At 39.3% G+C, this 576716-nt stretch overlaps 5 protein-coding genes and 1 long non-coding RNA gene across 57 annotated transcripts; 3 read left to right on the forward strand and 3 right to left on the reverse strand.

Annotated features, from left to right (window-relative positions):
- Positions 1-97904: 97904 nt before the first annotated feature.
- SRD5A3 (steroid 5 alpha-reductase 3) lies at positions 97905-112902 on the forward strand. Of its 2 annotated transcripts, XM_059067594.2 has the most exons (5): positions 97919-98260; positions 105557-105699; positions 107745-107942; positions 111330-111464; positions 112333-112902. In XM_059067594.2, exons 1-5 carry the CDS (start codon positions 98040-98042, stop codon positions 112590-112592), a joined length of 957 nt encoding a protein of 318 aa, XP_058923577.1. In that variant the 5' UTR covers positions 97919-98039; the 3' UTR covers positions 112593-112902. The 2 variants fall into 2 exon arrangements, with proteins under 2 accessions (XP_058923578.1, XP_058923577.1); XM_059067595.2 differs by lacking the exon at positions 107745-107942 and having other exon boundaries at positions 97905-98260.
- Positions 112903-116037: 3135 nt separating this feature from the next.
- LOC136794368 (uncharacterized) lies at positions 116038-125377 on the forward strand. The gene is made up of 3 exons (XR_010841068.1): positions 116038-116184; positions 118437-118518; positions 125092-125377. It is a non-coding gene; the product is annotated as an uncharacterized lncRNA (long non-coding RNA).
- A 5347-nt stretch (positions 125378-130724) lies between these two features.
- TMEM165 (transmembrane protein 165) lies at positions 130725-190387 on the forward strand. Of its 2 annotated transcripts, none has more exons than XM_059067593.2 (6): positions 130725-131231; positions 141966-142191; positions 149943-150118; positions 150675-150857; positions 154723-154828; positions 155557-156674. In XM_059067593.2, the coding sequence occupies exons 1-6, from the start codon at positions 131022-131024 to the stop codon at positions 155631-155633; spliced, it is 978 nt and encodes a 325-aa protein (XP_058923576.1). In that variant the 5' UTR covers positions 130725-131021; the 3' UTR covers positions 155634-156674. The 2 variants fall into 2 exon arrangements, with proteins under 2 accessions (XP_058923576.1, XP_066892247.1); XM_067036146.1 differs by lacking the exon at positions 155557-156674 and adding an exon at positions 189020-190387 and having other exon boundaries at positions 130741-131231.
- Positions 134808-296358, reverse strand: CLOCK (clock circadian regulator). 50 transcript variants are annotated; one of them, XM_067036104.1, is made up of 26 exons: positions 295720-295938; positions 294667-294749; positions 257194-257280; positions 250537-250678; positions 229907-229998; positions 227946-228029; positions 224199-224288; positions 221816-221875; positions 217797-217945; positions 214577-214668; positions 208961-209050; positions 201909-202029; positions 198248-198361; positions 194543-194661; positions 192691-192773; positions 192377-192483; positions 190491-190638; positions 189849-189924; positions 180776-180917; positions 178674-178774; positions 178061-178150; positions 174932-175084; positions 173673-173882; positions 172737-172942; positions 168437-168683; positions 160517-165523 (listed from the first exon to the last, which is right to left on the reverse strand). In XM_067036104.1, exons 7-26 carry the CDS (start codon positions 224243-224245, stop codon positions 165344-165346), a joined length of 2535 nt encoding a protein of 844 aa, XP_066892205.1. In that variant the 5' UTR covers positions 224246-224288; positions 227946-228029; positions 229907-229998; positions 250537-250678; positions 257194-257280; positions 294667-294749; positions 295720-295938; the 3' UTR covers positions 160517-165343. The 50 variants fall into 50 exon arrangements, with proteins under 50 accessions (XP_066892232.1, XP_066892231.1, XP_066892245.1 ...); XM_067036106.1 differs by lacking the exons at positions 227946-228029; positions 295720-295938 and adding exons at positions 268547-268613; positions 296020-296200 and having other exon boundaries at positions 163658-165523; XM_067036105.1 differs by lacking the exon at positions 295720-295938 and adding an exon at positions 296020-296117 and having other exon boundaries at positions 163658-165523.
- Positions 296359-303329: 6971 nt separating this feature from the next.
- Positions 303330-347984, reverse strand: PDCL2 (phosducin like 2). Its single transcript, XM_067036948.1, has 6 exons — positions 347809-347984; positions 339145-339265; positions 336409-336499; positions 316194-316337; positions 307137-307345; positions 303330-303487 (listed from the first exon to the last, which is right to left on the reverse strand). Exons 1-6 carry the CDS (start codon positions 347812-347814, stop codon positions 303330-303332), a joined length of 729 nt encoding a protein of 242 aa, XP_066893049.1. The 5' UTR covers positions 347815-347984.
- A 1225-nt stretch (positions 347985-349209) lies between these two features.
- Positions 349210-385305, reverse strand: NMU (neuromedin U). The gene is made up of 10 exons (XM_059067597.2): positions 385123-385305; positions 376364-376422; positions 367148-367195; positions 363895-363954; positions 362431-362460; positions 362292-362342; positions 360629-360703; positions 357519-357572; positions 356884-356923; positions 349210-349825 (listed from the first exon to the last, which is right to left on the reverse strand). The coding sequence occupies exons 1-9, from the start codon at positions 385226-385228 to the stop codon at positions 356888-356890; spliced, it is 519 nt and encodes a 172-aa protein (XP_058923580.1). The 5' UTR covers positions 385229-385305; the 3' UTR covers positions 349210-349825; positions 356884-356887.
- Between the last annotated feature and the right edge of the window lie 191411 nt (positions 385306-576716).

A 576716-nucleotide genomic window follows, 5' to 3' on the forward strand; every position in this document is an offset into this window, starting at 1 on the left:
CACTACTTTCATCTTCTGAAAAATCATTGTAAGGTATTGATTTTTTTAAGAACAAGAAACTTAACTCCCATCTACTTTTAAAGTGTCACGTAAATTTGCACAACTCTACAATGTCTGTGATGTGAATGATGCTTCATGAAAGGTCCTTTATTCAGTCTACAACTCAAGCTCAATGACACACAGCTCCCCTGGGAATCATTTGTTTAATGCCCATCACCCCAACCATGAGTAGCTCTGTCTGTTTTATGTATGCTCAGTTCATCTAGCTCAGTTTTTCATCTAGCTCAGCTCCTGGTACATAGTAGGTTCTCTCTCTATATATATATCCATTGAATGATTGATTGAATGAATGAATGAAAGTTCCTCCTTTAATACAAGAATCTACTACAGAAGTGAAAACTAAGGGGAATGTACATTGATGCAGCTGCTGTGGAAAGCAGTATGGAGGTTTCTCAAAGAACTAAAAATAGAACTACCATATGACCCAGCAATTCGATTCCTGGGTATATATCCCCCCCAAAATGAAAACACTAATTCAAAAAGATACATGCACCCCAATGTTCATAGCAGCACTATTTACAACAGCCATGCTGTGGAAGCAACCTAAGTGTCCATCTACAGATGAATGGATAAAGAAGATGTGGTTCATATATACAGTGGAATGTTATTCAGCCATAAAAAAGAAGGAAAATTTTCCAATTGCAATAGCGTGGATGGATTTGGAGGGTATTATGCTAAGTGAAATAAGTCATACAGAGAAAGATAAATACTGTATGATATCACTTAAATGTGAAATCTAAAAAATAAAACAAACTAGTGAATACAACAAAAAAGAAACAGACTCACAGATACAGAGAACAAACTAGTGGTGACCAGTGGGGAGAGGGGAGGGGGAGGGGCAAGGTAGGGATGTGGATAAAGAAGTACAAACTATTATGTATAAAATAAATAATGGGGCTTCCCTGGTGGCGCAGTGGTTGAGAGTTTGCCTGCCGAGGCAGGGGACGCAGGTTTGTGCCCCGGTTCATGAAGATCCCACATGCTGCGGAGTGGCTGGGCCCGTGAGCCATGGCCGCTGAGCCTGTGTGTCCGGAGCCTGTGCTCCGCAACAGGAGAGGCCACAACAGTGAGAGGCCCAAGTACCGCAAAAAAAAATAATAATAATAAAAAATAAATAAATAAGGATATATTCTATAACACAGAATACAGCCAATATTTTATAACTATAAATTGAGTATAACCTTTAAAAATTATGAATCACTACATTATACACCTGTAACTTATAAAATATTGTTCATCAACTATAACTCAATTTTAAAAAATCAAAAAAAGTGAAAACTAAGCATGGCTAATGTTCACTGACTACCTTCTCTGTATCAGGCCCTATGCTAAGCACAGACATGCATTCGTAGGAAAACCCTGTGAAGTAGGTACTATTTCTCTCCACACCCCCAAAGGCTTAAAGAGGTTAAGTAACTTACTGATGTCATTCCACTTGTAAGTCATAAACCACATGACCACCATAATCACATTCCTCACCATTCCACTGGCAAGTTGGTCTGGGGTCTGCATGGCCCCAAGCGGCTGCTACACCTGTTGGAAGCAAAGAGTTCCCTTGTGTGGCCAGTCCAAGGAAGAGAAGGAAGGCACCAGAGAATCCAAGGTCTGACTTCCTTTTCTGTCTGTAGAGACAAAACTATCCTCTATATGCAACTCAGGCCAGTAAAGAGGCCACACAATATTCCTGGTCCTGGCCTGCATGCCCAAGACTCACCTTTGAAATCAGTTAGCAGCAGCAATTCCTTCAGCTACAGAATAACAGGCCCTATTGTCATTTGTGGGTGCAACACCCAGGCCCATAGCACATTCTGAAATGTCCAGGCCACTAGATGGCACCGAAACTCAAATGTCACAAAACTATTTAGAATCCTTCTCCCGCCATATTTTAATTGAGATAACAACAACAACATAGTAGCAGCATTATTAGGCACTTACTATGCCTCTACAAGCATTATCTCATCTGATTCTCAGAGCAACTCCACAGAGTTGATCCCTTACTAATTCCACATTACAAATGAAGAAACTGAGCTTTAGAGAGGCAACTATCTTGAACAAAGTCCTGTGGCTAGAAAGAGGCAGAGCAAGGACGTCAATGTAAGCAACCAGACTTTCCACGGTTCTTAGCACTGTTCTGCTTCCTCCCATGCTATCATTGTCCGGACGCTCAGCTGCTGAGCACAGATTCAATACGACCACAGGTTATTTTGAAACTCCTCTTGGGAAATCCTCTCTCAAGAGAGAGGAAGAAAAACCCCATTCAACCCACATAAGCAAGTCAGGCACAAGCTAAGATTCGAACGAACTGGAGCTGTTTACTCAAGGGCACAACCTCAAAAGGGAATTATCCTGGTGGTGGGAAAAAAGGGATCCGGACTGTGGTGCAATGAAGCAAAGTTGGCTGGATGCCGCTACAGGGTCTCAGGTGTTAGAGGAGCCCTGGCTCTCCCTTACCATCACGGGATCTAGAACAGGTCCTTAGCTACTCCAGCTTTCATACTAAAAGGGGTAAATAATGCACGCGCTGTCTCCTTTGTCTCCGGGTAAAAATAAAAATGCGTAAAAGTCTTCACTCTTGATGTAGTTTAGTGGTCAGTACAGTATCATTCTAAGCCTTCTCGACTCCTTTTCCGCTAAGCAACCTCTTTTTTGACCTTCCTGAAGCCAGTCTTCTCTTTTCACAACCCAAGTCTGTTTCCAGAAAAGTACTTAAAGAATAGGTCTTACCAGATCTGCTTCTCCCACCTCCAGCCACTGATTCTCTCCAGTTTCAAACACAGTGCCCCAGGCCTTCCACTGCCCACTTCCAATCAGCCTCTCCTTCCTCATCTCTCCCACCTTAGGCCCCTCCTTTACTTTATGCGTCAGACAGACTAGATTCTCTGTGATGCTCATACATGCTCCTGATTTCCCCACCTCTGCGTCTCAGCTGTTCCCTCCACCTGTCTGTGGTTGGCCTTCGATTAGAGCTCGTGATCTTCCTTTAAGGAATGACTCCTCTGGCACTGCATTGGCCAAGAGGTGGACACATGATCCAAGTCATACCTATCAGGCCCTCTTACCTTGGAATTTGTACCTTGAGAGGAGTGACCCAACCCTATAGTGTTGGAGTTGACCCATCTTACAGACCGCGCTCTGAAAAAAAATCAGCCACAGTCTCCATACATCAATCCACAGTGCCTGTTCCCTTAGAGGTTCAGTTTTTATTTTAATTCAGCAGCTACTCCCACAATGCCCAATAGATTCCCCTCTTTTCCTTCCCCCCTTCCCTTTTCAATTAGCCATAGTCCATCTCTGCTGCTTGCAGCCACCAAACAATCCTTCAAGATTCTGTTCAAATGGCAACTCCTTCATGAAGCCTTATCTCAAGCACATGATAGCAGTCACTTGTATACATTATTATTTCCCCTCTAGATGATTTACGCAGATTCAATGACTGGGGATTGTTCATCTTTGTATCCCCAACAGCCCCCAAGTATACTGCTCAGCACTTTGTCCTTTCTTGATAAACAGCATTGGTAGACTTGGCTGGCAAGCCATTTAAGGAGCAGAATTTAAAGCTATGGATAGGATTTGGTGGAAATTTAATTCTGTATTCAAACATTTTTTAGGTAATTGAATTTGTTTTAATATAGGAATCATCTATCCGAATTCTACAACCATGACCACATTTTCCAGAATGCCCAGCGCTACAGTGAATTTGAAAGTGCTGCTCAGACCCAGAGATTTCTGACTCTTTCGTCCTGTTTCTCTCCCTGCTGAAATGTCAGGCCTCTGGCAGCTGCCACCATCAAGTCCCAAACAAGCATGTGAATAACAATGGGAAGTGTGACAATTCCCTAGGTGTTTTTTTTTTTAAACCTTCACAGGAAGAGCTTGACTATGAAGAAATCTATGTTTAGACTGTTGTCTTTTGTATCTAGTTTAGTAAACTGCATTTCAAGGCCCCTAGATGCAAGTTATACTCATTATATGCAAAAACAATTTCCCCTTCAACATGATTTTCACATCAGAATGATAAAGGGAAATCAAAAAGTAAGAACCATTGTAGTATGAAACGGCCCCACAGTTAATATGAGTACAATTAAACTGTTTGTTGAAGTATGTGTGTGTGTGTGTGTGTGTGTGTGTGTGTGTGTATACACACTATTTTTATATATAACAACTACAAAGCCAAGCATGATTTTTGCTATCACTATCATGAAATGGTGTTTTTTCTCTCTTTCCAGATTTGAGACCATTTTGAAGCAAAGGAAGAGGGAAGGAGAAAAGAAGTTGACAACAAGGTTTCTTTTTTTTTTTTTTTTTTTTGCGGTACGCGGGCCTCTCACTGTTGTGGCCTCTCCTGTTGCGGAGCACAGGCTCCGGACGCACAGGCCCAGCGGCCATGGCTCATGGGCTCGGCCGCTCCACGGCATGTGGGATCCTCCCGGACCGGGGCACAAACCTGCGTCCCCTGCATCGGCAGGCGGACTCTCAACCACTACGCCACCAGGGAAGCCCCAACAACAAGGTTTCTGAGCCAACTGCTCCTTCCCCTCCCCACCAAGAAGTTAGCTATGTGGGAGAAGTCCTGATGGCAGCAGCCATCTAGCAGAAGTGTAGGCAAACTTTTAGACCTACTGTAAATATTAGATCACCCTTGCCCTAAGTTATGTCTTATCTACTTTGAATAATTACACTGAACATCCATCACAGCAAGAATGAAATATCATCACAGAAAACTATTTCCCAATATACCCATATTTCAAAGGTTGTCCCGTAACACAGAAAAGAATAAGGTTGAACCTGACCTAAGGTCAGTAAAATCCAAGGACATTATCCACACAAAAGCAAAATGTACAGTCTGGGAAGATGGAGTAGAGATACTTTTCCCTACTCCTCCCATTAATTATATCTAAAAACCCAGACATTATATATGAAACAAATATTAAAAGACTCTGTAAGGTGAAGAGAAGAAGGCAGATTGAGAGGAAGGAAGGAAATAATAAAGATAAGAGAAGAAGTCAATGAAATTAAAAATGAAAAAAACAGTAGAGAAAAACAACAAAACAGAGAGCTAATGCTTTGAAAAGATCAGTGAGATTGACAAACCACTAGAAAACTAGCAAAGAAAAAAGACAGAAGACAAAAAATGCCAATATAAGTATCAGAAATGATAAAGGGATATCACTACAAACTTTGCAGACATCGAAAGGAGAATAAGACTACAAAAAACCCTACACACATTTAACCACCTAGACAAAATAGACCAACTCCTTGAAAAACACAAACTACCACAATTCATACAACATGAAAGAGATAACTGGAATAGTATCCATATAACTATTAAGGAAACTGAGTTCACAATTTAAAAACTCCCAACAAAGAAATCTCCAGGCCCAGATGGTTTCACTGGTAGAGAATTCTATCAAACGTTTAAAGAGTAATTAATACCAATTCTATAAAACCTCTTCCTAGGAAATAGAAAGAAGGAAATTCCTCCCAATTCATTTTATAAAGCTAGCATTACTCTGATATCAAAATGAGAAAAAGACAGTACAGTAAAAGAAAACTACAGACCACTATCCTTCATTAATAAAAGCAAACATCATTAACAAAATATTAGCAAATAGAACTCAACAATATATATGAAGAATTATACATCATGTCCAAGTGGGGTGTATTCCAGGGATGAAAGCCAGTTCAATACTTGAAAATTCATCAATGTAATCTACCATATTAACAGGCTAAGGAAGAAAAATCATGTGATCATATCAATCAATACAAAAAAGCATTTGACAAAATTTAATACATGTTAAACACTCTCAGAAAAATAATAGAGAGGAAATTCCTCAGCCTGATAAAAAGCATCTACCAAAACTTGCAACTAACATTATACTTAATGGAAAGACAATGCTTTTCCTCTAAGATCAGGAACAAGGTAGGATGTCCACTCTTAGCACTCTTATTCAACATAGTGTTGGAAGTTCTAGCCAGTGCAGTAAGGCATGAAAAGGAAATAAAGGACATACACACCATAAAGGAAGAAATAAAACTATCCCTATTTTCATATGACATAATTGTCAACACAGAAAAATCCCAAGAAGTCTACAAAAAATATCCCAGACCTAATAAGTGAGTTCAGCAAGGTCACAGCATATAAGATAAGCAAACTAAACTCAATCATACTTCTATTTACTAGCAATAAACACACTAAAATATAAAAATATGGTTCCATTTACAATCACTCAAATAAAATGAAATGCTTAGGTATAAATATAACAAAACATGTACAAAATTCCCATCAAGAAAACTACACAACACTGACGAAAGAAATTAAAGATCTAAATAGACAGAAAGACATACCATGCTCGTGGCTTGGGAAACCACTATAGTCAAGATGTCAATTTTTTCCAAATTGATATACTGGCTTAACGAAATTGCTAGCAAAATCCCAGCAAGATTGTTTTGTAAATACAGATTATTTTAAAATCTATATGAAAGGCAAAGGAACTAGAAAAGTTAAAACGATTTTTAAAAAGAATAAAGGGGGAGGTTTAGTCTACCCAATTTCAAGACATGATATAGCTATAGTAATAAAGACTGTGAGGTATTGTCACAGAGACAGACATATAGATCAATGTAACAGAACAGAGAACCCAGAAATAGATCCACATGAATATGCCCAACTGGTTTTTAACAAAGGTGCAAAAAGTTCAATGGAGGAAAGATAGCCTTTTCAAGATGCTGGATAAATTGGACATCCCAAGGGAAGGGAAGGGAAAGGAAAGGAAGGGGAGGGAAGAGAAGGGAAGGGAAAGAGAAAAGAAAAAAAAAACTTAACCTAAGTCTCATACCTGATATCAAAAAACAACTCAAAATGGATCATAGACTGAAATGTAAAACATAAAACTTAGGAGAAAAGGGAGGAATCTGATACACAAAAAGTTGACACAGAAAATTAACTACTACCTTGGCATAATGCACCAATACAGCTGCTGAAACTCAGCCATCATGCCTTATTCTAAGAAGCAGGAAGGAGGAAATGGGCCAAAGGGACAAAGGGAGTGTGACAGTTTCTATTTCTCTTAAGGAATTTTCCTGGCAATCCTAATCAATATCTTCTGCTTACATCTCAGGTGGAAACTGTACTATTTCAGTTGGGAAAACCAGCAGTCTGCCAAAGTAACTAGTTCTAGATAATCTAGGCCCCAGAGTGACTCTTTATATTTATCCTGCTTGGGGTCCATAGTACTTCTGTATCAGTGGCTTGACATCTTCCATCAGTTTCAGGGAACTCTGATCATTATTTAAATACTGAGTTTGCTCTAGTCTCTCTTTCCTCTCCTGACAGTCCAATCATATACGTGTTACCTCTTTACATTATGTCCCTGTCCCTCTTACATTCAATTTCGTATTTTCTTCTCTTGATTCCTCAGTCCAGATATTTTCTTCTGATCTATCTTTTTCGGTTTTGTTTGTTTGTTTTGCTCTAATGTGCTTTATAACCCTACCTATTGAATTCTTAATTTCCATTATTGAAATTTTCAGTTGTAAAAGTACTGTTTAGCTTTATTTCATGCTTTCCAGTTTTCTATGGAAATTTTCCACCTTGTCATCTTATCTCTTGAACATACATTTTAAACCCTTTGTCTGCTACCTCAAATATCAGCATATTTTGTTGGTCTGTATTTATTATCTGGAGTTTTTTCCCCTTGATTTTTGATCATTTGATTTTGTTTGCTAGTATGCCTAGTAAATTGACAGACATCGGGGATAAAAACCTATGGAGATAATTTGAGGCTCTGTGTGATATTACAGTCCTCCAGAGACGATTTACTTTTGCTTCTGGCAGGTATTCAGAGTAAGAACAGATCACCTTAATCCAACTGAGCTGGTGTGATAAAGGATTTTGTTTGTTGTAAAGGCTGTCTATTTCTACTTCATCCTTACTCCTAGGATGCAATCTTTTGGGGATTCCAAATGAAAGCCTGGAATATTTTGTTTCAAGAGTGCCACCTTCTTGGTAGGCCCTAGATTCCAATATTGTTTCTCCAGCTATAACACTGGTAGAAACTCAGCCTCTTAGCCACCATTTTCTGTTCAGCTTTTTCATGCTTCATCTTCCATTTGTGAATTACTCAATGCCTTAAGAGAGAAACTGGCAACAAAAGTTGGGTTCATTTTTGTGTTTCTCTTCTTTCCAGCATCTTGGCCTCTCAACCTCTGTCTTGGTAACTCTCAGATGTCTTCAAATATTTATTTTTTTAAATTTTATGCATCATTTCTAATTGTTGTCAGCGGAAGAATTAATCAGTTTACCAGAAGCATCCTGATTGATGAATTTTGAATAATTGCCCTAGAATGAATCATAATCTCTCATAACCTACATTTGTCAAATTGACCCACTGACTGCCAAATCTCCACCTCACTTTGTGCTAAACAGCCTTTCCCTCATGCTGCAAGGTGTTTTAGAACATTGCGACATTTTTTGAGTTAACAGAGAACAAGAGGTATTACATATATGCTAAGTTGGTATGGTACATTAACTCATCTGAATTAATTTTCAAATAAGTCATTTTATCCTAAGTCTGAACTTTCATTTTACTTTGAGTCTGAGAACCCCACTTTGTTCTAGAGACAGAGATGCATGTACTTTAGCAATGTGTGAAATATAAAACATTCTGTTACTTCTAAAATAGCACTCAGATGACTTCATTTATCTAGTCCTTCTCACATGCAAGGCACTGTGCTTTTTGGGTTGTGAGAAAAGATTACAGACCACAGAACTTTAAATCTGAAAGAAACTCAGAGATCATCTAACTAGACTCATTCATTTTGCAGAAGACGTTATTTGTCCCGAAACAAGATCTCTGGCTTTTTAACTCCTGTTCAATGCTCTTTTCATGATGAAGTACATTTGTTGGTTCGAAAAAAAAAAGATTCCTCTCTATCTCTCTCCCCTTATCCACTATGGACTCAAACTTTTAAAAAGACTTTACTAAATAAAATATAATTTTGAAATGATGATTCATGTAATCCTAATATAAGAAAAGCATATTTTTTCTATCAGGCTTTTAAAAGTTATGACCATAGCTCAAAAAAAAAAAAAAAAAAAAGACCCATTACTGAGGAAATTAGCAGTATAAGAAATTGTCTCTCGCCCATGGATGGATCTAGAGACTGTCACACAGAGTGAAGTAAGTCAGAAAGAGAAAAACAAATATTGTATATTAATGCATACATGTGCAATCTGAAAACTTGGTATAGACGATCTTATTTACAAAGCAGAAATAGAGACACAGATGTAGAGAACAAACATATGGATACCAAGGGGAAAAGGAGGGGTGGGATGAATTGGGAGATTGGGATTGACATATATACACTATTGACACTATGTATAAAATAGATAACTAATGAGAACCTACTGTATAGCACAGGGAACTCTAGTCAACGTTCTATGGTGACTTAAATGAGAAGGAAATCCAAAACGGAGGGGATATATATATACGTACAGCTAATTCACTTTGCTGTACAGTATAAACTAACACAATATTGTAAAGCAACTATACTCCCAATTAAAAAAAACAAAAAAATTGTTCCTTCCTGCCAGAAGTTTACAATCTCTATGTAGAAAGACATATAAATGAAGGATCATACTCTAAGGCAGTATACATTTACTTTAGATATGTGATATGTGATACACACATAAATCACATTAGTTATGTAACACAATCGTGTATGTGATATATATGATTAAGATGGTCATGTTATGTCTGTCTCCCCTGATAGATTAGGAGCCCGTTAAGGGTAGGAATTCTGGCTTTTCACTGTCAGCCTCAGCTGGAGGTCTGCAACACAGCAAACTGCTAAATAAATGAGAACTTTTAAATCTATACAACTGGTCACAGGAGGATAGAAAATTCTGAACTGAAATCATTGAGTGAAAACATCATGAAGATGCAGGTTGAGGTAGACTTCTGTTAACATTTGAGCCAAAGTGGATAGAATTTAGGTAGCCTGCTATCTGGGGTAGGATGCTGTATTTATTAGTCTCTAATTGCAGCTGAAACCAATGACCACAAACCTAGTGGATTAAAACAACACAAATTTATTACAGTTCTGAGGTCAGAAGTCTGAAATGAGTCTTCCAGGGCTAAAATCATTATTTTGGCAGAGTGCTGTTCTTTCTAGAGGCTCAAGGAAAGAATGTTTCCTTGCCTTTTCCATCTTCTAAGGTTCATCGGAGTTCCTTGGTTTGTGGTCCCTTCCTTCCTTCATCTTCAAAGTACATACCTTGAACCTCTGCTTCTTTCATCACTTCTCCTTTTTCCACCTTTGATCCTCTTGCTTCCCTCTTATAAGGACCATTGTGATGACACTGGGTACAGATGGATAATCCAGGATCATCTCCCCATCTTAAGATCCTTAACTAAACCACAGCTGCAAAGTCCCTTTTTTCAAGGAAGTTAACATATTCACAGGTTCTGGGGATTGGGACGTGGACATATTCGGAGGCCCATTATTCTACCAACCACGGATGTTTCAGCAAAAGTCTAATGCAGTGGCCTTGAACCAGCGGAATCAGCATCACCTGGTAATTTGTTAGAAATGAAAATTCTCAGCCCTCATCCCAGACCTACTGAATCAGAAACTGGTGAGGCCCAGCAATCTGGCTAGAGCCAGCCCTCCAGGTGATTCTGATGCACACTAAACCACTTTGAGAGACACAGTCAGAGAGTCTGGGGAAAGGCAAAGCAGGTGCAGAGGTCTTGTGAGTAGACAGACTTCATCGGGACAGAGGATTCCTAAAGCATAAGAACATGGATGGACTCAGCATGGAGAACCTGGAATCTCAGGCAAAGGGTCACATACAGGTAAATTTCTGTCTCCAAATATGAATTTGGTGGCCTTCCTACACATTTCACAAAAAGAAATAATGTACCTAACTGAAAATCCTCATTCGTTTCATGAGGCATAAAATTAATCTGTTCCAATTCATAAATTTAACTGACTTGGAAAAATAATTTTTTTTACTTTTAAAAAGGTAAATCAAGGGACTTCCCTGGCAGTCCAGTGGTTAAGATTCCATGCTTCCACTGCAGGAGGTGCAGGTTCAATCCCTGGTCAGGGAACTAAGATCCCACATGCAGCACGGCCAAAAAAATGTTTTTTAATTAAAAATAAAATAAAATGTAAATCAAAAGTTTATTCTAAGAATTTCCAGATTAAAGACATAATTTCATACATACCCAAAATAAATAAAATACAGAAATATTCGAAGGATTAGTAAATAGTATTTTCATTCCAGAACATCTTCCTCAAATTAGCTGTAATTCATCAGCAATTTTACCATTTTCATTTTTTCCTCTAACAGGCAGCACAGTGAGGAATTCTTAACAACAGTGTTATCTCTAGAAGGCTGGGCCCTCCGAAGAATCACAGGTGACTTCCCAGGAGGGTTGATTAAGAGCAGAGGACAATTGCTTTCCAAAGGCAGAGAACCGGAGGCATTTCGAATTGTGCTCTCCCAGAGGCAAACAGGAAACAGGAAGCTCTCTGTCAGCCATTCTTACCCTGCCCCAGAGCAGGAAAAGCAGTGGCAGGAGCCACATCAGTTACTTTGACCCAGCCCAGGAAACAAGATGGCTTATTCATCTGCAGACCTGGGCTGCTAGGTAGAGCGCAGACAGCACCTGCAATCCACTGCAACTCTCCCTGACAGCCAGATAACATCCACTCAGTTTTAATACTGAGGAAATGAAAAGGAATGTATACTCAAAACACATTTATTAGGCTTTAAATAAAAGGGAAGATAGTTTTGTCAACTGGCAGTAAACAAGCAGAAGATAAGCTATACACCTTCCATCTGCAGAAGTCTTTTGCTGGGCCCCAAACGCCTCTGGGTGAACACCACCCTAAATCAACATAGCACTCAACTATAAGAACTCAAAACGAGCAGAAACAGTAAGATGAGTTACAATGCCTCCTAGCAAATATAACAATAATGAGAGAAGCTATCCATGCTTCCACATATATAGTGCTGTACCTAGCCTTCTGGACTTGGTATAGTAGTGCACCCACAGCTTAAAAAAGTAGTGTTAGCATTTCTTCACAAGATTTAACAATACTCCAGAATAAACCTCAGTTTAGAAATAGAGAGTTAAGTGTTGAATGTGCCAAAGTATACCAATATATAAGGATCATCATGATTAAACATTTTCAAACGAAAAGGCTCTACATAACATCTACATCACACAGCCATTGTATAAGTGATCCATGCTTTGAGATCTATTTGTAAAAGAAAAAAGGAGCAAAGTTCAAGTCATATAGCAGGTGCTGTTAGTTAACTCAAATGCTGGTTCTGACTGGGGCCAAGTCAAACCAACTGGTCATATGATTTAAAATATTTCTAAATGTGTTTTTTCTCCAACCTTCTCCATTAGCAATGGCATCAGCAACCCAGGCACCCAAAGGAGAACACATTGAGCCATTCTTGTCTTTACCCTCTCCTTTACTATCTTCCCCACGCTCTTCATCCACACACAGTTTTAGTCACTTGAGACCCTATCTCTGGTGCCACAGTGGTTGAGAATCTGTCTGCTAATGCAGGGGACATGGGTTTGAGCCCTAGTCTGGGAGGATCCCACATGCCGCGGAGCAACTAGGCCCGTGAACCACAACTACTGAGCCTGCGCGTCTGGAGCCTGTGCTCCGCAACAAGAGAGGCCGCGATAGTGAGAGTCCCGCGCACCGCGATGAAGAGTGGCCCCTGCTTGCCACAACTAGAGAAAGCCCTTGCACAGAAACTTAGAACCAACACAGCAAAAATAAATATAAAATAAATTAATATACTCCTACCCCCAACATCTTCTTTAAAAAAAATTATTTTATTGACATTTAACTTACATACAGCAAAGGGCACAAATCTTAAGGGTATTGCTTGATTAACTTTTACATATGTGTACAACCTGTAGCCACCACCCAGATCAAGATATCAAACGTTCCAGCAGTTCCTCAAAGTTCTCTTGTACCCCCTCCCAGTCAATACTTTGCCACCCGATGGTAACCACTATTCTAACATCTGTCACACTAGATTAATTTGCCTGTCTATAAGTTGTATATAAATGGAATCACACAGTATGCACTCTTCTATGTGGTATTCTATTTTATGAACGTACCACACTTTATTTATCCATTCTGTGAATGGATATTTGGGGTGCTTCAATTTGGGGGCTGTTATAATTAAAGCTATCATGAAAATTATTGTACATATCTTTTTTGTGGACTTATGCACTACTTCTGTTGGGTATATACTCAGAAGTAGAATTGCTAGGTCATAGCAATATATACATACATATATATATATATATATATATATATATATATATATATATATATATATACACATATATATATGTATGTTTTACTTGAGCATGCACTGGAAAACAGTTTTCCAAAGTGTTTGTACTTAAAACTTTCTACACCTCTGAATTATTCCAATAGTTACCCTATCTTATGGTTAGTTCTTTATGTGTCTATTCTCCAGTTACACTTGGGCTCCTTGAACATAGGACTCCAACATGTTCAATATATAGCTTATAGTTATAATTAACTACTTAAATTACATACAATAAAAAATTAAATGCATTCATACAGCATGATGGGGGAGGAGGGCTTAGGAATCTTATGTTTACCTCCCTTCTGGACCCAGTGCAGGAGTGACACATGCCTATCCTAGCGCTGTCAACACCTCAGTCACCCAAAGCAAGGTGGAATATTCAAATCAGTTCCCAACATCCCCCAGTCCCCACAGAGTTGCCCAAAAGCCCACTTGCGTCTATCTGCCTGATATTACTGGGTTTTAAACCTGCTGGTATGTATTTTGTCCATGATTAAAATGCTGGAAAATTTAACAGGCTAGAAAACCTCCAATGTTCAACTCTCTTTTTCCCTGTAACTTTGTGCATATTCATTCTGAAATATGCTAAGGAAACCGTACTCATTAACTATCCATCCTGCTTTTAAGGTGGAATTAATTAGTGCTGAAGTTCTCCACCCCAACCCAGAGATAGAAAAGCCCTCCCAGAGAAACACCCCCAAAAGGTGCACATCCCTTGATCTGTTTGCGCAGATGGCGGGTATTAGTTACACAAACACATGAAGAGAAGATAGGATTACGGTAGGAAGTCCTCCAGCTCTCCCTGAAAGTGAATTTCTTGTCCTTCCTGTTTTCGCTTCTGAGTCTCAAATTTTTCACTGCTCTTATATCTCTGCGAGTGTCAAGGCAGGAACCACTTTCTACTCTTTCTCACAGGGACTATTTTCTGCATTTTGATGTCACTTTTAACAAAACATTGGTTCCAGACAGTTTCAGCAACCACATCCAAAAGAAGCCCTCTGCAAACCTGAAACTGTAACCCTCCCTGAGTTAGAAATAAAACAAAACTCCTAAAGATAAAGCTTCATAAAACTATGCAAAATGGAAGATATATATTGCTATTATTTTCCTTCACCTCAAGAAGTAAAATTAAAATGTTCTTTTGACTTTAAATAAGGCTTTTCTCTTTTTTAAGCATTATTTAAATGCTTTTAATTAATTAATTTATTTATTTAGGCTGTGCCAGGTCTTAGTTGCAGCATGAGGGATCTTTAGTTGCAGCACACGGACTTCTTAGTTACGGCATGCATGCAGGATCTAGTTCCCCCACCAGGGATGGAACCCGGGCCCCCTGCATCGGGAGCGAGGAGTTGTACTCAATGGATGACCACGGAAGTTCCAGGATTTTTTTTTAATTGAGAGAAACTCGGTGTGTCTGAGTTAGTCGCTTATTGCTATCCTATTCAATAGGAGAGGTTTCATGGGAAAAATTCTTATCCGGCAGCAGGCAGACATTCTGTGCAATAGAGGCAACTTATTCATCTATCTTAAGAGATGCTTCTAAAATGAGTCCAACAAATAAGTATTTCTGAACACCCTAAGGCTTTTCACCAGCCTTCACCTCTCGCTGCCCCCTTTCAGAATCACAGTAAAATGACAGCTACTAGAATTCACTGAAACCTGGCAAACACTGTTATTTACCCTGGGCCAGGGGTCAAGTTACCGTGGGCAGAGCAGGATGCACAGTGTAATAATCTGGCTACTTCTTTAGGAAAACCTCAGGCAGTTTAAATAAAGTTATTTGTCCTGTGACATTTTTGTAGGTTTTACAAATGTCCCACCCACTCCTCCTTGACAAGTTGTTATGCCACTTACCCCTCAGGATTCCCAATAGAGATGGCATATAATCTCCAACTTCTTTTATAATGCCTTTTAATTTAAGTATCAAAAAATAGTGGCAAAGGAAATACAGATATTGAGGTGCTTTAATGATCATTTAAAACAAGATATGTAATTCATAGTTGTCTGAATGTTTCCTACAAATTCCAACCCAAGGAACCTTCCCCTCTTTAACCTCTTTTACCTTAGATCTATCACTTCCTTCACCTCCTACTTTTCCACCTACTTCTATCTTTTCCTCTCCCTCCTTCCCCCCAACACACACACACACACACACACACACACACACACACACAGACACGCTTTCCTGCTTTGGAATGCTTGTCCCCACATTGCCAGGACACCACATGTAACTGATGTTGATCTGAACAACCTCAGGATGTATAACTATTCAACCCAGCATGTTGGTCTCTTGTGAGTACCACCCTGTACCAAGCAAGTGCCCCCTTTACAGATCCCTTCTAGGTCCAAGGTACAAGGAGACAGCAGAGTTCACACTGTCATCCAATGACTCAGCCGTGGAATAATTACAATTCTACCAGGCACCATATTTTTAAAAATAAATTTGACATAGAAATGTTAAAAACAACAGCAGCATTAAGTCTAGTAATGATGATTATAATAAATTACACATAATCCTACACCACGAATACTAATTTTACTTTGCATATTTAATTTTACAAAATTGAATATACTGCATGCGCACGTTAATTTTACATTCGTCTTTTTCCACTTAACATTATGCTAAACATTTTCGTATGTTTCCACAGTCTTCACATTTCATTTTTATAATGGCTGTGCAGTATTTTTACCTAAAATTCACCTAATTTTGTCACCAGCAATGTCAACCGGATACCTTATCTATTCTAAGACTATACCGCTAAGTTGCTTAACTTGATATATGATAAAAATAAATATATCAAAATATTAATAAATAGTCGCTCTAGGGGATGGGACACTGGGTAATTTTTCTTCTTTCTGCTTTTGTACTTCCTAAATTTTCTATAATTAACATGTATCTTTTTATTTTAAGACTTTATTTAATAATAATAACTACCACTTACCAAGTGTTTACTATATGGCAGGCACTCTTCTAAATCCTTTATACAATATTCCACCTTCTAACATTTAATCCTTATAACTACACTAAAAAATAAATACTATTACTATCCCCATTTTATAGATGAGGAAACTGAGGCACAGCAATTAAGGAAGTTACACAAAGTTACAGAGCCAATAAGTAGAGTAGCAAGGATTTTAACTCAGGCACTGCAACTCAGAGTCTATGCTCTTGCCCTATATGCTATACTTAAAAAAAAAAAAATTAGAGTGTGCTTTCTAAATATATTTAAGGTGTAACCATTTTAAAATAGTCCACTGGCTGGCTTCATGTTGCAATGGGACTTCGTTATGCTTTTGGTATTTTCAGATTGCTACGCGCCCAGTGTAGCACCATCTGTTATCACCACCACCACCACCAACATCATCGTCATCATCATCACTATCAATCGTAATACGACCATCACTTAAAACCCTTTATTGGGCTTCCCTGGTGGCACAGTGGTTAAGAATCCGCCTGCCAATGCAGGAGACACGGGTTCAAGCCCTGGTCCAGGAAGATCCCACATGCCACGGAGCAACTAAGCGTGTGCGCCACAACTACTGAGCCTGTGCTCTAGAGCCCACAAGCAACAACTACTGAACCCAAGTGCCAGAGCCACTGAAGTCTGTGTGCCTAGAGCCTGTGTTCTGCAACGAGAAGCCACCGCAATGAGAAGCCTGTGCACCTCAACAAAGAGTAGCCCCCACTCGCTGCAACTAGGGAAAGCCTGCACACAGCAACGAAGACCCAACACAGCCAAAAATAAATAAATTAAATAAATAATTTTTTTTAAAAAACAAAAAAATCCCTTTATTAAGGTTTTAGCATGTGCAGAACACTGTACCAGTCACTTGGGGAAATACAAAGTATGTAAAATACATGTTCTTTACTCTTGAGAATACTAGAGCTAGTCTGAGAACAACTTCAAAATGAAAAGGCAGTAAGTATCCATGAAATATGAACTGAAAATTTACATAAATATCTGGAAATTATAGGCAAAAAATAAAAACTTCTTCTACCTAAAATAAAAAAATAATTGAAGACAATGCAAAATGAAGGGCTTTTATTTATTTAGGATAATAGCTTCAGATCTCCTTTCCACCTTACATATATAAAGTTTTACAAAGAAAAAAAATGAAGATCAAAGTAAGCTGCCTAAAAATATACAAATCAATTTTCACTGCAAAGTAAAGGAGGTGTTACAGTGGAGGATGACTGGACTGAATGTCAATATTATGACATAGTATGAGTGTGTTTCGTGTTTGGTAATTGCAATCATTGTTGCTTTTGTTGTGGTCATCCATTTACAAAGCTTGGTGTCAGTTTATTTATCTCTTGTAAAAATAAAATACAGTGTGTGTGTGTGAAAAAAAATGCAAAAAAAAAAAAAAGTAAGCTGCCTATACTGCACCATTCTTTATTATATTTTCAGCCTGGATCACAATATTCCTTAGCTCTATGTCAAATTAAAAATAACTATTTTCACATGTAATATGTAATTGTGTACAACAAGCTTAATGAAATAAGATTCTGACCCTTTATCTTCCAAAATATTCTAAATACCATTAGCAAAAGGAAGTTTCTAGTTCTAATCTGTAGGTTGCAAGTCTAAAATTAAGTAATGGCTCTGCCAGCTTATTCAAATGAATGTGCTTGGCTCATATAACCTATCTTGCATTTTTGAAACCCACCTGATTTATTTGATATAATACGCTAAAAGTATACATATATTTTGAAGAATAAAAAGCTTCTACTTTGTATTAATTAATATTTTTAAAGATTTTATATATGTACGTTTACCTTCAAAATAAATACTAAAGCCAAACTAATTAAAATGAGGCTTAAGCTGCATAGCACAGGGAGATCAGCTAGATCAACCACCTAGAGGGGTGGGATAAGGAGGGTGGAAGGGAGATGTAAGAAGGAGGGGATATAGGGATACACATATGCATGTGGCTGATTCACTTTGTTATACAGCAGAAATGAACACAACACCGTAAAGCAATTGTACTCCAATAAAGATGCTAAAAAAATAATTAATTAATTAATTAATTAAAATGCGGTTTAGAAGATGGCCTTAGGAAACTATTTTAGCAGATAATAAAAATAATTTGTCTGTAGTATATAAATTGTATATAAAATGTTTTTCTGAAACACTTGAACGTGCTTAATTATGATTTGTATTCTCAAGCACTTTAAATATCTTCATGGCATCTTGTTTAGACTCTTAAATTATTTGGCAATCCTTTTTTTCATAGATACAAAAGTACACTTCCATGAATTTGGAACCCATGGTGTCCAATTAATGAGAATGTCTTCAGATTAGAGTAAAATCCCAATCATATTAGATTTCTCCATCATTTCTCAACTCTGACTTTGTAGATATCCTTGACCCTGGTTCTAGTGAAACCTCCTTAAGTAGAGCAGATTTATTTTACTTTTATATCAGCTGAGTATTCCTTTTGATTTTTCCTGACAATTTGTTTTTTGCTGTGACTTTAATCTTCACCAATCCATACAGCCAGCTTCTCATTTATTCCATTTATAAATCCCAAAAAATAATGTCTTTCAGGTTTTATACATATTAAAATTTAGTGGTGTCCTTAATTTAACAAGTTTCCTTTCTGTGAAAAACTTCCAGTTTTTTGAGAAATATTCAAACTCACATACTCACTTATTTTTTTAATAACTTTTATACTTTAAAGGCTGGGAAATATGATTTCTCATATGGGAATAAAGCTAAAAAATAAAAACAAAAAAGTCCTGGGTTCACAATTACCCCTTAGATAAAGTCTTAGTATTTCACTTAGTATTCAAAGTCCATAACTTGGCCCCTGATCTGCCTTCCTAATCTTACCTTCCACTCCATCTCAAAACTATTCTCTTCGATACTTAAGTTCAAGCTATTATTCCAGGGTCCTCAACTGTAAAATGGGTTAATAATCTTTATTTCTGCTAGTTGTAGAATTTAATGTAAATTAAGCACAAACGTACCTAGCATGGAGGCTAGGACATGGTAATTGTTCAAAACATGGGAGGAGGCATGGAAGTCACACAGTTGGGCCTAAATCTCAGAGAACTGCTTATGGTAACACTACTCTTTCTGAGCCTCAGTTTCCTCATCTGTAAAATATAATTATACTATTAGATAGGGTTAAACATAAAGCACTTAGCACAGAAGATGGCACAGGCTGAATGTAGACACACATTATGAGTGAATAAATGAATGCTACTATCCGCCAAGGAAAGCAAGAGAAACAGACATAGACTTCCAGAGATTCCCTTTAAATCCCCTGAGATCAGTTCCCCTCTCCAAATCAGAGAACATAGGCCCTTGGAAGACAGAGGCAAAGCTCCTTCATTGGAACTGCCTTCCAAAACTTATTCTAGAGATTGGCTTTGCTCAGAATAGCTGATCTGAAATCTGGCTGCCTGTGAGTACTGAGTTTCGGCACAGTTAAAAATGAACAGTGAGATACCTTGGTCAAAGCTGGCCTAGACAATTACATGAAACAATAATCAGACAGATTAATCCATTTATAAAGTTTACAAGGGCAATTCTTATCTCTATCAGACCGTCTATCCTTGGTCATCTCTCCATGGAGAAGGAGAAATGACAAAGCTAAATAAAGTAAAAGGTACCTCCTTGTTTTTTGAAATAAATAAGAAACACTAAATTTGCCAGTTTTTAAGTTTAGAATCAAAAGCTTAAGAGTTTATGTAATAAACACAATGTACTCTTAAAATGGAAACTTCATTTCTCTATCAGAGTCCCAAAAGACAGACATTTGGTATCAAGAAGCAGGGGAAAGGGTAAGCAGCTAGTCAACTGAGGGCGAAAAGAGAGGAAAAGACAGCATCCGAGGGGAGGGGAAAGAGGGACTGAAGGAGGGAAAAGGGAAAAAGAAATGACCATGGAAGAAATAATAAATCCATCTAACAAAGAGGTAAAGTTCCGATGGTGAGGAATCAGATCTAACAGGGAAAGGAAAGAAAATGAAGTACCCGGGGTCCAGAACTCAGTACTTTCATATTTGTAACTATGACTCATATTTCAGATGAGGAAAATAAACAGTGACTAAATCAACTTTACAGAGTGATAATTCAGCCAATTCTCTCACAACGTAAGAAAAAAGAAGGCAAAGAAAACAACCCACTACATTATGTCATTTGACCCTCACTCACTGTCTTTATCTCATCAGCAGTATGTCAATGAGAAGGGTTTGTCTGAATCAAATACAGTTGTGGGAGAACATACCTCAGCTCTCCGTGTTGGCAAAGACAAGATCATTCCTTGTTCATCTTTGTCCTCTTGAACGGTGGCTTATACATAAAACTACATCATGAAAGTTAGTTGAATTTAACTGAATAGATTATATATTACTAAAGAGTGTCCATATTCAATTTTTTATAACAACAAACAGAGGCTTAAGCCTTTAGATATGGCAAACTCTCATCTTCCAGTCAAGGACCCCAGAAAATATCCAAACTTCTCTACTGCCTCTGGCTTCCTGCTATGGGTTGTTGATGCCATCAGGATGAATAAACTTAACAGAATTCTTCTTATAAAAAATAGATGCAGGAAAACCCTGCTCCTGGTGCATTTTATTATCTAAACCTTAATTGCATGTAGTGTTTTATATCCTTGGTTATTTGCCTATGATTCAATGTCTGGTTCTTCAAACTGAATTGTGGCTTTTTAAGTCTTTTTCCTTCCATGTATATCCCCCGGGCAGACCAGCAAACTCAAGGGGTTCAATAAATGCTTCTGGATAGTAACAGTATAACACAGAATTTAGAAAGGTCTTTCCTCTTTCTGTCTGCTTTTTAAAAAATTATATTATGACCCTCATTCTGCAAGTGTTTCTGGCAATCAAACTTTTTTAAACTAAAGGGAAGAATTGGGTAGATTAGGTTAATAAAATAGCCTTGAGTCCCTTTTGTTGTCCTTGTTTAGGCTCTTCTTATCTCTTGTTTGGATAAGCTCCTTACCTGGTTTCTCTGCCCTCGACTTCTTCCCTTCGACTCATCCTTTACATTGCTGCCAGGACAGTGTTTATAAAACACAACTTAGTTCAGGTCGCTGTCCTCCTCAGAAAACTTTAACGGCTCTCTCTTACCTGCAGAATAAAAGTTCAGATGTCCTTGGTATAGTATTCAAGACCTTCCAAAGTTCAACACCAGCCTTCATTTCCTACCTCAATACCTTAACTCTATCCATCTGCCCCATATTGCAAGCTCAACTGACCGTTAGCTGAATATGCTGCATTTTCAAGCCTCAGTATCACATTCATTTCATTTCTTCAACCTAGATTGCCCTTCTCTATTCTTCATCTACCAAAGTCCAACTCGTCCTCTAAGACTCAAGTTAAGTTTCACCTCTCTGTAAGACCACCAGAGATCCCCAAGTAGAATGAATTATTCCTTTTCTGGGTTCCCACTGTATTATATGCCACTAATAAATTCTTATTTTCTATGTATTTCTATAATGGTGGTCTTTGCTCCTACTCTAGAAGTTCCTTGAAAGCTGGCATCAGGAATTTATTATTTTCATGTGTTTCCTTCACAGTGGTGAGCCCAGGGTCTTGCACAGAGATTGATAAATGAAAATGAATGAATGAGTGAATGACATAATGTAGTCAGGGAATCAGCAGCAGTTCCTTAAGCAATGGAGTGAGACATTGGAAGTTTTCTCAGCCCTTTCAGAGATGAGAGAGCAAATCGGTGAGCTTAACTGACAATACACATTTTGCTCAAAATGACGGAAAGGCATCCCCCGGTGAAGATGATGGCTCATCTTTAGGGCTGGTCTCCTTAAATATTAAATGAAAGAAGGCTGTTTTCCCCTCCTTTTGCCTCCACCTTGTGCTGTGGCTGCGCTTGGCCTAATTTGCTGGGTGCCCAGCCAATGGGAGGTGCTAAGTAAACACTTGCCCCAGCTTCTGCCTGGGCCTGAAGCCCAGTTGGCAGTGATGCTCAGACCAAGAGGTCCTGTGTTTTCCTCTGCAGGTCAGGATCCCAGTACCAGGCACTGACACAGCTGCCACATACCACAAGAAATGCTGGACAGAAAAGAAGGACTCAGGAAGGTGGTGGAGAGTGTGGAGATCAGGACAGGGGGCAGCATATAGCAAAAGCTAACAGAGATTCCTTGCTGAGGGCTGATGGGCTGTAGAACTTTTCACTTGGAGGCTGACTCCTATGCCTGGCTCCTGAGCACACTCCCTGTGGTCTCTGGTGACTCCTGGCAAGCCAAGGACTTGGATCCCAGCTTAAGCCAAGCCTTCCCTTGCTAGAACCAAATGTATTCGACACCATGTGGGAAATTAAGTTTGTTTTCAACTACTCACCATACCTTGTTGTTGTGAGCCTTGGTGAGCAAAAAGGGGGTTGAGGGGAAGGTTGGAGAAATGGAATGTCTTTAAACTCCCTTACTGTGTCAATATAGTGTGGTGCTTTTAAGAGTATTTATTTTAGCAATCTTTAAATTGATGTGACTTAAGAGAGGATTTCCAACAGGACAGTGCCAAGTGAAATCATGATCGTATTAAGATCAGGATGGTCAGGGGATTCACTACCATGTGGCACCATGGATAAGAAGCTTAGGCCCTTTGCCCAGTTAACCCAATCTGAGTGTAAAAGGGAAAGAGTAACTCCTGTTCTAGATTGTAGAATTTTGACTGTAAGTAATTAAATTTACAAGAAACAAACACCCTATTAAACAGCCCCATGACTCCCTGATTATGGGGGAGTGGCTGCTCCTGCTTCCTCCAAACAGACCTGGAAAATAGATCCTCATGAGGCAGCAGAAAGGAAGACGCTTAACAGAACTCATGATCAAAGTATCTAGCTGCCTGTTTGGGGAAGCTCTCCAGGCTGTGTTTACCAACTCCCTGCCTCCCTTCCTCCTAAACACAGAAGAAAAACAAAGTGGAATCCTGAAGTGCATTTCAGAAAACTCTGCAAATTTCAGGATTAAAATCAGGGACAGTCAGAGCTATAGAAACAATCAAGTGACTAGGTCAAGATGGATGCTGACACAGAGGCGCAGGAAATGTGGGAGACAAGATCCTCCATGTAAGGGGGGAAAAAATAGGATTCTTAAATATTTTGACTGATATTTCCCCAGAACCTTTGGGAGCTACAGTTATATATTTAGATGAGTGCTTTCCCTCTCATTAAGGAAGACAAGTCATCTATAAAAATAACCACAGGAGCCAACAGGGGGAGGTAAGTTCTCTAAGATTTATATGTGATTTGTGTTTGATACATACAGGGAGAGACTTTCCTAGCTGGGGGAGTGAAGATGACTTCGCGGCAGGGGTAAGGGGGCACATGGACTGTACCTTCAATGATTTTGACAAGCAGAGGTGAGGAAGGGCATTCAAGGAGAAGAGAATGTGAATAAAGGCATAGAGACAGTTCAGATTGGTTGATGGGTAAGGTTTGTGATTTATGAGAGTAATGCAGAATGAGAATGGAAAGGTGATCTGGGACCAAATCATGAAAGGCCTTTAGCACAATAAGCCTTGAGCGCAAGAAGCTTGGGCTGTACTCAGGAAGCAATATGGAGTCACTGATGGTTCATGGGCAGTAAAGCCACGAAAGCTATGAGTTTTTGACTGGTTGATTATTTGCTTATTTTCCAGGTGAGAAGGCAGGGGATTGATTGGACCAGGGAGGAGAAGGAAGCAGAAAGACCATTTGGGAGACTATTGCAATAATGTGGTGAAAGGGGATGATGGTTTGAACTAGAGAAATAGAAACATCTGATGATGCTACTGACACTGATGGTCTGGAATAAGCAAAGAGACCTTTAAAGTGATTACATCAAGCAGAACTGTCAGTATGAGCATCTCAGTGGGACCCAAAATGTTTTTGCAGTTCATGGAACTAAAAGACAAAGTCCACAGTGATTGGTTTTCTGAAAGGCTAACATGGCTATTCATGGGACAGCCAAATACCCACTTTCTATTGGGAAAACAGGCATTCAGGAAGCCACAGGCCTACAGGAGCATCTTCGAACATAAAACACAATAAATGTATTAAGAAACAGATGGTTAAATAAAGTACTGTCTTAGAATTCACAAAAGGAGAAGTACCAGTGACCTATAATATTTTTTAAAAATATAAACCTCATTGCCACCAACTCTGATTCCTCACTGCCTTCCAGAAGATACCCAGAAATAGTGGTTTCCCAGCTCTGACCACAGGGGGTAGGTAGAGGAATAAGTAAAAGGGAGGAAAGGAGAATGTCCAGGAGAAAAGGGGGCTAAAGCTGACTCAGGTAGGCTAAAAGAGCACAATGAGAATAGTAAAAAAAAAAAAAAGAAAAAAAAAGTTTGCATCATAATCTGGACTCTGAGAATGTTTGCAGTCAGCTACTAGTAAGACTGTATTTTTTCCTGGCAATGGATTGTGCACGCATGCCTCCTCAGATGTTACAGACTGTAACACAAGATTACATGTAGAATGTGAAACAAACTGCTAAATGTTCAGAAAATAAAATCTCCTATTTTACACGCAGCAAAAAATATACATATATGTTTATAAACCTCACTAAGAACAAAGCAAAATAAATAAATATATAATATTTCTTACCTATCAATTTTTCAAAGATTTAAAAAACTCTTTAATACTCGGGTCAGTGAGAGTGCAGAGTCATTGGGCAGGAGTCTTGAAATTGTTCATACTCTTTGGTTCAATAATTCTATCTCTAGGAAATGACGCTAAGGAAATAGTCATTGTGATTTGTAAATATTTTTGTTTATATTATTGAAAATTGGAAGTAATGCAAAAGTCCATAATTGGGGATTTCTTAAATAACTTTTAGTTCATCCATACAATGAAATACTATGTAGCCACTTAAAAGTATGCTGCTTAGTCAGTTAAAGTGGGGAAGGTTAAGTGCCTTTATATCAAGACTCCATTCGTTGCAAAAAACAACATCCAGTTCAAATTGGCTTTAGCAAAAAGGAAAATTCAGGAGTTCACAAAACTGAAGTCCATGGGTAACTGACTTCACACATTGCTAAATCATTTGGAATCTTCAGAACTTGATATCTCATGAAATTTCAGCCTACTTTTCTTTGTGATCACTCCATTATCAGTAAGGCTTTCCTGATAGTGTTACGATGGCTGCCTACCACTCCAGACTTGTATCCAATGTCCCCAACAACCACAACAGAAATACAGATACTAGTTTTCCAACAGTTTTTTTTTTGTTTGTTTGTTTGTTTTTGTGGTACGCGGGCCTCTCACTGTTGTGGCCTCTCCCATTGCGGAGCGCAGGCTCCGGACGCGCAGGCTCAGCGGCCATGGCTCACGGGCCCAGCCGCTCTGCGGCATGCGGGATCTTCCCGGACCGGGGCACGAACCCGTGTCCCCTGCATCGGCAGGCGGATTCTCAACCACTCCGCCACCAGGGAAGCCCCAACAGTTTTTTTTTAAAAAAAGGATTGAGTCCAGTTGGTTCTAACAATATCATGTGGCGGCCCTTGAACCACTCACCATGGCCCGAGGAGCGTAATGCTCTGATTGGCCAATCCTAAATTCATATAATCTCCGCTGTAAATGGACCGAGAGTAGAAGAGACATTGTCCCCAAAGAAAATCACAAGGCTGTTACCAGAACAAAATATGGATGCTGAGATAGTAAAGCAACTGATATGTCTACTATGGCCTTGCGGTAGAAGCCCAGAGGCAAGATGAACAGATCGGAGTCCTGGCTTCAAAGGATGAAACTTCATCCGAAACACCAAGCTGCATTTTGACACTGTATCTGATGCAAGCAGATGATGTGAATGTCACCAGGAAAATTTACTTTTAGATGGACATCAACCTAATTGTAGATATATTTTGAAAACATATGTATATTTTGCTGTAAGAATTGTGATCTCATACATATTACAGATAAACAGAGAATCAAGCATGTTAGAAATCTGCTCGTTTGACAGATGATGTGAGGGGGAGCCAAAGTCTTGTTGCTACTTAAGAGCAAGGCCAGGCTAGAAGCCTAACTCACCTCTTTACTCTCAGGGTTTCTGCTGCACCTTGAGGACTCTACCCCATGTAACTCCAGCCAACGATAACTCCTCAGGCTTTTTAGATTTCACTGTGAATGAAGCACACTTAAAACTTTAATAGATCAGCTCGAAAAATCCTCATTTTTGTTCTGGCTGAAGATTAAACAAGTGCCTATCCATAGGGATAACTAGCTAAGTGGCAACATATGTCCCCCGTTTATTCCCAAAGCTCACTTTAAGTAAGTTCTTCCTTTATTAATTATTTTTCATAAGTATTTTAACATTTCAAATCTCACACTTAATACTAAGAAACGAGGCTTGCCAAATACACTCACAGTAGAAGATCTGTCACTCTGTACCTAGTTCTGCCCTTTACTAAACTCATCTCTCCATAACTGGGAACAAGACTAATATTCAAATCTAGGACTTGGTTACATGGAAGGCACTGGGTTTTGGGGGAAAGATCAAGATCCAGCGACTAGGATTGGGCACAAGATCATAACTGGTCCGATAGAAAGTCTGATTTGATGCGAGTGAGTCTAAGTCACTGCCCTTAATAGCTTCCTTTCCACCTGTGCACATGGGCAAAGATCCTATAAGCAGCTGTATCTACGATTCCATGGTTCAGAAACTTCCTCCAGCTTCCGCCTCCCATTCTTTACTTTGAAACTTATTGTTTTGGTCTGGTTTCCCTTGTTCCTTCCTGTTTCCTTGAACCTGGATTTTCCCTCTTTGCCTATTCTCTTTGGGTTGATAACTGAGTTGCCTGGCTTGCCTTGCTCCATCTTGGACCTCCAATGATATGCTGTATAGCACTTGGCAAGTCCTTCCTACCCTTCCCTGAATGCGGCCATGGTGATTCCAGCTGGGCTGGAGCAGCCTGTGTCCAGTGACCTGGCCTCTTGCTTGCCTGGGAAGAGAGACTGGACACTGAGTTCTCTTGGATGGAGTTCCAGGTGTCCCTTTAGTCTAAGATGAGGACTGAATACATCTTCATCAAGGGAACTCAGTGACAAATACTAATTGAGCACCTCCTACGTGCCAGGCACTACCCTATGTGCTGAGAATACAGCAGAGAATCAAACAAGGTCTCTGATCTCAGGGAGTTTAGAATCTAGATAGAGAGTGGGAAAGACAAATGTATGAACAATTACGACAAAGTAATAATTACAAGTCGGGTTAGGATTATGCTATAGTGAAAATAAAACAGGGTGGCATAGACAGATTCTGGGGCGATTAGGGAAGACATCTTGAGGGGAAATATGAGTGACAGTAAGGAACAAGCCTTGGGAAGATTTGGAAGAAGAGAGTTTTGTAGAAGAGGGAGCAACAGATATAAAGGCTTTGAGGCAGGAATGAGCTTGGCATCTTCCAGGGATGGAAAAAAGACCAGTGAAGTTGGAGTCACAGCTGACAAATAAATAATGTGCTTTAAACATGAAAGTGGGCTCAAAAAGTCAGCTTAAAAACATGCCAATTTTTCCTCCCAATTCAACCAGATTTGCAACATAAATATGATGCATAATTGTACACGTTTGTATGGGCACAAATCTTATTGGCAGTTCTGGTAAATAAATGTAGGATCAGTTGAGTCTCCTTGACGCCTATCACAACTGTGAACACGGCCTCTGATAACATTGTTTTGTCACTTTTCACTCCCACCAGCAAAGAAGACAGATAAATGGCTTCCTGAGACAAATGGTCCCACTTTCCAAGGCCTGGGGCTCTGAAGGAAGGAGACGTGAGCCTTGGAACATTTCTCAGGGTGTCTCCTTGAAGAGTTCATGGCCACAACCTCTCTGAGTCTGCTTCAGAAGGAGCTGCTGCGTTAATTCTTCTGAAAAATTATATTTTGTTTGCAGTCCGTTAAAATTTCAAAAGACTTATGAAATGAATTCCAGATTATGCGCCATTGCAATCTGCAACAGAAAATACCTGATTATAGGAATAATAGGAATTTAAAGTGAAAAATACCTTATGTTTTGCCTGTATCTCACCACAGTGCCCTAGAAAAGACAAAAATGTACCCTTTCTGGGGGTGGATTCTTATGCAGGTAATATTCTTTCCAGGTATAACCGCTGTGGAGTGTTGAATCGTGGCTCCCCCCAAATTCATGTCCAATCAAAACCTCAGAATGTGATCTTATTTAGACATAGGGTCTTTGCAGAGGAAATTATTTAAGATGAAGTCACACTGGATCACAGCAGGGCCTAAATTCAATGACTGGTGTCTTTATAAAAGAAAAGAAAGGGAGATTCACACACACATACACACATGGAGGCAGGCCATGTGAAACCAGAGGCAGAGATTGTAGTGATGCAGTTATAATCCAAGGAACACCAAGGATTGCCAGGTAAGCACCAGAAGCTAGCAGAGGCAAGGAAGGATTCATTCCTACAGACTTCAGAAGGAGCAAGGCCCCCTAACACCTTGCTTTCAGACTTCTAGCCTCCAGAACTGTGAGTGAACAAATGTCTGCAGTTTTAAGCCACCCAGTTTGTGGTAATTTGTTACGGCAGCCCTAGGAAACTAATATGCCAGTTATGGGTGCCTTTGCCCCAGCACTGGAAGAGAGGGAAACTACCAGGTATTGGGAAATCAACTGAATCTACATTAGCAAAGTAGAAAATTGAGTACTTATTTGATGAATTTGACCACCAACAATTTGGGAAAAGTGACGTAAATTGGACAGGGGTTAAAAGTTGGGGCTTTGGAATCAGAAAGTCTGGATTGGGCCTTAACTCTATGCTTTACCTTGTTCGAGTTACTAAACTCTAAGCCCCAGCTTTTCATACGTAAAATGGGAACTTACCTCATAAGGTGGCTGTGAGATTTAGAGGGGACACCTCTGTGTAGAGCTTGGCAAGTGCCCATCCCATAGTAAGCCCCTACTGAAGCGTAGCTGCTATATTATTATTATATTGTTATCACTCTTCCATCTTCAGAAACACCTCCTATCCTTGAAGGAAGGAATGAGTGGTTATAGTCAGATGTGCTTTTAGAGTCCAGTTCTCTTCTGTCCTTTGTTCAGCTACTACTTAGCAGGACCCATCTACAAACTAAAAGCACTCAACGTTCACCAGTTCTGAATGAGAGACAGTCTTGCTATGCTCACGGTGAGCCCAGACTCCCCCAAAACATATTTTTAAACAATTTCTTGCCTCTCTTAAGATCTAAATATTTTTCAAAAACATGGGTTCTCAGGATCACAATATTTTCAACAACAATATTTATTGAAAGCTCATCATTTGCCAGGCATTTCCCAAAGGTCACCTCACGCAGACCTTACCACAGCTCTGCAAACCAGGTGATAATCATCTGCTTTTATAGATGAGGAGGCTGCGACTCAGAGAAACTTCTGAGGATTCCAGACCGACTCGAAATTAAAGCAAGAAATAGAAGCAATGTTGGAGAAGAAGTGGGGCGGTGGGCAGGGATGCTGTCGCAAACACTCATCTTTCCAAAAGGCAGAAGGAAGTACAGATGGGAGAGCCAGAGCTAGGCACCGCCTGGGCTCTGGTCTGGGCTCCGGTCTGGGCTCCACCCTTACCCGGTAGAGTGAAGCACTGTTTCTTTCTGGGCCTCAGTTTCCCTACCTGTGAAACAAGGGGAGTGAACTAGATGATCTCTAATAACATGTTCTGCTGTTAACCAAAATCAAGATTTTTTTAAAAAAATCAAAATCATAAAATCAAAATCTTCTGATATGCCTCATGAATCTTAGGCAATTTTTTTTTAAGCGACATAACGTGGAAAAAAGATGAAAGATGCTGAGGTTGAAGTTTTCCAAACGAATTCATAATATTTACAATACGGTATTGTAATTTTAGTTTTCATAACACTGATCCTACTCCTTTATTTCTGTAGTTAGCTCATATCAAAACAAAAGCTGGGGCATTTTTCACTAAAATCCTATTTTTTTTCTTTTTTGGTAGGAAATTCTGAGTAATAGAAAAAAATAAAAATAATAATTCTTCACATTTAAATAGTATCTTTGATCTGAGGCCTTCCTGTATGGTATTTTTATAAGCCATATGTGTTATTATTTTTTTTGGTAGGTCACATTAAAGTCCTAGGATGTCTAGACCACTGATATTATGGGAGCTCTTCAAAGTAACACAATGACATTTAATAATAAACTCAGCTTTTTCTTCAGTTGTACCTTACATCCAGGAAGTGCTGAACCTTTTAGTTTTAAACAATGTTTCATCACCCTATGTATTTTAGTTTTTCAGCTAGAAAAACTGAATCCAGGCAAATTCTCAAGAAGAATCCATATATTTGTGATGTTTATTAGTAGCAGTAGCAAGTAATTATGAGGTATCTACTCTGTTCTGGTCATTGTTCTAAGTGTATTACAAGTGTTAACTCATTTAAGCCCCTCAACCCTATGAGGTAAGTTATGAAGCCTCCATTTTACAGATGAGCAAACTAAGGCAGAGAGAAGAGAGTAACCTGGTTCAAGAGCTGACTACTGGTCACTCACAGAGCTGGGACTTGACTCCAGCAGTCTGGCCCCAGAGCCCACAATCATCACCTCCACCCTCATGTGGGGAAACTGACGCTCATTAAAGGTTAGTAACTAGAACATTTTCCAAAAATTCCCATATACTCACTCCCCCATGGTAACATACCATCAGCATGCCCACTCAAGAAGGAAATAAAAAGCTCTCTCCATCAGTATTGTTGACTGGCTCCACTAACTTGCATTGGTCTTCGTTTTTAGTGAATACCAAGCTGGAGATTCCACTAGACCACATTACTCTTTTGTACCTGATAGTAAATGCTTCAGCTGTCAGATGCTGGATCCTCACATATATTAAAACACACAGCAAGAAAGAGCAAAGTGTATGCTAGTCTTGATTTCTGAGCAGACTGAGTTTCACATCAAATATTTCATCTTCTTCCAATATATAATCCAATTACTTCCAAACCCCCATTATTATTTTCATTGTATATTCATGCATTGCAAGAAATTTAAAAAATAAAAACACCTGAAAAACCTTCAGGAATGGGTCAAATCCATTTCTGAACCACTTATTTCTATTTTTTATTGGATTACTTGAGGTCACATTGGTTAAAACTGCTGTCATCTGTGAAACATTTTAAATCCCTTGACTCAGAAGCACACTGGTCAAACTTGATTTTTAGTGAGTTCTTTTACCAGACATTACCTTACCCCTACGATGTCAACTCTAGCTCAGGGAAACAGACTTCTTTTCTCCCCCAGAGGAAGATGGAATGACCTTTGAAGCTGATGTAACCACAACTGAGGAGCAGTGATAATGACTGCTCTAGAATCATTCTTTATGAAACTTGTAAGGACACAGAGTTTAGCAGCAAAGCAAGCTTCTGGGTTATTTAATTATTTTTAATTTATTTGATCACTTATTTCTCTCTTTTTTTTTTTTTTTTGGTGGTACGTGGGCCTCTCACTGCTGTGGCCTCTCCCGCTGCGGAGCACTGGCTCCGGACGCACAAGTTCAGCAGCCATGGCTCACGGGCCCAGCCGCTCCGCCGCATGTGGGATCTTCCCGGACCAGGTCACGAACCCACCACGTCCCCTGCATCGGCAGGCGGACTCTCAACCACTGCGTCACCAGGGAAGCCCACTTATTTCTTTATTTCATGCCTTGCTCCACCAAGGATTCAAAGTTCATCCTTTTTTTTTTTTTAAGGTATGCTGCTTAAGAACTTCTATCTTCCAAGTGACAGATTTATTCACAGCTATAGGCAATGCTTCCCTTATTTTTCTGACGTTCTTCCACTCTTATGGCAGGTAAGATCTTAGAGCCCCCAAAATATGAATGTTCCTCCCAACAGAAACCCTCTCCAACTCCACCTCCCCACCACCAATTTCCTAGGTATCTCTTTAAAGGAGTCCAGAAATTAAATTTAGAACTATTAGGCCAAGCACAATAAAACAACAAAAAAAGGTTATTTAGTGTGTGGAAATTGGCTTTATCTCTCATGCATTTGCTTCTTTTATTAAGGAATCCATGAAGCCTACCTTCTCCCCATCTGCCAAAAAGGGCTGACATCACTTTGAGGCATTCAAAGTTATCAAGCGGTGTGAGGGGAGGAGGGGTGCCAGGAGGAGGCGGCGGACCGGCAGGCTTGCAGAGCCCGGCCATGTCATAAGCATTCTTTCCAAAGGAAACCAAGCTAAAAGGCTGATAAACCCCAATCTCTCTTCACAGCTTGCCTTTGGAGCCCCTTAATGCAACTCCCTCATTTGTTCATCAGCACTTTATGAGAAAATAAACAAAAACACGGCCTGTTTCCTCATTGTCAGCACATCAGAACACTTCCTGCTCACAGAGGCCACCAACCCACCCGAAGAGTCAGGGGACCACTCTCTATTTTGCCTCAACTTTTTAACAGCTCATTTTCTAAGCTGAATTCCAAGGGCCTAATCAAATCTGAAGCTCCCTCTGGGTGGATTAGATGTCCTAGATTCCAATGCTCTGCAGGACAGGAGGCTCCCCTAGAAGGATCAGTGGGTGAGCTACACTGAAACCACGAGGTTGCTTCCTGCTTCTCCATTCTTATTTTACCTTAAAAAGAAAATTTAAAAATGGACTAAGGAAAAGGAGAAATGCTTAAAATAATTAACTTTTCACCAAATCACCAGTTCTATAAGGTACCGTAAATTCTATAGCTGTTGTAACATTCTCCAATCAATTCAATCCTTCCAGATTTTTCACTAAATCTGACGAAAAAAAGCAAGCAGGAAAGAAAGGGAAAGGAAGGAGAGGAGAGGGGAGGGGAGGGGAGGGGAGGGAAGGAAAGAGAAGGGATAGTCACTGAAAATATAAGAGCTGATGGGTTATGACTCGTATGTTTAAATTCGCAACGGGCTAAACAGTGCCCTGAGGTAGTCCTAGCACTGATATCTCCTTCTTGAAAAGATGTGAACATTTGAAAAGGAGAAGCACAGAGAGGGTGCAGCCAAGATTCTGGATGGATGTTGGAATGCTCCAGTGGCTCGGAGGTGTGGTGGGTTCCCACCATGCCAACTTTTAGGGGTCTGGCATTTAAAATGCACGAGTACTGTGGAGCTGCAGTTCAGGCCACAGGCTCTGGAGCCTGACTTGTTGGGTTCACACTGTAACCCCAGCACATGCTATCTCTGAGAACTTAGATGAGTTCCTTAAACTCTCTAAGCCTCCCTGTCTGCCTCACAGGGTGATTATGACGATTAAGTGAGGTGGTGGATGGAAAGAGCAGGGGCCTGGGCCACTGGGCTCAAGAAATGTTTACTGTTAAATATCAGATGACATGCATGACTTCCAACATTTCTTACACTGTGCAGATTATGGGCATAATCCTAAGGGGCTGTTTTTCTTTACGAAAAAAAGAAAGAAAGAAAATACAGACACAGTGGAAACTAACTTTAATATATTTGCTAAGGAGTAGAATTCAGGATAAGTTGCATCTATCTTAGAACCCACGCAATAGGGGCTTTATTATCACAAAACAAAGGCTTCGTTTAGAAACAAAGCAAACTCTTGGCATGAGCCTGGGGCCCTAGCATACTTTGGAACCAAAATCCTAGAGAAATAACTGAAGATTGCCACTGACTGTGTAATCATGTGCTCTTGGACAAGACACTTAACCTCTTGGTGTTCTCATCCAAAAAAAATGAGCTGGACGAAAAGGTATCAAAACTCCTGAGAGGTCTCATTTCACCCTAACGTTCTATAATTCTACTTAATGCCATGAACTGTCTGAAGTAGAATAAAACCAGATGATGAGAGTAACAGCCCCCAAGCTCTCACACCCTAGGATAAACAATTTAGCACTATATCGTTTAGACTCCCGTGAATATGCTATTGTTGAAAGTCTTTTAGTCTTGTCTCCCATCTAGGTTAAAAACTCTTTGAAGACAGAGATCATGCATCATTCTTCTCTTTCCTCATTGCCCTCTGCCCAGCATTAAACACGCAGTAGCCATCAGGAATGTGTGTAAGTAAAGCCTAATTCCAAAAGCCACCCATGTTATGACTTCATAGGCATAATTCCATAATCCATCCATGTCATAACTTCATAGTCATGCTGGATACCTGTTGCTCAATCACAGCAACTTAACCCAAAAAACAGGCATCAGTGAGAACAGCCAGGCATGTGACTCAATAAATCACAGTTCTAGCCTTTCATTTGTTCACAAATATTTATTTAATAACTGTGATTATCAGGCACTGTGCTAGACATGAGGGATGCTCTACACCCCCATCACAACCCTGAAGGTTCTCACATAGACAATGTGGAAATCACAAATGTGCACCAGTGGAGAATAACTAGAAACCAAACTGGGTCAACAATACTTTTTTCTCAAACTATGCCCCCCACCCCGTGCAGATGAAGGGGCTTCCCAGTTTATCCCTGGAGTTTTATTCGTATTTACCATGTCAACAGGTACAGTATTCCTAAGTTTAAAGAAAAACAAGCATGCATTTACAGGGCTTTGTACAGGTCTAAAACCTAGTGTTTATCAACAATATTTTGATCTTTCTTAAAGCGGAAACATAATACTGCAGACTGGCGACTCTTATTCCTAGAAGCCTTCTGAACATAGCATCTCCTGCTGCTGTGTTTCTGGTCTTAAGTACATCAGCAAAATACTCTGTGGTCTGTAGATTATCTGTAAACCAACTGACAGGTATCCAATGCAGACCATGCAAGGACATTACTTCGCCACTATCGCTGCCCTCAGATGATGTTGTAGAAAGTAAAAGTTCATCAGATGCGACCGGGTTCAAGATAGACCCGCACTGTGAATTCCTAAGGCTGAAAGGCAGATTGCAATTTATCACTCCTCTGCTTATCAGCCATAGAGTGACTTTCCTCCATTTAAATAGCAGCCGGCTTCCCTCCTATGGCTCCATCCCTGTTGCCAAGGTTCTCTAAATGCTAATGAGGAGATAGAGAACACTCTGATCTTGTAAAGTGCTCACCCAGCAATTTGGCAAAAACAGAGTGTAAACATCATGCCTGGATACCTGCATTTGTTGGTCAAGGATCAATGCAGAAATGACCACCACAGAGGCTGTGTCTGCCACCACAAAAAGAAACAGAATATTCAAATGTTATTCTAGAAGTTTCAGATGTGTTGAACATAATACTAGGAAAACCAATATACTTACATCAACGATTATTTGTGGCAATAAACAAGGACAGGGGATTGAAATTATAATTCTCACAAACTTAAGCATATTATATAAAGACATAACTTGGTTCTGTGGAAAATATTTGAGATAGGAATATGTGAACAGATCCAAACGATGTGAATAATAGCATCTGGATGCTTAGTTAGCAAAGAGAATCAGCAATACTATGTTTGACAGCTGCTGTGGTTTCCTGGATAGGAAAATCAACTTGGAATTGAGACGTCTCTGTTTGATTCAATAAATGTTCATTGAGAGCATTCCCAGCCTCATCACAAATACAATGAGTGAACATTATAAAGTCATACCTAATCCCTAAAGTCTTCAGTGAAAGGATCCAGGCTGAATAGGTTTCTTAAGGCTCTGAGTCATCAGCAGTATTTATAAGAAGTATGCAAGATAATCCACCAACAGATTATTCACTTAAAAGCTAGAAGAGAATTCTGTGTGATGACTACTTTGAAAACTTACCTGCAAAGTTTAGGTATACCTCAAGTGTCGCAGAATCTCAGAGCTGGAAGCATCCTCAAGAGGTCACAAAATGAAGTAACACTTGACACATAGCCATATATAAGTAAATCCACCTAGACAGAACAATTAGGAAATCATAAGGGACCCGAAACTGCACAGAAATCAAGATGAGATGATTCCCAGAAGGAAGCAACAAAGATAAAATGCTGAGCCAGGATTACAAAATCCAAGTTAACCTCAAAACCATCAGAGAAATATGTCCTCTTGGGAATGCCTGTAATTTCATTTCAGCATAACTTCTTTTGAATTTTTATTCATTAATGTCAAGCCTGGTTTTAAACTTAATGGCTAAGGGTCAAGTTCAGACACAAAAAGCATAGGCGTGCAAGTAGATACAACCTGACGTGTTTATCTTTTCAGCGCATACTTTCTGCTGAAGGCGTGTGCCAGATGTAGCAGCAGCTGTAGGAAGTTGTTTATCTACCCTCTTGACCTTCGTGAAGTGTTAGGAGATGGTAAAAATCATGTTTTTAAATTATAGGCGCCTCCTTTTAAACTAGCATCTTCTTAGCATCAGTCAAAACACATCAATAAAGGCATAAGAAGGTCAAGAAGATACGATTGCATCCCAATGATGTCTGTAAAAACGTACTTTTGCAGTGATTTACAATGCAACAAGGGCTCTCTGCTTATGTCCAAATTCACTTTATTTATTCAACATTCAGTAAACATTTATTGCACTCCTACTCTCTGCCAGGCACAATTAAAAACTGCAAATCAAATGAATTCTAATACCTGTAATATTTGTGTCTTGCCTGAATTTTTACAAATGTCATTTGTGCTTTGCAAATTTATCCTTTAAATTTTTCAAAATCTATTAATATTCCAAGGATGAAAGATGCCTCAAAATCTTTAGGTGTACTTATTAAGAAAACATTATTGGTGGTGGGGGTTCACAGCCAAATGTAAAGATTTCAGAGGCAAATGCCACATCCTTCTTACAGAGAAGAGTGCTTTGGCCAAGCTTCAGGGCCACACAGCTTCTGTACTGATGGGTCACCACTCAGGTCTGGAGGGATTACACTAAATGCAAGTGGGACTGATCTATCAACCTAATCACTCATGAGAAATAACAACAATGTCATTAGCTAAGTTTCCAAAACAACCTAGTTCCTGCTTGAAAGTCAATCCCTCAGAAGCATGCTAAGACTTACTTTTGTTATGACATTTGGATGAAGTCACAAAAGTTCCTTTGGTCTTTCTCTGTCAACGTCAACGTCCTCTGGGGAAACCAGTGCGGGGATATCAAAAAACAAAAGGAAACAAATCAGAGTCTCCAAAGAGAAAGCCGCAAACGATAATTTTTTTTTTTTTTTTTGCGGTACGGGGGCCTCTCACTGTCATGGCCTCTCCCTTGCGGAGTACAGTCTTTGGACGCGCAGGCTCAGCGGCCATGGCTTATGGGCCCGGCCGCTCCGCGGCATGTGGGATCTTCCCTGACCGGGGCACGGAACCCGTGTCCCCTGCATCGGCAGGCGGACTCTCAACCACTGCGCCACCAGGGAAGCCCAACAGTAATTATTTTTAAGAAACCCAGTTAGTTTTTCATTTTGTCCAAGGAATAATTAGAAAATATATTGCTTTCCCCAAAAGGTCAGCTTACAACCAAAATCAAAATGTATTCTCATACTTCTTTGAATCATGGTTATTGATTTGCCAGAATTCTCCTAACCCAATAAAATATTTGTAAACATGGACATTCACATTAAACTATATTTAGACATATTTAGTATGTATATATAATTTAATTATATAGGTACAGACAAATTCTTTGGGACTCTAAGTTAGAGAACTGACACAAAATTTTATTTGTCTTTGAGATGTGTACACATACGTGTGTCTATGCATGGCTGCGTGTGTGTGTTGGCAAGGATTGACAGATATGGCCCTTGCCTTCAAGGAGCTCTTAATCTAGTAGCATGTTAAAGCTGGTTCACTTGACATGATTTTCTCTGACAATCTTTGTTTATATAGTAAAAGGCCATTCATTCACTGAGCAGTGATAGGGTATAAGATTTTGAATTTTCATCTTTCACAACGGGCTGTCTTGTTTTCCATTCAGTTAGCCTTAACTGAAATCAGCCTTAAAACTCTCTGAGCCTCAACTTTTTGCTATCACTTCAACTTGCCTTAGAGAGATGACGTAAGTCTTTCAAAACAACAATTTTCAAGCATTCTGTGGCAATGACAACCTGTTGGACTGAATTTCCAGTTGTGCAAATTGTAGCTGCTCCATCTGAGGGAATGACCGTGGTAGAACTAAAAGAAACAGGAAATAAATTCTGAAAATATTTTCAGATGTCAAAGAATAATACTATCTTTCAATCATTCAATAAATATGGCCTAGATATCTACTTGGTGCTAGTTGTTGCACCAGAAAATTGCTTCCAAATGTCCTCTTCACTCACTTCAGAGCCACAGTAAATCATGATGACCAAGTCTTGGCCATGGTCATAGAAAAACAGCCCAAATTGCTGTCCTATGAAATTTTTCTTAGGATTCCTATGAGTGTGTTGATGGGGACAATGTTGAGTGTTACTGAAGGCAAAAAATACGTGTATGACTGGAGTGATATATAGACTATTCATATGGTGTGATTTATATAAATATGGTGTGATTTTAGAAAAATAGTTAATGGTCTCTATGACACCAAAAGCACAGACAACAAAAGAAGAAAATAAATAAACAGGACTATATCAAAAGTCCAAACATCTGTGCCAAAAGACACAATCAACAGAGTGAAAAGTCAAACCATGGAATGGAAGAAAATACCTGCAAATCATAGATCTGCTAAGAGGTTATTATCTAGAATATACAAATAAATCCTACAACTCAACAACAAAAAACAAACAACCCAATTAAAAAATGGGCAAAGAATTTGAATAGACATTTCTCCAAAGGAGATGTACAAATGGCCAATAAACATACGAAAAGATGCTCAGCCTCACTAACCATTAGAGAAATAGAAATCAAAACCACAATGAGATACCACTTTATACCCATTAGGACGGCTATCAAATAAACAGAAAAATAAAAAGTGTTGAAAAGGATGTGGAGAAATTGGAATCTTTGTGCACCACTGATGGGAATGTAAAGTGGTTCATCCCTTATGGAAAATAATATGGTAGTTTTTCCAAAAAAATGAAAAATAGAACTACCATATGATCCAGCAATTCTACTTCTGGGTATATATTCAAAAGAATTGAGAGCAGGGTCTCAAATATTTATACACCCACAACCATAGCAGCATTATGCACAACAGCCAAAAGGTAGAAGCAACCCAAATGTCCATCAATGGATGAATGGATAAATAAAATGTGGTATATACATACAATAGAATAGTATTTAGCCTTTAAAAGGAAGAAAATTCTGACAGATGCTATAACATGGATGAACCTTGAGGACATTATGCCAAGTGAAATAACACTAGTCACAAAAAACAAATACCATATGATTCTACTTATGTGAGGTATCAAGAGTCATAGAGACAGAAAGCAGAATGGTGGTCTTCAGGAGCTGCGGGGTAGAGAAAAATGGCAAGTTGCTGTTTAATGGGAATAGAGTTTCAGATCAGCAGGAATAAAGGAGTTCTGGAGATCTGTTTCACAATGATGTGAATATATTGAACACTACTGAACTGTACATTTAAAATGTTAAGATGGTAAATTTTATGCTACATGTATTTTATCACAATTAAAAATAATGATAATAAGTGAATGATCCCAATGCAATTTTAGAAAGTTGATTTCTTTAAACAAATACTGTTCTCAATGTTTTTAAAATCTGCTATGTATCAGTTGGAGTCAACAGAGGGCCATCAACCCAAAGGGAATATGGAGTCCCAAATCTAAGACAAAGTCAGGAAGCACCTCTCCTCACAGTTGATAATAGTAAAAATACCACACGACAGAAGGGATCCAGGGACAACTGAGAACTGAATTATTCAGGGTTCACCAGAGAAACAAAACCAATAGGATACATAGAGGGAGATTCATTTTAAGGAGATGGCTCACAACTGGCTCATAATTGTGAGGCTAGCAGGTCCAGAATCTATTGGGCAGGCTGCAAGCAGGAAATTCTGGCAAGAGTTGATGTTGTAGTCTTGGGTCCAAAGGCCAGAAACTCAGGCAGGGTTTCTATGTTACAGTCTCGAGGCAGAATTCCTTCCTCTTTAGGGGACCTCCATCTTTGGCTTTAAGACCTTTGACTGATTAGACGAGGCCCACCCCATCACAGAGGATAATCTGCTTATTCAACATCTACTGATATAAAATGTTAATCTCACTTAATAAGAATAATTTCATTTAAATGTTAATCAGTTAAAACTTAATGTTAATCTCATCTAAAAAATACCTTCACAGCAACATCTACACTGGTACTGGACCAAACAACTGGTACTGTAACCTAGCTAAGCTCACAAATAAAATTAACCAACACAGTTATGACATAGATTTTCTTTTAAATGAACCTATCTGTATTTGTATAAGTGAATTTCTAATTCCAAGTAGTGAACTTGGGAAATTATGCACTATTCCACTGATGCTTTCTTTGTTCTCTTTTGCTAAGTCTCTGTCTGTACAAGGCAGAGCCAAACCCAAGGAAAAAAAGAAAATTAATCTTTTTGCTTATAGTAATTTTTTAAAATAGCCAAAATGCTATTATTCAGTTTATTTAATTATTTCGTTAAAATAACTTTGCTCCAAAGAAGTTGGGACCATTTTTAAAAATCAAATTCACTTTCAAAGTTGAAAATTTACCACCTTTGAGAATTTTTAAAAGCATGTGTCACTAGAAACCACTGCACAGGTGGCATTTCAAAAACTGATTCAAATATCAGCATCGCTGGATTTAGTGTAATGCTCCCAAAGGTAAAATCTTCCAAAAGTTGCCCTCACTCTTCCAGATGTATAAGCTCTGGTCATTTATACTTAAACCTTTGAGCTAAATTGTATGAACTATGAAGTTGCAGATTGGGAATTGTGATGTGAAAGAATATCATAATAACAAATATAAAAGATCTCAATCACCCTGTTCATGATAGGGAAAACTATGTATAGGAATGTGATTAAATAAATGATAGTACTAACTTAAACTGGATAGAATACTGTGTAGCTGTCTATAATGGGATAGGCAGGGACAGGAAATGTACAGTCTCTATTCAGGCAGTGAAAATTCTAAGATTTATATGCAACTTTTGCATTCATGTTCACTTTTCTAGGGCAAGAGACCCCAACTCTGAATCAATGTGTTATAACACCCCCCCAAAAAAGTTAGGAAACAGAAGAATATTCAATGCAATGGTAAAATGTTCAAGTTATATTGCTTGAAAAGGCAAAATATTAAAGAGCTCATACAGTGAGATCATACAGTACTTAAAACATTTTGATGTGTGCTTCGTAAGTAATAATGGAAAACTATACACCAAAATGTTAGCAGGAATAATCTCTGAGTAGTGGGATTACGTATAATTTTTGTTGTTATTATCATATTTTGTTTTGCTGTTGGCTTGTCTGTATCTTCTCAATTTTCTACAATGATATATATTGCTTTTATAAAGAAGAAAAAGTAAAATTTTGAGTTGGAAATGGAAAGTTGGAGACTGATTTGTCAGTATGTCATCAACACAGTTCAGACTACATGAGTTCTAATTCTCGTCAACTGATCCTTGTTGATATTAATAGTAGCTGTAATAATAATAAAGTAGCAATTATAATGAAAATAATAACAAACCATTTTATAACAACCTGTGCAAATGATCCCCCTGTTACTTGATTGGGCCTGGTATGTGTCTAAATATAGATCAATTAGCTGGAATTTGGGTTTATAAATTAGTTTAGTGTGAATGTAGTTGACACAAATCAATCTCCCTTGGTCAGTTCATCCATGTGTGGGAAGAAAATCAAATTTCTGAACTTGAAAAATTAAAATACCCATATAGTTGTACCTGTGATTCTCTTATGATCCCTCAAGTTTGAAAAAGGTATAAGATACTTACAGAAAATAATGGCAGTCTCTCTCAAAAGAATCAGATTCATGAATAGATTAACTCCATTTTTAAACTGTGTATCTCTTTCTAACTTTTTCTTAAAATGTTGGTACTGGTCTTCCCTGGTGGCACAGTGGTTAAGAATCCGCCTGCCAACACAGGGGACATGGGTTCAAGCCCTGGTCCAGGAAGATCCCACATGCCGCGGAGAAACTAAGCCCGTGCGCCACAACTACTGAGCCTGCGCTCTAGAGCCCATGAGCCACAACTACTGAGACCACGTGCTGCAACTACTGAAGCCCATGCGCCTAGAGTCCGTGCTCCACAACAAGCGAAGCCACCGCAATGAGAAGCCGGCACACCATAACGAAGAGTAGCCCCCGCTCACCACAACCAGAGAAAGCCCGCACGCAGCAACAAAGACCCAACGCAGCCAAAATAAATAAATTAATTAATTTTTTAAAATGTTGGTATTATCACCTATCTGCTAGCAAATATTAGCAGCTAACAAAACAAATGATAAAATAGCAAATAAGTATTAATAAACAATACCTAGTTCAATAGCTCATTGTTATTTTTTCACAGACAATAATGTTTTCGGTTCTGCATCAGTTTGGGACCTCCAGGAAATAGGACTTCCAGGAAAAGAAACATAACAGATTTACTGGGGGAAATGTTTATGAAGGACAAAGGGGAATGGGAGCAGGAGTAGCCCAAGAGCAACTCACACCGTGTTTCTAGTGAGGGAGGGAAGGAGGACATAGTACAAGAGCCTCAGACTTCAGTGACCTCTGTGAAGGTCTCAGCCAGACTTGTGGGCACCTCAGAGAGATGACTGCCCATTGAGAAGTTTCACATTGAACAAAATGGCCCAGCTCTAGTACCTCCTTTATGCCCAGTCATTAGCTTGGGGAGAACGTGGCCTCAGGGTGAAGGCCAGAGCAGACCCCAAAGGTACAAGAGCTGACAGCTCACTGTTTTCCTGCAGCAGGCTCTCTCTCGAAGGGAGAGCTGAGTGGCATATTTAGGTCATTGCCACAGGTTGATTTGTTTTATAATCATACGTATAGATTTATTTTTTGCTACTAAAATTGTTCTTTGTTCTTGTGTTGGAATTAAATATACCATTCTGCCCCCATGTCCCAAAAAAGAGCATAATATTCCTAACTGAAGTCTACAACAACTATGATTTCCAGGTGTGTTACCACTTTAACAATTTTGAGACTCTATTCTGATTTCAAGTCAGAAGATTTGGACTCAAATCCTAGCTTCATCACTTTCTACCTATAATGTCTTGAGCAAGACACCTGACCTTGCTGAACCTCAGTTTCCTTATCTCTAAAGTGGGAATATCCATGCCTTACTCCAGAGGATTGTTTTAAAGACTAAATATAATAACATATGTGAAACCCCCTGGCATATAGAAAGTGCTCAATAAATGTTTGTTTTTAGAATGGAAAACAACAACCCTAACAGGTACTATTGCATGTAGCTTGTCAACATTACCTTACTTTACCTGGACAAGTTACCTAACTCTTACAAGCCTCAGATTCCTCATCTATAAAATAGAATAACAGTTCTCCCTATGGCACTGAGTTACTGAAATGATTAGATGAAATAATGTAAAGAGAGGATTTATCACATTACCTGACACACAAGAAGTCCTCAGCAAATGGGATTAGTAAATAATTAGGATTACTTACTATCAGTAAGTAATTCATTTTAATTTTGAAGTTCAGAAAAATTCGATTTATTATATTATAGATTACATGACAATCTTAGTCTCATAGGAACTAACAATATCTCAATTGTTATTCTCAGACTTGACATTTCCTTTGAAGTAAGTGCACACAAATACCCCTACTGTCGGCCCTTGGTATCTGTGGGTTTCATGGATTGATTGAATCCACAGATCAGAGGGCTGACTGTATTAATTGTATGACAACATTTTATATGTAAGGGACCTGAACATCTGAGGATTCTGGTGTCCACAGAGACCCCTGGAACCAATCCCTCATAGATACTGAGGGACACTGTATTTGCCAAAGATGACCCCGTGCTGTACGATAATAACTAGACAGAGATAACAAGCAGCCTTACTTTCTTGATCATCTGTTTTCAAATTCACTCCTCTGACAGAAAGACATGCTTGGTTTTTTCCACATAGATTTTGACATCTGTTAGTCATGGATTATTATTATTACCATTAAAAATAATAACAACAATGATATATATATTTTTACCTGAAAGCCTCAATTTCTTTTAGGGATTTTTCTCTAGTTTTGTAGCTTCAGCTGGACATTTAAAACATAAATTGGATCTATTTTTCCTTCTGTTCATCTATCAATTTTCCCCTGCCAGTTTATCACTTGAAACTTCAGAGAGTTAGGGACAGGGGAATATTGTGGGGTAGGGGGCAGAATGGTTTAAAATAAAGAAAGACTATAGAAACATATATTCTATAATCACTTGAAAGTAGGATGAGGATAGAACAGGAAATAGCAATGGAAGCTTCCAAAGCCAGAACTACAAACTTTCACCTTGACCACTGAGTACTGGAAAATGAAAGATGGTCATAGATAAGTCATGTTTTTTTCCATGTATTTCACAGATTGACAGTTCCACGCTTCACATGGCTAGTAGACCAGATGAGGCTAGTCTCTAGACTCCAGGGGGGAAGCCTTTCTTTCAAAATTAGAAAAAAACAAAAACAAAGGAAATCTCATTATGTTCAGTCTTTAAGCTCTTGGGTAAAATTGTCCATAAAACATGCTTGTTCCTGATAAGGAAATCAATATGATTAAAAGTGCACTAAGACCATAAGTTTTTCCCTCCTAGAGCCAGTAAGCCATCACCCCTTAGTGAGTAATGATTTTCCATACTAATCAACAGAGCTTAAATACAGCAACTAACTCAAACATAAGCCCTTTATTAAATTAGTTATTGATTCAAAAATCTATCACTCAAAATCTAGATTTTCACATTTTTATCCCAAATGTATAATTTTCCACCATCACAGACACCAAGAATTCAGAATTATGGATCACGCTGACAAACATGCAACAGAATTATATCATTACAAAGCATAGATAATTTTTCATGAAGTAAGAGTCAGGACTCATCTTTCACTCCAGACCACAGTCCATGAAATTCAATAACCTGGCCCTCTGTCTCAGATAGATAATAAGAATGTGGGCTTTGTCTCCAGACATAAAAAGGAAAAAGAAGCAGCTAGAACTACAGAGGTTGATGCAAGTTTAAAAACAGAAGCAAAACTCGTGATAGAAGTAGACTTGATGAGCAGAAGAAGCCACAGTTGGTTTGAGTGACGGGCAGATGTGTGTATCATTCTTTCATTCTATTATCAGACATTTATGGTGTGCCAACTGTATGCCAAGCTCATGTGGAGCAGAACAGTGTTAACCACAGTGTAGAGTTTCAGGTAACCCCAAAAAACTATCATTCAAGTAACCAGTGTGCTGCTGATAACAAGTTTTATTCATGGTAACTGGTCCCTGGGATTTTTCTGCTGTAAAGTGTCAAAAAATAGGCCACTCCCCCCCGCCCCCTCCCCCTATCTCAGATGATAAAATTTACTTCAAAGTTTCTGTGGTTTAGATTTCTTTCAGGTACAAATTGTAGACCTAAACCAGATGTTTTTCTATCAAGGACAAAGAAACAAAGCTAAATGAAATATAGCAATCTTTCTCCTTATCTATCTCACCCCTACATGCAGATTCCTAGTGTGCATAAAATTCCCAACATAAGTCACTTGACCCTCTCTTCTAAGTCATGTCCTGACTGTAAAGAAAAAAAAAAGAGCAAATCTAGTGAGAGGTAGGAGGTAGGTTAGGTACAGAGCACACCGCTCAGAGAGCTAAGGTTTCAATGCAATTTTGTTGTTGAAGCTTGGCATCTACAGTACGGGCATGGGAGGAGGTAGGATTCCTGGTGGTCATGGTGCACCCCCAGGTCCCAGCATGAACATAATTACAGGAGCTGTAAAGTCACAGGAAAATGTTTGCTATTCTGGAAAGCCTCGCTCATCTTGGCATTTCAACAAACCCTAGTATATGTTTGCTTCCCTTTTATGGAAACAGCATAATGCTCTTAGCCACAAGTCATTAAGAGACCACAGAGGACAATTTTAGTGTCAGTTTTCACTTTCATACCAATGACCCTCATTCTTGTCATCTTTATACATCAATTACCCACTCAATGCCCTCTGCCGTAAGATCAGGAAAAGCAATTCCCTGGAGGAAACTGAAGGAAAAGCAAAACTGATAGGGCACTGGAAGAAGAGATGAGATCAAAATGGGTGAAGAGAAGGTTCATATTCCCTCAACCCAAGAAATAATCAGGACAACTCAGAAAATCCACCCTTCAGTTAAAATCTGTGGCAAAAATAGTACAAGGCAGCTTTGCCACAAAGTTTGCATGACTGGCTTCCAGGGGATCTGGTAGGTTAGGACTGGTAGAAAAAAGACTAAGACAAAAATAAAGAAAAATGTAATTAATGACTGTGTTTAGAAGAAACTTTCCATAAAACCACTAATTTCAATAATTATTTAGTCTGTGCTGAGTAAATGCCAGGTACCACATTAAGTCCTTTACACAGATCATCACATTTAATTCTCACAAAAATCCTATGAGGGATGTACTATTATTGTCTCCATTTTACAGATGAGCACACTGATATACACAGAAGGGAAAGAACTTGCACAAGGTCAAGACGCTAGTAAGTTCCAGATTCTAACTCCCAAGCTCCAATGGTCAACTCAAGCCTAGGAGTCTGGCCTCTCCTCAGAGGAATTGTTCCAGTTATCTTCTGCTATGTAATAAACCACCTTAAACATATGGCTTAAAACTCTGTAATTTATTCTTCTCTCTCATGGTTCTGTGGGTTAAGTGAGCTCAGTGAGGCAGTCTTTGCTTAAGGTCTCTCATATACTTACAGTCGTATGTGATGGCTGGGCCAGAAGTTATCTGACTGCATTGGCCATTTAAATGATGGGGCTGGGCTGCATATCCAAGATGGTGCACTCACATGGCTGCCAGGTGATGCTGGCTGTCAGCTGGGAGGCCAGGGAGGGCTATTGGCAGAGCACCAATACATGACCATACATGTAACTTAGGTTTTTCATGGCAGGTGGGTTCCAACAGGGAGAGTTCTGAAAAGGGATCATCCTAAGAACAAGGATTCCAAAAAAACCAAGCAGAGGTTGAGAAGTTTCTTATGATCTAGTCTCAGAAGTTCTGAAGCATCATTTCCACCAAATTCTATTGGTCAACAGTGAGTACGAGGCAGAGCCAGATGCAAGGAGAGAATACTACAAAGGATATGAATTCTAAGAGGTGTTGGGTTGATCTTTGGAGACTAACTACTATTGTCACATCTGTGAAGCACAAATGTTTATGTTGCCCTCTTGGGAAGAAGCAAAAGAAGGGAGTATGGGGCTTCCCTGGTGGTGCAGTGGTTGAGAGTCCACCTGCCGATGCAGGGGACACGGGTTCGTGCCCTGGTCCGGGAAGATCCCACATGCCGCAGAGCGGCTGGGCCCGTGAGCCATGGCTGCTGAGCCTGCGCGTCCGGAGCCTGTGCTCCGCAACAGGAGAGGCCACAACAGTGAGAGGCCCGCGTACTGCAAAAAAAAAAAAAAAAAAAAAAGAAAAGAAGGGTCTGGCCCCCATGAGGCTCTGGGAATGGGGAAGTTCTTACAAAGATGTTAAGCCAACTACATTACTAAGAAGCAGACATGAAAACAATAACAAGGAAAGCAAACACCAATTATAGACACAAATTTTAAATCACACAAATAATGAACTCCTCAGTATCTTTCCCAAAGCACTGCCATAAGGACAGTCTTCTGAAGGCCTCATATGTTTTGTGGAATACATGTGATTTCTTCTTTTTTAACTTATCCTCCCTTTATGTATCCTACTGACTTAGCGGGATTATGGTGTGAGTAAAAAGGTAGGCTTTAGAATCAAACAGCCCTGATTTCAAATTCAGACTCATACCAGTACTCTGAGTCCTTAGGTAAGACGTAACCCCTCTGACATTCTGTTTCCTTATCTAAATAAGAGGAATAATAATATCTTCATCTATAGCTGAGTATACGTATATCCCTCTACGTCACTGATACACACAGCCATTGTATAATTCAGATCCTTTTCTCTAAAGCTCACAATACTAAATAGAAAAATATCTGAATTACATTTATATCTCATTTTAGAAATTTAAAAAACAAAGAGGAATTAAATTACTTATTAAGAACTTCAGGAGATCAGCAGCCTCAAAACTCTAGCCCCTAGGGATCTTCCCTGGTCCACTTTGCTCAGTAATGGGGCCTCTGCCTGGCAAGGCATCTAGGAACATACGGTCCTAATAGTTCTATACCTAGACAGGAAGATCATATGAGGCAGGTATAGAAGGAGAGAAAAGTCACAGCACAAAGATTATTTTCATTAATAATGAAAATAATTAAGTACCTGTCTCAGAGTAGACATATAATAACACCTGTTGGGTGGATGGGTGGGTGGATGGATGGACAGACAAGTTGGAAGGGTTTTAGTTGTAAATGTTTTTCCTCCTGTGGTGTCGGAAGATGGAATCTCACTTCCACCTCAGGAAGTTCCCAGCCATTCCATACTCCTTAAGCAGAGAGAGCAGCAGACCATCTCTTTCTTCCCCGCAAATGGTCTTTCTACCTCGATTTGTTCTCTCGACACATATTTTCTTCTTTCCTTCTCCACCTGCCATAGAATATTTAAAAGGAGAGACCAACAGCCAACGGAGATAATTGTGGACTCTTAGGATATGGAGGGGGAGCTTTCCTTTCCTCTCTGTTTAATTCTGAGAATGTGGTCCTATCCTCCAGTTTCTACATCTGGCATCAGGCCTAGCGTCAAAACTCTGGAAGTTTTCCCCTAGCAGGCTGTTCTTGTATCAGAAGAGGTTGAGTAGGACTTTTCCTGTTGCCCTGGAATAGGGACAGGGTTCATGGCCGAGGACAAAAAAGGACCTAAATACACCACCCGTTAAAGTGAGCTGACAAAGGACTTTCTGAAAATAGCCAGAACTACTATTTTCTACCATTACCAACATCACCCCAACCTCCCCACCCCCTACATGCACAGAACCTTTTTCAAGGTAATCTAAAAGAAAGAGAGGGGATACAGAGTTGGAATTGAGGTCTACCAACCTCATGGGTTCTTGGGGTGAAACATTTTTAGACTATACTGGAGAGGTGTGCTTCCCCATTCCTCATAAAGCCAAGAGATGAGCAGGTTGCAAGATAATCATGTTTAGAGACTGAGGGTATATGAAAAAGGGGAAGCTGGCACCTCACCCTTACAATCAAGTCCCATACTGGGATTGCCATCCAAGTAGTGTTGTAAGGTATCTCCTGGGAGAGCTTGATGTACTTGACATGCTTCCCCTAGAGTGTGGAGACATCCATGAATGTAGAGCTTGGTGTCTCATGCTCTTCTGGAGATTTATGAAGGCAAAATTCTTGCTAGGAAGAAGATGGAGACAACCTATGAGAGGTTTCTCAAGAGTGCTCTAGAAGTTCCCACGGCTACTGCACAGGACATAGAGTTACAGGAGCATGGAGTTAGAGGGAGGAGCAGAATTTAGGGGCTGCTCAAGGGGCTTTCAGGTGAAGGGAAGTGAACCCATTTACCCTAGGGCTACCCCTTCCCCTGAGAAAGTGCTGGAAGCATGGATCACTGTTGGGAGCAAAGGAAGACACAGCTACCCTCTCTAAGATCATCCTCAACAATAGAAAGGTCCAAAAGAAGATGAACAACAGCCTTAGATTTTCAAACACAGCGTCTTTTACAGAGACTGACACACAGCAGCAGAAAGATCCAAATGAAGCCAGACCCAACCAGAAGACAAGCAGGATTCCTTCCCACCCCTGACTCAGGCCCAGGAATCTAACATCTTGTTCCTCCGTCCCTTCTCCTTGGCCCCAACCCAAGAAGGTTCCAGTGGTTCTCAACTAGGGCAGAATGGCTCCTGTAGGAGGTGTTTGGGAAACTGTTGTATGTCATAAAGACTGAAGGGTGCTATGGGAATTTGTGTGGAGGTCAAGGGGGAAAGTGTTAAGTATTCTGAAATGTACAGAACAGTTCTATGCTAAGAACTGTCCCACCCCCAAATGACAAAACGACTCCCTATAGAAAAACAGGACTGGTAGACCCAGGAAAGGGTCAGACGTAGACTGTTTCTCCTCCATTGCCCCCCTACTCCTGCCTATCACCCCCCTCTCTATTCCAAAGTGCTGGATTTGTGGGAAAGTGAAAAGACAGTGTATACACTCCTGCCCCAGATCTCCCCAGCCTCAGCTCAAACCCGTGGTTGGGACGAGGGAGGAGATTAGACTTAAACTGAGTCTGAGATTCTGAGATTGACACTTTAAACCACAATGGACTGTAATTTTTATTACTGAAAGAGAGCAGAGAGTTATGGAATCTGCCAAAGATGCTAAAGGGTGGGGAATGGGAATTCAGCTGAACACTTCAGAAATCAGTCACTGGAAGAAACACAAACACTTCATGTTTATACCCCACTTCGTTACAACTCCTCAGTTGTCTCCTCCATAAAGGGGGGGTAGGGTCCTGGTTTTCAAACACACAAAGGAAGGAAGGTCATGAAGAATGTTTCTGTCTGCCTCACTGACCACTGCAGATAAGCCATCACTGCTCGCCCTGCTTGGAAGCATTACATCCTGTTTCCGCCACAGGCTCTGGGTGGAGCCCAGGGGTTGCCATCTAGGGCTGTGGCAGTTGGATGTAAAGCACATCGGAAGCCTGGTAGGGGTGCCAGCCCATGGCACAGATGCTGCACTCCTGCTAAGGTAACAATGGGTAAGGAATAATCATGAGATGGGTTTTCCTCTCCCCGTGCCATGGCAGGTGCTTGATGTCAGAGCCCACTGCCAAATGACCCAAGAGGGAAATGCCCAGGTCAGGAGAGGCTGGGCTGGGATGAGGAGGCCTGGGGAGCATGTGCCTCTCATATACGTCAGACATTGCTCTGTCAGGGCTGTCTCAGCTCACACAAAATATATGGCTCAAATCCCATCTTTCTTGAGGATTCTTCCTAAGTCCCTTCCTCTCACTCCCTTTCATCCACATTTAGAACAAATAATTGGAAAGTGCCCCTATTAATACCACATCAAAAATGCCTCACCTATGGGCTTCCCTGGTGGCGCAGTGGTTGAGAGTCCGCCTGCCGATGCAGGGTGACACGGGTTCGTGCCCCAGTCCAGGAAGATCCCACATGCCGCGGAGCGGCTGCGCCCGTGAGCCATGGCCGCTGAGCCTGCGCATCCGGAGCCTGTGCTCCGCAACAGGAGAGGCCACAGCAGTGAGAGGCCAGCGTACCACAAAAAAGAAAAAAAGGAAAAAAAAAAAACCTCACCTAATAAAAAATACCAGTTGGTATGGACAAGTTAGCAATATCTATTAAATTTTAGTTGTGCTTACCCTCTGACCCAATGCTTCTTCTAAGTATTTATCCTGTGGACATGCCATTCATAGCTGTACTCCCTGTGCTCAGAGCCCTAGAACTGTACCAGGTATATATATGTTGAGCAGTGGATGCTCCATAAAAATGTGTTAACTATTAAACAAATGAACATACAATTAAAAAAATAAATTGGCAAGCAGAACAACACATAAGTTATGATTTTACCCAGGCTTATAAAAAGCACAAATTATATTTTCCCTGCTCTTTAAGAAAAAATGTTGTATACTTTTTCAGTTCACAGCACATCCTCAGAGGTACAGAAGTTGGCATGCTCTCTGTGCACCATTGTCTCTTACCTTCTTCGACTGTGCCTCTTTTTCCCCATCACATCTTGCGGGATCTTAGTTTCCTGACCAGGGATCGAACCCACGCCCTCTCGGCAGTGAAAGCACGGAGTCCTAAAAAAAAGGTAATTCCCTTTTTTTCTTTTTTAAATTTTCACTTTAATATATCTGATTGATGGGTGTCCTATTCTCAATGATCTTGCAGAGTGATAAGTGGCCGAGATTATCCACACATTCATTAATGGTGAACAGATAGATCTGCAAAGGCATTCATCTTCCATGCAAACTGCTTTGTCTCATGCTGAAATTCCTTCTAAAAGATCTTAGTCCAGCACTAACCGGGTCTCTGTTTGGTATGTCCAGTTGCCCACTCTGAGAGAATTCCTACCATAATGATGGACATTTTAGTTTTTTTTCCCATCTTCCTTAGGTCGAGTTCAAATACTTGTCCCAGCGCAGCGGCTGGTACACAGTAGGTCTCAGTAAATAAGTGCTTCCTTCCCTTCCTATTTTTCGATTCACTGTCTTGGGTTAAAAATCCTTTACATATCTAAAAACAGCCATCATGTATCCCTTAGTGTTCTCTTCCTCCAGCTTAATATCTGCTGCCCACAATACACCTCGCACATCAGATTTTTTAAACCACCAGCTTCCTATTGGTTCTTTTAGCAAACACACTGATTTGAAAGTCTCCTAGTATCACTCGAAATGTGGTGACCTGGACCTCCAGGTAAATTCTAAACAGAACAAAGCACAGTAGGTCTATGACCTCCTACAATTTCCCTGTAATTCTATTTTGCCAAGTAAGAACACTTTCCCTTCTTAGTAGCAGCAGCTGCCTGACGACTCGCTGAACTTGAGGTCAGCTCAATCCCCCGGGCCTTTTTCACATGAACGGTTGCTTATACCCATGGAATTTATTTTGGGGACCGCTTAGATGGTTCAGAGTGCAAACTGGAATCAAAATCTGTGGCAAGTGCTCTCCTCTAATTTAATTAATTTAACATCTGATTTTTCTCCCTTCTTTCCTCCTCTCAGCTGCTGTACGGTTGATCAAACTATAGAACTAAATAGACCAGGGTTCAAACCCTGCCTCTGTTCCTTCCTAATTCTGTAGCCTTCGAAAAATGCTGTATTCTCTCTGAATTTTTGTTACTTTGATCGCCTTGGAAATAATAACCTTTACTTCATAGTAGTGTGAAGTGCTATAAAAGTTAAATGAGACCTAATATTATAAAACATCAGACACAGAGAAGCCCCTCAGCATGCTAGTTCCCTTCTTCACACTTCTTGCCTTTCCTGCCTGGATCTCAAAAGTGAAGAGAAAGCATCCAATTCCTCCCAGATATGTCTAGACTCCTGATTCCCACAACAAAACATACCCATCTGCTTTCATACTACCTCAACTCTGTGCCCTCTGGTACAAAACATATTAACTGACCCCAGATGAGGCAGGAAGAAGTCCCAGTGGATCAAGGTGTTCCTCTTCCAGGCGACATTTGCAGCTTCACAGAAGTTTCCCAGATTCTCAGTGCCTTAATGCTTTTAGGATTAGAGTGTTAGGATACAAAGTCAGGCAGACGGGATTCTTTCCAACCTTGGTGGTTTGATGTTGGCACAGTGTGGGCTGTGATACGGCTCAGTGGGAGATGGCAGAGATGGGGGCAGAAGACTGAAAAGCCACACTGGGCCAGTGGCCACCACAGACATGAGGAGCTCTGTGGGGCTCTCACATCAGCTACTACTGCACAGGCCTCTGGCCACATGTTTGCAATCACACATGAGGTTGCCCTGCACATTATCAGAAACTCTTGAGGGGGAGATGGGGGTCTACAGCAAATTGTTTCTGTGGTCCTTGACACTCCCTTCAGCCCACCAGATTCTGTACAGTTCCGTGCAACGCCAGATTCCAACTCAAGCTCCTACCAAAGCATCCCCAGCTTTTCTGCTCAGGGATTTTCTCCAAAACCAAGGAAGATGACTGAGCCTGCATGTAGCCATAGCCCAGAAGAGAAAGAGAACACCTCCCAACGCAACCCTCAACAGCTGGGGTCCTGGGGTCAGTGGATAAATGCCCCAGCCTCCTGCCCATTAAACAATTATTTTGAGGTGCTTTCTACAAATTTCTTCAGAGCCCCAGTTGCCCACAGCAGCAATCAGCTCGATACAATACCTATACTGGATTTTCTTCCTTTTCTGTCTCACCCTCCCTACATCCTCATTGTGCTTCCTGGGATTATCTCTCCCAAATTACCTGTACCATGGTTTGTGTCTCACTCTGTCATTGGAGCTACTCAACCGAGGTCTTACATCAGCTAGAGCAGGGGTCCCCACCCCACCGGCCGCGGACCAGTCCACGGTCTGTTAGGAACCGGACTGCCCATTAGGAGGTGAGCGGCGGGCAAGCGGGCAAAGCTTAATCTGCCGCTCTCCATTGCTTGCATTACCTCCTGAACCATCCCTCTCCGCAGCCCCCCCGCCCCCGTCAGTGGAAAAATTGTCTTCCACGAAACGGGTCCCTGGTGCCAAAAAGGTTGGGGACCGCTGAGCTAGAGAAATGGTGACTTTTTTGTTCCTGATAATATGACGCCACTTTGTCTTCAGGCTGCTGTGGCCTGAAAGATATAGAAACTTCCTAAATGGTATATAGTTGGTTATTCTGTAACCTCCCTTCTACTGCCAACAGAATTAACTGTTCTTCCTTCTGTGATCTTCATCATCTTGTATGTGCTTTTATTACTCACTTTCAACACTGCAACACATAGTTACTTGTTAAACATCTGTCTCCTTCTAGATCTAGAAACGTTAGATCTATATCTGAAAAACTATATCTGATTCCAATTTGTATCTCTAGTGCCTAAGCCAGCACCTGGTATATAGTGTGTGTTCAACAAGTACTGGTGAATTAATAAACTCCAAAAGATACTGAGAGGGCTTCCAGTTCAAGACAATAGGCTAAGAAAAGGTATTTCCTCTCCTTTCTGGACTCCATTAAAATGAAAAGAAAAAAGTATTCAAATGATATAAATTCACAATAACCAAAGAACACTGCAAAGATCATGAGCACTCAAGAGAGTTCAGCAAAAGTCTAGGAGATGGAAAATACATGAAAGTCTGGTGATTGAAGAAGGAGAGAAAAGAAGCCACAGTTTGGGATTTATGCTACAGCTGAGGTGGGAACAATCTACCCAGCAGAGTTCCAAGGAGACTCTGGATTTAAAGAAGGCAGGTACCAGGATGATGGAAGTGAGAAGTGCCACTAGAAACAGCGTATGACTAAAGATCTATATAGAGAACAATTCACACATCCCCACTCTTTTCCTGCCCCTTCACAAAGAACTGCCCACAGCTAAACCCAGGCAAAAATCAGAACATTCTTCTTCAAGGAAATCGGACACACTGTCCTGGGAGAATTAAGTTGACTAGTGCAAGCGTTAGTGCTCCAAAATAAAGGCCTCCCAAAGCTGGCATTTACTCTCCACCCCTGTACTGGCTAGCTCTCTAGGGACTTGCTAGAGCAGAGCATGACAGTCAAAAAGCCATACTAATATAAAAGGAGCCCTTCTGTCCCCAAATTTGAGAAAAGTCTGTACCATGACAGAAAAATATTACGACAGACAGAGGGAAAAAAGAGAGAGGGAAGGAGAGAAAGAAAGAGAAGGAGGGAGGGAGGGAAGGAGGGAGGAAGGGGGTAGGGGAAGAGGAGGAGAGAAAACGCAGAGCTAATAGAAGAGACCTTTTTTTAAATGTTGACACCTTTTCAGATTTTAGAAGAGACTGTATCTTTATAAAAAGAACAAGATGCTATTTTTAAAAGTACAAGTAAAGAATCAGTAGAAGCCAGCATTTAAAATATAATTGCCAATATAGAAAGATCAATAGAAGAGTTGGTAGGTAAAGTTGAAGAAAATTCTCAGAAGGTAGAGAAATACAGACATGTACAATACACATAAAATATGAATATATATGGAAGAAAATACGAGATGGAGACCAAACCAGAATGTCCATTACCCAACTAATACAAGTTCCAGAAAAAGAGAACAAAGAATACAAAAAGGATATAATTATTAAAGAAAACCTTCTATAAGTCAAAAAATACACAAGTCTTCAGACTGAAAGGAGTACCACATTCTCAGAAGGATGACTAAAAATAGACTGATTAGACACATCCACATAAAATTTTTAAAGACTAAAAATAAATACATATTTATATAAGAAAGTAGATTGATATATTTATATAAAGATATTTATATATAAATATATAAAGATAAATATATTTTTATATACATAAATTTCAGAGAGAAAAAGCAGGTCACCTACAAAGAAATGAGAATAAACATAGTATCAGATTTCTCATCAGCAATACTGGATGCCAGAAAACACTAGGGGGTAAAGCCTTCTAATTTCTGAGGAAAGATGATTTTCATCTGAGAATTTTATACCCCACCAAATAATCAATCAGAGAAGAAAAATAAAAGCCATATTCAGTCATGCAATGATACATCAAAGAAAGGAGCACCTTTACTTAAGAAGTTACTTGAGAATATACTCCCATAAAAGAAGGGAATAAAAAAGAAATGAAGGTTTTGCTTTTGAAGTTGAATATAGATATACAACTGTATTGAGAGGAGACGAGGCATGCATGAGGTAGGTGGTGTGAATGAGATAAATTATCATCAACAGAAAATACTAAATTGGAATTAAGAACTATTACTAGGAGTACAGTTTCCAGGTTTATGAACACACCGCCCAAAAGAATCCAAAACATAAACCGTTGAAAGCGATTGCTTCTGGAGAGTGAGAATGGAGTAGAGAGAAGTAGACAAGAGAAGTACAAGTAGACTTTTTATTATAAGCTCCTAGTTCTATTAATTATTTAGCAAGTGCATTGAACACTTTGATGAAGTTATTTTTATTTTTTAATATTTTCAAGATTTAACAGTACCTCAACTATGAACACCATTCATCAATATGCTGATAAATGGTTGAAGTACAAGTTAATGAGTCATTCCAATAATTATATTGCCTCAGTTTCTACGTCTCTAAAATGAGAATAATAATGCCTACTTCATGGGGATGCTGATAATGTTTGAACTGCATGTAGCATGATGCCCGGCACATTATCAGCTCTTCATTGAATGGTAGTTACCAGAAGACACATGATACAGTTGTTGATACTAATCCCATCTCTGCCACTAACTAGAAGCTGTGCAGGCTTCTATAAGTCTTATTTTCCTTATCTGTAACTTGAGAATAATGGTAGCCCTGCCTCGAGTCAAAGCATGTAAAATGCTTATCACAGTACCTGTACTAAATAGATACTCAATAAATGGTGGATTATTATTATTAAATAAATCTTTATGGTGATTATTTCATTTTGATAGTTTTCCTCATTAGGTGCGTCTTAAATGACAGGGCATCTCCAGATTCCCTCAGATCCACCAGAAAGTGCCTCCTCTCTTAATTCCCTTACACTTAACATACTCTACTCTGCTTCTTGGACTAACCACCAAACTTAATATTCTGTTTATCAGTCTTTCCCATCCCCAACTTAACAATGAACCAGGAAGAAAACCAAAAGAGGAGAACAAGAATCTACACCCCAACTTCCGTTATCAAGGATGGGAATGAGGATAAGTAAAAAGTGATTAAAAACATGCATTACTGTTTAGTGGGAAACCTTGCTCTAGTACATGTGATACAGGTATTTCATAAATAATGCCATAGAATATATTATTTTAAAAGCCTGTGAGAGCATGCAACAACAATTTAGCTGGACATTTTCCCTTAGCTCCTGAGCAGCATTTTTTCTGAGTGCTCAGAATGAGAAAGATTCATCCTCTGTTGGAAAGGCATACATGTGATAACTAACCAGAAGGAGGAGGAAGAGGGCACCGACACTTCATGTGGGCTCCATGCTGGACACTTACAATTACCTCATTAAATGCTCACAAATAACCCCCTGATGGGTGTATGTTGGACCAATGAGGTAAGCAAGGCTTAGAGATATCAAATAACTCATCCAAGTTCACACAGCTAGTAAGGGGTAGAACAGAGACTTGAACCTATGACTCCAGAGTCCATACTCTTTTCACCAGGCCTCCCAGGATGTCAACCAGACCTCCGCCACCTCTCAGGGTACCCTGGGGAGGGAATCTGGAGACAAGGGTTTAATTCCTCGCTTGACCAACCAAGTAATTTGGGCCAATTTATCCTTTTAAGGGTTTTTCTGACTCCACTCAAAATATAATTGTACTTTGCAGAGCATCATAAGAACTCAGAAAGAATGAATTCATGTTTATAAAGTACTATGGAAAGCCTAAATATACTCTTATTTTTAAAATATTCTTATATACAGATAAAAATTATACTCTCAAAAAGACATTCTAGCACCCCAAACTAAGATTAGATTTCAATGTCTCCATTTCTTGACTAACCAGACACCAAATAATGTCATTCCAAACAGCATAGATAATGGTTTCTTGGAGCCTAGAAAATAAATGTCAATACTTGTGGTAGTTTCTGAGAATTTAAAAGTGCTAACCCCAAAATAAATATATATGAGGGGGAGAGGTAATACAACCCAGGCCAATAAATATTCATCAAAAATGCTCACATAGAAAACATGTAGGAATCTAAGTGTGTTGATTCAAAAGAAAGAAAATAACTCGATGCTAAGATTGAGCTGTGATAAGACTTTAACTTAGGGCCGTCCTGACTGCCTGTGATGACACTGCTCATTTGCGCTCAAAAAGTCAGGGCCAGGCAGGAAACTCATACATTTGTAGGGAGATGGAAATGCACTCCCCATGTCTGAGACAGCCTTCTTTTTACGATCATGATAAACTGGAGGTGGTTTGCACTAATATAGGTGCTACAACCACAGTCATGTCATTCTATATTCCCAGAAATATTAAATACAACTGGAACCTACAGCTAATCCATAATCTTCCTTATCAAAATGAGGCAGAGTCAAACCACCACTAGAGGTCTGGTTCTAAAGGTCGTAAGTGTTGGTAATCCAAGCCTAGAATGTTCCAAATTCACCAAGCGCTGAGTCACACTTCCTCCCGTGTCAGCAAAGCTACCTGCAGTGTATGCTAAGGACCTGCCACAGTCCTTATTTTCTGAGCCTTAGTGTAATGGTTAGTTTTAGGTGTCAACTTGGTGAGGCCATGGTAGCAAGATATTTGATCAAACAGTATGCTTGATGTCTCTGTGAAGACATTTTTAAAGAAGAGATTAACAGTTAAACCAGGAAACTTTGAGGAAAGCAGGTTGGCCTCCACAATGTGGGTGGGCTTCATCCAATCAGTTGAAGGCCTCAATAGAAAAAGACTGCCCTCCCCAGAAGAACAGGGAATCTACCAGCAGACTCAAATATACCACTCCCAGACTTGAGTTTGGACTCAAACTGCAACTCTTCCCTGAGTCTCCAGCCTGCTGGACTACCCTGCAGATTTTGGACTTGCCATACTCATGTGAGCCAATTCTTTAAAATGAATCTTGATAAGATGATAGACGGATGGATGGATGGATAGAAAGATAGATAGACACACATCCTATTGGTTCTGTTTCTCTGAAGAACCCTGACTAATACATTGGTTAGAATCACAGAACAGACAGTGACACTAAAAGCGCCTGAAGAGCATTTGCAAAGTGGCTTATCTTCCAACACCTGCAAGATTTGGCCACACGTATCTCACAGATATCTCAAAGGCAATAGGTCCCAAACCAAGAGGCAAGGTTCAAATTCTGGCTGTGCCATTTCTTAGCTGTGTTACTTGACGATATTACCTGACATCACTGCGTCTCAGTGTCCTCTTCTGCCAAAGAATAATAGTACCTACTGTGTAAGGCCATCATAGGGATAAAATAAGTTATACATGAAGCATTTAGAAGCACACCTGGCATAGTATAAGGGCTCATTAGATGTTGTCATAATCCCCTCTCAAACACCACTGGGCAATGCTCATTATTGCCCAAAAAGTCAGGGCCAGGCAGAAAACTCACTTACTCCTAGTAGGATAGGAACGCACTCCGCAGGTCTGAAAGAGCCTTCCTGTTACTTTCCCTTGTACTCCTGCCCTAGTAGGAGCACCCCAACCATAGAGACACAACACCTAACTCATCTTATCTTCACCTTCTCCTTTCTCTCACCAAAGTCCGCTCAGCCTCAGAACTTATTGAGTCTATGTCCCCAAGATCTTTTCTGTCTGTGCTGTATTTATTCATTCTACTATCATTTACTGACCACTATTTCTGATCCTGACACTGGTTGTGAATACAAAGATAAGTAAACAAAGGCTGAGTACTGTACAGTGGAGGGGACTTTGCATCCCCATTGCCCCTGCCTTTGGTCATTCTCAACCCTCCTCTCCCTTGGATTATCAATAGAGCTTCTTCCTAAGCAGGTTTCCAATCTCTCTCCCTACAAGCCATCTTTCACTGTGACACTTCCCAAAACTCAAGTCAGTTGCTTCTCTTGGCCTCGAGAATAAAGTCCATGACTGTCCCCAAACAATATTTCTTTCATCATCTCCCAAGATTATTCTCCACAGTGGGCTTCTGACCACTGCCCCAGAACACTGTGCTCCTGGGAGCCCTGTGACCTGCTCCTGTAGCTGGTCCCTCACTCTGACCACCTGCCCAATGCCTTCCTTGACTTTCCCAGTCAGAAGCCCCTGCACCTTCCAGATGTCATTTATGTAGCTGAGGCCTGGCTTGAACCCAGGCCATCTTCACTCCAGGATAAAGACCGGGCCTGGGCAAGTCTGGAGGGCCCCTGGGATAGGTCTGCCAAGGTTCTAGTACATGAGGGTCTGGGGAGCCTCCTGGGAAATGAACTCATCCTCACGGGAGAGAGGCCAAGTCACACAAATACGTTCCAAGGACAGTCAGCCAGTGTCCGAGGAGGGGCTCAATTTGAGTACAGCAGGGTGTCTGCTACTCAGCTTGCCCTTGGCCAAGATCACAGGGATGCATGCCTGAGTCATGCAGTAATCCATTTGCACTTAACAAACATTTAGTGAGTTCCTACTCTGAGTCAGGCGCTAGACTGGACACTGGGAATACACAAGTGAGCAAGACAGACCCATTCCCTACCTTAGGGAACTTAAAGCCTAGTGGGAGTTCTAAATAAAGGGGAGCTTCAATGTCAGAAGTGGGTAGTTTTTGTTTGTTTGTTTGTTTTTTTACAGTGTTTTATAATTTTAATTTTAATTTGTAATTTGAATTCCTATAGGACTGGGAGAATAGAAAGCACCTCTGATTTGTGGTCTATCTGTGAGAGTGTAACAGAATTAGGGATAAAGGATGATTTTCCCTCTGGATGTGGAAGTTGGGGAAGGCTGAGGCAAGAAATGGCTCAATGGTGTGAGACTGGAGCTGGACCAGCCAGAGAAGAAACAGGAAATGGCATTATTGTCTGCAGCATCCAAGCATCTGGGGTGACTGGCAGCCCACCTCCACAGCAGAAGCAGAGGAAGCAGCATTGGGAAGGGGTGTGTCTGGAAGCTCTGTGATCCTGTGCAGGTCAGGACCCTATTTCCCCCTCAAGAGCACGTCTTAGGGAAATCAGCATTTTTCTTCACATCTCATCCACCAATTTGTCATTTCTATAAGGGCAGGTATTGTATCTTATTGTTTGAAGAATCAAATCAGTAACTAGCCAAAAGTAGGTATGGAACAAAGTTTTGTTGAATTAAAATGAATGTGAAGGATATTCGTAGCAGCACAATTTACAGTAGCCAAGATATGGAAGCAACCCAAGTGCCCATCAACAGATGATTAGATCAAGAAGATGTATTGTATACAGAGAATGGAATATTACTCAGCCATGAAAAAGAATGAAATAATGCCATCTGTGGTAACATGAATGGACCTAGGGATGATTAGGCTTAGCAAAATAAGTCAGACAGAGAAAGACATATACTTCAAATACTCTACAATATCACTTATATGTAGAATCTAAAAAATAATACAAATGGATCTATATGCAAAACCGAAACAGACTCACAGATACAGAAAAAAAACCCTAGTGATTACCAAAAGGGAGAGGGAAGCGGGGAGGGCCAAACTAGGGGTATGGGATTAATAGATACAAGCTACTATATATAAAATAGATAAGCAACAAGGATATACTGTATAGCACAGGGAACTATGCCCAGTATCTTAAAATAATCTATAATGGAATATAATCTGTAAAAACACTGAATCTCTATGCTATATACCTGCACCTAACACAATATTGTAAATCAACTATACTTCAATTTTAAAAAAAGAAAATAAAATGAATACAAAGAACTTTCATTTAAATAAAATAGCCAAGACTATACAAACATGTAGAGGAAGAAATGTGGAGAATAATTAGAATTTCGTGGGGTTTTCCACCCATTATATCATAAAGCAAATTTTGCACTCATTCTTCATTCCACTTTGGAGGCTCAAGTCAGAATTAAAATAGAGTCAATTTGTTGCTGGTCATTTTACATTAGCTCTTTGTTGTTACTATAAGAATAATACATTCTCATGAGGAAAAAATTAAAAGTCTGGTGAAGGATGGAGAGGGGACAGTAAAAGTGGATGCCGCACAAATCCAGGGTAGAATATTCAGTGGTGGGATTGAATAGAATTATATCATTTGGAAGCCCCAGAACAACATTTCTCCTCCAACTTCTCTATAGCTCAGGTACAGTAATCCACCCCCATCACCTGGGACAGAGACGGAAATAGGAACAAAGTGATACGGTGACTTTCTCACAGTCTCACACATCAGTTGGCTTCAAAAATCCAGACTAGTGGGCTTCCCTGGTGGCGCAGTGGTTGAGAGTCCGCCTGCAGATGCAGGGGACACGGGTTCGTGCACCGGTCCGGGAAGATCCCACGTGCCGCGGAGCAGCTGGGCCCGTGAGCCATGGCCGTTGGGCCTGTGCATCCGGAGCCTGTGCTCCACAACGGGAGAGGCCACAGCAGTGAGAGGCCCACGTACCACTACCAAAAAAAAAAAAAAAAATCCAGACTAGTGTAAGAGTTAGCTTGATTTCCAGACAAAAGGATTTGAACATCCTCGGTTCAGCACCAAAAGCCTTGGACCTTCTGAAGTCACTCATCACAAATTCCAGACATAACCTGCTGGAATTTGTCAGTGAGAATGAAGGTTGCAACAAGAGCCAAGCTAGTCAACGGGGATACGGCATGTGGGATCTTCCCAGACCAGGGATCGAACCCGTGTCCCCTGCATTGGCAGGTGGATTCTTAACCACTGTGCCACCAGGGAAGTCCCAGGCAGAGGTCTTACAATAACAAATTAGAAACAACAAGAACCCAGGTTATAGAAATAGGGTCTTTTTAGACTGTGAACTTTGTACAACTTCATTCAGATAGACTGAGAAGTCCTGGTGATTTCCACTGAAACCCTAATAAAGGGAAGAGCCCATTCCGGTGCACATAAGCACAGGGTACAAAGGAGTCTGGCTCAGAGAAGAGCCTCTGGGACAAGGAAAAGCCAAAGCCAAGAAAGAAAATAAACCAAGGCACATGGAACCAGACAGAATGATTCGCCTGATATCTCTCCACTGAAGGGGTTCCTGCATTCACAGTGAGGAGAGACAAGTTAATACCAGGCCCACACTCTTCACATACTTAATATTGTTCCTTTGTTTTATTAGGACATTTGTTTAAGCTAACTGTTTAGTAAAGTGTTACAGCTTACAGTTTGGGTTCTTTCATGAATTGCTTTCATTCGTTCATTCAGCTGGTATTTATGGATTGCTACAGAATTCCATACCCTGTGCTCAGGAATGGAAGTACAGAGCCTACAGCTTAGCAGGGGAGATAGAATGGTAAACAACATTTACAATGCAGACTCAAGTTCTACATGGGTACTAAGTACCCGGCTAGGGAAGCACTGGAATGCTTAGAAGGGTACATCATGAAGGGCCCTGAAGCCTGATTAAGGAGCTTACATTTTATTCTGGTTAAGAGAGCCATTGAAAGACATATTAATTAAATGTTCCACCAATGTAACATTCTCACATTGGGTGAACCCCAAATACCTCATCTAGATTCTGGCACTCAGAATGAACTACATTAAAACCTCCCCCTTGAAAAATCACTACCACCCAAAGATTATGCCTTTTGGGGATAAGTCACTTTATCCTCACCCAACAACAGTACAGAGCCAGGCAACGGCTACCTTGAGATCCCTGAAACAGGTAAAACTTCACTCAGGTAGACTGAAACCCAGAAAAATGATCTTTTTTAAAAAAACAAGAATCATATTCAGGCAAGCAAAGCCTTCACTTACTGTAAAATTCCCAAGATTACCCAAATCATAAGATTCCAGAGATGCCCAAGGCCAGGGCTTTGAAAAAAAAAAAAATTGACTACTAAAATTTTGAAGGCAAAAGGAAGGAATTTGAGTCATTTTGGTAGTAAAAATAGAGTATGCTGGATGGAGGCCAGCCACCCATTGTAATAATCAAGACATTACTCTTTCAGTGTTTGAGGGATCATGTCAAAACTCATGCTAGAAATGTTTGTTTTGTTTTCTAAAATCCTATGAAGGAGTCTTTCTCAACTACAGAGTTTCTACAAAGGGGCTTAAGGCCAATAACCTGCTTGGAAGAGATTTGTCCTGAAGCTGTATCTGTGTAGCTAGGATACTGTTTTTATTCAGATTGTATGTTTATTTGTAATGGCTTGGAGATTAAATAAAGGCAGCTAGAATACTCCTAAACTACCCTCTTGTGATGTCACCACCACTCAATAAATGTGGTATGTCCCACTGAGGGTAATTAACCTGTGAGGCTAATAAACATGACTGATGGGGAAATTAAGGCTATTCGTGGAAGAACATGTGACCATACTGAAGTCATTCTGTCCATTGATACCTTCTTTCCATTCAATGGGGATAATCTCTGCCTCTAGGAGTGAAATGAAAGAATAAATGCCATTACCTGTGGGTGAGACATTCAGTGTGAACTAAATGTGAGGAGCACTGGAAGAATTCACTTCATCTCATTCCACCTCCTAAGGTCTGCCTGGTGCTGAAAATTCCCACATTTTTTTAAACTTTTTTGAGTGAAGATCTTAAAAGCTACTATGAAAATGCACATTTTATCTGGGAGGGGTGGCACATTGAGTCATTAGTAATAACGATTACTCAAATGACTTCATCAAGTTAAACTCCCATCCAATTACTGGGTAGTTTCCAGGGTAACGGTAAAGATGCCTTTTGATCCTGGGGAGAAGGCCAGAGGATGTCTGTCTGAAAGACAGACTCTGGGTGTGGGCCCAGGAAGACATGAAAAAGAACCTTACTGCTTCCCCATTTTGCTGGGACTGGCCCAGTCTCATTGTTTGAGTGGTTTGGGCTGAGATCATGAGAATAATTCTGGCTAGAGCTAATTGCTTTATTGTAAACTTCAGGCCGTGTGAAGAGATTGGATTAAGAAGTGCCTGGGTTACACATTCACCAACTATGTGAATTTATATGTTTTACTTTTTAAGTCTTAGAGCCTCAGTTTTGCATAAAAAGTGGGAATAATAATATAGGCCTCACAACTTCAGAGAGCTCCTGTGAAAATCAAGTCAATTAATGAATGTGAGAGTACTGTGCAAATAAAAGAGGGTTAGTCAAAAGGCCATGTTTGATCTGGCAATCACTTTCCTTGGTATTTAACCCAAGTGAGTTGAAAACTTATGTCCACCCAAAAACCTGTGCACAAATTGGCAATCATGAAATTGCCAATATTTGGAAGCAACAAAGATGTCCTTCAATAGGTGAATGGATAAACAAAATTTGGTACATCCATACGGTAGGATATTGTTCAGCAATAAAAAGGAATGAGCTATCAAGCCATGTAAAGGCAGGGAGGAACCTTAAACGCATATTGCTAAGTGCAAGAAGTCAATCTAAAAAGGGTACATACTATACGATTCCAACTATTTGACATTCTGGAAAAGGTAAAACTCAGGAGACAGTAAAAAGACCAGTGATTGCCAGGGGTTTAGAGGGAGGAAAGGATGAATATGTGTAGTACAGAGGATTTTCAGGGCAGTGAAACTATTTTGTATGACACTGTAATGCTGGATACATGTTATTATGCATTTGTCAGAACCCATAGAATGTACAACACAAAGAATGAACTACGAACTTCAGTTACTAATAATGTATCAAAGGACCATGTTACTCCTGATTAAAACCCTTCAGTGGTACCCCACTGTCCACCTAAGAAAGCCCATGCTCTGCATAAGAGCATCCAAAGCCCTCCATCATCTGGTCCCTTGCTCTACCCATCCAGGATTACTAGTTCCCTAAATAAACTCTCATGTTCATCTGATGTTTTTGCCTGCCTGACCAACATCCACTTTTTCTTCTGCTAACATCACCCATTTTCCTTGAGGAAACAGCACTCAATCCATCCTCAGTTTATGTGGTTTGCTAGGAGCTGCTCCACCACACTCATATTCTGCATTGGACATATGTCCAATCTGAGGTCATCTAGACATTTTAACTGGAACCATTAGGGAAAACAAACTATCTTTTCATGGGGCATCTCAGAAACTAGATTGAAACCTGAATTTTTGTTGCCATCTCTGCCAGGATCTGGGAAGATCCTGCCTAAATGAAGCCAACAGAAAGAATGAATCCTGGAGAAAGCAAGAACCCCAGGCATAATGGCATCCAATGAGTGCCTGGATCCAGCTGCTTCTGAAGCTGGCCCTGCATTTCCCACTCTTTTAGACTTTTCAATTGTGCAAGCCAACAAATATGCTCTTTATGTTTAAACCCATTTGAATTGGTCTTCTATTATCTTACAACCATGAGTCATGCAAGGAGGATGCTTTTCTGTGTCTCATTCTGTTTCTTCTCCTCATCACACCCTTGTGGTCTGATAAACACCTTTTCACTCTTCAGGATTAAGTTCTAGGGAATTCCTTGACAGTCCAGTGGTTAGGACTTGGTGCTTTCACAGCCATGGCCCAGGTTCAATCCCTGGTTGGGGAACTTGGATCCCACATGCCGCACGGTGTGGCCAAAAAAAAAAAAAGATTCAGTTCCAGCACCACCTCTCTATGAATCTTTCTAGACCAGTCCTCATATCCACTCTAGTTCGAAAAAGCTCCTCAGTCCCTGGAGCTTCCACAGTACCCTGTGCTGACTTCCAACAGAGTATGCTTTCTCTTATTTACACTAATCACCCTTCATTGTCTATGTGACTGTAAGCCCCTCAGTCCTTCAAAGGGAGGTATCATAGTTTGGCATCCCCAGCACTTTCTGAATGCTCATTGAATGGAAAAGACATTATCAAAACAGGAGTGTGTGGGAAGAAGGGCAACAAAAAGGAGTGAAAAAGAACAAGCAGGAGAAATTGTGTCCAATCATCTAGTTTAGAGGAGAAACTGAATCTAAATAAGATGGAGGAGGGGTGATATACAGGCAAATGTGATTTACACCCCTAATACTTTCATTGCTCTAGTAGCAGTATTTACACTCTCTTTTTGCCCCATTATCACCCACACCTGGGATCTTTTCAAGTTTACTTTTTGTATTAAAAAGAGACAGCTTTTTAATGTGGCAGAGATAGCTAGTTCTCCTTCAATATCAGTTCTCCTCTTCTTCTATAGACTAGAACCCCTGATCTTTTGCTGGATACAAGGATGCCCAGAATTAGAACTACATACCCCAGACTCCCTAGCAGCTACGTGTGGCCCTATGATTATTTTCTGGCCGATGGAATATGAGCTGAAGTGGTGCATGCAACTTCCCAAAGAGTAAACAGTTGCTTTCTTCCCCATTTTTCCACTCCCACAAGCTGGATGCATGAGCCATTCTGGACTCTGAGGATGAGAATAAGATGAAAAGAGGATGGGTCGCTAAAGCCACCATATCAGTCCTGGACCATGATACCAGATAGCAGAACCATTACGTGAGAGAGAAAACAAACTTCTAACTTATTTAAGCCTATGATTGAGGGTCTCTATTTCAACTGGCAAGCTCATATCGTTATACAACTTCTTGGTCTCTCCTGTGTTTTTTTCCTTTTGCTTTGTTTGTTTTTTAATAAATTTATTTATATATTTATTTTTGGCCGTGTTGGGTCTTTGTTGCTGCACGCAGGTTTTCTCTAGTTGTGGCGAGCTGAGGCTACTCTTCATTGCCTTGCACAGGCTTCTCATTTCTCATTGAGGTGGCTTCTCTTGTCACGGATTACAGGCTCCAGGCGCGAGGGCTTCAGGAGTTGTGGCTCACGGGCTCAGGAGTTGTGGCTCTTGGGCTCTAGAGAGCAGGCTCAGTAGTTGTGGCGCACAGGCTTAGTTGCTCCATGGCATGTGGGCTCTTCCCGGACCAGGGATTGAACCCGTGTCCCCTACATTGTCAGGTGGATTATTAACTGTGTCACCAGAGAAGTCCCCCTCCTTTTGCTTTGAATTGAAACTATTAGAATTCAAAGTTCCCAGTGGCCAGAAGGAGCCATCACAAGTGAAATCCATGATGGTTCTCCATCTCCCCAGTCTTTCAACTGTCTTCCAGCAATCACATATATCCTCTGAAAAAAGCCCCAGTGCTCTGCATGATCAGATTGGTTTCAAAAGTGCATTTGCCTAAAATACATTGATAGGACCATCAGACTTGGATACAAGGAAACCTACAAATACCAACAAGTTGTTCATGACAATATACTTTTATAGTAGTTAAAAATCAAAAACACCCCCAATATCCAACAATGGGGAAATTGTCAAGTAAATGTGAGTTCAGGCAGTTCCCGTCTTACTATGTTTCAACTTTACAGTGGTGCAAAAATAGGCAGTCAGTAGAAACTGCTCTTCGAATTTTCAATTTTGATATTTTCCCAGGCAAGTGATTATGCTGTACCATCCTCTCTACAAATCACTATGCTGGGCAGGGCAGCAGCTCCCATCAGCACACGATCACGAGGGTGAACAACTGATTCACTTACAACCACTCTGTATGATTACGACCATTCTGTTTTTCACTTTCAGTACAGTATTCAGTAAATTACATGAGATATTCAACACTTTATAGAATAGGCTTTGTGTGAGATGATTTTGCCCAACTGTAGGCTAACGTTAAGTTACCTGAGCACATTTAAGGTAGACTAGGCTCAGCGATGATGTCTGGTCAGTTAGGCATATTAAATGTGTTTTCAACTTACAATATTTTTAACTTAAGATGCGTTTATGGGGACATAACCCCATTGTAAGTCAAAGAATGTCTGTATATTTCCTGTGTTTAATACAATGTAGCCATTAAAACTAACATTTACAAAGAGTGTATAATGGTACAATGAAAAGAGATAAAAGGCAGGATATGAAACTGTAAACACAGTATGATCTCAAATATGTAAAAAAGACTGAAAAGAAAATAACAGTCACAACAGAACACTATCATGTGTTAAGCACTTACTGCCTTCCAGGCACTCTGCTAAGCACTTTACATGCATTTTCTCATGTAATCCCCAAGGACCTATGAGGTAAGTACAATTATTATTTCAATTTTATTAATGAGAAGACAGACTTGATGAGATTAAGCAACTTTCCCCAAATTTCACAGAACACAAACTCCAGTGTATCTGACACCAAAGGCCATGCTCATTATCTCTCTTGCCAGCAAACTTCTTCACGAGGTTTTTAAATAATTTTTAAAGCATCTTTCTGCTTTTCTTTCATTTCTGAATTCTCTAAAAGTAGTATTACCTTTCTAACTGCAAACATACATACGAAATACTTAATTTTTTCAGAAAAGGAACAAGCACCCCAAAACAAACAAAACGTTTTGCTTCTTCCTAAAATGGAGTGTTTGAGTGGCACTGCAGAGCCTCAGAGAAGAGCCAGGATAAGTGAGCTGAAAACTGAGTGGGGTCAGAATTCTCAAGTTTCTTCATTCACCTTTCACCAAAGTCCCATTACCATAAACAAGGAGAGTCAACAGTACTCCACCTTTGATGGGTCATGACTCCTCTGAGAATCTGCTGAGAGCTGTGGACCCTCTTCCCAGGACAATGCGAGAAGCACGTACATGCATCTGCACACATCAGGGATTCCCTGGTGGTGCAGTGGTTAAGAATCTGCCTGCCAATGCAGGGGACACGGGTTCGAGCACTGGTCCGGGAAGATCCCACATGCCACGGAGCAACTAAGCCTGTGCACCACCACTGCTGAGCTTGCGCTCTAGAGCCCAGGAGCCACAACTACTGAGCCCATGTGCCACAATTACTGAAGCCCATGCGCCTAGAGCCTGTGCTCTGCAACAAAAGGAGCCACCTCAATGAGAAGCCCTCACATTGCAACTAAGAGTAGCCCTTGCTCGCCGCAGCTAGAGAAAGCTGCGTGCAGTAACAAAGACCCAATGGAGCCAAATAAATAAATTAAATATGGAAACAATGAAAAAAGTCCTAGCACTTCAAAACAGCCACTGGTTACATTTTTTTTAAAAAAATTGTGTGCACACATTCTGCACACAATTTTAGTAGATCAAAAGATGCAACATGCCTATGGATGTGTCCCAGGTAAAGGCTCCCTGACGTAAGGTAACATAAGAAGTCTACTTTGTTGAAATTCTGCTCCAACCCTTGCATCGCTGTCCACACAATAAACTGTGGATGGCAGTGTTGATTACCAAGATGCCTTACCATCAGTAGACATGTGCTCTGAGGTCTTTTGTTGGTGGGAAGAGGAATTTCAGCAGATATATCTACATTTTTGACTGATTCCCTGATAATTGCCTGGGAGTGATGCAGAGGAAAACTAACAGGCCTACACGGATATGAACTCACGAGGAAAGTCATGAGAACACCACAAGGGTACCCAGGAGTATATCCCTTTACAGTTAGAAAGTCTTTTCATACCCTAGATCTCAACTGATGCCCAACAGTCCTATGAAGATAAGGTCATTAGCCCTGTTTTATATATAATGGTGGTCTCTACTCTCAACTTCATCTACAAGAGCTGACTATACTTTGGCCAAACCCCAAGCTTGATACAAACACCATCCCTTCACCATTCCAAATAGAAATCCAGTTGACTTAACCAAACATATCATATTTCTAGAATTATCAGATTCATGAAGCCCCTCAAGGGTCATCTTACACTGTACACAGCTCTGCAAAATCTCAATTAGACCTCTCCTGAGTCTCACTTCCTGCTCCACTCATCAGATCTTCCCCCCTGGAAACTTTCCTTTCCCTCTGTATTACATAGAATAGCTTCCTTCTTTTACATGAATAACAGGCTTATTAAAGCAACTTATCAACAAAGCTAAAGTAGTAGATATTTGTGGAGTTTTAAAATTTGTTTTGTTTTGTTTCCTTATCTTGCCACCCAGCATCTACTTCCCTTTCTCGTGGGATTAGCCTTTATTTTAATTTGGGGAGCCATTTCTCGCCAATTCCCAGTGCATGTGGTCCCAGAAGAGCTGCCACCATAATCATATGACTCAGGTCAAACCAATTAGAGCCTCACATTCCCCTGGTCACAGTGACAGGTTTGGGAACAGATGAGTGACTCCTCAGATACAAGGAAGCCCTATGAGACTTTCACTGACACTTCTGGGAGAAAGGATTTGATTTCAACAGATGTGAAGCAAAGAGGATATAAAATCTAGAGCTGCTGCCATCATCTTGCAATAAATGGAGCCTGAGACCGAAGCCACACACCAAAGATAGCTGAACGATGGTACAAAACCAAGTCTTGATGACGTAATTTGGGTCTGATGTCAGCAATGTCTGAAGCCAACTCCAATGGGCTGAATGGTGGCCACAAAGATATACCCACCTTCTATTCCCTGGAACATGTAAATGATACCTTATATGGCAAAAAATTAATATTACTTTATGAGGCCAAAAAAAAAATGTCATTAAGTTAAGAATCTTGCAAGGAGTTTATCCTGGGTTATCCAGGCCCTAAATGTAAGCCCATGCATTCTCATAAGAGAGAGAGAGAGAGTAAATGCAGACAGAAGAAGAGAAAGCAGACACAAAGAGGAGAAGCTGGTATGAAGATGAAGGCAGAGACTGGAGTGACACAGCCATAATCACTCCAATTGTGGTTCTAGCTGTGGTTCCAAGAACACCAAGGAATGCCAGGTAGCCATCAGAGGCTAGAAGTGGCAAGGTCTCCCAGCGTGTCTGGAAGGAGTGCAGCCCTGCCAACACCTTAATTTGGGCTTCTGCCCTCCAGAACTATGAGACAATAAACTTCTGTTATTTTAAACCATCAAGGTTGCAGCAATTAGGAAACTAATTCATGAGCCCTATCACTGGACTTTTCATTTACTGAGTCAAAAAAACCCTCCCTTTCTTCCTTAGGCCATTTTAAGTTGAGCTTTTTTTTGTCACTTGCAGGAGGAAGCCTTAAATGACACAGCTGGTCATTAAAATGCATTCCCATAACAGCCATTAAGATGATAATTTTTCTCTATCTCATTACATACATATGAGGAAACTTTTCAAAGAGATGAAATACGACAAGCATCACAAGCACAAAATTGAAGATATCATAATGTGACTCAAACCTAGTTCTTCGGACTCCATAGTCATGTTTTGTAGGATGTATTTAGCTCATACTTAGCAAGTATAGTAATGACTACACATATGGCCCCACCCTCAAAAAATGAGGCAGACAACAATATCATCACCAGTGTTATTCCCTTACACTCTTGGCTCCCCAACTCATATCGAAATAGCTAAAAATTGAAGTACAGGAGACCATTTGAAGAGCTATAGTTCTTCCATTCTGTTAGAACCTCTAAAATTCTAGGCTTAAATAGAGACAAATCCACAGAGCATTTCTTAGTTGGACCATATCATCCTAGGCCCTTTCACAATTTACCTTCACTGTATTGCGTTTTAAGGTCATGTCCTTAACTTTTATGAAGAAATATCTATTACTGCTTTTACCACAAAAACATTGTTAGGATCATTATGTACTACCCATTTGAGTATTCCCTACATAAATCTCATTTGAAGAATTTATTATATAAGTACTAGAAAAACCTTTTTTATTTCCCCTTAAAGGACTGGTATGCTCCCACCATTCTGATAATGAGGTTTATGTCACTGGTGGTGTTTCCCTTTTTGCTTTGGCTGCCAGAAAGCTCACAAAGCTCAAGTCCTGTTCCAGCATCTATATTAATCCTTATAGTAAGTATGCATATTTACATGCTTTTTCCTGGATATGGTCTTTTCCCTACATTCTTTTCCCCATCTTCTATTTAGAGTGGAATTCTAAATAGAGTATGTAATGGTTAATCTTTTGTGTCAACTTAATTGGGCCATGGGGTGTCCAGATATATGGTTAAACATTAAATTTGGGGGTATGTCTAGGAATGTGTTTCTGGATGAGATTAACATTTGAATTGGTAGACTGAATAAATATTGCTCTCTCCAATGTGACTGGGCCTCATCCAATTCATTCAAGGGCTGAATAGAATAAAAGGCTGAGTGAGAAAGAATTCTCTCTCTCTGCCTCACTGGCTTCAAGCTGGGACATCTGTTTGGATCTCCTGGGTCTAGACTGCCCAGCCTCCTTAATCACATACATACTAAATGTGATTTGATACAATATATGAAATGATATATGTATATGAAATCAAGAGATTTGTTATAAGAAATTGGTATGTATATATCTCCTATTGGAAGACATATATATCTTATATATATATATCTCCTAGTGGAAGTGAGGAGTCTTAACCACTAGACCACCAGGAAAGTCCCCCAATTTCCTATTGGTTCTGCTTCTCTGGAGAATGCTGACTTATACAGGGTATAATGGATAAATCATATAGGGTAAAAGTGACCTGAAAAAATACTTTATATTGCCCTAACCTGCAGTATATAATAAAGTACATATGTAAAGTTTTACAATATGGTTACTATTTCATTCATATCCTTGAATTCGTGTGTGTGTATATATACTTTTATATGCCATATATTTGTGTGTGTGCATGTATTACCACATAGGCTATTTTTGAACTTTTGAATTTTGTTTTATTATTTTTTTATACAGCAGGTTCTTATTAGTCATCAATTTTATACACATCAGGGTATACATGTCAAATCCCAATCTCCCAATTCATAACCACCACCACCATCCCCCCGCAGCTTTCCCCCCTTGGTGTCCATACGTTTGTTCTCTACATCTGTGTCTCTATTTCTGCCCTGCAAACCAGTTCATCTGTACCATTTTTCTAGGTTCCACATATATGCGTTACTATACAATATTTGTTTTTCTCTTTCTGACTTACTTCACTCTGTATGACAGTCTCTAGGTCCATCCACATCTCAACAAATGACCCAATTTCGTTCCTTTTTATGGCTGAGTAATATACCATTGTGTATATGTACCACATCTTCTTTATCCATTCATCTGTTGATGGGCATTTAGGTTGCTTCCATGACCTGGCTATGGTAAATAGTGCTGCAATGAACACTGAGGTGCATACCACATAGTTTTGATGTGTGCTGCTAGCCACATCTCTTTAAAGATGATTCCTTCCAAAAGATAAGACTTAATATTTACATAGCACTTTACACTTGACAAAGCTTCCATACCCTCAAACTTTATTTTAATCCTCATATTTTCCATTTTCAAGCGAGGTAAATGAGGCTCAGAAAGTTCAAGGAATTCTCCCAGCCCCCTCTACTAAAAAACATCAGCTCTGGAGTCTGAACCAAAATCTTCTGAAGCCAAAAGATCCTTGGACTGGTTGGAGGAAGTATTGATCCAAGAGAACAGAATGTGATCCTTACCTTTTAAGGGAGCCCCTTGATACCACCTCAAGTATAACAACCCTCAATTCGAGTGTTAGGTGTACTTACATAACTGCCCATAACAGAAAATAATGAGATCTTTGAACCTCTGGTCACTTTCTGGTTCCACAAAGGAGCTCAGCAATGAAGCCAAGGGGCCTTCATTGCTCATCCCTCCAGGGCCACACTAGCCTAAATGGAAATTTCCTGAGAATTAAGAAGGCTCTCAGGGTCTTGAGGTGCCCTGTGTCCTGGTCTACTTAGCTGGTGAGTAAAAGCAGGGTGACCTCAGGCCCCATGTGCCCCAGCCAGAAGTCTCTGCTAGTGCTAGGCAGCCTTGACATTGAACTTCACCACCCTGAGCCCCTTTCATTCTCTTCTTCCTTCCTTTCATATTCTTTCCCCTTTCTCCTCTCTCACTGTTTCCCTTCCTACTCCCCCATCTACTTTAGGGTGGCCCTTCCAAGGCCACAGCTAGGCATGACATCCAGTTGGCTCTCTGACCCTGATCCTACCATGCTCACCCTGGAATTTAGAGCTTTCTTCTGAGGGTGGTAATCCCAGCACAAGCATCTTAGTCTCAAACATTGAGTCCTCCCTTGAGAATGCTGCCAAAATTACAAGCAAAATAAGAATCTTCACCAGCTCTCCTAAAAGCGAGCCCCTGGCCTGTACAATCCACCTCCATTCTTGATGCACTGATTGGGAACCACTGCTTTCAGCCAACTGATCCAAAGATATAATGGCACTTTTAAGTGCCAACAAATATTGGGAAATAAGTCTTAATTGTTAAAATAATTGCTGCCAGGAATTACAGCGCCAGTTCATAAAGCTGGAGCTTTCAGAGCACTTTCTATATAATAGCATGAAACCATCTGTTCTGAAGCAAACCATTTCAATCATCGCTGTGTGTTCAGAGTCAATTAAATAAACCAAGGATCAAGAAAGGAAATAAGTAGCAGCCAACAAATAATTTTCACAATGGAACTGAAATGAATCAGAGCATTTAATTCAACATTCCTCCTATCCAACTGTGAAAAATTATGCAGCCTCGTGCATTTACCTTAGCCATAATATGAAGAATAAGCTTCTGTGTTTATGGAAGAAGAACTCTCTCCAAGAATTCGGTGTGCATAATTAACAGCCAGTTGACTCTCCCTTTGGCTGCACTGAGGAGTGGGGGGCAAGAAGGAGTCTTTGTCTCCCCAGCTGGCACAGTCTGGGAGCTCAGCAGAAGAGCTGCGACACTGGGCAGGCTCAGGCTCCTGTGAAACTTGGAGACACTGCTCTCCTACACCCCATCTGGCCACACGCTACACTTCTTCCCAGGGCCTCGGGCTTCTGCTTAGGTCATGCTCCCCAACACCAGTTGTGGAAAGGGTTTGCGTTCTTGCCAGTTGGGGTTCTTGGCCCTTGTGCAAATTAGGTGTTGTCCCTGAGCAAACTGTGAGATAGTAATGAAGTTACCCTATCACTCAGGGTATTTTAAAAGGCCTGTCTACCCTGAGGACACACACAGACCCTCAGGGTCTGAAGTCCCACTCAACCAAGAGAGCCTCATAGATTGATGAGCTTTTAGTAGACATGTGAGAGGAGTAATCACCTCATGCCAGCTTTAAACAGTAAGTATAAAGATAATTCCAGGGGGTTTCCCTGGTGGTGCAGTGGTTAAGAATCCGTCTACCAATGCAGAGGGCATGGGTTCGAGCCCTGGTCCAGGAAGATCCCACATGCCACGGAGCAACTAAGCCCATGCACCACAACTATTGAGCCTGAACTCTAGGGCCTGCGAGCCACAACTATGGAGCCCACGTGCCACAACTGCTGAAGCCCGTGTGCCCTGGAGCCCGTGCTCCACAGCAAAGGGAAGCCACCACAGTGTGAAGCCCGCGCACCACAACAAAGAGTAGCCCCCGCTCGCCGCAGCTAGAGAAAGCCTGCGTGGAGCAATGAAGACCCAACACAGCCAAAAATAAGTGAATGAAATACATTTTTTAAAAAAGATATATTCCAAATGAGCGATACAGGAATACTCATGAACAAAATAACTGAGGAAATAAAGAGAAAACGACCTCTCTGAGAGGTGAAAAAAATGAGTATAGGAGACACTTGTAAAATCTGGATAGAGCACAGATATGCTTCTATCTGAAAACTTATTTTCTTCAAAACATGTATTTTCACCTTAACCATCATTGCCTCTGAGTGAAAGATAGTTTTCTACTTCTTTATACTTCTTTAAAACTTTTTCAGGTGTTAAATAATGCACATGCAGTATTTTCACAATCAGAAAATATATGCATACTGTTAAAATGCCACAGTGCAGGTCCCCATGTTTAAAAACAATTGACATATTAGGCATAAAATATAACACCTACAACAGGTAAACAAACAACACGGAGAAACTGAGCATGTCATCATCTTACAGCATCTCTGAAGAACTTCTAAACACAGCCTAATAGTCCAGAGCTGGACTAGGATGCTATGAGAATTTCCAATATTGAATCCAGAGCCCTGGGGGAGAGGAGGTTGTGTGTGGAACTCTGGACCTCACCACTGCTCCAGGCGCTTTCTCTAGCCCATACTTAGGGGTGCTGGGATGGAACAGATCTGGGGAAGGGACTCCCCACTGCTTAATGAGGATGTAAGAATTCCCTAAGGAGGACATTTCTGCCATATGAAGAAAATTAGGTCAAAAATGCAAATTAAAACAATAATAAAATGTCATTTTCACTCATCCCATTAGATTGGCAAAATGCTTAATGTTTGAAAATATCAGGTGTTGGTGAACGTTTAGGAAATGGGTTTTCTTGGACAGTGCTAGCAGGAGCATAAGTTAATTATAGCCATTTGAGAGAGCAATTTGGATGACACTATTAATTCCTTAACTGCACACACATAAACACACACACAACTCAACCATGTCAAGTGCAGAGTTGATTATTGTAAGAATGATGCAAACAACAGTTTACAGTCAGTCTGTTATATCACAAAAGAACAAAAATAAAGATCATGGAAATTATATCATACGAAACTGACAATCTGCTGAAATGAGAGGATGCCAAGTGATCATCGTTAAGAGGTTTTTAGCTGACTGCCTTTTGAGTACAGGAGTTAGATGGAGGATGGAAGCCAATCAACCAATTTCATTATATTCAGATTCACAACATTATAGTATCTACCCTAGAGCAACACTCACATATGAGTACAAGATTGCTCATTGGAACACTGTTTGCAATAGAATGGAAACCACCTAAAAGTCCATCAGTAGGGGAATATTTAAATTACCAAGGCTTCATACTAAGAAGCAGTAAAGAAACAAGGCAATGCCTGAAACTAACACAATACTGAAGTATAAATTAATTATACTTCAATAAAAGAAAGAGGTAAATACATATGCCAGACATAGGTTATCTCCAAGATATGTTATTGAATAAAAATTTTTAAAACAAGCCACAAGATGATAAATAAGTACAACTGATGCCACACATGTAAAAATAAAATACATAAATATTCGTGGCTAAATATGCATAAGTTAATTTTTAATTTTAGAAAAATATAATTTAAAATTATATATATAAGATATAAAATATAAAATTAATTTTTATAATTAAAAAGAAAAATAATTCAATTTAAATATAATTTTTATATACAATTAATTTTTATCAGTCTTAGAAAAATATATACTAAAATGATAGTAATAGTTATATCTGGGATAGGTAATAGGATAAAAGGCATCAAAAGAGAGTTTAACTTGATCCATAATGTTCAACTTTTTAAATTTACAATAAAAATGTATTCATGTATTTCCTGTGTAATTAATAGGAACAATTTTTTTAAATGTAGTTATGTTTTATTTGGTCTGCATTTTTTTATATCTTTATTGGAGTATAATTACTTTACAATGTTGTTAGTTTCTGCTGTACAACAAAGTGAATCAGCTATTCATATACATATGTTCCCATATCCCCTCCCTCTTGAGCCTCCCTCCCATCCTCCCTATCCCACCCCTCTAGGTGGTCACAAAGCACTGAGCTGATCTCCCTGTGCTATGCAGCAGCTTCCCACTAGACATCCAGTTTACATTTGGTAGTGTATATATGTCAATGATATTCTCTCACTCCACCCAGCTTCCCCTTCCCCTCGCTGTGTCCTCAAGTCCATTCTCTACAACTGCATCTTTACTCCTGCCCTGCCACTAGGTTCATCAGTAGCGTTTTTTTAGATTCCATATATGTGCATTAGCATACGGTATTTGTTTTTCTTTTTCTGACTTACTTCACTCTGTATGACAGACTCTAGGCCCATCCACCTCACTACAACTAACTCAATTTCGTTTCTTTTTATGGCTGAGTAATATTCCATTGTATATATGTGCCACATCTTATCTATTCATCTGTCGATGGACATTTTGGAATTATGGTTTTCTCAGGGTATATGCCCAGTAGTGGGATAGCTGGGTCGTATGGTAGTTCTATTTTTAGTTTTTTAAGGAACCTCCATACTGTTCTCCATAGTGGCTGTATCAATTTACATTCCCACCAACAGTGCAGGAGGGATCCCTAGGAACAATACTTTTAAAGCAAGAAGCTCTTACAGAGACAGACATACACCCATGTAGGCTGTACACAGCACAGAAACTCCATGTATTCAAGAGTTTACTTCTTTGGTGCTTTCCCTGAGGACTCTGGAAAAAGCCACATTTAGCAGAGTTTCTACTCCTGCTCACCTGTATTTTCATTCCTTTTTAAATTTCCTGTGTTTATTTAGTAAAGAAAGCTTCATACCTCAAGAAGGAGAAGATATGGGGAAGAGGAAGAGAGGGAGGAGAGAGGAGGATGAGAAGGAGGAGGAGAGGGAAGGTAAGATGGAGAAAACCATACTTGCCCCTGTACCCTGTGGGGAGAAAAGAGCTCCTGCCTTAGAATCCTGGCCCTCCCACTTAACAGCTGTGTCAACTGAGCAAGCGTCTTCATTACTGGATCCTCCATTTTCTCTTCCGCAAACCAGAGAGTTAGTAAGAAAGCCTAGGTAAGTTGTCTGCCTTGGGGTCTGGAACATAGTAGGGAGTACAGAAACATGCTTCTGATCAGGGCTATAGGGCAAGAGAGCCTGAGGGCAAGGTGTTGGCTGGCTCTTCCACAGTTGGAATATGATTAATTCCATCTGATGCAGGCTGACCAAGTCCTCCCACCTGTTATTTGACAAAGATAAGGGCAGATTTCATCAGCGAACCTGAACCTCAGACCTGCAGAAACCCACAGACATGAGATTCATCAGTTCTGCAGGTTGTTGTTATCACTAGACTACATTTGCAGCACTTGATCATTTGCACAGCACTTTCCTCTCCATTACCTAATGTGATTCTCACAACAACTTGGTTAGGTTATTGGGACAGATTTTATTTGCATTTCCAGAGGAGGAAATTGAGGCTCTGAGAGCTGAGTGACTTGCCAGACTCAGGAGGAGAGCTGGGACTCACACTCACTTTCTTGTGCTTACAAAGCCTGTACTATTGATACTGCCACTGCACCTCTGCACATTACCCTCGGCCGTTCAATAATGCAAGGTTGGGGGTGGGGTAGAGGCTAAGGGAAACCATTTCTGGATTGCCTCCCACCACCAGTTCACCACACGTCACTATCTACTTCAGAGCTTCTCCCCAGAAAGGACAGCAGATCCCGGCTTCCTCTGTGGGAAAATTCTCTCTCAGTTCAACGTTGTATACAATCTAATCACCATGCTTGAATCTCCCTTATCCATTTTAAGATATCATTCACGTCTGGCCATTGTCTGCCTTTCTCCTTGATAAAGTTTTCCTTCTTTCTCCAACTCTCCACTCCTTTCCCAAACACATGACACAGGGAAACTTTTATACTCCATATTTGCTTGGGCACCTTCTGAGTCCTTGGAGGATATTCTGAGATCATCCATTCTATCCCTGAATCGTTTTTTCCAAGATCCCCTTCTAGTGTCAGAAGCAGATTGTCTCTGAATCTTCAGGGGATTAAAACAGATTTTTCTTCTCCCTATGTGTGAAGTGAACTGTGACCACTCGGCTTAGGTGGCTTTGTTCCTGACCAGCAACAAAAGAGGGTATTTAAGGAGGAAAATCATTTGAGCCTGTTTTCAAGAATCCAGTGTTATGTTTCAAGACTTGTATGTTCTTAGATGCAGTCATACACAGGAAGGAGGAGGAGGAAGAAGAAGAAAGAGAAGAAAGAAAAGAAAGCCAAAAAGAAAATAATTCCTTTTATAACAGGAAATGCTGACATTTTTAAAACAATGTATTTTTTCCACCCGTGAACTTTAAGCACTGCATCCAAATCAGAACCTATAAAAGTCAGCCCAGAGTAACATTTCTGTAGTGTCTCTTTGCTTCAATAATATGCTAAAGTAATTATAAATCTTTTGTCTGAAAGATGGGAAGGAAAGACCAATTTTTCATCCAGGCAACTTGGATAAGATAGGGAGCCAAATACCATAATGTCTTCATAAGCCCTTCAACAAGATGACTTAAGAGAGTGGTTTTCATTGCCAAGGCAAAGTAAAGAACTAAAGCAGTTTGCTGCATAAATTAGATGAACTTGGCCCAATTTCATAAAAAGTTGAGAATTTGGGGAATTGGAGGGAGTAGACTTTCTTTGCCTGGGGAGTAGCCTCACTTTTCTAATCCATTTGTTAGCAGATATCAAATTCCTCTAAAACGTAAAGTAAGCAGGTATGGATGTAGCTGGCCAATATTTCTATCTCATCATTCTATAAAATTAACATTGTTGAGTATTAACTAGACTATATGCTATACATGCTATATGCTATATATGCTAGAGATTTTGCATATACCATCTCACTTAATTCTCATGACACATCCTCAGAAAAAAAAATACATCAACCCCGATTTTCAGTTGGGGAAACTGATGTTCCAAGAGAGCTTCACTAAGCTGCCCAAGACAACAGAGCCAGAGGGTGGCAAAGAAAGAATGTGAACTCAATTCTGATCTCTCTCTCTCTCTCTCTCTCTCTCTCTCTCACACACACACACACACACACAAACACACACACACACACACATACACATGAGCACATGCACACATGCCATTTTGTATTATATGCATCAAAAAGAAAGCACATAACTGTTGGGAAATCTATGTATGAAATAATATAATGAGTATATTTTTACAATGGTTAAGTGGGAGGAGTTTATATTTGTGACATGAGTTGTCATGAAATCATGTAATGAATTCAACCTATATATCCGTGAAAGAGACTCCCCATTCGTTCTGTCTTATAGAAAACAGAGCTTAGGTGACTTGGTATAGTCACAAGTCAAATGAGAACTAAGACCAAAGATGCCTGAGCTTTTGGCTCTCTGACCTTGTTTTAAACATTTATGGCTTATCATTATAAAATACAACCTCATTATAAAAAACAACCTCACAGATATTATAGATTTGGATATTGTAGACTTGTACTTTTTATTGACTGATCAGCAAACTCAGCTTAAGACAGAGGAAGAGAGCCTCCCCAATAAGAATGGTAGGCAAGGGAAAGAATTCGAGGGTCCAACAGACCGGATGTGAGTTCACACTGTCTCTTCTTCTTTTTTTTTTTTTTTTTTTTTTTTTTTTTTTGTGTGTGTGTGTGTGTGTGTGTGTGTGTGTGTGTGTGTTACGCGGGCCTCTCCGTTGCAGAGCACAGGCTCCGGACGTGCAGGCTCAGCGGCCATGGCTCACGGACCCAGCCGCTCCGAGGCATGTGGGATCTTCCCGGATCGGGGCACGAACCTGTGTCCCCTGCATCGGCAGGCGGACCCCCAACCACCGCACCACCAGGGAAGCCCCCTCTGTCTCTTCTTAATGGTCATGTGCCCAGGACAGATTATTTAATCTCTAGAGCATCCATTTCCTCACTTGAAATGTGGGGGTAATAAAAGTATCTACCTCATTGGTTTACCATGAGAATGGGTTAACACATTTACACTACTTGTTCATGATATACCTGACATTTTAGTTATCATTAGAGCCACAAGCAGACAAAAGAAAAAAAACCAAGCTTTTAAAAAACTTGGGCATTGGACATACCTTCTTAAAACTAAGTCTGAGTGTTAAAATTATTCTTCTAGAAAATGTAATCTCTAAGTATACAGTATGCCTGGAGTACAGGCAAAATTATAGAGTTAAAATAGAGATTTTTATATTCATCATTTCCCTTCCAGAAAATTCAACACCTAAATCACCGTACAGAGTACCAGTCGTCCTGTATTAGGTAAAACTGAAGGAGGAGAAATATTTTCCTCCTCTTCATAAAACAACCATGTCACAAAGTTATTATTTAAATCTTTTGTACACTAGTCAGCAATTTTCCTGTTTCTACGTTTGCTCTGTTAAATAGCTGGTCACCATCCTGTGTCTAAAAATATTATATAATCAGGGATCAACCTTATATAAAACCTTCCCCCAAGAATGGATCACATTCCTAAAAATGACTTTAAGCATGCCTTCTGTAATTTACTTTGGCATAATTAATGATAATTTATTGTACTTTATTGGACAAAGTTACAGAGAATATAATATACTAACCATTAGTACAGCCTGTAAATATATATTATAGGATGAATGAATTAAGAGAAGGGACTAGATGAGTAAATAAGTAAATATATTGTGACCTTTTGTAGAGCTCTCACCCAAGTGGAAAAAAATAATTTTTTCCCCAGGGATGAAACAAAGAACGTTAGCGCCACCTGGAGGCAAGAGTCAATTTGAAATGTAAGGAACATAACTTTATCAGCACTTAAACTGGCAGCAGAGATGGTCTAGCCTTGCATGGTCCTAAACGGTAGCACATGTGTGGCTATTGAGCAGTTAGTTGAACTGTGGCTAGTCCAAATTGAGATGTGCCATAAGTATAAAATACACACCTGATATCAAAGACAATATGGAAAAAATAATGCAAACTATCTCGTTCATAATTTTTATATTGATGACATGTTAAAATATTTTTTATTATATGAGATTAAATAAAATGTTATTAAAACTAATTTCACCTGTTTATTTTTACCTTTCTAATGTGGTTTCTAGACGTTTAAAATTACATACATAGCTCACTTTATCTTTGTATTGGACGATGCTGCTCTCCCCCTTACCACTCAGTATGTGGGCCATGGACCAGCAGCAGGGGTGTTCATTACCTGAGAGCTTGTTAGAAATGCAGAATCTCAGGCCCCATCCCAATGTACTGAATAGGAATCTGCATTTTAGCAAAATCCCCAGGTGACTGTTATTTATATTAACTTTGAGACTTGCTGCTGTAATCCAACTGGGCAAACTGAGACCCAGAGTGGCTTGTTCATGGTTACCTAGATGGTTACCTAAAGGCTGATTCTCCAGCGGTATTGAAACTGCCAAATACCGCACCCCACACTGCATCATCCTGAAGACCCTTCCATCTTGTAGAGTAAAAATAAAACAGACTGCTGCTTCACTAGCAAAAACCAAAACATATTATTGCAAATATATAAAAAACAGATGGTGATCTCAGGAATATTCTAGGGTATTCTTCAGTCCTTGAGCAAGTCAGTCACTATAAGTCACTACATAAGATTGTAGAAAACCTGTGCCTTCTTAACTATTCCTACAAATAACATCCATGACCATGAAAAAGGGTCAGAGTTTTAAATCAATAATGTGCATTCCAGTCACTGAGTCACTTTTGTAACCCACCTCCTTGCAGGAGGGTCTTATTCATTCTTTGAATGTCCAGCTCCTCACAATACGTTTAGCTCATAGCTTTGAATAAATGTGTTGAATGGACACATTCATTTCTGTTGCTTGGGTTCTATACCTCAGGAAATGTTCCTTTCTTTACATTGTCTAACAACAATGTAAAGAAATTTAGGAAAACACTTAAGTAGGAACAGTAGCTAAAATCAGTTGTGCTTTTATGCCAAAATTCCTTTGTAATTAATCACATTGTTAAGAAAAAATTCAAACAGATACTAACTTTGGTCATGAAAATATAATTCATCGTATAGAAAGAGGAAGCTCCAGGTAAAACAAGATAATATTGGTAAGGAATTCCAAGGAGCAGAAGTTGTTAAAATATTTTCACTCATTTTTGTAAGACAGATTAATCAAACCTAATCGATTTCCAGTGTACCGTGTGTATGACCAAAATGTTTTCTCTCATAAGAAATTAATTTTTTTGTATGCCAACTGGAAACTGTAGATTTAATTTAGGAAATGAACTTCTGTGCCATACGAGTTGACTACACTAACTAGAATAGGAAGCACATTAATGAAATGATTTTTTTTAATGATGTAAGTCATATAGGAAGGAAAGTTTGACTCCCACTCTCTTCCTTTCAATTGTCCCATTTCCTCATGTTTTATCCATTACTCATGTCAGGTTTTGTTATTAACCTAAATAAAATAATAGGACATCAATCTTGCCTGTTATATATAATAATGAACAGATGACTATTGCATATAATTATTGGAATGGTAATAACAATAAAAATAATAAGCAATTTGCAGCAACATGGATGGACCTAGAGATTATCATACTAAATGAAGTCAGACAGAGAAAGACAAATACCATATGATATCACTTATATGTGGAATCTAAAGAAATGATACAAATGAACTTATTTACAAAACATAAACAGACTCACAGACATAGAAAACAAACTTATGGTTACCAGAGGGGAAACTGGGGGAGGGATAAATTAGGAGCTTGGGAATAACAGATATACACTTCTTTATATAAAATAAACAACAAGGTCCTACTGTATATAGGACAGTATATACACACAGAGAGCTACATTCAGTATCTTGTAATAACCTATAATGGAGAAGAATCTGAAAAAGAATATATATATATAATAATAGGCAAAAATAGTATATACATCATTAAATTACATATCATTAATATCCAAAAAATGTATATATCATTTATTTGGCACTGAGATGTGCACTGCCTTACAACATTTCTTTTATTGAAGTCTTGAACAGATATAGAAGGATTCATTCATTCAACAATATACACAGGGAACAAAATAATCACTGCCGTCCTGGAGCATTTGTTCTCAAACACACAAGTAATGAAATACATGGTACATCACACTGTAATGAGTGATGCTGGGAACGTTAAGGGTGGTCTCTCTTAATTTGGGGTGGGAACCTGTAAGAAGCGAGGGAGGAGGTCATGCAGATATCTGGGGGAGAGCTCCCTGATCAAATGGAACAAAGTACAAAGGCCATAACGCAGGAGCATGCATAGTGGATTGAGAAGCAACGTGGAGGCCAATGTGAGGGGAGAGGAGTGGACATAAGCAAGAGTAGGAGGAGATGAAGTCAGAAAGGGAGCAGGGGCCAGATCAGGTAGCACACTGTACACCATTGTAAGCACTCTGGATATTCCTCTAAGTATGAGGAAAAACAACTAGAGGGTTTATCATGACATGACATGATCTGACTTAACCTTTAGAAAGACTCACTCTAGCTGCTGTGTTGCAAATTAGGGGTCAAGGCAGAAGCAGGAATTAGAAGATTATAATAATAATCCAGGCAAGAAATGATGATGACTTGGTCCAGGATGATAGTGAAATGGTATAAAATTCTAGACATATTTTGAAGGTAAAACTAGCAGGATTGGGCTTCCCTGGTGGCGCAGTGGTTGAGAATCCGCCTACCGATGCAGGGGACACGGGTTCGTGCCCCGGTCCGGGAAGATCCCACATGCCGCGGAGCCGCTGGGCCCGTGAGCCATGGCTGCTGAGCCTGCACGTCCGGAGCCTGTGCTCCGCAAAGGGAGAGGCCACAACAGTGAGAGACTAGCAGGATTTTCAGGTGGATTAGACGTGGTGCATGAAAAGATAAGACCTCAAGGTTTTTGACCAATGGAGATACCAGTTCCTGGGAAAACTGAGAAGTGAGCAGATTTGGCTGGGGAGAGGCGGAGGCAGGGAGATCAGAGATTGATTTTAGAGATGAATTTCAGATGACTTTTAAATATTCATTTTTAGAAATTAGACAGACTAGAACAGAATTCAAGGGAAAGGTTGAGGCTGGAGTCCTTGGCATGATTTCAGTCCCGAGATATGGGATCAACAAAGAAGAGAGTGGGAATGGAGCCAACAAGAATTTCAGAACTGAGTTTTGGAATATCCAATACTGAAAGGGGCTGACTGCTGCTTAACTGTTAAGATGTTTAGTGTTGTCATTCCCCAAACAAAATGCTAGCTCCCTGAGGCTGCAGCCCAGTCTTTACATTTTTCATTACGCACTTTGCCTATGATGGGTGCTCAACAAATACCTGGTGAATGAATGAATAAACGAATGTACCATGCAGTGTTTAGAGGGGTTGCCAAGACAAAGGAAGAAAAAGTATAGGAGGACCATATCTGGCATATTTCTCCAGTCCCCATCACTCACTCCTCCCCATGGGGGAAAGAAAGAATGACTTACCCACTTGATGAACCTGGGAAAGGAAATTGAGACTGGGAGGCTCAGCAGTTTCTGGGCTCTTACTTTTCCGGGGAGAGTTCTCAAGTTGTAAGATTACCACTTGGGGGCTAGGAGAGGGAGAGGGAGAGGGGAATGATAAATTATCCCCTCTTCAAATCTCGGTGTATTGCTATATGGTCTTTTGTGATTGGTCTCTTTCACTTAGCATACATTCAAGGCCCACCCATACTATAGCATGTATCAGTCTTTCATTCCTTCTTATGGCCAAATATTATCCCATTGTAAGGATGTACTGAATTTTGTTTATCCATTCATCAGCTGATAGACATGTGGATTGTTTCCACCTTTGGAAATTATGAATAATGGTGCTATGAACACTTGTGTACAAGTTTTTGTGTAGATATATATTTTCAATTCTTTGGGGCATATTCCTAGGAGTAAAGTTGCTCAATCAAAGGGTACCTCTATGTCTATCTTTTTGAGGAGCTTCCAGAATGTTTTTCAAGCTAGATGCTCACTTGTACATTCCCATCAGTAGTGTATGAGGGTTCTGATGTCTCCCCAACACTTGTTACTTGATCACAGTGGTCCCACTGGGTATGAAGTGGTATCTCATTGAGGTTTGGATTTGCATTTCCCTGATGGATCACAATGTTGAGCATCTCTTGATGTGCTTATTGGCCATTTGTATATTCTTTATTCTTTCCTCACCACACAGACAGGTTTGGATCCTATTTCTATAGTACTGGTTAGCCTTACATTTTTTTTTTCTTTTTGAGCCTTTAAGTCAAATATAACAGCTCTTATCCTTCTCCCAAACACAAAGACCTTAAAAAATTTTACCACTTCATCCCATTTTCACTGTTATATAGTATCTTACTCCAACTTTATTTCTTATACCTTATAAATTTGTCATTATTATTATTTTATGAAGTCAGTGCTAACTTGGTAATCTAACTAAACACTCAAATTTGCTAATTACATTGTTTACCATTGTTTACTGCATCTCACTCTTTCCTTCTGGGTTCATTTTCCTTCTTCCTAAAGGACATGCTCAAGTACTTTTTTCAAAAAGACCCTATGAGTATTAAATTATATTTCTTCAGTTTTTTAATTTTCTTTTTTTGAGATGATAGTTTATTTTGTATAGCTTCTAACTGACAGCTACTTTGCTTTAATATTTTAAAATATGATTCCATTGATTTCTAGATTCTATAATTGCTGTTGTTGGTCTAGTTATTACTCCTCTAGATAAATGTCTTCCTTCTGTCTATGGAAGTAATCAATAAACCAATCTATAATAGGAATAGAAAAGAATTTTATTTGAGCCAAACTGAGAACTATAGCCCAGGAGACACAGATTCAAGAAGCACTTGAATTATGTTCCACTGGACTACCAAATGGGGGAGGCTTATAAAGGCAAAAACCACAAAATTACATAATGTGTTGGTCAAGAATTATAACTGTAGCTGGCAAAAAATAAGGGTGCTTGTTAAGTAAGGATTGATTGGGTGCAAAATGGTTGCATAGTTACAAGTGGAGACCTTGAGACCATAAGGGTGCAGCTGGCAGCTGCTAGCAGATATTGTTTTGAGAATAGTTGGTGGTGTCCTTGAGTCTGATACAGTTCAGAAAATTAAGGTTCTTGGTGACACAGAACATGTCTGAAACCACATCCACAATGGCCACCCAGCTCCATCCTGAATGCCTGAACCACGGTTACTCCATTTTGATTTTTTAATGCATTCTTTTCTTTAATGGTTAAAGCAGATGAGTAATGTATACCTGATAGGACACAAAACAGCCTGTTGAGGTTAGCATAAAGTTTAAGTTAAATCACATATAGACCAGAGTGACTTCCCCATACCTCAATATGTGAATATTTCTTCCATCGCTTCTCTAACTGCATTTAAGATTTTGTGTGTGTGTGGTTCGCCTCTGATATTCATTTTTACTTGTGTCTAAATGTCTATTTTTATTTATTCTGCTCGTTTCATTATGTTTCTTAAATATAAAGATGCAAAATTTTAATCAAATTGGAAATTTTTTCAAACACTACCTTTTCAAACTTTACCTGTTCTGCATTTCCTCTTTTCTTTCCTTCTGGCATCCTTGGTTATATGTTGGCTCTCTTTCTTCTGCCTTGTTCTTTTCTTTCATTTCCCATCTCTATCAATTTTTGTTGCTTTCTGAGTATCTACCCTAGATTTACCTTCCAGGTTTCTTGTCAGCTATCTCTAACTAGCTATTTAATCACTTTTCTTGCCTTTTCTAGAAGTTCTATTTGGTTCTATAAAACTTGCCTGGTCTTTCCCTAACAGTGCATTCTCTTCTAGGATTTTAAGCCCTTCTATTGTGTCTTTGACCACTGCAAACATATTTATTTTATATCTTTCAGACTGCAGTTCAATTATCTCAATTTCTTATTGTTCTGTATTCCTGACTTTTGCCACTCATAGTAGATTGCTTCCAAATGAGTTCTGTCTCCTTTTAGGACATCTTTAGTGCAAGTTCTTTTTCTCTGACAATTTCTTCCAAGTGTTTTGGCATTTGCTGTGCCAGGCAGAAGTATCAAAAGCTTAGATCAATTTTTATATTACTTTCTCACCTAAGAAAGACAGCTAAAGGTAAGATAGAACACCTAGAAAGCAGACAGGTTGATATTTTTCCTCCCATCCAAAGCCCAAACTACTACATACAAGCCTTTTTTTATCTATTTCTGCCAGTGGGTAGATTTTTTTTTCTAATTCATGTTTATACATTTTCACCATAGAAAGCTACAGAGAAACTTTATAAGCTACTTATTGTTGGTTAGGTTGTAAACGATAACAGTGGGCTATTACTCCTGCCACAACAAATAGAAAAAATGGAAACAAAACAAATATCTCATTTTAAGACACTGAAAGGCTGTAGAAACAAAGCCTAGATGAGTTTAATTCCAGAGAAGGAAAAGTCCTTCCAGGCAGTCATTTCTCTCATGTCATGACCGAATAAAGGGCAGGGTTTCTCTGAGGGAAAACACTGACTTCAATATCTATGGCCCTTTTATAGGCACACCCAGGTCACCCCCTCTGCCAAGGACAAGCCAGACATCCTAAGGAGTTGCTCTCTCATCCACAGAATGGGTGCTAACACCACTTCATAAAGTCATGGTGCTGATTAAACCAGAATGCACTTTTTAAAAAGTCTGATATATAATTAAAAATTGTAAAGTGCAAAGCACATAAAATGTGAACTACAATCAAAAGAAAAATAGACAATAGAAGCAGACACACAGATGATTCAGTTAAATAGAAAGACACAATAATCCTTAATGGGTACATACCTATAACATAGCTTTAAAATACAGAAAGAAAATTGACTAAAAATAAAGAAATAAAGGGAATTACAGGCAAATCCATAATTGCCCCTATATATTAACACATCTCCTTCAGGAAATGATAGAGCAAGTAGACAAGGACATATAAAATATTCAAATACCGTCAACCAATTTGATCTAAGTGATATTTATAAAATACTATGCTCAACTACTATAGAACACACTTTCGTCTCAAGTACACTTAAACATTTACAAAATACCATGTACTAGAACATAAAGTAAGCCTCAACACATTCCAAAAATTGAAACCACACAACAATGTTCACTAGCCACAGCAGAATTAAACTAGAAATAAATAACAGAGAGATAACTAAAGAATTGAGGGAAGAAGTCATAATGGAAATTGGAAAATATTTTAAACTAAACAATAATAAACAATAATGTATCAAGATTTGTGGGATGCAGCTACAGCAGTGTGTAGAGGGAAAATGACAGTTTAAATGCTCATTAGGAAAAAAAGATTTTACATTAAGATCTAAGTTTCCATCTCAAAAAGCCAAAAAAAATTAGCAGTTACAACCAAGAAATTAGAAAGAAAGGGAATAAAGATAAGAACAAAAAAATCAGTGAAATAGAAGACAAACATAAAATAGGGAAAATCAAGAAACCCAACAGTTCATTCTTTGGAAACATTACTAAAATTGATAAAATTCTAACAAGACTGGTAAAGAAAGAAAATACAAATTATCAATATTAGAAAAGAAAAAGAGGACATCACTATAGATCCCTATTGATGTTAAAAAGGATACAAGATTATTGTAAATAATTATAATTAGTAAATATAATTATTCTAAATAACTATACAACTTGGAAGATATGGACAAATTTATTTCCTAAACTGATACAAAAATAAACATAACTCTCAGTCCCAAGGAAAACTCCAGGCCCAGATGGTGTCACTGGTAAATTCTGTTAACATTTAATGAAAAAATAAACCATTCCTATACAAATTCTTTTTTTGTTGTTTTTCTTTTTGTTTTTTTTTTGTTGTTGTTGTTGTTGTTGTTTTTGGTGGTACGCGGGCCTCTCACTGCTGTGGCCTCTCCCTTTGCGGAGCACAGGCTCCGGACTCGCAGGCTCAGCGGCCATGGCTCACGGGCCCAGCCGCTCCACGGCATGTGGGATCTTCCCAGACCGGGGCCCGAACCCATGTCCCCTGCATCCGCAGGCGGATTATCAACCACTGTGTCACCAGGGAAGCCCTCCTATACAAATTCTTTTAGAGAAAAGAGGAAGAAGGAACCATTCCCAACTTGTTTTATGAACTAACAGGACACTGGTACTAAAACTTGACAAGGACATTACAAGAAAAGAAATTTGTGGACTAGTATCCCTCATGAGAAAAGACATCAAAAAAATCCTTTTCAAAATATTAACAAGTCAAACCCAATTAAATATAAAAGTACGCCAAATTGTAACCAAGCAAGATTTATCCCAAGTATGTGAAGTTGCTAGATTTTTCATAAATCAGTGACATTAATTACATTAAGAGAATACAGTTGACCTTCGAACATGGGTTTGAACTGCAAGGGTCCACTTATACTCAGATATTTTTCAACAGCAAACACTACAGTACTACACAACCTGCGATTGGTTGAATCCTCTGATATGGAGGAACAGCAGGTACAGAGGAACCCTGGATACAGATGGGTTGACTATAAATTATACATGGATTTTCAACCTCACAGAGGGTTGGCATCCCTAGTCCCCCGTGTTGTTCAAGGGTCAACTGTAAATGGAAAAAACATATGATTATCTCAGTAAGTGCTGAAAAATTATATAATATTCATCACCTTTCATGACTTAAAAAAATTCTAATAAAACTTGAAATAAAAGGAACTTTTTCAACCTAACAAAAGGTATTTATGTAAAACCTACTATTAACATCACATTTAATGATGAAAGACTGAATCCTTTGCCCTTAAAATCAGGAATGAGGCAAGAATGTCTGGCAACAAGACAAAGATGTTTCCTCTCATCACTTCTATTCAACATACTGGAGGCTTCACCCAGTGCATAAGGCAATAAAAATAAATAAGAGCAATCAGATGAGAAAGGAAGAAGTAAAACTCTCCTCATTCACAGATAACACAAACGGAAAATTCTAAGGTAGCTACAAACTCTTGGAATAACTAAGTTTTGCAAGATCAAAAGTTTTTATTTTACCTTTGCTTAATCCTTTTTAGATGCTCTTCACTTCTTTATGTAGATCCAAGTTTCTGACTTACATTGTTCTCCTTCTTTTTAAAGAATTTCTTTAACATTTCTTGCCAGGTAGGTCTACTGATGGCAAATTCTCTCCATTTTTGTTTGTCCCAGAAAGTCTTTTTTTTACAGGCTCCAGACGCGCAGGCTCAGCAGCCATGGCTCACAGGCCCAGCCGCTCTGCGGCATGTGGGATCTTCCCGGACCGAGGCACGAACCCATGTCCCCTGCATCGGCAGGCGGACTCGCAACCACTGCGCCACCAGGGAAGCCCTGTCCCAGAAAGTCTTTATTTCCCCTTACTCTTGGACAATAAGTCTATGAATCATTTGAATGAAATTTTGTGTATAATATTAGGTAAAGGTCAAGAGTATATTTTTTCCTATGTGGATGGCCAATTGCTCCAGCACCATTTACTGAAAAGACCTTTTTCTTCACTGTATTGTAAGCGGTCTTCATCATAAATCAAGTAACCAATATATGTTGGTCTATTTATGGAATAATTTTTTATTATATAAATCTGTGTATCCTTATACCAATACTACACTATCTTAATTATTATAGCTTTATATTAAGTCTTGAAATATGATCACTTAAATCCTCTACCTTTTTTCTTCTTTAATCTTATCTTGGACTATTTTAGATCCTTTGTTTTCCATATACATTTTAGATTCATCTTGTCAGTTTCCACAAAATTCTTGCTGGAATTTCAATTGTAGTTATGTTGAATAATTAGATCAATAAAGGAGGGATTAACATCTTAACAACACTGAATCTTCAAAAACAGGAACATGATCTATCTCTCCATTTATCATGTCATTTACTTATCTCAAGCTCACATGGAACATTCACTAAAATAAACTGCATTCTGGGCCATAAAACACCCCTTAACAAATTTTTTTAAAAATAGGAATTATATAATGTCTGCTCTCAGATCACAATGGAATTAAGCTAGCAGTCAATAAGAGAAAGAAAACTGGAAAATTTCAAAATACATGGATATTAAACAACACACTTCTAAATAATACATGGGTCAAACATGAAATCTCAAGGGAAGTTTAAAAATATTTTGAACTAAATGAAAATGAAAACACAACTTATCAAAATTTGTGGGAAGCAGCAAAAGCAGTATTTAGAAGGAAATTTATAGCATTGAATGCATATATTTATAGCAATGAATGCATATATTAGAAAAAAAGAAAGATCTAAAATCAATAATCAGGACTTCCCTGGTGGTGCAGTGGTTAAGAATCTGCCTGCCAATGCAGGGGACATGGGTTCAAGCCCTGGTCTAGGAAGATCCCACATGCTGCGGAGCAACTAAACCCATGCGCCACAACTACTGAGCTTGCACTCTAGAGCCAGCACGCCACAACTACTGAAGCCTGCGCGCTTAGAGCCCATGTTCTGCAACAAGAGAAGCCACCACAATGAGAAGCCCACACACCACAACAAAGAGTAGCCCCTGCTCTCGGCAACTAGAGAAAGCCCCCATGCAGCAACGAAGACCCAGCACAACCAAAAATAAATAAATAAATTTATTAAAAAATTAAATCAATAATCTAAGTTCCAACCTTAGAAAACTATAGAGAAGAGCAAATTAAGCCCAAAGTAAGCAGAAGAAAAGAAATAATAAAAATTAAAGCAGAAATCAATGAAATTGAAAACAGGAAATCAATAGAGAAAATTAACAAAATTGAAAGCTGGTTCTCTGAAAAAATTAATAAAACTGATAAGACTCTATCCAGGCTAACTAAGAAAAGAAAGAGAACACAAATTACTAATATCAGAAATTAAAGAAGGGACATCACTACAGATCCCATGGACATTAAAAGGATAATAAAGGAGTATATGGGAGTTGTCTATACTTTGCTCATTACTCTATAAACCTAAAACTGCTCTAAAGTAAAGTCTATTAATTAAGAAAAAAAAAAAACCTGAGGCATGTCCCATCAGCAGGGTTGAGCACGGAAGGGTGGGGAGAAGAAGATTATTCTTAATGGATGGGGAAGAGGGCATATGGTAACAAAAAGTGCTTGTGCTTGAAAAACATATTGAATGAATAAATATGATCTCCAAATAATGTTACATTCTGAGGTACTGAAGGCTAGGACTTCAACATACAAATTTTTTGTGGGACACAATTCAACCCATAACATGGGATGGAATAGAAGGCATAAGGCAAAACTGGACCTTAGAGCAGGAAAGGCACTGAACTAGAATAGCTGAGAGCAAACAGGCTGAGGGAATGGGAAGCCATGGGCCCCAGGCTCAGTTACTGGGAAATAAAGCCAGAGACCTTCAAGACTCTGGCAGAATGCTGATAAGAGCTAGAAGAGCAAGCCCAGCAGCTGTGCCAAGATTCAGGCAGTCAGATTATAGTCACCTTCTCAGGCCTGATTGGCAGAAAGGAGGTAAAGACAGGTGTGGCCATCAATATAACCACAGCTGTATAAAGTGCAACCCAAAGACCTTTTTTGTGAAGTAGGTATTCAGATAACCTTCTGAGAGTAAAGGGTGATACGGCAAAGTGCCAGGTGATTTGGATGCAGAAGGTTGTGAAGACTCAGTGCAGGATGATGGGTTTGGAATTTGACGGAAAGCAAGTGAAAGGACTGTCAGGTGGCTCAGGTTGTCCCACGAGTTCAGGTCATAATCCTATAATGAGCCCATCCTGCTCAGTAGCTCTGATAGAAAATGGGTGATTGGGTCCACACAGGGTTGGGGATTTGCAGGGCCACTGCAAGAGAAGAACAGGAATGAGAACTGATGTGTGTGTGTGTGTGTGTGTGTGTGTGTGTGTGTGTGTGTGTGTGTGTGTGTGTGTGTGTGTGTGTGTGTGTGTGTGTGTTACAGGAAGTAGAAAAAAAGCACCAATAGGGGCTTCCCTGGTGGCGCAGTGGTTGAGAGTCCGCCTGCCGATGCAGGGGACACGGGGTTTGAGCCCTGGTCCGGGAGGATCCCACATACCGCGGAGCAGCCAAGCCCGTGCGCCACATCTACTGAGCCTGCGCTCTAGAGCTCACGTGCCACGACTGCTGAGGCCCGCGTGCCTCGAGCCCGGGCTCCGCAACGGGAGAGACCACCATGGTGAGAGGCCCGCGCATCACAGCGAGGAGTAGCCTACGCTCTGCGCAACTGGGGAGGGCCGCGTGCAGCAGTGAAGACCCAACGCAGCCAAAAATAAACAAATAAAATAAATAAATTTATTTTAAAAAAGAAAAAAATCACCAATAGAGCATGATTAAGGCTGGGAAGGAAAAGCAGCAAAGCATACATGTCTCAGAAGCATTCACTCCTCACACCCCACAGGCACAGTTTTCCTTTAGGCCACAACAAAACTTTTACAAAGGCTTCTACCTACTCTCTTGCCTTTCATCTCACCCACCCTTGCCCCCAGCCTATTCCCATCCATTCTCCACCCTGCTGCCAGAATGAACTGAAAGGTCTAATCGTGTAACTCCTTTGTTTAAAATTCAGTCACTGTCCGCGGACTAAATACAGCAGACATAGTGCGCTGTACACCTAGGTCTTCTTTTCAGCAGGTGAAGCCAAATCATGTAGTCAAAGAAGCGGTGGCACCAAATCAGAGACACTTGCAGCTGATGTCAACACTGCATCTGCTTGCAAAGGTTGAAGAAAGGTAACTTTTTTCACTGGGATTTGATGCACCACCACCACCAAACAGGACCTTGTTGATGCCATTTCCTTAGTCTAAAAGGTTCTCTTTCCCTTTTGGCTCTTCATTTATTAGGAACTCTCACCATCCTTCAAGATCTAGCTTCCTTCAGGAAGACTTCACTGACCACGCCAGTTAGAAATGACCCCTCCACACATTTACCCGTTTTTTTCGGACAAAAACTGATTGATAATTCTTGGCAATGATCTAACAGGCTTTAGCCTGGTTTTCCACTTTTGAAATAACTCACTCCAGTAAGGATTTAAACATTTACAAATGCTTACAGTCGGGTTTGACTTGTGGCTTCCTGTTCAGCCACTGCCCTCTACAGGGGGCTTGTCTGAATATGAGCTGTAAACTCTAACTAAAATTTAAGCCAGAAAATATGGGATAATTTTTCCCTCCAGCTGCAGTCTTTCCTGTTTCCACTACACACACACACACACACACACACACACACACACACATTTTCCAGGCTTTAAAAAAATTACCTAGGGCTTCCCTGGTGGCGCAGTGGTTGAGAATCCGCCTGCCGATGCAGGAGACACGGGTTCGTGCCCTGGTCCGGGAAGATCCCACATGCCGCGGAGCAACTAAGCCCGTGAGCCATGGCCGCTGAGCCTGTGCGTCCGGAGCCTGTGCTCCGCAACGGGAGAGGCCACAACAGTGAGAGGCCCGCATACCGCAAAAAAAAAAAAAAAAAAAAAAAAAAAAAAATTACCTAAAATAGTTAAATTTACATTTGTCCTAACTGAAAATCAATGTTGTTTAAAATTGATGAGTCAATAAAAATAGCAGTACTACACAGAGTAAATATCAGAAGAAACGGCAGATGGTGTTAAAAACTTTGCCTCTAAGAAGTGGAACTCTAGCAGGGAGAGGACTGCAGTTTTTTAAATAGAATTTTTACCACTTTCATTTTTGTATGTGCAATTGCCTTGACTTTCTACTTTACGTGTTTAAATTATACACATTCCTAACATCCTAATACAACTATTCATTATCTTGTATGCCAGCCTTCTTCATCCATATATTCATATTAATATAGTTGTTCACAATCATAGCTATATATTTGTCTTTTTTTCGCTTAACCTACAGTTTCAGTTATCATAAACAGTTTTCCGTGTTTCGACCGTCTTCATAATTATGTTAATGGATTCATAATACTCCAAAGTTATTGTACCATAATTTAGCTAGATACCTTAACGTGGAACATTCTGGATTGTTTCCACTTTTCCATTGAAAACAATGCTGCAGTGAAGACTTGCAGACATGGTCTTGCTCGTTCCGCTGCTTTGAATCATACTGTTGAGTCGTACTTCTGGGGTTCCATATACGAACCCCCGACTCAGACTACTGCTAGACTGACCACCAAGCTCCAGCAATACCCAGACCAAGAATTCCGCGCGGCGGGGCGGTGCCTCCTCCCGGGAGGCGTGTCCTGGGCGGGGCCGAGCGCGTCCCAGCCGTGCGCTGCGTCACCCACGTCCCGCCCGGCTGAGCCTGGCGCGCCGGGCTCGAGTGGCTGTTCCTTCGCCAACGGGTGGCGAGGGCCCGGGGAGCGCGGACGCCGGGCGCGCCGGCCATGGCTCCCTGGGCTGGGGCCGAACTCTCGGCGCTGAATCCGCTGCGTGCCGTGTGGCTCACGCTGGCCGCGGCCTTCCTGCTGACCCTACTGCTGCAGCTCGTGCCGTCCGGCCTGCTTCCGGGCTGCGCGCTCTTCCAGGACCTGATCCGCTATGGAAAAACCAAGGAAGGGGGGCCGTCGCGCCCGGCCGCCTGTCGGGCCTTTGATGTCCCCAAGAGGTAACCGCGCCCGGGCGCGAGTCTTGGCTGCCTAGGCTCGGAGAGCCGGGGGCGCCCCGCTCGAGCAGCCGGCAGGGGGCAGCAGAGGCGGGCGCGGGGCAGGCAGGGCCGGCGCGGACCGGCCCGGGAGGCCCAGGCGGGTTCCTCGACGCGGCGCAACGCCGGCCCGCCTTCCGGCTCTGCCCGCGTCCGCTGCGTGGCACTGGGGGCTGAATGCCGCGAGTGTCCGCCGACACCGAGGGTGCTGAGTCGCGCGCACCTTCAGGGGCGCAGGAACGTGAACTTGTGGCTGCACGTAGCCTTCGGGGGAAATGGCAGCGCTTCCCAGTTTAGGCCCGGTCACCAGGCGGTAAATTAAAGTTTCCTTTGTCCCCAAATTCTCCTTTTCCCTCTCCTGCACTCTAGGGGCACAGAAGCTAACTTGAGGTCGCCGGAACTCACTAGAAATGAAGGCAGGCCCTCCTTTCGCGCCTCTGTGTCCCCTGTTTGTTTCCCAACCCTCAACAGTTAGGATGAAGGGTGAGACGCGGGTCACCAACTGGCGCCCACCTCCTTCGGTCGCAATGACGCTTCTTACCCGTATGTCGGCAGGTGCCCCTGGAGAAATGTTGCTCACAAGACGGCACATTTTAGGCAAGCCTGGTCCCTAAGGCCCATTTGACTTTCAGCAGATTTCATAACTAAGTTCAACGAGAGATTAAATCGTTAGGACTTAAGTAGAATTCTTTCAAAAATTGTAAGGGTTGTTATAGTTTCGGTTTTTTGTTTGCTTTTCTTTAAATTCAGAACATTACCGGGAAGAGTCAGCCATACACTGCTAGACGGTAGGAGTATAGCAGTGGCTTTTCTTGGAGATACAGCCTAAGTTGGCGTTTCGGAAGGAATCTGGAGAAATGTGATAGGGTTTCTGATGTGTTAAAACACCTTGGTTCTCACTTAAACCTCGCATAGGCGGTGCCCCAGGTCTGCAGACAAGAAAGGGTCTAAATAAACTTGGCTTCCCACTTTTGACTGTTGGAGAAATATTCATCAGGTATTAACACTGAGAAGGGAGCACTAGGTCATTCTGAGGAAAGGTAACGGGAAAGAGACTCTGGGAAGAAGTAGACGATTCACACACAGTGATTAAACCTCCTATTTCTTAGAAGCTCTTTGTAAGCTAAAATTTCCGGTCATCCTATTTTTAATCAGGTTTTGAGTGTAGTACTTTTCTATTTCATAGCAGGGATATTCCTAGATTGTCATTTTTTTAGTGTTACAAGGTGAAGAAAAAAATTCTTTTGAGAGTGTGAGTTCTAACAATTTATTTTCTGAATTTTAAAAAAGGTATTACTGTTTCTGGAGTAGAGGGCACATTTCAAATCATTCCCTGCACTTAACCTGTTTCTTTGGCTCCCATACCCTACCTGTTACTACTCCGGTCTGTCATTATATTTGACAGCCAAGAAACAGATTTTGTACCTTTCCCTTATTTTACTGCAAAATTGGTACTCTTTGGGCTCCTTGTAATTTCTACTATATTATGAAATAATTTATGCGGTTTTCTTCTTCCAGAATTCTAGAACGGACCCTCCCATGGTGTTTTGTTTGGTGTTTTTTCTAAATTTAAACAAATTTCTTTTCATACTAGAGAAGGTGCAGCAAATCCAGGCCAGTCATGAAAGGCAAAAATGTCTAGATGCTATATTTAAATATTTTTCCTTGTTCAGAATTCTTTAGTACTCTTAAAGGTGAAAATAAGCCTGTAATTTTTACACTTAGAAATAGGCAGCTGTATGTCACGTTTCTGCACCCAAGAGCTTAGGTGAATTTGTTTGGGATTATTTTTTCCTAAAGAGGAAAGAATTAAACCTTAATTGAATTCATGGAATGTTTGATTCCATTACCCCTGCCTGGTAGATTTTTTTTTTAATGTGATAGTTGCTTTTCTCGTTTTCTTTTGGTTCCTGGAGTTTTGTTTTGGGGTTTTTTTTAATTTAAAAAAAATTATTTATTTTATTTATTTATTTGTGGCTGCATTGGGTCTTCGTTGCTGTGCAGGTGGGCTTTCTCTAGTTGTGGCTACTCTTCCTTGAGGTGCGCAGGCTTCTCACTGCGATGGCTTCTCTTGTTGCGGAGCACGGTCTCTAGGCCTGCGGGCTTCAGTAGTTGTGGCACGCAGGTTCAGTAGTTGTTGCTTGCGGGCTCTAGAGCACAGGCTCAGTAGTTGTGGCACATGGGCTTCGTTGCTCTGCGGCATGTGGAATCTTCCCGGACCAGGGCTCAAACCCATGTCCCCTGCATTGGCAGGCGGATTCTTAACCGCTGTGCCACCAGGGAAGCCCTTCCTGGAGTTTTGATTTCCCAGAAAGTCTGAATAAATACATGACCTCGAACATGAGTCACAGTACTCTTGACTTGCATAGTGTATATGGAAGTACTTCTGTTTCTAATATTTCAAAATGTCATAGAAATATTGCAACTGAATTAAGCTGTAGAGACAAAGAGAACCATCCAGACTTGCCCTACTAGGGTTCAGGGGTCCTAACCAGCAGTCCAAGGGATCTGTGGACAGAATTTGGGGCAAATTGGATTGGAAAAAATTACATCTTTATTTCACTAACCTGTAGCTGAAATTCGGCACTTTCTTAATGATGAATGTAATCAACAAACCACAGTAGAATTAGCAATTCCTGCAATTTTATGACAAGTTTTTTGATGTTATATTAAAAATATTGAGGAGACCTCAAAACATTTTCATCACTATAAGAATACTGTATTATCCTCCACTATATCTTGTTATTTAATACATTAATTAAAAAGCACATATATCACAAATGTTTCTTAGTGGTTGTGTTACCTATATTTCAGCATAATTGGTTTCGTTTATCCCTATGTCTTTTAGGCATGTAGCCTTCACCAGACTGCCAAAGGAGTCCATGGAAGAAAAATGTCAGGAATCCCTGCTGTAGACTGTAAACTCCATATGTTTACATTTGTCTTGTTTGTTGCCATATCCCTGGCTCAATGCCTGATAATAATAAGGTCCTCGATCAATGTTTTGAATGAATCAAAAAAAAAAAGAATAAGGTTTTAGGTCGAATTGGTTTGTTGATTAACTTGACTGCTTTCTCTGAGAGTAACTTTGGATGTGGTACCTTCTCTTTCACTCATTTATTTAACCATTGTTTATAGAGTACTTACTATTGCCAGGAGCTATTCTAGGTTCCTTGGAGCCTTTGTTTTTGTAAAACGGTGACTATGTAAACAAATCTTGTAAAACAAGCAAAATAATTTCAGATGGTAATAAGTGCTTCAGAGGAAATCCAGCCTGGTTACTTGATCATGAGCAAGATGGGGTTGCCGATGACAGCACTGGAAAGGATGATCAGAAAGGGGCAGAGGGCAGGAGATGAGTTCATCTGGGGAGGCCGGGGCAGACCATGGTGGGGATTAGATTCTATTCTGAGTGTATGGAAAGCAGCTTTAGGATGGGGAAGGAGGCATGGCATGTGATTTATGTTTGAGAGGATGACTAGCCATTGTGTGGAGAAGGCTGGGTAAGAGGCCCGTTAATGGTGCTCCAGGCAAGAGGTGGTGGTATGGATTAGAGTGTCAGCATAATAGCACCTGTTCCTCATGCAGACTGGTGATGACATTAAAGCACGTGGCACAGGGCCAGGCACCTAGTCAGAACTCAGGAACCATTGGTTTCCTTCCTTAGTTTAACCTATAACTCCCCTAACTGGTCCTGGGATCAGTTCTTGCAATCAGCAAGTAGTGTTAGATCAGATATCTCCTGTCTCAGAACCATCTAGTGGCTTCCAGCTCACTCCCAGGCAGAGCCCAAGACCCTGTACAGTCTTGCCCCCACCACCTCACTCAGATCCTATCATTTGCCCCCTGTGTGGCTCCAATCCAGTTTTCTGGGTCTCTCTGCTTGTTTTCTGTCCCCTCAGGGCCTTCGCCCTGTAGAGCCCTTTCCTCTACCTGGAAAGCTCTTCCCCCAAATAGCCAGATGGTTTACACCCTCACTTCCTATAATTCTGCTCAGGTATAACCTTCTCAACGAGGCCTGCCCTATCCACCCTGTTTAAAAGTATAATACTACCATCCCCAGCACTCCTTCATCTGTTCCCAGCTTTAGTTTTCTTGTTAGCAATTATCACCTACTGACATGGTGTAAATTTTACTTCTGTGTGTAACTGTGAAAATAAGCTCCATGAGGGCAGGAACTGTTGTCTTCTGTGTTCATTGCTATATCCCCAGAGCCTAGAGCAGCCCCTGGCTTATACTAAGCACCAAAATGTTTGTTAAGTCAGAGGAGTGCTTGCTTGGTGCCCAGCCCTGAGCTACAATAAGGGTCCCCATATCCCTGCTCCCAGGGGTTCATTTCAGTTAAGCAAAGTGCCAAGGGAGGAAAAAGAGGGAGAGCGTGTAGAAGAGAAGGAAATAGAGTTTTCAGATCTGCTTTTGAGGCTTTTCAAAAAACAGATGTAGGGCTTCCCTGGTGGCGCAGTGGTTGAGAGTCCGCCTGCCGATGCAGGGGACATGGGTTTGTGCCCCGGTCTAGGAAGATCCCACATGCCGCGGAGCAGCTGGGCCCGTGAGCCATGGCCACTGAGCCTGCGCGTCCGGAGCCTGTGCTCCGCAACTGAAGAGGCCACAACAGTGAGAGGCCTGCGTACTGCAAAAAACAAAAACAAAAAGCAGATGTAACCACCAATAAAGAGTAGGACACGTTTCCTGTAGCAGGAAATCAGGCAAGCAAAACAAGAGATAGAATGTGCAAAATGTAGGAGTAAGAAAAACAATCTGCTTGTGAATCAAAACCCCATGGCACAAGTAGGGCACAGCAAAATGTGGCTTAGCATCTTATATCAAATATTCTTGAGTAATTTGGTTGACTTATGGTTTGGTATAAATTGATACATGTAACATAGGGCTGGAAAAGCAGGTACAGGCAAGTCTAGATCACATGAATAGGAGCACAGCCATGTGATTTTAACTTCAGAGTCATCAGGGCTGAGTGTGGAGCCAAACACTGCCACTTACTGCATGACCTTGGATAAGTAACTTAACCTTCTGAGCCTTAGTTTTCTCAGCTGCCACATGTAAATATAATGCAAACCTGACAGGATTGTTGGGAAGATGAAATGAAATACTCTTTAACTGGTCTCCCCACAACTGGACGATTCTCTTTCCTTACCAGGGGGATTTTTTTTAACTTAAGAAAGACCAAAATGAATGAACAATGCTCTCTCTCTCTCTCTTTTTTTTTTTTGATTGTGATAAAATATACATGACATACCATTTCCCACTTTAACCCTTTTTGAGTGTACAGCTCAGTGGCTTTAAGTACATTCACATTGTTGTGCAACCATCACTACCGTCATCACCTCCAGAAGTTTTCCATCAGCCAGAAGGATTTTTAAAACATAAAGTATTACTTCAGGTTGCTGTGTTCAGATGCCTTCCCATCCCACTTAAAAGCCAGTGTCCTTACAGGGCCCTGTAGGGTCTGCCCTTCCTTTTCATGCCCTAGCACCCTCCACACACGTGTCCTTTGTTGTGCCTCAGGGCCTTCGAGGTGGTTGTTTCCTCTGCCTAGAACATTCATTCCTCAGAAATTCACAAAGGTTACTCATTGTAGCCAAGTGTCACTTCCAGAGAGGCCATCCTTGACCACTCACCCAGAATGGCCTCCGCTCTGCACCCTCTCTGTCCCCTCACCCAGCACTGGGCTAGATGTCTACAGGTTCATTTGCTGACTGTCTGCCGAAAGATAAACTTCATCATGGCAGCCACCTGCTCAGTTTGCTCCCTGCTGCGTTTCCAGCTCCAAGAACATCACCTAGCACGTTCTAAGTGCTCAGTAAATTTTTTTGCAAACATGAAGTAGGTAAAGCGGCTTAAAGTTGCTCCTCAGAAGCTGGCCCCTCCTCTTTCCATGGGAGCCTGCAGAGCACCTTGCAGCTGCCATTCTGTTCTGCTGGCTCAGACCAGACCTGGGCTCAGTTCTAGGAAGTGTGTCTTACGGAAGACCCTGGGAGGCAACCAAAGGCCAGGGGCCCGGGGCTGGGGATGAGGGGGTAGACTTGACACTCATGCATGAACTTTGCAGGAAACTAAGCTCTTGAGCCTAGAGAAGATTCGAATCCAGAATAAAAGGACATCTCAGAGAGGACAGATCTGGTGATAGAATTTGTAAAAGTAGTGGGGAGAATAAGTGGGTTGCTATGGAATGGTCAGCTTAGATCAGTGTTTGTCAGACGGGTCGTGGGCATAGTCTTGGGGGACTGTGAGGTCTGGTACATATAAGCATATTCTGAATCAACTGGAATAGGAGTCCCTGAATCTGTGTGTAATCCTACTGACTCCAGGCTGTCTTACTGCATCACAGATTAATGAGACAAGAAGGAGGGCTTAATATAGATGTGATGCATTGAAGACCAGGGAAGGCCAGGTGACCTCCAGGCACCCTGCAGAGTCAGAAAGATTTTGCATTGATTTGATTAGAGAAAAATAGTAGAGGTATAGGTAAAGAGACATCAAAAAAACATGTTAGGCCCTGGTGCCATATTAGGTGATTCCTTTGCAGCAAACCAGCATAATCTTTCACGTTAAATTGACATTGCTAATTGCTAATTTCAACTTTTATTGGTTTTGTGGTTTTATTTATTTCATTCGTTACTGTGTTGATTGCAAAATATGTATTGTATTTGTATGAGAGCAGTACCCATCAAGAGTTGATAGCTAGTTTTATGAGTTAATATTTGTCATGTTATTATAAAAGTAATTTAGGTCAACACAATTTAAGAAAACACCGAATCAGAAGACCTTTAAGGTTTCTTGCAACCCTGAGAGCCTGTGATTGTGCAAATCTTGTGTAACAGTTGAATGGCTATTGCAGCAATATTACTCGAGATTTAGAAATCTTCCACAGATTTGGCTAGTGTTAGCACAATCTAGGATGTCTCTGCCAGGCCCTGGGGCCCCCTATTTTTGAGTTTGAGCCCAATCCTGTTACCTGGAGATAAGAGAGAGAGCTAATTAACCCTACATCTAAGTTTAACAAGGTCATTCATGTTCTTGTTAACCTTAGGAAGCCTCTTTTTCTTATTAGTTAACCAGTCCCATCATTTGAAAGGAAATTTCAAAAATCTGAACATCTGTAGGATTCAGGTTCTATTAAAAAAGCAAAGCTATACTTGCAGAATGGAGGAAAGAGGATAGGGAAACTAAAAATAGTCTTCCTGTATAAAGGCTTAAAGTGGATCCACTCTGATTATTACCTAACTTGTTTTCCCTTCGCAGGTATTTTTCTCACTTCTATATCATCTCAGTGCTGTGGAATGGCTTCCTGCTTTGGAGCCTTACTCAGTCTCTGTTTGTGGGAGCACCTTTTCCAAACTGGCTTCATCATTTACTCAGAATTCTTGGGGCTGCGCAATTCCGAGGTAACAACTCCTCTGGCTAATACCAACCATTGCATCCTGTTCCTGTCTCTCCTGCCTGCGGGGAGGTGTTCTCGGTATTTCATAGCCACTCTCAGCTTCTTGGTGGGGCTGGGAAGTGAAGGGCAGGGCAAAAAGCGTTCTGCGTGGATCACAGTCAGATGGCCAAGGGGAAGGCCCCAAGACCTTCACTGAGATCATGGTAGAGCTGAGAGTCAGCTCTTCATCCCTGATTTCCTAGCAAGTGCTATGCTGAACAGGACTGGCTGTTCTCCCTCTGATATTTTTAGTACTGTAGGATCCCTCAGGTTTGCCTTGAAACATTTATCATATATATGGTTCCAACCACAATCATGCCTCTGGACTCCAGAAATTTGATAGAAAATTACTTTTTGATCACAGGTTAAAAATGTTTGTTATGCTGTGAGGCTTTGGTTATATAAAAAAATTGACTGTAAATAGTTGTTGATCAGATGATTACAAAATAGCATTTAAATTTACCTCACTGTGCCTTGAATAAAGGATACATAGAACAATTTAAAAGGTAAGGAATTGAAGGTGAAACCCATAAAGTGGCCTCAATTAATGTCAGGCATCAGGAGAGGGGCATAATTAGAAACAAATTGTTCTGGTGCTATCTCTGTCCTTTGTTCCAGCAGCCAAACCGCTGGCTTCCTAGGAACAGTACTTTTCTGTATAACCAGAGGAACTTGTTGCAAAAGATGACAGAAAGAAAAAGCTATGCAGATCCTACTTGGGAGGGGAAGATACCTCGGCGAATCCCACTTTACCCATTAAAGCTTTACCTCTTCATTTGCTTACTGGGGGGCTGCCTGGGGTTCTGATATTTGAAGGGTGGTTGTGAGGAGTTGTATTTGGTTGTTTGTTTTATCCTATTCCTGAAGAGTTAGAACTAGGTTTCACTATATTTAAAAGAGAAAAGCAGGCAAAGCCAGTCTGTGTGCTAGAAGTCTCCGTAGAGTGTACCGTGGGAGGGTGCGGGGAGGGGCAGCGCCTGGAGGGGAGCCCGAGGTGCTAGCTGTGCTCTGTTTCTTGATGTAGGGGCTGGTTGTACGGGTGGGATGGGCTGGTGTACTTTGCAAAAATTCATTAGGCTGTGTCCTTATTGTATTTTTATGATGTGTGATAACATTTTTTTAAAAAATCTAGATTTTATGTCATTTTAAAAACCAGCATTTCTTCTGACTTCTCTTGAGGCAGAGGGGTGAGAGGCAGATAGGAAGATCGATCTCAAGGCTCACAGTCCCCCAAAAGTATCATTTCTTTTTTTTTTTTTAATATGGAAAGAAATGTATAACTCTTCCTGTCTCTTTCCCATCCCCCTTTCTGCTTCTGTATATGCCTGTGTCTCTTCTCCCCCCTGACCTCAGAGATCCCACCAGGAGTCCTTGCTCAGAGGTCATCCAGGAACTCTTCCTGACTATCTTCAAATGGGGATTACTGCCAGGGACCAGAGACCATGGAGTTTGGGTTCTGAGGGCACGGATCCCTTCACAGCCACGTAACCCAGAAGGCTTTCACATCACAGAGTAGAATCAGGAGACCTGAGTCTGTCTCAGTTCTGTCACTAGCTTACTGTGTAACTTTGAGCCAAATGCCTTGACTTCATTTGGCTCACTCCCTCATTGCCAAAAAAAGGAGGTGTTTGGGCTTCCCTGGTGGCGCAGTGGTTGAGAATCCGCCTGCCGATGCAGGGGACATGGGTTCGTGCCCCGGTCCGGGAGGATCCCACATGCCGCAGAGCGGCTGGGCCCGTGAACCATGGCCGCTGAGCCTGTGCTCAGCGTCCGGAGCCTGTGCTCCACAACAAGAGAGACCGCAGCAGTGAGGCCCGCGTACCCCCCCCGCCACACACACACACACAAAAAAAAAAAAAAAAAAAAAAAGGAGGTGTTAGATTGGATGATATCTAGGGCCGTTTCCTAGCTCTGATCTTGTTTAATACCCTGTTGAACAGTAGGGGAAATCATAACTTTGGATTAGTCCTGGAGAGAGAGATGCTGAGTGTGTTCCATTCTGAATTGTAGGGGGTGAGCTCGCGCTGTCTGCGTTCTTAGTACTAGTGTTTCTGTGGCTACACAGCCTACGAAGACTCTTCGAGTGCTTCTATGTCAGTGTCTTCTCCAATGCCATGATTCACGTCGTGCAGTACTGTTTTGGACTTGTCTACTATGTCCTTGTTGGCCTAACTGTGTTGAGCCAAGTGCCAATGGACGGCAGGAATGGTGAGTGGTTGCTGGGGTCTGTCAGCTGAGTCACTGGGTATATGAGGGACTCTGGGTGAAGCATTCCACCAAGCATTATGGAAGTTAGAAAGTAGGAGACCTGCCCAGTTCACTTTGCATTTGAGGAGTTCGGGCTCTAATTGTAGCTTTAAAAAGTCAACATGCCCAAGGGTGCCTAGCAGATGCACATCACATTAATCATAACTGCTAAAATCTGAGAGATACCAATGTAAGCAGCAATGCCTTCAGTAAAGAGAATAAAGTGTGAAGTTTTCAGGAGGACTGGTTTAGGGATGAAGAAGTGGGATGTGGGGTTTCCATCAATGGGATTGAAGTCAGTGAACTGTGGAGTTAGTCTGGAAAAAAGAGGCAGTGTGGTCAAGAGTAGAACAGGGAGCAGGGGAACACACTGGAACAGGAGAATGGGTCAGCAAGCCAAGCTGCCTCACCAAAGCCTCATCATCCAGGGGTGGAGGGGTGAGGGATGAGGGTGGGGAAGGGAAAGTTGTTGTGCATGGTGAAATCATGGAATACCAGAGGAGGAAAGGGTGTCCTGAGCTCATGGTGAATAGTTGGGATTTGAAGAGGAGGTAGGGAGCCATTTTGTTGCCATTTCGTTCTTGTGATTGTTCCTGTTGTAACAAAGCTTATTTCAAGTGAGGCAGCCTGAGCAGAGAGGACAAAAGAGTACTGTGGTAAATCAAGATTGTGTCTTAACACTTCTGAGCTCTCACTAGCCAGGAAGAGGGAAGCAAAATCATGACTTTGTTTATGAGGAGGAAATGAAATGTGATTTGGGGGATGGGGGAGAGGGAGGGTTGGATATCTGACATATCTGACCATCGTTTTTGTAAAAACAGTGCATGCTTATCATAAAGAATTCAAGTCATTTTGGGTGATGGAAATGAGTTTTCTAGCGCTGAGCTTAACTTCATCTCGCACCCTTGGTATCCGTCAGCCCACATGCTCTAGGGTAGGTCCTTCACAGCTGTTTTCTGTAAGCCCAAGTCTCCTTGTTTCCTAAAGCTGCCCTATCCCTCCTTGTAAATTGAACCCATAGTCTGGATATTTCCAGTACTCAGTGAGTGAGCTCTCCCTCAGGTTTGATTTCAGTGTCAAGTGCCCCTTGATTGGCTTCTCTCTCTGTTGCTGTAGGACAGCCTGTGAGCTCCATGGTGCAAGGAACAATTTTAAAGTATGACTTACTGACGCTCTTTCTCAATTCCTGAGTTGTTTATTGGCTCCAGCCTCTCAGTTAGCATCTCTCCATCTAATTTCTCTGAATGTAAGTCAGTTGTTCCTCCCTGAGCTTTCGGCTGTGGCATCCTTGTGCATCCCATGTCACGGTTTGAGCCGTCATTCCTGGAGAACATTCCGAGGTTTTTACCCAAAGGAGCTTTCCAGAGCACTTCGGTAACCCACTAGCTTGCAGTCTGTTAGCATTACATATCTCTCCTGGAGTTTCCTCTGCTGTCTGGACCCCAACTTCCACCTTCCCTCCTGTATAAGAAGTCAAGGAAAGGCTGCTGAGACACCCACAAAATAGCTTTTAGACACTCCTTTCTGAAGTTTTCTGAAACTTGTGTTTCACCTACCTGTCCTTCAAGAGGTCATCTGGGACAGTATGGGGAGGACTGGTTTCAGGAATTCATTGGAAGAGAACACACTGGGGCATTTGCCAGCTGCAGAGTCTGATAGAAATGACAGGGGCTTGGGTGTCAGATGGGCCTGAGTCTGAATTCTGGCTTATTAACTTCTCAGAGCCTCAGAACCTTCATCTGGAATTAGGGACATATACTGATTTCAGAGGGTTCTTGTGAAAGTGGAAATAGTGTGTCTGTAAACTATCCAGATCTTCACATCTCCTTGCCTTCAGAATCTAGAGGGTCCACCCCCAGTCACTCGCCATTACATTATTCTGTGGTTTTTTTCTTCAGAGTACCATCTGTACCTTAAATTATCTTGGTTATTGATTTTTTTTACTTGTTTCATCTCTTGCTACTAGAGTGTGAGTTCATGAGGACTGGGATCTGACCTGACTTACCCACTGCTTTATCCCTTGTGAAAGATGCCACGCTCAGTAGACACTCAATAAGGAACGAATGAATAAATGAATAATTAAATACTACACAGATTAGACCCTCAGTAAATAGCCTTCTTCCTGCCTCTCCTTTCCTGTATCATAACTTACTCTTAAAATTTTTTTTCTCTCATAGGTAATTTCTCTGCCTTTAGAGTAGGTGACTTGGCTGTAACATGAACTCTCAGACACTTGCTTCAACTTTTAATCCTGTGGTGACTTTTATAGCCCTCTGATTTAAAACTATTTTTCATATTCTGTTTTATTTTTAATTTATAAAAATATAACTATATAGTTAAATGGCTAAACTTAGTCAACATTAAGAGACTGTGGTAGATTGTTTAGAGAAAGCAAGTTTTTAAAAGAAATTAACACAATTAGATTTTGGTGGACTGTCATTAGTCATTAGCTGTCATCAGCTGAGTCCTGCCTCCAGGTACCCATATGGAATAGCTTGATCCTTGGTTCTCCTACCTGAATCAACTTTGTAGGGGCTCCCTCTTGGCTGCAGAGCCTCCGGCTCTTCCCCCTTGTCAATGGACAGCTTTGTTTTTTCAGTCAAATCCCTGACTAACCTCACTGCTTCCTGCTGAACATAGGGAAGTCCTTAATTTGTTTTTCTAATGCCAGTCCTTAGAAAACCTGCATTCTTCCCGTCTTCTTGGTAGCTGGAGAAGAAAGAAGATGAAACTTTTGAGTGTTTCTACTCCTGAAACGAAATCTCTCTGACTAGGTTCTCTCTAATCAGAAAGGGATACTGTTTTGGTCTTTATCTTGCAGTTTCCATTTCACCTCTTTTTGAGAAGTTCCACTGTTAGCCTTTACTTGCAGTGATTTTCTTCATTGGCCAGAGCCAGTCAAGTTAGTATTAAAGGTTTCCTTAGGAATGGCTCGGGATTAGATCCTTTAGGAAGTGTTTTTCTGACAGACTGTAAGAAAGAGGACATAAAACCAGGCAAGAAATAAAAATGCAAAGTAGTCTCACCACACAAGAGTACATCACAAGAGTGGGAGACAGAGCTGACCCCTGTGCTTGAAGCACTTGAAGAAGGAGCAAGAGAATGTGTTGATATGGAATTCTCTGCCAGGGTCCCCGAAGCTGCCCCTGGCTGAGGAGCACACCTCCCTCATCCACAGGGATGCTGTTCTCCCCTCTGTACTTGGGAAATTATAGCAGGATGATTTTCCAGTCGTGAAGAACAGAATAAGTAGGTAATTGTGTTCTACTGATTATATGATTTTTTTTAATGCTCTGAGCCTCTGAAATTTTGCAGAGTTGGCTAATAAGATAATTCTTATTTCTGTAGTCTATGTGATAGGGAAAAATCTCTTGATGCAAGCTCGGTGGTTCCATATCCTCGGAATGATGATGTTCATCTGGTCATCTGTCCATCAGTATAAGTGTCATGTCATTCTCGGCAATCTCAGGAAAAATAAAGCAGGTGAGATATCTTTTAGAACCACTGCATGTGGATTTTAGCCCTCAGAAGTTAGGTGTAGATATTCCTTCTCTCTTTTCTTTCCTGCCCTAATTAGTTGGCTAATCTATCAAATGCTCATTTTTGACAAGACTCTCTGGGTCTTGATCTTCCCATCTGTAAAATTAGAGCATTTTACTAAAAGACCTCCCTGGCACCATCTAGCCCTGACATTCTACGACTCTATTCTGTGCCCACATTTTGGGGCCTACCGGCATATATGTGTCTAACCAGCCTGTGAGCCCTAGTATTACTGTGCCAAGTTAGTATCATTGCAGCTAAAGCAAAAAAAAACTTGACTCTTTAGTTAACTTGTGTTGACTTATCACAGGTACAGTTTTTATTAGGCTTTTTAAAATATTAAAAATGGAATAGTACTATTCAGCATTTATCAAGTGCTTACTTTGTGCCGGCCCTGTTCTGAGTGCTTTATATGTAACTTCACAGTACTACTCGCTTTAGACGGGTACAGTCTTATCCTCATTTTATAGATGAGGAAAGAGAGGCACAGAGAGGTTAAGCAACTTATCTAAAGTTACACAGCTTGTAAGTGGCAGAGCTAGGATTTGAACTCATGCAGTCTGACTCTGGATCTGAGCTCTTTATAGCTTGGAGGATTGTTGGAGAAACTTATTTACAATTGTTAGTATAACCTCAGCATGTGACTCTTTAATATGTAGTAGAATGACAGTGGAGGTGTGACAGGATGGTGGTTTGTACAGGTCTGTGACACCTTTTTCTAAATGAGTTTTATAAATTATTTGGAGGGTGAAGTGGTAAAACTTGTTTTGGCAACTTCAAATGTTCAGGGTATCTTCTTTTTCCATTTCAGGAGTGGTCATTCACTGTAACCACCGAATCCCTTTTGGAGACTGGTTTGAATACGTTTCTTCCCCTAACTACTTGGCAGAGCTGATGATCTACATTTCCATGGCTGTCACCTTTGGTTTCTACAACTTAACTTGGTGGCTTGTGGTAACATACGTCTTCTTCAACCAGGCCCTGTCTGCTTTCCTCAGCCACAAATTCTACAAAAGCAAATTCGTCTCCTACCCGAAGCACAGGAAAGCTTTCCTACCATTTCTGTTTTAAGATAATCTCAGTTATGAGGAATGCACACCAGGTGACAATTCCAATTCCTAAGGACAACGAAGTCCAGAGACCAAAGTACAATTTCTATAGAACTGTTTGAAACTCTCTGGTCCATTTCTGTTACCAGAAGTCTTCACTGCATGAGCAAAGCAATACCGCTCAAGAAAATGAGTCTTAGGACGTCCCTGGCAGTCCGATGGTTAAGGCTCCGCACTTCCACTGCTGGGGGCATGGGTTCGATCCCTGGTTGGGGAACTAAGATCTCACTTGCTGCTCACCGTGGCAAAATAAATAATTTTTTTTTAAACAATGGAAGAAATTGAGTCTTTGGAGAAGAAATATTTCTGGCAGACCTGGGAGTGCTATATCTGCTTTCTAAGATGCTTTATAAAAGCAACCAAGTGCTAAAAAGTAGATGAGACTTTTCCAAGCTGCTTCAAAAACATAATCAAGAATATACAAACAGCTTCAAACACACACACAATGGAAGAGATGAGGTCATCTGTGGCTTTGTTTTTGCAACAAATTAACTAGACTACACAATAAGCAATATAGCAGATGCTCAGTAACTGCTTGTTGTATATCAGTCAAAGCTGAATAGCCTTTGAAAATAACAATGTATAATTTCACACCAATGGATTCTGGGAAAAGTGAGTTTATTGAAGTTAGCTTATACTTATTACCACAAAGATTTCCAGCTATGTAACCATCAATAGTTATTTCCCCCTCAAATCATAGCCTAACAAAGTTTGAAACCTCTTTTATTTAATATTTTTTTTGACATCTACCTTTCTAGGGAGTACCTTAAAAGTGTAAGCGTCTGAAATAAAATATTTTTATATTTATGTTTAAAAAGCCTTCATGAATGGAGCTGACTTACACTTGGTATTGGATAGTGCTGGAGCCTCATTCATATGTAGTTATTCAAATTGGATTAATGTCTGCCTGAGTGTATTTTAACTAATAGAATGAATCTGAAGATATTTTAAAATGAAGTTTACACTTAAGATTGCTTATGTTAAAGAAAATATCCATGATTAAATCAAGTGGATATAACTGCATGGTGTGAAAGTAGAAAATAATACTATAGCCTGAGCAACGCAGTAAAACACTTGCACATTCGTGCAGCATAAGATTTACTGGCTTGGGGCTTCCCTGGTGGCGCAGTGGTTAAGAGTCCGCCTGCCGATGCAGGGGACACAGGTTTGTGCCCTGGTCGGGGAGGATCCCACATTCCGTGGAGCGGCTAGGCCCGTGAGCCATGGCCGCTGAGCCTGCGTGTCCAGAGCCTGTGCTCTGCAATGGGAGAGGCCACAACAGTGAGAGGCAGGCATACCGAGAAAAAAAAAGAAAAAAAAAAGATTTCCTGGCTTGTTGGCTGAGGTATTAACTTTATTCCTTTTATACAGATACCTTCTTATAGTCTACTAGGTACTAAAGTTTTGCACTAAGATGTACCATGCTGTGGGGGAAAGCACCTCATTATTAACCAGACACGTGTGGAAGGCATAGTCTAAGAATATCCTCCCCACCTGCATCTCTGGAGTAGTAAACCAAAGCTGGTAAACAGACTCTTTTTAACCCAACTTTCAATATATGTATATCAGCACAATTTCTAAAGTTCTTAAATTTCTGAAGTAGCATTTTCTCCCCAGTAATCAAATACCACTTCCATCAGCTGTTCCATCTAATAAATGACATATTCATTTCATTTATCATTTAGATTTGCCATCCTCAGGACCCGGACTCAGGAACAAAACTTTCTTCACCAGAAATGTAAAGCATATTGCATTTTGGTCTTAATTCCAACACAAATGGCATAAATAATTTTAGCAGCATATTATTTGGGGAGAAAAATGTATTTTGCTTTAGCATGCGGTTTTATGCTAGGTTAGACTAGGAATTTGTCTGCTATTCTGGAATTTCATTGTACTTTTAAGTAATATACTGAGTATTGCCTGGGAAGAAGCCTGTCAGGCCATGAGAGAAGGTTCCCAGTCAGCTCTGTGCTCCCCATGTTCTTGCCATCCTTCTTATGCTTCACCTGTCCTCTACTCTCCCTCCCCCTTCCTTGCCCAAACATTGCATTTCTAGGTGAAGACAGAAAAGGAAGTAGTGATGTCCTCAAAGGGGCTCCAAACAAAGTTGTGTGGTCTTTGATGAAAGCTCAGCCGTGGAGAATAATTGAGAATCGTGCTTGCAAGATCACAGTCAACATTGCTCTTTGTGCTGGTAAAAATAGTCCATGTGTCTAAAGGGAGAACACCAGAGAGAGTCTGCAGATTCTCCACATGGATAATCCAGAAATAGCTTGGGGCTGGAGATTCTTGATTTTTCTATTGGCTTAGTTGAATAGCTTTACTCTTTAATTCTCTGTTACTATTTAGTTCGGGAAAATGATACTGAACTACCTTATGACAGCATTCCCTGGATTAGCTACTGACTATAAAAGTGTGCTGAAAATAGCCTTTGTTTTTAAGTCTCTAAGTTGTAGCTCATCCTCTATACTAACATTTGCTTTCAGTGAACATGGGTTATTTTGTCTCCACAAAGCTTTGTTCTGTATTATGTTTTTAATTCAATGAGTGGTTATTGCTAGAATTCCTATACCCAAAAAAAGGCTTTGCCAGTACTTTTATATGAAGCTTAGTTTAAGATTAGTTTAAGGAGACTGTAAACATTTGCATAACTGAAGTTACCTGAAAATTCAAAGACCATTGATAAGTAACATATCTCAAAATGAACTGTTGTATTAAAGGTCTTAAAATAGTAAATGAGCAAGTAGAAATTTTTTACACCTATCTAAGCAATTTCTGCCCACTTGCTTACATTGCTTATCAGAAAGAAAATATTCAGCTGATTTTTATCAGTGTCTTACATTAGTCTAACTTTCTAAGATTTTTCTAATAAATGGACAAGAAACAGTGGAGGTGGCAGTGATCCCTAAGTAATTCATGTGATGCATACTTCATCATTTTTCTCAAATACCAATGATCTAGAAAGCCATGTATTGGTTTTGGGGAAACAGAGCTACTCTATGCACATAATATCAGGTCTCTTCCTTCAAGAAGACTCTGAACACTTGAAATGCTTAGAGGACCAAAGAACACAAGAGATTTCTCTGCAGAAAGACAAATCTGCCTCCTGAGCCTAGCCCTCTGGGTAAAACCTCATAGCACATGTGCAGTTTTTATCAGGGCTCCTTGGTCTACATAGCATCTTTCTGTGAATTAGTTAAGTCATTACTCTAGAATATCCCCACAAGAGCAGGGCATGAACCTTTGTGGACACAAAAGGCAACTGGTGATAGGACTGCAGCTCAGTGAGCAGAGCTTGAGCTGGATCTCAGCCCACTCAACCTTCAGCCTCCGGTCCTTTGTGCAGTGCACAGATTATACAACCTTCCAGAGAGACCCTGTTCATTGTGCTGCCTGTCTGTCTGCAGATTCTGTTGAAGAAAACAAAACTTGATTTCATGGAATCATCTCATTGAGAAAGACCATAAGAATTAAACTAGGAGAAGGGGAAGTAAGTACTCCATGCAAAACATCTCTGCTTCCACACACTAAAAGAGGAGTCTGGTGGTTAACAGGTAAGTGACCCTCAAACAGTAGAATGTCTGCCCAGATGCTAGGATGCTGGCCCCAAGTAGAATATTTTGCTTCTCTGATTACCAGCTGCTGTCTTTCCAGCTTATTGTTCTAGTACAGCAACTCCAAGTCTTTCCACCCCATTGGGACCTCCAGTCTGTCGATAGAATGTCATCCTTCACGTTTTCTAAGTCATATCTCCTTACCCTGCTTAAGTGAATCACTCTAATCATTCTTTGTATATATCCCCAACTCTCTTGCCTCCCCACATTGCTTCTTCCTGGTGGTTTAACCAAGGCACACCCCTGGTTAAATTCAACCCTCCCTTCTTGGTGTGTGCACCTATGCAACCGAACTGTGGCTAGAGAAATACAGTCCACCAACATCCCCCTTCGAAGTCATGGCCATTAACCTCAAGTGGTGTTCACTGCTGCAGTCATACTAAACTTCCCCACTCCATTCACTCTCCCACTCTGCTGACTGTCCCATCCCTGTCCTCAGAAAAATGAAGCTGCTGGAAGACAGCTTCCACTGTTAACCACCACTACCTCCACCCACCTAAGCATTTGCCCATTTATGTTGTCCGCCCTCGTTACTATTGAAGGATACTTTCTTTTTAAAAGAGGATGTATAATCATGATTCTCACACAAATATAGAATGAACACGTGCCGAAGATTTTCTTGAACTCATAATGAAGGAACTAGTAAGATGTTAGAACCAGTACCGAGAGTCTACGGCTTACAAAGTTGCAAGATAGCTCAAAGACGAGGTGCAGATAACCTGAGGAGTGTGCTAGACAGGGCACCAGTAATATATTTTGCTCATTTCAAAGTCATTTACAGTTTTTTCCGGAGACTAAACCTCTCTGGGTTTCTACCAAAGCTAGGCCCTCTACTTGGGCACTAGAGTCTACCTAAGGACATTGGTTAGCCATTCTTCCTCCTACTAAATAAGCAAAGTTTTGCCATTTCTCAATTTTCCCATCAGCAGAAAAATACCTTTTTAAAACCTAACCCAATTGCCCTTACCAGATACCACCTGATTTTTCTGGTGGCTTTGCAGCAAAACTAGAAAGAGTTATTTTGTTCTTACTAGCTCCAGTTCTTTTTCTCTCACTGCTAAACCCATTCCAGTCACTCTCCAGACCTCACGACTCAACTGACACTGCTCTTGAAAGTCCATGCTAAATCCAGCAGTCACTTAGTATTCATACCACTTCACCTTGACACACTTCCTTTAATTGACTCCAAGACTCCACACACTCCGAGTTTTCCCCCTACCTCCCTGGCTATTTATTCCTTCCCAGGTTTCTCTACAATTCCTTCTCTCTATCCTGACTTCTGAATGTAGGAATACGCCAATTCCCAGTTCTTGGTCCCTTGGTCCCTCTGTCTTTAGATGGTGATCTCATACAGTCTCATGACTTTAAATACTATTTGTATACTGACAACTAAATGTATATATCCAGCCTAAACATCATTCCCCAACTCTAGGCTCATATGTCCAATTTCCTGCTTAATGTCTCTACTGGTGTGTAATAGATATCTCAATAGATGTGATTAAATGTGAATTTCTGATTTTCCTCATCCCCACACCTGATCCTCCTGCAGTCTTCCCATTTCTTTATTACTCAAACTGAAAATGATGAGGTCTTCCTTGACTCTTCTCTTTCTCTCATGCCCTGCAGACTAATCAGTGGTTCTGCATCCAGAAGTCATCCCTGTTACATTAACTCTAGGAGCTACCATCTTGATTTTAGCCACCAGCATTTCTTGCCTAATTTACTGCCCCAGGCTCAATTGGTGTCCTGGCTTTCTCCCTTATTCTCTACAGCTGCTTCTCAGCACAAGCCAGAGTGAGCTTTCAAAAACGTAGATCATGCCACTACTCTCTCAAAACCCCACAACAGCTCCTAGTTTCTCTCAGATTAAGGCCAAAGTTACTCCAGTAACCTACTAGCTTCCCATATGATCTGACCCCCAGTCATCTTTCTTACCTCATCTCCTACTCGTACCCTCATTCCCTCTTCCTACACACTGGCCTCCTTGCTGTTCCGTATACATGTCCGCCGTGCTCCTATTTTAGGGCCTTTGCACTGGCTGTTTCTTCTGCCCAGAGTGCTCCTCCTCCAGAGAGCCACATGGCTGACTCCCTCACCTCCTGAAAGTCGTAGCACGTACTACTATGTAATGACCTACTCCAAATCTTAGCAGCATAAAACAGCAAACATCTCTCATAGTTTCTGTGGGTCAGGATTTCAGGTACAACTTAGCTGGGTGCCTCTGCTTAAATAATTCACTGCAGTCAAGATGTCACCAGGGCTGAGGTCCCATCAGTAAGTTTCATTGTTGTTGTTTTATATAAGAGGGACATAGGCTCTTATTAACCCAGATGAATGTGATTTGTAATCCCTGGATCGCATCCTCTGGAATGTATGGCAATTTAGAATTGGAAGCGCCTGATAGTATCAGAGTGTGTCAGTATGAATAAGGAACATCTGAGTATGCCATTTTGGCATGCATACTAATAAATTTTACTTATAGAGTGTAGACTTATCAAGATCGACAGGGATTTTGGGCTGTGGATAGACCTTAACACTGGTTAGTAGAGATTGGCAAAGGGCCTGGCTGTCTGTAGACTGAGCACTTATTGCAACTGCCCTGCAGAATCCAGGCCTATCTTCCATTTTCATGACTCAACAAGGTCTGTTTTTATTACCCTAAATTCAAACTTTTATACAGTAAGTGAAACAAGGAAGCCCTCAAGGCAAGTACTTGTGCTACTTGATGGAGCAGCACCCTGATTTGCCTACTATAGAAGACAGTTTTTTTTTTTTTTTTTTTTTTTTTTTTTTCAGTACACGGGCCTCTCACTGTTGTGGCCTCTCCCGTTGCGGAGCACAGGCTCCAGACGCGAAGGCTCAGAGGCCATGGCTCACGGGCCCAGCTGCTCCGCGACATGTGTGATCTTCCCAGACCGGGGCACGAACCCGTGTCCCCTGCATCAGCAGGCGGATTCTCAACCACTGCGCCACCAGGGAAGCCCTAGAAGACAGTTTTTAATAAAAAGTTACAGGCAGAATTATAGACTTTGCTCCTTCCCTTCATCTCCCACTTGCTGATTAGATTTCCCTAGTCAGCAGTCTTTCATCGTTAGGTCTAAGACAATATTTACAAAATCACCTTTGGAAACTCTGGGTAAAGAATAATGCCATCTTGGGGGCTTCCCTGGTGGCGCAGTGGTTGAGAATCCGCCTGCCGATGCAGGAGACACGGGTTCGTGCCCTGGTCCGGGAAGATCCCACATGCTGCGGAGCAACTAAGCCCGTGAGCCATGGCCGCTGGGCCTGCGCGTCCGGAGCCTGTGCTCCGCAACGGGAGAGGCCACAACAGTGAGAGGCCCGCATACCGAAAAAAAAAAAAAAAAAAAAAAAAAAAGAATAATGCCATCTTAATCTTGGGTCTGGAAAAGAATTAAGTCCCTTCAGGAAACAAAGGAGAAAAAAAATGGAAATCAATTATGAGATTCTCTTTAAGTCCAAGGAAAGGCAGAAAGATTCCCACCAAACTCAGGAAGTTTACATACAGGCACATTTAGAGAATCCGTACAGGAAACACAATGCTTACTAACAATATTCCTCCTCCTGGATCAGACAGATCAGAGTTTTTTACACCGACTTTGATCAGTTTAGTGACCTGCATAAAAAGATCATCTATCTGTGGCCAGGTCCTTTAGATGTTACCCCTCTGAAAACAGAAGAATAGTAGTTTATCTATTCAACCAAATTTATTTAACATCTTCTGTATCCAAAGCATGGAGGTAGTCTCTGTGGTGCGTACCGGGTTATATAAGACACGATTCTTGCTCTCAATAAGCACACATTTCAGTATGAGGATGACACAGATTTATCAACAACCTATTTCCTTAAGTTAAAGTCGTGGAGGGAATCCGTCAGTTTCATCATTTCCCTACCACCTCATGTTCTCCTCCTTCAAGTTCAAATCCTGACACTTGACAGACTATGGAACCATATGCAGCTTCGCGAGTGTATGAGCTGTGCAGTCTCACAGGGCCCTTCTCTCAGAAGGACCCTATGCTTGGTTTAATCCTCTGCTGTTCCTGTCTTGAAATTCTTAATAATTTTATTTTTGAACTTGTGTTTGGTAAGTGAAGTCTGATAGGACAGTGGAACATGCACATGAGCAGTGGAAACATGACCAGAGGTTATGCTTGCACGTGCGCAGAGGGCTTGGGCCGCGCAGGCAACCCAGCATGCACACACACGCCTCCGAGTAGCTCCCTGCAGCCGGGCAGGTTCCTGGGCCTGCACGGCAGTGGGGATGGTGGTGGCAACAGCAGAATTGGAGGCAACAGCTGTGGCAGCCCTGGCTCGATAGGTGGGAAGGGGCTCTGCATGGGGGCAGCACCAGGACCTGCAGTGGGAAGCCAGCTTGCAAATCCCTGTCATCCGCACAAATATGAACTCACCAGCCTGACCCTGGGACAGGAACTGCTGGCACTCAGGCAGCAGACTTCATCAGTATATTAGTACAAAATACATGAACATTGCAATAAAGCCTATCAGGGAATTATTAGAATTCTTAAAGGATTTAGAATCTCTAGTTTTGAAAACTGCTGCAACATGGTGAAGCAAATAACCACACATGTAGAAATAGAAATTAAATATAAAGATCATCACATTCTACAGAAAAGAACACTAGAAAGAAGTGGTACATATATAGTGGAATATTACTCAGCCATTAAAAAGAATGAAATTTTGCCATTTCAACAACATAGATGGACTTGGAGGGTATTATACTTAGTGGAATAAGTCAGATAGCGAGAGACAAATACTGTGTGTTATCACTTATATGTGGAATCTAAAAAAATAAATGAATATAACAAAACAGAAACAGACTTGCAGTTACAGAGAACAAACTAGTGGTTACTGCTGGGGAGAGAGGTAGGAGGAAAGGCAATATAGGGGTAGGGGATTAAGAGGTACAGACTACTAGGTATAAAATAAGTAAGATACAAGGATGTAATATACAGCACAGGGAATATAGCTAGTATTTTACAATAACTTTATACAGACTATAAAGACATTGAATGACTATGTTGTACACCCAAAACTAAGATTATGTTATTGAAATCAACTATACTTCAGTTTTTAAAAACCACTTTTCATTTGAAGGTTTGAATGAACCAATTGTTAATGAGGAAGGCAATTAAATCTTTTTCCTTGTAGTTGAAGCTACAACAAGAGAAAGCATAAACAGGCCTTTTGATTTATACTCAAACCATAAAGTCACTTTCAGTTGCTTGTATGACCTCCACAAGTTTCAGGAAACATTAAAATGCCATTATATAAATTTATACTTAAAATTAAATTCAGACTTACATAAAATGAATTCATGTGAAAACTCTGTTTAGAAAAATAGTTCCACAAGAATCAACACTAGAATATACTAGTACTAAAATTTATCTCAAAATGTTATTAGAAATTTATCTGTGTTGTCACAGCCTATAAAATTTTCTTAACAGTTGCATCAGCAGAAAGATCCTTTTCAGAATGCAAATGGTCATAACTTGTGATCTTGCATTTGCCAAGAGTGACTGATATTTCTTTCAGTCATATCTCTTGGGAAAAAAAAAAAACTATGTGAAATGAATTTCTTACCTTTCGAAAATGAAAATAAAATGACAAGTATAAATCTTAATTTGCAGACAGGTGAGCCAGAAAAATTTTCATAATCAAGATATCACATTAATATACTGTTGTTGTTTATGGCATTATATAGAATATTGACCCCCCAAATATTATTTTGCAATTTTTAAGTTCACCAAGTTACCCGTTTATCACCATTACCCCTATTACACTAGTACCTTTAACTGCACTTTTTTCCCGGCTTTTGAACAAGGGTCCCACATTTTCATTCTGCACTGGGCCCAGCAAATTATGTAGCCAGCCCTGGTCAGGTCAGAGAATGACAAATTTTCATCATAAGCCATTATTGAAGACAGTTTGTGCTATGAATGCTTAAGAAGTATAGAAAAGAGCAAGATATGCAAGAAAATGCATGTTCTTAATGTGTTCCATACAAAAGTCTATCAGCTGGTAGGCGTTTTACCTATGTTAAGAGTAAAACAATGTAATACTATGGGCCAGAGTGCAGAATTTGGCATAAGGAAAAATCTGTATTTGATCCAAAACGGACGTCACAAAAGAACAGTTGGGAACAATGCCTCCAATGGGTTGGCATCCTGATTAAAATTATAGTGTTTGCCATCCAAAGCATGAGATAAATAGGGATAAACATCCATTCAAATGAGGGTCAAACTCATACTTTATAATCAGTAAGTCGGTCAGATTGTCCTGTCAGCATTCTGTGATTTTCAAGTACGAAGAGCTATTTTTCCCAAAATCAGAGAAATGGCACCACAATATGGGCCTTCCCCTTCTAGGATTCTTCAGAACTGACGGCTTGTAAGTGAACTTTACCGTAGATACGAAGTCACCATAGAGATGACTTACATTTGAAAATGAAACATCAGGGAAAAGCATTTAAACCAGATAAACCAAATTTGCTTCCCATAAGGCTAATAAAAAAGATCCACTTATTTAAAATGATTTTTGTGTGATGATTGTTACATAAAACAACTTTAAAAGAAGATGCACATTTTACCCAAAACAAATTTAGTTCTGTCTTTCTGACTTAATGAAGTTATGGATTTCTAAGTGATATAATTTGTGTATCAGTGCTTTTAATGGGTCATATTTCTAGTACCTATAATGTTAAAATAGACTGAGAAAAGCTGCAAGCATGTAGAGACTTACAGAGAAAGACATCATAAACAATGTTTACAAAATTAGGAAAAACAAGCACGATACATATCAAAATGAGAAAATAAATACTCATATAAAGCTCTCTTACAAATCAGTGACAAAATAACTTTGCAGCAGGCCTCAGTTTTCTAGGCTGACTGTATCAAAGTTAGATTTGAAAGACAAAAGCAAGTTTAAAAGAACTGTCTGAGGAGAATGTGGAAAAGAGTGGCATTCCTCTGTCTGGGTGGTCCTCAGGGAACAGAGTGACTGGTGGTTTGTCTTTATAAGCCAAAATGCCCTGCCTGCCCCCTCAGCCCGCCCTCCTCTCTAAACCACTAGCACCAGAAAGCTTGGAATTTACAGTGAAAATAATTTAATGAGCTAGAACAAGGTCAAAGAGAAAAGGTTGTTTATCAGATACCATCAACGCAGCGGCAAAAACAAAAAAAACAGAAACACACATACGCAAAAACCTGAGATTAGCTATTTATCTAGATATAGTATCCCGGAAAGGGTGGTACTGCAGGATTCTTGTTATGGTACATGTGTGATTCCAGCTATGTGGAGAGTATATGGGGTTGTTATAGTCTAGGGCTATAAAGAACCGAGCTCCTTGCTCTAGTGTAGGGGAAGAATTGCAAACTGGCAGGCTGAAGCCCAAATCAGACTCAGGTGTTATTTTGCTAGCACAGTTTTGAACATTTTTTAATGAGCGGCTGTGATGGTTAGTTTTACATGTCAATTTATCTAGGCTGTGGTGCTCAATTGCTTGTTCAAACACTAATCTAGATGTTGCTTGTGAAGGTGTTTCATATGTGTGATTAACATCTGTAATCAGTTTACCTTAAGTAAAGCAAATTGCGCTCAGTAATGAGGGTGGCCTTCATCTGATAAATCGAAGTCCTCGAAAGCAAAATCTGAGGTTTCCTGGAGAAGGAATTATGCTCCAGGACTGCAATATAAAAATGTTGTCTGAGCTTCCAGCCTGCTGGCCTGCCCTAAGCATTTCAGACTTGCCAGTCCCCACAATCCCCTGAGCCAATTCCTTAAAAATAAGCGTCTTTCTCTGTACACACACACACACACACACACACACACGTAACTGCAAGGGAAGTTGGGAAAAGTGACATCGCAGTTAACAGTGGCCATGCAGCTATAGGTTCTAGCCATTAAGATGTAAGCAGATGTGCTTTGTGCCAGCTTCCTTAAAAGACATGTGTCCTGGGCTTCCCTGGTGGCACAGTGGTTGAGAATCCGCCTGCCGATCCAGGGGACACAGGTTCGTGCCCCGGTCTGGGAAGATGCCACATGCCGCGGAGCGGCTGGGCCCGTGAGCCATGGCCGCTGAGCCTGCGTGTCCAGAGCCTGTGCTCCGCAATGGGAGAGGCCACAACAGTGAGAGGCCCGCGTACCACAAAAAAAAAAAAAAGACATGTATCCTGTGGCCCTTCTTTTTCCAGCCGCTCCTCTATCCTGCTGTCTGGACCAGGCCATTAGAGCTCTAGCAGCTATACTGGGTCATAAAGATAAGGCCGCACCCTAGGAATGATAGAGCAGAAGGCTGGAAGGGACCTGGATCCCTGATCCCTTGGGACCTACTACGTTAGTTCTGAACTGCCTCTCACGAAGGAAAACCTTCTTATCTAATTCATACTAGATGGTGTTTTAGATTTTCTGTTACATTTAGTGGAAGGTAATCCTAGTTTAAAAATTAGAAAATATAAAAATTCTAATCCATGGCTTCTCCCTTGACCATTTGGAATATCTGATAAACTTGGGGTCATGCTCCTCAGTTTAGCAACAGCCTAGGGCAAGATAATGGATGCTCACCTGCTTTAGACAGAGCTGGAGACCCCATCTGTTTCTTTTCCTCTGTTTAAGTTCCTGAAGGCATTTGAGCTTGCTATTCCCTGACATAGGTCGTGGGGTTTTACTTCTACTGGGTGATAGGCCCTTGCACAAACTTATTTTGTCCTCTTAGGCTGTTTCTCCAGCTACTTTTTTTTGGAGAATAGGAAGGATGGAAAATCATGGATGCCAACCTTATAACTTAGTCTTTCCTCTCTGCATCATTTGCAGCAGGAGCGTTCCCAAGTTGGTGTAGTCCACAAAGGAAGATGTGTCCGATGCTGGTGGAAACGGGCCTTCCTCTGCCATTTGAGATACTGCCTCATGGTCCTATAGGCCTGCCCACAGGAGGAGCGGGAGAGGTCTCAGTGTGTGCAGACTTCTTATGGTGGGGAAGCTCTGCTCAAGGCTTGGGAGGAGGGATACAGAGGGTCTTCCACTCCACAGCTGCAACAGTCTTCTTGTTTTAAAGACCTTCATCTAGTCTAATGAATTTGTATTCCTGTAGTCCACATAATTTTGACCCAGTTTCTCACTAATATACTTGTTTTATTTTAGTGAAAGTGTATCACCCCCACCCAGTTTCCAGCCATCTTTGCCCTTTATAGCGTCACCAAACTTCCTGCATTGACTTGACATGGCCTAAGAGGATTCCCCCTAATTTGGGGGAGGGGATGGAGGTTGGAGGCCCAGTTGCTGTCAGACCTAAATGGACCTGGCAGTCATTTGGGGAGGAGAGAGGTTCTGACTGGAAGGGTTCTTTGTGAAGTAAAGACTGATTCTTATCTTTGGCTATGAATGAGCTCAACGACACTAGGATGTGAGGAGAAAGTAGGATGAACTCTGTCTCTCAGAATCAGGCTAAGGACAAAGAAGGCATAAAAGACCCTTCAAAACTGCTCAGGCCTTTTGGGTGTGGAATGAGGGTAACCTTCCAAGGGGAAGCTATGACAAGATTAGGAATCTGTTTTCAAGTCAAACTATGTCTATGTCTATATCTAGATTTGTCTTTGCCTTTTCGTTTCATTCCCAGAATTTCGTTAAACTAATAATTCATTTATGTCTGAGTGTCTTCAATGGCCAGGCACTGTTTTAGACCTTGGAAATACAGTGAGCAAAACAGGTAGGATTCCTGCCCCGATGGAGCTTATCTTTTAGTTGAGGGATACAGATAATATAACAAGTAAAAAAATTACATAATCAAGGTAATTTCAGATAGTGATAAGTGCTATGAAAAAACTTAAAAAAAAAAAAAAAAAAGAACCCAACTTAAGAAAAAAAAGGTGAGACAGAGGTGATAAAGGGGAAAGGAGCAATCTACTTTAGATGGATGGGCAGGAAGTTCTCTTTTGAAGAGGTGATATTTACCCTGAATGACCCAAAGAAGATCTGAAAAAAGAGTAAGAAGAGAAACAGCAGCTACAAAGGTCCTGAGGTGGAAGAAAGCTTGGTTGGGCATGACACATGAGGTAGAGAAAGCCAAGAGATGAAGTCACACAGAAGGCAGGGGTTAGATCACATCGAACTTTAATTCAGACTTGGACCTTATTCTAAGGGCATTAATTGGACTTAATTATAAGGGCATTCAGAAGCCATTAAGATAATGTTAAGCAGGGGGATGAAATGACTTACATTAATTTTGAAAGCTCTCCCTGGATGCTGGTTAGATTGTAGATTGGCAAGAGTGCAAGCAGGAGTCATTTTAACAGTCCAAGTAAGAAATGATGCCTAGTTTGGACAAGGTGGTAATAGTGGAGATAGAGAGAGGGGAACAGATTCAGGATCTGTTTTAGAGGTAGAGACAACAGAACTTGGCAAGTGGATTGGATATGGAATAGGAGAAAATGAGAGGAATCTAAAGGGGTTTGCTGCTTCCATCTACTGAGATGGAAGCCTGAAGAAGGAACAGCTTTTTGGAAGAAAATCAAGAGAACTCTGTCCCAGGCTTTATTTGAAATGCCCGTGAAACAGCTAGATAGAGATGGTGAACATATTGTTGGATAAATAAGAATTCATGGAGACATATTTAGCATTCTTTTTGGAATTTTCAGCCTGCTTGTGGAAACTTAGGCAAGTCCAAGAATGACCCTAAAACAGCAGTTCCCCTTGTAGGGCAACCTTGTTGGGCAAGGTCCAGATCCCCATCATCTAAAGGGTTTTAGCATACCTACGGGTAGCGATAGGCTTCATTTCACATAGTAGAAGTGCTTTAAAGAGTTGTGCAGGTCCAGCAACTTGTAAGTTGCTCTCTGTCATTCACTTACATTTCAGTTTGCCAAGCACCTTCTCCTTAATTTTGAATGATCTTCAGTTGACTGTTAGCAGGAAGTTTCTGGTTTCTGCTTCCCCCTCTCCTTTCTCATCACTCTGTGCCCTGGCTTTTCTAACTAGCCTTTCTTCCTCTGTAGACTGTTTCAAGTTAAAACACTTATATTCACCCTTTGATGATACTGGAGTGCAGGGAGAGGTCTCTAAGAGAGCTCAGGAAATAGCTCATCACCTCTTCCGTACTTCTGAAAAGCTGAGGAAGAAAACAAAGAGTGAGACAGGCCCCCAGGAGTGACTTTAGGTCTGGGAGCCAGGTGTACTGAGCTACTACTGAATTTCAGAATTAAGAGCTGTCCCCACCCAGTTCCAAGCAGCTCTGGACTGGGAGCGGGCAGACAGCAGGGAGAGCAGCAGAAACATGTTTTTCCCTGTGGGCTGCACCTTCCAAGAGGACAAAGGTGGCAGAACTGGGCCCAGTATGCTCAGTTACTCTGCCCAGATTTACTTTCCATCATCGGAGGTGAAATGGTTAAGCCTCAGAAGCCAGGAAACCATCCTCCTCATGGAAACTTGGAGTGGAGAAAGGACATTCTCCCCTAATGATAATGGAAATGTTCACCATTAATTGGCTGGTTTTATATGTTTGGCTTTTAGTAAGTAGGACACAGTTAAGTTCAACAAGCAGATATCAAGCACAATTCTGCCACTTATGAACTGTGCAATTTTGGGAAAGTTACTTGAGCTGTTTCAAATTTCTTATTTGTAAAAACGAGTTTAAGAGTGCCTGCCTTGAAACAGAGACACAGATGTAGAGAACAAACATATGGACACCAAGGGGGGAAAGCGGGGTGGCGGGGGGGTGGTGGTGGGATGAATTGGGAGATTGGGATTGACACATATACACTAATATGTATAAAATAGATAACTAATAAGAACCTGCTGTGTAAAAAATAAATTAAATTTATAAAAAGAGTGCCTGCCTTGTGAGATCATTCATGTAACACATTCAATGCACTGCATGGATCAGAATAAGCACTCAATAAAGATTTTCTGCTACTATTATTACTGTAATGATGGTTATCACTATTAGCAAGTTAGGAAATCAGCTAGGTGCCAGGGATATAAAAGATAAAAGATATAATCTTACCATCTGAAGCTCAGAAGGAAAAAAAACATTAAAATACAGTGTAGGGCTTCCCTGGTGGTGCAGTGGTTAAGAATCCGCCTGTCAATTCAAGGGACACGGGTTCGAGCCCTGGTCCAGGAAGATCTCACATGTCGCGGAACAACTAAGCCCGTGTACCAAAACTACTGAGCCTGTACTCTAGAGCCCGCAAGCCACAACTCTGGAGCCCGAGTGCCACAACTACTGAAGCCTGCGTGCCTAGAACCCGTGCTCCACAACAAAGAGAAGCCACCACAATGAGAAGCCCGTGCACTGCAATGAAGAGAAGCCCCTGCTCACCACAACTAGAGAAAGCCCGTGCGCAGCAACGAAGACCCAATGCACCCTAAATAAATAAAATTTATATTTTAAAAAAATACAGTGTAATGCACATGTAGTAGGGTTTCTTACCAGAAGGGTGCCCACCAGTGGTTGCATTTTAGTGAGACTCTATGCAGGCCAGGACAAGAAAAAAAATCATCTTGGAATTGATGAGCCTCCTACATCCTTATTGGTTGGGGTCAAGTAAGTACCTCTGTTTGCAAGAAAGTTATCAGGAAACCGCCTGTGTTTTTGGTTTGTTTTGTTTTCCAAAGGAGTTAGTCACCAGTGAGGAATAGAACAATGATAGCTCTAAATCCTCAAGGTGGTGAAAGCTAGAACCAGCCCTGATGTAGCACTCCTGGGCATGGAAAGAGCTGATCACTTTGGAATCTGACACCTGGAGCCTAAACTGGCTGAGGAGCCTGAGGGCCCTTGGATCAGGGTGCAATGGCACAGCCTGGAAGAGCCCCACTCTGGCCAAGATTCTGACACTGACACTGACCCCACTGTGCAGGTCCCCCCGAGGGCAAGGCTTTCTGTCTCTTTACATCTGCTAAGAGCTTTGCTGCCTTGCCCTTGAGCCACCCCTCACTCAGTGGCTGGTGCACTGGCATCCTGCAGCTTAACCCGTAAGTCCTCATTGCCACGTCTGCCAAGGTGGCTGGGAATTCAGCTTCCTGTTAGAGAGCTCTGGAGTGTAGGGGCCCATTCCAGAAAATAAGCCAAGCACCTTCCAGGAATCCAGGACACATGGCCAGTGTTGCTGCATTCACCCTTCTGTCTCAGTCATTAGCCACCAGACTTCCTTTCAGTTACTCTTAAGCTCAGCAAATGCTGTAGGTGTAAAGGAGAGGGTGTTGGAGGGAGGATAGTTCACACCCTCTGGGTTCTCTACTAGTTTCTGAGACTCAAACATTCGCATCCTAGGGATGAACTGGGAGGTACAATAGTTGTATGCCAAACTGTACGGCATCCTAGTTACTAACACAATAATAGAAGCATGCATAATCTACAGTAACATGAAGCAAGGAGTGATGAATCTGTAAGAGGAGGTGTTGGGGGAAGACTTCTGAGTGGTCAGGCCTGAACAGGTTTTGGAAGTATGTGTGAGTTTACAACCACAGAAAGGAGGAAGTTAGTTACAGACAGGAACAGCATGGACAAAAGCTTTACTAACCCATGACATAACATGGTATCTTCAGTGAATTCTAAGTAGGTTTGTCCACCCTTCCACATTGTTTTGTTGGATTAATTTCTTGTCCCAGTATTTACTGATAACCTTCCTTAGTTCTTCACAAAGCACAGGCTTAATATATATAAAAAAATATAAAGTATAATAGTGCCTTGGCCTCAAGGTTAGCACAATCTTAATCACACTTCTGATAACTAAATAGCTCAACTTAAAAAAAAAGATGTAAAAATATTCTCAACCAATTATCCTTTCCTATTTCCTATGCTTGCCCACCCCAATCCCCATCCTTCAAAAATCCTAAACACTCAATTTCAAAAGCCGAACATATTAAGAGGCCAGTCTAAGGTGTGGCACAAAACACGTAAAACGAAAAGGCGTTACAGGAAAAGGGTAATGTTAGATGTTTTTGGTCTGGGGGCGATTATAGGCAAACATCTAAAACAAGGCTTGACATTTTTCTTATTTCCTAAGTCTCATCACAGAGGTTTGTTTTAAATAATCGCATCCTGACGCTCTAAGCACATTGTCCTCAGTAGATCGCCGGGTCGGAGCCGGCACCGAGAATCGGTGGATTGCGGAACCCGGCTAAGCTGTGGCAGCTCCCGTAGTTGCCACGTAGCCAGGGCGTTCGAACTAATTTGACATCTAGGAAAGGCTAAGAGGCAGGCTTGACTGGATATTAGGGCAAAAGACTCAGGAGGGAACAAAGAAGTAAAGAAGTAAAGAGCCGTGCGGTTTGGGGACGGTGGGCAGACCGATGGGAAACGGGTCCCGGGTGGAGCGCGAGAAGGATGCGAGGCGAGGAAGGTCACGCAGCGCCCTGTACCTCGGGAGCGCTGGGTCCAATGGGAAGAGGGCGCGAGTCGCACCTCAACCTGCCCGAGGACGTCACGACGCCGAGGCGGACGCCGGGCCAATGGGAGGCCGTCACAGCTAGGGGTGGAGCCCGGAGGAATTGGGCCGGGCTGCGCTGAGACAGTTAGCGGAGGCGTGTGGCCACCGTGGGCGAGGAGAGGGCCAGTTCCCGGCCGCGGACGCCGGCCTGACCTAAGCCTCACGTCCGCCCTGGCCACTTCCCGCATGCTGCAGGCTCCTCCCTGAAAGGCGGCGGCGAGGCGTTGGGGACGCGCCCGGGGACGGCTCGGGGTCGAGGCTTCCAGTCGCCCGCACTTCCTCTTGAGGCGCCCGTGCTCGGCTGTCTCGGCGGGCGGGATGGCGGCGGCGGCGGCCCGGGGTAGCGGCCGCGCATCTGCGCCCCGGCTGCTTCTGTTCCTGCTGTTTCCGCTGCTGTGGGCCCCGGCCGGGGTCCGGGCCGTACCCGACGAAGATCTCAGCCACCGGAACAAGGAACCTCCGGCTCCTGCCCAGCAGCTGCAGCAGCAGCTCGCGGCTGTGCAGGGCCCCGAGCTGGCCCGGGCCGAGGTGAGCAGGACGGGCCGGGTACCAGGCTCGCCACCGCCGGAGCGCCGCCCTTGACGCAGGCTGCCAGCGGGGGGAGTGGAGCCCAGCCCCGTCTCCCTGGGGTGGAAGACCGAGGAGTGCGCTTTTCCCGGGTCGGGCCTGGCCTCGCCCGGCTCCTTATGGGGGGAGGGGAGGGGAGAGCAGAGCTGGGAGTCCACTGTAAACCTTTAGCTCGGGAGGATAAAGATGCTGCTGAGGAATGGGCGTCTTGTTGATCAGATGTATTCTAGAGAGATGGAAATACTCATCCCAAGTAGAAAGTTTTTAACGGAGGGCAGCTGGGAGGCTTTTCGTATTCTTGGAGAATAACAGCATGGGCCGTTTCATTGTTGAAACAGACTATCCCAAATTGTTTACCAAATTCAGCTTGTGATTTTTGCCAAATGTATATGGATAACGAAGCGTGACTCACTTTTTAAAAAACGTGCTTTGGCTTGCAGGAAGTAGCCCTTAGGAATGCAGAGGAACAGTCAGTCTTTGATAGTAAGGAGTGCTGCAGCGGTGTTGGATGCCAAAACTAAATTTATAAGTGTACCAGAATCCTGCATTTTGGCCTTCACTAAGTAGATATTAATTAACATCTTAATTTATGTTAATAGAATCAGTCACTAGTGTTCAAAATCTCAGCAGCGTTTTAAAATTTAGTCCCAGTATGGGTCCTGGGCTTTCTCCTCGTTTCCAATTTGAATTCCTGAATCCAGGCCCTCTGTAGTGTCTTCTGGTAGGGGACCATTTGGCACTCAACCCTCCCATTTCCACCCCAGGCTACCTTCAGCATGTCCCTACGTAACTAATCTTCCTAAACATTGAATTCCATTTTCCTTCTCAGAAATCTTCAGTGAGTTTCTCTGCATAATGATTTCAGTCCAGCCTCTTCAGCAAGATGTTCAGGTTTTTTGGCAATCCGGCTCTAGTCAACCTCTCTAGGCTTTTTAGGCCTCACTCGCTTGCTCAATCATATGCTGTACTCACATCCAAGACATACCATGTGCTGTGTTGCTAGTCTCTCCAGCAAAAGGCCTCTAAATGAAAGGGCTTTAGTGAGCTTGAACCATACTGATCAGAACCTTTCCCACCCTTCAAGAACCAGCAGATAATCTCCTCTCTGTGAAGACTTCCCTGAAATTTCGGGCAGAAAGTTATTTCTCTCTCCTGCCTGTCACTCCTGAGCTTAGCTGACCCGGCTCACCATTTCCACTTCTGAAATTGAACTGAAATGCTGATTCATGAAATTCATTCTTCGTGTTCATCATTTAGCTTTCTGTCACTTAACTCACTATCAGAAGTTTATTTTAAAGCGGTAAATATTTTGAGTTGTGTAACTTTCCAGGCCTTGCATTAAAGTTTTAGTCATATAGTGGTTTTTGAGATACAAATAATGGTAAGTATGCATATTGATACCTTTTTAGACAGCTAGGAGAAATATAGCCATGTAAAAAAAAAAAAAGGCAGCAGTATCCAGTGACCATATTGAAGTGTCTTAAGGATCCTTGTCTTTAAAACTGGGGATGTGGAGGGAAGGGACAGGCACAAGATAGTATGATTTTTGTCTTTACTATTTTGATATATTCTTGGTGGTTCTTCTTAGATTGGAATTTACTCTCTTTGTTCTGTATTGTAGTAGAATCTAATTATTTTTTCTTAATTATATTTTCACGTAATTTTTTGTTATGGCTCAAGTGTCTTTTTCCCTCTACGGTATTACAGTATATTGGAAGAGATTTTTTCTTTCACATATTTTCTAAACTATGTAATATAAGTATCATTTGCTTTTTTTGTCCACTTGGCAGAAGTAAAATATGGTCAAAGTTCAGTTTAATAGCCATGTAAGCAAGGATTCAGCATCACTGCATATCCAAAAGTTTCAACTGTTTTGCTTTGCAACCACATGGAGCAGCTCTTTTAAAAGGGTAGGATATTTAAATATATACTTTCATGACACTATGTGAGTTTGGACTTCTGAAAATGGAGAGGAAAAAAATGTATTGGAAAGCTTTCAAATGTAAGATGTATTATAAAAATGTAGTTGTATCTTATAGGGTGCTTTAAAGCAAGATTACTGAACTTCTAATAGGATTTTCTCCAATAGGTTTTTTTTTCTCTATAATCAGGTAAAAAAAAGTTTAGGGAGGTTACAGTTAAACTGACAGTTAAAAATAAACCCCAATTTACAAACCCATGAAAAAAGCACTATTGATCACTGGGATCCTTTCATTTTGCAGTTTACTTCTAGTGACATACTCATTTTTTTTTTTCTTATTCCTTCCTTGGGCAGAGTATGTAGTACAAGAAGCATTAAGTCCCTTTAGTTGGGGGAAATCAGCTAGATTTAACAGAGGTAATTTATAATTTGCTGCATATTCTGGAAGGGCCAGTGAAGGACTGCTCTGGTTGTGAAGCATTGTTGATAAAGCCACAGAAGCCTATCACTCAACCCAGTACAAATTCTCCTTACTGTATTTCTACTTTACTGTTTCTTGGCATTTCTTTTGTCTATTGTCTTTTAACATCAAGGCCTTCCACACAATATTTTAAACTTTCTTCCATTTTCATTAAGTTGCAGTCCTGTTCTATCCAGTCCAAACTCCCAATTCTAGCCTCCTTACAGCTAAGACTGATGCCAAGGGTATGAAGACCCTTTCCTTATTCATGATTGCTGTGTCAGAACGAAACGATCATGATGTTACTGCATTTATCTGTTGGTGTTCTGCTATCAAAGCAATTCATTTAAAAAAAAGTGAAATTAAATACACTTAATACATTTCAAATGTCAACATTTATGAATACATTATGAAACAGTAACATAAAACAAAGCTGTTTAAAGATTCATTAAAATAAAAATGTATTTATAAAAATGTAATTGTTAAATATATTATTCTAATATGAATTAACAGTAACATTCATAAAAAATATTATTTAAAATCAACAAGCTAGGGCTTCCTTGGTGGTGCAGTGGTTAAGAATCCACCTGCCAATGCAGGGGACACGGGTTTGAGCCCTGGTCTGGGAAAATCTCACATGCTATGGAGCAACTAAGCCCGTGTGCCACAACTATTGAAGCCGTGCACCTAGAGCCCGTGAGCCACATCTACTGAGCCCGTGTGCCACAACTACTGAAGCCTTTATGCCTAGAGCCTGTGCTCCAAAATGAGAAGCCCGCACACTGCAAGGAAGAGTAGCCCCTGCTCACCACAACTAGAGAAAGCCCACGCACAGCAATGAAGACCCAACCCGGCCAAAAATAAATAAATAAATAAAATAAATTTATGAAAAAAAAGTTAAACATCCACAAATAAAAAGGTGATAAAGAAAATTTATAATAAAATATAATTTTATTTATTTTAATGCAATCTTTTAAAACCAAGGTTATCCATGGTGTCATGGCTTAAGTTACACGTGTATTTTTGTGCACATTTTTCCATTTTCTGAAAGGTTTTTCTGACTTTATACAATAAAGTAATGGCAAGGTGACAGTTCTAAGACAATTCTAAGCGTTTTCCTGTGACTTTTTTGTTTGTTTGTTTGTTTTCATTTTTTCCTGCGGTACGCGGGGCTCTCACTGTTGCGGAGCACAGGCTCCGGACGCGCAGGCTCAGGGGCCATGGCTCACGGGCCCAGCTGCTCCGCAGCATGTGGCATCTTCCCAGACCGGGGCATGAACCCGTGTCCCTGGTATCGGCAGGCGGATTCTCAACCACTGCACCACCAGGGAAGTCTTTTCGTGTGACTTATTTATCTTCAAGTAATCTCACCTCTTGCGTGGTAACTTTTGTTGAGGGACTTTGTTTTTGCAGGGACATCAGTCTTTTTCTTGGTACCAGGCTCTAGATTTTGTTCCAAAGGAAGCATCTTCATCTTCTCTAGTTCATCACGTGTAGATGATTCTGATGCAGGTATCTGTATCAATTTCATTACAGTCATGTATGTCTTCATTTGAGCTCTGGAACTAGAATAGGAATTATTTTTTCATTGTTAATTGTTATTTTTGTCTCTTGAAGAAAATGAAAGAATAAAAGGATACTCTCTAAATGAGAGAGCTTTTAAACAATTTTTCAATTTGGAACTAATTTTAACTTAAAGTAAAGAGTTTTATTCAGTAAGGTTTTTTTTTTTGTTTTCTAATTATAAGTTGTTGACTCTGCTATCAGGATGTAAATAACTTGGGTTTCAGATCCAAATTAAATGATCTGAGTTTCAGACCCAAATTAAAATACTGAAAGGGTGGTATTTGTACTAAGGAAAACACTTCTGTTTCATTACTTTAACACTGTGTAACTGACTAGTGGAATGCCAAAATTGGAATTATAGTCACTGCTGCATGTGGCTGTCCTTTACTAATCTAAATATTTTCTTCTATGCCAGTACTTTCTGCCTTTCTTCTGAATTGGACAAAACTATCACCCTTTCCATATTTCTTTCTGTCCATGTGCCCATTCTCCTCTGACCTCCAGTACTTTCCCTTCAGTATCTTAGAACTCTCCTTTGCTTGGGTTCCTTTCTATCTGCTTACACATGCCCACAGTTTTCTCCTGTTTGGAGGAAAAAAAAAAAAAAAAGGCCAATGATTTAACTCTCCTTGGCTGCATAAGTTTCTGTTCTTCAGTTTTGTAAATGAAATTTTTAACTAGGGAATTAGCTGCTTTTTCACATTACTTTAGTCTTCCGTTATCTGGCATCAGCCCATGTCTTTACATTGAAATTTCATTTTTGAAGGATACCTGTAACCTAATTAATTGCTAAATCCAGGGCTCTTTTTCAGTTCCCGTTTGACACTATTATCTCTCCACTTTTTTAAGAGTCCTGCCCTATCTTGGTTTGTATGAACTTGAGGAAATGATTTAACCCTATTGGTTCTCAGCTTCTCCTTTTGTGTTAAGTTGGGATAACAGCTTTAAGGTTTTGAGTATCAAAACAATGTATATGGAAATCCCTGGCCTTTAGTTAGCAGTTCAGTGAAATGGTGATTGCCCCTAACTTGAACCATCTGTGGTGTTCTCCTGCCTGCGCCTCTAAATATCTAAGACAATATTTTCTCCTTTTTTCCCCCCTCCACACCTTCCCTAAATATAGACATTGTCTAAGGCTCATTTTTTCAATGTAATCTCTGCCTTTGCCCTTAGAAATCTAGTCTTGCAAAGCTCTAGCTTATAAATTCAGGTTGCCAGCAACCAAATACATACCTTGAGGCTGTGCTGGCCTAAACTCAGGTTTTCATTTCTGATGACTTCTTGGGAAGCTTTATTTGAAATGCTTTTTATCCTCAAATTGAACATGTGTGAAACCAAACCCCTTATTTTTATTCCTCTTTCCCATATACCTTATGGGAATATGAATAGCATCTTTGATTCTTTGCCTTTTAAAAATTCTATTAATTTTTCTTTTTCATCATGTACGGAATTTTTTCCTTTATTTTGTCTTCAACATTGGTCTTGTGCAGCAGACCTCCTACTCGTAATTAATTGGTCCAGTGGCCTGTATTCTCTACTTTCTGTCCCGATCTGTTAGTCACAGTGCCTTAATTATGTTTGTGTCTTCTACTCAGAAACTTTAAAGGGCTTCTCGCTTGCCTCTATGCTGGTCCAGGCTTTTCGGTCCAAGCCCAGTTTATCTTTCTTATCTTACCCCAACCATTCATCTGGTGGTTTACTCCCTGTTATCAGAATAAAGCCTGTATTTTCCCAAATTGCCAGTCCAGGGCAGAAGGTGAATGCATGTACCTGATGCATTTTGAAGTTAGCCACTCCACGAGTGACTAGTATGAATCCTGCTGCGACTTTCTGGGAGCCTAATGTAATGAACCTCAGAATCGATTCCTCCGCATTGGTCAAAGGTTGCCCCACAGGGCTTAACTCCTGTATACTTCTGGGTAGTGTAGTGAGTAAGTATGTGCACCGTGCTTAATTTCTGGTTGGATCTGCCTAAAGCTAGTTACAGCCTGCAAGGAATTGGTCCTCCAATTCCTTGGAGTAAGAGATTGGGTCAAGAGATTTTTGAAGTGGTGCCCAATAGGTGTCTTTAATCATGTGCATGGTGAAAAATCCAAAAGGTACAGAAACATGTAGAGTGAGAAGTGTGTCACCTCCTCTTGTATTCTAGCTCAGGGGTCAGCAAACTGTAGTTTACCACTGACTGCCTGTTTTTGTAAATAAAGTTTTGTTGGAATAGAGCCAGGCCATTCGTTTAAGTTACCTATGGCTGATCTCAGGGTGTAGCCTCAGAGTTGGGTAATTACCAAAGAAACTTTACGGTCCATGAGGTTAAATATTTGGCCCTTTAAGTAAAAGTTTGCCAACACCTGTTCTAGTCATCCTGGTTCCTTCCCTGGCCACTGTTACTGTGTCCTGAGATTTCCGGTTCATTAGCAACTGTGTATATACTTCATATACCTACCTAACTCTCCGCCCCACAACATACATACAATAACTATGTACATAAGACGTACTTTTTTCAACTTAAAAATGTCTTAGTGATTTTTTTTTTCTTATTAGTGTATATAAGACATTCTTATTTTTAGCCCCATAATATTCCAGTACATGGAGCTACCATTTATTTAACCAGTTCTTTATGGATGGACATTTAGTTATTTTTGTCTCTTAATTATTACAAATGATACCATTACATTTGTACGCGTTTCTAGGACAAAACGGTTAACTCCCTGAGTGTTCCTACCTCAAACTTTGTTCCAGTCATGTACTTCCCATGACTTATTGCCCACAGTATGCCTGCAGTTTGAGGGGAGTGGGATCCTTAAGAGGCTGGAGTTGTTGAGGTGTGGCTTGCTCAAGAGGCTCAACATAAGTTGGCTCTTGAGGAATGTGGATGAATAGGGGCATGATGATAGGAAGGTAGGAAGGGAAGCAGGACTGCATGACTGAAGGCTTGTGTTACCGAAAAACTTGAAGTGTTCTTGAGCCACACTGCCCAGTACTACAGCCATGAGCCATGTGTCAGTTTTTAAGCACTTGAAAAGATGTGGCAGGTCCCAACTGAGATGTGCATGAGATGTGTGCTGTGAGTAGATACACACTGGTGTTTGAAGATTTGGTAAGAACAAAAAAAGAGGGTTAAATACTGATATCTCATTTAGTCATTTGAAAAATATTCCTAGAGTAGTATTTTGGATATATTGGGTTAAATTAAATAACATTAAAAATAATTTTGTCTGTTTTTACTTTTTAATATCTGGCTACTAGAAATTTTATTTTATTTTATTTTATTGTTTCGGGCTGCAGTGTGCAGCTTGCGGGATCCCAGTTCCCCAACCAGGATTGAACCCGTGCCCCTTGGAGTGGAAGCATGGAGTCCTAACTCCGCTGGACCACTAGGGAATTCCCTAGAAATTTTATTTTTAAAATTTTTTAAAATTAATTAATTTTTGGCTGTGTTGGGTCTTCATTGCTGCACGCGGGCTTTCTCTAGTTACGGAGAGCAGGGGCTACTCTTCGTTGTGAGGGCTTCTCATTGTGGTGGCTTCTCTTGTTGCAGAGCACACGCTCTAGGCGCGTGGGCTTCAGTAGTTGTGGCTCGCGGGCTCAGTAGTTGTGGCTCTCGGGCTCTAGAGCGCAGGCTCAGTAGTTGTGGCTCCAGGGCTTAGCTCTTCTGCGACATGTGGGATCCTCCCGGACCAGGGATCGAACCCATGTCCCCTGCATCGGCAGGCGGATTCTTAACCACTGCGCCACTAGGGAAGCCCCCCTTAGAAATTTTAAAATTACATTATGTGGCTTTTGCATTATTTTCTGTTGGACAGTGCTGCTCTGGCTCATCCTTCATTAGGGAGGTTCACTAAGGTTCACTTTGGGAATTGGTATGTGATTAGATGGGACATGTTGGATAGTTACCAGAATTAAGTATTTGCATTTTATGTTCTAGGCATACGAAGGTCATGCTGAAATTAATTTTAGGAAGATTAAACTGGTCACGTTGTGGTGTGCTATAACAACTGACTGAGTGCTTACTGTATATTAGGCAGTATCCTAGGGGCTTTATGTATAGTAATTCATTTAATCCTCACAACAACCTTGTAAGGTGTAGGTACCCCTCATCTTAGAGGTGTAACTTGAGTCACAGGGAGGTAAACTTACTGGTGCAGGGTCATACAGTAACCAGTAATACCTTCGCTATGAACCCTGGAAGTCTGATTCCAGAGCCCACCTATTAAACCAGTACATTCTGTCACTCTGAATGTGAATTAGGAAAAGGAGAAGATCCTTGTACACAGTAATCACTTGGGCAATTGATCAACAACAAATGAATGAATGGTAATTGATCATTTTCGGCCCCTATTTATTAACACTTCAAGTTTTTAAAATTTTCTATCTTCATAATACCCTGGTACTTTTGTTTTAAATTCTTATCACACCATGATTGGTGGCTGTTTAACACTGATTTTGGCTATCCAGGACCAGCTCAATATATAACAAAAACTGTAAGTTAATTTTTCTTGTGCTTTGTATATAGAAAGGTTTTAAGAATATGTAGTTTTGTTTTGCTTTGTGCTTGCAAGGCAAGTTTTATTCTCATCAAAGTAAACATTTTCTGTTTGAGCTTGTAGCTAATTGGTTGTAAATAAATGTATAGGAATATTTATTCCTAAAAAATTTTCTTGGATTTCAGGTCCTAAATATTTTGCAATGAAATTTTTTCATTCAAAAGGTATTCCCAAGAGGAAAATGTTGCATTAGTGAAAGCTGAATGAAAATGCTTACATTTTTTATGATGCTTAATGCTCATAGGGTATTGGAAGAGACAAGAAGATCAGCATAGTTGGAATTAAAATGATAATGGAGAGAAAGCTAGAATCCCTTAAAATGGTACTTGCTTAATCAAGAGCTGGCTTCCGAGGCTGCCCTTTTGATTTAGCCCTCACACCAAGTATCTTCTAAATTGTTAAATTTCCCCAATTTTTAGCTCAGAGGTCTAGTCTGAGTAATGCTTAAAGTTTTCTGATCTTTATCGTGGAATTTGGGAGTCAAGTTTATGTCATGTGTTAAGGAATGACATGCACACTAAAAATTTAGGATTTTATTCTTATCTCTGACTGGAGCCTTTGTGAATAAAAGTACTTCTTTTTATACTCTGTCAAAAATCACATACATTCTTGGGTTTCTTTTTCTTTTTTATCCCTCAGGTTTCTAGAGACTCATAGGCTTTAAAAATTAATTAAAGATAGGCAATTAGGATTGGAAGAGACCTTTAGAAGTGATTCCTTTAGTCCAGGGTCTCTTCCCTGGGAACTATTGATATTTTGGATTAGATAATCTTTTGTTGTGAGGAGCTGTCCTACGCATTATGTCCTGTCCGTAGCAGCAGTTCTCGCCTCCACCCACTAGATGCCATTAGTTTCCCTCCAGCTGTGACAAAAAAATGTCTCCGGACTTTGCCAGAAGTCCCCTGGGAGACAAAATCGCCCTGGTTGAGAACCTCTGATGAGCACACTTCCTGTAGGTGGTGGTTCTCTTCTCTGGAACTCTCACATTGAGGAGGGAATTTGCTACCCTCTGTAGAAGTCCATTTCAGCCTCTGGGGGCTTCTGTGGAGTAGAAATCTTTTCTGTGTGTTAAGCTACAACCTGCCATGCCACCTATAATTTTTTAGTTCTATCTCTTGGGACCATATAGACTTTCATCAGACTTTCTCAATTATTGGAACATAGCCACCCAGTCCTTCCTGGTCCCTTATGTGATTGTTTTAGAGCCTGAGTTGGCAAACTTTCTTTTTGTCGTGGGCCAGATTATAAATATTTTAGGTTTGGGCCACATGTTTGCAGGCTACTTAAGGTCTCTGTTGCATAATTTTCTTTTCCTACTTCCCTCTATCCCTTTCCCTCCCTCCCTCCCTCTTTCTCTCTCTTTTTTTTTTGCAAACCCTTAGAAAACGTAAAAATCGTTCTCAGCTGGATTTACTCTTAGCTGTTGCTTACCAGTCCCTGGTTTTAGAGTCTCTTTTGTCTGCAGTAATCTTCAGAGGGCAGTGCCTTCTTAAAATGTGGTGCCTCAGAGCCAGTACAGAACTTTGGGTAAGGGCTATGCAGCACAGAAGATGGGCTTGTCACTAACTCTTGAAAAGTGCTTAAAGTGCTTGCTGCCTTTTTGGAGCTTTGTCACATTTTCAACTCAAAATGAGTTGAAACACCAACTGAGACTCTGGCTTATCTTTTTCATTAGGCCACATTTCAGCCTAGGATATTTTTAGTGTAGGACCAACCATATATCCAGCTATATTAGATCTCATCTTAGCTAGAGCCAACTCTTCTTCTAGGCTGTTGAGAGCTTTCCGGATCCTACTTTGTTCTCGTAAGTGTTCATGAAATTTCTCTCAGCTTCCTGTTAAATGTTTGATAAGCATACCTTGGGTCTTACACCCAAGTTATGAATAAAAATTTGAATGAGACATAGCTAAGAACTAAATCTCAACTCACACTTAGAAAACAAGGTAATTTTGATGTGTGGATATAGCTGGTCTCTACTCTTTTTTTTTTTTAATTGTTTTGTAGACTTGTACTTGGATTTCCATTGTAGCAGGCATCAGAGGTTTCAGTCATTGCTAATGGCTTTCAAAGTGATTAGACAGTAAATAAGTCTAATGACCATGACAGAAAAACAACCTTAATTCACATACAAAATAAAATAACTTAAAATAATGACATTTTTTCAAAAAAGTAGCTGATAAATATGTATTTTTTTTTAATTTCAGAAAGGATTTACACCAGCTGCTCCAGTTCATACCAATAAAGAAGATCCAGCTACCCAAACTAATTTGGGATTTATACATGCATTTGTGGCTGCCATATCGGTTATCATTGTATCTGAACTGGGTGATAAGACATTTTTTATAGCAGCCATCATGGCAATGCGCTATAATCGTTTGACAGTGTTGGCTGGTGCTATGCTTGCCTTGGGCCTAATGACGTGCTTATCAGGTGAGTGCTTTTTCCTCCTAATGAGTTTACTGAATTAAAGAGAAAGCATGGTGGTATTAAGTCACTGAATCATTGAACTAGTTATATTGGAATTTGGTTCATGTTTCAGAACTTAGTAAGCAGAAAATGTTTACAGTACATAAATTCCTAAAAATGATATTGCACTTTTGAAATTAAATTTTTAGCTATTCACAGTCAAGATACATGCTCCTTATTTATTCACTAGTTTTTTGATCCTTGCTTTTGCTATGGCTATCCTTGCTTTTTTTCTTTTTCCTTTTTAAGTCCAGAGAAATTTATATCTGGTATCTTAGAAACAGGACACAAGCAACCACAGAGAATTGCATATTTTATGTTGAAGGTCATTTGGTAATTAGTAGTGAGGGGTAATGTTCAGTGTATTGTGTTCTGTTAAGCTATTCTTAACCCCTTACCCCAACAGGAGGGAATGAAACATTCTTAGATTCCCGGTTTGTATTACTATTTGAGTTACTATTATATAGGCTTCAATTTTTCAAAGAATTAAGACCAGGAGAAAGTAAACTTAACACTACATAATTAAACATAGTTTAGTCTCTGATTCAAAAGCTACCTTGAGCCACATAGTTGGATGGAAAATAGTGAGTTTTCCCCTTAGAGCCAGACTTGGATTGGAGTCTCATTCTGCTGTATATTAACTAAATGGTAAGTTACTTAACCTCTTTGAGTTTCAGTTCCCCACCTGTAAACTGGAGATAGTATCTAGCTGCCTCACAGGGTTGCGGTTTGTATTAAAATGAGATCCTATATTTCAGGTGCTCAGTCATTCACTCCTCTCTTTCAGCATGCCTTAGATTTCTCCTGAAACACAGTTCTTAAAGTACAGGACAGGTTCTATTTCTGGATGCTTGGATGCTTTTTAAAGTTTGTCTTTTTAAACCTACTATAATGAGTATTTTATTGATTAAAAAAATTGACTACTTTTCACATTTGGATATTAGCATTATTCATATTTCACACACACACAAATTTTCTCTTCAAAAGCAAATTTTGATTCTAGGAAATAGGAAGAGTGGAGCAGGTTGTAAATGGTGAAGTCACTTGTTTGGAATGAGTTTGAATAATATCAGAGAATTTTAGTTTTGAAACTTCCAGCTTTGAGGATAAAGTAGAGGGCTGTCCTCTCTCCGCCCATACCCTCCTCAGAACCTGGCTCCACGCATTCCCCGCCCCTCTTCTATGGGTATAGCTCCCTTCCCTCAGCGGGGAGTGGGGCTGGTCTCTTTCGTCCTGACCCTTGGCCCACCTCCCTCTGGCTGCTGGTACTGACAGCTCCTCTCACCTGGACTGTTTGAAGGAATGGGCTTTATCAGTGGTCTTCAAACCTTTTCCTTGTATATCTCTAAAATAATTTTGAAAAACTATGTATCCCCTCTCACTTTTCATCGGAAGTTCAAGGAGTTTCAAAGATCTAATTTTTGGTATATTGTGTAGAATTGTTATAGTTGGTATTCTTTTTTTTTTAATGTTTGTCTTATAAGTGTTTTACAATTTGTTACACAATATTTAAATTTATATTACATTTGCAAACTGATTAAAAAAGAAATTTCAGACATCTTACATTTTAAACACAGTCTTTCGAGATAGGTTAAACACTGCTTCCCCGGTCAAATACGTTGACCCCATTTGTTTTCCCATCAGCCTGGTCACACTGTACCCATTCCTCCTAGACGGTTGAGTTCAGTTTCGGGGGAATTTCAGCCGTCTGGAAGCGTGGAGCCAGTGCTTTCCTTTGCAAAATTTCTGTTTGCCAGTGTTATTTCTTTCTTGTTGGCATTCCAGATTCACTCCTAAACTGGCTTGCCTTTGGGTCCTGAGCCCTTTCTCTATGTTCTATTTAGGAGCGTGGAGCTGCTGGGGGGTGGGGGGCAGGAAAGGCACGAGAGCTGACGTCTTGAGCCTGGGGCTGAATCTAGCCTCTACTGCTTGCTCATCATGCAGACAGGAGCAGGTCACACGGCTGCCATTTGCTGAATACCATCTGTGTGCATGATGCTTCTGGCCTGCTTCAGGACAACCCTTTGTCCTGCTACAGATGGACAAACAGAAAGCAGAGACATATTATGCATTCATGGCTCACAGGCAGTGGAGCTGGGATTCAAAGGCTGTGTCTGTCTCTGAATCTAGGGGTTTCTGATGGTTTTCTTTGGGGTAAGAGGTTCTGCAGGGGGAGGTGGATGAGGGCTGGAGGCTGCACAGTCAGGGTGGCTATGGGCCCCCAATCCTTCCTCTGAGTACAGTTTACTGTCATCTGTTTGATAATTAAAATTTTATTGGGAAAAGGTTTGAAGCTTAAAAGTCATTGGGAAATAATTATATTTTTACTCCATTATGACTTTCTAAGTTATTTAAGCTCCTGGAGAATCTTTGTCTGCTGTAAACTCAGGATACTGATAGTAACAATCCTTACAGAATTGTAAGAAAGATTAAATGAAGTAAAACAAGCAAACCATCTTGTATAGGATAGTTAGTTCTGTTAATAGTTAGTTCTCTTCCCCCTTATCATAAAAAGGCTTTGCATCTAGGTATGGCTCACCTGTGCCCAGGGCACAACTGAACAATTTATTTGGATATTTTCACATTATTTACAGAAATGGCTAATTAATTCAACAAGTACTTGTTTAGAACCACCTGTGTGCCTAGAAAAGTGTTGGGTCTGTGGCCAGGCATGCCTGGTGGAAGTGGGGGTGGGCAGCCAGGTAGTATGGAGGCTGTGAGAGGTGTCTCCTCATGCCCCATCCCACCCTGAAGAGAGCTTGATGTCTGAACAGCCTCCATCGGGCATTCTCGTCTTTGGCTGTTTTCAAAATTTCTCACTAAACTTCAAAGCCGTCAAGAGAGGCAACTTCTCAGTTTTTGTGTTTGTTCCTTAGGAGGAGTGACTATAGAGAAACCCAGGGCAGATTTGGAGGAAGGCCTGAGAGGAAGGAGAGGGATCAGCGGGGAGGTGGGAGCAGCTGTAAGGTCAACATTGATTTCCTTCCCGACTCAGCCAGAGTGGGCCTGCACCGGCTGTCCCAGGTCTCTGGCCTACTTGGCCTGTTCTTTTAAAGTACGCCTAATGGAATCTAAAGACCATTAGCAATCTGATACTTACCATCACTGCCACCATCATTCCTTTAAAAAAACATGAATAAACTCTGCTTTAACATTTGGAAATTTACATTGTTCTTTTTCCTCCTGTAATTCTTACTTTCATTTGCTTTCCTCATAGAATTTTACTCTAATGATTATAAGTTTTTTGCTTGAAAATCTTTTATGGATCACACAGTCATTTATCTGAAGCAAAAATATGCATTTAAATTGAACTTTAGAAGATGGTGAAAATTTCCTTTGTTAAGTCTCTAAATGTTAACATTTATCGATTGAGTTATAGTTACTAGCACACAGTTGATCAAGGCAAAATATATCACAAAGTTAAGTAAACATTTTAAAAAGTTGGAAATGCATCTCTTAATGAGATGATAGAACTGTTCTTTTAAAAATAGTTTATATGTCCATGGATGATAATTATTGCTAGAATGAAGCTAGGTTTAGAATCAATTCTGGTCTTTAAAAAAAATAGATATAAGAGCTGAGAAATTTTATTCACATAAGTAGACAGGAAGGAATGCTTAAAATCACATACTGGTCTATCATCAGGAGATTTTAAATGATTACCAACTGACAGCTTAATAAGGTCTTCTCTCAATGTTGTTAAAAGCAGAGAGTTGGAAACCATCAATTATACCAAAAAGTGTTCTTCTGAAATTCATCAAATGACTGTTCTTATACATGTTTAGTCTTTTACTTAGAAGTATTGGGTTGGCCAAAAAGTTCATTCGGATTTTTCCATAACATCTTGGGAAAAGCCCGAACAAACTTTCTGGCCAACCCAATACCTTGTTTAATTGGATATATTTAGAAATGGTTGAGAAAATTGAAATATTTTTAATTTCAGTGTACTTTCACCAATAAAGGATTTCATCTTAAAAATTGTATCAGATCATATGTTTAAAATATATTTTTCTGGAGCCTTGGAGCCACAGATTTAGCTCATTCAATTTATGGAGAATGTCTACCACATTGCCTAATTGCCATGGCAGTTGCTCCATAGTAAACCATCTAAGTCAGGCTTATTTTCCGTCAGAAGACATTTACTTGGTTTTTGAATTTAATAAACATGATATACGTCCCCATGGCAACCAACTGTTTAGAATTCTAATTCTAAAATGGTTGGCTGGCCAGATTGGGCCTGGAACCTAGCTCCGTGTGGGCTGCCTGGGGAAATAAGCCACTGGGATTTAGTATCTTTTCTGATGTTCTCTTTGCTGTATCAAGACTCTGCCTTAGGGAAAAGCATCCCCCTGGTTGGAGGATGAAGAAAGCACAATTTCTAAGTAAAAAGTATTCCTACTGAGGTCCAAATACCCTATTTCTCATCCATGACCATTATTTCCAGTGCCTAAAATGCCATTATTTCTAATGCCGTGGCCTTATAGGAAACTTGTATAAGACAGGGAAGACCCAAAGCCCCGTCTCTGGTTTATGATGCCTTGACTGGGGATACCAGTATTTCAGACCCTCTCTTTGGTGCCCTAGGGTATCTTTCCATACTGTGGGAAACGCACCATAGGTGCTGGATGAAAGGCATCTTTGTAGAGTGAGCAGAGAGCAGCTGTGAAGAAGGGACGTGAGAAAGGAGAACCCGCACAGCTCCTCAGGTACAAGCATGTTTTCAGGCACATGAGTTTTGGGGAAAAGTACCCATGGAAGCTGAACTTCTGCAAATAGATTCTTTCACAAACTGTTCATCTGTTTTCCGCTGGAAAGTCTGTGTTTTAAAGGCTTCAGTAATCAGCTTTCGTTATTACAGAGTTCAGTTTTCATTTTAATGAGCCCCTCAGGCCACATTCATGGGCATTCTCATCCTTTTATTCTCTTGGCTTCTAAGACACCCCCTGCTTCGAGTTATAGTCTTATCCCTCTGAGAAAAAAAACAAAAAACAAAAACGGTACCATAAATATTGATATTCCCCACAGTTTTATCCTTGGCCCATTTTTTCCCCTTACACTAATGTTCTTGTGCCAAGTGTTTTCAGTTTAATTACTTGTAAATCAGTGATTTCTGACTTGATGCAAATCACTTGCTTAAAGAGAAATAACCCCTCCTTGTTCACAGAACCAAAGTACTCGACTGTCTGAGGAAAGGCTTCCAAAGAAAGAGGAAATTGAGGGACAGTAACCAGGGGAAGAAGAGGTTATAGTGCCAGATCGTTTTTTTCTCTCCATAGAGATGTCAAGGCAGAAAACATGGGATTGTGTCAGTAAATAGTTCTTTCAGATTATCTGAAGGTAAAAGGAAAAGCCAAATTTAGGAGACTTTAAAAGTTTTGCTGTGTCGCTATTTAAAATTTTAAAAACCTTTTATGGAAAATACTTTAAATTTACAAAGTTGCAAAAATAAAATAGTACAAGAACACCTATATACCTTTTATCCAGATTCACCTGTTAACATTTTACCACATTTGCTTTAGCATTTGTGACCTATCCCTTCATAGCTGAATAAAATTCTGTGTATACACACAGAATTTATATATCTCTAGGTGTATAATATATGTACATATACACACAGTTTATATATCTATAGAGAAATAAAGTACATAGACACATATCTTTATAGACATATATTGATACATTACTCTATCATCCATATTTTAATTTTGTCAGTTGATCTAAAATATTCTTTCTAGCAGTTTTTTCCTTCCTGTAGAGAATCTAGTCTAGGTCAGGTGGTACATTAAGTTCTTTTCAGTCTTTTAATCTGAAATATTTGTATAGTCTTTTCTTATGTGTTCTGTAATATTTTTCTAAGATACATCCGCCTCCCCTTTAATGGGCTGTTCCTCATTTTGTGTTTGTGTGATGTTTCCTCATGACTAGATTGAGGTTATGCATTCTTGACTAGAACACTGTATAGGTGATGCATGTCCCTCTTAAAAGAGTGTCACATCTGGTAGCACATGATGTCCATTTGACCCTCACTGATGATATTAATTTTGATCACCCTGTCAGGATTTCTCTTTGTATACTGTTTGTTTTCTTCCCTTGCAATTAATATGTAATCTTTAGGGAGACACTTTAAGACAATACAAATACCCTGTTCCCCATAGTTTAGCATCAGTTGATGACTCTTACATGATCTGAATTTCACCTTGATGCTTGCAAAATGATGGCTAATTCCAGTACCCCATCCACATTTACCAGTGGGCCCTGGCATGCTACTCTAAGATAAAGAGCTCACCTCACCTCCCATTGGTTTGTCTGTTTATTATCAATATAAATTCATGAACTCCTTTTTTTCAGTGGTTTATAATTAATTACTTAACTATATTGTTCTTAAATTGTCCCAGATGTGGCTGGCGGCTAGGAGCCCCTCCAGCCTGACTCCTGTGTCCTTGTGACATGCTATTATGTGCGTTTGTTCTTCCTTACTTTCTAGTATAACAGGATAGTGCAGGCTCATCTTGTACCTGCTCTGCCCAGTCCTGGAATTAGCCATTTCTCTGAGGAGCCTTTTAGTCGGGAATGTATTAGAAATCAAGATCTGGGTGCAAAGTTGGCTCATTGTTATTGAGATGTCTTGGTTTCTTGGCCTCTTCAGTGGACAGAACTAGAAAATATATGTCTGTATTATGTGTGTGTGTGCGGGTACATATACACACATACCTATGTAACTTGGATATAGATATGCACATAAGCATAGGTTTACATTTCTAAACATGATTTTAAAGTCTTTTTCATTTTGTAATATAATGAAGCAAGGAATGCTTTACCTATGCAGTTATATTTTTGATGTTCAAGCAGTTTTTTAAGTGTTGTGTCCATTTTATAAAAAGAGCTGGTGAAGTAAAGAGTAATTGCATTTGTTATATATATGCAAATACCCTCTGGCCCTTCCATAGTTTTTAATTACTAACTTCATATTACCAATGTGAATGTGTTTCACAGTTAGGATTTAGGTTCTTGATATATTGATAGTTCCAAGTGTAGTTTTTTTGTATAATTTATACAATTGTCCCTCTGTACTTGATGATAGGAATAAGTTTGAATAAGTTTGTCTGTTATGTTACATATATGCGAGTTTGTATGGATATATATGTATATGTATAGATATGGAATTATTAGTTTTCTTTCATAAGATATACTTATTTTTAAATAGTTGGAAAGAAACAGTTTGAATAATGCCACATGAGAATCTTGTCGTGATTCTTCAGTACAGAAGTTTGTAATTTAAAGATTTGTGATGAAGAAATATCACATAGGGCAGTGGCATAGCTTCCAGGTTATTAGATCATGGGATCCATAGAGGGCATCAAAGTTAACCTCCTAACTAAAGTACTGTGCCCTGCACGACCTGTGGCGAGCCAGCCCCCGGCGGGTGTCTGAAGAGGAGATGATCATCTCATGAGAGATACATGTGGAAGCCCTGCCACCTCAACCTGCACCACTGATTTCTTGCTAAGCTGTGATGAGTCATTGGCTAGAGCTAAGGGTTCAATATTGGTGGAGGAAAAGAAGTAGAGTTTAAGGTTATTATGTAATAGCTGAGCTTCTAATGTGAACCATTTTCCCTTTAGAGCAGTGGTAAATGATGACTTCTGAAGTTAACTGTTTCTTTGGTTGGTGTATAATGTGCTAATTAACCAATACACCACTGCACTTTCTTGCAGTTTTGTTTGGCTATGCCACCACAGTCATCCCCAGGGTGTATACATACTATGTTTCAACTGCATTATTTGCCATTTTTGGCATTAGAATGCTTCGGGAAGGCTTAAAGATGAGTCCAGATGAAGGTCAAGAGGAACTAGAAGAAGTTCAAGCAGAATTAAAGAAAAAAGATGAAGAAGTAAGTCAAAGCACTGTTAAACATCTGGACCAAAAAGGCACTCATCTATTAAGAGTAAACACTATCCAGAGGTTTTCCAATAGTCATCCATATCTGTGATGTGTGTGGGCTACACAGAAATAGCTTATTTTGTTTAGTTTCCTTTCTTACATCTGGCTGTGATAGGACTGGGTTAGTGTGAATGTGGTAGAGAAAGGACTCGGGATGAACACTGAACACCTGTAATCAAGTTCCTTAATTAGACTGACTATAAGCTCCTGAAAAGCAGGAACTGTCGTTTATAATTTTACCTGTTTCTTTCCACAGCATCTAGGATAACGAGTGATCAGTAAATATTGTTTATTTCATTGGGAAGAAATGGAAACATTGAGAATATAGCCATTTGTTGCTATGTGAGACCAGTGGTTCAAAAGAGAAGTTTGGGGTCACATAACTTTAGTTTCTCAGAGCATATTTCCATGGAATTTAAACACAAGAAAGATTAAGTAATTTTGTGCTCTATTGACTTGGTTCCTAGAATTAATGTCTTGTTTTTTTTTTTTTTTTTGAAATTTAGTTTCAGCGAACCAAACTCTTAAATGGACCAGGAGATGTTGAAACGGGTACAAACACAACAATACCTCAGAAAAAGTGGCTGCATTTTATTTCACCCATCTTTGTTCAAGCTCTTACATTAACATTCTTAGCAGAATGGGGTGATCGCTCTCAACTAACTACAATTGTTTTGGCAGCTAGAGAGGTGAGTGGTACTTGGAGACTGCTTCTGTATTAAAACTAAGCATAACTAATGTTACTTTGCTCCAGAGGTCACGGGACAGAGTCAGGGTGGGTCAAGGGAAGACTTCATATGCTAGACTGTTTTAGATCTAATAATGCTGCTGCTCTTTAAAACTGACCTCCCAGGTTCTACAGTCGGTCGGATTACTCTCTTTTGACTCCTCTTCCCTTCAATTTTGCCAAAATGATGGTGTGGCAGTTGTTTTGGCTTAGCTTTTTCTTTTCTCAGAAACTTCCTTTGTGTACTTTATGTTGAGAACATCAATTGGTATATTATTATTGAAGGCCGATTTGGCAATAAATACCTAATGCCTTAAAAGTAGGTATCTTTGGCTTCTTCTGTTCCTTGTGCTAAAAAACTAATTTGAGTGTTGTAGAGGTTACTTAGAAAACTTAAGTCTTAGCCCCAGGTTACTCAGTCCTAGGATGTTAAGCCAGAAGAGACTTCAGATTATCTTGTTCTAGGCTTTGCTCTACAGATAAGATTCTGAGGCCCAGAGAGGCTAGGTGACTTGTCCGAGGACATAAGCTAGTTGGTAGCAGGGACAAGGACTAGAGCCGAGGCTGTCTGCCTTCTAGGCTTTTCTGCTGTATCTTGTTCATAGTTGTCAGCTGCCACTCTCTGTAAAAGATAACTGTTTATTGGGAAAGTGTTTAACCCTTATTTCTTTTGAGGGGAGTAAAGTTGTACATGAGGTGTCTGTTATTGTTCACACTGATTGATGGTTGTGGGATGGAAGGCTGCTGCTGCTTTTCAGCTCTTCTTGATCTTAACTAATGCTATTTCTTATATTTTTATATCTATGAAATTATATTGTTTTTAATCAGATGCTAAGATTTTTAGATAGCAAGCTTGATTTGAATTTATTTTTAACAACTCCTAGGAAATATCTACCATAAAAGAACAAGTGCCTCAACATAGGCTGCAGTTCAAAATATAAAACAAGAGTTGAGAGCCAGGGCTAAGATAGTTGAGGATGGGCTGTTTTGTCAGAGAAGCCTCAAAAATGTGGAAAAAAAGGAACTCGGTTTTTCATTTGAGTCCCATATTTAAAAATAAGCTTTCTTTTAAAATGTAATTTTAATGGCTTTGACCTGTATTTTTCTTGGTCTCCAGCCTTTTTTATTGGCATTCAGATTGTCAGAATTGGGACTTGAAAGCAAGTGATCATTCTGTGGCGGTTGGTTCTGCCATGTGAGCTGTTGTGACGGCAGAATCATTGCATTTTTCTTAATACTGTCGTCTAAACGGCACGAGCGACCTGGGACAGGCTTGAGACTCCCGGAGCCCCTGGGGTCTGCTCCCTGCCAGCAGTGTGGCACCTGCGGCCTGGGGTTGAGTCTCTGGCCATGTGAGCACATCACTGCAGCGTCTACTTCCAGGGTGGCTCTGGGCTGAAACAAAGTGATACACGTAGGGTCCCTACCGTGGGGAGCGCTCGGTGTCAGCCACCTTCCATGCTGCAGCACCACGGGCACATGGAATGGGCTCTTCACGAGCACAGATGCAGTTGTCTATCTTTGTTACTTTAATCTTCCTAATTTTTTTGGTAACTTTTTTGTACAACCCATGCAGTAGTCTAGTCCAGTCCATTTTAGTCTGAACTTCATTTCTGCTCCCAGTAGAATTCAGTGTTCTCACTTTGGATGTCACAGAATCCTAGTAATACCTTTGAGATGTTAATGGGTACTAAGCAAAAAAAAAAAAAAAAAAAAAAAATTGAGGAAAAAGTTTCCAGGGTCAAATAAATTTGGCAAATAATATAAATAGAATGAAACCATCTTCTGGGATATTAGTTTTAGAGGTTATAACAGAATTTAGGAAATGTGGTCCCACTCTTCCATTCCTCACAGACAGTGTTTCCAGCTCTCTCCATTTCCCCAGTCCACACACAACACTGCCCACCCCAGCAAATAGGCCTACCTGCCACTTCACAGAGGAAAGCATTAGTTATTGTTTCTTCATTGCCACCCATCACAGTGGGTCCTTTCCCACCTGTATTCTGGGTTCCAGCCCCCTGTGCTCCCACTTACAGCTTAAATCTTGGCCTTTCTTTGTTTTTTGTTTGTTTGTTTTGTGTGTGTGTGGTACACGGGCCTCTCACTGTTGTGGCCTCTCCCACCGCGGAGCACAGGCTCCGGACGCGCAGGCTCAGCGGCCATGGCTCACGGGCCCAGCCGCTCCCCGGCATGTGGGATCTTTCCGGACCGGGGCACGAACCCATGTCTCCTGCATCGGCAGGGGGACTCTCAACCACTGCGCCACCAGGGAAGCCCTTGGCCTTTCTTCCAGCCTGATTTTGTGAGCATATGCACAGGTTTTTCTCATCTAAAGAAGTTTTACCCCTTCCTCAATTCTGCTTCTCTTCCAAATATAAGCCTCTTCCTCCCCCACTTCCCTTAGTTTCAGAGGGCTTGGCTGTGATGGGAACAGGAGTTGGCTCTACTTCCTTGCTTACTAAACCCACTGGGCTCTAGTTTCTGACTCACCGGTTGATTTGGTGCTTTAAGTTCACTGCAGCCACCAGTGGGGCTTGCCTTGGTCATCTTGGGAGGCTAATTGCTTGGCCACCTGTTCAGTCTCCCTTGGGCTCTTCTTCCCCTGTCAGCTCTTCAGTGTTGCTTTCCTCATGATCGCATCGTCAGCACTCTCCTACATTCTCTCCTGGGGTTATTGTATTCAGTCCCCTCACTTCTTCATTGAACGCAACTGATTCTTGAACTTCCTTACTTTTAACTCCTGTTGGCAGCCACAAACCCTTTCTTCCTTGCTTCCTCTACCTTTTAAATCACATTGGTATTGCTATAATTCATCTGGAGAATGACGGGTGAGGAACTCAAGTGTCAGGCCTGATATTTTTCACTCCTGCCACTCACTTATCACTAAGGTATGTCAGTAGTGCCTCAGTTTCTCTCGAATCCATCTGTTTTTCTCTGCCTAGTCTCCCATGCCCATCCAGGCCAGCATTGTCTCTTCCCAGGGCTATTGCAGTAGCCTCTCAATTGATCACTTTGCCTTCAGTCTTCTTCTCCTCCAGTTCACTCTCTAGACTCGACTTTTAAAGCATAACCTGTCACTCCCCAGATAAAAACCAGTGTCTTAAAAAGTCTAAACTCTAAGCTTATACAGGTCCTTCAGGACCCAGCCCCCTCCTACCTTCATGGGCCTCCTCCTCTTGTGACTCACTGGTTCTCTCTAGAAACACTCAAGTGCTCCACAGCTGCCTCTTGCTGCTGGCCTGCTGCCAGTTCAGGTGCTCCCGCTTGTTCTTCAGGGCTGTCTTTTCTGGAAAACTTTCACTGGTCTTCCCAATCTGAGTGCCTCCAGTTTGCTTTGGTGGCAGGTGTTTATTGAATGAATACTGTGTCCTGACACTGAGCTAAAGCACTGGGACACAGTGGAGACTGAGAGGCAGGGTCTCTGTTCTTAGGAAGCACAGTCAGACTACACTCTTATGTAGTTTCTGGACAGTATCAAATACCACCTGAGGGAAGAGGTGTCTAGGGTAGGTCTCCTTAGCACTCATCACTTAAGAGCTAAATAGTGCCTGTGAAGTAAGTTCAACAACTGCTGAAAGGTTGAATTAAGTTACTTTGATCTTACACATTGATTTGAGTTCATTCTCCTTTTATCTCTAGTCCTAGGTATAATTGGAACGTATTCCTTCAAGCAGCCATAACACTTTTCGTAAATTATAAAGCTGAATTCATAGAACTGTTTTATGCTTTTTTTGTTGTTGTTACTGACCTCTATTTTCATTGCTTGATCGTTATCTTTCTCAGGTAGCAGTTTCAACCTTGGTTTTAAATTAATGGTATGTTTCCAGGACCCCTATGGCGTAGCGGTGGGTGGAACAGTGGGACACTGCCTCTGCACTGGGCTCGCAGTAATTGGAGGAAGAATGATAGCACAAAAAATCTCTGTCAGAACTGGTAAGTCTCCCTCTCTCTCTTTTTTTAAATTAGAAAGAAAATGCCATTTATTTTAACTTTTAGAATCACTGAGGTTAGCAAAGAGAGTGTTTCTTCTGAAGTAGACTTGGTCTTTACTACGATAATCTCTTAGAGGTCCAGCGTACTGGCCCTGCTGTGGCAAACATGGCCTGTTTTTCACGTGGAGGTGTTAGTAAAATACAGAACCATCTCAAAGCATTACTGGATTCATAGTAGCTTTTTGTCAACATATTTAAGTCAGTGAAACAACCCTGTGGAAATACGAGAACTTTTTAGCTTTGAAAATGTCTTTGGGATTGGGAATCATAGATGGAGACCATATTTACTGATTCAGCTGAAAATTTCCTACGTAGCTGATAGATCTTAAAGATGGAATAAAAAGTTTCTTTGCTAGTCAGAAGTTGTTGAAAATTCTTTTATATAATTGGGTTTTAAGATGAGTTATAGTTCTATTGTTGTTTGTCAGCACTGTTTCAATTTAATAATTCTGTTAGTAAAAGAGTGCTGGAAAATAAACTGATTCTTAACTGTTCAGAGTCGGGCATGTTAAGTATTTTGCCGTGGAAATGAGGTTTGAAGTGTTTCTAATTTTTTCAAGTATTCCTAATTTGTTTTTAATGTTAGTTTACTAGATTAGAAGAATAATAGGCAACATCAGGGCTTATTTAGAGGAATTTTGCCTTAAACATTTTTCCGTTCTCTTACAGTGACAATTATAGGAGGCATCGTATTTTTGGCGTTTGCATTTTCTGCACTATTTATAAGTCCTGATTCTGGTTTTTAACACGATACTGTTCGTTTATATTTAGTCTAAGATAGGTGAACTATGTACATAGTGTATATTATAACTAAAAGTGATGGAAAATACTGTATTTTGTAGCATTGATTTGTGAGTTTCACCCATTTAATGAAGTATTATGTCCAAGAGAAATAATCACTGATTCTATTTGCAAAATGGGTATTTAAAAAAAAAAACCCTGATATCTAAGTGTGGATTTTTTCTTTTCTCCAGCATAATTATGTTAATATGGTCTCCTTGTCTTGGCCGGGGGCGAGGTGAGAGTGTATATAGAGAGCCATTGTTCGGCAGGGGGTCTGCCACTTGATTCTCTTTCAGCACTGACCCCTTTGTAAGGAAATATGAGTTTTGTCCTGAATAACTGAGGTGTTTTACGGTGTTTGTTTACCTTAAAATTTTTCCTGGGGAAAAGAATGAATTAATTTCTATCATCTATCTATCTATCTATCATCTATCTATCATCTATCAATCTATCTTTTAAAACATTTTCCTGAGCCAGTAAGCAGTGGTTTATCAGAATAATCAGAAGTCTTTTCAAAATTAGGGGTTTTTTTGTTTTGTTTTGTTTTTGTGGTACGCGGGCCTCTCACTGTTGTGGCCTCTCCCATTGCGAAGCACAGGCTCCGACGTGCAGGCTCAGTGGTCATGGCTCACGGGCCCAGCCGCTCCGCAGTATGTGGGATCCTCCCGGACCGGGGCACAAACCCGTGTCCCCTGCATCGGCAGGTGGACTCTCAACCACTGCGCCACTAGGAAAGCCCAGGTTTTTGTTTGTTTGTGTGTTTTTTTTTAAGAGCAAGAGAAATGTATTGCTGTTAATAACATGACAAGAATTGTCTGCCAGGTCCATTCTTCCTCTTTTTTTCAATTGGGTAGGAAACCCAATATAATAACAGTCAATATTTGACCATGTGGAATTACCAAATTAAAAGAGAATACTGTGAGTGTATTCATATTTTTTCTATATTGAATAAACAATGTAACAAAGATATAACATAAATAAAAATGATATGACCGGTGCTTGTTTTTCCTTGTGTGTTATGCAAGTTCATAACTTCCTAATTTATCAAATCATTAACATTTATAGACCAGTTTCTAAAGTTGATATAAAAAACAGTAGCCAAGCATTGTTCTAAAGCACTGTCTTAACCATCACACAGTTAGTTCTGTGAGGGAGTAGCTACTAATAAAAAGTTAAAAAAAAAAAAAAAAAAGGGTTAACTCATCCAGGGTTACATGGTAGAGCAGGGAGTCAAGCCAGACAGTTTACTTCTAGAGACCATAATCACTGATTATGGTGAAGGGCACCTCATGTTCTCAGAGCAACTTCAGTAATCACTGTCATTTAAGTAAGTCTCTTCTAACTTGAGTACTAACTGTTCCGTCCAAGCAGCATAACTGTTTTCTCCCAGCCTCATGCTGTATTACCATATACAATAACACTACCATCAGAAGCCTCTAGAGACCTGAAGGGACAGTTCTATAGAAACTCCCACATGTTCCTTGTGTGAAGAGCAGACCCAGAGCAAGTCAGGTTTACTGAGCTATACTACAAAGTTCACAATGTACAATCACTTGTAACTTGAACAGATTGTGAAATAATCTCGCTAATCACCCAGCATTCTCAATACAGCTATCATTCTGCAGTAGTAACCATTACTGTGAGGAGATCTAAAAGTGTCAGTTAAAAAGGAGCAGTTCACATATTTCTGAAAAAGTCATTTTTAGAAACTTTTAAGGAATTCTCTACCATGAAAAGTGTGTGTTACAGGGTAAAGAAACCACAATGTCCATGAGTTAAGATAAAGCACTTCAAAGAAATCTCAGGTTAAATCCTGAAACTACACCAGAATTCTCTGTAGTTAAATACCCCTAATACTGCCTTAGATTATTACAAACAGAATAAGTGAGGAATTGCATTATTTATTTTCCAAGAATAGAAAGGATAATTCCTTGTTAGAAAGTAGCTGGTACCATCATAGCCCAGACCTGGAAGTGCAGGCCGCCTGGTACCAGCACCAGCGTAACGGCGAATAACAGCAAAGCTTTCTGAGGCACCACAATCTTGTAACAGGACACAACTACTCAGAGAATTTGGCAGCTCAGACCTTAGCTACAAGGTAAAAATTGCTAATGCAGTTACACTCCATTGCTGAATAAAAGAGAGGAAAATGTCATTGGTAGTGCTTTTAAAATATTTAATATTCTTTAAAATCCAAAATAATGTGATTCTTACAAGTTATGTGCCACATAAAGCAGGTGTTATTTCTTTGAGAAATGCAGGTGATACCGGAAAACATAGCACTGAGGTATTTTTTATTTTTAAAACTGAATAAGGAAACAGTGAATCTAATTAATTTTACATTTATAAAAAAAATGCTACTGCTTGGCTCTTTTGCTATAATTTTAGGTTCTGAATACATTACAAGAGTATGGGAAAGAGCATTATAATAGTACATATAGTTTTTAAAAACTGTGCACATCATAACCTGGAAAAATGATCATACAGCAAGAGGCCTGAGTGGAGGTAGGCTAATAACACTTTACCTGTTCTCAAAGGACAGCCTTGAGAAACAAGTGTGACCAATTGTAACACCAAATTAAAATGGCAATATTAAATAAGTAACAAAATGATCCGCATTTTATATAATATTGAATTTCCAAACATAGCTCATGAAAATCAGCAGAGAACCTATTATAGCACCGTTGAAACCATTCATTATCCCATTGTGCTTCTGTGTAATTTAGGATTGGGGCTGAAGATATTACTTGGAAAATGTCAGTCTTGTTTTTGTAAATCAATCTGGATTTCAATGAAATGTTTCCTTTAGGAAAAAAAGGTATTCTTAGCCATTTATAGCTCCACCCTTTCAGAAGGAAGAATGACAGGCTATATCTAATTTTAATTTAAAACCAAGAACCAAGCAGTAAGGACACATCAATGTCAAGAGTAGTACACTAAGAACCACACAGAACATTAGAAAGAATTTGGTGTGTGTTTTTACAATTACCAACTGATGTTAAATTAACAATTAAAAATTTACAGAGATAAAACTTTCTTTTTTTTTGCACTAACTGGTTTCAATACAGCACTGAATTTAACTTGTCTTTGGGCTTCAGTCTTTACATAGAATGAATGTGCAAGTGCCATACTGAGCACCTTCCCCAACTTACACCATGATAAAACAGATTTCAGAGTAATTCTAGGATGATCTAAATTACAGCTGTTCTGGCTGACATCTATAAAGGAGAAGGACATTTCCTGGCCAAATTCTTTTTTTGTTTGTTTGATGGTGATTGTCCGGTTACATAATACATCAATCTGAAGATAACAGAGCTTTCCTAACATTTTAACTCTTTAGTATTGGTACAACCATTGCCAGCAGTGAATCTGTACCAGTATAGGCCAACTTCAAAATACACATCATAAAACATCTGAATATAGTTTTTAAAGCAATGTCACCGTTTGTTTCCTCAGGAACTAAAAAGCATACATTTAAAAACATCATATCTCCAATTTAACCCTTAAGAGTCAAGAAACATTTTTTATATCATTAAATCCAACTTGTGGTTGACCTCCTTTAATTACCATTCTCCAAGGGATCCCAAAAGCTAGAGTGTGCTCTGGACCTGGGCTGTGGGACTCAAGAACTACTCTGGGAGCCCTAAGGTGGGGAATTCTGTTCCAATACAGACCAGCAAGAAGTATCCTCAAATTTCTAGGCCTCAAATGTTCAAACACTGCTTTATTGGACAATGCTGTGTATGGAGGTTTGGTGTGGCTTTGTTTTTAAAGGACCAAGCAACACTACACTATATAAACACAGCAAATATTTTTTGTAGAAGACTTTGCAGTATTCCACCTATATTTAAGGACTTTAGATGGACTTTAATATGGATATGATAGTGACAGCCATTAGAAGATGCTGTTTTAATAACATTTTCCCAAATGGGCAAAACAGGCAACGTGTGTTTTGGGTTCTGTCATACTGGCGTTTGGCTGTGTTGGGGAAGTTATCGTATTAAAAGTGCCCATAAACTAGAAAAGGCAGCAAGTGAAACTAGAAAAAAGTTGGAGCTATATGAAGCAGATTTGAAAGGAGTTACCTTTACTGTTTCCTATCTAAGTTGAGAACAGCAGGGAAGCACAGGGGCATCTGGACTGGGGCTCCACTGCTGTCCTGAAGTGGAACAGGTTCTGATCGCCATGAAGAGGCATCGCAAGGGCTAAGGACTGCACCCCAGACAGGAAGAGCCAGTCCTCCACATAGAAGATTACAAGGCAAAACAAAACAAACCACAATTAAATACACTGTGAAATCACTCTGATGAGAAAACAGAACACAAAGGTATTTAAAAATATAAATAAATACATTTAGCCATTTTTATTCAAGAAACCCAGAGAACTGCTTTCAAAGCAATTGCTTCTTTAAAAACCACTTTCTGAATTCTCCCATAAATACTATTTTGATTGTCACTTAATGCAGCACCTCAGTATTTGCTGGTGGTGGTGATGGACTTTAACTTAATACCTCTTCATAAACTATTTCACTAAAGAACGTTTCCCTAGGAAAACTCAGGCAGCTTACAAAATATTGTTAAATACTCAAAAACAGAACCTGCAAAGTATTATTTTATTTAACAAAAACAAGGAATGTAGTGTTAAATTATGACATGGGGAAAAAGTATGCAAAACAGTCACATGGAAAGAAAGTGTTTTAATTTTTAATATCCACGTTTGCTTAATTTCTTGTGAGCTGTTCAATACTGTTTCAAACATCCTGAATTAATAACTGTACCAACAAAATTCATCCCCAGTGTTTCCACAGGAGACATTAAAATATGACCATTTTTTTTTTCCTTTTCTTCAACCAAAGTAGTCTTTCTCAGTCCTTTCTGTGCAAAAATATTACAAGAGTAATTCAAATGGAAACACTGAAATGACATGCCAACATTTCAGAGCACATTTTAAACACCCAGAATAATTCTTGAAATTACTGTATTCTAAATTATGACTACCAATCACTTTTAAGTTAGTTCTATACATCTATTCACACTGATGCAATTCTCCTAGACCTCTGAAAATAAACAGGCTCATTGGTCTCTTTTGGTGTCCACACAATAGGCAAGATAGGTTTACAATAGTGTCTAAATGGAGCTAGGCATCCACAGTCTCTTGACTCCACCACATTCAAAACAAAAGTCAAAGTTCATTTGGCTACCATGAAATCACTCCCATAAACCTACTATGGTTCACTGGATCTAAACATTTCTCAGAAATGTGTCATTTAAAAATTTCATCTAAGTGATGATTCGGGGATCCTTTAGAAATGGTAATATCTAAGATAATAAACTTTATCAAAATGAGTAATTGCAATAAAGTGCTTGTTACCTTTCAAAATGATGCTTTTAGACTGTGGTGTGTTGTCTGCAAAGTGTGTGCTATTCCTATATAAAGGATCCCCAGGCATGAGAGTTGGGTCTTCTCACCTGTCTCAGAAAGCAGCAGCACTATCTTTTGGTAGGCTGACAATAGGCACATTACCCATGCGGATGAGGCTAAGCTAGAGCTATGGCAAAAGGGGAAGTAAATTAGAAAAGTGGGGAGGCATGTGAAGGGTTCCTATTATATTCATAGTTATATACAAATATATTAAATATGCTATAAAAATAGTCAACTCTTTTCCTTTGCAATTACTTCAGAAGCTCCTTTCAGAAGAATGCTCACCCACCCCAAACAAAAGACTCTTTTCCTCCAATCACTATAAAATGGCAAGTGCCTTTGTGCTGTTTCTTTTCCTCTGTTTAAAAATTCCAATCAGCTTATTCCTGGCTAGACTCACTCAGCAATAATAATATCCAGTGTTTATACCTTCCAACACTGACTCCCGAGGGACTAAGAACAGGGTCACAGACATTGGAAAGGTTATAGACTTGAATGAGTTTTACACAAATGTTCGTCAACAAACTTTCAATTACCAAAGAAATATAGGGAAAGAAAAAAAGTAGAAATGGGCAATACCAGAGCAAAATGCTATTTGCAGTCCACTTAAAAAGAAAAAAAAAAGGCTACCTCAATGTCGTGGAGACATTTTAAAACACGTTGAGTAACTTCCAGTTTAAAATAATTTTCACCTGTCTGTGTAGAGCCGGCAAATAGAGTACTATTTTAAGGGGCCCCTTCCTAAGGCTTCTTGAACAAGGGTTCATCTCCCTTCAACAAGCAGTGCCCTTAACTAACTGCAAGCAGACCGCTTTAAGGCAATGACCAACAACCCAAGCACTTCTGAAGAATTACAATAACACTTTCACGAATCTACACTGAGAATTCTACAACAAACTATTCAAAGTCACTGGCATCCTTTTATTACTAGTACATTCCTAAACCAGATTTACGTGACAAAGCAGAGCACAGGACTCAAATTACCCCCTCAACTTGGGACAGAGTTGGGAGACTGAACTGTAGTATTTACTCACACGCTACCCCCATCTTCCCCCATATTTGCTTTTCTGCCAATACTTTCACTCAAAAAATGAAGTGCTTTTGAGTGTCTTGGTTCTGGTTTGACACCACTCTCGGCAGCAACTTTATTAACCCTTACAGTCCTCACTGGTAGTTGTTAAAACAACAACAGTGACTCACCCAGTGCCACAGCAGTCCAAAGAAGATAACACCTAATGACTGCCACCCAGAATAAAGTGTTTTTTAGGAAAAACTGAGTATCTATGAGAGTAAAGCAGAGGGAAGATAAGATTTTTAAGTAGTTGAAAGGTGTTCCTATTTGGTATTTTTTCATGACTTAGATTTGGATTTTAATTAACAACTTTGGCTACAGAAATGAATGGAGAACAGGCAACTACTGAATCTTCATCAGAATGCTCAAGTCTCAATTCATGGAGGAGGGGACAGGGACTGCTTTGCAGTCCAAGTTCCAGGGAAGCAGGAGGAAAACAAAATTAAAGGAGGAGCTGAGAGGCAGTTACTAGCTCTTCTGATCCAACATTTCATTCTGACAGCAAAAGAAAAGCAGCCAGCTGCTCCTGTAAGTGTAGCAACCAATTCTAAGCAGGAAAAAAATGAGCTGTGAGCAACAGCAGGAATTATAAAGCAAAATCTTGTCTAATTTTCTTTCCCACATATTTGTGAGGATGGAAAAATGCTTGAAGGGACTGGTGGAGGAGAATGTGCATAAACAGTGTACAGATTTACCTTGTGGCTTGTGTTAACCTAAGTACACAGTACTCACGGTTCACCATCTTTCTTTTTACACATGGGACTTAGAAAATAAACCTTAATATAATAGTTCATATCTTTTGTTTGCTAAATCTGTATCACTACATATTGCCAATAAATAAATGAGGCACAACTCAGATATATATGGAATGGCATGATAAGGTTAAGAAAGGCAATTTGAAAGGGGAAAAAAATACTGTTGCCATACTCTACAACATCAATGTTGCCCACATGTATATATGCTCAAGTACACAGATATTCTGACATTTATTCTTGACATTCATGAGAAAGTCAGATGATCATTTAGCTAGAAGAGGAGCTCCTTGATATGTTAATTACTGATTGGCATCTAGTAACACTTCTTTTGTAGAAGGGTAGGTACCAAGTCTCTTTGGTTGTTTTCAACATTAATTTTCTAGTTTATGTGTGGCCAGGCATGGTTTTCTACAGAAAGACAAAGTATACCCCTTAAGGATGATAGCAAAGCTGAGAACAGAAAAGTCTTAAGAACCGACTGAGAGTTCCCCTGACTCCTTTATCTAGCAATTCTGTACTAGATTATTTTCATTGCTGAAAACTTTTCTATTTAGCAACCTCAATTCTGTTACACATTTTCTTTTAAGGTCAATTTTGATTTATTATAGCTTGCTGTCTTCCCTTTCCTCAGTAATAATTTTTGATATTCTAATAAGACATTTTCCCATTAATTTTCCTTTGTTCTGTAGTTATAAATTTAATTATTAGTACCATAAAATCTATAAAATGCTTTTTTTTTAATGTATGTAATTCTGGTTGGAACTTACTACCTTTAGAATGTATTAACAAATGAAATCTTAGTTCATGTTTATGAAGCATGTGAGCTACAATATTCTATAGTGCTGTAGTGAAGGCAAAGCCAATTCCTACCCCTTCTTTTTTCTTCACAGGATTTTCAGATCACATTGAGCAAATATTTACTGGTAGTTCCTAAATGACTATATAGCTTTAAGGAAAATGATGATTTAGCAAAACAACTTTGTGATCACATTAGTAACTCTGATGTATCATTAGGATGTCATCTTTTATTTCAAAATTATTTGTACCTCTAAACCAAGAGACTCAAAGCAGTCTTCATTAGAAACTTAATGGCACTGACACCCACATGCTATTAAAAATGTACCAAGATTTCAAAACTGCTACTGAAACCAGACGGTGAGTTCAAGATGGTGAGTTATCACCTGAATCAAAATCAAGGCACTATGGGTTTTTTTTTTGTTTTTTGTTTTTTCCTCAAATAACCCTGAATCATTTCTGACTAAAAGAAGCATTGAAATTGTGGGGATAATAAAAATGTTCCAACAAATCCTAAAAGTTAAAATTCCCACCAGTGAGAACATTAAAAAGTGCCTAAAATATTTTGTGTGCAAATTCACTCCTATAACTGAAACATTCTTGAAATTACTTTCAGGCTTCTTAAAAACCATTTACACAACTATTTCCAACTATGAACTAGATCAAAACATGTGAACAAAACTCCCAACCATCTTAAAATAAAGCAGTGCAAATCCTATTTTCAAACATAATTGAAAAATAATGAAATGAGGGATATTTCTGAGTAACTTTAAAATCCTGTTTCAAATAATTTAACCTGAAAAAAAAAATCCATTCCCAGCAGCACATCATACCTCACTGAACAAACTGTGACATCACAGCCAAAGTATGAACAAAAAAAGACTTGTGCCCCGGAAAACTGAAGAGAACACTACTGTATGGTAAACAAAAGGGAAGAGAGGATGTATTAGTTTGCACATGGTGTCAGAATCTAAGGAAACGTACTCATACCTAAATGAGGAGATAATGCTTTCATGCAGCATACAAAATGTTTTGCTTTCTCTCCTTTTATCCAGACATATACATAATATTATTTTTACAGCATCTGTACATAGAGAATTTAAACTCATACAACATTCTGAAATTAATTACTATTCCATCATTATCCGAAAAGGGAGAGGGGTTGGGGAAGGGGGCCTACTGAGTCTACTGGACTGTCTTCATGGCATCATTGTAAAGCAAACCCCTGACATGGCAGTGGTGTATCCTCTGTAACACTTGAAAACAGGCACAGAACCACTCAAAGTTACTAACATTGTTAGTGCCTTTCTTATTCACTGGAGGTCATGTTTCATAGCTGAGTTTCTTAACATTTGGCAATATACTCTTTTTCCACCAAAAAATATCTGGGCAAGTAAAAACACTGTCAGAATTGGCTATGGCCCTATGATCATCTCCTGCTGGCTGGTACTTAATGCACATCCGCAGCACGAGGCAGCATTTTCTCTGCTAACTAATTCCAGGAACTAGAACACTCAATACTGCATCTCATGAAACCACTGGAACTTTTCATCCTATCCTCAGATCATCCGAGCAACTTTTTTATGGACCACCCCCTTTCTCCCTTGAGGGCAGAAAGGAAGCGTGTGTGCTACTGTGGTTGAACCTTGGAAGGATCAGTCAAACTGTCAGTCCTGCGCCGATTCAGCTGCTGCTGTTGCTGAGACTGGTGCTGCTGGTGATGTGACTGAGGGAAAGTGCTCTGCTGTAGTGGAAATGCAGCAGAGAGGATAAGCTGAGTTGAAGGGTTCCCATGGAGCAATCTAGAAGTCTAAAAAAACAAATGGATTATGCAACACTGCTTTACCCCCACTATACTGTCTACATTAAGGTTTACTCAACTTTTTCACTCTCTGCAGGAACAAAATCTGTACATAAGTTTTGCTTTCTCATTTAAAAATAATATTTTGGAAAATGCTAATGAGGATTTCCCTCTTCATGAAAGTATAACAGAATTTCATTTTTTAAAAGGAAACTGAGCTAGAGGTTTTATGGTACAGAAAGCAATCTATGCCCTGAGACAAACCACACATATTCTTTCACTTTATATGCCCTGAAGACCACATTTTAAACAGATGATACAATTTAAGCATCGCTAAGAGCATATGAAACATGAACATTCTGAGGTCAAACAGACAACACCTTCTGCACAGGCTTTTTAATTGGTGACAGCAGCAGTTCAGTGGCCAAGTGCATGGGCCCTGAGGTACACTGCCTGGGTTCAAACTCTGGCTGCCCCATTTACCCGATGTGTAACTTGGTCAAGCTACTTACATCTCTGGGCCTCAGTTTCTTCATTTACAAAATAAGGATAATCACAGTACCTCCCACAATGGGTTTTTGTGAAGATCAAATATTAACATTATTATTATTTAAAAGTACCATAAAAATGAGGGCAGGCAAAGTCAGAGACTTATGTCCTATAGGTAGCAGTACGATGTAACAAAGAAAAAGCAAAACAAAAAACGAGCGAGCAATCTGAAGTCAGAAGCCCTGGCTTTGAGTTTTGCTCTGCTATTTTTTTTTTTTTTTTTTTTTTTTTTTGCGGTACACGAGCCTCCCACTGTTGTGGCCTCTCCCGTTGCGGAGCACAGGTTCCGGACGCGCAGGTTCAGCGGCCATGGCTCACGGGCCCAGCCGCTCTGCGGCATGTGGGATCCTCCCGGACCGGGGTACGAACCCGTGTCCCCTGCATCGGCAGGTGGGCCCTCAACCACTGCGCCACCAGGAAAGCCCTGCTCTGCTATTTATTAGCTGTGTGGCCTTGGGCAAGTGTCAAGTCCATGAACTTCAGTTTCTTTTGCCTAATTGCTCCTTCTAGAGATATAAAGGAAACTAGCCAAAAGAAAGTGAAAGTCTTTCCTCACTATTGACAATACATCTTGATGCAGGGTTCATAATTTTAAACTGGAACTATGATAGGTGATTTCTGCAAATGTATATGAAGGACACCTGCACATGCACACAAAAGGACAGATCTTTGAAACTTTAAGGCCATTAAGCTTTGCTAAGGACCTGGAGACTTTTTCTTTTTCCCTTTGTTATTAGGAAAAGCTTTTGTAAGATAAAGAACTCAGGGTATTTTTGAGCCTTACAGGGTTACAACAGAGGTACACTTTGGAACTAGGTGTTATATAACCAGAAAAGACAAATTGTGTATTTCTATCTATATATGAGTGTATTTCTAAAGGGTATTGCCTATCTTATTTCTTTAGTGGTCCCATGTCTTTGGAATGTTTTTTAGAAGTGGAAGAGAATGTTCATTCTTTTAAGAGCCCTCGTTCCCTGAGAGACTTAGAAAACTGAGCTCTTAAGGAAAGTCTTCTCCCTTTCTAAGCTTTTTTTTTTCCTTTCTAAGCTTTTGCTTAGTTTTCATTGAATACATTTCCCCTAGAGAATAGTTTATAACTTATTATAAATTCTTGTCATTAATTCATTTGTAACAATAGCTAACCCAGTCATTAATGGCTGCATTGTAGGCTTAAGGTCTAAGGGGTTGTATGATTCTCAGAGATATTTAGGCAACTAACCTCTTTTAGTTTAGCACATCACCAAGTTCAGAATTATATTTGTACCAGAACACCAATGGCGATAAATTAACACTGTATTTATGTCTGAGTATACAGTATAACACTGAATCTTCTAATCATACCATATGCTGTATAACTTTAAAACTGATGATATGTACCTGGCATACATGGAATGGTATCCAGCACAAATCTAGGCTTAGCCTACATTCAAAATTGCTGGCCTTTTAGACCAGTCAGGAAAAAGCTGGATTTCCAGATGTCATAGTCTGCTACCGTGTACCCCAATGAGGGTACTGAGGTCCAGAAATTTGTCCTGCTGATTTCTTTGCTGAGGATCCCGATCTAGGTGACTTTGTTCTGCACCCTTTAGATAAGTAGATTCTGTCTGATATACCCACATGAGATCTGTGTCTGCATTTTGGTTAATCTGAGTGTCTATTAATACATTTATCAAGACAGTGGTCATAAAATAAAGCTAGTTATGTGCCTTATACCATACTCAGTGATTTGCATGCTTCTTTTACCCATGAGATATTAACTACTAGCACCTCCATATTACAGATGAGGAAACTGAATTTTAGCAAGTTGAGTAACCTGCCAAAGTTCACACAGTATGTGGTACAGCAGTGACTCAATCTCAGCGCAGCCTATGCCTCCACAGTATATCTCCTCTGATGTTAATTTATTAGCAAAAAGTTACTATAAAATTTAATCCAATAAAATAATTTAAGATAATGCCTAAATTAATTTTTTTTAAAATCCCTTTCAACACCTCTGCCCTGTAGAGAGTACAGCTTGATGGGCCACTAGGAAAACAAGAGAAGAGAGAAAGGTGCCTTTGCTTGAATTCCAGAAACTCTAGCCAGAGAGAGCTCTATGTAAAGTACCTTGATATGGGCAAGAAGCAGCCACTTACTCTATCCAGCAGTTCAGACGGTGGGGTATCTCCACGGCAAGGTTAAAGGTTTTCCAAAGACAGAACAAGAGAAGAAAAAACAGCCAACTGGGATAAGCTTTCTGTCTTTATATAAATTTAAGTCGTACAATGAGCCTTTATGGACTTCTCAGATCATTTAAAAAATATTCCTTTAATCCTTAATTTCACTCCATAAAAGTAAACAGGTCTGGGACAGCTTCCCCACGGGGAGAATTACCTGTAAAAACTGTTGCGGCGGTTGAGCCAGCTGCGCCTGCGGTGGCTGCTGAACTGCAGGGAGCTGCTGTTCCTGGGAACTCTGCTGCTGCGTGACCGGCAGTGTCTGTGACTGCGGCGGTTGTGGAGCAAAGGTAGGGTAGGCAGTCACCACCTGACCCATAAGCATAGCGCTGGGCACCACGACCGCCCCGCAGGCTACAGGAGCAGTTACTAACTTGGTCACAAGCTGCTGACCTTGAGAAAACCTGTTAGGAGGAAAGAACGGGAAAGGAAATCAGAAGTATAAGGTATACAGTATGAAAGGCGGTAGGCTGAACATTTCTCTAAGATAATACCCATGATATTGCCAATGAACTGATAGGGTATAACTCTAAGATAATCCCCTTTTAATACTGCCATATTAAAAGCTGTACGTTCCAATTTTGTTTCATGTTTTTAAAGATTCCCTTTGGGATATCAGTGAAACAAAAATGTGTAGAGCAAAATGAAGTGATCACAAACAAAATACAAAACTTTTTTTGATATCCACATGCAAAAGAATGAAATTTGACCTTTACGTCATATATAAAAATTAACTCCAAATGGATTAAAGACCTAAACATAAATGTTGAAACTATTTAACTCTTGGAACAAAACATAGGAGGAAAGTTTCATGACACTGGATCGGGCAAGAATTTCTTGGATATGACACTAAAAGCACAGACAACAAAAGAAAAAATAGATAAACTGTACAACAAAATTAAAAATGTTTATGTATCAAAGGACACTATCAACACAGTGAAAGGGCACTCCACAGAGTGGGAGAAAATATTTGCAAATCATACATCTATCTAATAAGGGGTTAATAACTAGAAAATATAAAGCAATCCTACAATGCAGGAACAAACACACACTCTGATTAAAAAATGGCCAAGAGTCTTGAAAAGATATTTCTTCAAAGACGATATACAAATGGTCAAAAAGCACTGAAAAGAGGCTCAACATCACTGATCATTAGGGAAATGCACATCAAAACCACTAGGAGATACCACTTCACATCCATTAGGATGGCTACTATCAAACAAAGTGTTGACAAGGGTGTGGAGAAATTGGAACCTTTGTGCACTGTTGGTGGGAATGTAAAGTGGTTCATCCACTATGGAAAACAGTATGGTGGTTTTTTTTTCAAATATATTAAAAATTTAACTACCATATGATCCAGCAATTCCAATTCTAGACATATACTCAAAACAACTGAAAACAGGGACTCAAATAAATACTTGTACACCCATGTTCATAGCAGCTATTCAAAACAGTCAAAAGATGGATACAACCCAAGTGTCCATCAGTAGATGAATGGATCAACAAAATGTGGTATATACATCACAATGGAATATTATTTAGCCTTAAAAAGGAAGAAAATGCTGACACATACTATAACATGGATGAACCTTGAGGACATCATGCCAAGTGAAATGAGCCAGTTAGAAAAGACACATATTATATGATTACATTTATATGAGGTATCTAGAGTAGTCAAACTCACAGACTTATGTGCTTAGAAAGTAGAATGGTGGTTCCCAGGAGCTAGGGGGTAGAGGAGTGAGGAGTTATCGTCTGATGGATACAGATTTTTAGTTTGGGAAGAAGAAAATATTCTGGTGATTGATGGTAGTGATTGTCACAATGGTGTGAATGCAGTCATGTCAATGAACTGTACATGTGAAAATGGTTAACACAGTAAATATTATGTTATGTATATTCTACCACACACAAAAAAATTTAACCTGATAAAAATATCAACTTTTTTCTTTTTATAAAATTACTAGGTACTTGGGAGGTAGGTATATGTGACACATGATTTTGCTAATCAAAATAAACTAATCAAAATAAAGCGGTCGTAAGGGAATTTTTAAAAAACTCTCTAGGTTTACAGATGTTTACATTGCAAGTTGTATCTTATAAACATAATTCAAAACTAAGTGACATTCTAACAGTACATAAAAATACTCAATTTATAAATTTATCAAGGAGCAGAGTACCCACTGTGTTACAATTCACTAATATTCCCTCCCACCCACCTTCCTTCTTCCACAGTCCTTAATAAAAGGACAACAACAATAAACAATGCCTCTTCAGGGAACAGTATTATTTCTATCTGCCTTTTCTGTGAGACGAAGTTAGTTTCCAACACAGGTCATCAAGGTGAGGAAATTGAGACATGACTCTACTGTCGATTTAGCATGACACAGCTGCAATTACAAACTTCAAAGCACATAACTACGATTAAACTTAGGACATATACATACTTTATATGCTCCGCAAGACAAAATAAATCTATTCTGAATCCATTCCAAATCTTAAAAATAAAATACTGTATATTATATACTTCAGGACCAAATGCATTATTTAATGCAAAAACATATATAGTAAAAAATTTACCTGTAAAGAAAGCACAAAGAAACAAATAACATTACAAAGTGGCTTAATCATAGAAGTGCTAAGCACTAACTTCTCTGTAATCTTAAAAGTAATTAGTATCTGAATTGTCCAACTGCCCACTGGTAAACTATGAGACTACCTCATCCCTCTCTGGCACTAAAAGAGTCTGCAATCTACTGTGGCTTAAGTTCTGTGCCTTTGTATATACTCCTACCTTTGCCTAGAACACCCTCCTGGACTCCCTGCCACTCGCATATCCAAAGCCAAGCTCTTTAAGACTCAGGTCATGTATCTCCTCCCTGAAGCTTTCCCTGACCACACTCCTCTCTTCATCTGCTTGCCTCAACCCATAAAACTGCTCACTTTCTCCTTTCTAAAGACGTAGTAAGGATTTATCACATCAAACAATATTGATTATTTACCTTTCTATGGCTTTGACTAGTCTGATCTTTCTCCTGGGATAAAGAATATACCATACTCATCTAAGTAGGCACTCAAATGTTTGCTGAAGCATGTTTTTCCCCCTTCAAAAAACAGCTGTCTACAAATAATTGCTAAATTGTGTCCTCCCAAATGCATGTCAACATTCTACGTTAATGGATTTTCCCTTGGGCTTTAAAACTAGTCCACTATATTTCTGTGGAGCATATTCATAATACTTCCTTTCAGAAGTCAAAGCTGAAATCTGGACTTTTTAACTTGAAGGAACTGAGGTCCAAAGAGAAGAAATGAGTTTCTCTCTGCTCTTATTGCTTCTGCAATCCTGCAGCTTCTTTACTCTCTGGAAATTATTAATAGAACTTTAATAAAATCTATTACATAGTCTAATACAACAACAAGGTTTTATTATAAAAGCAGCAGCCTACTTATATTGTACTAAAATAAGTAAAAAATAAAATGTATTTAGGGCTTCCCTGGTGGCACAGTGGTTGAGGGTCTGCCTGCTGACGCTGGGGACATGGGTTCATGCCCCAGTCCAGGAAGATCCCACATGCCGCGGAGCGGCTAGGTCCGTGAGCCATGGCCACTGAGCCTGCGCATCCAGAGCTTGTGCTCCGCAATGGGAGGCCACGACAGTGAGAGGCCCGCGTACCGGAAAAAAAAAAAAGTATTTAAAATATAATTAAGACTAGAAATCCTATAGTTGTTGAAAGACTCCTTCCTAATATTCAAAAAGGGTATTTCTTCATAATATTTGTTTCTAAGTCAGCTATTTGGATGACTAAAATAAGTCACAGATGGCAGTTTTTCTAGAAGTGCCCACAGAACATATGTTAAAGCACTTGAGCTTTGAAATCAGACACCCAGGCTTGAATTCAGATACCCTTCTTCACTCCCTTAACAGCTATAGACCCTTGACCAAATTATTAAAAACTCACTTTATTCTTACCTGGGAAATAAAAGACCCTAACACCTATTTTTTAAAAAAATAAAAATTAAATAAATGAGATAATATATTTTGAGCATTTAGTACAGTACTTAACAAAAATCAAGAAAGGTGAGCTACTCTTACTCCATAACACATATCAACTATGGTAGCAAACACCCTAACCATTTGTTACTACACTGACAACTCACCAGCATCTGTACTGAAATGATAAAAGTTTTATAGTGACATAGACAAACCCTATTATAAAACTTGTGTAACAGTGTGCTGTAGAATTTGGATTCTACAGTATTTGTAAGCACATCTGAACAAAACAAAACTTGTTGTTACTCTTTTATTATAAAGTCCGAAAACAATGGATACATTCTGTGTTTTTGTTTCAAATTCAAGAGTGAGCAACAAATTGAAATCACGTTTTTAAAGATCAAAGTATTGTTTTTTAATCAAACAATTTACATCTTTGGAATGACTAATGAAATATGACCACTACCTTATCTGTCTGTCCTGAGTGAATGTAGTTACTGCAGCACTCTGGGAACTGTTTTGTGGCATACTAGATGGAATCTGGACCATGCTTCCGGCTGTCGGCTGAGAAATCACCATAGTGTTATACAGTGGGGCTGTAAGAGTGCTCTGTGTCTGACTGGGAAGAGACGTTTGCTGGCTGTGCCCGCTCAGTATATTCTGTTGATTCTGCTAGAAAAGAGAAGATTCTACAGATAGATTACCTGAAAAAAATTTATTCAGAAAGTATGATTCTACTACTCATCATTCTAACAATAGTTGACATGACAGAAAAAGAAGTGGCAGAACATATTACTCTGGGAGAAATCAAGGAATAACTTGTAGTCATTGAGAATGAATTAGCCTTCAGTATCTTGCTAGAAGGTAAGCTATGACTTTTGAAAAGGAGCATGATCTTAACAGGGATGATATGAAATATACATGAAGAATTTCTTCAAACACCCAAAGTAGGTGACTGACATTACACATTTTTATATATTTCATTTGAAGTCTTGAGATTTATAACCACAGATGCACACCAATTACCAAAATTTCCTAGAATATTGATTAAGCCATCACTGCCCTAACAATACATTCTTCACCTATGGTAACATATGTCCTAGTCAGACTCTTGCAAGTCAAACTTTTTTTTTTAACATACAGAACTAGTCCGTATGTTCATTTTAAGCAAATTGCAAAATTTTTAAATGTCAAAATACTGAAAGCATTCAATGTTCAACAATTAAGAACAATTTTGCTCAAAATATTTTAATTATCACTCTCAATAATATAGTTTCTAATTATTACTATTAAAGTTTTTAAAATATGGTATTGTTCAAGATGAAGCTTTATTTTTGTTTTAGCAGCACCATACATTTCAATCACTGAACACTCCACAGCCCACTGTACTCGATAACGTTACCTGACTTGATGTATTTTGTAAAGTCTGCTGTTGTATCATGTGCTGAGTTGTGCCAATGTGTCCAGTATTCATTCCACTTTGAATATGGTTAGTCTGAACAACCTGGCTTTGCATATTTATAGGTGCAAGCTGCTGGATATTAGATGAATTTCCAGAAGAAAGTTGAACAGAACCAAAATTCAATCCAGGGGTTGATTGTTGTAAAAACATCTTTAAAAATAAAGGTTATATTGAAATGATCTTTTTAAGTTAAAAAGAATGAGAGCATTAAAAAAAACAGCTAAAAATTAAGTTTAAAACGCAAGTAACAAGAAGACTAAGTCACTCTGAATGAACACTGAGCAATAAATAATTACTGAATAAAACATGATACTCATTTTCATTCTTCCAGTCACCCTAACCCTATCATGTTTCTAATTGTCAGAAAAAGCGTTATAAATTTCAAAACCTCCACTTGTTTGACATTTTACATGTTGGGGATTATTATATCAGTTAGCATTACCCTAGCTCAGAGCTACTCAAAGGTCTGTGGACTGGCAGCTCTGCATCACTCATCATTTATAATTCACGGCAGTAGACAGAAGTAGTCTTCACTTAAAGTTTCCTTTTACCAAAGTCCTAGTCTCCTTGGATAGACATAACTTTAGAGCAGCCTTGTTGGTTGACCAAATAAGACTAATTTGAATCACACCTACTAGTATATTTTTAAAAAAATGATTGATGATTGATTCATAAATTCTGTACCTACATGTACCTGAAAGTCTGTAAAGTATTTTGATGTTATGGGTTTAAAGCTTACTAAACATCAGCCTGCTAAAAGATGACTCTAGGGCTTCACTGGTGGCGCAGTGGTTGAGAATCCACCTGCCAATGCAGGGGACACGGGTTCGTGCCCCGGTCCGGGAAGATCCCACATGCCGCGGAGCGGCTGGGCCCGTGAGCCATGGCCACTGGGCCCGTGCGTCCAGAGCAACGGGAGAGGACACAACAGTGAGAGGCCCACGTACAAAAAAAAAGAAAAAAAAAAAAGATGACTCTAATCTGGAGAAACAAGGATGCTGATGGAAACACTCTTAGGAATGAATCATCTTTAGAGACTGTTAATACAATCCTATTGAGTAAATAACCAATGAGTATTTATTGAACTAAACTGAGGAAATGTATCTTTTGCATCTCACTTTTAATTAAGAAAAGTCAATTTCCTAAGAAGCCAAAATGCAAACAGCATGCTTTGTTTGAATTCAAATGTAATAACTTACCTGAAGCCCTTGACCATGGACCATTTGAAGCTGCTCTTGAATTTTTCTTAGTTCTTCTTGTTGCCGATGAATGTTTGCCTCTATCATCCGAGTCCGTTGCTCCAACTGGTCTTTCAGATGCTGCATGGCTCCTAACTGAGCTGAGAACTGAAACTTAAGTATTGTGGATGGAAAAAGTGTAACATATTTTACAATCACTTCTCATAACTGTAAAATGTGAAACATAAGCAGTACATCATGAGCTAAGAATGTTATGCCAGTTATTAATGTATTGCCTCTCAACTCCTAATTCACCTATCTTTGCTCGGCTTTGTGATACTGGAGCTGGACCCTATAAATATATCTCCGTAGTCAGCAGGCACAAGCAGTCCTGTCAGTGTTGATGCTGGAGGGATACTGCAAAGGGAGGTGCCTATCTTTCTGATTCTGGTGCTTTTCCTTCTTGTTCTTATGCCAATGGGTAGCATCCTAGTGAGTGTCATCAGCACTCCAGCAGGTGGCTTTCAAGCAAGTCTCACTGGCATCTTAGTGGACAGCTCCCCAGCAAATGTTACTGGTACCCCAACAAGTGGCTTCTTGCTCTCCAGCCCTAGTCTGTGGCACCTCCATGAATGTGTGTATCATCCAGTGGCTACAACCACACCTGCCCTAATGGGATCTGAGTCTCAGCCTGGCCTGGAAGAGCAGGAGTTCAGGAGGGTTGCGGGAGTCTTCCAAATTGTTCCCCCTTGGCTACTCTCCCTTTCACTTACATTTAGTGGCTGCTCTCTACACCTGTTTTCCCTGTATTCTTTTGAATTCTCTTAACGGCTTTCAGTAGTTAATCCCTGTTACCAGTAATCTGCTATACTACCCCTGTTCAAATTTCTGGTCTAGCTTCTGACTAGATCTTGACTGATTACAAGATGAATTAATAACACTGGCTTTAGAAGACCTAGATTCCTATTGCAGCACTACCACTTGCTAGAACAAGTTACTGAACTTCATTTCTACTCTTTTAACAACTGAAAAAGTATCCTGCACCTAGAGTTGTTCACATCAAATTCTGTCATCCTAGAATGTCCTCTTTGTGCATTAGAAAGTTATAAAAGTTATAAAAATCTGACATTAGAAAGTTGTAAAAATCTGACAGATAACCAACCATGAAATTGTTCTCCGACAAGTACAAAACCTAGGCTTTTAAAGACTAAGCGATTATAAATGAATGCATGCATACGCGAATGAAAGCATAGATATTCTACCTACAGAGTAAATAAGGTTTTCAATCTTACTTATTTCTCTGTTTCACCTGAGTTATAGGCAGCTTCTATTTACTACTGCTTGAAACTTAGTCACATTTGTTGATTCACCACTTAAGCTCGTTTACTTAATTCCAGGAATATTCTGCACAGGATACAGTATAAGAGCAGGAAGAATTTCACTGTATTGGAAATCTGTCTTAATCTTAAAATAGTCTCCTACAATTCATGTAAAAGTGAGAAATGCCCCCCAAAAGCTTTTTTACGCTATCTTCAAAAGTTTGTATTGGGAATACTGAATATTACTTTTCAAAGTATACAACTCTGACTTCTGAAGTTGACAATACCAGATCAAATCATACATTAGATTACACTAGGTGTGAGAAAACATTACAAGTTTAATACCCTCATGCCTTAATTTTTCATTATTTGAAATTTTATATTTATGTCATACAAATATATTTTATCCTAACCAAAGTTATTTATACCTTTAGGTAAACATTACATTGTCACCACTTAAAGGATTTTTATTAAATACAAATATGAAAATAAAAATAAACACAGAAAGCAGAATAATGGGAAATAAAATCACAGAACTAAGAGGCAGAGTGCTTGGCTTTATCACTGAATAAAATACGAGATTCGAATACTTATTAACATTTTTGACATAGTCGATACTATTTATTTCATGAAAATATTCCTTTACAATGTTATGAAATGCTTTTCAGTATCTTGAGATTAATGAACTAATAATATTGAAAATATGCCAAAAATTTACATAAAAATTGTTACCCTTCAAAATAAAAAGCTTTTGAGGACTCAGTACTGATAAAAACTACTGCAACTCCAGATACTATTTAATAATACAGTGCTGTTATAAATACCTTACACAATTATATGTTGCTAAAAGTCAACATTATGACATTTAGGTAATTTATAGCACTGTCAATATATTTGTACAAGTGTCATAATATATAATAGCTATAGTTAATATATATATAATTTAAATAACCACATATGATAAGGGTATTTTTAGAAAAACATTGTTTTTACCTATTGCTATTATTATTTGAAATTAAGATACTGTTAAGATATCTTTAACACCAAACAGAACAGAAACTTTTGGATCATTTTTAGCACAACTTAGTAGTATTTTTAACGTGTCTGAGGCACTGATTGAGTGCAGTCATAAATTACAAGTTGTGAAGTTATAATCAAAAGTGTCACTTTTGTAATACCTCTCCTTCGACTTGCTAGTTTTTATATTTAAGCCTCCTCTGGGACTCAGTCCAAGTAGCAATTCTTCCAGGAAGTTCTCTTTCACTTCCTCAGGCTGCATTAAGGGTTCATCTAATGTGCTCACATATCAAGCCTTCAGACCCTGAGCATAGACTATAGAACACTGTATTGTAGTTAACTGTCCTTCCCTCTAGATGTAATAAAGTCTCTTAGTACATATATATTTACTGCCAGCACCTGCAATATCCGATAATACAAGGAACTCAATAAATGTCCTGTATATAAACAAATGGATGAATATATGAATAAAATTACTCAATTCTTCCACTATCCATAAGAAGAACAAAATGAACAGCTACATTTCATCTTTAATATCTTTCTGCCTATACTGTTTCTCAATGGGGATTAAACAGGATAGTTTTTTGTTGTGCAAAACTGTCACACACCCTAAAAGACAATTAGCCCCCCTGGTCCTTGCTGACTAAAGGGCCAGTGGTACCCCAATATCACTGACAATCAAAAAATCCCCAGATATTCTAAATACCCACAGTTGAGATTTACTGCACCTATAAGTATGTACTTTTTAAAAATCTCTAGTAGCTTAAAAACAATTTATAATCTTAAAATACTTAACTGAAACAAACAGAAATACCTGGGACATGCCTTGTGGAACTGGTAAATTTGCAGCTTGAGACATCACTGGCTGTGTTAATGACTGACCAACAGACTGGGAATTTATGGACTAGAAGCAAAATAAAAAATAACACTGGGGTGACAATCATTCCCATAAATGAGTACTTCCACCAGAAATATCACCATGGCATCTTTATAACTGAATTATAATTAGCCTCATACTTTTTTAGCTGAGTATAGGCATGTATCCCCTCTCTAAACTGGAAATGCCTATTCCCTATTTATCTTTTTGTCTTTCAAGGCATGTGCCACATTACCTTGCATGGACTCTCAATAAAAGCTGGCTGGACTTTACTGAAAGTGATTGGTATTTGAAATCAGATACAAAATGGCTCTAAATTATCAGTCTTCCATAATTGAAAAAAAAATCTAACATTTTACTTGAAAAATAATCAAAAGGACTGGTATGTTTGACTACTCACAGAAAAAGATATTGAGTAACTGTTATGTTTCAACAACTATTTTGAATTTCATAGAAAGGGATAATGAATAAATGAATTTCTGAAGATTTAGATGATTTTTTTCCCCTTTAATAAATCTTTATTCAGAAGAATACTACCTGAAGAGTTTACCTGACTACTAAATGATGACCTCCTTTGTGCCATCTTTTCATGAGCGGGTAAATGCTGTCTGGGAGGAGTGCTAGTATCCGTTGGGATCTTTGTAGGTGTAGCTAAGGTTGGTCAACAAAAACAGAATAGCATTAGTACTTTATAAAATATAATTTTCAAAGATCAATCTCAAAATGCATTTCAGTTAATAAAAGTGGTTTTTGAGTTATTTTTCTAAATTATTCAATAAAAGTGAAGTCTATGACAACAAGATGATTCATTTTAATCACTTCTTTTTTAAGGACAAAGAAAATATCTGAAATAGGAAAACTTCAAATATAAAAATGGTTACTGGGCTTCCCTGGTGGCGCAGTGGTTGAGAGTCCGCCTGCTGATGCAGGGGACACGGGTTCGTGCCCCGTTCTGGGAAGATCCCACATGCCGCGGAGCAGCTGGGCCCGTGAGCCATGGCTGCTGAGCCTGTGCGTCCGGAGCCTGTGCTCCGCAACGGGAGAGGCCACAACAGGGAGAGGCCACAACAGTGAGAGGCCCAAGTACCGGAAAAAAAAAAAAAAAAAAAAGGTTACTACTCCTATAACTCAATAGTAAAAAAACCCAATATAACTCAATTAAAAAGTGGCCTAAGGACTTGCACAGTTATCCAAAAATGACATACATACAGATGGCCAGCCGATATATGAAATAATATTCAATGTCACTACTCATTAGGTAAATGTAAATCAAAACCACAATAAGATATCACCTCTACCTGTCAGGATGGCTATTATCAAAAATATCACACTGTAAATCAACTATACTTCAATCTAAAAAAAACAGCTTATAAACTGTTCAAAAACAAAATCTGAAGACAAGTGTTGGTACGAACGTGGAGAAACGAACCCTTGAACACCGCTGGTGGGGATGGGAAATGTTGCAGACACCATAAAAACAGTATGGATGCTTCTCAAAAACATTAAAATTAGAACTACCATATATGATCTAAAAATCCCACTTCTGGGTATTTATCCAAAAGAATTGAGATCAGCATCTCGAAGAGATTAGCATTCCAACGTTCACTGCAGCACTATTCATAATAGCCAAGGTATGGAAACAATCTAAATGTCTACTGACAGATGAATGGATTAACAAAATATGGTGTATACATACAGTGAAATACTACTATTCAACCTGGAAAAGGAAAGACATTCTGCAATTTGTGACTTGGATAAAGCTTGAGGTCATTATGCTAAGTGAAATAAGCCAGTGACAGAAAAAGACAAGTACTGCATGACTCCATTATATGAGGTATCTGAAATAGTCAAATTCATTGAATCAAAGAGCACAATGGTGACTGCCAATGGCCAGGAGTCAGAGAATGGAGAATTATTAATTAATGGGCATAAAGTTTCAGATAAGCACAATGAGTAAGCTCTAGAGATCTGCAGTACAATGTCATACCTATAGGCAACAATAATGTACTGTACACTTAAAAATTTAAGAGGGTAGATCTCATTTTAGGTGTTCTTACCACAATAAAACAATTTAGTTTTTAAAAGGAAGAAATAGCTATAATAGGGGAAAATTTTTTTTCTAAGGTCTCAGATATTTCTATATTTAACCTCTTTTGATGTTCTACCCACAATGTTGAGTAGTTCAGACCACCCCCTTTTTCATTATATATAGTTTTAATACTCTGAGAAACAAAGGTGCTAGACTTTTTAAAAAATTAAAAAGGATATTAATTTAATGACAATTATGTAAGTCTTCATAAAGACAAGATACACACAAAGCACTTTCAAAAAGCAAACTCAAAGAACACTACTTACTGGCTCCACCAATAAAAAAGGGATTACTGTAATAGTTTTGCTTTCTTTTTGAGGGATGGTTAAAAATAACAAGACCAATATTACTACCTACATATTTTATAGGCTACTTTATAAACTTAACTCTTTGCTAAATGTGAGCAATGTGCCTCTTGCTCACTGAAAAGGTTAGTGTATTTCAGAAATGTAAACACTTATCATTTGAAAGTGGCAGTTGATGAAAAATGCCGATACCAGCAACATAAACAATTTAGAAGGACCCTCTTTAAAGGAAGTCTGCTTTCAAACTAGGGTACTCACAGGAAGGGTCTGAGACTGCAGTGTGAGATGATTTTCTTGAACTCCGGGAGGAAGCAGAAGGAGTTGGGCTGTGATCAAATCTTTCCAATGCTTCCTTGAGACTGACTGTATTTATACGATTATCAGACCCAGAATCTTGGCTCTAAGGAGACAAGAGTAAAATAAATGTTTGCTTGTGGTTCAATTCAAAGTTCCCAAATTAGCAATACTGCTTGCTAACTCCTCCTCCCCAAAATCAGTTTTTACCCCATAACAAGGGAAGTGTACCTGTGTAATATTAGGTATAGAAATGAAAAAAAAATTAATAGCCAGAAAGTTTTGGTTTCATTCTCTATTTAAAGAAACAACAGATGCAAAAGAATGAAGTTGGACTCTTACCTTATACCATATATAAAAGTTAACTCAAAGCGGATCAAAGATCTAAACGTTAAGAACTAAAACTGAAAAACTTTTAGGAAAAAAAAAGGGAAAAGCTTTATAACATTCGATTGGGCAATGATTTCTTGGATATGACACTAAAAGCACAGGCAACAGAAGTGTATCAAAGGACACTATAAACAAAGTGGAAGCATGGAATGCGAGAAAACATTTGTAAGTCATTTATTTGATAAAGAATTAATACCCAGAATATATAGAGCTCCTACCACTCAACAGCAAAAAACAAACAAAACCCCAAAACAAAAACAAAACCCAAAAAAACCTGCCACAAAAAAATCCAGTTAAAAAATGGGCAAAAGTCTTGCAGAGACATTTCTTCAAAGAAGATATAGCAGCAAACACATGAAAAGATACTTAATATCACTAATCATTAGGGAAATGCAAATCAAAACCAAGAAATACCACTTCAATCAAGACGGCTATTATAAAAAAAACAGAAAATAACCAGTGTTGGTGAGGATATGAAGAAATTGGAACCCTTGTGCAGTGCTGACAAGAATGTATAAAATAAAACAGTACAGCTACTATGGAAAACAGTGTAACAGCTCCTGAAAAAATTAAATACAGAATTACCATAAGATCCAGAAATTTCATTTCTGGGTATATCCTCAAAAGAATTGAAAGCAGGTACTCAAACACATATTTGTACAGCCACATTCATAGCAGCATTAATCACAATAGCCAAAAGATGGATGCAACTCAAGTGTCCATTGATGGATGAATGAATAAACATAATGTGGTATATACATACAATGGAATATTACTCAGCCTTTAAAAGGAAATGCTGACACATGCTACAATATGGATGAACCTTGAGGACATTATGCCAAGTGAAATAAGCCAGTCACATACAGACAAATACTGTATGATTCCACTTACATGAGGTACCTATAGGAATCAAATTCACAGAGTCAGAAGTAGATTGGTGGCTGCCAGGGGCTGGAGGGAGGAGGGAATGGGGAGTTACTGCTTAATGGGTATGGAGTTTCAGTTTGGAAAGATGAAAAAGTTTTGGTGATGGATGGTGGCAATGCTTGCACAACAGTGTGAATGTACTTAATACCACTCAACTATATACTTAAAATAGGTTAAGATGGTAAATTTTGTTACATATATTTCACCACATCAGAAAAAAAAAAAAAGTAAAAAAAAACCCAACAGAATTAAGATGACACTTAAGTTTACAGACAAGGCACTAAAAGCATCTTTGGAACTCCGCATTTGACTGCTCAAAATCTTCTTCTTCACACCAACTCTGACCTTTCTCCAGAATTCAATATCCATATTGGTGATTCATCCAAAATCCTGTCCTGGCCTCTCAGCTTTCTAGGAACTCCTCGTCACCAAGAAACTTTTTCCTCTACTCTACCGCGTTCAATCTCTACTCCTTGTCATTACCTCTAGCACCTCTAAGAGCACAAATTAAAATCTGACTTTAAACCATCCCTGTCCTACCTAGCCTTCCAGCTCACTTGTTCCTTTGGAGACAATTATAGTCAATCTAAAAAGATCACCAACCTAAAAAAGATACTCAACACTAAGCAGAAACATTAAGTTTTCTAGTGGGCTCATCTTCCTACTCTTCACAATTATTCCGTATCTTTCCCATTGTTCCTAAACTTCTTTCTCCCTCTCAACTGATAGCTTTGTCTTATATCGATGAGAATACTTGCCACCACCAAATATGTAACTCTACCTATTAACATACCAGGTATATGAATATAACCATCTCCTCTTTCCTCCTCATTATAATGGAGGGAAGTAGGTCCTTGTTGAATATCTATTTTATACATAGTAGTCTGCATATGTTAATCTCAGCATCCTAATTTATCCCTCCCACCCACCTTTCCCCTTTGGTAACAACAAGTCCGTTCTCTAAGTCTGTGAGTCTGCTTCTGTTTTGTAAATAAGTTCATTTGTATCATTTTTTAGATTCCACATATGAGGGATATCATATGATATTTGCCTTTCTGTCTGACTTACTTCATTCAGTATGATAATCTCTAGGTCCATCCATGTTGTTGTAAATGGCATTATTTCATTATTTTTTATGGCTAATATTCCACTATGTATATGTACCACATCTTCTTTATCCATTCTTCTGTTGATGGACATTAGGTTGGTTCCATGTCCTGGCTATTGTAAATAGTACTGCAATGAACATTGTGGTGCATGTTTCTTTTCGAATTATGGTTTTTTCCATATATATGCCCAGGAGTGGGATTGGTGGATTATATGGTAATTCTATTTTTAGTTTTTTAAGGAACCTCTATACTGTTCTCCATAGTGGCTGTACCAGTTTACATTCCCACCAAAAGGGTAGGAGGATTCCCTTTTCTCCACACTCACTCCAGCATTTATCGTTTGTAAACTTTTTTTTTTTTGGTGGTACGTGGGCCTCTCACTGTTATGGCCTCTCTCGTTGTGGAGCACAGGTTTTGGACGCACAGGCTCAGCGGCCATGGCTCACGGGCCTAGCTGCTCCGCGGCGTATGGGATCTTCCCTGACCAGGGCACGAACCCGTGTCCCCTGCATCGGCAGGTGAATTCTCAACCACTGCGCCACCAGGGAAGCCCCATCATTTGTAGACATTTTGATGATGGCCATTCTGACCCATGTGAGGTGATACCTCATTGTAGTTTTGATTTGCATTTCTCTAATAAGTAGCAATGTTGAGCATCTTCTCATGTGCTTATTGGCCATCTGCATGTCTTCTTTGAAGAAACGTCTATTTAGATTTTCTGCCCATTTTTTTCGTTGAGCTGTTTGTTTGTTTTTTGGTATTGAGCTGCATGAGCTACTTGTATATTTTGGAGATTAAGCCCTTGTTAGTTGAATCATTTGCAAATATTTTCTGTGGGTTGCCTTTTCATTTTGTTTATGATTTTGTTTGCTGTGCAAAAGCTTTTACGTTTAATTAGGTCCCATTTGTTTATTTTTATTTTCATTACTCTAGAAGGTGGATCCAAAAAGATATTGCTGTGACTGATGTCAAAGAGTATTCTGCCTCTGTTTTCCTCTAAGAGTCTTATGATATCCAGTCTTACATTTAGGTCTTTAATCCATTTTGAGTTTATTTTTGTGTATGTTGTTAGAGAATGTTCTAATTTCATTCTTTTACATGTGGCTGTCCAGTTTTCCCAGCACCACTTATTGAAGAAACTGTCTTTTCTCCATTGTATATTCTTGCTTTCTTTGTCATAGATTAATTGACCATAGGTGTGTGGGTTTATTTCTGGGCTTTCTATCCTGTTCCACTGATCTGTCACTTTTTGTGCCAGTGCCTTACTGTTTTGATGTTTGTAGCTTTATAGTATAGTCTGAAGCCAGGGAGACTGATTCTTCCAGCCCCATTTTTCATCTCAAGATTGCTTTGGGGGCTTCTCTGGTGGCTCAGTGGTTAAGAATCTGCCTGCCAATGCAGGGGACATGGGTCAGAGCCCTGGTCCAGGAAGAGCCCACATGCCGTGGAGCTATTAAGCCTGTGCGCCCCAACTATTGAGCCTGTGCTCTAGAGCCTCCGAGCCACAACTACTGAGCCGACGCACCACAACTACTGAAGTCTGAGTGACTAGAGACTGTGCTCCGCAACAAAAGAAGCCACCACAATGAGAAGCCTGCCCAGAGCAACAAAGAGTAGCCCTGGCTCACCACAACTAGAGAAAGCCCGCACACAGCAACGAAGACCCAACACAGCCATAAATAAATAAATAAGTTAATTAATTTTTTTAAAAGATTGCTTTGGTTATTTGGGTTTTTTTGTGTTTCCATACAAATTTTAAGATTTTTTGTTCTAGATCTGCAAAAAATGCCATTGGTAATTTGATAGGGATTGCATTGCAATCTGTAGATTGCCTTTGGTAGTACAGTCATTTTGACAATATCGATTCTTCCAATCCAAGAACATGGTATATCTTCCCATCCATTGGTGTCGTCTTCAATTTCTTTCTTCAGCATCTTACAGTTTTCAGAGTACAGGTCTTTTGCCTTCTTAGGTAGGTCTATTTCTAGGTATTTTATTCTTTTTGATGCAATGGTAAATGGAATTGTTTCCTTAATTTATCTTTCTGGTCTTTTGTTGTTAGTGTATAGAAATGCAACAGATTTCTGTGTATTAATTTTATATCCTGCAACTTTACCAAATTCATTGATGAGCTCTAGTAGTTTTCTGGAAGCATCTTTAGGATTTGCTATGTATAGAATCATGTCTGACTGCCGTGGCTAGGACTTCCAAAACTATGTTGAATAAAAGTGGTGAGAGTGGACATTCTTATCTTGTTCCTGATCTTAGAGGAAATGCTTTCAGCTTTTCTCCTGCTGAGTATGATGTTAGATGTTGCCCTCACTGATTCTTAATTCCTAGGTTATCAACATTCACATATTTGACACCATGACTTCTCTATTCCTTGATGAAGACCTTGACATCCACTTGTCCTCAGTCACTTATTCTTATAGTTAAACCCTAGACCTTGTAATAATCAATAAAAATAAACATCCCATAACTTCAGTTTCAAACATCCTACTTTCTAACCACCTTTCCCCGTTTCTTCCTCATTCCCTTTAGTATCCCAACTCCAATAATCCTTCAGTGGAACCTAAAATACATCGATTCTACCACATTTTCATAATCACTCTGTCTTCTCTTCATCATTGCAAACACACCCTTGAGTGTATCATCAACTCCCTTGCCCCTATCTCCCTTCACCATACTCCCTTAGGAAAATACCAGTGCTGGTGAAACCCAGTTTTTAACCTATTCCACATCTGTTCCTGAACAGCTGAACATGGCTGAAGAAACACACATGGTAACCATTGTTCTCTCTTTAAATAAATGACCAAGACCCTCAATGAGCCCTTAATCCTGCCTGCCCAACAGGCTAAAATTCCCTTGTCTATTCACTTTCTCACTCTCCTAGAAAACCATTCAACACTTTTTCCTCTTTTCAAACCCCAAACTCCACTTCCTATTTCACTGTAGAGAAATGCCACAGCTCCACTACTATATCAACCTTCCTACCAGCATACATACTCACATATTCTACCCTTCTTCATGTTACTGTAATTCAGGGACCAGCACACTTTTCTGTAAGGGTCAGAGAGTCAATATTTTAGGCTTTGTGGGCCACATAGTCTCTGTCACAACGATTCAACTATTGTAGTACAAAAGCAGCCATATGCAATATACAATTGAATGTGGCTGTGAAATCTGATGATATAATTTTTGTGTGTCACAAAACATTCTTTTTTTTTTCAATCACTTAAAAACATGTAAAAAACATATTTGTAGCTTGTGGGTGTTACAAACCAAGGCAGAGGGCAAGATCAAGCCGAATGGCCATAGTTTCCCAACCCCTTCTGTAGCTGAAATCATCTGCTCCTCTATCTAGCTAAGCCTAATCCATTCACTTGTCCACTAGACCCTATCTTCTTTCACCTACTCAAGAACACTGCTCTAGCATTTCTACCGCTCTCTCTCCTATCACCAATTTCTCTCTCCTTCAGACCATTATTGTCCATATACAAATATGCTATTATTTCTCCCACCTTAAAAAGCAAAAGCTTCTTCTTAGCCCAGTGCTTCCTATTATTGCCAGATTTCTCTCCTCTTCGTAGTAAAACCCTTCCCTACTCACCATCTCTAATTCCCCTTGTCTCTTCTAAACCCACTCTAATCAAGCTTTCCCTCATACTATTATTCCACCTGGTCTGTTCTTACTGATCAATGAATACATGTTATTGAACTGAATGCTCAATTCTCAGTACTCATCTAATTTAACTTATTTCAGCAGAACCTGACAAAGCTGACTGTTCACTCCTCACTGACACGCTCATTTTCTTTTCTTGGCTTTTAGGACAACTTAGTTTCCTGGTTTTATTCCTACCTCAGTGGATATTTCTCCTTGGTCTCCTGCGTTTGGTTCTTCCTTGACCCCTTCATGTCTTAATGTTGGAGTGTCCCAGTGCTTAGTGCCTGGTCATCTTCTCTCTACACTCATTCCCTTGGTGATCACATTTAGATTCCTGACTAAAACCATCCACACATGGACATTTCTGAAAAATATATCTCAAGTGGACCTCTTCCCTAAACTCAGGAGGATCATGGTGGTAACATTAATGTGGGGAGAAAGTAGACATAGTTGGAGTATATTTTGTAAGTAAGGCTAGCTGAATTTCCTAGGATTGGACATGGGCATGAGGGGGAAAAAAAGAAGTAAAGAGAACAATCTCTATATGTATTACTTTGGTTTCTATGATAGTCCTTATTTCAAGGAACACTAGATTTAAGCACTTTCCTCAGAAAATTTCTTTCACTAAAAACATGCTGGATCTTCCTCCCCTAAGCAGACAGAGCCTCTTTGAAAAAATTCTTTCATGTGGGACCCATGAGAGCAGCAGCCATATTCTCAGCAGCTAGAGCGATGTCCAGTACTTCCTGGCACAGGGAAGGCACTCTTCTTTTTTAACTTTAGTATGGTTGATGTACAATATTGTTAGTTTCAGGTGTACAACATAGCGATTCAACATTTAAATATGAATATCATGGTAAGTCTGGTACCCATCTGTCCCAATACAAAGCTATTACAGTTTTGTTAACCATATTCCTACGTGACTTACTTATTTTACAACCAGAAGTCTGTACCTCTTAATCCCATTCACCTATTTTGCCCCAGCCCACACCCCCCTGACCCACTCTGGAAACCACCAGTTTGTTCTCTGTATCTATGGGTCTGTTTTGTTTGTTCATTTGTTTTGTTTTTTGAATTCTAGGTATAAGTGAGATCAGTTGTCTTTCTCTGACTTATTTCACTTAGCATAATGCCCTCAAGATCCATCCATATTGCTGCAAATAGCAAGATTTTGTTTTTTACAGCTGCAAAGTATTCCACTATATATATGCACCACATCTTTACTTAGGTTGCTTCTGTATCTTGGTTATTGTAAATAATCCTGCCATGAACATGGGTGCATAAATCTTTTTAACTGTTTTTGTTTTCTCCAGGTAAATACTTAGAAGTGAAACTGATAGGTTGTCCTATTTTTAATTTTTTGAGGAACCTCCATACTGTTTTCCACAGTGGCTACACCAACTTACAATCCCACCAACAGCACATGAGGGCTCTCATTTCTCCACATCCTCGCCAACACTTGTTGTTTGTTGTCTTTTTGATAACAGGCATTTTGACAGGTAGGAGGTGATACCTTATTGTGGTTTTGATTTGCATTTCCCTGATGATTCGATGATTAGAAAGGTGTTGAGCATCTTTTCATGTGTCTGGTGGGAAAATGTCTATTCAGGTTGTCTGCCCATATTTTAATCAGACTTCTTTTTTGTTACTGAGTCCTATGACTTCTCTATATATTTCGGATATTAACCCCTTATTGGATATATCATCTGCAAATATCTTCTCCCATTTGGTAGATTTGCTTTGCATTTTGTTGATGGTTTTCTTTACTGTGCATGGAAGGTACTTAACAAGGTTTGCTGAATGACTGAATGACATCCTCCCATTCTGTTCCCTGGCATGCTGCCTATTTTAACTCATTTTTTATATACATTCTTGACCTTTTCATTCCACTTATTTTTCTACAGGTCAAAAATACTTGTTGTAGGCAACTTCTGATATGGCTCAAAATGATTCCTACATTTAGGTATTCATAACCTTGTATAATCCCTCTCCTTTACTGTAGGCTGGATCTACTGACTTACTTCTAATGAACAGAAGAGACAAAAGTGATGGGATATCACTTCTGTGATTAGGTTACAAAAGACTGACTTTAATCTTGCTGGATTTTTCTCTCCCTAGATCTTCTTGCATACTTGTTCTGATAGAAAGGGCCACCTGGAAAGGAACTGAGGATTGCCTCTGGCCATCAGCCAGCAAAGCACCAAGGCCCTCAGTCTAACTGCCCATTAGGAACCCAATCCTTCCAACAACCACTAAGTGAGCTTGGAAACAGATTCTGCCTAGGTTGAACCTTGAGATGACTGTGGCCCCCAGTGATGCCTTGATAACAGACTTGTGAGAGACCCTGGGCTGAAACGTTGTGCCTCATGACCAATTCTGAAGCAGAGGGACCAACTAAACTGTGTCTGGATTCTTGACTCACAGAAACTATCAAATAATATATGTGTGTTATTTTACATCATTAAGTTCTGTTACACAGCAATAGGTAGCTAATATACTATACTCCTACCTGATACAATGAAAAGAGAAATCAGAGTTCAAACTCTGACTGTAACTTGAGAGCCATGAGTCTTTAAGCTCAGTTTTAATATTTTCAAAGTGGGGATATGACCTACTCAGATAAGGATGTCTGAGAAATAAATGACATTTTGTAATTTATATAAAAACCTAGCCAGAGCCTAGCACACTGTAACAAATGTTAGTTTAAATATGAGATCATACATGTCTCTCATACAGTTATCACTAAATAGCAGCCCTTCAAATCTTTTTTAGAAGCACACAAGGTTGTAAGATATTAAATTTAATATAAAAATAAATAGTATAGTTATAACCCTGTCACAAGTAAGGAAATGAAATATTTGAAAAACAATCTTCCTGTAAATTATTGAGTCTTGTCTTTCACTGGGAAAAAATAAAAATAATTTTTAAAAACTGTAGCATAACATACTTTGTCAGCAGCTGTCTCCGGAAGAGACTCTTCAATGCCAAGTTCTCGTCGTCTTTCAGCCCTAACTTCTGCATAACTACAAATGGTAAAAAATAGAATTTCAGTGTTTGATCATTCATTTAAAAATACTGCAGAGGTGCAACCATTCAGTGTTTGTTATGTGTCTTACTTGTTCATCACAAATTCCAGACTATTTTCTATGCACCACAAAAACCTAAAACATATACATACAGTGTATATCTTAATTCAAATTCCATTTTTCTACATATCTCAAACGTTTTATGTGCTACTATAAATGATCCATAACCACAAAGAACGTAAATTAAGAGGAATTAAATAAAGGAAGAGTATGCTTTATCTACTCCAGCTCTCCTTTTACATGATTGACTGTGGTATATAAAAGACAGTTACAACATCTGCTCTAAACCATAAAATTTATGTCAAGAATTACATATTCCTATATATCTGTATGTATTTCTTTCTATATAATGCCTTTAAGTAAATGTAATCATAAATTGAAATATATATCAAAAATGGTGAAAAAATCACTTTGTACTTCATTAATAAGTTATACATAAAATTACATTCCAGAATCATTATGGATGTTTCTATATTCAGAAATTCTGTAAAAATAATTATTACCTTACTACGGTGTGAGTACAAACAATGAACTCTGGTCTTGAATTCCACTGATGATAAGTGATATAATAATGAGTTTGAAGCCAAATCCACTGTTGTCCTTTGGTCAGGAACCTATAGTAACATGATTTGCCTTTCCCGTATTGCATTACTAAGAGGAAAAGAAATATGTTTTGATTCATATTATTAGATTTCTAGCCAAAGGTATCACCCACATTTATATCTATATATTTATAATTCTTCTTCTGGCTTTTCAATAACATATAGCACATCAATTATGAGAAAATGCTATTCTGTAGAGATAGCAATTAGCATATCTTCCACAGTGCCCAATTTACAGCCAGTTATTGCTGATCTTAGATACTTTTCACATACAATAAATTTCCAAATACTCAAGAATAAATTATTCACATACTGACTTTCTCCTACTAAGACATACTGAGGGCAACAGCAATAAGTAATCACACCTGAGCTCCACCCAGCCTCCCGGCCCTGACAAGTACAGCATCTTTGAGGCATTTAATTCTAAACCTTAACTAACCAAAATCAGAAGAACTTAATTATTTAAAGTAACTGACAATACAGTATTTCCCAAAACATTCTCTGTAGATTGTAAGTTCGGAAGCCTTTTAATGATATTAAGCAAAAAATGGGTTTTGTGGTTAAATTAACTTGGGAAAATTTGTTAAATAGGTCTTCTCAAAGCCTTGAGTATGCTAATATATGTCAAGATTCTGGTGGTGGGGAAATGGGGATTGATTATAAGCTGTTACCTAGTTTTCCTTGACCATAAAATTAATTTTTAACAGACTGGCATTCATGCAACAAACCTTAGGAAATGCTGGACAGGAATCGCTTGCTCTCTCTATTAATGAGGAAACCAAGTTCTACATACTTGAAATTGCTTGTCCAAAATTACCCAGCTAGCTAATAGAGGTGTCAGAAATTTTTAATACATCATGGCGCTTAGTGCCCATTATCACTTGAAAGGAACGTTTCTTTTGTGAAGTGACTTTACTCTGAAAATCTTCCATATAGCTGATGATATTATATAACATGCTTTACTTTCATAGAGAGAGGTTTATGAGACTGGCCTAAGACATTATGAAAGTATCTTAAATATCTAATTTAGAGGACACTCAAGAGGGAAGGATTTGGGGAGGAGGATCAGAGAAGCAAATAAAACCTATTAAAAACAAACTTCTGAAACAAGGAATGAACAGTACGTGGTAAACGGGAAGGGCTAGACTCTAATCCTGACTCTGCCACCAATGAGTTATGGGCTTGTAAATAAATTAGTTAGCCTTTCTGCGTCTCAGTTTACTTGTGGAGATAATAGTAGTACCTACTTTCTACAACTGTGATAATGAAAAATAGAGAATAATGTATGTAAATTGTTTAGAACAGGGCAAAAAATGTGATGATAATGTTCCTTCTGCTAATATAACAACAGCAGGTAACATTAAAGAAGCACTCACTATGAGTTTTCTAAAAGAGATTTTTTAAATGTGTCCCTACCTCCTGGGTCTGGATATCAAAATTTATGAAAGTGTTCTAATATTTTGACATACTATTACAATTTTCAAACGAATCTACTTCTTTTACTCTAGATGTAGAGCTTATATACTTCAAAACAAGGTTTATTAGATGCCATATTATAAAACTGTACTTACTACTATAGACTGAAATATGGAAAATGGGAAGAAGTTTAATTTAGACTTGATCTAGGATTCCTACTGGAATTAGTTATATATACAAAGAAAAAATTTCCAATATATTTCAAAAATACAAAAATGGTTCTAAGTTGGTATTTCACCACCTTCTATTCATATGATAGTTATTTACAGATTAAAAAGTTATTATCACCAGAAATATTAAAATCTACTTACAGTGCTCATGACATTTTGCCAAATTTTCTAGGTCATCCACATGATAGTAATCATAGCCTGATGTTCCCAGAACTTCAAATGGCAAATATCCTATTATGGGTGGTGCCCTAAATTACATATAAAACAACAAATATTATTAATTTTTCCATAATAAAAAATACTCAACTAGAAATCAATTTTGGGAGGAATCTTTATTTTTTAAATAATGGATAATGAATTTGAGCATCCTGATGAGAAAAAGTTTATCCTTGAAATCCATTAATTTCAAGAATTATGATTATTATCTTTTTATAGAATTGAAAAATGGGAGTTACCTGTGATCTAGAAATAGAAACTTCCATTCTAAACTATGTCTAGATGTAAACTCTTCATTAGGTTCTTCAACAGTGCACATTTCCTACAAATAAATTAATAATTAAAATTTAGAAATACTTTTCTGTGTCCTTAGCAGAGTCCCAAACATTGTTAGCTGTAGTAGTCATTCTTAGCTAACTTTTCCCTAAACATTTTTTTAAATACGCTTTTATTTTCTAGTACCAAGGAATATGGCAATAAATAGATGCAGGCTTCTAGGGGAGTACTTCTCACTCAACACATTTCTCTATTCACTCACATGCCTATAAACCCTAATTCTGAATTCATATCTCTCTCCTGAATTAGAGTTCTGTATTTCTGTCTGGATATTCCTGCACATCACAAACTCAATGTGTCCTAAAATAAACTAACTGCTTTACTCCTCATACCCGGTTACACAATGTTCCATCTCATTAACAGAGGCATACCTGTGTTATGCCATTAAGTCTAGAAATCTGATAGTCACAATACACTCATTTTCACCATTCACCATCTAAATGGCCACTACTAAATCCTTTCAATTTCACCTTCTTAGTTTTTAAGAAATCTGTTCGATCCCATCCATCTTCAGGGTCTTAGTTTAGACTCTAGACCCTTGCCATCACTGGCTCACACTATTGCCAAAGTGTCTTCCCAAACAAGTCTCCCTGTCCTTCAACTCATCTTCTATTCTGGTCACAATTACCTTATAAATACTCAAATATGATTGTAATAACTTCCCTGCTTAAAAACCTTAATGGTTGCTCATTCCATCAGGATAAATTCTACACTCCTCAGCAAGGAGAAACAAACAACAAAGAAAGAAGCACATTTCATTGCCGGCATCTGCTTACTTTTCTAACATTATCTCTCACCATCCCTATCCACTCCTCCACACACAGTAACCCTAGACTCCAGTCATACTCAAAAATGTATTCCAACCTGCCTCTGTGTCCTTGAATAACCTTCTGTAGCACAGTGTAGTGATTAAGAGTTTGGGCTCTGAGAGAAAAAGAATTAGAATCAATCTCAGTTCTACTGCTTAACAGCTGTGACTTTGGGCAAGTAACTTAACTTCCCTAAGGCCACAGTTTCCTTATATATAAAATGGTGATCATACCAGCATTTTTAAGAATTAAATGAGATAACACATGTGAAGTATACAGCATGTGGTAAGCACTCAATGAACATTTTAGCTACTGCTATTAAGATCAAAACAAGCAGAGTGAGACTGGTTCAAGATCCTCTTACTGCTAATTCAGTACTTTGTCCTATAATATGGTGTTTCCCTAAATTTAAAATCTTAGCCTGGCTTATTTCCAGCCACTTTCCAGTGATTAAAGTCTTTGATTTTCCCACTTCCCTACTAATCATCTGCTTCCTGGGCTGAGGATATAAAAATAAATTATTTAATTGAATTTCAAAAACTGAAAAGGTACATGAAAGGCAGTAAAAAGCCACTTGTGTATTTCAAAAGAAAATTTCAAAACCAATCTTTTAAATTTACCTAGATTTTTGGCTTTTCCCCTTTAATGTAGCTGTGAACCATAAAAAAAACCATCTTAAAATTTTGCACAAAAGCAGGACAATGGTGATACATAACCACTGGTTAACTACAAAGGGTATACATTTTAAAATTAGTTATATAATTTAATGAGTGCCTTGATAACTCATTATTTGCTTCAAAAATATCATGATCATGTATATTTAATGTCTCATGGCCATTACCACTTCAATGTGTACAGGAAGTATCTGGAAACAACAAAAAAATTACACAGACAATTCTCACAATATAAAGTGAAACCCCTTTGTGAAATAATATTAGAAACATACCTTGATGAACTGAGGTGTAGCTAATCTGACGGTAGCTACAAAACAAACTCTATCTTCATAAGAAGGCTTGTGTGTGCGTTGTATTGTTCCTTCAAAACCATTGTGTGCTGAAGTGGATACTAAAACAATAAGGAAATAAGTATCAACAGTTACTCCAGTAAAATCTAGTTTTTACTGATATTCAAACATCTGTCCTTAAGAGCTTAAAAGATGGAGGCTAAACAATACACTACTTCATAACGAAGTGATCACTGAAGAAATCAAAGAGGAAATCAAAAAATACCTAGAAACCAATGACAATGGAGACACGACAACCCAAAACCTATGGGATGCCACAAAAGCAGTTCTAAGAGGGAAGTTTATAGCAATACAATCCTACCTTAAGAAACAGGAAACATCTCAAATAAACAACCTAACCTTGCACCTAAAACAATTATAGAAAGAAGAACAAAAAAATCCCAAAGTTAGCAGAAGGAAAGAAATCATAAGGATCAGGTCAGAAATAAAAGAAAAAGAAATGAAGGAAACGATAGCAAAGATCAATAAAACTAAAAGCTAGTTCTTTGAGAAGATAAACAAAATTGATAAACCATTTGCCAGACTCATCAAGAAAAAAAGGGAGAAGACTCAAATCAATAGAATTAGAAATGAAAAAGAGGAAGTAATAACAGACACTGTAGAAATACAAAAGATTATGAGAGATTACTATAAGGAACTCTATGCCAATAAAATGCACAACCTGGAAAAAATGGACAAATTCTTAGAAATGCACAACCTTCTGAGACTGAACCAGGAAGAAATAGAAAATATGAAAAGGCCAATCACAAGCACTGAAATTGAAACTGTGATTAAAAATCTTCCAACAAACAAAAGCCCAGGACCAGATGGCTTCACAGACAAATTATATCAAACATTTAGAGAAGAGCTAACACCTATCCTTCTCAAACTCTTCCAAAAGATAGCAGAGGAAGGAACACTTGCAAACTCATTCTATGAGGCCACCATCACCCTGATACCAAAACCAGACAAAGATGTCACAAAGAAAGAAAACTACAGGCCAATATCATTGATGAACATAGATGCAAAAATCCTCAACAAAATACTAGCAAACAGAATCCAACAGCACATTAAAAGGATCATACACCACGATCAAGTGGGGTTTATTCCAGGAATGCAAGGATTCTTAAATATACGCAAATCAATCAACGTGATACACCATATCAACAAACTGAAGGAGCAAAACCACATGATCATCTCAATAGATGCAGAAAAAGCTTTTGACAAGATTCAACACCCATTTATGATAAAAACCCTGCAGAAGTAGGCAGAGGAAACTTTCCTCAACATATTAAAGGCCATATATGACAAACCAACAGCCAACATCGTCCTCAATGGTGAAAAACTGAAACCATTTCCACTAAGATCAGGAACAAGACAAGGTTGCCCACTCTCACCAGTCTTATTCAACATAGTTTTGGAAGTTCTAGCCACAGCAATCAGAGAAGAAAAAGAGATAAAAGGAATCCAAATCGGAAAAGAAGAAGTAAAGCTGTCACTCTTTGCAGATGACACGATACTATACATAGAGAATCCTAAGGATGCTACCAGAAAACTACTAGAGCTAATCAATGAATTTGGTAAAGTAGCAGGATACAAAATTAATGCACAGAAATCTCTGGCATTCTTATACACTAATGATGAAAAATCTGAGAGTGAAATTAAGAAAACACTCCCATTTACCAATGCAACAAAAAGAATAACATATCTAGGAATAAACCTACCTAAGGAGACAAAAGAGCTCTATGCAGAAAATTATAAGACACTGATGAAAGAAATTAAAGATGATACAGACAAATGGAGAGATATACCATGTTCCTGGATTGGAAGAATCAACATTGTGAAAATGACTCTACTACCCAAAACAATCTACAGATTCAATGCAATCCCTATCAAACTACCACTGGTATTTTTTTACAGAACTAGTACAAAAAATTTTACAATTTGTATGGAAACACAAAAGACCCCGAATAGCCAAAGCAATCTTGAGAACAAAAAATGGAGCTGGAGTAATCAGGCTCCCTTACTTCAGACTATACTACAAAACTACAATAATCAAGACAGTATGGTACTCGCACAAAAACAGAAATATAGAACAATGGAACAGGATAGAAAGCCCAGAGATAAACCCATGCACATATGGTCACCTTATCTTTGAAAAAGGAGGCAAGAATATACAGTGGAGAAAAGACAGCCTCTTCAATAAAGTGGTGCTGGGAAAACTGGACAGGTACATGTAAAAGAATGAAATTAGAACACTCCCTAACACCATACACAAAAATAAACTCAAAATGGGTTAAAGACCTAAATGTAAAGCCAGACACTATCAAACTCTTAGAGGAAAACATAGGCAAACACTCTATGACATAAATCATAGCAAGATCCTTTTGACCCACCTCCTAGAGAAATGGAAATAAAGACAAAAATAAACAAATGGAACCTAATGAAACTTAAAAGCTTTTGAACAGCAAAGGATACCATAAACAAGACCAAAAGACAACACTCAGAATGGGAGAAAATAGTTGTAAATGAAGCAACTGACAAAGGATTAATCTCCAAAATTTATAAGCAACTCATGCAGATCAATATCAAAAAAAACAAACAACCCTATCCAAAAATGGGCAGAAGACCTAAAGAGACATTTCTCCAAAGAAGATATACAGATTGCCCACAAACACATGAAAGAATGCTCAACATCATTAATCATTAGAGAAATGCAAATCAAAACTACAGTGAGGTATCATCTTACACCGGTCAGAATGGCCATCATCAAAAAATCTAGGAACAATAAATGCTGGAGAGTGTGTGGAGAAAAGGGAACACTCTTGCACTGCTGGTGGGAATGTAAATTGATACAGCCACTATGGAGAACAGTATGGAGGTTCCTTAAAAAACTACCAATAGAACTACCATACCACCCAGCAATCCCACTACTGGGTATATACCCTGAGAAAACCATAATTCAAAAAGAGTCATGTACCAAAATGTTCACTGCAGCTCTATTTACAATAGCCAGGACATGGAAGCAACCTAAGTGTCCATCAACAGATGAATGGATAAAGAAGATCTGGCACATATATACAATGGAATATTCCTCAGCCATAAAAAGAAATGAAACTGAGTTATTTGTAATGAGGTAGATAGACCTGGAGTCTGTCATACAGAGTGAAGTAAGTCAGAAGGAGAAAAACAAATACCATATGCTAACACATATATATGGAATAAAAAAAAAATGTCATGAAGAGACTAGGGGTAGGATGGGAATAAAACACAGACCTACTAGAGCGTGGACTTGAGGATATGGGGGGGGGAGGGTAAGCTGTGACGAAGTGAGAGAGTGGCATGGACATATATACACTACCAAATGTAGGGTGGATAGCTAGTGGGAAGCAGCCGCATGGCACAGGGAGATCAGCTAGGTGGTTTGTGACCACCTAGAGGGGTGGGATAGGGAGGGTGGGAGGGAGGGAGACGCAAGAGGGAAGAGATATGGGAACATACGTATGTGTATAACTGATTCACTTTGTTGTAAAGCAGAAACTAACACACCACTGTAAAGCAATTATACTCCAATAAAGATATTAAAAAAAAAAGAGCTTAAAAGAATACCAAGTGAAATTACATTGCAAAAGAAGCATTTTAACTTACCACTGTTTAAAGATTTGAAATTTCCTATAAATTTCACATATTCATAAGTAGATGGCTCCTTTGGGTCTATTGTTCCTCTAAGCATATGACAACAAAATTCTAACTGATTTTTTGCTGAAATAAGAGAAAAAAATATGGCATATTTGTGATTTATCATAATGAATGATATATCACACAAAGTAAGATTATAACAGTTGTATAATTCTACAATCATTATTTCCTCCAACAGAGGTCCTCAATGACATTTTGTTTAGTCCGTGAAAGCAGTTTCTTTAGATGATCTCACCTTGTCCTTAATAAAGAAAACAGATCTTCTGATACAAGCCACTCCATGTTCCTCCATTTTTATTTGTCCTTCCTTCTCATTCTTCACTCTAATTTCAAAGAAAGGTTTTGCTTCCTATTCCAAAGCTAATATTTCTATCTCTACCCTGAACAGTCTTTCCTCTCTTCCTTCTCTAGGACCAGGGCCAAACCAAGGTATTCATTCCTTTAACATCCACACATGTTCTTCTTTGGGTCCTTACTTTCTACTTTTAAATTTGTTCAGGTCTTTCCATCTCAAACATATAAAGAGTTTTCCATGCTACTCTTTCTAGTAACACAGATCTCCTTCCTTTTCATTATGTGCTCTAGTTTCCATGTGTTCACCTCCCTTAACTTTATGCATTATGGCTTTTGCCCTCACACCTCTATAGAAACTGCTCTTCTAAAAATCTCCTACGTCTGTATTAAGCTCAATGGTCGTTCCTCATTGTTTCTACCTCTTCTTAAAATTCACATGTTTTCATTCCCATAGTATGAAACTTACCTTCCTACCTTACTGACTATTTCTATCTCTTCTGCTAATCAGTCTTCAAGCTATGGGCATCACAAAAGTTCTTTTGATTGTAACCTATTATCCTTTACAAACTTACCAGCACTGACAAACTTATTTACTCCTAAATTTCTCTCCCCAACTCTAACATTTTACATAAGACCAAGTTTCCTATCACTATTTGATTTCAGAACATCTCTACCTGATTGTCCCATCAGTAACTGAAACTCAAAATATTTGAAAGTGAATTTATCCCCGTGTCTTCCTAAGCCAGCTGTCCTTCCCCTTTGTCCTATGTATGTATGCTTATCTCCTTAGTTAGAAATCATATCAATTTGGTCTCTTCTCGTCCTATCACCAGTTCCCAAACTAATCTGTCACAGGATGTGCTGTTCATTTCACCAAGGAAGCTCTCATGAGTCATTTTTTCCAAATGAGCATCCAGTACGACCAACTTGGTACAGATGTAAATTATCCTCTATCTAGGTAACTGCAAAAAAGGATTCTCCATGCCTCCACACTCTTCCCACTCAGATTCACCCTTGCCTATTACTCTAAGACTAACATCACTTTCATTATTATTATTTCAGCACTCAAGGACTAATTAACACCTCTCTTCACTCACAGCATCAAACACATACTCTTCTGTTATTATCATGAATGTGTTTATCATCAAACTCAACAGGTTCAAACTCTACCCTCTTCCTAAAACCTTCCCCACTGATGATCCCTAGCTGTTTGGACACCTGTGCCTAACACCAAATCCTACTGAGTTTATCCACTCAACAAGCGAATGCATGCTTTCCTCTCCATCCTTACTTCTACTGCTATCCTTTTATAATTTCCACTCTGGTTATTTTTCAAAATTTTCCACCTGAGAGATTTCCTTTTCAGACCACAAAACCACCCACATCCCCTTGCACTGGCTTCTCACTACATTAAAAAATAAAAACCAAACTGTTTAGGATGAAACATTAGGCCCTATTTCCTTCTCTAGACACAAATCACATCACCTGTACTACCTCACTTTCATTATGGCTCAAATGGCATATTTACAGAATCCAAATTTTCCAAGCAATTTACCCTCTGTTTTACATCTCGTTTACTCCTTTGACATGAAACAACCTTTTCATATACAAAAAAAGAAATAACTTTTTTTATATATCAGTTCTTTACGTATGAGGTCTGCAAGTCATTTAATTAAGGCTTTTCTCTATTAAAAAGTATTCTTGGGGACTTCCCTGGTGGCACAGTGGTTAAGAATCCACCTGCCAATGCAGGGGACACGGGTTCAAGCCCTGGTCCAGGAAGATCCCACATGCCTCAGAGCAACTAAGCCCATGCGCCACAACTACTGAGCCTCTGCTCTAGTGCCTATGAGCCACAACTACTGAGCCCACGTGCCACAACTACTGAGCCCGCGTGCCTAAAGCCTGTGTTCCGCAACAAGAGAAGCCACCGCAATGAGAAGCCTGCACACCACAACGAAGGGTAGCCCCCCGCTCACCACAACTAGAGGAAGCCCGTGAGCAGCAACGAAGACCCAACGCAGCCAAAAATAAATAAATAAATAAATAAATAAAATTTTTAAAAAGTATTCTTGCCTGATCTTGGAAACGGAAGCCTAAGGTCTGTATTTCTGCCAAAGGCTTTCGTTCAGTTCTCTAGACAATGTTGCCCTTGCAAAGGTCTCTAAAGCAGACTCCTCTTTTGTTCACCTCTTGCCATGGCACAGGGTTCCATCTTTCTAATTTTTCTCTCCTTACTCTATATATTTACCTCAAGCTACGTCATTCAATCCATGACTTCAAATACCGTTTACAGGCCTATAACTGGCCTCTACATCATTATATCCAACCCAAATCTTTCTCCTAGGTGAAAGACTAGTCTCTTGGTCAGTGTCATAGGAACTTGATTTTTAAACAATTATAAATAGGCCTCAGATGGATTCTCCCGGTCTCCAGTTTTTCTTCTTCTCAACTCCTTTTGACAGGCTGTCTTATCAAAGATGTATGTTCACACATACTTACACGTGTGTGTGTGTGTGTGTGTATGTATATCTCAATTCTTGAATGGTTAGTGTTTTACAGAATTTGAAGATTCAAAATATAAAGAACCTTTAAAATGATTAATGTCAATATTACCAGAAAAGACAAAACTTAAAAATCATGGAAAAATTAGCTAAAGAAGACATCTAATCACTAATGGCCAAATGTAGTGCTGTAATGATTTCAGATTTTACACAGCGTAATTTATGCAAGAAAATGAGGTATTCTGGTTAAATTAATTTGTCCAGTGAATCTAGGAGAAAAGTCAGATTATACCACAGTATTTTACACTTATTAAAGGCAGGGACTATTTTTCCCTATTCTTGGCACTTTTATGATATAGCACACAAATGTCTGGCACACTAGATATATCCAATAAATTACTGTTTAACTAATAAAGCAAACAATTTCCTTTATTACATAGAAGTCTTGCCCCATAGTTTCAGTGTTCAATTGGTTAGTGATGTTGAAAATGAGAATGTTTCATTTTCTTTCATTAAACACAGTAAGATTTTATATAAAAATTAAAAAGAATATACTGCAAGTTCCATTTCTGTGTAAAATACAGTTTTATGGCATATTATAACAAAAAGATGAGATTTCAGTGTATTCTGGAAGAGTTCAGACTTCTAATATGGTCATAATTCCATCATATGTTAATATTTTAAAAGGATCTAATAGGGTATTTGGAATGATGCCATTTGTTAATGTGGTTAAACATACCTGGGTTTGTCACAAAAGTAAAGGATAACACAACCAAATCTGTTTAACTTTTTGTTTAAGAACTACTACTTACATTTTAAATATTCAGGGGTTAATGAATCACTTTCCAGCAGATGCACAGAGAGTATTTTATAAACTTCTGAATGTTCCCCCTCTGGGATAAAATTAAATATACTTTGATCCACAAGATCTGACTGAAAAAGAAATTTTTTTAAATTAAATAATTATAGTGATTCAAGAGACATTTATTTTAAAAGTATATAATCACTCTTAAAACATCAGATGAGCATATGGTTAACGTTTAATTATCTGTAAAAACTGACAAATGTCACATTACAGAGCACAACTCAAAAAACAAGACTGAGAAGGTGAAAGAGGTTAACATGACCTCATTGCCTCTGAGACTAGTGTCATCAGATTCATTATCAATATGACCTTTGAAAGTCTGATAAGTTATTTGCAAAGGTGAGTTTCAAATTTGAACATGTAAAATATAACAGGACTAAGAAAGTTGATTAGAAGAATCTTAGGCTACCAGATGTAGCCTTACCATACATCCCAAACTCTGGTAAGTTATGGTGGTGTACACTACAATAAAGGACCACAGGAGTGGCCACAGGCTACATGAAGAGGACACTTGACTTTGGTGTCATTTCAGTTGTCCAATGTGTCCCTTCTTTTTTATTTCATCTTTTCCAGCCATCTATCCTGTATCCCATTGTCAAAAAGCCATGCTTTAAGATAACCACCCTCTTCCCCAAAAAAGGCAAGTTATGTGTTGAGCATTATAATCCTTGCTAAAATACGGCTTTAATCAACAGTAATTTGACAAGCATCAGGTGGCCTACAATGTGCCATGGCTGTGGAATCAAAAGTGAATAGGACAGTGCCCGTCCGTACGAACCATCGACAACAAAACTTTAGTGACTTCACATTTCCTGCCAAATCCCATGCAGTCTACCTGGCTTCTCTACATTTTCAAACTGCCCTGTGGAATCCTGGGGTTACTGAAGTAGTATCTCCAAGACTATGGAGGTAGGCATGGAGGGCAAGGGAAGTGAAAAGGAGCTGTGAAAGCGGGCTAAGGGTTCCACTAAGAAATTTCACTTTTATTTTGTTTGTATTTCAAACACTGTAAAGATTGTTAAAAACAAAAAATAACTTCAAACAGTAACAAAAAACAGCCACTGGGGATGGTAAGAGGTGGGAAAAGGGGTGTTTACCACTCTTGTACAAGCCATACATTTACACTCTTCCTTCTGTATCTTCTCTAGCCTTCAAGGTCCACCTCATGAAGTGGAGTATCTTTCCCCTCTCTCACCACATGTTTGTACCCTTCCATCTTGCAAAGACCAGTTCAAATTATTTCCTTCAAAAATATGTCCTTTAACTGCATAATCCACAGTAAAAATAATACAGTTCCTTTAGTAATTACTAGTCATACCCTTCACTTCCTATCAAAAATATTTAATTATATTTTAATCTCTATGTCCTACCACTCTGTGGGTGAATTAAAGGGCCCTATCTCTTACACTTTTATCTCCTATCCTTCAAATCAAGACACAATAACACTGAGCTCTGCACATAACGGTTATTAGTGCAGTAAATTATTTTGAATTAAGGAGTTATTTGATAAGCCTTAAGGGGTAACTACACCAAAAATATATCTGCATTTTAACAGGAATTTTTCTGAATGTCTGAGAAGTCTCTAGAACAGAAGGAATAAACAAAAAATTAAGGCATGAACAACAAAAAAGGCTACAAATTGCCTTTTATTCATAAAATAAAGAATTAAAATATAGGCATTGACATTAATGTAAAAAATAGTCTTGATAGAAAAATAAGATACCTATTTGTAGAACTAAAACTCATTTTGGAGATGATTACAGTTTCCTGCAATTATTTACTTTTACTGACATTTCTTTCACTATTTCAGTAAATTATGATCTGACCTTTGTTACCCTTGCTTTTTTATCTATAAATCTATAGGCTGTCTCATATGCATAGATAAAATAATATGACTATCTAGTATACAGAGTGGTGTAATCACAAGCACTACTTCTCCACCATTCTGCTTCCCCAGACACTTGATAAACTGAAGTATCAGACTTAGTAGGCAACTAACTGATGTGTGATCTTCCATTAACCATTACATTTCCAATCTCTAAATGAAGTTGATCATACTTGATGTTGCCATACCATCCACTCAGTTCCCAAGCATAATTCAAATGAAAGAGAAGGAAGTGACAGCTATCTGTATCCTTCTATCTCCCTCAATTATTTTCATGAAGAAGAAATGTAAATCCTGCTGACTGCCATATGATATAAATCAATAGGCTGTTTTCTTTACATTAGGTAAATGCAACCGTTCAGTGGAAATTATTAACTATCATCAATTATCTTTTCCTCAGCGAGAAAACTGATAAATAACTGCTATAGAAAGTAGCTGCTCAAAAGGGACTGAAAGCTCCTCCAGAAAAATGTCAGGTATATGTTGGATATAACGTATTTTTAAACAACTATGTTCCTTATATACAGGCATAAGGAACAGAGATTCTGGCCCTATCAAGTAAGCTTTATTTGCTTATTTCAAATATTTGTTTTCTTATTAAAAGTATTTATTCACCAATAATCATATAACTATTGAAAAAAATTCTAAATTGTTATTTCTGCATACTGCATTTACACCAAAGATGGTACTGACTTTCTTAGACATTCTTGTGTTTATAGTTCAAAATTACCAAGTTAAGAAGAGTAGAAAGTGAAACGCTCATACAGTATCTTAATAGTAGCACTTTTAGTCCTGGACTCTGTTACACTGTAATGTGGTGAATCTTCCTCCCTATATTACGTGGTAACAAATTTAATATACTCTCTTCTCAGGAACACATTTAAGCAAGTATGAGGAAAATGATCTTAAACTGTAAAATTTTACAAATTTTAAGTTCCTGCTAAAGAGACCCAACTTTATGTCTTGGCACTTCCACTAAATGGTACAATTAAGTCCAGTTTCTCTGGGTTTCATGTATGCTTCTAACAAACATAAAGGGGCTGGGCTAAAGATGTCTAAAATCCCTTCTGGCATGGAGGTGGTATGACCCCATAATTTTGGTGTAGAAAGCCACACCAGGAAAAAAAAATTCATAAATTTCCTTTCCTGATTATTAGCCACAAATAGGTTAAAATGTACCTAAATTAATTTCATAAGTATGACATGACAAAGTTAAAAAAAATTTTTTTGCAGGACCTACAGAATCACTCTTGCAATTTTACAGTCAAAAGTAAATTAAAAAATGTTAAGTTACATTGACCACTGAATTAAGATGGCAAATTTTAATTTCTCAATAGAATTGAATTATAAACACTAAAGTCTATATTTAGAGATTTGCTAATGTTTCTCCCCCTCTGGGCAAGAGCCAAAATTCTGTTTTAGACAAAAAGGTATGCATGTTCAAATACAAAGAAAGGCACACCATTGTTTTAAACCTTTTGTTTAGCATCTGTTACAGTTTAATTATTAATGGCAAGCCAAAACAGAAAATCACATACTTTTTTCCTTATTGTGTTGGATCCTAAACAAGTATTACTTCATTTTCTCAAAACACACTTGTGTTTTTGTTTTCAAACCTTCAAATAACATACAACATTGTCAGTGATGCAAAGGAAAGTATCCACCGTAACTGGAGAGCGGTAAAAAAAAAAAACTTTTAATAAAAGTTATTATTGGGGCTTCCCTGGTGGCGCAGTGGTTGAGAGTCCGCCTGCCGATGCAGGAGACACGGGTTCGTGCCCTGGTCCGGGAAGATCCCACATGCCGCGGAGCAACTAAGCCCGTGAGCCATGGCCGCTGAGCCTGTGCGTCCGGAGCCTGTGCTCCGCAACGGGAGAGGCCACGACAGTGAGAGGCCCGCATACCGCAAAAAAAAAAAAAAAAAAAAAAAAAAAGTTATTATTAACTCCGCATGGAATGAAATGGGTCTGCTAGATCAGCAGCGACCTCCCCTGCCCAAACGTTCACCAGCTACATGCTTTGGCTGACATGACAATCAAAAAGATCCAGAAGATGTTACTAACAGAGGAAACTGGGTAGGGGACATATGGGAACTCTCTGTACTATCTTCTTGATTTTTCTATAACTCTACAAATAGTTCTAAAATTAAAAGTTTAAAAAAAAATCCAGGAGGGAATATGGTGAGGAGGTTTCTCACTGAGGGGAGAATGTTAATGATCAAACACTTGGATCCCAACTAGATCCGTGGTAGACATGTTGTTACTTCAAAACGCAATTAAATATTCCCTCACTAAAGATCCAACACCAGTATGCCATTAGGAAGGAGTTTTTAAAACATCTACATCAAATAATCTCCTCACTTTCTATACTCAATCAATAATTCCTAAGCGCCTCTCTGAGAAATTAGCCAGCACATGTGGATACAGAGATGAAGTCCCTGCACTTAGGAAGCTTACATCTACCACTATTACCAAAATAAACGAAAATTACAATTCATTGTAAGTGTCATGGTGGCAGTATGTACAAGGTAATGTGAGAACACAGAGAAAAGGAATCTAATTCTCAATGAAGTCCAGGGAAAGTGACCAAGAAGCAGGCTTTTAAAAAGTCTGACCACATTGCAAATTATACCCTATGACTAAATTAAAGATTATATAGTTTCTATAAATACATAACTGAAAGAAAATCCAATAAAAATGTCTGTGGTTTAAAAGCATATAATTATACCTTTATTCAAGTTACTTAACCTTATTTTTTTAATTGAAGTATAGTTGATTTATAGTATTATTAGTTTCAGTGATTCAATTTTTTTATAGATTACACTCCAAAGTTACTACAGAAGTTTTTACAAGGTTATTACAAAAATTATTTATATTTTAAAGTTATTACAAAATAATGGCTATATTTCCCTGTGCTGTACAATATATTCTTGTTGCTCATCTATTTTATATGTAGTAGGGGTAATCCCATACCCTTATCTCGCCCCTCCCCCCATCTTTCTCACCACTGGTAACCACCAGTTTGTTTTCTTTATCTGTGAGCCTGCTTCTGTTTTGTTATATACATTCTTTCATTTTATTTATTAGAGTCCACTATTCAATCTTATCTTAGTCATATCTTAATCCTATCGAGGATTTCTTTCCCTGGCTTTTTTCCCTACGTAAATATTTTTTAAAAAAGAGTCCTCTAGAAAATTCTGTCCTTTTCTCTGCCCACAGTAGTTTACTTACATGTTGCTATAATCTCACTGTTTATTCCCAAACAATTTTTAGATGTTGGGCTAATCACCTATTGTTTGAACTTACTTGTAAAGAAAGCCCCTAGAGAAGCAGTAAAGCCAAGTCATTTTCTGTGTGACCCAAAGAAATTAGCAAATTACTTACTGCCTGGCTTTCAGAAACAAAGTACCCTTTTAGAATCTGGCCTTTTAAGTATAGAGTCCATTCTCCTTACAAAGTACAAAGTAGCAGAGTAATCAGAGGGAAGGAGATACTGCTTTTCAACATCTCTTGAAAGAGATGCTTATGGAACAGTTGACTCTGTACTGTTATACATTTTCAAGAGATGGGCATTTTAAGAGTAATTTATAAGTAACTTCAAAATATTTACACCACAAGCCCCACTGTAAGAAGATAAGTTAGGGGTCCCTGGAGAAAGAGAACCAGGAATAGCTTTCTTGACATAAGAGAAGCCATTTTGTAATCTAAGCCTGGCCACAATGCTTGCCCTGATCTCAGTATTTAATGATCTGAAGGGAACAAAGGAATGCAGGGAGAGAGAAAAGGCAGGCAAACAATAGTGCAGGGATAAAGTAGAGTCCTCGTTCCTTCTCAAAGGATATAGGTAATAATACATCTGAGTTCTGTAGGAACCAAGGCCCCCCACCCCAAGTGGAGGATATAATGATGATGCTGAGCTTTTCTGACTTCAGTCAAGTAAAGCTGGGACTCTGTCAACCTTTGCCCCACTTCTATGCTGAATTCTCCTCTGCTAAAGCCCCTTCATGAATATGCATGTGCCCTTAGCTTAAAACTTCCCCAATTTTGCTGTCGGGGGAGACAGTGCTTTGTGAAAGATCCGCCCCCCCCCAAATGTTCTCCGTACTTGCTGCGAGTTATAATAAATCCTTCCTTCTCCCAAACTTTGGCTTGGTTGGGTCTATTGGCTTGGCACCCACCAAGAGGCGAACCCAGTTTCTGGGTAACACCATCTTAGATAAGAACATTACATATTCAATAAAAACTTCAAATTCATAAGAACCGTCAACTGTAGCAGAGCACCTAGCATATAGTACCTGGCAGAGCAGATGTGCAATAAATATATGTTAAATAAAACAGCAAATACATAATTCAGGTATTCACCATTCTAATCAAAATTATAATTCTTTTCAAATTATCTACCCTTTTGATATTAATAACAAATTGAATATGGCCATTAAAATATTATCAACTCAAGCCACAGAGCATAAAAGTTCTGTATCTATTATTTTCAGTATGTTCTTATAAGTCATTCTTTTGAGAAAATTATTATTTAGCTGCAACAAATATCTCAGTAGAAATTTAGTTATTCTCAAGATAATTTCAGTGATTAAGCAACGTCTTCACTATGCTGATTAAAAAGTTAATACTGAGGGCTTCCCTGGTGGCACAGTGGTTGAGAATCCGCCTGCCGATGCAGGGGACATGGGTTCGTGCCCTGGTCCGGGAAGATCCCACATGCGGCGGAGCGGCTGGGCCCGTGAGCCATGGCCGCTGAGCCTGCGCGTCCGGAGCCTGTGCTCCGCAACGGGAGAGGCCACAATAGTGAGAGGCCCGCGTACCACACACACACACACACACACAAAAGAAGTTAATACTGAAAACTCAGCATTATAATAAAGAGGGCAAGAAGAATAGAGGTTAGATAAAGTGGTAGTTGAATATTTAGTCACTATAGATTAGAGTTATGACTGACCTGAGAAAATACAGACATACTAAAACAACAGACATATTTAGAGGTCTCATCCCCGCTCCAACTATTGTTCAGCACTGCTCTGAGGGGTCCACTTCTTAGTGCTTTAGAACGTTTAGAATAGGCATTAAATAAGAAGAAGATCACAGGATTTTTATACTTACTGGTAAATGTTCAAGTAATGAAGTTACACTCTCAGACACATATATTATGCTTCCATCTGTCATGATTGCTAAAAAAAAACCATCAAGAGCCTGAAATTAAACATAATGGTCAGTTAAATGAAAAGAAAAAAGTATTTCACAGGACAGAAATAAAAATCTAAGATAAATGACAAAGGACTTAACTGTGGAAATTTCCAGAGCACTGTCAACATGCTAGTTTTCCCCCTTTACAATACCTTAGTATCTATCTTTGTGCATTTTAAAATGCTTCTGGAAAAAAAAAATCATTCTATGGCCATTATTGGATGATTGGTTTCTAAAAGGTAGAAACAATGTTCTACCTTTATCATGTTATTATACAACAATGGCCTTATTTGAAGATGTTAATATCTCCGCAGCACATAGGCCACCAATAATATGTCTCTGGCACACAAAAGAACACATTACCACCTTCGGATATATTAACAGACAGATATTATGTACAGATTGAAGCACAGGGAGATACATGGGGAATAAAGTGAAAGGGAATAAGCTGAAAAAGTAGGCTGAGGTCAGATCATGAAAGGTCTTGAATACCAGGGCAAGACATATGGACTTTTTTCAAGAGCAGTCTGGAAGCAGTGTGTAAAATGGATTTAGAGGAAAAAGTGAATTAAGAGGAAGATCTCAGTGGCCTTCAGAATAGTTGGGGAAGTTAAGGCGAATCCAAATGAAATTAGCAGCAGTAAGAATAGAGAAGAAAGGACTTAGGCAAGCATTAAGAAATGTGATGTTAGAGTTCAGGAGAGAAGTTGGCATAGGGGAACAATACTTAATAATAAAGCAATCCTGGGACTTCCCTGGTGGCGCAGTGGTTAAGAATCCGCCTGCCAATGCAGGGGACACGGGTTCGAGCCCTGGCCCGGAAAGATCCCACATGCCACGGAGCAACTAAGCCCATGCACTACAACTACTGAGCCTGCGCTCTAAAGCCCGTGAGCCAAACTACTGAAGCCCGCACGCCTAGACCTCAGGCTCTGCAAAAAGAGAAGCCACAGCAATGAGAAGCACATGCACCTCAATGAAGAGTAGTCCCCGCTCGCCACAACTAGAGAAAGCCTGTGCGCAGCAACAAAGACTCAACACAGCCAAAAATTTTTTTAAATAAATTTATAAAATAGTAATAATAATAATAAAGCAATCCTGTATTCACATATCACAAAATTTTTCATTTGAGAATCCTAGGCACCAAAGTTGCAGCTGAAGAAATGAGATCTGCAAAAGAGAGAATGCCAAAGACAAATCCTTGGGGAATAATCTATTTATGGGAATGAGAAGGAGCAAAAGCACCAGAGAAAATGACAAAGACAGAATACACTGTTGTCGATGAAGTCAATGGAATAAAGAATGACAAAGTGAATGAGGAGGAAGAGGGGTGGCTCAGTATAACATTGAATCAAATAAGACAAGGAATCAGAAAATGAGGACTGAATTTTGGTGACTTTTAAGAGTAATTTCAATAGAAGGTGAGTCACACTACATTGAGTTTAGAGATGGGTGGATGTTCAGAAGTCTATTATAAACCACTCTTTCTTCCCTTCTAAAGTTCATGAAAGGACACATTTTGAGGGGGACGAAGTATCAAGGGAAGTCAGTTTTTTAAAAAGTAACTGGGGCTTCCCTGGTGGCGCAGTGGTTGAGAGTCTGCCTGCCGATGCAGGGGACACGGGTTCGTGCCCCGGTCTGGGAAGATCCCACATGCCGCAGAGTGGCTGGGCCCGTGAGCCATGGCCGCTGAGCCTGCACATCCGAAGCCTGTGCTCCGCAACAGGAGAGGCCACAGCAGTGAGAGGCTAGCGTACCAGAAAAAAAAAAAAAAAAGTTATCACACTAAATTTGAATTTTTTGTTTAAGTATAGGGTTCTCTCAAAGGATACAATCTCTAGTGAGAACTATGTATAACTCCTCCAATACTGTATCTGCAGCACCTAGCATATGTGTGGCCCGTGGCAAGTAAAAAATAACCTGTATGTAATTTATGGATCTGAGAGTTAGAGTAACCTCCCTACAAGTAACTGTTGAGGTACGTGTTGGAAGTAGGGAAAAAGGCATCCCCCACCTCCCCTTCTATTGAGGGAGACATTTGGATATCAGAAAGTACTTATTTTGAGTAGATGCCTGTCTCAAACTCATTCTTGGCTAATGTAAGGGGAGGGGGTGAAAATCTTATAATTTAAGCAAATTCATGAAATTTTTACAAAAACTCCTTGGTACAATAGTGATGGTATTATTTCCTAAGGAAAAGGGTCAAAATGATGTTAAGAAGGACATGCTTTTCTCATGTGAAGCTAGATTGTGTCATCTTTGAAAGCAAATTACTATTTTCTATGATGATCTCTATTTGCTAGGAATTAGGATGCAGCTCTCTTCTGTGAAGAGAACAACTAAAATCAGAACTCTTAATGACTTGATCCCACTCCTAGAACCAGAGCCTGCCCCTTCCTCTTTCAAAGCAGGCAAAGATTCAGCACAGAAAAGCCTCCACCAGCATCTCACCAAGTCTTAACACAAGAAGGGATCCAGGGCTCAACCTTCTTTTGAGTGGAGGAATGTAATTTCCCAAGAAGGTAAGTAGGTACACCAAAAACTGAAGGGGCCTTGAGGAGGAAGACTTGAGAGATGTGGAAGGAAGAGCAAGACACAGAAGGACATCCTCATACCAAGACTGAAGACCTTGAAGTTTATCCCTTGCCCACGTTGTATGATAGGAGGGAAAGGGCTCATTAGTTAAAACTCATCTTCCTATTTGACATCTACTTTACCCACAACAAAAGGCCTGTGTAAACCTTCACTGTTTCCTTAGTGGGTGTTTAATATGGGAAGACTGGATGGAAGTTCTAGGGAAAGGGACAGAACCACCTTGTGATGAGGCAGGCAGGGCACTGGCCCTTCCCTTGTGGATTACTGGAGAGAGCTGCCAGCTGCTGAGGAGAAAGAACTCCTTACAAGGAGATGACTTCACACAGAGATGACTTTGCATAGAGGTCTGGTTACGGTAAACTGCCCTGATTTCCTTGGCTACTCTCAACACCCCCAGCAAGGGTAGCAAGGAATATTCCTTAAGCAACAGAGACAAGAGGGAAAGGGACGGGTGGCAACGGAAGAATGGAGAAAGACAGCCAACACATAAGGTATAAGTGAATTTTAAGATCTTAGTCTGAGTTCTTGAATTAATTAGCAATCTGACCAGACAAGCTGCAGCCTCTCCAGGCCTCATCCATGAAATGAAGAGGTTGAGATGAATCACCCCAACTCCTCTACTAGCAGCTCTGACATTCTACGATATAGCCTACATCAGAAATTCTGCTGAAAAGGGTATCCAGACTGCCTAACTGTAATCTCACCAACATGACCGGCAAACAGTAACACAACTAGGTTAGTTGGACCCAGGTTACAGTACACACGTTTATACATATCCTTCAATCTTGGCAATATGAACTTAAAATGAATATTTACTTAGTAGTTGTAAATATTCACTAAAAATCAAAAATATGCTTGACATATTGAAAATAAATAAATGTAGTATTTTTCAGGAATGTAATTTTAAAAGCAGTGAGGATAATCATGAGACAACTAATTTATATTTTCAAAATTAACATGTTTAAATTTTCTCTATTGCATATTATATATAATGTTACAATCTCTAGACTCTTTATTTTTAACACTTATCTACATATGTACTACATGTGTCTTGGCAATTAATTTAAAAAATCTGTTCACTGTAAAGAAAAATTTGAGGACAATGCTTTCCGTTTAGCTTATTAGTGAACAGGTAATTTACCTTGCTAAGATTCTTAAGTGTGGATATTACATGAATTTATGAATTTATAAAAAATTTTTCATACCAATAAAGCAGGGTACATAAATAGCTTATGATTAACACAGAAGATCTTATTAAATGATTACAGTGAGAAATAATCAAAGAAAAAATTAAAGAGGAATTAAATGAGTTGATTTCTTCTTGTGGTTATACACATTAGCTTGTGTGTACCCTTTCATAAATGTATTACTTCTATCTAGAGATAATTTCGGACAATGGCAAACTACTTTTAAGAGGAGAAAAAATTTAACAAAATTGGAACTACTATTTGGTTTGTAACTTAAGTGTCCACTAACTTAAAAAGCTGACTGCTGGTTACCAAGCTAAAAGTCCTGTGCCACGGCTAGCCTTCACTGAAAAGAAGTCTCATGAGCAGCAGCGGGCACAGGACCGGGGCCTTGGGGACCAGAGGCTAGTCTTCTTGCAGTGAGCCCTAGCTAAGCTAATTACTGTTTTATTTTGAGCAAATTTCATAATCCCTTTGTTCCTCAATTTCCTCATCTGAAAGTTAGAAAGGGATACTAATAGTTTATATTCAGAAGATTATTGTGAGGATTCACTGAGGTAATATGTGAAAAGTGCTCAGTTATTTTTCAGATTTTAAGCACAGCTTTAAATATATATACAATGTATTTATACTCCAACAAATTTTCACATATTTCTGCTGAATAGGTAAAGACTTAATTAATCCAGCAATTAAGTGTTCCACCTAAAGTATAAATTAAAAAATAGTTCATTAATTTGCAAAATAATGCTGCTTTAGGCTTTAGTCAATATACAAAGACACCTGAGACATGGCTATTACATATATATACACCACACAGAAAAATGCTTAAGTTCTAAAATAACAAACCCAAACAAACAGAATAAGAAATGTAAATTATTTAACAATCTCTATATATTCCTACCTCAACTGCTTTCCTCTACTTCTTCCATGTCTACCCTCTTCTGCATATGTATTTTTCTTGTCCTTAACTGTTACCACCAAAGTATACCACCTTTGTTTATTGTAAGTTTTCATGGAAATCTGATACTGAACTCCGTACTTTGTGTGCATAGAAGACACCTTATTAATGTAAATAGGAAATGATTAAAAAGTAAAAAAGTAAAATAGATAGGTATGAGTGACTCAAAATCTTCGTGGATTTTATAATTGATTGTATGAGTTATTAAGTTTTGCAATTCTAAGCAAACATGACCTGAATTGTTTTCAAAAATAATTTTGTCGCAATAGAACATCTACTTGTTTTGTTTTAGAAGTTTCTATTTGAATTGAGAAGAGTTGCCTTTCAAGGTATATTTCATTATTTTAATATTTTCAAAATACTTCATTTATTACCATTTTATGTTGTGTTTAGGTGGATTTTAATTTGTTAAAAAAATCCTACTGTCTAGTAGAATACATTTCACAATAATATTTAGTATGTGATGAATAATATATTTTATTTTTCATTTGAATGTTACTGTGGTCCAGGTAGAGAACTTGGTAGTTACAGGTTTCTGACTTTTATTAAGCCTCTCAAAAATTCAGATGATATTGAAACCACAAAGATTTGGCATTATTTTATCACATAGTACTATTTCCTTACAATACTTGTATCAGTTAATTTTAACTGGAAAGATAGTTGATTGACTTACACTGAATTAAGGTTTTTCAATATTAAATTAATATTGTTAAAACCATATTAAAATTGCTAACCCCTGTGATTTCTTTTTTAAGGAAAATAAAACTTTTCAAAAATTAAATCTGGACATACCTCCAGCATTAATTGTGTAAACTCTTCATTACTAAGGAATGTAGGTTTCCAGTCCTGTCGAATTTCACTAGCATCTGACTGTGCAGTGATTTCTGTAAACAGATTCACACATTAGCGGTATAGTCCAACCACAGGGAGAGGGTGGTGGTTACAAAAGTCCTACAAGTTGCCTTCCCTTCTCCCACTTTAAACCAGTCAATAACATTCATTGGTCTAGATAGGTTATCAGGAGGTCCAAGTTTGGGGATGAGGAAATATTTGAGCTAATGTAGCAAGTTATCTCCTTGGATTTGCTCTCCTGAAAATACCAGTCTCTTTGGATTTTCTTTGGGGAGCTCTGAGAACCTGTGTTGCTGACAGGCCCAAGATTGCTTCCTGCTTTACACAATGACCAAACAAGCAGAACAAGCAGATTAGACCAAGCATTAGGAATATATTCTTCTTCCCCTTCCTTTCTTTGCCATTCAAACAGTAGCACCTAGAGAAGACATAAGGACGTGAACCTGGAGGAAAGGAGCCAAGGAGATCAGTCAGTCTGCTTTTAAAAAAGAATGACTTGGGCTTCCCTGGTGGCGCAGTGGTTGAGAGTCCGCCTGCCGATGCAGGGGACGCGGGTTCGTGCCCCGGTCCAGGAGGATCCCACATGCCGCGGAGCGACTGGGCCCGTGAGCCATGGCCGCTGCGCCTGCGCGTCCGGAGCCTGTGCCCCGCAACGGGAGAGGCCACAACAGTGAGAGGCCCGCGTACCACAAAAAAAAAAAAAAAAAAAAAAAAAAGAATGACTTTATTTCACTCCAAAAAAAAAAAAAATTTAAAAAAGAATGACTTTAGGCCTGCCTATTGCCAGGCAGAAAGATTCTTTCCAGTCTGAGGTATTCTATTCTTAATTAATTAAGGAGACTAAAATAAAATTTTAGGCAAAAACTTTACAGTAGTAAACCCAGAGTAATTCTGCTTAGTGTCCTCTGGTATGTTTTCTTAGTGGTAGGAAGCTGGTCAAACATTTGCAGATCCCTGGCTTAAGGCACACATTTTAACACAATAATTATAGTTTATCTTGCAACATACTTCTAATGGATTTAGTTATGAGAAAACTATTCATAAACAATGAAATGTAAACTATTTAGGTAATATTTTTTTCATTTTTAAATGCAAACATATTAAAACAAACAAGTAAAATTAAAATATATGCCACAGAGTTTACTCTACAAAATATACTCTACCTTGCAGTGAAAAAAATGGACTAAGTTGTTTTGTTTTTTCTATTACCAGATATATAAATATAGCATATTAAACTGGCACCCAAAATTTGGCATATTGGAAATGCCTGTATTAGATACGAAGAGTAACTGAGAAGTACAGCTACTAATTCTGTGGAACACAGTCATGCTTTTCAAATTCACATTATATACATTCAGAAAAAAAGGACTTAAATCCATAAGCAAATCCCATCAAGTTTAGTTAAACCCAGGTTTATTTTTAGAGTAAGAAGTATATACGAATTACCTTTCAATTTAAGGTAAATTTTTTTGGTGTGAGAATCATATACCCAATTTTGAAAAAAAAAATATCTAAATGACAAAATGAATCCTCTATTGTCAGGGGGAAATAATTATGCATGCATATTATTTCATTTCATTCAACAATCATTTACTGAACTCCTACAATGTCTGAGGAATGAGTGTGCTATCTAACAAGGGGCCCTGAAGTTAGTGAGAATACTATTTGTAGAGATAAAATGTAATGATAGTGGTGGCAATAAAAATGAAGACCAGCAATTTTGAGAATAATCAACAAAACTGGCAACTGTGATACTGTATTACAGAAGATAAAAAAATGCAAAACTCTTCTCAGGTTTGAGTCCCAGGGGATTGAAAGGATAGTGGTGTGAAAATGGAAAAAGGAAAGCTGAGAGAAAGAGATGACTTGACAAATGAAAACGAATTCAACTTCAGATATATTGAGTCTGATGACACGTAAAACAAAGACCCAGAAGTTACCTGGAAAAAAAAAATGAAAAGTTTGCATCTAAAAATATAGATTTAGTAGTTTAAGAGAGAGGCAAAACCAAGGGAAGGATCATAGAGAAAGCAAGAGCACAAAAGACAAGACCTTGAGAAATGTCATGTTCAGAGGGCAGAAAAAGAAAGAGGAAAGAAATTAGCTCAGTTGGGAGGGGGAGGTGAATGAAGTACAGTGTATCTCAGGCCAAGGGAAAAGGAAGCCACTGGAGGATGGATGAAAATTCCCAGTGCTTCAGAGATGCAGAAAAGGATGAAATATAAGAAAAAGCTACCGATTTATTGGTAGCAGAGGGGGTGGAGGGGTCATAGCATTAATGAAATTAACAAAAAATAATTTTAAACAGTGGTGGAGCATAAACTAGGCTAGTAATGTATCACAGAGTGAGCCAGCAAGAAATAGAGGCACTAGTTACAAATTCTCTTTCTGAGAAGTTCTGCAGTTTCATTTCCATCTGAAAAAGAAATGTCCTTTTACAAGTTTTTCACCTATTTTCTATTAAGTAGCATTTATTAAGTACCAAAATATTGAACATTCTTTAAAATTTTCTTTTCATACTTATTTACTCAAAGTGATTTTCTTTGATTAACAAATAATCACTTTAAAACACACTGAAGCCGTCTCTCAAAATGACATATAAAGTTCTCATGATCTGACTCTTGCTTCTCTTTCAAATATACCCATGACTTTCCAACTCAAACTATGCTCCAGTTAAACTGAACTCTCCCTGCTTCTCTGTTTTTACACATGCTATTTCCTCCATGTGAAATGCTGTTTTTCTTAACCTAACAGGAAGACTCAGCTGACAAATTAACTGTTAAGACTTCCCTGACACATTCTTTCCTCTGTGTTCTCACACAAAGTTTACAGTTTACGAGCACTACTCACATTATAATTACTTGAATTGCAATTAGCTGTTTATATGTTTGTCTCCCTTGGCCTGAGTTACTTGAGGGCCAGGACTGTTACCCAGCACCACAAGAATCTAGGATATACTAGTAGGCACTAAATACATGTTTGTTGAATGAAAGAAAGAACATACCAGGAAATCTATAAAAAGGCAATTATTTCCTTTTCTTAAAAATGGTTAGGAAGCATAGTCTCAAGCCATCACTGGCAAGATTCCATCACATTATGCTTTAAGAGACAGTCTGTTATTATTCAAAAAAAAAATCCATTTTACAGAGTTAAAAAGTACCTTTATGTTTTCGTAAAAAATCAATGCTCTTCTGTAGAACAGTAGATTTGTCCATCTTTCTAGCATTCCCAGGAAGCATGGATCCCAGTTCTTTAATGAGAACATTAAACTGATCTCTACGTTTCTTTTCAGATTTGTTTCTAGATACTCTGATGAAATAAAAAATTAAATAACCAGTTTTTCAAATAGTCCATTTAATTACACAAATAGTTTAATACAGTGCTCAATACAGATATAACCACAGAGCATGTACTTCTGTCAATACGGATGGTAATAAATATTTATATCCTAGGTTACCAACAATATACAGTTAATCAGGGCAATAATGTTTCTTCTTGGTTTAACCACTAAAGAAACTTTTACATTTTAAGCATTCGGCATACATGTTTTTATGAAAATGTCAGTAAGACAAACTACATTCAAATCTCAGGTTTTATTTAATCTAATATTTACCAAGAATCTGTATCTTCCTTATAAGGTTATTATGAATATTACTGAGATACAGTTTCTGAAAGCACATATAATGTATAAGTACAAATCATTAAAAATTATTGAATAGGAGAAAGTTATCCATCTCCCATAAGTTTAAAATTATAAACAGAAATCTAAAAATGAAAATTTCCCTACCCTCAGGCTTACCCACACATTCTTCCTCTTATTCCTCCATCCCAGCCTCCAACACAGAGCTGTAACCACTCTTTTGCATAGCTGTCTCTCCACTGGGTTGTAGGCTTCTTGATAACAGAGCCCCAGTTTTTTCATCTAAGCACTTAAGCATAACACCTAACAAACAGTAAGTGCTCAAAATATATGTGCTAAAGGAATAATTCCCACTGTTCTATGTGAAGCAGTAACTAGAAGCAAATTCTTAGTTGCACTGAGAACTCTTGAGATAAATAAACACAATTATTTACAGAGCAATTAATCATTCCATAATACTTCTAATTACCTGCTTTGTGAAGTCAGATTTTAGAATTCAATTTTAGAAAGTACACTACTTTCCCAAAAGATCCCAAAAGGTCAGAGGATAATTCTATTAATTTAAATTTTTCAGTAAAGAAGGAGCATTTATTCTGTATTAGTACTGGGAAAAAATACAACTGTTCAAACCTCTGAAACATAACAGAATATTAACTGACTCCCTTTCCAAACATTGAGTGCTTTGTTATAATGATGGAGACTGTGCTAATAAGGACTAAGGATACTAGAGAAAGATAAGCCCTTTCAAGAAATTCACCTAATACCTATGGAACCTCCTAAGTGTGCCGAATTGAGTCATGAAGGCTAAACGAGAAAGGGATGGTGGCGGGGTGTGAGCAGGACATTCTAGACACAAGGAACTTGCACAAAGATGAAAACCTAACAGGAATTCCCTGGCAGTCCAGTGGTTAGGACTCCGTACTTCCACTGCAGGGGGCACGGGTCTGATCCCTGGTCACAGAACTAATGTCCCTGCATGCTGTGCAATGTGGCCAAAAAAAAAAAAAAAAAGGCCACACATCTATCACAAGTAGTTCAGCATGGCTGTAGCTAGTGTACAAGCTTTCTGTGCCCAGCTATGCTGGAGTTGGGGGAGGAGGGTGGGTGGCAGTTAGGAATAATAAGTACTGGAAGAAAAAATCATGAAGTTTTTATGCTACACAAAAGGATTTAGTTTAATAGTGAAAGCCATGGGAAGGCACTAAAAGGTTTTAAGCAAAGAAATGACTGACATGAACAGAACTGCTTGTTAAGACCATCTAGCACTAGAGTAATGAAAAGATCAGTGCTTGGCAAAACAAATTCATTTAACAAATACTACTGGAAATTTACTGTATGCCAAACAAGACTAGAGGCCAGATGACCATTTAGGAGGCAACTGCTATATCCTAGGCTATAAACCATGGCAGTGGCAGTGTTAACAGAGCAGTGTGGGTCTGAGGGTTAACAGGCAGAACTAGCAATTCTAGGTAAGTCAGATTTAGTTTGGAGTGCGGAAGCAAAAGAAAAATCGAAGAGGATTCCCAAGTTACTGATAATGCTGTTTATCAATGTGTAATATAACATGAGATATTAGTTTCGATAGACAGATAGTTTGGGGAGAATTTAAATATGGTGAAATTGCCTGTTTGACATTTTAAAGGGCACATACTAGAGGAAGTTAGACATACAGATCTAGTTATATTCCTCTAGAAAGAGTAAGTAGGAAATAAGCATCTGAGAATTATTATATATGAAATATCTGAAGACATGGGTAAAATTTAGAGCCATTATTTGTTGTATATAAGTTAGGCACTACTGGAAACATACATGAAATTTCATTTAATTCCTACAAAGTAGACTTTATTATTTTTCATGTTACAAGTGTGACAACTCAGGCATGAAAGAGAATATGCCCAGGATCATACAGTTACCATGAAGTAATAATTCAAAACAGGCATCTTAACTCCAACATAAGAAATATACAGAAATCAAATATCACTGCCAATTCTACCAGTGGATCACACCCATTAAAGCAACTTTATTTCATGTTACGTTCAGTTTGGACGTACTCAGCCCTTGTGATGACCTCAATAATAAAAGGCCACAGATGTCAGCGTTCAACATGGTGCATTTAATTCTGACAGCATTATTATGAGGCCTTCTCTTTCTCCGAGGTTTCCCACAGCTATAGCATTTTTGATCCCCTAAAAACACGATCAAACCTTCAAAGTCTCTGCGAACAGAATACCCTTAGCTCACCTTTTCCATCTCTAAACTTGGCCTTTAAATCTGTCCACATTAATTCCTCAAAGTTCTGCCTCTTCATTCAGGCAAGACTGATTATTCCCACCCTATCAGTGACTTTCTCTCTACCCTGAAATATTTTATAAGAACCTTCCCCCACTATATTGAAGTTAAGGGAAAGGAGTTATCCCATGTTTTTAGCTTCAAATTCAGGTCTTTTTATTTCCTTGAATAAAGTTGTATAGCTTTCCTCAAAATCTTCTTCCCAGATATATTTTAATCATTCATTTAAGAATTTAGCAGTTTATCTGGTTATGTGAATATTTTTCTTATCCAAGTACCTTTTATTTTGCTAAATACAGACATTTAGGAACTACTACTTATTATATGTTTATCTTTTGTATCTGTATGTAATGTTATAACACTCCCTACCCTCGTGCCTAAGCACCCAAGTAGTTCAATGTGGCTGGGAAAAAACCATTAAGTATTTACTGCTTACCCTCAATGACTACAAATTTGGCTGCAATGCTCTCTGGACCCTCCCTCCTGATACTGTAATCACCATCAAGGCCCGTTATCTAAGGTCAAGCCCCCACCATCACCACCATGGCTCTAGATTCCATCCTGTCACCTACTTGATAATACCTCTCCATCAATTCTTCCCCCCCCACACCCACTCTCCATCACTCACTTTCCTTTCTGTTGGAGAATGGAGGCATGTCAAAAGACACAGAAGCCCACCCTGAAAGACCTCCCAAAGGCCAAAGCTGGAACAAACTGAGCAACAGAATAAATAACATAGCATTGAAGTATAACCTAAAGTACAAAATAAATCATGAGTCCAATATACATGAGTCCATAGAGATATAAATAAATGGGAAAGAGACTTTTTTACAGAAGCATTTCAAATATGTGTAGATATCCCCTCCTATGGGAGGTGAAGCTTAATCCCCCCATCCCTACTCTGAAGGTGTGCTATCCTAAATAAATTATTTCCAAAGAATAGAGTGGGTTAACAGAAAATAGTAACTACAATGGTAAATCTAGGCAAACCCTGCCTTAGTCAAGTGACAAAGGCTAACATCCCCAGTGATGTCATGTATATATTATGTGCCATAATATGATGTGGTGAGAAGGGCACTTTTAGAGGATAATTTTATTTAATTTATAAACTACATACTGATACTCAAAACTCTTCCACCTTGCTAACATATCTAAGTTCTTAAGGCAGACAGATTTTGGAAATCACTGATTTACTATTACATTTACTTATTATTCATTTATTTACTATTTTACATCTGAAGTTGAACTACCTTTTTGCTTTGTCCTTGTCATCTTCTTCCACCAACCCATCAAAAATACTACCATCGTCTCTAAAAGAAAAAGAAAGTGGATAGAGAAAATAAGAGAGCAGACTCACTAAGCAACAGCAATACTAAAACAACGTATGAATCAAATCAGTTATATCCTAGGATTTTTGTAGAGTTACGGATTGCATAAATTCAAACTCAGTAACTACTAACCTGTTTTCTAACACATATAGACAAAGTTCAACTATATTTTACATTTTAAAAAGTTTATTACAATAAACAAGAATTTAACTTTACCAGAGGTTAAATCTTATTCCAAACTTTTAGTAACCAGTGAAAATCTATAGAAAGTCAGTATATTTGCCATTATATAAAATGATTCACTTGAAATTATTTTTAATTATAGTAGCACATTTAAAAAACATATTTTCTGAGACATTTACTTTATAAAACACAAATTACTCAGAAACATCACAATATCTAGCATATTAACTTATACTGATATATTTTCATTCAGTACTGATTCATTTGACAAATATTTATTAGCACTCATGTACCAGGCTCTGTTCTGGACATGGTTACAGAGCAGTTAATTAGACATACAGGTCCCTGTTCTCATATAACTTATTTTCTAGTAGAAAGAAACAAATAAACATGAAAATGTATGAATTTTTTATTTTTTTAAAGGGGTGATGTTTAAATTACTGAGTGGTTGCTTTAGTCTGAGTGGTTAGGGAAGGACTTGCTGAAGTGGGGACGTTTGAGCCTGAGATCTAAGTGACAAGAAGGGGCTGGTTATGGGAAGACCAAGGGGGAAGAGCCTTCTAACAAATGAAATCAAGAGCACTGGTGGCTAACTCCTTAATCTAAGGGGTAATAGTAAATAGTTGCAAGTGATATGAGCTTTTACATGAACTCACTATTCATTTATTTAAACCACATCTTTCTGTGGCCTATAAAGTGCTTTTGAGCCCCACAACTGAGATCATCTACAAATCTTGTATCATAGAGGTTCATGAGTAGACTTTTCGGGTTCCATGTACACAATGAAATTTATAAAAAATTCTGTATGTAAACGTACATTATTGAGAAGAGAGTCCATAACTTTCATGATATTCGGAGAGATAATGAACTCATATTAAGAACCAGTGCTTTATGTCTGAACACCCAGATGTTGTCCCTACAGGTCATACTGTCTAGAATGGGAACTGACAATCATTCAGAAGCATAATGCCAAAATCATAAAATCTCTCAGGAGTAGTGAAGAAACATCCTTTCTGAGGAAAAGACTACACATAGATTCCACCTGAAACTATGGCACAGCCCACATCCATGGCAGTGGCAGGCAGGCCTCCCTGAGGAAACTCCTTGCCCCTTAAGTTTTAAGCTCTGATAGAGTACATACCTTCACTATTTACCACACAGAAAAGGGAGGAAAGCTGTCCCTAGATGTCAAAGTCACTTCTGTGCACAACTCTAGCTACAAAACTCTTAAAGAATCCCCTATGGAAGAATCATACATTACGCTATAATAAAAGCACAGGAACTTTAGGTACTTTAGTGTCAGACCAATACAGGTCATAACTCCACCTTATTACTTACTATGTGACCTTAAACAAGTTATTTAACCTCTCTGGCCTATAGACTCCTCATCTGTAAAATCTCATGGAATTATTGTGAAGTTAAATGAAGTAAGACATAAAAAGTGCTCTGTACATTAGCTGTCAAACAGCAGGTATTTTTTAAAAACTGGTACTGTATTTCATCAAATTTAAGACATCATTGACTATAAGACTTACTATTTTATGTGCCACTATGAAAGAAAAAAATGCCACCAATTAAACTATGATAAGCCAATTGTAAGATGAATCCCAATGTCAGACATGTTAAAATGTAAAAAAATAAAAAATAAAGTCTTTAAATCAAAGAAACAAGGAGGCCCATCCTTTTCCCAATAGTAAGATTTAAAGATTATAATTTCAACTAATGAAATCCTAATTATAGTCACCTCTCATGAGTCACAAATACTAAGATGCTTAAAGGGCTGAAGTTAGAACCAACAGATAAGGAGACAGATGATTACACAAAATGCCAAGGAAACATCTGCAATTGTCATAATTTATTTCAGAGCAGTTCTGACCAAATCACTCAGAATTACAGTTCAAGATCCATTCAGAACACAAGCCACATGCTGTTGACTTTGGCTCTAGATAATATACCTTACTTACTATTACATGAAATTTGCTCAGTACAGAAGGTAAATGTAACAGTAATTATGGTTAAGCATAATACTCCTTTTATCAGTTTGATATAGACCATTACTCTAATAGTGAATTTTTTTAATAGCTTTATATAATTCAAAATAAACAAGTCTCTAAAAACATACCTGTCAACAAGTGAGCTCATTTTACTACAGCTTACGGTAAACAACATAACATATTACGTTTTCGTCTTGTAGTAGACATTTGTACTTCTCCTTGGGTGGAAAGAAAAACAAATGGTCATTAGTTTTCTAAAAAACTTATGTCTACAAACACAGTAATTTGAGAAACACTATGTTTTCATAGAGACTTCAAAATGTTTTTGTTTCTATTGAAGGCTATAACATTATTTTCAAGCAAATATACTTAGCTGAGGCATATTTGAGGCTTTTTTTCCTTTTAAAAAATGGACTACAGGGGAAATAAAATTGAAGACCATAATTCATTTTCTTTCTATAACAAAATAGTGGAAATTAAAAAGCCAGTCTTCATATTCAGTATATATATTAGACTACGTAGGCTACATATGTAAGCCTATGTAAGCAGGCTATAATAACACCAGCTAGTGGGCAATAAACATTTGTTGAAAGCCTACTTTCTGTTAAACAGTATAGTTAGCTTTGGAAATAGAAGGATGAGAGACACAATCGCTATAGGCAAAAATCTGCAATTAAAGAGGGAGATGGATAACTAAATAATTATAATAAAAGGGATGATGAAGGTATATTGGTGGGGGGGCAGTCAGAGGAAATATTCTTGATGACAGTGAGTTTGTTAGGCAGTCTAGACTCTTGTTACTGAAAATGTGCTCCAGAGACCATCACCGCCATCACCATCATCTGAGAGCTTGTTAAAATACAGAATCTTGATCCCAACTCTAGTCCGACTGAAGCAAAATCTACATTTTAACAAGGTCTTCATGTGATTTGTATGACCATTTAAGTTTGAGAAATAACAAACTAAAGGACAGGAAGAGGTAATAGTTGAAGGGATTCTAAGCCACAAGAAAAGCGATTTGCAAAGGCACAGGCATTTATAAGAGAGCGTCATATTTGAGAAAGTTTTCTCTTTAGAGAAAAATGTAGGCATATTAAAACTGAAAGTTTTAATTACTAGAGCATAAAATGAGAGACAACAGGAGTGGAAATGGGGTGAAGGCAAGTCAAGCAGAGAAGAGCCTTATTATAAAGTTTCATACTCACATTGAAGGGATTAAAATTTACTGCTTTAAAACTCAGTCATAAGCCTAAAATTTATCTCTCTATATTCTATACAGTTTTGCTAAAGTATAAAGCAGGTTTTACCCATAAAAGATACTTATATCTTATAATCATGAGTTAAATATTGAATAACCACCTTAACTCTAATAAATATCCTAACAGTTTCGAGGCATAAGAATTATTTTTTAATTAACGTTTAGAAAATAGTGTAAATTATAGTGTAACTCTAACTAAACGAGAGAATATTAAAGGACATGAGACTCTATAATACTCTAACATTGTTTTTAAATGTACATTCATGAGAGGAAGAGAGAATAACTCTTGATAAATGATGCTGGGTTGCCCATGTGGTTATGGCTGAAGAAGCAGAACTGTGAAGGGCTAAGAGTTCTTAAAAGATAATGAGTAGGGGAGTCAGGAAAAATAAAAAGAACTAACTCCAGGATAAAGTAGTGATTTTAAGTGTCTGGGTCAACATCAGCAGATGGAACAGAAAATTATAGAATTTTAGAGTTAGAAGAGACTTTAAAGATCACCTAAGTACAGCCCTCTGGTCTAACAAACATACTTAGCATTATGGTAATAACAGAGGTTGGTTCTATCACTAGAACCAAAAGAACAGTGCAAAGGTAACACAGCCAATTTGAGTGAATTAAAAAGAGAACAGTTTCAAAGTTAAAAGACCAGATCTGAGGCTTATATGGCAGCAAGTATATGCTTGTTTAATTATCAGAAGGTAGAAATAGGGCAAACTAGAGGGGAAAAAAGGACCCCAAGAATAAGAACTTATACTATATAGGAGAGGCCATGCTGACTATAAGGGAAGTGAATCCAAAATGCTTTAGAAGATAGACTGATGCTTTAAGCTATTTTACTATTGTTGGTTAACAATATTTTTCCAAACACTATTTGTTGTCCAGCTAACTGAACAACATAAAACTATATCTCTGATAGTTCAGTCCAAGATCTTTTCTCTACTTTTCCAGCCAATTGATAGGTATGGTATACTTAAGGGAAAGATAAAGGAAGAAGTGAAATAGGCCCAATTAAGTACTCTAAAGCAACTGTTAGGAGATTCCTCTTGACTTCTTTACATGGTGTCGAATTAACTTTAACAAAACAAAGTGGTAATGTGGGAGCAGCCAAAGGTCTTGTGTGGGGTCTATCCTAGGACTCACACTTTCAAGTACAAAAAAGACTAGGCAGGGGCTTCCCTGGTGGTGCAGTGGTTGAGAGTCCACCTGCCGATGCAGGGGACACGGGATCGTGCCCTGGTCCGGGAAGATCCCACATGCCACGGAGCAGCTGGGCCCGTGAGCCATGGCTGCTGAGCCTGTGCGTCCGGAGCCTGTGCTCTGCAACGGGAGAGGCCACAACAGTGAGAGGCCCGTGTACCGCAAAAAACCAAACAAACAAAAAAAAACCACTAGCCAGAGTCACACTTGCTCATGCTATGGATTCTAAGGAGTCATTTTTAGAAGACATGCAATGATGATGCAAGGAATTTCAAGTAGATGGTCTAATACAGATTAAATATTATTAAAAGCCTTTTTTCTTAAATATTGATATTAATAGACCACTATGGTATGAAATAATCTGTCTTTAAAAGGATCAGTTACAGTCACTGGAGCAAATTAAATGGTAAAGGATCAAATTACTGCTAGGAATCAAATGCTCCTTTAGTTAAGCAACTTGAGCTCAAAGTCATTCAGTGATATGAATTCCCAGCTGAGTAAGCACCACATTACTATTTTATCACAGTGGAGGGCAGGATGGCTTTTTTAAAAATAAACATCATTTTTAAAACAAGTTTTAAAACATTTATCACATGGGCAGATATTAACTAACAAACCTTCTAAGCAATTCAAACTTTGCAAAATATGGAAGCAGGTATGTTTTAAATTCAGCATGCAACAATTAACGGAAAATCTCAGTGCTTGGCAGTCCATCTTTGGAAAAGAACTCTTACATACAATATAACACATTCTGCATTAAAAATAAATTATGCAGTATCAGTATCTTGTCCTCTGAATCCCACCTGCTGTCACTGCTCAAAGCTTTCCATTTCTACATCACTAATTTCTCCCTCTATAACTGGAATATTCTGATCAACATCTTAGTATTTTACCTTAAAAAAACAAACAAAACACAGACAGAAACTTCCTCAACCCAGCAACCCCCTTCAGGGATGGCCCTCCTTTTCTGCTCCCTTTCACAGAAAAACCACTTGTCAGAGCTGTGTACAGTTGGTGTTTCAACATCTTTAATTCATTCTGCTCTCTCATTTTAAAACTTAAGTGTTTATTTTCACAAATGTTTACTTGTTCAGAGTTTAAGTATCCAGTTTTACAAGAGTTTTTAAAAAATTAGAAGTCTTCTGATCCGCATTTCCTACTTTCAACCACTTTCATCTCTTTAACTGTTTTCCTTGGTAGTTAACTCCCTATCTCTAATAACTTTTACTTTATTACTTCTTGATTCTTTCTATTTTAGGTAGGATGCCTATACACTCCCAATTTATTTGAGCTGTCCGCAATGTAATTATTAAAAGTGCTTGCTTTTGCTCTCTAAAGTGTCTTTTTTTTAAAGCCATCATCTACTGAATTCCACTATAAAAAATAATAATTTAGCTTTGACTCCCCCCATCCTTACCTCATATACACGCATGCTTGCCCAAATTTCCAATACCGTGATTTTGGCTAGGTGGTTATATCCAGAGTTAACGTTATTATGACTCTGTAAATACAATTCACAGTTAAGCCATATGGTATACTACAATTTTTTTTTTTGGAATAGTTTTCCCTAGAGTTACTCATTGTTTTATTTTGTTATTTACCTGGTTTTCTACATACTTATCTACAATTCAGCCCTAAACTCTTCCTTGTCTAAATCTACTCTTAATATCTTCAAATACATTACAGATTCTACCAATTTAATCTTTTGCAGCTATTTCTCCTGGCACCTTCTGACCTACTCCTACTGGGAATGGATAACTATAATTGGTGACCAGCTGTAATATTGGGATCACTCTTCACTAACATCCTAGTGATTTCCTGGGTCTCTACGTAAGTTGCATTCCCTGTTTCTTGTATCCTATGGCTTCATTTTTTTAGTTTACTTCTTTATTTTTTTTGAGTACCTCCTACATTAACTGCCCAAGAAAGGAAACATGGCAGATAAATTTTTTTGAAACATCACAAGTCTAAAACTGACATTGGTCTATCCTTAATCAACAGTCTAGCTAGATTTTGAATACTGAGTTGGAAATCATTTTCCCTCAGAATTATGAAGGGAAATCATTTTTCCCTTCTATCTTCAGTGGAGACACCCTTCTCCACTGTCTTCTAGTTCCCAGTGTGGGATCAAGAAGTCCAAAGCCATTCTGATTACTGATCCCTTCTATGTGACCTATTACTTTTCTTATTCTGGAAGCTCTTCCTTTATCTCTCCCTTAAATATAGCATGTCTATCAACTGGCTGGAAAAGTAGAGAAAAGATCTTGGACTACACTATCAGAGATGTAGTTTTATGTTTAACAAAATTTAACAGTTTTATGCCCTATTTTGGACTAATTTTCATATCAGCATTGGTCACTCCATGGGCTCTTTCTACCTGCAAATGTGTGTCCTCTAATTTCTGAAGAGTTTTGATGAATCATTCACTATTCTGTATTTCTCCCGTCTAGTCCCTCTATTCTCTTTCTAGAGCTCCTATTTGTTTTTAACATTGGAGATCCTGGACAGTTGCCCCAATTTTCTTATCTTTTCTTTCCCATTTTCTCTTTGCTTTACTTTCAACATCACTATTACTTTTTAGCCTTTCCATTGAATTTTCCATTTCTGATTTCATTTCTTATTTTTTTCTCTCTCATGTTCATGGATTTAGCATCTCCTCTTATTTCTCAAACTATTAAATGACAGCTTTGTGTTTCTTTCCATTTTTACCTGCCTACCTGGTCTCCATTTCCCCTAACTTGGTATTTTCTATTTTGGTTTGGTTTTTGACTCTCACAAAAGAGGCTTTCCTAAAATGTCTAGTGATCTTTGGCTAAAGCTCATATTTAAGGATGGGATCCTGTGAACGTTATTGTAAGGATATCAGGTTGGGACATTTCACTGAGGAAATTCTTTTTTTTTTTTTTTTTTTTAAATAAATTTATTCATTTGTTTTTGGCTGTGTTGGGTCTTCGTTGCTGTGTGTGGGTTTTCTCTAGTTGCAGTAAGCGGAGGCTACTCTTCGTTGCAGCGCGTGGGCTTCTCATTGCAGTGGCTTCTCTTGTTGTGGAGCACGGGCTCTAGGTGCACAGGCTTCAGGAGTTGTGGCTCGCAGGCTCAGGAGTTGTGGCTCTCGGGGTCTAGAGCGCTGGCCCAGTAGTTGTGGCACATGGGCTTAGTTGCTCCGCAGCATGTGGGATCTTCCTGGAGCAGGTCTCAAACCCGTGTCCCCTGCCCTGGCAGGAGGATTCTTAACCACTGTGACACTGGGTAAGTCCTCACTGAGGAAATTCTTAATGTCAGTATCCTAAAATCTTTCCTCTTAGGTTGGTTGTAATTCTCATTTTCCTGGGTAAGTGTCATTTCAAAGTACATTCCAAGATACAACCCTTTCATTACCTTTTGTATTTGGGGGATCTTTTGAACTGATTCTTCAGAAAACTGTAAGTTCAATGTATTCTTCTGTATGGCTGACCATCAGTCTCAGAATTCTGTTTAAACAAGAAAAAAATGTGTTAGATTTACTCAACTTATATAGACATTTATTATGAAAAAGGTTTCAAAATAATTTTGAAACGTAACAGAATTTATAACTTTGTCACAAAAATATATTGGGTTTGCAAAATGTTTGTTCGGGTTTTCCTGTAATATCCTACGGAAAAACCCAAATGAACTTTGTGGCCAAACCAATATATAACAAATGCTAAACTCTATAAATTGTCTCTAAAAGAAAATAACTTAAAAATAAAAATAAAAAACTACAACAATCACTTTTAATTCTACTATAGAAGTTAAAAGACAAAAGTATAAAAATAAGTATAGCTATAAAAATGTTAATGAATACACACATAAATGTGTTAATAAATACTCATATATAATGAATATAAAAAGATGCAATTTGGGCTTCCCTGGTGGCACAGTGGTTGAGAGCCTGCCTGCTGATGCAGGGGACACGGGTTCGTGCCCTGGTCTGGGAATCTGGTAAGATCCCACGTGCCGTGGAGCGGCTGGGCCCGTGAGCCACGGCCGCTGAGCCTGAGCGTCCGGAGCCTGTGCTCCACAACGGGAGAGGCCACAACAGTGAGAGGCCCGCGTACCGCAAAAAAAAAAAAATGCAATTTGTGACAGATAAAGTGTGGTGGGGGGAGAGAAGTAAAAGAGTAGAGTTTTTGAAGTTAAATTGTTATCAGCTTAAAATAGATTTTTAAATCTATAAGATGTTTCATGTAGACCCATGGCAAGCACAAAGAAAACATCTATACAGGATACACAAAAGGAAATGAGAAAACATTCAAAGCATGTCACTAAAAGAAAACAATGAAACACAACAGAAGACACGACAGGAAAAAAGTGACAAAAAGCTACAAGATAGACATAAACAATGAACAAAATAACAATAAGTCCTTCCCTGTCAGTAATTACTTTAAATGCAAATGAGTTAAAGTTGCCAGTCAAAAGACAAAGTAGGTAAATGGATAAAAAAACAAGATCCAACTACATGCTATCTACAAGACTCTAGATTTAAGGACACACAGAGACTAAGACTGGAAAAAGATATTCCATGCAAATGGTAACCAAGAAAGCACAAATGGCCATACTTACATCAGACAAAATAGACTTTAAGTAAAAGACTGTCACAAGAGACAAAAAGGACATTATATAATAAAATGGTCAAATTTATCAGGAAGATATAATAATTATAGATATATATACACCCAACATCAAAGCACCCAAATATTTGTAGTGAAGATTGACAGAACTGAACTGAGGAACAGACAACAACACAGTAATAGTAGGAAATTTCAATACCCCAATTTCAATAAAGGACAGAACCCTAGACAAAGAAGATCAATAAGAAAACGGATGGCTTGAACAACACTACAGACCAATGGACTTAACAGAATATTCCACCCAACAGGAGGAAAATACACATTTTCCTTAAATGCACAGGGAATATTCACCAGGATGGATCACATCAGGTAGCAAAACAAGTCTTAACAAATTTAAGAAGATTGAAATGCTTTATCAAATATCTTTTCTGACCACAATGGAATAAAACTAGAAATCAGTAGTACAGGTAAACTGGAAAATTCAAAACATGTAGCAATTAAACACATTCTTGAACAATCAATGGGTCAAAGAAGAAATCAAAATGGAAATTAGAAAATATTTTGAGACAAAAGCACAAAACATCAAAACTTATGGGATGCAGCAAAAGCATCATTAAGAGGGAAGTTTATAGTGGTAAATACTACATTAAAAAAGAAGAAAGATGTCAAATATAAAGAACCTAACTTTATACCTCAAGGAACTGGAAAAAGCCCAAAGTTAGCAGAAGGAAGGAAATAATAAAGATTAAAGCAGAAACAAAATAGAGCATAAATAAAACAACAGAAAAAAAGTGTTTTTAGCGAAGAACAACGAAAAGAGGAAACATTACAAATGATACCAAGTAATACAAAGGATTATAATAAACTATCATGAACAATTAAATGCCAATAAACTGGATAATCTAGAGGAAACAGATAAATTCCTAGAAATATAGAATCTATCGAAACTGAATCATGAAGAAATAGAAAATCTTAGCATACCTATAACTAATAAGAAAATTGAATCAGTAATCAAAAACCTCCCAACAAAGAAAAGCCAGGACCAAACATTCACTGAAGAATTATACCAAACATGTAAAGAAGAATTAATTAGCACCAATCCTGCTCAAACCCCTCCAAAAAATTGAAGGGAAAGGAACACCTCCAAGCTTATTTTGTGAAGCCAACATTACCTTGACACCAAAGCCAGACAGACTCCACAAGTAAAAACTACAATATCCCTGATAAATATAGATGCAAAAATCCTCAACAAAATATTAACAAACCAAATTTAATAGCATATTAAAAGGATCATACACCATGACCAAGTGGGATTTATCCTTGGGGTACAAGGATGGTTCCACATACAAAAACCAGTTAATGTGATACACCACATTAAGGAACAAAGCATTAAAATCACACAATCGTATCAATTAATGCAGAAAAAGCATCTGACATAATTCAATACCTTTTCATGGTAAAAACACTAAATAAACAAGGGATAGATAGCAATTTTCTCAAGATAATGAAAGCCATATATGAAAAGCTCCACAGCTAACATCATGCTCAACAGTGAAAAATTGAAAGCTTTTCCTCTAAGATTAGAGGAACAAGGCAGGGATGGCCACTCTTGCTACTTCTATTCAACACAGTACTATCTAGAACAATTAAGCAAGAAGTGAAAGAAATCAAAATTGGAAAGTTTGAAGTAAAATTATCTCTCTTCACAGATGACATGATCTTACATGTAGAAAGCCCTAAAGAGTCTAGCAAAAAAACCCAGAGCTAATAAACATCAAATAGGACATAAAATACATATAGAAAAATCAGTTGCATTTCTGTATACACTAACAACAAACAATCTGAAAAGGAAATTAAGAAAACAATGCCATCTATAACAGCATCAAAAGGATAAAACACTTAAGAATAAATTTAAACTAAAGGTAAAATTTCTGGTGTGGAAAGAACTTCAGGAACTCATCAGTTTCAGAAAGAAATGTTCTTTCACTAACAAGGAAAATCAGGAATTGCTGTATTCTTACTACTTCTCATTGTAGAACTGAGATATCGCTATAACATTCTCATTTTTAATATTCTTCTAAATCATGAGCTCTTTCAAAGCAGGAGTGAAGCTTCACTTATTCATCTATTATTAGGACCTGTCACAATATTTGACAAATACTAAAAACTCAATAATCATTGTGAATAACTGAATTAACCAAGACCAACCCAACCTTGCTACACCAAAGTTAATGCAAAACTTTACCCTCATACTTTGCTTCTAACCCATCCAATGTCCATTCTAGAATTTTTTTAAAAAACCAAGAATTTGCTATATATGTAATATGACAGCAAGAAGGAGGACTATTTTTGATAGCAAAAAAAAAAAAGAGGGTATTTTTGAGTACAAAAAGGGATTTTTTTTTGATGGCAACAACAAAAAAATCCCGGGAGATTACGGACTCAAATAAAAGTAAGAGGTCTGAGTCAAAAACACCAGGGCAATAGAACTTAATTCCAAAAATGTGCATGAAGCAAAATTCAGAAGCAGATCCTAGTGTCCTACTTGGTTTTAAGTACTTTGGGATCAAGTTACTCGTCAGAATTAAAGCACCTAACAAATCCAGCATGCTGGAGGAGTAAGTATAGAAGTTAAGACCATGAGTTTACAGTCAGAAAAGCATGGATGAAAATCTTTGGACAATTTACTTAGTTATCCTAAGCCTCAGATTTCTTACCTAAGGCAACTGTTGTGAAGACTAAAGGATATAATATATAGGGATACCAATTATTAACCAAATAAACACAAATGGAAACTCCCCCTTTAAAACCAAAATAAAAGGTTTAAATATTTGCAGCACTTCAAAAGGTTAATATTTTTACCATATAAGGGTCTCTAAAAGTTATCTGAAAAACGGTTAAAACCCAGCTACAAACAAACAAACAACAAAGAGTATAACTAAATGAGGCGTCACGAAGAAAACAAACAGCTAATAAATGTAAAAATTATTCCTGGCTAGAAATCAAAGAAACTTAAGTAAAAACATATTATAGTTAAATATTAGTGATTCCTTAAAAATTCTACTTCATATATTTATCATTCAGCAAATATTTACTGAGTACCAACACAAGTAAGTGTCTGATACGACTGTAGTTTGGAAATGGTGAAATAGACACAGCCACTACATTTGAGGCACTTCCCAGAGAACCCACAAAGTGCTCTCTGAACACACTGGGAGTGACAAAGAAGTTAAAGAAGACTCCTGGAGAACTGATACGTAAGCTGAGATCTGAAGAATAAAATAACAGTTCACCAGGCAAAGAGATAGAGAAATTTGATCTATGCCAAAAGAACAGTATATGCAAAGGTCTGGAGACATGAGAAGGAACTGTGATTTTAGAATACTACAAGTAGTTTCGTATGATTAGGGCAAAAACCTAAGGACAGGGGGTAACAGAGGTTGTGGTAAGAGATGATAATGGTGAGGTGAGTACATCGTGAAAGGTCACATGGAGGTTAACTCCCAACACGCCCGCGCCCTCAACAAAGACACTGAAAGATTTTAAGCAGGAAAGTGACATTAATAGACATTTGTTCTTTTGAACCACCATACTGGCTACAACACAGAGAATGGAATGGAAGGAGGCTCGACTAGAATTAGAGAGACTAGTAGAAGTAGAGCATTATAATAGTTCAGGTAAAATAATACAGAAGTAGAGATTATAAAAAGAAATATAGGAATTTTAATAGATCCTGAGATGACTAGACAGAACCTGGTGACTGATTTAACAGAAGCTGGGGGCAGGAAGCAGTCAAGAATATCACTCAAATTTTGGCTTGGACACATATGTGGGTTGATAGGTAACACAGGAGTAGTAAGTTGGAGGGTAGTGGGAGGGAAAGATGTTGAAAGCAGTGGCTAACATTTATTGAACATTTATTACAATGTTACTTTGAAGTACTGGGCATTCTTCAAAGTTTTCTCTCACTTAAGACTCAACAATCATATGAGGTAGGCTCTATTATTATCTCCATTTTACAGATGAGGAAACTGAAACACAAAGAGAACAGGTAAGCTGGCCAAGATCAGCAGTAAAGCTAAGATAGGAACCCTGACAGTTTAGCGTGAACTATGCTCTTAATCACTATGTAACAAATACCTCACAAACACTTTTAATGATGGATTCAGTTTTAGACATGTTATGTTTAAGATATCTATGGGACATGCAAGAGGAAAAATGTCTAGTAGGCAGTTGGAAATGTGGGTTTGGCATTCAGGAAATAACTGGGTGAAGATGTAAAGTGGAGCCAACAACATAAATAGGTAAAGATAATGATTAGATGGACTTCTCTAGGAAAAACATAAAAATAGGAAAAGAAGGCTAAGACTGAAACCTGATGAAAAATTAATATTTTACAGACAGGCAGAAGAGTAGCTAGTAAAATGGGGAGGAGGCAGAGCAACAATGTAAAGAAATGGCTCTAGAAACATTTCCTGGGTGTGAATTATGGATCAGCCCCTTTATTAGCTGTGAGTCTGAGACTAGTCACTAAATCTCTGTGCATCATTTTTTTCATTTCTAAAATGGAGATAATAGTAGTACCTACCACATACAGTTCTTTTGAGGATTAACTATGTTACACGTTTGGACACTATATAGAAAACAGCAAATGCTCAATAAATTTTAAGTATGATTAGTGTTAATAATAGTATCAACTAGATGGAAAAGGACCAAAGATATAGAAGAAAGCCAGGAAGGATTATTTGTCACTAAAATTAAAGGAAAAGAGTGCTTTAAGAAGTTGAAAATGTCAACACTGCCCTGTGGAGAACAAAATGACTCTAAAGTGTCTATTACATTTAATAACAGTTTGATAAGTTTGGTGATGGAGATATGAAATAGACACTGAACAATGCTTTAAGAGAGCAAATTAGGATTCCCTTTCTTAAAAAAGATTTGATGAGAAGTGTCAATAACTTCAAGCACTTACGTTCTTTGACCTAGTAATTTCATTTCAAAAAAAAAAAGGAAATAATCACATATGTAGCCAAAGTTTTATATTCATTGCACTATTACTTAAAATAGTAAAGCTTGGAAGATTTAAACATCCAACAGCAGTTAACAGTGGCATTAAAATCTATCAAACATAAATCCAAATATGTTTTAGTACCAACTGTTGTTATTCCTGAGTAATTTGCTTATGGATTTTTTCCATTTTTAGTTTTTCTTTAGCACTTTCTAAAATTTTTCCAAGAACATGTATTATTTTACAATCAGAAAAACTTAACTTCTGCCTTTTTAATGTTTGTTTTAATTATCTAATACTAGAGCCCTGGCTACCATAAGAACATAAGATACATGTTATCCATTCCAGAGAACAAAACATGAGTAAGAAAGTAACACATTACTATTAAGAAACATGAGTAAGAGACTATTTTCCTATGTACTGCTCATGTAACTTAAAGAAAAAACTTTAAATGTCATCTAATTATTGATAATTTTTAAATTATTCATTAAAAAGGTTTAACTCAAGAACCTGGGCTTAAAAAATGGAAACCACAATAAACCCTTTTCTAACCTAATAACCTATTGACCCACTGACCTACTTTGGAATTTAGGTTAGTTCAATCTGATATCACAGATCTTTCAGGGACTGATGGATCTACTAACATTAATTAAAAGTAGTGCTGGGGCTTCCCTGGTGGCGCAGTGGTTGACCTGCCGATGCAAGGGACACGGGTTCGTGCCCCAGTCCAGGAAGATCCCACGTGCCGCGGAACAGCTGGGCCCGTGAGCCATGGCCACTGAGCCTGCGCGTCCGGAGCCTGTGCTCCGCGACGGGAGAGGCCACAACAGTGAGAGGCCCGCGTACCGCAAAAAAAAAGTAGTGCTGAAATTTAATTGACTGGTATAATACAAAACCCAACAATCCTTAACTATATTTATCACCATTTATGAAAAATTCAAACTTGCTTCCGCAGATTACTGTTTGTATTATAGCTAAAAAGGTAAGTATTTCTAAGAGAACAATTTTAACTTGTAAAAAAAAGACTGAAATACTTTTTAAATTAATTATTTAATGTATGAGTAAAGATGAAATTTAACAGTAGTTCTCACTTTATTCAAAACTGAATGGGAACATTAGTCCACCTCTATATAAAATATTAGCAAGATGAAAAACATTATTGACTCTACAGCAGTTTCTAAGACCAACTTAAATTTAAAATTGACAGTAACAAGAAACACACCCCACACCAAAGTCTCATGAACCAGACCTCTTAGAACCAAAGATACTGGCTCAAGACAAACATCAAATGCTACCAAAATTCTAGACTGTCAGATGTCTAGACGCGAGGTATTTTTGAAGCCTCATTAAGTAAACAAAAACTGAAAAATTAATACAGCTCTCTTAGTGGCACACAAGATTACTGCAATTATTCAACTAATGTATTTCTTCCAATAATGTCTGAGCTCCCTCTTCATGTGATGGACTGATCTGGTCCACAGAATACATGAGCACCTTAACCCTTTTTTGAGATGAGACTGAGGCCTGAGCCTGTCCCCAGCCTCAAATGAGCCCCATAAAAGATCTGAAGCTGCAGGAAGAGCCCAAGCCTGAGTCTCAATGTGAACTACACACTGAACCAGGTACCGTTAACCCTGAACCTATACCACCCTGCACCAGGCCTCACACTAGTATCCACAGGAAGAAAGACAGGACCCTGTGGTAGGCAGAATAATGGCCCCACTAAATGGGCCATGCCCTAATCCCTGAAACCTGTGAATATGTTTCAAAAAAGGACTATGCAGATGCCATCAAGGTTAAAGATTTTGAGATGAGTAGTTTATGCTGGATTATCTGGGTGGTCCAATGTAATCACATGAGTCTTTAAAAGCAGAGGACCTTTCCTGGCTGTGGTCAGAGAGCTGTGAGACAGAAAAGTCAGAAGGATGCAGTGTTGCTGGTTTTGATGGTGAAAGAAAAGAGCCACAAGCCAAGGAATAGGGGCAGCTTCTAGAAGCTTGAAAACACAAGGAAACATTCTCGTCTGAAGCTTCCAGAAAGGAATGTCAGCCCTACTGACACTTTGCTTTTAGCCCAATGAGACCCTTGTGGAACTTCTGAGCTGCAGAACAGTAAGATAATAAATTTGTACTGTTTTAAGCCATTAAGTTTGTGGTAGTTTCTAAGTTTGTTGTTCTATGACAACAGAAATTTAATACAAGTCTAAAATCTCTGGCTCTTGATACACCTGCCTTTCCCAAACCCTCTCTCCCTCCATATTTACAATAATCTACCTTGGAAACCACCAGGACTAATCTCATTATGCCCTACTTTCCTTTTAAATCAGTCACCAGGAGAGGCCCAAGACTCTCAGGTCACCCCCCATCACCTAGACTCTTGTCCCTATATACTCTGTATATCCCCACATTGACCCCTTTCCCCTTTCTTTCCCAATTTCCAAAATCCTTTCATTGTGTCCTCTGGATTCACAGTACACCATTAGCAAAATACCCTACTTCCTCAATATTGCTGTTGTACACTCACTTCACGTTTCCTGCACCAATAGATCTCTTGCTCTCCTCCAGGAGTTCTGCTCTATCTCCAGGCCTTTCAAGTGATAGCTGGTCTCCTCTCCCATGTCTCATATGTCAAGGCCCTGGTGTGAGGGCCTCATTGTCATTTCTGAATTCTTTCTCTCCCTCCCTAAAGCCCCCAGCTTTGAATCTCATGCCCCCAGACTATATCAGTTATTTCCATTTGCTTGTTGTAAACATTTATAAACCCCCAGAATTAGCCCTCTTTCTCTGAGGGCTGTCTCTCTCCAATACCTCTTTTGTCATTGTTTTTGATTTTGATATCTACATAAATTATCCTCCCAACATCTTGGCCGGTCAATTCCCTGATCTCCTCTCCTCCACTAATCCTGCGCTTCCCTCCCACTCATTCCCCTGGAGTTACTCTAGAATTCACCATTAGCAATAATCACACGCCCCCTCCATATTTTCCATTTCAAGCACTTTAACCCTCTGAATCTCACACAAGGGCTAGGATAGCATGTGATCTGCTTGATTCAAACCCATCAAAAAAAAACAAAAAACAAAAAACCACAAGCATTTTTTTCTAACTGGCCATATAGCTCTAATTTATTTATTTATGTCTATGTCTTTTTTTTTTTTTTTAACATGTCCTAGCCTCCTAATCTTTGCTGAGCCCTTACAGTTTCTCATCCCATAAAAGGTACGAAGGAGCAAGGCAAGTTTATCTGAGATGGTCAGGGGACATCAGAGATAGTCTCTGTTGGTCAGGTTGTTCATTATTCCTTATCAGGAACACTTAATTCTTTTTCATGTTTGTCTGAACTCTAGGCTTCCTTTTTGCCATTGATTCCTTTGTATATTTAACATACAGATAAGCCATTCCATGAGCCATTCTGTGACAAAATGCAACTTGCTTACAACTCTAATACAGCTGAAGTCAAGCTGATAATAAAAACGTCTTATAATTCCAACTTATTTACAGCATTTACTAATAGAGGCACAAATAATACAAATATTAAAGAACAGGTGGAAGGAAACCAAGGCTTCTGAAGATCACTTGCTCTGCCACATTATAAGACCCCAATTTTCCTTTCTAGCTTCATTCTCTCTCTCCAGCCTCATCTCCCACTCCACCTTCACTGTATACATACTGCTTATTCTCTGGCCACACTAAACATGTCACCATTCCTGTGAAGTAGAAAATAAAGATCCCTGGGTACACAAAGGTCTGCCCATCAGTGTCCAGCATGTTATCAACACAAATGACTTCTTAATATACTAAACTAAAATTATCTTTGCAGGAAATCACATTGTCATTCACATTAGGATTCAATTAATCAACATGTAAAACGCATGTTAGTGAAAAACTAAACAGAGGTACCATGTATTAGTTTCCTGTGGCTGCTGTAACAAATTACTACAACCTTAACGGAAGAAAACAACACAAATTTATTATCTCCCAGTTCTGTCAGTCAGAGTCCAACACAGGTCTTACTGGGCTAAACTCAAGGTGCCAGCAGGGCTGCATTTCTTTCTGGAAACTTGAACAGAAAAATCTGTTTCCCTACCTTTACAAGCTTCTAGAGGCTGCCTGCATTCCTTGGCTCATGGATCTCCTTCTCAATCTTCAAACCCAGCAGCAGACCAAGTCCTCCTCAGGTTGCCATCTCTTTTGCTTCCCTCTTCCCTTATTAAGACACTTCTGATTACACTGGGTCCACCCAGATAATCCAAGACAACCTTCCCATTATAAGGTCATTTAACCTAACATAGTCACAGTTTCTGGCAACTTAGGATATGAACATCTTTGAAAGGCCATTATTCTGCCTAACACATCCCATGACCCAAGAAATCTCTTTGGTGAACACAAAGTATCTTTGGGGGATAAACGTTAAATAATTTGATCTATCAACAGATAAAAGACTATATCACCATTCACAAGTTTATAACTATCTGAACTATCTGTTCCTTTCATGTTTCTTCAAGGGAATTGAAAAATAATGTAGACGAGAATTCCAGTTGCATGAGTTCAACTGCAACCAAAGGTCAAACTTGATTGCTATAAGTGACAGGTTCTATGGATGCTTTTGTGAATGGCAAAAGTTTTAACGTCCAAATGAATATGACAGCATACTTTCCCTTTTGGACAATTATTTAATGGGCTACACCATATACAAAAATGGCATAATTTATAAGTAACAAACAAATGTTGAAATAAGATTGATCAATCCCAGCCTTTGTGGAATGTTTTAATTTTTTTTTTTCAGGATTAAGAAGACAGAAGCTCCCCTTCTGGTTTTCATAGAAGAGCTTGTTTTCTGCTCTGGTATTATAACTTTCTTGTCATTTCTTGTTTTTTTTTTAATTTATAAATTTTATTTAATTTATTTTTTTATACAGCAGGGTCTTATTGGTTATCCATTTTATACATATTAGAGTATATAGTTCAATCCCAATCTCCCAATTCAGCACACCACCACCCCACCCAGCTGTTGCTTTCATCCCCCCTGATGTCCATACATTTGTTCTCTACATCTGTGTTTCAATTTCTGCCCTGCAAACTGGTTCATCTGTACCATTTTTCTAGGATCCACATATATGCGTTAATATACGATATTTGTTTTTCTCTTTCTGTATTTCTCTTACTTCACTCTGTATGACAGTCTCTAGATTCATCCACATCTCTACAAATGACCCAATTTCGTTCCTTTTTATGGTTGAGTAATATCCCATTGTATACATGTACCACATCTTCTTTCTCCATTCGTCTGTGGATGGGCATTTAGGTTGCTTCCATGACCTGGCTATTGTAAATACTGCTGCAAAGAACATTGGAGTGCATGTGTCTTTTTGAATTACAGTCTTCTCTGGGTATATGCCCAGTAGGGGGATTGCTGGGTCATATGGTAGTTCTATTTTTAGTTTTCTAAGGAACCTCCATACTGTTCTCCATAGTGGCTATAACAATTTACATTCCCACCAACAGTGCAAGAGGGTTCCCTTTTCTCCACACCCTCTCCAGCATTTGTTGTTTGTAGATTTTCTGATGAAGCCCAATCTAACTGGTGTGAGGTGATACCTCATTGTAGTTTTGATTTGCAATTCTCGAATAATTAGTGATGTTGAGAAGCTTTTCATGCGCTTCTTGGCCATCTGTATGTCTTCTTTGGAGAAATGTCTACTTAGGTCTTCTGCCCATTTTTGGATTGGATTGTTTGTTCCTTTAATATTAAGCTTCATGAGTTGTTTATATATTTTGGAGATTAATTCTTTATCTGTTGATTCATTTGCAAATATCTTCTCCATTCTGAGGGTTGTCTTTTCGTCTTGTTTGTAGTTTCCTTTACTTTGCAAAGCTTTTCAGTTTCATTAGGTCCCATTTGGTTTTTTTTGTTTGTTTTGGGGTTTTTTTTTTGCTGTACGTGGTCCTCTCACTGTTGTGGCTTCTCCCATCACGGAGCACAGGCTCCGGACACACAGGCTCAGCAGCCATGGCTCACAGGCCCAGCCACTGCGTGGCATGTGGCATCTTCCCACACCAGGGCACGAACCCGTGTCCCCTTCATCAGCAGAAGGACTCTCAACCACTGCGCCACCAGGGAAGCCCACATTTGTTTATTTTTGTTTTTATTTCCATTACTCTAGGATGTGGATCATAAAAGATCTTGCTATGATTTATGTCAAAGAGTGTTCTTCCTATGTTTTCCTCTAAGAGTTTTATAGTGTCCGGTCTTACATTTAGGTAATCCATTTTGAGTTTATTTTTGTGTATGGTGTTAGGGAGTGTTCTAATTTCATTCTTTTACATGTAGCTGTCCAGTTTTCCCAGCACCACTTATTGAAGAGGCTGTCTTTTCTCAATTGTACGTCCTTGCCTCCTTTGTCATAGATTAGTTGACCATAGGTGAGTGGGTTTATCTCTGGGCTTTCTATCCTGTTCCACTGATCTATGTTTCTGTTTTTGTGCCAGTAAAATATTCTCTTGATTACTGTAGCTTTGTAGTATAGTCTGAAGTCAGGGAGTCTGATTCCTCCAGCTCCACTTTTTTCACTCAAGACTGCTTTGGCTATTCGGGGTCTTTTGTGTCTCCATACAAATTTTAAGATTTTTTGTTCTAGTTCTGTAAAAAATGTCATTGGTAATTTGATAGGGATTGCAGTGAATCTGTAGATTGCTTTGGGTAGTAGAGTCATTTTCACAATGTTGATTCTTCCAATCCAAGAACATGGTATATCTCTCCATCTGTTGGTATCATCTTTAATTTCTTTCATCAGTGTCTTATAGTGTCCTGCATACAGGTCTTTGGCTCCCTAGGTAGGTTTATTCCTAGGTATTTTATTCTTTTTGTTGCAATGGTAAATGGGAGTGTTTCCTTAATTTTTCTTTCAGGCTTTTCATCATTAGTGTATAGGAATGCAAGAGATTTCTGTGCATTAATTTTGTATCCTGCTACTTTACCAAATTCATTGATTAGCTCTAGTAGTTTTCTAGTGGCATCTTTAGGATTCTCTATGTATAGTATCATGTCATCTGCAAACAGTGACAGTTTTACTTCTTCTTTTCCAATTTGTATTCCTTTTATTTCTTTTTCTTCTCTAATTGGCATGGCTAGGACTTCCAAAACTATGTTGAATAATAGTGGTGAGAGTGGACATCCTGGTCTTGTTCCCAATCTTAGTGGAAATGCTTTCAGTTTTTCACCATTGAGAATGACGTTTGCTATGGGTTAGTCATATATGGCTTTTATTATGTTGAGGTAGGTTCCCTCTGTGCCCACTTTCTGGAGAGCTTTTATCATAAATGGGTATTGAGGGGCTTACCTGGTGGCGCAGTGGTTGAGAGTCCGCCTGCCGATGCAGGGGACATGGGTTCGTGCCCCGGTCCGGGAAGATCCCACATGCTGCGGAGCGGCTAGGCCCGTGAGCCATGGCTGCTGAGCCTGAGCGTCCAGAGCCTGTGCTCCACAACGGGAGAGGCCACAGCAGTGAGAGGCCCGCGTACCGCAATGAATAAATAAATAAATAAATAAATAAATAAATGGGTATTGAATTTTGTCAAAAACTTTTTCTGCATCTATTGAGATGATCATATGGTTTTTATTCTTCAATTTGTTAATATGGTGTATCACACTGATTGATTTGCATATATTGAAGAATCCTTGCATCCCTGGGATAAATCCCACTTGATCATGGTGTATGGTACTTTTAATGTGTTGTTGGATTCGGTTTGCTAGTATTTTGTTGAGGATTTTTGCATCTGTATTCATCAGTGATATTGGTCTGTAATTTTCTTTTTTTTTGTATCTTTGTCTGGCTTTGGTGTCAGGGTGATGGTGGCCTCATAGAATGAGCTCAGGAGTGTTCCTTCCTCTGCAATTTTTTGGAAGAGTTTGAGAAGGATGGATGTTAGCTCTTCTCTAAATGTTTGATAGAATTCACCTGTGAAGCCATCTGGTCCTGGACTTTTGTTTGTTGGAAGATTTTTAATCACAGTTTCAATTTCATTACTTGTGATTGGTCTGTTCATATTTTCTATTTCTTCCTGGTTCAGTCTTGGAAGGTTATACCTTTCTAAGAATTTGTCCATTTCTTCCAGGTTGTCCATTTTATTGGCATAGAATTGCTTGTAATAGTCTCTAAGGATGCTTTGAATTTCTGCGGTGTCTGTTGTAACTTCTCCTTTTTCATGTCTAATTTTATTGATTTCAGTTCTCTCCCTCTTTTTCTTGATGAGTCTGGCTAATGGTTTATCAATTATCAATTATCAAGCTTCTCAAAGAACCAGCTTTTAGTTTTATTGATATTTGCTATTGTTTTCTTTGTTTCTATTTCATTTATTTCTGCTCTGATCTTTATGATTTCTTTCCTTCTGCAACTTTGGGGTTTTTTTTTCTTCTTTCTCTAATTCTTTTAGGTGTAAAGTCAGATTGTTTATTTGAGATTTTTCTTGTTTCTTGAGGTAGGTTTGTATTGCTATTAACTTCCCTCTTAGAACTGCTTTTGCTGCATCCCATAGGTTTTGGATCGTCGTGTTTTCATTGTCATTTGTCTCTAGGTATTTTTTGATTTCCTCTTTGATTTCTTCAGTGATCTCTTGGTTATTTAGTAACGTACTGTTTAGCCTCCATGTGCTTGTGTTCTTTACATTTTCTTCCCTGTAATTGATTTCTAATCTCATAGCATTGTGGTCAGAAAAGATGCTTGATATGATTTCAATTTTCTTAAATTTACTGAGGCTTGATTTGTGACCCAAGTTGTGATCTATCCTGGAGAATGTTCTGTGAACACTTGAGGAGAAAGCGTAATATGCTGTTTTGGGATGGCATGTCCTATAAATATCAATTAAGTCTATCTGGTCTATTGTGTCATTTAAAGCTTGTGCTTATTAATTTTCTGTTTGGATGGTCTTTCCATTGGTGTAAGTGAGGTTTTAAAGTTCCCCACTATTATTGTGTTAGTCTGTATGTGTCCCTAGGTCTGTAGTGGGTCTCTTGCAGACAGCATATATATGGGTCTTGTTTTGGTATCCATTCAGCGAGACTGTGTCTTTAGGTTGGAGCATTTAATCCATTCACGTTTAAGGTAATTATCAATATGTATGTTCCTATGACCATTTTCTTAATTGTTTTGGGTTTGTTTTTGTAGGTACTTTTCTTCTCTTGTGTTTCCTACTTAGAGAAATTCCTTAGCATTTGTTGTAGAGCTGGTTTGGTGGTGCTGAATTCTCTTAGCTTTTGCTTGTCTGTAAAGCTTTTGATTTCTCCATCAAATCTGAATGAGATCCTTGCTGGGTAGAGTAATCTTGGTTGTAGGTTCTTCCCTTTCATCACTTCAAATACGTCATGCCACTCCCTTCTGGCTTGTAGAGTTTCTGATGAGAAATCAGCTGTTAACCTATGGGAGTTCCTTTGTATGTTATTTGTCATTTTTCCCTTGCTGCTTTCAAAAATTTTTCTTTGCCAATCTGATTAGTATGTGTCTTGGCGTGTTTCTCCTTGGGTTTATCCTGTATGGGACTCTCTGCACTTCCTGGACTTGGGTGGCTATTTCCTTTCCCATGTTAGGGAATTTTTCGACTATAATCTCTTCAAATATTTTCTTGGGTCCTTTCTCTCTCTCTTCTCCTTCTGGGACCCCTATAATGCGAATGTTGGTTCATTTAATGTTGTCCCAGACGTCTCTTAGGCTGTCTTCATTTCTTTTCATTCTTTTTTTCTTTATTCTGTTCCATAGCAGTAAATTCCATCATTCTGTCTTCCAGGTCACTCATCCATTCTTCTGCCTCAGTTATTCTGCTATTGATTCCTTCTAGTGTAGTTTTCATTTGTTACTGTTATTGTTCATCTCAGTTTGTTTGTTCTTTCATTCTTCTAGGTCTTTATTAAACATTTCTTGCATCTTCTCGATCTTTGCTTCCATTCTTTCTCCGAGGTCCTGGATCATCTTCACTATCATTTTTTGAATTCTTTTTCTGGAAGGTTGCCGATCTCCACTTCATTTAGCTGTTTTTCTGGGGTTTTATCTTGTTCCTTCATCTGGGACATTGCCCTCTGCCTTTTCATCCTGTCTATCTTTCTGTGAATGCGGTTTTTCTTCCACAGTCTTCAGGATTGTAGTTCTTCTTGCTCCTGCTGTCTGCCCTCTGGTGGATGAGGCTATCCAAGAGGCTTGAGCAAGTTTCCTGATCTGGAATGTTTTGTTTTTAAAAGGCAAGTGTATGTAAATTTCTGAGATGGATCTCCAGAAAAAGAGAGTGAATTATATCAACCCTAAAGAAGTACAGAATTTCATTACTGCTATAAATCTACAGGGACCTGTTAAGAAATTTGATTAAGCAGTATTACAAATATAATAGGTTTAGGGTCAGCTCATGAAATATTTAATAACTTACAATTAATATGTAAAAATATAATGACAATGTTTTGACATACACCTCATCAATGAGGCCACCAGATCCATATAAAATACAACCAAAAAAATATCAATTTTCAAGGCCATGAATATTCCTCTTCTTGCAGTGTAATCACTTCATAAAAAAGACAGTTGTTTTGACCTATTAAAACTTGAGTAAACTGCCAGGTTGCTTTTGTGTAGCCAAGTAGGTCAAGCAAGTTCACAGCCATCTGAAAACTAGTTCAAATACATTTAGATGCATTGTGAACCACAGATTATTCAAAGAACTACCACCATGAACTATCTTTTCTTCACTAAAGTTATTATAACTACATTTATATTTAAGATAAAATTCATTGTTTAAATTGTAAGATTTTGCAATATACGATTTATATATATACTTTCCATTCCCACTTTTCTATACCTATGTACTTTCTAAGTTTTCAAATGAACAAAAATACATGAGTATATTAAGTTCCTTAGTTTACTTTTTTTTTTTTTTTTTTTAACACACTGACTCACTGCTTGATCCTTACCTGAAATGACAAGGTCTGGGAAAATCACAGGCCAAGACCCTATCTGAATCTGTGGAGTATCAAGGGAGATGGAACTCCCTTGATACAGACACATTTTATTTGCAGCATGCAAGTAACAGTAATTAAGAATAAAAAAGGATATGTATATGGCATGCTCATTCACAGCCAGAAGGCCTATGACCAGGCTTCACAGGGTACAACCTGGACTTAACAAGTATTACAGAACAGAGACATACTCTTGCTGCAGAAGATATGATTTGAGATTTCTATTGATATAACTTCAAGTCTGCTATTGAGCCCATGCAGTAAATTTGTATTGCATATATCATATTTTTCAGTTCTGAAGTTATCACTTGATTCTTTTATATGGTTTTTACTTCAGAGGAGAACTATCTTTCTATTCACTTCAAAAATGTTCACTTTTGTCTCATGGGCCATGGATATAATATAACAGCTGCTCTAAAGTCTTTGTCTGATAATTCCACCATCTGAATCATCTCAGGGTTGGCATCTAATTATTGTCTTTTCTCTTAAAAAAGTCAGATTTTCCTGTTTCTTTGTATGTCAAGTAATTTTGGATTATATCCTAGGCATTCTGAATATTAGGTTATGGAACTAGATTCTATAAACATCTTCTGGAGAATTTGGTATTTTTTTGCTTAAGTTTATACTACTAGTTATATATTGCCTTCTAGGCATGGCAGTACCACTGTCAGCTCAGTTTTCAAAGTCTTTGCTATGTTTTTTGGGTTTATCCTCTGCATGCACTGCTCAGAGGCAAGTCTGGGATTTGAACAGTGGTTTATATTGAAGGTTAGTTCTCTGTCTTTGCTGTGTTCCTTTGGGTCTGTACATGCATGTGTAGCTCATAAGTAAGGTGGGACCTTTGTGGGTCTCCTCTCACATCAGCTCTCTTCTCTGTGAGATTTCCCCAGCATGCTCCAGTTTCCAGGGGCCTTTTTCCCAAATCCTCTGACCAGAAAAATCGTTTTCTCTCAGAGTTTTAAAGTGCTTGTGCTACCTGGCAATGTAACTTTATAGGTAGAGATGGTCTCAGGGCAGGCTTGGGAGGGAAAAAAGGGGAACTCCTTTTCCTTGTCCTCTGGCTAGAAATAGGGGTTTCTCCAAACTGCTGCATCCGCTGTGCAGTTCCCTAATTCAGCCCATCATTTGGTCAAAGCTGGGGTCATGAAAAGAAAGAAAAGGTATATTCACCATTATACAGGCTAGTCTTCAAGTTATGACTTCCCTTCTCGATTTGCCTATTATTAATTTTCAAAGTCTTTAGATAGTTGCTTTTAGTATTCTATTGAGAGTATTTAGTTCTAATCAGTCAGAGAGAGGCTTACTCCATTTTGGCCTATGCATTATATTATATCCATTTCTCAAAAGACTTTCACCTAAAGGCTTTAGTAGTCATTGACTGATCATTATCTAGATAATAATTTTATTAGAAATTGCACTGTGGTGAGTTTCTAATCCTATCATTCTCCCAGCATTTGTTATTATCTGTGATTTTTCTATAACAGTAAACTTTCCCTCTTAACTATTGGGTTATCCTGGAAAGAAATCTGTACAGAAAATAAAGAATAAATGGTTGATTCTTTCATTTACCAGTGATTTTTCAGAGTAATGAAATGAGGTTTTTTTTTAAGTATTATTATAAACTTCTGAATTCTTATATATTTGTGTTTCAATCTTCAGTTGTTATACATATTTTTGAACCTATTTTTATGGAAAATTTCAAACATACACAAAAGTAAAAAAGAATAATTATTAACCCATATATTCATCACCCATTTTCAACAATTATCAAATCATGGTCAATCTTGTTTCATCTATTCTTCCCCTTCCCCATTCCTTCCCATCCTCTGTATTATTTGAAGCAAATCCCCAAAACTAGATCATGTCATCTGTAAATACTCTAGTACAAATGTACAAATTATAAAGACTTAAAAAAAAATAACCACAATATCATTACCTTTAAAAGTTAATAAAAGATGTCTAAGACCTCTACACACAAAATATTTCTGAGAGAAAGCTTAAAAGACCTAAATATATGGAGATATACTGTGGTTAACATATTGAAACTGTCAATATGGAAAGATATTTAATATATCCAAATTGATCTACAGATTCAATATTAAACTAGACAATAATAATATGAAATAATAAATAATATTTAACTTGCTTAATGTTAAGCAGGGATTTGTTATTTATTTACTCATTTAGGAAACTGACAGGCTGAGTGTAAAATTTTTATTGAAATCCATAAGGACCAAGAAGAACCAAGGCAATTTTGAAGGACAAAAGTTGGAAAACTTAAAGCTGTAATAACTAAAAGAGTATGGCACTGGTACAACAACAGACCAAGAACAGAAAGAGTCCAAAAATAGACCCACAAATAAAGTCACCTGAATTACAACAAAGGCACTACTACTGCATTACAGTAGGAAAGGACAGTCTTTTCAATAAATAATGCTGGACCAAATGGATTTCCAAATGGAAAATAAAATAAACCATGGCTCCTACCACATATCATGCAGAAACCTAAATGTGAAAGTTAAAACACTCAAGTTTATAGAGGAAAACATAGCACAGTATCTTCTTGGCTTTGAGATAGACAAAGAATCCTTAAAACACAAAAAACTAACCATAAAAGAACACTGATAAAATAGACTTTATTAAAATTAAGAAATTATCTTAATTAAGACACTACTAAAAGAGTGAAGAAGTAGAAGAGATATCTTCAATACTTAATCCAACAAAAAACTTATCCTAGAAATAAATAACTTCTGCAAATCCATAAGACAGACAACACAATAGAAAAATGGGCAAATAACATGAACAGGCATTTCTCAAAAGAGGATATCCAAAGGGTCAGTAAGCATATAAACATGTGCTAACCTTTTAAGTTATCAGGAAATAACAAATTAAAACTATAATAAAATTTCACTACATACACAGCAGAAGAGTTATTAATTTGAATTAATAATTTTTGAATTAATAATAATTGAATTAATAATTTCAAGTGTTGTTGAGGATGAAGAGCAACAAGAATTCATGTACACTGTTGGTGGAACTATAAACTGATTCAACCATTAGGAGCATCTACAAAAGCTAAATAGCCAAATACCCTGACCCAGCATTTTCACCACTGGATATTTATCCAACAGAAATGCATACATCTGTGCCAAAAGACATGTTCAAGAATGTTCACAGCAGAATTGTTCATAACAGCCAAAAACTGATAGTAAACCAAATGCTCATCAACAGTACAATGGATGAATAAATTTTGGTATATACATATAATGAAGTACTACAAAGCAATGAAAAAGGATGAGCTACTGCTATATGAATCAATATGAATGACTCACATCAACAAGATGTTGATCATAAAAAGACAAAAGAAGTTCAAAAACAGACAATGCTAATGAATAGTGAATCAAGCAAGAATAATAGTTACCTTTGGGAGTGCGTGATGACTGTCAGGGGGCATGAAGGAGGCTCCTGGATTGATGAAAATGTTCTATATCTTGATCTTGGTATTGGTTAAACGAGTGCTGACTTCATAAAATTTCATCAAAATGACACTCTGTATTTATGCACTGTATAATATGCATGTTTTAATTCAATATAAAACATTTTAAAAGTTAGCAATACTATATCAGTCTCTTGATATTTTATTTTTAATTTTTTGGTTATTTTACTTGGTGAAATTGAAGTCTAGTAGAACTAGGTTTCTACATCAATCTGCCTCTTACTTGGGTACTAAAAGTCATTATTTACTTTTTCCTGGATAATTACTGATAGTTTTGATATGTGGATCCTTCCTACATTATGACGGCAAAAGTTTACCTTGAAGTTAGACCTATCTCATGTTCACAAACTAGATAATTCTAAAATGATATTTTTTTCTTAATGTAAATATAATCAGTTTTCTATATTAAGTTCGACGTCACCAGTTCCCATAGTTTGTATTTGGAAAAAAAGAAGAAAATTCAAAGCTTCTGAGGCTTAGCATCTAAGCTCAGTTTTAGCTAAACTTGAAAAAAGCAAATCAAGGCAAGGTGTAAGCATAAGGTTGTTGTGAAATATAATGAATTATTAAATATAAAGCGCTTAGAAAATAATGTGTACCACAAAGTAAATGCTCAAAAAAGGTCTGCAATTATTTATACCAGTTTGAAAAACCCTATAACAGATCTTTACTCTTGAATTTCCTTCAAAATATTTAAGACAATAAAAACAGATTTCTTTTAAAAATAAAGCATATTTATGGAGCTAAGGGAAAACTTAATAGATTTTTAATGAAATAAGCCAAAGTGAACATTAAAGAAAAGTATAGATGAAAATTTAATTAACTATACCTAAGGTTTTTTTTAAGTTCTACGTTATACTAATAGATATTTAACTATGATATTAGGATTAGAACTTCTACATATAATTTACCCAGTTTGCCAACTGTTAACACTTGCATCATTTTCTTTATATACTGATAAACATATTTTCTGAACCATTTGAGAGTAAGTTGCATATATCATGCCCTTTTACCCCCAATTACTTAAATGTGTACAGCCTGGGAACAAAGACATTCTCTTAAATAACCATAGTATAGTTACTAACTTCAGGAAATTTAACAATTATACAACATTAACGTCTATTTTTTTTAAGAGAGCATATAAAGTCCTTTAGGGCTTTCTTCCTCCTCTAGTACAGGATCCAGTTCTGAATCATGTATTGGATTAGCTATTTTATCTCCCTAGACTCCTTTAATCTGGAAGTTTTCCTTCAACTAAATACCTTTTAAACTGTCTTATGTTTACAAGGTACTCTGCAAGATAAGATTTTAAAACTTGGGTTCTTAAGCAAACTATATAGGGACGTTTCATTAAAAAAAGAGATTCAGTGGAAGAGTTAGGAAAAGTTTCAGAAGACTAAGATGAGAGTACAAAAATCTTCCTATCCAAGAGTGGCTTTGGTATATATACATTTTAAAGCTTTATAATGAGGAGGTTTCTAGGTTTCTTTGATATTGGTAATTCATGGATTAATGGTTTCGAAATCCTGTCCTTCAAGACGTCAAAAAATTACAATATATAATCAACTTAGACAAATAAATCTGGCCAATGATTTGATAGCTATCTGTAAGGAATGGATCCAGAAAAAATTACTGTTTTCATCAAAATTCTCTCCTACAGTTAACAAAAAGACATGCAATCCCAATAAGCAAACCTTTAAATGAACTGGAATTATTGTGATCATGCATAGATATAATAGCTATTTGAGATACGAGAGATCTTATTCTTTCACTCAACAAACATTGACTGTGTGCCAACTATGTGCCAGACCTATGATAGCTACAGGGGGATCCAACAGATAAAAAAATGGTCATGGTATCTACCCTTAAGAAACTTATAATTTAGCAAACCTAAGATTCCTGCTTTCAGACAGGAAAAGTATTATGTTTTCCTATTTTGAAAAGGAAGGAACTACGATGCAGCGTGATAAATGTGTCCAAAGACAAAACTATGAAATGTTCTAGAGGAACAAGAATGGTAGATCCTGAAATCATGATCTTTAATCTCCTGAGGACTTAACTTGCCTGTCAGACTGCAGAAGAGCTCCTTAAGAATATCCTCCAATCTATCCACTGACTCCAAAAGGGACATGTACCGTCATCCCCAGTGTACATACTAGCTTTGTTCCATTGAGTCAGTCACCGACTAGTTTCCAAATAAGGTACTAGTACTTTCACTTAAAAAATAACAGGTAATCTCCATACATAGAAAAAAACAGAAACTGTACAAAAGGTATATACTATTAGATACTTTTAAAATGGATGTGATAATAAATGTGGAAACAGAAGATGTGGATGGTCACAGTGGTTCTTTAATAAGTAATTAAACTTCATCGGCGATAGGCTGTAATAGGCCATATGGTCCAACGAAGTTTGGTCCTTTTTGAAGTTGTATATAACCTAATACTTTTCGTTCATTAGTGTGAGGAATGCCGCAGCTAGAAGAATTGGAACAATAAGTGTTAGAATGTTAATTATAAACATTTTGTTAGGGAGAGGAGTTGAACAGCTGATAGTAAAAATGTTTAAGTTTTACACAATTACTGGGCTCTGCCACACTAACCCTGTTCTCAGGCAGGGTGTTTTAATGAATTAAGATTATATCATTGGGCTTCCCTGGTGGCGCAGTGGCTGAAAGTCCACCTGCCAATGCAGGCGACACAGGTTTGTGCCCCGGTCTGGGAAGATCCCACATGCCGCTGAGCAACTCGGCCCGTGAGCCATGGCCGCTGAGCCTGCACGTCCGGAGCCTGTGCTCCGCAAAGGGAGAGGCCACAACAGTGAAAGGCCCGCGTACCGCAAAAAAAAAAAAAAAAAAAAAAAAAAAAAAAAAAAAAAAAAGATTATATCATTAATTAGATTAGTTTTAAGGTGCTTTTGTAAAGTAGATCTTATTTCTCTTGTCTTTTCATACTGGGAGAAATATGTAATAGATAGAAACTGAACCTGGGTTACTCTGGTGTGAACTCATATCACACAGGACTTTAATTGTTGAACAAACTAAACTTTAATAGCGGTTACACCATTGGGATGTCCTGATCCAACATCGAGGTCTTAAACACTACTGTCGACATGAACTCCAGAATAGGACTGCGCTATTATCCCTAGCATAACTTGCTCCGTTGATCAATTTTTTGGATCAATAAGTGAAGATATTTTGACTAGTTGGCCTCAATTTTAATAATTCAGAGGCTTTTTTGTTCTCCGAGGTCACCCCAATCAAAACTGTTAACCCATATAAAAGTTTTGTTATCCCTTGATGGTTTAGTTCCTTTCTTTTTTTGGGCGGGGGGGCAGGCAGTTATTAAAGCTCCATAGGGTCTTATCTTATTTTGTCAATTTCACCATTTAAAAGTAAAAGACAATAAAACCCTCATGTGGCCATTCATACAAGTCCTTATTCAGAGAACAAATGATTATGCTACCTTTGCATGGTCAGGATACCATGGCCATGTGACATATGTCACTGGGCAAGCAGTGCCTGTAATACTAGTTACGCTAGAGGTGATGTTTTTTGTAAACAGGCAAGATTTGTATTTGCCGAGTTCCTTCTACTCTTTTTAATCTTTCCTTAGGTGCATACCTGTGTCGGGTTAACAGTAATTTTAATAAATAATCTAACATTGACTTAGGTTTATTTGTTGTTAACTACCAGTGATATCTATTACTTATATAAGCTTATGCAAGGACAAATATTTCTTGTTACTCATATTAACATTATTGCTTCTATTAATTGATTAGTCCAGTATTAAACTAGTTGATTTACTTATTGCTGGTATTAAGGTAAATGTGTTGTTGAACATGAACCCTTCTTTAATTGATGGCTGCTTTTAAGCCAACTATGGTGTTATTTTTACTCTCTAGATAAGGTGGCATCCTGTTTCTAAAAAGCTGCAACTTTTTAGATTAGTATTTTAAAATACATTAAAATTTATGATTTTTTTGAATAGTTTTTAAAGTTGAACTAAGATCCTTTTCCTGGACAACCAGCTATCACCAGGCTCGTTAGGCTTGTCACCTCTACTTATAAATCTTCTCACAAGTTTGCCACATAGATGAGTTTGTTCTAATAAACTGTACATAAGAAGCTCGTCTGGCTGTGGGGTATTTAACTTAAGTTGTCTTTGTTAAAAATTTCAATTAAATCATTATACAAAAGGTAAAAGGGGAAAGCTTTACTTTTTATTACTTTTTAATGCTTTTTTCATCATGCCCTTATGATACTTTCTCTATAATGCCAAAAAAATTTTAATTTCTATCTCCTATACTTTAAATATTGGGTGAATGATTTATTTAATCTGCTTATAATAGTTGAATTTGTGGGAGGTTTGGGCTAGATTTAGTTCAAAGTATCCATACACTATGAAATCTCCTGAGTGTAAACTAGGTGCTTTTGTTTAAGCTATACTTTGATTTATCCAAGCACACTTTCCAGTATGCTTCCCCTGTTACGACTTTATCTCCTCTCATATGTTTGGTACTTGCTAAGAAGTTATAAGAGTTATTAATACTTGAGAAGGGTGATGACGGAGTGTGCATGCTTCACGGCCTGACTCAACTAAACACTCTATTCTTAATTTACTACTAAATTCTCCTTTGGTTTTTAGTTTCATCAATACTTTTATATAATAAGAAATATGTTCTTGAAATAGAAAATGTAGCCCATTTTTTCCCATCCCGTAAGTTACACCTTGACCTAATGTTTCTATGTATAATAATTATGCTTACTGTTATTCCTTTTTAGGGTTTGCTGAAAATGGCGGTATACAGACTGAATTAGCAAATGTTAGTGAGTTTTATCAGGGTTTATTGATTATAGAGAGAACACACTCCTCTAGAGGGGAATGAAGCACCATCAAGTCCCTTGAGTTTTAAGCTATTGCTAGTAGTACTCCGGCAAATAATTTTGTTATGATAATTATTTGCATGTAGGGCTAAGCATAGTGGGGTATCTAGTCCCATTTGGGGTCTTAGCTGTCATGTGATCAGTAACTGTTAAGGTCACTTTTGTAGTTCATTTTTAAATAGCTATAGCTTTTTAAGGCTTAGCTAGAACTTAAATTTATTTTTTATTATTATTTAACACATTTTACACCAATTTTCTATTAATTTGGGTTAATCGTATGACCACGGTGGCTGGCACGAAATTTACCAACCCTAAATAACATAACTTAGCTGAACTTTCATTTATGGCTTAATTTTTATCACTGCTGTTTCCTATGAGGGCATCGCTAAGCAAAGCATTATGAGCTACTATTTTAGTGTGCTTGATACCTGCTCCTTTTAATCCTTCATGATTTAGAGGATAGTCTGCTTAAGTTATTTTGGTAACACTAAAACCTGGTAAAAAACTGAGAGTACTATACTAATTTTCTTTCTACAAATGTCCATTCATTTTAGAAGAAAAGTAATAGGAGAATCAACTTCTTTTATTTTCTATTTTAAAACAGCAACACAGGTCAGTCTAATGAGAATATGGATTATGCTTTCCAGGACACGAAGAAAGTGTAAGTCAGTCACTGAGAGCTGGTATCAACTCTTACCTCCCTCTAATTTTCCCCCACTCATCTCTTACTTTGCATTCAATCTATAGATACTTCTTTACCCAGGTAGAGCAGGGGTCAGCTAACTTATTCTGTAAAGGGTCACAAAGTAAATATTTTTGGCTTTCTGGGCCCTACCTAACTCTGCCACTATAGCTTGAAAACAGCCGTACACAATATGTAAAAAATAAAAAGTGGCTGTATTCCAATAAAACTTTATTCACAGACACTAAAATCTGAATTTCATATAATTTTCACATATCATAAAATAGTATTCTGCTTCCAGGATTTTTTTTCCCTCAACCATTTAAAAATGTAAACACTATTCTTAGTTCACGGGTCATACAAAAACAGGCAGCAAGCTGGATTTGGTGGTGTGCAGACCCCTGATGGAGAGACTTGCTTGTAAGGCAGAGATGCAGTAGGTGACTGGCCCTTCTGTACCTCAGTCAACTGCTTCTTTATCTCTAAACCTAAAACCTGACAGGAAATAATTCTTATTCTACTTTTCAGTCATTTGCAAATCACCTTTCTCTCAAAAAAAGACAAGTTATAATTCTTACTTCCAGGTAGTAACTTTGAAAAATTTCAAGAATTGCTGAAAGAAAATACATCTGGATATCAATTACCTTACCAATAAATAATGTTCCATTCCTCTGAAGAATAAAAAATCTAAAGATAAATAAAAACTATCAAAGAAGGTAGCAGATCATGTCCTAAATATTTTTATAATACTATGTCTTATGTGCCTTGCCAGGAGATTGCAAACCTCACTGTACCCAATAATTATGACAGAAAAGGAAGGAAGGAAGGAAGGAAGGAAGGGAGGGAGGGAGGGAGGGAGGGAGGGAAGAAGGAAAGGAAAGGAGAGGAGAGGGAAGGGAAGGGGAGGGGAGGGGAGGGGAGGAAAAGGAAAAGGAAAGGGAAAAGAGAAAAAAGAAAAAGAGAAGGCATACTTCTGAGCTCAAAATGAAGACTGAATATATCTAGTGAAACTCACCAAGTTGAAAAGATTCATCTAAGAGGAATGCAGAATTTTCCAAAGGCATCTTACACTGTGACAAAATCAGCTTCTAAGTTTCAGCAGCTTTACAGGAAAAACAAAAAACAAAAAACAAAATCTGTAAAACAAGGGCAGCTATGGAAATAAAGTTAACCAAATTCTAAGTAACAATACCGCCAGTATTTTTTCCCATCCACATACACAGCATTAATTGGGGCTTCCTATGTGTCAGGAATAGAGGATGCAACAATGAACATGTCAGATTCCATCAATTCCTCCAGGAGCTCAGTCTGTAGGCCAACTCCAAATGGGATGAAAGGCTTTAAGAATCATGATGGTGTGAAGGGAAAGCATGGCAGAGATACAAACCAGGCTGGTGGGAACTGGTTAGGAAAGGTTTCCTAAAAAAGAGGCAATTAATGCAAGCATGAGTAGGGTCTGACCAAATAAAGCAAGAGGGGAGGGGAGAGAAAGAACATGTTTCATTAGAAGGGAATGGCATGTTCAAACAGTCAGATGTAGGAGAGGATATGGCATTTGTGTGCAAGTAAAAGAAATCTAGTATGGCTGCTCAGAGTAAGAAAAAGGATGAGAAGGTCATTCTCTGAGATGAGATGGGCAAGGGAGGAAAGTAAGAAGTGAAGCAATTTGCCCTGCGTCACTCAGTCACACAGGGCTAACAGGCAGAAACCATTTTAAACTCTCACCACTTGACTGCAATATATTAGCCATTCTGAAGCTCTTCCCAGTCCCCTAGCCTCAAGGGTCTTAGAGGGTTGACCCCTGGGAAGGAAGGTGAGTCAAAGTCCTGTGGAGGACGATCCTTTCAGGGGGCTTTTGCAAAGGCCTGAGGGAAAACTGCCAGCCTCCCTATAAATGGATGAATTGATCAACTGACCATCAGGGGCCCTCCTGCAAAATGATGGGGAAGAAGTCAGTTTCAGCACCATTCTCAGTTACAAATTAATAGCTGCCAAGCATTTTACTATGTGTGAAGCCATTCTCAGTTACAAATTAATAGTTGCCAAGCATTTTACTATGTGTGAAGACCAGTTCTAAGTGCTTTACACATATTAACTAATTCAATCCTCACAACATCCCTATGAGGTAGGTGGCTTTTATAACCCTATATTTACAGTATGGTTTTATGAAATAGCCCAATCATGGTCATTAATTTTTATTAACAATTAAAATGATCAGAAATGTTAATGATACTTCTTACCATAATATTAAAAGCATTTTAATTACCATTAAATCAGTAAAGTACTATTTTAAAGATTAATTAACAAAAACAAAAGACTTTACAACATTAATTTGGTTATTTCTCTGTTAGGGAAAGAGTTGGAAATTTTGTTTTGTGCTCATTCATTCACTTACTATATTAGGTTCTACATATCCAATGATTAGGGGAAAAACACACCAAATTCCTGCCCTCATGGAGTTTTTGTCATTGAAATACAATTGGCAAATACGTTTTTGTAACATATCCTAAGTTTTTTGAATGAATGAAGAATCAACAACCATACAGACAAAATCTGATGCATAGAGGAAAATTAAAACCTGAGGGGAGTGGATTGTGAATAAAAAATAAATATACATGTTAAAGAAGGAGGAAGAGGAAGAATAAAAAACTGCTCCACTAAAAAAGGGAACCCTCATGCACTGTTGATGGGAATGTAAATTGATGCAGCCATTATGGAAAACAGTATAGAGATTCCTCCAAAAATTGAAAATAGAACTACAATATGATCCAGCAATTCCACTTCTGGGTATTTATCCAAAGAAAACAAAAACACTAATTTGAAAAGATGTATGTAACCCTATGTTCACTGCAGCATTATTTACAATAGCCAAGATACAGAAGCAACCTAAGTGTCCTTCAATAGATAAACAGATAACAAAGATGTGGTGTATACACACACACACACAAAAATAGTACTCTACCATAAAAAAGAATTAAATCCTGCCATTTACAACAACATGGATGGACCTTGAGGATATCATGCTAAGTGAAATAAGTCAGACAAAAAGAAAAAACAATGGTTATGAAGAACCTAGGGGCAGGACAAGAATAAAGACACAGATGTAGAGAATGGACTTGAGGACACAGGGAGTGGGAAGGGTAAGCTGGGATGAAGTGAGAGAGTAGCATGGACATATATACACTAACAAAATAGATAGTTACTGGGAAGCAGTGCATAGCACAGGGAGATCAGCTCGGTGCTTTGTGACCACCTAGAGGGGTGGGATGGGGAGGGTGGGAGGGAGATGCAGGAGGGAGGAGATGTGGGGATATACGTATGGCTGATTCACTTTGTTATGGGGCAGAAACTAATGCACCATTGTGGAGCAACTATACTCCAATAGAGATGTTAAAATAATAATAATAATAAAACCAATACTGAATTATTTCACTCATATGTGGAATCCAAAAAACAAGAAAAATAAACAAACGAAATGAAACAGAAACATACTCAGAGAGCACAAACTGCTAGGAGAAGAGGATGATGAATGAAACAGATGAAGGGGATTAAGTGGTATAAAACTTCCAGCTATAAACTAAGTCAAGGGGATGTAATGGGAATACAGTCAGTAATACAGTAACAACTTTGTATAGTGACAGAGGTAAGTGGACTTATTCTGATTATTTCATAACGTATAAAAATATCTTATCACCACGTTGTATACCTGAAACTAATGTTGTATGTCAAGTATAACTTAATTAAAAAAAAAAAATCTGTTCCACTGAGGAACACACTCATGAAGAATGAAGAAAAGACAGCACAGCAAAGTACCAGTAATCAGTCCACAATGATGAAGGTCCTTAAGGGACTCAAAACAGTTATAAAAATAAAAAGCAGATGAATATTACACAGTAGAGGATTCAAGACTATAATCTAGTGAAGAAAGATTATACTTTAATCCATCAGTCTTCACACTAGGGACCAGATGGTTTTAGGGAATCAATTTCCAAATCCTTCATGTCTATAATTGCCAACCAGCTACTAAAACTAATATCAAGGTCAGAGCATCATACTGCTTCCTCCTTTCCTACAGTGTAGTTTATATCTTCCTTCTTCCAGTTCACAAGAGAAAGATGTATCTCTTACACATCTAAAATTCACTACAATGCATTTCCCTGTAGAAACATCCAGAACACCAAAGGAATAATTTTAAATATTGATATCAAGGGAGTATCCTCTAATGGAAGTACCACATATCCAAGGTGGTCTTGTTTTTCCCTGTCCCATACACCTCTGTTAAGAACAATACATGACATTAAAAAGCAGATATTCTGGCCTGGCCCCAATGCACTGTTAAAACTTCAGGATGTGAGAATTAAAAAAAACCTTCTGATTAAGAAGCTCATCTGAGAGGGAATCCAATGAAAACAGTTATGATAAATATTGAAGACAGCTAGAACTTAGTTCATCCGGGTTAAAAGCTTGTGGCCAGACTCCTTACATAATTTATATAGAATTATTTAGAACTCAAGATCTGGGAAGCATCTTAAATTAGAATTCAAGATCTGTACTTTCACCATTCTCAGAGAAATGAGAAAGAAATTAGTACATTCTATCAATCACCTGTGTCTTGTGTCTGTGATGTGAAGATATTCTACATGATTTCAAAGAGTTGAAAAGACCCCTTACTTCAGTTAACATCATACCTTCGAGTAAATGTAACATATACCAAAGTTAAGTTAGTGTTTTATATTTTCTTGAACATTTATGGAGAAACATTTTTATTAACTTTTATGAAAAGAATACTGCACACAGTAAATCCGTATTTTTTTAAAAACTGGGACAAGTCTTTACACTGTCACATTCCACCCATTTCTCTGCTTGTTTTTCATTCCTATATGGAGACATTACATATGGATTAGTTTAGCAGGAATATACTGTAAATCCTACTATAAGTGATATACTTAACAAAAGCATAAGTGTTTTGTAAACTTCACACTTATTAGTTACCCAACATCTTTTCTTTTTGCTATTAATTTCCACTGAAACCAGTCTCATTCTAACATATACATAATACTCATCTATGCATACGTAAATTCCATGAAAAGAAAAGTCCCCTCTGAAGAGATACATTTACATTTAGTAATTGTTTAATAATAAAATCAATAATACATTTATGTTACACTCACAGTAATTATAATTCCGAAAAAAGTTTTTCTGTTAACACTTAGACCATTATGGTCACAATAAACATTCTGAATTTCAAAGTCTATTCATATTTTTGATGCCCAGAAGCATTCTTCAACTATTGAAAGAAAGGAACTGCCAACCCAGAATTCTATATCCAGACAAAATATGCTTCAGGAAAGAGAAGGAGATTAAAATATCCACAAATGATGGAAAACTAAGAGAATCTGTCATCAGCAGATCTGCCCTAAAAAAAGGAATGACTATAGGAAGTTCTTCTAACAGAAAAGAAATGATAAAAAAAAACAATATTGGAAAATCAGGAGGGAAAAACTGGAAAGAGGAAGAATATGGGTAAATACAATAGCCTTTTTCTTCTCCTAAGTCTTCTATATTATTTTTGATGATTTAAGCAAAAATTAACACTGTGTGATACGGTTCTCAATATATAGAGAAAATATAAAAGGCAATCACATTAGAAATGGAGAGGGTGGGTAAAGGGAGTTAACCAGTAGACTGTAATAAGTTACCTATACATAAAGTACCTAGAACCACCACAAAAAAGCTATCCAAAGAGATACAATCAAAACATTATAAATAAATCAGAATGGAATCCTAAAGTGTTCAACTAACCCACAGGCTTCTTTTTTGCTCTCCCACTACTACTGAAAAAGGAGCTGAGTTGATGCACAAGATACTCTATCCCCAGGCAAGACAGGAGTGGAACAAGTTTGAGGACATTGATGAGTCACATACTCTAAAGGCAGAATTTTCAAAGCATTTATAATATCAGTTTTGGCATTACTCTCATGCACTGCTGGTGGGAGCAGAAATAGTTGCTGACTTATGGAGGACAATATATCAATATATTAACAAAATTATAAACATTCCTACACTTTGGTCCAGCAATACAGAAGTTATAACAAGCATTTTTTTTAACATCTTTATTGGAGTATAATTGATTTACAATGGTGTGTTAGTTTCTGCTTTACAACAAAGTGAATCAGTTATACATATACATATGTTCCCGTATCTCTTCCCTCTTGTGTCTCCCTCCCTCCCACCCCCCCTAACGAAATAGAAAAAAAAGTCAAAGTACAGGACACCTAGTAATGGTTAGGATATTTCCTTAAACTGTTGTTTCAGGTATGTGTTTATTGAGTGTGTGGGTACTGGGTCACAACATAAAACATATTTCTTACTATAGGCTGTGGTTGAAAAAGTTTGGAAGCCACTATTTCACCTCAGAAAGATAGCCTGAGGCATAGGGGCAAGCTGACACTTTGGAAAGGGAGGGTTCAATGCCTGGATGTGAATAAGTGAAAGGGAAGAAAGACATATAAGGAGACAAAGCAAACCCAAGGTAGTAGGTTATCGAGCTATGCAGAGCCATGAGAAACATGGCCTCTTTGGGGTGAATGCAGAGGAGATGAGGAAGGGAGAGAATTTATCTGACTGGGGCCAAAGAAGAGACAGAAGCAATCCATCAAAGTTTGTCCCCCAGAGTGTGAATTCCTAAAAGGAATTTCTTGCTTTCCTCAATGACACCGTTTTCCTTTTTAACTTTTTATTTTATATTGGCGTATAGTTGATTAACAATATTGTGTTAGTTTCAGGTGTACAACAAAGTGATTCAGTTATACATATATATGTATCTATTCTTTTTCAAATTTTTTCCCAATTAGGTTGTTACAGAATATTGAGCAGAGTTCCTTATGCTACACAGTAGGTCCTTGTTGGTTATCCATTTTAAATATAGCAGTGTGTACATGTCAATTCCAAATTCCCCAACTATCCCTCCCCCAACATTTCCTCCCTGGTAACCATAAGTTCATTCTCTAAGTCTGTAAGTCTGTTCCTATTTTGTAAATAAGTTCATTTGTATAATTTTTTTTAGATTCCACATATAAACAATATCACACGATATTTTTCTTTCTGACTTACTTCACTCAGTATGACAATCTCTAGGTCCATCCATGTTGCTGCAAATGTCATTATTTCATTCTTTTTAATGGCTGAGTAATACTCCATTATATATATGTACAACTTCTTCTTTATCCATTTGTCTGTTGATGGACACTTAGGTTGCTTCCATGTCTTGACTATTGTAAACAGCATTGCAATGAACATTGGGGTACATATATCCTTTCGGACCATGTTTTCCTCCAGGTATTATGCCCAGGAGTGGGACTGTATGATCATATGGTAGCTCTATTTTTAGTGTCTTAAGGAACCACCATACTGTCCTCCATAGTGGCTGCATCAATTTACATTCCCACCAACAGTGTAGAAGGGTTCCCTTCTCTCCACACACTCTCCAGCATTTTGTTTGTGAATTTTTTGATAGCCATTTTGACAGGTGTGAGATGATACCTCATTGTAGTTTGGATGTGCATTTCTCTAATAATTAACAATGGTGAACATCTTTTCATGTGCCTCCTGGCCATCTGTATGTCTTCTATGGAGAAATGTCTATTTAGGTCTTCTGCCCATTTTTTGATTGCACTGGTTTTTATATTGAGCTGCAAAACATCTTTGTAAACTTTGGAAACTAATCCCTTGTCAGTCACATCATTTGCAAATATTTTCTCCCACTCTGTGGGTTATCTTTTCGTTTTGTTTATGTTTTTCTTTGTGGTGAAAAAGCTTTTGAGTTTAATTAGGTCCCATTTGTTTGTTTTTATTTCCATTACTCTGGCATATGGACTGAAAAAGATATTGCTGTGATTTATGTCAGAGAATGTTCTGCCTGTTTTCCTCTAAGAGTTTTATGGTGTCCAGTCTCACATTTAGGTCTTTAATCCATTTTGAATTTATTTTTGTGTATGGTGTTAGAGAATGCTCTAATTTCATTTGTTTTACATGTAGCTGTCCAGTTTTCCCAGCACCATTTATTGAAGAGACTGTCTTTCCTCCATTGTATAGTCTCGCCTACTCTGTCAGAGATTAATTGACCGGAGGTGCATGGGTTTATTTCTGGGCTTTCTATCCTGTTCCATTGATCTATATTTCTATTTTTGTGCCAGTACCATACTGTTTTGATGACTACGGCTTTGTAGTATAAACTGTAAAAAATACAAACATGTGGAGGCTAAACAATATGCTACTAAACAACCAATGGATTACTGAAGAAATCAAAAAGGAAATCAAAAAATAGCTAGAGACAAATGAAATTGAAAGCACAATGATCCAAAACCTATGCGATGCAGCAAAAGCAGTTCTAAGAGGGAAGTTTATAGCAATACAATCTTACACGAAACAAGAAAAATCTCAAATAAACAACCTAACTTTACATCTAAAGCAAACAGAGAAAGAAGAACAAGCAAAACCTAAAGTTAGTAGGAAAGAAATCATACAGACCAGAGCAGAAATAAATGAAAAAAGAAAACAACAGCAAAGATCAATGAAACTAAAAGCTGATTCTTTGAAAAGACAAACAAAATTGATATATCTTTGGCTAGACTCATTAAGAAAAAAAAAGGGAGAGGACTGAAATCAATAAAATTAGCAATGAAAAAGGAGAAGTTATACCTGACACCACAAAAATAAGAATCATAAGAGACTACTACAAGCAACTGTATGCCAATAAAACAAACAACGTGGAAGAAATGACAACTTCTTAGAAGGTATAATCTCCCAAGACTGAACCAGGAAGAAATAGAAAAAAATGAACAGACCAATCACAAGTACTGAAATTGAAACTGTGATTAAAAACTCCCAACAAACAAAAGTCCAGGACCAGACGGCTTCATGGGTGAATTCTATCAAACATTTACAGAAGAGCTAACACCTATCCTTCTCAAACTGTTCCAAAAAAACTGCAGAAGAAGGAAAGCTCTCAAACTTACTCTATGAGGCCACCGTCACCCTGATACCAAAACCAGACAAAGACACCACAAAAAAAGGAAATTACAGGCCAATCTCACTGATGAACATAGACGCAAGAATCCTCAACAAAGTACTAGCAACCTGAATCCAGCAATACATTAAAAGAATCATACACCATGATCAAGTGGGATTTATCCCAGGGAAGCAAGGGTTTTTCAATATCCACAAATCAATCAATGTGATACACCACATCAACAACTAAAGAATAAAAACCGTATGATCTCACTAGATGAAGGAAAAGCTTTTGAGAAAATTCAACACCCATTTATGACAAAAACTCTCCAGAAAGTGGGCATAGGGGGAACATATCTCGACATAATAAAGGCCATACATGACAAACCTACAGCTAACATCATACCCAATGGTGAAAAGTTAAAAGCATTCCCTCTAAGATCAGAAACAAGACAAGAATGTCCACTCTTGCCACTTTTATTCAACATAGTTTTGGAAGTCCTAGCTGGCAGTCAGAGAAGAAGAAATAGAAGGAATCCAAATTGAAAAGAAAAAGTTAAACTGTCACTGTTTTCAGATGACATGATACTGTACATAGAAAATTCTGAAGATGCTACAAAAGACTACTAGAGCTCATCAATGAATTTGGTAAGGCTGCAGGTTACAAAATTAATACATAGAAATCTGTTGTATTTCTATACACTAACAATGAAAGATCAGAAACAGAAATTCAAGAAACAATCCCATTTACCAACACACCAAAAAGAATAAAATACCTACAAATAAACCTACCTAAGGAAACAAAAGACCTGTACTCTGAAAAGTATAAGACGCTGATGAAAGAAATCAAAGACGACTCAAACAGATGGAGAGATATACCACGTTCCTGGATTGGAAGAAACAACATTGTCAAAATGACTATACTACCCAAGGCAATCTACAGATTCAATGCAATCACTATCAAATCAGTAATTTTTCACAGAACTAGAACAAAAAAATCTTTAAATTTTTATGGAGACACAAAAGACCCCAAATAGCCAAAGCAATCTTGAGAAAGAAAAACAAAGCTGGAGGAATCCGGCTCCCTGACTTCAGACTCAATGACACCATTTTTCTTTGCTTACTTTTTAAGGTAAATTTTAAATAATGCATGTGGCTTCATTTGTGGTTCACATTATATTTCTATTGGATAATGCAAATGTAGAGCCTGGAGTGCTGCAATTTCTCTTTGCACTCAGCAGCTGATTTGTCGAAGAGATGTGAAACATCTTCTGCTGTGACTTTTCTTCTCTTTGCCATTATGGGCAGAAATGAAAGTTTCTGAATTCTCAACTGTGTTCAATGAAAACTAAAAGCAACCTACAAAAATAGTGTCTCCAGGCTTCTTTAATAACTTCTTGAAAGATGATGCAATAACTTGGACAATACAAAATTAGACTGAAAAAAATGATGCAATAGTGACAAACTTTTCCATATTCTATCTTCCTTCTACACAATTCCATTATTCTTCTATTTTCATCTTATTTTTTAAGGAAAGATAACTAGTGAGTCATGATAAAAGAAATCTTAAAATGTTGAAACACACAATGTTTAAAGGTAAGAGAATATAATTAATGAAAGACAGAGATTTATTCAATTTTTTAAAAGTACATTTTGTTTTGTTCTTTAGGAGACCTCAAAGAATAATAATCATGAAATACTAGTTCTTATAAATAGTTGGAATGCTTAAAAAATCAAAAAGTCTAGAATTAAATCCAATGGATACTGATGGTATACTAAGGGTTAATCAAAAATTGGTAAGTAGGGCTTCTCTGGTGGCACAGTGGTTGAGAGTCCGCCTGCCGATGCAGGAGACACGGGTTCATGCCCCGGTCCGGGAAGATCCCACATGGCGTGGAGCGGCTAGGCCTGTGAGCCATGGCCGCTGAGCCTGTGCGTCCGGAGCCTGTGCTCCACAACGGGAGAGGCCACAACAGTGAGAGGCCCGCGTACCGCAAAAAAAAAAAAAAAAATTGGTAAGTAAAAGGTAATTGATAAAGCATTTTTCTTGTCTGTCCTATCAAACTATATTTCAAGGTAACTAAGGAGACCTAATTGGTGAGGGGTAGTCCTTCAAAGAATTTTAGCTAATAAGAAGAAAAAGAAATTACATAAATAGATGGGCAACAATCATCAATGGATTTTAAAGCCATGAGAAGAAAAAGTGATAGTGAATTGCACAACAGATCATGCTGTCACCAAATGAGTGCAACTGATCAATCTTACCATCTCCAAAAGTGAGACAGACATTATGTACCTCCCAATGTAATGAAATATGTAGTACAAAGTACTACTTATAAAATGTTCTTGTGTAAAAGAGTCACACTGGAATCTATCAAACCTTTATATTGTATATTCTTAACAGTAGCAATGTCACACCCAGGGGTGAAAAATACCTTCAATAGTAGTATATTAAAATGGTTTCTTGCCCTCCAAAGCACAGTGCTGTATCTATTCTTGGGTTTCAGAGAGCAGACAATAAAGAAAAAACAATGTCTAAGAAGGGCCTTTTAAAGGAGTAAAAAAAAAAAAGTAAAAAGAGGTTGAGAAACACTGCTTTAGATCAAACTTTCAGTTTAAATTAATATAGAAAAGGAATAAGTAAAATGACATCAGGAAGAAGCAATCAGATAAATCTAGAATGTGAAATATTATACAGAACAACTGACCTAGTTTCTTCAACATGGAGGGAAAAAAAGGAAAAGCAAGTGGGGGGTTGTCAACTGTCCTAAATTTTAAAAAGCCTCAGAGCCTTTAGTTTCAGAAATATTTACATTTACATTTAGAAATATTTACAATGAATTATATGTGTAATATGCTTCAAATAGCTTTAGAAGAGGGTACATGGGTGAGGGTATGGACAAAACAAGACAGGTTCTGAGTTGATAGTTATTAAAGCTGGGTGATCAGTAGATTATTCTAATCTGTATACTGTTGTGTATGTTTTCCATTACAACAAAGTATGTGTTATTTGAGGAAGATTTTTCATTGTTAAGAAATTGGAGCATTACTGTGTAATACATACCTGTGGCAAACATTTTCTATCAGAGGTGATCTACAAACTGATATCACTCTTCTTCCAAATAAATTGTACTCTTAAAAAAAAGGACTCAAGAAACATTACAACCGATTGTTAATACCTCATTTGAATCCTGATTCAGACAATATCAAAAAGTATTTTTGAAACAATTGAAAAAAATCTGAATAAGGACTAGGCATTATATGATATTAAGAAATTATGGTTAATTTGGTTAGATGGAGTAATGATATTGAGTTTATGTAAGAAAATATCCTTATTTTTTAAAGAAACATAGAATTACTTAGGGGTGAAGTGACAATTTCTTTCATTCTTTTCTTTCTTTCTTCCTTCCTTTCTTTCAAGACAACCTGGAGAATGAAAGAGATAATGATGAGAAACACTCAGTTTTGCCTCTCTTCCCTTTGGAAAGCCTACTGGTAAGACAGTACAGAAGAACAAAAAGTAAGATCTAGAAAACAATGAAAAGAATGGAGAAGGAAGTTATGAAGAGATGAAATGATACAGTAGATTTCTGGAGAGCAGAAAGCAGATCCAAGTGTATTAACAGGTTAAGCACATGCAAAATTCACACATAAAGGGACTACAGTGGAGTTCTGAGTCAATCGTCCTGAGACTCTAGGCTCTAGAGTTAGCAGGTACAGAGGCTGAATACAGGTGACCTAGGAAAAAGCTTTACCTGTCTCCTTTCTCTGCACCCCTTCCCTGGCTAAGCAAGGCCCAGCATCACCCCTAGGCCCAAAACTGCACCACTCTTTTCTAAAGAAATCTAGCAGAAATTTAGCAAACTGCTCAGAAAGAAACTAGATGGATGTTAGTGTCCACAGAGCTCATGTCAATATGACAACCGGAAAGCTCCTGAAAATAGCAATAGGTTCCCTGCTCTTAGGCTCTAAACCTAAACTTGCCAGCAGACAAGACACTCCATCTATGTACAAAGAATTACCAACCAGTCTTTTCAAACAGAGATGGCAATTGGAAAAAAAAATCCACCTATACAACAAGAAAAAAAACCCACCGTAGCTACCTAAAATAATCAAGATAATCCTGTAGCAATATACGTGAACCAACAATAATAATTTCTAGTCATGTGAGGAAAAACCACAGCTAGAAAAAGACCAAGATAAATAAGTAGATCAATAACCCCAGAAGACTCACACATTATTCAGGGTACAGAAAAAAAAGATACAAAACGAAATATCTTTAAGATACTCCTAAAGACACTGCATTCAATACAACAAAAACAGAATGTTACATATTTAACAATGACATCAATTTTACTACACCAAGAACTGTTGTAAATACTTTACAAATATGAACTACTTTGCTCACAAAGTAGTTATTATCCTCATTTTGTAGTTCAGAAACTGAGCACAGAGAGGTTAAATAACTTACCCAAGGTCACATGGTTATTAAGTGGTGGAGCTGGGATCTTAACTCACACAGTCTGGCAGTCTAGTTCCATTGTATATGCTTTTAACTACTATACCATGTTGCCTCTTGAAATGATATGAACAAAAAATAAGCAAAGCTACTGGAATACTTACAATCTGGTTACAGACATTCACAGAAAAATAGGAACACATAGTTGAAGAAATGTCAGAATATAGAATAAAAAGGCAATGACAGAAAACATGAGAAGAGATAAAAGACATAAGGATCAAACCAGAAAGCCAAAATTCTGCTGGTGAGCATTCCAAAGTGGGAGAACATAGAAAACCAAGAAATATTACCAAAAAAAAATAATAATAATAGAGAACATTGCCCATACCTGGAGGGAGACATCTGCATTTCAACTGAAAGGGCCTACCTACCCCAGAGAGTTCAGATAGAATAATAAGAACAACTCATACCTAGACACGTAACTATAAAATTCTAAAACTACAAAGACAAAGGTAAGATACTAAAGCTTCCAAAGGGGAAAGGGTCATTAAAAAGTAACAAGACTCAAGAGTAGCACCAGACTTCCTACCTTCTTGATCTAAACAGAACAGAGCAAAACCCATAAGTTCTAAAGGAATTTAATCTGAATCTAAATTTCTACACCCAAACTATTAAGCAATTATGAACAAGGCAAAAAAGCCATGTTCAGGCATGCAAGAATGTTTACATCTTAAGTACCCTGTATACTGAAGTTAATTTAAAATATACTCCAGCAAAAAGAAAGAGAATGCCATAAAAGACAAAGATGTGATATCTAAGAAGTCTAACCCAGAAATGCAGTGAAGGAGTATCTCAGAATGACAGAAATACAGCAGGCTACCAACCCATGAAGACTGAAGGAGAAAGTAGGACAACTCCAAAAGGGATGTCTCCAGGAAAACAAGGGATTCCATCCAACAAATAACAGATAGTGATTCAAGCAGGAAACATTTTGACCAAGGAAAAAAGGCAATTACAGACTGTGGGGGGAAAGATGAACAATATTAAGCAAACTAATGAGGATATAAAGTCAGAATATAAGGCAAACTAGTGGCATAACTGTGAAAAAAACTTATGAACTGTAAGTAAAGATAACCAACCTTACTTTGATATCACATATTTTATTTTTTGAGTTCCATTATCATAACTTTGTACCCATGGAAAATAAATAGCTCAATGATTAACTGTAATTTATTTTGTTCAGCTTTTAGAATCAACCTACCGAAAAGACTGAATGTCTTAAATCTCATTACATAACAGAACATAAATGTTATGTGATCAACCTGGTCAAACACAAAAGAAAAGGTAAAATGGAAGTGAAGGAGTAGCAAAGACAAGACGGAGAAATGGATAAAGGCCCTACTATCCTTATCTTACACAGTAGGGCTTTAAAATATAATGTCTAAGAAACATTTAACTTACAGTTGCAATGATACTAATAAAAGAACTAATTACAATGTTTCAAACTTTGGGATGAAGAGATATGAGAGATTAAGGACAGCATAAGTGAATTAAATCCTCATCTTAGAAGAATCAAGAGAATAATTTAAAGTCAATTAATCAAGAAATAAAAGCAGATCCCAACAAAGAAAAGTCTGGGACCAGATGGCTCCAAAACATTTAAAGAAGAATTAACACAAATCCTCCTCAAACTCTTCCAAATAATTAAACAGAAGGGAACATTTCTAACTCATTTCATGATGGCAGCATTACCCTGATAGCAAAACCAGAAAAAGACACAACAAGGAAACTACAGACTAATATTCCTGATGAATAATGATGCAAAAATCCTCAACAAAATACTAACAAGCCAAATTCAATAGCACATTAAATGGATTATATACCATCATCAGGTGGAATGCAAGGATGATTCAAAACATGAAAATCAATCAGTGTCATATACCACATTAACAGAATGAAGGGGGAGGAAATATCACCTCAATTATGAAGAAAAAGCATCTGACAAAATTAAACACTCTTTCACAATAAAAACACTAAACTAGAAACAGAAATAAACCACCTCAACATAATAAAAGCCATATATGAAATGGTCACAGCTAACATCATACTCAATAATGAAAACTGAAAGCTTTTCCTCCAAGATTATAGACAAATAAAGGATGCCTACTCACATCACTTATTCAACATTGTGCTCAAAGTCTTAGCTAAAGCAATTAGGCAAGAAAAAAAAAGGTCATCCAAATATGGAAGGAAGAAGCAAAAAATTACCTCTGTTCACAGATCACATATGCAGAAAATATCTATTCAGTAATAATTGATGTTTTTTATCTTTCATTCTAGTAATGTGGTGTACACATTTATTGATTTGTGTATACTGAACCATCCCTGCATCCCAGGGATAAACCTAACTTGATCATGGTGTCTGATTCTTTTAATGTGCTGCTGAATTCAGTTTACTAATAGAGTTTGTTGATAATTTTTGCACCTATATTCCTCAAGGATTTTGGCCTGTACTTTTTTCTTGTAGTATGCTAATCTGGCTTTGGTATCAAGTGTTCCTTCTTCTTCAATTTTTTGGAAGGGCTTAAGGATTGGTGTTAAGTATTCTTTAAATGTTTGGTAGAATGTTTCACCAGTGAAATCACCTGGTCCTGGCTCTTCTCTGCTGTAAGGCTTTTAGTTACTGTTTCAATCTCTTTATCCATCATTGGTCTGTTCAAATTTTCTACTTCTTCATGATTGTCTTGGTAGGTTGTATGTTTCTAGGAATTTATCCATTTCTTCTAGATTAACCAATTTGTTGGTATGATTGTTCATAGTAGTCTCGTATTTTCCTTTGTATTTCTGTTGTGTCAGTTGTAATGTCTCCTCTTTCATTTCTGATTTTTTGATTTTTTTTATACAGAAGGTTTTTATTAGTTATCTATTTTATACATATTGGTGTATATATGTCAGTCCCAATCTCTCAATTCATCCCACCACCACCACCACCCCCTGCCACATTCCCCCCTTGGTGTCCATACGTTTGTTCTCTACATCTGTGTCTCATTTCTGACTTTGAGTCTTTTTACTTAGTCCAGCTAAAGATTTTTCAAGGTTACCTTCTCAAAAAAAAAAAAAAAAAAAAGACAAAAAGCAGCCATTAGTTTCATTTATCTTTTATATTGTTTTCCTGGTCTCTTTCATTTATTTCTGTGCTAATCTTCCTTCTGTTAACTGCTTTAAATGTTTTGGAGCATTCTCCTGTGAAGCCATCTGGTCCCAGGCTTTTCCCTTCTAGTTCCTTGAGGTGTAGTTAGGTTGTTTATTTGTGATCTCCCCACCCGCTGCCCGAATCTAGGCATTTATTGCTATGAAATTCCCTCTTAAACTGCTTTTGCTGCATACCATCTGTTTTGGTATGTTGTATTTCCATTTTTCTTTCTTTCAAGGTATTTTTAAATTTCCCTTTTGATTTCCTCTTTAACTGATTGGCTGTTTAGGAATGTGTTATTTAATTTCCACACAATTGTTAATTTTTCAATTTTCCTCCTACTGATTTCAAGTTTAACACCACTGTATGGAAAAGATAGGTGGTACAATACCAATCTTATGTTTGCTAAGGCTTGTTTTGTGACCTAACATATGATCTGTCCTGGAGAGTTTCCATGTACACTTGAGAATACGTATTCTGCTGCTGTTGGGTGGAATGTTCGGTATATGTCTGTTAGGTCTATTTGGTCTAAGGTATATTTCACATCCAGTGTTTTCCTTCATTCTTCTAGATGACCCATCCACTGCTGAAAGTTGGGGTACTGAGGTCCCCTATTACTGAATTGTTGTCAATTTCTCCCTTAAGATCTGTTTGTATTTGCTTAATATTTTTAGGTGCTCCAATGTTGGGTGCATGTATATCTGCATTGTTATATCCTCTTGATGAATCAATCCCTTTTTCATTATATAATGACAGTCTTTGCCCCTTGTTATCATTTTTGATTTAAAGTCTATTTTGTCTAAGGTTAGCTACGCCTGCCCTCTTTGGTTTCCATTTGCATGGAATATCTTTTTCCATTCCTTCCCTTTGAGCCTACATGTATCCTTAAGGTGAAATGAGTTTCTTATAGGCAGCATATAGTTGATCTTGTTTTTTAATCCAGGCAGCTACTCCATGGGTTTTGACTGGAAAATTTTATCCATTTACATTTAAAGTAATTATTGATAGGTAAGAACTTTCTCATGCCATTGTTTTCTGCCAGTTTTGTAGTTCCCTTGTTCCTTTCTCCATCTTGTGATGTCTTTCTTTGTGAACTGATGATTTTCCATAGTGGTATGCTTTGACTCCCTTCTCTTTATCTTTTGTCTATCTACTGCAGGTTTTGTTTTATGATTATCATGAGGTTTATTTTATAAAACATCTTTTAGTTATAACAGTCTACTTTCAGCTAACAACTTAGATCACATACAAGAACTCCAATCTTTTACTTTATGCTTTTGATGTCACAATTTACCTCTTTTAATATTGTGCATCCATTAACAAAATTATTGTAGCTATAGTTACCTTTTTAAATATTTATTTATTTGGCTGTGTTGGGTCTTAGTTTCAGCATGTGGGATCTTCGTTGCGGCATGCAGGATCTTTAGTTGCAACATGTGGGATCTTTAGTTGCGGCATGTGGGATCTTTAGTTGTGGTATGTGAACTCTTACTTGCAGCACGTGGGATCTAGTTCCCTGACCAGGGGTTGAACCTGGGCCCCTTGTATTGAGAGCATGGAGTCTTAGCCACTGGACCACCAGGGAAGTCCCGTAGCTATAGTTACTTTTAACACAGTTGTCCTTTAAACCTTTATATTAGAGTTAAGTGATTAACTTAACTACCATGTTACTCTCAATACTCTCATATTATCTAATAATCTGAATTTGATTATATACTTACCTTTACCAGTATGTTTTATATTTCCATATGTTTTCATGTTACTAATTAGCATCCTTTGCTTTCAGCTTGAAGAACTCCTTTCACCATTTCTCATAAGGCAGATTTAGTGGTGATGAATACCCTCAGCTTTTGTTTGGGAAAGTATCTCTCCTTCATGTATATAAAACAACTTTGCTGGGGAAAGTATTCTTAATTGGCAGTTTTCTTCTTTCAGCACTTTGAATATATGATCCCCCGTACTCCTAGTCTGCAAAGCTTCTGCTGATAATTCTGTTGATAGCCTTATGGGGGGTTCCCTTATATGGGAAGAATTTTTTCTATCTTGCTGTTTTTAAAACGTGCTAGATTTTACAGAGTTGTATTGTAACATGTCTTGGAGAAGATCATTTTCAGTTGAAATTTTGGGGTGACCTATTAGCTTCAACCCTAATGAACTTGGATATCCAAATCTCTTCCCAGATTTGGAAACTTCTCAGCCATTATTTCTTTAAATTAGCTTTATGCTTCTTTCTCCCTTTCTTCTCTGGAATTCCAATAACGAGTAGATTGTTTCTTTTAATGGCATTCTATTATTTACACAGGCTTTCTTCACACTATCTCATTCTCTTTTCTTTTTGTTTCTCTGATTGGATGGTTTCAAATGACCTGTCTCCTCATCCATTCTTTCTTTCTTCTGCTTGGTCAAATCTGCAGTTGAAGATTTCTAGGAAATCTTCAGTTCAGTAATTGCACTCTTCAACTCTAGGATTTCTGTGTTTTTTTACTAATGGTTTCCATTTCTTTGTTAAACTTCTCATTTTGTTCACTCATTGTTTTCCTACTTTCATTTACTTGTATGTATTCCTTTAATAGTTCAGTGAATTTCTTCAAAAGGATTATTCTCAATTCTTTGCCAGATAGTTCACAGATCTCTTCCTTTAGGGGCAGTCATTGGAATTTTTTTAGTTTCCTTTGATGATGTCATGTTTCCCTGATGACTCATGATCCTTGTGGCTTACACTGGAGTCTGCACATTTGAGAAAATGGGCACCTCTTCCAGTCTTTACAACATGCTTCAGCAGGCAAAGTCCTTCACCAGTCAGCCCATCCAGAGATTCTGGGTGACACATAAGGTGGTTTCCACAGGCAAGTTTACTGCTAGAGCCACGGGGTAGGCAGGTGTGGTGCCTGGGTCAACAGGTGGGAAGGCCAGATGCTTGCATATTCAGGGACCATCCTGGTGCCTGGGTACAAGAGGGAGGACCTGATTCAAGGCCCACAGAAGCCAGTCTGGAGTCTAGTTCCACATGGGCCAGACTTGAGCTGGGGTGTGTCAGAGACCTGTGGTCATGGTAGTTGGCCAGGTGCTGAGCCCAGCTGGGAGTCTGCATTCACAGGCATTGATTAGGAACCAGGGGCCACAGAGGCAGTTGGTGCTGGGATGTGCCATGACCTGGGTTCATGGGAAACTGCCAGTAGCCTGGTGCTATGGAAGATGCCCAGGATCATGGAAGGCAGCTGGTGCTGAGGTGAGTCAGGAGCCTGCTGAGGGCCTGGTGCCACAGTAGTTGATCAGCACCAAAGTAACCCTGCAGCCTGGGTTCACAGGAGCTGGCTAGTGCTACAATGGATCAGGGGACTGGGTTTGTTGGAATTCTCATGACCTGGAGCTGAGGAGTCACAGGAGCTGCCTAGGGCCACTGGAGCTGACAGACACTAGGTAGAGATGGGACCTGGGTTTGCAGGAGCAAAATTGATGTTTTGGCAAGGGATGAGTCTTAGGAATCCCTATACTGCCAATTTGGTCTGATGATGAAATCTCACATACTATTGCTAGTCTTTAATAATTAAAGATTTTAGAAATTTAAAAATAAAGTTTTGAACATATGGTTTAAACCTTACTACTTACATGTGTTTGACCAACTAAAGTTGTCAGAGCATTAATTTTCTTAAGTGGATGATTAGTAGACTATTATGAGTGAGAACTCTCAACTGGCACAAACTAGAGAATTTACATTTGGGCAGCTAAGTTATAATGTGGAATATTACTCCCACTTACAGTTTAGTATTCCAGTGGTGTGAAAGTTAATCTCGAACTCCTTAAGGAGCTTAGAGTCTAACTGGATTATATACAACTAAATATTCTTTTAGATAGGAAGATAAATTGCAAGACTATCGTTATATACAATAATGTTAAAATATTGGCTAAATATGAATAAATATACATAAAAATATGGATACATCAGTTGTTTCTGCATTTACCTATGCTCAAAACTATTGAGTATATACTATGGCCAGACATTTTAGGTACCAGGGCTGTATGACTGAACAAAATAAAGTCCCTACTATTAGAAACGATAACTTATGTTAGCAATATAATATTTTCATCTTTATTCTTATAACATCTACGGAAAGCACTCACTAGCAACACCTTTAGAGAATTTTTAAATGTCAGGGCCTTCAAAAAAAAAGGTAGTGAGAGGCAGAGTGAGCCTAGCCTAAGGAAGAAGAGATACTCTCCTCTAAACATATACAGGCATATGGCTTGATCAGAGTTGAAAGAATAAACACTTGTTTCAGGTTGGGTATTGTTCCAGTGATGCCATTAGACTCTTGCTGTATACTGTAAACCATATGATTATAATAATTATTTTAGAGCTGGTAATCACAATGTAGTACAACCTAGGTTAAGTGACACACACATTTATAGAACATTTCATTACTATTGGATCTTTTAAAACATGCATTAATGTTTTAGAACAAAGACAAACAAGAAAATGTCAAAGATTTATTGAAAAGCAAAGTTTTAGATTGTGTCTAGAAGTCAGTAGATAAGTTCCCAATCTCCTACACCTTCAGCAAGTATTTTGTAATTGATTTAAGTATAACCATAAAGATCTTTAATTATTAAAATGATGTAAATTACATTCTAAGGCAGAAAAAAAGCCTAATATCCTAATATTATTTCTAAAATACTAAATTTTTAAATGTTGAAAAAGTATTTGGAGACCAAGACTTTATTGCTATAAGATAAATTACTAACACCACATTCCATAAATCTTCCACTACACTGGCGATTTACTTTCAGTCTTTTTGATGATTTGCTGTGTAATGCTGTTCCTCTAAGCTAAGTGTTTAGATTTAATCCCTATACATTTAATTTTCTTATGTGTAAAGTTACTTGAATTATCAAACTATAATATACTGACAGTTTCAGAGTGTCAAGGTGTAAAAACTGGCTTGGCCAGTCAATTTGGGAAACTGGAAAACAAATATTATACACATTCAACAAATGACACTGTGAACTAGTCTGCCTATATACGTTTTCAAGTAATATTAAATCACAGGGCAAAACTTCTTTCTCTTTTGCCCTAAACCTTATCTATAGTCCCTCTCTCATAGTGAATCTGCAAAAAGATGTAATAATATTCTGAAAATAGATAATAACTACAGCAACAGGTTGTGAATAAATAAAGCAATATAAAGTGGCATCTTAAATAATAACCAATACCTTCACTATATAAGCAGTAAAATTTTCATATAGTTATTTATCAAATGTCCTTGTTAAAGATGTCACTCTTTACTTATATTTAAAATATTCCCTAGAAATTAAAGTGAAATTACCTTTGAAATATATCATAAGTCCTCAGGGGCTGTGAGTATAGGCTTTGATTTTTTATTTCCTGACCCAAGTAAGTGCCCTTTTGTTGTCTGAATGATGTTTATTTAGATTAAAATCTTAAAGTACTCCAAATATTTTATATGAATCTTTTACTCACTACTGAAATCAAATTAACTATTTCATCAATTAAAGATAAGGAGTATATGCCCAAAGTCACAGAAAGCTGCCTGCTATCTTCATTTGTAAATGGAAGAGAAGACTGGCAATTGGTGCCTGAAAATTTTTTTTAATACTTTCAGTACAAATTAATTTTAATCAAATATCAAAAAAAACCTAGAGCGTTTTTTTTTTGTTTTGTTTTTTTTTTTTTTTTTTTTTTTTTTTTTTTTGCGGTATGCGGGCCTCTCACTGTTGTGGCCTCTCCCATTGCGGAGCACAGGCTGTGGACGCACAGGCTCAGCGGCCATGGCTCACGGGCCCAGCCACTCCGCGGCATGTGGGATCTTCCCGGACCAGGGCACGAACCCGTGTCTCCTGCATCGGCAGGCGGATTCTCAACCACTGCGCCACCAGGGAAGCCCTAGAGCGTTTTTTACTTTATGCAAAGGAATAAAGTTACACTTAACATTTACTGGATAAGAAGCTATTGTGCAAAGACAGTTTATAAGCTTTTATTTTGTTTGTATATCCTGTTAGTCTCTTAAAACTTGCATATTATTGATGTAATACATGCACATGGTTTTAAAATAATAGTAAAAAACTGCAGTCCTGTTCGCTAGAAGCATTCACTTTCACCTACTTGTCTGTAGTTTTTATATTTATCTCTATAATTATACATAATATGTCTATTTCTTGACTAACTTCAAATTATATCTACTGACTCCTTGCTATGAAACAGGAAGATTTAGTTCACATATACTGTCTTCAATCTGCTTTCTTCTCTCCTCATTCCAATGGCAATCAATCCTATTTGAGCACTTGATATGTAGTTAGTAAGACTGAGAAACTGCATTTTAAATTTTACTCAACCTAAATGAATTTAAATTGCTAGATGTAGCTAGTGGCTATCATATTAGATGGGCAGTTCTAAATTATTCCTACCTTTAGGAATGTACAAAAGTTTTCTTTATGATCTAGTACTACAATCAATTTTTGTATATGTTCTATAAATGCTTGGAAAGAAGGTACAGTCTCTATTTTCAAGGTAGGATTCAGTTTATCCATCAAATTTTGCTTATTAATTGGGATATTTAGTTGTTCTATAGCCTTAATTTTTGTGTGTGTGTGTGGTACGCGGGCCTCTCACTGTTGTGGCCTCTCCCTTTGCGGAGCACAGGCTCCGGACGCGCAGGCTTAGCGGCCATGGCTCACGGCCCAGCCGCTCCACGGCATGTGGGATCTTCCTGGACCGGGGCACGAACCCGTGTCCCCTGCATCCGCAGGCGGATTCTCAACCACTGCGCCACCAGGGAAGCCCTATAGCCTTAATTTTTTGTTCACTTGATACGCTTTGGTCTAAGAGAGATCCATTAAAGTCCACCAGTAAAGTTTTTCTCAATAACTTTCCAGGATCACTTTTACTTTTTGAATATTAATGCTCTACTATATTTGCAGGCATATTTGGTATTTCTTCATTGTAAATTATAAACTTTACAATCAAGATACCCATCTTTGCCTCATTTAATTCCATCTTCTCTCTATATTTACACTTTACAGATCTGTTATTTTAATAAGGTTTTTATTAAAATACTACTTTTATAATCATACCATATGTATTGAAGTCCGTCTTCCATTTCTTCATGTGACCTATTAGTTCTCTACTATAAGCTATGTTAAGATGTTACACTTTCTCATCACCAGATTTCAACCAAAAACATGATCTTTCTTATGGTCTACCTTTCTGCTGTTAGGTATACTTCTATTACTACACTTGTTGATTTTAAATGCTATTGACTTCTAGTTACTACACAGGAGGCAACTAGCATACTTAGCACACTTATTCAAGCTCCCACCTTCTTTCCCCTTTTCCTTCTGAATTGTTAGTTGTTTCATTATTAGGATATAGAGCAGACTAAGGTCTGCTTAAATATCTATTTCTCAATGAAGACCTTTCTGTCCACACAATTTAAAATTATAAATCCCTCTGTCACCGCCCCAACACTCCAGCCCCCTCCAGTGATTTGTTTTCCTCCATAGTATTAATCACCATCTAACATACATTTAAGAGTTTCTCATCTGGTTTCCCCCAGTTGGAAGGTAAGCTCCCCAAGGGCAGGCCTTTTTGCATTCTTTGTTCACTGCTGTAACACCAGCAACTAGAACAGTGCCTGGCACACAGTATATATTCACTAGGTACTTGCTGAACAAAGGATAAAGTCCACTACTAAAAGTATATTCAAAAACTGTTAAAAAGCTTTACTGAGAGAAATTAAAGGCCTATATGAATACAGAAGTATATTGTGTTTATGGTATTGGAGAACTTCCACTACCAGATTTAAAGCTACAGTAATCAAGACTTTGAGGTACTGATGTAAAGATAAGTATAAAGTTCACTATATAAAATAGAGTTCAAAAAAAGACCCACACCCATATGATTAATTGATTTTTGACAAAAGTAACAAGGTAATTCAGTGGAGAAAAAGGATAGTCTCTCAACAAATGGTGCCACAACAACTGTATATTTATATGGAAAAAAATTTTTTTAAGAATCTCAACCCTTTTTCATATCATATATAAAAATCAACTGAAATGAATCATATACTTCAAAGTAGACAAACATTTCTTAGGACACAAAAATGAAGCATATGAAGCATAAAAGAATTAATCAATTGGATTTCATCAAAATTTAAAACTTTGCTCTTCAGATAGCATTAAGAAAATAATAAAGGGCAGCCATAGATTAGGAGATCAAATTTTCACAATTCTAATATCTGATAAAAGCCTCATATCAGAATATATTCACAAAAACAAAAACAAACCTCTTATATCTCAGTAAATGAGCAAACAGCCCAATTTTTTAAATGGGTAAAAGATCTGAGCAGACACCTCACAAAAGAAAATATATGAATGACCAATAAGCACACATAAACATGCTCAATATCATATCATTAGGGAAATGCAAATTAAAACCACAATGATATAACATTACATACCCACTAGAATGGCAGAAATTCAAAAATACTGACAATACCAAGTGTTTGCAAGAATGCAGACCAACTGAAAATCTCACATTGCTGAAGGGAATGTAAAATGGTAAAACCACTTTAAAAAACGGTTCATCAGTGTCTTATGAAGTTAAAAATATAACTACCATACAGCCCAGCAATTCTATTCCTACATATCTGCCCAATTGAAATGACAACACATGTCCACAAATGTTTAGCAGTTTTGTTTATAATAGCCAAAAACTGGAAGCAATCCAAAAGTTCAACAACTAATAATTATAAACTATGCCATATCTCATACAATGGAAAACTATTTGGAAATAAAAAGAGAAAACTACTAACACAGATGAGTATCAAAAGCATTATACTAAGTGCAAGCTAGACCCCAAAGACCATATACTGTAGTATCCCATTTATATCATATTGTATAAAAGGCGAAATTGTATTAACAGAAAACAGATTGATGGTTGCCAAGGAGAGAGAACTTTTCAGGTTGATAGGAATTTTCTGTATCTTGACTGTGGTAGTGGTTATAAAAATGTATATGTCCGTCAAAATTCAACACGTATACTTACAATGGATGAGTTTTAACATATATAAATTATACCTCAATAAATCTTATTTTTAGAAAGTATACTAGGTCAAAAACTAAAACCCACCTACCTAAAATCCAAAAGAATACTTAATACAAAATTGCTCAGGAAAATTGAGTATTATGTGAAGTTTCTAAAAACCAGTAGGGAGTTGTCCACATCCAAGTAGGATGAAACAGTTTGCAGCAGGTCAACATTCTTCTTGAGAACAACTAGAAAAGCTAAATAAATTACAAAAAAAAATATTTTTAGAGGCAGTGTATAGATGTCTTTAAAACATGGGAGACAAGAAGGTCTACCACTCCAGAGAAGGGGGAATCTTTTAAAGGTGTTTAGATGATCTGCAGTTGCTTTCCCTGGGGATATTTCCAGATTATGGACTGAGGGTGAAGGCTGAAAACTTGAGATCTGGCCTGTACAAAACGTTGCTGCTGAGGAACCAAGAAACCAGGAGTGCTTCTGATGTTCACACAAGGCTGGAGTAACAAAAATGGGAAACTGCAGGGACCTCAAGCTCAAGGCCAATATCTCTCACAGGACATTTGCTTAATTTTAAAACAGTACAGGGTAAGAGGCTAAATAATAATTGAAAAACTTTGAAAAGCAAAGTGAAATTTTCCACTTTGGCTCTGCTAAGGGGATAAAGACCCTTTGAAACGAAATGAAAGGCTCTGAAATGAAAGTCCTGGAAAACCACACCCTACAAATAAAGGAAAGAAGAAGAAGAATACCACCAAACTACTCAAATAGCAACCTAGCCTCTGTATAAATTAAGGTGACTGGCTCCCTAGTCTATCTGCCTAGAAGAAAAGGTAAACACCCTCTGGCAGAACATACTTGGTGATGCTTGCTTTATTTTGTTTTTTAATTCACAATGTCTGGCATTCAATCAAAAATTACAAGACATAAACAAAAACAATCAACCAACTTGACCTAATTGATATTTACAGAACACTCTACCCAACAACAACAGAATCCACATTCTTTTCAAGTGCACATGGAGCATTTACTAAGACAGATCATATTCTGGGCCATTAAACAGATCAATAAATTTAAAAGGATCCAAGTCATAGAAGTATATTCTCTCATCACAAGAGAATTAACTTAAAAATAACAATCTCTGGAAAACCCTCAAATTCTTGGAAACTAAATAATATACTTCTAAATAATCTCGAGGCCAAAGAAGAAATCAAAAAGTAAATTAAAAAGTACTCTGAACTGGATGAAAATGAAAAACATATATATATATATATAAAAATTTGTAAGCAATATTTAGAGGGAAATTTGTAGTACACATATAGTGGGGGAAAAGGTCACATATTAATTACCTCAGCTTCTAAAGAAACTAGAAAAAGAAAACAAATCTAAAGTAAATTAAAGAAAGGAATTAATAAAGATCAGAGCAGAAATAAGGAAACAAAAAACAGGAGAACTAGAGGAAATCAGTTAAACCAAAAGCTGATCCTTTGAGAATCTTAATAAAGTTAATAAATCTCAAGCCAGACTGATCAGGGAAAAAAAGAGAGAAGACAATTTCCCAATATCAGGAATGACACCAAATCTCTGCAGATTATACAGATATTAGACTCATGATATATTCTATAGCTATTTAAAGGATAATAAGAGATTATAAACAACATTACTAATTCAACAACTTAGATGAAATGGACAAGTTCTTTGAAAAACCTAGCAACATATGAAGTGACAGAACCACACAACCACATGAAAAACAACAGAGGGCTTCCCTGGTGGTGCAATGGTTGAGAGTCCGCCTGCCGATGCAGGGGACATGGGTTCGTGCCCCGGTCCGGGAGGATCCCACATGCTGCAGAGCAGCTGGGCCCATGAGCCATGGTCACTGAGCCTGCACATCTGGAGCCTGTGCTCCTCAACGGGAGAGGCCACAACAGTGAGAGGCCCGCATACAGCAAAAAAAAAAAAAAACAGAAAAACAATATAAGTAGACCAATGGTTGATGCAGTTACTGAAATTAATAGACAAGCACTTAAATAATTACAATCAGTGTGTTCAAGAGACCTGAAGTCTATTAAAAATGTATAAAATAGGATCAAATGGATGTTTTAGAACTCAAAGTTTCAAAGTAAAATTAAGAACACAATAGATTGGCTTGGAGAAAAAATAAGATAGTTGTTGGTATACTATAAGATAGGTCATTATAAGAGACCCAAACTGAAATATATAGAGAAAAGAATTTTTAAGAGACATGTGAAACATGATGACAGGGTGTAATAAATGTTTAAATTAAAATCCATAAAGGAGGAGGGGGCAGAAGCAATAATTGAAGACGTAATGACAGAGAACTTTCCAAAACTAAAGGCACCAAGCTACAGATTCAAAAAAGCTCTATGAACATAAAGCAAATACAAAGAAAAACACACCTCAACACATCATAGTCAAATTGCTAAAAAACTATGACAGAAAAGAAGGCATTTTGAGAAGTCCTTTGAAAAAAATAAAAGTATTAGCAAGACTATAAGCTGACACATTACCTTCAATAAGACTTTAACAGAAAGCCAAAAGACAATGAAATAACTACTGACATAGAATTCTATACCCAGTGAAAATATAACTCAAAAAAGGGTGAAATTAAGATGTTTTCAGATAAACAAAAATGGAAAAATTCACTGTCAGTAGGTAGGCCAGTATTAAAATACATACTACTAAAGGAAGCTATTCAGACAGAAGGAAAATGATCCCCGACAGAAACAGAAATGCAGTAAGGAAGAACCCTGGAAAGGGTAAACATGAACAAAAATTGACTGTCCAAAACCATACTATTTTGTGGAGTTTAAAATATGTTTAAATAAAATACAGAACAATAACAATGAAAAAAGGCTGGAGTATGAGTTAATGTGGAAGAAGCTGTCATTATTGGGGAATGGTAAAAGTAATAATTTGTATTATCTGTGTTATATGTAATTTGTATTGTAAGTATGCTTGTTTTAACCTCTAGAATAACCACTAAAGGTATAATGAAAGAAAATATAACTAACAAATTAATAGGAGGAAAAACAGGAAAACTAATTAGATTAACACCAAAAAAAGAGCAAGATAGAAGGGATAAAAAGGAATGCAAAACAGATGTTTTGCATTTGACTCAAAGAAAAGTCAAAGCTGATGGTGGTTACAAACTTGGCTATTATCAGCAAAAACGTAAATGAATTTCAGCTGACCCTTGAACAACACAGGTTTGAACTCCACAGGTCCACCTGTACACAGATTTTTTTCCCAATAGTAAATACTGGGTTCCCCAAAAAGTTCGTTCGGTTAATGATTACGCTGTTCAATAAATTTCTTGGTGAAAATGAAATACGTCTTCTATTTTTACTTAAAATCAAGCGAACTTTTTGGCCAACCCAATACTTCAATAATAAACAATCCGCGGTTGGTTGAATTAAAGGATGTGGAACCCTGAATACTGAGGAACTGCATATATGGATGAACCATGGAGGGACCCACTAAAAGTTATACGTGGATTTTCGACCTTTTCAACCACACAGGTGGTTACTGCCCCTAACTGCCACAATGCTCAAGGGTCAACTGAAAACAAAGTAAAAGACTAAGACTAGATAAAAATAATGAAAACATTACAAGTAAAGATATACAGAAAACATGATGAGAGGAAAAAAGCAGTTTATAAAACTGCATATATTTCACTTGCTATAAAATTGTAACATGTACATGTACATACATACACGCACACCCACACCCATCCCAACTGCCTTAGAAAACGCTGGAAAAAAAATTAATAGAGATTTATCCCTGAGATTTTGGGTGATTTTTTTCATCATAGATTTTCTTTGTAGTTTTTGGTACTTTAACTCTTTCCCAAGGAACAAAACTCATTTTTATAAAAACCACAAAAATTATTTTCAAAAGAAAAAAGTCTTAAGTTTTAATAATGATCAGCCCCAACAGGAGACTTAAAGAAAAATATAAGAATGCGATCAAGTGTAAAAAGAAGCTAAACAACGTAAACCTGTTTCATACAATAAACTACTGGTGAAACAGACACCTTTATAATTACAGATATATTATATCATCACCATTTCTGATGGAGACAAAAATTACCATGTAAGAGATGGAGACAGCATTTTCCATTAACTAATGTTTCTCTCATTTCTCTTCTTGCTTCTAATAAAATCTTGTGAAATTTCTATACAACTACATAAGTTAAAGTTGTAAAATAAAATTTGAGTTCTAATATATTTCATTTTAATTTGTGGGTTTTTCCTAAATAATTTCTAATATTGTTTCAACTAAAATTTAAGTTTCGACATAGAAAAAAAGTCACCGGTTTTCCATAACTCGATTTGGCAAAAGTATCTCAAAGAAATATGCAATACCTAGCAACACCCTAGCAACACCTTCTAGTAACTTTTTCATTGTTCTGAGTCACATAAAAAGGTCAAGTACTCCCAAACTCTCTATGTAGATACAAAACTCTAAGCAACTTATTGAAATTGGAACTTCCCTCCAAAAAATGATAAGAGCCATGTTTGGTACACACTATGAAGGTAACAAAACAACGGAAATAATAACAGCTAACATTTACTGAACAATTAACTATGTGATAAATACTCATTATTCTAATTACTTTGCACATGTTGTTTAATTCTCACATAATATTATGAACTAGTATTATCTTCATTTTACAGATGAGAAATTAAGGTAACATTTGTCCAATCACTAGCAATAAAACCAGGATGTAAATGCCAAGCAGGCTAGCTTATAGAGCTGTGCACTCTTCATCCCTATACCACACTATAAATGTAACTAATTAAGATCTTTAAAGTAGTTTGCTGTCTTCGTTACTAAATTTCAGGTAATAAATAATAATAATCTTTATTTAGAATAAAACCAGATATTTTAGTAATCTGATCATGTCACTGAGAATAAATGGAAAAATAAACACCTCAAAATTTCCTATTTTCATGACAAAAAAGAAAAAAGCAAAAAGCAGTCACTATCAAAAGTAATAGTCATACCCTAACACCATACACAAAAATAAACTAAAAATGGATTAAAGACCTAAATGGAAGACCGGATACCATAAGACTCTTAGAGGAAACAGGCAGAACACTTTTTTTTTCTTAACATCTTAATTGGAGTATATTTGCTTTACAATGGTGTGTTAGTTTCTGCTGCATCACAAAGTGAATCTGCTATACTTACACATATATCCCCATATGCCCTCCCTCTTGCATCTCCCTCCCACCCTCCCTATCCCACCCCTCTAGGTAGTCACAAAGCACTGAGCTGATCTCCCTGTGCTCTGCGGCTGCTTCCCAATAGCTATCTATTTTAAATTTGGTAGTGTATATATGTCCATGCCACTCTCTCACTTCGTCTCAGCTTACCCTTCCTCCTCCCCGTGTGCTCAAGTCCATTCTCTATGTCTGCGTCTTTATTCCTGTCCTGCCCCTAGTTTCTTCAGAACCTTTTTTTTCAGATTCCATATGTATCTGTTAGCATACAGTATTTACTTTCCTCTTTATGACTTGCTTCACTTTGTATAACAGACTCTAGGTCCATCCACCTCACTACAAATAACTCAATTTCATTTCTTTTTATGTCTGAGTAATACTGCATTGTATATATGTGCCACATCTTCTTTACCCATTCATCGGTTGATGGACACTTAGGTTGTTTCCATGTACTGGCTACTGTAAACAGTGCTGCAATAAACATTGTGGTACATGACGCTTTTTGAATTATGGTTTTCTCAGGGTATGTGCCCAGTAGTGGGATTGCTGGGTCATATGGTAGTTCTATTTTAGTTTTTTAAGGAACTTCCATACTGTTCTCCACAGTGGCTGTACCAATTTACATTCCCACCAACAGTGCAAGAGGGGTTCCCTTTTCTCCACACCCTCTCCAGCATTATTGTTTGTAGATATTTTGATGATGGCCATTCTGACTGATGTGAGGTGATACCACATTGTAGTTTTGATTTTCATTTCTCTAATGATTAGTGATGTTGAGCATCCTTTCATGTGTTTGTTGGCAATCTGTATATCTTCTTTGGAGAAATGTCTATATAGGTCTTCTGCCCATTTTTGGATTGGGTTGTTTTTTTGACATTGAGCTTCATGAGCTGCTTGCATAGTTTGGAGATTAATCCTTTGTCAGTTGTTTCGTTTGCAAATATTTTCTCCCATTCTGAGGGTTGTCTTTTCGTCTTGCTTATGGTTTCCTTTGCTGTGCAAAAGCTTTTAAGTTTCATTAGGTCCCATTTGTTTATTTTTGTTTTTATTTCCCTTTCTCTAGGTGGTGGGTCAAAAAAGAATCTTGCTGTGATTTATGTCATAGAGATAGGCAGAACACTCTTGACATAAATTGCAGCAAGATCTTTTTCAATCCACCTCCTAGAGTAATGAAAGAAAAAAAAAAACAAAAATAAACAAATGGGACCTAATTACACTTAAAAGCTTTTGCACACCAAAGGAAACCATAAACTAAATGAAAAGACAACCCTCCTGCAAAGGAATCAACCGACAAGGTATTAATCTCCAAAATATACAAACAGCTCATGCAGCTCAAAAAAACAAACAACCCAATCAAAAAATCGGCAGAAGACCTAAACAGACATTTTTCCAAAGAAGACACACAGATGGCCAAGAGGCACGTGAAAGGATGCTCAATATCACTAATTATTAGAGAAGTGCAAATCAAAACTACAATGAGGTATCACCTCACACCAGTCAGAATGGCCATCATCAAAAAATGTACAAACAGTAAATGCTGGAGAAGGTGTAGAGAAAAGGGAGCCCTCCTACACTGTTGGTGGGCATGTAAATTGGTCCAGCCACTATGGAGAACAGTATGCAGGTTCCTTAAAAAAACTAAAAATTGAGCTACCATATGATCCTGCAATCCCACTCCTGGGCATATATCCAGAGATAATCATAATTTGAAAAGATACATGCACCCCCAATGTTCACTGTAGCACTATTTACAATAGCCAGGACATGTAAGCAACCTAAATGTCCATCAATAGATGAATGAATAAAGAAGATGTGGTACATATACATAATGGAATATCAGCCATATAAAAGAACAAAATAATGCCATTTACAGCAACATGGATGGACCTAGAGATTTTCATACTGAGTGAAGTGAGTCAAAGAAAGACAATATCATATGGTATCCCTTATATGTGGAATCTAAAAAATGGTACAAATAAACTGATCTACAAAACAGAAATAAGAGTTATAGATGTAGAAAACAAACTTATGGTTACCAGAGGGTGGGGGGGGTAGGAAGAGGGATAAACTGGGAGAGTAGGATTGACATATACACATATTATATATAAAATAGATGACTAATAAGGACCTACTGTAACTCTACGCAATACTCTGTCATGACTTATATGGGAAAAGAATCTTAAAAAGAGTGTATATATGTGTATGTATAACTGACTCACTTTGCTGTATAGCAGAAACTACCACATTATAAATCAACTATACTCCAATAAAAATTTTTTTAAAGTAATAGTCATAGGAACCTGATAAAATATGTACCTTCCAAAAACAGGCAACAGAAGACACCTTAAAACTACTGCATTAAACTTTAAGATCATATCTATTTTCCCCTGAAAATAGTTTAACCTAACAGTTTTTCTCCTCGATTAAACTAGAGGATATAGATACCTAATTTTATTCAACTAGGGTTGAATAAAATTTCACAGAAATCCTATACACAGGTAATGTCAATTCTTTGGGTGAAACTATTCTTTCTTGGTATTCAGACTTTCCTTTTAAGGAAGTTTTTTGGAGCAATCAAACAAACTCTCTGTTCTGTTGTAAAAAATGTTACAGCTTAAATTTTAATTGAGCGTGTGCAGACTGCTTCATAGATTCCTACCTTACTTGAAGGCTTATTCAAGAGCACTGCTATCAAAATCATGTATGCTCGTGAAATGCAAAGTTACTTTAATAAAATTCAAAGTTAAACCTACCTTAGAAAGAAAATATACCATTATAAAAATCTTGGAGTCTTCATTATTATGAATCAATATTACATAATTTATCATATGCTTCTGGCATATTTTTTCAACAAAAAGCACAAAATTTCTGTTTAATCTCGACATTAATACAAATTCAGTATAATTCTACTTGAATTCTAATTCTTCTGAAGACTATCCTATTGAAATTTTTTTAAGTATCAACTCTACCGGATGACTAATGCTGTCACTTCTAAAAGTGACCATTTTTAAATAATTTTTTAAAGTATTAATTAATTAATTAATTAATTAATTATTATTTGGCTGCTCCATGGGGCATGCGGGATCTTAGTTCCCCGATGAGGGATCAAACCCACGCCCCCTGCAGTGGAAGCGCAGAGTCTTACCCACCGGACTGCTAGGGGAGTCCCATTGTTTATAATTTTAAAAACTGAAAACTTGCATAGAAATAGACCAGTAAGTAAATAGACCAGTAAGTAAATTTTACGCAAACATAAATGAGGATATAACATAGCTATTAAAAATAATGATATTGTAGAAACATACTGACATAAAAATGTTCAAGATTCACTGTTAAGTGAATAGAATAGTTTGCACAACAGTCAATGCATTATGAGACCATTCTGTAAACATCACGTCTTTTAGTGTACATGTGATGTCTATGTACACTTATAGACATGTGATGTGGCTAAGCAAAACACAGGAAGAAGATATTTCAGAAGGTTAACAATGGTGTCTCGTGGTTGTGAGAATTCCAGTGGTATTTTCAAAATTTAATTCATGCTCTGCATGTTTCCCAAGTTTTCTACATTAGGGATACACTATTTTTATAACTGGGGGGAAAGAGATTAAGAAAGAAATAAGCTATTTACGTTACAGCCATATTTTAATGCAAATGATAAATTCTTGGCAAGGTATATGGTTTAACCCTCATTGTTGCAACACCCATTTGTGTTTTATTTTTTAAACACAAAATTTTGAACATGAATCAATCTGTATTTTCATTTTCTACTATTTTGGATGGGAATTTGAAATGTACATATCTGATTAAATGTGCCCTCTTTGAAAAAGATGGGAATTTTTGTCTTATTCTTGGATCTTATTAATATAAAAAGAGAAAATATTTCTGAAAAATAAAAGGTAAATCATATTCTAAACAGTATCCTACGAAAGTCAAAAATAATACATAAAAATTTATTTTTTACAAGTGATTTTTCTGTAGACTTCTAAGACTTAAATAAGTAGACTTAACATCTTTATGAAATACACACCTAAAATAACTAATAACTCAAAGTTGACACTACACTTATGAGGAGTTTAGGTAATTTAACACTCGCATAATCAAAAACATGGAGAAAAACAGCAATCTCTTACCCACCTAATTCACAGGAGTTATACCTAACAGAGCTATAAAAATAAGTAACAAATGGTTGTAAAGCAACCTATAAATATAAATGCCATTATAAAAATCAGTCAATTAGCAAGAATTAAATTGCTCTGACACTTAAAATGTATTCTATAATTCATGCAACTCCATCTAGAATTTTAGACTCAGAAAAGGAGAAAATACAATGTCCACTGGTACAGTGCTTACAAGAAACTACACTTTAAAATTATTTTTTTACTTTATGCATCTGCAAAGAACTGAAAAGAGACACAAACAATAAAAGGTAGTTTTGCTGTGGAACTCTGAGTTTTCACCATATGGTTGTTTGCTTTCATAGTTTAAAATACGTACAGCAAATAAATATTTTACTTGACACAGCACCAGAAGTAAATATGTGGGGGAGAGGGGACATTAAATATGTGCTTTGAGGGGAAAAAAACATGACAGGAAAAAACAATTTACTTTTAATACTAACACTGCCTGACATATCAGATGGTAGACAATAGTTAATTGGCAGAATTAAATCTCCTATCCTAAAATCCTGAAATCTAAGAGAGGCTGTATTATAATGATCAAATAAAACATCAAATGGTTCTTTCCAGTGGGAGAGAGTAAAAAGCAAACAAACAAAAATAAACTATCAATTACTGTTCATAAGTGCCTGCTATGAGGATGCAATTTAACTCCTTACTTCCTTACCCCTTAAGAGCTAACATTTGAGCTTTATAAGTTTGTTCTATCCTTTCTCAACTATTTAAAACGTTGAGATATCTACTCTCCCTCCAAACTCCATGCCCACAAAAATAAAAAGCTAGAAATAGTCTTACCTTTACACACCTCATGTATGTTTTTCTTCTGGAATCTATCATTTCCTATCTTGTGTTATAATCATTACATACATGCTCTTTTAACCATACTAGATTTCAAACCCACTGAGGGCAGGGTCAATTATACTGCATCTTTCTATGTATCTCACATAGCTTAGTAAAGTGTCTTGACTAATACTCAACTTTCTATCACCTAAAAAGAATTAAGTCTTGGTAATTATTTGCAGCTTGGTTTAAAAAAACAAAACAAACCAAAAAAAAAAACCCACCACCTCTGGAACTATTAAAAGGGCAATGTTCTCTCTGAATGGAAGTATGCATGCAACTTGTCTGCTGTCAGTAAAGCACAAACCGGACCAAAATGCCTCTTCTCCCCTTTCCGCTTCAAAGGCTGGATTCTATCCAAGGCTGGATTCCATCCAAGTCAATCAATGTCTCTTAGTTAAGGACAAAGCCTGCCTAGGTTCACTTCAGAGGACCAGGAGAGGCTGATGTAATCTAAGGGGCTTTCTAGTGGTCTGCAAGTACAGGAGAATAAAATCAAAGTTTAACCTGTGAGCTACTGATCAGGTCAAAACCCAGAGAAAACGCTAGAATGTGGACACTAAAGAGTCCTATAAAAGCCATGGAATCCATGTCTTATAAGCTCACACCAGTTAAGACCTCACTACAAACTCTGTAAATGTACCCCAAACCAACCAGCCCCTCACAAGTGAAAAGATGAGAATGTCCTAAGGTGTATATACTACATGGTAAACTTTCTCACATACTCCAGGTCATTTCCCTGTCCTGTGGGTTCGTAACAGCCCAGAGTAGAGGCAAACTGGCAAAGTAGACGATCAATCAATATAATTCTATTTTCAAGATTGAAAAGTCTATGTTTGTAAATGCACAGAAAAAAGAACTGGAAGGTTATATAACAGTGTTAGCAGCAGTTATCTCTGGGGAGAGATGTGACAAAAAGTTGAAGTGTGCAAAGGGTGTTTTCTCTTATTATATATACATTGTATTGTTTTAAGTTTTCATGAATATTGATTTATTTCTATGTTAAAAACAAAATTTTAAGTAATATTTTGAAATGCGATTCTGTTTTTTCAAAAAGACTGAATAGATCCACATGGAATTCAAAAGAAAACTAAATGCCATTTGCAGAAGTTTGGCTACTGGAGACCTAAAGATTAAACAGAAGTAACACAATTATCCTATCCTACAAAATAAAAAGGAATGCTGGTAACATAACAAAAATGCCCAGAGCAACTGTCACTCAACATTCACTACTTTTGACTATACAACATTAGCCACCAGAGGAATTTTGAGTACCCACCCCCCAAAATTACATACTGCTTATAACAATCCATAAGTCGTAAGAAGTTTTTAGTGTTTTGCACCAACAGATCATTGACTATCGGTTTAATTTTCCATAAGTAGTTACTATATACATATATACAAATATAAATTTACATGTCACTGAGGTTCATGTCTGATTGCCTTGAAAAAAGCATTTCCCAACCTGAAAAGCAAACTACCTGGACAATCAATTCTTTTATCACTTTAATGGAGTGTTCATATTCTCCAACTATTTGTCATGACAACTTTGGAGTTAAAATAAGTAAAATTTTATACAACTACGATTCGTGGGGAAGAAAGGAAGGGAGGACAAACTATGCTCTGAAAACAGCATAATCCAGCCATAATGCCAAATGTAAATAACGTCATATATTTTAGCAAAGCAAAAAAAGACTAAACATCTTTAAGAGTTAAACTGGTAACCTCAGCCTCTTAAAAACTGAAGTATAGATAGCCAAACTTATCCTAAACTTTCTTTCAATTTTAGTTCATTTTCCTAAAAAAAATTAAAAGAAACCATATTGAAAATAGCCAAAATTACCATAAATTAGGAAGCAACAGAAAAAAACCACATAGCAAATTATTTTGGAGAGGAGAACTTTGTTTAATCTAGTTTATAAACCCATAATATAGTCACAAATATTTTAAAATATAAGGACATACAGTGTGCATGTCATTTCCCACCCCTCATCAGGCTACTTCTCCCTCCGCCCCATCATTGTTAGTTTTCCACTATCACTCCAGACTTTCTTTGTACTTAGAAAAACAAACACAAATCTGTATTCTTATTCCACGGGTGCCCCCTTAACACACAAAGCAGCACATTATTCACACTGTCCTGCATCTCGCTTTTTTTCCCCCCCGCTCTATAACATATTTTGGAGATCTTTCCATATCATTACACAGAAAGCTTCCTCATTCTTCTTTTCACAGCTGAGCATGACTAGTTCTACCACAACTTCCATCTATCTTCTTCAGGCTAACCTTTAATGACATTCTGTTCAGTCAACTACTTAACACCTGAGTTAGTTTCTTTTCCCCCGAAAGATTTTTAAACAGAGAAAGCAACTCATTATCTAAATTTTATCCTTTTTAGAACGTTTATTTTTCAACCGGGTAGAGGGAAAACGCCGCACAATTTTCTCCTCTTACCACTTAAAATGAAGCTACAAATTAGAATGCAAACTTCAGTGAAATTACCTTTTTTTGATTCGGGGGATCAGCATAATAGCCAAATCAACAATTACTGTAAAAGTTTCTTTACTTCTTGGGCTTTTCCTTCACTGTAAAAGAAGACATTGGTTTTTCTTTTTTTTTCTTTTTTTAGGTTAGAAAGGCTTAAAGTCGTAGAGCGTGGCATTCTGATAGCAAGAAACCGCCACCTGATTCGATATTTCATTTGCCAGGTCAGAGGCCGAGGCTTTGACCTTTCGGGATTCTGCTCACTATTACTAACAGGACGATTTCTACACCTGCGAAAACGCACTCAAGAACATAAGCTCTGCGGCGCTACGCGTTGGAAACTACACTCCTGGGGCCAGAGCTCCAGGACTAGATAGAGATTCCGGCTTTGCCGGCGGAAAGGCAGCTAGAAGAGCCAGCTGCCGCGGTGACAGGGAGCAGGCGGGCGCGGGTGGACGTAAGGAAAGAGGAGCGGCGCCGCGAGGGGTATCCTCGAACCCGCGCAGTCGCTCGAGTCGGACGCGCGGAGCCACACGCTCCCCGGGGACCGAGCCCCGAAACCGCGACTACTAACGGAACCAGCCCACGGGCGGCGGTGGCCGCCGCACGGACTGCGGACCGCGGCGCGAGGGCCGAGGGCCGGGAGGGCGGGGGTTCCCCGGAGGAGCTGGCCGTCCTGGCGCCCCATTGGGCTCAGCTCCAAACGTGCCCGAGTTGTGACAGGAATAAAGTGGGTCACAAGGCCTAACGGGTCCCAAGCGAAAGCCCTCTCCGCACCCGGTCTCCGGCTTTTCCGGCCGCTCTGCCAATCGAATCGGCCCCAGCCCAAGAACGCGCTCCAGCCACCCGGCCCCGCCGTGCACCCCAATCCCGCCCCTGCCCCGCAGGTAACCCCAGCTTTTCCGGAGGGCCCCTCAAGCGGGGCGGGCCTCCGCCCCAACTCCCGAGAAAAGACACACTAGGGCGACAGGCAAAACTTGGGCTTCAGCACCCGCCCGCCCCTTCCCTGGCCGCCGCCCCCCGGCCCCGTACACACCGCCCCACGCTCCCTCCCCTTCCCCGCGCCCTCACCGTGTGGCTTGAGGCGGCTCCGGCTTCTTCCCTCCCCCACCCTGGAGCCTAGCTGCGGTGACTCGGAACAGCTAACCCGGCTGCGCCCGGAAGACGCCGTGACTCCCAGCTCAGGCAGTACCTGGGGCTGAGCGGCGCCCCCCACCCACCCCCAAACAATTCACCGCGACTGCCTCCCGCTCCTCCTCCCCCTCCCTTTCCTTCCCCTCCTCCACCAGCACCGGTAGCACGCATGCGCCGCCCAGGCAAGCCTACGGGCGGACGTCACGCCCCAGGCCCACCCGGTGGGGCGCCACTCACCGGGAGCGCGCACGCGTCGACAGCCAGATTTCCTTCGCCCTCTGGGTCTCGGGTGTTTCCTTTTTTAAGCCGGTCGCCGCAAGCCGAGGCTGTGATTGCACTCCTTCTCGGCGCATGCGTCATCGGTGACCCCCGCGGGCTCCGACGGCTGGTGCTCTGCGTTCGCCCCTCCCCTCACTCTCCCTTTCCCGGCGCGTCTCGGTGCGCATGCGACTTGCTCAGTTAGGCAGCCCTGAGCTGCTGAGCGGTTCCCAGGCGCAGAAGGGGACTCCCGCTCCCTTGGGCCGCGCGTTTGCGCGATCCGCGGCCGCCGCCGGCCATGCAGGAAAACCGAGATCTCCCTGGCGCTCCTTCCCCGCACCGGTTACTGGAAAGCAGGGGAGGCGGGGCCTGGTCGGCTGAGGGTGAGGCCGACCCCGGAGTGTTAACTTTGGGTCAGGGCGGCTTTGGTTTTCACCCTGGATTCGAGGAGCGAGGAGGAGAGAAAGGAGAGTTTCTTGTATGAGGGATCCAGAGGCCAAAAAGCGGACCCTCTCTCTCTTGAAAAGCAAATCATTTTGCCAACGCCAGGAAAAAAATTTCGGGTGTTGGCGGGCGAAAGACTGTTTTCCCCTTCCAGTGCTATCACTTGCGTTTTGTTTCCTTGGACTGGAAGAGGGGATTTGTGAAGGTGACTGGATCTCCAGACTCTTCCCTTCCCCTCTCCTGCAGGTGCACTGCTTTAGTCGCTTCTTATTGGAGGGTGGGCCTGTGGAGACCGGACGTGAATCCTTGGCTGGAGGAGGGAAGCCAAAGAAGGTATGGATGTGCTCCTTTGGAGTTTTTTACCTGGCCCTAAAGGCCAGGTGACAGTATAAAGGAAGATGGGAGATGAAGCAGTAGGGATAAACCAGGACCCTAATTTGCACTGCTTCCCATGTTAGAAAAACGTGTGAATATCTCCCCCTTATCTTCGGGGGAAATTACTTCCCTCTATGGTTAAGACACACTTGGTCCACAAGGGAAAGCACATTTCAGTAGTTGAAAATTATTGGAAAAGAGATCTTTTACTTTCCTAATTCCTAATAGTTTTCATATTTTAATGAATGTCCTTCGGGTTTGAAATAGAAGCCATTTGCTTGTTTCAAAAAATAAACTGTTGTGACTATAAAATCCTCCCTTCAAGGTAACATTCATCTCAGTAAACATTTCAAATTCTTGCAGTGTACTCAAGAGAAAAGGAACATCAGAATCGAGGAACTTATTCAGATCCCTGATCATTCACCTGAGTATTTTTCTGTCGACAGTGGGAAAGCATGATGGAGTCATCATATGACAGGATTTTAGTAGACATTTTTTTTCCTGCTTAGCAGTCTTTCCCTATTCTGATCATTTCCTTTGGAGAGCCATCCTTTCTTCACTCTCAGACCATATGGCTGGGAAAGGACTCCAGAGGAAAACATATTTGAGTTAATCCTCTGCCTTAGGTTAGACTTACTAAGAAGGGTGATCTCTTTTTTCCAGTGGATTTAAGTCTGGAAAAATGGAAGCCTGAAGCCATCTTCCCACTCACAGATTCTGAGAAAGAAGGCAACATGGAAGAAAGCAGATTCAAAAATGGAGATTTGGCCTGGAGACATGTTTGATGTCCTGAATCCATTGTGGACTAGATAATTCTGGAAATTTCAGCTAAGTTACTCAATAAATTCTTTCATGTATTTATTGCTTAAACCAATGAGAAGTTTTCTGTCACTTGCAATCACGAGTCCTAACATACTGGTAAGCAAGAGATGAGGCAAGATTAATAATACTGATAAGGAAGGTTTCAACTAGACAAGAGGGTTTGAATGCTTTTCCTAGGATGTGGATGTTTGGATTTTATTCTAGAGAAAGTGATCTCATATTCTGCATCATCTAGAACCACATATCTTCAAAAACACCTTTGCCCTTTTTAATGGTTCCATTGTCCTTACTCACTAGGAATTATATCATGTTCATCTTTGACTCCTTCCTCTCTTACTTTATGTATTTAATCATTTACCAAGACCTGTTGATAATCCCATTTTTCTGCTCAGTCCTCTGCCACCACTCAGACATTTCCCGTTGCTCAGTTCACAACTTATCGTTCTGCCCATATTCTCTCCAAGACGAAAACTGTATCAGATATTTTTAGTCACATTTCCAACTGCCAGACTCCACTTTTCCCTAAAAGAAAAATCCTGCCTCATAGTTTAATAGACCCTAAATTTAATAGACCCCAGCCTAAATCCTCTCCTTAAACACAATTTATGTCAAATATTGTTCATTTCTTCTTGTCCACCTTGCTATAATTTAAACTGAGCATTTCCAACTCCCTTCCCAACTGATCTCCACAGTTGATGTCTTGATGGAGGCAATATAACTTAGTGGCTAAGAGTACAGAATTGGGAATTAAAGGCCAGGATTTATTCCAGCCCCACTACTTAATATCTGCATGACTCTGAGTTATTTCTCTGTTCTTCACTTTCCTCATCTGTAAATAAAGGATAATAATCCTGTCTCATAGGATAATTGAGAGAAGATATAGAATATAGATAGTGTGTGTGTGTGTGTGTGTGTGTGTGTGTGTGTATGGTACTACCTGGTACATAAGAAATCCCATATTGGCTATTATTAATGATGTTCCTTTATGTATAGGTCTTACATCTCTTGCTCAATTTCTTTCCCTAGTTCCCTGTGTCCTTATGTCCTTTCTGTTCTTTCATAATACCTCTCTCATCCATCCTTTCCTTGACATTCCTAGTTTTACCACTATTGTTTAAGGTGAATTGGAACATGGGAAGTTTGATATGCATAATAGGGAATATACTGTTAGGGCTGTTTTGGGTTTTGTTTTTTAAGAATCCTTCATGGTTTAATCAATTACTCTTATCCTTTCTAGATCCTTTAAAATAGAGGGAGGTCAATAATATGAGGTGTTATTATAGACTTTGTAATCAAAAGTCTAGGCTGAAATCCTGACAAATACTTACTAAGAGACACTGAGCAAGTTAAGTAATTTCTCTGAGCATCAGGGTATTTATCTGTAAAGCGAGAAGAAAAGCATCTCAGAATGGTGATGATCAATTGTAAATTACAAACTACTGCAGAAAGGTTAGGTGATAAGGATGGGTAGTTTTAGATTTTTATGATATGTTGTTGAAACCCTAGGAATGGTTGAAACAACTCATAGATTTACAACTCCAGCCTACACCTCTCCTTTGGGTTCCAAACACATATCCAATTGTCTATCTGATGTCTCCTCTTGACTATCTCAGATATCTTAGATGCTCCCTTCAATCTGTTCTCCACAGAGCAGCAAGAATATTCTTTTAAAAATATAAATAAAAATATAAATTAAATCACATGTTCCTACTTAAAATCCTTATTGTTTCCCATTATATCCAAATTCCTAACTGTGGCCATAATAACCTCTTTAATCTAGCCCCTGCTACCTCTCCAACCTCATGTCCTACCATTTTCTTCTTTTCCTGTAACACTTCCAGTTCCTTGCTAATCTCTCTGTATTCTCAGACTTTGGTACATGCTGTGCCCTTGCCTGGACCACCCTCCTACCTTTTCTCCTGGCTGGTTCCTCCTCAATCTTCATGTCTCAAAAATCTAACTACCTTATTAAGAGGTCTCCCTCCTACCTCTCACCTGCGCCCCACACATAGTACCCACAGTTATTCTCCATTACTGTGCTTTTTTTGATATTTTCTTATCTATTAACTAGCTTCCCCCTGTCACCACTACAGGGTAGATTCCAGGAGGCAAGAACCATGTGTTTTCTTCACCACTGTACATGCAGCATCCATTTTAATGCTTGAGTTAAATGAATAATTGAATGAATGAATGAATGAGATGAAAGTTAAAACGTGCTAGAAGATTTTTAGGATCATTCTTATATTCAAAATTATGAGTGTAGGCAGATTATAGTCTTCTCAGGAGGTAAACTTAGCAATATGTATTAAAGTACAAAGGCGAGATAAACTGAAAATGGTTAGTGAAACACTAGTACTGTGTTAATAATTGAGTATTTGAGGACCCACAAGAATATATAACACTATAATAGACACAGCTAACACCTGTATGAGAGGCTGCTGAATGAGGTCCAAAATAGGCAACAAAGAACATGAAGTACTCACCCTCTAAACAGCTGCTTACATTTGGACCCAGATACTTACTCCTTCAGCCAAGACTACAAGCTGGACAAAACTGGACCTAACATGGTCAAAACCTCCCACTCCCACTTTTCAGGCATATAAGCAGAACACATGAGAAGAGGAGGATGAGAGAATCATTGGAGCCATGTCTTACGAGGTTCCTGGAGAGCACTGTGGCTTTTCATTTCCCATTTATTCCCCACCCCACTCTAAGTTAAGTGAGCAAGGCTCCAACAGAATCAGCTAGAGAAACTGCAGTGACTGTAAGAGACGGGCATCTCGTCTCTTGCAGGTTGTTGATATACTCTGCATCCAACTACATGAACAGGAGGATAGAGACTTGGAGAGAAACAGCTAGCCAGGAAGTGGGCTGGAATAATGAAACTCCTACAGTTTGGCATGGCAAGGATATGTAAATTTCTACAGGGTCCATCAGTGCTGGGGAGAAGCTGCCCTCTGGGTCTGAAACATCTTGACACCTAAGGGGAAAAGAAATTCTAGCAGCAAGAGGCTGTTATACTTCTGGGAGTGGGAACTGAGAGAGATCAAAAGAGAAAGAGCTGCAGACTGATGGCCCATATCTAGGAACCGTGCAGTGGAGAGGCTGCCTCTGAGTTTCTAGGAGAACTCAATGTGCCCATTAAAGAGTGAACATTTTGATGCAATTTGCATTGTATTTACCCAGTTAAGAGAAACATCCCTTTCTTCCTTAATCTCCCTCCCAAGTCCCCAAACCACAGAGAATGGACCTTGAAAAGTGAGGGAAGTAATTGGCTAAAAACAAACTCCACCTTCCATCTTCAGAGTTCCTGAGTCACAAGTTCAGCCAGAGAACACTTGCCTGGGAACTGAGATTGGAGTTTTAAACCAGACAAACTTTTCATAACCAAAAGTGTGAGAGAAGAGTTAAAGAATATGTTCAAGATGTCTTTAGGGGACTTGCTAACTAGTGCAGCTTAATCAACTGAGGATCTCATTAACACAAAAATTCCAATTCAGCTAATCTGGGATGGGGCCAGAGACTGCATTTCTAACAAGCTCCCTGGGGCTGCTGCTGATTCTAGGACCACACTTTGACCAATAAGAGACCCTATAAAGGCGGGAAGGGAGTTTCAGAAGAGCACGGTTGGCAGCAAGGAATAGAGAAAAATATTAGGTTGGCTATATGAAATATCCATTTTTGTAGGTCAAAAATGTTTGAATATTGGCAATTTCAAAAAACCTTTTAAGTTTGTATCCCAGCAAATAAAAATTCATTCAATAAAATGGGAAACACAATATTAAATAATTCCCCCACATTCTAACAATTATTTATACCCTACTTAAGTGAGAATGTATAAATGAAGTAGGGTATGAAATAGTACCGACCTGTATTGGCAAGCATGAGTACTTGCTAGAAGAATGTATTTGTGCGTGTGTGTGCGTTTCTTGAATGAGGCTGAGGCTGGAATCAAAACCAGCCACCTCTAACATGCTATAATTTTATGAATTTTACAAATGTTAAAGTTTTCATGAACTGTGCTTGTATGTAAAAACTACTGCCACCTGGTGGATTTGAGTTCAGTTCAAAGAAATCTGGATCTTTTTATTCAGACATCTTAAATACTTTTAGTACTTCCTCTGTTAATTTTAACTTTAAAAAGGAAATAGGCAAGTATGGATTTACTAGAAAAAGATTACATTTAGGGGAACCTTTTGCATTTAGTTTCAATTGGAAGGGAAATAATGTTTATACTTATATGTATTAGACGGCATTAAAGTTACATTTTAACTTTATGATAATATGGCTTTTCCCTTAACTTCCACAACTGTTTTATCCTCAGTAGGAAATTTTCCATCCATTTGTTAGAGAACTGCAGGAGTTGGATCTTATAGGTAATTATGTCTATGATATGTATGCATAAAGCTATAATAAAGACCACTGTGTGCAACTCCCAACTTTCCTTCCCTTCATCCCAGTATGTATATTTTCAAAACCTTTCTTTGCCATCTCAGAAGGGGTCTTCCTGATTCTTTCCAAAGTTAGATCACTTGATTTTACCTTATCTGGTGAAATAAATTATCATTACCTTACTCAATCTGTGTTTAACTTTCCTTCTACTTCATCATTCTCTGCAGCCTCTGTGATCCCAACTCACCCCCAAGAACAGCAAAGAGCCTTTTCTGATTCCGTGTAAAACTGCCTCAATTATCACCAATTTATTTTTGTAATCTAATCATTTAAAGTCAAGATTCTCTCACAGACATCAGTGAATATCCATAATCAGTATGATGGGTCATCAATACAAAAATAGTAGAAGAATAAAATCTGTTATTGAACTATTATTACATGCTGGATTTAACACCATTTTCTCTAAAAGTGGTGTTAATTATTAAGCCAAGATAAAACATCCTGCAGGTCTTCTTCAGTGTCCTCGTATTACATATTTTCTCAGGATGAATTCTTCTGTGATTACTATTAAAACATACGTAAGCCTCACAATATATTTTTCTCACTTCTCCTCATGATTTAGAAACTTACATTGTATGACTTAACAATGTCATACAGTTCTAATGATTCTGTAGCCTAACTGTGAGTATACTTAGTAAGTCAATATTTTCTAACTTAATAATAGAACAACTATTAAAAACTTTTTAATGAGTGGAGAAGTTTCTTGTGTACTTTTAAGAATCTTTAAATTGCATTTTTTCTATTCATTGGTTAATTTTTTTAATAGGTAAGAGATTTCAAAGAAAAGTCGTATGGTCATAAATTTAAGTATTTTCATTCAAAGCCCCTAAATAATAGACTTTAATATTGATTGAAGTAAATTAAATGAAATTTCATGGTTCTCTTTCATCATTTTTATCCATAGCCCTCTTTGGAAGTGAGCAGGCAACACAGGGGACTTGTAATATTTTTGTTTTTGTCCAATAAGGATCCGAAAAAGGATAAATCACAAAAAAATATTAAGGGTTCAGTACAAATTCTAGTTTTGTTGGAGGCAATGAATATTCTAAAATACCTGAAAATTTTTATAATGACATATAAGCTATAATTCTAATATAAAAAGATTTATTTATGAATTTTCTGATCTTTGATTATAAAGGCAGTGGCAAATAAAATATTCCATTTATAAACACTTTAAAGCTATTTATTAAATATTTCTATTTGGTATCATCATTATCACTGTTTGAACTATTAGTGTCATCATAAATAGAAGTGTTTCTAATTGAAGATACCATCACATCTATAATGACTTTTTTGGGGTTTGCTTCCAAATCAGTCTGTATTGCTCCAACTTCTGCTAGCTTCCATTCAAGTTCTGCAATAAATAATCCATCAATAAATCAGATAAAAATCTTGGAACATTTATATGAAACAAGTTGACTCTAATAAAATTAATGTGGAAATGATGATATATTTAGAACTAGATTACAATGAAAGTACTGTATCAAGATACACATTGGATACAGCAAAGTTATACTTAAAGGGAGAAATTATGGTAAAAATGTTTATTTTAAGGGCTTCCCTGGTGGCGCAGTGGTTGAGAGTCCGCCTGCCGATGCAGGGGACGCGGGTTCGTGCCCCGGTCCAGGAGGATCCCACATGCCACGGAGCGGCTGGGTCCGTGAGCCATGGCCGCTGAGCCTGCGCGTCCGGAGCCTGTGCTCCGCAACGGGAGAGGCCACAGCAGTGAGAGGCCCGCGTACCGAAAAAAAAAAAAAAAAAAAAAAAAAAAGTTTATTTTAAAATGACTGAAAATAGTGCTTTGAAAGTACAAATCAAGAAGTTAGGGAAAAAAATAAAGTAAACCCAAAGAAAGCAGAATGAGGCATATAATGAAGACAAGACTTTAGCAAAAGTAGAAAAACAAAATCATTAGAGGTGACCAAAAAAATCAAAAGTTGATTCTTTGAAGAGACTAATAGACACACCTTGGGCAAAAATGATCACAAGTAAAGGAAAGAAACCAAATAATATAAAGATTTTACATGGGGCATAACCAAGATAAAGATTTTAAAGCCATGAGACTACTATGAGAAAAAAAGTATGCCAATACATTTGAAAATTTTAGTGGGAAAATTTCAACAAAAATGTGAATTACGAAAACATATTCAAGAGAGAAACTGAAAAGAATTGAACTGATAACCCAAATCCCCCAACCTTGCAAATTCCTTATTTGTTAAATTTATTCCTAAGCACTGTATAAATGAACAGACCATTTGTGAGGAAAATTACAAAATACACTTATGAGGAAAATTACAAAATATATTACATTATGAAAAGTAATACAATTGACCCTTGAACAACACAGGTTTGAACTGCAGGGGTTCACTTATACGTGGATTTTTTTCAGTAAATGTATAGTATACTACTACATGATCCATGGTTGGTTGACTCCACAGATGCAGAACTGCAAATATAGAGGGCCAACTGTAAAGTTATGTGTGGATTTTCAACTGCATGGGGTCAGTGTTCCTAACCCCTGTGTTGTTCAAGGGCCAACTGTAAATATATTATATTTATGAGGAACATTACCAAAAAATGAAAGAAGACCAAAATAAGTGACATGCTATATCTTATTCATGGATAGGAACATTCACTATTATTAGGATATCAAGTCTCCAACAATTAATCTATAAATATAATTCTAATAACTAACCAACAGTATTTCTCACAGAACTTGACTAATTCCAACATTTATATTAAATTTTGAAAAAGACTTGCCCTACTAGAGACAACTAGAGTGTTAGAAAGGTACAGTAATTAACACAGTGCTATATTGATTCAGGGATAGACAAACAGACCAGTGGAACATAGTAGAAATTTCAGAAACAGATTGAAGCATTTTTTTTAATCCTGAAAAATGACACTGGAAATATTAAAAGCCAGTGGGGGAAAAACACATCACATCCATTAGGATGGTTACTATTTTAAAAAACAAAACAGAACATAACAGGTGTTGGTGTGGATGCAGAGAAATTAGAACTCCTGTGTACTGCTGGTGGGAGTGCAATATGGTGCAGCCCCTATGGAAAACAGTATGCTGTCGCTCAGAAAATTAAAGTAGAATTATCATATGATCTAGCAACTCTAATTCTGAGTATACACTCAAAATAACTGAAAACAGGGACTAGAACAGGTTATTTGCATGTCCATGTTCATAGCAGCATTATTCACAACAGCCAAAGATAGAAGCAATAAATCTTTCCATCAACACATTTAATGGGCAAACAAAATGTGCTATAAAAACATACAATGGAATATTATTCAGCCTTAAAGCCTTAAAAAGGAAGGAAATGCTGACCCATGCTACAACATGGATTAACCTTGAGGACATTATGCCAAGTGAAATAAGCCAGTCACAAAAGGACAAACACTCTATGATTCACTGAGAGGAGTCAAATTCAGAGGTAGAAAGCAGAATGGTGGTTGCCAGGGGCTGGAGGGAGCAGAGAATAGGGAGTTATTGTTTAAGTATATAGAGTTGCAGTTATGCAAGATACAAAGAGTTCTAGAGATGGATAATGGTGATGATAGCAGCACAACAGTGAAAATATATCAATACTTAATGTCACTTAAAGATATACTTTAAAATGATGAAATAAAATAACATTATTTATAAATTAAGTCCCAGCTATGTAATGTATACCACAATAACTACAGTTAATAATACTGTATTGTATATTTTTAAATGGTTAAAATGGTAAATTTCATGTTATGTGTATTTTACAATTAAAAAATTTTTTTCAAATATAACAATTTTAAAAAGCATGGACCAGATAACATGCTATTCATGATAGTGATTGCTTAGTGAGGCAGGGAGGGTAACAGGATTAGGAATGGAAATACAGGCAACCTCAACAATATCTGTACTGTTTTTTCAATAATAAACAAATAGCTGAAGCAAACATGAACAAATGTTCACATTTGTTATTTTTGGTAATGATTACATGAATATTTACTATATTATTGTCTGTATTATGTAGTTTTTAAATTTAGAGGATAAGGTACAAGCTGAAAAAGCAAGGTAGTAAAATGAAGAGGGGCCTTAGAGACTGGTAGAAGGAAAATTCTGGAACAATCAAAATACTGGAGGTCTTAGTAAGGCCAAAAGCAATTTTAGGGGAATGAGAGAGTGAAAGAAAAGCTGTTAAAAATAGCTATTCACAATGGCTTTAATACGATTGTCTGAGAGAAAGATTTTAATAATACAGGATTAAAGCAGTTCCAAGAAATGACTAACTGAAGAATATGGTCTTAGAACTAGGTTAGAAAGTAAACATTATTTAAAAAGGTAAAAATATAAACTCCTGTGCTGTGTACTGCCAAAAAGAAAATAGTAGTAGGCACAGTCCTTGTACCTGTTAGGGAGACAAAACTCAAAGGGAATTGGTTAACCAACAAAATCTGACAGTATGTAGGTAAGTGGAAAATAAGTTGTATAGAGAATATATGCTATAGAAGTTCAGAAGAGAAGATGAAAACAGATTATAAATTGGTCCAGAATCACATAATGGAATAAATGGTAACCTAGGAGACCCATGAAGGAATAGGGTTTGGATGGAAGAAAAAAGTAGGGTAGGGTATTTGGGGTACAGGGAAAGAGTATGAAACACAGTATAAAGCCATAAATGAGTTAAGTGCATCTGGGATAGTGGCTGAGGACCAGCCTGGCTGGAGCAGCAACTAGGAAGCACTGAGAAGTATAATTGTATAGATGGGCTGAAAGTTTCAAGCATATGATTTTGAATTTTTAACTTATTTGAAACAAGGAACCATTAAGGATTTAAGCAAATGCGCGTTATGATAGTATTACTGTAGGAAAATTAATCTGGAGGCATCTAAGAAGAAAAAGAAGTAAGAGGAAATAAGAGGAAAAACCTTACGTTTTATGAAAATAAACTTTTATGATATATGTTAATTTACAGAAGTTTTTTTACAAATGAATTTAAAAGTAACATCATTACCTTCCAGCTTGAGATTTATTCCTCCACATTCTATAATTCCAATGAATTTGCCTTCTATCTGACCATTTTTATAAACAAAAATTGTTGGTAAACAATTGTCATGGTAGTGTTGAATACAGCTATTCACAATGGCTTTAACAAATTTAGTTTCAGGAAACTTTCTTGCTAGGAGACTAAGATGCTGGTTAACCAACAAACACATTGGGATGCTAAAAAGAGAGACAGTACACACAATGTCGTTAAAAAAACAAGACTACTCATCTCAATCTAATAAAATAAGTGAAACATCTCCATGACAAAAATATATCTTTAGATATTCTTTTAATATAAGAGCATATCAATTGCTATCCTCTATTTTTACCTTTAGTAATGATGACCTATAGAGTTCTCTGATTTTTTTAAAAATATTTATTTATTTATTTGCCTGCACTGGGTCTTAGTTGTGGCATGCAGGATCTTCGTTGCAGCATGAGGGATCTTTTAGTTGCGGCATGCAGTTTCTTTAGTTGTATCTTACAGAATATTTAGTTGCATCTTGTGGGAGCTTTAGTTGCACCTTGTGGAATCTTTAGTTGCATCTTGTGGAATCTTTAGTTGCATCTTGTGGGATCTAGTTCCCTGACCAGGGATTGAACACGGGCCCCCTGCATTGGGAGCATGGAACCTTAGCTACTGGACCACCAGGGAAGTCCCAAGTTCTCTGATTTTTATTACAAACACTGTTATAGCCTGGGAATGAAGCTTGCTACCACAGGAATTTGCAGCCTAACTGAAGCTAACCACATCTGACATAGCATCAATTTAAGCAAGCCGGTTCCTAGTTTATAGCACATGGTGGGGTCGGGGGGGGGGGGGCAGTGGGGGGGAGGAGAAAGAAGGAAAAAATAAAAGAAAAAAACAGGACATATCTAGGGACTCCTTAGCAGCTCTGAATTGAAACAAAGGGATCCCAACTCTTCATCAAGGGTTTATTTCCACATGAGATCATCACATCTGAAGTTCTTATTTCAAGCTTCCTTGAATCCCTTTACTCTAACAAACTTCATCCATCCTTCTCTTTGACATGCCATATCCTGTTCCCCATCATCCAGAACTATTCTTCATCAGAAATTTTAAATTGATTGGAAATGTAACCAAAACCTACAATTCTTCCTGCTCTATCACTTAACTCTCATTACACTCACACTTTAATTAGTCCCTTTTCTCTCAGTCTATCACTCACTCACAGATTTATCACATTCTTTCAAAGCTAATCCTCTGCTTTATCCCACACTCTTTCCATTTCCTATGGGGCCTTTATTTGTTATTCTGCTTCCCTCTCTTCCTGTTTTCTTAACCTTTCCTTCTCCACTTTATATAAACATAATCAAATCATGAAATTTTTAAAAAAGTCCCTTTTCACTCTCCCTCTAATAAACTACTCTCTCTCCTTCTGGTCACAGCCTAGATGAAAAAGATAAAAAAACATCTCTATGTTCTGTTCACTTCCCTTGTTAAAGGGCTCTCCTTTTTTGACTTCTGTGATAACACTTTCTATTAATTTCCTTTTTACTCCTTTGACTTCCTTCTTCTGTGTATACCTCAAATGTAGATATTCCTTGTAATTATGTCCTAGACCCTTTTCTAATCCTAGACACATTCACTGGGCAGTCTTATCCATTCTGATATCAACAGCTGATGAACTTCATCTCCCCTCCTCCCTCAACCAAAAAAAAAAAACTCTGATCTTTATCAGTATTTTCTTTTAAAAAAAACACACTGAATTTGCTATATGTATTTCTCCTTTGTATGCATTTTCTCATCATTATATAGAGCATATTTGAAACAACAGTGTAGAGGAAAGAAATATTTGTGTGAACTGATGTTAATTAGGGAAAAGTTCTTTAAACAGACAAAATTAGTACTTTTTTCTCTTGTACTATATATGTCCTTTCAAAATATATATATAATGTTTAATTGGCCTCTTGTGCTATACCATAAAAGCATCTTATTCCCCTTTGTATTCTCAACTCCTAACACTTGTCACACCTATAGTTCAAGTCGAAGCTCTCTTAACTGAGTGGCTCATGCCAGGGCATACTGCATGCCCCAGGCAGGTGGTAACCCTTCTGGACTTTTGCCTGTTTTTTCCCTCTACACCTATTTATGCCCATTGCACATTTATTATAATTAACAAATAAATAAAAATGGGACAACAAAAATCATTGTAGTTCTTAAGAAAATCAAATGCATGCTTTGGAAAAACTTGATAAAGCTGAACCACTAAGAAAAAAATTGCAGTTTAGTTCATTGTAGGCCAGACAAACATAAATGATAGAGGAAGAATAAGGATTTCTGCACTCAAATTGCTTTGCATGTACTTTGAATCCTTGCTCCATTTTTAAACAAACCCTGAAAACTGAAATCAATGGTAATGTGCTAGGTCTTACCAATATTTGGGGGAAGACTTGTATATTTTTTAATTTGGCTTTTCTTTACCAGTTTCTGGCTTTTATCCTCAATATATTTTGCTAAACTTGTTTCACAAATTTTAAAAAAAATCTCAACAAAGTGGGTATAGAGGGAACGTATCTCAACATGATAAAGGCCATATATGACAAGCCCACAGCTTATGTCATACTCAACAGTGAAAAGTTGAAAGCCTTTCCTCAAGATGAGATGAGGAACAAGACAAGAATGACCACTCTTACCACTTTTATTCGACATAATATTGTAAGTCCTAGCCAGAGCAATTAGGCAAGATACATAAATAAATAAATAAATGGCATCCAAAAAGGAAAGGAAGAAGTAAAATTGTCACTATTTGCAGATGACACGATATTATATGTAAAAAACCCTAAAGACTTCATCAAAAAAAAACTGAATAAAAGAATTCAGTAAAGTTGCAAGGTAAAAAAAAATCAATCCACAAAAACCAGCTATGTTTCTATACACTAATAATGAACTATCAGAAGGAGAAATAAAGAAAACAATCCCATTTATAATTGCATCAGAAAGGATAAAATATCCAGGAATAAACTTACCCAAGGGTGTCAAAGACCTGCATATTGAAAATTACAAGACATTAATGAAAGAAACTGAAAAAGAAACAAACATGAAAGATACTTTGTGCTCATAGATTGGAAATTATTTTTGTTAAAATGTTCATAGTACTCAAAGCAATCTACAGATTCGATGCAATCCTTTTCAAAATGCCAATGGAATTTTTCACAGAAAGAGAACAAATAATCCTAAAATTTGTATAGAATCACAAAAAATCCAAATAGCCAAAGCAATCTTGAGAAAGAATAAAGCTGGAGGCATCTTGCTTCCTGATTTCAAACTGTATTATAAAGGTATAGTAATTAAAATGTTATGGCATTGGCATTAAAATAGATACAAAGATCAATGGAACAGCATAGGGAGCTTAGAAATAAACCCACACCTTATATGGTTAATTTATGACAAAGAAGGCAAGAATATACAATGGGGAAAGGACAGTCTCTTCAATAAATGGTGTTGGGAAAACTGGACAGCCACATGCAGAAAAATGAAACTTGATCCCTATCTTACAACATACACAAAAATTAACTCAAATTGGATTAAAGACTTGAATGTAAGACCTGAAACCACAGAACTCCTAGAAGAGAACATAAGCAATGACATAGGTCTTGGTAATGATTTTTTGAATCTGACACCAAAAGCAAAAGCAATGAAAGCAAAAGTAAATGAGACTACATTATACTAAAAAGCTTCTGCACACCAAAAGAAACTATCAATAAAATGAAAGGCAACCTACTGAATGGGAGAAAATATTTGCAAATCATATGTCTGATAAGGAGCTAATATCACAATATATAAAGAACTCATATAACTCAATAGCAAAAAAAAATCTGATTTTAAAATGGGCATATCTGAATACACATTTTTCCAAAGAAGACATACAGATGGCCAACAGGTACATGAAAAAATACTCAACATTATTAATCATCAGGGAAATGCAAATCAAAACCACAGTGAGATGTCACTTCACACTTATTAAAATGGCTATTATGAGAAAGACAGAAAATAACATGTTGGCAATGATATAGAGAAAAGAGAATTCTTGTGCACTGTTGGTGGGAATGTAAATTGGTACAGCTACTATGGAAAACAGTATAGAGGCTCCTCAAAAAATTAAAAATAGAACTACCATATGATCTAGCAATTCTACCTTTGGTTATTTATCTGGAGAAAAAAACCACTAACTCGAGAAGAAACATGCACCCCCATATTTACTGCAGCATTATTTACAATAGCCAAGATATGGAAACAACCTAAATGTCCATCAATGTATGAATGGACAAAGAAATTGTGGTATATATATGATGGAATATTATTCAGCCATAAAAAAGAACAAAAATTTGCCTTTGGGGACAACACAAATGTACCTAAAGGGTATTATGATAAGTGAAATAAGTTAGACAGAGAAAATCAAATGCCATATGATCTCTCTTATATGTGGAATCTAGAAAGAAAGAAAAAAAAAAGCTCATAGATACAGAGCACAGATAGGTGGCTGCCAGAGGTGGGGGAAATGGATAAAGCGGGACCAAAGGTAAAAAAGTCAAAGCAGGGAATCCCACAAAAATAATTTTAACTTAAATATTTTATTTTCATCTGACATATAGAAACATACATTAATTTAGTAATCTTTGATATTGGCTCATGAGCTGCTCATCTATAGCTTTTCTCATCTAAACTATACCATAATACATTGTACCATAGTACATCTGTATTTTCTCAGTGCACTCAGGCCAAAAAATCTCCCTTTCCTCTACAATATCTAATAAGTAATCAAGTTATATTGATTCTACCTCCTTATCTTATACCTATCCTCTCCTCTCTTTCTCTACTGCTTTCCTCCTTTCCTGTCTCATCTGAGCAACATCAGATTGTCCTAAGTGGTCTCTGTGTTTCCAGTCATGGTTCCCCAAACCCATCCTAGACCCTACTGACAAAGTTGGCTCAGCAGGAAAATCTCATCATGTAACAAATGCCCTTCCCTCGATTGTAAAATCTTCCAATGGCTCCTCACTGCCTTCAGGATAAAAGTCTGGGCTCCTCAGTGTTGCTTTCAAGGTTCTCTGTTGTCTGGCTCCTGCCTATCTCTCCAGCATTATTGTCTGCCTGCCACCATATTACTCAAGGTCCTCTAAAGCAAGATGATCCCTCCTATTTTTGTACCTTTGTTCAAGCTGCATACCCCATTGGAAATACCCCATTCAGTCTGTCTACTTCTTCCAACTCTGTAAACTCGGGGAATCTTTTCTTAATTTTTGAGGCCAAGACCAAGAATTATTTCACAGAAAGTTCTGTACTTCCACCCTCCAAGAGTAGAACTTACTACTTCCTCTTTAGTGCCTTTACTCTACTCTGTATAGAATTCAATCATAGCACCTAAAAGACATTATTATTACATCTAATTGTCTCCCTCTACTGAAATTTCTTTAATGGGAGAGATAGATGCCTTATATGCCTTTGCACCTCCAGCAACTACAAAATCCTCAGAAATCAGCGTAACACTAGGTGATTTTTTTTTTTTTTTTTTTGCGGTATGCGGGCCTCTCACTGTTGTGGCCTCTCCCGTTGCGGAGCACAGGCTCCGGACGCACAGGCTCAGCGGCCATGGCTCACGGGCTTAGTTGCTCCGCGGCATGTGGAATCTTCCCGGACCAGGGCACGAACCCGTGTCTCCTGCATCGGCAGGCGGATTCTCAACCACTGCGCCACCAGGGAAGCCCTAGGTGATGTTATATATCAATTTATGTAACAAAAAGCTAAGAGAAAAACAAATTAAATGCATTATATGTTTAATTTACATTTCAGAATATATGTATACATATATATCCTGATAAGTATAACCTGCTACAAATCTAGATACTGCTTTATTTTAGTGGATAGCATACTAAAGGTAATATTAGAAAAACATGTACTGCCTAACTTAAATCAGTTTTCCACACAAAGCAATAACATAAATACTTTATAAGTTTCAGTTTTCCTCAAATAGGTGAAATGAACCCACAAATATCTAATTTAGAAGAATTTTATGATTACTATCACAATGAGAGCTGAGTCGGTGTTATGACCCACTTATGGGGTGGGTGGCAGAAAGCAGGTGGGCATTGATGGTGGCGGTGAAAAGTACAGAATTAGGAGAGTATGGCACAATAGACTGCAGTGCAGGGAGAAAGTGGCTACCTGAAGGCAGTTCTGACAGCAAGCAGTAGGGAAAAAAGACTTGGTGTTGGGGTTCAAGGGCCAGAATTGAACCCCAGAAGAACTGTAAAAACTAAGGGAGAACTCTGACATCCAAAAACAAGTTAAGGGCCTAGTTATGATATTTGAGGTTCAAAATATACAGTTGGGTACAGGAATAATGTAGAAGCCCCAAATTCGAACTTGGACACAGGCGTAAGATTGAATAAAATCAAAAACAAGGCTGACTTGAAGTTAAGCCACTAGGTTCACTGGCCCAAAGTGAATTAGATCCCTTTAAGTTACCCTAAGCAGGCTGAGCCTATAAACTTAATGGCAAAAAGACATTAAAATGACAGAACTTAGGAATCTAGTTAAAAAACAAACTCTTACCCTCCTGTAAAATTTTTAGAAGGCAGCTAGAAACATAAATTTATCAGTTGTACTTTACAATATTAAAAAGTTATTAAAAACTAGACTTTTCTAAAGAACATGTGTAACACAAGTAATTGTTTTCTGTTTTAGAACTTTGATTATAGATTAATTTCCTTAATTTTGTACCAATACATTAATACATTTTCTTAATGTCAAGAAAACTAATTTTATTTTTTTCTTGGCTGTGCTGGGTCTTAGCTGCAGCACACGGGATCTTCGTTGCGGCATGTGGAATCTTTTAGTTGAAGCATGCGAACTCTTAGCTGCAGCATGTGGGATCTAGTTCCCTGACCAGGGATTGAACCCAGGCCCACTGCATTGGGAGCGTGGAGTCTTAGCCACTGGACCACCAGGGAAGTCCCCAAACATGTATCTTATGTAACTATCTTAGATTGCCCCCCAGGAACCTTCTGAGAAAGTCATAGTTAAAATATTATGAAAACAGATTCCTACTCTTTGAGTCCATCAAAGCATAACAGTTTGAAACAGACTAGATGAGACTAAAACACATTCAACCTCTTTTATGAATTTTTGAAAATTATTGGTCAAAACTAGTTATTTATCTAGAAATAACCATTAAAGTAAATTTTATACTATGGTATGAGCATTCAAAACCAACATCTATTCTGCTAATCAGAATGGGTCTCAGAAAAGACTTTCAGTGAATCACTTCAGTATATAACATTTATCACACACAGATCCCAGTATTATAAATGTCAGTGTTTCTCATACTTATTTGTGAAGAATGAAAATCAGCAGCATTTATAATTTGGTTTTACCATATAAGTGGTATAGGTAAAATGGGAATTGATTCTTTTGAAGGCTTTAAACTACTCAAAAATTAATTACCAATCTTTTTAGTTACAATAAAAGTAATGTCTTCTTTTATGGGGCATGGTGTCCTATTAAAATTTGTTTGAGAAACTCATGAGTTAGTAAACAGCAGGGTTCTAATTTGCCTAAGTTGCTCTGTTCAGAATTTCTTTGAGGATCTGAAGAGAGAAGAAATTTTTTATACAGAGAATGAGATGAGGACATGAGGGCTACTGTCATGACCTCTGTTCCTACTTGGCTTGAAGCCCAGGCAGAGGGGCTGGGACCAAAAGCTAGAGGGGCTGTTTCCATGAGAGATGTGTGAAACTATGGGAGCTGGCAGCTCTTCTGGCCAGGAGTTACGGAAAAGTCCACTATTCCTGGTAACTGTTACAGCAGGCTGGTGAGGCCTGGGGACATATGGGTTATACTTAATACAACTAGGCACTCTAAAAGTATCTGTTTTGGGGGAGTAAGGGAATGCAAGGGAATTATTCAGTTAAAAGAGACTTAAGAGCGGAATTCCCTAGTGGTCCAGGGGTTAGGACTCAGTGCTTTCTCTGCCGTGGCCTCAATATCTGGTCATGGAGCTAAGATCCTGCAAGCCATGTGGCTCAGCCAAAAAAAAAAAAAAGAGAGAGAGACTTAAGAGACCTGATATATTCAAATGCACTGCATGATCCTTGATTGGACGCTTGTTCAAAAATATATGTATTTATGAAAGAAATTTTAAAGTCAGTTGGAGAAATTTGAGTAAGGACTGCCTGGGTATTAGGTGAGAAAATGGTTATATAGAAAAATGCCCTTATATTTTGAAGATGCATGCTGAGGTACTTCAGAGTAAAGCATCGCGTAATTTATTTTGAAATGGTTCTATAAATACACACACATACACATATAAACAAAATGATACAAATATGGCAAAATGTTCATTGTTGAATCTACCTGGCTGGTATTTAGGGTGCTCATTTTATCATTCTTTTTACTTTTCTGTATGTTTGAAATTTTCTATAAGTTTTTAAAATTAGCTTTCAAAGAGTATTTTTCTAAGAAGTATGGCAAGTTCTTTAAATTAGACATGAAAATATATTAAAATATCTAATTTAATCCCTGAAGCCAATGACTCTACACATATATTTTTCTTTATTTATTTTTGGCTGTGTTGGGTCCTTGTTGCTGTGCACAGGCTTTCTCTAGTTGTGGCGAGTGGGGGCTACTCTTCGTTGTGGTATGTGGGCTTCTCATTGCAGTGGCTTCTCTTGTTGCAGAGCATGGGCTCTAGGTATGTGGGCTTCAGTAGTTGTGGCTCACAGGCTCTAGAGCGCAGGCTCAGTAGTTATGGCTTAGTTGCTCTGCGGCATGTGGGATCTTCCCTGACCAGGGCTTGAACCCATGTCCGCTGCACTGGCAGGCAGATTCTTAACCATTGCGCCACCAGGGAAGCCCACATTTTTCTTTTTTTAATTGAAGTATGGTTGATTTACTTTATTTTTCTTGATTAATCTTTGTTATATGCTTTATACAACATTAAAACCAGAAATATGTATATTAAAATTAGTATATTAGCCTTTTGCAAAACGCTACGGTAATTACCTTGATCTGTATAGGTGAATTATAACCCACACATCCTTTTCTGCATTTGTGACTTCATTCACATACTGATTTCCAGAAATTTCTCTTAATTCCCCAAATTTTTGTTTTTTCTTAAGAGCTTTCCATTCCTGTAACCGCTTTTCTCTAGTTAAAAAAAAGAAATTAAATTACATAAGAATATTGTTATATTCTTAAGGCCATCCCCATATACAATAATAATTTAGAGCAATGAATGTAATGCTAGTACATATCAAACACTTTAAAGAATAACTATTAACAACTTTACAATGCCAGTTTCTCTTTTTATATGGGTATTTGCTTTATCATGGGTATTGTAAAGTATAAGAAATTAGCTACTCACTTTATTTTTGTTTAAGACTAAGTCAATCATAGCTATAGAGTTTATTTAGACATTGGGCCAACAAATTATCATATATGGCTTAAATAAATAAAAGGAGAGTATACATAATAACTAACATTTATTGAGGGCTTACTATGTTGCTAGGTGCTGTTTTAAGTGCGTTAACTAATTTAATCCTTGCAAAAACTTTATAAAGTTAGTACTATTACTATCCCCATTGACATGCTCTTAACTATCATGCTAAGCTGATTTTCAGTTCAAAGCCTTTGTGAATATATGCAATTAATTGTTATAAATGTATTGCAGGTAGAGAGGTGGTAGAGAAAGAGTGATTATGAGTATGGACTCTAAGGTCAGACTGAACTGGGTTTAAGTGCCAGCTCCCACTTACTAGTAGCGTGGACTTGGGCAAGTTATTTAATCTTTCCAAGCTTCAGTTTCCCCCAATGTGAATAAAACTAAAATCTGTTTTCATGAGATTGTTCGGGATTAAGTGTAAACATGTAAATTTCTTAGGGCAGTGTCTAGCACACCATGAGCCTTTCATAAATGTTACCTAGTTATTCATCTATAGAGAACCTTAAAACTTTGTTAAACAAATCTCAAAATTTACATACTTTGATTTAGCTGTTGAATACTTGAGTTTATGGAGCAAATCCAAATGGTTCTGACATATCTGCAAGTATGTTAAAGGTTACTGTGTATCTCTAAGTACCTGGAAGTACTTACTCCCCTTCTTTCTCTGTGTATTAACCATATTTTCTTGTTTTCTGTACAGTAAGTCCTCTACATATAAACGAGTTCCATTCTGAGAGCACATTCATTAAATCCAATTTGTTTGTAAGTCCAATGAAGTTAGCCTAGGTATCCAACTAACACAATCGGTTATATAGTACTGTACAGTAATAAGTTTATAATATTTTTCACACAAATAATACATAAAAAACAAACACAAAAAATAAAACATTTTTGATCTTACAGTACAGTACCTTGAAAAGTACAGTAGTGCAGTACAACAGCTGGCATACAGGGGCACTCTGGCGTCTTTGAAAGTTCTCAACTTGAAGGTTTGTAGGTAGGGGACTTACTATATTCAGCTCTGGCATCTGGGGTCTTCCTGATCCTAGAGAGACTGCCCCTCTCTGAGCTAGCTAGTTCCCAAAGATAGCAAACACTCACCAGAGAACATAGTCCTCAAATGCAAACCAACCAATCCAGAGCCCAGTCCCTCAACTACCTCCTTTACTGGGCTGAGCCACTATACCCCTGCCCAAATCATCCCCTGGGCTTGGTACCAGACAATTAGAGACAGGCACTACAGTCCAGAGCCTGCCAAATTTTTTCAAACTAGCCAATCCTAAGTCTGCTTACCCTGCCTAGCTCGTCTTTCCCACAGAAACTACATAAAGGTGCATATCCATGTTAGCCTCTCCCTCCTCCTGCCTCCTGACCAACTGATGCTTCCCTGTGTGGCCCTGCATTGTGGGGCATGCCCCCTACTCTTGAGACCTGAGAATAATAATGGCAATTATCTCCTGATCTGTTGGCTTCACCATACCTGAATATATACAAAATCCTGGGTCTATTTTAAAACACTGTGTCCTTATTTCACATATTAGAAACATGTCCAGTAAGACCACTCACTTTATATAACAAGTAATCCCAGCAAAATTAAGCCTAGAGGAGAATGTCAAGAACAGTAATCCAAGTCTAGGGCCCTCTCAGTTTTCAAACTGAAGGTCTTCAATTTTCCTTCTACTGGCCCAGATATTCATAACTTACAGTCACTCCAGAGAGCTTTTGGGAGCCCTATTTTGTTTGCATTGAGTATTTGGCATCACTATCATTAATGTCCCTCAATTTGATCGCATTGGCTTAATATCTTTCAGAATTTTCAAAAAGTTTTTGTTCCAATGATGGCACTATACCCTACTTAATTGTGCAGCTATCAACTATTTTTCTTCTTCCTCCACTCTTCCACCTTCTCCTCCTCATTTTTCTTTACTTTCAACAGAATTGGGCAGGGAAAGACATAAAAACCTGGGTTAGCTTTGCCATCAGGAAGTGACAGAGTGTTCAATGGCCTGCATTTTTCACCTAACAGTCATACCAGTCGTGATTCAGTCGCATAAACAGAAAGTCCTCTAGCTATTTTAAGCATCAAGAAGCTTAATCTGAGGAATTAAGTGATTTACAAACTTAATGGAAAGATGAAGGAGGAGGCTCCAGACTGGGCTACCAGGAAGACTCCCAGAACAATTTTGCAAAACTGGTCTGCCAAGGGAACAGCTTTCTCCACTGCAATCCAGAAACTGGAGAATCTGGAACTAACATTCCAATTGTGCCCTAGTATCCCCTACGCTGGCGATCAGAAAACCCTTGTAACAGTTGTCTCTAGGAACCTATCTCCTTAGCAGAGACTGGGAGAAAATATTTGCAAAAGTCATATCTGAACTGGACTGTTATTTGAAATATACAAAACTCTAAAAACTCCACTATAAGAAAACAACCTGATTTTAAAAATGGGCCAAAGGTCTTAAAAGACACCTCACCAAAGAAGATATACAGATGATAAATAAGCATATGAAAGGATGCTCCACATCTATGTCAACAGGAAAACAAAATTAAAACAATGAGAGGCCACTACACTCCTATTAGAATGGCCAATATCTGGAACACTGATAACACCAAATGCTGGAGAGAACTGGAGAAACAGGAACTCTCATTCATTGCTGATGGAAATGCAAAATGGTACAGGCACTTTGGAAGACAGTTTTGCCGTTTTTTGGTTTTTTTTTTTTACAAAACTAAACATACTCTTATCATTTGATCCAGCTATCAAGCTCCTTGATATTTACCCAGAGGTGTTGAAAACATGTCCACACAAAAACCTGCACACAGATGTTTACAGCAACTTTACTCATAATTGCCAAAAGTTGGGGACTTTCCTGGTGGCGCAGTGGTTAAGAATCCACCTGCCAATGCAGGGGGGACACGGGTTCAATCCCTGTTCTGGGAAGATCCCACATGCCATGGAGCAACTAAACCCGTGCTCCACAGCTGCTGAGCCTGCGCTCTAGAGCCCACAGGCCACAACTACTGAGCCCACAAGCCACAACTACTGAGCCCGCGTGCCATGACTACTGAAGCCCATGCGCCTAGAGCCCGTGCTCCACAACAAGAGAAGCCACCGCAATAAGAAGTCCATGCACCACGACGAAGAGTAGCCCCCACTCACCGCAACTAGAGATAGCCCTGCACAGCAATGAAGACCCAATGCAGCCAAAAATAAATAAATAAATAAATAAATAATTGCCAAAAGTTGAAAGCAACTAAGATGTCCTTCAGTAGGTGAATGGATAAATAAACTGTGGTATATCCATATAATGAAATATTATTCAGTGCTAAAAAGAAATGAGCTATCAAGCCATGGAAAGACATGGAGAAAACTTACATGCATATTACTAAGTGAAAGAAGCCAATCTAAGAAGGCTACATACTATATGATTCCCAACTATATGACAGTCTGGAAAAGGCAGAACAGTGGAGACAGTACAAAGATCAGGGGTTGGCAGGGGAGAGGAATGAATAGGCAGACCAGAGAGGATTTTTAGAGCAGTGAAAATACTGTGAATGGTACCATAATGATGGATATGTCATCATACATTTGTCCAAACCCAAGAATGAACTATAATGTACATTATGGACTTTGGATGATTCTGATGTATCAATGTAGGTTCATAAATTATAACAAATATATCACTCTGGTAGGGAATATTGACAATGGGGGAGGTTATGTTATGTGTGGGGCAGGAGGTATATTAGAAATCTATGCCTTCCATCAATTTTGCTGTGAACCTAAAACTGCTTTATAAAAAAGTCTTGGGTTTCCCTGGTGGCGCAGTGGTTGAGAATCTGCCTGCCAATGCAGGGGACACGGGTTCGTGCCCCGGTCCGGGAAGATCCCACATGCTGTGCAGCGGCTGGGCCCATGAGCCATGGCCACTGAGGCTGTGCTCCGCAACGGGAGAGGCCACAACAGTGAGAGGCCCGCATACCGCAAAAAAAAAAAAAAAAAAAAAAAAAAAAGTCTTAAGGGGTTTTTTTTGTCATTGCTCTTTTGTTTTGGCTTTACATGAGGGATTTGCTTTAAATCAGCACTATCAAGACTATTACAGAATTTTCTCTTCTTAACAATAAGTAAAATTTTAAAAGGCTACAGGTTCCTTTTTCCTTAGATCCAAAGTGACAGCAGAGATACTGAAATAATACTAGAATTTGGTGACCAGAATTAGAGTTGTACTTTTGATGTGGAATATGCAAGGGAAAGAACTTCTGTGTGTAATATCTCTTTAATCTCTGTGGCAGAGACTGTTTGGGTGTTCATCAGTATAGCTTCCTCTTCCAGGACTCCCAGGAAGACTATATTTGCCAGCATCCTTGGCAGTTAGATTAGGGCCATGAGACTGGATTACGTCCAATGGAACATGTGTGAAAATGATATGTACATTTCTATGACTTATCCCTGAAATGTCCCATCCCATCTTTCACACTGTCTTCCTGGTCCATAAGCCTGGATGTTAAGGATTCTGAGATGATGAAGCCCCTAATGAAATGTTCATTGCAGCACTATTTATATTAGCCAGGACGTGGAAACAACTTAAATGTCCATCGACAGATGAATAGATAAGGAAGATGTGGTACATACATACAACGGAATATTACTCAGCCATAAAAAGGAACAAAATTCGGTCACTTGTAGAGATGTGGATGGACCTAGAGTCTGTCATATAGAGTGAAGTCAGAAAGAGAAAAACAAATATCGTAAATTAACACATATGTGTGGAATCTAGAAAAAATGGTACAAATGAACTTATTGGCAGAGCAGGAATAGAGATGCAGATGTAGAGAATGGACACAGTGGGGGAAGGGGATGGTGGGATGAATTGGGAGATTAGGTTTGACATAAATACACTACCACGTGTAAAATAGATAGCTAGTGGGAACCTGCGGTATAGCCCAGAGGGCTCAGCTCTGTGCTCTGTGGTGACCTAGATGGGTGGGATGGGGTGGGGGGTGGGAGAGAGGTCCAAGAGGGAGGGGATATAAGTATACATATAGCTGATTCTTTTCATTGTACAGCAGAAAGTAACACAACATTGTAAAGCAATTATACTCCAATTAAAAAAAAAAAAAAAGAGCGCAGGTCCCTAGTCATCACCTGGAGAAGAGCTGCTCAGAAGCTTGTAAAACATGCATCATCTGTGAGTGAAGAACTTTCCTGTGTGAAACCACTGAGATTTTGCACTTGTTTGTTACAGCAGCTAGCATTATCTTAATGAATTCTGCTGACATGACTGTATCAATAGATTTGTGATTGTTGAACGATCCTTGCATTCCTTGAATAAACCCTAATTATTCACTATATATGATTATTTTAATATACTGTTTTATTTGCTAATATTGCATTTAAGATTTTTGCATCTATGTTTCAAAAGTGAGATTAATCTAAAGCAGTATTTATCAAGTTGAGGCATGTGGACAACCCACATGAGAATTACTTGGGAATGGCAGGTTCCACAGATGGCCTTATTCCTGAGACTCAACCCGAAGTTACTGAATATTACCTCTTGTTACTGGTCTCAGGAATGTGTATTTTTAACTTTATATTATGGATGGTTATTAACACAGTAGTAAAGCGACCCCAGATGTGTGCATCTTCCATCAATAATTTCTATGGCCAATTCTCTTTCATCTCAACACCCACTAACTCCCCATTTCAAGTGCTATTTTGAAGCAAATATAAGACATCATGTCATTTCATCTGTAAATATTTCATTATACATCTCTAAAAGACGAGGATACTTCAAAATTTTTAATTCACATGGCATAATCATATATAAAACAATGGTAAAAATAAAAACAATGGTAATTCCTTAATATATTCAGATGTTGTTCAAATAATCCTATTTTCTCCATTTAAAATTTTTATTTAATTGTTATAAAATATCCATAACATAAAATTTACCATGTTAACCATTTCTAAGTTACAGTTCAATAGCATTAAGTTCTGGCCCCATTTTTAAAGTTTGTTTATTCAAATGGGAATCCAAATTAGATTTATAGAGTGGTTATTATATCTCTTAAATCTCATTTAATACACAGATTCTTTTCCATCTATTTTTCCCCTAGAAATTTCTTTGTTGAAGGAAACTAGATTGCTTGTCCAAACTTTCCCACAGTCTGAATTTAGCTTGTTATATTATCATGAAATCAATTCACACAAGAAATCAAAATTTTTAGTAGTAAAGCTAGGTGATTATTTTGACTAACCAACTTAAGATCCATGAGTCTATCATTTCCCATGTGTACTAGCCTTGTCTGATTGTGATAGTAAGATTATATTATCAATAAATGTAACAATGTCATATGTAATTTATTAGTAAGCTTTTCATCTTAATAAAAACATAGGGATTATCTGTGCCTTGAAAAGTAGAGAAAAATCAGCTATACAATAAATTTTAGGAAGCAGGCTATCTTCTTAATTATGCTTTTCTCTCTCTTATTGTATCAATTTTGGAAACTATTTTTTCATTTTAAAAATGATGTATATGATCATGTATCAGATACTCTCCTATGTCTGGCTTCTTTAATTCCATATAATGTTTTCAAATTTCACCAAAGTTTGTGTGTATCAGTAGTTTGCTTACTTTCTTACAGAGTAGTATTCCCTTTCATGAACACACTACAGTTTGCTTATTCATTCACCTTGCATTCATTTATCATATTGATGGACTTTGGGTTGTTTCAGTTTCTGGCTATTATGAATATTCATGTACAAGTCTTTGTATTGACATCTACCTTCAATTCTCTCAAGTAAATATCCAGGAATTTAATTGATAGGTTATATGTTAAATGCATATATAACTTTAGAAGAAACTGCCAAACTATTTCCCAAAGTTATCATATGAGAATTCCAGTTCCTCAAAAATCTTTAGTTTTAAATTGTAACATAATTCATATACAGTAAAATTCAACAATTTAAAGTGTATAACTCAGTGATTTTTAAAATAATCACAAAGCTGTGCATCCATTACCACTATCTAGTTCCAGAATAGTTTTATTGTACTAAAAGAAACCCCATATCCATTTGTAGTTATTCCCTATCCCCCATCCCAGGCCCTGGAAATTAATAATCTGCTTTTTGTCTCTATAAATTTTCCTATTCTGAACATTTCATATGAGTAGAATCATATAAAATGTGACCTTTTGTCACTGGCTTCTTTCCTTAGCATAACATTTACAAGGTTCAGTCCTGTTGTAGCATGTACCAGTTCATCATTTCTTTACATGGCTGAATAATTTTCCATTGTAAGAATACACCATATTTTGTTTATCCACTCACCCGTTGATGGACAGTAAGTTTCTTTGTACTTTTTGGCTATTGTGAATACTGCTGCTATGAACATTCATGTACATGTTTTGTGTTTTCGATTCTCTTGGGTGTACATATCTAGGAGTAGAATTGCTGGATCATGGTAATTCTATGTTTAATATTTGAAGAAATTCCAGACTGCACCATTTGACATTCCCACCAGCAATGTATGGTGGCTCAAAATTCTCCACCTGTTCACCAATACTTTTGTTATTTTTCTGTCTTCTTTATTATAACCACCCTGGTGGGAGTGAAATGGAAACTCACTGTGGTTTTGATTTGCATTTCCTTAATAACTAATGATATTAAGCATCTTTTCATGTGCTTATTTCCCATTTGTATACCTTCTTTGGAGAAATGTCTATTCAAGTCCTTTGCATGTTTTTTAATTAAGTTATTTGGTTTTTTGTTGTTGAGTTTTATGAGTTCTTTATATATTCTTGCTAGTAATCCCTTATCGTATCTAATTTGCAAATATTTTCTCCCATTCTGTGGGTTGTCTTTTCACTTTCTTGATAGTGTCCTTTGATGCACAAATATTTTAAATTCTGATGAAGTCAAATTTATCTATTTTTTCCTTTCTGTTGCCTTTTGTTATTTTTGGTGTCATCCGAGAAATCATTTCCAAATCCAATGTCATGGACATTTTCCCCTGTGTTTTGTTTGAAGAGTTTTATAGTTTTAGTTCTTACATTTGGGTCTTTGATCCATTTTGAGTTAATCTTTATATATGATATGAAGTAGGAGTCCAACTTTATTCTTCTGCATGTGGATATCCAGTTTTCCTAGCACCATTGGTTGAAAAGATTGTCCTTTCCCCATTGAATGTTCTTGACACCTTATTGAAAAATCATTTGACTATTTATGAGAGAGTTTCCTTCTGGTCTCTCTGTTCTATTCCTCTGGTCTGTATGTCTATCCTTACGTCACTATAACACTGTTTTGATTACTGTTGCTTTGTAGTAAGTTTTGAAATCAGGAAGTATTGGTCTTCCAACATTGTTCTTTCCCAAGATTGCTTAGTTTCTAGGATCTGGATGTGTTTCTTTTTATTCATTCTGCCAATTTCTACCTTTAATTTTAGATTACTTGGATTAATTTTAAATCCATTTAAAGTATGTAATGTAAGTGCCTGACATTAAGCTTTTGATTACTGAGGCACCTATTTCAAAAGACATCCGTCTTGAAAACCATACTGCTAGCTGTATGACACAGCTACTAACAAAACAACCAGATAAGGAATTAGGCTGCTCCCACCCATGAAAGTCTTTCCTTCAGAGAGCCCTGGGTAACCTAGATAACTGACCTCTTGAGGGACCCCTCTTCTCCCTTCCTGTGCTCTAATTCCAGCTCTTATGCTCTAGATTAGCCAATAAAGAGTGAACCCGTGAAACCTAGATACCCCATCAATGGACTCTAATAAAGGCACAGACCCAGGTCCCACTCCCACCCCTCCACCGGACTTGGCTGAGTGTCCCTCAGGCATGCTGTGTGTTCTTCAGGATTTCTGAGGAATGAATCTTGTTCCTCGAAGTTCTCTCAAAGTTTCTTGCTGAAGTGCATCCTACCATAATAATACAAACCACAGGAACCAGTCCAGTCACAGCTATGAGTAATCCAGGAGGTGAGTGCCTCAGGCATTCCTAGTGAATAGCATCACTATCGATAGGCTGGGACTGACACAACAAAGTAATTACTGAAAAGGAAGGACTTACTTCTGCCATATAGCTCTTTTCTGTATTTCTATATCTTATGTGCTTTTTGTTCCTCAATTCTTCCATCATTGCTTCTTTTTGTATTTTTGTATTGTGGTATACCATATTTATTTCCTTTCTCTTTCCTTTTCTGTATTCTTTTAGTTTTTTCTTAGTGATTACCTTAAGGATTAAAATTAATATCTTACAATAACCTATTGTGAATAATGCCAACTTAGCTTCAATAGCATACAAACATTCTGCTCTTATACATCTTCATTCCTCCCTCTTTATTTTTATTTATTTATTTTTTAACATCTTTTTTGGAGTATAATTGCTTTACAATGGTGTGTTAGCTTTACAACAAAGTGAATCAGTTATACATATACATATGTTCCCATATCTCTTCCCTCTTGCATCTCCCTCCCTCCCACTCTCCCTATCCCATCCCTCTAGGTGGTCACAAAGCACTGAGCTGATCTCCCTGTGCTATGCGGCTGCTTCCCTCTATCTATTTTACATTTGGTAGTGTATATATGTCCATGCCACTCTCTCACTTCGTCACAGCTTACCCTTCCCCCTCCCCATATCCCCAAGTCCATGCTCTAGTAGGTCTGTGTTTTATTCCCATCCTACCCCTAGGCTCTTCATGACCTCCCTCTTTATATCATTATTGTTATAGACTACATTGTTATACACTGTGTCTATTAACATCGATTTATAATTATTGTTTTATAAAATTGCCTTTTAAATCATATAGAAAAAAGGGAGTTAAAAACAAAAAATACAGTAATATTGGCTTAATTTTTAGGGGAATTCTAATACAGTAAGTCCCCAACATACGAACCTTCAAGTTGCAAACTCTAAAAGATGCAAATGTGCATTTGCATGTCCAATCACGTAAGTTAGTTCACATGTCTGGTGTACATTGTTACATGCAGGCATCCTCTACAAGCGGTTGTACTTTTTTGGTCCTTTACTGTACAGTACTGTATACAGTACAGTAGTACAGTATCTTTATTTCAAGCCCAGGATGTCAAGAAACAAGCGTAAAAGCAGCAGTGATGTAGCTGGTACTGCTAAGAAGTGCCAGCTGTTGTACTATACTACTGTACTTTCCAAGGTTAAGATTAAAAATGTTTTCTTTATTTTTTGTGTTTGTTTTTTATGTTTTGTGTGAAAGGTTTATAAACCTATTACAGTACAGTACTATATAGCCAATTGTGTTAGCTGGGTACCTAGGCTACCTTTGTTGGATTTACGAACAAATTAGACTTACGAATGTGCTCTCAGAATGGAACTTGTTCATAAGTAGGGGACTTGCTGGAGTAACAAACTCACTTAGATTTTATCTAGGAATGTCTTAATTTCTCCTTCATCCTTGTAGCATAGTTTTGCCAAATATGGAATTCTTGACCGACAGGTGGTTTTTTTTTCTCTTGCAGCCTCTAAGATTTCTGAGGAGAAATTGGCTGATAGTCTTTTTAAGGGATGTGTCTTTGTGTGGGTCTTTGAGTTTATCCTACTTGGAGTCCATTAAGCACCCTGGATTTGTACATTTATGCCTTTTGTCAAATTTGGGAAGTTTTCACCCATTATTTCTACAAATATGATTTGTGCCCCTTTCTTTCTCTTTTCCTCTGCTGGGACTCCCATACTATATATGCTAGTTTACCTAGTAGTGTACCACAAGGCCAGTTAGGCTCTGCTCTCTCTTCTTTATTCTCAGACTCAATACTTTCAATTGTCCTATCTTCAAATTTTCTCTATCTTCTGCTGGTTCATATCTGCTTTTGAAGCCCTTTAGTGTATATTTCAATTCAATTATTGTACTTTTTAGCTTCAGAATGTCTTTTTGGTTCCTTTTTATAATTCCAATCTCTTTATTGTTATTCTCATTTTGTTCATATGATATTTTCCTGTCTTTGTCCATGTCTTCCTTTAGCTCTTTGAGCATCTTTAACTAAGTTGTCTTAAAGTCTTTGTCTACTAAGTCTGACACTTTGGCTTCCTCAGGTATATTTTATATTGATTCATTTTGTTCCTTTGTCTGGGCCATTCTTCCCTGTTTCTTATTATGCCTGATTTTCTGTTGTTGTTGAAAACTGAATATTTCATTCAATTGGTAACTCTAGAAATCAGATTCTTCTTCTAACCCATGTTTTTGTTTTTGTTTCTTTACATTGGGTGTTTCTGTGCCAGGATCAGCCTCAGGTGAAAGCATAAGGTCTTCTCAGGTCTTTTCTGAGCCTTCAACTTTCCCAAGGCTTTCTAAATTTCCCCATATATATGGTTGTTTTTGAATGTTAAAAAAAAGAAACCAGAAGTGGCTCCTTAACATCTCCTGAAAGCCACTTGAGCCAGTGAGGGTTGACACAATGACTGACAGTCTCTGGGTTTGTATCTCTGCATTCAGAGCAGCAATCTGCAATCAGATCACAGAATCCTGATATTTGAGGACAAAGTCCTTATTGCCTACCCTGGCTCCAGCAATAAACACAGGATGCTGTTGAAACAGCTGGCTGCCATGGGGCTGGGAGGTGAGGGATGGATAGCTGTTACTACACCGAGGACTGAAATCAACCAACACTAACTGAAATTTACCAGCCAAGCTTTATGTTGTAAGCTACAAGTGTTCAAATAGACTCCAGAGGGCTTCACTGGTGGCGCAGTGGTCGAGAGTCTGCCTGCCGATGCAGGGGACACAGGTTCGTTCCCCGGTCCGGGAGGATCCCACATGCCGCAGAGTGGCTGGGCCCGTGAGCAATGGCCGCTGAGCCTGCGCATCCAGAGCCTGTGCTCCGCAACGGGAGAGGCCACAGCAGTGAGAGGCCCACATACCACAAAAACAAAACAAAACAAAACAAAAATAAACAAATAGAGTCAAGAGTTCCAAAGCCATAATTTCAGACTGTTTCTGCCAGTAAAATTGCTACCTAGGTGAACAGATGGATTCTTGGAGCTTTCTATTTCACCTTTCCTGCTGTCCACTTGGCCAGTCATTTTTGGAAAAATCCCTCAAATTTGGGTTTCTCTAATGTATTCTTATGATTAGACTGATGCTATGCATTATTGAGAAGGATACTACAGAGAAGGATACTACAGAGCTGATGAGTCCTCCTCAGCACATTATATCAGGAGTTACTTGATGTCAATGTGTATTACTGGTGATGTTAACTTTGGTCACATCCCTAAGATGGGGTCTGCCAATATTCTACACTGTAAACTTACTATTTCCTCTGTAATTACTAAACATTTGGGGGCAATACTTTGAAATAATGCAAATATCCTGTTTCTATTTAAACTTTCACCCACTCATTTTAGCATCTATCACCAGATCTTGCCCATGGGGGATTTTTACTATGGTGTTTTAATGGTGATCTTTCTATTTTCCTCATTCTGTCTACATTTATTAATTGGAATTCTTCAGTGAGGAAGAATTGTTACTTCCTCTGAATTTGTTCTTGTATTCATTTACTTATCTATGTCACTATGGACTCAAGGATAATTATTTTATTACTTATTTTATAATTCACTATTATAGTAATTAATTTTGTTGTTCAAGTTGTTCCAACTCTGGCCAATCTGAGATCTTTTAGTTTGGCTCCTGTGCCTTGAAAAAAGTTTTTAGCACTTCCTTAACTTTCTAATACTACAAAATATCCCAGACTCATACTGTTCTTTCTCAACTCACACTGTTGAATAAAGCAGTTCTTTAAGAATCACTGGTTCTGGAGGAGACCTTCAAGATGGCAGAGGAGTAAGACGTGGAGATCACCTTCCCCCACACAAATACATCATAAATACATCTACATGTGAAACAACTCCTACAGAACACCTACTCAATGCTGGCAGAAGGCCTCAGACTTCCCAAAAGGCAAGAAACTCCCCACATACGTGGCCACGTGGCTGAGAAGGTTTTGGTACTCCGGCAGGGTGTCAGGCCTGTGCGTCTGAGGGGGGACACCCGAGTTCAGGACGCTGGTCCACCAGAGACCTCCTGGCTCCACATAATATCAAATGGCAAAAGCTCTACAGGAGACTTCCATCTCAATGCTAAGACCCAGCTGCACTCAACAACCAGCATGCTACAGTGCTGGACACCCTATGCCAAACAACTAGCAAGACAGGAACACAACTCCGCCCATTAGCAGAGAGGCTGCCTAAAATCATGATAAGGTCACAGACACCCCAAAACACACCACCGGACACAGTCCTGCCCACCAGAAAGACAAGATCCAGCCTCACCCACCAGAACACAGGCACCAGTCCCATCCACCAGGAAGCCTACAACCCACTGAACCAACCTTAGCCACTGGGGGGCAGACACCAAAAACAATGGGAACTATGAACCTGCAGCCTGTGAAAAGGAGACCCCAAACACAGAAAGTTAGGCAAAATGAGAAGACAGAGAAACACACAGCAGATGAAGGAGCAAGGGTAAAAACCAACCAGACCAAACAAATGAAGAGGAAATAGGCAGTCTACCTGAAAAAGAATTCAGAGTAATGAAGTAAAGATGATCCAAAATCGTGGAAACAGAATGGAGAAATTACAAGAAACGTTTAACAAAGACCTAGAAGAACTAAAGAGCAAACAAACAATGATGAATAACGCAATAAATGAAATTTAAAATTCTGTAGAAGGAATCAAAAGCAGAATAACTGAGGAAGAAGAATGGATAAGTGACCTGGAAGATAAAATAGTGGAAAAAACTACCAGAGAGCAGAAAAAAGAAAAAAGAATGAAAAGAATTGAGGACAGTTTCAGAGGCCTCTGGGACAACATTAAATGCACCAACATTAGAATTATAGGGGTCCCAGAAGAAGAAGAGAAAAAGAAAAGGACTGAGAAAATATTTGAAGAGATTATAGTTGAAAACTTCCCTAATACAGGAAAGTAAATAATCAAGTCCAGGAAGCACAGAGAGTTCCATACAGGATAAATCCAAGGAGAAACACGTCAAGACACATATTAACCAAACAATCAAAAATTAAATACAAAGAAAAAATATTAAAAGCAGCAAGGGAACAACAACAAATAACATACAAGGGAATCCCCATAAGGTTAACAGCTGATCTTTCAGCAGAAACTCTGTAAGCTAGAAGGGAGTGGCAGGACATATTTAAAGTGATCAAAGGGAAAAAACTACAGCCAAGATTACCCTACCCAGAAAGGTTCTCATGCAGATTCGATGGAGAAATTAAAACCTTTACAGACAAGCAAAAGATAAGAGAATTGAGCATCACCAAACCAGCTTTACAACAATGCTAAAGGAACTTCTATAGGCAGGAAACATAAGAGAAGGAAAAGACCTACAAGAACAAACCCAAAACAATTAAGAAAATGGTAATAGGAACATACATATTGATAATTACCTTAAACATGAATGGATTAAATGCTCCAACCAAAAGACACAGGCTACTGAATGGAAATAAAAACAAGACCTGTATACATGCTGTTTACAAGAGACCCACTTCAGGCCGAGGGAAACATACAAACTGAAAGTAAGGGGATGGAAAAAGATATTCCATGCAAATGGAAATCAGAAGAAATCTGGAGTAGCAATTCTCATATCAGACAAAATAGACTTTAAAATAAAGACTACTGCTAGAGACAAAGAAGGACACTATATAATGATCAAGGGATCGATCCAAGAAGAAGATATAACAATTGTAAATATTTATGCACCCAACACAGGAGCACCTAAACACATAAGGCAAATGCTAACAGCCATAAAAAGGGGAAACTGACAGTAACTCAGTCATAGGGGACTTTAATACCCCATTTTCACCAATGGACAGATCATCCAAAATGAAAATAAATAAGGAAACACAAGCTTTAAATGATACATTAAACAAGATGGACTTAATTGATATATATAGGACATTCCATCCAAAAACAGAATACACTTTCTTCTCAAGTGCTCGTGGAACTTTCTCCAGGATAGATCATATCTTGAGTCATGAATCAAGCCTTGGTAAAGTTAAGAAAACTGAAATCATATCAAGTATCTTTTCTGACCACAACTCTATGAGACTAGGTATCAATTACAGGAAAAAAATCTGTAAAAAATACAAACACATGGAAGCTAAACAATACACTATTTAATAACCAAGAGATCATGGAAGAAATCAAAGAGGAAATCAAAAAATACGTAGAAACAAATGAAAATGAAAACACAATGAACCAAAAACTATGGGATGCAGCAAAAGCAGTTCTAAGAGGGAAGTTTATAGCACTACAATCCTACCTCAAGAACAAAAAAATCTCAAATAAACAACCTAAACTTATACCTAGAGCAATTAGAGAAAGAAAAACAAAAAAACCCCAAAGTTAGCATAAGGAAAGAAATCATAAAGATCTGATCAGAAATAAATGAAAAAGAAATGAAGGAAACAATAGCAAAGATCAATAAACTAAAAGCTGTTTCTTTGAGAAGATAAACATAATTGATAAACTATTAGCCAGACTCATCAAGAAAAAAAGGGAGCAGACTCAAATCAATAGAATTAGAAATGAAAAAGGAGAAGTAACAATTGAAACTGCAGAAATACAAAGGACCATGAGAGATTACTACAAGCAACAATATGCCAATAAAATAGATAACCTGGACAAAATGCACAAATTCTTAGAAAAGCACAACCTTCCAAGGAAGGTTGTGAAGAAATAGAAGAAATAGAAAAGGAAGAAATAGAAAATAGAAGAAGAAATAGAAAATATAAATAGAAAAGGAAGAAATAGGAAGAAATAGAAAGAAAGAAGAAATAGAAAATATAAACAGACCAATCACAAAACTAAAATTGAAACTGCTATTAAAAATCTTCCAACAAACAAACACACAGGACCAGATGGCATCACAGGCAAATTCTATCAAACATTTAGAGAAGAGCTAACACCTATCCTTCTCAAACTCTTCCAAAAGATAGCAGAGGGAGGAACACTCCCAAACTCATTCTATGAGGCCACCATCACCCTGATACCAAAACCAGACAAAGACGTCACAAAGAAAGAAAACTACAGGCCAATATCATTGATGAACATAGATGCAAAAATCCTCAACAAAATATTAGCAAACAGAATCCAACAGCACATTAAAAGGATCATACACCATGATCAAGTGGGGTTTATCCCAGGAATGCAAGGATTCTTCAATATATGCAAATCAATCAACGTGATACACCATATCAACAAACTGAAGGAGAAAACCATATGATCATCTCAATAGATGCAGAGAAAGCTTTTGACAAAATTCAACATGCATTTATGATAATAACCCTGCAGAAAGTAGGCATAGAGGGAACTTTCCTCAACATAATAAAGGCCATATATGACAAACCCACAGCCACCATTGTTCTCAAAGGTGAAAAACTGAAATCATTTCCACTAAGATCAGGAACAAGACAAGGTTGCCCACTCTCACCACTCTTATTCAACATAGTTTTGGAAGTTCTAGACACAGCAATCAGAGAAGAAAAAGAAATAAAAGGAATCCAAATTGGAAAAGAAGAAGTAAAGCTGTCACTCTTTGCAAATGACATGATACTATAAATAGAGAATCCGAAAGATGCTACCAGAAAACTACAAGAGCTAATCAAAGAATTTGCTATTCTTTTTTTTTTTTTTTTTGAGGTATGTGGGCCTCTCACTGTTGTGGCCTCTCCTATCGTGGAGCACAGGCTCTGGACGCACAGGCTCAGCAGCCATGGCTCATGAGCCTAGCTGCTCCACGGCATGTGGGATCTTCCTGGACCGGGGCATAAACCCATGTCCCCTGCATCGGCAGGCCGACTCTCAAACCACTGCACCACCAGGGAAGCCCTCTGGCATTCTTACACACTAATGATAAAAAATCTGAGAGTGAAATTAAGAAAACACTCCCATTTACCATTGCAACAAAAAGAATAAAATATCGAGGAGTAAACCTACCTAAGGAGACAAAAGAGCTCTATGCAGAAAATTATAAGACACTGATGAAAGAAATTAAAGATGATACAAATAGATGGAGAGATATACCATGTTCTTGGGTTGGAAGAATCAACATTGTGAAAATGACTATACTACCCAAAGCAATCTACAGATTCAGTGCAATTCCTATCAAACTACCACTGGCATTTTTACAGAACTAGAACAAAAAATTTCACAATTTGTATGGAAACACAAAAGACCCCGAACAGCCAAAGCAATCTTGAGAATGAAAAATGGAGCTGGAGGAATCAGGCTCCCTGACTTCAGACTATACTACAAGGCTACAGTAATCAAGACAGTATGGTACTGGCACAAAAACAGAAATATAGCTCAATGGAACAGGATAGAAAGTCCAGAGATAAACTCACGCACATATGGTCACCTTATCTTTGATAAAGGAGGCAAGAATATACAATGGAGAAAAGACAGCCTCTTCAATAAATGGTGCTGGGAAAACTGGACAGGTACATGTAAAACAATGAAATTAGAACACTCCCTAACACCATACACAAAAAAACCCTCAAAATGGGTTAAAGACATAAATGTAAGGCCAGACACTATCAGATTCTTAGAGGAAAACATAGGCAGAATACTCTATGACATAAATCACAGCAAGATCCTTTTTGACTCACCTCCTAGAGTAATGGAAATAAAAACAAAAATAAACAAATGGGACCTAATGAAACTTAAAAGCTTTTGCACAGCAAAGGATACCATAAACAAATCCAAAAGACAACCCTCAGAATGGGAGAAAATAGTTGCAAATGAAGCAACTGACAAAGGATTAATCTCTAAAATTTATAAGCAACTCATGCAGATCAATATCAAAAAAACAAACAACCCAGCCCCAAAATGGGCAGAAGACCTAAAGAGACATTTCTCCAAAGAAGATATACAGATTGCCAACAAACACATGAAAGAATGCTCAACATCATTAATCATTAGAGAAATGCAAATCAAAACTACAATGAGATATCATCTCACACCAGTCAGAATGGCCATCATCAAAAAATCTAGAAACAATAAATGCTGGAGAGGGTATGGAGAAAAGGGAACCCTCTTGCACTGCTGGTGGAATGTAAATTGATACAGCCACTATGGAGAACAGTATGGACGTTCCTTAGAAAACTACAAATAGAACTACCATACGACCCAGCAATCCCACTACTGGGCATATACCCTGAGAAAGCCATAATTCAAAAAGAGCCATGTACCACAATGTTCACTGCAGCACTATTTACAATAGCCAGGATATGGAAGCAACCTAAGTGTCCACTGACAGATGAATGAATAAAGAAGATGTGGCATATATATACAATAGAATATTACTCGGCCATAGAAAGAAAGGAAATTGAGTTATTTGTAGTAAGGTAGATGGACCTAGAGTCTGTTATACAAAGTGAAGTAAGTCAAAAAGAGAAAAACAAATACCATATGCTAACACATATATATGAAATGTAAAAAAAAAAATGGTTCTGAAGAACCTAGGTGCAGGACAGGAATAAATATGCAGATGTAGAGAATGAACTTGAGGATACAGGGAGGGGGAAGGGTAAGCTGGGACGAAGTGAGAGAGTGCCATGGACTTATATATATTACCAAATGTAAAACAGCAAGTGGGAAGCAGCCCCACAGTTTGGTGCTTTTTGTCCACCTAGAGGGGTGGGATAGGGAGGCTGGGAGGGAGACGCAAGAGGGAGGAGATATGGGGATATATGTATATGTATAACTGATTCACTTTGTTATAAAGCAGAAAGTAACACACCATTGTAAAGCAGTTATACCACAATAAAGATCTAAAAAATAAAAAAGAATCACTGGTTCCTTTTATTGGAGAATAGTATTGTGAATCAAGAGCTGAATTCTAGGTGTGTTCATTGCTACCAGAGTATTGCTGCTTCTAACACAATTCACTGATCTTTTTTCATGTGAAAACAACCTTGTATTCCTGGGACCAATCCCACTTGATCAGAATGTATTCTTCTTCTTTTAAATCGCTGGACTTAATTTGCTAATATTTTGTCATAATTTCTCATACCTACATTTATAGGAGATATTTTTCTGCAGCATTCTGTTTTTGCAATTTCTTTGTCAAGTTTTTGTATCAGGATAAGTTGGGAAACCTATGTACTTGTTCTAATTTCTGAAAGAATTTGTTTATGAGTGCTAATTATTTATTCATTAAATGACAGAAACCCTTGACAAACATCAGGCTAGAAGGAAAACCATGGCCCTCTTTTTATTGGCCTTCTATTGATATTTTGCTCTTTATTCACAGGTAACTTGATAAAGTTCTACTGTATATTATTGAATAGTTTTTTATTTAGCAAAGGCAAAAAAGGTCAAGAAAAAAAATCAAACTTATATAAGGTGAGTTAGTTTTAAAATGTTAATTAAAATTTAGTTTTGTTCTTTTTAAAATATAGTCTGTAGGGGTTCCCTGGCGGCGCAGTGGTTGAGAGTCCGCCTGCCGATGCAGGGGACACGAGTTCATGCCCTGGTCTGGGAAGATCCCACATGCTGTGGGGTGGCTGGGCCCATGAGCCATGGCCGCTGAGCCTGTGCATCCAGAGCCTGTGTTCCACAACGGGAGAGTCCATAGCAGTGAGAGGCTCACGTATCGAAAAAAAAAAAAAAAAATATATATATATATATATATATATATATAGTCTGTAGACAAAAAAGTACTTTTTCTTAGTTTCGTTCTTACAATACTTCATTCACAAACTCATAAACTATCCAAATGAATCACTGTACCTATATATTTCAATAGCTCTCATATCTTCATCATCAAATTCATCTTCAGCTTCCTTCAACTGTGCAAGAGTCATCTTTTCATATGGTTTAACTAAAACAAAATAAGTTATAGATAACTGAGTTATTTAAAAGCCAATTTTACTTTAGAGTCACATGTCTAGAAAAAACAATATATTAGATAAATGGAGATCAAGAATATCTTTAATGTTGCAGTTTCTCCAGCATATAAACTATATTGTGGCTGACTGCTTCAGGTTTGTTTAAAGTGCTATTACTCCCTCAGAGTTTACAGAACTACCAGGCTGCATTTAAAAGCAGATGTGATGATACAAATAGATGGAGAGATATACCATGTTCTTGGATTGGAAGAATCAACATTGTGAAAATGACTATACTACCCAAAGCAATCTACAGATTCAATGCAATTCCTATCAAACTACCACTGGCATTTTTACAGAACTAGAACAGGGCTTCCCTGGTGGCGCAGTGGTTGAGAATCCGCCTGCCGATGCAGGGGACACGGGTTCGTGCCCCGGTCCGGGAAGATCCCACATGCCGTGGAGCGGCTGCACCCGTGAGCCATGGCTGCTGAGCCTGTGCGTCTGGAGCCTATGCTCCGCAACGGGAAAGGCCACAACAGTGAAAGGCCCGCATACCACAAAAAAAAAAAAAAAAAAGAACTAGAACAAAAAATTTCACAATTTGTATGGAAACACAAAAGACCCCGAACAGCCAAAGCAATCTTGAGAATGAAAAATGGAGCTGGAGGAATCAGGCTCCCTGACTTCAGACTATACTACAAAGCTACAGTAATCAAGACAGTATGGTACTGGCACAAAAGCAGAAATACAGATCAATGGAACAGGATAGAAAGCCCAGAGATAAACCCATGCACATATGGTCACCTTATCTTTGATAAAGGAGGCAAGAATATACAATGGAGAAAAGACAGCCTCTTCAATAAGTGGTGCTGGGAAAACTGGACAGGTACATGTAAAACAATGAAATTAGAACACTCCCTAACACCATACACAAAAATAAACTCAAAATGGATTAAAGACATAAATGTAAGGCCAGATACTATAAAAACTCTTAGAAGAAAACATAGGCAGAACACTCTATGACATAAATCACATCAAGATCCTTTTTTGACCCACCTCCTAGAGAAATGGAAATAAAAACAAAAATAAACAAATGGGACCTAATGAAACTTAAAAGCTTTTGCACAGCGAAGGATACCATAAACAAAACCAAAAGACAACCCTCGGAATGGGGGAAAATAGTTGCAAATGAAGCAACTGACAAAGGATTAATCTCCAAAATTTATAAGCAACTCATGCAGCTCAGTAACAAAAAAACAAACAACCCAATCCAAAAATGGGCAGAAGACCTAAAGAGACATTTCTCCAAAGAAGATATACAGATTGCCCACAAACACATGAAAGAATGTTCAACATCGTTAATCATTAGAGAAATGCAAATCAAAACTACAATGAGATATCATCTCACACTGGTCAGAATGGCCATCATCAAAAAATCTAGAAACAATAAATGCTGGAGAGGGTGTGGAGAAAAGGGAGCCCTCTTGCACTGTTGGTGGGAATGTAGATTGATACAGCCACTATGGAGAACAGTATGGAGGTTCCTAAAAAAACTACAAATAGAAGTACCATATGAGCCAGCAATCCCACTACTGGGCATATACCCTGAGAAAGCCATAATTCAAAAAGAGTCATGTATCAAAATGTTCATTGCAGTTCTATTTACAATAGCCAGGACATGGAAGCAACCTAAGTGTCCATTGACAGATGAAAGGATAAAGAAGATGTGGCACATATATACAATGGAATATTCCTCAGCCATAAAAAGAAACGAAATTGAGTTACTTGTAGTGAGGTGGATGGACCTGGAGTCTGTCATACAGAGTGAAGTAAGTCAAAAGGAGAAAAACAAGTGCTGTATGCTAACACATATATATGGAATCTAAGAAAAAAAAAAAGGCATGAAGAGCCTAAGGGTAGGACGGGAATAAAACACAGACCTACTAGAGCATGGACTTGTGGATATGGGTAGCGGGAAGGGTAAGCTGTGACAAAGCGAGAGAGTGGCATGGACATATATACACTACCAAACGTAGGGTGGATAGCTAGTGGGAAGCAGCCGCATGGCACAGGGAGATCAGCTAGGTGGTTTGTGACCACCTAGAGGGGTGGGATAGGGAGGATGGGAGGGAGGGAGACACAAGAGGGAAGAGATATGGGAACATATGTATATGTATAACTGTTTCACTTTGTTGTAAAGCAGAAACTAACACACCAGTGTAAAGCAATTATACTCCAATAAAGATGTTAAAAAAATTTTTTTAAAAAGCAGATGTGAAAATCAATTAGACCTCATAAATTTAGATTTCCTCAAGTACCTGGAAATTTTGACAAATACTACATTTTATATAGAATGATCAAAATAGGGAGTAATCACAAGGTAGAGAAATATGATAGAGAAAAAAAAGCTCACTAGGTTAGATACCAGGGCATTTCAGCTCTGATATTAACTAGCATGTAACTTCAACACATGAATTAGAAATTTTAGGTGTCAGCACCCTAATTTCAAAAGTATGGGTGGGATTTATATTAAATTATTTCTAATGTCCTCTCTTCCTCTAAATTCATGAAATACATGATCACTGTCATAACTGTATTATTCCCTTCACCCAGCCCACCACATGCACAACTATACCCATTGCTTCTTTCTGTAAACGTAAAACCATTTCTTCAATTTCATCTTTTGGCTCTTCTTTTGGAGGAAGAATGCCAAAATCTCTTAAAATTTCATTCCATTCTGTATCTTCATTTGGATCCTATATTAAAAAAAATAAAAAATCTATTAGCACAGTTGTGCATTTTAATATATGTAAAATCGATTTCCAACCATGTAATTGTTCATGAACTGTACAGGTAAACTAGAAAATTAGTTTCAAAGAATAGAACAAAATGGTCTACTTTTTTCCCCATTTCCCAGTTCCGTAATGCAACTACATACTTTGATAAAAAGAATACATCCTCTATCCTCAAAGTTACACTGAGATATTTAATAAAAAATAAATCTAAAAAACATATATCAAATGTTAATGAAGAAACTTGCAAGTCGTGGAAAATTCTCTGAAGACTATAATAGGCAAAACCAATTCACATCATGCGAAATACTGTTTTCTTTTTCTACATAAGCATTCAAGACCTCAAGGTGGACTTGCTTCTTTTCAGCTATATAGCTTCATGGAATTCTTACTCCCAAGTTAAATCTTAGAAGAGGTTAGGAATCGTTTCATAGTTCAATTTTTGTCTAACCATAATTTCTTTATTTGAAACTTAACCTTGTTTTCCGTGTTACTTAGGCTTTGATGTTTTATTTGCTGCTCTTCCTGAAATTGTCTGTCACATATCAACTATATTGCCTTTCTAGTCTGCTGTCCCTTTTCTCTGAGGTTTTCAGAGAAAAGGAGAACTTAATTATATACATGAGTAAATACTGCTGCAAACAAAGTAAAGGATAGCCTTGAATGAGCTCCACCTCCAGGTATTCACATCCTGCATAATCCCCTCTCCTTGATTATGGGTGGGAACCATGGCATGCTTCTAATCAATAGAATATGGCAAAGGTAAAGGAATATAATTTCTTTGATTTCATTCCATAAGATCGTAACTTCCATTTTGCCAGCATTCTCTCACATTTGCTGGCTTTGATAAAGCAAGCTGCCATACTGTGAGGTCCCCCATAGAGAGAACTATGTGACAAGGAAAATGCAGTCAACAATCAGCTAGACACTGAGATCCTCAGTCAAATAGCTCCAAAAGAACTGAATTCTGCCAACTACCATGTAAATAAACTTAGAAGGGGATCCTTCAGATGTACTCTGTTGTACCTTCAGATTCAACCCCAGCTCTAGCTGACACTTTAATTGCAACCTTGTTGGAGACTCTGAAGTAGATGGCCCAGCTAAGCAATGCCTGGATCCTTGCCCCATAAAAACTCTGAGATAATAAATGTGTTATTTTAAGTCACCAAGTTTGTGGTGATTTGTTATGCAACAATGGATAACTAATACAAGTATCATCTTATTTCTCCTCTTCATCCTATTCTTTGGGCAAAGTTTTGGTTTTTTATTCACACTGGTCTTTTACTGGTCTCTCTATCCACAAAATCTTCCGATCTCCATTCTTTCTATATGTCTTAAAACAATTAAGTCACCATCGGCAGGAGTTCTGCACTTGGTAATGGCAGACTAGATAATTTGGATCAAGCCTCTTATGAGAACAGCTAGTAAAACTGGACAAAATAGATGAAAATTAATTTGAAGGCACTGAAGAATCAAAAAAGCAGGGAAAAGAATTAAGGTAAGAAAATCCTGGATGAGAAGAAGACCCAGAGAAAGAAGCTCTATGTTTGGGTCCATTCCCCTTCAATCAACTACCAATTCTGAAAGAGGCCAAGAGGCTGAGAAATTGAATAAAGGTGCACAGATTCAAGCACAGTGACCAAAGACAGAAATCAATAAGAAAATGATAACTAGGAGATCATCATATATTTGGAATTAAAAAAAAATTCTAAATGACCAAAGGGTCAAAGAAGAAATCACAATGGAAATTTAAAAGCATTAGGAATTGAATGATAATAAAGCCACGTATCAAAAATATGTGGGCTGCAACGAGAGCAGTTTATGAAAGGAATTTTACACCCTGAATTTAACATATTAGAAAATGGAAAAGGCTTACAAGTTAATATACAAGCATCCAACCTAAAAAGTTGGGAAAAGAACATCAGAATAAACCAAAGGTAGAAGGAAGGAAATAATAAAGATGAAAACAGAAATTAATGAAATAAGAATCGAATATATAATAGAGTGGGTTAACAAGGCCAAAAATTGGGTCTTAGAGAAGACTAATAAAATAAACACTTGCCAAGACTGATAAAGAAAAAAAGTGAGAAGACATCACCAGTATTAAAAATGAAAAAGGGGAACTCCTGACAGATAATACAAATATTTAAAAAGAGAAGGCTCTCTATTGTGTTTTGCTCATATTTTTTTCTACTTTAAGGTGGAAGCTTAGATCAAATTATAAACCTTTCTTTTCTTTTCTTTTTTCTTTTCAAGCACACACAGAACTTCTTTTTTAGAGTCTTTTTTTAAAATTAAAAGATATTTTTTAACATCTTTATTGGAGTTCTTTTCTACTTATAACCACTTAAAGCTACAAATATTCCTTTAACAAATTCTTTAGCTGCATCCTACAAGTTCTGGTATGCTGCACTTTTATTATTATTCAGTTAAAAATATTTCTAATCTTATGATTTTTTGCTGACATTTTTATTTGGAAGGATACTGCTTAATTTTCAAATATTTTGGACTTTTCTAGGTATCTTATTAATAACTTCTAAGTTACTTCTGTATGGTCAGAAAACATACGTTGTTAAGATTTTGATTTTTTGAAATGCATTTACTTGTTTTATGACCCAGCATATGGCATATCTTAGTGAATGTTCTACATGGTGTGAAAAGAATGCATATTTTGCCACTGATGGGCTTTTTTCTCCACAGACTGTTGACAGATTTGTTCAGATCTTCTATTCTGCAATTTCTGTATCTAGTTGTTCTATCAATTACTAGGAGGAGGGGTGTTAAAATCTCTAGTTATGATTGTGGATTTGTCTATTTCTCCATCAGTTTTTGCTTTATGTGTTTGAAGCTTGATTATGCAAATCCACAGCTATATTTATGATATTTTCCTGATGAATTTCTCCTATCATTATAAAATGTTCCTTTTTATTTCTAGTAGTAATCCTCATTTTGATGTCTATTTTGTTTATTACTAATATAGTTTATACCCCTTATTCCTAAGTACTGTTTAAATAACATGTCTTTTTCAATCCTTTTACTTTAACCCATCTGTTTCATTGTATTTAAAGTGTGTCTCTTTTAGCAATATGTAGCTATGTATTGCTTTTTAAACTATTCTGATAATCTCTACTTTTTAATTTAAGTGTTTACTCCATTTACACTTACTATAATTATCTTTTTAATTTTTATTGGAGTATAGTTGCTTTACAGTGTTGTGTTAGTTTCTGCTGTACAGAAAATTAATATAATTGTTAATATTAGATGTAGAGCTACTATTTTCCTGTTTTTAATTAGTATTGTTTGTTTTTTTGGTTCCTCTGTTCCTTTTTTGCCTTCTTTCGGTTAATTAAATATTTTCTAGAATTATGTTCTTTGCAACTGGCCTTTTAGGTATACATCTTTGCATTATTGCTTTAATAATTTTTCTAGAAATTATAATGGTATATTTAACATATTACAGTTAATGTTGTAGTATTTTACATAAAATATGGGAACCTCACTTAGTATAGTTCCATTTACCATTATCCCAACATTTGCCTTACTGCTGTTATATATATTAACATTTACAATATATTTGAACCCCTATAATACAATGTTACAATTTCTACCCTAAACAATTATAATGTCTTTTAAGAAAATTAAGAGGATAAATATATTTAGTTTTAGAATTTACCCACATATTTACCATTTAAGGTGCTCTTCACACTTATTTTTAGATCCAGTGTTCTACCTGATGTAATTTTCTTTCAGTCTGAAGAAACTTCCTTGCATTTCTTACCCTTCAGGTCTGTGGAATTTAATTCTCTCAGTTTTCATATTTCTGAAATGTCTATTTTTTCCCAGTTTTTTTGATGGATATTTTAGCTAGATACAGAATTTTGGTTTGAAAGTTTTCCCTCCAGCATATAAAGCATTTTAAATGCCTTCTGGCCTCCAATGTTTCTGATGAGAAGTCAGCTGTCAATCATATTGCTGTTCTCCTGTATATGTATAACATACACATCTTTACATTATGTCTTTTCTCTGGATGCTTTCAAGATTTTATCTTTTGATTTCAAAAGTGTGTCTATGTGCTTGGTGTGGTTTTATTTGTATTTACCCTGTTTGGAGTTCCCTGAACTTCTTAAATTGTTAAGTTTATGTCTTCCCTCAAACTCTGGACAATTTTATCCATCATCTTTTTCATTTTTTCCTGCCCCCCCACCCCATCTTTTCTCTCCTTCTAGGATTTTTTTTTTTTTTGCGTTACATGGGCCTCTCACTGTTGTGGCCCCTCCTGTAGCGGAGCACAGGCTCTGGACATGCAGGCTCAGCGGCCATGGCTCACGGGCCCAGCCACTCCGCGCCATGTGGGATCCTCCCGGACCGGGGCACAAACCCATCTCCCCTGCATCGGCAGGCAGACACCCAACCACTGCGCCACCACGGAAGCCTTCCTTCTAGGATCTTTGACAGGATGTTACATGTATGTTAACCATGTATTACAGTTAGATGTATGTTAACCAATTTAACAATGTCCCTTCAGTTCACTGAATCTCTATTCACTTTTAATGTTTTTCTCTCTGTTCTTAAAGTTGGACACTTTCTATTGATGAATCCAAGTTCCTTGACTCTTCTGCCATCTGCAATCTGCTATAAAGCCCATTCAGTGAATTTTTTATTTCAGTTGTTGATCTTTTCAGTTCAAGAATTTCCATTTGTTTTATTACTGTTTCTATTTCTCTGTTATGATTCTCCAACTGTTAATTTATTTTCCTTTAAGTCCTTGAATATATTTATAATAGCTGCTTTAAACTCTTCATTTGCTAAAATCAACATCTGGATAGTCTCAGGATTTGTTTCCACTGGTTGCTTTGCTTTTGAATATGAGTCACATTTTGAATATGGCTTTTCATTCTTTTTCTTTTTGCTTATATAATTTTATTGCATACTAGACATTCAGAATGATACATCATAAAAATTTACAATTTTTTATGTTCCTCTAAAGTATGTTGATTTTCATACTTGAAGGTAGTTAACTTGGTTGGACTCAAACATCAAACTACTTCAATTGAAATGGGCAGCAGCCAAAACCTCAGATCAGTTCAGTTTGCCAGGCACCTTGGGATCTCCTATATACATATGGAGTTTGGCTGACAAATAAGAATTTGTGTGGATTTTATATGCAGAATTTAAGGATCAACCTTTCTGTGTTATTTTCCTGAGACTTCCTCATGATTCTCCCACCACTTTACCAGCCCAGGACTTTGCCCTCCAACATCTCTATTAAAATGGTAGTTTTCTGCCACCCCATGCCATATGACTGTAAAATGTCCTCAACTATATCTAATCTTCTTTTTAAACTATTTTGATAATTTTAAAATATGTTCACAAGTTTTTTCATGCACCTTTTTTTTTTTCTGTGGTACGCAGGCCTCTCACTGTTGTGGCCTCTCCCACTGTGGAGCACAGGCTCCAGACGCACAGGCTCAGCGGCCATGGTTCACAGGCCCAGCCGCTCCACGGCATGTGGGATCTTCCCGGGCCAGGGCACGAACCCGTGTGCCCTGCATCGGCAGGCGGACTCTCAACCACTGTGCCACCAGGGAAGCCCTCACTTCTAATAAACTGAAAATATGATAGAAGTGACACTATGTGATTTCTAAGACTAAGTCACAAAAGGCACTGCTGCTGCTTTTTCCTCTCAGTCTCTCTCATCACTTGCTCTGGGGGGAAACCAGTTGCCATGTTTGAGGACACTCAAGCAGCCTGTGTTAGTCTGCTTGGGATGCCATAACAGAATATCACAGACCAGGTGACTTAAATAGAAATTTATTTTCTCACAATTATGGAGGCTGGAAGTCTAAAATCAAGGTGCCAGCAGGGTTGCTACTGGTGAGAACTCTTCTCCTAGTTTTCAGGCCACCTTCTTGTTGTGTGCTCACACAGCCTTTCCTCTGTGTGTGTGCAAAGAGAGACAGCATGCTCTAGTGGATCTTCCTCTTATAAGGACATTGATCCTATCAGCAATGTTTTGTAGTTTTCAGTGTACAAGTCTTTTGCCTCCCTGTTTATGTTTATTCCTGAGTATTTTATTCTTTTTGATGCAATTATATATGGAATTGTTTTCTTAATTTCCTTTCTTATTATTCATTGTAGTGTATAGAAATGTCTTCATCAAATTTTATGGTCACTTTTTATAGTCTCCTACTCTTTGAAGATAATTTCAATTTGGTCTTTTGTTTTTTTAAACATAATAAGCATAGTTATTTTATTCCTGTTTCTGATCATTCAGATAACTGAACTCTCTGCAAGTCTGTTTTTGTTGGTTCATGCTCATAGTGCCCTGTTCCCTTGTGTGCTTGGTTACTTTTGACTGATTTCTGCTTGATGTCCTTGAAAACTTATCTCCATGAATTCTAACATAAAGATGTCTTCCTGGACAAGGATTTGCTATTTCTTCCAGGTATTTACGAGCACTACAGTATATAACTAATTTATATCAAATTCACAGCTTGAAGTTTGTTGGATCACCCAGACAATATGCCTTAGGTTGCAATCTATGTGAGAGCTCTCTTGAGCCACAACTTCTTGGGGATAGGGCTTTTCTTTTTCTCCCCTGCTCCACTAGGCATCAAGACGACCTTCCCTGAATTCCTCTAGACAAGGGTTTATATCTGGTTCATACTCCTATTAGTTTCCCATGCTTTCATGGACCATACCCTTTGACTCCTCATCACCCTGTGATTACACCTAGGAACGAACTGCAGATTGCTAAGATGGCCTTGTGGTAAAACTGTCTTTAAAGCTCTGGAAATCCATTCAACTGCTTTTCCACTTTCCCTTTGATTTTAGTCTCATCATTTACTATCACGTTATCTCTGATGCTTTTAAGGAGAAAGGTTCTACATTCTAGTCAGGATTTTTACTTGTATTCAGCAGGAGAGTTGGTCCAAATAACTGAGCCCTCTATTACCAGAAAATCCAGCAGTCACCTTTTTAAAAAACCCTCCCTGCACTTTGCACCCCCTACCACCCTATGTCGCTTTTCTCCTTCTTACTCAAACTTCTTAAAATAACTGTCTATATATGCTGTAACCACTTCCACCTCCCATTCACTCTTCGACCTACTCCAAATTTGGCTTCTACCTACTCCAAATTTGGCTTCTACCTACTCCAAATTTGGCTTCTACCTCCAACACTCCTTTCAAAACTGTTCTAAGGTCACCTGTGAGCTCTATGTTGTTATTTTCAATGGATTTTCATTGTATTTGATCTCTTAGGCAGAACTGGGGAGAGTCTGTCATTCTTTTCTTGTTAAAACACTCTTTCTTGATATTCATGATATCACATACTTATGGTTTTATTTATATCTCTCCGTGACTGCTCTTCCTTAACTGATCTGGGAGTTAGTTGCAATGGGATTTCATAGTAAATGCTCTATACTCTGATCTTCCCTTCACTTTTAGAAATTATCTATGAAATTGTAATAAGAGAAATAGAAATAGGCACCGCAATCTATTTGATAAAGTTATTATGGCATTTATCATGACACAGTTATATCTGACTCTCTCTTATTCCCCCACAGTAAGCTCTTTTAGAACAAGTCCAAAACTACACACAAACACTGAGTAACTGGCTATTGAATAAATCAATGAATAAATAAATGAACAAAGATTAATATGCTGTCGTCTCTACTCTCAATTACATTTCAGCCTATTTCTTGAAGAGCAGACAAAAATCAGGACAAATTTGCAATGTTTTTACATACTGAATAAAATGCACTTGCTAGGAATCTATTATTAACACAAAAGGAATATCCTTTAAAATTATATGTAATTTGTGTTCAAAATATCCTAATAAATTGTACAGCATAAACGACTTCCAAAATTAAATATGTAAAACTAGAAAAATCACAGTGGTTTAAATCTGGGATAGCAGGTGAGAAGAAGCTTTTCTGAAGTTGGAGAGAATTTTACTCTGATTTTAAAAAGGAAATAAAAGCACAGTCTTCTGCTTAATAATGCAGCTTTAGATAGAGGAGCAACCTTCTTACGAATTAATGTAAGTTTAACAGAGTTTTTGTGATCAGGTAGGAGAAACTCCAGGGACAGCTGGTCTTTCTCAAGACAGATGCGACTATTAGGGTTTCCTCTCTGACCTTTTTAAAATATAGTGGGGCAGGATACTTAAATTTAATTACACTTGGGCTAAAGCTGATGGTCTATTTCTTAAGTCAGAAATAGCGCAGCACTAGGATTTCCAGGATATAGGTGTGAAACGCAGTCCAAAGGCTTTCTCCAGTGACAAACGGAAGTCTTTCTTGAGTGTTGAAAAAACGGCGTTCTCCTAGAGGTAATTTGAATTTCTCTCCAATCGTTACAGAGACGCAAGCAAAATTTAGCTCTCACTGAAAACAAATGTTAGAACCTAAGCCCTGTAGGCCGCCCTCCCCATCGTGCTCAGCCTCAGGCCCAGCCAGGGACCCCGCTGGGGTGTCCAGGCTCGCTGGAGGCCGCGACTCCCACCTGCATGGTGTTCCGCCTCGCCCCTCACACGCCGCTGTCGTCTAACTCCTGGCGGGGACTCCTGGCTCTGACGTCCCCTCGAAGCCACATAGGAGCCCGCCCGAGGTCCTAGCTGTTCCCAGTGCCCACTGGGAGGGAGCCGGGAGAACGAGGGCCTCTGAAGCACTTGCGCCTGGCGCAACTGTGTTGCCAGGCAACGCGGAGGCGTGGCCTAGGAGGTGGCTGTGGGTACTGACGCACTTGGTCTTGGGCATTTGGGCATTTATCCCAAGCAGAGCCTCTTCCGTTCATGATACTGGTGCCGACATTCCTCCCACCCTTCCCTCCACCACTTCCAAAATCACGCGTTGTTTCCGTGCCTCCGGCACCCTTCAATCCCTGAGTCCTGTCTTCATGGAGAAGTAACAAAATCCTGGGGAGAGAACTCCTCAGAGTTGAAGTTCTTAACATGGAGCCCATAGCCTATATTTGGATGGACTTCAGGGGGTGCCTAGCCCCAGCCCTCGATGCACACATAATTGTGTTGTATGTATCAATTTGGCGGGGGGTATTTAAGGACCAGAGCTTTCATCAGATTCTCAAATGGCTCTCTGCCGCCACCTTAAAAACCCATTGCCTTAGGAGACAGGAGCTCGGACTTTAGGTAGGAAACCTAGACAGTTTGGTTCCTTGGTGTTTAGATGAAGGAAAGGATGTTTACTGGGAGCTGCCAGGAACATGAGGAAAACATGAAGTTATTGCCAAATAAGGTTATACCCATGGTCACAAAGATGCGAAAAGATTTGGAAGTGAAGAAAAAATGTTTTTAGTGACACAGTTTTAAACTCGGGCTCAGCATTGGACTACTCCATCTGTAGTGCCCAGTTAATACAAATCGTACACTCCTAATAGCCTATATGTTTTATTTGTGTGTAAAATATTAACATTAAATATAAAATATTTTTAAAACATCACACTATTTTTGTAACCATGTTAAGTGTTCTTCTTTTTCTCATTCCCCTCCTCCTCCTCTACCCTTCCCCCCTTCCTCCCTCATTCCCCTTCTACTCCTCCTCTTTCTTCTTCTTCTCCTTATTCTTCTTTTTAATATCAGGCGAGCCCCCCAAAATGTAAGTGGCCCAAGTCTCTCTAGATTTCCGACAGGCCCTGGGAGCTGCTGCTTGAATTAGCAGTCAACTCCCTTTCTTATTTTGACTATCTAAAATCCAGGCTAGTTGAATTACTGTGCATAGCACTAGCTAACACTGCCTATGCATTTAGAGCTTTAGAGCCCTTTTGTTACCGAATTAAGTCCTACGGACCCTGCTCAGCCCCTAGATGGGCAATGGCTCTCGGCCTTAGCGGTGGGGCAGGATTCTTTTTCCATTCACGTTCGAGCAGCCAAATAACGAAGCCAAAGCTGAGATCAACACAGTACAAGCTTTATTCAGTGTCCAAAGAATGGAGAAGCAGGAACTAAGTTCACAGATCTACTTCTTGCCCACGCGTCCATAGGGCTTTAATTTTAAAGAGTAAAGACAAAGGGAGGAGGAGTGAGGTTAATGATGGGGAGGCATATGCATTAGTCTACTGGGGAAGAGGCAGAGTTTTTTCCAAGGGAATGGAGTACCACCCCTTTTTATCCTTTTTTGGTCCTTAATAACCAGTCTTGGCCACCAGTAGGTGTGTCATTTAATATGCTAATGTAGTAAAATCAGCATATAATGAGATTCAGGGTCTGTTGGAGGTCAGATCTGTCACCATCTTGGTCCTAGCTGGTTCCATCTGGTTTTCGTTTGTTTGTTTGTAGCTTCCTTTTTTATTTCTGGACCCTTTAAAGATTTATGTTAACTCTTGCTAAAAGTGGGGGTTGGCAGGTTTTGAGCAAAGACCTGGAGCAGCTCTGGCAACATTCTCTGTCTCAAGTCCGCATCTCATCAAGGCAATTATTTTTTTAAAGAAGATACTTTTTGTTCTCTACTGCTTCTTCTTTCTCATGTTCTTCACGTGGGTTGACAAGAAGTGAAATTCAGGGACTCTGTTAGAAAAAGGCATAATTTAAGCTATAATCAGGGGTCATCATTAGTAAGACAAAGGCTTGTTAGATACTCTGAAGAATATAAGAACTAATCCTACCCACACAGAGAGCCAGCCTTCTCTAATCAGCCAGCAACCAGCTGGTAGAGTAGGCGGTTATCCAAGAGGCCAGGTCAGAAGGGAAAAAAATCCAGGGGAATCTGAAGGGAGAGAATCTCAACATCCATATGAGGTTAATTGTGCCCACTAGACACTAATTTGATGTAAAAAGTTCACCCACTGTGTTCATGATTCTCTACTACTAAGATGGCATTCTTTCTGGACAAGGTTGGTTGCCTTTCAGATGCTGCAAGGTGAAACAACTATATAACTAATAAGAACCTACTGTATAGCACAGGGAACTCGACTCAATACTCTGTAATGACCTATATGGGGTAAGAATCTAAAAGAGAGTGGATATATGTATATGTATAACTGACTCACTTTGCTGTACAGCAGAAACTAACACAACATTGTAAATCAACTATACTCCAATAAAAAAAAAAAAAGATAAACTTAATACTACTACTTGGTAGAAAAAGCTGGCCTCCTGTTATGTTAGTAGCAATAAGATATCTATTTTACAATGTATATATCAGAACTTGTTTATTGGACTATTGGATGGATCATGGCCAAATCCTCCAACTAGTATAGTTTTAGTTGGTATTCATGTTCTAAGATTGTTAGCTATTTGGCATTCTGGTATTTTGTAAGAGCTGGTGATTTTGTCACTGAAGAAATCCAAATAGAATAAACTAAAATCGCTCATTAAAACTCAGCTCTACTAACTGCCTTTAATAAAAATATCAAAAGAGCATTGTATATAGAGTACCATCAACAGCCTCAAGGACCTAAGGAACATAATTATTCACAGCTTTATTATACACTATCTATCATTACAACACTAAGAAAAAATATTTTAAGATGCTTTTCAAATTTTCAACAAATTAAACATTTACAATCTCAATCAACTTTTACTGAGAATGCTTACAACACAGGGATTCTCAAACACGTTAAACTTAGCAAGGATTGTTTTTCAGAAGAAAAAAATAATGTCAGTACATCATGTATTCCATAGCGTTGTTTCTGCAGAAAATAGTTGGCATTATGTTAAAAAAAAATTGAATTTAGATTCAAGTATAAACGGGTATATGAATGTATGTATACAATGAGCATATATACAAGTCTACATACACTTCTTTTATATATAGACATTTCTATAAATATTTTGTCATGTATAAAACTGACATCTGAGATATTTCTCAGCTATTCTTCAATCTGCATATTTTTAATTATCATTTAATCTCTCTCTGATGAAATGTTTATTCTGTATGCCAGTATTTTCCAAAGTTTTACAAAAATTATTTAACTGTATAAAAGTAGTTTCCTAAAGCTCACTGATGCCAATAAGATTTATGAATATGTTACAGTTATTCCTCATGTATTTGTGACTAAATCATCCTATTTTATATCTAACCATAGTCTAAATAAATATAAGTCATCAGGACAGAGTAAGATCTCAGATAATCAGATGAGAAAAACAAAGAAAAATTATTATTGAAGTGTTTATTGACAAGATAAAATGAAATCCTGAGTGAATTAGTATATGTGGGCCCTAATATTGGAAACAATCCAAAAAAAGCTATTTTTCTCAGTTTCAGAGAGAATTTTTTGCTAACTTGATCAAATCATGGATTAAATTCCATTTCACATTTATGAGCACTCTAACAGTTTAGTGTTAAAATCAGACATTTTTTCCATTTAGTATTAAACTATTTTTTGTTCACATTTTATAAAATGCCTCAACATTTGTAATATTATAAAATACAGTTCTTTTCCATTAACTTTTTGTTCTTAGTTCCTTGAAACAAGAAAAATTAGGAATATGATTGTTCATATTATTTTTTAAAAAATAAATTTATTTATTCATTTTTGGCTGCGTTGGGTCTCTGTTGCTACACACGGGCTTTCTCTAGTTGTGGCGAGCAGGGGCTACTCTTCATTGTGGTGTGCGGGCTTCTCATTGCCATGGCTTCTCTTATTGTGTGAAGCACGGGCTCTAGGCACACAGGCTTCAGTAGTTGTGGCTCACGGGCTCTAGAGCACAGGCTCAGTAATTGTGGCTCAAGGGCTTAGTTGCTCTGCAGCATGTGGGATCTTACTGGACCAGGGCTCAAACCTGTGTCCCCTGCATTGGCAGGCGGATTCTTAACCACTGAGCCACCAGGGAAGCTCTGCTCATATTCTTGATGTGAACATAACAAGCCTTTGTTGAAACATGAGTTAATACCAAATATAGTTTGAAAATTCAAGTTCATAATTATGCCCCATGAGAACATAAAATTTTTTCTTCACTTTTCCAATATTTGTATCTTTTATTTCTTTCTTGTCTGAGTTGGCTAATGCCTAAGAACTACATGAAATAAAAGAGAACAGAGCATCCTTGTTTTGTTTCTGATGTTAATATAAATACTCTAAAATGTTTTACTATCAAGCCTTCTACTGACTTTGTTTCAGACCATTATATAAATATTGTTAATAAAGATTCATCTCTTTCTACAGGATCTTCTTTGAAAACATTAGAAATTGACATGGAACTTTACCAAAAGCATCTACAGGCATACCTCAGAGATACTGCAGGTTCAGTTCCAGTGAATATCTCAATAAAGCAAGTCATACAAATTTTTTAGTCTCCTGGTGCATATTAAAGTTATGTTTACACTATACAATAGTTTATTAAGTGCACAGTAGCTTTATGTCTAAAAAGACCAATGCACATACCTCAATTTAAAAATACTTTATAGCTAAAAATTGCTAGCCATCAACTGAGCCTTCAGAGATTCGTAATCTCTTTGCTGGTGGAGGGTCTTGCCTAGACGTTAATGGCTGCTGAGGGATCAGGGTATTAGTCGCTGAAGGCTGGGGTGACTGTGACAAATTCTTAAAATAAGACAACAATGAAGTCTGCCACATCGATTGACTCTTCCTTTCAGGGACAATTTCTCTGATAGCACGCAATGCTGTTTGATGGCATTTTACTCATAGTAAAATTTCTTTCAAAATTGGAGTCAATCCTTTCAAACCCTGCTGTTGCTGCTGCTTTGTTTTTCTTTTTGGCTGCACCGAGTGGCGTGCGGATCTTAGTCCCCCACCAGGGATTGGACCTGCACTACCTGCAGTGAAAGCATGGAGTCTTTTTTTTTTTTTAAACATCTTTATTGGAGTATAATTGCTTTACAATAGTGTGTTAGTTTCTGCTTTATAACAAAGTGAATCAGTTATACATATACACATGTTCCCATATCTCTTTCCTCCTGCGTCTCCCTCCCTCCCACCCACTGGACCGCCAGGGAAGTCCCCCCGCTGCTGATTTATCAACTAAGTTTACGTAATATTCTAAATCCCTGTCATTGAAATTGTTGTCATTTCAACAATTTTTACAGCATCTTCACTGGGTGTAGATTCCGTCTCAAGAAACCACTTTCTTTGCTCAGCCGTAAGAAGCAACTGCTCATCTGCTAAAGTTTTATCATGAGATTATAGCAATTCAGTCACATCTTCAGGTTCCGCTTCTAATTTGAGTTCTCTTGCTATTTCTACCACATCTGTAGTTACTTCCTCCACTGAAGTCTTGAACCCTCAAAGTCATCCATGAGGTTTAGAATCCCCTCTTCCAAACTCCTGTTATTTTAACCTCTTCCTATGAATCAAAAATATTCTTAATGGTATCTAGAATGATGAACCCTTTCCAAAGGTTTTCAATTTATTATACTTTGCCTAGATCCACTGGAGGAATCACTATCTATGGTAGCTATCACCTTACACAATGCATTTCTTAAATGAAATGCATTTCTTAAAAGACCTGAAGAAATTATTTCTTGATCCATGGGATGTTGTGTTAGGAGGCTTGAAAACAATCTCGCTGTACATCTCCATCAGAGTGCCTGGATGACCAGATGCATTGTCAATGAGCAGTAATATTTTGAAAGGAATCTTTTTTTCTGAGCAGTAAGTCTCGATACTGGGCTTAAAATAGTCAATAAACTTTGTTGCATAAGATATTCTGTCATCTAGCCTTTGTTTTTCCAGTTTTAGAGCACAGGCAGAGTAGATTCAACATAATTCTTAAGGGCCTTAGGGTTTTTCTGAATGGTAAGTGAGCACTGGCTTCAACTTACAGTCATCAGCTGCATTAGCCCCTAACAAGAGTCAGCTTGTCCTTCAAAGCTTTGAAACCAGGCGGTGACTTCTCTAAGCTTTGGAAGTCCTAGATGGCATTTTCTTTCAATAGAAGGTGGTTTTGTCTACATTGAAAATCTGTTGTTCAGTGTAGTCACCTTCATTAATTATCTTAGCTAGATCTTCTGGATTTTGCTACACCTTCTACATTAGCATTTACTGCTTCAACTTGAACTTTTATGCTATGAAGACAGCTTCTTTCCTTGAACCTCATGAAACAACCTCTACTAACTTCAAACTTTTCTTCTGCAGCTTCCTCAACTCTCTCAGCCTTCACAGAATTGAATAGAGTTAGGACCTTGCTCTGGATTAGGCTTTGGCTCAAGGGAACATTGTGGCTGGTTTAATCTTTTATCCAGACCACTGAAATGTTCTCCATATCAGCAATAAGGCTACTTCAATTTCTTATTCACATGTTCACTGGAGTAGCACTTTTAATTTCCTTCAAGAACTTTTTCTTTGCATTCACAACTTGGCTGTTTGGCACAAGGGGCCTAGCTCTTGGCCTATCTCGGCTTTTGACATGCCTTCCTCACTAAGCTTAATCATTTCTAGCTTTCGATTTAAAATGAGAGACGTGCAACTCTTCCTTTCACTTGAAACCTTAGAGGCCACTGTAGGATTATTAATTGGCCTAATTTAAATATTTTTGTGTCTCAGGGAATAGGGAGGCCTGACGAGAGGGAGAGTGACGGTGGAATGGCTGGTCAGTGGAGCAGTCAAAACACACACATTTATCAATTAAGTTTGCCATCTTACATGGGTGTGGATCATGGCACCCAAAAACAATTTCAATCGTAATATCAAAGATCACTGATCACAGATCACCATAACAAATATAATGATAATGAAAAAGTTTGAAATATTCTAAGAATTACCAAAATGAGACATAAGACACGACGTGAGCAAATGCTTTTGGACAAAACAACACTGATAGACCTGCTCAACGCAGGGTTGTCACAAACCTTCAAATTGTAAAAAACATAATATCTGTGAGGCACAATAAAGCAAAGCGCAATAAAATGGAGGTATGCCTGTATTGAGTTGATTGTATAATTTTTCTTTTAATGGTGAAAATATTTTCATAGACTTCCTGATATTGAACCATCTTAGTTGCTGGAATGAACTTCACTTCATGGGGTCATATAATTCTTTCAATGTATTGCTGAATACTATTTACTAATATTTCTTTTAAATGTTTGCATTGATATTTATAAACCGGATTGACCTACAGCTTCCTTTCTTATACTAACTTTGTAAGGTTTTGGTATTAGTATTTGCTGACTTCATAAAAATATTTTGAAAGTTTTCTTCCTTCTCTGAGCTGGAAAAATCCGAAATTTCTTGTCTTAATACTCTTGAGGGGAGAGTTTCTAGATAACATTCTCGATTTTTTTTCCAAGTCCATCAGTATGCTTAGATTTTTTTTTTTCTTTTTTCTGAGGTCAATTTTGGTAGCGTCTACTGTATTATATATTCTCCATTTTATCTAGGTTTTCAAACTGATAGGCACAGAAATTTGAAAAGTGTTCTTATGATTCCCATTTCTTCTGTATCTGTTTTAATTTCCCTCTTTTTATTTGTATCTTTGTATATTTATGGTTTCTTCTTTTCATTGATTAGGCTAGGAAAATTAGGATAGTTTATTTCATTCTTTATAAAGAATAAGATTTTTATAAGAATAAGATTTTTGGTTTATTTACCAATTGTTGTATTTTACTATTTTATAATCAATTAATTTTATCTTTCATTTTATAATTTTCTTCCTCTGCTTTCCTGAGGTTCACCTTGTTGTTCTTTTTAACTTAATGACAAATTCCTAATTCACTCACTTTTTCTTGCTTGACAGTGTTTAAAGCCTTAAATTTTCCACTAAATATGGTTTTGTCAGAGTCCCATAAGTTTTAGCATGTAGTGTTTTCATTATCTTCATTTTCTAGATATTGTATAATTTTGGTGTTATCTTCTTTAGTTGGAAATAACGTGTTTTGATTTTCGTTTCTATGAGAAAATATTAAGAATTTTATATTCTTAAGCTAAATATGTATGTATTAAAGGGTCGAGATAAATTATATGAATGAAATATTTGCAAAAATATGTTCAGCATAGAATCTGCATTTAGGATTACATAAAGTTAGTAGGAAATAGTTTTATTTCTGTGGTATAAATTTATCAATGTGCATTTGCATTTAATTTTAAAATTCATAGCCTATTAAGATATTAAGATTAACATATTGTGTACAGCCATTCAATAGCTACTAAGTGTCTACTGTATCTCCAGCATTGAGGTGGAAACTCTGGGAATCCCAAAGTAGAAGTCGTGCTTTCATGTCTTTCCACATTTTCTTAGTTCTCTGGAAATAGTAAATCACAGCTCTTATAAAGAATCTTTGAATATAGGTCATTTGGAAGTCAGAGATGCATCCACTCTGTAAGTTATGGCCCACTATTGTGGACACTGATTACCAAAATAAGAACATGATCCCTGACACATTCTACTTGCACAGTAAATGTTGATTAGGACAGTGTCTGCAAAACTGATGACAACTATTGTGACATAGTATGAGGAATGCACGACATGGGCAAAGCAAATCTGGCCCTAAAAAATACTAGCATCTTCCATCATATGAAGTCCTCATAGCCTCTATATTTGCAATATTTATATAGAATATTAATGTACACATGCAATCAAATAATAGAAATAAACTGAGCATAGGTTAACTTGTGAAGATCTGAAAATGACAGAAATTTTCAAACTGGGTTGAATTGTGATGCACATACCATTTTAAATGTAACCTTCTGACCTTCTTCCATTGCGTGGCTGGAAAATAATAAGTGAGAAACATATCAATGTAACTAAGGAGAGAAGTTAAGTTTCATAGAAAGCAGCCTAATGATCTCGATGAGTGGTTTTATTTCTTCCTTATCTATATCTGTTATTTTCCTCCTTCTTTCAGTCCATTCTCCTCCAATTTATTGTTAGAATTCGTTTCCAAAATGCAAATCTTACCATATAGCTCTCCTTAGACTTTATAATAACGTTGTAATTCCTTAGCTAAATATCTCATTGGCTAATATTTCTTTAGCTAAATATTTCATTAGAACTTAAGGAGTAATACATCTTTCAGACACTCATTTCCTACATGAAATGTTATGGAACTAACTGAAATAGGTGAATGCCATTTGGGGTATTTACAAACATGAGTAGTGGATTAGAGAAGAGATCAGAGATGCAATGATATTAAGGCAATAAGGTGGCGACAGAAGTGAATCTCAAACTGTAACACTTGCTGTCAAATATCTTTAGATAAACTACAAAACTTAATTAAAACTTATGAGTTAATTAAATGCACAGTGAAAGTATTTTTCAATGTTGATGTTGATTGATTTTTTTAAAAAATATAGTATGTGCATACCCTGAATAAAAAGAATCCTCTACTTTGGCCTGTAATAGGACCTTGGAATTCTTCCTGGAAGAGAAAATGAGGGCATTACAAATCAAACAACAGTAAAAATAAGTGCAAATGCTTCTTGAGAGTATAGTTATTTTCAGCTATCATAATTAAATAATGAGGGAATCAAGAACTTGAGTATGTAATTCATATCAATAAGTAATTTTTGTATTTCTACTGGAAGAATTTTCAGTGATACTAGCAGTATCATCAGCGTGTTGTATTTTAAGGTAATTTCCTTACTAGTCTAACAGATACTATTTTCATGAAATTTGTCAGTTGTACATATATTTATCGATAAGTAGGCAGAGGACATTTCATAGATAATTAACTATATTTAAAATCTCCCTTCAGCAGTTTGTTAGAATGAAATGATTTCTTTGCAATACATATTGTATGTGCTAACACATGAACAGGCAAAAATATAAAATAGAATTGTGTTGTAGCTAAAATACGTAATATATCTATAGAAATTGAAATTGAGGGACAAATTTGGTAAACTATTTATTCAATGAGACTTCAGAGGAGATTTTTCCCAATATAATTATATTAACAGAAATGGTAATGGAAAAAAAACAAATAGGAACGAACTGATTATTCATAATGGATGTGTTTTGAAGTGTTTCTTTTCTCAAAATATTTCATTTCAAAGTTAATGGAAAAAAATATTTAACATTTTATGATTTCCATAAAGTTGGTTCTTATAGCTTCCTATTTTCAATAGCAAGCTATAAAAGTATCATGACAGCAATTATATGAAATCTGTCATCAAGACCTTTTTCAAGTATTCCATAATATAAGTACAATCACATTTTTAGATTCTAAGAAATGACCCTGACATCTATTAAAATTCTAAAATCCCTTCTTTACAACAAATGTATCTTAAATTCTCAACATTCTATATCTAATTCTCATCCTGATTATTAAATCCCCCCAAATTACTTTAAAGATTACAATTTTTAATATTAAAAAATGTATACATAGGGCTTCCCTGGTGGCACAGTGGTTGAGAGTCCACCTGCTGATGCAGGGGACACGGGTTCGTGCCCCGGTCTGGGAGGATCCCACATGCCGCGGAGCGGCTGGGCTCGTGAGCCATGGCTGATGAGCCTGCGCGTCCGGAGCCTGTGCTCCGCAATGGGAGAGGCCACAACAGGGAGAGGCCACAACAGTGAGAGGCCCGCGTACCGCAAAAAAAAAAAAGGTTTAAAATTAGGTGACTTAGGCCCAGCAAAAGTAATACTTTACTGTAATTTTCTAAAATTCATGTTTTACATTTTTTTCTATTAGAGATTCCTAGAAAACCTGACTTGCTACAAAATACTTTTAAGAGCTATCATTTGTCCAACAAGATATTATTACTAAGTCAGAGTTCACACTTTTATATAGTTATCTGTAAATATAGATAGTCTCACTCAAGGTGGAACATTTAGATAAAGTACCAAACTTCCCACAATACTGAGTAGCTTTGATTTTGCAAATACTAACACTGAAGTGTTGTAGTAAACTAATAATTTGCTGGTGTATTTTAAGAAACTGCATCTTTAAATTGAAATCTTACACTATTCATAAGTCGGGAAGACTCTTCAGAAAGTAAAAGTTAATTCAAGAAAGCATATATGGGCTTCCCTGGTGGCGCAGTGGTTGAGAATCCGCCTGCCGATACAGGGGACACGGCTTCGTGCCCTGGTTCGGGAAGATCCCACATGCCGCGGAGCGGCTGGGACCGTGAGCATGGCCGCTGAGCCTGCGCATCCGGAGCCTGTGCTCCGCAATGGGAGAGGCCACAGCAGTGAGGCCCGCGTACCGAAAAAAAAAAGAAAGCATATATTACTTCTGGAAAGTTTGATGAAAACTGATTTGATTTTTTTCATATTGGAAATTTAAAAATTTTAAGGGGCTACTACAGTTCCTCTTACATTTCTCATTAACGTTGGCAGCAGTATTGTCTTCCATGATGGAAGCTTAGTTCAACGATGTGAAGAATTTAGGGAGGAAATAGTGATCATAAAAATAAATTTTGATGAATTTATTTGCCTAAACTGTATGTGTTTTTAAAAGTATTTGAAAACTTTTGGTAGTAGAAGAATAAAATTAATATGGCATTTAAATTAAGAAAAAAATTAACAATAAAATAACAGAAATATTCAAGATTAGACTACAAAGGAAACAGCATAGTGGAAAAAAAAATATTTGCCTAGACTGAAAGTCAAGAGATTGTTATACTCTCTAATCCCACTTACTACTATGATCTTGGGAAACTCCTTTAACTATTCCGAGTTGTTTTCCTTTTTGTAAACTGGGGATAACAATACTTGTTAAGTGCCAACAGAGTTGTCAAAGGAATAAAATGAGAACCTATAAGACTAAAAGCTATAAGGCCTTCCAACAATGTAAGGCATTACTTAAAAGTAATGCCTAGAAACTTTCATCGTCAAAAGAGTTAGGATTCTTTTCAAAGGACAATAAAAATGCCACAATTTCTAGTTTAAAAGTGTGTTAACTCATTTATGTTCCTCTTAGTTATGTTCATCTTAAACAAAGACACTGAGTTTGGGCCATATTTTTGTTAACTGTGGAAAAAACGAAATACCTACATTTAATGCCTGATATATTTATAATACTTCATGAGCCTTACTCTTACTAATGCTTTAATACCTGAAAGCTTGTCATTCCAGCCATCTACCGACCTGTACACAGAGGGGCAGTAAATGGTCCTTGATCTTTTCTCCTACTCCTATCTAATGAGTAGGCACACTGCCATGTCCTTTCTTAAACCAAGAATGAATAGGTTTTCTCACTGGGAGGGGCATGGCCCTTGGAAGGAAGTCTAATCCCCGTTTTCCTCACTGCCCACAACCTGGGTTAGAAGGGACACAGAATGGGGAGGAGGACAGTTCTCTTCTTCCTGAGTGTGAAAACACTCCTGCGAACAGATGCTCTTCTGTAGGCTACCTGGGTGTTACATGAGGATTACCCAGAAGAAGATCTTATAAACCACCACCACAGGGAATGAACAGAAGGGGCTGCCACACACAGAGTGGCGAAGCAAGCATGCAGTTTGTGTTACATACGTCCACTTTGAACCTCTTCATTCTTCTCTCATGCAGTTGTGGAACAAGCTGCAGCAGCGGATGCAGGACAGACGACTGAGAGACACGAACACACACACGTGATGAGCACAGAGGTTTCTCAGCACTGGGCATAAAGATGGCTTCCTATTTGTTTTTGTTTTTACCCACCATCCTTGCTCCAGACAAAAAAGAACAAGAAAGATGTGACCTAAGACAGTCCTTTGTGAGCATTTCAAAGAGCTGTGGAGAGTAAACCAAGAGATGGAATAAAAGTTCCAGTTTTATGCTGGGACCTTGGTCATTCTATTGATGATGCTCTTTCCTGAGGGCCTGAGCTCCATCTGCAGCAGCCAACAAGGAGAACACCCACCTGCATCTCTGAGAAGCAAAAAAGCTGTCTGTCTGTTTCCAGACTTACTCAGAATGATTTGGGACATATGAAACCAACTCTGTGAGAATCAGTTTTCCATCATGAACATTTTTATCTGGAAGATTATACTGTACACACATCTAGTAATCTTCTTTATAAATTATATACCTCATTTAAATTGAACATGTGGAACAAGACAACGGGAGACACAAAAAACGTCAATGTGTCATTGCTAGTGAAAAATGTGACTAAGATACATTTTCTCAAGATGTAAAGATGCCGAGGAGAAGAAAATGAAAGCACATTTGAGACATGTGGCTACCTGATAATGGTTTCATTTTAAAGGCATGACTTCAATTGAACCTTCTCACAAATATTAAATTCATTCATCAGATGGACTACTATAAGCCCCATATAGTGGTTATTTGTTAATCAATTCAACTTGTATTTCATTTGAAGCCAGTATAACCTAACTTTCAACTCCTCACATGTAAGAATATTCAACGGGATAAACATTTAAAACTGAGTTTATGGTTACAGTTACTTTCCCACAGGTAAACACATGCTTAAAATACACTATGCTCCTCGTTTCATAAATTGGTCCATGGTAGTGAGTCACAAGCTTAGAAAGAATATTATAGTCAAGTAATTATTAAGTATTCTAGATTGAAACACCAAAGTAGATTGGTTAGCATTTTAAAAATCCATGCATACAAAAAGAAAAACTACCACTAAAACCACACAATTTAGAAGTAAAATGAATTCAAGTTATTGGTATCTGGCTAATCTTAGAGAGTAAATTCTCAAATTAAGTGCCTAGTTACAAATAAGGAGCTCTTAGGAACACAAGTGGTATTTCTAGTTATATTTAAATACATTTTTGACAATCATCTTTTAAAATAATTCTTAAAATGACTTTGCATAAGTCTGTTTTTCCCTTGCACTAATCACCATCTAAAACAATATGTTTTACTTAATCATTTGCTTTTTTTTCCTCTAAAATGTAAGTTGCATGACACTTACTGCTATATTTCTAGGACCTAGAATTGTGCTAGGCATATAGTAGATACCCAGTAAATAATTGTTGAATGAATAAATGAATGAATTTAATGTACTTGTAGTTATTGAGATATAAAATAAATGTATAATAAATATTGAATTCCATTTGTTCACCCACATGTAAACTTTTAAAGCAAAAAACATGAATTTTGATCTACTCTATAAGATAAACTGCAAAAACAGGTTTAAAAAAAATATTAGTGATTACTAATAAAAAGTAATTCTACAACTTACCACAGCATTTGAATTGCCCAACTTTTGTGTCTTCGAATAATGAAATAAGAACTGTTAAAAAAATAGTGAGCTTTACTATAGGTAATTAATGGTTTCCTTTATTATTTTTTAATGTATATATTTACGGAAATCACCTTACCCTTTTGGTATTATCTTTTTCATCTGTTTCCTGTTGAAAAGAGAGATATAGAAATGTCATTATATTATATTAGAAAATCATAATATGTATAATATAAATGTATAGTTTAAAATTTATAATTTATTATAAGATTATATTATATAATTTTTAAAATATATGACACATATGTTATACATAAAACATAAGACTGCAATTGGTTAAGCATATGTTACTCTAAAAATAAATGGGCAATTAATCAAAAGCTTTATAAATAAAAGTATGTTTATAAATAAAAGTATTTATTTATAAATAGAACAAAGATCTTCACTACAGCATTATTCATAAGAGTAAAAAACTAGAAATAGCCTAAATGTTCAGTAGTGGTGGAATAGGAAATACTGATATGATCACATGATAGAAAATTCAGGGAAAAAGACTAGAAGGAATCACATCAAAATATTTGTAGTTGTTATCATGAAAGAACAAGATTATCAGTTATTTTTGCTTTCTTCCATAAACTTTTTTATAGTCCTCTCTCCCTACAAAAATCTGTCTTTAAGAACAAGACATATCATTCCTTTTTTGTTGTTCTTTTTTTTCTCATTTGCTTCTTAAAATAAATAGAAACTCATGGATAAACACCATTGCCATTTATTTTCTCTTAATTAGGAAAAAAAATCAATTAAGTGTTTTGGAAAATGTCACTATTAAAAACATTGGGAAAAAATACAGTTGTAAACACTTATTTAGTTTAAGAAAACATTTATGCTTTCAAAATATCAAGTTTTCTTTGAATTACCGTATGTGAAAGTCAGGGAAGTCAGACCAAACCAGTGATCGTAGGTTAAACTGCTAATGAAACATACATTCTAAACCTAAGGCTCTTATCCTTAACAAGGTAATTTTTAAATTAGTTTACCTATAAGATACAGAACATAACTGAGGTATGGTACCTCATGCCACTTTCCAAGTTCCCATTGCCTCACTTTGGGACAAAAAGTTCTCACACGAGAATCAAATAATAAATTTAATGAAAACCGAGACATCACAGTAAGAATATAATTTTCAAACCGACATTGACAACATAGTTTGCTTTTTTTGCATTCTTAATGTCCTCTCTGACAAAGTACACTGTCCTAACCTCTGAGCTTAGAAAAATGCATCTGTTCTCCAATTGTAGTATGATTCAAGAAGAGAGAAAGAGGCAAAATGACCTTAAGTTTCCCTCATCAGAACTAGAACACATCTTATACTTGAAGGGGACATACCATTTTCCAATTAGATGATTGCAAACTCCATTAATATAACCCTAAATTCTCAGGTGTCAAAGAAACTGAAGTATTTGTTTCTTATCCAAAGTCAATTTATGCTCTTCTAGCTCCTCTTGGCATGCTTCCTAAATTGGGTATATTTTCTTCAGGAAGAATTCCAAGACACCACTGAGCAATTTTTTTGCCTACAAATTAAACACTATTTGAACCTTACCTGGGGCTTTGGTAGAGTCCCCATAATTATGAAGCAAAGCTCCTTCAATGCACTGGATGCCTAATGGAAATGAGAAGATATATAGGCCATGCTTCTGCTTTATCATCATTTGCATAGAAGAGATAACCATAAAATGTTAGGATCACAAGGACATTCCAACCTTTAGGAGAACCACTGACCGAAACTGCCCGCCATGGCCAGGCACCACAGTAACCACTTGCATGAGTTATCTTACAACAGGAGGTCCTGGTAAGAATGCAGAACTAACAAGCTAGTACCAACTGGAAGAATTCAGGAAAGGTCAAAAGGAGAGAAGAGACTCCAGTCCATATGTTACTGAGTCCAGGCTCGCTCTGCTTGCCGCACAACAGGCCAATAAATCAGAGACGAGGTGTTGAGGCAAGGAATACGACTTTATTTGGAAAGCTGGCAGACCAAGAAGATGGCAGACTAATGTCTCAAAATAACCATCTTATCGGGGGTTTGGATGCCAGTTTCTTTTATAGCACAGAGAGGGGGAGGAGATTAGGAAGTAAAGTAAAAAGGCCATACGTTTTACAATATCCCCTGGAATGGCCAGCCTCGGGGAGGGGATGTGTTAATTTCTTCTTTCTTGCAGCCATCCACAGGTGGACAGGGTCTGGATGTTTCCCTTAACAAAGGCACTTTGGTTTAACATTCAGGCAGAGGGGCAGGGTTCCTGGAGGCAGGCCATTATGTAGAGACAATATCCTTTTAGTGAACAAAAGCAATTGGAAGCAAAGGTTAAAGTAAAACAAACAGATCCAACATGTAGTCAGATTTGTCTCTTCCCTGTTACACGTCTGTCCTACCAACCTCCCAGTATCCTTCTCGCTGGAATCCATCTTGGCTGAGTGATGCGCGCGCCACCAGGAAGGACCCTGAGTCGGAGTGATTGGCCAGAGATAACCCGGAAACTAGCTCCATTACCATAAAACCCGAGACTGCAAGCCATGTGGCAGAACAGTTCTCCTGGTTCCCTGCCCTGCTGCTCTCCGCCCGGGCTTCCCTTCCCAATAAAGTCTCTTGCTTTGTCAGCACATGTGTCTCCGGACAATTCATTTACGAGTGTTGGACAAGAGCCCACTCTCGGGCCCTGGAAGGGGTCCCCCTTCCTGCAACACAACTACACCAAATAGAATCCTTGTGGCCCATTGACACTCTGTTGGAATCCCTTGATTTCTCTCATGACAAAAACTTGGCTCCTAAAAGTAAAACCTTCCTTCCAAACAGGAAAAAAAAAGTTACGTATTGTCTATGTGCACTGATTAAGGCTTCCACTGTGTGTCCAGATACAAAATTCTCAGTATTTGCTAAAATCCTATGACATTCTATGCCTGAGAGTAACTAAGGCAGTGCCAAAAGAAGGATTATTCTTCCCACCTTGCAGCAAAGTCTGAATCTACGTGCCAAAATGGTGAGCCTCGCTGAATAGTACTCATTACTGGCTAATTTGAAAATCCTTCAATTGCTCGCAAACAATGGGAGTTTGGAGGAGAAGAAGCCGTGTATGGTGCACCTAATATGAGTTCCCATCCTTCCAGGCTGCTGACTGCATACCCCAGGGTCAGGTTTTTCAAAGCACCTGAGCACAGAAGCAGGGCAGGGCTCTCGTGGCTTGCAGCCAGCTGGGTGTGGTGAGGAGGAGCCCAACTGGATAAGCAGGGGCGAAACCTACCTTGCACAGAATTCAGCATAGTCGCACCAGGAGTAATTGATTACTTAATAAATACATATGGGAAATAATGAGGAGCTGAAACAGTGTGGGAGTGGGGTAGGGCTGTGGAGTTGAGCGGCCTGTAACTCCAGAGCAGTGCAAATTCCATTTCTCCTCTTTATTAGCTGTGTGACCTTGGGTGGGTTACCTAACCTCTCTAAACTTCAGTTCCTGAAGCAGTAAAGTAAATCAGGGATGACAAAATCAATGCAGAATTCTTGGAAGGATTACACGTAGGTAAAGCTCTTAGCACAGTCCCACATACAGAGCAATTAGTTAACAATAGTAGCGCTGAAAAATGTGTGACCTGTAAAGCTTGATTTAACAACTGCAGTTACTGCTAATTCAGAAGCTGCAAGGCTTGCACCTGGACAGACCTCTCCTTGACCAACAAAATACAAAGAAACCATGTGGGACTAAAAATAACTGAGTGTATGCACAGTTGGGGCAAATTATGAACAAAAAGATACAAACAGACCAAAAAACCTTACTGCCACTTCTGAAGAGCTGGGGGACAAAAACAGGGCATGGGGAGCAAAAGCAGGGTACAGAGCATGCTCCCTGCACTCAACACCAGAGGAGTGGGCCAAACACTTAAGCCAGCCCTCCAGCCTGACGGCTGGACACACGCTACCCTCACCCCATATAAGGAACTAGCTCGCCCCCCTCGGAGGGTGGGCAAGGGCACCTGTTACTTGTTCTAGCTCCCCTTGGTGCAGCAGGGGCCCCGGTAAGGCTTCGCCTGAATTTCTTGTCTGGCCTCTAGTCAATTTCTGTAGATTAGGGAAGGCCAAGCACACTGGTCTGTATCATTTCCAGGTACAGAAGCTAGACCACCACTCCTCTCTCCCCAGTCCTCTTAACTCTTTCCTGTGGGAAGAGGAGTGAGTTACCTGACAGATGATTGAGAGGAGGAAATTGGGCATGTTCTGTTGAGCCCTTTCCTCTACGAGAGCCAGCTCTCTGGCCAGTTGTTCTTGCCTGATTGCTGCCCGGTGGCAGAAAACCTGATTCTGACAGGAGGCTTGAGTCACAGTCGAACCTCAGTTTAATTCTGGGGGTAGTTTTAGCAGACACACTTAGCAGCAGATCTAAGGCCACATTCACAAATTGACTTTTCAGTTACAATGATATTTTGATCTCCTAAGTCTGACTCTGTAAGTTCATCTCTCCATGGGTTGCAAACTCTATTGAGGGCCAGGATATTAGTCCCCCAAGAGAGCAATGGATTCATTATTTTTAATCTAACACAGAAGCTGATTTTCAAATTAGCATTTTAATTTCAAAAATATGGGTACATTATCTGCAAATCTATTTTTCTTAGAGATAAAAGCCCTAGTACTTTACACCATAAACTCATAACACTCATTATTACCTGCAGATGATGTAATAATTTCTAATACGTTGACATTTTAGTAAGTCCATAAAATAATGATGGGTCCAAAGGGAGAGATGGAGTATTTCAGCATGACACAAATGCTTACATCACTATGAAACACCACCATTTGGAATTACCTGAGGCAGAAGATCCATGGACAGGAAAGACGAACAAGCATCATCTATCTGTAGAAAACAAAAATGCCAGTTACATCTTGGAAACAGAGAGAAGATAGAGAAAAATGGAAAGCAGATTTTACGAAGTCAAGTTACCTATGCCACGTTAATTAAAGTTCCATGACTGTTCAGGACTCTGGATTTGGGAGGCAGGAGCCTTTTAAACTATCTAAGGAAGTCCTGGAATTGGGATTTCCCCAAGATTCACCCCCAGGCAGAGGGATATACATCCCCATTAACAGTCAGTAGGGATCATCAGAGCATAAAGATGCTTCAAACATTGAAGGGAAAAACTTCTGGTATTATTCAGCCTGAGAAACGTGAGTAGTGACTAAAGAATGGCCTCAAAATTAAGGAGCTATGTGGTTCTTTAAATCTAATCATATCTACATATAAATCTAATCACACCATCTAAATTAACATGATAATAGCATGTGTGCTAAATGACAGAGTGTAAGTAAAAAGTCTTACACAACATGGGCCACCTTCCAGTTCTCTACTAAGAAGCCAGCATGAGAAAATAGTTCTATTTTACAGTGAAGGTTTACTGAACAATGCTTGCCAACTAGCTGTCCTGGGCTTTTTTTTTTTTTTTTTTTTGCCAACTAATTTAATTTTTATTTTATATTGGGATATATTTGATTTACAACATTATGTTAGCTTCAGGTGTACAGCAAAGTGGTTCAGTTATATACATATATCCATTCTTTTTCCGGTTCTTTTACCATATAGGTGATTACAGAAGACTGAGTAGAGTTCCCTGTGCTGTATAATAGGTTCTTGTTGATTATCTATTTTATATATAGAAGTGTGTATATGTTAATCCCACACTCCTAATTTATCTTGAGTGCTCCTTTCTGTGGAGTTTTTTTTTTAATTAATTTATTTTATTTATTTATTTTTGTCTGCATTGGGTCTTTGTTGCTGCGTGCTGGCTTTCTCTAGTTGCGGCGAGCGGGGTCTACTCTTCCTTGCGGTGTGTGGGCTTCTCAATGCGGTGGCTTCTCTTGTGGAGCATGGGCTCTAGGTGTATGGGTTTCAGTAGTTGTGGCTTGTGGACTGTAGAATGCAGGCTCCATAGTTGTGGTGCATGGCCTTAGCTGCTCTGCGGCATGTGGGATCTTCCCGGACCAGGGATTGAACCTGTGGCCCCTACATCGGCAGGTAGATTCTTAACCACTGAGCCACCAGGGAAGTCCCTCTGTGGAGTTTTGATGAGATGTTTAGGAGGTCTTGCCAAAGACCTTGTTTCCACTGTTCTGCACACACGTTTGTGAAGCACTTTCTGCTGAATGTTGTTACAAAGCTCTGCTGGGGGTACACCAGATCTTGGTAATGGTCTCGTGAAGGTTGAAAAAAGGATCCATTTCTTCAATTTTTGTTGCACATTTAGGGAAAAAGCCTTCAGAGAGAAAACTTGGACCCTCTAATGCTTTGATGTCCTCATAAGTAAACCTCACAGTGGGAACTCCAAGATGGTTGATGAAGGAATTGGCATCATCTTGCATCTGTACAGAACTGATATTTGTTTCTGGGCACTGATCTCTTCTGGAACAGTTGAAATTATTTTTCTTAGCTACCAGTTGCTGAAGAAATGGTGAAGCTACAGAGTAGAGACTTGAGTTACCACTTACAGGACTGTGGAGATTAACATAAGCCACAACATTTTTCTGCAGAACCTTCTTGAAATCCTCTCCCCATTCATACAAGCCAATATTTCCAAAAGCTGTTCCACCCCATGAACAGAAAACAATAGTGCGGTCTGGTCTCCACCCTCTCTTGACCCTTAACATCAAGGCCCGGATAAAAGCTGTGATGATGGCAGTGCTGCTGGCCCATTCTTGTCCATTATAACTGTATGCGGTATGATGATGGCTGCCAACTATGATATAACGGTCTGGAGATGTCGAGCCTTTTAAATATCCAACAACATTAGTAACTGTTTCAAATTTTGTGACTGTCTGAATTTGCATGCTGGCAATTCTTTCTTCATTATTTGGAAGTTCTAGAGGGCTACAGGCACCGTGTGTGATTCTATCTTTCAGCGAAGAGATGAGTTTTGCATTGAAAGATGCTGAGATGGGCTGCACTAGTAGAGAGGTGAGGTTTGATCGGTTTTGTCTAAAGCTTCCATCTGCTAGTGTTGGAGGGTCTCCTGCAGAGGCGGGGGGTGGCTGTGGCTCACCATGGGGACAAGGACACTGGCAGCAGAAGTTCTGGGAAGTACCCCTTGGCGTGAGCCCTCCCAGAGTCCACAATTAGCCCCACCAAAGAGCTAGGTAGGTTCCCGTCCTCTGTCCTCAGCTTTTATCCTTAAAAGAAACCTTGAAAGATCTTAAACTGTAGTATGAGATTTATACTAATCATTTAAAAACTGTGCTGAGAAGTTAAGCACCAAGCTAGATGTCTAGAGTTATCTATGGCATTTATTTCTTTGGTGGCCTTTTAAAATGGGACTGGAAAAAATGGTACTGATTCTTGTCTGTCTAGGATGATTTAGGTTGAGTCCTATTTATGGCATAACATCTCAGGGGCCCCCTTCTAGTTTCAGAATTGTTTGTTGAATTTAATTTAATTGTCATTCTCACACTAAACTGAAGGGGGATAATCATACCTTTCAGTCATAATTTCTCAAGCTCCTCTGGTTTCCAAGTTGAAAATGACCTAATATATATAATTCTGTAATTTAGAGAATAACAAAGGTATACGGTATGATAGAAAAGCATATGTTTATGTCTCCTTTTTATGTTCACAGAACTTATCCTCTCTATATTTCACAAATACTGGGAGAATTGTTTTATTCTATTCGTCCCTTGTGTCCATCCACCTGTTCCCTCTTCCATGCCATATAAACCCAGAATCATGGATACAAACACACACAGAGAGTGGTAAACTTCTTGAGGGCAGGGGCTATCTAACGTGCCCAAATAAGTGTTCAATAAATATTCTTTAATTAAATTGCATTGAGTTTGTGGGGAAAAAAATAAAAAGAGAAGTCAGTTGAGAAGGGAAAGCAAAAAAAGATACCCTTTTAAGCTTCAAATTGTGACTAATGCTTTATGTATCACCCCCAAATGTGATTTAATTTGCTCTAGTAGGGTAGGAGGAAGTGGTCCCTCTCGAAATTGTTATGATGTTTAGGTATCTGAAGACTTTACATGCTCAAGGGGAAAGCTGTCCACCCCTAGCCCAGGCTGCTCATTTGTATGAGGTGGCCGTGTCCAAGGACAGCGGACAGGGCTCACTAATCAGTGCATCAATATGGCTTGAATAAAAACATCAGAATAAGAAAAAACACCAATTAATCAAATTAGGAGATAACTGCAAAGCTTTTCAGTCTTTGTTCTCCTTTCTTTAAAAGCCATGGCTGCACTGCCCACCCACTTTCCCTTTGGGTAAGCATTTGTTCACTTCACTCAGCTTATGGCCCTAATGGTTTTAGGTGCCACTAATGCTTTTGAGAACTCTGTGGAGTCCATAGATGAACCCATTTGAAAATGGTTAGGTCCTTGTATACGTTTGAAAAGTATGTGTTTCTAGCATCTGAATAGCTATGTAATATTTAAAACCTCCAGCAGAAAGCGTAACTATATGTTCTTAGCATCTTCTCAAAATATCTTTTTCTATAAAAGAATGTATAGTGCTTTTACAGCTCCATTTGAGTTTTTTCCCCAGCATTATCATCTAAAAGTTTTTTTCAAAGATTTTCCTCAGAAATATAATTTCAAGCTAAACTAAATGTTTCTGTACTCTACATTAATATCTGTTTTTAAATTATTCTTCAGCGTGCTTATATTTTTCTAGCATGTATTATGATATACCAAGGCAGAGGCCCTTAAAATAGTCTTACAAATTTCTGTGCTATTTAAAACTCTTTAGTACTTGGCCCTTATCATCTGTCTTATCTTTGCCCTTATGTATTTTGTTAGGGGGTGGCTTAGGTATAAAGGGTATTCTCCTCAGTTCATAGCTTGCTATCATCACTGAACTCTATTTATTTATCCTTTTATATTTCCATTTCATACTCCTATACCATCCTCCCATAAGCAGCTCTTCTAATGTATTTGATGTGTATCCTCTGTTTATGTTCTTATAAAATCTGTACTGTTGTTTGCTGTGTACATATGGTATTTTCTTACTTTTTAAAACTTAACACTATACTTTACGATCTCTCCCTGCTCCTGGATACCTCTAGTGTGTTGCTCCTAACTGCCATAGAGTTTTTATAATGTGCATACACCACATGTTGCCTACCTACTCCCCAGTGATATGAGGCCAGTTCCCTCCACTCCTCCCATTACCTCCTTGTATCTGTCCTCCACATGTGGCTCTGTAGGAGAATATGTTTGGGCTACATACTCAGGAGAGGGCATGCTAGACCACGGGGATATCTAGGCGGCTTTTCAGATGGCTACAACCAGTTGACACTCTCATCAGCAACGCATGGGGATTCCTACACCCTACATCCTTGCTAATGTTTGCCATTCTCTAGATTTCAATTTTTTGCCAGTCTAACGGATAGAAAGTGACAATATTTTTGTCTTAATTTTCATGTCATTGTTACTAATGGATTTGAGCATCCCTTTAGATGTTCATTGGTCTTTAGGTTTCCTCTTTGTAAATTGTTCTATTCTTTGACTATTTTTACTTTGGATTCCTGTCTTTATCCAATTAGCTAGAATTTCTTAGATATTCTAGAAACTAATTCCTTATCAGTTTTAGGCATTGTCAATATCTTCTTTCAAAGGCTTTTACATTTTTTCAATGGAGTCCTTTGTTGAAAGAAATATTTACTTTCAATGTAAGTCAAGTCATGAAGTTTTTGGCCTTATAATTTATAAGGGAAGTTTTTTATGGAAAAAGTTATTAAAATTTGTGGAAAGAAGCCTTTCTCTGCTCCTAGCTCACAAAGATGTTTTTCTAATAGAAAAGATATTTCCTATTAACTCTATAATTTTACCCTGTATGTTTAGACCTTTAATCCGCCTGGAGCCCACCTTTGTATGGGGTGTTAATTTTATGTTTCTCCATACAGTGAGCCAGTTTCCCAATCCTCATTTGCCGAACAATCTGTCCTTTTGCCTCTGAATTTTAGGGTTACTTCTATTATAAGTTAAGTTTATGTGCACATGCTTTTGTCTTAGGTTGTCTTAGGTTGGGATCCCCCAGAAACAGACCTTGAGATAAGGGTGTGGATATGAGTAGATCATTTGGAAGATAACCCAAAAAGTACTGGTAGAAGAGTGGAGAAGTAAAACAGGGAAGGGAAGGAATCCAATCAAGGGTATGTTATCAAGCAGGTTACCACCATTGTAACTGGGATCAATCTGCCTGGGGTACTCTGAGACACAATGCAGAATACATCTCAAAGTTATCTCACCTGAGGGGAGAGGCAGCTAAGGTATTCATCCACCAACTCTCTTGGAACACCAACTGATGGCTATTCCTGTGGTGGGGGCATTTGGTCCCAGGCACTTCTGGTCTGTCCTGAGCATAGGCCAAACAGGCAGAGTCACAGGTGCTTGCAATTAGAAACAGTAAGTTTGGAATGTGCTAGAATGGTGAATGACAAAGGGATATGACAGGGCATTGACAGTGTCTGCTAAACTCTCCAAGCTCTAGTCTCAGTTCCACTGGTTCATTCATCTATTCTTACACCCTCACCATACCTTTTTTATTAGTACAGTTTCTTAGTATATTTTGAAATCTGGTAGGGCAAGTTCTGGCTCTTAGCTCTTTATATTTAAAATTTCCTTAGCCATTTGTAGACCTTTATTCTTCCACATCAATTTTAGGTTAAATTTATAAACTTTCCCCCCAAAAAGTTAAGTGGAATTCTGATTGGGTTGCATTGATTTTATGGGGCTTACATTGACTAATTTAGGGAGAATTGATATTTTTATTACATTAAATTAATTGTTCCATCCAAAAGCAAAGAACGTCTCTCCATATATTCACATTATCTTCTAATTCCTTTATTAAAATTTAATTTTTTCTCTATAAGCTATTGTGTATTTTTGGTTAATTCTTAGATACTTATAGTTTTTGTTGCCATTGTGAATGATGTAATATTTTCATGTTACATTTCCCTAGTGAAAAGAAATGTTATTGATTCTTGTACATTGGTATTATATCCAAAACTCTTCTGAATTCTCATCTTAGCTCTAATAGTTTAAGGCAAGCAATTTATTAATGTAATTCATCATGATTATCGATTAAAGGAGAAAAGGCATATTGCTTATCTCAATATTGGTGCAGATAAAATATTTGATTAAATTCACATTTTATTTAGGATTAACAAAACTCTTAGAAAGATAGGAGAAGAATAGAAGTTCCTTAACTAGGTGAAGGTTATATAACAAAATTCTAGAGCAAATTTATACCCTATGGAGAAGCTTTAGTTACATTTATTGTGTAACATAGCACTGGAGGCCTCTGGCCAATGATTAGAAGGAAAGAAGAAATTGTTTCTTCAGTGCTTATTGTATTATTATAGCACCTTTTTGGCATCAGATATTTTTCTAGGAATTTATTCATTTCATCTACATTTTCAAAATTATTACCATATCACTGTCCATAATACTTTGGCAGGGGTAACAGCTTATTGAAATATAATTCAGATTCTGTACAATTCTCCCATTTAGAGTGTACAATTCACTAGTTCTTTTTTAAGCTATTATCCCATTTATCTAGAAAGAAAATAACAGCTTGATATAATAGCCTTCTAGAGAATATATATGTACACACAGAAATTAGGCTTGTGGGTCAGGATAAGTGTCAGAATTTAACCCTGATGGTAGCAAGAATTAGCCTACCTCAGATGAAGGCTATAACTCAACTAGTTAGAGCAGAGAATGCCTTCAGGTAGTAGAACAGGTGCCACTTCCCAGTGTGCCCTTCTTTTCACTCCCTGAGATATGCCCTAAATCTGTGGGTTTATGGGACTAATGCAGGATGGGCGTCCCACCAGATTAGAGGGGCACTGAGTCTCCTCAATCTGTTTTTTTCTTTATCAGTTTAGAGGGTGATGTCATTGATAGGTAAAGCAGTAAATCTATAACTACCTTGTTACTGGACCTAAAGTTCATGTTTTGAATACAGACCTTCAAACTGAATCACAGAATATAGGAACTCTCTGGTTCAGAGCTACAAATAACAAGGGGTCTTTCCATAGGGCCTTTGCAGCCATGGACTTTTAAAATTACAAGTCATGACCCACCACTGTCCATCCCTTAGTTGATAACTTTTGTATAGACCAGTATGATGACTCCAGACCAACATGACACAATTCACTAGTTTTTAGTGTTATTTACTGAGTTGTGCAAACTTCGCCAGTCAATTGTCCATAATACTCATTTAAAACATTTAAAAATTTGTTTTCTGTTTTTATTTTTTCTGTGTTTATTTTTTATTAACTTTTATTGGAGTATGGTTGCTTAACAATGTTGTGTTAGCCTCTACTGCACAACAAAATGAATCAGCCATACACATACAGATATCCCCCCTCTTTTGGACTTCCCTTTCATTTAGGTTACCACAGTGCATTAGGTAGAGTTCCCTGTGCTATTACAGTATGTTCCCATCAGATGTTTATTTTATACATAGTATCAATAATGTATATGTGTCAATCCCAGTCTCCCAATTCCTCCCACACCACCACTTTCCCCCTTGGTATGGACAGATAAAGAAGATGTGGTACATGTATACAATGGAATATTACTCAGCCATAAAAAGGAATGAAATTGGGTCATTTGTAGAGACAAGGATGGACCTATAAAGTATCATACAGAGTGAAGTAAGTCAGAAGAAGAAAAGCAAATATCGTATAAAACATTTTTTAAATCTCTCTTTTTCTTGGTGATCTACCCTTTTTCAGTGTATGTCTTTTTTTCTTTATCTTCTCTGCCTTTTAAAATCAGTACTGCCAGTGCTTATTAACATTTTGAAAGAACAAACATATGATTTTGCTAATATTGTTGATTTGTTCTCTCCTCTCTCTTTTTAATATTTATTTCTGCCCTTATTTTTATTACTTACTTCATTCCTGTTTCTTTGAATTTTCTCTGTTGTTCTTCTCCCCCACATTTTCACACATATGCTACGCATATTTGTTTTTAAATTTTCTTTTTTTCTGATAAATATATATGAAGTTAAAATTTCTTTCTAGCTACTGTTTTAGTTGTAGCATACAAATTTTGACTCATAATATTTTTATGTCATTCTTTTTCAGTCTAGGGTTATTTACTGAAATTCCACTTATTTTCCTAACAGATGGGATATTTAAGTTATACTTTTGTTAATAGTTTCTAACTTTATTGAATTATGATTAGAAAACATTTAAAGTGGATCCTAACTGATGAAAACTTTCTTTGTCTTCTAAGACATGGTCTGTTTTTTTAAAATGCCCCAATTATCCTCAAAAAGAATGTTCATACTGTTTAGTACAGGTTTTAAAAAATATTTCTAATAGTTCAAATTCAAATTTATTAATTGTACTGTTGGGTCTTTGACATATCTACTTGTGTGCTATTTGCTTTAACTATCAGTTTTGAGAGAGGAATATTAAAATCTCCAACTATAAATGTTCATTTATCTATTTTTCCCTGAATTTCTATCAACTGTTAAATAAATTTTGAGATTGTTCTGTTAATATATATTAATGATGGCTGTATCTTTTTGCTCTGTTGTTCTTTTATCAGCGTATAAGATCCTGCTTTGTCTGTTAAAATGGTTTGTGTATTTGAATTCTATTTTATCAGATATTAAGACTGCTACTCCAATTTTCTTGCAGTTTATATTTGCTTGGTATGTCATTTTCCATTCTTAGCCATTTTTTGTTTTCTGCTTTAAGTGTGACTCTTATAGAGATCATATTGCTAAATCTGTTTTTCAAATCTAGCCTGAGAATCTCTTTTAAGGGGTGTATTTTAGCACATTCATATTTATTATAATTACTCTATTATTAGGACATATTTCTGCCACCTTAACTTACCACTTACTGTATTTTTGGTTTCTTTTTCATCTTTCCTTCTTTCACTTGATAAAGAGAATAATTCTGAATGCAGAATGTCAGTAAAATCACAGTTGTCCCAAAGCTCAATTACATTATTTCACTTCACCATGATAATTTTTAAAAGGGTAAAGTTTCCACTAGTTCGTGTAAGGATAATTCTTTACCTCATTCCACAACTGTAATTCTTGTTCCAGCTGTAATCCTTGAGGCAATATTGGAGCACCTAAAAATAAAGTTTTGGATGATAAAGTTTTGATTTACTTTTGGATGATATTTCTCATTTTTCACTGTACATCACTACCCTCCTATTTCAACTAGATATTTCAACATCTGACTGAGTATAAAGGGACATAATTATTAAATAAACCTTAAAACATTACAAAGACATTACTCTCAAGAGTGAATTTCTTACATGTCTACACAAAAACTTGTACATGAATGTGCATAGCAGCATTATTCATAATAAGCTCAAAGCAGAAACAATCCAGATGTCCATCACCTGGTAAATAGATAAACAAAATGTAGTACATCCACACAATGGGAAATTATTGGCAATAAAAAGGAATGAACTACTGATATATGCTCCAACAGAGATGAATCTCAAACATATCATGCTAAATCAAATAAGCCAGATGCAAAAGATCAAATACTGTATGAATCCATTCATATGGAATGTCCAGAGAAGGCAAACCTATAGTGATAGAAAGACTAGTGGTTGCCTGGGGCTGAGGGTAGGAATGCGGATTGACTGCAAATGGACATAACAGATCTTTGGGGGGTGATGGAAAATTGTATTGTTGTGATAGCTGCACAACTTTTTTTTTTTTTTTTGGTGGAGATGAAACAATACTTTATTTGTTAAGGAGAAGTAAAAGTACAAAAAGGCTTATATGACATAACATAAAAAAGTGAGAAATCCATTGTACTTAATTCAGAATGTTTGAAGAATCCTCTATGCCAGTATGTATGAATAATGCAGGGGCAGAAATTTATTACAGACACATATATTTTGGTTTGGATTTAGTGCTGGACCTTGTTTGACTTAAATCTTGCAAAGAACGATATTCAACTAACTGAAATAACATTTTTCAAGTAAGACAATGCCTCCAGGGTATTGCTAGTGTGATCCTGAAATAGAATTTGGATGATGAAGTATCAGATTAAATTTATGTAAATGGTATGATGTTGTAGCACGTTAACTATGATGAGTGAGGATCTTTTTTTCCTTCTGTTTATTTTCTTCCCAGTTTTACAAAGATGTAATTGACATACAGCACTGAATAAGTTTAAGGTATACAGCATAATGATTTGACTTACAGATACTGTGAAATGATTATCACAATAAATTTAGTTTATATCCATCACCTCATATAGATACCAAAAAAAAATTTTTTTTTCCTTGTGATGAGAACTCTCAGAATACACTGTCTTAACTTTCAAATATACCACAGAGCAGTGTTCACTACAGTCAGTCATCATGTTGTATGTTACATCTCTAGTACTTATTCATCTTATAACTGGAAGCTGGTACCTTTTGACCACCTTCATCCAAACTTATTTTACCATAAATCACAAATTAATTTAAATTAAAAGACAAATGAAAACTCCCAAAATGTATGAAACATATTTAATAAAATGTGATGGTAAATATCCTTATAATATAAACTCTTTCAAATCAATACAGAAAATAAAACATTAATAGGCAAATGACTGCCCAACTCCTTAAATCTACTTAAAATCACTGAGTTGCAACACAATAAAGGCCATATATGACAAACCCACAGCCAACATCATTCTCAATGATGTTTCCACAGGATCAGGAATAAGACAAGGTTGCTCACTCTCACCACTGTTATTCAACATAGGTTTGGAAGTTTTAGCCACAGCAATCAGAGAAGAAAAAGAAATAAAAGGAATCCAAATTAGAAAAGAAGAGGTAAAGCTGTCACTGTTTGCAGATGACATGATACTATACATACAGAATCCTAAAGATGATACCAGAAAACTACTAGAGCTAATCAATGAATTTGGTAAAGTAGCAGGATACAAAATTAATGCACAGAAATCTCTTGCATTCCTATACATTAATGATGAAAAATCTGAAAGAGAAATTAAGGAAACACTCCCATTTACCACTGCAACAAAAATAATAAAATACCTAGGCTAAGGAGACAAAAGACCTGTATGCAGAAAACTATAAGACACTGATGAAAGAAATTAAAGATGATACTAACAGATGGAGAGATATACCATGTTCTTGGATTGGAAGAATCAACATTGTGAAAATGACTCTACTACCCAAAGCAATCTACAGATTGAGTGCAATCTCTATGAAACTACCAATGGCATTTTTCACAGAACTAGAACAAAAAATTTCACAATTTGTATGGAAACACAAAAGACCCCGAATAGCTAAAGCAATCTTGAGAAAGTAAAACGGAGCTGGAGGAATCAGGCTCCCTGACTTCAGACTATACTGCAAAGCTACAGTAATAAAGACAGTATGATACTGGCATAAAAACAGAAATATAGATTAATGGAATAGGCTAGAAAGCCCAGAGATAAACCCATGCACATATGGTCACTTTATCTTTGATAAAGGAGGCAAGAATATACAATGGAGAAAAGACAGTCTCTTCAATAAGTGGCGCTGGGAAAACTGGACAGCTACATGTAAAAGAATGAAATTAGAACACTCCCTAACACTATACACAGAAATAAACTCAAAATGGATTAAAGACCTAAATGTAAGGCCAGACACTATCAAACTCTTAGAGGAAAACATAGGAAGAACACTCTGACATAAATCACAGCAAGATCTTTTTTGATCCACCTCCTAGAGTAATGGAAATAAAAACAAAAATAAACAAATGGGACCTAATGAAACTTCAAAGTTTTTGAACAGCAAAGGAAACCATAAACAAAATGAAAAGACAACCCTCAGCATGGGAGAAAATATTTGCAAATGAATCAACGGGCAAAGGATTAATCTCCAAAATATATAAACAGCTCATACAGCTCAATATTTAAAAAACAAACAACCCAATTAAAAAATGGGCAGAAGACCTAAATAGACATTTCTCCAAAGAAGACATACATATGGCCAAGAAACACATGAAAAGCTGCTCAACATCACTAATTATTAGAGAAATGCAAATCAAAACTACAATGAGTTATCACCTCACACCAGTTAGAATGGGCTTCATCAGAAAATCTACAAACAACAAATGCTGGAGAGGGTGTGGAGAAAAGGGAACCCTCTTGCACTGCTGGTGGGAATGTAAACTGATACAGCCACTATGGAGAACAGTATGGAGGTTCCTTATAAAACTACCAATAGAACTACCATACGACCCAGCAATCCCACTACTGGGCATATACCCAGAGAAAACCACAATTCAAAAAGACACATGCACCCCAATGTTCATTGCAGCACTATTTACAATAGCCAGGTCATGGAAGCAACCTAAATATCCATTAACAGATGAATGGATAAAGAAGATGTGGTACCTATATACAGTGGAATATTACTCAGCCATAAAAAGGAACGAAATTGGGTCATTTGTTGAGACGTGGATGGATCTAGAGACTGTCATACAGAATGAAGTAAGTCAGAAAGAGAAAAACAAATATCATATATTAACGCATATATGTGGAACCTGGAAAATGGTACAGATGAACCGGTTTGCAGGGCAGAAATAGAGACACAGATGTAGAGAACAAACGTATGGACACCAAGGGGGGAAAGCAGCAGGGGGTGTGGTGGTGGTGGGATGAATTGGGCGATTGGGATTGACATGTATACATTGATGTGTATAAAATTGATAACTAATAAGAACCTGCTGTATTAAAAAAATAGAAAAACCTATTTATTAGGTTTATAGACATGTGTGCAATTTAAAAAAAATAAAACACTACTGTTACCTTGAAAAAGAAAATTGACCAACTCAGTGAAACCTTGTGAATACAATGTTAAAAAGTATAACTATGAATCATAAAATTTAAATTTAGTATGAAAAGATAAGAATGGAAAATTATATTGAAGCTATGTGGAATTATGTTTATAGACAACAGGAAGAGAAAATAAAAATGTAAATATTGCTTGATAGGATAATGAGATTAGAGGTGGTCTTTTAAATTTTTCATTGTTATGCTAATACAATACCTTTAAAAAAACTAAAAATCATGAAACCACACATTTTTTGAAAATTGTGGTAAAATACACAAAACAGAAAATTTATCATTTTAACCATTTTAAAGTGGACAGTTCAGTGATATTAAGTCAACAAATTTTTAAAACTTTCAGACAGCACCTGAATAAAAGATTATTGTCCATTGGTGATTTTAATGTATCTGGTATATAACTAAAGTCATCACAAAACTTTTTCTGGGAAATTGGCAGATCATAAACATAAAAAATTTATTTTGCTTTATATTAAACCTTATTGTTTTACTGTTTCAAAATTCAAATTTACTCACAAGAAAGAGTCAGTTTCATATTAGATTTGGTTTCACAAATGCTCCTCCTGCTATTCATTCTTATCACCAAAAAAAAAGACTATTAGTGACTAACGATAATATGTTCCAGAAAAGAAAAAGTTAAGGTCTCTTAGAAACAATACAAACTTTATCAGTAGAAGTGAATTACAGCAAATTTATATGTTCAGGAGAATGTGAAACTTATACCATTGATTGTTAAAGTGTTTTAAAAGCTTTTTATTACATTTGGTAAAAAATTATAGGCTTAGTTGTAAAATCCAGGGTTAACTACCACTGGGAAAATTAACTATACATTACAGCAAACATTTAGAAAATGTTTTTCTAAAATGTTCAATCTAGGTCAATAAACTTGTCTGTAGAAGTAAAAAAAATAATAAAATGTATCATGTCCTTTAACCTTCATACCAACCTTTTAAGTTAGCTATTCTACTTATTTCCATTTTAAGATGAGGAAATTGAAGGAAGGAAAGATTAAGTAATTTGTCTCAGGTCACCAAAATATATACATAGCAGAAGCAGATTTCAAACCAGACTCCAAATCCTGACAGATTTTTTTTTTTTCTAATTCTACCACTTTTCAGATAAGTCTTGCCTTGAGTGCACAAAAATGTGTGCTAGTATTTAATCTATGTTCTAATAATAGTAATAGTATTTAGCTACATTTTCTGTAAACAGCATTAGAAGTAACTTACAGGGGTCATGTAGTCCATAGTAGAGAGTAGATTTGTTTGAATCCCCTTTCATGGGACAGCTATTCAAGGTGGACAAATGAACTTACACACTTCTCAATTAAATATTTCCCACCCTAGCACGAATGTATATCCCAAAGTCACTGTTGTCTGGTGGATATTACTCTGAGCTGATTCTGTTTTCAGGAGGGGATAAAGCTGTGCTTCTCAAATTTTCATGCACAACACCTGGTGATCTTACTTAAATGAGCTTCTGATTCAGTCATTCGGGGACAGGCCCAAGAGTACATTTCCAGCAAGCTTCCCGGTGACAGGTGACACCGATGCTGCTGGTCCATGAATAACAGTGAATAGCCAGGGGGAGTGAGCACCGCATTGAAGAAAAGAAACAGAGGATGCCTCTTATTTGACAGAACTAGGGAGCTCAAATAAACATTTTAGGTGTAACCTTTTTAACAAGTCTGAATATTTCCAAAAGGGGGATATGAATGTTGTCATGAAAAAAATCTAAAATCCATAGGCCCATTCCTTACAGCTTGGATGCATTACTCATCCGTTTTTATTAAGAGTGCACAGCTTTGAAAAATAGGAAGGTAAAAGAAAGAGGAATGGAGGGAGACAGCAGTATTTGATTGAAGAGAACCAGAGTCAAGCACGACGCAGGGAAATACACAAGGAATTCCACTTGTTGGATTCAGTCTTCACCTGCCTGTACTTCTGATTTCTCCACTCAAGATACCATGGTTAATCTCTGTTTGACAGGGCATTCCTGTTTAAAGAATACAGTTTCATATTATTTCTTCTCCTGACCAACCCCCATCCTCCAGTAAAAGTGGAAGCTCCCCCTCCCCACTGCTCTACCAAGAGCATGGAGAGTTTGCCTCCTTCCATGTCCCCAAGCTTGCGTGGGCCACACCAAAATTGCCATTATGTCTAACCTAGTCCCAAGCACTTATATAATCAAAAGGGGCTACTTTGTGGCTCTTACACAAAACACAGACTCAGGGTAAAAAGGTTAGAGAAGCCAAAATTTCAAAATGTTAATCTATAATTTATAGAACACCATTAATATCCTATGACTGAATCCAAGCATAAGGGAAAAATTTTCCCCCTTTGTCTATTTGTTAACTAAAGTTGATGTGATTTTCCTCTCAAGATACCCCAGATGTGGGCTTTATACTAATCAAATAGCCATACTAGATACTTTCCCAAGTATTGTCAGGGACAGTGTCACTGTCATCTACAGCCTAAAAACTGCACTGTTTTTGATCAATTAGTTTCAAGTTAAGCGAAATCTTTAGTCTTATACTGTAGAGCCTAACTAATGCAAGTAATATGGATAGACAACTTGTGATCTGTAAATATACCATGTGTAAGGGAAAGAAAAACAGACTTGATTATTCTAAAAGTGGTATCAATTTTCTTTTCTCATTGCTAGTACTTAACTAGTGTAGTGTTTGGAAGTCAGAAACTGTTACTGCTGACTGAATTTTAAGAATTATTCCATGAATAGGGGCCTGAGTAGGAAAAGACACTTCTTAATTTAGTCTTGGGCACTTGATCACTTATTGTCAGAGGCCACATCAAGCGACAGTTTGTTGCAGATACACAAATGTGCCCCTCTTTCAGGAAATGTCCTTCTTTATTTTAATGTTCTCTGAATAGTAAATCATTTCCAGCCACCAAATCTGTGGTTGGTCCTTTATCTTCCCATTGCTATTTTATGCTCTGCTAACTCATTTTTGCCAAGGATGTTGCACTTATTGACATGATTTTTTTTCCCTCTGGCATTGTGGTATTTGCTTTGTTATTTTTCAATACATCCACTTGTGTGTTGCGTAATGATTAATCTTGGTAGATTATCTCCCAGTTTTGCTTATGTATGTCATGCTTCCCCTCCAGTGCTATCTTTAGGGTCTCAGGACTGGGGCAGATCACCAGGGCAGATCAGACTAGGGAAAATTCACCCTCTTCCCTCCCCATCACATTTTTAGAGAGATACAATTAATTTTCTGGTATTAAGAGCAGATCTGAAGGGGAAGGAAGACAGAAAAGGGTAGTCTATGTGGTCTCTGTGTAGGGAAAGAGGTATCTCATCCCTTTGCTTGAGAAATATTGGGGATATTTATGAGATGATTTGTCAACCACCAGATATGCTCTTTTGAAAATAAAACCCAAGACTTGCCTTTTTTAGAAATCAGCTGCTGCTTTCTATAGTTTCTGCTCAATCACCAGAAGCCTGAAAATTCCCCTGCTTCCCCCTCAAAAAGAAGTTACCTCCCACTGATGCAAAAATCACTGCAAGTATATAGTACGAAACATGCATGGAAAGTACATTTGCTTTACAGAGGAAAAAATTTAAACTATGATTATCTGCTTCCTTAATAAGGTAGATAAAAATTACCAAACTAATTTTACCAATAAAAGATTAATATTACTTTGCATAAGTCATGCTGTAGCACTGCTGAATATGTGATGGAGAAGGTTTAGGTCTCCTAGCTTCTGACTGCTTAGATTTCATAGCCAAATTACCTTGCTTTTCAAGCACAGGTGTTCCCACCTCCCTACATCTCCAGTTCCTTAAGGAAAAGGGGAAAACAATGAAAAAACAGAAAAAAAAATTAGGAAAAGAATAATAGTTTCAGTTCCCCCACCTCTACCTGAGGGCTGGGCTACATGCTAAGAAAGGTCCGTACAGTTATGGTTTCAAGTCTCTAACATTTTGAGCAATGATGAAACAGTCAGCCCTCCTTTATCCTACTGACAGCAAGGAGAGAAGAGGGAAACTAAGAGGACCTGCTGAGAAGCTAGAAAATTCATGATCTTAGTAGGTCAGCGGCTGGCACTGGAGGGGCCCTGGCTCAGAGCTGGGAGATGAGGGATGGTCCCCTCAAGGTACCTGGAAAGGTAACCTTAAGGGAACAGGGAAGTGATCTCTCCACTGGAACAAGTTGCATCTGCTCTACACTGTCTCCCAAGCTTCAGACACCCCTTCCTGACCTTGCTTTTGCTTTTCCCACACCTTTCCTCTAAGCAAAGCTCAGGAAGTCCCTACTGTTATCAAACCACATCTCCCTTCACTGTCTTTAGCTGTAGCACTGACTGAAAGCCCGGCTTGCACATTTGCTTCTCCAGCTCTGTATTCTAAGAAGGTCTCTATTCCTTTTCCTGATCTGGTCCCTGAAAACCTATGAGGCACAGAGCTGACTCTTTCCCCTTAGATACGGCCAGAACGGGGCATGTCATTGCTCAGGATTACCTGAGCAGACAGGAGCTCACTCACCAAGGAAGTTGAGCACTTTGCAAGTTGACCTCGCATCAGCAGGGAAAGTATCAAACCTACTCTAGTTTTGCTTAACTGTCAATCCCTCCAGCGATTGCAGTCAAAGGAAAAGCATTTTCATTTTCACTGTTTTAACTCCCATTACCCGAGGGAGACCTACAAGTTTGCACCGACCTCAGGCTGCCCGGCCTGGGGACTTAGGCCAGGCCCAGGTCTGCGCTCGAGCCCGGCCACTGGCACCTGCGCCGCTGGCTGCCCTGGGACACCGACCCGCTCCTGTGATTAAGAGCGAGAACCTGGGGAGCCCTGCGGCACGAGGGGGTGGCGAATCCCAGAAGCCAAGAGAAGAGGCAAGAAAGGGAGGAAAGAGAGCGCGGCCATCAGAGCGGGGAGGAGCGGCGCGGGACCAGGCGGTGGCGCGGGTGCCCTGGGAGGCGCGGGGTCGGCTTACCTCCGCAGCTGTCCGCGCAAGACAGCAGTAGTAGCAGCAGGAGAGGGGACACAGCGGCCACCTGACCGGGGGGCGGCCCGGGGCGGCGGCTCGCGGCTCGCAGCATCCCGGGACCCTGCACGGCACCGGCCCGCGCTCCAAGCGATGCTCTGGCTGAGCCTCTGCGTCCCTGGCGCGCTGTTCGCCCAGTTCGGCCGCCAGACTGACCCACCCGCGCTCTGCCAACTTTTAAATCTCGCGGACACGTAGGCTGAGGCGGCGAGGTCACCGCGCGCGTCACCTCCCCGCCCCCGGCCTCCCTCGCGTCAGCCCCAACCCGCTGCCGGCTCCCGCGCCCCCTTCACAAGTTTCTGACACAGAGTACCACACATTTTCGTCGCCCCCGCCCTAGGGTCTCTGGGATAGAGGAGAATGGAATTAAAACGAGGCAAGTCCCTTCCCTTCTTTTGAAGCAATGAATGGGAGCTAGAGGGAAATGGCAAGCCAGGCGGCCCGAAGAGGTTGGGCTGCCGGTTTTTACGCTGGACGGTGGCGATGCTCTGCCTGGGACGCCCCGTATGCACCTTCCCCGGGAAGCCTTCTCTGGCCCTCCCTCCTGTCCTAGCGCTCCAGTCACCACCTCGGTGCAAGCACCTCTGTTCTGTTCCCTTGCTCCTCCTCAGCTCCTGGCCCAACGCCCGGGCCATGTTAGAGCAACACAGGCGCATGGTGGTGGTGTTCCCCAAATTCCTACCTGGTCTGACACCCTTTAGGGAAAAGCGGTTGTCTGTTAAAGACGGTTAAGAAGAAAGGGCTGGGCTTCCCTGGTGGCGCAGTGGTTGAGAGTCCGCCTGTCGATGCAGGGGGCGCGGGTTCGTGCCCCGGTCTGGGAAGATCCCACATGCCGCAGAGTGGCTGGGCCCGTGTGCCATGGCCGCTGAGCCTGCGCGTCCGGAGCCCCGGAACGGGAGAGGCCACAGCAGTGAGAGGACCGCGTACCTCAAAAAAAAAAAAAAAAAAAAAAAAGAATAAGAAAGGGCTGCTGAGGCTTGACCACGCTACATTTCTAACAGTTCTAGAAGGTCTCTGGCTGTCCTGTGGAATTCTGGTCCTAAGGTAACTCCCTTTTCTAAGCATTTCTCCTGCCGTCACTCCCTAGCTGTTGCATTCTGATTTCCAGAGTGACCTGACTTCTGCCATCCCTCTCCATACTTTCCTTCCTAAGCAGAAACATCCACGAAGCAGCCTCTTCCAGGGCACCAGCTGATAACAGTTTTAATTTCCTTCTCCAGAAAGATGGAAGACGGATCTTATTGACCTCCTTTTGAAAGGAACGCTGAGGAAAGGGTAGAAAAGGAAGTACATTAACATTTATTTATTTTTTGCGGCACGCAGGCCTCTCACTGCTGTGACCTCTCCCGTTGCGGGGCACAGGCTCCGGACGCGCAGGCTCAGCGGCCATGGCTCATGGGCCCAGCCGCTCCACGGACACGAACCCGCGCCCTCTGCATCGGCAGGCGGACTCTCAACCACTGCGCCACCAGGGAAGCCACATTAACATTTCTTAAGGGACATCCTTATGTCAGGCACTTTCCCATGCTATTTCATTTAAAATGCACAGCACCTCTGGGATATAAAAGTATTATGATTCTCATTTGATGATGCTTAGAGATATTAAACAATCTAAGGGTATCAGCATGTGAGGGAGCCGCTGGCCATTCTACTCTCTGAAGGTGCTTCTCCTCTAAATCAGGGATTTTAATGTATCAGACATGCACTGTGCAACCCACTATAGGCAAGACATGTCCTTAAGGATACAACATTTAGTAATCTTCCTAAAGGAAATTACAATTTAATAAAGGACCCCAAACCCACACTCAAATAGCTGTATTACAAGGCCCATTGGGATGGTGCTCTGGCAGAAATACAGAGAGGCAAGAGAATAACCCTGATAGATAAAGTGAAAAAATAATGCCTACCACTTTAAAGTTCCTTGTACCCATGAAGCATGTGAGCAAGGCCAGATTATAGAGTCTGGTCCAGGTTCAAAAATGGATGAGAATAGATTTGAGTCAAGATTGTGTGTACCTTGATTTATCCCCAAAGTAGTAAAAAAGTAGTGCAAAGACTGTAAATGAAATAAGGATGTTGGCGGGGGAAGAAGGCTCTGGTTTCCCGTTGCCTTCTTGTGTCTCCTAGAGGCACAGTGAAAGATCACTCGTCTCAGCCACTTGTGTGGGTTGAGCTGTCAGTGAGAACAGAAAAACCTGAAAATAGTGGGCTCGATGCTTTTTATACCCCCAGCAGATCAGGAAATGAAATGACTTGTGTATTACAAGGTTTTTTCCTGCATGAATCAGGCTGCTCTGGATGTTCCTGTACATGGCCCTTGGTGCACATATGTAAGAGTTTTCTGAGTTATATACCTAGGAATAGAGTTATTAGGTCATAGGGATATCTAGTTAAACTCTGGATTGTTTTCCAATATGTTGTACCAATTTACACTTCACTAGCAGTGCATGAAGTTTCCATTGCTGCACATCCTTGCAAAAACCTTTGCCACCCTGGTGGGTGTGGTATCTCACTGTGGATTTAATTTGCAATTCCCACTACTAATGAGGATGAGTATCTTTTCACAAACGTATTGGCCATTATTGTTTTCTCTTCAGTGAAATGTCCATTTATCCCTGTTGCCCATTCTTCCCCTTTGGGTTGTTACTTTTTTTCTTACCCATTATAGAAATGCTTTATGCATCTGGAGATTTTGTTGGTTAACTGTGTGGCAACTATTTCCTCCCTATATGTGGCTTTTCCTTTTACTCACTGTATATGAGTTGTTATTTTGAAGAAATGCTTAAGAAAAGACTTGCAAACAAATGGTCCTGCTATCATGTGACTTGGATGATAAGAGAAGATGGATGAGGGAATGAGGGAAAATAGACATTTTATTTACCTAGGAGCTAAGTGGGGCAGGGGTGGGGTGTGGAATTCCACAAATATATAAATGGGAAGAAGCTGATTCCCAAGGTTCCCTGTTGTCCAAATATTCCAAAGAAGCAAGATCCCAGATCTCCACAGTGGAGGCTTAACAATTTAGTTAGAAACATTCCAATCTGTATTTAGTTCATATTCATCTAACATGAGCTTATACATCAGTATCTACCACCAGGTATAGTGCAGCATCTAATGCATTCCTACTTACTCTGTTCAAGACTGAAAGTTTGATGCTTGGTACCATGCTGATTACTCTCACCTATTTATCTCTTGCAAATTGGCAACTGGACTGTGCTTTCTGTTTACAACCTGTAAGAATGAAGGCTCAACTAGATCATGGACCTACAGATTAGTGAGACCTGCTAGCTTGTGACAGGGCTATCTAGAAAAGTCATCATGGAGAGCATTAGGAAGGGGAGGATGGTTGAATGTCAGGAGAATGGGAGAGCCAGCAAGATGGAAACTCAGGCAGGCAGTAATTGGCAATAGCAAAGTCTAATAAAGAGACCCAGCTTTAGGAGCTGAGAGTAGGGGCAAGATCTGGAAGATTTAGGAGTTCTAGGCAAGATAGCCATGCAGTCCTTCAAATATTAATTGAGCACCTTCTAGGCTCCATTCTAGAAGCTTGGGATATAGAGGAGACCAAGTCAGTTAAAGTCTCTGCCTTCATGGAGTTGACAGATTTTCAAGGAGAGGTAGATAATAAGCAAGGAAAGAAACAGAACAATTTCAGATAGTAGTAAATGCTATAAAGAAAACAGGGTAATGAAATGATAGAAGGTGACTGGGAGTTGGGGGAAAGATACTTGACACAGGATTATCTAGGGTTGCCTCTCTGAGGGGATGATATGAGAGACCTGAAAGATAAGAAGAAACCAGAAAGATCTGTGAAAAAAGAGCCTCAGGCAATGGGACCATCAAGTGCAAAGGCCCTGAGGCAGAAACTGAAAGAAATGCCAAGCCTGAAGTTTCCAGGAGCAGAAGGAAGCCAGTGTAACTGGCACAGAACTGGTACAGAGTGAGTAAGTGGAATATGGAGAGCTGATGTTGGGAAATAGGCAGGGTAGGGTCCTGATCATTGAAAGGTCTTAGAGACCATGGGAAGGAGTTCAATTTTTTTTCTCTAAGTAAAATGGGAAGTCTTTGAAGGATTTTAAGTAGAAGAGTGAGATGATTCAATTTACATTTGCAAAACATCATCCTGGCTTCAGTGGAGAACAGACTGTGGAGGACCCCAGTAGAAACAGGGAGAACATGGTAAAAGTCCATAGCAGAGTCATAAAACTGGAGGAAGTACTGATGCATGCTACAACATGGATGAACCTTGAAAATATTATGCTAAGTGAAAGAAGTCAGACACAAAAGGTTTCAAATGGCACGATACCATTTATACATAATATCCAGAAGATGCAACTCCGTACAGACAGAAAATAGATCAGTAGTTTCCAGGGGCTGGGAAGAAAGAAGAGTGACTGCTAATAAGAATAGAGGATTCTTTTTAGGAGCATTCCTTTTAGGGTGACAAAAAGTGTCCTGGAATTAGACAGTGATGATGTGAATATACTAAAAATCATTGAAGTGTACACTTTAAAAGGATAAATTTTATGGTATGTTAATTACATCTCAATTTAAAGAAAAAAAGAAAGATGTTCAGGCCAGATATGATGACAATGACCTGTGGCAGATGGTGGCAGCCTCTGCAATTTAGCACAAGAAAATTTGTCTATTTTTGGCATTAAATATCCAAATTTTGTTATTTAACAAATAACAGTCCTGGATGTTCTTGGTAACTATGAAATCCTCCTCTAGAACTTTGTGAAGGCATTCACCTAAGACATGTCTGTATCATGCTATAGTTATTAACTAATTTTTTCAGGGCAGAAAATATATACTTCATAAAACCCAGATGGAGAACGTTGGTCTTAATAGTCACTTTGATATAACTGTTATTTATGAATAGCATCATTATATAAATAATAGTAAGTGGATTTTGTGATGACCTGTTCTAAATGGTTCATAGGACACTCACTCATTCAGGAAGCATTTATTAAGCCAGTGTCACCTGTAAGATTTATAGACTAACAAAATGCTGAAAACTCTGCGTCTTGTTTTATCTTTTCTAAGACCACCTGCACCTTGTCATGCATCTTCCCAATTTTCTGTTATTTACTGCTTCAGTTCACGCAGGATGATCCACTTAGAAATACCACCCTAATATCAAATTTGAAATTTAGAGAAAAGTTTTTGCTTAAGGGTGTCTAATACTGAAGAGTAAAGTTCTGATGAGATTACGGAAGTTAAAAGCAAACTGCTCCGGGCTTCCCTGGTGGCGCAGTGGTTGAGAATCCGCCTGCCGATGCAGGGGATACGGGTTCGTGCCCCGGTCCGGGAAGATCCCACATGCCGCGGAGCGGCTGGGCCCGTGAGCCATGGCCGCTGAGCCTGCGCGTCCGGAGCCTGTGCCCCGCAATGGGAGAGGCCACAACAGTGAGAGGCCCGCGTACCACACACAAAAAAAGCAAACTGCTCCAAAGACTCAATTTAGCCTTTGGTCTCTAAATAGAATTCAGGGGAGAAGCCAACTGCGGGGTTACACAACACAGGTTCAAGGGGAGAGGGTCATTTGTGGCAATTACAAGAAAATGACCAACTGATTGGGGGTCTATTTGCTTCTGAAGATGGGTATCTATTATTTAGTGACAAGGATACTTTTCAGCTCTTTCCACAAACAACTTTGGCATCTGGATGAAATTCCCAGTTTATAACTTGAGTTTGCCTTCTCTTTGAACAATAGTATTTCATACATTTTATAAGAACTCCAATAATCCTAACTTTTCCTTTTCCCATCTGTGTCTTCAAACTAGGTAGATATCGACCTCTCTGCTTCCAGGAAAATCTCTTGACTCAGAAAGACTTTTGGATGAACTACAGTGTACTGAGAAGTCAACACAGGAAAAACACTCTTCTAAGAGACAAGAAAAGAATAATGAATACAAGAAATGGAGGACCACAGACCAAATACATCTACATTTCTTAAGGCTTTCTGTTGTAGGATAATTAACTTTGCCCTGATAATGATGTGGCAGCTCACAAAATTTAAGAAATGCAACATCATCCTTTACAGGAGAGGGAAACTCTTCTTATTTTCTCTAATTATTTGATAAAATTTATTTTAAACAGTTTACAGGAATAAAAGTCCTTCCTCTTGAGGTTGTTTTTCAGGTTCATCCAATGCACATAGTGACTGTGATATGGACTAATGGTGAATAAAAGATTTGTATGTTCAAGAGACATTCTTGCTAATGTCTTTGCAAAAGGAGCTAGATTTTATCTCTTCAATCTCTTGCATTCAGGAGGAGCTGTGGGTGGAGATACTGTTGGTGAATTCTCTAAGTACAGGCCAGAGAAGGTTGCCATGCAGCCTGAAAGCAGCATAGATTTATCGCAGAGAGACTTTAGAGATAAATTCCTTTTGAGAAAAGTAATAAGAGAATTTCTTAAAAAGCAAAAAGCCAATAACTTTTTGCAGTTACACTGATGCCCACAAGGCTAGATTTTCACATGATAGATGTTCCGAGGGTAAAGCCATTATAGAAATGCAGCACTGTTATTACTAATTTGAAACATGACGTTAAAAAAAATTCCAATCCATTGAAGGCAGAATCTTTCTCTGTTCCTTAAATTGCAATGAAAATATTTATACACACTAATGAAAGATTTATTAGATTTTCTTGACATGTTTATGAATCACATTGTGGCAAAGCTGGCAGCAAAACAGATACTTCCAGACATAGGAAGTTTTATAAAAATGGAACCTAAAATTAAATGACAGTTAAAAAATACAAGGATAAAGTAAAATTTATTATTTCTACACAATAAGTTGTACAACCATTTTTTATCACTAGACTGGTTTCTCAATCTATTTAAAAATGAGTCAAAATGATTATATTTTCTAAAGACATCCGTATTTATGAAAAATATGTAATTTCTTTACATAGGTGTATTAAAATAAAATTTTTTACTGCATTTGGTCAAAGGTAATTATTGAAAGAAAGGAAAAGAAAATTGATATTATTTGATCTTTTAAAAAATGCTTTCAAAAAATCTTTTAAAAAATAATCAAAAGAGACCTGGAATGAGTTTCTGAATGTAAAAATAAGAGCCATTTCAGTTAGTATCATAAAAGGAATAATTACTACTCATTTTATCTCTAGTGTCTCAAATACTTTTAGCTCTGACTTTTTTTTTTTTTTTTTTTTTTTTTTTTTTGCGGTATGCGGGCCTCTCACTGTCGTGGCCTCTCCCACTGCGGAGCACAGGCTCCAGACGCGCAGGCTCAGCGGCCATGGCTCACGGGCCCAGCCGCTCCACGGCACGTGGGATCCTCCCGGACCGGGGCACGAACCCGTGTCCCCTGCACCTGCAGGCGGACTCCCAACCACTGAGCCACCAGGGAAGCCCTAGCTCTGACTTTTTAAGTGGACCATAACAGATATGAAATGCTCAATGTATATGGATGTATGTCATGTTGCTCTAAATTAAATACTAGAAATTTAAGACATTTCTGAGAAGAATAAAATTAGTCAATGTTGAGTAGTTGATTCTCTTTGTTCATCTATGAAGTGATCAAATCCCTTTTCCTCAAAAATTAATCACAGGTTCTTTTTTCTGTTTTCACCCATTAGTACATATGTAAGCTACTTTCAATCTTGAGTTTCAACCCTAATTTCAGAGTTTTTAAACAGCTTAAAGGGAAAAAGCAGAAGTAGGCAAAATAGATTTACTTCTTAGAGAAAACGGAAAAATAAAATTAAGGCAATCATTGTCTTAATTCAGTGTGTTTCCAAGCAGATCAACCCTGATATTCTCATCATGACATCCAAATGTTTAATGGTTTAACTACCAACACTTGATCTGTGGCAATTGTAGTTGATCAATAAAAATAATTTGAGCTTCTTTTTCTCATCCTTCTATCCTCCTGTACTTTTATTCTCTTTAAAAATATACCAAAGAATTGCCTTCAACTCCTTTCCTATCCTACCACATTATACTCTATCATATAATAGAGACCCTCGGGAATGTTGAGTAAATTCTATATTGGGCAAAGCACTCAAGGCAAATATGTTACATAATTGATGATGTCTCCCTTCCCTGATCCCTGGATAGTGAATAGCACCCTTTACATACACCCTTTACCTCCTGTCTCCTTTACACACCTTTTTCTCCTTAACACTTATTACCACCTGACATCATACTAGATATTTCTATCTATAGAGTTGTTGGTTTGTTTTTTATTTGTCTCCCTTTGCTAGGAGAATACCAACTCAGGTTTTTAATCCTTTTATCCTTTTAAAAACACTTATAGTCACTTTCATATTGTTCTATAACTCAAGTTCTCAGTGTTAAGAGTACTTGGCATGCAATAAGCACAAAAATATATATACATGAATAAGGAAAATAAAAAACTGATCTGTAAAACTTTCATTTATAATAGTATACAACCTTTAAGCATATATCTACTGTATAAATGGTGACACACCCTATAACTATATTGGAATGATAAAGCGATCTTTCATTGTCCTGGGTTCTGTTTCCTATTCTGACCTAGTGAGTGTGGGAGACTTGAGGAGATGGAATTTATAAAGAAAAGAGTCAATCAGCATATGGTAGAAAATAAACATAAATATAGAAATGCTGTTAGACACTGGGATTATGTAAGCAGGAGAGCAAGAATTCTTGGAGGCAGTATGACCTCATGATTGAGAACTTGAGCAGAGGATCTGGACAATCTAGCTCTTTTTTTTTTTTTTTTTTTTTGCAGTACGCGGGCCTCTCACTGTTGTGGCCTCTCCCGTTGCGGAGCACAGGCTCCGGACGCGCAGGCTCAGCGGCCATGGCTCACGGGCCCAGCCGCTCTGCGGCATGTGGGATCTTTCCGGACTAGGGCACGAACCCGTGTCCCCTGCATCAGCAGGCGGACTCTCAACCACTGTGCCACCAGGGAAGCCCCAATCTAGCTCTTGATTCAGAGCAGCACCACCTACTAGCAGCAAGACTTTGCGATACTAATTGACCTTTGAAAGATCCAGTTTTGATTATCTGTAAACTAAGAGTGCATATATTTTTTTTGCCTGCATAACATCCCTTCCTTCCTTTGGAAAACCATTCCTTTTTCTGTAAGAATCTCACGTGACTCAAGGATTGATCCCTGAATATGCCTCAGAGCTATAGCAAAGGCTTTCTCTTTCTCTGTGAGTCTGACATACATGGACCATGTGGGTTACCACATGCAGAGAGGCTGTATTGGAATGATACCAAGTAGCCATGAGAAATGGAGAGACAGAGAAAGAGAGAGAGATGGAAAGTGTTATACATGCTGACATCTGGCTAGGCCTGAAGCCAGGTCATCCTTTGATGTTCAGAGTTAAGTAAATCAAAAATTTCCATTTCTCTTTTAAGTTGGGATTCTTACATTTGCAACAGTGACCGGCACGAAATAAGTGCACAGTAAGTTTTACTATGTTGGTGATGACTAACAAGTGGAGGAGGAAGAGAAATCATTAAATAGAAGAGAGGGTTTTGAAACTTCTTCTAAAGTTTTATGCCATTTTTGAGTATTTCATAATGAAGAGTGTCAATGCCGAGAATAGGAAGAACAGACACAAGAAGGAGGAGAATTCATTAACTTCCATGAAACTTTCAGGATCTAGACCCACCAATTTTTCAGGAAGGCAGAAGGAGGAGATGGGACAAATTACTACAATGGTCTTTTACCATCCAGACCTCTTACTAAACACACAGCCCAAGCTCTAATAAACTTTTTTTTTTTTTTTTTTTTTTTGCGGTACACGGGCCTCTAACTGTTGTGGCCTCTCCCGTTGAGGAGCACAGGCTCCGGATGCGCAGGCTCAGCGGCCATGGCTCACGGGCCCAGCCGCTCCGCGTCATGTGGGATCTTCACGGACCGGGGCACGAACCCGCGTCTCCCGCATCGGCAGGTGGACTCTCAACCACTGCACCACCAGGGAAGCCCTCTCATAAACTTTTTAAAATTTTTATTTTGAAATAATTATAGATTCACAAGAAGTTGCCAAACAATTTACAGAGAAGTCCTATGTGTTCTTTGCTTATTTTCTCCCAAAGGTAATTTCTTGCATAATTATAGAACAATATCAAAATCAGGAAAGTGACATTGGTACAATCCATAGAGCTTATTCAAATTTCATCAGTTTTAGTGTATGTGTGTGTGTGTGTGTGTGTAGTTCTATGCAAATCTGTGCAATTTATGAATCACACAGATTCTAATAACCACCATCACAATCAAGACACAGAGCAATTCCATCATTCCATCACCACAGAGCTCCCTTGTACTACCCTGTTCTAGCCATACTCATCCCCTCTCCTCATCCCTAACTCCAGCAGCCACCTGCTTTTCCTTTTATTTTAAGAATGTTACATAAATGGAATCATATACTATATTACCTTTGGAGAATGTTCTTCCACCTCCCCCCCACTCAGCATAATTCCCTTGGGATCCGTTTAAATTGTTATATCTTACCAGGAGGTTGTTCCTTTTTATTATACTACATTTAACCATTCACCTACAGAAGGGCATCCAGTTTTGGGCTATTGTGAATAAAGCTGCTGTGAACATTTGTGTACAGTTTTTGTGTTGACATAAATTTTCACTTCCGTGAGATAAATGCCCTAGAGTGCAATTGCTGGGTCATATGGTAAGTGCTTATTTAATTTTATAAGAGATTGACAAACTATTTTCCAGAGTGGCAGTACCATATTACTTTCCCATCAGCAAAGAGTGATCCAGTTTCTCTGTATCCTTTGATATCTTGTTGTGGATTTAATTTTCACTTTCCTAATAGCCATTGATGTTGTGCATCGTTTCATTTGCTTGTTTGCCATCTGTATGTTCTCTTCAGTGAAATGTGTGCTAATGTCTTTTGCCCATTTTCTAATTAGATTGAGTTTTGAGAGCTCTTTCTGTATTCTAGATACAAGGTCTTATGTTGAATATGTGATTCACAAACATTTTCTTCCAGTTTTCAGCTTGGCCCTCCATCCTCCTCATAAAGAGCAAAATTTTTAATTTTTTTAAAATCTAGAATATTTTAATTTTTATTAAAAATTTTCATTGAGGTATAATTGATGTACAATATTATATAAGTTTCAGGTATACAACATAGTGATTCACAATTTTTAAAGGTTATACCCCATTTATAGTTATTATAAGATATTGGCTATATTACCTGTGTTGTACAATATATCCTTGTAGCTTACTTATTTTATACATAGTTGTTTGTACCTCTTAATCCCCTATCCAACTTGCCCCTCCCCTCTTCTCTCTCCACTGGTAACCACTAGTTTGTTCTCTATAACTGTGAGTCTGTTTCTTTTTTGTTATATTCACTAGTTTTTTTTATCTTTTAGATTCCACATAGAAGTGATATCACAAAGTGCAAAAATTTTAATTTTGGTGAGATGCAATTTATCACATTTCTCCTTTTATGAGGCACGCTTTTGGTGTCAAATCTGAAAGCTTTTTGCCCAGTCCTAGGTTCTGAAGATTTTCTCTTAAATATAAAAGTTTTATATTTTTGTATTTTATTTTTAATTAAGTCTGTGATTATTTTAACTTAATTTTTACATAAAGTATAAAGTTTAACTCAAGATTCTTTGTTTTTTCTTTCTTTCTTTCTTTCTTTTTTTGCCTATGGATGTCTAACTGCTCCAGCACTGTTTTTTGAAAAAGCTCTCATAAAATTTTTTAAATAGTTTTTTTAAAATTTATTTATTTGTTTTTGGCTTCGTTGGGTCTTCATTGCTGCGTGCAGGTTTTCTCTAGTTGCTGTGAGCAGGGTCTACTCTTCGTTGCAGTGCGTGGGCTTCTCATTGCAGTGGCTTCTCTTGTTGCGGAGCCCCGGCTCTAGGCGCACAGGCTCAGTAGACGTGGCGCACGGGCTTAGCTGCTCCGCAGCATGTGGGATCTTCCCAGACCAGGGCTCGAACCCGTGTCTCCCGCATTGGCAGGCGGATTCTTAACCACTGTGCCACTAGGGAAGCCCTATCATAAACTTTTAAGATTGATTGTGTTTTCATCCTTTTGGTATTATTTTAAAAGCTGTTCAGAAAGTGGGAAAACCACTTTTTATTCAAAGTCAATTTAGGATAACATTGTTTGCTTTGATTAGATTTTACTGTATCTGCAGCCTCTGAAAGCAATTTTGCTAACAGATCGATTGCATCTCATTACATCTCAAGAAAGGGAACAGCAGCGGTGCCCCCCCACCGCCCCGCAAAAAAACAAAACAAAACAAAACAGAAATGCTGTGAACTTTTCCAGACCACAGAAAAATGCTGCTTGTAAAAATAATAATATCCACGTCCCAAGGGTCCCATCATTTAGCCTAGTTTCTTCTTCTTCAACAAAACCTGGCATTTATATGGGAATTAATGGGATCGCAAGAAAAATCAACACCTCAAACATTACATGGAAACTTTTCAAAAAACCCATGTAAGGAATAAGTCAGTAAACTGTTTTCAAAAAGCCCATGTAAGGAATAAGTCAGTAAACTGTTTTCAAAAAGCCCATGTAAGGAGTAAGTCAGTAAACTGTTTTCAAAAAGCCCATGTAAGGAATAAGTCAGTAAACTGTTTTCAAAAAGCCCATGTAAGGAATAAGTCAGTTTACAGTAAGTGTAGATCAAAACATATGCTGGGACAAGACTTCATTTTCAAGAAAACATACTCCGTTTAGAACTTGAAAATGTCGAAGGAAAGAACTGTTCCTTCCGTCAACTGGAAAACTATACTGGAAAGTGTGTATGGGTTTGGAGATGAATGGAATAATAGTCTCTTTTCCCCTGCATCCAAAACAAAGACCTTTACAATCCTCGGGAAAATTTGTGCAGGTTTGTGAATACCCTAGAGAAAGAAATCAATCCGTCAGAAGACAGGCGAATTACACACTGCTGCCGCACACATGTATGTCCTTTACCTAACTGTGGCTTAGATATGAACACGATAGAATAGCATCAGATAGTATGCTTGGGGCTTCAAAATCCAATATGGTTGATTTACTAAGATTTATAGCTGCAAATTTGACCATTTCCTCAGCAATATATGTCTGTGAAATGATGATGATGATGATGATATAGCACTTTATATATATTATTTCACTAAGAGGCGGTTGCAAAAAAAGATAAAAAGAAATACACCAAAATGGTGATTGTGATTGTTTTAATTTTCTCTCAATTTCACACGTTTTACAATGTGGCCAATTTACCTTTTAAATTAGAAATACATGTTCATATTCAAAAGATTATCAAGCTATACACTGAACACTTTGCATTTTATCATATGTAAATTATTTCTTTAAAAAGTACTGAAAAGGGCTTCCCTGGTGGTGCAGTGGTTGAGAGTCCGCCTGCCGATGCAGGGGGTGCGAGTTTGCGCCCCGGTCCGGGAAGATGCCACATGCCGCGGAGCGGCTGGGCCCGTGAGCCGTGGCCGCTGAGCCTGCGCGTCCGGAGCCTGTGCTTTGCAACGGGAGAGGCCACAGCAGTGAGAGGCCTGTGTACTGGAAAAAAAAAAAAAAAAAAAAAGTAGTGAAAAAATGGAGTGAAGGAAATGTATGTGCAAAACACACACTACCTATAAGTCAATTTTGTTATTTTTCTTGAGGAAAAAAAAGAATTGAGAGACATACCAGTTAAGGGCAATGTATGGAATTTGTTTAGATACTAATTCAAACAAATCAATTATATACAAATAAACAATTAGGGGATTCAGAACTGAATATTCTATAGTATTAAGGGAAGTATTGTTATGATTCTAATGAATGTATAATTTGCATGCAATAAAATGCACAGATATTAGGTGTTCAGTATGACCAGTTTTAATAATTGTATCTGCTTTAACAATTTGGGTAGCCACCTCCCAAAATAAGATATAGATGTAGATGTAGAAAATTTCCATCACCCCAGAAAGTTTTCCCCTGTTCCTTTCCAGTCAATAACCCCCAACTCTAACCTCAGAGTAACCAATTTCTAGCTTCTAGCACAATAGATTAATTTCACCTATTCTTGTACTTCATGTAAAAAGATCATACACTAACATACTCTTTTGTATCTGGCTTCTTTACATATCATTAAATTCACCCACTCTAAGTATACAATTGAATGACTTTTAGTAAGTTTACCAAGATGTGCAACAATCATATAATCAGTTTTAGAATATTTTATCACCCCAGTAAAATCCAGTAGGCTCAGGCTCCAGATGGCACAGTGGTTAAGAATCCACCTGCCAATACAGGAGACACTGGTTCAAGCCCTGGTCCGAGAAGATCCCACATGCTGCGGAGCAACAAAACCCGTGTGCCACAACTACTGAGCCTGCACTCTAGAGCCCGTGAGCCACAACTACTGAGTCCACGTGCCTATAGCCCATGCTCCTCAACAAGAGAAGCCACTGCAATGAGAAGCCTGCACACCACAACGAAGAGTAGCCCCTACTGACCACAACTAGAGAAAAGCTCATGTGCAGCCAAAGACCCCAATGCAGCCAAAAACAAACAAACAAATAAATAAAAAGAATCAGAGCAGAAACCAAAATTAAAAAAAAAAAAAGATCCAGTAGGGTCATTTTCAAGTAATCCCCATTTCTACATCCAACCCAGGCAGCTACTAATCTATTTTCTGTCTCCACACATTTGCCTTTTCTGGGTAACTCATATAAATTGAATCATACAATTTGTGGTCTTTGTGCCTGGCTTCTTTCACTTAGCATAATATTTTTAGGTTCATCCATGTTGCAGCATTCCTTTTTATTGGCTGAATAATATTCCATTGTACAGATAGACCATATTTTATTTATCCATTCATCTCTTATTGAGCATTTGGGGCTAGTGTGAAAATGCTGCTGTTAACACTCACATGTGAGTCTTTGTCCTCATACATGTTTTCATTTATCTTGTGTAGATAAGTAGGTGTATTACCGGGTCATATGGTACATTTATGTTTAACTTGTAAAGAAGCAGTCATACTATTTTCCAAAGTGGCTATGTCATTTTACTCTCCCACCAGCAAATTATAAGAGTTTTAGTTTTTCCATATCCTTGCCAACATCTGTTACTGTCTTTTTGATTGCATCCATTCTAATGAATATATATCAAATAATGGTTTTGAGATCTATCCATGCTGTTGCATATACTAGTAGTTAATTTCTATTTATTGTTCAGTAGCATTCCATTGTATAAATACTCCACTTTAAAAACAATCCATTCTCCTGTTCATGGACACTTGGGTGGTTTCCAGTTTGGGGTATTATGAGTAAAACATTATCAACATTCTTGCACAGGTCCTTCTGTGCACTCAGATATTCCTTAACTTAGGATGGGGTTACTTCCCAGTAAACCCATTGTATGAATATATCATAATTCGAAAGTAAATTTAATACATCCAACTTACCAAACATCATAGCTTAGCCTAGCCTGCCTTAAACATGCTCAGAACACTTACATTAGCCTACAGTTGGACAAAATCACCTAACACAAAGCCTATTTTATAACAAATTGCTTAATACCTCATATAATGTATTGAACACTGTTTTGAAAGTGAAAAACATGGTTGTCTGGGTACAGAATGCTTTTAGTGTATTGGTTGTTCACTCTTGTGATCACATGACTGACTGGGAAATGTGGCTCACTGCTTGGCTCAGCAGCATGAGAGAGGATTGTACCACATATTGCTAGCCCGGAAAACATCAAAATTCAAAAATTCCAAGAATGGTTTCTACTGAATGCATATCACCTTCACACCACTGTAAAGCTGAAAAATCCTAAGCCAGGACCCTCTGTAAATGTTTTTGTTTCTTTGGGGGTAAATTCCTAGGAGTGAAATTGCTAGGTGATAGTGTAGATGTATATTTAATTTTATAAGAAGTTGTAAAGTAATTGTGCTATTTTACACTCCCAACACCAATGTATGAGAGTTCCAGTTACTCCATATGCTCACCACCTTTTGATATCAATCACTTTTAATTTTAGCTTTCCTAATATTATTACTTTTAAAGGTGATGATAGGACTGGAGTTAATTTTTTGTGTGGCCTTATATTTTAGCAATAATGCTGAAATTTTTACAAATTAAATTAAATGTTATCTGGAATTTGATTCATAATAATCCAGTGGGGAGAGGGGCAGGGAGTGAGGTTGAGTTAGATGGAACATGTTTTGATGGTTTTATAGCTGGGGAATGAATGCCTGGGTGTTCATTGAACCTTTCTCTCTAATCATGTGGTTTGAAATATTCCTAATAAAATGTTAAAACAATAAAAAAATTTAAATATATGTATACATTTAAAAAAATGAACCAAGTATTTAAACTGTTGAACCAGCCACAATATTTCACTTGGGAACATCTAAAATTTGTTCCTTAGGTATCACTTAGCAAATAACTGCCTCAGAGTACTAAAAGTTAATAGAGTGTAAGTGCCTTACACACAACTTCTCCTTAAAAACTACCCTTCTTGTATAAATGAATATCATTGTTACCTTTAGTAATATAACAGCTCTATTGTCCCATGATTTGATTATTTCAGAGAGAAACAAGTCTTAATAATGATGAAATGTTATCATTTAGAGCTTTTCTGACTAACATGGGTGATTCTCACACAGGCTAATTTTTGTGAAATCCTGCTGGTATCAGTTGTACCATCTAAGAAAAATCTATTGGTGAGAAAATAGAAGTATTCATAATAACTTTTTTCTCTGAGCAGTTTGATGATCTTAGGAACATGGAAAACTATTTAAAGTCACGGTAATCAATGTAGTAAGTGCTCAGTAAATATTTGTTGAATGATGTGCCACCCATGATTGATTGGTGGACAATAAGATAGGTATAGCAAAAACCTGCTGACCAAAGTTCAATTTCCTTAGGCCTTAAATTGAATGACCTGGTGTTGGGATCCTGGATACACCTGCTTTTCAAGTAAAGTTTCTTTTAGAGCTTTATGTATGTCAGCTTGGAGTCTGTCATTTTGGGGGATGGTTACCCTGTGTGCCATAGTTTACTGTGAATCTGGGATGTGAATATAATCTCAGAGGGCTGTGAGGGATCATGGATTTAATTTTATTTTGTGTCTCTGTATATAGGGGAAGTTACAATACAATACATACTTTTTTTGGAAACAGTTTAACACCAAATTTATAAAGATATTAACTTGAAAACATGTTTCCCTAGATTTCCTGGCAAAGTTTGGAAATCTTTTAATTAAGCTTTTTACTGATGGAGTGTTTTCAGTCTGTAAAGTGTGATACTCAAGGTTAAAAGGAGTAAAACAGGTTGTGAGGCTTTGGGTAGGTATAACTCTTCCTTCCAGTAAGACTTTCCAAAAAGCAAATTGGCTGTAAATGTTGGACTATGTTTCCTAAAAATAAACAAAAATTTATCAATTAACAGAAATATTGTTTACATGTAACTTATATTGTATATAAATTATTTTAAAAGATTTTCTCCTCAATATTTCAAAGAAAAAAAAAGAAATCTTGGAAATGCTTCCTAGAAAAATTGTAAAAAGTACTACCACTTGCCCTTGACTTCAACTACATAAATCTATAACCTCCTATTGGATATGTTTTCTTAACCTGTTTTGAAATCTCTTTGTAAGATTATTCACGTTTCTACTAAATAGAATTTTATAATAATAATCCTGACATTACACACCTGAAACTCCTGTATATTAGACTAAAAATTGTCAGGAACGCAATATTGTGATATAAAAGATAGGCATTAACCAGTAAAATAAACGTCAGAAATTTTTCTCTTTAAACGTTATCTGTCATTTTAAGGAAAATGTTTAGAAATGTAATTGTAAACATTAGAAAACTGTCAGAATAAAAGAAAATTGAAATCTAAAAAAACAATAAAGTCACTGTAATCAAATTATTATTAAATCATTAGCATTATTTTCAATAACTTAAAGAGACTAAATAACTTGTCCAGATGACAGATGAATAAATGAGAAAGAAAATTATCTTTGGATATAGATTTCTAATGTGTTATTTTTGTTCATATTTGTTAGAAGTTAGTTATAATATTTATTGGTGATATCAAAACTGCCAAATATTAGCATTCTCATTTATAATGGTTGCTATCAGTAAGGACATACTCAAAAAGGACACCATCTAGACCCAGGCACACAAGATAACTGATCACTCTTATGTCAAAGGACAGCTCAGAGAACACAGCTCATTCTAAACATCATCCCTAAGCATTATTAACATTCTCTTGGGACAGAAGCAAAGAAGGGTCTCATTGCGTCAGTAGCTTTGACGGCCAGACTTTCATTTCCAAGCACACACTGTACTTATTTAAAACATAAAGATATCAAGTGGATAATGTCTCCTTTCTTCTCCAAGGTTTGATTAATAATTTCATTCTGTGACTTTCTACTCTGTGAGGATATGATTTCATGAGAGTCGTTTTAATTCTCCAAGAGAGAACTGAAGTGTTACTTTTTTTGTTATTAATTGTGAAATCTTAAAATTCATTTGACTCATTTTTGAATCTTATACACCAAAAATTGACACACTCCAGGCATCCTGAATTATTTCACTTTATCCTGTACAACGCTAGATTCATGAACCATACTTAACTAAGCTCAGCTGGACTGTGATTATGGTAAATGTAAATGGCTCTAGAGATGCCCTAAATCCTGTATCTCCTCAAGTGAAGGATCCTTAAACATCACAAAAGTAGTGGGCTTCCCTGGTGGCGCAGTGGTTGAGAGTCCCCCTGACGATGCAGGGGACGTGGGTTCGTGCCCCGGTCCCGGAGGATCCCATATGCCACGGAGCGCCTGGGCCCGTGAGCCATGGCTGCTGAGCCTGCGTGTCCGGAGCCTGTGCTCCGCAACAGGCAGGGCCACAACAGTGAGAGGCCCGTGTACCGCAAAAAAAAAAAAAAAAAAAAAAAAAAAAAAAAAATCACAAAAGTACCTGAAAATTATATGCCTGTCATGAGTTATATTAAAAATAACATCAGCAGAATGTCTATTTCCAAATGCCTTTTTTTTGTACAGAAATACAAGTAACAGAAAAGTGAAAATTTAGAGTTTATAAAAGTTTGTTTTATGAACAAACCTTCTGCCAACTTAGGTATTTAAAGTGCCCTTGCTTTGGCAGCCATTATTGAAAATATATTTATTATTTTTTTCTCAATCTCTTGGAGAAATTTTCATTTCAAATTATTGAGTTATTTGATGTAAATGACTACTCTTTTCAACACTTTCCATGAACATTTTTTTCTAGTAGTGACCTTCAAACAGCATTTTCTTTCATGATATAAAAAGTCCAAGCTAAGCCTCATAATTTTCTTTCATATTTGGATGTTTCTCGTGGATGTGTCATGCCCAAGGCAAGATAGAGCTGCACATAAGGAACAAAGTGTGTTTCCCCATAAGTGACTAAGAGATGCTGCATTAGAGGCAGTCAAACATACCAACAAGTCATTTTTTTTCCAACTGCCTACTGAATAATAATTTCTTATGAGCTGCACCGTCCAGACCTCCCCACTACTTACTAAATTTTGTGAGGGAATTTATATTATCTAGAAATATTCACAAGTTTGTAGTTTCATAAGTTCTTAAGATATATCATGGGAGAAAGCCAAGGGTCCACAGAGTTACTATACATATTTTATATATGAGAAAAAGAAAGTTCATGGACAGTAAGTGACTTTCTCAAGTCTGATTCATACCCAGATCTGTTTAACAAGAAAGCCTACTTCCTTCCGCCATGAGTAGGACCTTCTAAGTAGTGACACTGAGCAAACATTCTGGGTACAGGTGATATTCGCCCTTTTAAATCCAAGTTTGAGCTATGTAATGATAATAATAATAAAGAGTCCACAAACCCATAACTGCAATTTTTAAGTCACAAAAGCCCAAACTAGGTTTTATAAATCATTTGGCAGAGAAATCTGACAAGACCTGAATTAATTTGGTGGCAAAACTTGGGCTGAAATGTAAAGACTACTCATAGCCCTTATTTATACCATTTACTTTGAGTATTCAACATTTTGCAGCAGAGATATTTATCTGTTCATTACAGGATTCTTCCCCAGACCAAATGGGAGTTTTTTGTAATTCATGGTAAACATATGATGTTATTTTTCAAAAGTCAAAAAATTCTGAATTCTGACAAACATCTGCTCCAAGGGTTTTAGGCAAGGAATTAGAGATCTGAATAACAACAACAATAATAATAACACCGATAGTAAAAGTTCAATTTTACAGTTTTATCTCATCTTAATTTTTTTTATAAAATAATTTCATATATATATTTTAAAATTTTATTTATTTATTTATTTTTGGCTGTGTTGGGTCTTCGTTTCTGTGCTAGGGCTTTCTCTAGTTGCGGCGAGAGGGGGCCACTCTTCAAGGTGGTGCGCGGGCCTCTCTGTTGCGGCCTCTCTTGTTGTGGAGCACAGGCTCCAGATGCGCAGGCTCAGTAGTTGTGGCACACAGGCCTAGTTGCTCCGCGGTATGTGGGATCTTCTCAGACCAGGGCTCGAACCCATGTCCCCTGCATTGGCAGGCAGATTCTCAACCACTGCGCCACCAGGGAAGCCCTCATATATATTTTTATTGTGTTTGTCATCATAATGTGAAAACTTCCTAACTTCTTTGAATAAGTTTGCCCTGATTATCTATTTAGAGGGAAGAAAAAACAGGACTCAGCTCTTGACTCCATGAAGTCTCTTGGTCATATGCAACCTGACATCAAAAGAACTGGCTTTTGTAAATAGTGCGGCAAAGAACATCAGGGTGCATGCATCCTTTCAAATTATGGTTTTCTCTGGATATATGCCTAGGAGTGGGATTGCTGGGTCATATGGTAGCTCTATTTTTAGTTTTTTAAAGAACCTCCATACTGTTCTCCATAGTGGCTATACAAATTTTTTCAAATTAATTTTTATTGGAGTATGGCTGCTTTACAATATTGTGTTAGCCTCCACTGCACAACAACATGAATCAGACATACACATAGAGATATCTCCTCCCTTTTGGACTTCCCTCCCACTTAGGTTGCGACAGTGCACTGGGTAGAGTTCCCTGTGCTATACAGTATGTTCCCACCAGTTGTCTATTTATACATAATATCAATAATTTATGTGTGTCAATCTCAGTTCCCAATTCCTCTCACCCCACCCCTTTCCCTCTTGGTATCCCTACATTTATTCTCTATGTCTGTGTCTCTAATTCTCCTTTGCAAATAAGATCATCTATACCCTTTTTTCTAGATTCCATATATATGCGTTATTATATGATATTTGCTTTTCTCTTTCTGACTTACTTCACTATGTATGACAGTCTCTAGGTCCATCCACATATCTATAAATGACCCAATTACATTCCTTTTTATGGCTGAGTAATGCTCCATTGTATTGGCTTCCCTGGTGGTGCAGTGGTTAAGAATCTACCTGCCAACGCAGGGGACACGGGTTCGAGCTCTGGTCCGGGAAGATCCCACATGCTGTGGAGCAACTAACCCCATGCACCACAACTACTGAGCCTGCGCTCTAGAGCCCGTGAGACACAATAACTGAGCCTATGTGCCAAAACTACTGAAGTCTGTGCACCTAGAGCCTGTGCTCCACAACAAGAGAAGCCACTGCAATAAGAAGCCCACGCACTGCAACAAAGAGTAGCCCCCGCTCACCGCAACTAGAGAAAGCCGACACACAGCAACAAAGACCCAATGCAGCCAAAAATAAATAAATAAAGTAAATAAAATTTAAAAAATTCCATTGTATATATGTACCATATCTTCTTTACCCATTCATCTGTTGATGGACATTTAGGTTGTTTCCATGTCCTGGCTATTGTAAATAGTGTTGCTGTGAACATTGGGGTGCATGTGTTTTTTTGAATTATGGTTTTCTCTGGGTATATGGCCAGTAGTGGGATTGCTGGGTCATATGGTAATTCTATTTTTAGTTCTTTAAGGAACCTCCATACTGTTCTCTATAGTGGCTGTATCAATTTACATTCCCACCAACAGTGTATGAGGGCTTCCTTTTCTCCACACCCTCTCCAGCATTTATTGTTTTTAGATTCTTTGATGATGGCCATTCTGGCCAGTGTGAGGTGATACCTCATTGTAGTTTTGATTTGCATTTCTCTAATAATTAGTGATGTTGAGCACCTTTTCATGTGCCTCTTGGCCATCTGTATGTCTTCTTTGGAGAAATGTCTATTTAGATCTCCCCCCCCATTTTTTGATTGGGTTATTTGTGTTTTTGATATTGAGCTGCATGAGCTGTTTGTATATTTTGGAGATTAATCCCTTGTTGGTTGCTTCATTTGCAAATATTTTCTCCCATTCTGTGGATTGTCTTTTTGTTTCATTTATGGTTTCTTCTGCTGTGCAAAAGCTTTTAATTAGATCTCATTTGTTTATTTTTGTTTTTATTTTCATTACTCTAGGAGGTGGATCAAAAAAGATCTTCCTGTGATTTATGTGAAAGAGTGTTCTGCCTATGTTTTCCTCTGAGAGTTTTATAGTGCACTATTTACAACAGCCAGGACACCTAAATGTCCATCGACAGAGGAATGGATAAAGATGTGGTACATACATACAATGGAATATTACTCAGCCATAAAAAGGAATGAAATAGTGCCATTTGCAGAGACGTGGGTGGACCTAGAGACTGTCATACAGAGTGAAGTAAGTCAGAAAGAGAAAAACAAACATCATATAATATCGCTTATATGTGGAATCTAGAAAAATAGTACAGATTAACTTATTGGCAGAGCAGAAATAAGAGTCACAGATGTAGAGAACAAATTTACAGTTACCAAGGGGGGAAGGGAGGGTGGGACAAAACGGGAGATTGGGATTGACATATATACACTATTGATACTATGTATAAAATAGATAACTAATGAGAACCTACTGTTTAGCACAGGGAACTCTCTGCTCCTTGATCTGTGGTGACCTAAATGGGAAGGAAATCTAAAAAAGAGTGAATATGTGTATACATATAACGGAGTCACTTTACTGTACAGCAGAAACTAACACAACATTGTAAAGCAACTATACTCCAATTAAAAAAAAGAAAAAGATCTGGCTTTTAACTTCTTAAAATAGAAATGAATTCAAATCAGAAACATAGAATGCTGGTGTGTGTGTGTGTGTGTGTGTGTGTGTGTGTGTGTGTGTGTGTGTGCGCGCGCGCGCACGCACGTGTGCGTGTGTGTGTGTTTCTTTTTTCTAAGTTTTTCTTAAATAGAAGCCTCTCTGGTGATTTGATTTAAAGAGGAATGGCACTAAATTTTTATTTAGTTGTCTTAATATAATTTGACCACAGTAACAAATTAAGGGCTTTAGTGACCAGTGTTGTGAAATAGGTTTCTGGCATATATTAAGAAAATTACAAGATATAATTCACATATAAGCATAAAAATTGTTTCTTTGCCTCATAAATTATGGATGATCAGTTGTACATATTTAATCAAGATATTTCTTTACTCTCTAGAAAATTTTAAATTTAAATCAAGTTTTCAAATATAAGTGGTTTTCTAGATCAGTAGTTTTCAATCTTCTTTTTTCTGCCTCATAACACAGAGGGATACAACATATTCCCTTCAGTAACAGCAATTAGCAAAATATCATTTACACAGCCAGCAACAATTCCTACGCTTGGAGTCCAACAGAACAAGACAGTGTATCAGTTTGGGTTTTAATAAACATCCAATACATTTCATTTATTTCCTTTTACATGTTCTAGATGCTCACTTCTTACAGCTTGAACTTTGCTAGCCTAGGTTGCAGGCTTAGGGTGAGGGGAATCTAGAATGGATGATAGAGGAGGTAGATAACAAATATCGACTATAGCCTTGAAATCATTTGTAGCAGTAGGGACTGTAGGTTGTTCCATTAACTGTCCTGACTTGAGTCTTTTGTAGGGATTGTGGCCAGCCACCATCTTGAAGGCTCTAGATTGGACTCAATGTAGGGTCGGGCCTCAAGCATATAAAAATACTCTTTTCAGTGAGTATATTCTAAGGGATCAGAGGTTATCTCCTAGGAGTTAGTCAGGGGTCAGTCCTATAGAGATAGGCTTTCTTTGGAATGCACAGGTTTGGGGAAACCCAGACCTGCTAAGTTAACCTTTTACTGCACACATATATTGGTTTTATCTTCCTAACTAGAGCACATGGTCCTCAAAGAAAAGGATCATATATTTACATAGTTTTACCCAAAGTGAATACATACTTGGTTGTCTCTTTGCCAGAATCAGAGCAAATAAGCATTTCAAAATTCCTGAACTTAGTTTTCTCCCAAGAACATGTTTCAGTATTACCTTTTGAAACATACTCTGGAACTGCTCTATAAAACTGGTTTGACACCCATGTTGATTGCATGCAATTATTATTTACCTCCGTGAAAAGCTCAAGGATCCCCACTCTTTTTGACTTTCTACTCCAAATGTGGATCAGGGTCAAGGGCAAGGTTATTTTATTGGATCACAGTGCCAAGAAGGAATTTCATTGTTAATGCAGAGGAGTGAAAAGCCCAAGCTTTCCCAGAATCATGTCTTTCTGACCCTTCCTTTTTGGCTCTCTTCCATAAACCCCAAACCAATTAAATCAGAATATCTGGAATTTGGGACCAGGACCCCAGGCGATTGTAATGTGAAGCTAGGGCTGAGAACCAGTTATGTAGAGGGCCAAGATTCAGGTGAGGGCTCAGACAGGCAGGTGTGGAAGAATCCTTTTAACCTACTTAGACTGGTTCCAGCCTAAAATGTGGTCCATGGATCAGCAGCATTGACTCCACCTGGAAGCTTGTTAGAAATGCAGAATCTTAGGCCCTACCCATCTAGATTTAGTCAGAATCTGAATTTTAACAAAATATTTAGGTGATTTATTGTATATTAAAATTTCAGAAGCAGTGACCTAGGTAAGAGGACTCCTCTTTATACCCCAGGGCTCCATATTGAAATTAGAGACCAAATCTCTAGCTGATAAGTGTTCCTTGGTCTGGCACATTTCTTCTTGTAGATGGTTGGTGAAGGATGGAATCAGGTTCCTATCATTTCCATCTCATTCAGTCTATCATCTTAACTCTACTTACAGTTATTTGTAGGGGATAAAGAGAAGAATGGGAAGATGCCAGAAGCTAGTCCATCAATTATATCAGCTTATGTAATTAGGAGATATGTTCACAGTGGGTTTCCACTATACTCAAGAGGCTTATTTTACAAAGTAAAGATAATAAGGTTTCCGGGAATTAGCTAAAAATCTTCTGTGACTTTTAATGAGTAAAATTTGGGAAAAGAGAAGGCAGTAATTAACATCCCATGGTCATTACACTTGGGCACTAAGCTACTAAATGGCAGTCTATGCCAGGCCTAGACCTGCCTTAAAGAAGTTTCAGCCAAATCCTTCCAACCCAGGTGCTCTGAGCTGACCAGCCTTGTCTCTGAACCATTCTGCCAGCAACAGCCTTAGAGGAAGACTTGAGATTTTAAGATAATGGCTTACAAAACTCAGACCTTGAAAATGATGGTAATGAATCATTTTTGAGCACTTACTATGTGCTAAGCATTGGTCTAAGAGCCTTAAAAATATTAATTCATTTAATCTTCACAACTGTTTTAGATACTATTATTATTTCTCTTTTACAGGTGGGGAAACCGAGATACAGAGAAGTTATATAAGTGGTAAAGCAGGATTCAAACCGAGGTGGCCTGATACCTCCAACACAAGGCAGTAGACCTTACTATATGGAGAATCAATATAGTAAAAGGGAAGGAGGCCATTTGACTCTCTCTTTTGCTCATCTGGGGAGTTTTTCTAAGTTCTAAGTATTTCTAAGTTCTGCTTCTAAGGAAGTAGAACTTCCTTGGAGTCAGGTACAGCAGACAGATGCTGCTCCAAATCTTGATCCTGAAACTCATGGCGGGTTTTATGCTTTTTTTTTTTTTTTCCTTCTAGGTTCTAAGACCTAGAACACTGCTCAGGTGGCTTGACAGCTGAACAACTTATCCTAACTCCTTCAGCACCTCCACCAAAGGACAGCTCTCCACAGGCTCTGGTCTAGGTTGAACAGCTTTTTCAGTGGACAAAAATTCTTAGAGCTGTATAAGGGAAGTAAGGCTATAGAGTACTGCACCATATCAGCCTCCTACCTATCCTTCAACTAGGGCAAGCGGCTGCCAGAGATGTTGTTCAGTAATGTCTGAACTCAGATGTAAGGGAACTTAGGCAAAGCCATAGATTCCCTTTCATATGAGCTCTTCTGAGAGCAGAGGGGCATATAATAATAACAATAGCACTTACCCACCACCTGTTACCTGCTATGTACTAGGCACGCACTGTTATAAGAAGTTTACACAAACTATTTTGCAAGGCAGCTACATAAAATATTGTCACAAAGTAATATTTTATTAATGTAAAGTAACATTATCTCCATTGTATAGATGAGCAATCTGAAGGGCAAGTGACTTAATAATTGAGTACATGTAAAGGACTTAAATCTGTGCCAGGCACATAGTAGACTCAATAAATGCTACCTATTTCTCACTAAAGAAAGTTATTAAACCACAAGGGAAGAGAGAAAGAAAGAAGAAAGAAACAGAGAAGAACTACAAAAAACATTTGGAAAACAATTAATAAAATGGCAAGGGCTTCCCTGGTGGCGCGGTGGTTGAGAGTCTGCCTGCCAATGCAGGGTACAGGGGTTCGTGCCCTGGTCCGGGAGGATCCCACGTGCCGCTGAGCGGCTGGGCCCGTGAGCCATGGCCGCTGAGCCTGTGCGTCCGGAGCCTGCGCTCCGCAACGGGAGAGGCTGCAGCAGTGAGAGGCCCGCGTACCACAAAAAAAAAAAAAAAAAAAAAAAAGGCAATAAGTTCATATCTATCAATAATTACTTTAAATGTAAATAGACAAAATTCTCCAGTCAAAAATCATAGAGTGGCTGAATGGATAAAAACAAATAAGCAAACAAACATCTATATGCTGCCTACAAGAGACTCACTTCCAAAGTAAAGACACACACACAAACTGAAAGTGAAGGGATGGAGAAAGATATTCCATGCAAATAGAAATAAAAAGAAAGCTGGTGTAAGTATATACTTATCAGACAAAACAGACTTTAAAACAAAGACTTTAATGAAAGACAATGGGCATTATATAATGATAAAGTGGTCAATTCAGCAAGAAGATATAACACTTATAAATATACATGCACCCAACATGGGAGCACCAAAATATGTAAAGCAAATATTAACAGACTTAAAGGGAGAAACTGACAGCAATAATAGTAGGGGACTTTAACACCCCACTTACATCAATGGATAGATCATCCAGACAGAAAATCAATAAGGAAATATTGGCCTTAAACAACACATTAGATCAAATGAACTTAATAGATATATGTAGAATATTCCATCCAAAAGTGGACGAATATACATTCTTCTCGAATGCATATGTAACGTTCTATAGGACAGATATTATCAGAAAGACAAGAAACAACAAGTGTTGGTAGCAAAGGGAACCTTCATGCACTGTTGGTGAGAAAGTAAATTGGTGCAACCACTATAGAAAGCAGTATGGAGTTTCCTCAAAAAATTAAAAGTATAACTACCATACAATCCAGCAATTCCACTTCTCGGTATCTATTTGAAGAAAACAAAAACAGTAATTTGAAAAGATATCTGCAACCCTATGTTTATAACAGCATTATTTACAATAGTCAAGATATGACCACAACCTAAGTATCCATTGATAGATGAATGAATAAAGAAAATATGATAGAAAAAGAGAGAGAGAGAGAGAGAAATACTATTCAGCCATTAAAAAAAAAGAAATCTTGCCATTTACAGCAACATGAATGAACCTTGTGGGTATTATTCTAAGTGAATGGTCAGGCAGAGAAAGACAAATACAACATTATTTCACTTACATGTGGAATCTAAAAAACAAAACAAACAAAACAAAACATAACCCAGACTCATAGATACAAAACACAGACTGGTGGTTGCTAGTGCAGAGGGGAGTTGAGAGGGAACAAATGGGTGAAGGGGATCAAGAGGTACAAACTTCCAGTTATAAATAAGTCATGGGGATGTAATGTACAATATGGGTAATACCGTCAATAATATTGTATTAACTTTGTATGGTGACAGATGCTAACTAGACTTATTGTGATGATCATTCTGCAATGCACACAAATGCTGAATCAGCATGTTGTACACCTGAAACTAATATAATATTGTATCCTAAATAAAATTCAATAAAAATCTTTTAAATGTTAGTTATTTTAATCACACAATTAGTAAGTGGCAGGGTTGGGATTCAAATAAAGGCATCCCACACATTAACCATTCACCTTCTACTGCCCCTTCTATGTAAACTGAGCTCCGAGAATAGCCTTAAGTATCCCATAGTTACTCCATATATATCTAGAAACAAGATATTCTAATATAAAAATATGATGTTACTTATCACTTGTAGGATAAGGCCAACTCTCCTTAGCATGGTATTTGAGGCTTCTCACCATCTCATCTCTGACACAGATCCCCAACACCCCTTGTTCCACTCACCATGGCAGTATTCCTGGCTTGTTCAAATCTCTCTCTCTCCCTCTCTCTCTGTATGTGTGTCCATGATCCTCCTTTTGAAGTGCTCTCTTCCAACTTCCATACCTAATACTACTCCATCAATAAAGCTTTCCCTCTTTCATTCCTAATCCCATCCTGTGGAACTGCTGCCTCACATCTTCTCCTGCAGGAAGTTTCTCACACCTCCCTATAGCACTAACTACACAATACTAAAGTCTCATGGTTTATATATCAACCTCTCCCACTGGATTGGGCACTCCTTGAGAGGAGGACCACAAGCAATGATTATTTGGAAAGCATTCGTAAAAGAATTATTATTCAGTACCAGGCTCTATGTCCACTATAGTTCATCAGCTGTAACTTCTGGATATTGATTTGTTTGGCCCTTTGGCTAGGAAGTTTCCTCTTCTCCATTATATCACGCCTCAGTTTGGGCTCAGAAGCAAATCTTGAGATAAGAATTGCAGTGAAAGCAGTTTGGGAGGTTCAGGAAGAACTAGCAGGGGATGAGAAACTAGGATAGGGAAAGGAAGGAAGCAGTAAAGTAAGAAAACCCTAGAGGAAGGGTTGTTGGGTATTTGTACACCATGTCCCATCAGTCCTTGGTTGAGGGTGCTTGGGGTATTAATTCCCTACTCCTTTCTTCTAGCCCTCCCTTTATAACTGAGAAAAGCACATGGCTCTGGAAAAGCACTTAGTCAAAGAGGTGCAGATCCCGACATCTGGAAGTGGGCTAGAGAATGCCGTTGTGGCAGGGGAGGAATCTAGGTGTGGCACTGACAGCGTCTGCTAGGAAGCCACTCTAAAACACCCTAGGGTGTACAGCAAACCCTGTACACTGTTGGTGGGAATGGAAATTGGCGCAACCACTGTGGAAAACAGTATGGAGGTCCAGAAAACTAAAAACAGAATTACCACATGACCCAGCAATTCCACTCCTGGGTATATATCTGAAACAAGAACACTAATTCGAAAAGATACATGCACCCCAATGTTCATAGCAGCATTACTTACAATTGTCAAGATATGGAAGCAATCTAAGTGTCCATCAACAGATGAATGGATAAAAAAGATGCGTTACATGTAGAATACTATTCAGTCATAAAAAGAACAAAATTTTGCCATTTGCAGCAACATGGATGGACTTGGAGGGCATGATGCTATTATGCTAAGTGAAATAAGTCAGACAGATAAAGACAAATACTATATGATATCATTTATATGTGGAATCTAAAAACTACAACAAACTAGTGAATATAACAAAAAAGAAGTAGACTCAAACAAACTAGAGAACAAACTAGTGGTTACCAGTGGTGGAGGGAAGGAAGGGGTTGGGGAGTGGGAGGTACAAACTATTGGGTGTAAGATAGGTTACAAGGATATATTGTAGAGCATGGGGAATATAGGCATTATTTTGTAATAACTATAAATGGAGTATAACCTTTAAAAATTGTATTAAAATTTTTTTTAAAGGAAATCCCCCAAGGTTGTGGAGGAGGAACATGAGTTAGAATTCTGGAAGGTTTCCAGTCATTCTCACTTGATAGTAGTTTCTTTCTTTTTTTTAAAAAAATTAATTAATTTATTTATTTATTTATTTTTGGCTGCGTTGAGTCTTCGTTGTTGCATGTGGGTTTTCTTTCTAGTTGCAGCAAGTGGGGGCTACTCTTTGTTGTGGTGCACAGGCCTCTCATTAAGATGGCTTCTCTTGTTGTGGAGCACGGGCTCTCGGCACATGGGCTTCAGTAGTTGTGGCACGTGGGCTCAGTAGTTGTGGTTCATAGGCTCTAGAGTGCAGGCTCAGTAGTTGTGGCACATGGGCTTAGTTCCTCCGGGGCATGTGGGATCTTCCCCGACCAAGGCTCAAACCCATGTCCTCTGCACTGGCAGGAGGATGCTTAACCCTTGCTCCACCAGGGAAGTCCCAATAATAGTTTCTTAACTCCTAGAACACAACACAAATTCCCTATCTTTGGAACTAAAGAACATAGGTGGTTGGAAACCTGAAAGTAATATGAGATTGAACCCATGGATAAAGTCTAATATAAATTGGTACTAGGATTATGTTTGCATTATAGATGATGTTATAACTTCAAGGAATAGCTGAATATCCACGATACATCAAAACATTTTAAAAAGTGTTTTAGTCAAAACAAGATGAGCACAAACTGCAAATGAAGAACATGGCCTTCAGTCATGGAGAAGTCAAATAAATATAAAGACATTTAAAGATCAAGTTAATAAAGAAGTCAGCAAATGGGATCTGGGAGAGTACACCTCAAAGGAAAAAAGGTATTAAGAACCTGAATAGCCATACAATGCAACTGTACTTGTGGTCCAAAGATCTCTGGGTTTTCATAGGGGAGTTTTACGGAGAACAAACCAATATAGGAGAAAAATATAAATGGCTAGAATCTCTGATAATAGCTTATGGGGAATCGTGTTATGTTATTTACTTAATTTCCCCAAGCAGTGTTTTTACAGCTATCTTAGTAAGCAAAATGCAATTTTTAAAAAGTAACTTCTTGCAGGGAGTTCTGTGAGTTACCTCCTTCAGATAAAGCCATGTCTGTGTGGGCAGTACAGTGTAGGTAGGGAAAGGGGGTAAAGAACGGACTTGACTGAAAAAAATCAACACATATGCCAAAGGTAGCCAAAATTTTAAAAAAACGAATTCTGGCTCAAAAACAGAAAAAGTGAATTTATCTGGGTGATATTAATATCTCTTAATAAGGAATGTGTCAATATGAGAGGGTGGTCTACATGAAAATATAGAAATGGGGATCAGAACAGCTAAAGTTGGCAGAGTTCATCCACGTAACATTGCTCAGGGGAAAAAACACTGATCCTAAGGAAAATAAATATGCTTACTAAAGGGCAGTGCCCTGCTCTGAGTTAGAAACAACTCACTTAGCTTCCTGAGAGTTCTGGCTATACTATCAACCTCCTTTGCTCTGTCTTTGTGCTCATAGAGCAACCACCTTATTTATGTCCATACAGGTTTTAAGATATTGTGAAACCAGGAAGAGCTTCCTGGAGGGCAGATGCGCACGTGTCACGGTGAACGAACAGCCGCCATCATAAACTGATAGCTTGGTAAGTGTTATTAAGTTTAAGTCAGACCACTTGCGTCAGATGACTTTTTTGGTAGGCTGAGAAAGGGAAGTTCCTGGGTCACAAAGCTAAGAACCACCAGACTTGGGAGTCCAGTGACTTCACCAAGGTTAAGGTTAATCTATGACATCTTTCTAGACAACCAGTGGAGCTACCCTCACCCGGATGATCTCTGTACCTTCAAACTGGATAGTATTACCCACATTAGTATAGTAAATGTGGAAAAACATCTCCAAAAGAGAACTTTCTCAATACACACGGGTAAAGAGGGCCAGTACAGCATGAAGAGCCCAGACTTTGGGGGAGAGGATAACCAGGACACTCTGTACCTCTACCTTCATCTGTAAAATGGAAATAATTATAATATCTGTTCCTGCCAGAGCACCAGAACTTAAACATACAAATAACGACTGTCTTCCAAATTCATCCTAAGCATCTCTGTGTTCTTTGCAGAAAAGTTACTGTTCAAAATGCTTTTTTGGAACTTTACCTTGGAATTTTCCCTCAGAGCCATTCTACAGGCCCAAAACAAACTCTGTCTCATTTACCAGGGTCAAACCTCAGTTCCCAACAAAAAACAACTTTCCCAGTCTAATCACCCACTTAAGCCATCATACAATGCTGAGAATGACACTCTGGTCAGTTGACAACTGTGACTTCAGACTCCCCGGCCCCTGGCTCCTTTCCCGCAGCCCAGAAGCACAAGCAGTCTCTGCTCTTTGTTTCACTAGCTCTAGCTCTATTTCTCTACCCTGCCACAAACCCTAGAAAGAGTAGTTTGCATTTCTCCTTCTTCATTCCTGCATAATTACTCACCATCAATGACCTGGCCTCCAGTTCCTCTACTTTACTAAATAACCTCATCAAAGATAACCAACGGCTTTCTACAAGCCAAACTCAAAAGCTCCTGACACCACATCCTGCTTCTCTAGGGCATGTGACCCAATGACCAAGCTCCTCCTGACTCACCTCTCTTGGCATCTATGCCAACCCTTTCTTTCACTTCCCCTCCTGTCTCTCTGGTTACACCTCAACCCATTCTGATCCTCTTTCCTTGAATATAGGCTTTCCCAGAATTCTGGCTTTGGAACTCTTCTCACTTTATACTCTCTCACTGGGGAAATTTAATCATCCCATGGCTTAACATTAGCTAGACATAGTTGTCTTTATTTTTTTAATTTATTTATTTTTAATGGAAATGCATTTCTTTTATTTATTTATTTATTTATTTTACTTTACTTTAGGCTGTGTTGGGTCTTCGTTTCTGTGGGAGGGTTTTTTCTAGTTGCGGCAAGCGGGGGCCACTCTTCATTGAGGTGCGTGGGCCTCTCACTATCGCGGCCTCTCTTGTTGCGGAGCACAAGTTCCAGATGCGCAGGCTCAGTAGTTGTGGCTCACGGGCCTAGTTGCTCCGCAGCATGTGGGATCTTCCCAGACCAGAGCTCGAACCCATGTCCCCTGTATTAGCAGGCAGATTCTCAACCACTGTGCCACCAGGGAAGCCCCACAGTTTTCTTTAAAAAAATTTTTTTTTAATTTTTATACAATTTTTAAAGGTTACTTTCCATTTAGTTATTGCAAAATATTGGCTATATTCCTTGTGTTTTACACTACATCCTTCAGCCTATCTTACACTCAATAGTTTGTACCTCTTACTCCCCCACCCTATATTATTGCCTGTTCTGCTTCATTTACATTGACTCAACTCCTTGCATCATTTTTCAATATTTGATCTTGACATTTGTGCATCTCTTATGTTCCAGAAGCACTGAAGTCCCTGTCTTGACAGAGCTCACTTCTTAGGTTGGAGTACAGAAAAGCAAACAAAAATAACTACCACAATAGATGTTATAATAAATTGCAACATTTTATATTATATATAATGTACAAGGAAATGGAGGGAATGATTATTTCTGCCTTTGAGAAGGCAGCTCAGGTGAGCAAAGTAAAAGAGGAAGTTTGGGCAGAGGGAAAAGCAGAAGAGAAGCCTCATCGGTAGGAATGTACACAGGATGCCCAGGTAAAGGACAGTGAGAAATCTCACCGTTGGGGAGAGTGGATGGAGGTAAGTCTGGAGAGTCGGGCTTAGTGAGGTTGGAAAGGGGCTTTGTTCACTGTGCTAAGATGTACAGGCGTTATTCAGAGGGCGATGAGAAGCGATCAGCAGGAGTTTCAAGTGGGTAGATGCCATGGTAAGATCTGTGTTTTAGATAGACCACTCTAAGGCAAGGTGGGAGGCTGATGGGAGAAGAGTGAGCCAGGAGATAAGGACTATTGTGCACATTCAGGACTGACTCAGGCAGTGGGTGTGGAGAGGAGGAGATGGATGTGAAGGTTCAACAGAACTTAGTTACCTTGCTATTCAGAGTGATTATGGCACATGCGAGTGTGTGCATATTTGCCCACCCATCTACTCAAACTCGGTCTTTTCATTTATTTCTGAAGCACAGCACCTAAGAAACTACAGGTTATGCATTTTATTCTACGTGCCCATGTTTTGTGATTGTTCATTATTTTAGACTAGTTCAGAATTTGTGACAAAGGTACAATTTAACTTGGCCCTATCTACTAAAAAAGAAACAAAGGGAGGCAGGGAGGGAAGATTTACTAAGCAAATTAATATTATAAACGAGATTGCAAAAATTTTTTTCTTCTGAAGACAGCAGTTTTGAGCCTTTAGAAAACATGGAAGTCCACAGAAATGTGGAACTGCTGACTCCTATAGTCCACGTGAGAAGTCACATCATTATGTCCACCCTCTGCTCCTCACCTGAACAGAACGTCTGTGGTTGCCAAATAGTCAGGGGGAAAAAATCTCAGTGATATTCGACAAACTATGGAGTTGAAGGGGAAGAAAAGAAGGAGCAATGATCAACTGTGATGGGGTGAGGAGCTGCCAACAAAGCAGCCTGCAAAACCTCAAACTCTTTTTCCCTCACTACCTGGATCTTTACATGTTGCTTTGATCATCTAGCCAGAAATTCTACCAATTAGCAGTTCCCTTGGGTTCACAAATATTCCTTTAAAAAATGCAGTACTGCAAGACACTGTTAAGGTCAGGTTAGTCATCCTCAGATTACTGTGAAGGGTAGGCATTTAGGCTCAGACCCTTTAAAGGGGCAGAAGTAGAACATAATAGGACTGGGAGGAGACACCTTAGGAAACAGGAGGGAGAGGCCAGAGCTTTGTACTTCATCACGCAGATGAGAGGAAACACCTTTTCTCTCCCTCTTCACTTCAGCACCTCATTCTTGTTCCCAGTGTAACCTTGAGCAGGACCCTGTGGGGACTTCCTGGGACAGACTTCTCCCCCGTGTCCTGTGTTGTAGCTCCTCTCTGAAGTACCTACATAGCAGTATCTGATGCACATTTTCTGAGTTGTTTTATAGATGCTAAAACCCCACCAAATAGAAGACAATGTTAACTACTTGGTGACCATGAGCATGCAACCCCCAGACCTACCGGAGCCTGAGGAATGACAGTGTTAACCCCTGTGACACTACCCTGTTACCTCGCCATCAACCAGTCAGAGAATTGTGCATGAGCTGATCACATACCCTGTGACTCCCCTCCCTCACCATGCCTTTAAAAATGCTTTCCTGAAATCCATCAAGCAGTTCTGGCTTTTTGAGCATTAGCTGTCCTGGCCTCCTTGTCTGGCACCTTACAGTAAATGCTGCACTTTCTTTCACCACAACCCAATATCAGTAGATTGGCTTTACTTGCACGGGTGAGCGGACCCAGGTTTGGTTCCATAACACCAGGACCCAAACTGAGATGCGTACTATTAGTACCAATGCAGGGCATAGTATGATTTACATATGCTGTCATAGTTTGGAATTATGGGTTTCATCTTAAATTCCACTTCTTATACCATTTATTTGGGAAAAGGTGACAAAGTGCCAAAGAGTTGACTTATGAATACACTCACAACCCACTATTTGGACATTTTCACTAATTCCTATCCATTCACTAAAGGTCTCCAGAACCTTTTATCTAACTCCAATAACTGTATGCACTTGAAAGTATTTTTTGATAAATTAAGATGAACTTTTCTCCACTGGATTGAATTATTTAGGTGACACATTACTATCACTATTGATAGCAATTACAATAATAAAGGATGCTAGCATCAAAGCACTTCTACATTGCTTTTGAGTAAAATAAATATTTAGTATATCCATTAGTAACACCAGAGTTAAATTTTATCTTTGAACCAATTGAAAAATTAACTGCAGTTGTGTTATTTTAACCAGAATAAGCATTTGAACGGTTATTTAATTGGATATTTCCAACTCTTTTAGGTAGGTAGTTCAGATATAATTATCCCTAAAAAATTATCCTAAGTTTTAGTTGTATTAATTTATTAAACTTTTGGGAACTGAAATTAGGGCAAAATTCTCTTGGTTTTAAGTTGTTCTCCATACCTGAAACTCTAGTTATAGTTTCTAAGAAAGTTGTGAACTTCCATAGAATCTGGGAGTGATTTATGACTTGAAGACAAAGGGTGATTATTTTAGTCCCCAATTCTAAGTGTAGGTCCTATGTTTGAATAAGGCAGTTGTTTATTGTTTTTTAGTGGCTACTGGTCACCTTGAAGAAAGTTATATTTGTCCCAAATATGTCCTCTTTTAGGTAAGGTTGGAAATGTGAGGAATGTCTCCAAAGGACAGAAATGCTCTGGGATATATTCCTTTAAACACCTCTGCTCTTCATGGTTCTTCATTGAGGAATGAGCCAAAATCATAAATCCTGGACTCAGCTTTCATCCTGTAACTTTTAAATCACTTGCTAAGGAAAATCTTAAGATGCCAAAATTTCACTATAAATGTCATATTTTAAATGGAAGTCATCCTATAGTGAAAGTCATAGCTACACTGGCCATCCCTGTTTAAAACTGAGCTTGAAGTGCATTTCGAACTTCAGCCTAATATGAGTACTTTCCAGTTGCCTTTGCTACACTAAGCAAATGTATGTGGAAGGAATCACAGCCACAAAATCACCTGCCAATTTTAATTTTGTTCTTAGGGACACTCTGTACAATGGAAAAGGAGAGGGATTCCCTACTAAGAAAGTGAAAGATAAGAGTACTAACATTTTTGAGTTTTTATTGTGTTAGAATGAGAGAAATGAAGCCAAGTAACAGATCCAAGGGTCACAGAGCTGGTAAACAATAGTAGAACTGAAGCTTGAACTGATCATGGGGCTTCCTAAAGAACTGAAGATTTTTAAGGAAGAAGAAGGTACTTATACGGTACTTATGAGAACAAAGATAACAGTATCAGATTTTATCTTAAGAAAATGCCGGGCTTCCCTGGTGGCGCAGTGGTTGAGAGTCCGCCTGCCGATGCAGGGAACACGGGTTCGTGCCCTGGTCCAGGAAGATCCCACATGCCGCGGAGCAGCTGGGCCTGTGAGCCATGGCCGCTGAGCCTGCACTTCCGGAGCCTGTGCTCCGCAACGGGAGAGGCCACAACAGTGAGAGGCCTGCGTACCGCAAAAAAAGAAAATGCCAAACTGAAAACTAACAAAACTGGGGATCCAAAATATAAAACATATGAAATATTAAGATCACATGGGTTAAATCTTTCATGAATTATTAAAATTAGGCACATATATGTATGTGCATGCACATGGGCATATACCCCAATCCTTGGGTTTCTGTACTCTTATAAATTTACTGCTTTTAATTATATGGTGACATACACACAGGATTATCAATTGCTATTTTTAATTTCTTAGTGATTATTAAACTTAAGAGACAATCTTTAATGCAGCAATGTAGTTTAGATAAATAATTCCAGATTAGTTAGAATCTGACCAATAATACGAACACAGAGAAATGGCAAAAATATGACCTGCTTGCTGACCTTAATTTCAGTTGGAATTACTATGGACTTAATATAAGATAAATAACATCACCATCATCATTATCACTAATATTTATCAAGTCTATCAAATATACCAGGAACTGTATACTCTCATGTTTAATCATCATTATTACTTTGTGAAGAGGTATATTGCAACTCCTTATCACAGATGCAATAACCAAAGCTTGAGGACTGTAGCAGATGTTTGTGGAGGATCATGCAACATGCCCTAGTACACTTGATTTTAGCGTGTCTTGGATATACATTTCCATGCATGAGGTCAGTGTCCCACATCAATTCTAGGCCTCAGTATCTCCCTGTTTTGCTGCCAGAAGTTTCTTTGAAGGCACTTCTCCTTCTTTGAAGCCACCTTTGAAGGTGGAAGATAAATACTATTGAAGTGGATATCAGGTTTAGTGGCAAATTTTAGACAATATTTGCAGGCTTGTGTTCTGGGTCTGACTCTACTGCTAAATACACCATGTGATTTGGGACATATTATTGAACTCCTCTGTTTCCTCATTTGTAAAATGAGGACAATACTTCTTGCCCTGTCTGCTGCACAGGGCAGCTGGGAAGCTCAAGTGAGATACAGTACCTGAAAGTTATTTGAATTACACAAAGCACTTGGCAAATATAAACTACTATTACTAACACTTTGAATCATCGCCATCATCAGTGTTTATGATTACTTCTGCATTTGTTACATGACAGGCAACATGGACAAACTTTTCAAAGATATGTCAAATGTGAAGCATATGATCTTGCTGTGACATTAGCTACAATAGCGTGGAATTGAATACAGAGCAGATCTGATTTTGAAATGACATTTTACTAATGGGGGCTCCCATAATATTGTAATATGGCTTTGAGAATAAAGCTATGGCAACATCCCAGCACACTGCAACCTAGAATGGATCCCAGGGCCAACATTACTTCCTCCGAGTTAACTAATTGTTTAAGGACATGAGTAAATTCCTCCAGACCACTGGGTACCAATTAGTGCTAATTTTGGCTATAATGAAGAATCGGCTGAAACCAGCCTGAAGACATTTAGTGGGATAAATGTAAAGTCATATTCTTAGGGACAAGGGATTTTGGAAAACAATCATTGGTTATCCTCTCATTGTTTGGAAGAGACCAATAAATAGCACTGAGTGCTGAACCAATAGAGAAACAAGACAATGACATAAGGCCATTCAGGCAAGACTATTACTTTATTACTGATAAAGTTGATAATGAAGAAACTGACTTAAGTCTGTAGAAAAGTAGGCTTCACAGAGCCCCACTGTACTATTGCCGGCTCCCTGGGACAAAAATCCTTTGCAAAACTTACAGCACGGAGAGAGCAGGCCAGAGCACGTGCTTTCTGTGGGGCAGCTTGCTCCCAAAGAAAGAGAAGAGAGAAAGGCACTGAGTTAAGGATGTCCATTTTCTCCATCAGATGAAGTCACTCCTCCTGCCATCAGATGAAGCCACTTCTCCTTTGTAAAGATTGAGTGAGAGGAGTGGAGAGAGCCCAGGCTTGGCTCAGGAAAGGGGTTCCCACCACACAGAAGGAAACATCAGGAGTGGGGAAAGAAGTTTGCCCCTCTGTAAAGCATGGAGGCCCAGAGAGAATATGTGAACTTTCCAGGATTGGTGGCAGTGTCAGGGCTGAAAGCCAGAGCTGTTTTATTTATCTATGTTTTAAAAAACAAAAGCAAAAACAGAAAAAGAGAGACCTCCTGATTTATTAGCATTGCACCTGAAAAAGTTGGGCATTGGGGTTGTTTCATAGACTATAAAATTAGCATGAAACTATTGGTCATGTGTGTGGCTTAAGTATAGGGTCCAGATCACAGAAAACAACTAATCTGTTCTCCAAAACCTTCTGGAGGATCATAATCAACTCTATGAACTGCATTTTATTAGGAAGATTGATGATGCAGGAAGTACAGAAAGATATGATCAGGATACTAAGAAGCTGAAACAGAACTGGAATTTGGAAATTCCTCACTGAGAATAGGGAGGGGACTTGCTTCTGCAGAGCTCCAGAAAAAAGACAGAACCAAGAGCAGTGAGAGAAAGTCATACGGAGGCAGTTATAAGTCAATGGACGGAAGAACTTTCTAACATATGCACACATACACCCAACCACCCCACCCCACCCCACCCCACCCCACCACACACACACACGTCTAGCAGTGAGTAGGATGCAAATCTGATCATGTTGCCCCCTTGTAAAAACCACTGGATGGTTTCCTAGTCCTCTTAGGATAGTGTCCAAAGTGCTTAGTAGAGTTTACCAGTTCTTTGTGGACGGGCTGTTCAGTTGGTATCCAGCCCCAGCTCGTACCCACTCCGTCACTCCGCTGGCTGCAGCCACACTGACCTTCTTTAGTCCCTGGAGCACAGCAGGCTCCTTCCCACCTCCCATTTTGAATGTGCAGGCCCCTCTGCCTGTGTGGTCTTCCTTCTTTTCTATACCGAACCAACTCTGGTTCATCCTTCAGATCTCAGTTTTCCCATCTTCATGGAGTCCTTTCTACCTCCTGGAGGAGCTCATTCTGCCCTCTGTGCTCCCCTTCTTAGTACCTGTCAGAGTTGTGGCTTTACTTGTCTTCTTTGGCCCTTTAATTAACGTCTGTCTCCCCTACTAACCCATGAATTCCACAAGGGCAGGGAATGTATCGTTACTCACGGTATCCCAGAGACCAGCACGGTGCCTGCATAGATCTACTCAGCACAGACCTCCTGAACAAGGAGGGGAGACGAGGGGCAGAGGAGGAGGAAAAAGGGACCCCCCAGAACTAGAAAGATTCAAGCAGAGCATATGATGGACCATCTTTCAAGCAAAGGGTTGAAAATATTCCTGTGCTGGTGGAACGACTGAACCAGCTCGAGCCAGTCAGCAAATATCTGCTAAGCACGTACTGTGTTCCAGGAGCTAGGTACAGGTCTGAATCAATGCCTGCACTGATGTATAAGAAAATTTTCCATTCCAAGAGCTGGTGATTACATGGAGCAAATCTGTTTAATACTGTAACACAGAAAAAGAAAAAATGAAAATGTATGACATTTGGGACCAGGTTTCCATCCCAAACTGCAGTCATATCTAACTTCATTAAAGACGTATTATGGACTTTGAATATTGGAATTACTCCTTTTTGATGAGCCATAGCTATAATTAACAAAGAATGGGAGAGGGAGAATTAAGTTAATATCTTGTGGGAAACAACTGTGAGAACTAAAATAATGAACCACCCCAGTGATTCCGACTAGCCTGTCTTAAGAGTATACTAAACAAAGCCCAGCTGAGTCTGTTTCCAGCAAGTCCTTCCAAAGAGTTCATATGTGTAAGGACAGAGATGAAAAAATTCAAATTCCCTTTTATAAGGATGTCACCAGCAGTGAAAGCCTCCATTTAGAATTCCTTGTTTTTTTTAATGTAACTTTCACATTCTAAAACGATGTACCTCTCTGATGGAAGACTGAAGCCAGACTTTGGGCTCCTGCTGTCAGGAGAGGTGTGCAGAGGGGATCATGAATGAATCAAAGGAACAGAGGCTCATGAAGGAATAGCCCAGAGCTGATTCTGGCCTTAAAGAGAACAAAATGAACTCTTTAGCCATTTAAATTTCTCTGTGCAACTTATTTTATTCTTTACTCTCTGGCTTAGTCTTGGGAGATGCATCCATTGTTATTAAATATATATCTGCTCTCATTTTTTCTGGAACATGCTGCCCAGAGATGGCCATGTGAGAAGCAGCTTGAAGACAAATTAGTGCCACACTTCATGGCCTCTGCCCTTGGGACATTCAGCAGTCACTGCTTTCTCTGTCCAGGTGTCTCAACACCTAGAGTATGTACTCTTGTTCCCGTCTTGTGCATCTACAAGAGTTTTATGCCTGGGAAGAGTTTTGTTGTATTTTAAGATAAGAAATATCATATCAGACTTCTTGACAAAACTGAAAAAAGTAAGAACATGGAGAAAGACTGAGGATACAATTGGCAAGGAGATAATTAATGGAGCAAGATTTTGGAAGAGGTGCGATGGGTCTAACAAATGCTCATTCATCTGAAAAGTCATTTTAAGACTCAGTTCCAGAGGTCTGCTACAAAAGCTCAGAGTTCTCTATATCAGAAACTATTCAGCTTTACAACTCCTCTACTGCTTATATTTGTTTCTTCTTATCAAAGTAATATAGTAAAATAATAATTCAAAAAACTTTGCCATTCATAATACAAATTTAAACTATATTGGCTTCATGGCACTGAAGCTGTTTGAGTTCCCGTTAATTAAGTCCTGAATTGATTAGTAGATTTAAGAATCACATTTATAAATGTAGTTTTCTGAATGCCTATATAACAGAATAAGCAAGATATAAATAAACAATATACTATTCAGCCATAGCCAATGGGTAATTTCCTGGACACAATAGTGTCAAGGTTCAATGCTTAAAAATGGCGGAAAAGTGGCTGTCAAATTAATGGTGAAAGTACAGGAAGCTGACCTTTGTGACCATTGGAATCTTAAGATTCATTGACTCATTTTAATATTTTTCAAACCAATTAAATGACCCAACTCTGGGAAAATGTGACATTTACTAGGCATTTGAGAATGATTAATTTGGTATGTGTATCTTTGTGCTTTTTCAAACTTTGTATTATGGAAAATTTTAAACATGCAAAAAAGAGGACAGTATAATGAAACTTCATGTACCCATCACCCATTCCCCCTGCAAATAATTTTGAAGCAAAGCTCAGATGTCATTTTATTTCCTCTGTGTCTACATATTACAATTCTAACCATTATTTTATATATGTATATTTTTATACATCTTTATTGGAGTACAATTGCTTCACAATGCTGTGTTAGTTTCTGTTGTATATCAAAGTGAATCAGCCATATGCATACATATACCCCCATATCCTCTCCCTCTTGAGCCTCCTTCCCACCTTCCCTATCCCACCCCTCTAGGTGTTGAAAAGCACCAAGTCAGCTTGGTGCTCCCTGTGTTATGCAGCTGCTTCCCACTAGCTATCTGTTTCACATGTGGTAGTGTATATATGTCCATGCTTATCTCACTTCAGCCCTGCATCCCCCTCTCCCCGCCGCATACGCTCAAGGGCATTCTCTATGTCTGCGTATTTATTCCTGCCCTGCCACTGTGTTCATCAGTACCATTCTTTTTTTTATATTCCATATATAAGTGTTAGCATACGGTATTTGTTTTTCTGACTCACTTTGCTCTGTATGGCAGACTCTAGGTCCATCCACCTCACTACAAATAACTCAATATCATTTCCTTTTATGGCTGAGTAATATTCCATTTTATATGTGTGCCACATCTTCTTTATCCATTCATCTGTCGATGGACACTTAGGTTGCTTCCATTTCCTGGCTATTGTAGATAGTGCTGCAATTAACATTGTGGTACATGACTCCTTTTGAACTATGGTTTTCTCAGGGTATATGCCCAGTAGTGGGATTGCTGGGTCATATGGCAGCTCCATTTTTAGTTTTTTAAGGAACCTCCATACTGTTCTCCATAATGGTTGTATCAATTTACATTCCCACCAACAGTGCAGGAGGGTTCCATTTTCACCACACCCTCTCCAGCATTTGTTGTTTGGAGATTTTCTGATGATGCCCGTTCTAACTGGTGTGAGGTGATACCTCACTGTAGTTTTGATTTGCATTTCTCTAATAATTAGTGATGTTGAGCATCTTTTCATGTGCCTCTTGGCCATGTGTATGTCCTCCTTGGTACAATGTTTATTTAGGTCTTCTGCCCATTTTTTAATTGGGTTGTTTGTATTTTTAATACTGAGCTCCATGAGCTATTTGTATATTTTGGAGATTAATCCTTTGTGCTTTGTTTCATTTGCAAATATATTCTCCCATTCTGAGGGTTGTCTTTTCATCTTGTTTATGGTTTCCTTTGCTATGCAAAAGCTTTTAAGTTTCATTAGGTCCCATTTGTTTAATTTTGTTTTTATTTCCATTTCTCTAGGAAGTGAGTCAAAAAGGATCTTGCTGTGATTTATGTCATAGTGTTCTGCCTATGTTTTCTTCTAAGAGTTTTTACAGTAGCTGGCCTTACATTTAGGTCTTTAATCGATTTTGAGTTTATTTTTGTGTATGGTGTTAGGGAGTGTTCTAATTTCATTCTTTTACATGTAGATGTCCAGTTTTCCCAGCACCACTTATTGAAGAGGCTGTCTTCTCTCTATTGTATGTTCTTGCCTCGTTTGTCATAAATTAGGTGAACATATGTGCATGGGTTTAGCTCTGGGTTTTCTATACTGTACCATTGATATATATTTCTGTTTTTGTGCCAGTACCATACTGTCTTGATTACTTTAGCTTTGTAGTATACTTTGAAATTGGGGAGCCTGATTCCTCCAGCTCTGTTTTTCTTTCTCAAGATTTCTTTGGCTATTCGGGGTCTTTTGTGTTGCCATACGAATTGCAAAATTTTTTGTTCTAATTCTGTGAAGAATGCCATTGGTAGTTTGAAAGGGATTGCACTGAATCTGTAGATTGCTTTGGGTAGTATAGTCATTTTCACAATACTGATTCTTCTAATCCAAGAACATGGTATATTTCTCCATCTGTTTATGTCATCTTTGGTTTCTTTCATCAGTGTTTTATAGTTTTCTGAGTACAAGTCTTTCACCTCCTTAGGTAGGTTTATTCCTAGGTATTTTATTCTTTTTGTTGTGATGGCAAATGGGATTGTTTCCTTAATTTCTCTTTCTGATTTTTCATTGTTAGTGTATAGGAATGTGAGAGATGTCTGTGCATTAATTTTGTATCCTGCAACCTTACCAAATTCATTGATTTATTTCTAGTAGCTTCCCGGTGGCATTTTTAGGATTTTCTATGTATAGTGTCATGTCATCTGCACACAGTGACAATTTTACTTCTTTACCAATTTGTATTCCTTTTATTTCTTTTTCTTCTCTGATTGCCATGGCTAGGACTTCCAAAACTATGTTGAATAAGAGTAGTGAGGGTGGGCAACCTTGTCTTGCTTCTGATCTTAGTGGAAATGCTTTCAGTTTTTCACCATTGCTTAAGATGTTTGCTGTGGGTTTGTCATATATGGCCTTTATTATGTTGAGGTAGGTTCCCTCTATGCCCATTTTCTGGAGAGTTTTTATCATACGTGGGTGTTGAATTTTGTCAAAAGTTTTTTTTGCATCTATTGAGATGATCATATGGTTTTTATTCCTTAATTTGTTAATATGGTGTATCACATTGATTGATTTGCGTATATAGAAGGATCCTTGCATTCCTGTGATAAATCCCACTTGATCATGTGTATGATCCTTTTAATATGTTGCTGGATTCTGTTTGCCAGTATTTTGTTCAGGATTTTTGCATCTATGTTCATCAGTGATATTGGCTATAATTTTCTTTTTTTGTGTGATATCTTTTTCTGGTTTTGGTATCAAAGCTACTCCAGCTTTCTTCAGATTTCCATTTGCATGGAATATCTTTTTCCATCCCCTCACTTTCAGTCTGTATGTGTCCCTAGGTCTGAAGTGGGTCTCTTGTAGACAGAATATATATGGGTCTTGTTTTCGTATCCATTCAGCCAGCCTATGTGTTTGGGTTGGGACATTTAATCCATTTACATTCAAGGTTATTATTGATATGTATGTTCCTATGACCATTTTCTTAATTGTTCTGGGTTTGATTTGTGGGTATTTTTCTTCTCTGCTGTTTCCTGCCTAGAGGAGTTTCTTTAGCAGTTGTTGTAAAGCTGGTTTGGTGGTGCTGAATTCTCTTAGCTTATGCTTGTCTGAAAAGCTTTTGATTTCTCCATTGAATCTGAATGAGATCCTTGCTGGGTAGAGTAATCTTGGTTGCAGGTTCTTCTCTTTCATCACTTTAAGTGTATCCTGCCACTGTCTTCTGGCCTGAAGAGTTTCTGTTGAAAAATCAGCTGATAACCTTATGGGGATTCCTTTGTATGTTATTTTTTGCTTTTCCCTTGCTGCTTTTAATATTTTTTCTTTGAATTTAATTTTTGTTAGTTTGATTAATATGTGTCTTGGTGTGTTTCTCCTAGGGCCTTTCCTGTCCGGGACTCTCTGTGCTTCCTGCACCTGGGCAACTATTTCCTTTCCCATGTTACGGAAGTTTTCCACTATAATCTCTTGAAATATTTTCTCAGACTCTTGCTTTTTCTCTTCTTCTTCTGGGATCCATATAATTCAAATGTTGGTGTGTTTAGTGTTGCCCCAGAGGTCTCTGAGATTGTCTTCAATTCTTTTCATTCTTTTTTCTTTATTCTGCTCCTCAAAAGTTATTTCTACCATTTTGTCTTCCAGCTCACTTACTCGTTCTTCTCCCTCCGTTATTCTGTTATTGATTCCTTCTAGTGTATTTTTCATATCAGTTATTGTGTTGTTAATCTCTGTTTGTTTGTTCTTTAGTTCTTCTAGATCTTTGTTAAACATTTCTTGTATTTACTCAATCCATGCCTCCATTCTATTTCCGAGATTCTGGATCATCTTTACTATCATTACTCTGAATCCTTTTTCAGTTAAGTTGCCTATTTCCTCTTCATTTATTTGGCCTTATAGGTTTTTACCTTGCTCCTTCATCTGTAACATATTATTTTTGCCATTTCTTTTTTTTTTTTTTTTTTTGATGAGTGGGATTGTGTTCTTGTCTTACTGGTTGTTTGGCCTGAAGCTTCCAACACTGGAATTTGTAGACTGTTGGGTAGAGCTGAGTCTTGGTGCCAAGATGAGGACCTCCAGAAGACCTCACTCTGATGAATATTCCCTGGGGTATGAGGTTCTCTGTTAGTCCAGTGGTTCAGACTCAGAGCTCCCACTGTAGGAGGTTTGGCCCAACCTGTGGCTCATGAACCAAGATCCAGTAAGCCACTTGGGGTGGCAAAAAATAAAAAAAGAGAACAATAATAAAGATTAAAAAATAAAATTAGACTAGGAAACTAACAGATATGTTAGAATATAAAAATAAAAATATAGGTGAAACAACTGGAAGGTAAAACAGAACCACAATAGTAAAAAAGAGAAGGGAATTTTAAAAAAAGACAGAAAAGGCCTTGGCTGTGGGGGCTGGGCTTAGGTAGGGGCGGGGCTTAGTCAGGGGCAGCATTTAGGCAGCAGGCAGTGGGGGCTATGCTCAGGACCCAAAGGGCTGGACAAGGCCTTTGGGGTGGTGTGGGGTGGGGCTTAGGCCCAACAGAACAGAAGGGGCCCAGGCGTGCCTCTGGTCTCAGAGGGTGAGGGACCTGGCCTTGCAGCCCAGCAGGCTTCCCTGCCCAAGTGGGTGGGGCAAACGCCCTCTGCTCCTTTCCCGCTCCTCCAGTCCTAGAGGGCCCCTCTTGGCCTGCCTGTCCTGTTCTCCCCAACCTCCCTCCTACGCCCCCAAGACCAATGTGGCCTGGACGGGGCCTCTGAGGGAGTAGGACATGGCCTGAGAGGCAGACAGACTTCCCAATTGTTCAGGGGAAATGCTGGGCTCACTCCCACCCTGATCCGAGCCTCTGAGGATCCCCCCAGGCACGGGAACCCCTCCCCACTCCCAGCCACCCCTCTGGGGCACTGGTCTTTTTGGCCTCCACTCCTCCTCCCCTTCAGTCCCCCCACATCCTACCAGTTTGCTTGGGGGGGTCCCTCCCATCTCTTTGGGTGTCGAGGTCCCCCACAAGCATCTGGCAGGCACCCTAGTTGTGGGGAGACGTGAACTCTGCATCTTCCCAGGTCACCATCTTGACTCTGTCCCTTCCAATTCTAACTATTATTATCAGTGCTTACCTCCGGGGATTGAATTACCTATCAGTCATCAAAGACACTTAATAACAACAACATCCACAAGTTTCTCAATAAATATTTGTTGATGCAATGAACAAAAGGGTAATATTTATTAAGCACTTACTGTGTGCCAGGCCCTGTGCCAAATGCTTTGCATGCACTGTCTCATTTAATGTTTGTAACAACCCTAAACCATAAATATCTTCACATTTCAGATGAGAAAGCAAGTGTAAAACGATTGAGGGGCTTCCCAAAGATAAATGCAAATTCAATGAAAATGAAATCAAACTAAATTATATTGTGAATATAGAATAACAGCGAAGCATGAATGACACTTGATATTTTAATTAGGTTCAGAATCCAGGCCTTTGAGAATGAAAGTAAGTGTGGCAAAACATTAAAAATTGGTGAATCTGGGTAGAGGTATATGGGAGCTCTTTATGGTATTATTGCAACTTTATGTTTTAAGCTATTTCAAAATAAAAAGTTAAAAATTTGAAGTGGGCCCATTTTTTTCTCAACTAGCAAAGTTCAAGGTAGACTCTGACTGACATTTTGCACAATGGGCAGGATTTCTCTTCTTTAGGGTCCCTCTAAAATGAGAACCTAAGTCAGGCTTAGGTTTAGGTCAGTGTTTTGTAGGGTTGGGAGGAGGGCCATCTCAAGAAGCAGAAGTGAGGGGATGGGGAGAGTGACCCAGGGAAGAAGAAAAAGACAACACAAGAACTCATTATTAGTGTATCTTTCCCTGTAGGCACCTGAGACTCAATCCTGCTGGGGACTGGTGGTAACCAGCCTCCAAGTGGGTCCCCAGTGGTCCCTGTCTCCTTGTAATCACACTTCTGTGCAGTGTCCTTCCAGACTTCACCAGGGTTGGTCTGTGTGACCAATAGGATACAGCAGAAGTGATGTTATGTCATTTCTGAGATTAGGTCATAGAAAGGACTATGGCTTCCATTTTGGGCACTGGGCCTCTCTCTTTCAGACCACTTGCTCTAGGGGAAGGCATATGGTGAGGAGCCCTAGGAAGGGGTCCACATAGTGAGGGGAATCCTCCTGCCAACAGCCACATGAGTGAGTTGGAAGTGAATCCTTCAGACCCAGTCACACCTCAGATGACTACAGTCTTGGCTGACACATGGTTAATCTTGTAAGGAACTCTGAGCCAAAACCACATAGCTAAGCTGCTCCCTGATTCCTGACCCATAGAAACTCTGAAACAAGAAATTTTTGTTATTCTAGACCTCCAAGTTTGAGGTAATTTGTTACACAGGTAACTAATATAGGACCCTTTGAGGAACTGTATTAATACACCTCAGAAACCTTCCATCACAGTCTGGGAGGCTGAGGCAATTATCCACATAACCCGAATTCCAGAGCGGGCACTGGATGTGTGACGCTGTCAACATGCCAAAGCAAACACAGACAAAATCATAGGGGGGCTGAGAGTATGTGAGGTGGGGACACCAATAAGCATCTGCTGAAGTATTTCATGATAAAACTGCCTTTAACTTTTCTAGGACAACATACAGGTTTCATGTAACATGAAGCTCTCCTTAGGTGTGTTCCCCTCTTTATTTACTGTGTTAGTCTTTCAAAACCTGTAAAGTTCATCTCACAGAAGCATTAACCTAGCCAGAAATGGAATTTTTAAGACAATTTTTCTGATTAAAAAAGTAATCTCTGTCATTAAAATATATTTGAAAATACAAAATAACCAAAGAAGAAAATTTTAAAACATGAAAGCAAATGTACTGTTCACAGACGACCACTGTTAAAATTTGGGGCCATTTAGTGTGCTATAAAAATGCATATACATTTTTATTGAAATCATATTAGTCATAGGTTTATAGATGCTTTTGTCACTAAAAAATATATTGAGAACAATTGCTAATGTGCAGTGATAACGACTTCAATGTCTAAATCTTAAATATACCATTCAATGAAAAACAATAAATCTTATCAGGTTTCAATTATGTTTTCCAGAATGAGGAAGTTAGCAGTTGGAGCTCTGAGCAAGTTAGGGCATGGCATCACTTATTTAAGCAACACTAATAAACCCCATGGCTTGACCACAATGGAGGCATTTCTGAGTGCAGAATGAAATAACTTTCCAATTGTGTTTTTCAATCTCTGTTAAAATTTTTCATCAAAAATAAAAATGAACTGAACCAGTGGGTCAGCTTCCTCTCTTCAGCTGCTGAGCCACGAGTCTGGCCTTGTACTCATTTCACACTTGTTTGACCAGATGATGCTCCCTAATGGCCTCCTCTGTGGGGTAGGCACATGCCAGCTCCAAAGCAGTTCTCCTGAATTCAGTGCTGGCTGCTGCCAGAAACAAGTTTTGGGGAATAAAAATGCATTCCATTCCTTCACTAATCTAGAAGAGAGAATGAATACAGAGAGGTTTAGTTGTTTAATGCACAAGAGAAATGTAGTTCAGGATCAAACATAGATCTGAAAGAGTTAATGTGCTCCTCTCAACCCCTCGTGGGCGTAATCAGTCAACATGGATGTACAGTGTGTATGAGGATCTGTTGACTGTTCCACCTAATCTGGGAAACAGGATGGCAACTATAAAGGTCATTTGGAGACTTCCCTGGTGGTCCAGTGGTTAAGACTTTGCCTTCCAATGCAGGGGTACAGGTTCGATCCCTCGTCAGGGGCTAAATTCCCAAATGCCTCGTTGCCAAAAACCCCAAACATCAAACAGAAGCAATATTGTAACAAATTCAGTAAAGACTTTTAAAATTGTCCACATCAAAAAAAATCTTAAAAAATAAATAAATAGACGTCATTTGGATCCATCTAGTCCTGACATCTCTCTTATCAATACCTTAAGGAATTCTGCATAAGAAATATAAAAGGATTAGTTAAGAAAATATGAACTCCTAATGGGATAAGCCATACACAGTTTGTATATAAAATAGGTAGTTATATCACAATTTGCAGGTAGCATGGAGTATGGGTCTGATATTAATTATTAATCTTCCCTCTGTAGGACATAGTGCCTCTGTTCTGGTCCTTGTCCAGATCTTTCTTTTCTTCTATTGGATCAGATTCTATGCTTCTGACCTCTACTATACACTTCTATGTTCTAGATGGGTCTCTATGTACCAGGGATAGAGTTGTGAATAAGAGACTGATCACTTTCTCATATGAGGCTTCATTCTCTCTTCAATTATTCAAAAATTTTTCACTCTCAAGGTTCAGCAGGGTTATTTCTTTTGGCTTTGCAATTTTCATTCTTTTTAAAATTGCTATTGCCCAGTGCCAATGTATCAGAAATTAGGGCCTCTTAAATTCTTTCTGTAGCAGGATGGGAGTGAATTGGAATCCTCTAAAAATTTAAAAGAGGAAAAGAGAATCTTCTAGGTTGGATATGCCTGAAATACAGTCTTATTATTTAAGTGGCTTTTCTTCTAGAGTTGTGCCTCTGTTCCAACACAAATGTTTCCATTGCAACTGCCTGTTCTAGAGGACAGAGATTGGCTTCATAGTGAACAGCTCTGCAGGCTAACTCTGCACTGGTTATGAATTTCAAAACTTCCTTGGATATTCTTACTTTATATTGTTTGAAAACTTCTGTGAATCTCAAAAAGTTAGAAAAAAGCCCAAGAGTCTATCTATTCTTAGGAAAACCTATAAGGTTTTAGTTAATACAGGATAAATCCTGAATACATATGACATGGAAAATGGCAGATCAAAGAAAGGTATTTACTCTTGGGGGAAAAAAAACCACAAAAAACCAGTAAGACCAAGTAAAATTCCAAGGCAAATCAAAAAAAATTTAATTCTATTTAAATTGTTTCAATAATTCTGAACGTGAAGTTTTTTGATTCCCATGAGATCATCCTCCTCTTTGGATTTCTACATTGTGCAATGCTGCTAGAAACCCTGTGTCTTGTCTGTGAGCTCCTGCGAGCTGACCAGATGGACAAAGCACATGACTTTGCTAAGAATGATTCAGAGACCACTTTGGAAAAAGGACTGCTCTTACCAGGCACAAATGAAGATCACATGAATTGCCCACTGTTTCTACCAAGCCCTAAAATTGTAAGAGAACCCAAGTCACTAAAAATCAAAGGTAACTCTTTATCAGTTAAATTAAGCAAGAGATAAGAAGAGTCAAAGTAGAAACATGGATTTTGATTACTTCTACTATAGCAATAGACCTACACATGGTTCTCCAGGAGTCAAATAAAATGGGAATCTAACCTATGTTTCCAGTACTCTAAAATCCATATAAAGCCAAGAACCATATATTTACAAGGACTGAGCCACACCACCAATTAAAACTTAACATATCCAAGACAGATAATCTATATTTATACTAAGCTTTAAGAAATTCTTCCTAATAGCAGAAATGAATGATTATTACTTTTTGAGTTAGTGGGACTTAAGCTGGAACTTGTAGGACAGAATAGTTTTTGCTCTGGAGGACACATGATCTAAATTACTTCCCAATTACGTAGTAACCAATATGATGAGTCTTATTTACCACTTCACCCATACATGATCCTCATTCCTTAACTAATGAGATTTTTACACATTTCTCTTAAGTTATGGAACCCAGAACTGGACCGTTTATTGGTGAACATCTGATCAACATTGAGTATGCACTTCCATACAAGAAAGTAAAAACTGGAAATAAGAAGGAACCTGCAAGCCAATCTGAGGATTCAGCACCCTAAAGCTAGGTGTTCCTAATGTCTCTGAAGCAAATGTTTGTGGAGGGAAAAACAGAACTTTTCAAAGTGTACATGTACGTGATTATGTAACAAACACTTTGGCTAGTCTAATACAGTTATTGTTAATTAAAATATTTGGCCTTCAACAACTTAAAATTATTTTTAAAATATTTTTCTGATCAAATATAGGTTTTGCCAAAAAGAAAATTTTATAATAATTCTTTCCACATAAAATATTACAACTTTCTGGAACATATGTCTGAATTTGTTTGGTGATGTTTTCTAGTACCTGTGAACCTCGTTCTTACTTAAGTTTGTGAACATCGCTCCAGCTTATGTTTCCATATCTTTTGTCTCATCATTGGAAAATACTGGTTATGATTATAAGAGTAGGAGTCGGGGAATCAGACAGATAGACCTCATTATCAATCCTTGTCCTGCAACTTACTAACTAAGGGACACTGGAGCCTTAAATTCATGGAGCCCAGTTTTGTTTTTTAATTTGTAAAATAGAGATAATAATTAACTTAAAAGGTTTTTGTTAAGGATCAAATGAGAGAACATACATGAAACCCCTAGTGCAGTGTTCCTGTATTAGGTACTCAGCAAATAAGAGACTTCTTTTTGTATGAGGGAGCACAGACATCCTCAATCTAAAAATTATAGTTGTCTAGACTCTGAGGGAATATGTAAATATTAGTTTGAAAATGACTGTTTTAATGACATCTATGCAATCTAAAAATTAAATACTGTATACATTAGATTTCTAATAGCAGACTCTGAGAAGACTGTAATTTAATCTCAAGCCTCCTTCCTCCAGAGATCATCAGGAATGGAGTTAGTATAAAAAGTCAGATAATGTAAGGCCAAATGAACTTTGTTTCTGATTCTCTGCCTGCATCCCATCCATAAACATGTAGCACATTGACAACATGCAAAGGCCATCATCAGTCACCTTATTTCATTGGTGACCATCTGAAATTCCAGGAGAAATCATTTCTTTGTTTGAGGTACATAGTGAATGATAATCCATAAAAGTTACTAAGAAGTATTTTATAAATACACATGCCTAATAAAAAATGATCAGCGGGATTTCCCTGGTGGTGCAGTGGTTAAGAATCTGCCTGCCAATGCAGGGGACATGGGTTCAAGCCCTGGTTCAGGAAAATCCCACATGCCACGGAGCAACTAAGCCCGTGCACCACAACTACTGAGCCTGTGCTCTAGAGCCCGCGAGCCACAACTACTGAAGCCCGCACACCTAGAGCCGGTGAGAAGAAGCCACCACAAGAGAAGTCCACGCACCACAACGAAGAGTAGCCCCCGCTCACCGCAACTAGAGAAATCCCACGTGCAGCAGCGAAGATCCAATGCAGCCAAAAATATAAATAAATAAATTTTTAAAAGAATCAGATTATCTTTATCCACCTATTTAAAAAGACTCAAAAATTTAAATAAATGTATTACTGTCCTGTTATGCAATGCTTTTAATGTTGGCATTTTAAATTTAGAAGACAACACTGTGGAGAGGAAAAAGCATTAGGTTAGAAAATCTGCATTTGATTTTTAGCCCCCAAATTACTGTGGTATGATCCTGGGCAGCTCATTTAATTGCTTTCAATCTTGTAGGAATATTAATACCTATCCGACTCCATCCAGCCATCTACTCACCTACCCACCTACCTACTCATCCACCCACCCATTCATTTATTCAATGATTCATTCAACATACATTTATTGAGCATTTACTAAGTGCCAGTCACTGGAGACATTTTAGAGTTACACTAGACTCATACTTTCCCTTCAAGGAGTCCACAGTCTAGGAAGAGAAACAGACGAATATAAAGGAAGGCACAAAGGAGTGTAGTAAAATATGATGGGTGCTGTAAAGAAAACCTGTCTTGGCCACAGCAGGCAGAAAGGAGACGTCACTTCTACTTGGTGCGAGGTGGCTGGAAGGACATCTCACCGACACCATGGGAGTGGTAAGACAGGAGCCACAAAGTGACACATGAGCTGGCAAAGTACAAGTAATTTTTCCCAGTTAATCTGGGGTGTGATATTGGAAAGGGTGTTCCAGCTGGAGGGAACCACATAAGTAAATACTCAAAGGTATGCTATAGTGTGGTAGCCAGCAAACTACATGCAGCCTGATTTGGCTGAAACGTAGGGTGGAAGGAAGACGCAGCTAGAGATGAGGCTAGGGAGGATGGTCTGCCATGCCGAGGAGGTTTCATTTTATTCTACAGGCATTGGGAAATCTTAAAAAACCCCTAAGTTAGAGTGAAATGATCAGATCTGCATTTGAGAAAGACTGGAGAATCAGTATAAGACTGGTGGAGAATCAGTATAAGAATGTTATAAGAAAACAAGAAAACCCACTGTAAACTGCAGATCACTATATAAATCACTATATAAATGTTTGCTTTTATACTTAGTTCAATGTAAGTCATGATTTGCTATATTATAGACCATGCATGATTGATAAAACATGAATTCTATCTAACTCTATGTACTTATTTAAATAAATAAACGTATGAAACAAAATACTTTTTCAATCAGAAATGAATTGTAATAATAAATTAAGGAGACTTGAAAAAAATTCACCTTGTTCCAGAACTCTTATCTCAACAAAACATATTGCTGGTGAAGTTCCCGAAAAAGAAAAAATTAAAATATTGATGATCTTTGAAAATAATAAGTGTTGGCGAGGATGTGGAGAAACGAAACCCTTGTGCAATGTTGATGGGAATGTATGGAAAAGAGTATGGGAGTTCTTCAAAATATTAAAAACAGAATTACCATATGATCCAGCAATTCTACTTCTGGGTATGTATTCAAAAATTTGAAAGCAGGGTCTCAGAGAGATATTTGTACACCCATGTTTATAGCAGCATTATTCATAATAGACAAAAGATGGAAGCTACCCAAGTATCCATCAAGGGATGACTGGATCAACAAAGTGTGGTACATACATACAAGGGAATATTATTCATTTCCTTTAAAAAATAAAAAGCAAGTTTTGACACATGCTACAACATGGATAATGTCTTAAGGACATTGCACTAAGTGAAATAAGCCAGTCATAGAAGGACAAATACTGTTATGCTTCCATTTATATGAGATCCCTAGAATAGTCAAATCCATAGAAACAGATAGTAGAATGGTGGTTGCCAGGGGCTGGGAGAGGGAGAAAATGGGGAGTTGTTATTTAATGGTTATAAAGTTTCAGTTTTACAAGCTAAAAAATTTCTGGAGATTGGTTGTACAACAATGTGAATATATTTAACACAAGTGAACAGGCTTACCCTTGAACTGGCTAAGATGGTTAGTTTTATGTTAAGTGTATTTGGCCATGACTTTAAAATATACTGATGATATACTGATGATCTTTAATAAATTAAAAACTGCATTAAAGGGCTCTATGAACAATGATCATGATATAAAATAGTTTCAAAACATTTAAAGTGTGTGTGGGGACTTCCCTGGTGGTACAGTGATAAAGAATCCGCATTCCAATGCAGGGGATGTGGGTTTGATCCCTGGTCAGGGAACTAAGACCTTACATGCCACGGGGCAACTAAGCCCGCACGCCACAACTACTAAGCTCCTGCAATTCAATTAGAGAGGCTGAGTGCTGCAAAATACAGAGCCCATGTGCCCTGGAGCCTGCACGCCACAACTAGAGAAGAGAAAACCTGCACGCCACAACTAGAGAGAAGTCTGTGCACTGCAACGAAAGATCCTGCGTGCCTCAAAGAATATCCCACGTGCCGCAACTAAGACCCGACACAGCCAAAAATAAATAAATAAATAATATATCTTAAAAAAAAGTGTGAGGTGTTTCTTTTCTTTTTTTTTTTTTTTTTTTTTTGGTTGGAGGGAGGTAGTGGTTCATAGTCAAAGAAATTATTATACACTGTATCTCCCACTTGATGTTAAATTAAATTAAACTAGTATATACTTTTTGAACATTAAGAAGGGAATCAAATAATTTCTTTCTATTACTTTTAATTAAATAGTAGCTTAAAACAGCAGAAACACCACAAATTCTTTGTGTTTACAATCACTCAAAAATAAATTCAAGAACAGAAATTAAAGAGGACAATATTCAAATGAAGTTTCTGTACAAATTACATATTACAAGGCTATCAACCTGTTATATAGGTCAAGCTCATTTTCTTTCAGTATAATGATGTAGGATTCACCTACTAAGTTTGTGTAGGTCTGCCTTACTTCTACGTTTTCAGCAGGATAGTTAGAGAGGAGTTATTTCCAGCTCATTAACATGATGGTTTTCAAACCTGAGTGTGAGTAAGAATCACCTGGAGAATTTGTGAAACTTTGCAGATCTCTGGGCACCATCTGCTTCCACCAAATTCTGATTCTGCAGGTCTGGGGTGAGGCCAAGGAATGTGTATTTTAGCCACACATAGGGAGGGGTGGGGTGGGGGAGATCTCAGATGCTTGAGGTCCACAGACCATATACTTTGAGATAAACTACACTGCAAATGATTAAATAAAAACCACCTAATCCACATGTAGCTTGAATGTCCAGATACCACTGATAAATGGTGAATTCTAATTGGGAGATTCTTTTTAACAACAAAAGGAAAATTTGTATCTTGTAATATTTGTCCTTTGAACACGATGTCCCACAAGCTGACCACGAGCCACAGGACAAACTGGAGGTCCAAGATGGCTGTGACTATGATATGAACTTGAAGAGATGCCCAGCAGGTAGGAGTATTGCCCATCACCTCTTCAGTTGGAAACTTTTTCTCTGCTCTCCCCAAATTCACAAGAGATCATTTTAGAAAATTTATATTAGTTTGGGGATGCCTACTGGTGTGCTCTGAAATGTAACCAAAGGAGACTGAGGAAAGAAGACAGATCTATCAATGAATTCCAGAGCTAGAAGTGGTTGCTTAAGGAGTCTAACCTTCTAGACTTACAGATGAGGAGACAGGCAGGAATAATAAACAAAAACATAAGCAACTTACTGAAAACCACTTTTGTGAGGTTTCCCTGGACTCTACTTCAAATGATAGTCTCACTCCTTTCATTTCTACTATAATGATGGATTTTTATCCTTCCATACTCCAATTATATACAAGAAACAAACCAATTAGATGCATTTTTTTCTATTGCCTGAATGGCAAAATTAATTTTCACAAGGAGACAGCAAGCAATTTGGGATCTGGCATTCTGCCTTATAATTATGTCATTTAAAATTTTTAATGTGACCTCTCTTTTTACATATCTTCACTGGTCATGAATAATGATAGAGATGCAAATTTACTAAAATTTCATGTCTTATGGGAATAAAACTGGTAGGTCAACAAAATACTGACAAATACTCTCACATTTGAAGAAAACTCATTGATCTTTTTGCCAATGAAATATATAACTTGTTTTAGTTGTTCCTAGATTTTTATACTATTTATAAAAATTTTTATACTATCTATATCTATCAGAGAAAAAAAACCTGAAACAGTTAGTGGTGACTTGATTAAATAACTAGCAACTGTAGCAATAGGTTAAAACAGTGCCACAGACAGGAAGAAGAGAAGCAGCCATTTTATATAGTCAGTGAGAACCAGAAAGTAAAATCTATGCCCTTTACTGCAGTTGAATAGCAGATCACAATGAAAATGGCATAAGTACCAATAAAGTGAGAAATCAATTGATCCCTAGACTCAAGGTCAGGTATTTCTCATAAGCCACCTCATACCCTTTTGTGAAATAAATCAAGGCATAAATAAATGCATGCTCACACACACACACACACACACACACACACACATATACACATACATATAACTTTTTCTCTTTCACTTCACCATCATTCATTCAATTCATTCAACAAATATTTATTGAGTGCCTACCAAGTGCCTTGTGAAGCTGCTCATTCAGAGGGAGGAAGACAGACAATAAGCATAAGATCAAACAGAAATACAAGATAAGAGCTCTGAAAAGTTTGATAAAGACATGTGAGAGAGACTGGGTGGGAAGAGGTCATGTTATGGGAGGGCCTCTCTGAAGAGGTAGTTTGTAAACCTGAGATGGGAACAATGAGAGGAAAGTGCAGAGCAAACAGTAAGTGTAGTAGTCAGTCAGGAAGCAGCGGGCCTGGAGTCAAGCTGGCCACTGAGCACAGTGACTGGGCCAAGAGCGTGGGAGATGATACGAGCTAAGCTTGGCACGGGAGGCAGCTGTCAGATCATGCTGGGCTTTAGGGATTATTCTGATGCTGCATAAGCAATAAGGACTAGAGCTTGAATCTTCTAATTTATAGCTCAATGTCCCTTTGCTGACACTCTGTTTCAGTGGGGAACATGAGAGGTAATAGCCACTCACCCAAAGAAAACACAGGCTGGCCCAGCTCTGAAAGGCATGGAAAAAGTGACTATGCCCCATCTCTCATTCTGATATCCTGGATGTGGCTCCCTCTTGGGGTTCTCGTGCTTTGATTTCTATCGATTTCATCTTGTCCAAGTCCCTGAACTATGGTGGTCTATACAAGGACCAAGAAATATCCTGTCCTTGTCTGAGATGAGCAAACATTTCTAAAGGAGAAATTTACTAAATGTGAAGGGGAAAGTAGCTTTCCAAAGTGTAGGTTTCTGAACACAAGATCCGTTCATCTGCATACTATCCAGCTTCAATGGACTGGCACAGATTCTCAAATATCTTGCCCTGCTTTTTTCTGACCCTAGTCCCACCTGTCATCTGGCATTAAACCTTGGGGATCCTTCCTATTTCCTGATCCTAGGAGAGGGTCTACCTGTCCAGTCTGTGTTATTCTGAGACAAGTTCTCAAAAGAATCTAATTACACTTAATTTAATTAGGGAGACTATTTCCTTCTGCTATATAAAATAAGAAATGCACCTGCCCTTCAGAGTTTACTGTGGCAATAATAAATTAGATTGACCCCATAGGCCTCTCAGGAAGATTGTTCTCATTGCCTTATACTCAACTTTGATATTTAAATAAGTAAAAGGCAATTCAAGATCTTCTGAGTCAGGTGCAGAGTATGAGATTTAAGATCAAAATTATAAAAGTTCAAAGGTGAAAAAAGCTATTGTAGAGTAGACCAACACAAAGGTCTCACAGAGAAAGTGGATTTTGAGTTGGACACTTGTTCACTGGCATATATCTTAATGACTAAAAGAATTGCAAAGAAATCTTAAACTGCATTCAAGAATCTAACTGTTAATAGTTATATCATTATTTTGAAAGTATTCCATATATATTGTAGGATAAGGCAAATAAGTATCTTACAGTCATTAGGAACCAAGATTTTTAACTGTAACATAAAACAATACAAATATAAAATCAAACACATTAAATAATCTTAGACATGAACTAAAAATATCAGTATAAACCATAAGATTTTTCCCTCTTAAAGAAAAGCACATATTTTCTAGCTGTATATACTATAAAGGCAAAGTGTAGAAGCAAAGACAACTCAAGGTCAAAAACAGCCACAGTCCCCAGAGTGTGATTTCTAAATATTACTTCCCACTAAAAGAAACTAGATCTTATTGAAGAAACATCTAATTCCAGGTATAGAGCAGGAAACATACAAGATGAGACTGGGCTATCTTATTATGTCAGAAAGGAAGGAAACACTCAAAGATTACTGGGTCATCCCCAAAGGCACAAAATCAAATCAATGAATCAAAATGAAGGAGGAAAAATGTTTTTTAAAGGCTAAACATTTAGCCTTTGGGCAAAGTATAATGATTGTAATAGACTGACACACCACTATCAGAGAGCTGAGGTCATAAGGCAACCAGGCAAAAAGAATTCCAAAGGATAACAAGCCCCTGCAAAGAGAGATGAGCTGACAGAGAAGAGGTGGCTGCCCAGAAAGCAGACAAACAGAAAATAACTGAAATTCCAAAGAATTCTTAAAAGCTGAGTGTGGGATAGCATAACACTTTAGAATCTCCAGGAACCCCAGACACAAAAGGAGACTGAACTTTCTCACCAGCTATTTCCATGGGCAGTCACTGGGTACTCACAAAAAGAACTGGGGTCAGGGTAGGAAAACTGAGAGGAACCCCCCCCCCTCAGGTAACTGACATGGAAACCCAGTTGCTTCAAAGACCCTTGTCTCATAAAAAGCAAAATACATTAGATTCCAGGAGAAGAAAAGGAAACACTCCCACCCCATGGTCCCAAAGACCTGCTACCATTGGAGGAGGGGTAGGAAATCCTCCAATTTCCCCCATTCTAGGAGGATGCCCTTTTTCTTTTTAATAAATTTTATTTATTTATTTTTGGCTGTGTTGTGTCTTCGCTGCTGCGTGCAGGCTTTCTCTAGTTGTGGTAAGCGGGGGCTACTCTTGGTTGCAGTGCGTGGGCTTCTCATTGTGATGGCTTCTCTTGTTGCGGAGCATGGGCTCTAGGCGTGCGGGCTTCAGTAGTTGTGGCATGCGGGCTCTAGAGCACAGGCTCAGTAGTTGTGGCCCACAGGCTTAGTTGCTCCGCAGCATGTGGGATCTTCCTGGACCAGGGCTCGACCCATGTCCCCTGCATTGGCAGGTGGATTCTTAACCACTGCACCACGAGGGAAGCCCTAGGATGCCCTTTTTCACTGAGAAAGAGATAGAAACAAAAGTTCTCTGCCACTGGAAGAGGGGAAGTAAACCTACTCAGGCCCAGGATCCCACACTAATACAAACCAAAGGCCCACATCTATTGAAGGGGAGGTGTGAAACTAGCTCCTGCCAAAGATCCCCCACCAAAACAAAGCAAAGCTCATTGACATGAAAGGACAGAAAGGCTGAGAAAGACATTAGCTCTAAGGCCCAGGCACACAGGGCTTATCCATCACTGAAAACAGAGTAGGGGAACTGAGAAACCCCATGTCCCCACCCTAATTATTGCACCAAGTAACAAGCAATAAGAGTATAACACTGTTGGTGGGGCAGGTGTTGGGGAAGGACAAGAGAATCTCTTTGTGATACAAGTATGCAGAGCCCACTGAAGACTGAAAGTGGAGCAGAAAGACTAAGAAAAACTCTTTTTCACTCCAGGTTCCACACGAAGCACAGGTATCAGTAATCCACTGATGGAGGAATTTGAAGTCTATGTTATACTGAAGGCAAGTATGGCAACAAATAACCTAGCTAAACTACTGACTAACCTGACCAAAGAAAGCACATTCATTTCCAGGTGTAATTACCTTTTACCTTAACCTCTACTGTTCTTTTACACATTTCTAGCATTCCATTTTAAAAATTATAAGACACAAAAAGCAAATAAAGCCAAATCATTGTCACAAGTTAAAGCAGCCCATAGAAGTAGAACCAGAGATGCCTAAGATGTTAAGATAGAGACTTTAAAATAATTATGATTAATATGTTAAAGTCTCTAGTAGAAACAGCAGACAGATGGAGAATTTTAACAAAGAGATGGAACATATAAAAAACAGTCAAATTGAAATTCTAGAAATTGAAAAAAGTGTAGTAACAGAGTTGAAAAATTCTTTCAATGGGCTTATTAGGCAACTGGTCATAACAGAGGAAAGAATCAATGAACTTGAAGATAAGCCAACAGAAATTATCCAGACTGAAACACAAAGTAAAAACAGAGTGAGAAAATAAAATCAAACAATAACACCAAAACCAGAACATCTTAAGAGCTCTGGGGACAATATCAAATTGTCTAATATAGATAGAGTTGAAGTATCAGAAGGAGAAGGAGAGAACAGATCAACAGAAATATTTGAAGAGATAATGGCTGATAATTTTTCCAAAATTAGTAGTAGACAACAAACACACATCCAAGAAACTCAGAGAACACCAAGCAGGAAAAATAGAAAAAAATTTACACCTGACCACATTATAGTCAAACTGCTGAAAGCCAAAGATAAAGAAAAATTCTTGCAGAGAACAAAGATATGAATGGCATCAGAGTGTTAGAAACTATGCAAGTCAAAATACAATACAACAACATCTTCAATATACTTAAAGAAAGAAAGTCAACCAAGATTTCAAGAATTCTATATCTAGTGAAAACATATTTCAAAATGAAGGTGAAAAGTAGGACTTCTGGAATGATGAAGTAAGGAGCTCAACTGAATTTCCAGAAAACTAATTTAATGGGTGAAAATATAATTTTTATTTTTTAAAAATCTGGAAATTGTCCTAGGTGCATACAGCAAATAGAGAAATATTCATTCAAGAAAATCTACTAAATATCAGTAAAAATAGTAGTATTTGAACCACAATCCACTCCCCTATGTCGCCAGCTCCTCATTATAGAAGCTCTATTCATGTGCAGACAAGAAAATGGGAGCTCCATCTCTCCCTCAGCTACAGTCTAGGGCTACAGTTTCATCCCAGGAAGGACAGGTTGTTGACATTTCTCATCTATTCTAGGCAGCTCTATTATAAGCAGGCACGGCTAAGGACCCGGTCTCTCATCCTCTACCCAACCCCCCACTCACAGGGCAGAAGTTATAACCCAGGTACAGAAGGTCAAATATCCTGGGGCTCCAGTTACCCCCACCCCAGCTCATTCATGGGGTAAAAATTTCCCACTTGGAGGCACAAGCTGAGAAGACCAGGGGCTGCCAACTCCTCCCCACACCTACCTCAGTGCAAACTAACAGAGCAGGAGTGTCATTCCAGGGAAAGCAAGTCCTCAGAGCCAAATGTGGTAGAGTGGAAAGGGAGTTCTTCCCAAGAGGAAAGGCAGTCCACATGATGAAGGTTTGCAGCTCTGCCTGAGAAGAATGACTTTATTTGGAACTGAGAATGAAGAACTCCATGCCTACAGGCACTGCTGAAAAATAATACCCATCTCAGCGGAGAACCATTAAGAGGTGGCTAGTAGCTCCTTGAATTAGCCAAACAGCAAAGCAGCTAGAAGTTTAAGAGAGAGAAACAGGAAAGAGATAGCCAAGAAGACGCATCCTGGGATCAGAGTCAACTCTAGGGGTCAGGGAGCCTGGGCAGCTCCTACTCAGAAGCAATCACTGGGCAAAGTGGAAAGCATTCTCCAAGCTGCACACAGACCCATCAACCCAGGGCAGAAGGCTCACTGGCACAAGGGGTTTAAACACAACCTCTGAGCAAATGCTGACTGGACAATAAGTTGCTCTGACTGCGGGGCTTAAAAATAACACCACAGTCACCCCTGGTGGGCTAGAAAACTGTGTGCCTACCCTTCCTTTTTCTCAGGTCATCTGCTTTAGAAAACTTATAATGGAAAGTACTTTCTCCTCTCTTTGAAATGTATATAAGTCCTTTCAGAAAACTAGATTAGTCTTTTTCATCTTTAAGACCCAGAACTGTCTTTTTCAAGGACGTGGGAGCCATCTCTTTGAAATATAACAATTGGAGACAGCACCTCTATCTCCCAGTGTCTGTGGGAAGGTAAGAGCCTGGGACCTTGTTCCAAGCTGCAAAACTACCAGCTGTCATAAAAACATGAGAAATACGCTTTTTTTTTTTTTTTTTTCTGGATAAAGCCAATTAGCCAACACAGATGGTCACTCCAATTACCAGGTAAAGTTAGTACAAACTTATGTGTGACAAAATGTGCCATCAAGACCTCTTACTTGACTAGTCACTGTTTATCTTGAAAACATGCATTTGATGGGTTGTATCTGCTTGGCTACCTAAGAGTGAGGATTTCTTTCTGTCTTTACAATCTTTTAGTGATTGTCAGGGATGCACATCACATTCTGGTTTAATTCTTAATCGATAATAAAACCGTTTTCTTTCTCTATGATCTCTATGGAGAAGTTCTCTGGGTTGAGATATTTTGTTTTAAATTATATTTTCCCAACATACCTCAGGAGCAATCAGAGAAGAAAGCTCCAAGCTTCTGCTTCTGGCTATAAAGGTTCAACAACAAACACAACAAAAGTAAACTCTCTGAACTATGTAGCAGCCTCTGAGCTGCACACACATTCAATGGTAAAAGGTAAAAATAACTGGCTAAGGAGGTTTAAGCACAATCTTGGCCAACTCTGCTCTTCTTTTTCAAGATTGTTTTGGTTATTCTGAGTCCTTTGAATTTCTAAAAGAGATTTTGAACATGAGCTAAGCAAAGCACCTGTTAAGGGAGGGTCTTATAACCTTAAATCTAACAGGGCATCACCAAATGTCACAATCTGTAAATTTCAAAACAGTTTTAAAAAACTACCTGCTTGACTTATGAATGAGAAAACATTTACTTTCCCAGGAAGCTCTTTCTTCATCGCCTAGCCAAACCTTTCCCATTCGTTAAGATTCTGTTCACATTCTATCTGACCAGTCCAGGCCATGCAACTGCCCTTCCCTAAACGGTTACCTACCTGCCATTTATATAAGACAGTTGAGCACTTATTTGCATATGATTTTTTAAACGTCTTTATTGGAGTATAATTGCTTTACAATGTTGTGTTAGTCACTGCTGTATAACAAAGTGAATCAGCTGTACCTATACATATATCCCCATATCCCCTCCCTCTTGCGTCTCCCTCCCACCCTCCCATCCCACCCCTCTAGGTGGCCACAAAGCACTGAGCTGATCTCCCTGTGCTATGCAGCTGCTTCCCACTAGCTATCTGTTTTACATTTGGTAGTGTATATATGTCCATGTCACTCTCTCATTTTGTCCCAGCTTACCCTTCCCCCACCCCGTGTCCTCAAGTCCATTCTCTACATCTGTGTCTTTATTCCCATCCTGCCCCTAGGTTCATCAGAACCTTTTCTTTCTTTTTTTTTAGATTCCATATATATATGTTAGCATACGGTATTTGTTTTTCTCTTTCTGACTTACTTCACTCTGTATGTCAGACTCTAGGTCCACCCACCTCACTACAAATAACTCAATTTTGTTTCTTTTTATGGCTGTTATGGCTGAGTAATATTCCATTGGATGTATGTACCACATCTTCTTTATCCATTTATCTGTTGATGGACATTTAGGTTGCTTCCATGACCTGGCTATTATAAATAGTGCTGCAATGAACATTGTAGTACATGACTCTTTTGAATTATGGTTTTCTCAGGGTATATGGCCAGTAGTGGGATTGCCGGGCTGTATGGTAGCTTTATTTTTAATTGTTTAAGGAACCTCCATACTGTTCTCCATAGTGGCTGTAGCAATTTACATTCCCACCAACAGTGCAAGAGGGTTCCCTTTTCTCCACACCCTCTCCAGCATGTATTGTTTGTAGATTTTTTTATGATGGCCATTCTGACTGGTGTGGGGTGATACCTCATTGTAGTTTTGATTTGCATTTCTCTACTGATTAGTGATGTTGAGCATCCTTTCATGTGTTTGTTGGTAATCTGCATATCTTCTTTGGAAAAATGTCTATTTGCATATGGTTTTATTCTCAAATTGTGGCAGCAAAGCTATAAACTCCTCAAGGGTAGAGACAATGTCAGAATCCTTTAAAAAAAATTCCTACCTGTTATAGCTTGAAACTTAAATCAATATTATTTGTTTTTTGTTTTTCCTTTTTGGCAGTGTGCCATGTGGGATCTTAGTTCCCCCACCAGGGATGGAACCCTTACAGTGGAAGTGTGGAGTCCTAACCACTGGGCAACCAGGGAATTCCCTAAATCGATATTTTTTGGATTGAATGCTACTCTTCACAGTTTTTTTTAAAAGTCTGAGTTACATTTATATCTTAAATAAATTAAACAAAAGATATATTTTCTTAATTAGACAATCTACCATAACTGGTCACAGCAGTATGCAACTGACATCTTTGTTAAATTTAATTGAGAGATAAGGGGTTGCAATAATGTACTTAACAATTTTCTCTGTTCCAGGCAAGGAACTTGGTACTTTGCATGAATAATATTATTTAATTAAATGGAATAAAATATGAGTCACACATAAACATTATGCATTTAGGATGGACAAACAAGATGTATTATTTTTATCAACTTAAAAATGCTGGTTAAACTAATTTAGCTACTCAAGAGATCATTCTTCAGAATCCTAAATTTCTGCCTTGACCCACCTCATCATCATGAAAATGTCAAACTTAAAATATTCAGTATGCTTTATAACATTTTTAAGCATATTCTCAAATAATTTATAGCAGTAATCATGCTTTAAAAATATGCTTACAAAATTTATTATGGTTGTTCTAAAAATTTTTTCATTTTATGCATTTAAATTATGCCATGGAGTAAATAATAATTTCCTCCAAAATGATTATTTTATCTCTCTTTCCATGGTATCTTCTCTTAGTACCTCAGAGTTTGCTTTGTTCTTATTAGATTCACATGACTGTCAAAATATGTAACTGTGGATGCCAGAAATATTTTTCAGATCAGGGCAAATAGTGGCAAAATATACTATTTTTCTACTAAAATAGATACTGGAAAATATTTTCTAAAAATACTCATTGTGAAATGTGGTAGATTTATTTAATGTTGGAACCACATTTTAACTCAAATACTCAAATATTGTTGACATCAGTGAGTGTATGAGTCATTTAGTGGAATAAAAAGGCATAGCCCTTATAATTATTGAAATATTACAAAGATTTCAGAAAGATACTAATGTAAATAAAGTAACAGTGTATTTATCTGTCTCATGATATTTGGCACAGAGTAACACTTAATAAATGGAACCTTTTTTTATTACATTACCACATGACATTTTCAGTAGTAAGATTTAATGAAAAATGGGGATATGTTACTTTTACATTAGTCTCTGGTAATGGTCCTCACTATCACATAAATATTTTTTTCATGCATATACTTATTCGTAAAACATTCTTGACTACATGATATGGACCAGGTACTGAGGGGTTGTTTTCTACAACACATGGTGGATGTGTGTATAAGCATCAGCACCTAATATACTCTAAGCTAAAATTTAAATATTATCTAATATTTACAGCAGGGAGTAATTATTAAATAATGTATATATCATGCTTCTTTTATAGTTCTAATTTTAAGTAATAAGCAGAGGCAAATTTACCATGAAATAATGAATCTTAAGCTTTAGAGCCACTCCCCTTCCAAGTCTAGGAGAGGCTCCAGCAACATATTCACATGAACTTATATTTTTGTAAATTTTATAGAAGTAAAATATTTTAATTATAACTGTTTAAGGTAGCTTTCTCTTTCCACTACAATCACATTTTCCATCGTGTTGGGTGGTATTGCAGTGACCAGAGGTATTCTAAAGATCCAGCCAAGTGGAAGTTGAGCTGGAGACACAGTTAACTTGGATTTAGTGGGATAAACTGATGCAGTTATCAGTTACTCTTCTATATAATTAGGTACTGCTAGCCTCCCAGGATATAATTTCTTCCAAGAACAATTCCAGTGCCCACTCTGACTCATCTTGCATCATGATATGAAGATGAAGGGCACTGACTATATTGTGTTATGAAAACTGGAAAGAAACAGCCAAAAGCTAGTCTGTGAGAAATTCTTCCAATTATCAGATGTATAAAATTGTAAGTTGAAGGTTTGACCTCATTGTCTCCTAGTCAAAATGGAATTTCTAGTTTTTCATATATATGCTCTATACTGCAATGTATACAAATATAAACACATATGTATTTTTTATGGAAACCTTACAAAAGTTTTTACAATTCCTATGAATGTAGGGTACAGATTTACTGCAACACCACAAACAATGAGTGTTTCTGTGAGCAAATTCACATATCTATGCATCTCAGCCCATCAGATCACATCTTGGCATGACTGACACAACTTGAAATGTGGCAACCCCAGGAGAAATGGCCTGTAAAATTCTTTTTCTTAAAAAGCAATCTCTAACTCATATAAGCTCCAAGTCCCACAAAACCTGGATTTGTCCCTTGTATGCAATTCTTCCTAGATTATCCTCACACAGTGAATCATAATATCTAAAAGATGATATTGACTTTAAATACCATGTAGTCTGGTAGAGGGTTTCATATATTTTCTCTTAAGTTTCAACACTTTTTTTTTCAAATAAAAGACTATGTTATAAATGCAGTAGAAAGTCTTAGTGATCAATACTATGAGGCAAGTAGAGAATAATAAGCTAAATAAGAAATAAACATGAAACAAATAAGAAACAATAGGCGAAATTTTAAAATAGATGTGAACTCGTAACCTTAAAAAAAATACATCCTCTGAGCTTCCCTGGTGGCACAGTGGGTGGGAATCTGCCTGCCAATGCAGGGGACACAGGTTCAATCCCTGGCCCGGGAAGATTCCCACATGCCTCAAAGCAACTGAGCCCATGTGCCACAACTACTGAGCCTGCGCTCTGGAGCCCGTGCTCTGCAACAAGAGAAGCCACAACAATGAGAAGCCCATGCACCACTCACTGCGACTACAGAAAACCTGTGCACAGAACAAAGACCCAACACAGCCAAAAATAAAAACAAATAAATAAATAAATTTATTTAAAAAAAAAAATCCTCTCCTCTGTTTCTGTTCAGAATAGCTCACTATTCAAGACACTGGGGTAGACAACGATTTCTTCACACAAAAAAGATATTAATCCTAAAAGAAAAAAATTAGATAAATGGGATCTCATCAAATTTTAAAATATCTGTTCACCAAAAGAATTCATTATTAAGGTGAAAAAGCAAGCCACAGATTAACAGAAAAGATTTTTTAAAAATAGTAATTTTTAAAAAATGAGCAAAAGAGTTAAGCAGGCAATTCACAAAAGAAGATATCCAAATAACCAATAAGCATGCTGAATACGTGCTCAATATCTTTAGTCATCGGGAAAATGTAAATTAAAACTTCAATGAGATGCCACCACATGCCTATCAGAGTAGCTAAAATTAAAAGATTAACAATATGAAATGTTGGCAATGATATGGAGAGATAAGAATTCTTATACATTGCTGGTGGAAGTATAAAACTGTACAACCACATTGGAAAACTGCTTGGCAATTTCTCTGAAAGTTAAACAGACATCTGCCTGCCCAATGACCTATAATTCTATATCCAAGAGAAAGAAATGCTTATGTCCACAAAAAGACTTACACAAGAATGTTTGTAGCAGTTTTATTAATAATAGCCTCAAAACAGAAATAACATAAATATACATCAAGAGGAAAATGGACTAATGAATTGTGGATATTGATTCAATGAAATTCTGTATGATAAAAAAGAACAAACTGCTGATACACTACCACTGATGAATCTCACAGGAGCCAATGTAAAAGACCTCTCACTGGTCAAGTTGTCATAATTTGGCCATCCATGGAAACAATAATAATTATTATTAATTATAATAATATGAATAATAGTAATTAGTAATTACTAATCTGAGTAATAAGAATTACACATCATTTTGGTTAACTGAAATAAATCAAGTCTATAGAAGACACAAGTTCATAACAATACTCTAAAGAAAAGAATTAATAGAAAGCAGTGACTTTCAGACATTTTTTTAAACCAAGGCCCACAGCTAGAATTATACTACACACACATACACATCACACACCTTAAATGCTACACAAAATTCTGCTCACTCTTCTTATGTCTCATGAACTGTTTATTTCTATTTTATTCAACTTTTAAATCAATTTAAGAAACTAATTGCATAAAAAACCAGTTAGTTGCAATCTATAGTTTATAAAACACTGATTAAAATTACAAAAAGTTGAAATGAAAAAGGATAAGGTTCCCTTTTACTGATTTTAAGGTTTTGATAAGTAGGAATATTCTTATATGTAGGCATTTTGTTTCACTAATTACATGTCTGCTTATATGTATAAAAGATGAGTACTCATTTCCTTTTATGTATGCTGAGAAGAACAAATGCAGAGAAATAAAAAGTAAACTGAATAGTCCTAGAAAAAATAAGAAATGTACCAAGAAGAGAATCATCGTCCCTGATTTCAGACTATACTACAAAGCTACAGTCATCAAAACAGTATGGTACTAGCACAAAAACAGACACATGGATAAATGGAACAGAATAGAAAGCCCAGAAATAAACCCACATACCTGTGGTCAATTAATCTACAACAAAGGAGGCAAGAATATACAATGGAAAAAAAGACAGTCTCCTCAATAAGCAGTGCTGGGGAAACTGAACAGCTATATGTAAAAAAAATGAAATTAGCACATTTGCTCACACCATATACAAAAGTAAACTCAAAGTGGATTAAAGATGTAAATTTCAGCTATGAAACCATAAAACTCCTAGAAGAAAACATAGACAGAACACTCTTTAACATAAATCATAGCAATATTTTTTTGGATCTGCCTCCTGAGGCAAACAAAGCAAAAGCAAAAATAAACAAATGGGACCTACTTAAACTTAAAAGCTTTTGCACAGCAAAGGAAACTGTCAACAAAATGAAAAGACAACCTACTGAATGGGAGAAAATATTTGCAAATGATATGACCAATAAGGGGTTATTATCCAAAATATATAAACAGCTCATACAACTCAATATCAAAAAAACCCCTTAACAACCCAATTAAAAATGGGAAGAAGACCTGAATAGACATTTTTCCAAAGAAGGTATACAGATGGCCAACAGGCACATGAAAAGATGCTCAACATCACTAATCATCAGAGAATGCAAATCAAAAGCACATGAGATATCACCTCACACCTGTCAGAATGGTTATAAACAAAAAGACCACAAATAACAAATGTTGGCAAGGATGTGGAGAAAAGGAAACTCTTGTATACTGTTGGTGGGAATGTTAACTAGTGCAGCCACTGTGAAAAACTGTATGGAGGGTCCTCAAAAAACTAAAAATAGAACTATCATATGATCCAGCAATTCCACTCCTGAGTATATATCCAAAGAAAACAAAAACACTAATTTGAAAAGATATATGCACCCCAATGTTCATAGCAGCATTGTTTACAATAGCCAAGATACGGAAGTAACCTAAGTGTCCATCAATAGATGAATGGATAAAGATGTGACTGATACACACATACACACACACACACACACACACACACACACACACACAGAGGAATACTACTCAGCCATAAAAAAAGATTGAAATTTTGCTATTTGCAACAACATGGATGGACCTAGACGGTATTATGCTTAGGGAAACAAGTCAGACAGAGAAAGACTAGAATCTAAAAAATAAAACGAATGATATAACAAAACAGAAACAGATTCACAGATATACAGAACAAACTAGTGGTTTTCAGTGGGGAGAGGGAAGGGGAGAGGGTCAAGATAAGGATAGAGGATTAAGAATACACACCATAATGTATAAAATAAATAAGCTACAAGAATATATTGTACAACACAGGGAATACAGCCAATATTGTATAATAACTTTAAAAGGAGTACAGTCTATTATAAAATTTTTGAATCACCATGTTGTACATCTGAAAATAACATAATATTGTAAATCAACTATGTTTCAGTAAGAGAATAATAATTTTAAAAACAAATTGCATCAAAAAGAGAAAGGATTGTCCCGCATAGGTAATCAAACAACATAATCAAGTAGAAAAGGGATCCAACAAACCCGTTTCCTAATGATAAATTAACCAAATGTTGTAAAAACAAAAGTTTAATATGTATACTCAATCTCTCATATCTAGGAATTGAAACCTATATGATACCAAACTAACCATAATAAAATTCTAATACAACATATACAGTTTTAATTATTTTTATCCTTACCTAAATTTCAAAAGACAATCTATTCACATGGTTCAAATTTTAATATAAAATTATAAAATATTAAAAGGTGTACTGGGACTTACCTGGTGGCGCAGTGGTTAAGAATCCACCTGCCAACGCAGGGGACACGGGTTCGAGCCTTGGTCTGGGAAGATCCCACATACCGTGGAGCAACTAAGCCCAGGTGCCACAACCACTGAGCCTGCGCTCTAGAGCCCACAAGCCACAACTACTGAGTCCATGTGCCACAACTACTGAAGCCTGCGTGCCTAGAGCCCATGCTCCACAATAAGAGAAGCCACCACAATGAGAAGCCCGTGCACCACAATGAAGAGTAGCTCCCATTTGCCACATCTAGAGAAAGCCCACGAACAGCAACGAAGACCCAACAAAGCCAAAAATAAATAAATACATAAAATTAAATAAAAATTTTAAAAAGGTGTATATAATTCTGTGGTTTAAAAAAAATCTCTCTCTCTCACCTGTCTCACATCTGCTCAGTTCCCACTCTCTCATAAGCCCATCCCAATCTTGGTAACCACTGATAACTGTCTTATGTCTCCTTACAGAATTTCTTTGTGCATAGTCAAGAAAATATGATCTGCCTCCCTTAAAAATTTTTTTATTCCTTCCAGAGGGTTTTTAAATTAAAATACAATTCACGTACCATAAAATTTAAAAATGTACAAATTAAAGTGTACAATTAAGTGGGTTTTGTTTTATTCACGAGGCTGTACAACCATCACCACTATCTAACTAAAGGGCTTTGTCATTACTCCAAAAAGAATGCCCACATCCCTCAGCTATCACCTCCCCCACCCCACCAACTGCCCTATGCCTAAGAAACTATTAATCTACTTTCTGAGTTCATAGATTTGCCTATTCTGGACATTTCATATATATGGAATCATATGATTGGTGGCCTTTGATGACTGGCTTCTCTCACTTAGCATAATGTTTTCAAGGTTCATCTATGTTGTAACATGTATCAGTACTTCCTTCCTCTCTATGGTTGAATATTCCATTTTAAGAATACAAAATGGAAGTTTATATTAATTAATTAATTACATTAGTGGAATTTTAAATCCACTTTGTTTAGCTATTCATTGACTGACAGACATTTGTGTTGTTTCAATTTTTTGGGGCTACTATGAGTAATGCTGCTAAGAGCAGTGGCATACAAGTTTTTGTGTAAGCGTATTTTCAATATTCTTGGGATGTACCTAGGAGTAGAACTGCTAGTCACATAGCAACTCTATATTTAATTTTTGAGAAACTTTCAGACTATTTTCCAAAGGGGCTGCATCATTTTACATTCCCACCAACAATGTATGCATGTTCCAATTTCTCCACATCCTCACCAACTGTTGTTACTGTTCGTTTTTTTGATTACCTCCATTTTTTTTTTTTTTGCGATACGCGGGCCTCTCACTGTTGTGGCCTCTCCCGTTGCGGAGCACAGGCTCTGGACGCACAGGCTCAGTGGCCATGGCTCATGGTCCCAGCCACTCTGCGGCATGTGGGATCTTCCCAGACCGGGGCACGAACCCGTGTTCCCTGCATCGGCAGGCGGACTCTCAACCACTGCACCACCAGGGAAGCCCTACCTCCATTTTTTAACACAAAATAAGAGAGCATACCATACACACTGCTGCATGATTGCTTTTCCCACACAGTATCTTAGAGATCTTCCCCTAACAGGAAAATAGAGAGGACTTGTTTCTGGGGAAGCAGCTGGTACAGAGGAGGAGGGGGTGAGGGGAATTCTGAACGAACAGACATACTTACTTATATACATACATAGATATATTTTTTTTTCTTCACAGTTTTCTTGTATCACAAACACAGGCCCCTGAAGGGCTCCCAGAACACCATCTGAGAACTACTTACCTATCTGAGTTACCCCTCACTTGATAGATGAGGAAACCAAAGCCCAGAGAGGCCATTTGACCTCCTAGGCCTATTGTAACAAAGTACCACAAACTGGGTGGCTTAAACAACATTTCTGGAGGCTGGAAGTCCAAAATCAAGGTTGTTTCTTCTGAGAGCTGTGAGAGAGAATGTGTTCCAAGACTCTCCTAGCTTCTGGAGGTTTGTGAACAACATTTGGTGTTCCCTGGTTTATAGAAGCATCATCTGATCTCTGCCTTTATGTACACATGACATTCTCCCTGTGTGAGCACCCATCTCAAAATTTCTCCTTTTTATTAAGACAACAGACATATTGGATTAGGGCCCACTCTAATGATCTAATTTTAATTTGATTACCTTGGTAAAGAATAAGATCATATTCTGAGGTCCTGGGGGATGGAACTTCAATGTATGAATTTTTATATCAATTTTGGAAGATGTTATTAAGCTAGTATAACCACCTGTAGGCATTAGTGGGAGATAAATCTTCATACACACTGTGGCACTGTGGTCAGCTGACTGGAGGTCAGGAAATGCAGAGCCAAGTCCCGACTCTGACACTCACTCACTGTGGGACCATTTACCATGTGGATTGCCACTGTCTCTTCTCATGGATGAGTTGATATGATATCTAAACTCCAGAGGGTTCTCTGATTCCTATTCTGTTTTGTTATGCTCTATTTTGTGCTATCCTTCTCTACCTCCACACACAAATATGAGCAACAGAGAGACAGATGATGTAAATAGACAAGCATATTTATAACACCCATTCATAGATTTACAGATTTTTTTAAATGGAAGGCTTTCATCTACTGCTCGCATTTAATAGGCAAAAATATGGAAGCCTAGGGAGGTGAAGTGCCTGGTCCTAAGACACACACATCATTCTTTGCTTGAATAACTTCAAATAGGGAGGGTCCTTAAATTAAGTCCACAGACCTGAGGGTTTCCATGAATGAACTTTAGGGGTCTATATACCTCCTGAGAGTTTGCGTGTAAAACCTGGTGTGAGTTTGCATGTTTATATTTTTTCTGTTGGAAGAAATCTTTAGCTTTCACCAAATTCTCAGAAGGATCTATTTCTGTTCAAATAAATCCTTAGTTCTTTTTTTTTTTTCTTTTTTTCCGGCACGCGGGCCTCTCACTGTTGTGGCCTCTCCTGTTGCGGAGAACAGGCTCCGGACGTGCAGGGTCAGCAGCCATGGCTCACGGGCCTAGCTGCTCCGTGGCATGTGGGCTCCTCCCGGACCGGGGCACGAAGTGTCCCCTGCATCGGCAGGTGGACTCCCAACCACTGTGCCACCAGGGAAGCCCAATCCTTAGTTCTTATGCCCTAAATGCCTGGCATATAAGAGATACTCAATAAACATTAGTTGACTTATGTATATTGAACTCTTAACCAAGACAAAGTTAATAACCATTGGAGTAGAGTAAAATAGAATGTGATCATTCTCTAGAAAATAATCCTCACTGCTTCCTGCTCACAAAATGCTCTATCTGTGTGGAGTCTTTTGTCAGCCTGTAGTTCCCAGTCCTGGATGAATTATATTGTACAATGCTGTGCTTGTCAATTAAACCAATTAAGAAAAGATGTTTAAATCACAATTTCATCTCCTTTAGGAAATCATCCATCTTTTTATTTAACTTTACCATTTTACTTAATTAACAAGGGTTTAATGGCAGTTAATAAGTGATATATTAATTAATTTATGAAATTACTTTGTCCTTATTAAAGTAATTCATATTTTTAAATGCTTGTAATTTTAATTAGTTTCATCAAATAAGACAGAGCACATTCAATTAAAGCTGAGTTACCTTATTTTTAGTCCAAGTCCCAGGGAAAACCTCTAGTGTATCTAGGACGTGTGCCGGAACAATGATCAAAACTGTGACTTTGGGCTTCCCTGGTGGCACAGTGGTTGAGAGTCCACCTGTCGATGTAGGGGACGCAGGTTCGTGCCCCGGTCCGGGAAGATCCCACATGCCACGGAGCGGCTGGGCCCGTGAGCCATGGCCGCTGAGCCTGCGCGTCCGGAGCCTGTGCTCCGCAACGGGAGATGCCACAGCAGTGAGAGGCCCGCGTACCGCAAAAAAAAAAACAAAAAACAAAACAAAAAAAAAAAACAACAGAAAAACACTGTGACTTTGACAGAGGCGGAGAAATGCCTTGGGTCCAAGACGTGGTATCATAAGCAGAGAGCAGTACCATAGAGTAGGCGTGCAGTAAATATCTGATGAATCAGTGAAAGAAAAAAGACCTAGCTAGTGCTGCTAGGAGAACAGAAATCCCTCTTTGAATAGGGAGCCATTAACCTTAAGAAGAACTGATAGGACATCCACCAAATGGAGGAAGATGCAATGGTTAGATCCTCCTCTGAAAGAACATGTGTTTTTGTGGGACATTAAGGAATGGCATCAAGCTGATGATTATCAATGTAGATATCAAATACAACTTCTGTCTTTAGTTATTAAACATTTCTTTATTGGTAATTTATTACTGAGTACTAGTAAATATGGAAGCAACCCTAAGTCCCAGGTATGGGGCCTCAAGATAGAAGTATGAGACTCTGAAAGAAGCAGGCCAGGCCATTTATGCCATAAATATATGTATGACAATAAATTTTACATTTAAAAAAACCCTACAAATGTTATTTACAAATAATTTACATTCTTTGGAAGCATTTACAATAATGATCCACTTTGCCAATAGAGATGGAAAGCTCTCTTATTTTCTATTTATTTATTTATTTTTGCTGTACATGGGCCTCTCACTGTTGTGGCCTCTCCCGTTGAGGAGCACAGGCTCCGGATGTGCAGGCTCAGCGGCCATGGCTCATGGGCCCAGCCGCTCCGCAGCATGTGGGATCCTCCCGGACCGGGGCACAAACCTGCGTCCCCTGCATCGATAGGCGGACTCTCAACCACCGTGCCACCAGGGAAGCCCATCTCTTCTTTAAATGATTCAGTCTTACACATGTTTGTGCCCCAATTTCAGCAAAGAGTTGCTGCTTTATAAATGACTGTGGATTTATACTTTAAGTATGAGCAAGAATGTGATTTAAGTATAATCAAGGAAGATCCTACAAAATCTTGCTATTTATTTTACCTAGCTTGCTAGACCACCCTATATCACAAAGAAGGAGTGGATTTCTCATCCAGAAAACTTCCTGAAAAAGTAATTATCAGTTTGACATCTAGGTGCTACCCAAGACTTAAAGAAACAAACACAGGAATTTGGGGTGCTCCCTTGGTGAGTACCAAGACAAGAGGGATCTTTCTATGTCTACTCTGCACCCCCTGGAACAAAGATCCTTGATACAGTCAGCCCTCCTTATCCAGGGTTCCAAATCTGCAGATTCAACCAATCACAGATTGAAAATACCCAAAAAGTCCCCAAAAGCCAAACATGAATTTGCCATGTGAGGCAACTATTTACATAGCATTTACATTGTGTTTACAACTATTTACATAGTATTTACATCATATTAGGTATCGTAAGTCATCTAGAGATGATTTAGAGTACACGGGAGGATTGCATAGGTTATATGCAAATACTATGCCATAAGGGATTTGAACTCCCTGGATTTTGGTATCTACTGGGTGTCCTGGGACCAATCTCCTGTATTTTAGAGAGAAAAGAAACTAAGATCCAGATCTTCAATGAGACATCAAATTTAAACCATTTAGGATAAAGAAGATGTGGTACATATATACAATGGAATACTACTCAGCCATAAAAAAGAATGAAATGCCATTTGCAGCAACATGGATGGAACTAGAGATTATCATACTAAGTGAAGTTAAGTCAGAAAGAGAAAAACAAATACCATATGATATCACTTATTATGTGGAATCTAAAATATGACACAAATAACTTTCATGAAACAGAAATAGACTCACAGATATAGAGAACAGACTTGTGGTTGCCAAGGGTGAGGGGAGGAAAGGGATGGAGTAGGAGTTTGGGGTTAGCACATGCAAACTATTATATATAGAATGGATAAACAACAAGGTCCTACTGCATAGCAAAGGGAACTATATTCAATATTCTGTGAAAAGGCATAATGGAAAAGAATATTAAAAAAGAGAATGTGTATATATATGTATATATACACATATATACATATATAACTGAATCACTTTTCTGTACAGCAGAAATTAACACAACATTGTAAATCAACTATATTTCAATTGTTTTTAAGTGAAATTTAAACCATTTATCTTACCTGGAGCTGAGGTTTTTTTGTGTTGAGTGTTTTCTCCCTAGCAGCTGAGAATGAAGTCTTGGAAGAAACTGTGGATGGTTGACTAAGAGAAGATATTTTGTTTTAGCAAATTTTATTTTAAACTTATTCACATTATGATCCATCCATTAGGTGGAATACTAGGCACTTCTTAAAATGGCGATATAGAACAATTTAATGAAAAAGTTAATGTTGATTTAAAATTTTCCTTCTTTCTATGGTATATTGAAAATATTTCATGTAATAAAAATATAATAAAAATATACAAATTACATATATAATTCATAAATTAATAAATATAATAAAAATAAATAAGCATATGGACCCAGAATTGATGAACTGCAACTCAGAAATAAACTCCAGTGTTTGTGCAACATTATTACACAGAAATATTCTTACTTTCTAAAATTCTTCCAGTTACATCAAGAGTTCCTCTTGGTGGAGGAGTGGTGTGGACTTCTTTCAGGGTGGAAGAACTGGTCTTCATTACACAGGAACATACAGGTATTCCCTTAGAGTTCATCTGAGCAATTATCTGACAGTGACCCTGAAAAAGACTCTGAATAACTGAATATGAAAGAAACTTGGGGTTCTTAAGTGCGTCATCTTCTATATTGACATATGAACGTTATTTAACTTACAACTTCAGAACCGAGTTGATACTATTAAACCATCTAATGTCATCTGTGGTCAGGTTCAACTAGCCCCTTAGCTCTAGAGCAGATCACAGATATGAAAGTCATTTAAGGGAAATAATTGTTGGTCATAGCTCCCTGCTGGAATTTTAACTGAAGAGTGTAATGCTTCTACTGTGTACTTGCAGATGTGATCAATACAAGGGAGTGAGAGTTTAAGTTGTCAGAGATAATGGTTGTTCCAGCCCTGAAAGAAAAAGGTGGGGGGCTGGATTCAAAGACCACCGAGAAAGTTTATTTATTCATACACAAATACTCATTGAAACTACTGCGTGCTAGGCTAAAGATAAAAGGAACAAGAAAGAGACAGTGCCTCACTGTATGAAGTTTTATGTATTTTCCACTCGCAAGCAATTCTTGAGCATCGTCTTTGTGCCAATATTATAAATTTGGGGGTGGGGTGGGGGGAGAGACAGCCCACAGTGCCTAGTCTTGAAAAGCAATACTATGCTCTATTTGTGCTCTCTTTGGAGATACTGAGGAAATACATCATTAAAAAAAAAGGCAGGGGAAGATATCATTCAAGTGAATGTGCAATGGTACAGGCAGAATAATTTGAGGTAATTAATAATTACTTCAATAATTAAGTAATTGAAGTTTGACTTTGGTTCTCTGCTTCTGTTTTTATATATTTCCTTTCTTTTGGTGTCTCTGAGGCTCCCCGGCACTTTCCTAAGGTCTTCGCCTTAATGTTCACTATCCATGGCCTCAAAGCTAATCCAAGGCCAAATAACTAATTTGACAAACTAATTTCTACTAAAGCATCTACTAAACTAGTTTATACTAACTAATTTGATGAACTGATTTCGAATAATTAATTTAGGGTTATTTTCCTAAATAAACCTAGAATAACAACAATGCCATATAGTCTCATTGTGCTGTTAATGTATTTACAAGCACCAATGCAAGGTACTGTGTGTTCAACGATAAGGGGCTACAAAGATGAATAAGACATTAACCTTGTTTATAAGGGACCTTATAAGGAGGAGATATCAATACATGAGCAACTTTAACCAAAGCAGTGAACAGAGGGGACAGCATGGGCATGAGGGCCAAGAGAGGGCTTGAGCTTTCATCCCACACCAGCTGCCACTTATGAACTTTTGAGGTTCTGGGGCACAGCATTGCTTGAGATCAATAGGTTCTTGAAGCTAAACCTGTCATCAAGCTCCTTTAATGAACCCCAGCCTAGGTCTTCCTAGGTAGGACAGGTAGAGAAGGGCAATCCCAGCACTAACAGGAGGAATCAGTGAGATCTCCAAGGGAAAGATGAACCTCTAGAAAGAGAAGCCTGGGCTCTGAGGTCCAGCCACTTTCATTGCCTTGGAGGGTATAGGGCCGATTTTTCAAAAGAGCCGGCAGATTTCCTTAAATACTAACAATACTTTTCAGAGATAGGAGGGAGGCTGATAAAATGTTACTGTCCCACCCTACCAGATACAAAGACTTTCAAATGAATTTTGTCTTTGTGGTTTAACCCAACGATGAACACTGGTAATTCCAGGTCATGTTGGAGGAAAGACAGTGCCTTGCCAGATCAACAAAGATATAACTGTGGACAACTAGCCCCTTTAATCACCACTCAAGTCACACCCAGCACCGGAGTCTTATACTAAGAAGACAAGTCACAAAGCTGATCTACAAGAGCCAGATGTGTTCCCACCTCCTGGATCCTCCCTTCTTACATTTTCAATTCTGTGACATTAGATCAAGTTTTTCACACTCCCTAGGTTACAACAGTCTTCCTTGTCTCCAATAAAATCTGATGGCAATGTATCCTCTCTCAGCAAGGTCACTAGAATAATGCTTTAAACACAGTTATATCATGTCATTTCTATAAGCAAAGGTAGTTTTCTTCTACTGCCTTGGAGGTTGGCTAAAGTACGGAAAGCTTCCACTTACCTCCTCTCTCCTGAGTTATTTTCATCCTCCTTCTGTGCTACATGCACTCTCCACTCCAACCAAGAATCACACTTCAGGATCCTCTGTAGGAACCTGCTTTTACACCATCTGGGCTGTTTACTCCCCTGGACCCTCCTTCAATCCGTATCATTCAAAAGCAGGCTTTACAATTACTTTTCGGGGAAACCTCTAATCACTGACCTTAACTATTCACATCTCAAGCAGACACTTCTAGAACTAACTTTATTAATAGTGACTTGCCTATTAATTTGCTTAATTTCATTTATTCTACTCCAAATATATTATTTTGTTGTTTCACGTGTTACATGCTAACTTCCCAAAGAACTTTCAATCTCCTTAAAATCAGATACCATGTTCTCCAGTCTCTCTTTCTTGGTTTTTTTGTTTGTTTGTTTATTTTAGTTTTGGGGGTTTTTTTGGTACTCTGTTCATCCCATCTCCCCAGTCTCCAAGACAATACATTTTAAGCTATGGATTTCTATCAATTAGCAGATCATGAAATCAGATTTGTAAGCCTCCTACTAACAACTTTTAAATGAAATAGGATAGTACCTCAGAGTGCCTCTTCCATGGTAAGGGCAAGGATATTTTTAAGAATCTGACACAGGGCTGTGTTTGAATGTGCATTAGACGATGATATAAAATATATTTCTTACTAAGTTGTGATCAGAAATCCTTGAGAAATATGGCCAGAGATCGACTACATATTTATCCTAAGTGAGAAAGTTACCTTTCGCACATTTATCTGGATCCCCCTAGCCGTTGTTCCTGGGCTCCTGGCTTATTTCCCTTTGGCTTTTGATGTCACCCCTGTTGGCTCCAAGCATCACATAATGACCTTCCAGATTAGACCCTGCCTGCCCTGTGGATCGCAGGCTGACCCCTGCATGCCACCATCCACTTTGACCCTGTGTGCCTTGGTCTCTACACTCTTCTCTCTCACTTTGTACCAGATCCCAACTTGTCTCAAGAAAAAGCCCAGAGATGATGATGGCAAAGCTCCTGATATACATAAATGCATACAGCTGGCTCTTTTACAGAGGAGGGTCTAATATCCTCTTTCCATGTTAAAGTAACTGACTTTATTATGTAATGAAAAATAAGACTGAGGAACATTTCTTGGTGCTCCCTAGGAGTAAAACTCCAATTCATGGAGGAGTAATTAAACCCATGATCTTAAAATAACAACTTAGTTAAATTTTGAAAATAGAGCAGCAAAAATTCAGCATTAAAAAATTCTAATTACTAGTTTGTCTGAGGTGATAGTTATTATAATAAAAATATTTTAAAGGTCAATTAGAATGACAATTATACTGCAGTCCTACTTTTTCTTATTCTTGCTTCATACATAGATATAAATAGAAAATTAAAGTAAATATTCTTATAATTTTTTCAAATGTTCCTAGTGCAAATGCTTTGCTTTTAAAAATGACCTAGTAGGGACTTTCCTCCAGATTTATTTTGGTCAAAATATAGAAATTAGGTAGTGATTTGGAGGAAATTTATAGCTTTTTACATTACCATGGTAATAATCGATATTTCCACATATTTGTATAGTCAGAACTTCCCATTCACAGTTTGCTCTGGAGCCAAAAATGACTACATTGGTGCCATCAGTTGCTCTCACAACATTTAAAAAATGATAATCATTTCCTTATCTTGTTTGCTGTCATTTAGCCAATGTAGAGAAAACAACATACAAATGAGGTTTCTTTTACAAAGGCAGCTATAACTTGATGAAAAACTGACAAGGAATCATTTTGTTACATATTATATGTTAAAGTACTTACAAGCTGGAATGGAAATTCCCTGGAAAAATTGAGGGATACCCTATCTCCCCAACATAATTATAGGAATGGTCAGTCTTACAGTCTGGTATGCAAGCCCTTCAACCTTGAAGAAGGTTCAGGAAAGAGCTACCAAGTTATCCATGGAGTTAGAAAATAAGTCCTTTAATGAAAAATACTAGCACAATTGAGAATGCAATGTTGACCGATTTCTGGGATGAACAATAGTAAGAAGTGGGTGCTTCAGGGAGAAATTGCATAGGTAGGGGGCTAAATTATTAACAGCAAACCTCTGGTGATGGTTTGAAGCTGGTGTCTGAGAGCTTCCTAGGGTTGAACTGGTCCATCAGTCACAGCTCTGCCCTGACTCAATTCTGTATTCCAGGAAAGCAGGGACTGTCTAGCATGTAGGACATGGCAAGTACCCAATAAATGTTTGTAACAGTTGGCTTTATCTCATATTCCTCTTTTATTTTCCCTTCTTACTATTTTATTTATATTTTCTTTCACAGGTTTCCTTCATGGAACAAGAAGAGTTATAAATAAATACTATATAAAGGTAAATGAAATGTTCTTGAAGAGCAAAAGGAAGAATGTAAACAGTGCCATGTGAATGAGTGTTATAAAGGCTTACAAACCAAGGTGCTATGGTCTTTCAAAGGATGGAGAAGTCACATATGAATACAGAAGCCCAGTGAGGTTTCATAGAAGAGGTGATTTTGACACTCCTATAAGCAAAGATAGGAGTGTGACTGGCAGAGAGGATTCTGATAGATGAAGAGAGCCTACTCTTCTAATTCGTTTAATAAATTTTACTCAAATATTTATTTACTGATTCTGAGAGAGAAGCTTAGAATACAAAATATAACAATATAACTGGTAGTATCGGCGTAACGAACAGTGAACCAGGAAGTCTATCTTTTTTTTCGGCCATGAAAAGAATAATGGGAGATTCCAGTTGAGAGAGGAAAACAAATTTATCAGAATTTAGGATTAAGGATACTCCAAGCTACTATTTGAATTTTTAAAAGCAGTTGTAATGTCTATTATTCATTCTATGATTGTCTCAGTTCATTCGGGTTACTATAACAGAATATCATAGACTGGGTGGTTTATAAACACCAGAAATTTAATTCTCACAGTTATAAAGGCTGGAAAGTCCAAGATCAATCAGGAGGCCAGCAGATTCAGTCTGGTGAGGGTCCCCTTTCCAGTTCACAGAGGCCATGTTTTTCCTATGTCCTCAGAGAGTGGAATGAGAGAACTCTGCTCTCTTCACCCCCTTATATAAAGGGCACTAACCCCATCCTTGATAACTCCACCCTGATGACTTAATCACCTGCCAAATGCCTCTAAACATCATCACACTGGGCATTAGGTTTCAACATGTGAATTTGGGGGGGTGGGGAACACAAACATTCAGTTTCTAGGAGTGATCGAAGTCAAAATGCAGTACTTCCCAGGCTAACAAGTACTACTCTTGGCCCAACAGAACCCACTAATCATTTCCTTACATCTCATGCTCACCTCTACCTGCCTGCTCTAGCCTCACCTGAGAGTAATGTCCACCTCCAGAGCATCTTCCAAGGCTGTAGGAAACTAGGTTCTCTTGTGGGAACGGTCTCCTCAGCTTCATAGCTCTATTCAAATCCTCTCATATCCCTCTTTCTCTTTAGGGAGATCTGTCACATGACCCTGATGAACTCAAGAGGGTGAAGCTTCAAGGACACCCAGACCCTTTTACATCTGGACCCAAAGAATGAAGGCTTGAAATAAATTGGTCAGGGACTATCCATTTTCCCCAATGGCTGCCATCCAGGAACAAGATCCTTTTCAAGAGAGACACCACCTGCTGTTTGCCCAGAAGTGTGTGGCTTTACCCCATGGCCTCCACAGGCCATCAGACAGGAATACCACACAAGCCTAAATCTTTCATTTGCATCAAGAGGGCTGGAGGAGTTTTACCACCACACTTATCTGTGGCTGGGATGCTGGACTGCTATTTTGTCTCTCAAGATCTCCTCTAGTTTCCGATGAGCACTAGAGCCCTGCCGTATGTAAGCAGATGAGTTCACTGGAGCCCTAATTCTAACACCCAGAAAGTAACAGTCCTATGTCTCAGGACTGCATCCTGTTTCCAGGATCCCTTCCTGACATACTCTTTGCAATATCCCTCTGAATCCAAAAAGCCCTGCTTCCCAGCCTTGTCCTGCCTCTTGGATAACAGAACTTGAATTCTGATGCCAGACTGCATTGGACTAAAGCAGCATTTTCCAAACTTACTGCCATGAAAAGTCAGGTGCACTCATGAAAAATACAGAATCCCAAGCCCTTCTCCTAGAGGTGCTGGTTCAGGACACCCGAGGAGGGCCTGACAACGTATTTTTAACAAGTACCCTAGATGATCCATCCCTAGGACTTTTTGCCACTTAGGGAAAAAGTGAATTGGAGTTTGCTATACCTTCTTAGACCTACTGATTTGGACTTTTAGTCCCTTTCTAAAGCGGAGGTCAACGCTTATGTCCCAGTTAATTCCCCCCGGTTCCAACCCCGGCCAGCTCTTAATCCAGCCCTTCTTTCTTCCACATTCCCAGCATGTCTTACAGACAGGGTCACCCAGACCATGACACTTCTTTTACCCAGAAGGACCTTCCTGACCCATGATTTTGTCACTTGCCTCATAGAGAACCATCTCTAACCTAAGAGTTCCTACCCCCACCTGCTGAGCCTCTTGGATTCATTCCCTTGAACAGAATTACAGGGCCATACCAGAATGGAATTTTCTACATTCCATGGACATGGTGATTTTAATCTCTGGGCCTTCCTGAAAGGGCACCAGCTCTTTATACCCATTAGTTTCTTTTGGCCCTTATTGGCAGCTTCCTCTTTGCTGGACAGCCTATGATGTAAGCACCCTATTTATGATCATTTTTTTTAAAAACATCTTTATTGGAGTATAATTGCTTTATAATGGTGTTTTAGTTTCTGCTTTATAACAAAGTGAATCAGTTATACATATACATATGTTCCCATATCTCTTCCCTCTTGCATCTCCCTCTCTCCCACCCTCCCTATCCCATCCCTCTAGGTGGTCACAAAGCACTGAGCTGATCTCCCTATGCTATGCAGCAGCTTCCCACTAGCTATCTATTTTACGTTTGGTAGTGTATATATGTCCATGCCACTCTCTCACTTTGTCACAGCTTACCCTTTCCCCTCCCCATATCCTCAAGTCCATTCTCTAGCAGGTCTGTGTCTTTATTCCCGTCTTACCGCTAGGTTCTTCGTGACTGACTTTTTTTTTTCTTATATTCCATATATATGTGTTAGCATACGGTATTTGCCTTTCTCTTTCTGACTTACTTCACTTGTATGACAGACTCTAGGTCCATCCACCTCACTATAAATAACTCAATTTCATTTCTTTTTATGGCTGAGTAATATTCCATTGTATATATGTGCCACATCTTCTTTATCCATTCATCCAATGATGGGTGCTTAGGTTGTTTCCATCTCCTGGCTATTGTAAATAGAGCTGCAATGAACATTTTGGTACATGACTCTTTTTGAATTATGGTTTTCTCAGGATATATGCCCAGTACTGGGATTGCTGGGTCATATGATAGTTCTATTTGTAGTTTTTTAAGGAACCTCCATACTGCTCTCCATAGTGGCTGTACCAATTCACATTCCCACCAGCAGTGCAAGAGGGTTCCCTTTTCTCCACACCCTCTCCAGCATTTATTGTTTCTAGAATTTTTGATGATGGCCATTCTGACCGGTGTGAGATGATATCTCATTGTAGTTTTGATTTGCATTTCTCTACTGACTAGTGATGTTGCGCATTCTTTCATGTGTTTGTTGGCAATCTGTACATCTTCATTGGAGAAATGTCTATTTAGGTCTTCTGCCCTTTTTTTTTTTTTTTTTTTTGCGGTATGTGGACCTCTCACTGTTGTGGCCTCTCCCATTGCAGAGTACAGGCTTTGGACGCACAGGCCCAGCGGCCATGGCTCACGGGCCCAGCCACTCCGTGGCACGTGGGATCTTCCTGGACCAGGGAACAAACCCATGTCCCCTGCATCAGCAGGCAGACTCTCAACCACTGCACCACCAGGGAAGCCCTCTGCCCATTTTTGGATTGGGTTGTTTGTTTTTTTGTTATGGAGCTGCATGAGCTGCTTATAAATTTTGGAGATTAATCCTTTGTCAGTTGCTTCATTTGCAAATATTTTCTCCCATTCTGAGGGTTGTCTTTTGGTCTTGTTTATGGTTTCCTTTGCTGTGCAAAAGCTTTTAAGTTTCATTAGGTCCCATTTGTTTATTTTTGTTTTTATTTCCATTTCTCTAGGAGGTGAGTCAAAAAGGATCTTGCTGTGATTTATGTCATAGAGTGTTCTGCCTATGTTTTCCTCTAAGAGTTTGATAGTTTCTGGCCTTACATTTAGGTCTTTAATCCATTTTGAGTTTATTTTTGTGTATGGTGTTAGGGAGTGTTCTAATCTCATACTTTTACATGTACCTGTCCAGTTTTCCCAGCACCACTTATTGAAGAGGCTGTCCTTTCTCCACTGTACATTCCTGCCTCCTTTATCAAAGATAAGGTGACCATATGTGTGTGGGTTTATCTCTTGGCTTTCTATACTGTTCCATTGATCTATATTTCTGTTTTTGTGCCAGTACCATACTGTCTTGATTACTGTAGCTTTGTAGTATAGTCTGAAGTCAGGGAGCCTGATATGATCATTCTTGCTCTTCAAAACAACATATAAATATGGCATAAACCACACTGTCATGCATATGCCTATATTCCCAAATAATTTTTCCTTGTTGTCTAATGCATACAAAATGAGTCTATAGCGTTTAACCATAAACCCAGCAATTTATGCAAGCCATTTTATAAATACAATAATATATTAAAATTATTCTTTATATTTATTATCTCCCTGAGAATACAGCCCATACCCTCAACTTCTTTCTTACTCCTACTTATCCTTCAGAGCACTAGAATGCACAGATACACAGTAAGCAATCAACAACTGACTACAACATTAACTAATGAAATAAATGAGAGACAAGTTATATCGCATCTGAGTGATAGTGAGAACGTTAATCAAACACAAAGACTAGAATGCCTGAAAATCATTTGTTAGAGGAATTTCATGTATCAACCATGAATGTCAAGGAAGAAGTTCTGCATTTTTAGTTCTTTGGGCCATCCTAGACATCCAAGAGGGCCAAATATGAATGTGTTGGATAAGTGGAAAATAAAATAGAACAAACAAAAATACAACAAAACCCAGACTTCCCCTCCTACCTGAAAATAATGAATGTGAACATTGGTGGAAATCTAGAAAGTGGTGCTTTCCATATACATGTTGGCATAGATACAATGTGGAAGTTGATTTAGGGTTGGTAAAGTTGAGGAATACAAGGAGTTATTTCTACTGCCCAGGAATTCTTAGATATCATGATAGCCTTCTCTGAAATTCTTCCTTTTAAATCAGTGGCATTCTGAAAAATAGAAAGCTCTAACAGGAAAAGGATGGGATTGATGGGAGTTAATGAGGGAATGGTCGGTCACTCACTAAGCCCTCCAGTACCTCCCAAGCTCTGTGCATGGTGCTTTGGTCATGCTATTTCAGTCTGGACAGCAGCTTATATATGAGAAAACTGAAGCTCCTGGGAAGTGAAGTAACTTGTCCCAGGTCATCCAGTAGCAGAGTTAGGATACTAACCAAGGTTGGTCTGACTCCACAGATAAAGTTCTTTTCCCAACATCAAGTGACCAATTCAAGTCAACAAAAAAGCTATTGAGCACTTGTGTCAGCACCTGTTCTGACATCGTGGTACTGCATGGAACAGTAAAACCCCTGCCTTCAAGCAATCTGTATTCTAGGGATTCTCAAATCATCATTCGGGATAGTTAAGATATCTTTAAAATGTCTGGAGAGACACTGAGAAAGGAATGACGATGCTATCTGGGTCCTAAATCAACAAGAACCCCATCCAGAGATATTCTGCCGTCATTTCTATAAGGCTCACTAGAACCAGGGCAAATTTTTTCTTTATTTCAAAATCAATGAAAGGCAGAGAAAACATACAGGCACTGAATGATATTAGAAAGGGCCTAATTAATGTCTCATAAATGTTAATTTCATGATTCATCTGCAACTACTACTATTCTACAGCACCAAACCGTATTATATAGCCGTAGGTACCAGGGTCCACTTTGGTAATTATTTGTGTCATATTTAATAAAAGAAGTCATATTCTCCATTCCACACAGACACTCCATGTAGCTGCAATTGTAATTCCTACTGTGGCCTCCCTTGACCTCAAAACGTCCAAAGGCTTTGGAGAAGAGTTTAGAGTGGCCAAAACTACAAAGGAAATTAAACCTAGCAAGCCATTTCCAAGAATCTCGGAAGTTTGTTTATATTACTGAGCAATATAGAATCATTCTTGAATATCAAACAGAAATCTTCCTTTGCATCGATATTTTTTTTTTCCTTTTAAGAATAGACTAAGAATCAACTCAGGATTATTGCCTTGAGATTTGGTACCATATTGACCTAAAGATTCAGGGTAAGCATCAACCTTAAAACAATTTTGGGAAAATTTACTTTGATCTCTGTAGCACGAAGAGGTCTTGCATTGGAATGAGAAAATTAGCAATTTTAAGCATGATTTTATATTGCCAACACTTTGACCAAGGCCAATTCTGCAGAAAATATTACCATCTTCTTGTTTATTCCAGTCCTTTCCCAAATGTCTCCTGAAGAACACTCATAAAAGTGAGCGATCTAGGGATTGAGGGCAACTGGAGGTACCTTTATTCATTTGTAGTTTTTTTTTTTTCCAATCTAAATGCATTCTTGCCATGCAAAGGAATAATTCAGAGGTTTAAATGCTGAGGCTCTTACCCTTGGTAAAGTATAAAAAATAAGAATTTCGGGCTTCCCTGGTGGCGCAGTGGTTGAGAGTCCGCCTGCCGATGCAGGAGACACGGGTTCATGCCCTGGTCCGGGAAGATCCCACATGCCGTGGAGCAACTAAGCCCGTGAGCCATGGCCGCTGGGCCTGTGCGTCCGGAGCCTGTGCTCCACAACGGGAGAGGCCACAACAGTGAGAGGCCCGCGTACCGCAAAAAAAAAAAAAAAAAAAAGAATTTCTCTTCTCTGCCTCACCTATACCTGCTGGTCAAGATTCTTCCAATACCCCACCCTCTCCCCAGAAATACACAGAAATGCACACAGACTAGGGACCTAATTCATAACTATAAATGGAAATTACTGAGGGAAAAAGAAACTATGACTAAAAGGAAACATTATTTAGGAAATCATTACTGGAAAATTGCTATGGATTATAGCAAACCTTCCTTTTTTCCTAAAACATTTAATATAATTTCCATAAGTACTCAAAGAACTTACTCTCTGGCATTAAAAAGAAAAAAGAAACCTTTCATATATCTAATTATTTCCTTCCACTGATTTTTAAAAAATATTTTTTTAAAAATAAACTTTATCTTTGAAGTAATTTAAGGCACACAAGAAATTATAAAAATAGTAGAGTTCCCATGTACCCTTCACCCAGCTTCTCCAATAATAACATGTTACACAGCCTTAGCACATAGCCAAAGACAGGACATTGATGTTTTTCAATATTATTAACTCACCTTATTATTAACGTGTAGTCCTTATTCGGATCTCACAAATTTTACATACATTTTTTTCTTTTCTTTTTCTGGCCTATTGTTATATGAAGTTTTACCACAGGTGTAGATTCAAGTAACCAACACCTCAATCAGGATATAGAACTGTTCTATAACCACAAAGAAACTCCCCAGTGATATTCCTTAACTGTCACACCCCTCCCCCAGCACTGGCCTGGGCAAACACCCATCCATTCTCCATTACTGTAACTTTGTCATTTGGAGGCTGTTATAATATATAATCATATAGTACAGAAGCTTTTGAGATTGGCTTTTTGCATTTGCCCTTAAGATCCAACCTTTACATTGATTTTTAAAGTTCACTTAAGCAAAACTTAAAATAAAACCAAAAACACCTTGTGATCTGAACTTATGTAAGTTTTTTCCACTTGCACTATTCAGGGAAAAAAAATTCAGAATAATTAGTGTTTTGTTTTTTAAAAGAGAGAGAATGATTGCATGTGCAATTTGGAATGAACTGCAGAGCTGCTAATGGCATTACTGTTTGGAGGAGGTTAAGAAGAAACAGCTTTGGCAAGTTGAAGCATCTTATTTTGGCCTCCCTAAAACTATGACATTGGGATCACTGGAACCACAAGCATTTCGGTTTATTGTTCAAATAGTTGTTACTGTTTGTGGAGAGCAGATTAAAGTTTTGAAGATAAAATCTGCATTAAGAACAAGTTTAGGGACTTCCCTAGTGGCGCAGTGGTTAAGAATCCGCCTGCCAATGCAGGGGACATGGGTTTGATCCCTGGTCTGGGAAGATCCCACATGCCACAGAGCAACTAAGCACTTGTGCCACAACTACCGAGCCTGCGCTCTAAAGCCTGCAAGCCACAACTACAGAGCCCGCATGCCACAACTATGGAGACTGCGTGCCACAACTACTGAACCCACGTGCTGCAACTACTGAAGCCTGAGCGCCTAGAGCCTGTGCTCCACAACAAGAGAAGCCACTGCAATGAGAAGCCTGCACACGACAACGAAGAGTAGTCACCACTTGCTGCAACCAGAGAAAGCCCTGCATGTGGCAACGAAGACCCAACGCAGCCACACACACACAAAAAAAGAACGAGTTTAACAGAACCCTTAACTTGATCAAATGCCAATTACTGCACTATTTCTGTATCTGTAATTAGGAATACTATCTAGGAAAAGGAGCAGATTTTCACAACCATTTCTATCATAAACAAAGTGGCACATTTGCAAAGAGTCTATTAAAATATGTTTGTTAATTCTCTCAGAATTTTAAATGCTTGGATTTTAAGACTTTAATGTAAAATCTGTGTGAGGCTAAATTTTAATAAGTTGAGTCAATCCTTCATGGCAGAAAAAGCATTTGTGGAGAATACAAAATAATTCAGAAAAGTGGACTTCCTAAAGGGCTCTTTGTAGCATAAAAGCTGTTTCAGAAATATGGTAGAAAGTTGTATCCAGGAACTATTAAATTGGTTTTTAAATATATGTAAATGGGAATGCCCAGCTAAACCACTACAGTAACAGTCACACATCTCCAATGGGTATTCCCAGCTGGCAGCTTTCCATTCCCACAGGCTCCTATAACTACTTCTGTCAGTGTATTTGGCCGTGAGCCTGAACCACTTGCTCTGAGGACACAGAGCTTCTGAGCTCTTCATTCAGTCTTCTGTTGATAGCCTCCCCTCACCTTTCAGAGTTCCTATTACAACCTTGGCAATGCTGCCTTGGGCTCCCCTAGGTGGACTCCTGCCTTGAAAGGAGTCAGGTTTTATGAGGGAGGAGCCAGGTTTTATGAGGGACCCAGGGGGTCCTTTTGCAGATCCTCAAGCTGTACTAGCAGAGGCGAGCAGTCTCTGTCAGGACATACAGACCACCCAATTCCAAGTCCAACTTAAAAATCATAACTTTTCTGCACATGTCCAGGTGTGCAAGAGATGCTATGCACAGTGCAGCTGGACAGCTCTCTTCCTAAAGCATCAGGTCCAGTGATTTAGAAGAGGTCTTTAAAGTGGGTTAACGAGTTAGGGGGTTAACCCAGCAGCGGGAATGAAGATCTCATTGGGGGAAGGGGAGTGGAAGATGTACCCAGAGGGCATGGTGTTAGGGATAGTAGCCATTCCAGAAGGCAGGCAGACAACAGGCCCAAAGAGGTACAACAAGCCACATCAGGTGGTCATCCCAGCAGGACAGAGCACAGAGCAATGAGGAGCTAGAAGAAGCAAGACTGGTGGAGATGCAGCTAGCAGGCAGGGTCGGGAAGGTTTGGAAGCAGATTACCGCGGCAGGAGTAAGGCTTCGGGGAGCACAGAATTGTCCTTGTTACTGGCACTGGAGTACAAATTTAGAGTTGGAGCACAGGTATAAGGTAAGGAAGGGAAAGGAAAGGGCACTGAAATTGATAGGCAGCCGACTAACCTAAGTGCTTTAAGCACATGATCTCATTTAATCCCTGCAACCACCATGCAAAATAGGAATTATTATCCTCATTACACAGGAGAGAAAACTAAGGTTCAAAGAGGCTATCTAGGTTTGCCATAATCACAGAGGTAACATGTGGGGTAGCAGAATTTGAACTCAGGACAGTCTAACTCCAAAGATATTGCTGCTAAATTCACATTATTATTTATCATATTTATGATTATTTAACTCCAAATCTTTGAGAACACAGCCCCCAATGCATATTTGCCCAAAGCATATTTCTCCTCATGTCATTTGTTTTTTCCTCCTTAAATTATATTGTACCATAAATTAGAGACCTTTAAAATAGTCTGAATTCACTTCCAGTCGCTATGGGATGGGGAGTAGAGTCAGACCTGTCCTGGAATGGTGCTTGGAAACAGCCAAGAGGAAAGCAGGATGCTGGATGAACAAGCCAGACCTAGGCTTCTGAGGGTCCCCAGAGGATACAGCTATACCAAAAGCAGAGACCAAAACATGAAGAATGGAGCTGGGGTATGACTGGGGAGCCCAGGCTGAATACAGAAAATTAGACTCCTCCAGTGAACTTTTCTCAGCAGTACACAGGCACATAATGGGGACAGATGGCTCTAAAAGGGGGCTGGCTTCAGCCCTAAGAAACTGGGAAGAGGATATGTAAATATATTGATTTGGGGGGCACAAATATTCACTGCAATTTATAACATTTTTAAGAGTGCTGAAAATAACATAATTTAAATGGATTTCAAATTTTCCTCCTAAACTTCATCCTTCTATAAAAATACTTCATATATTTTTATAATATAAATATTTTCAAATAAAGAATAATCAGACATGTATCCTTTCCAGTTTTGATAACAATCCGCACTGGAAAGTCCAGGCAACGTAATTTTTTAAAATTAAGGACCAAAATTTATTTGGTATTTCACAGCACCACCTGGTGGATTAGTTAGCAATAACAGCCCAGAACAAAAGTGAATCAAAATGGCTCTGAAACAACGGGTGATGGAATCCTGCGAGGCTCATCCCTTCTCTTTTTCCTCTCTTTGGCTCTCATTCTTTTTCTCTCTCCTCCTTTCCCTCTTTTCATTTCCTATCCAATCTCTCCTTCCTCTGTTTACACTTTAAGCTTGTCCTGCCTCTATGAGTACTGCTCAGTCCTCAGAGTGGCTAAGGAGCTCGTTTATGCCTAATTTCATAAAATCTAAGGGGTTTCTAAATTTCAAGTATAAAGGCAAATATATTTAAAGTTGCAAAATTCAGTCTTCTTCCAGAGACTGAATCTTTCTGCTCAAGGATAGGTTTGTGTTTTCCAAGGAGGACTTTTTGTTCATCTGTTTTACATAGAAACCGTCATCCTGTTAGAACCCCTCTTTCATATTTTATTTGTAAATAATGACTAAAGTTGACTAACTTATAGTGTTTTAGCCAGTTGTCCTGATCTAGCTGCCCACTGACTTTTGAGAAAGAGAAGGTTGGTTTGGAGCACACGTCTTAAACGTCTCTGATCCCAAATGACCCACTAGTAATATGAATGAGTGGAAGGGGACAAGCAAAGACATTAGGGAGTGGTGGAGACTGGGGACCTAGAGACCTCAAGACTTGTCCACGGGGTATACATTATTCTGATCCTGCCAGTTCTTCCTGTTTTTAAAGGGAAGCCAAGGGACTTCCCTGGTGGCCCAGTGGTAAAGAATCCACCTTCCAGGGCAGGGGATGTAGGTTCAATCCCTGGTCAGGGAACTAGGATCCCACATGCCATGGGGCAACTAAGCCAGCGCGCCACAACTACTGAGCTTGCACGCCTCAACTAGAGAGCCTGCGTGCTGCCAACTAGAGAGCCCACGTGCTCTGGAGCTCACATGCCACAACTACAGAGCCCATGCCCCGTGGAGCCTGCGTTCCTCAACTACAGAGAGAAAACCCTGCATGCCACAACTAGAGAGAAGCCTGTGCACCTCAACGAAAGATCCCGCATGCCTCAACAAAGATCCTGCATTCTACAACTAAGACCCAATGCAGCCAAAAATAATTAAATAAATAAATAATAAAAATTAACAGAAAAATAAAGGGAAAAAATAAAGGGAAACCAAAAAGCTTGATTTTTATGAGAGAATTTACCCCAAAAAATGCCTGCAGGCCAGAAGTGGCCCATAGGCCAACCTCTGATTTGAAGTTGTGGGAATTCAGACTTCATTTACTGGATGATAGACTATGAATGAGTAAGCAGTCTGCAGCTAAAACCCAATCCAATCCCTAAACAGATCACCAAGAACCTCTACCACTTCACAATCAGCAAGTCTATGTCATTACCTCCTGTTCCTTAACAAAGTCTTAATACAGGATCATGGAGAGTTAAGATGTCCTGGCAGTGGCCTTTTATCCCTGTGACTATCCATGTGCCTTGAAATAATCCAAGGTTCAGATTTCAGCTCCAACTAGAAACAGTTTAGCAGAGCTGGGAAAAGCAGCTGTGGAGCTCATGGGCTTGAAGTTTGCACTGCATTTCCAAACTAATTAATATGCAAGTTTTAAACTATATTTAAGCAAAAAATACCTTAACTAAAATTTGGGCCATCTTACCTTACAACTAAGCTTCCCCATCCATACACTCTACCGGGGCAATAAGAGGCAACCAATTGCTAATTGACATAGGAAAGATGTTGACAGCATTTACACATTTTAAAGAGAAAAATATTAGCTTCATTTCTCAGAGTTCTCTGGGAAACAGTGCAGCATTTTTGTTCTTTGTTTGGCATGGAAATAACTCGTAGAGGACACAACCGTGATATTTTAAAAGCAAGTATCATGGCAAAAAAGACAAAGGATGTCTGTCTGCTTGGGCTGCCATAACAAATACCATAGACTGGGGGACATAAACAACAGAAACTTATTTCTTCATAGTTCTGGAGGCTAGAAGTCCAAGATCAAGGTGCTGGCTGATTCAGTTCCTGATGAGGACCCTCTTCCTGGCTTGCAGACAGCCACCTTCTTGCCGTGTCCTCACGTGGCCTTTCCTCATTGCATGCACATGGAGAGAGCGCCCTCTGGTGCCTTTTCTTATAAGACACTGTACCTATCAGATCAGGGCACCACCACCCTTATGACCTCATTTAACTTTACTTCCTAAGGAACCCCATCTCAAAACACAGCCGTGCTGGGTGTTAGGGCTTCAACATACAAATTTGGGGGTGGGGGGAGGGACACAAACATTTAGCCCATAACAAAGGAGCTCCACTGTACTTCTTTATCATTTGCAGAACTCCTCTTGAAACCAAAATATTGATAATTAAATCATCTCCTTTTTTAAAATTATAAGTTCTAATGTTGGATTCTTTATTTTAGCCAAATTACTTTCAAATCTCTTTACCCTGACCTACAATCTTTTCAAACTCTAATAGGTATATTTGCTGTTACCCTTAGATATTTGCTAGCCTTTCATAATGTTTCAACTTGGTCTCTGAAACAATCCTTCCTTTATTGCTAAATAATTTCCAAGTTTTAGCTTTCCTGGGACTTCATAAAATACACTTTATTGTTACTTATAATGTAAACAATAGGTATGACTTTTTTTCAGAATTTGCTTTAGAACTCTGGGAAGTCTTCAATTTAGAATTCCTATCAGGAGATTGGACTTAACATTCTAGACCTCTCAATGAGCTACCTGACCAAGCAAATCTGGTTTTGATGAATAATAACTTGTCATATTTTCAGTTATTTATGATTTTAAAAAAATAGAATCCCTTTAAATACTTTTTTGAAAAAATACTGCAAAATGCCCTCAGGGACTAGATATTAGTCAAAGGTCTTGCTCCTTCCATGTCCCCTCTGTAAGCCATGTCCGGCCTACCACCTGGCAGCAGCTGATTCATGGACAACTGACCCAAGGCTGGACTGGCCTGAGCGGATTTTTTTTTTCTCACAGGAATTTGGAAGAAGGACAGAGAAAGCCTAAGGCAGTAAGGTATTAACTCTGGGTTTGAACAGACTTGTCAGCCAAGGGCACCATTTGAGGGCAGTGCAGATGAGTCATGCCAGGACAGCAAAGGAAGCCAAAGGAAGCCAGCTCTCAGAAAGCAAGAGGAATGAAGCAGGTGCACAAAGCAAAGCAAAGAGAAGCAGCCCTGGCAACCTAGAAAAACCTTCTCCACAGTTTCCAGTTCTCATCCTTCTGAGCCTCCACTATAGTTAAGTGGACTTAAAGTGGAGTCAGTTCCTTATGGTCTTAAAATAGAGTATATTAATAGAAAAGTTGAGGTCTAGTTAGGCCAACAGATCAGGAGATGACTGCCACGGAAAGACAGATCCTAGGAGCAGTGGGCCACAGGAGGAAGCACCGGGGTTGCTCATTAAGCAGGAGAGGCGAACAGTGATCAAGAGCCTTTACTGTGGTTCCCACTGAAAGGGACAGGGGAGACAGAGTCAGTAGGTTTAGGATTGACAAGTTTGAAGAATTTCAGCAAGCTCTGGGGCACAGGAGCTGTCCCTAGTTGTTTGGTGCCTGGCCCTGGGGTCATTAGAACAAGTGTGCAATGGCCCAAAGTATAAGAGCCTGAGAAAGGAGATGGTCAGTGGTGTGAACTCTGGATTGGGTGGTCTGCATTGCAGAGGTGTGCCCCTGGTGAGAGGGCTCCTCCTGAGGGGGCCGGGAGGGAATGGGAGAGGCGGCAGGCCAGGAAAAGTGACTGAGGCATATTATTGGGTTGCCCAGAACAAGGGATGTCCAGCATATGCATGTAAGGCAGATGTGAAAGCATCAAATTTATAGAAGCTAGAAGCATGGTTACCACACTTATATCCAAACATACTCTAAAATAGGTTCAGGAACTTGTCCAAAGTTGTAGAGCTAATCAGAGGTAACACCAGGACTAAAAAGCCCAGTTCCTTGCTAACATGCCACACTAGTTCTATTGTACCTCCACAAAGTTCCCGCTGCTCCGGGGAATCCAGTCTCTTTGTAGGATAATACGGGGCGTAGGACTCAGACCACAATAGCAAAAGCAAAACCCAATGAAAAGGATTTTTTTGATCCTTCTTGGAAGGGAAAATATTACTTTTGGAAACAAACTCCCAAGCTACAATAGTGCTGTTCCCTTCAAGCAATAACACAGAGAATTCACACCTACCGAGAATATCAATGGCTAATTTTTCACTTACCTGTCATTTAGAATTGATATTACATATCATGGTATGGTCAATCTTTTGCAAAGATACATAGCAGTTTTCCTATTTCTAAGATGCTATTAAGACTCTGATCTGAATATGCAACTGTGGGATCAGTAGCCCTTACCTCAAGATTGATAGGTGAAGCCTCTCTTGAAAATGCCCATTCACCTTGATTCTCCCTACCTTGACTTCTGAATTTGGTGTAGTCAGACACATTTTGTTCCTTATTATCTACTCTCATTTTCCCATTGTCTGTGCTACACATTTTGAGACTTTACATAGTACCTTATTGGTGCACTGATTGAATGACACATTTTTGCGGCTTGTCTCCTTTTACATTACAAACTTCCTATTGACAAAAGTGTCCTGTGTCTCTTGTTCTTTCCTTTCTCTGAGCCATTATTCCCATGTAAAAGTCCAGGCTGTAAGAAGGAGGCATGAGCATAAATGAGCTATAAGAATACTGCTGTAACAAAACTCAAAATAAATGAAATAAGAAACCAATTGAGCTGCTTTTAAGCTTTGTGGCTCTCAGTTGCTTGGTGATTATTACTGTTGATTTTTAAAATGCTCCCACTACTCATCTTAATTCATGCACTTATTCATAGATAATGTAACATACAGCTGGTCTGATATCAGTTGTGGGAAATGCATAAATCACATGTAAATTAAAAGCATGAAAATGTATTTACCTCATTGGGTGCATTGGTGTCATGAAATCTTAAAATGAACAGTATTCTAAAGAACACACACACACAACTACACTACTGGTTTCTGACAGATGACTGCACTGCCTGATTTGGTGGTGTTCGAGGAATAGACAAAGCAGTAGAAGAGAAGAATAAGGGATCCAGAAATAGATAAGGCCTGGAATCTGTCCCTAACATGGGCCCTGCGGCAATTAATAACTAAAATCCGGATACTATCATGAGCTAATATCCTGACGCATTTCTATTCAAGGTCCTGACACTTTCCCAAAGAAAGCCCTGTCACTGTCCTTAAGTGAAGACATGAGGCTCTGCCTAACTCAGGCCCTGAAGCTTTCCCTAACCGAGGACTTGTTCTGTAACTCACCCAAGCCCTGCTCATGTCTTTAACTATGACCCGAATGCTGACCCAACAAAGGCCCGGATGCTGCTCCGATGTCATGCCCTGACAGTGTCTCCAGCTAGGGGCCTGACGCTGGGCCTCACTCATGCCCCGTTACTCGCCTAAGTCCGGCCCTGATGCTGGTCGTAAATAAGGCCCTGAGTTTCTCAGTAACTAAGGTCTTGACACTCTCCCTAGGTCATTTGCTGACACAATCCCTAGACTTTACCGGCACTGTGTCCCTAGCTAGTGTCCTGCCTCTTAAGCTAACTGAAGCCCTTATGCTGTGCCGACGTCAGGACCTGAATTGAGTCCCAACGCCGTGACACTGTCCCTAACTAAGGCCTGGATGTTCGGTCTAAGTCAGGGCCTGACACTGTCCCTAAATAAGGCCCTGATGTTGTCAATATCTAAAGTTCTCACACTCTCCTGAGCTAATTTACTAACCTTTTTCTTACCAAGGTCCTGAAAATGTCCCTACGTAAGCCTGACGCTGTCCCTAGGAGAGGGCCTGATCATGTCTTTAACGAAGACCATAATTTTGATCCAACAAAGGCACTGATGCTGCCCATGTGTCATGCCCTGACAGTGTTCCCAGCTAACAGACTGACACTAGGCCTCACTCAGGCCCTGTCGCTCACCCTAAGCCATGCACTGATGCTGTCCTTACCTGAAGCCCTGACTTTGGCTCTAAATAATGCCCTGATGCTCTCAGTAACTAAGGTTTTGACACTATCCCTCACTAAGGCCCGGAATCTGTCCCTAACATGGGACCAACTGCAATCCATAACTAAAATCCGGACACTACCTTGAGCGCTAATATCCTGACACATTTCTATCCACGGTCCTCACACTGTCCCAAAGAATGCCTTGTCTCTGTCCTTAATTGAATACCTGAGGCTATGCCTAACTCAGGCCCCGAAGCTCTCCCTAATTGAGGCCTTGATTCTGAGACTCACTCAGGCCCTGCTCATGTCTTTAACTATGACCCGAATGTGACCCAACAAAGGAACTGATGCTGCTCTTAAGTCATGCCCTGACTGTGTCTCCAACTAGTTGGCTGACAGTAGGCCTCACTCAGACCCTGACGTTCTCCCTAAGGCAGGCTCTGACGCTGACCCTACCCGAAGCCCTGCAACAGGTCCTAAATTAGGCCCTGATTCTCTAAGTAACTAAGGTCTGACACCAACCCTAGGTCATTACCTGACACTAGCCCTACACCTTAACCTAACCTTGTCCTTAGCTAATGTCAAGTTTAGCTAAAGAGATTTTTAGGATGAAATTGTTTCATCCTGTGAATATTGTTTTCTTAAAAAAATAATTTTTAAACTCTTACTAACCTTAAACAAATTGAACTCAACTGCTGTGGAATATTCTTTCATAGCAGCGTGCACGGTTCAATTCTGCATTCGTGTGTGTTGGCCTTCCGGGTGCCTGCAGGAATGGCTCCTCTTATGCTAACTAAATCCCGGATGCTGTCCCTAAATAAGGCCCTGAAATTACTCCCGAGGCTATGAACCTGTCACTAACTGAGGCCTCAAGGCGTGTCCTAACACAGGCTCTGACACTGTCCCTAACAAATGCCCTGACACTACACCTAACTCAGACACTGACACCCTCCCTAACTAACGCCCTGACACTACTCCTAGCTCAGTCCCTGACACTGTACCTAACAAAGGCTATAATGCTAGACCTAACTCAGGCCCTGACACTGTCTCTAACTAAGGCACAGCTGCTGCCAATATCTAAAGTCCTGATATTATCCTGAGCTAATATCCTGACACAGGTCTTACCAAGGTCCTGAAACTGACCCAAAGTAAGCCTTGATGCTGTCCATAAATGAGGCCCTAAGGCTCTCCCTAACAGAGGCCCTGATAATGTCTTTAATGAAGACCCTCACGCTGATCCCACAGAGGCCCTTATGCTGCTCCTAAGTCATGCCCTGACACTGTCCCTAACTCAGGCCCTAAAGATAGGCGTCACTTAGGCCCTTTGGCTGTACCAGAGTTAGGCTCAGATGCTGTCCATACATGAAGCCCTGGCAGTGGTCGTTGTTTAGGCCCTGATGCTGGTCCTAACTAAGACCGTGATTCTCTCAATAGCTAAGGTTTTAACGCTTTCCCTTGGTCATTTCCTGACACTATCCCTGGCCGGGAACCTGACTCTGTCCCAGGCGAATGTCCTGCATCTTACCCTAAATGAAACCCTAATACTCTCCTTAACTAAGAACTGATCCTAACAAAGGCCTTGACACTATCTCTCACTAAGGCCGGGAATCTGTCCCTAATGGGCCCTGCTGAAAACAATAACTAAAATCCGGACACTATCCTGAGCTAATATCCTGACTCATTTCTGTCCACGGTCCTGATACTGTCCCAAAGAAAGCCCTGTCGCTGTCATTAAGTGAAAACCTGAGGCTCTGCCTATCTCAGTCCCTGAAGCTTTCCCTGAGGCCTTGTTTCTGTGACTCACTCAGGCCCTGCTCATGTCTTTAACAATGACCCGAATGCTGAACCAACAAAGGCCCTGATGCTGCGCCTACGTCATGCCCTAACTGTGTATCCAACTAGGGGACTCACGCTAGGCCTCACTCAGGACTCGATGTTCTCCCTAAGTCTGGCTCTGACGCTGTCCCTACCAGAAGCCCTGATAGGTCCTAAATTAGGCCCTGATTCTCTAAGTAACTAAGGTCTTGACACTAACCCTAGGTCATTTCCTGACACTCTCCCGGGCTCGGAACGTGACTCTATCCCAAGCTAATGTCCTGCATCTTATCCTAACTGAAACCCTAATACTGTCCCTAACTAAGGCCCTGACTAATTTTAACTAAGCCCTTGACACTACCTCTCACTAAGGCCGGGAATCTGTCCCTAACATGGGCCCTGCTGCAATCAATAACTAAAATCCAGACACTATCCTCAACTAACATCCTGACACATTTCTATCCAAGGTCCTGACACTGTCCCAAAGAAAGCCATGGCGCTGTTCTTAAGTGAAGACCTGAGGCTGTGCCTAACTCAGGCCCTGAAGCTTTACCTAACTGAGGCCTTGATTCTGTGACTCACTCAGGACCTGCTCATGTCTTTAACTATGACCCGAATTGTGACCCAACAAAGGCCGTGATGCTGCTCCGATGTCATGCCCTGACACTGTCTCCAGCTAGGGGTCTGACGCTGGGCCTCACTCAGGCCCTTTTGCTCACCCTAAGTCCAGCCCTGATGCTGGTCCTAAATAAGGCCCTGAGGTTCTCAGTAAATAAATTCTTGACACTATCCGTAGGTCATTTGCTGACACGATCCCTAGACTTTACCCTAACCCTGTCCCTAGCTAATATCCTGCCTCTTATGCTAACTGAAGCCCTTATGCTGTGCCAACGTCAGGACCTGAATTGAGTCCCAATGCCGTGACACTGTCCCTAACTAACGCCTGGATGTTCGGTCTAAGTCAGGGCCTGACACTGTCCCTAATTAGAGCCCTGTTGCCGTCAATATCTAAAGTCCTCACACTATCCTCAGCTAATTTACTAACCCTTTTCTTACCAAGGTCCTGAAAAATGTCCCTAAGTAAGTCCTGAAGCTGCCGCTAAGAGTGGGACTGATCATGTCTTTAACGAAGACCATAAGGATGATCCAACAATGGCAATGATGCTGCTCCTGTGTCATGCTCTGACAATGACCCCAGGTAACGGACTGATGCTAGGCCTCACTCAGGCCCTGTCACTTGCCCCAAGCCAGTCCATGATGCTGTTTTTACCTGAAACCCTGATATTGCTTCTAAAGAAGGCCCTGATGCTCTCAGTAACTAAGGTCTTGACACTATCTCTCACTAAGGCCCGGAATCTGTCCCTAATATGGGCCCTGCTGCAATCAGTAACTAAAATCCAGAATCTATCCTGAGTTAATATCCTGACACATTTCTATGCAAGGTCCTGACACTGTCCCCAAAAAAGCCTTGTCACTGTCCTTAAGTGAAGACCTGAGGCTCTGCCTAACTTAGGCCCTGAAGCTTTCCATAACTGAGGCCTTGATTCTGTGACTAACTCAAGCCCTGCTCATGTATTTCACTATGACCTGAATGCTGACCCAACAAAGGCCCTGATGCTGCTCCGACGTCATGCCCTGACAGTGTCTGCAGCTATGGGGCTGACCCCAGGCCTCACTCAGGCCCTGACGTTCTCCCTAAGTCAGGCTCTGACGCTGTCCCTACCAGAAACCCTGACACAGGTCATAAATTAAGCCCTGATTCTCTAAGTAACTAAGGTCTTGACACCAACCCTAGGTCATTAACTGACACTAGCCCTAGATCTTAACCTAACCTTGTGTTTAACTAATGTCAACTTTAGCTAAAGAGATTCTTTAGGATGAAATTGTTTCATCTTGTGAATATTGTTTTCTTAAAAAAATAATTTTTAAACTCTTGCTAACCTTAAACAAAATGTACTCAACTGCTGTGGAATATTCCTTCATAGCAGCGTGCATGGTTCACTTTGGCATTTGCGTGTGTTGGCGTTCAGGGTGCTTGCAGGAATGGCTCCTCTCATGCTAACTAAATCCCTGATGCTGTCCGTAAATAAGGCCCTGAAATTACTCCCGAGGCTGTGAACTTCTCCCTAACTAAAGCCTGGAGACTCATCCTAACTCAGGCCCTGACACTGTCCCTAACAAATGCCCTGACACTACACCTAACTCAGACCCTGACAAAACTCCTAGCTCAGTCCCTGACACTGTACCTAACAAAAGCCATAATGCTAGTCCTAACTCAGGCCCTGGCACTCTCTCTAACTAAGGCCAAGCTGCCACCAATATCTAAACTCCTGATATTATGCTGAGCTAATATCCTGACCCAGGTCTTACCAAGGTCCTGAAACTTGCCCAAAGTAAGCCTTGATGCTGTGCATAAATGAGGCCCTAAGGCTCTCCCTAACAGAGGCCCTGAAAATGTGTTTAATGAAAACCCTAACGCTGATCCCACAGAGGCCCTAATGCTGCTCCTAAGTCATGCCCTGACACTGTCCCTAACTCAGGACCTGAAGACAGGCCTCAATTAGGCCCTTTGGCTGTACCTTAGTTAGGCTCTGACGCTGTCCGCATATGAAGCCCTGGCAGTGGTCCTGATTTAGGCCCTGACGTTGGTCCTAACTAAGGCTCTGATGCTCTCAATAACTAAGGTCTTCACGCTTTCCCTTGGTCATTTCCTGACACTATCCCTGGCCGGTAATCTGACTCTGTCCAAGCTAATGTCCTATATCTTACGCTAACTGAAACCCTAATACTCTCCCTAAGTAAGGCCCTGACTAATCCTAACTAAGTCCTTGACACTATCTCTCACTAAGGCCTGGAATCTGTCCCTAACATGGGACCTGCTGCAATCAATAACTAAAATCCGGACACTATCCTGAGCTGATATCCTGACACATTTCTATGCAAGGTCCTGACACTGTCCCAAAGAAAGCCCTGTCTCTTTCCTTAAGTAAAGACCTAAGGCTGTGCCTAACTCAGGCCCTGAATCTTTCCCGAACTGAGGCCATGATTCTGTGACTAACTCAAGCCCTGCCCATGTCTTTAACTATGACCCGAATGCTGACCCAACAAAGGCCCTGATGCTGCTCCGACTCATGCCCTGACTGTCTGCAGCTAGGGGGCTGATGCTAGGCCTCTCTCAGGCCTAGACGTTCTAAGTCAGGCTCTGACGCTGTCCCTACCCGAAGCCCTGACACAGGTCGTAAATTAGGCCCTGATTCTCTAAGTAACATTCTCTAAGTAATGTCTTGACACCAATTTTAGGTCATTTGCTGACACTATCCCTGGCCTGGAACCTGACTCTGTCCCAAGCTAATGTTCTGCATCTTATCCTAAATGAAACCTTAATACTCTCCCTAACTAAGCCCTGACTAATCCTAACAAAGGCCTTGACACTATCTCTCACTAAGGCCTGGAATCTGTCCCTAATGGGTCCTGCTACAATCAGTAACTAAAATCCAGACACTATCCTGAGCTAATATCCTGACACATTTCTGTCCAAGGTCCTGACAGTGTCTCAAAGAAAGCCCTGTTGCTGTTCTTAAGTGAAGACCTGAGGCTCTGCCTAACTTAGGCCCTGAAGCTTTCCATAACTGAGTCTTTGATTCTGTGACTAACTCAAGCCATGCTCATGTCTTTAACTATGACTAAAATGCTGACTCAACAAAGGCCCTGCTGTTGTTCCTAAGTCATGCCTTGACAGTGTCTCCAGCTAGGGGGCTGATGCTAGGCCTCACTCAGGACCTGACATTCTCCCTAAGTTAGGCTCTGACACAGCAATACCCGAATCCCTGACACAGGTCGTAAATTAGGCCCTGATTCTCTGCGTAACTAAGGTCTTGACACCAACCCTAAGTCATTACCTGACAGTAGCCCTAGACCTTCACCTAAAGTTGGGTTTAGCTAATGTCAAATTTAGCTAAAGACATTCTTTAGAACGAAATTCTTTCATCTTGTGAATAGAGTTTTCTTAAAAAATAATTTTTAAACTCTTGCTAACCTTAAACAAAATGTACTCAACAGCTTGTGGAATATTCCTTCATAGCAGTGTGCATGGTTCACTTCGGCATTTGCGTGTGGTGACCTTCCAGGTGCTTGCAGGAATGGCTCCTCTTATGCTAACTGAATCCCTCAAGCTGTGCCTAAATAAAGCCTTAATATTAGTCCCGAGGCTGTGAACCTATCTCTAAATGAGGCCTGGAGGATCCTCCTAACTCAGCCCTGACCCTGTTCCTTAAAAAGGCCCTGACACTACTCCTAGCTCAGTCCCTAACACCGTACCTAACAAAGGCTATAATGCTAGTCCTAACTCAGGCCCTGACACTGTCTCTAACTAAGGCCCTACTGCCGCCAATATCTAAAGTCCTGATATTATCCTAAGTTAATATCCTGACCCAGTTCTTACCAAGGTCCTTAAACTGGCCCAAATAAGCTTTGATGCTGTCCATAAATGAGGCCCTGAGGCTCTCCCTAACAGATACCCTGATAATGTCTTTAATGAAGACCCTCACGCTGATCCCACAGAGGCCCTTATGCTGCTCCTTAGTCATGCCCTGACAGTGTCCCTAACTCAGGCCCTAAAGATAGGCCTCACTTAGGCCCTTTGTCTGTACCTTAGTTAGGCTCTGACACTGTCCGTATATGAAGCCCTGGCAGTGGTACTGATTTAGATCCTGATGGTGGTCCTAACTAAGGCTCTGATGCTCTCCATAACTAAGGTCTTCACACTTTCCCTTGGTCCTTTTCTGAAACTATCCTTGGCCTGGAACCTGACTCTGTCCCAAGCTAATGTCCTGCATCTTATCCTAACTGAAACCCTAATACTCTCCCTAACCAAGGCCCTGACTAATCCTAACTAAGGCCTTGACACTATCTCTCACTAAGGCTCGGAATCTGTCCCTAACATGACACCTGCTACAACCAATAACTAAAATCCGGACACTATACAGAGCTAATATCCTGACACATTTCTATCCACGGTCCTAACACTGTCCCAAAGAAAGCCCTGTTGCTGTCCTTATGTGAAGACCTGAGGCTGTGCCTAACTCAGGCCCTGAAGCTTTCCCTAACTGAGGCCTTGATTCTGTGACTCACTCAGGCCATGCTCATGTCTTTAACTTTGACCCGAATGCTGACCCAACAAAGGCCCTGATGCTGCTTCGACGTCATGCCCTGACAGTGTCTCCAGCTAGGGGCCTGATGCTGGTCCTCACTCAGGCCCTGTTGCTCATCCTAAGTCCAGCCCTGATGCTGGTCCTAAATAAGACCCTGAGGTTCTCAGTAACTAAGGTCTTGACACTATCCCTATGTCATTTGCTGACACGATCTCTAGACTTTACCCTAACCCTGTCCCTAGCTAATGTCCTACCTCTTATCCTAACTGAAGCCCTTATACTGTGCCGATGTCAGGACCTGAATTGAGTCCCAATGCCGTGACACTGTCTCTAACTAAGGCCTGGATGTTAGGCCTAAGTCAGAGCCTGACACTGTCCCTAAATGGGTCCTGATGCTGTCATTATCTAAAGTCCTCACACTATACTGAGCTAATTTACTAACCTATCTCTTACCAATGTCCTGAACGTGTCCCTAAGTAAACACTGACGCTGTCCCTAAGAGAAGGCCTGATCATGTCTTTAACGAAGACAATAATGCTGATCCAACAAAGGCAATGATGCTGCTCCTGTGTCATGCCCTGACAGTGTCCCCAGCTAATGGAATGACGCTAGGCCTCACTCAGGCCCTGTCGCTCACCCCAAGCCAGTCTGTGATGCTGTTTTTACCTGAAACCCTGACACTGCTTCTAAAGAAGGCTCTGATGCTCTCAGTAACTAAGGTCTTGACACTATCTCTCACTAAGGCCTGGAATCTGTCCCTAACATGGGTCCTGCTGCAATCAATAACTAAAATCCGGACACTATCTTGAGCTGATATCCTGACACATTTCTATCCAAGGACCTGACGCTGTCCCAAAGAAAGCCCTGTCGCTGTCCTTAAGTGAAGGCCTGAGGCTGTGCCTAACTCAGGCCCTGAAGCTTTCCCTAACCGAGGCCTTGATTCTGTGACTAACTCAAGCCCTGCCCCTGTCTTTCACTATGACCTTTTGCTGACCCAACCAAGGCCCTGATGCTGCTCCTAAGTCATTCCCTGACAGTGTCCCCAGTTAAGGGCCTGTTAATGTACACATTCAACGCAATGCCTACCAAAAGTCCAATGACATTTTCCATAGAAACAGAACGAACCATCTTAGGTTGTGTGTGGAACCACAAAGGACCCAGAAGAGCCAAAGCGACCCTGAGGCAGGAGAACGAGCTGGAGGCATCTTGCTCCCCGACTTCACATTTCATTATGAAGCTAGTCCCGGAAAAGTGTGGGATTGGCACAAGAACTGGCACACAGACCAGAGGAACAGAGCAGAGAGCCCAGGAATCAACCTACAGGTATGTGATCAGTTAATTCACAAGAATGGAGCCAAGAACATTCACCAGGGAAATGACAGGCGCCTCAATAAACGGTGCTGGGAAAACCAGATGCCACATGCCAAAGAACACACTGAACTGTCTACACCCCACATAAAAGGGGCCAAAAACCAGTTTTCCACATCAAGCCCTTCCTCTCCTGGGTCCTCTGAAGACAGACACCCGCAGCGGTCAGCCATGCACAGGAACCTTCTCCTCACTTTTCCTCACCTTCTCCCTCAGCGGCATCACCTCCCGGCAGGTCCTGAGGAGACCAGGCTCATGTCAGCATGAACTGGACCCCCCCAGTGTCCCAAAGCAGAAGCCCCAGCGGGTCCTGAGGAGACCCGGCTTCCGTTAGGGTGGACTTGACCCTGTGTTGTACCGAAGGCTGGCCATCAGCGTGGACTCAGCCCCGTGTGTTCCAGAAGCCAAAGCCTCAGCAGGTCCCGAGGAGACAGGGCTCCTCCCAGCATGAACATGAACAGCATCTGAACAGACATCCCACCAAAAAGGATACAGATAGTAAAAGTCATACAGAAACAAGCTCAACATCATATACCATTAGGGAACTACAAATTAAAATCATGAGATACCATAGCACTCCTATTACGACTGCTAAGCTCCAAAAATATGACAATACCAATTGCTAGAGGGTGAGGAACAAAAGGAACTCACCCTCATAGCTGGGAGGATGCATGTGCAGCCACTTTGTAAGACAATTTGGCAGTTTTTTCCAAAGCTAAACAAGTCTCACGTTGGGATCTAACAATCATACTTCCAGTATTTAGGCAACTGCTTTGAAAATCTATGTCCAAATGCAAACAAGGATGCAATTATGCACAGCAGCACTTCCATAATGGCTAAAAACTTGAAATCAGGATATCCTTCAAAAGATGAATCCCTAAGCAAATTGGGATACATCCATGTCAAGGTGAGTAGAATATGCCACCCCAAAATATGTCTCTCTGGCATAAGGATTATTGGTCTGCTTAAAAAAAAATAGGGCTTCCCTGGTGGCTCAGTGGGTAAGAGTCCACCTGCCGATTCAGGGGACACAGGTTCAAGCCCCGGTCCAGGAAGATCCCACATGCCGCAGAGCAACTAAGCCTGTGCACCACAACTACTGAGCCTGCACTCTAGAGACCGCGAGCCACAACTACTGAGCCCGTGTGCCACAACTACTGAAGCCTGCACGTCTAGAGCCTGTGCTCCATGACAAGAAAAGCCACCACAATGAGAAGCCCGTGCACTGCGATGAAGAGTAGCCCCTGCTCGCCACACCCAGAGAAAAGCCTGCACGCAGCAACAAAGACCCATTGCAGCCAAAAATAAAATAAGTTTATTTTTAAAAAGATCCAGAAAACTGAGATTGCCGTTTTATGAAGGACATTTACAATAGAGAAATCTCCGTTTATAAGGGTATGTCCCTCTTTGCACCAAAAATAGAATGATAATTAAATCTTAAGTAACTCTTTTCAATGGGAGAAGTCCTGACTTAAATGTGCAAACAGCCATACCCTTGTTTACTGTGCTTTGCATGATAACCTGCCATAACTGGCCTTCCCCCCTTCCCCAGCATCTTTCTTCTGTTTTTAGCTGAAGACAGTATTGAAGGGGATGGTTTTGGTCATTTCAGGGAGTGACTCAGTTTTCCGTAGTATCCCCCCTGTATTCAGAAGGTATACATGTTATTAAACTTCTGCTTTTCTCCTGGTAATCTGTCTTTTATTACAGGGGCAGGGGGTCCTCAACCAAGAACCTAGAAAAGTAGAGGGAAAATGGTTTTTCCTCCCATACACATGCAGTGGAATACTACTCAGCAGAAAGGAATGCACCATCCACCTATGGAAAGACATGGATAAATCTTCAGTGTGTACTGCTAAGTGAAAAATCCAGCCTGAGCAGGCTGCACACAGTATGACCCCATTGATGACATCCCAGGAAAGGCAAAGCTACATAGATGATAAGCAGATCATGGGGTGGGGGGTTTGAAGTAGTCCATGTGATACTCTAGGATGGATACCTGTCACTAAGCATTTGTCTAAGCCCATAGATGTGTGTAGCCCAAGGGGCCAATCATAATCTATTCAAATTTAGTTATTTAGGGTGTAGGAGTGTTGCAGGATGGAAAACATAATGTGACAGAATGTAACTGTATTAGAAATATATGGAAACAACTCACTGTAGGGGATGGGATAAAAGCTGCTGACTTAAGTTACCTTTGGAAATGAATGGAATCTGTAGGCTAAAGGCAAAATGGCCCGTATATAAACAGTGGGCTTTATTTTACGAAGTTCTTTCCAGGGTGTAGTAGCTAACAATTCTGAAACCTCTGCACTTGTAACATGGAAAGGAGCAATGCATGGATAAATGGCAGATGGTGGGAGCCAGGCTCCTTGCTGTGGGAGTGCGAAGTTACAGGTACGCAAAGGGAGAGCCTCTGCCCTCGTAATCCTGGATCTGGGCTTCCTGGGAGGATGCTGACTGGCCAGGGGGAACACACAGATCTTCACGCTGGGAAGACCCTGCAGACATAGGAACTTCACACCCCATCTTTCCACCCATACCTGCTGGAAACACTCAGCCCTCCATAATCAGTCAACTGCAGCGTTTAAGACATTCTCACCCCTAAGCATATAAAGGAGCATGAGGGTCTTGCTTTCCCCTAAGCTGTCCCAGAATCTAGGCCCTGCGTGGAGCCAGTTTGGGGGTGGAGTCAGGTTGGGGGCTCCTGGGCCTCTGAATCCAGGCCCTGGGGGTGGAGCTAGGTTGGGGGTTCCTGGGCCTCTGAATCCAGGCCCTGGGGGTGGAGCCAGGTTGGGGGTTCCTGGGCCTCTGATCAGCAGGTGAGAGGAAGGAGGAAGACCAATCCTGAGGACAGAGGTGCCCTGAAGTCTGTGAGCCCAGGAGCCCCGATGGGACTCATTCCCAGTGAGGACATGGGCGGGGCCTGCAGTGGTTCTGTGTTCCCCCTGGGCCCTTCGATGAAGCCATGGCAGCACTGGGCCCAGACATCTCCTGGCGGTGTCTCAAACTCTGACACAGTGGTTTTACAAAGGAACAAGAGAATGGAGCTGAGCCCCTGATGGCCACTCCTTTCTGGCTCTGAGTTGTTTCCAACAGAACCGCAGTCACCTGCATTAATCTGCTGTGACCCATCTGCCCCCACTTTGCCTTTCCTCTCCCTCCCTGCGATGATTCCAGTGACATTTCCAGCCCGGACCCCTCTCTCAGGCCAGACGCCTCCGTCCAGTCACTGCACACCCATCTCACCTTGGGAGCTAGCAGACCCCTCAGAGGACTGGGATCCTGCAGCTCCCCACACCCAGAAGCAGCCCCACCTTCCCAGGTTGCTGAGCCCAGGCACCAGGTGTAACCGAGCAGGACCGTGTGGGGCCTTCCCAGGACAGACCCCCTCCCCCACATCCTCTGCTATAGCTCCTCTCTGAAGTGCCTGGATAACAATGTCTGATGCATGCTTCCTCCACCACCAAGTGGAAGAAATTAACTACTTGATGATCATGAACAGGTAGCCCCAGAGCTTCTGGTGCCTAAGAATTTATAACGTTAACCACCTGTTACCTCACCATCAATCAGAGAATCGTGCACCAGCTGATCACATACACTGCGACCCCCCTCCTTCACTTGGCCTTTAAAATTGCTTTGCTGAAATCCTTCAGGGAGTTCGGGGTTTTAGAGCACAGGCCACCTGGCCTCCTTGTATCCGCACTTTCACAATTCAGGCTGCACCTTCCTCCACCACCCCCGGTGTCAGTAGACTGGCTCTGCTGCCCTCGGGCGAGCGGACCCACGTTCGGTTCGGTAACACTGGGGCCTCCCAGGCTCCCACTCGCCTTGTGCCCCAGTGACTGTCAGCTCCTCCTCCACAGTCTTGTTGCAGCAAAAACAGAAACGAAGTTTCCCTGCCCTGAGAACAAGGGGACAGCGAAAAGACTAGAGAAGAAACGTAACCTGGCCTGAAAGAGCTCATCACTCCTTGTTTCACTTTGTCATTCATTTGTAGTAACTAGATTTGTACTCTACAAAGCTAACCTCACTCCGACACTATGGAATTTACCTTCGGCACCCATCACCCCTCACTGTGTGTGTTACAGCCCCTGCTTCTCACTCCCTAACCTTATTATGTAACGCACTTAGATTCTATACGCTCCTCATAACAAATCACCCCCTAGTTTTTCATTTCAGAAACAAGGTCACTGGCCAATAAACCAGAGGCAAACGGACGCAATTACCAGTCTGCTGGACCCCAATTACCAGAGACCTGATGCCAGCGATGACTGTTTTGAAATAATGCAAAGGAAAGGAGGAATGCAAGACCTTCACTACTTTGATCCTTATCCTCTACCCTGGACTGCGGAAGCCCCACATATAAAATCTTCCCTGATTCTCAAAGAGGGGTGCCCAGTTCTTGAGGTGCTAGCCAGCTGTGTCTTCCCTGCTGCCTGGCAGAAAAATAAAGCCATCTGTCTCTTCCTCCAAAACCCCTGTCTCCGTATTTCTGTTCGGCCTCGGTGCACAGGGAAACCGATACTTTGACAACGGTCTGTGGCCAGTTCCCACACTAATTCCCCTCTACGCCCACAGCCCTGGCCCAAGCCCGATCTTGTGCCTGGTTCCTCCATCAGACCTGACAAACCTCCCTGCCCCACGGTGCGTCTCACATCCCACCCCAACGTGGTCTTTCTGAAGCATAAACGAGACTGTGACTCTCTCCCTCCTGTAATCCCCCAAAGTTTCCCCACTTTCGCTAGGGTATCTGCCAAGGCCCTGAGAGTCCCCGGCAGCCCCACTAGGCTGCTGGCTCCTGGGTTCCCAGACACTGAGCACCTCAGCAGGCCAGGTGACACGGCAGGAAACCCCAGAACTGCTCACCTCAGGAGGGGGCTGGCACTGCCACTGCCTGATCAAAGAGAGCAGAGAAGGGTTCCCCAGCTGGGACACAAACTCTGCACGAGTGGCCTCTCCTTGAGCCATTAGCTCACCTCGTATGACTTGAGGGAAGGAAGGACCGAGGCACACTTGTTTCCTAAGGAGGATGCTATAGGCTCAGTCATGTCTCCCCAAATCCACATGCTGAATCCCTAACCCCCAGGACCCCAGGATGTGTCTGTATTTGGAGATGGGATTTTTTTTTTTTTTTTTTTTTTTTTTGCGGTATGCGGGCCTCTCACTGTTGTGGCCTCTCCCGTTGCGGAGCACAGGCTCCGGACGCACAGGCCCAGCGGCCATGGCTCACGGGCTTAGTTGCTCCGCGGCATGTGGGATCTTCCCGGACCAGGGCACGAACCCGTGTCTCCTGCATCGGCAGGCGGATTCTCAACCACTGCGCCACCAGGGAAGCCCTGGAGATGGGATTTTTAAAGAGATGATCAAAGTAAAAATGACGTCACTAGGGTGGATCCTAATCCAATAGGATTGATGTCCTACAAGAAGAGATTAGGACACACATAGGCACAGGGGGAGACCATGTGAGGACCTGGGGAGAAGATGGCTGTCTAAGCACCAAGGAGAGAGGCCTCAGGAGAAGCCAGCGTGCAGACACCTTGATCTCCGACAGCATCCAGGACTGGGAGATAGGCCTGTTATTCAAGCTGCGCAGTCTGTGGTATTTGTTACGGTGGTCCCGAGCAGACTCACAGGGTAACTCAGGGCTCAGACTGGACAGAACCCGCTCTCCATCCCCTTGTACGTGAGTTACAGGAGCCCCAGGCACTGAGGAGGGGGTCCCTGAGGAGGCACAAGATAGAAGATGCTAGGCATTAACACAACTACATTCATGTTAAACGTGCCTGAAGTCCATTCACCTGAGATGGTTTTGTCCTGCATGTACATCGGCACCTTTAGTCTGAACTGCAGACCTTTGGCTTCACCACCTCCACTGCGAGCATTAGTTTCACCTACTGTGGACCATCTCCTATAGGATTTCCAGAACCACAGAGCATCGAAGCTTCACAGAACCCAGAATCTGTGCGCTAGTGTCTGGGCGACCCTCACAACAGAGCCGCACAGCTGCCCATCAGAACCCATTTCCCTTTTTCCTGTGCACAGCTACCCTGCACATCCCAGCCTTCCCACCCCTTACAGCTGGGGCACAGTGTCTTGTGTTACCAAGGGGAAGGGGTGGAGGTGGTGAGGGCCTTGGCCAGCCTGCATCCTAGGACGGAGGGCACGATGTCCCTGTGGTCACCCCACCCCGCTGGTTGAAACACTCACCTGGAAGCAGGGAGGAGAAACAAAGTGGGGGCAGAGCCTGGGAACTGACACCCACCTGCCCTGGACTCTCACAGGAAGGGGACAGAGACATCTTGAGCTTCAGCCCAGTTTGGGGAGACACTATGTTCCAGCAACAAACTTGGCCTTAAAAGCTAAGTTGCTTTACAAACCCCTCCCCAGCTGTCACAGAAAGTCAGGCTTCATCTCATCACACGTTTCTCAAACACCAGCTCACGCTGAGACCACCTCTCAGGTGATGGTGTTTCAGAGCAGCCCCTTTAAAAGATCCCTGGATTTCAGCTCTCCCTGCCCTGACTTCAGTTTAAGCGAGAAGTTTCCTTGACAACCTTGACAAACCTGCTCAGTTTCCTTAACAACCAAGCTTCGCAATCTCCCAAACTCTTCTCCTTCAAACATTCCTATTCTAAGCTTGATGAGCCTAAAGTGACAGTGCTGTCATCACGTGCCACAGGGTGACTCCTCCAAGCCCGTAGTTACTGGTTACATGATGCTACTGATGATGACATCCCAGAAGAGCCAGCTTTGCAATATCACCATTTCTGGACTCGGCACTGGGTCCCTTTCCACGGACAGAGTGGAGTGGCTGTTTCCACGGGCCCCGTGGTGGAAGAGCTCACCTAATGCAGCCAGGACTTCATCCTTTCCAGGTGATTCCAGGGTCCTCATTCTCCCCAGACCCCCACCCACATGGCTGCTGGCTGCTATCTATACGGGACCTTGGTAATCTCCTAAAATTAGGGTTATTTTATACACAGGTAATGGGTTGAATGCTGGTCCCAAAATATGTTCCCCCCAGAACACAGGAACCGGACCATATCTGGGAAAAGCGTCTTTGTATATGTAGTTAAGGGTCTCAAGGTGAGGCCATCTGGGGTTAGCGTGGCCCCCAATCCAATTGAGAGAGTCCTTATGAGACAAAAGAGGAGAAACACAAACATAGAGGAGAAGCCACGTGAAGGCAGAGACAGGAGGGCTGCAGCCGCAAGCCTGGGGATGCCTGGAGCCCCCCAAAGCTGGAAAAGGCAGGAAGAGCCCTATCCTGGAGCCTCTGGAGGGACGTCCATCCTGGAACACCTTGATCTCAGATGTCTGGTCTCCAGGACTGGGGGAGGATGAATTCCTGTTGTTTTAAACCACCCAGCTTGTGGTCATTTGTTACAGAAGCCACAGAACAGTCACACGGACCCTGCTCTGTGGGACCCTGGAAGTGCGGGTCTCATTAAAGACCAACAGAGGCTGGGTTACAGAACCCTTAGAGTCAGCACTGGGCCCCAGAAATTCTAAAGCAGTGGCTGGACACCAGAACGTTGAGGGGTCAGTCGGAAGCCAATCCCTAAGGGTGCCGGCTGCACACGGCCTCCCCAGGTTTTTATGCCTGCCTGTACAAGTTGGGGATAAGTATTTCCATCCTGATTCAGGACCTCTGATATCACCGTTCACGCTGCCAATTAAGAACCCACTAGTTACACAGAGGAAAACCCTATCAGGACACTTGCTCCAGTGGTAAACAATTCTGAAGTCGGTCAGAGGTGGGGAATCATCTCTCATGCAGCCAGCAGCCCCCCCGCAAGGAACGTCCTCATTGCAAAGCTGGGGGACCATGTCAAGGCGTCCCTGAGTAAACATGAGCTGACCCCCAGGCCAGCTGCTGCTGAACTGTTCCCACCCTTCCCAGCTAAAGCACCTGAATGTGTGCAAGGACTTGAAAGCCTAGAGGAAGGGCCATGGAGCCACACCAGCACGGAGGCCGACTTGGGGCCTGCAGGCCAGCCAGCATGGTCCTGGCCCCGGGCGCTCTTCTGGAAGCTTTCCATCTCCCTGCCCAATGTACCCCTCCTGTCCCGGCCCCCACCGCTTTTCTCCGTCCTCACCTCTGCCCGGGGAGAAATTCCAGCGGCAGGTATGGGTGGCACATCCTCTTCTTTAGCAGGTGGCAGCCCGGCAACTCCTGCAGAAAGTCCACCAGAGCCCCACTCGCACCGGGCCACGCACAGAGCCGTGGGCCCTACTCCCTCCCACCAGCCCAGCCCCGAGACTGCCGATGGGTCAGAGAATATGGCGTCAGGCACAGCTGCAGGGGCTCTTGCTGCCTGGAGCGGTGTTTATATTGACCTCAGCCCAGGCACACCTGGGGAGGACTGGCCGGCCGTGTCAGACTGCCCAGGTCAGCCACTCCTCGCCCCTCAGGGGCTCACAGTTGCATAAAATGGACCTTGCTGCACCGGTCAGTTCCAAGGAACACGTGTAGGTCCTGAGGGTCAGGATAGACAAGGGGCTGCAGCCCTGGCTTGTTTTCTAATCATTTTATCTGGCCCATGAGTGGGAGACAACTTCAAGAAGACCCTCTCCTAATAAGAGGAACCCAGGAGTCAGGGAGAGGAGGGGTGGTGGGTGGAGACAGAGACCTGGTGCCCCGGCTGCAGTGGAAGTCTCTGGAAGACCAGGCAGAGGGAGGCCACACAGAGTGAAGCCCAGGGTCACAGACCTCTCGGAGCTGCTGTTTGTTAGTTCAAGTCCTGCTCTGAGGTGCTCTGTGTCAGCTCTGAGGGACAGGTGAGATGGGGGTGCTCTGCAATGAGGGCTATGCGCACGGTTCCTGTGTGCCCAGCCCTGCCGTGGTACCTGCACAAGGGTGTTCCGTATCCAAGGAGGGGCCTGACCACGAGAGCCCCGTGGGCTGCTGGGTACCTGCCCAGGTGAGCTGTATATCCTGCGAGGGGCCTGACCACGAGAGCCCCGTGGGCTACTGGGGAACTGGTAAAGATGTTGGGACAGTCAGTGAAGCCACTGAGGATATGCATCCAATAGTTCCTAATTCCTACACCCTGCTGGTCATTGTACCATCCCCCAGGACATAGTATTCTGTATGAGACTTACATGATGCTTTCTTCTGTATTCCATTAGTCCCAGAGGGCACAGAAATTTTGGCTTGTGACTGGCAGGACTCAACATACAAGGAAGAGAGTACTGCTGGGCCGTCCTCCCCCAAGGGTTCAAAACTTCCCGCACCACCTTTGGGGAAACTTAACTAAAGCCTCAAAGATCTACCTCTGGAGAAGGGAACCCTCCTTCAATATGCAGACGACATTCTGATCCCCAGCCCTACTAAGGAGGCCTCTGAACTACCTAGCCAATAAAGGATAGAAGATGTCCAAGACAAAGGCTCAAATATCACAGACTAAGGTGACCTGCCTGGGCTTCATTCTCACAGAAGGTCGGAGAAGCCCATCCCAGGAAAGGGAAGAAGTCATTTGCAGCCTTACCCCTTCTAAACCTAGAAGACAGCTTAAGGGTTCCTAGGGAGGTCGGGGTTTGCTGCATCTGGATCCCTAACTACAGTCTAATAGCTGGGCCTCTATATGAAACATTGAAAGGAAAAGATGATGATCTGTTCGAATAGAATCCAGAAGCGGTCTTTCAAGAATGGAAAGAGCAGTTAATTCAGACCCTTGCCCTGGACCTCCCTAATTTAGCTAAACCCTTTGACCTTTACATTCTGGGTAGAAAGTGAATCGCCCTTGGAGTATTAGTGTAAAAACTGGGACCTCTTGAAATGGAACAATGCAAGAATGCCCTCCAGGTAGGAGAAAGTACGGTCACCAAGGGCTTGGCCCGCCACCCCATCCGGCCAAGATACTGGGGGTATCTAAAAACCTGGAATCCGCAGCCCGCACGGCCAACTCCCTCCTAAGGGGAAAGGACCGCACGCGGTGATCCTAACCACCCACCATGCCCTGAAGTTGCAGGCGTCACTCCGTGGGCACACTGACCTCGAGTGAGGAAGCCCTCCAACTCCAACCTCCAGAGGGACAACTGGGGGCGACGGGTCCCCATGATGACCCGTGTGACCATCACTTGACGTGGATCTTCTCTCAGAAAACAACAAGAGCGTGCCCCAAAAGAGCAGACTACTGCTTGCAGGACTTACTGCACCCAGAGCGGAGCTCATAAGCTTGGCGGGGGAACCCTAAATAACGCTGTCACCATAGAAACGCCTACAGACACCGCGGTGACAGCGGCGGCCGATGAGACCGGCTGCACTCCTGGCTACTTGAAAAGGCCGTTGACTCAGTGGCCGTCATGGGTCTGGATCACCACCGGCCCTGGACTGTGTGGGAGTTGAGCAGGCAGGGTTCTGACACCTGGTGCTGTTTGTACGTTAATTCAGGGGCCTAATTGAAGAAAGCGCAGACTACTGGTCAGAGCATCTAGGCTGGCAGAAACCGTCTGCCTAAGGTGGCCGAACAAATGTGGGCGGGGTAAAACCGGCCACCCCAGCGTCTCTGCGCATCTCTTTACTGCACCCTTAAAGGTCATTAGAATCTATAACACTTCAAATGCTGGGGCTCAGGCGGACGAGCAGTGAGGGAAGAGCCCTGGGGACAGTCAACCTCACCTGGAGGCTGCTGGGGAGAAGTTCTGCCCCTCCCCCCGGGTATGAGGCCTCCCGACTCAGCACGAAGCAGTTACAGAAGCGGGGTCTGCACCCTCAGCGCCCCAACAATGAGGAATGGGACAAAAGGCAGAGGAGGGGTTTGTCACCGGCAGAGCCCATGAAAAAATCCTGGGAGATAAAAATAGAATCCGGGCAATAAAGTAAAGTCTAACGTTGATTCCTTTGTGCTTTGTCTAATTTCACTTGCTCCTAGGTTTCCACATGCAGAGGTCCCACACCCGGCACTTCAGAACCTATTTCCTGGTGCAAAATGGCTGGGCCGACACCTCAGCTCGCGGGGCCCCATGCAGACTCCGCGACATGGAGCCTGAGCTCCAGCCAACCCGGCCCTCGAGACTCCGCCCCTTCCGTCCCGCTGATGCTGCCTGGATCCCCACACAGCAGCCCCGCCCACAGCCCTCGGGGGAGCGCACGCTCTCACCTCTCCCCGTTCTCTGATCAGAATCTAAAGTTTCCTTTGCTTCTGAACCAAACTCAGTCTCGTCCTCTTGGCTCCAATGACACGGGGCAGGGGACCCTTGTTGGGGCCCACTCTGCAGGATCAGTGACAGAAATTGAGAACATTGTAACTTCAATGAACAGATGTGTGAGCCAAACTGTAATTAACCTAGAGCCGTGTATAAGGCTCGGGTAAAATAAGATGTTTCCAACACTTCCATTTGATATTTCCATCACTTTAGTATAGGCAAGTTCAGTGAAGGGGTTTGTCTTATTTGTCAGGTCAACATTAGAGAAATGAAGTGATTTCTTTCCAAGGATGTACATCGAATAATCTTGGCTGAAGCTTCAATATAGTTTTGAATGCTTTTCCATTGAAAATGATACCCCTCTTTCAGCTCCCCCACTTCTGAGAAGCATAAAATCTTATAATTTATTATTACCAAAGGGGAAAGGTGCAGGGAGGGATAAATGAACAGTTTGGGATTAACACGTACACACTGCTATGTATAAAATAGATCATCAACACAGAACTACTGTACAGCACAGGGAACTACACTCAATATTTTGTAATAACCTAGAAGCGGAAATAATCTGAAAACGAATAGATATTTTTATTGACATCATCTATCAATGACAGATACAATGTACCCTAAGGGAGGCCGATGGTCAGCGCTTCTGACCCTGAAGACTTTAATCATCTTAAGTTCGGACTCTGCCTACTGCCCAAGGCCCTTAATGAACATACGTGTAGCCATAGCGTAAAATTCCCCAGTTTAGGGTTCAGGGAGACACTGATTTGGAAACATCCCTGGTGTTCTCTTACAATGCACGGGACCCTTCCTACAGCTAAAACATGACTCTGACACCCAGAAGGTGGTACACCATTTGATCGGGAAGAGTTTGGAAAAGGCATCTCATCTCCTCATCTCCAGGGAGTCGGGTTCACCCCTCCAGCGTCTTTCCTAACAATCTCCCCACTTGGGGATGTCAGCACCTTCAACCTCCTGTTGCGCACAGTTTGGAATTTGTCCAGAGGATGAAGCGGAAGGATGAGAAACAATGAGAGAAAAGTCCTAGGTGTTCGGACAGGCACATGTCACTCTCATTTCCAATCAGGAAGACGAAATGACCAAAGGCTAAGATTGCCCATGGAAAAATAATACGGCTTGAGGAAATCCCACTGTTTTGTGGCCAGTTCCCAAAAACACAAGTTGAAAAATGGAACTCAGGATCACTAAAATTCACGAAACTGCAGAGTTGAAAATATCTATCATTGAAAAATGTCTTGAGGGAAGTCACCGAAAAGGAATTGTAAGCAAGGGAGAATGGCAGGAAAGGGATTTGAAGAGGTAAAAAGGACTCATCATGAAAGCACAAAAAAGGGGCTGAACATCGCCAACGGTGCAGTTAGCCAAAAAGGGCGTATGCTTTTTTCCTGAATATATTAAAGAAAAGGGCATACACCCTTTTTAGCCAACCAAACAGGTGGGCATTGCAAATCAATACTACAAAAAGTATCACACTTCGCATCAGTCAGAAGAGCCATCCTCATAAAGTGTAAACACCAGAAATGCAGGACAGGGCGAGGAGTGAAGGGAGCCCTGTGAGGCTGATAGTGGAAATGTAAATTGCCAACGGGCACACTGAAGAAGTGTACTGTGTTTACTAAAACATCTAAACAGATGAGCTACAGAGCATAGGGCACTTGCACTCATGGGCGAATATCTTGGGAAAAACAAAAATCGTCAGGATACAGGCACCCCAACGTTTACCGCCTCTCTGTTTAAAAGAGCCTCGACTTGGATAAAACCTAAATATACCTGGAAGGAAAAAATGGATAAAAGAGATGTGGTACATATGTAGAGTGGAATATAACTCAGCCAGGAAATCAATGAAATAAGGCCAGTTGCATCAACTCAGGAGGAGTTATGTAAGATCATTCTAGGTAACATAAGTCAGAAAGAAAAAGACACATATCGTAAGATATAACTTAAAGGTAGAATCAACAATGGCTACACATGAAACAAATTACAAAACAGAAACATAGTCAAATATGTAGAAAACACACATAAGGCTGCTAAAGGGGAAAGGTGGGGAGGGGTGAGGCATTATCCAGGAGGTTGAAATTAGCAAAGATACCGTTCCAAATACCAAATTGATAATAGACGAGGCCTACACGGAACCTCAAAGAACTGCACTCAGCACACTCAAGTCACCAGAAAAAATTCTATACGACTGTTAAGAATCTGAAAAAGAATTTATTGATGTCTGTTTCTACGTGAATCAAGTGGATGTAGAACAGCAACAAACAGCGTTGAAAATCAGCTGTAACCAACATAACAATAGTAGAAAAAGACAGTGACAGACATAAAAACCCTTATAACTTTTGCTCAGGGGCTATGATGCAACATGGATTGAACACACCTAGACACACAGCAGGATGAGACATAAGGTTGGACACTCTTGGGACTGAGAGGATTGGTGAGGTTGAGTGAGCAAATGCAGACCCTTTAAAGTAATACTGTGTGCTACCCATTCCATGGGTCCCAACTCTCCAGGTGCAACGCAACCTTCCTACAGCTAAAAGATGCATGGGAAGCCCAGAGGATGATACACCGTGTGATCATGAAAGGTTTCGACAGCGCACCTCATTTTTCATCTCCTGGTGCTCGGGTTCACCATTCCAGCCGCTTTACTAACAATCTCCCCACTTGGAGAATCAGCACCTTTAACCTCCTGTTTCGAACAGTTTGCAATATGTGCCGAGGATGAACGGGAAAAGGGGGAACCAATGAGAGACTCGCTGGAGGTGTTTGGTCGGGCACATGTTACTCTCATTTCCCATCACGAAGAAGAATTCACCAAAGGCTCAGCCTGACGCCCCGAAACCAGGATAGGGCCTGAGGCGATGCTGTGGTTTTCTGGGCCAGCTCACAAAAAGGGCAGTTGAAACATGGAGCTCAGGGGCACTGCAACTCACAAACCTGCACAGTGATAAATGACAACTACCATCCAAAAATACATTGAGTTAAGGCAACGAAGAGGATTTGAAAGCAAGGCAGAATTGCAGGAAACAGATTTCAAGAGGTAGATTGGAGTTTCCTTGAAAGCACATGAAAAGCGGCAGAACTTGGACAATGATGCAGTTGGCCAAAAAGGGAGTATGTGTTCCTTCCTGAATATATTCAGGTAAAAAAGCATACACACGTTTTGGCCAACCAAGCAAGCTGGGAGAGCAAATCAGCACTACAAAGAAGTCTCACTTCCCCCCGGTCAAAACAGCCATCTGAAAAAAGTGTAAAAAACCACAAATGCAGGACAGGCCATGGAGAACAGGAAACCTTGTTATGCTGACGGGCGGGATGAAAATTGCCGCAGATACTCTACAAAAGTGTATGGTGTTTCCTAAAACATCTAAACAACAGAGCTACAGAGCATAGGGCACTTCCACTCATGGGCGTATATCTTGGGAAGACTAAAAGTCAACAAGACACAGGCACCCCAAAGCTTAGGGCTGCTCTGTTTACAAGAACCTCGACTTCGGTACCCGTTCCATATCCCAGGAAAGAGAAAAATGGATACAGAAGTTGTGAAACTTATGTACAATGGAATATCACTCAGCCATGAAATCAATGTCATAAGGCTAGTAGCAGCATAATGAGTGGATTTAGGTACGATAATTCAAAGTGAAAAAGGTCACACAGAAAAAGAAATTTATCAAAACATATCACTTATAGAGGGAATGTAAACATGGCTACAAAGAACTGAATTAAAACAGAACAGAGTCACGCTTTTAGAAAACACACTTATGCCTGCTTCAGGGGAAAGGTGAGGGGGGGTTTTCATAAAACAAGAGTTTGAAATTAGCACAGATACCGTTCCAAAAACCAAATATGTAATAGACAAGACCTACTCCTTGCTCAATGAACTGGACTCAACAGCTCCTATTCATCGCAGAAGAAAAATTCCAGCCCTTGTTTCTCAGGAGCTCTGGGGTCTACCTGCGAGGTAAACTTAACTCACCTGGCACAAGGCGGCCATCCCGGGTTTCACATCAACATGATCTCTGGCACAAACCTCCTGGCTCTTCCATTGTGTCTGTAAGTTACATGTTGAAACAACTGCACGACTATGACAAAGATATAAAATCAGGCATCTTCTGCCCCAGTGCCTGCTCATAAATGATTTTCTGCCACTTTAATGATAAAGATAGAACATTTCAACATTCTGCTGCCCTTATTATTTGTCATTTTTCTTGATATTTCTATTGAATACTCGTTCAATATTTTAACAATGGAACATTTATTTACCTTGTTCCAGACCCAGCCTGTAGTGGTAAAGGTTTTGTTGTTATATTTCTATTATGTTTCCTTTAAAAATCATTATGCTATTTAACTGGATTAAGTCCATTCTACAGGCATTTATCTTATGATATTGATGAAATTAATACATAGAGGGCAGTAGTACAAGTTGATTGTACTCCAGAGCCTCTATTAGCACAGTTAAGTAAGTATAACTATTATCTATATGTAAACCAAAGTACATGCCAAGTGAGACTCTCCGACGCTTCTTCACTGTCTGCCCCTCAAGCCTGTGAGAAATGGAATATTTCTTGCCACCTCAGTAAACAAAAGATGCCACAGTCATCCTCTCCAATGTGAGCGGGCAGGCCCTGAGGAACTCAGGATACGCAAATACAGGATGCAGGCCCCAGAGAGCTGAGGTGCATATCAAAGGAAGGAATTCGTGAGCCTGACTCCAGCACCTTCGCATACAAAGGAAAGCCCTGCATTGCTCACCTTGGGAGAGCAGGTTCTCCTTAGCTGACAATCACCTTTTCACGTCCCCCAGCACCTGCGCCAGCCCCCCGCCCTGTCCCCTCCCCCCCCCCCCGGGTGCTTTAGCTCAGGGAGGAAGGGGCGCACAGGGCCTCGGCTGAACAAGAGGCCTGGGAGCCTCGGGAGGAACTTTCGGCCGCTCTCCCCCCCGTCGGGAGGAGGGTCGCTGACGCTGCGGCCGGACCCTGCGCCTCCCTCGCCCAGTGTCCCCTCAGGACGTTCAGCCGCCCTCTCCCCACGCCCCCCGGGCCCCGCGAGCCAGGCCGAGGGTAGGGCCGAGAGGAGGGGCCGAAGTTCCCCGGGACCAGACCCCGAGGCCGCTCGTTCTGCACAGCAGCGGCGGGTGGCCGCGAAACCCTTTCCCTCAGAAGCTGCTCTTGCGCGGCCGCCCGGGCACCGGACCCACTTACCCGGCCCGCCGTCCCCACGACTGTCGCGGCTTCGGCCGCCGGGGCCCCTCCGCAGCCGGCAGCGTCAGTGAGGCCGCCCTCCCCTCGGGCTCCAGGGCAGCTCCGTGACGGCGGACGGAAGAGACCCCGAGCTGGGAGCTCCAGCTCTGAGGAAACGCGGGCTCCGTTCTGGGCGCTGCGGGTGGGGCCGCTCTGCCTGAGGCCTCCTGGGAGGGAGCGGGGCGCCGGGGGAGGAGCCGCCAGGAGCTCAGGGCCCCGTCGGGGGTCCTGGAGGGGCGGCCCGGCCTGAGGGCCCCGCCCACTGTGGCCGCAGCGCAGGCCTTTTTCCTGCAATCCTACACAAAAAGTCAGAAAGATACACACGGTCTACAGTGAATGTTCACAAATGGTGGTTGCTGCTGTGCTTACTATCCTATTAAACGTGGGAAATCCATAACACACTTGAAGTTAGAAGTTAACTATGAATGTTTACCTTTCCTTATTATGACTCTGCTATTCACAATTGTCGTTAATGAATCAGAGACTGTGGCATCACTAGTTAAAAATGAGCTCGTTTAAAAAATAGAACTCAGGCCCACCGGCCCTACTGTATCAGAATCTGCAATTTTACACTCTCTCCAGTGTACTTGTGGACCCACGAATAGTTGAAAGGTACATTTCTACCTCGACATGTCTTTTCTGTCTGAGAAATACGCACATTTTATCCAGTTTGATATAAATGAAACACTTAAAAATGCATATGTCCGTGTTGAAACCACCATTTTATCATTTCTTTTCCAGATAACTATAGTCTCTATACTGGTTTTATGGATCACATGACATACTCTTTTTTGTAGTTAGAAATAGGGAAAGGTACTTTGTTAAAAAAAAAAAAAATATATATATATATATATATATATATATATATATATATGTGGATAATAGACGACACTCTTCTAAATTAAAACTAGTTCTCTTAATTTGCTCTTCTCTTCTTGGGTCACATTATGAACTCTTCCCGTGGCCACATGTCATGTGTACTTTTAATTTCAGGGACTGCTGACATCCCAGGATGTGCCCATAGATTTCTCTCAAGAGAACTGGGAATGCCTGGACCGAGATCAATGGGAATTGTACAGGGATGTGATGTGACAAAAGTATAGGATCATGCTCTCCTTGGGTGAGGATACCTTCCTTCCAGAATTCCTTATCCTCCCACAGGGTTTAGAGTCCTTCATTTGTAGAATGTCTCCTGGAATGTTCTGCTTCCTACAATAGGGTTTGAGATTGCAACGATTGAGGAAATATTGGGAGTTTGTGGGTATAATTTATGTTATTCTTTGCAAACTGCAGCCTCCTTTATAATGTACTTTGTAACTGCTTGGGATGTGTCTATATGAACAGTGTACTATATGCTTCTGTTATAGTCCTTACAATATTTTATTCTCTTATTATCTGTAACAATCTTCCATGGATTCTTTGGGCTTAAGGTGTATTAAAAGGGAGACGGCGATTCTGGGACTTCCCTGGTGATGCAGTGGTTAAGACTGCGCCTGCCAATTCAGGGGACACGGGTTCGATCCCTAGTCTGGGAAGATCCCACGTGCAACGGAGCAACTAACCCAGTGGGCCACAACTACTGAGCCTGCGTGCCACAACTACTGAAGCTGGTGCACCTTGAGCCTGTGTGCCATTTATTTTTAGAGAATAAAATCACCTCTGAGTGATTACAATTTAGACCAGCTAGTCAAAATTCTTTATCACCTGTTCTTCTCAAACACTGATCAATGGAACAAGTTTTACTAGGGATAAGAGTGTAATTGTATTCTAGAGTTCATATCGGCAATATGGTTTTTGACCTTGATGCTGGATCACGACATTTCAATGGTATAACTGCTATTAATTGTCTCTTTGTTCAATGATTAAAGTCTCACATGATCTGAGTTCAGACTGGAGCCATCCTGGTTGGTTTCTGTCTATTGCAGATTTCTTCCAGTATGAAAGGACAAGAGCAATACGGCTTACTTTACACAATGTCTTCAAACTAAATGATGACATAATCTACATTCAATTAATTTATACATACCCTACTGTAGAGCAGGGTTTGTTACGGTGGCAGAGCCCGGTAATTATGTAAAACTGAAACTTTTATCTGCACTGGTTCAAGTCCTCTTCCTAAGAATATGTTTATAATCAACACTCTTTCACAAGTTACCCAATTTAATTCACCATAGCATTCCTCATATTAACTAAATGGAAAATCCTAAGCTATATACAAATCCAGAAAGGGCCAAAAATCATCTGCCCACATGGATTATTACAACCCATTGCTGAGGCATTCAAATTACTTATTAAAGAACCACTATGTCCATCAACAGCATCAATTTATATATTATTGCCCCAATGCTAGCCTTAACCCTGGCTCTCACAACATGAATTCCTCTTCCCATATCTTAGCCACTAATTAATATAAATGTAGGCATACTCTTTATATTAGCCACATCACACCTAGCCATTTATTCCATCCTCAGTTCTGGATGAGCTTCACATTCACCATACTCACTCACTGGAGCTCTAGGGACAGTAGCATAGACAATCTCATATGAAGTAATGTAGCAGTTATTCTATCCTCAGTCTTACTGATAAATGGATCATTTACACTTTCAACAGTAATTATTACACAGGAACACCTATGAGTATTTTCTTCTGACCCCTACTCAGAATTTTATTATCTCCGCAGTAGCAGAAATTCAATGAAGCCTCACTTGATTCAACAGAAGTAGAATCAAAACCTGTATATGACTTCAATGTAGAAGATGTAGCAGGCCCATTCACCTCTTCCTTGCTAGACAATATGTCAATTTCCTTATAATAAACATTTCCACAACAATCCATTTGTAGGAGCATTCGACAATCCCTAGGTGCCAGAATTATATACACCCCAAGTCATCATTAAAACACATCTAACAATCTCCTTTCTATGAATTTGAGCATCCTACCCACAATTTTGATATGATCAACGTCTACATCTCGTATAAAAATTTTTTTTCTACTAACATTAGCCCGATGTATATGAGAGTTTTCACCACCTGTCATCATACCAGGCAACCCACCACAAACTTAAGAAATATGTCTGACAAAAGAGTTACTGTGATAGAGTAAATTATAGAGGTTTCAATGCTCTTATTCCTGGAATTGAATTCTTCCTAAGAATTTTATATTCTCCATGTTACCACATTACAGCACATGCTATATACTAAGGTTCACTAGGTAAGCTTCAGGCCCATACCCCCAACATGTTGTCGTAGATCCTTCCTGTACTAATAAACTCTCATTGTTTTTACTATCATTCTACGGACCATTATCACAGGAAATATAATTGTATAAGAAGCTCACACTGGTTAATGGTATCCCCATTCTAATAAAAAACACCAACCCATAAGCTACAGAAGCATCCAACAAATATTTCCTAAAACAATCCACCACACCAATACTACTTATAATGGCTAGTATCATTAATCTAATATACTCTGGTCATGGAACACAATGAATAACAAAAATCTTTCATCCAGCAGCATCCACCCTCATGACAATCGCCCTTGTCACAAAAGTAGGACTTTCCCCATTTCACTTCTGAGTGCCTCAAGTCACACAAGGCGTCCCATGAACAGCAGGCCTGATGCTATTAATATGACAAAAGTGCACCCCTGTCAGTTTTATACCACATGCCACCATCCATCAACCTAAATATACTATTAATCATAGTGATATTATAAATCATAGCTGGAGGCTGAGGGAGATTTAGTCAGACTCACCTGGAAAAAATTAAACCCTCCTCATCAATTGCCCATATAGGATGAATATCAGCCGTTATAAAGTATATTCCGATTATAACAATCCTACACATACTAATTTATATCATAACAGTACTCTCTTCTTATTATTTATGCCCAGAGCATGGACTACAAGAGTGTCATTATCACACACATGAGGTAAAACACCTCCCATCACAATCCTTTTCCTCACCATTATAGTATCGTTAGGACATAGTCCATCACTATCAGGGTTTTTACCCAAATGAATACTTATCCAAGAGATAACAAAAATGACAACATCATTCTACCAACATTAATAGCCATCACAGCAGTGCTCAGCATATATTTCTACTTGCAGCTAACATACTCCACATCACTAACTGTATTCCCTTCATGAAACAACACAAAAACAAAGCACATTGAACATTCAAGGAAATAACCTTCCTATCATTACCAATCATAAAACCCAGACAATTACTCCACATAACACCCATTCCATCCGTGCTGGACTAGGAATTTAGGTTAGTTCAGACCAAGAGCTTTCATAACCCAAAACAAGTAAAATTTACTTAATTTCTAAAAATAAGGATTGAAAGACTTCATCCTACATCAATTGAATGTAAAGCAAACATTGTAGTTAAGCCAAATCTTTACGAGACTGATGAGTTTTAACCCCAGGAAACTTTAGTTAACAGGCAAATCCTCTAGTCAACTGGCTTCAATCTGCTTCTTCTTCATTTGAGAAAGAAAAAAAGAAAAAAGGCAGGAAAATCTCTGGCAGAATTGAAGCTGCTTCTCTGAAATTACAATTCAATTTGTTGATTCACCACAGGGTTTGTGAGAAAGAGGGCTCAATCTCTGTCTTCAGATTTACAGTCGAATGCTAGCTCAGTCATTTTACCTCTGTTCATACACTGTTGATTATTTTCAACAAATCACAAAGATATCGGCATCTTATAATTACTATTTGGTGCTTGAGCTGGAGTAGCAGGCAGCACCTTAAGAATATTAATCCAGGCTGAGCTATGCTAACCTGGAGCGCTACTTGGAGATGCACAAATCTGTAACGTGGTCATAACAGTCCCTGCACTTGTAATAATTTTCTTTATTGTTGTACCCCTTATATTGCAGGGTTTGAAAACTCACTTGGGCCACTAATAACTCGCACACCTGAGGTAGCATTTCCCCGAGTAAACCATGTAAATTTTTGACTACTTCCCCCATCGTTCTTACTCCTACTCATGTCACCAATAGTAGAAGCTTGTTCTGGTACCAGTGGACCGTGTATTCAGCTCTAGCCTGCAACCTGGCCCACGCAGGAGCCTCTGTCGACATAACCATTTCCTCCTTACATTTATCAGGTGTCTCCTCAATTCTTGGTGCTATTGCTTTTATTACTATAGTCTTTCATACAAAACCAGCAGTCATACCCCAATACCAAACACCATTATTTGTTTAATCTTCACCAACTATAGCCATATTACTATAATTACCACTCTGAGTCCGAGCAGCCAGAATTGCCATACTCTTAAGAGATGGAAATCTCAACACTACTTTCTCTGACCCTGCAGGAGGAGGCCGAATCCTATACCAACACCTATTTTGATTCTTTGGTCACCCTGAAGTCTGTATTCATGGCCTACCAGGGTTTGTTATAAATTCACACATCATTACACACTATTTAGGACAAAAGGTGCCTTTCAGCTATTTGGGAATAGTATGAGTCATGCCCACTGGCTTTTTAGGATTTCTCTTGTGGGCCCATCATATATTTACCATAGGGAGAGCTGTCCACTCAGGAGCATACTTTGCAAAAGCTACCATAATTGCTTCTATCCCGACAGGAGTGTGCTTTCTCTGGTTGCAGTGAGCAGTTGCGACTCTACGCTGCGGTGCATTGCCTTTTCACTGAAAAGGCTTTCTTTATTGCAGAGCATGGCTTTCACGCTCTAGAGGGCAGGCTCAGTAGTTGTGGCACATGGGCTTTTTGCTCCACGGCAGGTGGAATATTCCCACACGATGGCTCGAACGCGTGTCCCCTGCATTGGCAGGCAAATTCTTAACCACTGCACCACCAGGGAAGTCCCTGGTTAGCAACTGTTCACGGAGGTAATATTATATGACCTCCAATATATTATGAGTTTTAGGCTTTAGTTTTTCTTTTTACAGTAGGAGGTTTCACAGGAATCATCTTAGTGAACTCATCCCCGGACGCTATCCTCCAGGATACATACTATGTAGCAGCACACTTCCATGACCTAATGTGCATGGGAGCGGGCTTCACTATTACGGGAGGCTTCCTACACGGATTCCCACTATTCTCAGGTTACACAGTGAACTCAGCATGAGCAAAAAGTCACTTCACGCGTATATTTGTAGTAGTAAATATGACTTCCCGCAGCACTTTCTGGCCTCTCAGGAATGTCATTACTTTAGTCTCAGTACTCGGAGGCACACACAACATGAAATATTGTGTCTTTTGGCTCACTCATCTCAATAGCAGCAGTAATGCTAATCATAATCTTCATACTTTGAAAAGCATTTGCATCTAAACAAGAAGGCTAAGCACTAGAAACTGATACTCCTAACCTAGAATTGTTACATAAATGCCCTCCACCATATCCTATGTTTCAAGATCCTACCTATGTAAATATAAAATAAGGAAGGTCTCAAGTCCTTTTCAACCACTTTCAAGCCAACACCATAACAATTATGTCTTTCTCAATAAATGAGATAAAAGTAAAAAGTGATGTAGCTTTGTCAAACTTAAATCAGAGGCTAAAATCCTGTATATCACGAAGGCATATCAATTTCATCTAGGATCTCAAGATATAACATCACCGATTATGGAAGAACATTTACATTCTCATCATCACACATTAATAGTGAGTTTTGAAACTAGTTCTCTATATTATTTCTCTAACATTGACAACTAAACTAACTCATATACATATAATAGATGCACAGGTAGAGAAAATGTGAACAATTTATCAGCCATTATTGTAATCTTAATTGCTCTATCATCATTGTGAATCCTTTACATGATACATGAAATCAATAACTCTTCCCAAACCATAAAATCGATGGGTCAGTAATGATACTGAAGCTACAAATACACAGATTATGAAGATTTAAATGTTGGCTCCTCTGTAATCCCCACATCAGGGCTAAAACCAGGAGAATAATGACTAATAGAAGTCAACAACCACGGAGTTAGAGATAGTCATTGAATATTAGTTTCATCTGAAATTGTTGTACACTCCTGAGCTGTTCCTTCTCAGGCCTAAAAAGGGCTGCTATCCCAGAACGCCTAAATTAAAGAATCCTAATACCAACAGGACCAGGCCTATGTTGTAGACAAGAGAGCTCATTTTCCTGAGTTCAAAGACAGGCCAGAGGGATATGGCTGAGATGAGGGGTGAATCTGGAGCCCATGGGGATGCACTCTCCAAGCTCCAGGATAGGAATGGGCCATTATTGGTTTAATGGACCTCTGGGGTCCCAGGCCACCCACACCACACCCTCCCGAGCAGGATCTTGGCAACATTCCCTGTCAGTGATGAGGCAACCTAGCACTTGTCACGCCCCGATGTTGTGTCCTATCTGGGCACCATGCTGTGGGGACCACACCCACACTCTGCAGGTCCATGCTACAGGGTCCTTCTTGCCTCAGGAGTAGAGACCACCCAGCAAGCAGTTCGCTCCCCAACCAGCAGGAGGAGGGGAGGAGAGCAGGGGCACCAGGGGAATCTCACTCAGACAACAACACCCACGGGTGCCAGCGGGGACAGTGATGATGCAGATGAGGCCCAGACCAAGAGATGCGACCAGAGGACACAAAAGGCAGCTGATCAGGTCCTGACTCAACTGCATCCCGGACACCTTTGTCCCTCCTACGCCCCTTCCTCATACATCCCCTCCTTAAATGCAGATTCTTCAGATGCAAACAGGCAGAGCCTCAGACTGAAAGTCAGCTCTTCCAAAATGACCCGTCAGCAAACACTGCAGGATTGCGCTCCAGTGGGGGCCCTGGAGTCCACAACTCAGGGACTGAAGGGGACATCGGTGCCAGGGCCAGTGTGAGGGGATGGGGAGTGAGACTTTCATGGTTGTGGAATGCTGGTTTTGCAAGATGAAAAGTTCTAGGCGTGGTGGTGATGGCTCCACGAGAAAGTGAATAGATCTGATGCCTCAGAAACGTGCACTTAAAATGGTGACGATGGTAAAGGGTATGTGACGTGTGTTTTATTTCACTTAAATTCATAAAATAATGTCTTTTTAAATCAGAGTCCATTTCGACTCCCGTTCATCACAAATGTCGGAGACCCAAACACATTCCCCTACCTTAGGGGCCATCACGGTGCCCTCACATGGCACATGGGAGACCGTTCTCACGGGGGCCTAGTCTGTGCTCACCTCACCTCTGTCCAGGGAGACCCAGGCAGTGGTGACCCCCATAGATTAGACATATGATATGCTATGATATTCATATGACACCACCGAACATTGTCACTCACCAGCACACAGAGCAGCACCCCACTCAAACATGCATGACCTCATATGAATGCGACAAGATTAAGGGAAGAAAAGGAACCACAGGTTAATCAGGGCAACACCCTTAACGCAGAGGTTGGAAATGTCAAAGGGGTAAAGACACACTGCAGGCAAAGAGCACATAGGGGTCTCCCCATACATGTGATCCTGACCCATGCAGATGTGGTGAGACCCATACAGTGCCCATACCCTATAGCTGGGGTCACACATCCACACTCACCACAGTGACCCCACCTCCCCAGACCCTGCACCTAAAGTCACACGTTCTCTCTCAACACGTGACCCCACCTCCTCAGACCCCTCCACCTGGGTCACATGTCCACAGTCCCAGGGTGAACTGCCCTCCGCAGACTCCCCCAACTGGGGTCACACGTGCACATCCTCCAGGGTGACCTCACCTCACCAGACCGTGCACCTGGGGTCACATGTCCCCTTGGTCAGGGCACCATAGCTCTGCTCTTGGCTCCCTAATTTGGAAACAAGCTGGGTTCCTGGGACCTGCTGGGATGAGAAAAAGTGTAAGGTGGGTCTCCTGTCCCCACACTTGTCCCACAGACGTCCTTCTCTTTTCACTTTGGTTCTGTGTGATTTTACCTCTTTTTAAAGCTTTCATGCTAGAGTTGAACACATTACTTGGTTCTGGCAGGCACAGTCTCACTTTCTTGTCTCACTTACTTGTTGAGAAAACTCACAGGACAGCAGGGCTGAAAGCCGAAGGGCAGCTCTGGACGCTGCTGACTAGGGACGGCAGACAGGAAGGAGAGCTCAGCAGCAGCCTCAGCTGTTACCCATCGGCCTTTTGCCCGATCTGCGTGCCCTGCAATCAATTCACCAGCTAAACCTGCCTCCCTTCGCACCATGCACGTGCTGGTAAATTGGAATAATCAGCAGGTAGCCCTCCTGAGGATTATCCACGAGCCCCAAGGAAGGTGAACCTTGCAGGAATAAAGACTAAGGCCCTGCCCATAGCACTGCCCTTGGGAGGACCAGGTCACCACAGTCAGAAGAGAGGGTGTTACCTAGACAAGCCCACCTCGGCTCCAGACCCAGACATCTAAGCACTGACTTTCAAATGCAGGCACGGAGCTTCCCAGTACTGAGGCCAGGCCGGCTCTCTTCCCAGCTCTCCATACTCCTAGCGTACACGGAACATGGTCAGGTCTAAATCTTCTTATTATAGACAACACATGGTCAGCTCTAAACATAAACAGTAGTCAGCACATGGAGAGGTCTAAATTTACCGTGTAGACAGAACTTGATCATGTTTCAACTAGCTTAGGGCTGAGCTCATAGGAGGTACAGATCACACATATGGGTCTCTCATCTTTGGACACCCACATCAGGAAACTGAACAATATCATTGTCATTAAACATTTCAACAGGCAAAACAGAAATGTTACCAGTGTGTCTGGCCACCTGATGGTCAGGATCCTCATGTGATGCAAGAACTTCTTAGAGTGCAGCCCAGTCTGCGGCCAGGCCAGACAAGAAGTGGCCTGATTCCAGCCTCCCAGGCTTCCAGAAGGAGGCGGCCGCACAGGAGGCCCAGGCAGGACAGTTCTGCATGGTGCGGGCCAGGAGAGACTGTCTGTCCATTCCACTGGCCGATTCCGGGCGGGGTTCTCAGGGCTGCTGAGAGCCCGGCGCTCAAGTCCTGCCTCCCTGAAGCATGTGCGTGTGCGTGTATGTGTGTGTGTGTGTAGAGGGGGCAGTGGCTGACGGCTCCCACGGCTCCAGTCCCGGGCACCGTGCTGTCTTCGACGGGAGGCACGGGGAGAGGTAGGGGCACAGATGCCGTTGGAGAGGAGAACCCACCGTGGAAACGCTTGCACAGTGGCTGGCTCCACCCGGGGACCCGAGAGCCCATCGTGGGCCAAATGTCCCCCCAGCCCCCACCCCCGAGGGCAGGGCACCTGCTCTTTCAACAGCACAGGGTCTCACATGAAGTAGACTCAGTGGGGACTGTCACCCCTCCCACTCCTGATGCTCAGTTTGGGGAGAATGAACCCCCTTGACTGGGCGATGGGACCCTGTGATGAAACATGTGGTGCCCCATCCAAGTCGGGGTCTGGCTGACAGATGGGAACACAGGAGCCACGTGCAGGGCCTGGAGGCCAGGCCAACAGGACAAGCACCTCCAGCCTTGGTCTAGCTCTCCAACTGTGACATTGTAGCATTAAGGGACCTGAGGCAGGTGACTGAATGTAATGGGGTCTAAACTGGACCCTGAATGGGGCTTAAAGAACGTGTGAAGGATGTCACTCAGACAGTGACAGTCACTGGAAGACAGACCCTGTGTGAGGACATCCTGCTCCATCCATTTAAATCCCTGCAATCTCTGAACTTTACGTGGCTATGCAGGATTGTTAGAGCAGGTGCGTGCGGACATATCTGGGGCACAATTCAGTGTGCAATCAACTTGCAAGTGGTTGCAGAAAACACACAGGTGTGCACAAAGGTAGACACAGCACACACACAAACATACGCATGCGCACAGCACAAATATATTCACACACTAGCCTATGAACACACACGCACGCGTGTACCCACGCACACACTAACGTGTGCCGGTGCACATACCTATGCACATGCACAGCACATGTACGCATACAGGCACATGCACACACGTAGCACACACACAGGGAATAAAGTGAATCCGTAAAGCATTAATTCCTGAAAGCAAGTGAAGCTGACATGTATTTTTCCCTTTTTCTTAGCTTTGATGTTTTTCACAATAAAAACTTTAAGAAAAGAGTTAATGGCGAATGACTTTTTTTTTTTTGCACAGGTGTCGCGGACTCCTCAGAGGCAGTGACCCAGGACTGAGGCCCCCGAGCGTCCTTCTGAGGGTCGTGGCCCCGGTGTCCCTCTCACGGGAGTTGCTGTCAGCCTTGATGGTCGAAGCAGCCATGGTATCGAGATTTCACTGGTAGAAACTATTCCTTTTCTTCCCTGGGAGGAGCAGGTCTCCTTCTACTTTGTTGGGGAGACTCCCTTTTTACTAAACAAAAATGATAAGCTGTAAGTACATATTAAGGTTTAGGTTATATACATGTAAAGAATAATCATAAAGATCAAGGAACAGAACATGATGAGTGGACACCCAGGAGTGCCCTTCCCTCGTCACAGCCTCCTCCCCACCGTGAGGGAGCTGTTCTCCTGATTTTGTGCCAGTGACTTGTCCTCAGAGTTTTCGCCCAGGGACGCATCTCTGCGCAACGCAGCCCAGCTTTGCCTAGTTCCAAAGTCGGTAAATGCGTGTACCGTGCATGCTGCTTTATTGCTCTTGATGGCGCAGCATCGTGTCCATGAGATTCCTTCACCTTGTGAATAGAGATTTTTAAAAAATAATTTTTATAGTTTTACGAACTTTAAACAAAATGTACTCCATTGCTGTGGAATATTCCTTCATAGGAGCGTGCATGGTTCATTTCTGCATCCGCTTGTGATGGCCTTCATGTTCTTTCCAGTTTGGCTCCTGTGGTTGCGGAGTCCATGTCGGTGTGTCCTGGTGCAGTGCCGGTAGGTTTGTGTTCAGCTGGGAGGAGCCCTGCGGGTCTGCATGCGTGCGCGGACTTCGCTCTCTGAGGCCCGATTGTTTCAGAAGCGGTTGCATCGGCCCGCTGCGTACCAGGCTTTCCATTGCCCCACAGCCTGCTGATATTTGATACTATGTCTTTCATGTCTGCATTCTGGTAGGTGTATGCACAGTATTTTTCTTATGGTTTTAATCCCTCGGTGGTTAGTGAAGTTGTGCATCTAGTAGTATTCATACACTATTTCCTGTTCGTTTTTAAAAAGTTTTAAAAATTGTGGTTCAATACACATAACATAAAATTTAGTATCTTAACCATTTTTAAATGCCATTTCAGGGTCAAGAAGTAATTGGCGCTGTTGTGCAAACCTGACCGCCATCGTCCTCCAGAACTTTCTCATCTTGCAACATTGAAACAGTCCCCATTAAACACGCACTCCCCATGCTCCCTCCCTCAGCCCCTGGCACTCAACATGCTACTTTCTGTCTCTATGTTTCTGACTGCTCTAGGGGCCTCGTGTGAATGGAGCCAGCACTGCGTGTTGTTTTGTGTCTAGCTTACATCACTGAGCATAATGCCCTCGAGGCTCATCCCTGCTGAAGGCTGTGTCAGAATTGCCTTTCTTTTTAGGCTGAACAACATTCCCTTGTATCGAAGGACTGTGTTTTTCTTCTCCATTCATCCATTAGTGGACACGTGTAATATCTACATTCATTTCTCATTTCATAATAATTGTGGAATAACATCAGAAAGTCCTTTGAATCTAAAGTCATCTGCCATTAACTCTTTTCTTAAACTTTTTACTGTGAACAACATCAAAGCTAAGAAAAAGGGAAAATACATGTCAGCTTCACCTGTGTTCAGGAATTAATGCTTTACGGATTCACTTTATTCCCTGTGTGTGTGCTACATGTGTGCATGTGCCTGTTTGCCTACATATGCTGTGCATGTGCATAGGTATGTGCACCGGCACACGTTAGTGTGTGCGTGGGTACATGCGTGCGTGTGTTCATAGGCTAGTGTGTGAATATATTTGTGCTGTGCGCGTGCGTATGTTTGTGTGTGTGCTGTGTCTACCTGTGCGCACACCTGTGTGTTTTCTGGAACCACTTGCAAGTTGGTTGCAGACTGAATTGTGTCCCAGATATGTCCGCACGCATCTGCTCTAACATTCCTGCTTTTCCACATAAAGATCAGAGCTGTCAGGGATTTAAATGGATGAAGCAGGATGTCCTGACACAGGGTCTGTCTTCCAATGACTGTCACTGTCTGAGTGACATCCTTCCCACCTTCTCTAAGTCCCATTCAGGGTCCACCTGAGGCCCCCAATACATTCAGTCACCTGCCTCAGGTCCCCTATAAACTACAATGTCACAGTTGGAGAGTCTGCCCAGGGCTGGGGCGGCCCCTCCTGTTGGCCTGGCCTCCAGGCCCTGCACGTGGCTCCTGTGTTCCCATCTGTCAGCCAGACCCCGACTTGGATGGGGCACCACATGTTTCATCACAGGGTCCCATCGCCCAGTCAAGGGGGTTCATTCTCCCCAAACTGAGCATCAGGAGTGGGAGGGGTGACAGTCCCCACTGAGTCTACTTCATGTGAGACCCTGTGCTGTTGAAAGAGCAGGTGCCCTGCCCTCGGGGGTGGGGGCTGGGGGGACATTTGGCCCACGATGGGCTCTCGGGTCCCCGGGTGGAGCCAGCCACTGTGCAAGCGTTTCCACGGTGGGTTCTCCTCTCCAACGGCATCTGTGCCCCTACCTCTCCCCGTGCCTCCCGTCGAAGACAGCACGGTGCCCGGGACTGGAGCCGTGGGAGCCGTCAGCCACTGCCCCCTCTACACACACACACACATACACGCACACGCACATGCTTCAGGGAGGCAGGACTTGAGCGCCGGGCTCTCAGCAGCCCTGAGAACCCCGCCCGGAATCGGCCAGTGGAATGGACAGACAGTCTCTCCTGGCCCGCACCATGCAGAACTGTCCTGCCTGGGCCTCCTGTGCGGCCGCCTCCTTCTGGAAGCCTGGGAGGCTGGAATCAGGCCACTTCTTGTCTGGCCTGGCCGCAGACTGGGCTGCACTCTAAGAAGTTCTTGCATCACATGAGGATCCTGACCATCAGGTGGCCAGACACACTGGTAACATTTCTGTTTTGCCTGTTGAAATGTTTAATGACAATGATATTGTTCAGTTTCCTGATGTGGGTGTCCAAAGATGAGAGACCCATATGTGTGATCTGTACCTCCTATGAGCTCAGCCCTAAGCTAGTTGAAACATGATCAAGTTCTGTCTACACGGTAAATTTAGACCTCTCCATGTGCTGACTACTGTTTATGTTTAGAGCTGACCATGTGTTGTCTATAATAAGAAGATTTAGACCTGACCATGTTCCGTGTACGCTAGGAGTATGGAGAGCTGGGAAGAGAGCCGGCCTGGCCTCAGTACTGGGAAGCTCCGTGCCTGCATTTGAAAGTCAGTGCTTAGATGTCTGGGTCTGGAGCCGAGGTGGGCTTGTCTAGGTAACACCCTCTCTTCTGACTGTGGTGACCTGGTCCTCCCAAGGGCAGTGCTATGGGCAGGGCCTTAGTCTTTATTCCTGCAAGGTTCACCTTCCTTGGGGCTCGTGGATAATCCTCAGGAGGGCTACCTGCTGATTATTCCAATTTACCAGCACGTGCATGGTGCGAAGGGAGGCAGGTTTAGCTGGTGAATTGATTGCAGGGCACGCAGATCGGGCAAAAGGCCGATGGGTAACAGCTGAGGCTGCTGCTGAGCTCTCCTTCCTGTCTGCCGTCCCTAGTCAGCAGCGTCCAGAGCTGCCCTTCGGCTTTCAGCCCTGCTGTCCTGTGAGTTTTCTCAACAAGTAAGTGAGACAAGAAAGTGAGACTGTGCCTGCCAGAACCAAGTAATGTGTTCAACTCTAGCATGAAAGCTTTAAAAAGAGGTAAAATCACACAGAACCAAAGTGAAAAGAGAAGGACGTCTGTGGGACAAGTGTGGGGACAGGAGACCCACCTTACACTTTTTCTCATCCCAGCAGGTCCCAGGAACCCAGCTTGTTTCCAAATTAGGGAGCCAAGAGCAGAGCTATGGTGCCCTGACCAAGGGGACATGTGACCCCAGGTGCACGGTCTGGTGAGGTGAGGTCACCCTGGAGGATGTGCACGTGTGACCCCAGTTGGGGGAGTCTGCGGAGGGCAGTTCACCCTGGGACTGTGGACATGTGACCCAGGTGGAGGGGTCTGAGGAGGTGGGGTCACGTGTTGAGAGAGAACGTGTGACTTTAGGTGCAGGGTCTGGGGAGGTGGGGTCACTGTGGTGAGTGTGGATGTGTGACCCCAGCTATAGGGTATGGGCACTGTATGGGTCTCACCACATCTGCATGGGTCAGGATCACATGTATGGGGAGACCCCTATGTGCTCTTTGCCTGCAGTGTGTCTTTACCCCTTTGACATTTCCAACCTCTGCGTTAAGGGTGTTGCCCTGATTAACCTGTGGTTCCTTTTCTTCCCTTAATCTTGTCGCATTCATATGAGGTCATGCATGTTTGAGTGGGGTGCTGCTCTGTGTGCTGGTGAGTGACAATGTTCGGTGGTGTCATATGAATATCATAGCATATCATATGTCTAATCTATGGGGGTCACCACTGCCTGGGTCTCCCTGGACAGAGGTGAGGTGAGCACAGACTAGGCCCCCGTGAGAACGGTCTCCCATGTGCCATGTGAGGGCACCGTGATGGCCCCTAAGGTAGGGGAATGTGTTTGGGTCTCCGACATTTGTGATGAACGGGAGTCGAAATGGACTCTGATTTAAAAAGACATTATTTTATGAATTTAAGTGAAATAAAACACACGTCACATACCCTTTACCATCGTCACCATTTTAAGTGCACGTTTCTGAGGCATCAGATCTATTCACTTTCTCGTGGAGCCATCACCACCACGCCTAGAACTTTTCATCTTGCAAAACCAGCATTCCACAACCATGAAAGTCTCACTCCCCATCCCCTCACACTGGCCCTGGCACCGATGTCCCCTTCAGTCCCTGAGTTGTGGACTCCAGGGCCCCCACTGGAGCGCAATCCTGCAGTGTTTGCTGACGGGTCATTTTGGAAGAGCTGACTTTCAGTCTGAGGCTCTGCCTGTTTGCATCTGAAGAATCTGCATTTAAGGAGGGGATGTATGAGGAAGGGGCGTAGGAGGGACAAAGGTGTCCGGGATGCAGTTGAGTCAGGACCTGATCAGCTGCCTTTTGTGTCCTCTGGTCGCATCTCTTGGTCTGGGCCTCATCTGCATCATCACTGTCCCCGCTGGCACCCGTGGGTGTTGTTGTCTGAGTGAGATTCCCCTGGTGCCCCTGCTCTCCTCCCCTCCTCCTGCTGGTTGGGGAGCGAACTGCTTGCTGGGTGGTCTCTACTCCTGAGGCAAGAAGGACCCTGTAGCATGGACCTGCAGAGTGTGGGTGTGGTCCCCACAGCATGGTGCCCAGATAGGACACAACATCGGGGCGTGACAAGTGCTAGGTTGCCTCATCACTGACAGGGAATGTTGCCAAGATCCTGCTCGGGAGGGTGTGGTGTGGGTGGCCTGGGACCCCAGAGGTCCATTAAACCAATAATGGCCCATTCCTATCCTGGAGCTTGGAGAGTGCATCCCCATGGGCTCCAGATTCACCCCTCATCTCAGCCATATCCCTCTGGCCTGTCTTTGAACTCAGGAAAATGAGCTCTCTTGTCTACAACATAGGCCTGGTCCTGTTGGTATTAGGATTCTTTAATTTAGGCGTTCTGGGATAGCAGCCCTTTTTAGGCCTGAGAAGGAACAGCTCAGGAGTGTACAACAATTTCAGATGAAACTAATATTCAATGACTATCTCTAACTCCGTGGTTGTTGACTTCTATTAGTCATTATTCTCCTGGTTTTAGCCCTGATGTGGGGATTACAGAGGAGCCAACATTTAAATCTTCATAATCTGTGTATTTGTAGCTTCAGTATCATTACTGACCCATCGATTTTATGGTTTGGGAAGAGTTATTGATTTCATGTATCATGTAAAGGATTCACAATGATGATAGAGCAATTAAGATTACAATAATGGCTGATAAATTGTTCACATTTTCTCTACCTGTGCATCTATTATATGTATATGAGTTAGTTTAGTTGTCAATGTTAGAGAAATAATATAGAGAACTAGTTTCAAAACTCACTATTAATGTGTGATGATGAGAATGTAAATGTTCTTCCATAATCGGTGATGTTATATCTTGAGATCCTAGATGAAATTGATATGCCTTCGTGATATACAGGATTTTAGCCTCTGATTTAAGTTTGACAAAGCTACATCACTTTTTACTTTTATCTCATTTATTGAGAAAGACATAATTGTTATGGTGTTGGCTTGAAAGTGGTTGAAAAGGACTTGAGACCTTCCTTATTTTATATTTACATAGGTAGGATCTTGAAACATAGGATATGGTGGAGGGCATTTATGTAACAATTCTAGGTTAGGAGTATCAGTTTCTAGTGCTTAGCCTTCTTGTTTAGATGCAAATGCTTTTCAAAGTATGAAGATTATGATTAGCATTACTGCTGCTATTGAGATGAGTGAGCCAAAAGACACAATATTTCATGTTGTGTGTGCCTCCGAGTACTGAGACTAAAGTAATGACATTCCTGAGAGGCCAGAAAGTGCTGCGGGAAGTCATATTTACTACTACAAATATACGCGTGAAGTGACTTTTTGCTCATGCTGAGTTCACTGTGTAACCTGAGAATAGTGGGAATCCGTGTAGGAAGCCTCCCGTAATAGTGAAGCCCGCTCCCATGCACATTAGGTCATGGAAGTGTGCTGCTACATAGTATGTATCCTGGAGGATAGCGTCCGGGGATGAGTTCACTAAGATGATTCCTGTGAAACCTCCTACTGTAAAAAGAAAAACTAAAGCCTAAAACTCATAATATATTGGAGGTCATATAATATTACCTCCGTGAACAGTTGCTAACCAGGGACTTCCCTGGTGGTGCAGTGGTTAAGAATTTGCCTGCCAATGCAGGGGACACGCGTTCGAGCCATCGTGTGGGAATATTCCACCTGCCGTGGAGCAAAAAGCCCATGTGCCACAACTACTGAGCCTGCCCTCTAGAGCGTGAAAGCCATGCTCTGCAATAAAGAAAGCCTTTTCAGTGAAAAGGCAATGCACCGCAGCGTAGAGTCGCAACTGCTCACTGCAACCAGAGAAAGCACACTCCTGTCGGGATAGAAGCAATTATGGTAGCTTTTGCAAAGTATGCTCCTGAGTGGACAGCTCTCCCTATGGTAAATATATGATGGGCCCACAAGAGAAATCCTAAAAAGCCAGTGGGCATGACTCATACTATTCCCAAATAGCTGAAAGGCACCTTTTGTCCTAAATAGTGTGTAATGATGTGTGAATTTATAACAAACCCTGGTAGGCCATGAATACAGACTTCAGGGTGACCAAAGAATCAAAATAGGTGTTGGTATAGGATTCGGCCTCCTCCTGCAGGGTCAGAGAAAGTAGTGTTGAGATTTCCATCTCTTAAGAGTATGGCAATTCTGGCTGCTCGGACTCAGAGTGGTAATTATAGTAATATGGCTATAGTTGGTGAAGATTAAACAAATAATGGTGTTTGGTATTGGGGTATGACTGCTGGTTTTGTATGAAAGACTATAGTAATAAAAGCAATAGCACCAAGAATTGAGGAGACACCTGATAAATGTAAGGAGGAAATGGTTATGTCGACAGAGGCTCCTGCGTGGGCCAGGTTGCAGGCTAGAGCTGAATACACGGTCCACTGGTACCAGAACAAGCTTCTACTATTGGTGACATGAGTAGGAGTAAGAACGATGGGGGAAGTAGTCAAAAATTTACATGGTTTACTCGGGGAAATGCTACCTCAGGTGTGCGAGTTATTAGTGGCCCAAGTGAGTTTTCAAACCCTGCAATATAAGGGGTACAACAATAAAGAAAATTATTACAAGTGCAGGGACTGTTATGACCACGTTACAGATTTGTGCATCTCCAAGTAGCGCTCCAGGTTAGCATAGCTCAGCCTGGATTAATATTCTTAAGGTGCTGCCTGCTACTCCAGCTCAAGCACCAAATAGTAATTATAAGATGCCGATATCTTTGTGATTTGTTGAAAATAATCAACAGTGTATGAACAGAGGTAAAATGACTGAGCTAGCATTCGACTGTAAATCTGAAGACAGAGATTGAGCCCTCTTTCTCACAAACCCTGTGGTGAATCAACAAATTGAATTGTAATTTCAGAGAAGCAGCTTCAATTCTGCCAGAGATTTTCCTGCCTTTTTTCTTTTTTTCTTTCTCAAATGAAGAAGAAGCAGATTGAAGCCAGTTGACTAGAGGATTTGCCTGTTAACTAAAGTTTCCTGGGGTTAAAACTCATCAGTCTCGTAAAGATTTGGCTTAACTACAATGTTTGCTTTACATTCAATTGATGTAGGATGAAGTCTTTCAATCCTTATTTTTAGAAATTAAGTAAATTTTACTTGTTTTGGGTTATGAAAGCTCTTGGTCTGAACTAACCTAAATTCCTAGTCCAGCACGGATGGAATGGGTGTTATGTGGAGTAATTGTCTGGGTTTTATGATTGGTAATGATAGGAAGGTTATTTCCTTGAATGTTCAATGTGCTTTGTTTTTGTGTTGTTTCATGAAGGGAATACAGTTAGTGATGTGGAGTATGTTAGCTGCAAGTAGAAATATATGCTGAGCACTGCTGTGATGGCTATTAATGTTGGTAGAATGATGTTGTCATTTTTGTTATCTCTTGGATAAGTATTCATTTGGGTAAAAACCCTGATAGTGATGGACTATGTCCTAACGATACTATAATGGTGAGGAAAAGGATTGTGATGGGAGGTGTTTTACCTCATGTGTGTGATAATGACACTCTTGTAGTCCATGCTCTGGGCATAAATAATAAGAAGAGAGTACTGTTATGATATAAATTAGTATGTGTAGGATTGTTATAATCGGAATATACTTTATAACGGCTGATATTCATCCTATATGGGCAATTGATGAGGAGGGTTTAATTTTTTCCAGGTGAGTCTGACTAAATCTCCCTCAGCCTCCAGCTATGATTTATAATATCACTATGATTAATAGTATATTTAGGTTGATGGATGGTGGCATGTGGTATAAAACTGACAGGGGTGCACTTTTGTCATATTAATAGCATCAGGCCTGCTGTTCATGGGACGCCTTGTGTGACTTGAGGCACTCAGAAGTGAAATGGGGAAAGTCCTACTTTTGTGACAAGGGCGATTGTCATGAGGGTGGATGCTGCTGGATGAAAGATTTTTGTTATTCATTGTGTTCCATGACCAGAGTATATTAGATTAATGATACTAGCCATTATAAGTAGTATTGGTGTGGTGGATTGTTTTAGGAAATATTTGTTGGATGCTTCTGTAGCTTATGGGTTGGTGTTTTTTATTAGAATGGGGATACCATTAACCAGTGTGAGCTTCTTATACAATTATATTTCCTGTGATAATGGTCCGTAGAATGATAGTAAAAACAATGAGAGTTTATTAGTACAGGAAGGATCTACGACAACATGTTGGGGGTATGGGCCTGAAGCTTACCTAGTGAACCTTAGTATATAGCATGTGCTGTAATGTGGTAACATGGAGAATATAAAATTCTTAGGAAGAATTCAATTCCAGGAATAAGAGCATTGAAACCTCTATAATTTACTCTATCACAGTAACTCTTTTGTCAGACATATTTCTTAAGTTTGTGGTGGGTTGCCTGGTATGATGACAGGTGGTGAAAACTCTCATATACATCGGGCTAATGTTAGTAGAAAAAAAATTTTTATACGAGATGTAGACGTTGATCATATCAAAATTGTGGGTAGGATGCTCAAATTCATAGAAAGGAGATTGTTAGATGTGTTTTAATGATGACTTGGGGTGTATATAATTCTGGCACCTAGGGATTGTCGAATGCTCCTACAAATGGATTGTTGTGGAAATGTTTATTATAAGGAAATTGACATATTGTCTAGCAAGGAAGAGGTGAATGGGCCTGCTACATCTTCTACATTGAAGTCATATACAGGTTTTGATTCTACTTCTGTTGAATCAAGTGAGGCTTCATTGAATTTCTGCTACTGCGGAGATAATAAAATTCTGAGTAGGGGTCAGAAGAAAATACTCATAGGTGTTCCTGTGTAATAATTACTGTTGAAAGTGTAAATGATCCATTTATCAGTAAGACTGAGGATAGAATAACTGCTACATTACTTCATATGAGATTGTCTATGCTACTGTCCCTAGAGCTCCAGTGAGTGAGTATGGTGAATGTGAAGCTCATCCAGAACTGAGGATGGAATAAATGGCTAGGTGTGATGTGGCTAATATAAAGAGTATGCCTACATTTATATTAATTAGTGGCTAAGATATGGGAAGAGGAATTCATGTTGTGAGAGCCAGGGTTAAGGCTAGCATTGGGGCAATAATATATAAATTGATGCTGTTGATGGACATAGTGGTTCTTTAATAAGTAATTTGAATGCCTCAGCAATGGGTTGTAATAATCCATGTGGGCAGATGATTTTTGGCCCTTTCTGGATTTGTATATAGCTTAGGATTTTCCATTTAGTTAATATGAGGAATGCTATGGTGAATTAAATTGGGTAACTTGTGAAAGAGTGTTGATTATAAACATATTCTTAGGAAGAGGACTTGAACCAGTGCAGATAAAAGTTTCAGTTTTACATAATTACCGGGCTCTGCCACCGTAACAAACCCTGCTCTACAGTAGGGTATGTATAAATTAATTGAATGTAGATTATGTCATCATTTAGTTTGAAGACATTGTGTAAAGTAAGCCGTATTGCTCTTGTCCTTTCATACTGGAAGAAATCTGCAATAGACAGAAACCAACCAGGATGGCTCCAGTCTGAACTCAGATCATGTGAGACTTTAATCATTGAACAAAGAGACAATTAATAGCAGTTATACCATTGAAATGTCGTGATCCAGCATCAAGGTCAAAAACCATATTGCCGATATGAACTCTAGAATACAATTACACTCTTATCCCTAGTAAAACTTGTTCCATTGATCAGTGTTTGAGAAGAACAGGTGATAAAGAATTTTGACTAGCTGGTCTAAATTGTAATCACTCAGAGGTGATTTTATTCTCTAAAAATAAATGGCACACAGGCTCAAGGTGCACCAGCTTCAGTAGTTGTGGCACGCAGGCTCAGTAGTTGTGGCCCACTGGGTTAGTTGCTCCGTTGCACGTGGGATCTTCCCAGACTAGGGATCGAACCCGTGTCCCCTGAATTGGCAGGCGCAGTCTTAACCACTGCATCACCAGGGAAGTCCCAGAATCGCCGTCTCCCTTTTAATACACCTTAAGCCCAAAGAATCCATGGAAGATTGTTACAGATAATAAGAGAATAAAATATTGTAAGGACTATAACAGAAGCATATAGTACACTGTTCATATAGACACATCCCAAGCAGTTACAAAGTACATTATAAAGGAGGCTGCAGTTTGCAAAGAATAACATAAATTATACCCACAAACTCCCAATATTTCCTCAATCGTTGCAATCTCAAACCCTATTGTAGGAAGCAGAACATTCCAGGAGACATTCTACAAATGAAGGACTCTAAACCCTGTGGGAGGATAAGGAATTCTGGAAGGAAGGTATCCTCACCCAAGGAGAGCATGATCCTATACTTTTGTCACATCACATCCCTGTACAATTCCCATTGATCTCGGTCCAGGCATTCCCAGTTCTCTTGAGAGAAATCTATGGGCACATCCTGGGATGTCAGCAGTCCCTGAAATTAAAAGTACACATGACATGTGGCCACGGGAAGAGTTCATAATGTGACCCAAGAAGAGAAGAGCAAATTAAGAGAACTAGTTTTAATTTAGAAGAGTGTCGTCTATTATCCACATATATATATATATATATATATATATATATTTTTTTTTTTTTAACAAAGTACCTTTCCCTATTTCTAACTACAAAAAAGAGTATGTCATGTGATCCATAAAACCAGTATAGAGACTATAGTTATCTGGAAAAGAAATGATAAAATGGTGGTTTCAACACGGACATATGCATTTTTAAGTGTTTCATTTATATCAAACTGGATAAAATGTGCGTATTTCTCAGACAGAAAAGACATGTCGAGGTAGAAATGTACCTTTCAACTATTCGTGGGTCCACAAGTACACTGGAGAGAGTGTAAAATTGCAGATTCTGATACAGTAGGGCCGGTGGGCCTGAGTTCTATTTTTTAAACGAGCTCATTTTTAACTAGTGATGCCACAGTCTCTGATTCATTAACGACAATTGTGAATAGCAGAGACATAATAAGGAAAGGTAAACATTCATAGTTAACTTCTAACTTCAAGTGTGTTATGGATTTCCCACGTTTAATAGGATAGTAAGCACAGCAGCAACCACCATTTGTGAACATTCACTGTAGACCGTGTGTATCTTTCTGACTTTTTGTGTAGGATTGCAGGAAAAAGGCCTGCGCTGCGGCCACAGTGGGCGGGGCCCTCAGGCCGGGCCGCCCCTCCAGGACCCCCGACGGGGCCCTGAGCTCCTGGCGGCTCCTCCCCCGGCGCCCCGCTCCCTCCCAGGAGGCCTCAGGCAGAGCGGCCCCACCCGCAGCGCCCAGAACGGAGCCCGCGTTTCCTCAGAGCTGGAGCTCCCAGCTCGGGGTCTCTTCCGTCCGCCGTCACGGAGCTGCCCTGGAGCCCGAGGGGAGGGCGGCCTCACTGACGCTGCCGGCTGCGGAGGGGCCCCGGCGGCCGAAGCCGCGACAGTCGTGGGGACGGCGGGCCGGGTAAGTGGGTCCGGTGCCCGGGCGGCCGCGCAAGAGCAGCTTCTGAGGGAAAGGGTTTCGCGGCCACCCGCCGCTGCTGTGCAGAACGAGCGGCCTCGGGGTCTGGTCCCGGGGAACTTCGGCCCCTCCTCTCGGCCCTACCCTCGGCCTGGCTCGCGGGGCCCGGGGGGCGTGGGGAGAGGGCGGCTGAACGTCCTGAGGGGACACTGGGCGAGGGAGGCGCAGGGTCCGGCCGCAGCGTCAGCGACCCTCCTCCCGACGGGGGGGAGAGCGGCCGAAAGTTCCTCCCGAGGCTCCCAGGCCTCTTGTTCAGCCGAGGCCCTGTGCGCCCCTTCCTCCCTGAGCTAAAGCACCCGGGGGGGGGGAGGGGACAGGGCGGGGGGCTGGCGCAGGTGCTGGGGGACGTGAAAAGGTGATTGTCAGCTAAGGAGAACCTGCTCTCCCAAGGTGAGCAATGCAGGGCTTTCCTTTGTATGCGAAGATGCTGGAGTCAGGCTCACGAATTCCTTCCTTTGATATGCACCTCAGCTCTCTGGGGCCTGCATCCTGTATTTGCGTATCCTGAGTTCCTCAGGGCCTGCCCGCTCACATTGGAGAGGATGACTGTGGCATCTTTTGTTTACTGAGGTGGCAAGAAATATTCCATTTCTCACAGGCTTGAGGGGCAGACAGTGAAGAAGCGTCGGAGAGTCTCACTTGGCATGTACTTTGGTTTACATATAGATAATAGTTATACTTACTTAACTGTGCTAATAGAGGCTCTGGAGTACAATCAACTTGTACTACTGCCCTCTATGTATTAATTTCATCAATATCATAAGATAAATGCCTGTAGAATGGACTTAATCCAGTTAAATAGCATAATGATTTTTAAAGGAAACATAATAGAAATATAACAACAAAACCTTTACCACTACAGGCTGGGTCTGGAACAAGGTAAATAAATGTTCCATTGTTAAAATATTGAACGAGTATTCAATAGAAATATCAAGAAAAATGACAAATAATAAGGGCAGCAGAATGTTGAAATGTTCTATCTTTATCATTAAAGTGGCAGAAAATCATTTATGAGCAGGCACTGGGGCAGAAGATGCCTGATTTTATATCTTTGTCATAGTCGTGCAGTTGTTTCAACAAGTAACTTAAAAACACAATGGAAAAGCCAGGAGGTTTGTGCCTGAGATCATGTTGATGTGAAACCCGGGATGGCCGCCTTGTGCCAGGTGTGTTAAGTTTACCTCGCAGGTAGACCTCAGAGCTCCTGAGAAACAAGGTTTGGAATTTTCCTGCTGGGTGCCCCTTAAGTTCTGTGACTTGATTGATTGTGAGTCATGTTGGGAGAAAGACCTGATCACAGGAAGAGGGTGGGAATAGAGTGATTTGAGGAGCAGCTGACAACATTCATCACAGCTCATTGCCTGAATGAATTTTAAAGAAACAGGAAAACAAATGATTCTTATGGAATCAGAGAATGTGAGGGCTGGACAATCCCAGGAAATGAGGAACACCCATCCCGTTTTCCAGATGAGAAAACAGAGGCCCAGCAAGTTGAAATCCCTCAGCCAAGTTGCGCCCGTCTCTCCTCCCCACTACATGGTTTGTGTAAGCAGGACTCTTCCTGTCTTGATCACTGCTGAACCCCGAAAAGGGCCACGCATGTAGTAGCTGCTCCAAAATTTTTGATTGACTGTATGAACAATGCTATTTCTTTCTTTCTCACTCTTATTCAGGATTGTGCCAAGAACTCCCCAGGTTGCAATGTAATTCGATAAATGTAAATATGAATTGAGTTTTGTTGTGATGAGGACTTAGGCTTTAAGGTAACAGACTTGGTTCAGATCCTGGTTCTGCCACTCAATAGCTGTTTGGCTTTGGGAAAATTACCAAACCTCTCTGAGATTATTTCCTCCTTTGTAAAAGTGGGGATAAAACTATCTGAGTCAGCAGAGCACCTGCATGAGACATGTGCACTAAATGTTGGTCTTTCTCACTCTCCCACGCCATCTCTCTGTTCTTCCCAGAGAAGTTGTACAGAAGGATATAGTACTTAAAAAAAAATTTATTTATTTATTTATTTTTGGCTGCGTTGGGTCTTCTTTGCTATGCATGGGCTTTCTCTAGTTGCAGCAAGCAGGGGTTACTTTTTGTTGCAGTGCGTGGGCTTCTCATTGCAGTGGCTTCTCTTGCTGTGCTTGTGGTGGAGCATCGGCTCTAGGCGTGCGGGCTTCAGTAGTTGTGGCCTGAAGGCTCAGTAGTTGTGGCACATGGGCTTAGCTGCTCCGCGGCATGTGAGATCTTCCCTGACCAGGGCTCGAACCCATGTCCCCTGCCTTAGCATGCAGATTATTAACCACTGCGCCACCAGGGAAGTCCGATACAGTACTTTATAAAGAGGGGTTTTAATTTAATTCGGATAGTGTACATTTTTCTCATAGAAAAGATTATTCCACTATAGAGACATTAGCATGCAATACCACTACAAATGCAGTATTCTATGGGTTAGATATTATCAGTAAATTTTATAAGGAATTGGACAAATGCCAAAACACTAGCAACTGTTGAGTAAGAGGATTCAAATCTGGGGTGCCCCCACCCCAATTTCAAGAGCAGCATGTGATTTTCAAATCCATGTTTCATCTGGTCTTTGTTTCTCATCCATCCTCTGGGTTTGCCTTTGTCAAGAAGGCTCAGATCCTCTGCTTTCACAGCCTCGCGGCTGGCTGTGCCCCAGCTCCCGTCCTGGAACCTCTGCATGCCTGGCTGTGCCTGCTCTCCCTGTGCATCACCAGCTTTGCCTGGGAGCTGCTGCGTCCTGCACTGCTTGCTGTACCCCAGAGTACCTAGACCCTTCTGGTACATGAAGTACACCCTCATACCATGTGTGGGATCAAAGTGAAGTTCCCAACTTTGGAAGTTGCAGACTTGAGGGGCACACAGTGATTTAAAGTCGGGTCACCTGACTTAAAGGGGGGGGGTTGATTGTTTTAAAGCCAGGGCAGCTGACTTAAAGTCTGCGTCCCTCAGCTGCAGGACGAGACCAATTTTGGCAGTGCACGGGTTCGCTCCAAGCCAGCACTGCTGTTCAGGAAGAGCTCCAGTAGCGCCTTAGTGCAGGGGGACTTGGTCCGTTGTCTTCCCCAGCCCTCAGAGGGGGGCCACCTGCTCTTCTGGAGGAGAATCAGGGAGGGGGAAGTGCAGAGTCCCGGCTGGAGTTGCGGCACCCCTTGTCTGATGGCAGGGAAAGGGGGGAGGGGCTTTGTGGTGTCCTGGGGCTGGACTCACCAGGTCGACTCAGCCTCTCAATCTCCTAACCTCCCCCTACACACTCCACAAGAGTTTCCAATAATATGTAATTGCGCTTTAGATTCTCGGTCTTCAAACTCATACCCAGGCTCCCGGGTCCCTTGATTCAGCCAATTCCTCTGTGCTCTCTCTTCTATTAGATACAGTCCCAGAGGGAGGGGCCGGGGGATGGGACTGGAGGGACCCCGGTAGCAGTGGCCTCAGCCGAGTGCATAGATCCGGGGCCTGTGCTCTCACACATGTGCGAGGACCCTTAAGGCGGAATGGAGGGGGCCAGTTAGAGGCAGTCCTTGCTGCCTCAAGTGAGTATGGATCACCGTCGGGTGGGGAACCCGCTGAGACCTGAGAAGTACTGTTAGGAAGATGTGTTCCTTCCCCGGCTTCAAGGACGTGGGTGGGCTTCACGACTCCAGTTCCCCTCCAGGCCTCCAGGTCCGGCTGCAACCCAGCGTCCTTGCAGACCTGCCTTCCTGTCCCAGAACGTGCCAGGCTCCAGGAAGAATCCAGACTGCAGAGATGGTGCCTGAGCGCTCCAGCTTAAGAAGTGCTGTCCCTGGGGACCCAACAGTGGAGGCAGGAAGGGTGAAAGGAGTAGCGGGGTGGGGTAGAGAGGGGTGGCTGCTCTGGGAGACGTTGAGAGAGAAATATCGCCCCCACACCCCCTGCAACTGACCCACTGATGCCATAGGATCTCAGGGCCCTTTAGTCAGAGATGCCTCTGCTTCTTTACTCCTGTGTTCAAAACTATGCAAAACCAACTCTTCATCCTCTTGCTGCCTTGCCAGGACGTTTACAGCCCTGTTCTTTTGAAGCACTCATTCCCTAAACTGCAGTTTGGAGCTGCCCCAGCTACTTAAAAGTGTTCTCCTTAAACTGAGACTAAATCCTACTCTTTTGGAAAAACGACCTTCACTTCAGAGGAGATCGTCTTTTCTGCCCATTCCTTCCTTCTACTGCCCTCTTAAAAACCCCTGTGCTTAAAGAGCTTGGTGATTTATTTTTTGCTTGATGTCAAACAGAAACCTTCCTCATGCACCCCAAAAAGCTTTCCTGGAAAATAGGTATTTCAAAACCATGACAGTGTTTTGCAGTTAGTATACACTGGGTAGACTGCCTAGCAATCCCTCCAAGTGGCAGAGGTGAGCAACACCTTTACTTATTTGATTGGATGCCCTTCAAATTGAGGAAGGTCCCATTCTTATGGGACCTGAGCCCTGGATGGCTGTGGCTGTGATTAGATAACTTCTGGTGATTTTATTTCCCTTACTGAGCTGCTGCTTCTAGGTTACATTCATTTTGTTACCTGTCCATTTTTAAAGAAAGACTGACAAAGTCACTGTACTAGGTCAGGAGTCTGAGCTCAGGGTTGGTCAAAGGTACTCACAGGGAGAAAGGTGGATAAAAATAGGTGGGTAAATGAGGAGGGTTGGCAAGTACAGCCAGGACACCTGTGTTCACCGTGCGTACTAATAAAGGCCAGAATCTCCTCATTTATCTCCCATGGGAAGTTCTGATGGTTCACAGGATCAAACTCAAATCATATTTAAACTAGGGCATATTCCTGAGCATAAAAGGAAGTATCCATCCTTAGCAGGAGTCGCTGCAGAGGAATAAAGACGTAGAGAACGGACTTGAGGACACAGGGAGGGGGAAGGGTAAGCTGGAATGAAGTGAGAGAGTGGCATGGACATATATACACTAGCAAAGGTGAAGTGGATAGCTAGTGGAAAGCAGCTGCCTATAGCACAGGGGGATCAGCTCGGTGCTTTGTGACCACCTAGAGGGGTGGGATAGGGAGGGTGGGAGGGAGACACAAGAGGGCGGGGATATGGCGATATATGTATACGAATAGCTGATTCACTTTGTTATACAGCAGAAGCTAACACAACATGGTAAAGCAATTGTACTCCAATAAGGATGTTAACAACAACAACAACAACAAAAAACCCCCAAACTAAGTCAATCACGCCAACGGAGACATTGTATATGCTTACAGTTCAAGAAATCCACAAGAGAATCCTTTATTCCGTATCCAATGAATGGTCCATTCGAAAAGAAAAAAACACTTTCTAAAATGTTGCTTTTCCATTTATTGTTCAGAACACTTTTATACCTCTTCATTTCTTACTATTCAAAGCCAAGTCACCTGAGTTACAGGGAAGCAGCTGATTGATTTAAAGTTGGGTCATGTGATTTAAAAACCAGTGGCAGTTGATTGATTTAAATCCCAGTCATATGACATGAGGAGAGGATGCTAAAAACTGTTTTTTCATCTCTGGCTCAGAAGATCATATTTACCTTGGTTTTTCTTATGATTTAGAAAACTTGAGCTGTCTCTCCTTGGAATCGTCAGGAGAAAAATATAGTATTTCAGGTTCATTCTTGAAATCAACTTCTCACTGTTAAGGTGTATTGGCTAAAAGATCTTCCTTCTTCAAGAGATTCCATACCTCTGTAGGACACTTCATTGTAATTGGAGAAAAAAGAAGAATGAAATCAGGCCAGCAGCTGCAGGAGGCCAAGGCAGCCCCCAGGACTAGGGAAGGAGGAGGAGGAAGGGCTGAGAGTTGCCATTAGAGCAGACAACCTCCAGAGGGCGCTGAAGCACCGGCACAGCCCACCTGCCACTTCCAGTTCGGCACTCCAGGGGCAGATTTGGGCTTGGAGATGGGGTTGCTGTAACCCCAAGGAGCTGAGCAGAGAGGAGGAGTTGATTAATAGTCTCCTCTGATCCTCTGGCCAAAATTGCTTGGCTTCACAGGGGGGACAGGGTTTCGCTTTCAGCAACTGATGGGGCACTTCCAGGCTGCTCGGGTTGCCAGTGGCCCGACAGCCTGACAGACTGACTGCGGTGTGACCGCCCTTTGTTTCTCCAGAATGTGTACATCAGGAGGTGCACGGTTGTGGGAGCCCATTCACCGCCACCCCCCCCGCAAGGGGGATGGCACTTTCCCTGGCTGTACCCTATGATCACCAGGTACTTGAAATGAATGTAAGAGTTTTGACTTCAAGGAAAAGCTCACATAACTGCTTCTGCCTCATCATGTGTGGGATTTACTCTAATGGAAGGACATTATAAAGAACAGGTAGAAAACTCACCCGTTGGTCTCCTTGTAGGAGTTTATTTTGCATGAATCCCTCCTACATGAGTAGATAGCAGAGGTTTATTTTTGTTCCCGTGTGTGTGTAGTTGTGGCAGAAGTTGTAGGTATGGTGATTTGAAGCCCTCAAAGAAATATTCTCAGAACTCTCAAGACTTCTCTTGATTGGAACCGAAAGAGACCTGGAAAAGGAGGGAAAGAAAAGGAGGAGGGAGAACGAATGGCTGTTTCTCAGTAAATTCACCTTCCTGGTTGATTGTTCTGTCTTCTTGTTTCTTTTCACTTCTATGTATGTCTAATGGAATAATGCAGAAAGGCTGATTTTATGCTTTAAAAGATTTTACATCATAAAGAAACTAGAAGTGGCTAACAGAACTTATTCAAATCAATTTGACATGGAGACTTTGATATTAAATTTGTATACTAAAATGGGTTAATCCAAATTTTCTCTTTCTTTTAGAGTGAATATTTGTAAAATATTTTTGTAGATAATAATTTACCCTAGATATACAAAATTGTGAGAATGGGTACCATTCTTTGGTACCCATGGGTACCAAATGGGTACATTTTTCACCACTTAAATGATTTCTTTTCTTTCTTTTATTTTTTATTTATTTTTATTTATTATTATTATTTTTTTGCGGTACATGGGCCTCTCACCGTTGTGGCCTCTCCCGTTGCGGAGCACAGGCTCCAGACGCGCAGGTTCAGCGGCCATGGCTCATGGGCCCAGCCGCTCCGCAGCACGTGGGATCCTCCCGGACCGGGATACGAACCCATGTCCTCTGCATGAGCCGGCGGATGCTCAACCACTGCGCCACCGGGGAAGCCCATGATTTCTTTTAAATAAATAGATTATACACTTCAAATGCCAATGTTGTGTCTTACATGTTGTTTTTTAATTCCTTGATTTTCAAAACTTGTGTTTATTTAATTGATTTCTATCTAATAATCTGTGTCTCCCTTTTATTGTTCCTTACTTTATATTTTATTGATCTATAGTTAATATACATTATTATATTAGTTTCAGAGGTACAACATAGCGATTCATAAAAGTTTAGGTTCTTCTCCATTTATACTTATTATAAAAGAGTGGCTATATTCCCCATGCTATACAGTACATCACTGTAGATGATTGATTATATACCTAGTGATTATACCTCCAAATCTCCTACCACTCTTTTGCTCCTCCACCCTATCTCTCCCTGCTGGTAACCACTAGTCTGTTCTTTAACCTGTGAGGCTGTTTTTTCTTGTTGTTGTTGTTGTTGTATTCAATTTTTTAGATGCCACGTGTAAGTGATAACCTACCATGCTTGTTTTCTCTGCGGCCTATTTTACTAAGCATAATAGCCTCCAAATCCATCCATGTTCTTGCAAATGGCAAAATTTCATTTTTTGCTGAAGTCATCATAAAAAATCTGTTTTATCCCCTAACCTAGTGATGAACACTTAGTTTGACTCTATCTCTTGGCTATGGCAAACAACACTGTTACGAATATTGATGTGCAGTTAGTTTTTTGAAATAGTGTTTTTGTTTTCTTCTGATATACCCAAGAGTGAAATTGTTGGATATTATGGTAGTTCTCTTTTTAGTTTTTTGTGGAACCTCCATTCTGCTTTCCACAGTAGCTGCACTACTTCACCTCCACATCAAGAGTGTACATGTGTTTCCCTTTCTCCACATCCTCACTAACCTTTGTTATTTGTGATCTTTTTGATGACAGCAATTCTGACAAGACTGAGGTGATATATCTCATAGTTTTGATTTGCATTTTACTGCCAATTAGCTATGTTTAGCATCTTTGTGAGTTCTGTCTGTCTATCTGTATTTTTTCCTTGGAAAAATGTCTATTTAGGTCTTCTCATTTTTTAAAAAAGATTTTGGGTATTTTTTTGATATTGAGTTGTATGTGCCGTTTCTGTAGTTTAGATATGAACTCTTGCTTGGTCATCTTTTTGATGTTCACGTCTTATCATGTGCAAATATTGTCACTACTTCAGCAGGTTGTCTTTTCATTTTGTCTTTGGTTTCCTTTGCTATTCAAAATCTTTTAAGTTTAGTGAAGTCCCACTTGTTTATTTTTGCTTTTGTTTCATTTGCCTTAGTAGACTGAACCTAAAACTGTTGCTATCATTTATGTTCAAGAATGTTCTAGATTTTCCTCTAGGGGTTTTATGGTTTCTGGTCCTACGTTTAGGTCTTTATTCAGTTTTGCATTTATTTTATATATGGTGTGCTAAAATAATCTAATTTTATTCTTTTCCATGTAGCTGACCAGTTTTCCCAGTACCCCTTATTGAAAAGACGTGTTTTCTCCATATTTCCTGCTTCATCATAAATCAATTAAATAGAAGTGTGTGGGCTTATTTCTGGGATATCTATTCTATTCCGGTGATCTTTGTGTCTGTTTTTGCTCCGGTACGATTCTCTTTGATTACTGTCGCTTTGCAGTCTAATCTGAAGTCAAGGTGCATGATGCCTCCAACTCTGTTCTTTCTCAAGATTGTTTGGCTATTTGGGGTCTTTGTGTTTCTATACAAATTTTCAAATTACTTTTTCAAGTTCTGTGAAAATGCTTTGGTATTCTGATAGGGATTGCATTAAATCTGTAGGTTGTCTTTGGTAGTAAGTTTATTTTCACAGTATTAATTCTTCCATCCACACACATGCTATATTCTCCCCATCTTTTTCTGTTGCCTTCAACTTCTTTCACCAACGGCTGATAGATTTCTGAGTACATGTCTTTTACTGCTTAGGTGTGTTTGTTCCTAGGTATCTTATTCTTTTTGGTGTGATTACATATGGTATTGTTTTCTTAATTTTTTTCTTTCTGACATCTTTGAGTTTTTTTTTCTTCTTCTTTTTCTAATTCCTTCAGGTGTAATGTTAGGTTGTTTATTTGATGTTTTTCTTGTTTCCTAACAATAAGCTTGTATCACTATAACTTCTCCCTGTGAACTGCGTTGGCTGTGTCCCATAGATTTTGGATCATTGTGTGTTCATTTTCATCTGTCTTGGGTATTTTTAGAATCCCTCTTTAATATTTTCAGTGTTCCTTTCTTCTCCTTTTATTCTCTTCATCTGTGATGTGAGGACTCTCTTTAATGTTATGTTTGGATTTCTTTCAGTTTTTTAAAATGTGTGTGTGTGTGTGTGTGTGTGTGTGTGTGCGTGTGTGTGTGTGATTATTGAAGTTGCTGAGCTCTTAATTTCACGTGGACACTAACAACCCTGCATTGTTACTCTGCTCCACCACAGTTACTGAATTGGACCTTATATTTTACATCTACTTGTTTTGTGTGTCCCTTACCTTCTTATTGTGAATATAGATGATTTTATTAGTATTTTCTTTCATCCTTCCTATTAGCTGTGTTCATGGTTGATTTACTACCTGTGTTGAATATTTGCCTTATCCAATGAGGTTTTTCCTTTAGTAAGTTTCCTTTCCTAATTTTTATGTTTCAGTCGTGGCCTTTTCTTTTTCACTTAGAAAAGCCCCTTTCAGATTTCTCATCCCGCTGGTTTGACGATGCTGAGCTCTTTTAGTTTTGTTTCTCTGTAAAACTTGAGATCTCACCACCAAATCTGAAGGAGAGCCTTGCTGGGTAGAGTATTTTTGGTTATAGGCTTTTCCCTTTCATGACTTTAAATATACCATGCCACTCCCTTCTGGCATGCAGAGGTTATCCTGAAAAGTCAGCTGATAACTTGATGCAAGCTCCCATGTTTGTAACTTGTTGCTTTACCTTTGCTCCTTTTACTAGTGTCTTTTTCTCTTTATTTTGTTGCCAGCTTAATGACAATGAGTCTTGGTGTGGTCCTCCTTGGCTTGATCCTGTTTGGGCCTTACTGTGTTTACTGGACTTGGATGTCTGTTTTCTTTCCCAGGTTATGGAACTTTTCAGCTCTTATGTCTTCAGGTATGTTCTACATTGCTTTCTCTTACCTTTTTGCTTCTGGGACCAGTATGATGCAAATATTAGTACACTTGATGTTGTGTCACACGTCTGTTCAACTTTCCTCATTGCATTTTAATCTATTGTTTTCCCGTTCATCCTCAGTGACCGCCAGTGCTCTGTCCTTCCGTTTTCGGATGCATTCCTCTGTATCATTTAGTCTACAGTAGTTTCCTTTTAGTGTATTTTTCATTTCAGTTACTGTATTCCTAATCTCTGTTTTGTTGTTCTTTAATGGTCTAACTCTTTTTAAAAACATTCTAACTTCTTGCTCTGGATGTCCATTCTTCTGAGTTTTTTGATCATCTTTACAGTCATTACCTTGACCTCTTTGTTGAGGAGATTGGCTCTCTCCACTTCACTTAGATCTTCTTCTGAGTTCTTATCTTGTTCCTTCATTTGGATCGTGTTTCTGTATCACCTCATTTTTCTTAACTTGCTGTTTTTATTGCTCTGTATGTAGTAAGTTCATTTCGTTTCCTGACCTTGGAGAAGTGGCTTTTTGTAGGAGAGGTCTTATGTGTCCCAGCAACCCACTGTCCCCTGGTCACTAGAACTATATGTTCTAGGTCTACCCCCTATGTGGGCTGCTTGGGCTCTTCTGTTGTGGTGGGCTGACTACTGTGGATGGTCTGGTAGGCTTGGCTGCCCCCAGAGTGCTTGTTTGCCAGACCCTGCCTTGTGTGGAGGCTGTCTGTGCTGCTTGCTGAGGCTAAATCATGAGGCAACTCGCTGAAAAGCTCTGGGAGACACCAAATCTAGTGCTGGTTCACTTCTGGGTAGAATTGCAGTGCAGGTGATACCAGGGCTAGTGCCCAGTCCCTGGTCCTGGGGCTATGCTGGCGACTGGGAGGAAGACCCAGGTCCCGAGTTCTGGCTGCAGGCCCCAGGAGTCGCAGAGTTGGTGTTGGATCACTGTCCCTGACACAGCTCTCTGCAGGGTCTGGGCTGTCCCTAGTCTTGTGTTGGCATTCTGACGGGCAGGGTCAGGACCCAGCTGAGCCCGTGGTTGCTTCTGGCCTGCAAGGGAGTGTTCTGGTCACACAGGCTGCTGGGCTGTGGTATTCCTGGGGCCGGTGTGTACCTGTTGGTGTACGAGGCCGATCCCACTGCTGGAGCAGGCTTGCGGTTGTGTAGGTCAAAGCTCCATCCAGTCCCTGGGCAGTAATCACCTGCCAACGGTGAGGCTGATTCCAAGGCCAGAGGAGGCTCACTGGTCAGAGGGGTCAGGGACTCTGGGGCTGGCGCCTGTCCACTGAGGTCTGGAGGCTAGTCCTTGGGCTTTTGGTGGCTGGGCCCATGTCCAGGGGCAGCTGTGCACTGAGGGTCTGAAGGCATCGTGTTCGCTGGTGGATGTGGCTATGCGCCTGCTCAGTTAATTGCTTGGCCTGCAGCCCCCTAGTGCTTGTGTGTATAGTGTGGTGGAAATGGGTAAGGCTAGGTCCTGAGGCTAAATAGATAGAGGGAGGATTCTGAAATTTTGCTTGCTGGTGCCAGTGGCCGCGAGGTAGAAGGAGCTCCCCCAGATGGCTGCTGCCAGTGTCCATGTCCCTGAGGCTGTGCTGTAAATGCCTCTTGCGTCTCTGGGAGACTCTCTAATATCAGGAGGTAGGTGTAACCCAGGATCCTTGCAAATGACTGCTTCTGTTCTGATTCTCGGATCACGTGGGATTTTGTGAGCATCTTCTAAGAGTGGAATCTCTATTTCCCACAACCCTCTGGCTCTCTGGAAAATAAGCACTACTGGTGTTCAAAGCCCAACTTTCTAGGAACTCTTCTTCCCAGCACAGGATCCCTGGGCGTGGGAGCCTGATATTGGGTTCATACCCCTTGCTCTCTGGGAGCCCCTCAGAAATTGTAATTATTCTCCCATGTGTGGGCCACCCCCCAGGTGGTGTGGGTCTTGATGCTATTGAGATGTTGCCCCGTCCTTCCTGCCTTGCCGAGGGGCCTCTTATGTCTTTAGCTGTAAAACATCTTTCATGGTGAGTCCCGTCCTTTTCTTCAGTTGCTGCTCTGTAAACAATTGTGACTTTGGTGTGCGTCTGAGAGGCATCCAGCTCTGAGTCTCTGAATGCTACCATCTTGGACAGTCTCTCCACTTCATTCTTAAATCATATTATTTAATTTTTCTTAGTATCTTGTTTGATTCGTGACAGTTTGAAATTTATTATCACTCATGTTTACTTCACCTGTTTTAAAAAATTGAATAGTGCATTCATTCAGTTTGAAATGAAGGTAGTGACCTGTGAATTTCCATACCTCAAAACTCAAGGATAGGACAAAAGCCTTTTCTACCTGTGTTACCCTCAAACTCTGCACCCCAGCCCAGCCTGGGGATTAACCTCTTGTACCCATGCTCACCTTCTGCTTTTGGACCGTAAACCATCACTGCATCTGTATGTGTGTTGACAACGTGAACTCTAGTCTTTCCAGTTTTTGTGTTTTGTTTTTTTGGTTTAGGGAACGGTCCTACTATGAATGTACATTTACTGGTCTGCTGAAGTTGATATATAAACCTGTCAAACACATTACCAGAATTGGAATTGCTTGTATATACACTTTGCTAAATTTTAGAGACAATGCTAGAACAGAAGTAAATTGTATTTCAGGTCCCACAATATTCTCACACCATGAAAACCCTTCCCTTTTTAATATATCTGTGTGTAGTTTATCTTTATACCCATACTATATTTCCCAGAGATGGGTAAGTGTTATGTTTCTTGCCAGCACATTTACCGTATTGTTCAAAGTGAGGTGTTTACTGGTTTTAGCATGATCATATTTCCATGAACTCGCAAATACAAGATCTTCTCTCACACTGTCTTTTACTCCCTGCTGTTTTATATTGCCCTCCTAATTCTCAGTCCTGGTCTTTCTTTATGTTCTTCATCAACCTGGATAGGTTATACTATTTTCTCCTCTATTCAAGACCAACAGAATAGAATAGAACACCTAGAAATAAACCCTGATATATGGCCAAATGATTATTGACAAGTTGCCAGACTTTTCAAAGTAAAAAGGATAGTATTTTCAACAAATGGTGCTGAGAAGTCTTGTTGTCAACGTGCAAAATAAGGAAGATGGACCCCTTACCTAACATCATATGCAAAAAATAATGAAAACGTATCAAGAAACTAAATATAAGACCTAATAAACTAAAAAGTCTTAGAAGAAGACACAAGACAAGAGCTTCATGACATTGGATTTGGCAGTGTCTTCCTCAGTATGAAATGAAGGAACAACAAAGGTACAGCTAACAAAAAATAAACAATTTGCAGTACATAATTAAAAAATAATGTGTATGAAAGAAATGTAAACAGAATAAAATGGCAACCCACAGATGGGGAAAAATATTTGAAAGCCATCTATCTGACAAGAGGTTTCTCTTCAGAATATACCAAGAACTTCTACAACTCAACAAAAAGCAAACACCCTGATTCAAAAATGGATAAAAGACTTGAATAGATGGTTCTTCAAAAAGATGTACAAACGACTAAGCACTTGAATAGATGCTCCATATCACTAAATGCGTATTTATATATTTGTGTGCATGCATACACACACAAGCACACACACACACACACATACACAAGCAGAAAACAAGTATTGGTGAGGAAGTGAGGGAGTAGGAAGCATTGTGCTGTGTCAGAGGGAATGTAGAATGATACAGCTGCTTTGCAAAAGAGTATGGCAGTTTTTCAGATATTGAAAAATAGAATTACTCCATGATCCAGGAATCTTACTCTGAGGTATGCCCAAAGGAACTGAAATCAGGGTCTTAAATATTTGTACTCTAGTGTTTAGAGCAGTAATAATCAGAGTAACTAAAATATCAGAGCAACCTATGTGTTCATTCACTGGTTCCTGGATAAGCAAAGTGTGGTATACTCATAGAATACAATATTATTCAATGTGAAGAAGGAAAAGATCTAGGAATGTGCTACAACATGGATGAATCTTGAGGACATTTAGCTTCCCAAAATGCCATTTTTGTGACTTTTAGTGAGTCATAACAATACAACTACTTATTTCAATTATATGGGGTACTTAGTGTAGTCAAAACCATAGATCTGAGAGGGTAATGATGCTTTTCATGTGTCTATGGAACAAAAAGGAAAGTTAGGTTTAAAAGATATACAGTTACAGTTTTAAAACGTAGAAAAGAATTAGAAAGATAAATGGCGATGTTGATCGCCCGATAATATGAATGTATTTCATATTACTGAACGCTGCACTTTATAATAATTAACATGTTATATTTTATGTTATTTGATTTTACCAACATACAAAATTGGGAAAGAATGTAATACGAGGGAAGGGAGTGGACCTGGGATACAGCAGACAGTAATCAGATGGGCGAGACACTGCATACGTTGAAGGAGAAGAGCTGAGAGTCTTCATTACTCTGAGGGTGTATTAAATAGATACGTGTGGGTGTACTGCTATCCCCCATGGGTTATCTTAAAGAGTCTTTAATAAAGTCCATAAGGCTTGCTGAGGCTTTTTTAAAAACTGGATAACCTAGGAGATAATTAAAGGGTGGTACTTAAGTCTATGTCTAGGTTGACAGATTTTGCAGGGAACACGAACCCGAGAACAGTGGAAGTCCTGAGAGTGTAAGTACATGGAAATTAGAAAAAAAATAAAGGGAATTAGGAAAACTTTGGACTTCGAAGGTCATGTATTAATGAGTCAGACCTGAGGTCTCTAAGGAGTTATATACACAGTTGCTATTTGGATTACTTGTTGATAAAGACCAGTGGAAAAACTAGAGTCGTTTCCAAGTGTAGGTAAGATATACTGAGAGGATGGAGGTGGAAAGTAGGGAGGCCCAGAGAAAAGTGGGAAGGTCATATTGGGCTACGGTGGTGGTAATATCCAGCAGAACAGATGCTAGGGGAGAGTATGGATTCATCTTTCTTCTTTCGATTCCCCACCTCATCCTTAATAATTCTTTGGGACTGTTTCATTGCTCTGTGACGCAGGTACAGAATTCGCGTGAGGAGACTACACCCTCAGTGTCCAGCTGTCTGAGGCCTCAGTGTGCTTCAAGTGATGGAGAACTCTTTCTTCTTTATGAGAAGAGTTAGTACCTCGTAGCTAAACTTAGGCTGGAGCTTATGCAATATTGATTCCGTTTTATATATACTGTTGGCATAGAGGTTCCTCCTCCTCTTTTCTTGACCATTCTGAAATGAATCTATATTTCTCAATATTTGGGTATATCAGATAAATACATTAAGGAAAGGAATCTTATATATTGCTCCCTGCATAGTTTGCTCTTTCTTGTTTCTCCTTTACCTTTACTAAATTAGCACAGGGAGAGACCTTGAAATGTTCTAATCAGGAGAGGTTAGAACATCATATTTCTAGAGAGGTTGGTTGGACAGAGCAGGGGTCCCAGTGAAAATCAAAGCTTCTGTTTCTACTTGGAAGTGTACCTGTATAGAGGGCTCCAGGAAATATCCTGGAATATTCCAATGTCCCTGCAGGAGATCATTAAGCGAGGCAGGATGTGGTAGCAGATCAGGGTCCTATGACATGTTTGTCAGTCATCTGATGTGAGATTCTCAGAGCCAATCCCATATGGTAGGGCTGACTGCAGAGTGAGGCAGCACCTGTGAAAACCTTTGATCGCATGTTAAAGATGAAGCTCTGATTCTGGGGAGAATTCTGTTGCCTGACTGAATGTCACTCTTCGGTGGGAATGAGATTCTGTGCTTTTCTTCTCTTGATGACCACTGACTGAAAATCTTTAGAGGATCATGTCTAGAAAGCATTCTTGATTTAATTTCTTAAAGAAGAAAACATAGAAAACATTTTTATCCACTTCCAAATTGAGGATCAAGGGGAATGACATCAGCGAAAACGTCAGAGTCGGGAGCTCTGGCTTGTGTCCATCGCCAGAAACACGGACATACGTGGTCAAACCTGTCAGAATGATCTTTTCAACACATGTCAGTTTTCTTTTCTTTTCACCCTGTAGATTTATCTTTCATTGAAACTTAACTTACTACAGGATGTGGAGAATAAACAGGAAAGGTGAAACTGTATTTCCTGATGAAAGAATCAGTAAGTCACATTAGCTGTTCTGAGCTATGTCTTACCCACCGTGACTGTAATTAAAACAAACAAACACTTTTTTTTTGGTAAGTCAGTTCTGACATTTCCTCGTTAAAGACGAGGTAACAGATACAGACTTAGATCTCCCAGAATTGAGCAAACTTTTGATTGTACCTGTGCTGAATATATGAGCATGACCTGCTATAAATCTTCATGATACTGATTGCCACAACTGACAAATTCCCTTTTTCCACTCCTGATATGTTGCATGTAAGGAATGCACAGGTCACTAACCCCAGCTGGTCACAGGTAAACTCTGCCACATGGATTACTGCATGTTTTCCTGCCGGAAGACTACACATTCTGTTTTTTTTTTTTTTTTTTTGGTGGTACGCGGGCCTCTCACTGCTGTGGCCTCTCCCGTTGCGGAGCACAGGCTCCGGACGCACCGGCCCAGCGGCCATGGCTCACGGGCCCAGCCGCTCCGCGGCATGTGGGATCTTCTCGGACCGGGGCACGAACCCGTGCCCCATGCATCCGCAGGCAGATTCTCAACCACTGTGCCACCAGGGAAGCCCGACTACACATTCTTGAGTATCATGCCTGCAGAGTATCAGGACTCTTCTTTTTTCTGGATAATTTTATGAGAAAAATATAAATTGTATTTGCATATTCTTCATGTTTTTATTCATCCATTCTCTTTCAAGTCCTAAGTTCAGATATTAAAATGATTTCCAAGAGGGTGGTAAATAAGACAGCTACGTATATGCTCCAAAATTAGCAATAAAGCATAATACAATTGTAAATGCATTAATGTGTGATTAATATGTAGATATTTATGTAAAAGCAATTTTAGTAATGCTTTGTGGAGAGCTTCAGAATCTAGGTATTAAAATAAAAGAAGAAGGAGTTCTTGAAACTCTCAGGGAATTATAGAGAAGTCTTTGTGTCTATAAATATCAACCTGAAATAATGCATATTCTCAGAAATAAACTAAGCATAAAATTGTAGGAAGAAACTTCATGAAATGAAAGAGCGTGTGCTGGCCATACAAGAAAAATAATATTCTCAGAGAATAATGAACAGTGTGGAGTTCAGCAGAAGGGTAATACAGACTCAGGCAGTAAATCTTTGGAGACCCTAATTATGAGTTCCTGATATTTCATCTTTGGAGAGACAGTAGTCAGTCATTTGAAATATGATGTTATAAGATGACGTTAACATACTTAAATACTTTCGTTTAGAAATGACCACTTAGAACCAGAATAAATGAAAGAGATCACAAAAGTATGTTTTTGTTGATTTTTAAAGACCTCAGGTGAGTGCTGATAATTTAAAAATCCATGATGTCTTTCACTGCAAAGTAAAGAAACTGTTAGAGTGGAGCGATGACTGGACTGGATGTCAATATTCTGACATCGGCTGAGTGTGATTCGTGTTTGGTAATTGCAGTCATTGTTGCTTTTGTTGTGGTCATCCATTTACAATGCTTGGTGTCAGTTGATTTATCTGTTGTAAAAATAAAATACAGTCTGTGTGTGTAAAAAAACATACGTGATGTCTTGATAAAGTTGTATGGAATTTGAGATCCAGAAAAAAGCATTTATTTTCTGTAATGCTAGGATGCTAATTGGACATTTTTGCAAGAAAGGGATTTCAGGATGCAAAAATCTCATGTCTCTAAGGTGGGAAGTCAGTTCATTGTGGAACATTCTATTAAACTTGTGTGAGTGGAGAAATAATCCTTTGCAAGGAAGAGGTCTCGATTCCCTTTTTAATAGTTAGTGGTTTATAGTATAGCGAATGAGGAAAATGGCTATTTCTGAACTTTAGAAAAAAAGAATATAGTTTTTCTGCGTTTATATTGAGAAGCTGATGTAGAATATCCAAAATTCTTTATTTTGAAAAACAATGTAATTAATTTGACATAATTCATATATATTGAACCTGTGGTACACACACACAATAAAACTTACATTCAAAAAATGTTTTGCACTTAAGAAATATTTTCTAGTGTAGTCAATTTACAATGTTGTGGGTTTTTTAATACATGTTTATTGGAGTATAATTGCTTTCTAACACTGTATTACTTTGTGCTTTACAACAAAGTGAATCACCTATAGGTATACGTATATTCCCCTATCCCCCCTCTTGAGCCTCCCTCCACCCTCCCTATCCCACCCCTCTGGGGGTCATAAAGCACCGAGCTGATCTCCCTGGCTATGTGGCCGCTTACCACTAGCTCTTTTACATTTGGTAATGTATATATGTCAGTGCTACTCTCTCACTACGTCCCTGTCTCCCCTTCCACCCTGTGTCCTTAAGTCCGTTCTCTACATCTGTGTCTCTAGTCCTGTCCTATCACTAGGTTCGTCAGTACCATTTTTCTACATTCCATATATATGTGTTCATGTATGGTATTTGCTTTTCTCTTTCTAACTTACTTCACTCTGTATGACAGACTCTAGGTCCAACGACCTCACTACAAATAACTCAATTTTGTTCCTTTTTATGGCTGAGTAATATTCCATTATATATATGGGCTACATCTTCTTTATATATTCATCCATCAGTGGACATTTAGGTTGCTTCTATATCCTGGCTATTGTAAACAGTGCTACAGTGAACATTGTGGTACATGTATCTTTTTTTTTTTTTTGTGGTACGCGGGCCTCTCACTGTTGTGGCCTCTCCCATTGCAGAGCGCAGGCTCCGGACGCGCAGGCTCAGCGGCCATGGCTCACGGGCCCAGCCGCTCTGCGGCATGTGGGATCTTCCCGGACCGGGGCACGAAGCTGTGTCCCCTGCATCGGCAGGTGGATTCTCAACCACTGCGCCACCAGGGAAGCCCCATGTATCTTTTTGAATTATGGTTTTCTCCGGGTATATGCCCAGTAGTGGGATTGCTGGGTCATATGATAGTTCTATTTTTAGCTTTTAAGGAACCTCCATACTGTTCTCCATAGTGACTGTATCAGTTTACATTCCCACCAGCAGTGCAGGAGGGTTCCCTTTTCTCCACCCCCTCTGCAGCCTTTATACATTGTTGTATTAATTTCTGTATAATTAATTAATTATAATTAATTATATATACATATAATTAATATATATATTCTTTTCCATTATGGTTTAACACAGGATATTGAATATAGTTTCCTCTGCTATACAGTAGGTCTTTGTGGGTTGTCCATCCTATGTAGAATAGTTTGCTTCTGCTATTCCAAAACTCCCAATCTTTCCTTCGCTCTCTCCTTGGCAACCACAACTCTGTTTTCTGTATCTGTGTGTTTGTTTCTGTTTCACTGACATATTCATTTGTGCCCTGTTTTCGATTCCACATATAAGTGATATTATATGCCACTTGTCTTTCTGTTTCTGACTTACTTCACTTAGTATCATTATCTCTAGGTCCATCCACATTGCTACAAATGCCATTATTTCATTCTTTTTATGTCTGAGTAATATCTGTTGTATATGTATGCCACACCTTCTTTATACATTCATTTTTCAATGAGCATTTAGGTTGTTTCCAAGTCTTGGCTATTATAAATAGTGCTGCTATGAACATAGGGTTTCATGTGTCTTTTTGAATTATAGTTTTGTCTGGATATATGTCCACAAGTGAGATTGCTAGATCATATGGCAACTCTCTTTATAGCATTTTTGAGGAACCTCCATACCGTTTTCCATAGTGGGTGCACCTACTTACATGGCCACCAACAGTGTAGAAGGGTTCCTTTTTCTCCATATCCCCTCCAGCATTTGTTAATTGTAGATTTTTTTAATGATGGCCATTCTGATCTGTGTGAAGTGATACCTCATTGTAATTTGGATTTGCATTTCTCTAATCATTAGTGATGATGAGCATCTTTTCATGTGCCTGTTGGCTATACTTATGTCTTCTTTGGAGAAATGTTTATTTAGGTCTTCTACCCATTTTTCCACTGAGTTATTTGTTATTTTGTTGTTGAGTCGTATGAGCTGTTTGTATAGTTTGGAAATTAAGCCCTTGTCAGTCTCATCATTTGCTAATATTTTCTCCCAGTCCATAGGGTGTATTTTCATTTTGATTATGGTTTCCTTTGCTGTGCAACAGCTTATAAGTTTGGTTAGTTCTTGTTTCTTTTTTGCTTTTACAGTAAGTCTCCTCCATATGAACAAGTTCTGTTCCAAGAGTGCGTTTGTAAGTCCAATTTGTTTGTAAGTCCCACAAAGTTAGCCTAGGTACCCAACTTACACAGTCGGCTCTATGGTATTGTACCGTAATATGTTTATAATACTTTCCACGCAAACAATACATAAAAAAACAAACACAAAAATAAAGAAAATGTTTTTAATCTGATAGTACAGTAAGTAGAAAAGTACAGTAGTACAGTACGACAGCTTTGATACTGGGGCTGGCATGGAGGGAAGAGGCAAGAAGAGTTACTGACTGGAGGAGGCAGAGGAGGTGGGAGAAGGTAGAGGTGGAGGATTATCAGCAGTAGGAGACAGAGGGCAAGCTGCCATTTCACTCACGCCTGACATTGATGGCAGAGGTTCTGGTTCCTTGCTGGATTTCATTCTATCTACCCTCTTGAAAAAATGATCCATTGATGTCTGGGTAGTAGTTCCTTTTTTCTCATCATAGGTGACAAGGTAGCGTAGCACTGGATTGCATTCTGAATGGTTGCCACCTTTGGGTACCATTCTAGGTTCGGGTCCTATACCTCAAAAACGAACAGTGCTTCCTCAAATAAAGAAGATTCCATTGCCATTCTCTATGTCGTGAATCTCTTCAGTTCTTCTGTTACCTCGTCTTCCTCCTGTCCCTCTTCATCCTTTCTCTGGACCTCCAATTCCATCAGCAAGCTCCTCATGTTGCACAGCAAGGAGTTCAATGAAGTCGTCCTCTTGCAGATCTAGCTGCAGCTTCTCGCTGTGTGTCACTACGTTGCTGAAGACCTCTTCAGACTTCTGATCTACCTTCTCAAATCCACAAAAATCACGAACAAACTGTGGGCAAAGTTTCTTCCAAACTCCATCCACGGTGCCCACCATACCCTCACACCGTGCAAAGTCAGTGTTTTTTATGGTCTTGTGGATGTTATAGTCCTTCCAAAGTTGTCCCTAGGTTGTTCCTGATTTGTCACTTACCTTCACGGCCTGACAAAAAGTGGGACATAAGTAATATTTCTTGAAAGTCACTTTAACTCCCTGGTCCATAGGTTGAATGAGCAATGTAGTATTCGGTGGCAGATGCACTACTTTGACGTTGAGATGAAAGTCATTCGTGGATGGGGGATGGCCCAGAGCATTGTCGAGCAGCAAAAGAATGTTTTGCTGGAATGTCCTTCTCCAAGCGATACTTCTCTACATCTGGGATAAAGTGGTGGTAAAAGCAGTCCTGGAACGTGGCCTGTGCAATCCAGGATTTAGGGTTATGCTTCCACACAACAGGAAGAGAACCCTTGGCTATGTTTTTAAGGGTTCTTGGGTTCTCTGAATGATAAACTAAGAGAGGCTTCAGCTTCAATTCACCAGAAGCATTGCCACGAAACAACAGTTAGCCTATCCTTTGCTGTGTTACAGCCCGGCATCAACTTTTCCTCCTTACTGATGTAATTTTGGTCTGGCATCTTCCAGTACAGTTGTGTCTCATCCACATTAAAAACCTGGTCGGGTAAATACACACCATCATCAATCATTTCTTAAAGTGTTTCCGGAAGTTCCTGGACATCTACCCTATATGCACTTGCTGCGTCTCCACTTACTTTTACATTGTGAAATTTGGCTCTAGCCTTGAACCGATGAAACCAGCCATGGCTGACATTAAAAGATGTGCCCTCTGATTCTTTTCCGTGTTTCTTCTTCAAGTCTTCATAAAGGCCTTTAGCTTTCTCTTGAATCAGCATTAAGCTGAGCAGGACTCAGCGCTGATGTTGGTCTTGCATCTGCACACTGAGAAGTTTCTCCATCTCCTCCACCACTTTTCCATGCTTCTTCGATATTTTGTCAACATCGTCAGCGCAGCAGACTTCACATGTTCCAAGATCTTGTCCTTGGTCTTTAGATTTGTGCCAGTGATTGAATGATTCATGTTATAAGAATGAGCGATGTCTAACATCTTTTTGCCTCGATCCACTCTCTCAATTACTTTCACTTTTCTTTCCATCATTATCGCTTGGCGCTTCTTAACAGTACCAGCTACATCACCACTGCTTTTACACTTGCCTCCAGACATCTTGGCCTTGAAATAAAGGTACGGTACTACTGTACTCTATACAGTACTGTAAAGCACACAAAAGCACAACCACTTATAGAGGATGCATGCACGTGACAATGTATGCCAGATAACTTACAAACTAACTTACATGATTTGACACGCGAATGGACGTTTGCATCTTTGAAAGTTTTCAACTTGAAAGTTTGTATGTAGGTGACACTGTATTTCTGCTGCCTCGGGAGAACTACCTAGGAAAACTGTGGTATGATTTACATCAGAGAATGTTTTGCTTATGTTCTCTTCTAGGAGTTTGAAGGTGTCTTATCTTATATTTAAGCATATAAGCCGTTTGGAGTTGATTTTTGTGTATGCTGTGAGGGTATGTTGTGACTTCACTGATTTGCATATGGCTGTCCAACTTTCAAAACACCACTTGCTGAAGAGACTATCTTTTCTCCACTGTATATTCTTGCCTCCTTTGTCGAAGGTTAATTGACCATAGGTGTGTGGGTTTATTTCTGGGATCTCTATTCCATTCCATTGATCCATGTATCTATTTCTGTGGCAATACCATGCGGCTTTGATTACTTTAACTTTGTAGTATTGTCTGAAATTTAGGAGGGTTATGCCTCCTGCTTTGTTCTTTTTCCTCAGGATTGTGTTGACAGTTCTGACTTTTTATGGTTCCAGATATATTTTAGGATTATTCTAGTTCTGGGGGAAATGTCATGGGTATTTTGATAGGGATCACATTAAATCTGTAGATTGCTTTGGGTAGTATAGCCATTTTAACAGTATTAATTCTTCCCATCCAAGAGCATGGGATGTCTTTCCATTTCTTTGAATCATCTTCAGTTTCCTTTACTAATGTTTTGTAGTTTTCAGCATATAAATCTTTCACCTCCTTGATGAGAGTTTTATTCGTAAGTCTTTTATTTTCTTGATGCCATTTAAAAAAGGGATTGTTTGTTCACATTTCCTTTCTGATATTTCATTGTTAGTGTAAAGAAATGCAACCAGGGACTTCCCTGGTGTCTCCATGGTTGAGAATCTGCCTGCAAATACAGGGGACATGGGTTTGAGCCCTGGTGCAGGAAGATCTCACATGCTGTGGAGAAACTAAACCTGTGTGCCACAGCTACTTAGCCTGCACACTAGAGCCCGTGAGCCACAAACACTGAGCCCGTGTGTCACAACTACTTATGCCCGCATGCCTAGAGCCCATGCTCTGCAACAAGAGAAGCCACTGCAATGAGAAGCCTGTGCACCACAATGAAGACTAGTCCCCAGTGGCCACAACTAGCAAAAACCTGTGCACAGCAATGAAGACCCAATGCAGCCAAAATAAATTAACAAAAAAGAAAAACAAGAAATGCAACTAATTTATGTATGTTAATCTTGTATCCTGCTACTTTGCTAAATTTGTTTATCAATTCTAGTAGGTTTTGGGTGGAATTTTTAGGATTTCCTTTATATATATTATCATGTCATCTGCAAATAATGACAAATTTACCTCTTCCCTTCCAATTTGGTTAGAGTTTTTTCTTTTTCTTGTCTGATTGTTGTGGCTAGGACTTCCAGTACTATGTTGAAGAGAAGAGGTCAGAGTGGGAATCCTTGTCTTGTTCCGGATTTTAGCGGGAAGGCTTTCACCTTAGGAACATTGAGTATTATATTGCCTGTGGGCTTGTCATAAATAGCTTCTATTATGTTGAGATATGTTTCCTCTATACCCACTTTGGTAAGTGTTTTTATGATGAATGGATACTGAAGTTTTTCAAATGCTTTTTCAGCATCTATTGAGATGATCATTTGTTTTGTTTTTTTCCTTTGTTGATGGGGTGTATCATGTTGATTGATTTGCCTATGTTGAAACAACTTTGTGACACTGGGGTGAATCAAATTTGGTCATGGTGTATGATCCTCTTATGTGTTGTCAGATTCGGTTTTCTAATATTCAGATGAGAATTTTTGCATCTAAATTTATCGAAGATATTGGCCTGCAATTTTCTTTTTTGATAGTGTCTTTCTCTGTGCTTTTTTTTGGAAAGTCTTTATTGAATTTGTTCCAATATTGCTACTGTTTTGTTTTGGTTTCTTGTTTGTGAGGCATGTGGGATCTCAGCTCCACCACCAGGGATTGTACTCACACCCCCTGCACTGGAAGGTGAAATCTTAACTGCTGGACCACCAGAAAAGTCCTCATCTGTTTTTTGTTTGTTTGTTTTAGTAAATTTCTTTCTTTATTTTTGGATGCATTGGGTGTTCGTTGCTGTGCACGGGCTCTCTCTAGTTGTGGTGAGCGGGGGCTACTCTTCATTGTGGTGTGCAGGCTGTTCATTTCGGTGGCTTCTTTTTTTTGCAGAGCATGGGCTCCAGGTGTGCAGGCTTCAGCAGTTGTGGCTATCAATCTCATTAATTGTGGCTCATGGGATGTAGAGTGCAGGCACAGTCGTTGTGGCACACAGGCTTAGTTGTTCCATGGCATGTGGGATCTTCCCAGACCAGGGCTCAAACCGATGTCCCCTGCATTGGCAGATGGATTCTTAACCACTGTGCCACCAGAGAAGTCACCCCACCTGTTTTTGATATCAAGGTGATGATGGCTTCATAGAATGTCTTTGGAAGTATCCCTTACTCTTCAATCGTTTTGAAGAGTTTGAGAAGAATTAGTGTAAGTTCTTTTTTGTATATTTGGTAGAATTTGTCTGTGAAATCATCTGATCCTGGACTTTTGTTGGTAAGGAGTTTTTTAAAATTACAGATTCTATTTTGCTTTTAGTGATCAGTATGTTCAAGTTATCTATTTCTTCTTGATTCAGTTTTGTTTGGCTGTAAAAAACCAACATATATTTTAACGTAATTTTAGCAACTAAATACTTACCATGTATTAGACCACAAAAGAGTGAAGAAAACAATATTAAAACAGTTTTTCAAATAGAAAAAGTATTGAAATATTTTTAAGAAATTGGGATAATAATGCTAATTACAATAATGACAAATTGTTCTGAACTTAAAGACTACTTTATTGGGCTTCCCTGGTAACGCAGTGGTTGCGAGTCTGCCTGCCGATGCCTGGGACACGGGTTCATGCCCTGGTCTGGGAGGATCCCACATGCCATGGAGCAGCTGGGCCCGTGAGCCATGGCCGCTGAGCCTGCGCGTCCGGAGCCTGTGCTCTGCAACGGGAGAGGCCACAACAGTAAGAGGCCCGCCTACCACACACAAAAAAAGACTATCTAAGATGCTTATTATAAGCATGATATTATATGCTTATATATTATATATGCTTATTATATGCTTATTATATTCTTATTATAGGCATGATATATGCTTATTGTTTTATTGTTTTAAAATACATGGAATGTTTTCTCCTTTCTAATGTAATTCTTTTATTTTACCTGTATATTGTGAAAAAAATGTAGTTGCACATAATATAAAAATTATACTTTAATAGGAGATATTAATCCGTTTACAGTTACTGTAATACTGAAAACACTTAGGTTTAGAGTTACCATGTTATTGAGTGCTCTTATTTATTTATTTATTTAAAAATATTTAATTTGGGGGGGGATAAATTATTTATTTATTTTTATCATCTTTATTGGACTATAATTGCTTTACAGTGGTGTGTTAGTTTCTGCTTTATAACAAAGTGAACAAGCTCTACATATACATATATCCCCTTATCTCCTCCCTCTTGCGTCTCCCTCCCACCCTCCGTATCCCACCGTCTAAGTGGTCACAAAGTACTGAGCTGATCTCCCTGTGCTATGCAGCTGTTTCCTACTAGTTATCTGTTTTACATTTGGTAGTATATATAAGTCCATGTCACTCTCTCACTTCGTCAAGGCTTACCCTTCCCCCTCCCCATGTCCTCAAGTCCATTCTCTATGTCTGCGTCTTTATTCCTGTCCTGCCCCTAGGTTCTTCCCAACCATTTTCTTTCTTTTTTTTTTAGATTCCATATATATGTGTTAGCATACAGTATTTGTTTTTCTCTTTCTGACTTACTGCACTCTGTATGACAGACTCTAGGTCCATCCACCTCAGTACAAATAACTCAATTACATTTCTTTTTATGGCTGAGTAATATTCCATTTTATATTGAAGATGTGCAACATCTTCTTGATCCATTCATCAGTTGATGGACACTTAGATTGCTTCCATGTGCTGGCTATTGCAAATAGAGCTCCAATGAACATTATGGAACATGACTCTTTTTGAATGATGGTATTCTCTAGGTGTATGCCCAGTACTGGGATTGCTGTATCATATGGTAGTTCTATTTTTAGGTTTTTAAAGAACCTCCATACTATTCTTGAGAGTGGCTGTATCAATTTACACTCCCACCAATGGGGCAAGAGGGTTCTATTTTCTCCACACCTCTGCAGCATTTATTGTTTCTAGATTTTTTGATGATGACCATTCTTACCTGTGTGTGGTGATATCTCATTGTAATTTTGATTTGCATTTCTCTGATGATCAGTGATGTTGAGCATTCTTTCATGTGTTTGTTGGCAATCTGTATAACTTCTTTGGAGAAATGTCTATTTAGGTCTTCTGCCCATTTATGGATTGGGTTGTTTGTTTTTTTGATATTGATCTGCACGGGCTGCTTGTAAAGTTTGGAGATTAATCCTTTGTCAGTTGCTTCATTGGAAAATATTTTCTCTCATTCTGAGGGTTTTCTTTTCATCTTGTTTATGTTTTCCTTTGTTGTGCAAAAGCTTTTAAGTCTCATTAGGTCTCATTTGTTTATTTTTGTTTTTATTTCCATTTCTCTAGGAGGTGGGTCAAAAAGGATCTTGCTGTGATTGATGTCATAGAGTGTTCTGCCTATGTTTTCCTCTAAGAGTTTTATAGTGTCTGGGCTTACATTTAGGTCTTTAATCCATTTTGAATTTATTTTTGTGTATGGTGTTAGGGAGTCTTCTAATTTCATTCTTTTACCTGTAGATGTCCAGTTTTCCCAGCACCACTTACTGAAGAGGCCATGATTTCTCCATTGTATATTCTTGTCTCCTTTATCAAAACTAAAGTGACCATATGTGCATAGGTTTATCTCTGGGTTTTCTCTCCTGTTCCATTGATCTATATTTCTGTTTTTGTGCCACTACCATACTGTCTTGACTACTGTAGCTTTGTAGTATTGTCTGACGTCAGGGAGCCTGATTTTTCTAGCTCTGTTCTTCTTCTCAAGATTGCTTTGGCTGTTCAGAGTCTTTTGTGTTTCCATACAAATTGTGAATTTTTTTTGTTCCAGTTGTCTGAAAAATGCCATTGGTACTTTGATATGGATTGCATTGAATCTGTAGGTTGCTTTGGGTAGTATAGTCATTTTCACTATGTTGATTCTTCCAATCCAAGAACATGGTATATCTCTCTATCTGTTTGTGTCATCTTTGATTTCTTTCCTCAGTGTCTTATAGTTTGTTGAGTAAACGTCTTTTGTCTCCTTAGGTAGGTTTATTCCTAGGTATTTTATTCTTTTTGTTGCAGTGGTAAATGGGAGTGTTTCCTTAATTTCTCTTTCAGATTTTTCATTTTAGTGTATAGGAATGAAAGAGATATGTGTACATTAATTTTGTATGCTGCAACCTTACCAGATTGATTGATTAAGTCTAGTAGGTTTCTGGTAGCATCTTTAGGATTCTCTATGTATAGTATCATGTCATCTGCAAACAGTGAGAGCTTAACTTCTTATTTTCTGATTTGGATTCCTTTTGTTTCCTTTTCTTCTCTGGTTGCTGTAGCTAAAAATTCCAGAAGTGTGTTGAATCATAGTGGTGAGAGTGGGCAACCTTGTCTTGCTTCTAATATTGGTGGAAATGGTTTCACTTTTTCACCATTGAGAATGATGTTGGCTGTGGGTTTGTCATATATGGCTTTTATTATGTTAAGGAAAGTTCCCTCTATGCCTACTTTCTTGGGTTTTTAAAAAATCATAAATGGTTATTTAATATTGTCAGAAGAATTTTCTGCATCTATTGAGATGATCATATGGTTTTTATCCTTCAGTTTTTTAGTATGGTGTATCACATTGATTTGCATATATTGAAGAATCCTTGCATCCCTTGGATAAACCCCACTTGATCTTGGTGTATGATCCTTTTAATGCTCTGTTGATTTCTGTTTGCTAGTATTTTGGTGTGGATTTTTCCATCTATGTTAATCAGTGATATTGACCTGTAGTTTTCTTTCTTTGTGACATCTTTGTCTGGTTTTGGTATCAGGGAGATGGTGGTCTCATAGAATAAATTTGGGAGAGATCCTCCCTCTGCTCTATTTTGGAAGAGTTTGAGAAGGATAGGTGTTAACTCTTCTCTAAATGTTTGATGGAATTTGCATGTGAAGCCATCTGGTCCTGGGCTTTTTTTTGTTGGAATATTTATAATCACAGTCTCAATTTCAGTGCTTGGGATTGGTTTGTTTATAGTTTCTATTTCTTCCTGGTTCAGTCTTGGAAGGCTGTGCTTTTCTAAGAATTTGTCCATTTCTTCCAGGTTGTCCATTTTATTGGCCTATAGTTGCTTGCAGTAATCTCTCATGATCCTTTGTATTTCTGCAGTGTCAGTTGTTACTTCTCCTTTTTCATTTGTAATTCTATTGATTTGAGTCCTGTCCCTTCTTTTCTTGATGAGTCTGGCTAATGGTTTATCAATTTTGTCTATCTTCTCAGGGAACCAGCTTTTAGTTTGTTTGATCTTTGCTGTTGTTTCCTTCATTTATTTTTCATTTATTTCTGATATGATCTTTATGATTTCTTTCCTCTGCTGACTTTGTTTTTTTTTTCTTTCTTTCTCTAATTGCTTTAGGTGTAAGGTTAGCTTGTTTATTTGAGATGTTTCTTGTTTCTTGAGGTAGGATTTTATTGCTATAAACTTCCCTCTTAGAACTCCTTTTGCTGCATCCCATAGGTTTTGGGTCTTCATGTTTTCATTGTCATTTGTTTCTAGGTATTTTTAAATTTCCTCTTTGATTTCATCAGTGATGTCTTGGTTATTAAGTAGAGTATTGTTTAGCGTCCATGTGTTTGTATTTTTTACAGATTTTTTTTTTCCTGTAATTGATATCTAGTCTGATAGCATTGTGGTTGGAAAAGATACTTGATAATGATTTCAATTTTCTTAAATTTACCAAGGCTTGATTTGTGACCCAAGATATGATCTATCCTGGAGAATGTTCCACGAGCTCTTGAGAAAAAGTGTATTCTGTTGTTTTTGGATGGAATGTCCTGTGAGTATCAATTAAGTCCATCTTGTTTAATGTATCATTTTAAAGCTTGTGTTTCTTTATTTATTTTCATTTTGGATGATCTGTTCATTGGTGAAAGAGGGGTGCTAAAGTCCCCTACTATGATTGTGTTACTGTCGATTTCCCCTTTTATGGCTGTTAGCATTTGCCTTATGTATTAAGTTGCTCCTATGTTGGGTGCATAAGTATATAGAATTGTTATATCTTTTTCTTGGATTGATCCCTTGATGATATGTAGTGTCCTTCTTTGTTTCCTGTAATAGTTTTTATTTTAAAGTCTTTTTTGTCGGATATGAGAATTGCTACTCTAGCTTTCTTTTGATTTCCATTTGCATGGATTATCTTATTCCATCCCCTAACTTTCAGTCTGCATGTGTCCCCAGGTCTCAAGTGGGTCTCTTGTAGACCACATATATACCAGTTATGTTTTTGGATCCATTCAGCCAGTCTATGTCTTTTGGTTGGAGCATTTAATCCATTTACATTTAAGGTAATTATTGATATGTATGTTCTTATGACCATTTTCTTAATTGTCTTGGGTTTGTTATTGTAGGTCTTTTCCTTCTCTTGTGTTTCCTGCCTAGAGAATTTCCTTTAGCATTTCTTGTAAAGCTGGTTTGGTGGTGCTAAATTCTCTTAGTTTTTGCTTGTCTGTAAAGATTTTAATTTCTCTGTCAAATCTGAATGAGATCTTTGCTGGTTCGAGTAATCTTGGTTGTAGCTTTTCCCCTTTCATCACTTTAAATATGTCCTGCCAGTCCCTTCTGGCTTGCAGAGTTTCTGCTGAAAGATCATCTGTTAACCTTACGGGGATTCCCTTGTATGTTATTTGTTGTTTTTCCCTTGCTGCTTTTAATATTTTTTCTTTGTTATTTAATTTTTGATAGTTTGATTAATATATGTTTTGGCATGTTTCTCCTTGGGTTTATCTTGTATGGGACTCTCTGCACTTCCCGGACTTGATTAATGATTCCCTTTCCCATATTAGGGAACTTTTCAACGAAAATCTCTTCAAATATTTTCTCAGTCTCTTTCTTTTTCTCTTCTACTTCTGGGACCCTGATATTCGAATGTTGGTGTGTTTAATGTGGTCCCAGAAGTGTCTCAGATTGTCCTCAATTCTTTTTTCTTTATTCTGCTCTGCAGTAGTTATTTCCACTATTTTATCTTCCAGGTCATTTATCCATTCTTCTGCCTCAGTTATTCTGCTATTGTTTCCTTCTTGAGAATTTTAAATTCCATTTATTGTGTTGTTCATCATTGTTTGTTTGCTCTTTAGTTCTTCTAGGTCCTTGTGAAATGTTTCTTGTATATTCTCCATTCCAGTTCCAAGATTTGGGATCATCTTTACTATCATTACTCTGAATTCTTTTTCAGGTAGACTGCCTGTTTTCTCTACATTTGTTTGGTCCGGTGAGTTTTTACCTTGCTCCTTCATCTGCTGTGTGTTTCTCTGTCTTCTCATTTGGCTTTGGGGACTGTGTTTGGGGTCACCTTTTTGCAGGCTGCAGATTCGTAATTCCCATTGTTTTGGTGTCTGCCTCCAGTGACTAAGGTTGGTTCAGTGGGTTGTGCAGGCTTTCTGGTGGAGGGGACTGGTGCCTGTGTTCTGGTGGGTATGTCTGGATCTTGTCCTTCTGGTGGGCAATTCTGCATCCGGTGGTGTGTTTTGGGGTGTCTGTGGCCTTATTATGATTTTAGTCAGCCCCTTTGCTAATGGGTGGGCCTGCATTCCTGTCTTGCTAGTTGTTTGGCATGGGATGTCTGGCACCATATCTTGCTGGTCTCTGACTGGAGCCAGGTCTCAGCATGGAGACGGATATCTCTGGGAGAGTTTTCATCGTTTGATATTATAAGGTGCTGGAGGTCTCTGGTAGATAAATGTCCTGAACTTGGCTCTCTCACCTCAGAGGCACAGGCCTGACACATGGCCGGAGCAGCAAGATCCTGTCAGCCACACGGCTGGGGGTGAGAGCAAGAGGTAGCTTTGGTACATCTCAAAGACCACCAATGGGATTCACTGACCATTTTCTCCCCAGACGTGAAGAAAACAAAATTCAGTCTTCGTCTAGTCAGCCACTTTGGTAGCCAGCCTCCAAGATGGCCCTAATTATCCCCTAATTATCTCCCAGTCTTCATCTACCTGTGTGTCTCCTCACACTTGAAAAAAGCTCACTGTTTAACTAATAAGAAATTGCAGAAATGACAAAATGCAGTTTCCAAGTTTATCAAAGACATTGCAGCTTCTGCTTTGGTTTCTGCTAGATCACTCATCCTGGGGTAATCCAGCTTCCATGTCATGAGGACACTCAAGCAGCCCTAAGGAGAGATCCATGTGTCAAGGAACTGAGGCCTCTTACTTACAACCATGTGAGTGAGTCATCTCAGAAGTCAAAAGATTTAATTTTATTTATTTTTTGTTGCATTGGGTCTTCGTTGCTGCACAAGGTTTCTCTAGTTGTGTCACACAGGGGTTACTCATCGTTGCGGCGCACGGGTTTCTCCTTGCAGTGGTTTCTCTTGTTGTGGAGTATGGACTCTAGGTGCATGGGCTTCGTAATTGTGTCATGCAGGCTCAATAGTTATTGCTTGCAGGCTCTAGAGTGCAGGCTCAGTAGTTGTAGTGCACGGGCTTAGTTGTTCCATGGCATGTGGGATCTTCCCAGACAGGGCTCAAACCTGTGTCCCCTTTATTGGTATGGAGATTCTTAACCACTGTGCCACCAGGGAAGCCCCTGGTAACTAGTTCTTGAACTTTTCAGCCTCAGCAATTATGAGAAAACAAAAATATTCTGTTGTTTATAAAATACCAAGTCTCTCGTATTTTGTTTTAGCAGTGAAGGGGCTGGCTGAGGAGAAATATCTGTGAGCTTGAAGACATATCAAGAGAAACCTTTAAATCTCAAAAGAAAAAATGGGCAGGAAAGAAATCAGCAGAACAGAGTAATCAATAATTGTGGAACAGTGAAAATGCTGTGACCTATACATAATGGATATAGCAGGAGGAAAATAAAGGTAACAAAGAACAGAAAGAATTTTTTAAAATGACTGAGAATCTCCCCAAATTAATGTCTCACACTAAATCCATAACATCCAAACTTAGAGAAACATATGAATAGTAAAGAAAATTGACCAATATCTCTCAGGACCATCAATGCAAAAATCGTCAACAAAATATTAACAAATCAAATCCAACAATATTTTGAGAGAATTTTATATCATGAATGAGAAGGAATAATCCCAGTTATGCAAGGCTTGTTCAACATTCTGAAATCAAATAATTATATTCATCATATCAACACCCTAAAGACAATCATTAACATATCACTAGATTCAGAAGACCTTTGAAAAAACCTAAAACCCATTCTTCATAAAAACTCTTAGTTAAAGAAATAGACTGGAAGTTTCTCAAGTTGATAATAAAGATCTACAGGAAACTTTGATCTTACCTCATGATTAATGGTTAAAAACATGAAGCTTTGTCACTAAGTTCAGGTAAAAACAAGGATGTCCCCTTTCATGACTCCTTTTCCATATTTTACTCCAAGTCCTTACGAATGCAATAAGGCATAAAAAGAAATAAAACAGTACAGATTGGTTAGAAAAAAATGAAAGCAGCCTAAATAAAATGTGGACCATTATACTTTATGGGCACCTCACCAAAGAAAATAGACACCATGCATATAAATATACAGAAGAATAATCCAGATTACATGCTGCCATAAAAAAGCAAATTAAAAATACAATTACATACCACTATGTAACACTTAGAATGGCTAAAATGTGTACAATGACAAGGACAAATTCTGTAGCGGATGCGGAACATTAGGAAATGACATTTGTTATTGATGGAAATGAAAAATAATGCAGCTACTTTGGTAGTCTGATTGACACTTGCTATAATATTGAACATTCCATTACTGTACAATCCAGCAAGTGTTCTCATGGATATTAACTGAAAGTAGTTTAAAACATACTTCCAGATGAAAACCTGCATATGGATATTTATAGCACCTAATTCAATATTGCCAAAATGTGAATGAAACTAAGGTGTCCTCCAATAGGTGAATGAAATGATATAGTATTAATATATACTGGGAGTGGGATAATATTGAGCACTAAGAAAGTAAGCTATCAAGCCATAAAAATATATGGGAATTCTTTTTTTCTTTTGAAATGAGGTGATTTTCTTTATTTTGTAATTTAAATTTTATTGGAGTATAGTTGATTTAGAATGTTGTGTTCATTTCAGCTGCACAGAAAGTGATTCAGTTACACATATGCATATATTCATTCTTTTTCAGAGTCTTTTCTGATAAAGATATTCCCAGAATATTGAGTAGAGTTGCCTGTGCTATACAGTAGGTCCTTGTTGCTTACCTATATTATATAGAGTAGTATTCGTATGTTTACCCCAAGTTCTTGATTTACCCCTCCCCCCACCTTTCCCCTTTGGTAACCATAAGTTTGTTTTCCAAGTCTGTGAGTCTGCCTCTGTTTTGTAAGTTAGTTCATTTGTATCAATTTTTAGTTTCCACCTAGAAGTGATATCATACAATATTTGTCTTACTCTGTCTGACTTACTTCACTTAGTACAATCATCTCTAGGTCCATCCATGTTACTGCAATTGACATTATTTTCTTCTATTTTTTTTTTCTTTTGCGGTACACAGGCCTCTCACTGTTGTGGCCTCTCCCATTGCGGAGCACAGGCTCAGGATACACAGGCTCCGGACGCGCAGGTTCAGCGGCCATGGCTCACGGGCCTAGTCGCCCCATGGCATGTGGGATCTTCCCAGACCGGGGCATGAACCCGTGTCCCCTGCATCAGCAGGCAGACTCTCAACCACTGCACCACCAGGGAAGCCCCTATTTTCTTCTATTTTATGGCTGAGTCATATTCCATTATATATATGTATCACATATTCTTTACCTATATTCGTATGTTGATGGACATTTTGGTTGCTTCCATGTCTTCACTATTGTAAAGAGTGTTGCAGTGAACATTGGGGAAGATGTGTCTTTTCGATTTATGCTTTCCTCCAGATATGCACACAGGAGTAAACTTGCTGGATCATCTGGTAGCTCTATTTTATTTTCTTTTCTTTCATTTCATTTCAATTTCTTTGGAGTATAGTTGATTTACAATGTTGTGTTACTTTCTGCTACACAGCAGAATGAAGCAGTTATACATATATCCAATCCTTTTTGGATTCCTTTCCCACACAGGTCATTACAGAGTATTGTGTAGAGTTCCTCAAGTGCTATACAGTAGGCCCGTATTTGTTATTTTTAAAATATATAGTGGTGTGTATATGTCAATCCCAATTTATCCCTCCCGCCTCCCCTTACTCTGGTAACCTCCATTCTGTGCTCCATAGTGGCTGTTGCCAATTGGCATTGCCACCAATAGTGAAGTATTTGTGGCACAGTAGTTAAGAATCTGCCTACCAGTGCAGGGGACACAGGTTTGAGCCCTGACCCAGGAAGATCCCACACGCTGCAGAGCACCTAAGCCTGTGTGCCACAACTACTGAGTCTGCGCTCTAGAGTCCATGAGCCACAACTACTGAGCTCACGTGCCACAACTACTGAAGCCTGTGTGCCTAGAGCCTGTGCTCCACAACAAGAGAAGCCACCGCAAAGAGAAGGCTGCGTACCACAACGATGAGTAGCCCCCGCCTGCTGCAACTATAGAAAAGCCGCATGCAGCAACGGGGACCCAAAGCAGATTAAAATATACGAATAATATGTAGTAGGTTTCTCTTTTTTCCACACCTTCTGAAGCATTTCTTGTTTCTAGACATTGTGAGGATGGCTATTCTGAGTGGTTCTAGGTGATACTTCTTTGTACATCTGATTTGCATTTGTCTGACATAAAGCAATGGTGAGCATCTTCATGTGTGCTTTTTTTTGAACAGTGTGAGTAAAATGTACCCCTTGAAAAAGGGTTATTAAAAGGTTGCCTTGTTTTGAAGTCTATTTCGATTACCTACCCCAAGACATTTTTTTGTGTGTGTGGTACACGGGTCTCTCACTGCCGTGGCCTCTGCTACTGCAGAGCACAGGCTCAGGATGCACAGGCTCAGGACGCACGGGCTCCGGATGCACAGATTCAGCGGCCATGGCTCACGGGCCCAGCTGGTCCATGGCGTGTGGGATCCTCCCGAACAGGGGCACGAACCCATGTCCCCTGCATCGGTAGGAGGACTCTCAACCACTGTCCCACCAGGGAAGCCCACCAAGACATTTTTTGAGGGCTGTTGTCACTTACAGCTTCCCAGGCATTGTGAATATGAAGTGCCTATAAGGTCCAGGTTTAGAATTGTTGTTATGGGAAAGAGAAGGCGGCAGGATTTCTCCTGTCCCTCTCTGGTTACTGACACAACCTTAGCTGTAGGGAAAGTCCTGTTCCTGGGTTTTAACTTAGAGCGGGATGTGCCTGACCAAACATGTAAGGGCTTCCGTCCCATTCCTCCTTCCCCCTTCCCCTTCAGCCCCCGAACAAGCATAAACCCCTGCAGAGTCACCCGTTGAGGGGGCTGTCGTGTAGAGTCTGATGACCCTAACGAAGGAGTCAGAAGGTCGGAACCCAAACACCAGGGTATGTTGAGACCAGGTGATTTTCCAAATGTCATGCAGCCCAGAGAGCCCACCATCCTTTGGGTGTCAGAAGGTTGGTTTAGTAGTATGAGGGCACACTTCGATCTGGAGATTGTGATCCCATGCAGAGGGGACCAAGTACTACATGTTCAAGGGGGGTGAATTAGCTGGCGTATCCTCCCGAGGTCCTCAGGCCCACAACAGTCCAGCCTTGGGATCAAATTGTGTCTGTGTCCAAGGATGTGACACTAGCACGTCCACCGTGACTAAATGGATTTAGTGATCATTTTTCTTTTCTATAATTTAATTTTAAATTTATAATGGGGTATAGTTGATTTACCATGTTGTGTTCATTTTTGATATACACCAACATGATTCATTTATACAGAGATGACTATACATTCTCTTTGGAATTATTTTCCCATTGAGGTTACTAAAGGGTGTTGAGAAGAGTTCCAAGTGCTCTACAGCAGATCCAGTTTGATGACAAGTTTTCTCTCTGTAAATATGTATATACTAACTCCAACCTCCTGATTTGTGCCTCCAACACACCTTTCCAGTTTGGTAACCATAAGTTTGTGTTCTAAGCCTGGGACTCTGTTTCTGTGTTGTAAGATAGTACCTTTGTATCAATATGTAGATTCCACAGATAAGTAATATCATATGATATTTATCATTGTCTGATTTATGCCACATAGTATGAATGCATCTAGGTCCTTCCGAGTGGCTGCAAATGGCCTTATTTCATTCATTTCATGGCTGAGTAATATTCCACTGTACATATCTACCATAATTTCTTTATCCAGTCTTCCTTCCAAGGACGTTTACGTAGCTTCCAAGTAGGGGCTCTTGTAAACAGGGCTGCATAAATTTTGGAGTGCCTGGGTACTGTCAATTTACGTTTTTTCCAAGATACAGGCCCAGGAGTGGAAGTGCCATATGCTCTGAAGCTCTGCTTTTTAGATTTTTAAGGAATCACCACCCACTTCTCCAGAGTGGCTGTTAGCAATTTACATTCCCACCATCAGCTTGTCAGGGTTCCCTTTTATCCACGCCCTGTCATGCATTTCAGGTTTTACACTTTGTGAGGTTGGCCATTCTGACTGGTGCAAAGCGGTACCGCTTCCTCACTCTTCCCGAACAGACGGTGTACCATCCTCTGGATGTCCCATTCATGTTTTACCTGGAGGAAGGGTCCTCTGCACCTGGAGATATGGGACCCATGGAATGGGGGCCAGGCAGTGTTACTGTAAAAGTACTGAATTTGCTGTCCCATCCTCAGCAAGCCTCTCAGACCCACGAGTGTAGAGCCTTAGGTCCCATCCAGCTGTGTGTCTAGATGTGGTCAGTCCAGGTTGCATCACAGCCCTTGAACACATTTTGTAAGAATTTTTCTCTCTCTCTCACTGTCTTTTTTTGTTCTTTTTATTTAATTTTATAATGGGGTAGAGCTGATTTTCAATACTATGATTATTCCTGCACTACATCTATCCACTTGATTCACTTAAAGAGAGACACCAATCAATTCTTTTACAGATTCTTACAGTCTTATATACGCTTTTCCGGTGACAGCAGTGTGCTGAGTCCAGCTACTTGAGCTATTCAGCAGGTCCTGTTGATTACGTATTTTGTTTATGGAACCGTATGTATGCTAATTCCAACCTCCTGGTTTATGCATCACCCCCACCGCACCTTTCTCTTTTAGAAGTCATAAATGTGTTTTCTTTATGTGTGACTCGGTTTCTGTTTTGTAAGTGAGTTCATGTGTAGCTATTTTTAGATACCACGTATAATTGATACCTTATGATAAGTCTCTACTAATGTCTGACTTACGTCACTTAGAATGATCGTACGTGAGTCTCCACGAGTTGCTGCAACTGGCCTTATTTCATTGATTTAATTGCTCAGGAATATTACATTGTACATTAGTACCACAAATTCTTTTTTTTTTTTTTTTTTTGTCGTACGCGGGCCTCTCACTGTTGTGGCCTCTCCCGTTGCGGAGCGCAGGCTCAGCGGCCATGGCTCACGGGCCCAGCCGCTCCACGGCATGTGGGATCCTCCCGGACTGGGGCACGAACCCATGTGCCCTGCATCGGCAGGCGGGTTCTCAACCACTGCGCCACCAGGGAAGCCCTACCACAAATTCTTTATCCATTTCTTCCTTCAAGGACATGTATGTTGTACCCAAGTCGAGGCATTTTAAGCAGAGCAGCATTAAACGTAGGGATGCCTGTGTCCTGTCGACTTTTGGTTTTACCAAGATATACGCCCAAGATTGGAAGTGCCGTATGGTCTGTAGCTCTATTTTTTTAGAAGGTTAAGGAAACAGCATGCACTTTTCCAGAGTGGCCGTTGACTATTTACATCCCTCCAATCAGGGTAAAGAGGCTTCCTTTGCTCCATGGCCTGAGCTGCATTTCTGGTTTACAATTTTCCAAGATGGCACGATTGACTAATGCGAAGTCAGAATACTTTGTAGTGCTGATTTGCATTTCGTGGTTGTTTGGTTCGCCAAAAAGGGCGTATGGGTTTTGCCTGAATACGTTTATGTTTATAATGGGGTTTAGCTGATTTTCACTGCTGTGGTTATGTCGCTTTACACTTACGTGATTCACTTACACAGGGATATCAATAAATACATTTTAATATTTGTACAACTCAGATATATTCTTCTGTGGTGAATAGGGTGGGTTGAGTACAGATCATTGAGCAATGAGTAGGTCTTGAGGATTACATACTTGGTTTATGGAACGGTATCTGTGCTAATTTCAAACTCTTGTTTTATGCATCAGCCCACATCACCAATGCCCTAAAGCAGGCATCAGTGTGTTTTCAAATATTTAACTCTCTTCTATATTGTAATTCAGTTGATCTGTGGCGATTTTTAAAGGGATGTTTCCAGCAATTCTGCCTTGAATTCAAATCCTCTTCATAGTCTGACATCAATATATTTTTGGACCAAGTTATCATTTAGAACACTGGAGGTTTGTGAAGTGCAGTGCCCCTGAGCTCCATTTCCCAAGTCGCTGTTCTGTGAGTGGGACGCAACACGGCTGGATGGCTTCACGCCCTATTGTCGATCCGGGGTGGCAGGCTGAGCCTCTGGTGAATTCTTCTTCGCGATGGGAAATGAGAGTGACTTGTGCCAGACCAAACACCTCCAGCGAGTCTCTCATTGGTTCCCCCTCTTGCAGTTCATCCTGCGGACAAATTGCAGACGGTACGAAAGAGGCATGCAAAGGCGCCGAGTCTCCAAGTGGGGAGATTGTTAGTAAGGGGGCCTGAATGGAGAACACGAGCACCAGGAGATGAAAACTGAGGTGAGTTTCAGAAAGCTTTCCCGATCCCACGGTGTAGCATCCGCTGGGTTTCCAATGAGTGCTTTCGCTGTCGGAAGATTGCGTTGAACCTGGAGAGTTGGGACCCATGGAATGGGGAGCACGCAGGATTCCTTTCAAGGGTCTGCATTTGCTTTCCCAACCTCACCAATCGTCTCAGCCGCAAGAGTGTCCAGCCTTCTGTCTTCTGCCGCTGGGGCTGTAGATGTGGTCAATCCTGGTTGCATGCCAGTCCCTGAACGCATTTTGGAAGAATTTCTCTCTGTTTTGCCCTGCTTGTTTCTTCTTTGTGTTGGAAATGTATCCTCAGAATGGGTCTGAGCTGATTTTCCCTGCTGGTTTTAGGCCGCTTTACACACACTTGATGCACTTACACAGAGATCTCAAGACTTAGCTTTTAAGATGCTTACTAGTCGGATAGATACTTGTGCGATGAACAGGGTGTGGTGAGTCCAGTTGATTGAGCAAGGAGTAGGTCGTGTCCATTCCATATTCGGTTTTCGGAAGGGTATCTGTGCTCATTTCAAACTCGAGTTTTATGCGTCACCCCACCTCACCTTTCCCCTGAAGCAGGCATAAGTGTGTTTTCTAAAAGCGTGACTCTGTTCTGTTTGGGGATTCAGTTCATGGGGAGCGATTTTTACATTCCCTCGATAAGTGATATCATAAGTTTCTTTTTTTGTGGGACTTGTTTCACTGAGGATGATCGTACCTAAATCCACTCAGGATGCTGCTACCAGCCTCATGACGTGGATTTCATGGCTGAGTGACACTCCATTGGACCTACGTAGCACCACTTGTCCACTTGTCCACTTGTCTTTGTCCACTTGGCTCTTTCCTGGGATATGAAACGTGTACCGGAGTGGAGGTTCTTGTCAAGACAGCAGCCCTCAACTTTGGGGTCCCTGTGTCTGGTTGATTTTTTCATTTTCCCAAGGTCAACGCCCATGTGTGGAAGTGCCCTATGCTCTGTGGTTCTGTGTTTTACATGTTTTGGGAAAGAGGATACACTTGTGAAGATTGGCTGTTGGCCATTGACATCCCGCCCATCAGCTTAACAAGGCTCTCTTGACTCCGTGGCCTGTCCTGCCTTTCTGGTTTTTAGACTTTTTTCGCCTGGCCCTTTTGCCCCGGGGGGGGGGCGATAGATTTCTTTGTAGTGCTGATTTGATCTCCCAGGTTGCTTGGTTGGCCAAAAAGGGCGTATGCGTTTTTTCCTGAATATATTCAGGAAAAAACGCATACGCCCTTTTTGTCCAACCGCATCATTGTCTACGTTCTGGCGCTTTTCATGTGCTATCGGGGCCATTCCGATGTACCCGTTGACATCCGTTTCCTGCAGTTCTGCCTTGCGTTCAACGCCTCTTCGTAGCCTGACATCAATATATTTTGGGGCGATAGTTATCGTTTTGAACTCTGCAGGTTTGGGAAGTGCAGTGCCCCTGAGCTCCATTTCCCAAGTCGCTTTTTTGTGAGTGGGACGCAACACGGCTGGATGGCTTCACGCCCTATTGTCGATCCGGGGTGGCAGGCTGAGCCTTTGGTGAATTCTTCTTCGCGATGGGAAATGAGAGTGACATATGCCCGACCAAACACCTCCAGCGAGTCTCTCATTGGTTCCCCCTCTTGCAGTTCATCCTGCGGACAAATTGCAGACGGTACGAAAGAGGCATGGAAAGGCGCTGAGTCTCCAAGTGGGGAGATTGTTCGTAAGGGGGCCTGAATGGAGAACACGAGCACCAGGAGATGAAAACTGAGGTGAGTTTCAGAAAGCTTTCCCGATCCCACGGTGTAGCATCCGCTGGGTTTCCAATGAGTGCTTTTGCTGTCGGAAGATTGCGTTGAACCTGGAGAGTTGGGACCCATGGAATGGGTAGCAGGCAGGATTCCTTTCAAGGGTCTGCATTTGCTTTCCCAACCTCACCAATCGTCTCAGCCGCAAGAGTGTCCAGCCTTCTGTCTTCTGCCGCTGGGGCTGTAGATGTGGTCAATCCTGGTTGCATGCCAGTCCCTGAACGCATTTTGGAAGAATTTCTCTCTGTTTTGCCCTGCTTGTTTCTTCTTTGTGTTGGAAATGTATCCTCAGAATGGGTCTGAGCTGATTTTCCCTGCTGTTTTTAGGCCGCTTTACACACACTTGATGCACTTACACAGAGATATCAAGACTTAGCTTTTAAGACGCTTACTACTCGGATAGATACTTGTGCGATGAACAGGGTCTGGTGAGTCCAGTTGATTGAGCAAGGAGTAGGTCGTGTCCATTCCATATTCGGTTTTCGGAAGGGTATCTGTGCTCATTTCAAACTCGAGTTTTATGCGTCACCCCACCTCACCTTTCCCCTGAAGCAGGCATACGTGTGTTTTCTAAAAGCGTGACTGTGTTCTGTTTGGGGATTCAGTTCATGGGGAGCGATTTTTACATTCCCTCGATAAGTGATATCATAAGTTTCTTTTTTTGTGGGACTGATTTCACTGAGGATGATCGTACCTAAATCCACTCAGGATGCTGCTACCAGCCTCATGACGTGGATTTCATGGCTGAGTGACACTCCATTGGACCTACGTAGCACCACGTGTCCACTTGTCCACTTGTCTTTGTCCACTTGTCCACTCGTCTTTGTCCATTTGGCTCTTTCCTGGGATATGAAACGTGTACCGGAGTGGAGGTTCTTGTCAAGAGAGCAGCCCTCAACTTTGGGGTCCCTGTGTCTGGTTGATTTTTTCATTTTCCCAAGGTCAACGCCCATGTGTGGAAGTGCCCTATGCTCTGTGGTTCTGTGTTTTACATGGTTTGGGAAAGAGGATACACTTGTGAAGATTGGCTGTTGGCCATTGACATCCCGCCCATCAGCTTAACAAGGCTCCCTTGACTCCGTGGCCTGTCCTGCCTTTCTGGTTTTTAGACTTTTTTCGCCTGGCCCTTTTGCCCCGGGGTGGGGGGGGCGAGAGATTTCTTTGTAGTGCTGATTTGCTCTCCCAGATTGCTTGGTTGGCCAAAAAGGGCGTATGCGTTTTTTCCTGAATATATTCAGGAAAAAACGCATTCGCCCTTTTTGGCCAACCGCATCATTGTCCACGTTCTGGCGATTTTCATGTGCTATCGGGGCTATTCCGATGTACCGTTGACATCCGTTTCCTGCAGTTCTGCCTTGCGTTCAGCGCCTCTTCGTAGCCTGACCTCAATATATTTTGGGGCGATAGTTATCGTTTAGAACTCTGCAGGTTTGGGAAGTGCAGCGCCCCTGAGCTCCATTTCCCAAGTCGCTTTTTTGTGAGTGGGACGCAACACGGCTGGATGGCTTCACGCCCTATTGTCGATCCGGGGTGGCAGGCTGAGCCTTTGGTGAATTCTTCTTCGCGTTGGGAAATGAGAGTGACATGTGCCCGACCAAACACCTCCAGCGAGTCTCTCATTGGTTCCCCCTCTTGCAGTTCATCCTGCGGACAAATTGCAGACGGTACGAAAGAGGCATGGAAAGGCGCTGAGTCTCCAAGTGGGGAGATTGTTAGTAAGGGGGCCTGAATGGAGAACACGAGCACCAGGAGATGAAAACTGAGGTGAGTTTCAGAAAGCTTTCCCGATCCCACGGTGTAGCATCCGCTGGGTTTCCAATGAGTGCTTTCGCTGTCGGAAGATTGCGTTGAACCTGGAGAGTTGGGACCCATGGAATGGGTAGCAGGCAGGATTCCTTTCAAGGGTCTGCATTTGCTTTCCCAACCTCACCAATCGTCTCAGCCGCAAGAGTGTCCAGCCTTCTGTCTTCTGCCGCTGGGGCTGTAGATGTGGTCAATCCTGGTTGCATGCCAGTCCCTGAACGCATTTTGGAAGAATTACTCTCTGTTTTGCCCTGCTTGTTTCTTCTTTGTGTTGGAAATGTATCCTCAGAATGGGTCTGAGCTGATTTTCCCTGCTGTTTTTAGGCCGCTTTACACACACTTGATGCACTTACACAGAGATCTCAAGACTTAGCTTTTAAGATGCTTAC

This window comes from Kogia breviceps, chromosome 6 (genome assembly GCF_026419965.1).
Source record: "Kogia breviceps isolate mKogBre1 chromosome 6, mKogBre1 haplotype 1, whole genome shotgun sequence".
Taxonomy (NCBI): domain Eukaryota; kingdom Metazoa; phylum Chordata; class Mammalia; order Artiodactyla; family Physeteridae; genus Kogia; species Kogia breviceps.

Bases quoted from the DNA above. Each gene is read 5' to 3' on its own strand.
- SRD5A3 (XM_059067594.2), top strand. From the start codon at position 98,040: ATGGCTCCCTGGGCTGGGGCCGAACTCTCGGCGCTGAATCCGCTGCGT. The intron at 98,261-105,556 runs GTAACCGCGCCC...TTCCCTTCGCAG, and splicing joins GCCTTTGATGTCCCCAAGAG to GTATTTTTCTCACTTCTATA. The intron at 107,943-111,329 runs GTGAGTGGTTGC...TTATTTCTGTAG, and splicing joins GCCAATGGACGGCAGGAATG to TCTATGTGATAGGGAAAAAT.
- TMEM165 (XM_059067593.2), top strand. From the start codon at position 131,022: ATGGCGGCGGCGGCGGCCCGGGGTAGCGGCCGCGCATCTGCGCCCCGG. The intron at 150,119-150,674 runs GTAAGTCAAAGC...TTTGAAATTTAG, and splicing joins TAAAGAAAAAAGATGAAGAA to TTTCAGCGAACCAAACTCTT. The intron at 150,858-154,722 runs GTGAGTGGTACT...GTATGTTTCCAG, and splicing joins TTGTTTTGGCAGCTAGAGAG to GACCCCTATGGCGTAGCGGT.
- CLOCK (XM_067036104.1), bottom strand. From the start codon at position 224,245: ATGTTGTTTACCGTAAGCTGTAGTAAAATGAGCTCACTTGTTGACAG. The intron at 175,085-178,060 runs GTATTTCTGTTT...ACAATACTTAAG, and splicing joins TTCCACAAGGCATGTCCCAG to TTTCAGTTCTCAGCTCAGTT. The intron at 172,943-173,672 runs GTAACGTTATCG...TCTCTTTTCTAG, and splicing joins TACAAAATACATCAAGTCAG to CAGAATCAACAGAATATACT.
- PDCL2 (XM_067036948.1), bottom strand. The intron at 307,346-316,193 runs GTAATTACCGTA...CTCTCTTTTTAG, and splicing joins ATTCACCTATACAGATCAAG to CATCCCAATGTGTTTGTTGG. The intron at 303,488-307,136 runs GTAATGATGTTA...TATTTATTGCAG, and splicing joins AATAAATCTCAAGCTGGAAG to AACTTGAATGGAAGCTAGCA.
- NMU (XM_059067597.2), bottom strand. From the start codon at position 385,228: ATGCTGCGAGCCGCGAGCCGCCGCCCCGGGCCGCCCCCCGGTCAGGTG. The intron at 367,196-376,363 runs GTAAAGAATTAT...TGTTTTCTACAG, and splicing joins AATTACAGTTGTGGAATGAG to ATAGATGATGCTTGTTCGTC. The intron at 363,955-367,147 runs GTAATTCCAAAT...CATTTCCATTAG, and splicing joins CCATGGATCTTCTGCCTCAG to GCATCCAGTGCATTGAAGGA.